Genomic DNA, 576,716 nt, shown 5'->3' with positions numbered 1-576,716 from the left:
GACTAGCATACACCAAAGTATCCTTCATTCTTGAGACATTTTCTAAATCATGTTAATTTCTGTTCTAAGAATAGCCAAAAATTGGAAACAACCTAGATGTTCACTAATGGATGGGTGGGTAAAGAAAATGTGGAACATTTGTAGAATAGAATATTGTTACTCTGTCTAAAACATTAAATTTACAGATAAATGGATGGAATTAGAAAAAGAATCATCCCGAGGATGGTAACCCAAACCCTGAAAGACAAATATCATATGTTTTTGCTTATATGTAAATATTAGCTGTTAAGTCAAAATTAAGCAAGTTACAAGAACTAGAGAGGTTAAGGGACCAGGGGATAGGGGGACAGATCTCCTTAAGAAAGAGAAATAGAATAGACAGCTATGAGTGGATTGAGAGGAGAATAGAATGGGAGTATAAAATAGGGGAGGGGGATGACTACAGGGTAAGGAAGGACAGATAAAATTAAGGGCCACTTGAGCAGTCCTATGGAAACCTAATACAGTAGAAGCTTCCTAAATTGTATACATATGTGAAGGCAATCTAAATGAAATTGCAAAATAATCAGTCGAGGAGACAGTGTCCCAATTGGACATCTTTCATCATCAAATGGAGCTTCGATATAGGGAATGAGAGACATATACTCAAGTTATTGGGCATAGCAGTCAGGTGGGAACTGCCAAGCAACCCAGGTTACTGCAAAGGTGATGGGTTGCTACCCACAAACTGATGACAAGGTCCTATCACTGAAAATAACACCTAGATAACTCATTGAGCATGGCTAAGTCAAGCTGGTGCCTACGAAGAATCTTCACCCCTACAGGCTATTGTTCTTGGTACCAGAAGATACTCTGCTCATTTTTTTGTTTGCCTTTTGCGTTTGTTTATGTTTGTTTGTTTGTTGTTTTTTATTTTACTTTCACAATAGAACTTTATAGACTGTATACTCAAAATGATAGAATTTGACTTATTCTTACAATTTTGGACATCCAAAGCTGGGGATGTCCAAGAACGTGACATTAGCATTGGATAAAGGCCCTTTTGCTCTGTCATAATCTGGCAGAAAGACAAGTGAGAAAAAAAACCAGAGAGATGAAAAGAGGGGCTAGACTTAGAACAAGCCCTGTTTCTTAGTAACTCTTACTCTGCCAGTAATATTATTTGTCCATGACTTAGCCACCATCCCAACATTGCTACTTTGATAAGTAAATGTCAGTTTTCAATATGGGTTTGGGAAGGAACATATGAGTCATCACATACATGTCGCATACAGGTTTAAAGATGGCTATTTCCCTCTTCCCAAATCATTAACACTGCACTGAAGGGTACCCAGAATGCACTGTGAAACACTGGATGGAGCCAAAGAATGGAGAGTGAGAATGAATGATAAGGACATGTGAGGAGAATCAAGCCACTATGGCAAATGTAATCAATAAAGATTCAAATATGGATAAAGAAGAGCTGAGCTGTGGAAAACAGGATCACTAATTTCCTGTGGAAAGACTGTTGAGATCAAGTTAACCAGTTTAGGTCAAGACCCCTGTAGAGATGTGAATGGAGCACAAACTCATCATACTGACCAGGCATGTAAGCATGCAGTTAAACAGTGCCTCTTCGAAATCTTCTTTCATCAGAGAAAAGCAGTTACATTAAAGTCTTCTTCAATCGTTATTGTTACACACACATACACACATACACATACACATGCATGTATGCACGCATGATATGAGTCCTTTCAGTGATGTCTGAATAGACATCTTTCTATGACTGACTACTCTGTCTCTGATAACCAATCAGGGGGCTCATCCCTGGGAAAATCTAATTCCTCCATCGGTTCTTGATTGCTTGTAACTCTTCAATTATGAATAGTGCTCCAAGAATTTCCCCCCTCTATCCTGGGATGTCAACTCTTGTTGTAATTGTATGCTTCTTGTGTAGGCAGCCTTGGTGATTAGAATTCATGCATGGGTGTACCTTCCCCATCATAGCTAGACGGCACAATATCACAGCAGAACTGATAAAGCCATCTTAATTTTTGAGACAGTCTCACTAGCCTCAAACTCATCCTACAGTAGGCAAGACTTGCTACATAGTCTTTCCAGTGCTGGAGTTAGGCCACCAGCCTTGGCTTTGACATAGAGAGGATTTCTAAGGCACCAGAAGTATTGAATATGATACTAACAGTGATGGATATATGTCATTTGCTCAAACCCACTGATGACTGCGCAATGCTAGCAATGGACCCTAAGTTAACTAAGACTCAGAGGATAAAAATGCATCAGTGGTAAGAAATGTACCTGCTGGTGAAGAATGTTAGTGCCTGAGGACTCTGTGCATATGAGCCCTTTCTGTACTTTCCACTTAATTTCCCCTTAATGACCTTAAACTAAAACTACAGGCAGCATGGAGCAGGCAGTGCTCAACTAGCCAGCATCTGTACTGCAGGACCTTTTGGAGCCCATGCAGAAAGCTAGCTTTCCTAGAGCAAAGCCCAGGACTATATTACTTTTCTCCAACATTTCAAAAGGCTGGTGCTCCCTGAAACCAATGTTCCACTTTGTGGAAATTAGCAACTTTTATAGCAGAGGTCTGAACACACCACAGCATAAAAATACAAAAACAAAACAAAACAAAACAAAATCTTTGAGAAGTGATTTCTAGTTCAGACTGAGTCAACTACAAATATGAAGAAGAAAAAGCAGAAGAAGAAGCGGAAGAGGAAGTGGAGGAGGAGGAGGAAGAGGAGGAGGAAGAAGAGGAAGAGGAAGAGGAAGAAGAAGAAGAAGAAGAAGAAGAAGAAGAAGAAGAAGAAGAAGAAGAAGAAGAAGAAGAAGAAGAAGAAGAAGGTGGTATCAAGTATAGTTGTGCACAGCTATAGTCTCAGAATTTCAAAGGCAGAGACACAAAGAGATTGAACTCAATCAAAGCTGATCTTATCTACACAGTTAGACCTTTTCTCTGAAAGGAAAGGGTGTGCTGGGTAGAAGGTTCATGGCTAAAATGCTTACTGTGTAAGCATGAAGAACTCAGTTCAGATCTCTAGTACCCACAGAAAAGCTTGTGCTGCAGTATGCATCTGCGAACCCAGAAATGGGGGACAGAGGGGACAGTTAGATCCCTGAGGATCTGCTCAGCCAACCTCACCTATTTGGTCAGTTCCCAATGAGAGACTGTATCTCTGAAAAGAAGAAAAAAAGATAAAAACAGCAGCAACAGCAACAACTACCTTTTCAGAAACAACATTCTAGGTGTTCTCTGGCCTCCAGTTAAACACAAACACACAAGCATGGGTTCATCGGTGTGCCGGTGGCGCACACACAAATCTTCTAGGTTGAATCTGAGGTGGAAATGTGTTTCTCTTTTCAGGAAACAGACATCCACACATAGATACACTGTGCATGTTTGTTAGGCATTCTTCATTTAGCAGCCCAGCTGTCCAATCTGCCCGTGTTTTCCTCCATTTCCTAGTGGGGAAGGGGTTCCACCATCTGGAATGGCTTCCCCGTCCTTCCATAGGCCTGCCTCAGATAGTCAGTACAGAAAGGACAAATTTGGGGCTTCAGGGACAGGCAGCCATCTACACGAAGCAATTCAAATCCAACTGATACGCTTTGGCCCGAGTTGGTATCAGAGATATATAGTGAAGTCTGCAGAAACTTCCAGATGGGCAGACGTCAGGCAGGGTTGGCAGGGAAGGGAAGAAAGATTGCATAAAACAAGGACGTGAAAAAGAACAGAGCAAAGCAAAAGGAGAAGAGGGAGGGACAGTGGAAGATGGGAGAGAAGAGAGAAGGAGAGGAGAGGAGAGGAAATAGGGAGAGGAGAGGAGGGAGGAGGGAGGGGAGAGGGGAGGGAGGGGAGGGAGGGGGGGGGGGGGGAGGGGAGGGGGAGGGGAGGGGGGGGAGGGGAGGGGGAGGGGAGGAGGGGGGGGGGAGGGGGAGGGGAGGAAGGGGAGAGGAGGGGAGAGGAGAGGAGAGGAGAGGAGAGGAGAGGAGAGGACAGGAGAGGACAGGAGGAGGAAGAGGGAGAGGAGAGGGGAGGAGAGGAGAGGAGAGGGAGAGGAGAGGAGAGCGGAGGAGAGCAGAGGAGAGGGGAGGAGAGGAGAGGAGAGGAGAGGAGAGGAGAGGAGAGGGACAGGAGGGAGGGAGGGAGAGGAGAGGACAGGAGAGAAGAGGACAGGAGAGGAGGAGGACAGGAGAGGAGAGAGGACAGGAGAGGAGAGGACAGGAGAGGAGGGGGAGGACAGGAGAGGAGAGAGAGAGGGGAGGACAGGAGAGGAGAGGAGAGGACAGGAGAGGAGAGGACAGGAGAGGAGAGGAGAGGAGAGGAGAGGAGAGGAGAGGAGAGGAGAGGAGAGGAGAGGAGAGGAGAGGAGAGGAGAGGAGAGGAGAGGAGAGGAGAGGAGAGGAGAGGAGAGGAGAGGAGAGGAGAAGAGAGGAGAGGAAGAGAGGAGAGGAGAGGAGAGGAGAGGAGAGGAGGAGAGGAGAGGAGAGGAGAGGAGAGGAGGAGGGGAGGGGGGGGGGGGGAGGGAGAGAAGAGAAGAGGACATAGGCAGCCACAATGCCACCTACCCCATACCAGGTGCCATTTTACCGTCATACTTTAACAGATCTAGACGACAAGGAGATCATAGTGACACAGACACGATTGATCCCTGTTCTCTGAAAGACCATGATCTATAGAATGAATGATAGTGATGGGGAGTTAGGTCACAGAAGTTAGCAAGTGACTAACAATGGGACAATAGTCACCCTGTCATTTGCGTAAACACCAAAGTCAGATCTTAACTCAGTGTATACCACAAATCCTGGTGGGATTAGGAAGCCTTCAGGGTTGGTGCCAGGGCATGTCCTGTCCTCATTAATTGGATAAATGGAAACATATCTTCTGTCCACTATTTTGTTCATGATTTAAATTAATTCCTTCCCATGGGATTAATTGCTGAGCACCTCCCATCCTGCTTCTTATTAACATTCTCCGTAATATTCCCACCTGTTATGATATCAGTCTGGGTCATCCAAAACCCCTGAAAGACTACTGTCCCACTCATTCTGCGTCATGGCCACCTCTCCACCGCAGCTGGAGTTCATGGCCGACCTCCAATGCCATCACCTCAGGTCATACTGATGCAGGGCTTTCCCCCCTTTGACTTTGCATCTAGACCCTGTTATTAGGTTTTAAAATTTCCTCACTACTTTGAGAATGTAATTCCTAACAATGAGATAGGTGCCAATTCCCCACAAGTCTTGAAAGACTGAACTATGTACTTCTGTAAGCAGCTGAGATGGAGACCTAGTGCAGAATACATTTGAGGAAGAGACAGATCTTTCTTTCCTGTATACACACACACACACACACACACACACACCTCTCAGACAAACATGTCCAAGTACCACACGTGCACATTTAATGTACATAGGCACACTCGCATGTCTTAGATACTCTTCTAAAGCTGTAGCAAAACACAATGACCAAGACAATTTATAAAAGAAAATCATTTAACTCTGGTGCCAGAAAGTTAGAGTCCTTGGCCGTCATAGTGGATGACAGCAGGCAGGCAGGCATCAAGTTGGAGCTGTATTTGAGTTGATATCTTTTTTCCACAACAACATGGCAGAAAGAGAGCTAACTGGGAATGAGATGGACTTTTGAAACTTTAAATCCCAACCCCAGTGGCACACCTCCTCCAGCAAGGCCACACCTCCTAATTCTTTCCAAGTGGTTCCTCCAACTGGTACCTTTGGAAGCCATTTTCATTGAAATCACCACAATGCACTCACACATAGGCACACATACAGGCACACTCACACAAGGGAGCACACATATACTTAGGCATTTGGGCAGTCACACACACACAGAAAGAGAGAGAGAGAGAGAGAGAGAGAGAGAGAGAGAGAGAGAGAGAGAGAGAGATTTATCTTCTAACAGTATGCTCACTAAAATTATTTATTTTCTCTGAGTTCTTAATTTGTCCTCATGGAGAGATGAGCTGCTGTCCCTATGTGGGCCAGACATGGCTGACTTGTCATTCCAATTGGACATGTGTAGGTAACAAGCAAAAATCAACTCTTGTCTTCACAAACAGAACCTGAGCCCACCCACATTCCACTCTCTACAGCACAGCAGCCATTTCTTCACCAGTGCCATCACCTGACACTTGGTCTGCCTTCCACGAGTCCACATTTTGTATGTGTGAGTCCCTCCCATGTCCTCGGACATACAACTGGTTTCGCTGGAGCCCCTCAAGGACCGGGGTTCCCCTGGGGTGGATGCTCCGGCTGCTGATGCGGCCTCTCTGCCTCCCTTGACAGCCTGTCTCAACACTGTCAGTTCCTCTTCCGTGCTGACAATGAGCAGACGTGATGGCAGGCTGCTCGCTTAATGACTTCGCTGATGACATGCAGGTGTGCACGGGTGTGGTACTCAGTCCTGAAGCTTGCGTGTTCTCCTGGGTGGTTGGAGGGCCGGCTCCATTAGTCGGTGGCCCTGGGAGAATATCTAAAACTGTTCTGGGTGTTTGCCAGGTTGAGATGAGTAATATCTGCTTGTAATGAATCCCCGAGTCATAATTTTCAAGACGATATTAAGGATATATTAGGTCACTTCATCTAACAAACTGAAATGCATGGAGGCTATGCTTTCGGGGAGAGGCATTTGGGAGTCAATCCATGTTTCATATCGTATATTACAGTATTTTTTTTTTTACCACTTTCTAACAGGGAGTGTTAGAAAGGACCAAAGCTTCCATAACAGATTTGCTTCGCTTGTTTCATGAGATTTTCCTCATCTTCCTAGCGTTAGGAAACTCAACACATAGAAACCCTGGAATGAAACACTCCTGAATAGGATCCCAGCATCCCTTAAATCAGTCTCCCAATATGTCACAGTGGAGGAATAATGGTATCTACTGTTTGAGACTATGATTAAAATTAAACCATACCTGCTGTATAATACCTTCTCAGTAGTGACAGTTACTAATGGAACCTAAAGCCAAAAGAAGAAGGGGGGATTCTCCTTAGGACTACAAAAAGTATAGGAAGAGTTCTGGAAGTCTAAGGCAAGCCTTGAGAGCACATGTCCAACAGCTACATGCAGCAGATAATATTCCCCAGATGGTCCCTTTATCTATAGTGATTGGCCCTTCACACATTTACGCCACTGCCTACCATATCAAAGGGTATCCTTCGCTCCTCTCACTCCCTCTGTACTAATTGTCATTGTGGGTGTCTAGTGGTGACAGTGCTCTGAAAGCCTGTGCAGACTCTGGTGTCTGTCAGCACATATGTGGCCTTTGCCTGTCATGCACCAATTTCCCATAGGTCCAGAGTGGAAGATGTTGAAGGCCCCTGGGTGGAGTTAGCTTTCTCAGTTTCTGTAGTAGAGGAACTGTATTCAGCAACCATGTTCACTAACATGAGTCAATAGAAAAACTGTATCCAAAGAGGACATACACTAGTGCGAGCCTAGACTTGAATTACCCAATGGGCAAGCAGTTTTTGTGTATCTCTTAGGTGAGAAGGAAAGAACAGGAAAGGGAGTGGAGTTGCCAGAGGGAAGAAGCAGACATTTATTTGGATCTTGGTGACCCTGGACACAATGACAGACATCATTCTTGCACCGTTTTTTGAGCCCCCCCCCCATTTTATACATAATGAGATGGAACATCAAGTTGTGCCTTCAGACCTAGGCTGGCCAACTCTGGAACTGATAAAGAGCAATTTTATGGATGGAAGTGATGGTTATGCAAATAAAAGAAAGGTCTATCCCAAGGTCCCTGGAAGACAAGAAGAGCCATCCTCAGCCCCTCTATCTTTGTCCTTTACACAGTGAATCCCTTCATCCCTATCCCATCTCTTCCATGATGTGAGGTCCCTCTGCTTCCCATTCCTCTTCCCATTCTACCTTAGTCCGGATGTCCTCCAGTGTCACTGGGTGTGCTGCTGACCCTCTTTATAAAATCCACTCACGTGTGACACTGAAGATAATTCAGAACCAAATGGGGGAAATCCTATCCAGAGAGACATAACGAGACAATCCCATGGTCAAGTGCACAGACCAAGGACCCAGGATCACAGCGAGCCACCTGTCTACACACTCCACTAGCTCTATGCAGCCTCCCCATCAATACTGAGAGAGAAGCAGTCGTGCACGTGACTGCATTCAGTTCTGATGTGAATGTAATGCAGAGACAGTGGCTTGAGCACAGTCCACGATGTGTTTGATCTCAGCAGCCAGTTCAACCACAGAAAGACCTTTGGATTTGTGCACCTATATCTCACGATCAGTTTCCTAATTCCTGTCCCACTGACCTAGTTTGAAAGCATACGTAAGTGCCCTGCTTAGCTCATCACCTCCACCTTCTGTTCTATTGTCATGTGACTTCCCACCATACGTACTTCTACAGTTCCAGCATCAGTAGACTCAACTCAGGATGCATCTGTTTTGATGGCCTCTGCCCTGTATAGACCATATTAATGGACTGATTGGCACAGAGGTCTACAACCTCATTCATCCCCCAAAATGAGAAACTCTGGAAGACCCTCTATTCACCAACTTTCCTCTTAACATTGGCGGGGGTATCTCTACTAAGACTGTATGATTTACCACTCCTTCCAAATTCTGTCTTCCCTTTCTTATCCAGGTCCCACAAGTTAAACTGTCACCTACTGATCTCATCTCCATGTTCTGCATTCTGTTGAGTTGGTCCAGAGGAGACTGGTGTGGGCAGTAGTGATCCTTGACTTGGGGTGCCATTACCGATGGGAGTTACTAGGACTTATTTCCCCGATTGAAGAGTTACTATGGGCTGAGAAAAAAATCTCTGTATTCTTCCAGATGATTCTTTGTAAGAGCCCAAACGTAAGTAAATTTGAACTGTTTATAGCAGACATCCTAGGATGCAGATCTCCTCTCCCTGTCAATCAGGATACTGGAAACTACTAGGTGATCTTCCCACCCCATAGATGATACGTACTGCTGGTTCCCAGCCCTTCCAGGGCTCAGAAATTATCGTCTCTACTTTTCAGACACAAGTGATCCAATGGACAACTTCCTTGGAACAGGGGAGACTGTTGTCTGGTGCTAGGGCTATAGCTGGACCTTTCTGCAGTTGGAAATTGTCTCAGACCCAGACTGGTTCAACCAATCAAGTCAGCCGATGTCTACTGCTGAAACCGGAGCAAGCAGGTTCCTAAATGGGTAACTGCCAACTGGAGGGGTAATCTTCCACTGGCTAGAATCCTGGAGAACCAGTCTGCTGCATAAGCCGGTGACATTGCTGCTTTTTGTAAAACAGAAACACCTTCAAAACATAGAGGGGCTGGAGAGATGGCTCAGCTGTTTAAGTACCCGCCATATAAGTTCAGAACCCTGGCAACCCCATAAAGAAATGACTGTATATGTTCCTTCACACACTCTAGTACAGCCAAACAGGGCCACACAAACACATACAAAGAACATACATACAAATACCCAGCAGGTATTTCTCAGTGCTCACAGCAGGGTGACTCTGGTTGGATCGTTCGCCTGTGGAAGCTTTCACATTTTGGAGTCAACACCATCCCACACTTGTTGCGCATCTGTTAGGGATTCCATTCATGAAAGAAAAAAAAAAAAACGAAGAGGGTAACATAGACGGGCCCTTCTGGAGAAGACTATACAACCATTCAGGTTCATCTGCTTCTTGAACCTTCCCAGAAAGCCCTGGAGGAAAAGACTCACAATGGGCATGAGGTCATCTGTTCATGGCATCACTCCTGCCGCTAGAGTGTATTGTCAGTTGCTACTAAGCTGTTGGCGCAACAAAAAGAAACAGCGTGTTCCCTGAGATGTTGTGTTGAGTCATCTCACTCCCACAGTCCTCTGGGAGTGGAGATAAAGTTTGTGGTTATTGGATGTACTTCTGGGGGGGGGGAGCAGCAGGCAGGAGTTCCTCTCTGCTTGGTTCTGTTTTAGTTTGGGTCTGGATGCAGAAGGCTCGTTCTGCTGCAAGTTGTATACTATCTCTCCATTTAATTTCTAAAGATTCTGTTAGCCCCCAAATAGATCTCCAGGAACTCAGAAAACTTCTAGGTCACTAAAATAGCAAGAAATAAAAGAAGATAGGCCTTTTCTCATGGCACAGACTTCTCCAAGAATGTGGGAGACTCATCTGTTTTAATCACGGCAAAGAAAATACTGGAAAGCTAGAGAGGTGAGCTGGTGATTCTCCGAAGGAAATTTTTCATGCAGAGATGCAATGGAATTGAACATCCATCCTCGGTTGGTCCAGTCGGTCCTCTGGCCACAGGTGCTAGTAGTGTCACATGTTGCACCATAAACCAGGCAAAACTACGTTGCATGTATACCTGGGCATTCAGTTGGTTTGTCACAACGGGTGCTGTGGGTCCCCAAAGACACATCTCCTCACCAATCCATGTTGTAGTTGGTGGGTAAGTGTAGCTTGACTCTCCCTGTTACTGCATAACAGCTCTCATGGTTCCAGCTTCTTCCCCTGGAAAACAACCTGGGAGGAGAAAGAAAGCCTCAAAAATATAGGGACAGTCACCTTTCTTGAAATAAAGGACCTAGCTTCCCCTTCTCCTCTCCTTCCTCCTCCTTCTCCTCTCCCTTCTCCTCCTCCTCCTCCTGCTCCTCCTCTCCTACACTTCTCTTTCTTCTTTTGTGCTAGAGACCAATGAGCCAACACTTAATATGACATTTTATTTGATTCAAAGCATACAGTTTTGAACATAAAATGTCCTATATGAGCTTACAATTATCTTATACTAGAAAAGCATCTTTAGGTACACAGTTAGCAAAATCATTTTTTTCCTCAAGAGGAAAGTTTATATGTTGACATTTTGTACCTATTTCAGTGACAGTGTTTGAAATAATACATAGTATGTTTTGCAGGGGGAAAAGACGATTCTGGAGACTTTTCGTACAAGATAAGGTCGCTGGACAAAAGTTCACTTGAGAAAATGGGCTTTTGCGTTTTAAATTAGCCAAGATGTTTAACCTGAGAAAGTACGTGCAAGAGTATTATTAGCAAAAATGTCACTTGCGAGACGTAGTGAGAGCTCAGTGGTTTAGAACACGGACCACCAGACTGGCTGGGATGGCCTTACACTTAGCTGTTCCAATCGTCTTCCTTGTCTCAAATCAGGACTAATTCTGATAATGCCTAAGGCACAGAGGACGGTTAAACACATAAATGCTAGAAAGGTCTGCCAAGCAATGCCTAACAACCAGAAGGTGTCAGACAGTGGTTTATTAAGGAAATTAATATTTTTCGAAAGTACAGTGGTTCCAGAAATGAAGGCAAAGCTATGTGTCACATCTGTGTTCCGTGTTAAGATGTGAAATAGGGATCTTCTGTTTAATATTATTAAATGACTTGATTTACCCACATACTTTATGCTTCTAAATTTTATTTATGTATTTTATACTTATGGGTTATTTTTATATTTATTTGGAAGGCTCGTGGCACACAAGTAGAGGTCAGAAAACAGCTTCCAGCAATTGGTTCTCTCCTTCTGCTAAGCAGGGCCTGAGAATCAAACTCAGATCTTTAGCCTTGGCCACAAGTAACATTTCCCACTGAGCCATCTCTCTGAACTACCTACCCATACTTGACTTTTAAGAAAAGAACAATAAACGTCTATTACAATATGTTAGATGGTAAGGACGGTCATGCTCAACGGACATAGATTTGTCTAGCATGAGAAAGGCTATGGGTCCTGTCCCCAGTATTATAAAATCTAAATAAAGAATATATGTTATAACTGTGCCATAAGGCAATTTCACCCAACCACGAGTGATCGGAAGTAATCCCTTACAAATATTTATATTAAGGGTTGTGTCATGTTTTGCTAAGATTCAGAGCACAATGGTGCTTGCTTCAATTACAATACAGGGCTGGACCTCACGTACTTGCTTGAATGCCCTACCTCTCTTTCTTCTCCTCATCAGTATCTGAAAAATAAAAGGTTGAGGGGGCAGAGGACAAAGAGAAGTGCACAGAAAGGAAAGAAATAAACCAAAGACTGTGTGCACCAAATTCTCATTCGGAAAGGATTAAACATCAGCATGTTCCAAATCATTAACACGCTATCTGTGTGTGTGAGTGTGTTTAATGATCTTAAATTTATATTGTCTGTCCTTCTAGCTCTTAAAAACTTATCTAATGGTATAAGGAGATATCAAAGAAACTGAGATTGCTAGTCTGAACTTAGGACACTGGAAAGAGGAAGACAGCCTGGGGCTTGAGGGACGCAAGGCATTTGCTTGAACTGTTGTCTTTCCTCCTTGCAAGTGTAGGTGTTTTGTTGGGATTTCTTTTCCCAGGGAAAATAGACCAAAGTGAACTTGGACCCTCACGTGTTCACTCACAGACAGGTTAAGGTGATGAGCCCAAATGTTCCAAAGGAGAGCAAGTGGGCGATGTGAGAATTGTCATGGAGAGCAAATGGGTTGTACCTGCTTGCCTACATCGAGACTGTGGAAAGGAAGATATACGAATCCCCTACCTAAACAGGCTTGCTAGCCTCGGGCAAGCAAAGGCTTCATTTGAGCCCTTGTCTAAATAATGGTTTTCATGACCAACTTCTATTTACCTTCCCGTTATTTGCTTGTCTAGTCTTTTCTCAGATGCTCAAGAGGAACGAAATTATCATTGCCACCTCTCAAGGCTGATATTTAGGTTTCTGGATGTTTGTTTGTTTGTTTTGCTCTTTTTTGTTTGTTGGCTTATTTGATGAATTTCAAGCACACACAGTGTTTGTAGCTCAGAGATGAACCAATGATTCTACACATATTAAACGATGGAGATACGGAAGATAACATAAGGTCAGCATGAAAAGGATGGGGAAGAGTAGAGGCAGTCTTAACCATACTGAGCAGTGAAGAACAGGAGAAAGAAGAAAATCTGTATGTTTAGTTGCCCTCGTTGTCATAATGAGGACTACAAACTGTCTGGCTTAAAGCATCAATTATTCCTCTTGAATTCTAGAAGCTGGAAAGTCTAGGATCAGGAGCTTAGAAGGTGTACTTCCCAAACCCCACAGAAATCTTTCTTGCCTTTCACAGGTCCTGGTCAGGAGATCCGCAGGCTTATGGCTGTATCAGTCATTTCTGTCACTGTCACAGGATCACGCTCTCACAGTGTCCTGTCTACCCATCATTTTCCTTCTTATAAGGATATACAGTTATATAGATGTGGGGTCCGCCCTGTCCCAATATGCCCTCGTCTTAACTAATTACACTTATGTGATTCTGTTTTCTAATAAGTCATTCTCTGAGGCACCGGAGGATAGTTAGTGCATTAACATCTCTGTTTTGAAAGACGTAGGTCAGTCCACCACACTGAGTAACAGTCATAACAACCAAGACTGTAAGTTCCCAAAGCACACAGTATTGCCTCCTCTCCAAAGGCTGACATATCCCTCCTTTCATAGACTGAGAAGTGAAAGCCCTTGACCTAGTTAGAGAGCTAACAAACAGAGTCAGGTTTCAAATGAAGACTCAGGAGTCCAAGGCTTCACTATAACGCTTAACAACAGGAATGAGTCGATCACCTTCAACTCCTCTGGATATGCACACGCATCACTGTATGCACGTGCCTTGTGGTGCTGTCATGCCTTTAACGTTATGAAAATAGCAAGTGAGCAAGAAGGGTACACTGTGTCGGGACACAAGAAGGATACTATCATTGAAAGTTTGCTTATACTGGACTTCAGCTCTTTCCCAAGACAGTCAACAAGTTTCTGGTAAGACTAACAAACAGGGTGAAGACCATTAGCTTATTGAATGTTGCTTAATACAGTGCTCAAATACACTGTTGACAAGTCAGAACAATATTTTTTAAACTTGCATTGATCCTTTGTGAGTTCTCCATCATACACTCCTCATATCCACTCTTCGCCCTTGCAACTACCGCCCAAAAATAACACACACACACACACACACACACACACACACACACACAGCATAGAAAACATTTCATCACAGTGCATCGCATCTACCCCACAGTATATACCTCTGTCCACATATCTTCCCTTGCAAGTGCTCATTGGAATGAGTCATTGGTCTGGTTTGAGATCATTGGCTTCTGTGACACCATTAACATTATTGGATCCTAATCAGTACTCCTGCTCTCACGCCGTCAGGTTGGCTCACCCAAACCCAGGCATGCTGAGTCAGCTCTACTGTGGGGCAGTCTCATGAACCCATGGGCAACTCTCCTGACAAGGAGGCCAGGGTACGGGTAAGCTGCTATCCCCCTCTTGCCCATGACAACTTACAGTAGGGCCAGCTCTCCCTCACTTTTGCCTTCAGGGCTGGGTCACCCTCACCCCCTCAGCCAGGGCCCAGCAGTACTATGCTGCCCAGGAAAGGTACAGGGCCAGCTCCCCGAGTGTTGCAGTTGGTGAGGGGCAGGGACAGCCCATCCACTCTCATGTGGTCAGCTCTCCCAGCTGCCTCAGATGGTGAAGGGTGAGGGAGCAGAGCTCTCTACCCCTGGGCCACCTCATGGCCAAGGAGTGATGGGGCCAGCTTTCCAGCACTCTCACGCGCAGCCTGGCTCACCTGTGCCCCATCCTCTCAGTGAGCTCCACCATGCAGGACCCGCTCTCCCAAGTGCTGCCTTTGTAAGAGATGAGGCCATCTTTCCAGAGCACTGCAACCAGTGAGGGGCAGGGCCAGTTCTCCAAAACCCATGGACATCCATGTGATCCCCAACAGCTGCCCAGACCAGGGATATCGCCATCAAAACAATATTTATGGTACAAAACATCATAATACTCCATTCTTACGTTCAATGCTATAGTATATTATGCAGTTTGGGTGTTCAATGAAATCATGTATATACCAATTTTAAATCCGTCAGTCTACCATATACTTAGAATTATTTTTTATCTGTGTATTTATTAGGTGTGTGTGTGTGTGTGTGTGTGTGTGTGTGTTCCTACATGAGTCTATGTGCACGACGTGCGCGGTAGAGCCAACAGAGCCCAGAAGAAAGTGTCAGATCCCCTGGAACTATACACACAAGCAGTGTGGGGCAGCGTGTGGATTCTGAGAACTGAACCGAAATCCTCGGTAACAGGGGGAAGTGCTCTTAACCACTGAGCCATCTCTCCAGCTCTCTCCATATCCTTTTTCTTTTGTGTTATTGAATCCTTTCCCTTTCAATGGGAATTCTTTACTCTTTTGACAGAAAAAAATCACATGCTAGAAGTAGAAATTTTCTTTTTAGATACATAGTCAACATTGACATATTTTAAATAAAAATAATTATGTAAAGATATTTAAAGCAGCCTTCATTTTTCAGAATGCATGTATAGAAGTTAAGCTTTTCCATGAAAAGAGCAGGCATGTGTCAGATTAGTCAGTGATAGAAGGAAGATGCTTTGGCTCTGTGCTAGGTGATGTCAGGCAACGCTGAATGGTTAAGGATGTGGTTCAGCTACATGTCTAGCATGGAGAAGGTCTTGGGTTTGATTCCCAGGACCACATAAACTGGATGTGATGATGCACCTCTGTAAGTTCTGCACTTGGGAGGAAGAGGCGGGAGGATGAGCAGTTCGAGGTCATTCTCAGCTGCATGAGTTCAAAGCTAGGCTGGGTTACAAGAGACCATAGCAAAAATAAAACCACTACAAATACAATCACAACGAAACAACTAACGAACACCACCAGATAAAGCTGAGGTCCAAGGCAACATGGTGGACTTGTTTTTCGTGGTGCTGATGATGGCTTGCACTAAAACTCCCAGTTCCTATGCATACATATGCACATGGAAACTCTTTTATTTTCAGTGCTAGAGATGGAGTACAGGGCTAACTACATGCTGGACAAGTGCTCTACTCCTGAGTTATTCCCCATCATTAAATAGAGAAAGGAAAGCTTGCTACGGTAGCACCACTAGTAGATGGAACATTCTATTCCTTACCAATGTTCTATTCCTTATCAAAAGTGTTCACTTGGCATGCCTACAAAATGTACTTCAAAAAATCTATTTGAGGGGCTGGAGAGATGACTCAATGATTAAGAGCACTGGCTACTTTTCCAGAGGGCCTGGGTTCAATTCCCAGCACCCACAACTGTCTCTTAACTCCAATTCCAAGGGAATCCAACATCCTCATACCAGAAAACTGACAATGCTCAGGAAATAAAAACAAATAAATTATTTTTTTTAAAGAAACTATTGAAGAGATCTCCAGAATATATTTCTTTAGTGGTATTATGAAATATATTAATGTCATCAAAGTGGTGGCAAATGGGTCCATGAAGTAGGTACCCAGGCTTACCATGCTGTTCTGGCCACAGGACCCATTCTCTCAGGGCGTGTGCTCTGAGGAAGGCAGAGCCTGAAGGGTTTAGGCCTGGGAAACCCAGAGATGCAGCTGCGTTTTCTGCTCTTTCCGGCCAGTGCTCTCTCTTCCTTTCGATGCCCGTAGGCAGGGTTCCTGAAGTTCCATTTGACCTCCCACATACCCTCTCGTCCCACTCACATGCCACCTTTGTTAGGAGTGGCAAAAAAGCTATATTGTGACACCTCCTTTTATTGGAGAAGGCCTGCTTTCAGTTGTTCCCTTTGGAAGGTTACAGTCTTCTAAGTTCCTTCATTTACCTCGGTGTTTGTCGGCACTAATTATGGCACAGGCACAGATCCAGGACCTGGGTGTATTAGACAGAATGAGACCTATATGATGCCACCCTGCCCTTTCCTCTACCTGAGCGCATAGCTGCAGAGCTGGTGTGAATGAGGAAGTAGCAGAGCTATCTATCCACAGAGCAGAAGCCTAACCTAACCCTGAGGGCGTGGAATGGGTGAGAGGAACAACCTCGGGTAACATCTGAGCAGCCGATAGAAATCTGCCTAGTCAGAGGCAAAGGAGGGCAAAAGTGACCAGGATCTCACTGAAAACCGGAATCTGGTCCTGCAAGTGACTTGACAGAGAACTCAGTGTCAGCCCTTGACCTGCATCTACTTGAGTTCTGGACCAGAGGACTGATGACCGTGAAGGAAATGTTTTCGAGGACGTGTGTATGATGTGTATGTGCACGTATGTGGGTATAAGATATGAGTGTTCATGAGAGAGAGAGAGAGAGAGAGAGAGAGAGAGAGAGAGAGAGAGAGAGAGAGAGAGAGCATGACTGTACATACATGGAGGTCAAAGGGTAACCCACCACCTTGCTTGAGACAGTATTTCTTTGCTGTTCACTGTTGCATAAGCCACACTAACTGGATCGTGTACTTCCGGAGGTCCTCCTGTCTCTACCTTCCATCTCGCCTATGAGCCCTGGGTTTATAGACACACCCGACTCTACTGGGATTTAAATGGGATCCTGAGATTTAAATTTACATCTCTCGCTTGAATAGCTTTAAGTGAAGGGAAAAACCGGTAGACGGAGGGAGTCAAGACCTAAGTATCATGTTGTACTATTTTAAATCTATGCATAAAACATCCCATTGTAATATTTTGGCCCTAGAGATTTATAACTAGCTTAAGGATAAGTACTTTATTAAAATTCTAGAAACTTCCTGCTAAGCATGGTAAGGGCTGTTAGTTTCCCAGAGAACTGCTAGACCTTAGGAGAAGAAAACTTCTGGATATCCGAGGAAGAAAGACCTTCTCCTTGTGAGTTGAAAGCACTCAGGGTCGACAGGGGAAACAGAAGGACAGGGCAATTTGTGCTTGAAATCGATCACAGCTTCTTAAGACCGCTGCAGTGGCTGCTGGAAATGCCCCTCGCTTGGTACCTCATGCTTAGCACACAGAATGTGTTACAGTCTTCAGACCCTTGACGTAACACTTGAGTCCTCCAGGGCTTGCATCAGAGCAAAGAAAGATGATAACATTAGCAATGACTCCTTAATGTCAAACAGAACTTATTTCAAAACCACTATCCTGCATCTGCCATCTCAACCGGGTCTCACAGCCTCCTGTGTCATTCACCCTCCCCTTGAAGGACAGTCTCCCAGCACTTTGGGGGGCAGTCAATGCAAAGACAGGATTGCAACTTGTTCGCGTCAGAAAGCTTTGGCTGGTTTAAGAGAGACTTGCAGTTCTCAGAGGCCTTGCCTCATAGGCCCAGTTGACCGTGTTTCTTGGCTAAACACTGCTTACATCTGGGACTCTATGAATCCTTAACTTGGTAGCCTGGCACTGAGCAGCATCTCCGACCTCCGCTCACTAGGTGTCAATAGCGACTCTCTTTGTCGCCTGCTTAGGATACCCAAAATGTCCTCAGACACTAAGAAATGTCCAAGAGGAGAATGTTGTGTCCTACTTCAGAATTATGCCATGAAATGGCTGTGTCTGTACAAAAATTTTCTAAAACTCTATCTATATTTGCACATATATTTCCATGATTTCATTCTTTGGATATGAATTTACATTTTTGCCCATTTGCCCTCTCTCTTAGTAAAATTTAACTCATTAGAAAGTTAATATGTGGGGTTGGGGATTTAGCTCAGTGGTAGAGCGCTTGCCTAGGAAGCACAAGGCCCTGGGTTCGATCTCCAGCTCCAAAAAAAAAAAAAAAGAAAAAAAAAAAAAAAAAAAAAAGAAAGTTAATACGTATTTGAAGAAATTTTGAGAAAATAAAGTCATAAACATGTATGTCTCTTAGAAGCCACCAGTTAATACCTTAAGAGGTTTCTCGGTTTTATTAGCATGTTGTCTTTTATATATTCAAATAGAAAGAGCATTGGACAAACATTCTTTAGAACATTGTCTAGACAGGAGTGACGCCCACATCTTTAATCCCAGCACAGCCTGGAGGAAGATCCAAGAGGATCTCTGTGAGTTCAAGGCCAGCCTGAATCCATAGCAAATTCCAGGATAGCCAGGGCTACATCATGACACCTGTCTCAGACAGACAGACAGACCAAAAGGAGCATATTCTATGGCATTACTTTGAAATGGTCTAGCATTCCAGCATATAAATATATGTCACATATAAATGTATCAATCCTTATTTTTTAATATTTTGCAAGTTTCATTATATATTTGTTGTTCATGTTCTATGTTGGGGGTACATGTATGTAGATGTGGATGTGCTCATGTATGTGTGTGCATCTATGTGAACAGAAATATGTTCAAGCCAGAAATCAATGTTGGTTGTCTTTCCCAATCTCTCTTAACCATTTCTGTTGATTTGTTTCTTTTTTTGTCTGAGTCCTGTATCACTGAACCCAGAACTCACAGATTCGTCTGTGAGCAAACTTCAGGGACACAGCACCTGATTCTTTATGTGGTTTCTTGGGATCTGAACTTAGGTCTCCTTAATCTCATGACAAGCACTTTACTGGTTGAGCCATCTCCCCAGCCCAGGGCCTCCATTGTAAGTGCTACATTATTGAATATTTCTGGATATCTCTGGTTATTTCCTAAGCACAAACTCCCTAAGTTGAGAGGGTGGGTGAAGTGAGCTTACTGTCACACTGTCACGCTGAGTTACATTGCTGTCAGAGAAAAATGAAAGAATTTATGTCTCCACCCCTCGCCAGTTTGAAAGTGCTTGTTCTCACCTTTACCAACTTTGATATTTAAATCGTTTTAATTACACTATCACTTAAGTGGCGATTTTCGATGGTAAGATGTTTGTTTTCTAACTTCCTTATATACATTGTTTTTTCTTAATTGAACAAAATTCCCCAAGAATATAAAATGTTTAATCAAATGCCATGTGATTTTTTTCTTCTTCCAAGTTTATCCTTTCTTTTCACTGAGGGCAATATAATTTGTCTTTCAACTCAGGATAATGTCAAAGTCCAAAAGATGATTGCACTGTGGTTTTATGTAGAATCCTGGTAACTCTAACAAGTAGATGTGGGGCACCTCACATCAGTGTTGTGATGCAGAGCTGCCTGGGCACTGAGATTAGTTCTTTCCCCATGTCTATCCGGAGGGGTCGGTTCACTAGAAGATGCCCGCCCACTTTCAAGTCAGCCCTAGGGTGCACGCTTGCTCAGGTAGGATTTATCGTTTCCACGGTGTTTCCTAACTAGGTGTTTTGTCATGCTCTCCCATGTTTAACAGTTTTTCTGTTTCTAAAATAGCATCTTGTTCCCTGGACACAGTGGGAACTTGAAAGTCATGGCAGTTGTTTTTAACTCTCTCTAGGTTTGGAAATTTTTCATTTTAGGAACAGTTAATATGTGGGCAATGTGCATGTGCGTGCGTGCATGCGTGTGTGCATGTGTGTGCATGTGTGTGCATGTGTGTGCATGTGTGTGCATGTGTGCGTGTGCGTGTGTGCGTGTGTGCATGTGTGTGCATGTGTGTGTGTGCGTGTGCGTGTGCGTGTGTGTGTGTGTGTGTGTGTGTGTGTGTGTGTGTGTGTGTGTGTGTTGGGAATTAAGGCCAGGGTTTCGTTCATCCTAGGCAAATGGTTTACCACTGAGCTATCACCATGGGAATGCTATTCAAAGATATCTACCTAAATCCTTATTCTTCATTTCTTTTTACCTCATGTTGCAGGAAACATATGTGTTTTAATACCTAGTACACAGATAAAAGCATATTTAAAGACAGAGTCTACTGATACATTATGTTCTGCCGTTTAATAAAATAAATACTAAAATAAAACTAGAAAATGGAAGTGCAGATGTATGTGCTGTTTTATAAGACTTAATGTGTTGGTTTAAACACTGATGAGTAAAACCAAAGTAACTACTTAGAAGAAGATTTAGGTTTTTAATTGTGTGAGGTTCAGAAGCTGTCAGAATAACAGTGTGTGCTGTACTGAGGGGATGGTTGATAGGTAGAAACCAGAATTCGGTCAAGAAGTCCATCTTATGAAGTTTCATTTATGTATCGTTCTGCATGGCAGAGAGTTTTTGGTGGCTATACCTGACGTTTTTTTTTAATTAGCACAGCGGTTACTTTATGTAAAAGGACTGTGACTAAAGGGATTGCAGGAACCTGAACGCAGTTTAGCCGGGGTAAGCATTCCTTCTGCAATCTTTACACTCATAAATTCCCTGGCATTTGAATCCTTTTACTCTTCATATGGAGAGCAAAGATACAGCAGTTCCAGGTCACCACCATGGTGCAGGTTTATGGTATTTACTGCCTCTCAGAGAAGGTGTTTTAAATCACCAACAACCTATGTAACCTTGAGTACGTCACTTACTCTCTCTGGATTTGTTCCTTCATTCAGGACAGGAGGTTAGAATCAATATGCAGTAACACTCCCTTTACCTCCAAAATTCTAAAACCATGCTGTTTATGCCCCTACTATGTGTCAGCCCTGTAATTCGTGCTTTGTATCTTTGAAATAGAAGAATTCATATAGAATAAAGGGACTGCTTGAATTATAGAATAAGGGGACAAAAATCTTCAAAGCTTGCACTTCCGGTTCTGATGGAGTACAGTAGATGACACCAGGCTATCTCTAAACCTCTTAAACTGGATGCAATCCAGTATGATGGTCCTTGACATCTAGATAATTCATAAGAGGGGATCCATAATCCTCTCTGTGGGAGGACAGCTTTTCACCTACCCATAGGACAAAGGATCCCCGTGGGTGACATATAATATTTAAAGCATGATCAACTCAAGGCAGAGAAAAAGAGTCAACAGAAGAACACAACGTAAAAGAGGAACTAAGAAAGTCAACAAGATGACCAGTTTAAATCCAAGTGTATTTTTCTTTACCAGTTGAATGACATTTCCTGCCCAAATGCTTATGATAGAAGTGTTAGTACTCCACAGAGGCAGGAAGAGTGGAGACAGATAGTCCTGATCTTGTTCCCAGGCTTCAGGAAAAGGCTTTCAACCTTTCCCATTGGCCATATCACTAACTGATTTCTTCATGCACAGCCTTTGAAATGTGGAGAAAGCTGCTTTCTATGTTTAGCTATTTTAGTACATATACATGTATAAAACCACATGTATGGAATCCACAAACACATCTACTTAAGGTGAAAATCAAGTTTCTCAATTTTACAAGAAGCAAAAATCAACATGAAAAAAATCAGCCATAAATTTCTACATCATCAGTAAGCAATATCAAAAAAAAAAGAAATTAAGATAATTCCACTTCAAATAGCATCAAAAAGAATGTGTATTAATACTTGCATAGAGGATTAGCCCAAGAGTTATAAGTCATATACAATGAGAATTACAAAAAAAATTTCTTGAAGAAACAAAGGAAGATGAAAATCAGTAAAAAATAGTCTATGGTGATGGATTGACACACACTATTAAGATAACAAAACTACTTAGGGTGATCTACAGTTTCAGTGTTCTACCAAAATTTTGATGGCACTTTTACATAAATAGAAAAGTCTACACTATTGCTTTCTGCTCCTCCTGGTTCCAGAAAAGCCTCATCTTCTTGTATAGTACCATCCTCATCCTCAGAGTGAATGGATTGTTATTATATTGGGCTCCTAATTATCAGGGATGCCTTCAATTATGGCAAAATATATATCGTTGCTATCAATGAATGACCCCTGCATTGACCTCAACTCCCAGTTCTACATGTTCAAGTATGACTCTACCCATGGCAAGTTCCATAGCATAGTCATGGCTGAGAACAGGAAACATCACCAATAGGAAGGCCATCTCCATCTTACAGAACAAATATCCTGCCAATGTCAAGTGGGGTGATGCTGGTGCCAAGTATGCTGTGGAGTCTACTGACGTCTTCATCTCCATGGAGAAGGAAGGGGCCAGCTTCAAAGTTGGATTAAAAAATGTCACTATTTCTGTTCTTTCTCCAGATGATGCCATGTTTGTGTTTGTTGTGAACCAAAAAAGGTATAACAATTCACACAAGACTGTCAGCAATGCTTGCTGTACTAACAACTGCTTAGCCTCCCCGTCAAGGTCATCCATGACAACTTTGGCATCGTGGAAGAGGTCATGACCACGGTCCATGCCATCCCTGCCACTTAGAAGAATGTGGATGGCTCTTCTGGGAAGATATGGCATGATGACCATGGGGCTGCCCAGAATGTCATCCCTGCATCCACTGGTGCTGCCAAGGCTGTGGGCAAGGTCATCCCAGAGCTGAATGAGAAGCTCACTGGCATGTCCTTCCATGTGTCCTTTGTGGATTGGACATGCCACCTGGAGAAAGCTGCCAAGTACAAGGACACTAAGAAGGCAGTAAATAAGGCATCCAAAGGGACTCTAAAAGGAATCCTGGGCTATACTGAGGACTGGTTTGTCTCCTGTCACTTTCATAATGAAACCTACTCTTCCTCCTTTGGTGCTGGAACTGACATTGCTTTCAACGACAACTTTGTAAGGCTCGTTTCCCTGTATGACAATGAATATGGCTACAGCAATAGGGTGGCCAACATCATGGCTTACATGGCCTTCTAGGACTAAAAAACCCTGGACCACCCACCCAAGTAAGAACATGAGAGGAAGAGAGAAGCTCTTGGCTGCTGAGGAGTCCCTGTCCCAATTCAGCCCCCAACATTGAACATCTCCCTCACAGTGTCCATTCTAGACTACCAGAGGAAGAAAAATGGCTTAGGTAGTCCTACTCTCTTGAGTACCATCAATAAAGTTCACTGCTCCAGATAAAAATTTAAAAAAAATAACAGAAAGAAAGAAGAGAAAAGAAGAAAGTTTACACTATCATTCATATAGATATTTTAAAGGACCACATATTAAAGATAGCTTTGAAAATAAATACCTGAATTACAACACTCAGACTTCTCCAATGGTAAGTTCACTAAAGCTACTATAATCAGAACAGTATGACACAACACAAAGACTAACACAGAGACTAAGGGAATGGCATGGAAAACTTAGAAATAGACCATCACAAGTAAGGTCAAAAAGTAAGGACAAGAAAGGATATTTCTTCAATAAGAGATGCTGAGGAGGCTGTGTAACTACCCGCAACTAAATAGAATTGGAACCTATGTTATATAAGTTTTAACTAAAAATGGAACAAGACCAAAACTAAACAGTAAAATTAAGTCAAATTTATTGGCATAATCCATCATATGTCCTTAATGCTCTTCTAATGTGTATAAATCTGGAGCAATATCCTTTCCCTTAATATAATCATATTGTATGTTCTGTTTCTGATTTCTTAAGTCTATTAATCTTCTAACAGTTTGTACATCTGTTTTCTTTTTCATTGATTTTGTTATTATCTTCATGATTTATTTGCTTGCATCTTTTTTTTTCTCTCAAAAGAACTGGATAATTTTTTAGAAAAATATGTTACCCAAAACCAAGTCCAGAAAAAAAATCTATTGGCATATATATCTAATAATTAGATTGGTGTCAAAATCATTGAGTGAAAAACATTCCATGTCTAACTTATTTCCCTGGTGAGCTCATCACATTTGAGGAAGGAAACATGCCAATCTTGCATATATATCACATAAGAAAGCAAAGGAAGATGATCATGCCCCACCCATTGTGTTGATCCTAGGAGCTGAGAAAAGCTGTACATCACCAAGAGCACACAAGAGCTGGACAAACCACTATTTCAAAAGATCAAAGGAGAAATACCTACATGTAATTATCTCAATATTTGAAGGAAAAGTACTTGAAAAATTCAATGTCTTCTTATAAAAACTCACAAAACAATAACTTAAGACCCATTTCATGAGAGAGAGCCAACCCCTATACTATTAAGGATCCCCTGCAGACAGGAACCTGGCATAACTCTACGCTGAGAGGTTTTATCCAGCAGCAAAAGAAAACAGATGCAGAAAGCCATAGTCAAGCATCAGGCAGAGCTTGGGGAGTCTTGTATCCTCGGGGGATAGAACTGAGGAAACTGGAGAGGTCAAGGAGACCACAAGACCTACAGAGTCAACTAACCTTGTCCCATGGGGGCTCACAAAGACTGAGCCTCCAAGGAAAGAGCATGCAGGGGCTGAATCTCCGCCCCTCATGCATTTGTAGCAGATGTGCTGCTTCGTCTTCATGTGGGTTTCCCAACCATTGAGGCTGGGGCTGTCTCTGAATCCATTGCCTGCCACTGAATACCCTTCCCATACCTGAACCACTCGGTTGGGTCTCACTGGGAGAGGAGGTGCTTAGTCCTGCTGGGACTAAATGTCCCAGGATGGGGTGGTACTCAAGGGAAGCTTCCCCTTCTCTGATCAGAAGGGGAGGGATTAATGGGGAGGGTGTTGCAAGGATGAGACTGGGAGGAGAGGTGGGAGGGGCTGCGATTGGGATGTAATGTGAATAAGAAATAAATTATAAAAAAATGGAAATGTCAAACAAAAGAAAACCAAAACAGAATAAAAGCAAATCTCTTTCACCTGTCAAGAGTATGTCTACAAAATAGTTTTGACTCTCTAACACTACACTCCTGATGCTTATTGGAGAGGGGCCGAACTTTTTCTTATCACGAAAAGTTACTTTGTTTGCAAATGCTGCCAGCATTGCCTGGGTAGCACAGGAAGAGCTCTAAGCCAAGGGAAATAAATGCACATCAGTAGAAAACAAAGAAAATTATTATTCACTGATGAGTTAGTGGCTGTGCAGAAACTTTTAAGGAATCTTTTAAAAATATTTTAAAAGACAGACCCTACAAAATTAGTAAGAAAAAAAGTAGCAATATCATAGCTATCATAAGATTTAATACAAAATTATTTAAATCATTGCAAATACATTAACATTGAAAAAATATAGAGCTGGGGCAAGAGGTCAGTGGGGAAAGTGCTGCCGTGCAGGTATGATGGCTGACTGGATTCTCAGCAACCATATTTAAAAAAACTCTAATCCCAGCACTGACACACAGAGATAGGGGGATCCCGGGAACTTACTGGTCAGGCCGTCAGTGAGAACCAGAATCAGTGAGCGATCCAATTTCAAAATGGAAGCTGCAGCTGACTAGAAAAAGACACCACATGTTTACTTCCAGCCTCTACATGTCCACTTGAACACACATGTACAGAACACACCCTCACATGTACACATACTTATAAGGTTGGGCTTTTTTTTGTTTTGTTTTTAGATGTAGGTTGATGTCATTATGCAGGTGAAGGCAGGTACAGGATAGGACGAGGCTTGTCATTGGATGAGAAGGAAGGATGGGCAGGAGAAAAAAGTTTTCGAGGAGGAGGAGCCTGGAGGAGGAGACAGCAGCCGAGAGAGACCCTGGTAGCAGATGTTAAGATTTCTCTTTGCACATCTACAGGTTGTTATGACTATTCTTAAGGGATGGGTGTGTACAGAATTTTATGTGTCTAGATGAGCAAACTATATCTTACTAGGTGGGCAATTATATCTTATTGATTAGATCAGAGATTGTTGTGTTGTGTGTTCTTTCATGTGGCAATTTAACTGAGTTGAAGAGAGTGTGTGGTAGCTGGGCACACTGGGCCTCCACGGAATTGGGATGTATATGTCTGGCATGGTGGCAACCTGTCTTGGGAACTAGATGGGTAGAGAGATTGTTGCCAGGCTCAGAGAGTAGCCATCAGCAGGTGATGGAGCAAAGCTGGTGAGACGCTTTGTTGACTGATATGAAAATACTCCACAGATGCAATATGGCTCTACGATGCTGACTCTAGTGCGGGATAAAAGAAGTCTTTTTAATTTTACCACAACATTTAGAAACCAAGGCTTATGCACTGATGAAACATACTGATGAGCTGAACTGAAGGAACCTAACCGAGGGGACAGAAATGCCTCATCTAGGATTGGAAGACATGGGGTTGAGAACTATTCTCTCCAAACTGATCTGCACAGTGAGCGTGATCCAGTGTAAATAGCACACAATAGCTGAGTGTGCTACAAAGCGAGTGTCATCTCAATTAGTTTCGGCGGTCTTGTTTCAGGAAGTGACAAGCAGGTACTCAGATTTATTCAAAAACATTGAGAATCCAAGCAATGTGTGTATGCACATTCACTGAGGAAGCAGAAGAACCAGCAAGTGACCTTTCAGCATATATGCATCTATTGAAGACCTTGGTTCTTCCTTTACTGGATATAAAGTTAGAGGTTAGTTATAGACCTAAATATAAAATACAAGAATGAGCTTCCAGGAAAAACAGCATAGGACTATTTTATGGCTTGAAATCTAGTAAAGACTTGTTATATTAAACACAAAAATTAATATACATAAGAAAAAATTTGAAAGTTAGACTCTGTTAGCAATATTTAAAATTATGATCATCAAACAATAACAAAAGAAATGTCAAGCAAGCTAAATATGAGAAGAAAATGTTTGCAAAATATGTGTGTGATTTAGGCATGACATCTAGGAATAATTCAATAATAAAAAGATAATCAAATTCATAAAAGTCAAAAGGCCTGAGAAGATGACTCATAAGGAAAAGCACAAGGAGGAGAGTTACACTTTAGTCACCGTGGAGATGAAAATAAAACCATAGCAAGGTGGGGTGCCGCCGCCACACACCCACTGAATGGTTAAAAATGGAGACTGGCAACACCAAATGTTGGCGAGGAAGGAACGCAACCTCAGATTCCTTACGCTGTTGTTGGGAATGAAGAATGTTAAAACTGCTGTGGAAAGAGGGCCTGGCTGTTTCTCAGACGGCCAGCATAGACCTGTCCCTGGAATTCCTCCCTGAGCCATTTGCTCAAAAGATATGAAAGTGTAACTCACACACATATATACACATGTACACGTACATACACACATATATACACATATATACATACATACATACACACACACATGCACACATATATACACACACACCCAGACATATACACATACACACAAACGCATACACACACATACACACACAAATACCTACACACAAATACACACATATACATACACAAACACATAACACACATACACATACACATATACACACATATATGCACACACACACATATGCACACAGACACACACACATATATACACACATACAAATATATTCCTTAAAGGAGGTAGATAGTAAAATTTATAATTTACACAACTCACCAAGAGCAAATTTTATTTTTTTTGTAAAAATGAATATGAAATGAGTTGAATTATGTTTAATGGACATATACCAAAGTGTTTGGGATAAAACATATTTATATAGAAAATTCACCTTAAATGCATCAAAAAGTAATGTAGACAATGAATGAACCTATTTGTGATACAACAAAATGTAAGTACAGCCATAAAAAATACACACGCATGTATATTACTACAGTTCTATTTCAAAATTCTTTTTTTTTAAATTTGTATATTAAAATACGAACATAGGAAAGTTGTATGATACAAAGTCCATATATCAAAATAAGTTTTACCTGGGTAAAATAAAATATGGAAACGTTTTTTCAATAGCAGCAAAAATCAGATAATACTTAGGGATAGACTGTATATACTGAGAGGAGTAAAAATGCTGAATGAGAAAAAAATCCAAGGGCTAAATAAAAGCAGAGATAGACAGAGTCCATGGATTAAAAGATAGTATTGCTAAGAAGTCAGCTCTCCCCGTATCCCCGTATTAATGGGTAGTCAATAAATTCCATTCAAAATCCCAGCATGGTTCTCTGTTTTAATTGTTGAGGTGATTCTTATGACAAATGGAGATATACTAATGGCTAAGATTTTTTTTTTTTGAAAAAAGATAACAGGGCTTCAGAAACGTTACTACCTGGCTTTAGAGTTTATTATAAACACTCTACCGAGAAGGAGTGGTGGGACTGGGAGGGTAGACTAATTGATCAATGGAGCAGATCGAGATGCCAGATGTCCATACGTACATGTAAGACTGGGATTTAATAAAGGACTCAACGTAGCTCAATGGGCAGAGGGCATACTTTTCAGTAAACAGGGATGAAGCAATTAGTCATATTTTTAAAAATAATTCACTTATTTTTATTTTGTGTACATCAGTGATTTGAGTGCATGTATATCTGTTTGAGAGTGTCAAATCCCCTGGGACAGGAGTCACAGACAGTTGTGAGCTGCCAGATGGTTGCTGGGAATTGAACTCGAGTCCTCCGGAAAAGCAGCCAGTGTTTCTAACCACTGAGCCGTCTCTCCCACCCCAAGATATTCATATTTTTAAGATGAATCCCAATCTTTGAGTGACTTAATTTGAAGTGGATAACAGAATGGAATATAAAGGTTCAATGGTAAACCTTCCCAAAGGAATATCTTTTGAAAAGTATACAATGTTAACCCCCCACACACACATATACACACAGACACACAGGCAGGCAAAACATAAAAACTAACAAATAAAATAAGAATATATAGTTTAAAAGTAGGCAGCAGGAGCACAAAACAGCCCATCCTGTTTGGTGCCATCCACAATCAGGAAGCAGAGAGTGGCGAGTACAGGTTGCTGCTCAGCTCCCTTTCTCCCCTTATACAATCCAGAACTTAACTAGGGAATGGTGCCGCCCACAGTGGGGGAATGTCTTCCCATCTCAATTTAAAAAATTCAAGGTATTCCCCTTTACACAGATTCCAGATTCTGTCAAGTTGACAGCAGCAACAATGTGGAATAGCATGAAAGACTTGGTAACTTTATGCTGAGAGAAATGATACAGATATAACACAGTATCTGTTACTGTATGTAGTTTTACAACCTGTTTAACTGGTCTGTAGTGATACATTCTACTAGCTGTTTGGAATGAGGCTGCCTACAGGGAGGGGATGGAGGGAAGAAAGTGAGCTCAAAAGGACCGAAGAGAATTTTCTGTAGCAAGCAATTTAGGTTAGTGGTTACAGGAATTCATATATTTGTCAAAATGCATCAAACTGTATACTTATCATGTATATCTTACTACATATATAATACCGCCAAGTCTATTACAATAAATATGAGACATTTAAAATAAACCTTAACAGCAATTAAGCTCAAGTTTTCCTGGTAATACTTAAGGATATTTTCATGGTTTCTGAATCCACTTTTCTAAACGTGTGTTTGGCGTTTGCTATGCAAAGCTTAGAAGTTTATTAATGCTACAGCGACATCTTAACCTCGTCTGCACATTAAAAGTGTCAATCAAACTTTACTACGTGAATGAAGTACTTTGCTTTAAATCTGTCAAGATAATTGCTGAGATTAACTTAAATGGGAAGAAAAACAAAGGGAAAATGTAGGACAGGAAGTTATTTTTAAATTTAAGGACCAGTTCTAAAAGGAACAGTAAAGCAGTCGGGTGCTGTGAAATATTGGCTTCCCTGAACTCTCTTTACCTCTCTGTAAATGTTGGGTAGGACTTGACTCTCACATGCAGTCAGGGAACCAAAGGTAAGACATTGTATGTCGGCTGCAAGGATTAAGAAACCTGACGCAATGGTCCCCATAAAGACATTTATATATCCCATCACTAGCCATCTTCCCAGGCTCCAGGGACACCTTTCCACCCGGTCTTGTCCCTTGGATGCCCCAAAGTAAGGACTATAGAGCTGTAATTGCATGCAGACCTTTCCAGACTCCTTCAAAACACTCAGGGCCCTTGTCCGTATCTCTCTGAACTTCCTAGGCAAAATCTTAGCATATGGCTACACTTATGTAACTCATGACCAAGAAAAATGAGGCCCACAGGCAGACCTGCACCAGCTCTGTGCACAGGTGGCCAAAAGGAGGAGAGAGCAGAGAACTCATTAAAAGTAAATAAATAAAAAAGGCTTAATGGGTTCTCTCTGCGAGAAGAGAGACACAAAGGGAAGAGGGTTCGGTCAAGAGTTAAGAGTAAATGCAGCCCTGACTAAGGGGAAATTCGTTTGATTCCTCAAGTTACATTAATTTTTCATTTGGCTTTCACATGAATACCTCACTCTGGGGACCTTTTCCAATCAGTCAAGGAAATTGAACGACATCAGCAGCCAATATCAGCCTCCCAAATCTTTTGCTCCTTTTAAGAGTCTCAAGAACATTTGAGGACTTTTGGGCGAGTGTAGAGGAAATTAAAGCAATTCTCAGTCTTTCTGTGCTATTTTCTGCTCTCTACATGACTAACCCGTGTTTATTTCTTGGTTCGCAGCAGTGGCTGCCGAGTAAGTACTGAGCAGCAAGCAACTTCCCCGCTGCCAAAATCGGCGACCATTTCGCTCTCAGTCAAACTTCTCACGTGACCCTCCAGGGCTGGCAAACAGCCACGGGCTTTTTCATCCGTCTTAATCGAAATTATATGTACGATGGGCGATGGGGAAATGTCTGCATCTCACAAACTTCATACTGAACTTTTACTGCTCGGCTTTCCTGAGAGCTGTCTAGACTGTGTTGGACGATGTTTCTGCTAATCTTAATCCTTAGCTCCTTAGCTCCTATGAAACAATAGCCCTTCTCCCCACTGTGGTAGCCCTTCTACAAGCACATGGATACACAGATCAAATGATTAAACACGTGGAGCATTCCCTCAGTCAACTGAGGTTGCGACACACAACATGAATAAGCATTGCAATCTGGCCGCAGTTTGGACAGACGTGGGAATCTGTCCCTTGACCTCATCCCTCATTCTTGAGAGAAACGGAGTTGACCCTCTCACATAGGATCAACATTTTAACCTACAAATCTGTTACCTGATTCCAGGATTACTCTTAGCTTCCACAAGTTTAATAACTCAAGCTTACCAGAGGGTACCTATTACAGAGATAGGAGCAGCAAGTACTTTTTGACCATTGAGTAATCTACACAGCCATGAGATAGATAGATAGATAGATAGATAGATAGATAGATAGATAGATAGATAGATAGATAGATAGATAGATAGATAGACAGACAGATAGACAGACAGATAGATTAAGGGGGAGGGAGAGAGAGAGAGAGAGAGAGAGAGAGAGAGGCAGAGAGAGAGACAGAGAGAGAGAGAGAGAGAGACAGAGAGACAGAGAGAGGTGTTACTTACAGTGTATTCTAGGCAAGCCTTGTACCAGGGATCTCCAGCCACAGCCCAAGATGAGAATCTTGAGAAGGGAGTTGGGAACCTCATTTCTCTTAAGTGGGCCACGCACATTATCCTTGAATCTCTTTTGCTGGGATCAAGTTACTACAGCTGGCACCATGAGTCACCAGCTCTGGTCTGGATTGATTCACTGTGGTGACAGGCCACTGGAAGACCTGGTCATCATCCTTGTCATCTGTCAGCCCACTCTTGGTACTCTTAGCTCTTGTTATGGGTTGAATTCTCCCCTGTCTTCCAGACTCTGTTGTCATTCCGATCCCAGTGAGCACAGGGCATACCTGCGTTCAGACAAAACCTTTAAGGAAATGAATTGGGCGAAAATGTTGATTCCTGTAGCGAGGAATCTAGGACTTCCTTGTCTCTTCACTTTCTGCTGATAAGTAATATCGATTGTTTTGTGCATCGTCATCCCCTGCCATTGATGGTACTCCTCAGACCCCCAACTTCAGTGCAGGCTGTTGTCAGAAAATAACTATGTGTCCCTTCAGGGGGGTTATTAGAGGACAAGGCAGTAAGAGCCACCATGTCCTCCTTTGCTTCCCTGGAGTCAGCATGACTTGAGCAGCCATTCATCAGAGGGTTCCAGGAAGTACACATAAACAGTAAAGGAAGCAGAGAGCCAACTCAGCCTGAGGATAGGTGGTAGTGACAGGCAGCAATAGCCAAGTGCTGATAACCTGGATTCCCCTTAGGAATGAGAGGTGAGCAGCTGTCTGTTAACAAGAACCACCTGAACTTGGAGCGTCTTTTAAAGGGAAGCAAAGGTAAGGTCCAAGAAGCCTCCTTTATCAGGCGAGTCTGATAGTTGTAAAGCTCTGTACTGTGGACCCTGTTCTTGTTATCACGCACTATAGTTTATTCATGGGCTACAGTTTATGCATGAATGGTAAGAGCTTCCTTCATTCTTCCAAGACTGGGGTGAACGTTAGGAGTCAGTTAGGTGATGGATAACCTAATTTCCAACATCCATAATTTTTTGCAGCTATGTCACACATATTCCACTGCCCTGGTCTACTTTATACAATATACCACACGTCATAAGCAAGTGTTCCAAGATGGTAAGACACATCAAAACAAGTCATCACAATATAATATTCTTGCCACACCATCAGGGCAGTCAGCGCAGGTCTTTAAGTACTCACAGCTGTGTGGAGCATGCAACTTAACCTTGACTATATTGGTTCTTAGAGTCAGACAAATCCAGACCAGAGTCTCTTTTCCCTGGTCATTTGAATCTCCATTTCCCAGACTCTTCAGGAATAGCAATGCCATTCAAACAATGTCGAAGAAGATTGGCGTGGGATTACGATTCATTAAGCACTGTGCCTGTTTCTTGATCTTACCGCATAGCAAGGGTTCAGCAAACACCAGGCATCAATACCAGTCACCGGAAGCCTGCTGGAGTAAGAGAATCTGAGTAACGAGTAAGCTTTCCTCTGTCAACAATAAGCCCACAGACTAGACTTCATGCAAAGAATGAGTTAACGCAAAGACTCATTGATAGATAATAAGAAAAACTGGAAAAAAGAGACAAAAGTGATGGCCTCAGGGATGGTAAGTAGTTACTTACTGTATTTATTATCCAGAGAGGAGTGCAGATTATATATTTCATGAGCCAGATGGGAATAGTTATTTAATCTACAGTAACGACTACTTTAAACGGTGCTATTGAATCTCTACTTGGAAGTGTACTTCAGAAGGGTTGCAGGCTATGAGGAAATAAAGCAAGAAACAAATGTAATGTTTAAAGGATATTTTTTTGCTAAAGCTTAATTAAACTTGAGATTTTTTTGTACCATTCTGCATATAATCTTCAAAAGTCTTTTTTTCCCTTAAAAAGAGACAGAGACAGAGACAGAGACAGAGAGAGACCAGAAAGGGTGCTATGAAATTAGCCTTAGAGCTGTATAGATGTTGAAGAGCCCTCGAGAAAAAAAAAATTTAAGAAAAGACAAATCTCAATTTTAAGCAAAGGATGGAAATTGCATTCTAGCATCTCGCACTCCAGCACATTGGTACCTACTTGAAATGAACAACTGCTAAAGGAAACAGCTGGTAGGAAGCTGTTATTGCAAAGCAAAGTGCAATGTGCTTGCTGTAATTAGTTTGCAATCGCTACCCAGTCCAGTGTTGAAGGAAACCCCTGATTTGATCACACCCTGAGCATTTCCTACCAATGATCGCAAATCATGACAAGTCTCACACCGAGTCTTCATAGAGCTGTCGTCTTCACTGTGGGGGAAGATGTCATTTCTAATGTGGTAAGAGTAATGGACCACAGAGAGGTGTTTAAAGTACCCCCAGAATAATGGCTGGACATAGCTGAGGATTTACTGGATTTTAGCGGTCCAAGAGAATTATAACTCAAGCCACAAAGACACAAGGTCATCTGCACAATGTCAATTGTATTAGTAGCCACAGTTAAAAGGAAGGAAGGGAAGAGAGAGAATATAATTTAATACTAAATATTTGATATCGTCAACAAAATGTTATCTTCTTGACATATAGTAAACTAACTGCTTTTAGAGCTCCATTGTTTAGAACTGTGGTGTTCTGCCTCCTACAAGACTCTGTGACGATCAATCATGCTGCTTAACGAACTAGAGAAAGTGAGGAAGACAAAGAGAGAGCACCCTGAAGAGTTATCAACAGACAACAAAAGAGCCTCCATTGCTCAGACCTTCCCACATGCACATTCCATGGGGTAAGTACTGTTGTGTGGTCTGCCTGTTACACAAATGTAGGATTTGAGGGAAAAATAAATTTATCAGTTCTTCAAGGTCACAAAGGTAACACCAGGGTCACCTGAATACCAAACTTCAGCTCTAACCACTGAGTGATTCTACTCAGCAGAGCTGACTAACAACACCGAATTCACAAGTTGAAGATCCGTAAGTTTAAGACCAGACTGGATAATTTTAGTGAGACTCCTCTCAAAAAATGAAAATGAAAATGATTTGGAGATAAAGCTCAGTGGCTGAGTGCTGGCTCACAAGCTTAAGGGCCCAAGATTCCATCTATGGTAACACAATAAATAAATAAATATATATCACAGTAAGTAGAAAGGTGGAATAGTAATTATCAAAGACCACTGAGTTCAAATAAAGAGAGTGGGCCAATTTAATGAATTCAAGAAATGAAATATGTAAGAGTTTTTATTCTTTTTGAGACGAGGTCTCACTATGGATCTCTGGCTGATCTAGAACTCACAGTGATTCGATAGCCTCTGACTACCAAGTGCTGTAACTAAGGGTATGGCACACCGCCCTTCTCTGCAAGATGTGTCTGAGCACTAACCAAATTGTGGCAAGGAAAAAAATAACGACGATTCATGTCTTATCTCTAATGGGGCAAGTGAAAGTCAATGGGCAGCCTGCCATGCCTTAGAATTTCCAGTTCTTTGTCAACTATAAGTATCCTTTGTTATTTATTCTGAAATTTCTACTATGATAATTGCTGATTAGGGTATAGGATAAGGACCAGTGTGTCAAAGCAAGCTCTTAAGCCTAATCGATAAGACACACAAAGAAAAAAAGAGACAGGCTACATTCTAGGTAGAAAATAAAAAGTTGCACAACAGTACATACGTAGGTCTTAATACGAGCTTTTAGTCACAGAATTTAATAGATTGGAAACATAAGATGAGGAGAGATAAGACAAAACGGAAACAAAATATTTAGTAATAATTTTGGCATGCTTTCTTCCTTCACTAACTATAGAGTGTGTTTCCTTGTGACATTTTCACGAATGTACGCAAGTATACTGCAGTTTTTATGAGCATATTTGTTGAAATATAAATAAAAAAGAAGCTGGAAAATGTACATATTATTAGATATGAGAGCGTACATGGAATTAAGTGGGAATATTAATCTCTATATTATATATTCCTATAAAGTATGAATTTTATAATCAGCCTAGGTTATCCTAGCAAATGAAAATTATAGATAAATGACAGAGAGGAACAGATGGACAGACATATGTATCTTCAGTGCTGCTGTTCCCTAAGAACCTTCCTCTCTAGGTGTCTCTTGTTCCCTAAGAACATATTAGGTTCTGATCTGATCAATCCCAGGGATACACATGGTTGGAAGAGAAAACCAACACATACAAGTTGTCCTCTGATCTTCACCAATGTGCTATGATGCATAGCCACTCCAACCATGGCAGACACATATAGTAGATAATTTTAAATGTATGTAATAAAAGCGTTAACACACAAACATAATGTTACCTCCAAATACGAACAAAACAGGAAGCAACAATCACTATTCCTTAATATCTCTCAACATCAATGAACTCGATTTCCCAATAAAAAGATACAGATTAACAAACTGGATACACAATGAGGACCCAGCATTTTGCTGCCTACAGGAAACACACCTCAGAGACAAAGACAGACACTACCTCAGAGTAAAAGGCTGGAAAACAACTTTCCAAGCAAATGGTCGGAAGAAGCAAGCTGGAGTAGCCATTCTAATATCGAATAAAATCAATTTTCAACCAAAAGTCATAAAAAAAGATAAAGAAGGACACTTCATATTCATCAAAGGAAAAAATCCACCAAGATGAACTCTCAATCCTAAATATCTATGCTCCAAATACAAGGGCACCTACATACATAAAAGAAACCTTACTAAAGCTCAAAGCACACATTGCACCTCACTCAATAATAGTAGGAGATTTCAACACCCCACTCTCATCAATGGACAGATCATGGAAACAGAAATTAAACAGAGACATAGACAGATGAAGAGAAGTCATGAAACAAATGGACTTAACAGATATTTATAGAACATTCTATCCTAAAACAAAAGGATATACCTTCTTCTCACCACCTCATGGTACTTTCTCCAAAATTGACCATATAATCAGTCACAAAATAGGCCTCAACAGATCCAGGAAGATAGAAATAATCCCATGCATCCTATCAGACCACCACAGACTACAGCTGGTCTTCAACCACAATTAGGAAAGAATTAACAACAATTAGGAAAGAATGTCCACATATACATGGAAGTTGAACAATGTTCTACTCAATGATAATCTGGTCAAGGAAGAAATAAAGAAAGAAATTAAAGACTTCTTAGAATTTAATGAAAATGAAGGTACAACATACCCAAACTTATGGGACACAATGAAAGCTGTGCTAAGAGGAAAACTCATAGCGCTGAGTGCCTGCAGAAAGAAACAGGAGAGAGCATATATCAGCAGCTTGACAGCACACCCAAAAAGCTCTAGAACAAAAAGAAGCAAATACACCCAGGAGGAGTAGAAGGCAGGAAATAATCAAACTCAGTGCTGAAATCAACCAAGTAGAACAAAAAGGACTATACAAAGAATCAACAGAACCAAAAGCTGGTTCTTTGAGAAAAATCAACAAGATAGATAAACCCTTAGCCAGACAAACCAGAGGACACAGAGAGTGTGTCCAAATTAACAAAATCAGAAATGAAAAGGGAGACATAACAACAGAATCAGAGGAAATTCAAAAAATCATCAGATCCTACTACAAAAGCCTATATTCAACAAAACTTGAAAATCTCAGGAAATGGACAATTTCCTAGACAGATACCATGTACCAAAGTTAAATCAGGAACAGATAAACCAGTTAAACAACCCCATAACTCCTAAAGAAATAGAAGTCATTAAAAGTCTCCCAACCAAAAAGAGCCCAGGTCCAGATGGGTTCAGTGCAGAATTCTATCAGACCTTTATAGAAGACCTCATACCAATACTATCCAAACTATTTCACGAAATTGAAACAGAAGGAGCGCTACCAAATTCCTTCTATGAAGCCACAATTACTCTTCTACCTAAACCACACAAAGACCCAAAAAAGAAAGAGAACTTCAGACCAATTTCCCTTATGAATATCAACACAAAAATACTCAATAAAATTCTTGTAAACCGAATCCAAGAACACATCAAAACAATCATCCATCATGATCAAGTAGGCTTCATCCCAGGTATGCAGAGATAGTTTAATATACAAAAAAAATCAACATAATCCAGTATATAAACAAACTGAAAGATAAAAACAATATGATCATTTCATTAGATGCTGAGTACACATTTGACAAAATTCAACACCCTTTCGTGATAAAAGTCCTGGAAAGAACAGGAATTCAAGGCCCATACCTATACATAGTAAACAGCCATATACAGAAAACCAGTAGCTAACATTAAACTAAATGGAGAGAAACTTGAAGCAATCCCACTAAAATCAGGGACTAGACAAGGCTGCCCACTCTCTCCCTACTTATTCAATATAGTTCTCGAAGTCCTAGCCAGAGCAATCAGACAACAAAAAGAGATCAAAGGGATACAGATTTGAAAGGAAGAAGTCAAAATATCACTATTTGCAGATGATATGATAGTATATTTAAGTGATCCCAAAAGTTCCAACCAGAGAACTACTAAACCTGATAAACATCTTCAGCAAAGTGGCTGGGTATAAAATGAACTCAAATAAATCAGTAGCCTTCCTCTACACAAAAGAGAAACATCTGAGAAAGAAATTAGGGAAACAACACCCTTCATAATAGTCCCAAATAATATAAAATACCTCGGTGTGACTTTAACCAAGCAAGCAAAAGATCTGTATAAGAACTTCAAGCCTCTAAAGAAAGAAATTGAAGAAGACCTCAGAAGATGGAAAGATCTCCCATGCTCATGGATTGGCAGGATTAACATAGTAAAAATGGCCATTTTACCAAAAGCAATCTACAGATTCAATGCAATCCCCATCAAAATTCCAATCCAATTCTTCAGAGAGTTAGACAGAACAATTTGCAAATTCATCTGGAGTAACAAAAAACCCAGGATAGCTAAACCTATCCTCAACAATAAAAGGACTTCAGGGGGAATCACTATCCCAGAACTCAAGCAGTATTACAGAGCAATAGTGATAAAAACTGCATGGTATTGGTACAGAGACGAGCAGAGAGACCAGTGGAATAGAATTGAAGACCGAGAAATGAACCCACACACCTATGGTCACTTGATTTTTGACAAAGAAGCCAAAACCATCCAATGGAAAAAAGATAGCATTTTCAGCAAATGGTGCTGGTTCAACTGAAGGTCAGCATGTAGAAGAATGCCGATCGATCCATTCTTATCACCCTGTGATAAGAAAAAAGCTTAAGTCCAAGTGGATCAAGGACCTCCACATCAAACCAGATACACTCAAACTAATAGAAGAAAAAGTGGGGAAAAATCTCGAACACATGGGCACTGGAGAAAATTTCCTGAACAAAACACCAATGGTTTATGCTCTAAGATCAAGAATCGACAAATGGGATCTCATAAAACTGCAAAGCTTCTCTAAGGCAAAGGACACTGATGTTAGGAATAAAACGGTAACCAACAGATTGGGAAAAGATCTTTACCAATCCTACAACTGATAGAGGGCTTCTATCCAAAATATACAAAGAACTCATGAAGTTAGACTGCAGGGAGACAATAATGGGGTTCAGAGCTAAACAAAGAATTCACAGCTGAAGAATGCCAAATGGCTGAGAAGCACCTAAAGAAATGTTCAATCAGCTGATACACATACTGTGCTCCTTGGGTATTTTCTTGCTAACTTGATACATGCTTGGGTCATGAGACAAGAGAGAACCTCAATTGAGAATGTGTCTCTATCTGATTAGCTATAGGCAAATCTGTGGAGCATCTTCTTGATTAATGTTTAACAAGGCAGCCAGCCCACTGTGGGCGGTGTCAAACCTGGCCAGGTGGCCCTGAGTGGGATAAGAAAGCAGGCTGAGCAAGCTAATAAGCAGCATTCTTCCATGGTCTCTGCTTCCAGGTTCTTGCAGATGTCTTTCAACAATGGACGGAGATGTAGAAGTCCAAGACGAAATAAACACTTCCCCCCATCAAGTTGCCTTGGGTCATAGCATTTATCATGTAGTAGAAATCCTAAGAACGACAGCGACTTGGGGAAGATAAATCCAGATTAAATGCTGAGTCAGAGAAGACAGTTCAAACTCAATACTTCACGTTCAAACTCAGGCCTCACTCTGAGAAGCTGTGCAGACAGAACGTTGTACCAGAAAACAACACCATCATGGGAGGATGCTGGTGGCTTTTCACAGGGGTGTGCCCAGAGCTGTGTAACTTGTACCTTACAAGGTGAAGGGGTGAAGACACCTGAAGACTTGTCTCAGAGGCCACGCAAGTCTTTGCTGTCTTAAGGGTCATAAAAGTTCAAGGAATCAAACAGGACATGAAGCTCTAGAAAGGAGAATATAAAACAGAAACCATGCAGAGCCCCTTTGCATGTGACTGAGGCAACCATCTCCAGTCCGGTTCATTCCAGTCTATAATATGAAGGTGCCAGGGGCCGTCCTTCCATTCCATGCACGTCGTAGAACTTATCTCTACGCCAGTACCACCCTATAGGGAAGGCCAAGAACAAGGCCGAGCTCTCGGCGATTCAACATGGAGCTATTTAAATAAAAGGAATCAGGCTCTGGTTGAGCTATTTTTAACTGACAGTCTTTTCCTGAGGCCTCTCACAGTTTGAGTTGTTAAAGGAAAAGCAGCTTGTGTCACGGATAACACCGAAGCTGTGTTTCTTTGCACATGTGTGTGTGGTGGGAACATACTGATGGCCTGTCTGCCCTTGACAAGAAGTCCAAGCAGCCCCTGCCTCGTTCCATATTCCAAGCAGAGGAAACCTCCCACCCACAGTGCAGGTTAGACCATGAACGTCTTTAATGCTTTTGCTTCTATGAAAGGTATTTGCTGGAAACATCAGAGAACAATTTTATTTTATCCAACAAAACAGATTACTGACCTGGACATATTTCCTTGTCATCCAAGATTTTCATCAAAATGAAAGCTACGGAAGATAAGAAAGTCTGAAATAAAGGACATCAAATGCAGAGATCAGTATCTAGGATAAAATATAGCAGTGCATCCCATAGAGAGAAGGAACCATCTCCCTTGCTATGCATATATACGTGTGTGTGTGTGTGTGTGTGTGTGTGTGTGTGTGTGTGTGTGCAATATGAATATATTCATTCTGTTAGGAATAAGGTAGCATTGGATAAAAAGGCTTTCATTACTTCAACTGTACTATTAATGACATGCACTGGAAAACTAAAATCCTAGTTCTAAATATTATGGCTCAGGAGTGTTGAGAGAACTAAGAGGGGATAATAAAATAATCAACCGTACATTATTTTAATTTTTAATTTTTGACAGTTTCATACACAGGACAACTGGTTTTACTCATTTCAAGTCCCATCCCAGTTTGTGTCCCCTCCTTCTGCCCCTGAACCCCCTTCTCCACAGGTCCTCTTTTTTCATCCTCTTTGTGTGTAAAGGAAGAGGACCGGTGAAGAAGGGGGTTCAGTGAGTTTCTTGTCTTTGCACTGAGCCAGTGCCTAGGAGAGAACAGTAGATATGGCGGCTACTTGGGTTCTCGGTGGAGCTCAAGGACGTCCTACAAATGATAACTCTCATCTCTGGTGTACTGATCCTTGCCCAATTAAATAACAAAATGCTATCAGCTTCCACAAAGAACCATATTCTACTAGTAATTTTATGGTTCAATTTTACTCATACAATGAGAAACCCAGCATCAACATGGAAGTTGGGAGGAAGTGGTACGATTTCTGAAGTTGGGAGGTAAGGAGGTTGAAGAAGTGGGTAAAGTTCCTTTAGACAAAAGAGCGTTCATGCAGGAACTGTGTGTCCTGTTCTTTACTGAGTTACCGTCTTCCTACTGGATACCATAGTCTGTCGAGAAGCATGAGCTGCTGTGCTGGCTGGAGGATTTTTATCTGAAACTCAAGACAATTGGTCTTACAGAAGCCTGGATACACAGGACCTAGTCCCGCTCTTAATAGTCACGTGAGCTTAGATAATCACCTCACCTCATGAAGTTGAAGTGTTTCAGTTCTTTTGGATGAAAAGTACATTCCTTTTAGGTAATTCGTAGTATATTACATATTTAGAAATAGAAACTTTTAAAATAGCAATCTTCATGCTGGGGTCAGAAAGAGTCTGTGCATATAGGTATGAAAAATTTTTCTGTGATCAATGATAAGGCAATTCTACATAGCATAACATTTGCCTTAGTAGGGAAATTGGTAGGAGTTCATTGCTATATCACACGAAATGTAGCCTATCTTGCCCAATCTCTGAAACTTAGCCTGGTCAGACCAGGCTAGTAGTTGGTTAGGAGACATTGCTAGATAGAAGCCCCTGTTGAAATGATTCAGGTGACTGTCTTGTTGTTTCCATATAGCCGATGTACCGAGGTTTGACTATGAAATGTCTTCCACAGAGCCGAGCATTTGAACACCTGCTTTCCAGGTAGGGTACCGCTTGGGAAGGTTACAGAACCTTTAGGAGGTAGAACCTCGCTGAAGAAAGTGGGTCACTTGGCATGTCTTGCGGGCCCCACTTGCTGTTCGATCTCTTCTTTCAGAGGTGGGGGTGGTGTGAATTAACACCACCGTGCTTCCTGAATGCCAGTCTAGCCTTACACTCTGGCTTCCACACCTCCCCCACCATTGTGGACTGTACCCCCTTCCAAATAATAAGCGCCCGCCAAAAATAGACTTTGTTTCTCTCTGTTGTTTTTAATCATTGCGTTTTATCAAAGCCACAGAAGGGAAGCTAACACACATGAGAACATGAGAGTTGATATGTTTTAGGCTCTGTGTACCAACACATAGTGCAAGCCGAATATGAGCACCCAGCTTTTGTTGTTGTTGTTGTTGTTGCCTAAACATACTGAGAATTCAGAATTAGAGATTCGCTGTTACACAGAAGCTTCTGCCTTCCCAATGCTTACCTAGATTAAAGAATTATATGCTATTTACGCGTAGTACGTGTCATAATTAAAGAGTTATTCTCCAAGCTTTTAAAATACAACTCCATATGACACTTATCCATTAAACTTCTAAAATCTTTCTAAAGTAACAAACAGTATTTCTTCCGTACTCCTCCCAGCTGGAATATATCATCTCATTCTTGAACACTACATGCCAGGTTACCTTGGACCACCATTGAAATCAAAGATAGAAACAGCCTATTCAATTCTCACTGCTGTATTACCATTGACGTAAGTCTAGGACTTATAAACTAATGTTTCCTTTACTAAAAATATTATTAGTGTAACTGATGTCCAAAGTCTGCTGGTTTTTGCTTGTTTGAAAGCAAACAGAAAATGGAAAGAATTTTAGCTCTCATGGAGGAAATGAAATCGTTTAATGGAGACACACAATCATATATCTAAGAGACACAGTGAAGGGCAATTTTTAAAAGTCCTGAAAAATTAAGTTCAATGAATGGACTTTCAAAAGAAAGGAACAGAAATCTGGAATCGAGGTAAAACAATCTTGTGACTTGAAAAGGCTCTTTATCCAAAGATCAATCCACTTTAGGCAACAAAATGCATGATTTTCTATACCCCTTTTGCCTCTGGGGAAATGTTATAATATCCTGGGCTTCTCTTAGAGACTCCACAGAGCCTTGGTGTTCTGCAGCACTCAGAAGAAGGCTTCCACCCCTGTCAAAGAGAAAGGCTCTTCTAAGTCTCCCACCTCCCATCCTTGGGTGAGCAGACTGATGGGTTACACAGGTGAGAGTAGGGCTACCAGGGGACTCTGCTTTTAGTTCCTTCCTTCCTGGTTGCATTGCAAACATTGCCTCCCTTCTTCGCAGCTTTAAGAAAGAAAGGAAACTGTCTCCACCCTCACATTATGAATGGGTAGCAATGGCTTCAGGCCCAGCTGAAGACTGGCACCACCAGGTTCCTCCAAGTCCTCAGGTCAGGAGCCTGTCAGTCATTTATGCAGACTGTGCTCCTGCAGACTGCTGGCGGTCAAAGGACAGATTCCCAACACTGGAAAATGTTCACCTAGACTTGAAAGGTAACACTGCTCATCAGCGCTGAGGACAACAAAACACGGCGCTCTCCTGTTAGTCGAGCAAACATTTGTAGAGGGTTCTGCGAAGGGGGACAGGGCCCCAAGTGGAAGCTGTAAGAAAGCAAAGAAGAAATTAGACATGAGCCTTCCATTCAAATCATGTCCACTCATTAGTTCATTCAACACACGGACTCTTTCCAGTTATAACAAGAGGGATACTTACCTACGGATTAGCCTGGTGAAACTTATCCTAAAATTTGGAGCGTAGAGCCTGTTGATTAGAAGTTAAGCTCAGATGATTTGGAAGTCTGAAGAAGAGTATCTTAAGTCAAATAAAACAGCCAGTAAGCCCATTCTTGCAGTAATGTATAGCATGTGGGCTAGATAGGAGAGGCTCTGACCATTGCTTTTGGTGTCCAGTCTAAGTATGCTCGCTTGGGTCTATCAAGGTTGGGGACAATGGGAACCCCCCAACGACCCCTGTCAGGAAAAAAAAGTAGACAATGGTAAACCTCTATGCTCTCATTTTCCTGTTTACCTGGTGAGATTTAACTAGAAAATATTCGGTTATCACTGTGGAATGCTCTCATGAAACAGTAGAGTAGTGAACCAAATGTTTTCTCCATTCTCTTTCACAGAGGAGGTAAGGCATCCAGTACAGCATCTGGTTTATCGCCCAAGCCTTTTAAGTCTCTTCTTGCATTATAGAAGTCCCACTGTGTGCTCCATGCCCGTTCCCATTTACTTCAAGATGGACATACATAGCAAACAACTGCAGGTCTGTTCATACATTTGGAGCAGGGGATTCCCTTGTGAAACAGTGTGACTCAAGGGTCTATTTATTATTTATTTTAGGTGAGGGTTTGTGTAATATTTTATCCACTTTTCCAGTGTGTTGTTCCCCATTTTATCTCATTCTGATCTTTACACTGTGCCTCCGAGTTCAGGAGACACATAATACTATGTCTTCTGATGACTGAAGAGCTTGAAACGTAGAACGTTCAAAGCTTCGCTGGGATTAAAACAGAAATGGAGACCCAAGCACCTTCCCTGTCCAGACATTCCCTCATGCTCCTAATGAGGCCGAGCATCTGCACAGCCTGGTGATAGATAAAATCACTGGTCTGCCCAAAAGTAGGCAAGATCTATGAAATGGGCAAGGTATCATAGACGAGTTCTGCCAAGTTCTCGGGTGCGTCAAGAACGAAAGAGTTGGGGAATCTTTGAAAGGCTTACACAGATGGAGCTGAGCCTATGCTGTGGCTACTTGTAAACCCTCTTCCTCCATGTTGATGGGAAGAAATAAAAAAAACCTACTCAAGATCCTACATGCCCAGGAACCTCTGGTTCCAGTAATTTGGCCTCATTGGGTTTGGCTATCATGAGAACCTAATTGTACGCTCCCCACTTTTGAATGGGAGTAGCTCTTGAAGAAAATGAATGTCACCCCTAAGTACTCATTTGAAGTACTCAAACTAAGGTCAGCATGAGGAAGATGAGCAGGGGAACAGAGATGGGGCCACATTACTCCTCTGTGAGATGAAGGAAAAACCGCTTGTCAGGGGACATTGTGAAGACAGCTGCATTGCTAGGGCTCCTTTGGGGAAGCTGAGCTTCTGTTCCTTGATTCTAAAGGGCATTTAAAAGGCATGGTCCTCCATGCTAAGTCAAACTAAGTATACGCATTGAACATGTGAGAATCCCACTCTAGCTGTAGAAATGACTTGCCAGTGAGAATGCTTTTTCCAAACTGCCTGAAGGCTTCCAGTGGGACAGCAGAGTCTCCATTTCCTGATCCTGTTTGCTATGTATGTCCATCTTGAAGGAAATGGGAACGGACATGGAGCACACAGTGGGACTTCTATAATGCAAGAAGAGACTCAGAAGGCTTGGGTGATAAACCAGATGCTGATGCCTTATCTCCTTTGTGAAAGAGAATGGAGAAAACATTTGGTTCACTACTCTACTGTTTCATGAGAGCGTTCCACAGTGACAACTCTGGTCCTCTTCAGCAACCAGTACCACCTCAGCCTTTGGCGGGAGCTACATCAGTTACTTTTCTCATTGCTCTGTGTACAAATCTAACAAAAACAACTTAATGAGGCGAGATAAAAAGACAGAGGCAGGGATGACAGTGTGGCGCAGAGTTTGGGGGATGCTCTATCATGGAAAGAAGGATGTAGTGTCGGGACTATGAAGTAGTGGAGCACAGTGTAGGCAAGAAGAAGGAAGAAATGATACTGATGCTAAGCTCTACCCATTCTGTAGTATCCAGGCCCGTGGATCTCAGGGCAGAGGATAATATGGATAGGGAGATAGCAATTCTGATAAAAGGCTACAGTTCATTTTCCCCAAAGAAGCACCATTTTATATTGATTGCATCGTTGTGATGAAAATTCTTTTTAGCGAAAAACTTCAGAAAGGATTTCTTTTAGTCTTTAAGAAGATGTTTAATTTCACTTGAAAAGCACCTCACTTGTTTAGTTTACTATTTCGCTGCATACGAATGCAAATTTTATCAGGGCCTCTTATCAGTGCACAGATGGCTACTTACAAGATGGCATCAAGGCAATACTTCTGTCTATCATGACAACTAAGATGTTGAGGCGGGTTGGGGGATCCAGCATTGAACACTATTAGAGCCGTAAGTCCAAGAGTCCAACAAAGACAGAAAACACATGGAACTAATTTCCTCTGGAGTACTGGAAATCAACCATGTAATAATTAGTGTGGGTGCTGAAAAACGTGTGAGAGGCAGAATAGCAGAAAGGAGATCTCTATGTAAGTCCATCAGATACATGGTCCCCACCTCCAAGGATCAACTACAGTCACATTGTCAAACTCCATAGTTGAGTCACATTCAAAACCATTAAGCCTGTGGCAGAGACAGGTCCTGGGTGATCTTAGGACAGTATGTTCTTGATACATTAATGTGTATGAATCATGCCATGCAATAGGATTAGTGACACTGTGCACTTCCAGAAAAGGGGAGAACTCAGTGATGGTTCAAGTAAGGGTTTCTTGGCTTTCTTTGTGTTGCTTGAGCAAGCCTGATCGCCTCAGGGTCTTTGCGCTGGAGCTCCTACTTCCTGGAGTAATTACATCCCACTGTTCAGGAAGTGGCTTGTTAATTGCCAAGTCTCAGCGTAAATGTCACCTCCCCAGAGAGGCCTTTTGGGACCACAGCATCTGAAGTCAGCTCCTGGGTGTTTACTCTCACCTCACTTCATTGTGTTTCTCAGCATAACACCAATCACTAATTAGGTTCTCTCTCTCTCTCTCTCTCTCTCTCTCTCTCTCTCTGTCTCGCCCCCTCCCCCTCTCCCTCTCTCTCTCCCTCTCCCTCTCGTTCTCCTTCTTCCTCTCTCTTTCCTGCTCTTTTTCTCTTTAGATATTGGTTTCTACCCAGTTCAACATAAAATCTGTGAAGGCAAGGACTTTTTAGTATGATCTCTACCCTATCAATCCCTGGACGTGTCTTTTAGTGGATGCTGGGTAAACATTTGATGAACAAACTCATCATTCTAGCTCAACAGAACTCCTCTTACAGATAAGAAAAAAAAATCATCTCAATACACAACTACTTTGGAGCAATGGGGATGGAGAGTCAGATTAATTTTTAAGACTCCCATTTATGCTGGCTACTCTTATGTCAACTTGACATGCAAACAAGAGTTATCTGAAAGAATGGAGCCTTGATTGTTAAAATGCCTCTATAAGATCCAGCTGTAAGACAGTTTCTTAATTAGTGATAGATTAGAGAAGGCTCAACCCATAGTGGATGGTGCTATCCCTGGACTGGTGATCCTGGATTCTATTAGTAAGCAAGCTGAGCAAGTGACAGATTTCGACCCTGGAAGCAGCACTCCTCCACAGTCATTACATCAGTTCCTGTCTCCAAATTCCTGCCCTGTATCTGTTTTGACTTCCTCTGGTAATGAGCAACAATGCAGAAGTGTAAGCTGAATGAAACCTTTCCTCCCCAACTTGGTTTTTGGTCATGGTGTTTCATTGCAGCAAATAGAAACCCTGATTAAGACATCATTCTTTTGTAGGCTTTGAATTACTTTTGTTCTGATATTGCTTGAATGCTCATGTCAGCAGGGGAAAAATAGAGGCATGAGAGGGTATATTTTTCTATATAATTTGACCAGGAGACTTAGTGCCCTGAGGTTATTATGCTGTTCAAGTTCTGACTCAAGTCAAAGTACAAACAGCTATTCCTCTATTATGAGCAGTAAGTCTCACCTTAGAAAGTCGCACATGGAGTCTCCAGAGTGAAAACTATTCCATTAGCAAGCTTTCCCTGGGAATGAGATATTGGCTTCTTAGCAGTTCCTTGTCAACTGCTAACTTACGAAGCCAACATCATCCCCACATCCATCTTCTCTTTCACTCTCCAAAGCTAGAAAAGCAAATATGGATGCTCCCAGCATCGTATGCAGCCAGAGGAATCATAGAATAAAGTACTAGCCAATGAAAGATGAAGAACTCCCCAGGAACACTGAGGGCATGGGTTGCTTTCCTAATCAAGGGCCAGCCACTGATACTTTCTTCCTTGTGATGCTTCCTCAATCTGCCTGAATATACATGAGCTCTGAACTGCCTATATATCTGAAATAAGTGTCCAAGTTCTCAGAGAACAATAAGACAAAGTCTATTCTGACACTGTCCACTGAAACATGGCTAGCAGCTACCCATCTCCAGGATTTCAGCCTGTGACAAACCACATTGTTTAATTGCATAAGCAATGGTGGGCTAGACTCTTTGTGGTATTTCCTGTTCAATATATAAAAAAAAATTAAATAACCGAACTTTCTCCAGGAAGAAACAAGAATAATAAGAACCCTGGCCTTACTTTTCTAAATGTCTTCCATTTCCTCCTCACACCCCTGTTTGTGATTTTTAATTAATTAATTAAAATAAAACAAGGAAGCCTACAGATAGGTGGTCAAGTCCAAGAGGTCCAGAGCAAGGGGTAGAAGGTGGGAGTGTTTGTGGGGAAGCACAGAGTAGAGCCAGGCCAAATAGAAATTTGGAGGCTTTTTGTCTACAAACCTTACATGCCACATAAGCCGAATATCCAATCTATTGAGAAAACCATAGGTCATGCTTTAAAATTTTATATGCCACTAAAATCAACATATAAAAGAATTTGGATGAATTTTTAGATGTACATGACCTACCAGAGTTAAATCGAGGAAGTAAATAATTTAAGTAGATCCATGACACCAAATGAATAGAAGCAGTAATTTCAAGTCTCCCAAATGAAACAAGCCCAAGACTAGATATATACAGCACAGAATTCAACAAGACTTTCAAGGAACTAATACAAATACTCCTGAGATTATTCCATAAAATAGAAAAAGATCTTTTCCAAATTCTTTTGATATTATCGTGACACCAAAACCAGACAAATACCCACAAAAAAAAAAAAAGGAAGGTATCTTAGATCTGTCTTCCTGGTTAACATAGACCCAGAAATTATCCATAAAATACTTGAAAAACAAATTCAAGATCACAACAAAAGTGTTACTGTTATCAAACTGGCTTCAACCCAGGGACGAAGGGATAGTTCAACAAATATAAATGAATAAATGTAATCCACCATATAATCAGACTGAAGAACACAAACTACACAATCAACTCACGAGATACAGGAAAGGCCCTTAACAAAATTCAACATCCCTTCACAATGAAGGTCCTAAGGATGCAGGGAACATAGCACAAAATAATAAAGACAATATACAGTAGATCCTCAGTCAACGCCCTGCTAAATGGAGAAAAATCGCCAACAACACAAGAATGCCCACTTTCTCCTTTCTTGTTCAAGTATGTAAAGACATTACTACAGCTTTAAGACAAAATAAGGAGGAAAGGGGATGCATATAGGAAAGGCAGAAGTTGAAATAGCCTTATTTGCAAATGGTATTATTTTATACGTAAAATACTCTAAAAACTCCAATAAAAATCTCCTAAATCCAATAAGCCAACTCAACAAAATATCAGGATACAAAATTAACACAAAAAAAACAGTAGTTTTTTATTTATAAATGACACACATACTAAGAACGATATCAGGCAATCACATTCACAAAGATTTTTAAATCTTGGAACAAGTATGACCAAGGAAATGAAAAACACAAATAAAAAACTTCCCGACACTGAAGAAACTGAAGACTGTATCAGGGGATGGAAAGATCTCCCATGCTTCTGTATTGATTGGATTAATATTGTGAAATGCCCATTCTACTAAAAGCAACCAGCAGATTCAATGCAAACCCTCATCAAAATTCCAATGCAATTACAAATTGCAAATACGATCTTAAAAATTCAGTTGGAAGCACAAAGGAACCCAGATAGCCAAAAAACGATTCTAATCAATAGAAAGTCTGCCAGAGGTATCACCATCCCAGAGTTCAAGTTACAGTGCAGAACCATAGTAGTAAAAATAAGATCAAAGGCTAAGAGGTATTTTTAGAGGTGTTCACTACCCTTGGCTAACAAGGAAATGCAGATAAAAACTACTCTGAGATCTCATTTTTACCTAAGTCAGAATAGCTAAGATTAAGAAAAAAAAAAAAGATAACAACATCTGAGGAGACCGTGGGGAGCAGGGAACACTGAGGCATCCCTGGTGGGTGAGCAACTTGATGCGACTATGGAACAAAGTATTGTGGGTGTTCCTCGGGAAACTAGAAATCAACCTACCACATGACCCAACTGTACTTCTGGGAATCTACCCAGAGAACTCTATAGTCTATTACACAGACACAGGCTTAGCCATGTTCATAGCTGATCTATTCACAACACCTAGGTCATGGAGAGAGCCTAGACATCCATCAACTGATGAAAGGGTAGTGAAAACTTGGTTAACTGTGTGAAGCAACCTGACCTTATGAAATTTTCAGGTGAATGGATGGAGCTGGGAGATACACTGAGGTAGCCCAGTCCAAGAACGACAAATGTCACATGTTCTCATTGATATGTGGGTTCTAGCATTAAATCTTTAGTCTGAAGTACCGGTAGAATCCAGAAACTACGAAGAGACCATTAGAGGCTGGGGGAGGATCTGGACGAAGGGGCATTGTAGAAGAGAGGTGACACAGAGGGAGTAAGGGGGATAATGGGAAAGGAGGTAGCGGGGAGGAGTGGGAGAGTAGAGCAGAGTTGGGGGTTATGGAGAGGATGTTTGGGAAAGCCATACACAAACATAGGGTGCCAAATAGAATGCCCAGAGGTGAGTGTTAAGGATTAGGAGGCGTGGCCTTGTTGGAGGAAGTGCTTCACTGGGGGTGGTTTTAAGTTTTCAGAAGCCTGCTTCAGGCTCAGTTTTACTTTCTCTCTGCCTGCTGCCCTTGGATCAGGATGTAAGCTCTTAATTACTGCTCCATTACAAACCTGTCTGCCTTTCACATGCTCCCCCCGCCGACCCCCGCCCGCCGTGATTGTCGCCGACTCACCCTCTGAAACTATAAGCAAGCCGCCCAGTTCAATGCTTTCTTTTAAAAGTTGCTTTAGTTCCAGTGTCTCTTGCCAGCCACAGGACGGCAACTAAGACAAGGACCAAAAGAAAAACAGTGTATAAAATTCTCGATGAACTAATAAATGTATTTTTGAAAAGCTATTTCTGTTGTATTGCTCATGAAAATATCAATGACAACCGCTTCCTTTCTGAGCCCTGTGAATGACAGGGGACTGAGAGTGGCATTGACCTGGTGGCCCTTTAACCAGCTCTCTTTGGGAATTCCTGGTTGTAGGAGGAAAAGACTCAGAGCAATTACGAAAAGCTTTATCTGAGCAGTAGTTCAGGGAGTATCCTTTGGATCCTTATTTATACAACATCTTAAGAATCACAGAAACATTATGCCCAGAGCCACATAACTGCTCTGTGCACACACACAACAGTGTCCCAGCAAGTACCTCTAAAGACACCTGACCTACCCAGACCTTCACACTGACAACTGAAGCAGAGACTGAAGTGAGCTGCTTAAAAATAGATAAATAGATAGATAGATAGATAGATAGATAGATAGATAGATAGATAGATAGATAGATAGAAAATAAATTAGGACAAGCTGTATCGCTTTATATTTATAAAGCAATGAGTAGGGGCTGGAGAGATCGCTCAGTGGTTAAGAGCACTGACTGCTCTTCCAGAGGTCCTGAGTTCAATTCCCAGCAAGCACAGGGTGGCTCACGATATCTGTAATGGGATCTCCTCTTCTTGTGTTTCTGGAAACAGCAAGAGTATACTCATATAAATAAAATAAATAAATCTTAAAAAAAAAAAAATAAAGCAATGAGTGTTACTATGTAAAGAGCCAAGCTGGAACTACTGTCGCTCTGTCATTTGCAAAACAGTACATTACCTGTGTGGGGAAGACTGAACCCACTCCTGAGCGTTGATGACTCATTGGCAAGTAGAATATTTTATGCCGTGATGGAAATGGTGGAGACGTGTGTGGGAGGTGGGAGCTCGTGGCGCCATCTCTATTTGATCTTATTTTTAGAAAGAGAGCTGAAGTTGCCCAGGAACGCAGGGAAATGTGGGGACTATCACTTTGTGCAGCTTGGTTTTTACTCTGAGCTCCATGACATTCTGACAGTGTTCGCAAGTGTTTAGAGACAATGGTCTTCCAAATAGACGGCACACGGCTGCTTCCAAAGTATTAAAAACAGGTACTCTATTTTCACGTGCGTATATAAAGTATATCACAAATAATATACATACATATCGTGTCATATCACGTAAACATTCTTGCTGTTCCTAACAGGAAGGTGCGGGGGGAGACTGTTCCACCAGCTAAACCCAGTCAGGGTTTAGTACGAGAATGATTTTCTTTCTTTTTATTTCAACGTGTTCATCTCCATTCTAAAACAGATACAGTTTAGAGAAAAGTAGCTTCCCGAGTCCCGCTGGGGGGTCTGTGTGATGAGAACTATTTTACCCAAACTTAACACAATTACCCTGCTGCTGGTCATGGAAGGCTGGAGTAAACAGAAACATTAGGGGGAGTTAAGATGTTGTTAACCAAGTGTTCTTCCCCATTTCTGGGGATGTGTTGAGGCAAGCTCTCAACCTGAAAAGGATCAGATGTGCTCAGGCGCATTTCTTAAACTGGAAGACGCCCACGTGCGATGACATAAAAGTCTTTTTCCTTGACATCGGGTTTGGATCTGCAAAACAAAGCAAAAGACGGCTTCTAATCTCACCATGCAGCGTGGAGACGAACACAGCAACATGTATCCCTCAACACACTGGACAGGCTCGAAAGATGAGATAGCCTCCTGCTTAAACAGTGCCAATCTTCATGACTTGTGTGTTATTGCCATAACAGTAACTGTATTGTCCCTTTTGTTCAAAGAATTCTTTCGATAAACACTCATGAGTGGTCTGCTAGGTAAAAGATATTGCACAAGGATCTTAGGAGTCAAGAATAAAATTTGTAATAATGTGTGTTATCTACTCATTGAAAACACGTTAATCTTCACATAGAATCATTGATTCATTCAATATTCCTGGGTAACTGTTACATATTCCTAAACCAACAGAGGAACCATAAAAACACATATGCACTAAAGCTGTGAGGCTTCCCTACTGCCCTGTGAACTAATGGGCTACTCGACACAGGTGCCCGTTCCTTCCCTGGCCATTTCAAGTTTTGAAAGCATGCTTTTCCCACTCTACCAAAATATCAATGACAGGAGCTGCGAAGATAACTCTGCCAGTAAAGTGATTCTCCTGTGAACAAGAGGGCCAGAATTCTATCCCCAGAGCCCACTTAACAAAAGCCAGGATAGTGGTCTGTGCATGCAGTCGTAGTTCTGGGGATGCGGAGGCAGGCAGATCCAGTCACTCTATCTTAATCAGCAAGGGAAGGCCACTGGAAGAACCTGTCTGGAAACAAGCAAGCGAAGAGACAAACAGATAACCGCATTCTCCCAGGACCTTAGCTATTCTCCTCTTCTTAGCTATTCACGAACTCCTCTCAATTGAGGATTGGATTGGAAGAAGTTTGTAAATTCAAATTAAGTTTCATTTAAAAGTCAAAAAATAATCTATTGCTGTAGCAATCAAATCTACTCTTGATACTTAGCATTGGGGCCAACATCTTTTGATGTAGAAAACAGCTATGTTGCTTTTGGAGAGAAGAAGAAGACAGAAGAGTGGGAGAAGAAAGAGGTCAACTGGACAGAAGCTTAGAGGAGACTTCTGGGGTGTGTGTGTGTGTGTGTGTGTGTGTGTGTGTGTGTGTGTGTGTGTGTGTGTGGTGTGGTATGTTCATTCATTGTTCTCATCTGTGTCATGAAATAGTTCTTGAATACCAACTTTAGACTTAGTGTCTCAGGACACAAATATTGATTCCATTCATTTATAAAGACATTGAGGAGATGCATTTAAAATACTGTAGTCACTTTGTGACTTGTTATTTGCCTGTATTCAATACCTAGGAGCACCTTAGAGAATGGGGCATTGTGTCTCTCCAGACTGGATGACTTCAAACTTGTCAGTGCCATTGGACCCACCTGGAGACTGGAGCTTGGGGTCATATGTACTCTCTCTCAGTCACCTCCTTACAGCTTCTCTAGTCTCAGCTTTGTTCTCAAGACTTCTGTCATCCTCTGTCATGCTTGGAGGGTTTGTTCACAGTCACACTGGTTGGGGAATTGTGGCTCTCACTCGGGTGTCTCTGCAACTCTTGTTTCTTTGCTCCAGCTACTGCAGTGCAGCAAGAAGCCCCGAGGTGTGTCTGCTCTTGGTGCAACTAGATGGCTTAGCTCTCTGCCTATGTTACATAGCTCTTCCTCTCTCTATCTGTCCTATGTAAGATGCCTACTAGAAGGAAAAGATCACTTCAGAGGAAACTTCTCTGGGCCTAGTAGAACTCCAAGTTAGGTGTGGGAAAGGAGCCTCCCAGACTAATCTAAAAATGTAGGAAAACAATATGTTTTTGTAGCCAAACAGGCAAGTAGGGCACTGGTGCTTAGCTTGTGACCACTAATATGGTCCTCTAGGAGCCAGCCACAAGTGCCCACATCATAGGTAGTTTGCTAAGCCACTGAGAAGGGCTCTTCTTTTCCCCCTGGCTAAGGATGGCTCCCTAGTGGTCAGGCTCAGTTCTATACTTCACTGGAGTTTGTCTTGTCTGGAATGGAGCCTTCTTTATTATTTTTTATTTGGATATGTTATTTATTTACATTTCAAATGTTATCCCGTTTCCCCTCTGCAAACCCCTATTCTATCCTCCCTTCCCTGCTTCTATGAGGGTGCTCCCTCACCCACCCACACCCTCCCACCTCCCTGGCCTGTCATTCCCCTACACTGGGGCATTGAGCCTTGATAGGACCAAGGACCCATCGTCCCATTGATGCCTGACAAAGCCATCCTATGCGGATGGAGCCATAGGTCTATCCCTGCTTGATGAGCCATGGGTCCTTCAACGGAGGAATGAATGCAGAAAGTGTGGTACATCTACACTGTGGAGTACTACTCAGCTATTAAAAACAATGGCTTCAGTAAATTCTTAGGCAAATGGATGGAATTAGAAAATGTCATCCTGAGTGAGGTAACTCAGTCACAAAAGAATACACATGGAATGCACTCACCAATAAGTGGATATTAGCCCCAAAGCTCGGAATACCCAAGATACAATTCACAGACTACATAAAGCTCAAGAAGAAGGAAGACCAAAGTGTGGATGCTTCAGTCCTTCTTAGAAGGGAGAACAAAAATATTCACAGGAAGAAATACAGAGACAAAGTGCGGAGCAGAAACTGAAGGAAAGGCCATCCAGAGACTGCCCCACTTGAGGATCCATCCCATATATAGCCACCAAACCCAGACACTATTGCAGATGCCAAGAAGTGCTTGCTGACAGGAGCCTGATACAGCTGTCTCTTGAGAGGCTCTGTCAGAGCATGACAAATACAGAGGCAGATGCTTACAGCCAACCATTGAACTAAGAACGGGGTCCCCATTGGAGGAGTTAGAGAAAGGACTGAAGGATCTGAAGGGGTTTGCAACCCATAGGAAGAACAACAATATCAACCAGCCAGACCCCCCCAGATCTCCCAGGGACTAAACCACCAACCAACGAGTACACATGGAACAGAGCCTTCTAATGCTGATGTGAATGTCTTGTAGCCCTTCTGATGAGAGCGAGGACTCCTGGCACAGAATTATGGGTTTTGTACTTGCAGTGGACCTTGAGGCTGGACTGGAACTTGTGTGGAATTTGAAGCACACAGTCTGCTCTGAGGGCAAGCTCCATGCTCAGAGCCACCAGGCATAAGGACAGGGACAACCTGACACCCTCCAGGATCTAACAGGCCCCTCAGACCCAACAACTTTCCCAAGTTCATTTACAATCCTTGCTTTCCATGACAACCTAGGAAACGAAACAATTTTAACAGTGTTTAAAAAATTTCCTTTTCTCTAGCCGAAGACACTTAGGGAGAAATGGGTCCTTCCAATCTGCCACACCAGAAGTGGGAGAGCGTTCCTTTTGCTGCCCAATGTCATCAGCACCTCCTGCAGTAGCATAGCGATTTTAGCCACTCTGGTTGTACAGGTCCAGGATCTAAACTCCGGTTTTAATTTGCATAATTCCTAACAGCCAAGGAAGTTGTCTCCCCGGGTGCAAAATTAAGAGTACACATATGAAATATAATCACACTTCTGGGTTATCTTTGTAAATTATCCATCCAAACCCTTTGTCAATTTTTATTAAAAGCACCAATTACCAATACCATTTGAGAATTTTTTATATAGTGGATATAGGGCCTGTACCAAACATGAAATATATATATATATATGTATATATATATGTATATATATATGTATGTATATATGTGTATATGTATATATATATATATATATATATATACACACACACACACATATGCACCAATTACCATTTCTTATTTTTGGGGGCCTGTATCAGACATGATAAATATATTCTTTCTAGGTTTGTGGTTTCTGTCATTGTCTCTGTCTCCTTTTTTAAATTTCATTTTCTTTCTTTCTTTCTTTCCTACTCTCTTTCTTTCTTTCTTTCTTTCTTTCTTTCTTTCTTTCTATGTTTCTGTATGTGCACCCATGATGTATTTGTGTGGGTAGGCATGTGAAGTTTGTGATGATATTTCTCCTTTTCTCCCTTAACATGGGTTCCTAGAACTGACCTCTCGACACCAGGCTAGGACACTTTTACCCACTGAGTATCTCAGCGGCTCTTATAATAGTTCTTAATTTTAGCTCCGTTCTCTATATTTTTTCTTGCGTTTCTATTCCTAATTTCAGATCAAAAAGATATTGCAGGAAGGCAGTACTAGCAGATGCCTTTAATCCCAGCACTCGGGAGGCAGAGGCAGGTGAATCTCTGTGAGTTCGAGGACAGACTGGTGTACAGAATGAGTTCCAGGTCCCAGGACAGCCAGGAGATATACATAGAATCCCATCTTAAAAAACAAAAAAAGTTTTTCATTCCATTCTTGCCTCCCGCAAAAGCTCTATAGATTTGGAATTGATTTTGTTTACGAGTCTATGGTGTGTTTTAAGTTCATTTTTGCTTATGCTGTAAGCATACAGATGTGTTCACTGTTTTGTCTGTGGATTTCCAATGTTCCAGTGTGACTTCTTGTAGAGCTGAGTCCTGAACCGTTCTTTGCTGTGCTGCCTTTGAAGGATAAGTAAAACTCAGTTGACCCCTCCACTCGTACCGTATTAGCTTGTCATTGAAGAACATTGGGTTTGGTTTGTTAAACTTTCCTCATAGCAATATTTTCCTCAGGCTTTAGCACTGAATTGAAATCAGCTTTACAGAATGACATCGGGGAATACTTCCTTCCATTCCGTTTTCTGGGTGAATTTGGGCCGTGATGCTACTATTACTTCTGAAAATATTTGATAATTCGACATTGAAGCTGTCTGAACAGAAATTTTAATTTCTTTGATAGATAAAGGGTTGTTCTAATTATTGGCTTCTTCGACACCAGTTCTCGTAGTTTGTAGCTTTAAAAACGATTTTGCAGAACCCATTATGATCATCTTAGCCTAACTTCCTGAGTGCTTAATTTGTTCCTCTCTGCCTAGTTTGCCGTCATCCAGGCAAAGATGATGCACTGATTCACTGCCTCTCTTTTCTTCCTCTCCTCTTTCTCTTCTGTATGAATGCTGTCTTAGTCACATTTGCCCTGTTTTCATATACAGCACTTCTGTATGACAGTTCAAAATGCTTCCTATTTCCTTTCTTTTCCCTTCTCAATCCACAGTTTATTTAGAGACATGTTATTTAGTCTCCAAGCATTTAGAAACTGTATAGCCATCTTTCTGTTGTGGCTTTTTAATTTAATGTTACTGTGGTAAAAGGGCATATTTTATATAACTTCCACTCGTTGTAGGAAGCCTTAACAACAGCTTCGTATGTGGTCTAGCTTGGTATATGGATAGAATCCAGGCGACAAAATCTGAATGTTCTGACGTTGAAGCTCACTAGAAGTTTCAGGTCAACTTGGTTCAAAACACTTCTCAAATCTGTATCCATTCTTCTTTTCTGTCCTTTCCCGTCACCAACTGCTGAAAGACAAATGCTGGGAACATGTGTTTGTGGATTGATTCTGCTTGTCCTTTCGGTTACATTGGATTTTTCTTTGTGCTCCTAATTAAGAGCGTACATGTACAGAATTTTCTGACCACTTTGTAAATCCCTCTATCTTGAAATCATTCTCTACGAAGTCTACATTAATAATCTCTGCTATGAACTATCTTTCTTTAGATCACTATTCTGAGAGTATATCTTTTTAAATCCTCTTACGTTTTTATTTGTGTCTATAAAGAGGCCTTCTCATGGGCAACGTATAATTGAGTCTTACTTTTCAAGACAATCTAAAAATATCTGCCTTTTAAGTGGGTCAAGATTGGGGTTTTTGTGTGTTGGAGCTAAACACTTTTTATTTTATTTATTTATTTATTTATTTATTTATTTATTTAATGTATGTGAGCACACTGTAGCTATCTTCAGACACACCAGAAGAGGGCATCGGATCCCATTACAGATGGTTGTGAACCACCATGCGGTTGCTGGGAATTGAACTCAGGACCTCTGGAAGAGCAGTCAGTGCTCTTAACCGCTGAGCCATCTCCCCAACCCAGAGCTAAACACTTTTATTTGGTTTTCTTCTTGCATTTCGGTTGATCTTTTGCTCCTTTTACTACCTTCTTTTGATTTAACTGAGCATTTTCATGACCTGCTTCTAGTCTCAATCTTCCTTTCCCAAACTACAACTCTTTGCTGCTCGTAGATTGCTAAAGTACATTTTGAGCCCTCACTTCTCATGACCCGGCACTTTTTCTCCATTTGTATCTCTTTCAAAATTCACAATTCACTGCTAGTATGGTTTCTCTATGTGACTCAATGGTTAATTCCCTTTTAAAGAAAACTTAACTAATTTTAAAAGCATTGTATAAGTGTAGCCACTGTTAGCAATTGAGGTAGCCATTGCTTTTCTTGGTGACCCAGATTCCCATGGGTTCCTATATGTCTAAAGGTCATACTTTAACACCCCTTACTCTGAATATCTGCTATGACAAATTATTCCCATCTCTACACAGCCAAAGGAATCTTTCTGCCTTCCTTTGGAAAAGCAATTGTGGTGAATCTGGAATTCTAGGTTGTAGAGCGATTTTTTTCTTCCTTTAGCACACCAAAGCTGTGTTTTACTGTCTTTTGCATAGTTTTGTTTATTATGAAAGTCAAGTATCGGGGTTGGGGATTTAGCTCAGTGGTAGAGCGCTTGCCTAGGAACCGAAAGGCCCTGGGTTCGGGCCCCAGCTCTGAAAAAAAAAAACCAAAAAAAAAAAAAAAGAAAGTCAAGTATCGTCTTTATTTTTCCACACAGGTATCTTTTTTGGGGTTTCAAAAATTGATTATGCTGTGTCATGTTTTTTTTAATATATATTTCTTGAACTTGGGATTGATAATGCCATGTCATGGTTTATGCATTTATTGAACTTGGGATTTGTTGAGCATTTGGGATCTAGGGGATTTATAGTTTTCATCAAATTCATTGGAATTCAGTTATTTCTTTATATAGTTTTTCTGTTCTCAGTATCTTGTACATAATAACACTTGAAATTTTCTCTGAGTATTAATGTTCTCTTTATTCTTCCATCCCAGTTTTTGCTAGATGTTACCATATGGACAGTTTCTAGTACTAAGCTTCCAAATTCACAATTATCTTCTTCTCCGGAGAGTAGGCTGCTGTTGTTCCCAGCAAGCAAAATTCCCAATCCAGACATTGCAGTTTTCACCTTTAAAACTGAGTTTCTTTTCCTATTACCAAGTCTCTAATGATATATTCAACTTTGCTATGTCTCCTTAATGTGTAAGAGAGTTACAGAACATTCTTAAAGGTCTGTCTCTCCTCCTTACATCTCCCACAACATTCCCGCATCATTTTGAAAAGATTTGTTTCTCTCATCGTAGATGGTTACCAGATCTCCTCATCTTGTAGCATGTACGTGAATAGATGTCTGTTTGACGTTCCCTTCTTCAAATGCTTGAATGTTTTGACTTTCTGCTTTTGCCCCTCGTGGGTTTTATCTTGTTGGATCCAGATATTTGAATACAAATATAAAAACTATTGAACCTTGCTTGGGGGTGTATGCTCCTTAAAAACCTTAATTACCTTATTCTGAGCATTTTAAGCTCAAACTGGAGTATTGCCGTAGTACCATGAAGTCTGACACTACCCTCTCAAGGTCGAGGGAACAGGAGCTTTATAGTCAGTGCTGTGTGGGCTTCTTTGAGCCCTTTGCTCCTTTCTAATCCAGACATCGCTTTACACACCTCAAGCAGCCTCTTTCCAGCCATGAACTGTTCAATGTTTGGCTGAATGGAGGACTCTGCACTACCTCTAAGTGTTCTTTGTACCAAACAACCGTTTCCCAAGGCTCTCTTCTAGCCCATGTTCTGTCAGCCCTGGGAGCTCTAGTGAGGTTAGCCTCCTTGGATTTCCACCTGTAGCAATCAAGTTCAAAGAGCTAGGAGACTAAGTTCTTCCTCCCTTCACTGTGATCTGGAAGTCAACTTCCTCCCCATCACCTGAACCACAGTTGTCTGATTTTCAGTGTCTACGGATGGATGTCTCATAGCTTCTTATCTTGATTTTAAGCTCTATCCAGTGAGATGATGCATTGAGCCGCCTATCACCAGTGTTATGATCTCTAGCTTCTGTCAGAAAAGCTGCCCTGCAGATGTAGACTCCAGATACACAGGCCACAGTGAGATCATTAAAGTGTGGTGAAAGTTTTCGTCTAATCTGAGATTGTACTAATATAAAGAAAATGTCCTCATCTTGGTGGTAGGAGGACTCAGGAGGGTCAGAACTTCGTGGGAAGCCTCAGTTACATAATAAGTTCTAAGGCCAGCTTAGGTGACATAATACCTTGTCTCAAAAAAAAAAATACAAAATAGTTTATGTGTACATGCGCATGTGTGCATGGATGAGAGAGGAGGATGCATGTCTGACAGACACAGGTCAGTCTTTGATGTCATTCCTCAGGTACATCAACTTTGATTTTTGACGTAGATTTTCCCGAGGGAACTTGGGCTCATCCACTTGGCTAGACTGGCTGGCTAGCAAGCTTTAGTATCCCTCCTCTCTCCACCTTCCAAGCGCTAGGACTGTAAATGCACACCACCACATCCAGCTACTCATACAGATTCTGAGAATCAGAGTCAGACTCTTAGGCTTGCAAGGTAGGTACTTTGTCAACTGAGCTATCTCTCTGGCCCTCACAAAAAGTTTGTGACACTTTTTGAAGATACGAATTTATTTTCTGAGTTGTGGACAAGATTGTTTTCACCATGATCAATTTATTACACGCAAAAAAAAATCCTATTATCTGGTTGATTTCCCCTAGTGTATACTTTGTGATATTGACTCTTTCCCCACTCACAATAACATACTTATCTTACCACTATCTTACCAAATAAAACGCAGCTGGATGCAATTCTTATCTCCTCACGAGTTGAGCAACCTCGGGTTTCTTAATCCACAGTCTACGTGATCTTGTACCAATTACTTTACTTCCTATAAAGTTAATTTCACATTCAGATAACTTAAGTTTCCGTAAGTGACAATTCATCTGCGTACACAGGAAGCGTCTTGAGAATTGGGAAGCCATGCTTTGAAGTCATACAAACGTGAAACATAAAGAAAAGGGAATATGGGTGACCGCAATGAAACATGCCTACATTTGCCCTCCATCAGGACCTCGAGGTCAGGAAGGTCAGTGAAGTCATTCTGAAAACAGAGTGGCAGGTGTATCCAGAGGTTTTAAACTACCGGTGGGAATCATTGTAGTTATTTAGTTGACCCTTTAAAAACTCTTGCTGGAGCTCTACATGGGGCTCTATGCTATGTGAAAGGAGTCTGGGCCAATGGCTGTCAGTTTATGAACACTTGTACCTATTGCTCTATCTGCCCAGAGAAGGCAAATCTGTGGACCAGCCCAAGTGCACTCTATTCAGGGTCGGGAAGCTTACCGATTAGTCATTTCTAGACTCCTAGGATGCTGCTGTGGAATAGGGTTTATAAAATTGAAGTTGAAAGCTACAATGTCTTCTAAGTTATTTGCTGCAACCTGAGAATTAATAATATTCTAGACTATACACAAGAAGAGAGAGAGAGAAGTTGGGGAATTAGGAAAACCTACAGAGGCTTAAAGCCCATACACCAAAGCTCTATGTCCTAAAAGTTCCGTAATTTCCCTGAAAACAGCATCACCAACTGGGGACCAACTGTTTAGATATGTGAGAGTATGGGGAAAGATTCTGATACAAACCCCAAAATGCATCCCGGAACCATTGTACTGTGTTAAATGAAAAATGCTGACATAGTACACACTAGCTGCTCAATTAAAGTCTGCTCTATTATGAGTCGCTAATGTAAGACCCCAACACAGCCTGTTCCAATTCTCAGTCTCAATCTCAGCAAAGACACAGAAAGTTCTCACTCTGAGGATGAACCATTGCCCCTCCACCCACAACTATATGTAGTCCCTCACTCTGATATGCAAGGCCTCTCAGGGTGTGGCCTAAACATGGGCCCACCCCCATTCCCATTTTTTCACTTATATTTATCTCACGTGTATTGATGGTTCACTTGTGTCAACATTTTCCTGATATTCCTCACCTTACTCATTCCCCTTTCCTCTCCATACCTAGCTCGCTTTTCAGACGACGCTCACACAGCTTGTGTGAGCACCCAGAGCTTTCCCCACTGCTTCTCACGCTCTTTCCTTGGGCTTGCCGAGCATCACTGGTCCTGAGTTTCTTCTTCACCCAGCACCCCTTCCAAACTCCTATCTTCCTCTTTCCCCTTGCCAACTCTTCCATCTCCACACCACTACAGGACCCTGAGCCTTCCACAGCCCCACCATCTTCCCCTCACAAAATTCTCCTCCACTCTTCAAAGCCTAGCTCAATGCCCATGGTGCACTTCTCAATCACCTGATCCGGAACTGTGCAAATCCTCCCTCACCATATTGCCTGGGCCACCTCCGAACACATCATGCCCAGGTTCTGCATGGAGTCTGGGTTTCCTAGAGAACTGTAATTGTTGCCATTCTCATTAGTCTAACAAAAACACGGTAAGCAAGGGTTTCTTTTGGGTCATAGTTTGAGTCTTCAGTGCATCCTGTCTGGAAGTCATGGCAACAAGGAGTACGAAGCAGCTGGTGACACATTGTATCCATAGTCGGGAAACCGAAGCAGATGAAGACTGATGGCCAGCTTGCTTTCTCCTTTTATTTAGCTCAGGAACCTCGCTCAAGGAATGTACCGCCTACATTTACAGTGAGTCTTCTCATTTCTACTAACTCAATCTAGAAATTCTCTCACAGAAGTGCATTAAGGTTTATATTCTCCATGATTCCAGACCCTGTCAAGCAGATAATTGATATTAAGCATCATAAGCGTTTCCCATTTTAACAATTTCTTATTAATTTATTTTACTTTTATTAAAGTGTAACTAAATCATCCTCCCTTTCCCTCAAACCCTTCCCGAGCCCCACTCCCCCCACTCCCTCTCTAATTTATGACTTTTAAAAATTATCATTGTTATTGGTTCTTAATTATTATAGCAATATTTACTGCTGAGTCTATTAAGTGTCATTTCTACATATATGTTTTTAGGGATGACTACTGGTTATTGTATAAACAGTTAAGGAGCTCATCCTAAGGACAGGCTGGTTCTCTCTCTGTCCACAGCTGGTAATTGCCTATACCTCACTAGGGATGGTGCCCCATAAGGTTTCCCCCATTCACACTGGCATGTCAACCAATATCATCATGCCTTGGGCAGTCTTTAGGCAGCCACTTCGTTCAGATTTTATGGGTGTAGCTTCCCTGTCATATTTGTAAGACATCATCCGAGAGTTCTTAGTCCTCTGGCTTTTACAATCTTTCTGCCTCCTCTTCATCCATGTTCTATGAGAGTTAGATGGAGACGTTGTGTTGTACATGGTCCAAATGAACCAACCGGTCACCCCACTTGACCTTGTGGTCTTCTGGATATGATCTCTATCTGATCCAAAACTGAAGCTTCTTTGTTGAGGAGTAAGAGCTACCCTTACCTCTAGCTATAAGGACACTATTTAGAGTGCAGTTAGAAAGTAAACCCAGGCCGGTTGGGGATTTAGCTCAGTGGTTGAGTGCTTGCCTAGCAAGCGCAAGGCCCTGGGTTCGGTCCTCAGCTCCAGGGGGAAAAAAAAGAAAGTATACCCAGTTGGGAAAATGGCAGTAGTAGGTTCTGCTCTAAGATCCATGACCTTAGCCATGGGTTCTTGGCTAGATTTACCTTACCAAGCATGATTTCCCTCCTGTTGAATGAGCTTTAGGTCTAATTAGATGGCTTTTGGCTACCCCTAGATAAAAGTGCTACTATTGTATCTCTAGGGATATTTTGCTCTGCTAGACAATGTTGTGGCTCATAGGTTATTTTCCTCCTCAGGATTCTCTAAAGGAAGAGAACCAATAGAATGAAATATATTGATACTATACATGTGTAATTCATATGTGTTCATCTAGGAATGGGATCCCTGGGAGGTTTACCCCATCTACATTAGCATGTCAATCTGTATCGTCATTCCTCAGGTTCTCTCTCTCTCTCTCTCTCTCTCTCTCTCTCTCTCTCTCTCTCTGTGTGTGTGTGTGTGTGTGTGTGTGTGTGTGTGTGTGTAAAATGTATTAGAATGGCTCACAGGTTGTGGTCCTGGTAATCCAACAATGGATATCTCTTGATGGAAAGAAAAAGAATCCAGTAGTCTTTTAGTTCACAAGACAGAATGTCTTAGTCTATGTCGGAATCCTGAAAAATTAGTTTCTAATACCAGCAAAGGAACGTCTCAAAGCAGGATAGATGAACCTTTAAGACTGAGGGCAAGCAAGAAACCAGCAAAAGCCTCCTTACTTCATACTTCATAGCCTGTTATGTGGGCCTCCACATTTAGGGTGGGTCTTTCCACCTCAAATGACCCAATCAAGAAAGTCCTTTGTTGCTATATGCAACTGCTTGACTTTTACTTGATTCCAGAAGTAGTCAAGGCAATGACCAAGATTAGCCCCTCTCCCTGCAGCTTACACAGCACCTAGGAAAGATAGTCTAGAGGAAGAGGCTTTCAGGTCAAATCCAGCTCCGGAATGCTCTGTTCTTGTGCTTATACCATTTCTCTTACTACTTACAGGATGGCACGAATCCAGGCAGATGTTTGCAAGGGACTGGTAAGTGAGGTTAAGTAAGAGTTCAGACAGAAAACCCTCCAAGTTCAATGCTACACAGAAGAAATATTCTAGATAAAATTCGAAGAATTTGGAGAGATGAGGTATTCATAAGTTATTTCCCTGCTGGTGAAATGAGTCAATTCAAGCTTTTTTGGGACTGCACTCCAGTGGGAGGCAAGGAAGTTGCAGTGGTAAGAGAGACAGAGGGGACCGGAAGAGAAAGAAAGTGCATGGGCCAGGCATGCAGAGAGCAGGAAAAAGGAGAGAAGAAGAAAGAAGGAAAGGGGCAGAGACCAAAATGTCTGGATTATATAGGGAAGAGCCTCTGGGGAAGGGGAAGCCAGTTAGTGAGTGTGGTAAGCCAAGTAGGGTCTTAGGGACAACTGGGAGAACCAGGAAGCCAGGTCTGCTTTGGTATGTAAAATACGGACCTCAGCCCCTCCTCCCGGGTCTGAAACCCAATAGGAAGTAAGGAAAGGAAGAAGGAAGAAAGGCGGTGGGCTTAGGAGAAAGGAGAAAGGTTGTGTTCCTAGGCAAGACCAGTTAAAGTGCTATTAGGGAGTCCGCAATCCCCGATAAGGAAAGTAGGTAGGGCAGCAAAAACAAACACGCATGCCAGGGCAAAAGGTGTACCTAAGGAGTAGGCAGGCCCAGGGGATGGGTACAAAGTCCATTTGGCCACCAGTGAAGTCTGGGGAGTGAGCCCATAGCCACTGGTTACTAAATCCAAGTAAGGCACATTCACCATAGTCTCAGCCCACGAGATGGTACTGCTGAGGCTCTGGACACAGGCTGACTGGGGTCGTTTACACCCTTAGATCAATTTAAAGAATGGATCAGATGAAAGACAGTACTTGCTCTTCGTAAACAGTACCATCCCATAAAGCGAAAGAAAACATGTACATGGGTAGACACATTCTGACCGTAACCTGTGTTCTGTGTTCTTACATAACCCCTGCTACAGGCGACAACGCTGTCAAGGGCTGCAAAGTTAACTTGTGATATTTAGAGGTTTCTTTGCAGCGACCTCATTCAAAGCCAAAACAAAAACAAAAGCAAAACAAACATACAAGAAAACAAACGGACAAACAGACAAAAAACCCTAACCAAACATTATTCCATATGGCTGAGCAAAGTATCATTCTTTGCATTGGACGGCCCCAAAAGTCAGAGTCAAGAATTTCTGCTATCTTTAGTAAGGGCACAGTTAAGTTTTAAGTCTGGATTCTTGTCATTGCTATGCTTAGCCCGTGTTAGAACCTTATGTTCCCTTTAAGTTGCCATCTCATAGTACGAGGTCATGTTTATGATGTACGTATATATGTAAATACATCGTGATATGTTTATGATATATTTCATTGTACAAATTATGATATATAAATATATATACTTCATGTGTGTTTTAGAAATACTTTATTACTCATGCACTGTATTTTGATTAAATTCACTACCTACCTTTTTCCCTAACTCCTTCCAGTTCCACCCTCACCCCCAGATCTCCGACATTGGTAAATAACACTTGAACTTGTATTTGTGTATTCTTAGTTGCTTTTTTTGTTTGTTTGTTTTTCTTTTGTTTTTCAATACAGGATTCCTCTATGTGGCCCGGACTGCCCTGGTACACACTATGTAGCCCAAGCTGGCCTTAAACTCACAGATCTGCCTACCTGTGCTTCCTGAGTGCTGGGATTAAAGGTGTACACTGCCAGCACCCAGGTCAATTTGTGTATCTTAAAATCTTTGGCTTCCTTAAAAATCAGCATAAACCTTAAGAACGTTAGACTTGTGTCCTCAGAATGTCATCCCCCAAGGCTAGACACCTCCATTTGCAGAGTCCTGAGGGCCTCTTTGGTCTCAGTGCTTTGCTCACATGGCTTCCACACAAGGCTGGTCGAGCATCCTTGCAACATGGCAGCTGGCTTCCTTACTGACCATCCACCTCTGTATCTGTCAGGCTCTGGCAGAGTCTCTCAGGAGACAGCTATATCAGGCCCCTGTTAGCAAGCACTTGTTGGCATTCACACTATTGTCTGGGTTTGATGACAGTAAATGAGATGGATCCCCCAAGTGGGGAAGTCTCTGGAGGGCCTTTCCTACACAGTCTCTGCTCCACACTTTGTCTCCATATTTTCTCCTGTGAGTATTTTTGTTCACCCTTTCTAAGAAGGTCTGAAGGATCCACATTTTGGTCTCCCTTTTTTTTTTTTTGAGTTTCATGTGATTTGTGAATTGTATCTTGGGTATTCCAAGCTTTTGGCTAATATCCACTAATTGGTGAGGGCATACCATATACCATGTGTATTCTTTTGTGACTGCATTACCTTACTCAGGATGATATTTTCTAGTTACATTTGCCTAAGATTGTCATGAAGTCATTGTTTTTGATAGCTGAATTGCATTCCATTGTGTAGATGTACCACATTTTTTTTTATCCATCCCTCTGTTGAAGGACATCTGGGTTCTTTCCAGTTTCAGACTATTGTAAATAAGGCTGCTATGAATATAGTGGAGCATGTGTCCTTGCTTATGTTGGAACACCTTCCAGGTATATGCCCAAGAGTGGTATATCTGGGTCTTCAAGTAGTACTATGTCCAATTTTCTGAGGAACCACCAGACTGACTTCGAGAGTGGTTGTACCAGCTTGCAATCCCACCAACAATGGAGGAGTGTTCCTTTTTCTACACATCCTTGCCAGCATCTGCTGTCACCTGAGCTTTTGATCTTAGCCATTCTGACTGGCTAGAAACTCAGAGTTGTTTTGATTTTCATTTCCCTGATGACTAAGGATATTGAACATTTTTTTAGGTGCTTCTTGACCATTCAACATTCCTCAGTTGAGAATTCTTTGTTTAGCTCTGTACCCCATTTTAATAGGGTTTTTAGGCTTTCTGGAGTCTAACTTATTGAGTTCTTTGTATATATTGGATATTAACCCTCTATCGGATTGGTAATTCTTTCCCCAATCTGTTGGTTGCCATTTTGTCCTATTGAGTGTCCTTTGCCTGAAAGAAGCTTTGCAATTTTATGAGGTCCTATTTGTCAATTCTTGATCTTAGAGCATAAGACATTGGTGTTGTGTTCAGGAAATTTTCCCCTATGCCCATGTGTTCAAGGCTCTTCCCCACTTTTTCTCCTATTAGTTTCAGTGTTTCTGGTTCTATGTGGAGGTCCTTGATCCACTTGGACTTGAGCTTTGTACAAGGCTATAAGAATGGATCAATTTGCATTCTTCTACATGCTGACCTCCAGTTGAACAAGCACCATTTGTTGAAAATGCTGTCTTTTTTCCACTGGATGGTTTTAGCTCCTTTGTTGAAGATCAAGTGACCATGTCTGTGTGGGTTCATTTCTGGGTCTTCAATTCTATTGATCTACCTGCCTGTTTCTGTACGAATTCCATACAGTTTTTAATCACTTATTGCTCTGTGATACAACTGGAGGGATGGTGATTCCCCTAGAAGTTCTTTTATAGTTAAGAATAGTTTTCACTATCCTGTGTTTTTTTTATTATTCCAAATGAATTTTCAAATTGCTCTTTCTAACTTTGCAAAGAATTGACTTGGAATTTTGATGGGAATTGCATTGAATCTGTAGTTTGCTTATGGCCATTAAAAAGATGGCCATTTTTACTATATGGTCATGGGCATGAGAAGTCTTTCCATCTTCTGAGATCTTGTTCAATTTCTTTCTTCAGAGACTTGAAGTATTTGTCATACAGATCTTTCATTTGCTTGGTCAGAGTCACACCGAGGTATTTTATATTATTTGTGACTGTTGTGAAGGGTGTTATTTCTCTAATTTCTTTCTTAGCCTGTTTATCCTTTGAGTAGAGGAAGGCTACTGATTTGTTTGAGTTAATTTTATATCCAGCCACTTTGCTGAAGTTGTTTATCAGCTATACGAGTACTCTGGTAGAATTTTGGGGGTCACTTAAGAATACTATCATATCATCTGCAAATAGTGATATTTTGACTTCTTTTCCAATTTGTATTCCATTGACCTCTTTTTATTGTCTAATTGCTCTGGCTAGGACTTCGAGTACTTATTGAATAGATATGGAGCAAGCAGGCAGCCTTGTCTAGTCCCTGATTTAATGAGATTAGTTCAAGTTTCTCTCCATTTAGCTTGATGTTGGCTACTGGTTTGCTGTATATGGCTTTTACTATGTATAGGCATGGGCCTTGAATTCCTGATCTTTCCAAGACTTTTGTCATGAAGGGGTGTTAAATTTTGTCAAATGCTTTCTCAGCATCTAATGAAATGATCATGTGGTTTTTATCTTTCAGTTTATATAGTGGATTATGTTAATGGATTTCCATATATTGAACCATCCCTGCATCCCTGGGATGAAGCCTACTTGATCATGATGGATGATCGTTTTGATGCATTCTTGGATTTGGTTTGCAAGAATCTTATTATTTTTTTTTCCTTGATATTCTTTAGGGAAATTGGTCTGAAGTTCTCTTTCTTTGTTGGGTCTTTGTGTAGTAAGAGTAATTGTGGCTTCATAGAATGAATTTCTATGAAAGAAGGTAGTGTTTCTTCTATTTCTATTTTTTGGAATAATTTGGAGAGTATTCGTATTAGATCTTGTATGAAGGTCTGAAAGAATTCAGCAATAAACCCCTCTAGTTCTGTGCTTTTTTTGGTTGGGAGACTTTTAATGACTGCTTCTATTTCGTTAGGAGTTATGGGGCTGTTTAGATGCTTTATCTGATCCTGATTTAACTTTGGTACCTGGTATCTGTCAAGGAAATTGTCCATTTTATACAAATTTTCCATTTTTGTTGAATATAGACTTTTGTAGTAGGATCTGATGACTTTTTGGACGTCCTCGGTTTCTGTTATTATGTCTCCCTTTTCATTTCTGATTTTGTTAATTTGGATACTGTCTCTGTGCCCTCTGGTTAGTCTGGCTGAAGGTTTATCTGTCTTGTTGATTTTTCCCAAAGAACCAGCTCCTGGTTTTGTTGATTCTTTGTGTAGTTCTTTTTGTTTCTATTTGGTTGATTTCAGACCAGAGTTTGATTATTTCCTGCTTCTACTCCTCTTGGATGAATTTGCTTCTTTTTGTTCTAGAGCTTTCAGGTGTGCTGTCAAGCTGCTAATGTGTGCTCTCTCCAGTTTCTTTTTGGAGGCACTCAGAGCTATGAGTTTTCCATGTTATCATTGAGTAGAGCGTTGTTCAGCGTCCATGTGTATGTGGACTTTCTCGTTTTTGTTGTTGTTGACAACCAGTCTTAGTCTATGGTGATCTGATAGGATTATTCAATCTTTTTGTATCTCTTGAAGTCTGTTTTGTGATCAATTATGTGGTCAATTTTGGAGAAGGTACCATGAGGTTCTGAGAAGAAGGTATAGTCTTTTGTTTTAGGATGAAATATTATAGATATCTGTTAAATCCATGTGGTTCATAACTTTTGTTAGTTTCATTGTGTTGCTGTTTAGTTTCTGTTTCCATGATCTGTCCATGGATGAGAGTCAGGTGTTGCAGTCTCCCACTGTTACTGTGTGAGGTGCAATGTGTACTTCGAGCTTCAGTAAAGTTTCTTTTATGAATGTGAGTGCCCTTGCATTCGGAGAATAGATATTTAGAATTGACACTTCATCTTGGTGGATTTTTCATTTGACGAGTATGAAGCATCCTGCCTTATCTTTTTGTGATAACTCTTGGTTGAAAGTCCGTTTCATTTCATATTAGAATGACTACACCAGTTTGTTTCTTGGGACCATTTGCTTGGAAAAAATTTTCCTAGCCTTGTACTCTGAGGTAGTGTCTATATTTGTCTCTGAGGTGCCTTTCCTGTATGCAGCAAAATGCTGGGTCCTGTTTACCTATCCAGTCTGTTAGTCTATGGTTTTTTAATTGGGGAATTCAGTCCATTGATGTTTAGAGATATTAAGGGCCAATGATTGTTGTTTCCTATTGTTTTTATTGTTAGAGGTGGAATTATGTTTGTGTTACTATCTTCTTTTGGGTTAGTTGAAAGATGATTGCTTTCTTGTCTTTTTAAGGGTGTAGTTTCTCTCCTTGTGTTGTAGTTTTCCATCTATTGTTGTTTGTAGGGCTGGATTTGTAGAAAGGTATTGTGTAAATTTGGTTTTGTCATGGAATATCTTGGTTTCTCTGTCTATGTTAATTGAGAGTTTTGCTGGATATAGTATCCTGGGCTGGCATTTGTGTTCTTTTGGGGTCTGTATGACATCTGTCCAGGATCTTCTAGCTTTTATAGTCTCTGTTGAGAAATCTGGTGTAATTCTGATAGGTCTGCCTTTATATGTTACTTGACTTTTTCCCTTACTGCTTTTAATATTCTTTCTTTGTTTATTGCATTGGCTGTTTTGACTATTATGTGACAGAAAGAGTTTCTTTTCTGGTCCAATCTATTTGGAGTTCTGTAGGCTTCTTGTATGTTCATAGGCACCTCTTTGTTTAGGTTAGGGAAGTTTTCTTCTATAATTTTGCTGAAGATATTTACTGGCCCTTAAAGTTGGGAGCCTTTGCTCTCTTCTATAACTATTATTCTTAGGTTTGATCTTCTCATTGTGTCCTGGATTTCCTAAATATTTTGGTTTAGGAACTTTTTGCATTTTCTTTGACTATTGACTATTGTGTCAATGTTTTCTATGGTATCTTCTGCTCCTGAGATTCTCTCTTTTATCTCTTGTATTTTGTTGGTGACGGTTTCATCTGACTCTTGATCTCTTTCCTAGGTTTTCTATCTCCAGAGTTGTCTCCCTTTTCGATTTGTTTATTGTTTCTATTTCCACTTTTAGATATTGGATGATTCTGTTCAATTCCTTCACCAGTTTGGTTGTGTTTTCTATAATTCTTCAAGGGATTTTTTTGAGTTTCCTCTTTAAGGGCTTCTACCTGTTTACCTGTGTTGTCCTGTATTTCTTTAAGGGAGTTATTTAAGTCTTCTATCATCATCATGAGACATGATTTTTAAACCAGAATCTTGTTTTTCCAGTGTGTTGGGGTATCCAGGACTTGCTGTGGTGGGAGAACTGGGCTCTGATGATGCCAAGTAGTCTTGGTTTCTGTTGCTTAGTTTTTTGCACTTGCCTCTTGTCTCTGGTGTTAGCTGGTCTTGTTGTCTCTGATAGTGGCTTGACCCTCCCATTAGTCTGTGTGCTAGCACTCCTGAGAGACCATGTCTCTCCCGGCAGGATTTGAGTTCCAAGAGCTGTGGCTTAGAGTCAGCTCTAGAAGGATTCTGTCCCAAATTGCTCCTTTGTTCCTGCATCCCAAAGGAGTGACCAATGTGTTAGTCTGTAGTCCACCTCCCCAACATTGGTCAGCAGCACCTGTGAATGGAAGTCCAAGGATCTAGCAATGGCTCCGTCCCACAAGGCAGGCAGGTGAAGAGAGTGGCATTTACTTTTACCTAATCAGCTTGTTTATAATTTAAACTTCCATCATTTAGTCAGCTGGTCCAGGGCATTATTCTCTGGAATCCTACATCCCATTGACATCCATGATCATGAGATCATGGGGTAGAATTCATCAGAAAATAAATAAATAAATAATAAATAAATAAATCTTCCTATTTGCAGAGAAAAGTCTGCATTGTAAGAAGAATCCATTTCTTTGATAATTTCTTTGAAATTCCCTGTTCAACTCTTTGTGAGCGATGACTGTAAATGCTGTTAATATTGTGCCACCTCAAGGGTCCTTCTCCAGGAAGCATCCGCCTGAAAGACAGGGTCTCTCACTTGCCGAGAACTCAAGTAGGCTAATCGAACTAGCTAGCCACAAGCCTCAGGGATCTGTCTGTCTTCAACTCCCTCTCCTCAATGCTGGGAGAAGTGCACACCATTATGTCTGGCTTTTTAACATGGCTTCTGGGGGTCAAACTCTGGTCCCCGGGCTTGTGTCATAAACACTTTAGTGGCTAAAATATCTCCCTCAGTCCATTCTTTTTTTTATTATTCATAAGTTTTTCAGAATAACACACTTCCATTTAGAACCATCCTTTAGTGATTCCGTACTTCTCAATGTATTCGCCACATTTGCCATTTACTCTGCTTCCTCTCAGATATCACAGCCTATTTTCCTCAGCACTCAGAATAGTAGAGTGTGTTGTTGGTTGCTGTTTTATGTGTTATTGTCTGCTACTGCTGTCCGTGTGCAATTCTTTAGTGACATAATACTACTGAAAAGCTGGCACTGCTACAAGTGAGCATATAAGTTGAGAAACTTCTTCGGAAAGCAACTTATTAAAATTTCTAGTATTTTTAAATTTTTATCAGAAGACACACAAGCCGTTTAATACCCAGGACAATAGCTGTGTTGTCAGAGAGAGGACCATTTCCTCAGTAACATATCCCATCTCAATTCCCGATCCAAAAGCACATAAACATGGGTAAAAACTTGGCAAGTGTCTTCCAATGGAATTGACTCCTCCCTGTTAAATTACATTCCACAAAGGAGCCGCCAATCACCAAATGCACTTGGGATTTTTATTAACACTAGAGCAATTGTCTTTACATTTAAAGAAGCTTAGAAAACAAAACCCTTTCCATATGGCAAAATCTTAAACTTAAATTCTATTTAGTTAACCTAATGCTGAAAAGCAGTGGAACTAGCACCAAAGCATCGTGAGATTTCTGAAATGTCATTAAATCACAATTAGGCTTCAGATATAGTCTTAAGTCTGTAAACCTCCCATCAAGAAAACATAGCCATGAAGCATATACTTACACAGACTTGGCAGACATTCAGACGAAGTGAGTGTGTCGAAATGGTTGATAACCAAAACACTAAATCAAGACAACTCACTTCCTTTGCTTAAGTCGAAGTCTCTGGGGACATAACTTAATATGTTACTCTCCATATAGTAGTTACTAAGATGAAAACCAAATGTCATCACTAGACTTATCGAGTTGAAATCATTGTACCCTGTGCTCGAGGACCAGCTCCATCAATGCTAGAACTGTCTCAACCAGAGAGCTGCACAGGGAACTGGTAAGATTGGCAATGACATATGTTCATGCTCACCATGTTTATCAGTATGAGTCCCACTGCATTCTGTCCCCAGATACATTGGCATTTCATGGCCAGAATACAACAAGTTCTCACGAAGTTCTCTCTCAACATGCTGATTCTTTCAACTCAGAGGCCTCGCCCCAACTTTATCTTCTGCTTTCCAGGACTCAAGGTAGCTTCGTGGATTTCTTCCCTTCCTACCCATCATGCCAGTCTCTTGGATCCTCTGGTTCCCTTCTTCTCCCTAATAGAACATTGAATTATAATATCTAGTTAGCACTCAACTCTTTCTCTTACAATAGTAGACTTTGAGGCTGGGCCTTCCTACTTTCTATAACCTCCAGTAATAAGTAAAGCTCAATATATATCTGCTAGATGGGTCTGGAAGTGTTTCAGCTTCTGATCACCCAGGGACCGATAGACTCCGATGAGCCTGGGGTTTTAAGCAATCCTTCCTCCTCTACCCATGCTATACCAATAGACATGACAAGAACAATTGGTTCTCCAGCTACTACATCAGCTCTCTTCTGTGTCTGGGGCTCCAGTTGGGTGTGGACAGCTCCTAGTTCCTATCTTGTTCCCTGTCTGATGGAGACTTCTTTCTATGCCCTGTCCTCTACTTCCTGACTCTACACAGCAAATGGAAATTCTCTCTTTGGACATCAATTCCTGCTGAAATTTCACTGGAAAAGGAGTACTGGGCTACAGTATATGTCAAGGATATGCCTACTCCTGATCTAGTTTCTCAAGTTCCCAGTTAAATGCACTAGCATTTGTTCCCCTTTTCTGAAAAAATACATACATACATACATACATACATACATACACACATGCGTATGTACATACACACATGCATATATATTAGACATATGTATACATACATATATAGTATATACATGTATGCATACAAATATAGATATGCATACACACATATTTATATTTATATTATGAGCATAATCAGCTTATGCCTTCTTTACCTTTCTGTCAGTAGCTTTCTTAGTAGACAAGAATGGGGTAACAGTGAGCTGAACTCAAGAGACTGGAAAGCCCATAGTAAAAATATGCAGAGATGGTCACTGGCTTCCTTTGAGTCAGGTTCAGCATCCAACCTATTATGTGAGACAAATTTGGTTTTCTTAAATCAACCAAGATGTAGTGTTTCTTTTCCTCAGAGACATTCATTCTAAATCTGTGTCTAAGGCAATATGTCTACTGTGTGAGGCAATACATACTGAGAAGAGGTTTTAGTCCTCCCCCACAAACTTGCTTTAAAATAACTAATGCTGACCTAGAGATGGCTCAGGGGATAAGAACATTGCTGCACATGCATGAGGATCTGAGTTCAAATCTCTCAGCACCCAGAAAGAAGGCCATGTGTATAAACAGGATTACCAAGGTTACCACTCTACCACTATGCTCAGAGAGATCCTGTCTCAAAGGAAAAAGGTAGAAAATAAAAGAGCAGGGCACCCTGTGTCCTCTTCTGACCTTCAAGCCACTACATACATTTGCATATATACTACACGTGTTCATACTTCTCCATTGCGGAAGGCAACACACATTAAATGAATATAGAGAGGTCAAGCTGGTGAGAGAACCTTTGACCCTGCATGCAAGTGTTTTGGGTATGGGAATGTACTCTGCACTCTACCAATGGAAAAACCAAACACAACAATCAAGATACAACCTCTTTGATCTACAATGCTGATATGCCTGCAAAATGTGCTAAGGTAATGGCGGCACAAAGCTTATGGGTGTAACCAATGACTATGTGATTTGGTTTAAGGCCTATTTCATTAAATGGAACCCAAACCCCAACACTGGGTGACCTAGAACCTGAGACTAGATAACCCAAGACCTAGAGGAAAACCAAATAATACTTGTCCTAAAAAAAAAAAAAGTTGTCTTAGTTAGGGTTTCTATTGCTGTTGTGAAACACTGTAACTAAAAAGCAAGTTGTTGGGGTAAGGGCTGTTTGATATACATCTCCATATTGCTGTTCATCATCAAAGGAAGTCAGGATGGGAACTCAAACAGGGCATTAACCTAGAAGCAGGAGCTGCTGCAGAGGCCATGGAGGGGTGCTGCTTATTGTCTTGCTTCCCCTAGCCCTAGCATGCTCAGCCTGCTTTCCTATAGCCCACAGTGGGCTGCCCCTCCACCACTGATCACTAATGGAGAAAATGCTCTATCTCATGGAGACACCTTCCTCAACTAAGGTTTCTTCCTTTCTGATGACTCTGGTTTGCTCAAGCTGAAACACAAAACCAGCTAGTACAACTGGCCCCTTGTCCACTTGACACACAAACACATCACTGTTAAGCCCCAACCCTTCCTTATCCATCCCTAAGATCTCACATTAAAAATATGAATAACTTTAAAGTCCCACAGACTTTAAAAATTCAAACACATTAAAATTTTAGTCTCTTTAAAACATCCAGACCCTTTTAAGATCATAAAGTCTTACAAAATTCAGTTTCTTAACCACGGGCTTCAGTAAAATGCTTTCTTCAAGAGGGAAAAAAAACAGGACATGGTCACAATCAAAGCGAAGCAAAGCAAAAGCAAGTCCCAGCCATCCACTCCAGTGATCTACTCATGATCTTCTGGACTCCTCCCACGGGTCACTTCTCCAGCTCAGCCATCTGCAGCACAAAGCTTGTCTTCTAGGCTCCAGGAGGTTCTGCACCCCGCTGCTGCTATTCTTGGTACTTCGCACTGACATCTCCAAAGCTGGGGTCTTTTACCAATGGCCTCTCATAGACTCTCCTCCTAGTGCCAAGTGTCAACTTCTTTGCATGATGCCTTCAGTCCTGGGCCTTCAACTGCCACTGAGGCTGTACCTTCATCCATGACCTCTCACGAAACCAAGGCTCAGCTGCTCTCCATGAGCCCTTCATGCCTTCAAATTGAGTACCACCTGGGTGACTCTTACACATTACCAGTACGAGTACAACCTTGGCCACATCTGGAACACGGCTTCCCTCTGCTCCTGGGAAACACTTCCCAGAAGATTTCACCTCAGTGATGCTGGTCTCTTCTTAATCACCCATCATTTCTCAGCTCCAGCTAACCAGCATCAATTGTCCCAGTCACATGAAGGATTCACTTCAGTAATTCTGGTTTCTCGTTAATCACAGCTGATTCTTCAGCACCAACTAACCAGAACCACAAAATCTTAAATCGAAAGAGCAAATGTGCCTGAGAGTCTTTAATCTTCCCTCGGAACTTTCATAAACCAAGCTACTACCTTCTGCACTGCTCTCAATATTCTTAACCTCTAAGCTTCTCCAGAACATCCCACTGAGCTGGTAACACTCACTGGCTCCAGAGTCTTTCCACAATCCTGCCAAAAATATGGCCAAGTCTTTACTAAAGACAGTAGTATTAAAATGACTGCTCATAGATTCATGTCTTATTCAACAATCATCAGAGAACCTTCCTCCTGCAGAAGACGGAAGCAGGTACAGACAACACAGCCAGACATTATGAAGAGTGAGAGAGACCTTGAAACCCACAGCTGTAAATGAAATGTCTCCATCAAATCCTTCTCCCCTCAGAGCTCAGGGAATCCTTGGAAGAAGAGATAGAAAGAGTGAAAGAGCGGGCATGGAAGGGAGTCCTTCTAAATTAACTGAACAACATTCCTGTATACTCAGAGAAACTGGAGCAGCAAACACAGACCCTGCAAAGGTCTGCAACAAGTCCTCTGTGTATTTATTATGGCCCCAAGTTTAATATGTTCGTGGGACTCCTGAGTGTATGAGCGAGAGGGTCTCTGATTCTTGTGCCTGCTCTTAGGATCCTTTTCTTCTGTTGGTTTGCCTTGTCCAACTTTGATACAATAGGTTTTTTTGTTTTATCCTATTATATTGTATTTACTTACGTTGTATTGTTGTCTCTTAGAAACTTGTTCTTTTCTAATGAGAGACAGAAAAGATCTGGAGGTGAAGGGAGGTAGGGAGAAACTGGGAGGGAAAACTATAATCAGGATATATTGTATGGCAAAAGAACCTGTTTTCAATAAAGGGGAAAAGTAAGATTAGAGCAAAGATCTGTCACCAATGGAATTTTCTAGAATGTGTATCATTTAAAGATATCTTTAGGTTACCGCCAGGGTTGACATGCTTTCACCAATCTTCCTTTTAAACCCTGAGCACCACAAGGTTCTTTCCCTTTCAAATTTGCTGAGAAAGAAAACAATCTCCTTACTATACACACCCTCCTGACGCTAAAACAAGCACTGGTATTTCTGATTATAACTCAAGTGCTCCAAGTATAAGTGAACTGTTCCTACACGGCGAGCAAGCACTGACTCAGTGCACACGAGCTTAAGTACTTCTTGTTCATCTGAAGCGTAGGGGTCTGCTTTACATGGCTCTCATTCTCAGGCCATCAGCCCAACCTCGGCAAATTCCTCTCATGGAGAAGATAGAAATGCAAGAAGTCCGGCCCTGTTCCACTACCGGACACTTTCCAGCACCTCGCTGTGTCACAGAGATCAACATCTCATTGGCCAACGCAAGCCGCGGGACTAGGGTCAAATTCAAGTAGTCAGAAATACTCTACACCATTTTCGAGAAGGATAATCAACTACATAAAAAAGTACAGAGAGAAGAATGAAGGTTAATTCATCCCTGGGGTTAATAATTCCAACATTATCAACTTGTAGATAAAGATCAAATAACTATATTGAAACTTTAAAGGCCTACATCTCAACCACTTAGTATTTAACCTGAGAGTCTGTATTCAAGGTGTCTTCCTTATTCAGCGAAAAAGCAATGGAAGGGGCTACATGTGTTTCCACGTGTCTGAGTGTCAGTGTGTTCATCCGTGTAAGTCAGAAACAGTCTACTGGAATGAGAAGGGATTAGTGTGTCTTTGTCTGTATGCCTGTGTGTGTGTGTCTATGTCCTGGGCGGGAGGCCGCATGTGTGTGGAGGCCAGAGGTCAATGTCAGGTGTCTGCTTGGATCACACTGTCTCATTTTTTGAGGCAATGTCACTCCTTCTCTGGGTGTGCAAGGCCACTGACGGGGAAGAGGCATCCTGCTACCGGGCTTCCTTGTTACTGGTTTGACCTGAGAAGTTGTAGGTCACCTGAGGGATGAGCTCTTGTTTCCTCAGAGTCTTGGCTAAATAGAAGGTAAAATATCAATCAAGTCATTGTCTTCTCTGATTTCTTTTATGTTACTTAGATCCCCGGGGGAATAGAAAGACTGCTCCTGTTGATGGGACACTGAGACTCTTGCCTGGCTCAGGATGACTTCCAAACTCCATGAGTACCCTCAGGAAGTCATACCGTGGCTGCGGCAGAGAGCAGCTATGGGACCTGTGAAACTCACTCTTGCTAGGTCAGTTGCAGTAAGGTGGAGTCAAAATGTGGGATGATGCCATTGAGAATAAGGTTCCTCCTCTCTAGGTGGACTCTGTGTAGTTACTAGAGAGAAGATCCAAACTTACACAAGTACTCAGCATGGAGAGATAGAGGCAGGAAGCCAGGATTTGACAAATGTAGGCAGAATGACCTATGTGTTAGTCAACTATTCAATACAGTGACAATGCCTGACATAATTAACTTAAAGGAGGACAGGTTTATTTTGGCCCATAGTTGAGGCCACAGTTTTTGGAACCATTGCTTTTGATCACTCTGTGTGGCAACACATCCATGTGTGAATTTTTACTGGAGGAAGTTCCCCAACTCTCAAGAATTGGGAAGTAAAGAGGAAAAATGGAGAGGAGGCTGGGGTCCTGGAATGGATTCCATGGAAAATACCACTACTGGAGATCCTACTACCTTCTAGTAGTCCCATAGGCTTCAGAGCTAATCTTTAACATAATGGCCCTTTGGGGGATGTTCAATAATCATACTAGAGTAACCTGCTCAGAGGGGAACAAAGTAAAAATGGATGAGTAAATCCATAGATTACATGATGGATGGTATAAAAGATAGATCATAGATGATAGATTTTAGGGAATAACAACATAGGATTGATAGATGGGTAAAGATATAATAGATGGTATAATAGATGATATAGATAGATGACAGACAATAGGTATAAGATAGATCAATGATATACATACATATACTAGAATGATGGCTTAATAGATGATAGATAGGTGATATGAAATATGATAGATAAATATGCAGATGACAGAATATAAACAGTTGACATAATTGATGATTGATAGATGAAAGAGAAAAATTAGATAGATAGATAGATAGATAGATAGATAGATAGACGATAGACAGATAGACACATAGACAGACAGATAGACAGATAGACAGATAGAAAAGAAACAATTTTATCCCCATTGTATCCTCTCATGTGAAGTGGCAGATAAGCAAGGGACAGGGTCAAGTTGCTCAGTGTAACTGTTACACTGTATATAATGGTATCATTACAGATCTGTTTGTTTCTCACTTCAACTCAAACTAGAGGTTCAATTTTATTTCTCTGATCTTTTATGGTCCTTGGCCTGTTCATCTTCTTTCTTGAGCTTACCATGGTTCTTTAAGCTTTCTAAATGGCAGAATTCAATGACGGCTAACTTTTTGTTGCTAAAGATGAGCTTAGCTTAACTGTCTTAATTCTTTCTCCTAGCGTGTGTGTGTGTGTGTGTGTGTGTGTGTGTGTGTGTGTGTGTGTGTGTGCATGTATTGGTATACTAAGTGTGTAAAATTAAACACATAGACATATACTCACACACAGATATGAGAAAGAGGGAGACTCCAAACACTATGCTGAACTGAACCCATTCTTGTGCATCAATATTATTAAATTATGTCTATTGTTATTTCTCCTTCATCTGGTCATTAGGGAGAATGTGAAATATGACTGCATTCACCAACAGTAGGTTGAAGGTAAAATATTGTTTTTGAACGAATCACTATGCACATAGTAATGACTGGACTTGTGTGTTTTGTAGGGGGAGGGCTCAGGGGGGATGTGTGGCCACATGCATACGATGGCACACACGTACTTCAGGCTAGCTTCCGGGCAATGTTATCTCTGCCTCCCATCTCACTGTAGGAGTGTTGGGATAAGAGATGTGAGGTACTGGATCAGGTATCCTATGTGGGTGGACTGAGGTAGTCAGACTTGTACAGCAAGCACTTTTACCCACTGACCCATTTTCACCACCCTAATAATAACCCTTTAAAGACAATATCTACTACCTTGGTCTTTCGTGAGAATTTATGATATGCTCCATCCTCTGGACCAGTGGTTCTCGACCTTCCTAATGCTGTGACCCTAATGTGTGCTGCCTTTAGTACAATTCCACATGTGTGGTGATTTCAACCACACAGTTACTTTGCTTGCCACTTCATGACTGTGACTTTGCTACTGATATGAACTGTAGTGTAAATATCGGACATGCAGGCCGAGAAGTGACCCTGTAAAGTGTTTTCTGACCCCCAAAGAGGTCGCCACCCACGGGTTGAGACCTGTTGCTGTATAGGACTAAATACCCACAGGGAGAGCAATGCTGGAATTCTTTTTTATTCTTTTTTTTGCTGGGAAACAATTAAAATTTGGGTATCCAGATGCATTAGTGTAGAAAACCCGTCCTCCTCTCCCTGTGAACGGGAGTCTCTATAGCCCCCAGCATTCCAATTGTCAGCTTTCTGACGGGTGCTTCGCTTGACACGAATCTGCTTAAAGGGTATTTGCCTTGATCCTCTTCTGATTCTTATTGCATCCTTCAGCTTAACTGCAAAATCTTCTGGTTCTGCCATTTTTATCCCACCGGACAGGACTCCTTCTCTTTAATCTTTTGTATTCTTCTGAACTGGCTTTCCACTGCGCGGAGATTTCCCATTTGGATATAAGCTACTTACAGAATTCTTATTTTGCCTAATTAGTTTTAATTCTGAAAGCCGAGGAAAGGACTACATACATAACTTCTTTGTCAGCTTGCTCTAGAATATTCCGTTCTAGAGACAGGCATATGGAGCTCAGACCGGGTGTGCATCCAGGCATCTCCATCGCGATGCGTGTGACACCATCTTGGACACAGTAGGAGCTCCCTGGGCCTTAACCGCTCTTCCTCCCAGATGTCCTCCGCCTGCTACTTGCAACGCTTGACCCGAGGGGTACGCTTTCCGATTCGGAAAGACGACAATTTTAAAATGCACAGACTCAGGAGGGAGGAAAGGGATTTAAGCTTTTAAACTTAAATTTTCTTACAGTTAGGAGATTGTTTTTTTCCTTTTTCTCAGTTTTAATGAAGCAAATTTTAATAAAGCCGGCGGGGCAAAACCTTTGGGATGAAATCTTGCTTCTGCGCAGTTCATACACGCGCACTTTCCTCAGCAACACCGGGGCAGGGAGTGGCTTGTCTAAGGAATGGCACAGTGTGCTTCAGGGACAGTGAATTCACCCACGGCGCCTTCAATCCTTCAATGTGTTCCATATTTTTTGAACAGCAACTAGAGAGCAATTAAAGGTTGTACATCGATGTTTAAAGTGACACTGAACAGAACCGCAGATCACTTTCTTTCTCATGTGACCAAAGTTCTTGCCTTTAGTCTTTGATTCCTTTATTATTGCCACGAAGCAACATGCGACACAGAGCAGTGAGCTGGCTCTATCTATGTGTCCCACGCCAGGCCCAGTTTTTTAATAATTTTGGTAAAGTTCTAGTTACGGAGAAAAAGAAAAACATAGCCAGAAATGATAAGATAATAACAAGTTAAAAGAAAACAAAATTACCATCCTTCTGTAGATAATTAGAGAATAATCTGTAACAAAGCCAGAAGAAAATTTAATATGAAAAGTTTAGCCATGTAAAAATTCCTAATTTTAATTTTGATTTTTTTTCTCTTATTTCAAATAGATTGTTTGCACCCAATATATGTTGGTTATGTCTCTTTTCCCTGTGCCAACTCCTCTTGTTAGCCACCCCACCTCCTTACTCAACGTTATGCCCTTTCTGAGAAAAAAGAGCAAGAAAACAAACAAAAACCACATCAAAAAGTGAAAATAACAAGCAAAAGTCAAGAAGACCAAAACAAAATGCTAAAAAACAAAAAAAAACAAAAAAAACAAAAAGCCCTTGAAAGAGTAATGGAACTCACTGAGGTCCTTTGGTGCTGGCCATGTCTGCTGCTCCTGGGGCCTACCCTGAAGTGCTGTTAATATACCGGTGGCATTCCACTGGAGAAAATCAATTTTCCCTTTTAAAAAGGTATCAATTGTAGATAACTTCTGGTTTAGGGGTGGGACCCCATATCCAAGTCTGCCTCTCAGGGCAAGGACCCTTCTGGCTTCAGCTTGTGAAGGTCTCACATAGGCTGTCACAGTCACGGTGTGTCTGCTCCATGCTGTTGTGTCTAGAAGACACTGTCCTCCTGGAGCCACCCAGCACTTCTGGGTCTTAGAGTCCTTCCTCCCCTTCTGCACAGATCTCCAAGCCTGGAGCAGAGGACTCAGAAGGAACTCTTGCGTTTGACTTTTGTGCTTTTTACCCTTATTTAAAATCCGTAGTGTTTTCTTCCCTGTGTGTCTTTTCTCTTTTACTGGGCCGCAATTAAATTAATTTTGCCATTCTAGCTAATCTTGTGGTAAAAGTATAAAGTCAGGGGCTTTTGACACTATCTTGCTCTTCCTAAGACTTGCTCTATTACCCTCCGAAAGCATTAAGCAGTGCTCCTGGGAATGGACTTGAGGCAACATCTGCATGATTAGAGCAGGCTCCGAGACCAAGGCAACAAGTCTTGGTGTGGAGGGCTCTCTGCGAGCAACACCAGAAGCCAGAGCTAGTCATCTTTTGCTTCACAACACAGCTCTGGTCGGAGTTTTATTCAAAAGGTGTTCAACCTTCACATCTGGGGATTCGAAGGACAATGAAAAGGGACAGACAGATGACCAGAGATTCACTGAGTTCGCATGTGTTTAGCGGTGGTGGTTTGTTTGTTTGTTTGTTTGTTTGTTTGTTTGTTCTCGGCCCTCATGTGTGAGGGCTGCTGCACTGCTCTCCTTTCCATTGTGAAGATATCTGGACCAGGGCTCCATGTCAGTGCGGAAGCAGCTAGGACATTATTCATCTTGGGGCAATGGGTATTGGAGTAGGAGTCAAAGCCCAAAGTTCCATTCCTGTTTTATCCTTCCACCAAAAAGCAAGGATGTCTCTCTTGCCTTTTCCCAAGTCCACCCATGCACTCTTCCCCGCCCCCACACCATACCTACACACATCCAAAACACCTAGTATTCTTGCAAGGTCCCCTATTTCCTAGTACTTTCCCTTGGTGGCAGCAATTCTGTCTTGGCTGCGTGTTAACATCATTTGGGAAGATTTAAAAAAAAGAAAATTCTCAGGCCACGCTCCAAATCAATTGATTTCTAAGTTCTGAGGGTGAGACCAGATGATCCTGTATTATCTTGAGGCTTCACCAACTGTGCCTCAGATTCAGAGAACAGACCCCAGCAGCTCAGCCTCCTTTCCATTGGCTCAGGGCCCCTCTGGAGAAGGCTGGGCTTTCAGGGAAACTGAGGCACCTTTCTCTTCTCCTCCTGTCATGTTCTGATTTTCATCACAGGCTTCGGGGTGTGACTTTTGGCTCTTGGGGCATTTGTTGTGCTCATTACCCACACTAAGTCTTTTGCTACCAATCTGTTCCCAAACCTGACTTTATAACAAGCTACCAAAATGCTAGCCTGTATCGTAGACTCTTTGAACTTCACAACGGTTATAGACGCAAAGCGTTCCTATTTGAAAACTGCCCACTTCTTTGCTGGCCATAGGACTGCTTTTGTTGGAGAGCTGTATACATAGAGCTAATGGAATGAGCCTGTGTTGTTTGATAGGCCAACATTATTGGTACCTTACCTCTTTCCCTTTTCTCCCATCATTCAGAGAAGTGGTTCTCAAACCATGGGTCATGACTGCTTTGGGAGGAAGGGGATTGGATGAGTCTTCCACAGGGGTGGCATATCAGATATTTACATCCCAACTTGTAACAGTAGTAAAGTTACAGATATGAAGTAGCAACAAGTAATATTATAGCTGGGAGTCACCGCGGCATGAAGCTATATTAAAGGGCTGCAGCATTTGGAAGGTTAAGGACTGCAGGTTAAGAGGAGCTAAGAAGGTGGCGGGTGCAGATGAAAATAAAGTATCCTTTTCAAAAACCTCTCAGGATATTTTAATGTCAAGCCAGAAGACAGAACTATCAGGCTAGCTCTTATGAGCCAGTAATTATGTTAGTTCAACAGAAACTAAGCCCATGTAAATGGTTTCTCCACAGCCCCACCTCGCTAGTCCCTTCCCTAGCTCTTCAAAATTCCTGGCGTCTCCCTTGTATCTGAACTACCCTCTTGAAATTCTATGCTGGATGACCCCACCCTCTGCCTTGGCTCTTGTCTAACCTTCGGTACTGCCTCTCTTACCGTCTCCCTTCCCATCACATGTGTGGAGTTGGTTAATTAATTCTTAGTGTTCGTAGTTCATGGTCATCTTTCTCTCCATGAAATCTGCCACCAAGTACACTTATACAATATATGTGTGAGTCCTTGGGCTGTTGATGGTAACTGAAGGCTTTCTCATAATGTAGATATCTATCATGCAAAATACCATCAGAGCAACCCCGAATCTTTCTGTGGGTTTTTTTTTTTCTAATGCCCTTCCACTGAGAAGTCATGCTGGCATCCCCAATTCAGCGTATCTAAAATAAGGCTCTTAATTCCTGCAAAGAACATCTCTGTTATGGCTTCATTATATGAATTCAATTCAGCTTCAGGGTTCATCCTTGCTTCTTTCTGTGGTCTATTTCTAAAGTCCAGCTGGACTCTTCTACAGAGTATTATTTATAAATTCTTATTTCCATCTTTCAAGTTCTAACCATTTCCTGTCTAGACTATGGCATCATCCTCTTGTCCTGTCTCCTACCGCAGAGCAATCAAGGTACCACAGTCAGATGTTTAATATAAGGTACAACTCCGGGCAGTTAACTCTCAGCACATTCTCAACACAAACCCATGATCAAAGCCCAACGTCTTTGACATCTCTGCCTTGGTGGTTCAAACTCTCTGTCTGACCATCTTTAGCTGTTTCTTCACACTAGATGGAACACGTGTTCGTTGTTCACCGGAAAGGATACAAGCTTTTATCAGACAGATTTGGTTTCAACTTCCTAATTCACTACTAGTAATTCTGTTAAGTTCCAAAGCCAATCTGTGCTTTGGTTTTCGCAGATAATCAAAACCCAATCCACAGGCAATATTTCTTATCAAGGTTGTTTTTATAGGTTACACTAGTTTATGGCTTGTTATTGTTGTTAGATCCCAAAGTGTTCGTTCCAGGTTAATGAGTTGGGTGATGGGAAGGATTCTGTTGTTGTTCCTGGTGCCCTAGGGCTTTATTGTTCTCCCGCCATTTCATGTTATGTTCCATGCTACGCGTTGACCCAAGCCCAGGAACCAGCCTTGGTTCAAACCAAGTCATACCTAGACACTGTCTCTGACTATTTCCATGCCACAGCAGTTGTGTTGGAGAGAATATGGTCTGAAAAGTCTGACATTTTAAGTTACCTGATCTCTTCCCGAAAGCTTGCTAGAACTTGTTGTAGGCTTTCTTCTCTCATCCACTCCATATCCCCTATCCCAGGTGCGGGGTTGTAACATATGTCCACAAATTCTTCAATAAAACTGACTGCAAAAGGTGGACCATCATGTCTCTAATGGTTAATATTGTCAATTTGGCAGCATCGGGAATATCTGAAGTATTAGAGAGCCACCAGTTACTGTCAGCAGCCCAAAGACTCGCACAATCTGGATCTGCCCTCTTGAAAACAAACCGCGGAGTACACCTGGGAAGGATTATCTGCCTTAGATTCACTGATGTAGGAAGACACACCTTGATTGCCTCGATTGTAGATAACACCATTCCTTGAGCTGTCCTATACAAAGGACAAAGCCAGCTGAGAACAGGCATTCAGCGCTCTCTTTCCTGGTGGTGAGCACAGCATTGTAACTGACCTATGAGCCACCTGAGAACTGGTCTTTCATAGGAACCCCCTGACCATAGCTCCAGACAGGACCCAAAACCAGAATCACCTGTCAAAACCATCCCAGAATGCTGGGGATTGAACACTGATATTACTTAGTCACTAAGGCTTGAGATAATATTCCATATAATAAATATCTGAAGTATCAGAGAGCCACCAGTTACTGTCAGCAGCCCAGAGACTCACACAATCTGGATCTGCCCTCTGATCTCAAAACATTACATGTAATGTCCGACTTTATGTCTCTTCAGTATCTCAAAACCATACAAGGCAAGCTTGTGTAAGCTCTTCTCTTCTCACTTCCATAGACTTCTCCTATAAGTCTTATCTCAGTGACTGACACAAACAACCTAATTGATAAGTTATAGTTCCAGTTGTCTTTGATCATTCTTTCTCTTTCCATCTGATATCCAGCCAAACGTGCTGTATATGTTGAAACCAGGATGTTGCTAGGGAGAATCACTTTGAGGAAACTAATTAATTTTTCTATTCCCTGTAAGTCTGTTCTAAGAAAATTACTATTTGGAGGCACTCTCTGCTCCCTCTGATAGTTTCTGACATAGTCTATATTCATATTCTACATTGAGTGTAGACGTGAGTGTTTTTGTTTATCTTAAGACATCATGTAAAGTTTAGCGAGTGAAAATACATATAACACTTCTAATCTCAAAGCATCTCACCATTTCCCCTGATTCTTCTCTCTAGCTGAAGGGATATTAATGATTCTTCTCTCTAGCCGTCAGAAGACAGAAGTGGTATCAATGATTCTCACTGACAAGTAAATCATGGATTGTTAACATGGCAAAAGACAACATGAGGCCGTGAGCTACACAAGAAGAGATCTCAGGAGGGAACAAAACAGTGAAAGGGAAAGCCATGAAGGAGTGTTCTTGAAGAACTGAAACACCTTGGATTGAGGTGTGCTGGCCACTGGGTACCAGTGACTAATGGGGTATGAGGGAACTCACTCCACAGCCTCTGGGGAAAATACAGAATGAGGTCACTTCACCACAAGAAGGAGCTCCACTCAGAGACCAGGCATTAAACACCACTCTGTAACAGATTCATCTCTTCTCGAATCTGAGTGGTCTGTCTTCGTCTTTCAATGACTTGTAGGGTTTTGGATGTGAGTCCATTTCCTTTATGCCTCCCAGCTGTATACGTTAAGCACGTCTGTGCATTAAGACCACACAGGAATGACTCTCTCAACTGCTTAGTCATGTGCCAAAGTCTTAGACCGTTTTTCATCTCCACTATTTATGCTCTAATTCGAAGCTACCGTCTCTTCCTCAAACTGCTAGCACCACCTTTACCTTGTCTCGCCACAGCCATGTTAGCATGTCTGTCAACTTTCCTCCACCCTGAAGCTAATGTTTTCTAAATGTCTAAGAATCCCTCATTTACAACTCTCGCTCCCGGTACAGTTGTAGATCTGTGAAAACAATGTTTAGCCTGCTTGTGTTACCATCCGTCCCTGTGAAGTCATTGAGTCTCACCTATTTCGAAAGGCTTAGCCCAGGTTCCGTCCACTCTACATCAACTTTGTCAACATCCAGAACCAGTGCGGCTTCCACTTGTGAGACCGAAATGCATATTTACCACTGCCCACCGTCCAGTAGGTTTTTCAATCATACAGAAATAAACGTTCATTTGTGGAATCTGATGTAAAGACTTTACAGCTCTATTGCAATCCAGATAAGCACTTTTGAGATTGCCTTAAGGGATAGTCAGAAATCAATCCTCAAAAATGTATGTTTCCAGTGAGCCTCAATACTTCCTATTGGGCTCATGGATGTCACTAAAGGATAGTTAACGTTTCTAGAATTTAATTAATGAGGAATCCAATCAGATACATTTAAAAATAAGTCAACTACCTTACTGGAACATTTTTTTTTGTTAAAAAATATGTGCTGTAGAAAATATTTAATCTAAATTGGGACTTCTACCCCACCTTTGATCATTCAGTTCTCGATAAGAGACATATAAATTTATTATTTAGAATAAGCCTTAATCAGCACTGGAGCTGAGCAGATATCTCCATGCTATTAGAATCTTCTTTCCTATCAATAACCCCGAGTAATTACCTATTATGTTTCATATGAGCTGTCCTTAATTCCAGTCGATCAGCTTTCACAACAGCTTTCTTGATAACCCATGGTGCCTTTCTCCTCTTTCCACCTTTTTTCTCTTCCCAAGGCCAGGAATGCCAAGCCCCACCTATCTCAATTCTGCCTAGCTATAAGTTATAGGCATCTCTATTCACCAATCAGAAATAACTTGGAGGCAATGTCACATGGTGTTTACCTGCAGACTCTCTCATCTCTGGGGCAACCAGATCTTAGCACTATAATACATAGCAACAGACCAAACCTCAACAAGTGTGTTTTCAAGGGATTTTTTTAGAAAACAATTAAATTCAAATCAAACTCACCCTGAGATGTGAGTACTGAAATGTAGAAAGAAAGATTTTCAAAGGGAAGTGCCCTTTTGTGAAGATAATGACAGAAACAGGCACCAAGCAGTGAGGTCATCTGGAGCTCTCTTCCCACTTGTGTGAGATATTAGTCTCCTGATTTGCTGGCTGCTGCTGTGGTAAACACCATGACCAAAAGAAACTTGATGGTGCCAAGGGTTAGCTGGCTTACAGGCTACCGTTCATCATTGATGGAACCCAAGGCAGAAACCCAAGGCAGGAACCCAAGGTAGGAACCCAAGGCAGGAACCCAAGGCAGGAACCCAAGGCAGGAACCCAAGGCAGGAACCCAAGGCAGGAACTAGAGCAAAGGACACGGAGGAACACTTCTTACTGGTTGGGTCTCCGTGGTTTGCTCAGTTTACTTTCTTATACAACCCAGGGCATCCTGCCCAGGGGTGGCACTGTCTATTGGGCCCTCCCACAGGAATCATTGATCAGGTAAAATGGCCTCTACAGGCCAATTTTATGAAAGAATGTCTCCATTGAGGTTCCATCTTTCAAGATGAGCTGACAAAATAAGCAAATCAAAACCCCTTCCCGTTATCTAGCTCGTAACAAAGTATGGCCAGTGCCCTTTCTGAATCCATGAGTCATGGGGGGCTCGGAGCCAGGATCTCCATATTAGCTAGGTTTCTGCTATTGCAATAAACACTGACCAAAGCAACTTGTAGAGGAAAGGTTTTATTTGGCTTACATACTCTGGGTCACAGTCCACCTAGCATCAAGGGAAGCTAAGGCAGGAACTCAGAAGCAGCAAATTGGAGGCAGGAACTGAAGCAGAAGCCATGGAGAAATGCAGCTGACGGCCTTATTTCTCCTGACTTGCTCAGGCTGCCTTCTTATACAGCCCATGACCACCAACCCACAAGTGGCATTTCCCACAGTGGGCTGTTGTCTGCCACAGCAATTATAAATCCAGAAAACTGCCCCCCACACAATGGCCCATAGATAAACCAGATAGGACATATTCTCCGCTGGGGTCTCCTCTTCTCAAATGATCCTAGCTTGTATGAAGTTGACAAAAAACAAATCACACCATCCCTTATGTAACTCAGGACTGGGCCTGATGCCATGACATGATACTCCTAAAAACCCAATGGGTTGATTGGTCTCTCTGAAGCCTGGCCTGGCTCTCTTGAATGAATTTGGGCACTGCCTTTGGCTCTACTCCATGAAACTGGAGTAACCTGTGCTTCATGTAGATATTTTTTAGCTGTTATTTTCACTGTTATATAAAACCCATGATCCCAGCACTTGGGGGATTTTCTCTCTAACATACTCTATTTAATATATTTGTTCATTCAGTGCTTCTGGACCTGCTTATTGGCTAGCCATTGGAACTTAGTAACCAGCCAGTCAAGTCAATCACTAAGCCCCAAGTTCAGTGAGAGAGCCTATCTCATGACAATAAAGTTGAAAATGGCACCCAAGGGACTAACAAGAGTTTGATTCCAGCACCCACATTAGGTAAATAGTAACTCTATCTCAGAGGAATCGATGTCATCATCTGGCATCTATGGGTCCCCACACACATAGTGTACACACACACACACACACACACACACACACACACACACACACACACATACCCAGCGTAGCATTGGAAAAAAAAATCTAAGCATTAAAGTTTCCCATTGGAAAACCACTAAACTCACACAAGATAGCAGTTTTAAGGAAAATAACTTCTGGTGGTGGTGGTAGGAATTAAATCCAGGGTCTCATGCATGCTAAGCACATATTCAACCATGGAGCGACACCCCCCTTAATCATACTTAATCAACATTTTAACAACTGTGTTCTGCCCACTATTACATTCTTTTTCAAAAACACTTCATAGCCAGGTGTACTAGCACACACCTTCAATCCCAACACTCAGGAAGCAGAGGCAGGTGGATCTCTGTGAATTCCAGGCCAGCTTGATCTACAGAGTGAGTTCTAGGACAGCCAGGGCTACACTGAGAAACCCTGTCTCAGTTTTCATTTATGGATGGTTTCTACTAGAATCCATTAGGGGAACAAGGGAGAAAGGATTAGAGGATGTCTCTAGGTACACTGAAGACAGGCTGATTGCAGAATTGTGGAGACCTGTTGCTGGGGATTGTTCCGTTAGGTAGAGTCCTTGATGGAGCACACACTGATTAGATAGTTCTAAAGAAAACATGGAACATAAACTACTTTCCCATCTCCTCAGGACCTGCTCCAAACAGCCTGCCCTGTCCCTGTTGAGCCAGGACAGTATGTGCCATACAACTGCATGACAAATTGGAAGTGGTGACACTTTCTTTTTAATTGAAATCAAGACAAAAGCATTCCTCTGGGGAAACCAGAAAGTAAGGTTAGCGTTTGACATAAATGAAAAGGAGAGAGGGACAAGAAAACTCTTGTCTGTCTGAAAGCCGTCCACTGTGGAGGTGGGCAGTCCTCTTGTCGGAATGTCAGATTATCTTCAGGATTTTTGTTAGATGGGAAGAGTGCATCTGATGGGGGCGGCATGTTGATGTGAGTATCGAGTGACACAAAAGGAAAATCACTTCCTTTTCCTTTGTACAAATTATACAAGCGTAGTGCTAGAGGGAACTCTGACGTCATTTACAATGGCAAAGAATTCACATTGTTAACAACATACTTGTAAAAATAAGGAAGAAAACACTTAAGAAGATAAGATAAACTTACTAGGGACAAGTTCTCATGTTAGGACCAAATTTTTGTTACTGCATGTTTGTCTACTTCCTATTGTAACAGTAGAGAGGTAAAGAGTACTTTTAGGAGTTGCAATTTGAGTAAAAGTAACATAAAAAAAATCAACCTTTGAATATCTGTCTATGAATTATAGAATGTTTATAAGAATTTTAGTATTTAAGACTAAGAGCTGCATTCTAAAAATAATGCCATCCTTCAGGAAACAAGATTTTCCTCCTCATGAAAGACTTAAGAATCCATATTTTTAATTAAAACATTATCTTTATGCCAAAACTTTTTAATTTGTAGTATTTTGCACACACACACACAAAAAGAAACCAACAAACAAAAAACCACTGGCTTTCCTCTTGAGTCATCTCAAGACTTTGTTCCTGGAAGACCGTCATGAGGAACAGCAAAGGCAGGATGTTTGATGCTGAGGAGGTCCCAGACTAGTACAGAGAGGCACTTCAGATAAATAAGAGTATGATATGGTGCTGGCTCTAATCAACAGAGGGACAAGCAAGGGCTTGAGTGATTAGTGAGACAAGGGTCATGAGAGAATAGCTACAGGGTTGGTCAGGCCTGATTTTACAATGTGGAAACTCAGACAGGTTTCTGAGCTCCTTACCACACACCATTTTGATCAATTTGTTTTAAATATACCTTTTGCAAACCTGAGTAAAAGGGAGGAAAGTTGGAACTCTCAGTAAGAGGGAGGGGTATGGGATAAAGATCGTCCTTCTTTTTCTTTTTTTTAATTGGAGTCTCTCCAAAATCTCTTTCCTGGTGGCCTTGATTGCTATCTTGGGTTAGCTTAGACATTTCTGCTCATGACAACTGAACAGGAATGGGACTATAATTCAGTCGGTGGAGTGTTTAATCTAGCATGTACCAGACCCTGGGCTAGAGCCACAGCACCACATCATCTAAGTATAATCCCCACATTTGTAAAGTATAGGCAGAAAGATCAGGAGTTCAAGATCATCCCCAACTATGCAAAGAGTTCAAAGCCAGCTTGGCTAAATATGACCCATCTAAAATAAACAAAAAAAAAATAAACAAAGAGAAATAATTGATCAGAAGAATGCGTGGAATGTCTAAAGGACCAAAACTACTACGTCCCAGAGCATTTCAATTAATCTGGACCTCTAGAAGGACAGAACAGATGGAAGACGGCAGCCCCAGGGCCAGACGCTAAGACTCTTTCTTGGGTCAAGTTGCTAATCCACCCTATGGCAGAGACCATTGATCTCTGCAAATTACTGTGTCTGCCACAACTGTTGCAGATACAGTCTAAAGAGTTCTAAGGAAACCCACAGTGAAAATTAACTCCATATTTATAAAATTTATGACCAAAATAATGGGTACCCAGGAGTAAAAGGCAAAATCTCCTTCACTTCCGGTTCCACCTGGTACTACATTAGAACAGGGTAAAATTGATATCGAAGTTACCTGATGGAAGCTCAAATTAAAGAAAAATGGTTATATGCACCTCAAATTTAGCACAGTGAAAGGGAAATTCTCTTCTGAACTGGGCTGTCTCTCCTCGAGTCTCTTCAGGTTAGTCTTTCGTTTTGTTTTGTTTTAAACCTGCTCTGAATGGATGCTCCAAGTCCCCTAAATCTTGAAAGTCTTTCATGCTGAAGCAGACCCAGCTTGGCAGCTCTGTAATAACCATCAAATATTAAAATACCATTAAAGAGCAACTGCTCAACTCAGAGATTTAGCTGCGAAACTCCGATTTGCACAAATGGGCCTCTCCCAGCTAAATCCCCACGCAGTGTACTGAAAATTTAGCCCCAAGGATCCAGACACAGTCAAGATATGATGAATTCACAAATAATCACTCTCCAAAAAATTATTCATGTAATTTCAATCATAAAATCATTGTAAAAAATCAGATTTCCTAAAATTTAACAGCATCTGATTTTGCATTTGCATATTTGTGATATAATAAAACTCATAGTTCCTTTGCAAGATAATTTGCATGCCATCAAAATGTATATAAAGTTATCTTTTTTAATGTGTCTCATTTATGAAGATAGCCTACTGGTTAATTCTAAGTACTTTTATGTATACTACTTTTGATGCTGCTGATATACATCTAAAGTAAAAACTGAGTGTGGGGGTGCCCACCCTTTTAAAGTCAGCACTCCACCAAAGGCAGAGGTGGAGGCAGAGGCAGGCAGATCTCTGTGTTCAAGGCCAGCCTGGTCAACATACCAAATTCCAGGCCAAACATGGCTAGAGAAAGAGACTCTGCTTGAAAAACCAACCAACCAACCAACCAACCAACCAATCAACTAACCAACCAATCAACCAATCAACCAACCAACCAACTAACCAACCAACCAACTAACCAACCAACTAATCAATCAATCAATCAATCAATCAATCAATCAATCAGGCAAAGGTAAAACACAGTAACTGTTAACGCAGATAGCATGCTCATAAGGCTATCTTAGCTTTGCAAAAGAATTTTTCTGGAGAAATTTCATATATGATGTGCTGTCCTCACATCATGATAGATATTTACTCATATTAACCATTGGAGAAGCAGTTTAAGACTTTGAAGATGTTTTGATCTGTTTTTAAGTGACTGATAAGACTGTGGCTATTTATTACATAAGGAAAGCATTGTGATGTAAAATTTACCTTGCCCAACTGGTACTTTAGGAGCTATAAAGTGAAGACAGTGGACCTGAGAATCTCTCCTCTCTCTTCTCCCTGCCTTCCTACCTCGGTGCACACGTGCATGTGCATATGTGGGAGGGTGTGGTTTGGAGGGCGGTGTCAAACGTCTTCTATGACCTTAATCTTTAAAGACAATGTCTGATGTCTCTGAGTGAACGTGGAGCTTGCTTGCCAATGTGACAAGGCTAGCTAGCTCCAGGGACCTTTCTCCTGCCTCTGCCTCTGCAGGACTAGTGATTCAGACACATGTTAGAACACACTCAGCTTCCCACCCGCGTGATGAGCACCGGAACTCTGGTTCACAGGCTTGGCTGGCAAGCACTCTACTGACTGAGCCATGGTCCCACCTCTGGAGAATCTGTTATATCTGCCACCCCACGATTTTCTTTTACGAGAGCTAATTTGGATGGCAATGTACCAGATCCGATTTTCCCATGTCCCCTCACTATGGCTTCACCTCCCATGCACACATAATCCAAAGGAAGGAAAGTGTAAATCTTACCTAAAGCTCTAGTACAAATGAGCTTACAGAATTCTGTGAGATTTCAACCAGTCGATGTCAATACACGGTGGAATTAAAGGTAGCCTAGAGAGAAATAACTGTCTGGTGGATAAAATACTGGATTGACAATCTTAGAATATACTTGGTGGGGCATGCTGACTGCAATACGCCAAGTGCCTTGGACAAAGATTCCATGACTCTACTTACAGGACAGCTCTAAAATGTCGAACTTATGGGAGCAGAGAGCCGAATGGAGTTCTATGGCCTGGAAAGAGAAGGGACTGAGAAATTGGTGTGTAATGATGATAACACTGCAGTCACGTAAGCAAGTTCTGGAAATTTGCCATGTAGCATCACGCCTTTGGTTAACGACTGAGCAGTTGATGCTAACATTTTTTTTTTTTTGATGAGAGGGTAGATAATACAATAAACAGTAGCAGGGGGAAAATAATCCCAAAGATTCATGAACACAGTTGTAAAAATTCTAGGCAAAATTTAGCTGAATATCGAATCCAACAACAGATAAAATGCATAATATATAACAAACACCCAAGGATTACTAGAGGAAGGATGTCTTAATGTCAACATAATTCTTCACATTTATGACAGTTACTCACGATTGTCAAGCTGACAAGATCTAGAGTCACCATGGAAACAAGCCCCTGGGCCTGTCGGAGGTGGATTATCTAGATTAGGTCAATTGTGGTGAGAAGAACCATCATAAACACCGGCAGTATTGACCCATGGTCTAGGGTTCCAAATTGCACACATGATGAGGGTTAACTGACGAAGGGCCTTTGTCTGCAGCTGTTCCCTGACTCCACAAGAGACGTGACTAGCCACCTCAGGCTCCTGCCTCAGTGACTTCCCCACCATAGCAGGGTGTACCCTGGAACTCAGCCAAACCAACCTTCTTCTCTTAAGTCGCTGCGTCAAGTGTTTTGTCACGGCAGCAGGACACGTTACTGGTAGAAATGAAAGGATTAAAACCATGTTCATGAGCATCTCAGTCATCAAGAACTACAAACATCAGAAACAAAAGCTTGCGTGGTGAGATAAAGGGTCTTTGTGATGCGAACAATCAAACAACACTACAATTAGCTTCATGCTAAGAAATAAGAGCTGGAGTGCCCCTCCCACTACGGGGCTAAAATCAGGAGCAAGGTGAAAAGAAATTGCTTACCTCAAGTTCCTGTTTAATTTTGCAATTAGCAAAGTTATGAGTAGAATAAAAAGTTTGGAAACGAAGGAGTGGGGATCTTCGGGAGGGTATGTAGCTGATCTGGTCTATCCCCTCACTCTCCCATGAGATGTAGGTTACAGAATACAATATAATTTAAACAAAAATCAGTTATATTTCCACATACTAAGATCAAAGAAAAATTAAACTTAACTGATATATATATGTGTGTGTGTGTGTGTGTGTGTAGAAATGTGTAATATCTATACATGGAATTTTTTTTAAAAATGTAAAAGCACAAAAATCTGAAATACAGCCTATATATGGGCCAAAGATCCACCCTCTTGAGGTGTCACCTCAACCCACAGAGCCCTGTAGGAGCAACAGTATGCCAAGAAACCTTAGAAGGCTGTTTCTGTAGAAGCTATGTTCCAGTACATAGTTCTTGAGATATTAACTATAAGACAGACAAAGTTATCACAAGACAGCCCATACATACCCATATGAATTTCCATAACCAGAAGGAAACTCACTTTCCACAAAGGTGAAGGGTCATTCCATGGAGAAATGGTCAGTAGGCTTTGCTGTAACAACGTGGACACAACTGGATTTCCACATGAGAAAATATCTCGGTGGTATACCTGGTTAAAAGAAAGGGAGAGAGAGAATTCAAAGTGGGTCTGAAATGAAAACCTAGCTGGGATTAAATGAACATTCTAAATTTATAGACTTCTAGGAGGCAAAAAAGTGGGTTGTAAAAAAGATATTTTAGCTATTATACCAAACGCGTGATCTAAAAATGAAGAAATTTATATAGCCTACTTCTTCAACATTACAGGCTTCTTCTACATGAAGGACATAGAGACTAAAATAACCAGCCATAGACTGAGAGAAAAATGTGTCCAGATCTTAATCATGATAAATTAATCGTATCCAGAATATATGCTATGCTCCTAAACTCAAATATTAAAAACCTCACACATTTTAAAACTAATTAGATTTGATCAAACACCTCCCCAAAGAAAATATGTTGATGCCAAAGAATCATATAAAATAAGAATCAAAAATATTGCTCAGTAACGAAACGCGGTTGACACTACAATGGGAAGTTACCATCCACGCATTAGCGGTGAGTAAAATGAAAATACCGTATTTCGTACTGTTGAGAGACATGAAGGGGTTGGGATGCTTAAGGATGCCAAACATGCTGCTGGCGACCCGGGTGCAAGCATGAAATGGAGCAGCCATCTTGGAAAGCAGTGGGACATTTGTTAAAATGTAGTTTCATTTCCTGTTGTGATAAAAAAAAAATACTCTTGAGGAAAGCAACTGAAGGAGAAAGGGTCTGTTCTGACTCTCTTTCCAAGAGTATGATCCATCACAGCAGGGAGTCAAGAAAACAGCAAGTTGATAAATGTAGCGGGTCCCATAGCATCTATCTGCAATCAGGAAGCAGGGAGAAAAGAAAGTAGCCAATGCTTGGTCCCCTCCCCCCACCCCCACCCCGCCCCGTCCGTCCGTCCGTCCGTGTCCCCCCCTCCCCCCTTACACAGCCCAGGATCCATGTCTCCACCTCCTGAGGTGTTTTCATTTCAATTAATGAAAGCAAGACAACTCCCCAGAGATATGCCCAGAGGTCTGTCTCCCTGGTAACCCTAGACTCTTGCAAGTTAACAATAGGAACAACAGGCCTTGTTTGGCACCAAAGGGAGGAGAAGCCTTGATCCTGCCAAGGCTGGACCCCGCTGTGTAGGGAATGTGAGGGCAGGAAGGCTGGGAAGGTGGATGGTTGGGTCGGGGAAGGGACAACATTTGAAATGTAAATTAAAAAAATCCAATTAAAAAAAAAAGTTTAAAAAGTTAAAAAAAAAAAAAGCACAAAAACTAAAAAAAAACAAAACAAAACAAACAAAAACAAACAAACAAAAACGCCGGACTGGTAAACTTCTTTATAGCAACCAGGCATTTTTCTCAAAAACAATAAAAGTATGTTTCTTTTTAAAAAATTTGTTGTGTGTGTGTATATGTGTATGTGTGTGTTTATGAGTCAGTGCAGGTACCCTTGGAGGTCCTTGGGTGTTGTGATCTAAGCAACAGACACCATAAAGTCACACAATGACTCAGATCTCAAGTGGGGGGTTCACTGGGGAGAGGGGTATATAGAGGCTGCCTCTGTGTGGGGGTGAAGGGAAAAGGAGAGCGGGGAGAGGAAATGGCCTTTTATAAGGGAACATGGCACCTGCACGTGCACAGCAGGAGGATGCGTGGCTTGTGGTACTCCTAGCAACAGTGGGAATGGGTCTCATCTTGGCAGCTAGAGATGACATATCCTGTTGTAGCTGGGTCCCTGGGGCAGGCCATGGAGATGCCTGATTGCTAACACCGGGCCCTCCTGGAGCTGGAGTTAAAAGTGGTTATGAGCCTCCCAGCATGTGTTCTGGGAATGGAACTCAGGTCCCCTGTAAGAGGAGCACTCCCTCCTGATCGCTGAGTCATCTCTCTAGCCCTTTGCCTCGAAAAGACTTGTCGCGAATGTTTATAGCAATTTTATTCCTAATGGTCCCAAACTGGAAACTCAGATGACCATTCAAAGGAAAATAGAAAAAAAATTATTGGTATACATACGTATTTTTTTCAGCAATGAAATGGACAGACAGATTGTTAAAACATGAAATGACATAGATGAATCATGACGTAACTATGCTGAGTCAAAGAATCTAGATCAAAACTAAAGACTGCAGAGTGTTGTGACCGTTGTATGCAATTCCAGGTCACACGAACGATAGGGACAGAAAGTGGACTTCTGGTTGCCTGGGGATGAAGGTGGGAGATGGGGCAGTGGGAGGGAGGAATAGCACGGGGGTGGGGGTGGGGCATGATAAGTGGTACATGTTTGCTAGAGAGAGTATATCCTCAGAGTGAACAGCCAGGCCTACTTGGAGTTGACTCTCTCTGCTTCATACTTGCATTTGAAGATGAGCCCTCGGCTTCCTGCTCTTGTTGCCACATCTCCCGTTTGCTGCTTAGTTTTCCAACATGGTGGACTCTTCTCTCTCTGGACCTCTAAGCCTGAACAAACTCTTTCTTCAACAAGTTGCCTTGGTCATTGTATTTTATAACAGCATAAAAGTAACTAATACGGGGTCCAGGCATAGCACTTCCTTTAATGGTTGTTATAGCTGTCCATGGTAGTCCAGTATGAGAACGCTAAGGTTAGATGGGAGACAATAGCCACCGTTCTCAACCCTGGGTTAAGATCTCAGACCCCACCCCGAAGGCTATGCCCATAGGTAGAGCACAGCATAGCTTGGGCTCAGTAATATTTGAAATTGACTCGAGTGTTGGGGAATCTTGGAAGATTTTTCCCAGGGTGACCATGCCAAGGTCATCATGGTAGACCGTGCTCAGTCCTCATCGTTTATAATTCCAGCACAGATGAAACATTTCTGAAACTACAGTGCATGAAACATGTAAAAAACGAGAAACAAAAACAAAATGTAATCTAAACAGAGCTGGGTCTTGAAAAAACACCCTGTTCTCCAAGAATCTTCCCTCTTTGATATCTAAGGTTACCCCACTAGCCTCTTTTCCTTGCATAATCCTTTCCACCTTGATGGCTATTGCTCTTTGAGTCAAGTTAATATACGGTATCTCTCCTATTACCTTCTGAATTTGGAAGCAATGAAGAAACACACGAGAATTAAACAGATGGTGAGAGAATATGGCTTTAGATTAGATGCCCAGAGAGCTCCCTAATACTTCACCCATGAATGAGAAGAGACACCAGCCCCATCACAGATGGGGGTGGACAGTGAAGGTCTGCTCCAAGCTGAGCTTATGAATGAACAGAGCAGATTGTTGACATCCTGTGGCATCTACCAAAGAAAAGATTATCTAGGGAGCCATTGAGCATGCTCAGTGATGGCATCCAAACTCACCAGATGAGTCAACCTACAAGAAAAAGACATGGCAAGAAAGACCTGTCCCTAGCAGAAAACCCTCTTCATGGCCAGGGCCAGGGAAACTGATCTTCCATAGCCAGGATCTGCTCTTACATAAGTGCATTAATCTATATGTTATCAAGAGGCCAAAGGTCTTTATAAATATCATCATATAGACCTATAGAAAATACCTTTCCTGGTATGTTTTATTCATTCATTCCAGTGCCTACTATAGACTAGATTTTCCTCTAGATTCTACTAAACAAAGAAAGAGGTGCTGTGCCTTCAGAGACACTTTTAAAATGAACAAAAGTAAGGCAGGATGGTGGCATACATCCTTAATCTCAGCACTCAGGAGACAGAGGCAGGCTGATTTCTGTGAGTTCAAGATCAGCCTGGTGCGTGTGTGTGTGTGTGTGTGTGTGTGTGTGTGTGTGTGTGTGTGTGTGTGTGTGTGTGTGTGTGTATGTGAGAGAGAGAGAGAGACAGAGAGAGAGAGACAGAGAGAGACAGAGAGAGAGACAGAGAGAGAGACAGAGATAGGGACTGTGGAGATTAATAGGCAGTTATAAGCAGGGAAGTTGCAGTATCATGCTTAGGAAAGCCTACCTAGGAAGGGGCCATTAAAAGAAATTTCCTGATGAAGAAGTGGGGAGAACCCTGCAGATAACTAGGACAAGAAAGGTCTCCAAGTCCAGTGAAGAACAAGCGCGTAGGCTCTGGGACAGATCCCTGGCCCTCAGGAGGGCAGCAGACTGGCCAGTGGGGCCTGAGCAGAACGAGTAAGGGCAGTTTACACAACACCTCTGTCTGCAGGGTGTTATGAGTTCACTGTATATCACTCCAACCTCTTTCTGCTTGTGTTTTAAAGTTCATATCCTATTACCCATTTCACTATAGTAACCCTTAGAGCACACACTGACAGAAACAAGCACATGTGCACCTGTCTCGGCCCTGTGAGCTGGCCCAGCCTTCAGTCAGCCAGAAATGTCCTTCCTTACACCTGCCTGAATTAATTTGCTGCACAGCAAAAGTGATTCAGAAAGCAAGTTCTATCTATCTATCTATCTATCTATCTATCTATCTATCTATCTATCTATCATCTATCTATCTATCTATCTATCTATCTATCTCTATCCCTCTGTATCTCTCTTTTTTTTTCTTTTTTCTTTTTTTTTGGAGCTGGGGACCGAACCCAGGGCCTTGCCCTTGCTAGGCAAGCGCCCTCTGTCTCTCTCTTATTGTGACTGGGTTTGAGTGTGTACATGAGTGTGTGTCTGTATATGTGAGTGTGTTTGTCTCTCTCTCTCTCTCTCTCTCTCTCTGTGTGTGTGTGTGTGTGTGTGTGTGTGTGTGTGAAGGACATACTGAGACTATTGCCTCTAGAAATTTTCATGAAAACCTGCCTATTTGGACCTTTTCATAACTACTCTGGGCTTTCCTAGTGCAACCACTCTCAGACTCCGAGGCTAACCCTGGGTGTATCCACCTGTGCATAGCACAGCATCCGGCTACTCTCTTAGTCCAGGCTGCTGTAACAAACTACTACAGACTGTGTGGGTTAAACAACGAGCATTTATGCCTTACTGTTCTAGCAACTTGAAGACCAATATGAAGGGGCTGGTTGATCCGGTGCCTGACTTAGAGATGGTAGCCTCCTTACTGGGAGTCTCCTTTGGTAGATAGAGAGTTCTTTGTGGTGCTTTTGACACAGGCACTAAATCAATTCACCAGAGCTCCAGCCTTATGACCTTGCTCCCACTTCCACGTCACAAGGCATCTTACTGGGCATTGGGCCTCAACAGACACATTTAGAAAGGGTATGTTTCGGGGTTGGGGATTTAGCTCAGTGGTAGAGCGCTCGCCTAGCAAGCGCAAGGCCCTGAGTTCGATCCCCAGCTCCGAAAAAAAGAACCAAAAAAAAAAAAAAAAAAGGGTATGTTTCATCTACAGCACTCACTGTTAACCCTCACACATGCACACCCGCGGTTCTACACACCACTTTATTTCTTACAGAACTGCAGATACTGACTAAAAGCTTATATGGGTTCCCAATGAATCAGACGCCCCTGCCCTACTTTGAAAAATAACAATTTTTGGGAAGGCCAGACAGGCTTGGTTGTCATTGTGTCTACAGCCCATAGCACAGTGGTTTCATTGGGTAACATATCCTACAAAAATACGCAAGACAAGATAAATTACAAAGCAGAATTTTGTGAAACTGAAAATATATATATATACTCATCTCCTTTAATCTTAAAATGTCTTAAACAAATGACTTCTTCGACCGGAGAATTTCCAACTCATTGACTTCCTTTAAGACAGAACTCAAGATTTACTTATCTCCAAGATGGCATGTTGACCTGTGGTAGCTGAAACCTTATACTGTGAAAACATCTTGACACAATGCTTGATGGGTTGTATTTTCTGCTAGCGTTGGGAACCTTTAAAACTACTGCAGCTGAAAGCCTAAGATGGCTGACGCTCTTACGTGACTATTTAACGACGGCCAAAGCCAAAGCCTCGGAATATCAGTATGTCCAAATTTTCTATAAGATTAGCAAAGAGAAGAACACGGATTTTGAGAATTTTCCTGAAGAACTGAAACTAATATCATCTGTTTGTGGTCTACGAGTTTGCTAGCAACCCTGCTGATTTTCCATTGACAGAACAGAGAGAAAATGTGGTGGGCCACTTCCCTTGGTAGGTTAGTAGTGAAGGAGACAGATTTGTAGTTTTGACCAGTGATCGTGGGCTACGGCTGTTTGTTCATGGGTGTTGGGAAGCATCCCTTGAAGAAAAAGGTAGGTTTGGAAGCAGGATCAGTACACTGGAGAGGTAACTGAGTCATAGACAGTCTATAGCTCCCAGGATAATTACACATGTGCATAGCGGTTAATCCACATCCAAAAATAGTTGGCTTTTTTTTTCTCTCTTTGAGTTAATTTCTTAGGAATTAGTCAATTTTGGATTGTGGCGATTATCGTTACCGATAGGATGACAGTGTTTTGTGTCATCGACAACTTTTTCTTGGTTAGCCAGATGCTTCCATCGTGAGAGGACAGAGTTAGTGCAGCCAGGAGATAAAACTCATGGTACTGGATGCTGCACAGAGTTATTGACCAGCCTGGGATCAAGGCTCAAAGCAGTGATTTCACAGTCTTTACTTGGCCTCGGGGAACAGAATTTTCTGAGTTTTCGGTTGATCTCTAAGCAGTCCCTCCAGGATTCCTCCTGAAGAAAATATTTTGACTAAGGAAAGCATTTGTTATCATTGTCAGCATATAGGCATGCTATGCCAAGGGGACAGGCAAGTCAGAAGACAACTTGGGTGGATCAGATGCAGGTTGTCAAGCGTACATGGGACATGTTCTTGCTGAGCCATCTCATAGACTTTTTAATCTGCTGGACCGTGTGGCAGAAATGATCACTCACCCTCATACATATAACACTTCTCTTAAAACGTGTTGGGGGCTGGGGATTTAGCTCAGTGGTAGAGCGCTTACCTAGGGAAGCGCAAAAGGCCCCTGGGTTGATTCGGTCCCCAGCTCGAAAAAAAGAACCAAAAAAAAAAAAAAAAAAAAAAAAAAACGTGTTGGGAATTTTCTCTTAAACTTCTGTATTAATTTCAATTGATCGTCTGTCCTATTGATCATCGTGAACATTTATCAGATGTTTTGTCCAGACACGAGGAGACAATAAATTAAAAAAAAAAAAAAAGCCTTCATTAGTATCCTTGAAAGAGAAGGGTAAATTCTTGTGCACCTGCAGAGTCGACAAGCAGTTATACGCTTGTTTTTAGAGAAGCTAAGGACAAAATATGAGTCTTGGAAGAGGTGAATGAACATCGACTTAAATTGTACCGTAATCCCCTACCAATGAAGTACGGCGCAGGAATGCTCACGTCTGCCCATTGTGACTGTAAGCCTTGGGTGCTGCTGAACATGTGGTAAACAATGCTGCCCACTGCTCGCCTCTCCTCTCCCTCTGAGGCATGCAGAGGGGACTCCATCAGCATTTCTAGGGAGTGTAACATAATTACATAAATGTGCCGAATTTTCCTGTGAGGGGATGAGTTAGATGGCTCTTCTCTAGCAATAGGAGTATATGGAAACAGTGCTATTCGGTGCGTCTTATGAATTAATGTAGCATAATTGTTAGAGGAGATACATTTTCTCTAGCATTCAATTGTCATCCATCCATGAAAGGGGTAAAGGTGATCGGAATGAATCAAATTCTGATCAATATTGAGTCTGTTTATTGGTTTAGATCTAGCCTGCGCTCCCCCCGCCCCAGGAAAAATATTTACCCCGATTATGCTGTGGATATTGCATGTTATTTGGAGTATAAATTTTACCTTTATTCCTCAAGCTTCAAATTATTCAGGCAATATTTATACACAGGATCTTTCTATCCTGTGTCCTTTAGAACCTTTTCCCCCCATGAAAGAGCAGAACGATTATCTAGTAGTTAAAAAAAATTATATCGAGTGCCTATTTTGTGGAAAGGTTTCCTTACGGAATGGGAATGGCTACAGGGAGAAGCACTGGAGGATTCTGCCTTCAGGGAGCACTTGGTCAAGAAGGATGCATCGGGAGCATCAGTCAGGAGAAGCAGTTATGAGTAACATCAAGGGGCCATACGCTTTTCCAACCCCTGTCTGGGAACTGCTTTCACCTCGGAGTACTTGCTTCCTGCAGTGTGCTTTACAGCTAGAGATGGCCTCCTGCGTTAGGATGGTAAGACATGTTTTTCCGTAGGCACAGGATGCCAAATATGTGTGCACCTGATTCCCCTTGAGACTGACATCAGCCCTTTCCTAAACGGATTAGCCAGGGGCAGGGAGGCAGCCTATGGTTATGAAACGCAGCAGTGTTAACTATTGGTTTATAGACAGTGCCGAGCGGTGAGTGGCTGTCCACTCCATCTCTTATAAATATTTTATGTTCTCCTTTGGAAATATATTTAGGAATGTATTACAGGTTTGATAAATCCCATCTTTCAGATTTATACAGAACTCTCAAAAGACAGCATAGGCTAAATAAAATAACAACACTTCACTGCTGCATTAATTATAAACTCGTAATTTACAAAGTTAGTGTGCATACGTTAGACTTTGTTACAACTCTCCACAGCGAGCGCTCTTTATCCTTCAGGGAGGACGCTTGTGAGTGAGTCAGAGCGTTTGTTCACAGCAAGGGTCCCCAGCCAGGGTGGTTTGGCCATCGCCAATTACATAGAGGCAGTTTTAGATGTCATGACTTGTGAGGTTGGGGGATACGACTAGCATTTGTTGGCTAAGGGTTGGGGGTATAACTAAACACCTACACTGCACAGACTAGCCTCTGCCATCTCAGATCGCCTATCTCTAAAACAGTGGTGGTTCCAAGGCTTCACGCAGGTGTCCGTGACCACAGTGTTGGCACGATTTCAATCTGGCATTTCTGCTCTCAATCCGGTAATTTTTTCTATGCCCCCAAAGGGACAGCTTTCGACATCAATTGGACGTGGAAGTACAGCCCGTTTCATTTTATGTTGTGTTCATTTTATTTCTTGTTTTCCTGAGCTACAGGGAAAAGGTAGAAATGATACCTTTAGTAGACAATGAAATGTTGCTATAGTATAAAACAGTTGCCAGTGGCTTGGGGAAGAATTTCAGCGCAGCCCTCCTTCCTCTCAACTCCTGCCAAGTCTGTTATATCTGCAGTTATACTTTAGGATAATAAAGGGTGATAAAATCGGGCTGTGCTCCCCAATCTTCAGGCTGAGTCAGACAACATCTAGAACCATTCCGGAGAGAGAGGGAGAGCAGGGATAAATGATTGATTAGCATGTGTATGCGTTCTCAATTATCGGTGGTAATGGCCCATGCACGGAATGTGGATTTGCCAAGGCTGCTGATAATCTGAAGCCCATTCGTTATTGAGATTTGGAATACAGAACATTATTTTAAAGGGAGAGCCATTGATCTAATAATTACCTTCATTTTGAGGTAAGCTCTTGTAGTGCTTACTTTTAATTCCCTACATACACAGCACTCTGAGGCAGGAGCAGCGTCCAAGACTCTCCTAGTCAGGGGGAATGCCAGTAAAAATGAAACGTTGGAGCAGGAGGAGGAAAAAGGTGGATGGGAAGGATATGGCCCAGACATAGGAGAGCCAAGGGGCCAACTGAGTCAAGAACATGTTTGAGAGTCCTGGTCAGAGCTTTCATTCTAGACACCAGCTCACTTCATGATTGTGTGCAAGACACTTTAAGTGTACCTCTGTTTCCTCAAATATAAACAGAGAATTTTTGAGAATTTGAGAACTAAATGCATTTAAAAATATTCCCAGATTTTTGAATGATCGTGTTTTTCGGTTGTTAACACAATTCCAGAAAGTGCGTGTGTAGTGATGTCATCTCATAAGGAAAAAAAGAAAAGGAAAAACAATCACAGACCAGCAATGATCACACTGGTCAATTTGTATTTTAAAAGTGTTAATACATAGATATATTAGTGTTCTGTCTATAGATAGCGGGGAAAAAAATCTGAACTTTTTCTCACTGAGGAAAATGTAGTTACTTCTCAGTTGAGGAGCACACTGATACAGAAGATCACTTCTAAACAGAATATAAAAAGGAGAAAAGTAGTTTGCCTCTAGGAAAAGAGTATTAGGAAGCTAGATAGGAAAATGATTTTATATTAGAGGAAACTGAGGTACACAGAAATGGGGTGTCAAAAAGCCCCAGGTGTGACAAGCAGGTCTGTGAGGTAGCAAGAAGGATGGGGTCTCCCTGGTGGTCTCTGCTCTTCTTAGAGAATCACAATTAGATTGTTCTAGTGGCATAGTTGCGTGATGTGGTGTTTTCAAGATGTTTGGCCCGTGGGAAGTGGCACTATTAGGAGGTAGCATTATTGGAGGAGGTGTGACCTTGTTAGAGGAAATGTGTCTCTGTGAGGGTGGACTTTAAGGTCTCTATGCTCAAGCTCTGCTCAGAGTGGAGAGAGATCCTCCTCCTGGCTGCCTTCAAATCAACATGTAGAACTCTCAGCTTCTTCTCTAGTACCACACATCCAACTATGATGATAGTGGACTGTAAGCCAGTCCCAATTCAATGTTTGCTGTGTAAGAGTTGCCTTGTTCACAGCAATAAAACCCTACCTAACACAGAAATGTGTCTCTTCACAGCAATAAAACCCTAACTAAGACAGTACCTTCCACTGGGCCCATAGAGGAAGGTTCCTAGAGGTTTAAAAGTATAAAAAGCTGCCCGGATGGCAAAGACTGGGCTCACTGTCCTGTTAGGACGGAAGGGGGCAGTGGGCTGACCTTGTGCGGTCCAAGGACCAAGGTTTACAAGCTAGCAAGTCCTATGGAACAAGTTTGCTCAACCCAGAGGTCAAAGATGTCAAATGGATAACACTGGAGTCCATGCTTGGGCAGATCTATGCCCTCTGTGGAGATCCTACTAGCAAAAACATCACTGTAGTTGTGGATAACATCACCAATCTAGGTAAGGTCATCTGACCATCATGACACTAGGACAATCACAGAACTTCTGGTGGGCATCAGTTGGGCTTATGCACCCTCTCTTGTGAATAACTATTACCATGAAAAGATTTGAGCAGAGATATACAAACGGAAGCCATATGACTTCAGGAAATGATGAAGTCCATCTATCTTTTAAAACTCTAGAAATTGATGATGTAACAATATTGTTTTGAAATTGTGTGTGTGTGTGTGTGTGTGTGTGTGTGTGTGTGTGTATTTGATGCTCAGGTCACCCTAAGAATGCCCCCAGAATTAACATCAGCATCACCCAGGATGCTTTCCAACGCTTGGAGTCAAGCATCCAATGGTACTCCAGCAAACAATGAGCTTCCAGCTGTCTGATGAAAACATTTGAGTTTCAATGCTTGTTGATTTCAGTGGTATATATGTCCCCTGGCCATATCTATTAAATATTACTGAACAAAATGTTTGGTGGGGTGGGGCTGCACAATTGGTTCTCATGAGTTAGCGCAAGCTGACTCTAACACACCCTGGTGTACATGGGTCTCCCTCTCTCTCCATGTTCATGATTGAGGCACAGCAGTGTGATTTTTTAACAAGCTCAGACATTCCTGTGACACCAACCAAAGTTTGTGACCCACTAAGTTGCTGTGGGAGACTCTAGCCTTTCAGACTCATCGCTAATAAGGCAAGAAAGCTCCAGACTGGAGTCCTAAGCGGCTATGTCCATTGGTTTTATTAACCTGAAAATACCCGTGGCAACCCTCTCTCTTGCACACATCTGCCGTAAGCAGTATCACTTCTTGTGACTTAGCCACTCAGTCAGGACTGCCCTTGACATTTCTATCATCCTGTTTTCTTTGCCAACACTCTTGCCTCAGGTCCTGGGAGAATAGTCTCTGACACAAAGTAGATGCTCTGAAACTATTTGCTGACTTTTCCTCATCTGGTAATTTTATCAGAGCATCCGAGAGCTGGTTCCCTCTTGTTTGTTTGTATTTGCTTTTGTTTGCTCGCTTCAACATAGGCAGGGCTAAGAAAATGGGGTAGAATCTGAGGGAGACTTCTATGATATTCTGGCTTGGCATTCAATTACTGAGAGCTCCTTTTACCTCAGCCGCTCAATTAGAGAGATGACCTTGGACAAGCTATAGCATTTGATTCTTGACAACCACAACTACAAATGGAGGTTTGGGTCCAAGTGCCCTTCAGGGTCTGATCTTTTTGTGAACCCAGGGAGGTCTCAATATTACCTTTCTTTTCAGATTCATGAAGTCTGCTCTTCAGGCATTCCACACTGAAATGATGTTCTACATTTCGTGGTAGCCAGACTTTGATGGCTGTAGCAAAATGCTTGATGCAAACAATTTTTTTTTTTTTACTTTTCTATTTTTCGGAGCTGGGGACCGAACCCAGGGCCTTGCGCTTGCTAGGCAAGCGCTCTACCACTGAGCTAAATCCCCAACCTCTGATGCAAACAATTTAAAGGGAGGGTAACTTATTTTGGCTCTAGCCTTCAGAGGTGTGTTTGCAGTGCTTAGTTCTGCTGATGCTGGGTCCTTGGGGAACTAAAGCATCATGGCGTAGGGGCATGTGATAGACGGCCACTTTCCTCATGGTAGATGAGGGGCAGAGAGAAAGGAATATAAGAAGGGCCAGATATAGCTGATTAACCCCAAAAGGCATGTCCCTAGTGACTCATCTCCTACTTTTCCCTAACTCCTCAAAATGCCAACACATTGTGCTCTATTATGGGATTAATACATTAATAAAAATGTTTCCCTCAAGAGCTAAACATTTTCCCAAAAGCCATCATCTGAGTCCATAGGGGGCATTCTCTACTCAAACCCAAGCACGTTAAATAGGACTCTGTCATTTTCAAAACACATCTCACCTGATTAAAAACAGGCATGTAAGGTGTCGGGACATGAGTAACTCAAAGGCTGAGCAGCTGTAGAACTTGCCTAACGTCACCAAATGGAGGAACAGGAAGTGATGTGTGTGGACCATCTTTGACTATAGGACTGGCACTGTGCATTAGGAAGTCTTGAGTCTGGGAGTAAAGTTAACCTGTTTGCCTCTGAGAAAAGTACTCTCTGCTTAAAAGAAAATACTATACAAGCTGCCAAGGGGAGGAAACAATTCCACAGTCCTATCCAGCTGCAACACCTATGAACTGTGGCAAGAATCAGCCTCACAAGATACACAAAATGGCTCAATAAGCTGCACTCCTACCAACATCTGTCTCATTGGATTCAAGGCCCATTCTAAGTGTGGGAAATCATGCCCAGTTCTGGAACCTAGACAGCTTCCCAGTGTTCGAGATCATAGGCGTTAGAAAAGAATCTACTACTGCCACTTCGCCAGCGTAGCACATATAATTCCTTACGGCATTCGAAACCCTAACCTTGCAGTGACAGACAATTGCAGCTACCGCTCCTCATCAAAGAAGTCTCTATAGTGAATGGAGACCATCACGGGAAGCCACAGAGTCCCAACACGGAGATCAACAGGTTGTAGAGAGCACAGCCCCAACAGATTACGTCTGCATCACAACTCCTGCACCTATGATCGGGGAACATTTTGGAAAGGGAAGATTGTGTCACGATACCAAGAAATCTTCTGTGAAACAGTCTCATTTAGAAATGGCCGCAGAAACAAGAATGCAATGGGGGCGATATCCATGAACATGTTAACGTGGAAGGGGGAACCTTAGGCATCTCACCCCTAGACAAAGAACTACAAGTAACTAGTGACTGCTGGAAAAAGGATAATTAGCCTCAGACAAGAGATAGACCTTCTTGTGCTGGAGGAATGGCTCAGTGGTTAAGAGAACTGACTGCTCTTCCAGAGGTCCTGAGTTCAAATCCCAGCAGCCACATGATGGCTTACAACCATCTGTAATGAGATCTGATGCCCTCTTCTGGTGTGTCTGAAGATAGCTACAGTATACTTACATATACTAAATAAATAAATCTTTTTTTAAAAAAAAAGAGATAGACCTTCTTATTGGTTTTCCAATACACGGTGATTAGCCTTGCAACCAAGAATGGACTCAGCAACACACACACACACACACACACACACACACACACACACACACACACACACACACATATATATATATATATATATATATATATATATATATATATATATATATATATGACCAAAAAGACTATCAACTTGAGAGGCAGGCATTCCAGGAAGAGTATCTGTGAGGGTTGAAAGGAGGAAACAATCAAGAAGGAAAAGTGATATAATTCTATTTCAACTAAAAACATATTTTAACATGCTAATGATAATATTGACAGCCCTGGAATTTAAGGTATGCTCCATGTCCAGTTATATCAGGAAAGTTCTCAGGTTAGCCCAGCTGAGGAAGGGGAAGATTGCAGAGTGACCTGCTGTCCTGGAGGCAATGAGCCCTCTAGCTGATTGGCAAAATGTATACAGACAACTCTACTCGGGATTCCATTGTCTACAATGAATTCCCAAGACCTTTCTCTCTATCTAAAGAGCAGTTTTATCCACTTACTCTTGATTTCTGTTTTCCAGAACTACAGTACTCATATGATCTGACTTCCTGGTATGGGCCTGGCCAGCAGATCAGAACATACATCTAATTTACCACTCTGCCTTAGACGACAGTTGATTTCTTCCTCTCTGTTCTAGTGCTCTGGTGTTTTGGGACTGCTGGGCTGGGTTTGGAAGGGATCATGTGGCATCCACGTAAGTTTCCACTCTTTTAGAAAAGAGTGTGTCCACACCCCCCCATACACACACTTGTGCTGAAGTCACAATTTACGAGGAAGTAGACTTTTGGGAAGAAACCCAGCTTACATAAGGTCATAGGCTACCCTCCATGATTGGATTAGTAGGTTTGTGAGAAAAAGAGAGTTCTCTTTCTGTCAAACCATAGGAAAGTATAGGAAGGTGCCAGGCAGTGGTGTACACTTTTAATCCTAGCACTCAGGAGGCAGAGGCAGGTGAATTTCTATGTGTTCAAGGCCAGCCAGGACTACGGAGCAAGTTCCGGGACAGCTGGGCCTAAACAGAAAATCCTGTCTCTTGAACTGCCCCCAGCCACCAAGTAGATGTAGAAAGCGACCATCTGCAAGCCACCAAGAGGAAGAGCCCTAGCGGAACCTGACTGTGCTTTCTCAGACTTTAGACTCTGGAACTGTGAAAGGTGAATGCCTTTTGTGCACATCTCCTGGTCTTTCTCGCTGTGTTATAGCAGCCAGTGTTGAGTAAGACACACATCTGTATCAAGATAACACAGGCAGGTTCTGGGGAGATCTGTAGACCAAGGAAATACCAAAAACTGACCCAGTACACCAACTCTTTTATCTGTAAGCTTTACAGTGCCCTCTCAAATACCCTTTTCTAAGGTGCTTCCAAGTTCCATAAGTATAATTAGAAAGTACTTACCATCTGACAGTTCAGGAAAAAACAAAGACTAACACACCCACATTTGTCTCTTAATTTAAAACAGGAAGGGGACTTGCATGTTTCCTTTTCTTTTTGATCAAAAGGGGTCAGGAAGAAAAAAAAAAAAAAAACTGGAACATACTAGACTAGCAGGGTGCTTTTAGATCCCAAACTTGATCTTATCTGCGATTTCTGGACAGACCATTTGCTGCCCTTGAATGCAGGAGGGTGAATCTTACAAACCTAAAAGCTAAAAGGGATTTTTGTGGGATTATCTAATCTAGCCTCTGTGTTTTACAGCAAAGGTCATTGGCATGGAGTCTGAGGTCACAGCGCTGATTGGAGGTAGAGCCGATGGAATATTTTTTCCCAAGCCAATGTTTTTGATCTTTTCATTACATGATTTTTTTTTTTTTCCCAGAGCATGTCGAGGGCTTACTCTGAGAACCAGAGATAATGTCTGTGGTAATGCAGCATAAAGAGGTGGCTAAATGTAAAATATTTTTTTAGCATGCAAATGTGGAATGGGGGATAAAACACCGGAGTCTTCGTGATGTGTGAAATAGCCCATAAATGTCCCAATTCTTGTCCTGTAAAAGACTCTCAAGTAAAACATCTCAATTCTGTCACTGCAATGAATTAAAATCAGAAAATAGAGATGAGTAAGTTCTCACTGCCAGATGGCTTGGGGACACGGGTGACTGTGGACTCTGGTCACAGATTGTCTTTTAAGGTGGGCTCTATCACTCAATATAGGGAATAGTTTCACTTAGGCAAATTTATGCCGTTTAATAAACTTGGGATGTGGGTCAGGCTCTGTGCTACTTCACTTGGTTTTGTCGCTGTGAGGTAAAGTAAGGAGGTGGTCAATACTCTAGCTTCATCGTGAGCATCAATATGGCCTATATTTGTGAACTTGTTGGAATACTATCTGGATCAGAATAAGCTTTCTGTTGGGAGAGGTGGACACTATTCTTTGGAGACTTGGGAATCTACAAGTACAAATGTCTAGGTTACAAATATCAGTGAGTCAGTAAGAAATTAGGGATGGAAGCGGTATATTTCTATAGTAGTAGCCTCGCTTTTATCCGTATCATATAGATATCTCAAAGTCTCATCGCTATTTGCTGACTAGAAAACAGGTTTGAGAGAAAGTAATTGGCCAAAATTAGAAGTTGATGCCTTCATGGTTTTTGGTACAAGAGCCATGTGAGTCTTATATCAATAAAGGAAGACTTTTGCACTAACCAAGTCTTCACACTCTGGGAGCTTGTAAAAGGAGTGTGAGAGGGAGAGGACCTTCCCACTCTTCCAGCTCAGGATCACACTTGGCTTGGTGGCCTTTCCCCAAACCGCCCAAGCCAGCCTGAAAACTCTGCACCTATACTGACAGGGACCCAGCTGCTAGAGGCCCGCACGGCGTCTTCCCGGCCTCCCGGCGAGTTCTTTCACACAGCGGGAACAACACTTTTGAGTCGGAGATCAAGGCCAGACAGGGCACAGGGCGCCTGGCGCGCTCTGGGAGAAACGACCTGAGACCCACCCGCCTGCGGGACCGCCCGGGTTCCCGGAGGAGGCGTGGCTTAGCGCGCCGCCATCTTGGCGGCCTCTCTAGGCGCCGTGTTTACCACTCTATGGTCGCGCGCTCCCGCCCCGCCCCTCCCCAGTCATTGTCTGGTGGAGCAGCCGCGGCCGCAGCGCCTTCTCTTTATAAGCCGCAGTGCCCGGATGTGAATGGATTACAATGTATCTTTCAGGGAAACCTATTATTATCAATGTGACTCCTCGGGGGAGTCAATGATGGTGTTGAGGATGATGATGATGATGAGACGCCTCTAAACTTGGAACAAGTTTAGGACTTTGAAAGAGAAGAAAAAAAAATACAACCAACAAGACCGAAGAACAATTATAACTATCCTGTGTTGATTATTTTTTATAAACAATAAGAAAAAGTTGTCGGATTTTTTTTATGATTACTTTTTTGGGGGAGGGGATTTTGTTTCAGTTTTATGATGGAAAATGCAAAAACCAGAGCCAAGTGCATAATCTTGTAATCTGTGGCTAACCCTGGAACAGGACTGACTACTATTTAAAATACTCTTTTGGGGGAATACACATGTGAGATACTAAGTACTTGCAGAAGATTTTTGTCTCTCTTTTTAAAGTCTCTTTCCTTGGAATATTGTGAGCATATTTGTGGCCATTGAAGGTAACGTTACAATTTGCTGTCAGAGTAAACTGTTTGTAATTGAACTGAATTTTTAGAATGTTGATTCCCAATGTTTTATTCAAACAAAAGGAACAACCTATTAAATAATTGCCAGTTGGGCAAACGTGTGTGCATGCATTTCGGTGCGTACTCGCACATTTAGCAATACCAGGGTTGGGCAAATGTGTTCTTTAACATTAAAATAATGAATGCTGCGTCTACTGGGTAAAGCACGCATGTTATTACGAAAAGATAAATTTAAAGTTTAATTTTTATCCTGAAAGGTGATGTAGAAAAAGTGTGTTTAATGAGCATGAGGGCCTATAGTGGCAAATGTTGAGTTGAAAGTTGAAGTGCTTCGGAGCGCGGACTTGGAGTTAGGAACTCAAGTGTAAAAGCAAAACCATATTCATTCCCTAAAATTACCTTGGTTTTTTTTAAATTTTATTTATTTATTTAATTTTTAAAACAAAGTTTGCAGCTATACGGCTCTGTGAGTTAAAGGGGCGAAAAGAAGAAAGTCTGATTCAGATTTCGGCCCCAAACGCAAAACTATCCAAACAAAATATCCCCCCTAGTAAAAAAATGTGGATGGCTTTCTGTATGGAAAAGAAAAATATTATTCGTCTTGGCAAAGTCTTTATGCATCACGTGTATTTGCAGCAAAGCAAAACTTGCTTTGCAGTGTGTGTGTGTGTGTGTGTGTGTGTGTGTGTGAGAGAGAGAGAGAGAGAGAGAGAGAGAGAGAGAGAGAGAGAGAGAGAGAGAGAGAGAGTTACAGAGACAGACAGAGAGACAGACAGAAGTGAGAGGGGATGTAAACTCGAATCAATTTCAAAGTGCCTCCGGTGGATGAACCCGGCAAATCCTCAACTGTTCAGGCTTCAGATTGTAACTGGCGATCTGAGGGGAAAAATGAGGTGCTGGGTGAATTTTCCTTGGTGGGTTTTTTTTTTTTCTTCCTCGAGACGGGGGAGGTGTTGGGATTTTTTTTTTTTTTCTGGGGTGGGGGTGTTTCCTAGGCAGCCCGGCCCGGAGCGCCGCGTCTCCCCGCCGGAGCCCCCCCACCCATTTCTTTGCTGAACTTGCAATTCCGTGCGCCTCGCCGTGTTCCCCCTCCCCCCTTCCCTCGTCCCCTCCCCTCCCGGGAGAAGAGAGTTGGTGTTAAGAGTCAGGGATCTTGGCTGTGTGTCTGCGGATCGGCGGCGGCGGCGGCGGCGGCGGCGGGGAAGCCGGAGCGGGCGCGGGCGCCGGCCGTTGGAGGAGGTGGTGGTGGCGGAGGCAGGGGGATGAACATGACCGCCGCCTGGGCGCCGGCGCTGCACCGGGAGCCCCTCGTCGCGCGCGGGCGGTAGGTAGCGCGCGGCAGGGGCCAGCTGGGCGGATGCGCGGCAGGGGCCAGGCCGGGCCGGGCTGGGCGGCCGCGCACGGCTCAGGGGCCCCGTGGTCCCCGCTGTCCCCGCCGGGGTTCAGGGAGCTGGGGAGCGACGGCGTCCCCTCCCCCGGCCTCCGCCCCCTCCGGGCCCGGCGGGCTCCCGGGCACAGCGCACTTTGCCAATGGGCCTGACTTCAATTTTTTTTTTACAACCCTTTCTTTCACAAATTAGGGGTGCAGGACAATTGGAGGACCCTGAGGCTCTTCTGGGCTCTCCCTCCCCGGCAACCCCACCCCCCTGTGGACCGGTTTGCACTCCAGAGACGCTGGTCTTTAATTTCTTTCGATCTACTTTGCAGGGCGAGGGGGGGGGGGTGGGGGGTGGGGGAGGGAGTGCTGTGAGTGTGTGCAGTGTGTGTGCGTGAGTGTGTGCGTGTGAGGGGGTGGGGTGGAGGGTGGGGGAAAGTTGAGACCAGTTCGTGCAGTAGTTTCTCTTTTCTCTGTGATCCATTCATTTCTCGCTCTACCTCCTGTTGCATAAATGGATGCGCTGTAGAGCGGCTACCCCCCTTCTCTCCTGGATTTGGTTTTATAGTGGATTTTACTAGTTTGATCGTCTCTTTGGAAATACAATATTTCTATTTTTTTCCTTTTTTTTTTTTTTTTTTTTGCTATTGCTTTATTCCATTAAAAAAAATCAAAACAAAACCCAACAACTCTCCCATTCCTTCCTCCTTTTCTACCTTAATCCCATCCGCCCCTATATCCCCCCACCCCACCAAACCCCCAGTCTCCAAAAAATCCGATTGTGTTTTCTCCAAGGATTGGGACTGGATTTTCTGATTGCAGTTATTTCCATGTTTCTAGGTTTGTGTGATTTTGCTAAAATGCATCACCAACAGCGAATGGCTGCCTTAGGGACGGACAAAGAGCTGAGTGATTTACTGGATTTCAGTGCGGTAAGAAAGAACGGTGGAAACTAACAACAGCTGTGGAAAAAAAAAAAAAACAACCCTCCCCAACACTCCAGCTAGGAACCCATAGACATGGGAAAGACTGGGATAATTTTTAATTGGCTGAATCCTTGGAAAATGTGAGGGTCTTTTTGACAAGTTTTTTTTTTTTTTAACAACTAATTTTGGGATGTGGAAGACTCAAGCTTTTTTATTTTTTTTTAAGAGTCTAATTACTTGCCTTGATTTCTTTACCTACCAATTTCTCTATAAATAATGGAATCTCACTCCAGCAGAAAGGAAAACCAGATAACCCCCTTAAAACTCTAAAGTCCACCAAAAACTTGGCCACGTCTGCACACAGAGTGCGCTGCTAACTTTGTGTCAGGCTCCGCATCTGATTTACATAATATTTATTTACTTTAAAAATGGAAAATAGGCAGTAGAGGAGCTAGGTGCCCTGAACTTGAGGCGGATGGTTCTGTGTGGGTCCTCTTGACTTCCGCCTGGTTGCCTCGTCTGGGATTCTGGGAACTCCTATGCATAAATTGAGCATACATTCTTCAGTGTGCCTTGGACTATTTTAGTAAATTACAGTCTTGAAATCAGCACAAAGAGGAACTTACACACTTGTGGAGTTTTTACTACTGTACTCTCTTGGTTCTTCTTCCCTCTCCTCTGCTTCCAGACAAGTCAGGAGCCTGGATGCAGTTTTAATGCCAGATGAGTTTGCTGTAACATGCATTTTGTAAAGCAAAAGGGAAAAAAAAAGAATCCCCCAAACACACAAATAAAATCCACACCACCTTCTAAGTGGGGCTCCCCAACTCTGCTCCCGCTCCTGCTGCCTGCCGAAGCTGGCTGCCACCTCTGCTGCTCCTCCCGCAGACCCCGTGGAGAAGTGGTTCTCCGAAAGTTTTGGCAGGAAGCAGTGGCCCATAGGCGGCTTTGCAGCCCCCTTTCTGCTTGATGCACTTTCTCCATTCGCTCCTTTGCTTTTTTTGCAGGCTCTGACTCGGGGAAGGTGTGCGAAACGCATTAGACTGGAGGAGAAGAGGGAAACCAGTTAGGGCGGAAATAGATGCTGGAGAGAGAGAGAGAGGGAGTGAAAGATTGAGAGAGAGTGAGAGACAGGAGAGAGAGAGAGAGAGAGAGAGAGAGAGAGAGAGAGAGAGAGAGAGAGAGAGACTTGCTTGCCTACGTTGCTCTCATGTTTGAGCTGAAGTGAGAAATTACTGCAGGTGGCATTTTGATTTTGATTTGGGTTCATGCGTGGCAGACAAGTCCTGTAACGGATGGGAAGGGACATTGCCACATTTATGTTATGCCCAAGGTTTTCAATATAAAACAAACAACTTTTTCTTCTCCTTTGTCAACGTGGTGTTTTCTAGAAAGGCTGCTGTCCCCCTCCCCCCCCCAATCTATGTCTTGATAATACCTTGGGGACTGTGTTCAGAATGTAGTAGGACTGTCTAGCCATCTAAGTCACCCGAGGAGGAGACAGCTACAGTGGTAAAGGAGGGAGGAGGAGGTTGGAACCCCGGTGCCTGGTCTAGTTTTAAGTTGGTTGGTGACGGCTCTATGTTTTCCTAAATAAAGCCTTAGCATTAACTCCAAGTTATTTATCAAGAGTGTGAGAGATCTTTGGTGAACTCTGAAGCCACGAATGTCTTCCTTTCAACCATGCCATTTCTTTGTTTTCCTTTAGATGTTTTCGCCTCCTGTAAGCAGTGGGAAAAATGGACCAACTTCTTTGGCGAGTGGACATTTTACGGGCTCAAGTACGTGAATTCTTTTCTTGGTGTGAAGTTCAGTGTTCTTGGTTGTTTATTTGCTCTTTGTGTATTTTTGGCTCTGTTGGAGTGTTCTGAAAGAAGTCATTGAGTTTTAACCTATGATGATGTGGTTATTTCATTACCCACCAGCAGCAGACTCACCCCGAATGCTGCCTTTCGCAATTCAAGTGAGACCTATTTCTAAATCAGGGGAACGGTGTCAGGATCCCACCACGATTTAAACGTGATTATTTATTTATTTTTTTAATATGGTTGTCATTAAACATGCGAGGGTAAGACTGATGTTGATAACATGTGGACAAATCCATGTTCCCTATTTTAAATAGAGTTGGGAAATAATCTAAATTTCATAAAAGGGGAAACAATGCCAGTTATTAGGTTCTGTGTACAATTAACCGTTTTAAAGAAAGTGGTACTTAATTTTTCAGACGAGTCTGTAAATAGCCTCATGCTAGTCTGAGAGGCCAAGTAGGAATTCATTTATCTTTAAACTATCTGGTGGATGCCTGAGCTGTTTGTTTTCTCTCCCTTATCGTTGACTTATGCAGTGAATTTAATGTTGCAGATTTGAAGAGACTTAGCATTTTATACGTGAGACTTCTTTGGGCGATGCTTCTACAAAAAAAAAAAAAAAGAAAGGCAGCGGTACTCACAAAGGAATCTGTGTGCACAGTGATTATCTGGCATCTGAGGAGGAATTTTAGTATAAGGCTCTTTGAGTGTCTCCCATTAAAAGTGGGAACTGAAAATGTGACATTTCTGTCAGATGTGTTTGTCTTTTTTTTTTTTTTTTTTAAAAAAAAGAAAAACCAGTCAGTTTTAAATAAGGAGTCAATACATGGTTGCCTGCTGTCCTTTAGGTCCAGGGTTTAAATCCATTGATGTGTCTTAAACAGCTGCAAGGTTTTAGAGTTTCTGACCATGGTGTGTAACAGTCCACGAGGTAACATTACTCTTAAGCCAGGCTGGTAAAGGTTGACGTCTTAGAGCTGTAAGAGGCTAGTGTGTTTGTCTGTCAGCTGTGGATATAATTTTTATGTATTTTTTTTTCATCTGGTGCAACAGCAACCAAAGAAGTCTGTTTGGCTAGGTGGCTTGTGTACTTTTGCGTATTTTTTTTTTTACAAATAATGTCTTTTAAAACTTGGTGGTTTCCAAGTGAGTTACTTCAACTGGCTCCCATAAGTTTAGGGGATTTTTCTCTCTTCACAAGAGAGATTTTTCTGATTCACAAAATACATGGTGCCTCCTTTAATTTTTTACCTTAGCGTTTTTAAGGTCTTCTTTGATTAAAACTACCAATGAATGACAGGATGTTTGCTTTTCTGTTACTGGTTCCTTTTTTTTTTCTTTACTTTGGTATTAGTGTTCCATATTACAAATTTCTGTACAGTATTCTTTATATAGTTTTCAGGACAGAAACTATTAATATGAATGCTTGAAGTAAAGATGAGGACAATGTGTTCTGTAGTCAAGTTAGTGCTTCCTGTAGACACCATCAAAATACTAACCTTATGTCTGGCAGTAATTTCCTTCATGTTTTACTTAAGAAATGTGTGTATGGTTGAAATCTGACTAAAGTGGATGTCAGGCAGGCCCAGAGTTCCACATCTTTCAAGCTTAGCATATAATGCTGTTTGCACTTGTTGTAGTGCTGGACACATTTGGAATAACTTCATTTATTGCTTTAGCAGTCACTTAGCTTATTAGGATGAATTGTGAGTATGCAATGGGTTAAATTTAAAAAGACAGTTGTTTTAGTCAACTCACGTTCTGTGTTCATTCTCCGTTAGAGTCCTTGTTGAAACGTTGAAGTGTGGGTAGTCAGTATAGGATGGATAATCTGAGTGTGTACTAGTTCGGGTGGTAAATAGTCCCACGCATCAGAACGTATAGCTGTTCAGACAATGACGCGTGTCTGTGTGTGCCTGTATGTGTGCTGTGTGTGCCTGTATGTGTGCAATGTTGGTGTGTCTGTGTGTGTGCAATGTTGGTGTGTCTGTGTGTGTGCTATGTTGGTGTGTCTGTGTGTGTGCTATGTTGGTGTGTCTGTGTGTTTGGGTGGGGGTTGTATTTATGTGTCCATCATCTCAGAAAAAGGCTTCCTCCATGTTGACCTGTTAGGCTATTTCCAATGAGTAGGCAGGGGTCAAGGCGTGAGACTTTAAAGCTACCTGGTACCAGTGGTGTGGTTTTTCTGGACCAGATGTTTACCCTGTAAGGTTAGGAAAGGCAGGGCTCCTTTTTCCTGCCTGTCTGATGGAAACGCATTTGTATGGTGCAGGAGGATGGTGGCCGGAGTCCAGGGGCTGCACACTGTTGGTTTCCGTAGCACTTAGGGCTTATACTTCTACACAATAAGAGGCATATCTCTTTTAAAGCATAACTTAAAAAAAAATTATGAAAACCGCACTTTGCCCTTTAACTGGAAGCGTGAATGAGGAAACTTGGGACAGAGGAATTATTTCTAAAGTTACTTCAAGTTTTATGTTCACCTTCCAGAATGGACTCAGAGAGGACTTTGAAACTTAGATTCAGGAAAGAGGGATCTAGACTCTTAAGTAAATGACTCTACTTTGGAAGGGGAAAAAAAAATTAGTGCTTGCTTCCCCCCCCCCCTCTTCTTCTAAGTAAGGTCTGGTCATATTTCATGCTGCAAGTTCCCAATAGCTGTTGATCCCATTAATACGTGATATTCGGTTCGGGAACGGGAGAGAGCATGGGCCAGATTCTCTTTAATCTTTCATTCCACAAACATAGCTTTTCCTACCCTCCGAAGAAACGGTAAGACTGCTAGGGTGAATGGAATGTAACCTGAGCTGCAGGCTGACATTCCCAGCGAGTACTTCTCACTTGAAAGGCTTTTGTCAACCCAGGAAAGGACCCGCAGTTTTTGTTTGATGTTTGCAGGTGTTCCACAGACTGCAGTAAAACTGTTCAGCCAGGGTGGACCAGAGCTACTAGGGCCTTAACTGGTGGCTCTGGGATTATTATTATTATTTCTTTTCTTTTCTTTTCTTTTTTTCGGAGCTGGGTACCGAACCCAGAGTCTTGGGCTTGCTAGGCAAGCGCTCTACCACTGAGCTAAATCCCCAACCCCTCTGGGATTATTTTTAAGGGGAAGCTCTATCCTGTATGGTAAGGTGTATGCAGCAATCTGATATCTGTTATATCATTGATCTTAATGTGAACTTGCCTGCCTGCTTGGAAAATCATTCTTGTTTTTGTTAAAAAAAAAAAAAAATGGTTGAGTTACCAAAAGAAAGGATCAGTGTGTCAGGATGGGTAGAGGTTTTATTTTCTGACATAACAGATGTGTAGTTCATTTGACTATGTTTGAGGCTTTGGGGGAACAAAAGAGAGAAATACACTAGGGTTTGGCATCAAAAAAAAAAAAAGTCATTTTAAAGTTGACCTACTAAACTGGTAATACCCTGAACGTCTTGTTAGGTTAGCTCTTGTGTCATCTGGGAGCCCACGTGCACAGCGAGCCTGCGAAGAATGCTGTAGCTTGCTTTGCTCCTTTAGTTCAAAAGTGGAGGGCTCTCCCCCTGTAGTTTTTACTTCTTAGTTTTTACTTCTTGGTAGATGCTGCCAAATGTCGCCGTGTTTAAACAATTAAGAGTAGTGTCAGAGCTTATCACATCTCTCTGCCGAGCCAGTTTTGGAAAAGGGGAGACCGTTTTTGGCTTTCCTGTAGGCTAGCTTACCTGTGTCCCCCCATGACGTCAGAATGGTATGTCAATTGAGTAAAACTCATGGAGGGGGTAAAAAAACCAACCTCAATGGGCGATCTTATAGGACGGAAGGGGGGAAACTGAAGTGGTTCACACCCTGCATTCATTTCTACCTGTGTCAGTTGTGAGTTCTTTTGATGGTGTGGGGAGGAAATTGGTTTTTCTTGAAGGTGTTGTAGAGGAAGGAGATGCTTCCTACTTTCCTTCCTTCCTTCCTTCCTTCTTTCCTTCCTTCCTTCCTTCTTTTCTTCCTTCCTCTGTGTGTGTGTGTGTGTGTGTGTGTGTGTGTGTGTGTGTGTGTGTGCATGCATTGTATACATTCCAGTCATGGTGGTTATGAAAGTTTTCTTTTTACACTAACAGAGCTGCTTCATAGATTTTGAAAAGTACAGTAGCATCAGGCAGGTTATATTAGACTCTGTATTTTGGGGCGAGCTCCAGAGAAACACCTAGAACCTCCAGCATAGCTGAGGAAGTCTAGATCACAGGGGAAGAACTTCCGCCCCCTGGCAGTACTGAAAAATCAGCGTTGACCTTGCTGTCTGTGGCCCGGCTGACCCTTTATTAGAAATAACATTGGACTTCCCACTGTTTCATTGTCAGTCAGAATGGGGTTTAAGGATGGCTGTGCTGTGTGTCCCGGAAGTAAGTGCTGTCCTGCGCTGAGCGCCCTCTGAGCCCTTTGCTTAGGTTTGGGACTCTGTTTTAGCCTATCGCTTGTTCTCTCTTGCCTGGTGTCCCCTGTGCTCCTTTTGGAGAGCTGGGCAGAATGCAGGTGAGCTGGAATCAGAGCGTGGCTTGGTGCGTCCTGTGCTGTGTGTTTATTCTGACACAGGTGAATGCACACGTCACCATGCCCAGTTCACAGAAGAGGAGACTGAGGCACAGCCATGGTGAGCCACATGCTCACAAGGCAAGAAGTAACGAAATTAGGTTTAAATTCAGGCCGGCCTAGACACAAATCTTTATAGCCCTTCATACACATATATGCACACATTCACATAGGCACACACACAGGCCCACACAAAGGCATCAAGAGCCAGGCAGCTCATATTTTTTCAAGATTATATAGCTATGAAATATAATACTGAGGCCTGCTATGAGATGCTATTTATGATCTCTAGAGGAGAAAGCATTTAAAAAAAAAAAACATATTTAAGGTACTGTTACAAATCATACCCACTATTTCTCCCACCTCAGTATCCAGATTAAGTTACCCTTTTAAATTATGATGGATTTCCATGTGAGCTAGTATGTCGTTCCCATATTATCACATTACTTTTACAGAAAAAAAATAGAGTGGGCATTTTAAAAGTTGTGCTTTTTTTTTTTCCTCTCTCTCCCATGGGAAATCTGTGTACAGCTATTTGGGTCCCCATGAAGACATTTCCAATTATATTTGTGTCAATAATCAGATCCGAAATTGCAGTAACCCAGTGTGACCTATTCATTTCTGAACAAATAAAGCTCTCTTATATTTAAATATAGGAGAAGCCCGAAGTTCATTGTTAGGCCTTTGAATGGAAGTCAAGCTCTGTAATCCTAACTTCAGCCTGCAATCCCTAAAACGAACAGTTTGGTGGTTTGGATGTGTCTGTCACCAAACGAGTGCTTACAGTGTCACTCTTCTAAATTCAGAAGGGAAAGTGGGTACTCTGTTTGACACCAACTTAAGTAAATGAACGGAGATCCAAGAACTATTGAGACTGAAACGTTTGCCATATTTGATGCGTCAGCAAATTATCCTTCCCCTACTATTGTAATGAGGAAATCACTTAAATAACAGATGAACAGGCGAAGTCACATAAACGTATATAATAGAACCATGTAATGAAAGTTTATGCTGTTAATTGCTCGAATCTGTCTTAAACGGTTAGAATCATGGAGCTGTAAAGACTTGTCCTATAAGCACTTTGGTTTTTGTTTCGAGCTTAGAATTATTCCTTTTCCATCTCCCTCCTCCGTATGATAAACGAAGTAATCCTGTAAGCTTTGCAGATCAAACGTTTACTTCCAGTGGGAAACTCCACTTCCTATGGGGGAGTTTGCAACTTTGTTCAGGGCATGGAGTTGGGTACTGGTGGCCTCAGGTCTGTGATCGCTAAGCTTGAGTGTTAGAATGCCGTCGAGGTCTGTTCCTTAATCCAAGATAACGGATCTCAAGTTGCCTCGTGAGGAGCGGAGTGTGTTTTGAAATGTTCTTCGGTTTACAGGTCTTAAACCAGAATGTTCTTGGCCAAGCCTTCGTATCATCCATACCTGTGATGTTTAAATCTGACCCTTAGAGAGACGTAACGTCTGAACGAGGACCAGGTAGCAGAAGAAGCATCCCCTTCTGTTTACTTTTGTACTTTATGAGCAATTTTTTATGACCAGGTGTTCTTCAAAGTTAATTAGATCATGCTAAGTATTAGAGAAGGGAAAGCACGTTATCGGCTTTTCTTTTTTTTTGAAAGGTTATTTTTGTTACAGGTTTCTTAATTATACTGATTAAAAATTTCAAAATTGGCCACCAAGTTTCTCAGCTTACATGGGAGTTACCCTCTTGCCAATTCGTGACCCATTTAGAGGTGGCGGAAGCTAGGTGTCTGGGTGGATGCTTTTGGTCATAACTCTATGCTTAAGAGAGACATAAGACCAGTGACCCTAGTCTTTCAGGAACATGGGCTAGCGCTTTGCTGCAAGCCATGTATGTTAAGTGTACAGATGCATGCATTCCTTTATATCAGACCACCTGACGAGGCAAAACGACTGAAGAGGTTGTCATATTTACTTTCATTTCAAAAACAAATACAGGCCCAGTTAATCAGCCTATCAAATACCCAGCTGTGTTTAAAACCAGTTCCTGTGGATAGATTTTTAGGCCCCTAAGAACGCATTGTATTTAAAGGTACAGCCACTCAGTTGTTCCGATGGTTGCTTTTGTACTTCCGTGTGTGACAATTAACATGTAATGAATGACTTTCTAGACTGCCATTGGTAGTAATTACTATATGTAGTTTATTAGCTGCGGTCCATTGTTGGATGTGCCTGTATTGATTTGTTTTGCAAACAACCGTTCACACGTGTGGCAGTATTTGCGCATTACTGGCTAAAGAACCTGTTTCATTGGCTGATGCTGCCGTTGCCTCTGGAAGCTTTGGCTCCTACATTCTTCTGGGGTGGGAAACGCCTTTGATCAGTTCTCCTAGGTGAGTTGTTATACGGAAGCCTTTTTTTCCACTCTGAAAGTTTCATACTCTGACCCTTAGGAAATCCTCAAAAACAAAAACCAACCAAACAAACAAGCCACACTCTATCTTTTTTTGCAAATAGATAATTTATGGAAAATTAGACTTGCAGCAGTATTTAGAGATGCTCTCTCTTTTATGATAAAGTCTCGAGATCTTGGGAGAGGGTTAAAGATCTCTCCCCTAAGTCATGCAGTAGGTTATAACTAACACAGGGCACAAATCCATATGCCCTAAACGTTCTAGACACTGGGGCTGATCTACTATTAGTTAAGGTCTGACCTTCGAAGTACTATCAACTCTATATTTGCAATGGGGGAAAAAAACATATAGTCTACCATTTCTGAAAAACGTAATAAAACCGAGATGGTGCTGGATGGATACTATAATCGGGCTCGCATGTCATCGCGAGGTCTAATTTGGCTGAGGCAGTTGACGAATAACTGTTAAAGTGTATTGTGTTATTAAAAATAACATAGTACGGCCCATGATTAAATATCAGGGCTGTAATTTAATCTCGGGGGTTCTGGTGCTGTTCATAAACCATTTGGCTTTTTTTCTGTAACAGATGACGTCAGAGCCCAGCTTGATTGAATTATGACCCTGGTGGCCGGGCACCTGCCTGTGCTTACTGCATAGCCTGTCAGCATTTCCATTGCGAGCTTTGTTTCCCCTGACGTTTTTTAACTTTGAATAGTTAAACTAGTCCGGTGGTTGGAATATAAACTTACAGCCCCTTGGGAACAGACGATTTTCTCAATAAAATAGAGAAGGTGGTGACAAAGCCCCATTATGGAATACCTTCTAGAATGTTCTTCCTTGCTTTAATCTTCCATTAATTTAAACATTCCCTTTTTGGGTACTTAGCTGAATTGCAAGACCTTCAAATGGAAGGTTTTTAATCTCAAATTTCCCAAACCGGGGCTTAACTACAAAGTCTTTAAATTAGGAAAGGATGGAGCTCTCTGGAGAATGTTGAAGTGATAGTTCTGGACAGTCTAGTGTTCATATTCCATAAGATGCTGAAGAGCAAGACACGAAAAACATGCAAATTGGCAACCTTGTAACTGCTTCTATCGTCCTGAAGTTGAGTAAAATTTGATAAAGGTCGGGTAGGTAAAGGGTAAAAAGGTGTATATATTTTCATCCCATCCGGAGATCTCGGCATGGCTTCTCAGCTATGCCCCTTGGGTTTTAATACGTTGGCAATGGAGATAAGATGCTTCCATTTACCTGACTCACTCTTGAGCCATCTACGCCGACCGATGGCTTATCTGATAGATTTATAATGCACATTAAGTCTACAACCCTCCTAGGCAATTGTAAGGATATGAAAGGATCAGTAGGATCAAGATGTGCCCAAATAAATCATGTAGCCCACCAAGAAGACATAGAACAAGCATACAAAGTCAACATAGATCTTACAGAAGACGTGATCACATATAAGTTAAAAAATCCTGTTTATTTGATTTTTTTTTTTCAATCAACAAGATCTTGACCGGTAGCCCAGGCTGTCATTGAATTTATCATCCTCCTTCCTGGCCTTCCTCAATATTGACGTTAATGCCTGCTGCTGCTACACCTTGCCATGGAAATGCATTTTTTTTTAATCTTAGGTTTTGAAAGCTTGTTTCTTACCAGTGGACCCTACTGAGAAAGTTTCATGAACACATAGCTTTTGATCCTCAAAGAGGGGGCAGCATGCTGTGCACTTAGGGGTTAAATTCGTATCAAGGTGACTGTGAGTCAGGTTCAGAGAACAGAAAGTAGACATAGAAAGGAAAGTGTACACGGGCCTCCCAGAGCCCATTCCAGGGGACTGTCCCCTCCTTGCTCTGCTATGGAGTCACTGTCCTCTAGTCACACAAGACGATGTGCTTTGAATGCCAATTGTTTTATTGTGGCTTTTCCCCCCCTAAATTTGAATTTCCTAAGGGGTTGTAACCGATTACAACCCAGCACCTTCCAAACTCACAAGTTCTTAATGATAACATTGAGTGTGGAAGTTGGAAGATTTTGTTTTCCCAAAAAAAAAAAAAAAAAAATTAATGCAAATTAGTTTCCTATTCTTCCTATGATATTCAGACAGGAATTTTTTTTTCTTCATCCCAAATGATAGGTCCTCTGGAGAAAATTATTCATCAAACTAAATTCTGGAAATCTGTCTCTCTTTTTTTTTTTTTCAATGTTTGTTGCTAAGAAGCCAATTCATATTTCTAACATGATAGAGCTTTAAAGCCCATCTCTTAAATTACAAAACGCAACATGAGCCCCCACCAACATAATTCAGGAGCTGTCACACCTGCTCAGAAAGGAAGAAAACTACGCATTTAAAAGGTTTTAAGATTGCTAAGGTTCTTCATCGTCTTTATTGCCAGTGCCATCCTCATCTCCAGGGTCGGAGGTAGCAGGAAAATGTGCCAGTCATGGTTGACGTGTGGTGATTCACGAGTACATTTCAAATGCTGTCCCAATGATAGTATCACTTCAGCCCATGCTTACATGGTGGTTTGTGAACAAGACAGTGAGGTAGCTGCATTCTTTTTTGAAAGAACCCATTGCAGTTGTATTTCAAGCAGGAAAAGCAATGCGCGCGCGCGCGCGCGCGCGTGTGTGTGTGTGTGTGTGTGTGTGTGTATCCACCCACCCTCTCCCCAAGTGTCAGAGATGAAAGTATCCCTCTGTGACCGCACTCCAATGTAGCAGGCACATCCAGTTAGAGTGGCTGCAGACTCAAGTGTTGGTTGAGGTCAGTTAAGGGAAACTTGTTGATGAACAACTGCGTAAGCCACAGAATGAAAAACAAGAACAAAACCCAACATCTTCCAAAGACTAGTTTAGATACACCAAGAAGTTCTCTTGCCATCTTAATGCATTCTCTTGATCTTTTCTTCCCTTTTTAAAACAGTAAGGGGTCTACAATGAAATGCTTAACATCCCATAATGTTACTCTCATAGGAAAACCTTTTCTTTTGCAATTTATTTATTTATTTATTTCTGTGTGCACTAGTGTAGTGTTCGTGGGTGTGTGAGTGGAAGTCAGAGGACAACTTTGGAGACTTGGTTCTTTCTAGTTTCGTGAGGACCCTGGGGATCAAATCCAGCTCACTCAGGACAAACCTTTGCTTACTGTGCTGATTAAGCTCTGGTCAGTTGTAAACAAGTAAAGGTCTTCTGGGAAGAGAGAAACTCAATTGAAAAAAGGGTTTCCATAAGATGGTCTTGTAGTCAAGCCTGGGGTACGTTTTCTTGAGGAGGGCCCAGCTCACTGGAGTAGTGCCCTGCTTGGGCCTGTGGTCCTGAGTTGTATAGAAAAGCAAGTGTTAACTGATGGTTCATGCCTTGAATACCAGCACTTCAGGCAGGGGTAGGTGGATCTCTGAGTTCCAGGCCAGCCTGGTCAACATAGTGAGCTCCAGGACAGCCAGGGATACACAGAGTTGTCATGAAACCACCGTTTTAAAACCCCCAAACCCACAAAAAATACTCCAAAAACACAAGTTGAGCAAGCAATTGAGAACAAGCCACGGCAGAATCATTCATTCACGGCCTTTGCTTCATTGCTGCCTTGGGTTCCTGCCTTGGGTTCCTGCCCTGCCTTTCCTTCATGATGGATTATGACTGTAAGCCATAAGACAGAAATGAACCCTTTCCTCCCCACATTCGCTTTCAGTTATGTTGCTTCTAACCATCAAAAGCAAACCAGGACGCCTGTCGATTTGGGCCATCAGGCACTAATAATTTTTAAAATCAAATAAACATTTTTCAGGCATGATCTGTTCTTCTAATTGTGAAAAGACCAGAGATGATTGTCCTGTGTGTGTGTGTGTGTGTGTGTGTGTGTGTGTGTGTGTGTGTGCGTGAGAGAGAGAGAGAGAGAGAGAGAGAGAGAGAGAGATGGAGATGTGTGTGTAGTCTGTGGAGGTCAGAATAAGGAACTACTCTCTGCCTTATTTTCTTGAGCCAGTGGGATTTACTTTGCTGGGGATTTGAACCGAAGTCCTCGTGTATACTCACTGAGTGGGATAACCAGCCTAACACTGTTAGTTTTAGGTTTTTGTTCCTGCTTGAGTGACTGCCCTCTTGAGTATCTTCATCCACCAACTGGTGCATCAACCACTGAAAGCCTTTCTCATCTCTGACCTGCAACTCTTCTTGTACTTTAAATTATTATTAATTAACCTACACATTGTGTTAGGTGTGTGTGTGTACAAGCACCACATCCCACGTGTGGGAGACCAGAGGACAACCTGAGGGAAACAGTTCTCTCCTTGAATCATGTGTGTCCCAAGGAACAACTTCAACTCTGGACTCCGGTTCAGCCGTAAGCACCTTTACCCAGCAAGCCATCTCACCTACCGCCATCTAGTTACTTTTAGCTACTAGATTAATTTACCTTTTTATCTATTCTTTATCTTTTTTGCCCGATGGAGAACAATTTTTCTTCTAGACAATATGCACTCTTGTAGTGTTAAGAGAATTCTGTTTTTTAACCTTTAAGATTCTGGTAGAATTGGGTCAAGTCTTGGTTGTCGAGAAGCTTGGGATAACACGATGGCATAATTTCTTTTTAATTTGGGAATGTGAATATGTTGATGGAACATTGATGGAATTATTAAGTATGATAAGTTTGCGTGTACTCCTGAGAGTGCCGTGTTACTATGGGAATTGCATGGTGCTGTGAGATGTGCTGAGTTTCACCGTCTACGTTTAAGTGGGGTCTGCTACTGTTGGTGCTACATACAAATTCCACCATGATTCATCTGGAAAGTGCTTTTAAATGAGGTGATGCAGGCTTCTGCAAAGGATGGGTTTCAAATATAGTTCAGTTTCCAATTGAAATATCAATGTTAGAGAGAGAGAAAGAGAGAGAGAGAGAGAGTCTGTGTGTGTGTGTGTGTGTGTGTGTGTGTGCGCGTGTCAAGGAAGGAAGTTTTAGAATGAGTGTGGAAGTTGGACCTTCAGGTGGGTTGTTATGAATGTACCCTCAAATTTAGTACCAGAGTCTCTATGGGAAGTGATTATAATCATGTCCCATTTGTCATTTTTGAGCAGAAATTTAAAAATTGCAAGTGTGAGGCTGAGTTGCTTGAAAGACACTAAAGATGTCTTTTTTTTAAATCTTCATATTTGAAATTCTGTAATATTTATTTTAAATTCATACATGGTAACAGTTTTTATTTTCTTTTAATTTTATTTAATCTGTGGGTGCATGCCAGAGAGACAGAGAAAGGAAGAGACATAGACAGACAGACAGAGAGAGAAAGAGAGAGAGAGAGAGAGAGAGAGAGAGAGAGAGAGAGAGAGAGAGAGAGAGAGAGAGAACAGTTTTACTATGTAGTCCAGGCTGACTTAGAACTCAGGACTCTTCTGTCTCAGCCTCCTGAGTGCTCGGGTTTAAAATGATTCCTTAAGTTTGAAATGTGATTGCTGACTGAGTGTCCAGCATGTGGTGGGGCATATGCTGGGCTCTGGAAATGAATCGGTGAGATGACAGGTACACTCCTGATTTGCCTAAAAATGGCAGTTGACCCTAAGGGATGTATTAAACTAAGGCACTACATTAAGGGTTCACTCACATTAAGGGAAATAAATGACCTACAGGAGAGCACGTTCTACCTGAGAGAGGTGAGGCAGTTGAAGCAATTGCAGTTGGGTTAGCTGACCCAGCTGAATAGCTGGGAAAGGCGACTTGAAGGGAGCACGGCTAGGCTGAAGTCTGGTGGATGAAGTGGGTTAGGGCTGTGCTTCCTTGCAGACTGAGGTGTGGTGACTGGGTAGGAGAGCATGATTGGAACAGATGCTGGAGGTGGGCAGGGCCCAGATCCTGCAAGACTGAGGATAAGTAATAGTTTGTACCTGCAAACCTTCAATTGCAGCCTAGAACTGGAATCTATGAGGTACTCAGTGTAGCTAGCCCACACTAGTTGTGATGGTCTTGAAGGTGGTAGATATTCAGTTTAAGAGGTAGCTCGCTGTGTTCAGACTGTCATTGGTGAATACAGTTCAGGAATTGGCTGGAGTCCTTATTTGAAATCCATGCCTTCAGCTCACAGGAGAACATTCCTATCGAGTCTTGCTTGTGCGTGCATCTGTGCGTGTGTGCACAGGCACACATGCGTACATAACTTCCTCCAACATTTTACTAACTCCAAGGTATACAAGTCAGCTTCCCAGTGCCATTCTGTCCCTGCCCCTATGGCCACAAAGCATCATAGAAGTGCTTGTATTGTCCGAGAAAAAGGTTGGATTGATTTTGCAATTCTGTTCTTCTAGGGTACAGAAGTAAGGGTCTTCTTTAATGGCCTTTGGTAATTATGGGCCATTTAGGCTTGTTATCGCTAATGTTACAACTGTCGAATTGATTCCATTCTTCCCACTGTCTGGTGTCAGAGCACGGCCACAAGATGTTACTGACTGTGTTGGTTGGTGAACGTGAGGGTGATATGATTTATATGGCGTCTGCCTGGGTCCGTAGCATCATTATTCGGTTGTATTCATTCCTTGAGGTAGACCAAGGTGGAAACTAATCTCTTAGCTCTTGACTAGGAGTGAAATGAAGTTTCTCTACTTTTTTCCAAATCCCACCCTCATCCCATCTTGCTCTCTTCTAATGACTACCGGCTTCCGTGGCCATGATCTCCCCTCTGTCTGTCCCCGCTCCCTTCTCTCGTGTATCTTAGTTTGGTCTTAGGTGTCATCTCTCAATCTGGCTTTTTTACAAGGCAGAATCTAGCAATGCTCTCTGCGTTTACTGTGCACGTTAGAGAATAGACACACCCAGGGTTCTCTTTTCTGTCTCCGCCTGGACCAGGCAGTTAGCGCTACTTAGACCTATGTCAGTTGGTGATGCTTGGCTCCTGGTCCCAAGACCTTTTGGATTCACCATCATGTGGGTTCAGAAAGGCGGGAAGTGCAGAACTCATCAACTTGAAGAACAAAATTCCTTAAAGCCCCTGTCCACCGCTGGTGTTCCAAGAGCTGTGTCTGCCTCCCTGGGAGTTCTACCAGCCTCTGGGAATTGACCTGAGGCTACAAGTGGAAAACCCCACAACCAAGCTCATGTCACTTGATTGTTAACACTGAGACGCTGAAAACACTGCAGAAGGGCTCTACCCGTGAGGCACCTATGAAACGTAAATGTTCGCGTCCAGACTTGGGCTCCATCCCCAAGTCGTCCCATTTTTGCGTATTCAAATATCCAGACGTTCAAAAGTATATGAAATTCAAAACACATATCTGTTCTCAAGCCTTTCAGATAAGGGACCCTCAGCCTGTATCGAAGGACATATTTTATCACGTAATATTTGACAGCTGCAGATGCGTGTGTGACATGTTGTAAGTCCTGAAGCTTAGTCACGGAGGAATGCTTCCGAACCCACCCACCACCCATCCACCCGTCCTACCAGGGAGAGCAGTTTCTGCGCTAGCTGCTGGCTCTCTTTCTATACTTTGTTTCTCGGTTGGCTTTCCCTTTTGTTTTTTTCTGCCTGGGGTAAGCATTCTAACATGCTCCCTCCCCTTCAAATCTTCTCTTCTCTTCTCCTCCCTCCCTCCCCCCTCCCTCCTCCTCCTCCTCCCCCCCTCCCCTCCCCCTCCCCTCCCCTCCTCCTCCTCTCCCCTCCCCTCCCCTCTCCCTCCCCTCCCCTCTCCCTCCCTCCCTCCCTCCCTCCCCTCCTTCCTTCCTTCCTTCCTTCCTTCCTTCCTTCCTTCCTTCCTTCCTTCCTTTCCAGTAGTTTTATGGCACGAAGGTTGTTTTGGCTTACCTGCGAGGGCACTGGACATGGCATCGTACAGACTTCCGTCACTTGCCTTTTCTCTCTGTGCATTTTAAAGACCGGTCCGTGTTGATGCTGGTAGTACTCCGTCTCTTCCCGCACAGGTGAACACACGCAGTTAATTTCCTTTGAACTTCCGGCTTGGTACCCCGTTTCGTGGAAGCCAAGCTTGGTTTTATTTCTCGGCTGGTGCCCACACAGATGCTCAGTACGTTAGATACTTGTAAGCAGAAGGGGTAGGCTATAGTTATATACAAACTCAACACGACAAGCTTTTTTTTTTCTCCAGAGTTTCTGTTGTTGTTGTTTTTTTTCCCCTGTAATCTACATTCTCACCTGCAGCATAAAAGATTATTGTGGGTGCGTGTCGGTGCCTACTTTAGGTGTTAATCAAGCTCCTTAATTTGTATCTTTCTAGTAGGTATAAAACATAAAGTGTATCTCATTGTGGTTTCAATTAGCAGTGATGAGGCTTTGCATATATTTATCAACCACCATGTGGTTTCTTTCCCCTCATTGTCCCCTGGAATCTCTCCGTTCTGCATTTTCTGCTATTTATGCCCCCCATCCCCCGCCACCCATATCGATTTGTAGATGTTGTTAGAGTTTTAAGTAACTTGTCAGAGTTTCGAATAACTTGTTCCCAGTCACTTATTTTATGATCCATCTCCTCCTCCTCCTTTGCACTTCCTTTTGATAAACAGAGCCATGTAGCATATTATTATTTATTTACCTAAATGGCGTGGGTGCCCATGTGCGGGTATGTGCACGGGGGTGCAGGTGCACATGGAGGCCAGAAGGGGGTGTCGGGTTCTCCGGAACTGGAATTACAGGCAGTTGCGAGCCGCCTGTCTTGTGTGCTGGGAATCACACTTAGGACCTTTGGAAGAGCAGGCTTTGCTCTTAACTGCTCAGCCACCTCTCCAACGCTAGCAAGGGCTTTAGGATCCTCTACTCCAAGGTCAGGATTTCATGATTCTGCCTTCCCATGTAGGTTTCCAACACTGCATTTTGTGTGGAATGTGAAGAGGGCTGGGCATACAGGATACCCATTCACTCTCCGTCCTCTGCCTAGGCCTCCCCAATGGCCTTCCTGTAGTACTTTCCATGTGTGAATTGCTTTCATTCTGGGCTCTTTACCCCATAGAGCATTGTTTGCATCACCTCCACGCTGGAAGCTTGACGTCCTGTTTTCATGCCTGCTAGGTAGTGTCCTTCCTCCCCCTTCTCCTGTCTCATTTGTAAACTTTTGTATATTTTACTTCGGGTTATTTTTTATTTTTATTTTTGGCTTGTGTTCTTCACTGTTATTTTAAAAATTGGCAGGGCAAGGTGTTCAACAAGTCTGTTAGGTGTTTTTAATGAGGATGCAGACACTTGAGATAACTGTTTTGAATATCGTATTTTTAATAATTATTACCTTTCCTCGCGTACCCTCTCATTTTGGCCTTTGATATCAATTTTTTTAATTATACTTTTAGAATGATAGCTTTTTAAAAAATCATTTTATGGAGTTGGATATTTTTCTTGATAGTGTTTCCTTTCTGTTATGAACGGAATTCCTTTCTATGAAATATTCAAATTGTTGCTGGTATACAGAAATTTGGTTAATTTTTGTATATTGGTTTTCATGTTTATCCATGTTGCTACGTTCTCTTTATTAGAAAATGACGTGAATGATGTTTTTAGAGATTTCCTATACATTGTGATAATGTATTGAAGACAATTATAGTATTTCTCCTTTTAAACCCCTTCACATGGCTTTCTCCCCTTGTCTAACTTCACTGTCTAGGATCACAAGCTGAGTGGAGTTGGCAGTGACTGACATTATTATCTTAGCCTTGGCTTTTGTTGTCAATAATGCTGTCGGTAGATGCTTGACAAAAGAAGTCTCTTCTCTTCTACATGCATTCTACTAAGAGTTTTTATAATAAATTCTGTATATATGTGTATATACTTTTAGAATGATAGCTTTTTTAAATTGAATATTTTTCTAGATAGTTTAGTTTTTTTTCCTTTCTGTTATGAATGGAATTCTTTTTTTTTTTTTTTTTTTTTTTTTTTTTTTTCGGAGCTGGGGATCGAACCCAGGGCCTTGCGCTTGCTAGGCAAGTGCTCTACCACTGAGCCAAATCCCCAACCCCTTGGAATTCTTTTCTATGAAATATTCAAATTGTTGCTGGTATATAGAAATTCGGTTGATTTGTATATATTGGAGTTCATATAAATTCAAGCTTATTAGTTTCTGTTTAAGTCGTCTTCACGAATTTTTCAAAATGTGCCCGACACTTTCGTGTCATTGAGAAACTTGGTAAATACCCTGTGGTGGTGGATTTGTGTTTTTTACGCCTCAGGTTTCTATTTTGACTTTATATATGTAAAAGTTACATTGTCAGATACATTCATGCTTAGAATTACTTTTACCTTCCTGAATAATCCACTCGATTCAGTTTGTCGTGCTCACCTTCTTTCTGCTTTTTTGCCTTAACGTTTATTCTGTCTTATATTGGTCAAGTTTTCCCACTTTTCTTCTTACGTCTTATTTGTCTTTTTTTAATTTTATTTTTTAACCCTTTTTTATTATGCTTTCTACACATCCGTTACGCAGAATCTCTATTTTTTATTGGTAATGAGAATGTCCTATCTTTTCTCTTTATATGTCGGCTTGGTCCACTTAGCTAGACCAGTGTAGGTGCCTTGTGGGTGTGGCTCTGGTCACTGCTGTCCATCCTTTGTGGGTGTGGCTCTGGTCACTGCCGTCCATCCTTTGTGGGTGTGGCTCTGGTCACTGCCGTCCATCCTTCGTCCACTGCTGTCCATCCTTTGTGGGTGTGGCTCTGGTCACTGCCGTCCATCCTTTGTGGGTGTGGCTCTGGTCACTGCCGTCCATCCTTTGTGGGTGTGGCTCTGGTCACTGCCGTCCATCCTTTGTGGGTGTGGCTCTGGTCACTGCCGTCCATCCTTTGTGGGTGTGGCTCTGGTCACTGCTGTCCATCCTTCAGTTGTCTATGTGTGTTCCGTCTTTGCTACTTTTCATTGTCTTTTCTTCAAGTAACATTTGTTAAGTTTTGTTGCTTTTTATGCCTTGCCTCCTTATTGTTTATAATTATTCTTATGTTTCTCGGGATTGTCTTTGGGCTTTCGCTCTGCAGTTATTTGAAAAATTGTTACTTTCCAATCTTAGTTTTTCTTGAAACCATTTTGAGATTAACAAATACTTCGCCTATTACTCTCTCTCTGATACTTGTGCTCTTGTTTTGATCCTTAAAATTGTTTCTGAAACTTGGGTGGTGGAATCATATAGACAAGGTCAGACTTCTCCTTTGTACGTCCTTTGCTTTTTCCTGCATCTCCGACTTTTTTCCTGGAGTCATTTTCCAGTGTGTGCGGAAGTGTGTCCTTTGGTTCTGCTTGTTTGGGAAAGTTGGAGGCCAATTCTATGTTCTAGGCTTGTCCTTTAGTGATGAGTCTTCAGGGCACAGAATTCTATGTTAACGTTTGTTTTCTCTCATCATTCCGATGATTTCATTCTACTGGCTACTTAATTCCATATTGGCTTGTGAGAAGTTTGGTGTTTACCTACATAATGGCTTTCTTTTCTTGGAAATCTGCTTGTTGTTCCTATTGGTGATTTTCCTAATGTTTACTTAACTTAATTTTTGCTTGTCGTGTGTGTGTGTGTGTGTGTGTGTGTGTGTGTGTGTGTAATTTTATGTCTTCCTACAATCAAGGAACATTATCATTTTTGTTATCAGTGAGGACTGATTAAATGGGTTAAGCTAGCTCTTCTCTGCCTCCATTTCTCTTCTTTCATATTTTCCTTTTCATTGTATCTACTGCTTTCTGGTGATTTCTGTAGATTTATCTTCTACTTCTCTAATTCTCTCTTCAGCTTTGTCAGATGCCATTAGAAACATCTCCTACTGTTTATATTTTTTCTCATTTGGACAAGTTACATTAATTTATACATTTCTCGTTCTTAATTTTATGGTTATGTTTTTCCTTTTAAAATATAGTATACGATATTATAGGTGTTCCCTAGTAATGGTTTCAATATAATTAAAGTAAATGAGGAAAGGACCAATGAGATAAAGCTGAGGCTGACAAGTAGTTCTATCCCAGGTCCAAGTAGAGAACTCACTTCTTACGGTTGCCCTTTGATTCCCCACCCCCACTGGAAGTGGCCCTCTCCAGTATATACTGTAATAATTTAAAATATATATTAAAAAACCTAAAAGGTTGAAAGTTGAATTTCCAGTGGGTGCAGATACAGTGCTGGCAAATGTCAGTATCAGCACCAGGAAAGGATGCAGACATCGAGCAGGTCTGAGGAGACTCCCGAATTGTTTTATTTGTAAGCGGATCGACTCAGAACATTTAATAACAATGCGGTCAACAGCAGCCACACTGCTCCTGTCTTATACACTGGCAGCCCAGTCAGAGAGATTGCAGTTCCCCCTCAGACCCAGTGGCATAACTAGCTTGGTGGTATCCATCCTGTTTAGTTCCTCCCATCCATTCTAACAAATTCATCATTCAAGAACCAACGCAGAGACTCTAGACATTTTTAAAGTAAACGCTTTTTGGTAGTATGAGAGGCTTCCGTTAAAGTAGAATTCTGATTTACTCTTTCGTCTGATTCCCACGTCCCACCAAACCTCCATTAATCCATGCTATTTCCACTTCAGCTACCTGTAACTGCACCCTCTTAGCTACAGTTTATAAAATACACACTCCTGCCTTCTAACCGTAGCTCCAAGGTGGTTCTCACATATATGTTGCTCTAGGACTCTCCACGTCACTCCCAGACAGTTTGTCAAGCCAGCTTCCTATTACAATTGACCCCCTTCTGTGGGTGCTTCCAGTAGAGTCTCTACCTATGAGGAAATGGTGCTACCATATGCGGCGTGGACTGAACCAGGGTCTGGACACCTCCGCCTTCTTTTTGTTAATGCTTCCAGTTGCTTTTCCCAGCTGAGATAGTGCACCATCATATCTAGCCTGATTGCCTCTGGTTACTTTCAGACTTCTCTTTCTGCTTTCCCTGCCTGTGTTAGGGTTTTACTGCTGGGAGCAGACACCATGACCAAGGCAACTCTTAGGAGGACAGCATTTCACTGGGGCTGGCTTACAGGTTCAGAGACTCAGTCCATTAACATCAAGGCAGGAGGAACATGGCACCATCCAGGCAGGCATGGTGCAGGAGGAGCCGAGAGTTCTACACCTTCATCTGAAGGCTGCTAACAGAATGGTGACTTCCAGACAGCTAGGATGAGGGTCTTAAAGGCCACGACCGCAATGACACACCTACTCCAACAGGGCCACAACTACTCCAACATGGCCCTACCCCCTAATAATGCCACTACCTGGGCCAAGCTTGTACAAACCGTCACACTGCTAAAGCCATGTTGTAAGTAACTTCAGTCTGTCATCTCACGACTTGGTGTTTTTCTTAGTGTGGAGCAGATGAGTTTTAGAATAGCGGGACTTAGAAGGACTTCCAGATTTGTATCTGTCTCTCTTCTTCAGTCACTGTCTACTGTTGATCTATTGACTCTTAGATCTCAGACTTTTTCCTAACTTTTCTTAGATCCAGAACCTTTGCAAGTGCCGTGGAATAGCCCTTCTTCTGGTCTTTGCCTTCCTGAAAATTCAACTCCAATGACATTTTTCTTAAAACAAAAAAAAATACATATTGTTTAATTGGATCTAAATGTCAACTTCTTTGGATCTGATGAATGCTCAATTTATTTAAAAAGAGATTCAACAAACATATTAATAGACATATGTTCAAAACTGAATCATTAAATTAATAGGAGTTCGACTACTTTATGTTTTCCTGTGACTATGCTCACTTGAAGTTCAGGATAATAACATCGCCACCAGAAACCAAGAGACTTTGTTCCTTTCCTGCGCATTTAGGGGATTTTCAAAATTAGCATCTTTCAATCTTGTGTTTGCCAACTACATTTTCTGTATCATCAGATAAGCTATGAAACCAAACCAGGGCTTGGAGAACAGGCACGCAGCAAGCGTCAGGCCAGGCCTCCTCACCTTATTTTCATGCATTGTGTCCCCAAATCTGGCCATGTCCAGTTTGCTGAAGAGGAACCAAGTTTCAGAGTCCCTGGCCTTGTCTAAAGTCATATTGCCTTTGTGAGGCAGAGTTTAATTGTGATCTCTAAAAGTTATCTTTCTGCATATTCCAGGCAGCCTGGGGCAATCACAGTAGTGACTCTTTTGTGTGTATCACCTCACAGAATAGCCCTCTCCCTCTCCCCGGCCCAGTTCTGGAAGTCAGGGCATTCCTGACAGTTGGTTGCAGACCTGGCTTTTCATCCAGTAAGTCTTCCTGGTGTAGAGTACCCCGTTGAGGCCTCTTTGTTTTCAGAGATGAGCGCCAAGTAAACAGCCAGCAACTCTACCGGTTCTCCAGGAGACTCACCTGAGCTGTTGGGTAATTGGCATTAACAAGAGGCCCAAGAAGACGGGACTTGTAAAATCTTAGCATTTGTGCTTTGTCCTTTAACTATTGGTCAATATGTCTGTGATTAATTATGGTTTAGGAGAATAATGAGGCAAGACAAGTGGGCCTGGAATTTATAGATATTAATCTTAGGAGAACACAGAGATTCTGATTTTAGATATAATTCTCTATGAAGGAGAGAGCTGGCCGTGCCTCCTTAGTGTGTAGCTGTAAGAAGCCAGGAAGTGAAGCACGTATCGTGTATGTGGTTGGGTGGGCTGGCTGCTGTATGCCAGCCTTGGGATTCCTCCTATGCCAGACTGAAGAAGACATGCTGAAAAGAGGTCAGGAAGCTCACTGCCAGGACCGACAGGAGGGGTGGATGGACACTGCTGGGTGCTAGCCTCTCTAGCCACAGCTTCCCTAGGGGCTACCCAATGCTCCTGCTCCTATTATGCAAGGCTCATTTTAATGTTTTGATTTCTAAGGCTAGTTTCTGAAAACTATATTAATGCCCAATCCCTTATGCTATGGGTTGACCATTTTAGCACATTCCTTACCTATATAGACATCTGTGATAGAAGACTCCATTCAAAGAAAATTATTCTAACTCACTGAAGACCGAGAGAACGAATACATTTTTCAAACTAGAATGGTCTAGCCTGTAGCAGAGGGCAGCACACTTTCTCTGAAAAGCGCTACATAATGTTTTTGGCTTTGAGGGTGTATATTCTCTGCTGTTTTCACTAGCATCTGCTTTCGTAGCATCAAAACAGCCATCGACAGTAATTGAGCCAATGAACATTATTGTGTGCTAATAAAACTTTATTTACAGTAACAGGTAGCAGCTGGGCTTCACCCAGGGGACTGTTAGCTTGTGCCTCAGACTGATGTATGTAGGTAGAAATAGCATTAAGATGACTTGGGCCTCTTCTCCCAGTTTTCTCTGTTATTATCCATGCCATGGAGGGAAATTAGTTTAAATCTCAGAGTGAAAGTATATATTTGAAGAGAGGACTTTCTCTCCTATGGGTAATTCCTATATTTTTTTTGTGTCCTTAAAAATGTTTCTGTACATGTTACTTTTGTAAGCAGAACAAACTATTTGAATAATAAAGGCAGCCAAGTGTAAAAGAAAAATAGGGAAAATGTCACATAAGAATGGGTTAGGTTTTTTTTTTTATTATTATTTTCGGAAATAGACTGGATAATGAATGAAGGAATCCACAAATGCATTAATATTAGGAATGAAGATCATAAAGATCGTCTCCTAGGAGTTTTCTGTTGAATACATAGCATCTTACTAGGATGCTGCTAAGTGACCTATAGCATTTGTTTGCATATTCACTTTCAGAATTAAGTTAGCAAGTGTACTGAGCCTTCAGGAGAGCTGATAGAGTTTGTCGAGTTCTTGAGATGTGAAATGAGAGTTGTTGGTCTCAAGGGTCTCACGTTAAAGGACACCATTGCCTACCAAATCTTACCTATTGCCTTGAGTGAGAAGCCTGGGCATTCGGGGCATCTCTAGGGATCAAGGTAAGAGGGAAGATCTGTCACAGCGATCTGGCTGCTGGGCCTGGGAGGATGAGTCTGAGGATCTTCAGATAGAGGAAGATGGAGAACAGTTGGATGTAAGGGAGAAATTACATGAAAGTGCGAGCATTGGAAATGGCAGGTCTATCTCCAAGACTAGAACTGGAGTACTGGGGGCAAGCGGAGAATGTAATGCTCAAGTTTGATTAGGGTGTGTGAGTGTGTGTGCTTGTGTATGTGAGTGTGTGAGTGTTTGTGGGTGAGTGTGTGTATGGGTGAGTGTGTGTGTGTGCTTGTATATGCTTGTGTATGTGAGTGTGTGAATGTTTGGGTGAGTGTGTGTATGGGTGAGTGTGTGTGTGTGTGTGCTTGTATGTGTGAGTGTGTGTGTTTGTGAGTGTGTGTATGTGGTGTGAGTGTGTGTGTTGTGTGTGTTGTGTATATGAGTGTGTGGTGTGTGTGTGTGTGTGTGTGTGTGAGTGTGTGTGTATGTGAGTGTGTGAATGTTCATGGGTGAGTGTGTGTATGGGTGAGTGTGTGTGTGTGCTTGTGTGTGTGAGTGTGTGTGTTTGTGAGAGTGTGTGTGTGTGTGTGTGTGTGTGTGTGTGTGTGTAGTGTATGTACACAGACATCTCCACTTTATTGCTTTCATTGGCTGAGCTGGCCAATGAGCTTTCTGGTAATCTGTGAGTCTTTGTCCCCCATGCCTGACTTTCTATACAGCTTCTGGGCATTTGAACTCAAATCCTCTTGCTTTCACAGCAAGCCTCTCTACCTACTGAGCCAACTCTGCAGCCCCCTATGTGTTTCTCTTGTAGGGAAAAAGGAGTTTGCAGATACATGTGTGGGCACATGCCTCATTGCCCTTCTTAATGATGGCAGCACATTTCCGATGAGCTTAAATAAAGTTCACTGTTTCGTTTACTGAAGGGGCTGAGAGTACGCGGAAGTGTGTGCTCATGGTAGGTTTATTATTTTCTCAGTGAGAGGATTAGAGAACCCTTCTCCCTTGGTCCATGTCTGCAGAGTTACCCAGTGATAGAGAGATGCTTTATATTAGTGAAATAATAGATCTAAGTCCTAGGGGCATAAAAATTAAATTCTCACAGATGGATTCGGTGGCTCAGTGTGTAAGAGAGCTTGATGTACAAACAGCAGAACTGATCTTGGCTTCCCAGAACCCATCCAGAAGCTGAGTATGGCGACCCCTATTTGAAACCTTAGTGCTTGGTTGGTGGTGGGCAGTCGGGCCAGGAGGATCAGTTAGTTGAAAACTGGGGAACTCCGTGTTTAGCAAAAGGATTTGCCTCAGGAGAATAAGACAGAGAATAGCGAAGCAGGGCATATGGTACTCTTTTCTGGCCCCCCAGACACACGCATGGTGTACATGGTACATGCGTGGTGTACATGTAAGTTTACTCAACACACCAGAGACTCATCCCATACCTTTGCCCTGGACCGTAGCATTGAACTCTGGGTCTAGCACTCATTGAGAGTTCAGTAATTGTCAAAAATTCACTTCTTTACGTTTTCTGTGACAGACTTGTGAATACTTAGATTTTGCTCTTAGCTACATGGATATCTTGCAGCTTTTGATGCCTGAATCTTGTGGTTCAATCGTTCTGAATCAATCTTCAACTATGGTGCCCACCCTGGGATGGGATGAGCTCTTCTCTTTACATTTTTTTTTTTTTGTTCATACAAAACAGCAGTGATGTGGATAAGTTAACTAATGAATATTATTATGTGCTTTTTTCTTTTTTAACAGCTTCTAATATTCAGTAGGGAAATTTTCCTTGTTAAGAGACAGTGACAAGGCCAGTTGGCCTAAAATTAGATCCAGCAGCTGTGTTTTGAATTGAGGCCCCACATGTGCACTTCACACTCTTTCCCCTGCGGTGCCTGTCTGCTGTTTTAGCTTGCTCCAGGGAGTAGCATTTTTGGGTGACTGTCAATGCCCGTGATTTTTCCTGGTACATCCAGAAAGGTGCTTTTGTGTGGCCGAATGTTTGTTTACATATACGGAATGCTGAAACTAAAAAATTTAAAAAAGTATTCATTTTCATTTCTTTCTTTTTTTCTTTCATTCTTCCTTTTTTAAAAAAAAACCCCTTTAGTGTGATTTTAATTTATGATGTGTCTGGAGAATTTAGTCTTTATCTCTCTGCCTCGCAAGCATAAATCATTCAATTATAAACAGAACAGTAACATATATCAAAGAGAAAACTTTGGAGACCAGAGGAAGGTTCTAAGTCATTATTATAGTTAATTCCTGAATAGTCTCTTATAAAAACATCTATGACCATTTTTGATGTGTTTAACAATGAGAAATAGATCCGTTGTGTTTTATCTGCCTATGTTCATTAGTCAATGCTAGCCACTGTGAATTTGTAGGGCTTCTTTTCTGTTCCTTCTCTAAGGTTTGGTTAATAAACGCTTTTGAAAAGGATATATTCTCGCACGCAATACTATCATGATTCGGTGGAAGCGTCTGTGTTTCTAAGTGCTCTTTATTTCCCATAATTAAGTTATTTAAGTCATTTACACATTAGTAACGTACTACATACCTCGCTTTTGCAGGAACTTATTTTAATGATACCCATAGTTCTGATCTGCCCCATTATATCCCTAGATCAGCCTGAATAATGCCGGTTTGAGACCCATATACTAAAAGTGATTATAGGTCATTAAGGCCAAATTAAGGTAACATTTCTGATGGCCACAGGCGGAAGTCTAACTAACAATTACTCTTTTTCTTCTGCTTTGGAGAACACATTCAGTTTTGCTTTGATGTTGACAGTCTTGTGTCGAATGCCCGGTGTTTGGCATGTGGTAATGTTCGCTTTGAGCATGCTCATTTTTTAAAGGGAAGAAATAGATACGATCTACACATGTCTCATTCATAGAGCTTTCTCCAATGATTTTGCCACACCACCTTTCTTTTAACCATTATACTTCTTTGTGTTTCCTTTCCTACCCATTTGATCCCCAGAATAGATTCAAGACAGTTTTCTTGGCTGAGAGGAAAGCTTTGTCATACCACTTACTTGTGACCTGAATAAGTAGATCATGTCCTTTCAAATGCCCCGTGGAAACTCTAGGCAGACACAGGCAATAATGGGCAGGATGTGGCCTTTAGTGAGTTGTTTTTATTTTAATTGACTTAAATAATTTATTGGGAAAAAAAGGAGACCCTTCAAGCTGGAACATGTGGTTTTTGAACCTGGGGATATATGACTGTTGAATTGTTTTCTCTTTGAGAGGGAAGACAAATCAGTTACTGTGAGACCAAGTATTTCTGGATGAATTCGTTGATTATTGTGCACACTATTAGGGAGTTCTCCTTTGGATTACCATGAAGGGTCTTTCAGTTTCACAGCCACACGTAAAATTAGTAAATGGGATAGAACTAGACTTTAGTTTTCACCGGATTCAGGTTTCCTATGTATTTATATTGGGGAAGATAGGCAGTGATTTCAAAGCATTGCCCATAGAGAACTTCTGCCCTCGTTGGAAGTACAAGCTTCTACCAGCTCATACAGATTTTTACACCCACATTTATATTTAATCATCATACTTCAAGTAATGATTCAGGCCGGGTGTATTGGACCGAACAATTACTCTTTTATATCAAAGGAGAGAGATGTAAACACAATTTATTTTCATTGTATCTGCAATTTGCAAAGGATAAGAAACAAGAGTAATTACGTCAGGGAAGGGCGTGGAAGGTACAAAGAATAGTGTGGTGGGAGGAGGCCTGACTGGACACATTGTCATAGTGTTCTAGTTCTTGAACCATGTAGATATAGTCTCTCTCTCTCTCTCTCTCTCTCTCTCTCTCTCTCTCTCTCTCTCTCTCAGTGAAACAAAAAATAAGGTGGCAGTTACAAAATGTATTTTAGATTAATAGCTTCCGAATTTTAAGCATGAAAGATAAGACATTGGTGTAATTACATTGGTGTAAGCACAGATAGAATCCTGATTGACTTTCTCTTAGGAACATTGATTCTGGGGCAAGGAAAACACACATTTTAAACTTAAATTTGGATGCAGGTGGGATATTAAAAATCGGACAGATGATAAACTTAGGGGGAAGAAAATTATTGGCCAGGAGGTCTCCATAGCTACTGCGACTCAGTTGCTCTGTCTTTCTCTTGGACAGAGGGAATGTGTTGGATAGGGCAAAGGTAGAGACACTTGTGGGTGGTCAATAAGACGTTCCTGACGTCTGCCTGGGACCTAGAGAGTCTTGCAGAGCCTGACATGGCAAAGTCAGAAGCAGGGACACAGTAAGTTTTAGCTCACCCTGGAATTCTGTTAGTCTGTTGATGTTACCTGAGATACCAACAGAGTTCTCTGGTTTTCCCACCTTGAACTTGCTGATTCATTCTGACTGTTCTGACCAAGTTGACAGGAAAGAAATGGGATGGTTGAGTCCCCCTGAGAAAAGCAGTAGACATGCCTGTCTCATATTCATCATACTGCAAGCAGAGGCTCCCTTCGAGAGTCTTAGTTCGTTGAGCCTGGAGTCATGATCTGTTCAGTTGGGGACTGTGTGTGTGCGTATTGGTCTGGCTGTTCATTGATATTTTGCTTGTTTATGTTTATTCCTATAATGGTACAGTCTTTCTGTCCGGTAGGTTAGTTTCACATATTGATCTGGTCTTTTCAATATTGCTGTGTTGTTAAAGTCATTGTGAGATCTCTTAAAGGTCACTAAACATCCCTTAAACAGAAGATGAAAACAAACAAGTAAACGAACAAACAAACAGGGCATTGGGGCTGCTGTTCTGTCAAAACCACTTAATCCTTTTTAAGTCGAAGAGATTACACAGTTTTGAACTTGAAAAAAATATCACTTTGAAAGATAAAGGTATATAAACTCGTTTAACTATTAATGACGGAGATTAGTCGGCGAAGAATTAAGAGCAGCTTTGTTAATGGCAAGAGACACTCGCAGTTAATAAGGACATTACTTCTCATTTGGGGTTAGGCTGGCCTCTCATTTATTAATGTCTATTTAAACTACAAACAGAAAGAACTCCATTTTTACCAGACTTCTTGTCACAAGACCCAGTCTCTAAAGAGAAATATCAGTGACGGAAAACCAGAAAGACTAAATAGATGTATTTGGTCTCACAGGCAGTCCATTAATTTGCTCAAATTAAATATTATCTTTAAATATTGAAAGGTTAAATGTACACTGATAATGGATTCAGACAGCTATTAAGCTGTAATTGCTTTCTGATGCAGTTACTAAAAGACATTTGATATAACATATTGAGAATGGAGGATTAGGGACTTCCCTCTACCTCAGCTCTAACTGAGTTTTATAGCTTTAATTCTGGCAGTTGTAGGTATTGGATAACCTTCCTTTTTTCATGAGAAAATATACACTATATAAGCTTTTCAGCAGTCAGATTGTTGAGTGTATTATAAAGAATGATTTTTTTTCTGGCTGTAGAGTTTACAAATTGGTAATACTGGAATTAATTTAAGTCAACTCTCCACCCTGAATATTTTTCTACTAGATAAAAGTCAAATGTCAGAAAATGTTATCAGCTGATGATATGTATGCTGGATTAGTATCTCTCTCTCTCTCTCTCTCTCTCTCTCTCTCTCTCTCTCTCTCTCTCTCGTGTGTGTGTGTGTGTGTGTGTGTGTGTGTGTGTGTGTGTGTGACCCGCACCACACTGGTGACAGAATTAATTCCAGAACTTCTCAGTCTACTGTAGTCTTATCTAGCTCAGGCAAAGGGCTGGATTTCAGCATCTTGCAAGGCAGATTTCTCTTCTGTAGTCGTCTTGTTCGAGTTTATAGAGGAGATGTTCATGTTTTTACAGGTTGGATTGTTAAAGTGGAGTTTTCTAGGTTTCACGACTTAACTGTTCACTTAAGCATTTGAGTTGATCAATTCTGTCAATCATCGACCTCTACAAGTTCAGCAAAGGGGCAACGAATGATGTGAAAGGGAAATATAAAGGAAGAGTTCAGCTCTTGAGAACCTATCTTCCTTGTGAAATATTTAAACGTGTGAATTATGAGTGTGCGTTGGAGAAGAAATACACCTGCAAGAACCGAGGCAAAGCATTTCGGAGCTGAATGAAGAAAGGGAAGGAAACATCCCGCTGTTGATCCCAGCCATTTATCGTGTGTTTGTATTAATTAATAGGCAGCCTTTGCTCTTTGTTGGATAAATTGTTTTGTTTTAACCCTTTGGGTTAGTGTCTTTCATTTTAAATTTTACTGTGGAAGTATAGGACTCACTTTGGTTTCTCAGACCTTGATGGATGGGCGTATGTCTTCTTAATTAATTAATTAATGAATTTTAAAAAGAGTTTTGTTTTTGTATCTAAAAGCCATTGAGATTGTAGGTAATGCCTTGTCAGCCACCCTGGGTTGTGTGTGCCCACTGGACAGGGGTGTCTTGTACACTTCATCTTTTAGAGGGATCTGATAATATCCATGTTTCTTTTGAACTTCAGGCTTTCACAAGTTTAAATTATAATCCTTTCAAGCCCTTAAAAGTACCTGTGTGTTTGATTTTTACATGTGCGGAGGCCTTCTCACTGCCTTGCCAAATTAAAGGACTGTATGTACACACAGACACATGTGGCATGATCATGGCAGATCGTCTTAGAATTTCTGTACTATAGCATTACAAAGGAATAAGCTGCTGCTCCCATGGACTCTGGCTGGAGGCGTTTTATAGGAAGTTGGAATTCTGTGGGCTCTTCACTAATGAACCCATCGCTAGGCTCCTGTAAGTCATCTTGCTTCCCGGAATGGAGGCTTTGCTTCCTAATCTACACGTTCATCTCCCTTTCTCTTAAGGTACATGGAGAATAAAATGATTTGCTCTAAGGTAATATCACTACAGGACTCTATAAAGTCCACTTGCAAACTTACATACTCCAGAATGCTAATTCTTGTTAGCCTAAATACCCTCAGAGCGTTCACTGGATTTACTACACCTTGACGACTAGGATACCATCCCTGATATTTACTGATCCAAAATGCGCACAGTGGAGGACAGAGGTACCTAAGCTTTTCCATCCAGACTACGGTCAATGGACATAAACATGGTGGCTAGAAGGCTGAGCCCTGGCACAGGATGCTTAAAATATAATTTACATGCTGCCGCAGAGAAGGCCTATGAGGTTGAAGCTCAGGATAACATGTTTTCTCCCATGTCGCTGTGCGTTACAGGCCTTTCCCGTGTATTCCGAGGGCTAGCAGGGTACCACAGGTCCGTCTGCAGAAGGCACAACCATCATTCACTCCATGGTGCCTCGCATTGCTTCTAAGCGCCCCAAGAGTCTTGACCTTAAGGGCTTATTAAGAGCAAACGCTTGTCACCAGAGTGAAGCAAAGCTGGAGGACATTAGGTGACAGTCACACGCGATATTTTCTTCTCAGTTATCTAAACACCGTGGTGCATGCGGGGAGCAGCATTTGGCTGTTATCCGTGAGTCACTATTAGGAAAACGAACCGTGCCTTTTCTCTCCACAAGCCTCCTTTGAGCCACTAAATGGAGCAAAGGCACCGGAAGCAAGATCTGACACCTGTGATTTGTTGCTGTTGTTGTTGTTGTTGTTGTTGTTGCTGTTGTTGTTGTTCCCGCCGTGATTTTGTTAATAGAGACGCGGAAGCACAAATCCAGCCACCGGGGCACAGAGGTGGACACCGCCCTGAAAGTTCTGTGCTCTGCTCTAGGTGCTCAGCGATTGCTTCCCTTGCTACACAACTCATTTCTGATTTAAATATCTAATGATTCTCATCAAACAACATTTCAACTTCCTACGAGATCCTGTAAATGATCCCTTAGATCCCATTATGAGAAACAATGGGAGAAACGAGCTTTAATGGGGAGGCTGCGGCTCAGTCTCCCGGTTCCGCAGCTGTTGGTAGCCGCAGTAGAACGCGCCAGTTGAACGGCAGCCGTCCACCCGGTGCCATTGGCCGTTACGTGATGTATAAAACCATCGCTGCCACAGATTTTGTTTCCGCAAGGTGTTCGGCTTTTCCACGAGCTCTGGCACCATTTTGTGGCCCGGCCTTTTCTCCGAGATTGGACGATCAACAAACAAATATCCTCTTCTCCCCACCCCTCCAGGGAGACATTGCAGTGAAGGAAAATACCTCTGATACGAGGCTTTTCCTGTTTGTGCATTTGTCTGTGTTTACATGTGTGTGTGTGTGTGTGTGTGTGACTTGTGTGGGTGGGCGCATGTGCACCTATGTGCTTCTGTGTGGTGGGCAGAAGACAAGTATCCTGCCTCAGGTGCTGTCCACCTTGGTTTCTGAGACGTAAAGGACATTCAATGACTGTCGGGATACAAATCTTTATCTGTGACTTCCTAAGAGCCGACTGAGAATTGTGACCGTTGCTTCATGCCCATCATTGGCTGAGAGCCTCAGGATCTGCCTGCTTTCTTCTTCCCCAGCTCTAGGACTCCATTCTCTCCCCTACCAAAGCAAATCTGGGGTTTGTTTTCCACTGTTTTTCTTTTTTTTTAATCTGATTAGATAGTTTCTGTCATGTTTTTCTTTAGTTTTTTTTTCCCCCCAGGATGATGTCATTCAAGCGCAGTTTATTCTTTTAGGTAGAAGATATGGTTATTGAATATACTGCCAGAGGAGGTTCGCCAAGCAGTCCTAAGAATGTCACCTGTAGCCCAGAAATATATTGTAAATAAATTGTGGAAATTAAGTGGACAGGTGTGAGGTGCAGGGTTAATCCACGTCCCGGAGTGTCAGTGAGAGACGTCTTAAATGTATAGCTCAGCTAGAGTAAGGAGAGTCAGTCAGAAGGGACAATGGATGTTTCTCAGAGGAAACTGAGCTGAGGTAGTTGATGGAGACTTGGCTGTTGGGAGCTTGGGAGGAGTTCACGGAGACTTGGCTGGTGGAGGTTGGGTAAGAGGGATTGGACAGAGACACAGCTGGAAACTGACAGGTCTCCAAACAGTGTGAAGGCAGGTACGTGACCCAGGAAAGTCCTGCTGTCTTTTTGAGTCTGTTTATTGGTTTGCAAAGTGGAAACCACTTACTTATGGAATTGACAAGGAGTAAACAAGCTACCCCCTATAAAGAAGACATTACTATCATAATAGCTCCATTCGAGTTGGGCACAGCACTGGGTGGGGGATGATTTACAAGATAGTTGCAGGATCTAACCCTTAGTTAAGGCATCCTTGGCGTTGGTACTTGGTCACGTTGAAGACAATGGATACCACATGGAGAGCCAACAGCATGAACCATTCCACAGGTTCTGCGGGGGCTATGCGTAATGTCTGCGAAGTGGATATTTTAGTGGTCCAGCATAATGGATACCCGACACTATTTACTTTTATCTGAATCAATGAAAAGAGAAACATAAAGATTTAAGAGGAGGGGGACATTCTTCACTCCACAGCTGGTCATGCGCCCAGCGTTGTTGGCAGTAGAACGGATTGTTTGGAATGTGTCCCTAAAATCCTGTAATTTAATTTTCATTATTTATGTAACACAGTCAGTGGATGCAGTGCTTTACCACACACACACACACACACACACACACACACACACACACACACACACACACACACACACACACACGACCAAATTTCTGGCCTGGGTTGTTTTACCAAAGGGGAGGCTGTTGCGGAAACACTCAGGCCCCCTAAGCCGATGGGGGCTTGGTGAAACTCTCCTTTAAGCCAAAGGAACCTAAGCAGCAAGGATCAAACGGGGGGGGGGGGTAACATTGCTGGGTGTGAACTAAGGGGTCAAGAACTGGGAAATAGGGCTGTGGTGGCAAAGCCCCCGTCTCCCGAGGGTCCAGAAGAACGTGTAAATATTTACTTTAGATACGGAACAGCCAGTTTGGTTTGTAGAAGGAAGGTCCTTGAATGGGGGCGGGTTGAAGCCCTGTTTCTCTTAGGATCGTTTTTTTGGTGGTCTTCGTTTTGTCTGATCTTAGAAATGGGATTCAGGTTAGAAAAGAGTGATTCTCCTAATGCCAGTCTGTAAGAAGCTGGGGTGTGGTTTCTGGAAACTTCCTTATAGGAACTACAAGTTGAAAGTGCTGAGACGAGGGGCTCCTCAGTAGAACCTGGGAGGACGTACCCGTGGTTCTTTCATTCGTCGCTTTAGAAAAACGCACGTTTGCATGGACTTTATTGTTTAATCACAGTTCCTGGTTTCTGAAAGGCTGGTGTGCATGGGGACTAGGCTAAGGATCGCTGGGAGGGTCCAGATTCACAACTGGCTTACCAGTTTTGGGGCGAGTCAATACAGCCTTGAGCTAAAGTACAAGGAATGGCAGTCAGAACACACAAGAATCATCGGGGGTCACAGCATATGGTCGTATGCCACCAGGAACCATAAAGGATAAATTATTCTGACTCCATCCTTGGCAAGCTCTGTGTGGCTACGGAATCTAATTATTTTGCAAATCATTCCAGTTACTGACCACAGCCAGGAGATTACCCCCTAAATGAAGATTACCACAGAGATGGAGTGGGAGTCCTCCCTGGGATTCCCTTTCAGAACTGTAGGAAAACAAAGCCATCTAAGTCCACATGTTAATCATTAGGGCGAGCTAACTGACCAGCGCAATCTGGCCAGTCAGTCACATCGCACATGTTCTAGCTCAAGAAGTTACGATTCAGATCCTAACTAAATTTTAGGCACCCACGTCTTCCAGCGTCACTTGTTCCTCTTGCACTACCGAGAGGAGTAGGGTGTCCCCAGAGCACACAGTGGCTTGCTGAATCAGGGAGTCGGGCGGTGAGGTCACAAAACCTCTTTCAGCTCCCTGGGTGCATGGCAAAGAATGTGAGTGTTGTGACATTTGATGGGGGTGTAAATTCTGCTCCACACTGATAGAGCGGACTTGGTATTTACGTCCCCACCTTTGTTTTTATGGAGCATGGAGTCAGCACACAAACGGCCATTTGTTTCCTAAAGCAGTCCGTCTAGGACCCGAGTGGCAGGTCACGGAGCTAAGGATTTTTATGGCATTGTTTGTCAGTCTCTTTAGGCTTTGTTGTATTCTCCTGAGCCCAAGTTTTCTTACCACACCTTCAAAATAGCATCAAAAAAAAAAAAAAAAAACAAAAAACAACAAAAAACAAAAAACAAAAACCAAAAACAAAAAAACAACCCAAAAAACACATGACCTGGGAAACAAGAAATGCCTTAGGAACTCTCAGGTGTAGGCAGGGCCATGTTTGGGAGCCTGACATCTGTTTGGTCTCCCAATTCCTGGCCACATGGGTAAGCAGGTAGCCATGTTCGCTGTAGATGGCTAGCCATTAGATAGGAGATGGCTAGATCCACGGGATGTTGGTTATACTGAGTTTTCTCAAGCACATGGCCGGCTCAGGCTAACCCGCCAGGATGCTGTATTGCCGGTGCAATCGAGGGTGTGTTTGATAGACTCCATTCACATCCCCGGGATGATTTAAACAGGGATGCGAGCACGTTCCGGAACCCGTCACAGGACATTGTTTTATGCCATCGTATCTGAAAGCCACACCGTGGTAACACTGAATAAATAGGGTTCGTTCAGGGAAGCCGAAGTGCGGTTTTAGAGGAAGGGAGGCATATCCAGATTCTTTCAACAAATCTGGTGTTCGAAATTTCAAGACCGCACGAGTGGGATCCCAGCAAAGCCTTGCCCGTGCTAGCCTCACGTGACTCAGCAGCTGTCAGAATCTGTCTGGAACCAGCGGGGCGCATTGGGTACCGATTGCTCCTCAGGAGCTGGGCCTCCACCCCTCCCGACACCCACCTCAGTGCTGGATCTGAGATCTCGTTTCTTTTCTCTCTTTCCCCTCCCTTCACTTGCTCTGATTGATGGAAACACGTGCCCGGGGAGCTTTCTCTGACAATCTTCCCAAACGCAGAAAGAAGGAGATGCTATGGTGGTGGTGGTGGTGCTGGGTCTATTTTTGAAAAGAAGGCTGTTAATGTAAAGCCGGTGTTGATATATTCGGTGAATTATAATGGGGTTATTATTACAGCCTTTCAAGCTGAAAATGTATTATTTTTCTCACCTACTTTGGTTGCTGATACTTGATCATAGGAACATACTGTGCATCTGGTTAATTTTGGGAGACTTATTTGTAGAGTCTCAAAAGTCAAACTTTATACTTCTGGATGTGTTCTCCAGTCCCCACCCCCACCCCCCTCAATGGGGAGGGGTAGAAACGCCGTCCCCCTGTGGAAACTCAGCCACAACCTTTCAGACCTTTACAGCTTACTATTAGAGGTGCTTGTAATGTAGATGTTGCGGGGGGGGGGGGATACTGAATTATCAATAATTTTATCAATAAAGGCAATATTGCCTGTTGCCACTGCTGATCACAATTTCTACAAATTTTCATAGTAGGTCTTATTTCTCCACTTGTATTTCGTTCACCATCTTTATGTGGAAAAGATTACTTGGATCCTGCAGAACAACGCTCCCCCCCAACCCTATATTGAACAGGTGTATCCTCTATGGAACTATTTAGGTCATACACAAAACAGAATATCCAGTGGTAAAATCGTAAACTAGTTTATAACATTTATAATCTAAAGTACTTTATTTCAAAGCTAATCTGCGTCGCTGTGGCACAGGTCCTGGAAGGATGGAGATGCCCTGTCTCCTTTAGTCTTCCCTGTACCCTTTTCCCTGACATGGGAGGTTATTTTATTATTGTAGGTTTGGGTCACTGGATAAAATAGTGAGCAGGGAACTCTGCTGAACCTCAGAGCAAAGGTTCCTTTCCTTGCTATTCGCTCTTTAGTATGTGAAGCTGTTTTGATATAAAAATGTGAATATTATCAAAGAGGGAGAGTTTTTACACACACACACACACACACACACACGCACGCACGCACGCACGCACGCACACACACACACTCTTAGGAATAGTTCGTACCAGGTGGCACCTGCATGCCAGGTTCAGTTCCTAGTACTTCCCACATAGTAAGCCCTAATCTTCATGGCTGTTTCTGGAGGAAGCAGATGGTTGCTTTATAGATGGGGAAACTGAGGCACCCATTAGGTCAGGTCAGCTTTCTGGCGCCTTGGGTCTTCTGTTTCACTGAATTAGGATCTGAACACATGAGTACAGTTTTCCCCACCCCTAGAATCACCACTTACAGTTACAACTCTTAGCTCCATAAACACCCCTGTGTCGTCCCTGACTATGCCTGAGGTGCGGGTACAGGTTGGTCTTTTACTTTACATGCTGGGAAATTCCCTAGAGATGCTCCTACATTCAGATCTTCTCCAGGACCCTGTATCGGCTTTCTGAGTACAGACTTGGGGAGTTTTCCCTGGCTTTTGCCATTTTCCCTGCTGACTGGCAGGTGTGTATACTGGTTTCTCCAGAGGATTACAATCGGGCTCCAGAGCAAGAGGTGCTTAGCTTTGGTCTCCTGAGGACTCACCTAACTGACTTAAGGAGTTTGCTTACAATGTATCCAGTTGGCTTGTTTTGTTCTTGCAGGGTTATGTCCTTGTTTGAAGTAGGCACACATGAAAACAGACACTAGGAAATGTAGTTTGGCCAAGGAGATGATCAGATGAATTTTTTTTGAAAGATCAAGAAAAAGTCCTCAAAAGAAAGGATGGAACCATGGCATTTTGCTACACTGAGGAAAATGGGAAACGTTCTGATTTAAGATTCAAAACGGGGGCTGGAGGCGGGCGTCCTCAGAATTGGGGAGTCCAGATCTGGTATGGGTTATTTCACCTCTCCGTGGCCTTTTTGGCTTTCCTCAAGAATGGTGGGATGGTCGCAATCCTCAGTTCCCTAGCACATCCCAAGGGAGGAAGCATTGATTGTGAACTTCAAAGGATTCTCACACGCAGAAAGTGTGGAACAAATATTCTCATGGAAGTTGTCATTTCACCATTGAGGAAATCGAATCTGAGAAGGTAAATTACTTACCCAAGGTGGGAGTCTTGACACACGTGTAGACAGCTCTCTTAGCCTATGAAGAATTGGTACAGAGCAGGTCTCTGCTTGACGGGTACGTGCCTGTGCACTTCCTCAGATCTCAAATCCGCTCTGAACTTTTTGCCTCTTTCATTCATCGACCCCCCTCCCCCTCCAGCCCAGGGCAATGACTGTGTTCTGGGTGATTTTGAAGAGAGTGGTTGTAAGCCAGCCTAACGGAAAGGGAAAACAACTTACCAGACACTTCTCCCATATATAATCCAAATTTCAAATGTATTAATTATGCCGAATGCCATGGCAACATACATATCTGCTTTTCAGTTCCTGAAAGGTATTTTGGGAATTATTGGCTCATGCTTGCTTGAGCGTTTTTTTTCCCTCTTTCAGCTATAGAAATGCACCGTGTATCGTCTTCCTTCTGTGTTTGTGCTTCTATTCAAGAGGAGAATAAAGCAGTCCGTTTCTGGGTTGTAATATCTTCTCCGAGCGGTGGCTTTCTAAAACAGTCACACCTTGACTGAAATGAAAACTCCGCCGTATCATAAAAGATATTCTAATTACTGCATCTAGTTAAAAGGAGAATAAATCACTAAGAGATTATTTTAAGTGCCTTAAATATAATAAAAAAAGAATAATGGACGCTGAACAGCTTGACAAGTTTGATGAATGCAGACGGAGGCTGCTTTCTGTGGCTTTTTGATGGAGAAGTGCGTCTTACTTTCCTGGTAGATTGTCAAAGGGAATTTTTATTTTTTATTTTTTTTATTTTTTTTGCTGGAAGATAAGGAGAATCCTTATCTTTGTTGAACATTTGCCAGATCCCAGTTTTAGCCTAGGCACTCTGTTTATCGCTCTCATTTAAGCCTTCTAGATAACATTATCCCCATTTCACATCTAAGACAAACGAGGCTTGGAGAATTTAAATCGCTTGCTTCAAGGAGAGTAACCTGGGAGCCTGAGTCACGGTGCCTCTCCCTCCTCTTTTATTGCTGTACAATAGCCATTGTCGCCCTGGCACCAGACACCGGTTGCATCACCTAATTGAGAATGGGTGTGTCAAACGAGTTAAGCCTCTGTAAAATGGGAAGAGTCGGTCTCCCATTTCAGAGGACACAAAAAGGTTCTCCTTTCATGTTGCCTTAGAAGAGAGCAGTCTTCACCCCCCTTTGCCCAATGCCTGGCCCATAGCAGGGGAGTGGCTGGGATAGTTTTACTTAAGTACTCCATGATATTCTTCCCCCGTCCACGGTAACTTAAGAGTCTTTACATCAGGTTTAATTACATGGATGTGGTGCAGAACCAACTCCTCGGGTCTGTGCCCAAGCACACACAGACCCACTCACCCAAATAAAGACTAAATATATTGTAAAAGAAATGGTGCTTACAGCTACTGAAACTGTTGCAACTTCCATGAACAGTGGACCGAGTTTCCGAAACATTTGATGAGTTTCCTTTTGGTGCTACTTTGCCTTAGTGTCTGAGAAGTTCCTGATGGTTTTGCCATTGTGTGTGCGTGGGTATGTTCCTACACAGCTGTGGGCTTGTATTGTTGTATCTGAGGGGATGGTGGGGAAATGAAGTCAGAGGCAAATCTGGCTTCCGGTTTTGTTGGCCCTGCTGATCAGTATTCTTACTGGCCAATGTGGTGCTGTGTGTGTGTGTGTGTGTGTGTACACACACGTCCGGGTGTGTTCACATGGGTGAGTACACTTGCCTGTGTGCAGGCCAGACATTAACTTGAGTGTCTTTTTATTGTTCTCCACCTTTTGGGGTCTGTGTTGTTTTTTTATTTGTGTGTGTTTGAGGTACTTGTGTGATACCTGCTCCCCTCAATCTGTGTGCACAGAGGACAAAGGAGGGTGGGCCTCCCCATCTCTCACTCTCTCCCCACCCACTTGGGACAGGGTCTCTTTCTGAACTAGACCAGTGGCCAAAAAGTCTCCACGCTCCTTCTGTCTATCTCCCATCCCTCTCCTTGGGATTACAAGAGCATATGAATCATGCCTGGCTTTTTATGTGGGTGCTGAGATTTGAACTGGGGTCCTTAACACTTAAATAGCAAGCATTCTTATTCTCTGAGCCACCCCCCCCACCCCCCAGCCTTGTATTTTGAGACTGTTCACTAATCCTGAAGATCACCATTTTGGCTAGACTGGCTGGTCTCTGGCTGCTGGGATCTCCTGTGGAGACCCCACCCTCCCACAGTGCTACAGTTACACACAGGCATCACCACGGTCAGCTTTCTATGAGTGCTGGGGTCTCCAGCTCACGTAAGAAGCACTTTGCTCACTGAGCGTCTCCCCAGCACTATTCTGTAGAATTTTTCAGTGTGTGTGTGTGTGTGTGTGTGTGTGTGTGTGTGTGTGTTTTACTGGTGATGGAACATGTTTTTAATAAGAGTTAAATAAGTTAACTTTTAAGATTCTTTGGATCAGGACTGTACTTGTGTATATTATTCCGTTGAGGTGTTTATAGGAATGCTACTCATGTAAACTTAATGAAACTATGAAGAATCTCATTTCTATTTTAATAATTTTCCCAACACCTTTAAAATAAGGAATACTATAAAATCACATAATCCTTGTTAAACCTAATTTTCACACACCCACATCTAAAAAGGTACAGAATTACAGGACTAACAACTCTCTCCTCACATTCAAATATAAAGTCTTAGAGAACTGCATGTGAACTGCCAACAGGTTCATTAAATTATGTTTCAGAGTTTTGTTTTGTTTTTTTTTTTTTTTTTAAAGATACTGTTATCCCAATAAATGAAAGCCCAGATTAACTGGTATCTCAGTTTGTGTGTCAGTATATATAGTTATGTGTGTGTACGTATGTGTGTGAGCATGGTTATGTGTGTGTGTGGGTACATGTGCATGTGTGTGGGGGTCAGAGGTCAACATCAGTGTCATTCTTCAGGAATGTGCCCCATATTCTCTGAGACAAGGTCTCTCATTGGCTTAGAGTTCACCAAGTCCTAGAGGCTGGCAGGCCCTAGAGCCCCCAGATTCCTCCTGACTTCCCTCTGCAGCACGAGGTGACAGGTACATACTACTCGTGTCTTCTGGTTTTGGAGGTTTGGAGGTTGAATTCAGGCCCTCTTGCTTGTGATACAAACACTTTAATGGTGAGCTATTTCCCAGCTCCTGCTCTCAAATTTTCTTTAGCTCATGTGGATCCTTAATATTTATTGAACTATGACAAATGATGTCATGGTGTCCCTTTCTTTTTTGTATGGAATCTTCTGAAATCCAGGGGGCTTGGATATAGTTCCCTAATCAGGAATGGACCAAGCCATGATCTCTCTTGACCCAATCAGCAGATAGATCTTATGACTGTATTAGTGTACAAGAGAGAATATAGTTTCTGGTAAAGGTGCTAACTGTCTTTTATAATCTTTACAACTACATTTTTAGTCCAGATCATATGACTTTCTACTCTGGAAAAAAATTAGTCTGGAACTGGCTTGTGTTTGAGAAATGTGCTTAGAATTTGTGTGATCAACAGTTTAGGGGATAGATTAAATAATGGGTTTGAATCTAATGTGGACTCATTAAAATTATTTTTATTAGAAGATTTACATTATTATCCATTTTCAGGTTAGCTACACGGTAAGCTATTCCTGTTGTCATTAGCCTTCTTCGTAAGTTTCTGTGTTGTTAAATATTTTGTGGCTGCCCCATGAAATTATCATGGTTCCAAATTTATAATGACTTTGATCAAATTAATGAAACTAGGGTAATGTGAGTTGCGTTAAAAAAAAAAGAATCCTTTCAAAGTTGTGATTACTATGTTAAAAATGCAATTTACAGTGTGAAATGCCACACAAAGGTTAAATGGAATTAAAGATAATAATGTGTATAACGAAATTGAGAAAAGAGTGTTTAACAAGGTTTTTTTTTTTTTTCTTTTATGGTGATGGAAAGGAAAGAAGAATTTTTACACTATTAGTAATGCTTTGGTGTTTTCACGTTCAGAAGCCTTCAAATAGTGTCTTGTGATTGGCTCGCTGTGTGAAAGAATACTTCCGTTTCCTTTTAATTCAATTTACTTTTCCGTGCACGGGTGTTGTTGCCGGCATCCATATCTGCACCTTTCGTGGAGGTCAGGGGAGAGCACTGAGTCCCTGGGAACTGGAGTTAGGAATGGCTGGGGGCCACCAACTGGGCACTGGGAACAGAACCTGTGTCCTCTGAAAGGGCGGTCAGTCCTCCTGACCGTTGAGCCCTCTTTTAGAATAATTAGTTAATTAGGTTAATTTTTCCATTTGAAATAGGGTTTCTCCATCCGGTCTGGACTGTGTTGGGACTTTCTGTACCTCGGGCAGCCCTTGTACCTTTATCCTTCCAAGTGCTGAGATTAGAAGCAGGCGCCACCACACCCAGATGAAGAGGCACATTAGAGCCCTGTGCACAGACACTAAACGCTCGGTTCCGCCAGCGGTAGTGGTCCTCGCTGGCCTTCTCTGTTTTGCTATATTTCTGAATAATTCCTTGGCGTTTATTTCTCACTGTTCTTCATTGTGTTGAACTTTTTTTTTTTTTTTTTTTTTTTGATTTTCAGCTCTCTTTGATTTCAATGGTAGTGTTCCCTAGCGATGTTCTCTCTCCATCTATTTCAAGTTGATCTGCTCTTATGATTTCTGGCCTTTTGTGTCTGTCCAAAATGCAGTCTCTCTCAGAGTCTTCCATCTTGTCTGTGTGTCAGGATCTTGGGCGCTAGAACCCCTCTGTGTTTCTGCTCATTACTCCACACTTGGTCTGTTCGCCATGTGCTTCTAATTTTTGATGTCTGAGACCCTTTTTTTTTCTTTTTGAAAAATTACATTTTAAAAATATTTTTTTTTGTTTTTGAAGTTTGAGCTCATCTTCAACCGGGGCATTTGTCTCCTGTGTGGTGCCAAGGGCTGTGGTCTGTGGGGTAGTTCTTAAAAACTGGTTCTATGTTAACTTCTTCCAGTTTCCTGGGGATTTTTGTTGGCCCGGCGTTGGTTTTTACATAAATTTTATGGTGCGGGGTTCCCAAACTATGTAAATAGTACAGAGTTCACTTTTGTCAGTGCAGATGGAAAGGCTTCGGAGACTTGGTTACCAGCAATGCCCCGGCCTCCCCCTCCCCCAGCCTCCATTATGGTGTGGGGTTGTCTATTTTTGACTACTTCACTGAATTGTTGACAGTCAGTAGTCTTTACCCATCTCTGGCTTTGCGTAGAAGTCTTAGGACCTTTCCCCGCTTGGGCACTGAAGCTCTAGTCCCCATCCCTAAGACTAGAATGTTCTGGAACTCAAGTCTGTAGTTCTCCTAGTGATTCTGTCTTATGTCTTCCACTCAGAACCTGAAGGGTTTCTGTCAGAAAAAAACGCAATCGCCATTCTTCCCTTTCAATCTTAGAAGTCCAACTCCGTCCTCTTCGAGATACCACCGTGTAGAGAAGTAGAAAGGACTGGGGTCCACCTTGGTAGCTGCTTTTGCTGGAAGATCACTCGTAGGCCCGTCTGTAGGGCGTGTCTAGACCAGCCTGCTCTCCCATTCTGTTTCTTTCCCTTGGGTTTGGTATCTGGGGCCAGGCATTGGCAAATCAGAAGGTTTGCCAGCACCAAACATCCTCCATTCTTTGGACACTCTCAGCCCTGTGTAGACCTGGACAATTTTCTCTCCTGGTCTTTGTTTCCCTTCTAGAGCCTGAGAAAGTCTTCCAAAGCTTCCCCGTGTGGTAGCCTGCTGACTCGAGCTCCAGCTATACTGTTACATTCAGATTTCTTTGTTAGAATATGGTTTTAATACACGCAAATACTGAATATTAGTCTGTTTGAGAGAAGGCTTTGCATAGCTAGTGGTCGGAAGGTTCCCCCCTCCTGAGAAAGCCCAGGAACCATCATCAATCTAATCTTTCTGGCCAGGGGAGCTGGCGGATTACACTTTGGAGAATTGTCCCCTGTGGTCCCCGTTGGTAGGGCTGAGAAACCCTCAGGTATGCCATTCACATCAGTTTTATTGTAGACATCTGTGAGGCAAAGAAGAGGCAAATGATAGCTGACTCATTTACCAGTGATGCAAATCCAACGCGCTCCTGGCAACAAAACCACTGCTCACACCTTTGCCCTTTTCTCCACCGATTTGAACGGAAGGTACAGGTTTGCCCTCCATTCCAGACTTGCAAATGGCGCCAGCTACCTGGACCACCTGACTGGAGTAGATCGTCGTGTACTGTCGGTTCTTGTGCGTTAAGAATTCATTGCTTACTTACTGCTTAAGACTTACTAACTCGGGACCAGAGAGGTCACTCCTGTAGGAAGGGCCTAGATCTCAGTCACCTGTCCTGTTTCTGACAAAATCATCACTAGCCATTCCCCCAGCTCCGGAATTATGATTTTTACAGAATCCTTTAGGAGAACTAAACAAGCATAAACCCCTCAACACACGTATGACCCCACACCGTTCATATGGGAGTAAGAATCTCCCCTGGAAGGTGTAAATTCAAAAGGCTAAGCAAAGAGGGAGAGGAAATGCTGAGGAAGGAAAGTATCCGGGTCAGAATGCCCAAATGCATGAACACTGTCTTTGCAGATATTGGTACATTTTCTTTAAGCCTTCCAGTTGGAAATAGGAAGTCCTTTTAAGGTGCAGTGGGAGACACAAAATCTGTGGGAGGGTTTTTGCTACAAATTTATTCTGTACCAGCAACAAAATTCATAGTGCAGAATTTCCAGAAGCATTAACAAGCTTGTTTGATTACTTTATTGCCCAGATCTTCGGTCCTGGGAAATCTGTCTCATGTTGGTTCTGATAACGGGACAATATTGTCATAATGCCTTATTGCTTGACAAAGCATTCCAGTGACTGTAAAAATGATACTTTCTTATACTTATTTCCGAATAATTGTTTGCGTTGATCGCAATTATGTTTTTACAGAGCCACTGGCTTTTGAAAGCCTAATGTGTTTAGGGAGACACTAGGTTGTGTAATTATATTAACTGTAATTCTGGCCTTTTGTTTATTTGTTCCTATGGAGTTGTGGTTTAACAGCCCCAGGCTGAAAGTTTATCAGCTCATGGTCCTGCCCCTGCACTGCTGTTAAACATGAACACATCCGAAAATGTCAGAGAAGAGCTTCCTGGTCTTTAAGAGTAAAATTATCTTTTCTGTACTTCACAGAAACATAGCGATTAGCATAGTTTAGATACTGTCCGAGGCCCTGGGAGATCAGGAAAGGAAACAAAAACTCACAAAATTTTACTGTGGATATTATTTCTATTTGCTCTCAAGTCTAGGGGTTGCTTGAGAGTGGAATGGTGAGGAAGGATGCAACTTTAATTTCACATTGTGTCCAGACTAATCTGCTCAAAGTATGGGGCAGTTTTATGTAAATTATATATTTTAGATTGGAGAGAGTGGAAACACGTTTTATTTGTTTTAAATAAGAGCTTTACTGAGACCCTTCTATGGATTTACTGGTTTGTTCTCATTTGTCACTGGACTGCTTCCAGATGTAAAATATTAGTTTCTTGCAATTGCAAGGAGTCCGCCATCAAGGCAAAGTGCGCGTAGCTGTACAGCGCATTTCACTTCTAAGTCTTAATGTTGGCGCCCCAAGAACGCCTGCAACCGGACAACTGATTTCTCTACTTCCTAGTCAGAGCACTGCAAAACTGTGCTTTTTCTTTTTCTATTCTGCATTTTGTTTCTGCCTCAATTTCTGTGTGCCTTCGGCGAAAAGGAGCTGATATTTCTGTTTTAAGATTTGCCTCTGAGAGGGAAAATATTTTTTATTACCTATTTTCTCATGTAATCTGGTATGGTTCACAGACAATGGAGAGAGTAAGAGACTCCTCTTTAAGATTTGGTAATGCTATCTTTGTGTGTGTGTGTGTGTGTGTGTGTGTGTGTGTGTGTGTGTGTGTGCGCGCGCGCGCGCATGTATGTATGCGTGTGTGTGTGTGTATGTGTTTGTGTATGTATGTGTGTATGTTTGTGTGTGTGTATGTGTGTGTGTGTGTGCGTATGTGTGTGTGTGTGTATGTGTGTATGTCTGTGTGTGTATGTATGTGTGTGCATGTGTGTGTATGTATGTGTGTGTGTGTGTGTATATGTGTATGTGTGTATATGTATGTGTGTGTTTTTGTGTGTGTATGTGTGTGTTTGCATGTGAGGGTGTGTACCTGTGAGTGTTGCACTTGTGCCCTTGAAGGCCAGAGTTCAACAGCGGTCAGCGTTCTTTAGGAGCTGTTCACAGGTATTCATTAATTTTTGAATGTAGACCAGGCTGGTCTGGAATTTATAGAGATCCACCTGCGTCTGCCTCCCAAGTGGCGGAATTTAAAGTGTGGGCCATCACATGGGCCCACATTGTGTTTTGAGGTAGGGTCTCTCTGCACCCATCACACTGGGCGACAGTCTTTCACAGACCAAAAGCTTACCAGGATAGCTGGGCTGGCTCGCCATCCATCGGTCTCCACCTCTCCAGCCATGGGATCACCAACTCAGCTACCATACTTGCCTGGCTTTCCATGTGTGTTCCAGGGCTCAAATTCAGCTCATGTAGCCAGTGCTTAACTGGCGGAGTAAGCTCCATAGCTCCTGAAATATTTATTGCTTTGTTGAAAATAATAAACAAAAATAATGTACTTTGTTGATTTCTAATACGCCAGTTCTGAAAAATCTGTGTTTACTTATGTGTCTATATGTTTTTATCCTTCCCTTTCCTTTCTGGCTGAGTTTACCTAAGGTCAGAACGGTGTCAATAATTCTCATGGCGGCGTGGAGTTTGAATTCGTCCCAGGCTGCTGTGATTTTTCCCACTTCGAGCATTTAAGGAGGAACCTTGTATCTTTAGGTGCTGAGGTCCCTCAGGGGTTTACTAAGTCATAACCTCTGCGATGGCCGTAGTGTGCAGACTATTCTTAGAGGATCCGTGACGGCCCCTCATGGCGTACAGCCTCCGTGAGAGTTCTCACCAAAGGCTGGAGAATGAAACTCGGTTTTCTCACCTGGGTTGTGATGATAAGGTTCTCCATGCTTGGTGACCAGGCACACAGTAGGGGCTTTACTCTTTCGTTTACTGGACTATCATTTTGTTTGCACGCTTACATCTAAGTGGAGTGCAAATAACATGGTGATGTTTTGTTTTGTTTTCTAAAGGCACACTGGTTAGATTTCGCAGTCTTGAAAAGGGAGTTTATGTGTAAACGGGAACTTGAATTTCGTTTGACAACACGTCCAGGATGTGTGAGCAAAGAGCACAGGAACTCTTAGTGTCTGGCCTTTGCTCTTCTGGGTCCTTGTTCTGTCAGTCTGGATGTCTAGCGGACACTGTAGTCAGAAACCTACACCCTTTCCTTAGAGTGGAAAGGTGTAGTGGGGGTGGCTGGACAGAGAGTGAGGGGGGACATAGAGCAACTTTGCCAGATCCGCCAGCTCTCCCAGAGACACAGCGCCTCCTGCTGTTTACTCTCTCGCCCTACAGCTCCAGCACAACTCCCAGGACGCCTTGGCTTGCTATATTTTCCTTAGGACACACGAGGTCTACTTGACCTCATTTTGTGCCCGTTTAATGTGAGTCTGGACCGCCTTCTCTTGCGCTTAGCGTGTAAGTTCCAGAAAAGCCCAGTCGTAAGCATCCTGCCACGGAGAAAGTGCACCACACATATTTTATTAAAGGGAGAACAAAGGGAAGAAAAATGAAAGGAGACGTGGGGAAGTGGAGGGACCTGGAAGGAGAACACAGAAAGCTGAGGATGAAAAGAGATGTCTTCTCCCTCACTGGGCTTATCAGAGAGGCACTACTCTTTATTAATGAGAATTAAATAAAAGAAAAGCCCGCTGGACTCTCTGGAAGGAGCCTAGACTTGGTTATGTGGAAATTTGTAGCAACATGTTTGCCAAATGTTTCTTTGTGAACAATGGGAGTGGGAGAAGATCTGGAAACTTGGGAGGCACTTGCAAATTGTCCTGAATTTGCCGCCTAGGCCTGTGACTCTTAGGTGTTGAAGCTGCTGGGCCATCCTGTGAGCAACGGGGAAAGCCCTAATGGGGTCCAGCTGTCTGCCCAGGGACTGCCCCCTCTCAGATTCACATTAACCAGGTAGAGGCCCTTCCCTGCCTGCCTCCCGGTGGACTTTATGGGTCCCTGTAGACTGTTGCATTGATCTTTCAGTTTCGGGTTTTATAGCAATTCTAAGCACGTGAGCGTACATATTCACTCTTTGATGTGCCCTTTGATAGAAGCCAGAGCGCTTTACCTGTGCCTGTGTTTAATAATGGTGGGGGGTCGCATGCCCCGCAGCACAACGCTCCCTGGGAGGCTGGTTTTGCGCCACTTCTGTTAGGGGCTGCTGATTGGTGCGGCTTTAATCAGTGGCGTTTGAACATGGAATATATTAAAAGTAGTTAGATACGTAGCTTTGTTTGAAACCACATTTTGGGGGGGGGTGTTCACTGTGTCTTTTCCTAGAAAGGAGGGCAGGCGGGGACACACAGAAGACCCAAATGAGAAAATCCATATAATCACAGAGCATCTGTGATTTCTCGTATTTTTTTTTCCCCTTACTTTATTTTTTCCCGACATCCTTTTAAGAGGACAAGTATTGTATCGGAATTTCGGCTAGGTAAGTGAAATATTTCGGAACTCTGCCTTCACTGCCTCAGAATGTTGAGCTCTCTCGACAGGCTAAAAACTCCAACACGGCCATGACACAGAAGGATGTTTTCAAGGCTTATGGGGTACTGGCTGCTGCCTATTTTGACCGGCACTCACCGCATACAGACAGCACCATATGTTTTCGAGTTGGAAGAGCCTTCTGCGAGACCATCCCCTATATGGGAATTCCTCTCTTACAAGGCAGCAGAGGCATGGTCTGACGAGGCTTGCATACTTCCAGCTTCAAACTGCCAATATATCAAAGGGTTGCGAGAGTTGAATAAATCTTCACATGCTTATGCCCAACAGTATTTAGCAGAAGTGATCATATTATAGTTTTAAGTCTCCCTATGGCATTTTTTCCCACAATCCTATTTTCCTTTTCCTTTTTTTTTTTTCCTTTTTTACAAAATCAGCTTCCTATGTCCTTCAATTGGCAAGTGCTTGGTTTGAGGGGCCCGGAGGTCCCCAGATGCTGACGTAGCTTTCAGGTGACAGGGTTGCCTTAGGATTAGAGATTGAGCCATGCTATGCTGTGGCTGCTGACTGCAATGACGCTGGGGATGTGGGACCAGTTAACTACTTAGTCCACCGTTAATCACGTCCCCAGAAGTGATCAAACGGTCAAGTCACGAGGTTCCATTTCAAAAAGACTGAGTGGACCGGAAGTGCTCACACCTTACGTGGCCTCCATGACCTGTTTCCCTGGGCTCATAACAAATTACTCTGTTATTTGTTGGAGTTCACTATTGAGAGGAAATCCAATTTTTTGAAGTCATATACTGGGGCAAGTCCAAGTATTTGATGGCATACATTTTTACGACATTCATCCCTATGTTTCATGATTAGTGAGTTTAGGAATATTATAGAAGAATAGGAGTGCCGTATATAAGCGAACTGGCGACATTAGTAGAATAATTATTCTAATGTATTTGCATATGATTTAGATGTATGCATGTATAGTTCCATTTTTGTCTTTATGTCAAAACTGTGCTTTCGAAAGCTTTATTTCACATTGAGTTTTTTTTTTTTTTCTTTTTTTTTTGAGCTGGGGACCGAACCCAGGGACTTGCGCTTGCTAGGCAAACGCTCTACCACTGAGCTAAATCCCCAACCCCTCACATTGAGATCTTTGTTGGAACTCATGAAGTTACTTTAAATTACTTTTCTACCTCCATTCTCTGGTTCTGGTGGGACTTCTTTGTCTATGCCAAACCTAGTGTTAAATACCAGGGCTATAGAGATTAACAAGACCCAGGCTTTGCACCCAGGGCTGGATGCAAATAACTTACTCTCTGGTGGGAGTTAGACTAAAGAAGAAGCCCTCGTACTGAGAGTGTGCCCATTCAGGCTCGCAAAAAGCTCGCCAGGGACCACCACTTACAGTCTAGTCAAAAATCCCACACAATGTCTCTTTCTAGAAGACGCTTTTCAACAGCCTTAGTTTTTATTAGTTATAATTTCCTAACATTCCAGTTTTTTTTTTAAAAAAAAAAAGCCTTGCTGATAATTTGAAACAATGTTTTCCATGTGAGTAACTTTTTTAAAGTATCCTTTTTTTAAAAAAAATTTTTACTTCGTTTTTCCTACTGGCTTTTAAATATACTTAAAAATATTTTTAACCGTATCTAATTTTTGCAACTTCTAAACAACTTTCTAAGCAGTCACCTCCTGACCCCCTTTTTCCCCCCTCCTCTACTCCCCCCTCCTGGGGCCACCTCCCTTTCTTTAGACCCCCGCATAATGTTATTCCTTTACAGTCCAGCCATCTGCCTGGTTTAGCCTCTTCTTCACTCTCCCTGTTTCTTCTATATAGATTTCCCCATATGTCTGCTTCCTCCTTTATCCACAAGTCCAGACACTCCTCCATAGCTTTCTTACCACCCCATCCTGGTGTCCCGTCTGTTCATAAATAACTCTTTCATCGCTTTGGGTTCCCAGCCCCCACTCGTTCTAAAAAGAGTGCAGAGAAACCTTAAGTGTGCAGAGCCAAGATACCCAGCGCAGTTTTCGTTCGGTACAGCCTCCCTCCTTCCCACCGACCCGTTTCCTTTCCCAGTTTTTTTCTCACTTACCTCCTTTGTACAGGTCTCCACAGTTTCCCCTCGGTATTGGTACTGACCTGGCTGCAGAAAGATTTGATATCTGCAGGACCGAGGTTGCGTCTTGTTAATAGACCCATTTCGCCCTGACTGGTTGCTATTCCTGGAGCTGCCAAACTCGAAGCTTTGTTCTCTAGAAATCCGTGGGGTATCTGGGAAACTGTTCTCCTCACCTGGGAGCATGGCAGCCAGACGGTGCTCTGAACGGGTTCTTTTGTAAGCCCGAGTTCTAGCATGCGTGCCACAAAGAGACTGTTACAGACTAACCCAGCACTGTTGAGGCCTCTGGAATGTTCTAGGTAGTTGAAACGTTGTGTGCCCTGCTAGTGTTTGGTGCTGGTGACAGTCTGGCCCGCGGAAGCATTGGCCCTTTACTTCCCTTTCTTGACCGCAGCCCTCACTAGACTGCTCTTGGTTTGCCTTCCTAATGTTAGTGATCATTTTCCTCTGAGTCCCTGTGGAGATTTTACTCAGCAGGAAACATCTAGGTAAGACTGCCTTGAAAGTCGATCAAAACCTACAAGGACTAGAATACTGTCCCAATATTTTAAAGATGACATCTGAGAGGGGATTAGATTGTGTGCTGTGTCTGATGGGGACTTAAGGGCAAGGAGACTTTGCCTCTGCCTGTCTGTTCTACTCCTCTAACTAAAAAAGAAAGAAAAGAAACTGTGGATTCAATGATCTCCATTCTCTCGTGGGTGAGCATCACGGGGGAAGAGTGAAAGATAGAGCTGTGTGTTCCTGAGATTCTGTGAGAATCGAAACTCTAAAAGGTTATCGATATCATGAAAATGAAAACTATCTAAAAATAAAGTATTTCGTTTTAAAGGCCACGTGCTTCCAAAAGGAGATTTGTGTGTGTGTGTGTGTGTGTGTGTGTTTATTTTTAATGTATTTATATATTTATTTATTGTATTAAAGAGTGAGGTTTCATTGCTCTAGGGACAAGAGAATCAGAAAAGGGAAACATAAAGGAGTCAAAAGATGCTGAGGTAGCAGGAGACCACATGCCAGTGACTCAGAGTCTTTCGGGAATTCAAAGTTGGTCACTAATTAGATACAAATTTCCTGGAGAAACTTAGAGAGGAAGGCATTTTACCTCAGTCATTACTGATGCCAAAGCAAGGTCCACGGGACATTTTTACTGTTGTGGACTTTGGACTCTGAGCAACAGACAGGCGAAGATCCAAAGTGGGGGTTCCAACACGTTGTCAAGGTTTCATCCTGTTAGACAGTTTCCCTGTGAGCATCTCAGGGAGGCTGTAAAAACCACCGAAGGTTATGATAGTGGTTGGTTAAGGATACGGTTCCACCGGCCGAGTCTTTGTCCATATTACTGACACCACAAGTATACAACTTGCTACAAGTTGCCTCTGGGGTCTGTGTGCCGAATCAGAGTGTGTTGGATTGTGGTGATGGTTCTACAAGGGGCGCAATTCTAAACTCCATTTTTATTAAACCAAATTGATTTTCCGTACCCATACCAAACCATACACCCAAGATTAGATACTTAATATCTCAGTAGCCATAGATTTCCTTGAATATGTACGGATGTCAGGCAGCTTCAGAAGAGAACGGTCTGCTTTGGAGCTTGTAGACCCAGGAGAGAGGACAGTAGATCCCCCCACCCATCCCCCTTTACCCTTTTGCTTTCTGCCAGCTACAGTCCGTCAGTCATAGAGCCATTTACTTTTGCTTGGTTTGTAAACTACTATCCTAAAGGTTCAGCAAAAGAGTTTGAAGATTACCTGCCAGCAAGTCCTTCAGTCTTTTTTTTTCTGCCTTGGGTCTCCTCCCACGTCGGTTGCGGTCTGTGGTGCTGAATTAGCTCAGGTTCACGGCAGTGGGTTTTTTTCTTACTGAGGGTGTGTCTATACTTAACTTTTTTTTTTTTTTAAGCAGTAGTAGGTACAAATTTTGCCTGCTTTTCATAGCCCTCGCTTTCTGGTTACCCGTTTTAATTTTATCTAGGCACTTGGAAATCTTGGGAGAGGCCAATCTAAAAATGAAAATCCTTAGATTTTTTGAAGTTCAATACACATCTGTCTCCTAAAAGGAGCTCCCTCAATGCCTTCCATGCCTTATTCATGCTGCCTGCATTTATTGCGCACTTACCGCGTACACAGCGATCTGCCTTTTAATTGCTGGCACCCAGGATATTTAAAGAGCAAACCATCTCATTAGCTCACTAGTTGAAGGACCACCTGTTTGTGTCTGTGGGGAGCTCCCTGGAGTGATGGGTCCACATGACTACCTGGGGTCTTGAGGCTTGCGAGGAGGCAGAGAGGTGAACGCACTGTCGGTTCCTCCCGTGGTTCCCACTTTGTGCAGGGTCACAATTCTATTCGCTTAAACAGTCTCTCAGTGTTGCTCTCCGTGGAGAGAAGACAGTGGTGTGTTGATTTCCCTGGGGGACAAGGACCTCCCAGGTCTCTTCCCCGTCACAAGTTTCTGTCTTAGGCGAGTGTACCTTTGACACCTCAGAAGGTAGCAGATCCGCCATTGCTGTTTGCTGGAGGAGACATGCGAATCTAGTAGTCCTGCATTCTGCGCTTACCGTTGTAGAACCCCTCTGAGAGAGTTGCAGCCTTTGCTTCTCTTAGACTGAAGTATAATTGTTAAGGCTCCCTGGAGTAACGCGGTTCTCCGTCCTGGTATAAGGGACTTGATTAGGGCCCACGGAGGGAAGATTTTTTCAGTGTATACTTATGGACACCCATCTTTGGGAGACCATGTCTAGTAAGGTTATCAGGGCCTCAGGGTTCTGTGAGGAGCAAAGCTCTATAGGAGAGTTTTTCGGGTTTACTGCTAGATCCCATTTCAGATCCAGTTCCAGGCCTGGCCCAGGACTCACTGTGTGTCTCCAGCTCTCAGAGAGATTCTGATCAGCAGCCAGAGCCACACCAAGCACATCACCTTGACTGCTTCAAGGATGGAAAAATCCTAAGCCCTCTGTGGACCAGGACATTTCCTGAGACGAGTCCACGGGCTGTCAGAGACAATGAATTAACTGAGACCAGTCCTTCCAAAAATAGGGCAAGGGCCCGAAAGACGCTTCCAGTGTGAGAAGGCAAAGTGACTTTCAGCTGTTCAGCCAGATTCCTGGAGTGGGGAACTCGAGAAAGTGATTTTTCTGTGCGTCCTCAGGTGGGGCTCACTTGTCTCCTCGCTGAGTCTTTAGATGCCTTGCTGATTTCACTGGAACTCCAAAGAAGAAAGCTGAAACCGTGTAACTTGAGGAAGATGGCAGTGATGATATTTCCTGTCAGGGTAAAAGTCTGTTGGAGTTTTACAGATGTGAAAGAACAGAGGCGTCTAAGGCATCCACTGTAGCCTTGACTGTACACTCCAGGACATAGGTTTTCAGATACTTGTTGTGAATGCCAATGTCTGCCCACTCATTCTCTTTTTCCTCATTTCTTTGTCTCTTGATGTCCTTGGAGTAAGCTTTCATGTAGAGAGAAGCACCAGTTTAGGGCAAAGGGGGAAATCAGAGGAGTCACTCAAGCCCTGGCATTTACTACGGGGGTAAACTCTTTGCCAGTGTTGTGGAACTGAGGGTGGGTCCTTGTTAATGGATCTTGTTTCAGTCGTTCAAATCATGCATTTAACAGGGCCTATATCGGCTTCTGGCACCAAAGACAACTGGGTTTGAAGCAAAGTTTTCCATGACTTATTTGCCTTCACTATGCCTTGGTTTTAGATCTGTGGAATAGGGTTAATTATGGGTTTCGGGTTCATGTAGAGATGAAAAGAACAGACCTCAGACTTCTACCACGAACAGGGCCTTCACATTCATTTTTGTCTTCTAGTAAATAAAGAACTTGAGTCGAGGATCAGCGACTCTTTTTTTTGTTTTTTGTTTTGTTTTGTTTTGGCCTTTGTCTTTAGTGTGGTATTTCTGCAATCTGCTAGAGTGGGGTTTCTCATGGAAGTTCAATAGCATTAAGAAATGACCAAAAGTGACCTAGAAGTAGAAAGCCGTTGTCCCCCGAACGGGTCTTAAAAAACTGGGATTTAACCTGCAAGCTCACTTCACTTACATTGGTCAGAGCATAGAGAGATCAGGAACCAAGAGAGACGTGTAAACGGCGCCTCTAAATTATGTGAAGCACAGGATATAGGAAAGTGGGGTAGAGGGAAGGCCCTGGCTGCTGAGAAGCGACATAAATGTGCTTCCAAGAGGAAGGGAAGGATGGTAGGAGACCTAGACACAGGACAAGAAGGAAGTGAGGGGGCAAAGGGAGGTGGGCTGAAAAGTCCCGAAGCTTAATTAACTGATCTTGTCACACACAGCTGTTCATTTGAGTTGCGGGGCCTCCGAGTATTACTCCTTTTATCACCGTCTTTTGAAATGCTAATTAGATAATTGACCATTGTTCAGTTCGTTGGCTACTTTTTATTCTTAAACTTTTGGAGAGGAGTCCTTGAATGGGATCCTCAGAGCAGCACAGCAGATGGGAAATTACTCTCTGGCCTGGGGTTGCCAAACGACCACCTCAGCCCGGGCTGGTCTGTGAAATCCCTAGCTGGAGTTAGCCTAGAGGGTGGTGAGCACGCCTCCTGCCATCATCCCGCAGCCATTGATTTTGACTTTGTCATGGTGGAGGGCGCAGCCTTTGTGTTTGAATGCGGATTTATTAGCTGTTCCCTAATCAATAAGAAGTCTTCATCATGAGCATCATCTGGGGAAATGGTCCTTTGAAGGATGCTTACCACTGACAAGTAAAGAAAAGCATTGCAAACAAAATGCTTGTCCCCCACCCCCACCCCCACTCTACATAGTTTAACGTTTAAAACAGGTTATGTGTGTAACCATTCTGGACAAAGCCCAATAAGACATAACAGTAGCATATAGTAGTCATCTATGTGGGGATCTTGTGGGAGAGTACACTTGACTAAGAGGCCATGACCCAGTAGGAAAGATCTCTGTTCTGTTTTACAAAACCCAAAGCCAAACCAAACCAAACCAAATCAAAACACAGTGTGGTATGGAGCCTCACTTTAGTTGGCAGGGGGAAGAAGCAGCGAAGTAACCTGCTTGGTCCTTCCTATGTAAACATCAAAGATGACCAAATGTGAAAGTTAAAACGCAGGTTTTAGTGGGTTGTTCTAGTGCTGATGTGTACATAGGCTAATGAAGGCAGCTGATCCTTATTTACTTCTGTACTGTGTCACTGATGGGACTGGCCATTTTAAACGCCTGCGATTTAAAGTCTGAGTATTGGGCCTGCGTGACCATCCTAGAAGAATGTTTGCCTTTTAGGCTTCACGCTGTTATTTCAAAGTAAGATCCATCCCCCCCAGCCCCCGAAGGAGACGTGCGTGTGTGTTGTTAACATTTCACAAACACGAAAAAATAAAATTATGAAACCAAACAAAACTCCTCAGTCAAGAGTCTCTGGCTGCGTAAACTCATTATACTGCCTGGTAGTCTTTATGCATACGCGAACACATGAACATGCATAAAACTTAAAATAAGTATGCAAATGTAGGCAACTCCAGGGAAATGTATTTCATGTCATATAATATTCACTCTTCACGTTTTCATTAAAATTTAAGGTCTATCAATGTGCACACGTTAAAGGTGCTCTCATTTAGCTATTATACTTTTCTTGTTGACTATTAATTTTTCAAAAACAATTTTTGTGTCTGTTTTATACGAGTCACTCTCCCCAAATTGAGTTAAAATATTTTATTCTGCATCTCCCAGATTATGAATCTATTTTAGCCTGTCCATTTAGCTGCTTGCCCTACATCTTGTTGATACATAGTGCCCCTTTGGATGGTCACTTTCAGTGGCTCTTTTTAAAAGCAACCAAACAGCTAATTTCAACTCACTTAGATTTCCAGTTTTGCCTTTAAAATTTTTTTGCGGCATCACTTTTCTTGCGATGTGGGGAGTAAAGGCAGTCTCCATGTCTTACAGCCTCTTACACCGTGTCTATGCTAATAAACGATATTTTAAGACATTGGCAGAGATACTTAAAATAAGATTTATTTTCATATTTTCAGTAGACATAGCGTACATTTAAATTCATTCAAAGAAATCTTAAATTTTCACTTAACTATAATGTCAGAGGTATCATCTCTCAGTTTTTATTTGTAAATGGCCTGCGATGACTGTGTCCATGTTGGATTATAGTTTTGGATTCGCTCCCTCTTATCTGCCTGACGTTTCCCCTGGTATTGGAAGAAGAGGACGTTTCTGCAATGTAATAAAGATTTAAATTTGGCTAATAAAAGTTTTAGTTTTGTGTATTTTATTTTCTCTCAGATCCATCTACTTTTTCATGTTTCCCTAAAGCTTTTTTCTTGGCACCTGTTTGGTAGAGATATTTTCCTTGTCTATCTGTCAGATATACTATTTCCCAGAATCTACTTTTACTTTTTTTTTCTTGGATGGAAATGGCTTTCTGAATCTCTAGTTTCCCTCTGAATCATGAGCATGTGTAGGTCGTTCTCCACCTATAACAATTTTAGCAAACTCCAAACCTGGCCTTTGTGTTTTCTGTGTTGTGAGGAGTATGTGAGTATTTGGGGGAGGGGGAGGAAAGGAGTGGGGAGGGGGGGAGAGGGGAGATTTATTCTTGTGTTCTTGTCCAGTTAGCATTGGTGTGAGTCTTTGTCAGTAGGCGGTGCTGGAGAAAGTTTGGACAAGAGGGAGAAGCAGGGACTGGCCAGGGCTGTTGTTCTCAGCAGCTGGGCAGTCGAGTTTTCTGTTTTTTCCACAGCCACTCAGAATCACCCCAGCCTCCCCTCCTCTGTTCCCTCCTCTGTCTAGGCTGTAAAACCCTAGCTAACTGCTTGTCTCCTCAGCCCTGGGAACTGTTCCTATCTTCCTTTCTTTGCCCAGGGATACTGTGAAGTCCACGAAACTGCAGATAAATGTTATATGTTCAACCGTTCTGGTTCAGGAAGGCAGAGGCCTTCCCAGAGCTACTTTCTAGAAAATTCTCTTAAGAACAATACTTCAAAAGGAAGACAGGGATGCCCCAATGCTCCAAGTTGTAAGACAAATCTCTGTATAGATGTTTATTATTATAAACTCAGTTATAGGCAATAAGAGCTGCCTCTGACACTGTATCGAGGGTAAAAGTGTGGTTCAAATAGCCCGCATCTCTTACAGCAGGGGAGGCTGGCCTAGCGAAAGGTTCCTGAACTTCATCTGCTTCCTTGTAGCCTGGAAGCTGGTGGAGGAGAAGTGAGAGAGCAAGCGGTAGCTGAGTAGGACTTTTGTTAGGATGACAAGGTATTGGGAAAGACACAGGGGCAGAAGGAGAGTCTCCAAGGTGAAATTTGACTTCATGTTCCCAGTGTGTTTTTGATGTTACACGGTTGTGAAGAGTGGTATCTATATTTAAGGTCCTTACAGAGCACAGAGTGCAAATCAAAGTGTTGCTTTCTACTAGGAACTAGAAGATAACATCTAGATAACATGCTTTCAGTGTAATGAGTTAAGTTCATTACCTTCTTATTGCTGTAACTGCTTTAAGAAGGTTATTTCCATTCTAAAAATACCCCCCTCTCTTCCTTGATTCTTACTTGTCATAATTCTTGCATGACGCTGTGATCTATTGTTAGGAAATGAGAATGCTATTTATTTTTGTTTCATGGGGAAAAAGGGTGAAACCAGCTGTTTGAATCTTTCCAGATAAAGTGGCTTCCAGAAGTCCTAGTAAGGAGCAATGTTGACTGACTGGCCTGCCACAAGTTTCTGCCTTGTGGAGAAGCCAGAGAAATTTGAGAAAGGGAAAAGATACCAAACTCCAGTGTTTCTTAAACTGGATAATTAGACCCTGAATTAGGAAGAACACGATGAGAGTAGACATGTTCTGTCGAGGCTGAGGGAGCACGGAGGGCGCAGTCAAATTGCTCCACGGAAATGTATCATTAGCCAGTAACAGGAGTATCAGAAAAATATGCTCTGATTGGCGCCCTGTGCGTGCCTCTCTGTCCCACGTCCCTACCCCCTGCTTTCTACATGGTGATCACCTTCTTTGTCCATTGCTCGGAACCAAAGCCACACGTTCTGATTCAAAAGCCATATCTTCATTTATAAAAATGCACAGAAAATGTCTTCTGCAGGGAAAGAAACTTAGCTCGATCAGTTCTGTGTGGTTTACATAATGTGATAGTCTCATATTTACTATGTAGTTAACAAGAAATAACTGTTAGCAACAAAAATCAGAGGATTTAAAAACAAGGAACATTTTGCTTGGGAGCCTATGTATATCTCTATATAAATACATATAGATATCTATAAACATCATCGATCCTCCCATGTGCACATGCCATATATATGTGGATGTAGGACGATGCTTGTTTTTATATATACATATCTCTATTTATATAGCTGCAGAAGGGAAACATATTGCTTTTTTATTTAAGTGAGTCAGTGTGTTCCTGGGGAAGGCTTATTTTGCTCTGCCTCATCGCTGCGGGGCTGAGGAGAGGGCTGTTAACGGCGTGGCCTTCCGAAGGTCAGAGTTGGACAGGATCAATGGATCCCCGGAGACACGCCTAGGATGTGCCTCCTCTTCCCTTTACGTTGGATGGAGAATCTGGGAAAATGACTATTCTTCGATGGAAATAAAAACTCACTTTAGGCAGCTTTGATAGGCTTGCATTATTGATTTATAACATGGTTCTCAGATCGGCGTTTTGAGTGCACCGTGTGTGTGTGTGTGTGTGTGTGTGTGTGTGTGTGTGTGTATCTCTATGCATAAAAGGTGGACAGATAAACAAAATTCTGTAACACTAATCTCAACTTTTAATTCTCTGATAGAGTGTAGAGGAAATAGTAGATTATTTCTTTGATTGTGGAAGCATTCTTCCCCTGCAATTAGTACCTTATTTTGCTATGGAATATTTTGGAGAGCTCGCCTTTGTAATTAAGCAAGAACACTTTTCTGAGTTCTTATAGCATCAGTAGAGACTGCTGCTAATTAATTGTAGAGGAGACTAAGAAGGCATAGATACATTTAGTAAGAAAATTCGGTAACGATATAAGGTCCCGGTGTATCCCAATTCAGCACACAAATGAAGCCTACATAACAGAGAACATATTATAATTATATAGTGGCCTGTCCGTGCTCCATGTTGGAAATTTGCAAGGGCAATTTTCAAAAGCCATGGATCAATATTTGTTTTTATTGTGGTTCTCAAACTTGCCCAAGTATCTCCGGGTGGGTTTCACATCCTTTTGTTTGAGAGCTGAGGTGATGTGAGGGGGGAATCACCCGAGACTCTGCATGGGTCGAACACCCATTCTCCTGCAGGGAGATTCAGGCATTTGTTGTGTCCTCTTTCCTTCTACTCTCATGGCTCCTGTGTTGTCCTACCACCTCATTGCCCACTGGGTTCTGAAAATGACTAAAGAACTCCAAGAGGCACCATGGCATGGTGAGGTGGAATCTGACATTTACTTGTGTGTGGCTTGCTGGAGTAGGTGTCAGTGTGCAATGAGTACGGAAAAGGACCTGGTTGCTTCAGAATGCAACTGCGAGGCCACACAAAACGAATGTCCAGGTCACAGGGCCCCTGCCTCACTGCCTTCTTCTTGTTCAGATTTTATATCTGCAGATTTACAGCAAAAAGGCCAAAAGTTGTGAGGCACTCTTTTACGTTACTTCCGTCTATTATTCATGCCTCGATTCACTGAATGAACAATCAGAAAGAATTCTGCCAAATTGTGGAAAGGAATTAGACATCATTTTCCTCGTTGCTTCTATACCTTGTGCTTTTGCCTTCTTGCCCTCTGCAAACACAAACTTTCTCCACCGTTCAGATTCTGGAAAATGCCAGCGATGACTGGTGTTGCTCTGCCTCTCTTCATTTATTTTCATTCTTCCTGTGTTTTTGATAATTCAGCTCCTTTCTGTGACTTTCTCATTTATACTCTACAATATGGACTTTTTAGGAGCTTTTGATAGAGTTTGACAACTGCTCGCAGCAGGCTTTGAAATGCTTGCCTCTGAAACCGTTAGGAAGCAAAGTTTTACAGAGCGAAGTTTGTGGTGTTTGGCGCTGCCTAGTGAGCTGACCAGCGTTTTTGTGTAACGGGGCAGATCGTGTTTTCGAGTGAATGTGGGAAAGATCAACTCCATACACTTTGAGATCATTTGAGCTTTTGCATCCTGGGCTTGGTGTCTCTGAAGACCTCAGTCTTCGAGCAAGCCAAACCGTTTCAGTCAGTCCTTAACGGTGACTCATTGGTTCGAGTAACCACCTAGTGTTAAAGAGTTACCATGTGGCAAACACTGTGCAGAGAATAATGGGCGTCTGAAAAATCTATATAATGATTATTTTGTTTCAGTCCTTGTTATTTTCCAGTTCTTGGTCATGGCAAACTAAATCCAGAGACAAACAAGAAAGGTTAGGAAAGCTCTTCCCAGGAGGGGCAGTTCCTGGTTGTTTTCCTGATTGGAATCTGATGTGTTTGTCTGATTTGCCCCATGTGTCCTTAGGGCACATAAATAGTCAAAAGTGGGCGTGTCCTGTGCTGGGGCTGGGGGTGAAGAGCGGGATGCCTTAGTAGGTAAAGCGGCTGCGGAGGATCTGAACTCAATTTTCAGAACCCACGTGAAGCTTTGGCACGTGGTGGCATGCATGCATTTGTAGCCTCAGCACGAATGGGGAGCTGGAGGAGGCCTGGAGTTTGCTGACCAGCCAGTCTAGATCATTGCTAAACTCCAGGCCCAGCAAGGGACCCAGTCTCAAGAAAACAAGGCAAGGAGATAGATGAGCAGATCAAAGTGCCCGTTGCACTAGTGATGACTTTAGATCAGTCCCTGCCACCCAGTGAACAGGGGTAGGATGCCATGCACCCCTCAGAGGTCTTTAGACCTCCACACCATCCAAACACCGTCCAAACAGTGGGGAAACATTGTGGAAGATGCCTGACATTGACCTCAGTTCTCCAAAAGCGTGCACACACACACACACACACACACACACACACACACACACACACACACACATGCATTTGGACATGCACACACACAGCATACACACGTGCAAAGCATAATCTTATGTGCATTCAAGATGTTGCTAGTCCTCTGACTTTAATCCCAATGTGCTGTTCACCCTCAGATCTCTCCCGTCAGTTACCGGCGTTTTCTCTTTCTCCAGCTAAAACCCTTAGGATTGTTTGCCTGGACTTCAGTTGTCCTCTTTCTGTTGTGCATCTGAAATCCTCACAAATTTTGTGAGGCTCTACGAGTCACCTGCCGTACCACAGGGAGCCCTTTTAAAACTTAGCACCTTACTCACAATGGTAGCTACTTCATTTATTCACAGGTCAAGTTGTACCTCAACCGCTTGGGCTGAACCATAACTGGATGGCCCCTTCCCCGGCAGCCGTTCATACACGTGCAATCAGGGTCTTATGCCGTGGTCTGGAGGGGCCGGCTGGTATAGTGCCCGCTGGTTTGCCATGTTTTTTGTTTCACCTTCAGAAGCAAACTTGGGATTCACTACCTCACCGATACAGGACCCAGCTATACCAAGATCAAACCAGCAAGTGCCTTTTAAATTACGGGCTCTGTAGTGGATGTTTTTCCTGTTGGTGTGATTAAAATACCCCGATAAGAACAACTCACTGGAGGAAAGGCTTCTTCTGGGTCAGCGTTTGAAGTTAGTCCCCTATGTCAGTAGAAGGCCTGGCATCAGGAGTATAAGGTATCTGCTCACATCGCAACTGCAGTCAAGAGGCAGAGGGAGATGAAGGCCCAATACTCAGCTTCCTGTCTCCCTTCTATCCAATAGTCCAGGGTCCCCAGTCCATATCATGGTGCCTGCCACTCATAGGTAAGGGGTGTCTTTCCATCTCAGTTAGCCTAATCAATAGGAATGCCTAGCATGTATGCCCAGGGGCTCGACTTTTGTGTGATTCTGTGTCCGGTCAAGTTGCTATTCAATATTAACTATCACATGTCGTTTTCGATGATGTTCTGTTGGCTGGAGTCACTCTAATCCGGTGTCATGATGGCTTACTACTTCACTGAAGCACGGGTAGAGAAGTTCGTGATCAATAATGAGACCTTCCAGCAGTCTACTACAAGGGTCACCATTACTACCACCATGATTACCACCACCACCATGTGTGCCGCTCTGTGGAAACATCTTTTAACACTAACGTGCCTGATTGGCCAGACTGTTTTGTCCTCATCTTTTTACCTCTGAAGGTTTATTTGCCTTCAGGTCCTTCCCTCTGTCCCACCCACCCCTTTTCTTCTGCCTCTTCTGTATTTCATATGTTCACATATTTCCTATCCCATAAATTGAGTATGGAGTTTTACAGATTGACATTCTCTCCTCACTTTTCTCCCTATTTTGAGGCAAGCGTTCCTACAAGCCCAGCGGAGACTGCTCATGACTCCATCCTCTATCTAATGCGCTAGATGCTGGCTGGTCTCGGTAGCCTCTTCCCCAAACTCTGTGCTAAAGCAGCCAGTGAGAAGGCGAGCCAACTCGAGCCTCTCCACCGCTTGACCCTGAGGACTCTTACCGTTCTTCTGACCTGCTCACAGGCTTTCCAAACTCAGTCAAGGTCTTGCTCTCCTGGGCTGCCGTGTAAGCTGTGTCTTAGCTTAACTGCCTCTCTGGTTTACCCTCACTCTCTGCTGAGGTGCTCAGACTTCTCGATCGAACTTTAGGGTCTGTCTTTAGAGCTGCTGTCCCAGGCGAGTTGCTGCCCTTAGCCCAGTGCCTACAGCATAGTAAATGCTTAGGGCCTGCCTCCTGACTGACTCTTACGCACTCATTTTGGTGAGTCCATTTTTTTTTATGACTTTTACCTTGTAGGCTTCTCATTCGCCACTCTAGACTCTTTATCCCTTCTATTTACTGATTCCTTTTCCTAAAACTCTTTAGGTCTTGTATTATTTGTTTTTGCCATTCTTTTGAAAATAATTTGTTATTACCGTGGGAGAGGCACATGCTGTCCTGTTTATGTGGAGTTCAGGGGACAACCATGAGGAACTGGTTCTCTCTCTCCATCCCTAAGTTGGTTCTGAGGATTGAACTCAGGTCACTGTGCTTACCTGGGCAGTTTCTTGGTCTGAGGAACCATCCCATAGAGCCTTTTTGCCCCTTTTAAGTGTTGGTGACACAGGATCCAACAAGAAATCACTCTTCTCATTATCAAAAACTTGTTGCTTCTGAATTTTCTTGGTTTCCTTAATCTTCCTGAAGTTATTTTCATTCTTAAACAAAGTATAATCTCTTATTGAGTGGGGCAGAATCAAACGGCCCCACTTGTGAATTGATAACATTGTCCGTAACCTTAATCGACAGTCAGTTACTATATATGGAAATATAATGAGTCTCATACTGTATATTACATTGTACATTATCATACATTACTATAAGGACTATATAAAATTAGGCCAATCAATAGATATTAGATCTAAAAGCCAGTGGGGCAAATAAATGGCTTTGTGCACTAGTATACCATACGTATTTTATTAAATCATGCTTTTATTTCTCTTTCCGTTTTCTTTAACTTGCTAAAAAGAACTCCTAATGCTCCCTGGGGAGAATTTACCTGAATTGCAGTGGACTTGTAAGAGACAGTTCTGAGTTAGAACGTAAAGCCTTAGGCCGAAGAAGTTATTTGGATTAGTGGTCCCCATGTTCTCCTATGACTTGTTTAACTGTCATGTCTCTCCTGTGACTGTGGTTACCATTCAGCAGGGCCCCCAATGTGGTCATCTTGCGGTATGGATGGGGAGTATACACATGTGTTTTTTTTTTCATCCACGCATGATATTTTCAAACCCATGCTTGGTCACTGAGTCTTTCAGGAAGCAGATATGTAGACTATGATGCTTGGTGCTCTAATGCTCCTGGTAGAGCCCCTATCACCCTAGGACGCCATCAAGACAGCTTGGAGGACTGTCAGCATGTTTGGCACCATTCGAAGAACACTAACAACAGAGTAAAGATACTGGAGACATCTGAGAAGATACGGAAGATAGGAGAGAAACCTGGTATTTGAAGAGTGATCTTTGATCTTCTGGAAGAGGAATACACATCAAGAGCTTATCTCTGTAAAAGAATTCACTCGCAAAACAAATAAGAAAACATAGATTTGACTTATCTTTGTAGATTCTGGTTTGGTTTTGGATAAGGAGGGAAGGCCAGGAGTGGGACTTATATGTTTACACTAACTCAGTTAGCATTCACGGGGGCTACCAGAATCACTGGCTGTCAAGCATCAAACTTCCACGCATGTGCACTTTCAAACAGAACCAAACTTTCAGGATTTATTACGTAGAGGCAGAAGAGTTTTGTGAACCTGGTTTGAAATTCCAAGACATTGTTATTTGTGTTCTGAAATGCTACTCCATGGGAGTAACTTACTTATTTAATGTTTTAGCAGGAGAAGGTAAAATCGTATCTTGTAGCCATTAAAAGTAATTGCATTTTCCTAACGTAATAGTTGGAAGTCATGGAAATTTTGGTTAGTGAACTGAGGATACACTTATAGACTAAATGGTACCTTTGAGAGTATTTAGATATTTATGGAAAAATTAAGAGGAGCAGTGTGCTCTTTAAAAACTCTTTCAAAAATAGATATTAGAAAAAAGCTATCCTCTGACTCATTCACACAGACATCGGCATTGCAAGACGAGATATTTATATGGTGGTGGGTCGAGAAGGTTCAGGAACGAGCTCATTATTTTAAAGATGAGATCTTTGTCTTCTAGTCTTTATCAGGCCTTGGTCACGTAGGGATTTGGTTCTAGGAGACAATGGACCCAGGCAATGTGCAGTAGTGGGAGCGGAATTTCAGTGAGGAAGGGTGCAGGACAAATCTATAATAGTCAGCAATGATGTGCAACTCTCCTCATACTAGGTGAAGGCTGGCCTGGGCTGGCATCAGGGGAAGTGTGCTACCTAAGGGGAACCTGGAAGGGGCACCCTTTTATCTCTCTCAGGAGGCTTCCTATAGAAGCAGAAGCTGCAGTTAGCTTCCAAAGTCTTTTGAGGTTTGTTGATTGACCTGATGTTCAAGACCTGGTGGCTTTCCTCTGTGTCACCGGTTGGCACACTCACCGACTCTCTCTAGGGCTGAGCTGGTGAGCTGATGTCTTACCAGCCTACCATAGTCTCTTCTGCCGTTCTCATCTTTGCACTTAACAGGGTAAACCTTGGTCTGACTTTCTACACTGTCTTTCTCCTTGGCCTTTACTCCCTTTTTTGCTATTGCTCCATTAAAAAAAAAATAACTCAGAGCTCTACAAGGTAACAAGTATCATAGAATCAGCTCTTGTATCGTTGAAGCTATACACAAGCTACATGAAAACCGATTCTATGTCTGAATATCCTTCCAAAACCTTTCAATGGTTTGTAGATCCCGGTCCTGGTAAAAGTTGTCTATTAAATATGCACATTGTTCTTAACAGTTGACATGAGCAGTGCGTCATGACTGTCTCAGCTCCTCAAAGGTGGCCTAATAGTCTCTCAGATGGTCTTCTGTCGTGTTCTCAGTTTCCGAGAACTACTGACTTTAACATCCCTCTACACAGTAGCTCCCTAGCACCCGGGAGAATGCCGATGGTTACCTCAGTGGGAACTCACTAGGTTCAATGGTCTTGCCAGATTTCTATCCAGAGAATTGGTGTCCATTTTGTATTACTGTTAATCTTAGTAAATATTAAAAATAGCACGTGTTTTGTGTTTGTTTTTTTTTTAATCCGAGTTCTTGCTGACATGGAACATTTTTCATGCTAAAGATTCTAAGCCACTTGCTGCCATGGTCAGGTATTTAGTATCCTGCAAAACATCCAGTGTTGTCTCCGGGATACGGATGTTTGCTAGAATTCGAGGCGCAGTTGATGATGGTTTTAACTTTCCCATTGTGTTCCTGAGTATCTCTTTGTACAGGTTTCTCTCTCTCTATCCCCCAATTTTATTGAGAAATTTGACTCTTTTGGGAGTTACTTCAATTTCTTTCAATCTAAGAAGTACACTTTTGTGCCTGGACATTTTCTTAAACTTTGGAGAAAACAGTGCCATTGTTTAGACATAAGTCAATGGTTTAATATATTTGACTGAATTGGTGATGTATGGAACTATTTATGGTGCTCTTTGTAAATCCAGTGAAATCAGTTTCATAAGTCAGTGTTTGGATGGTAAGAAGTTCCTTTTGGTGCATGGACTTTCCAAACTTCAACATTAAGGATTGAAGGAATATATTTACTTTATTAACATAGCATAGGTAAATATTTCCAGCCCTTGGAAAAAAGCAGAGAATGCTTATTTCTTTCCTATTAGAGTTGCTTTATTACCAAAATCTGGGTTGTAAATCCAAAGGCAAACCCAACATTTTATTGATCCTCCCTACCCTTCCTTGCTTCCAGTCCTACATTACTGACCTGTGCTCAAACGTGTCGAAAAATACTTGACTACAGCGAAGTAAAAAAGTAATATTAGAAGTATACGTGTTCTGGGCAACGAACAGTCAAAGCAGACCAACCCAGACATCAACAGGATATTATTACCCCAAAGAAATGACGACAGTTTGCCAGCCTGATGTGAGGAGGAAGGAAATTTACAAACATCTCCACGAGAGGCTGGGGAGCGGCAGAAGGAAATGAAGCATGTCCTGCTTTTATTCTGGTTACTGATGTGGGATTCCCAGAAGGCTGAGCAACAGCCGTCCTGAGGCCCGTTTGCCAGAGACCTTGTTGACTCATATTTTATTTTTGTTTCGGTAAAGGTCTGCTATTGTTCAGATTTCTAACGCGGCTCATAAACACACAGCCAATATCCTCTCCCCTTCTCGTGACTGATGTATACCAACAAATGAAAATCTCCCACCGCCGCCGTCATCATCTTTAGTCAGAGTTCGGTGTCTAGGGAGGGTAGGAAAACAACAAGGGAGAGTCCTCAGAAGAAAGTCCCTCTGAGAGCAGTGATTCTCAACCTGTGGGTCGTGACCCCTCCGGTGGCTGCGTGTCAGATAGCCGACTTATCAGAAATTAGTGTGCCATACAGCGGTAGCAAGGTTACAGTTATGAAGCAGCAGCAAAAATAATTTTATGGTGGGGGGGGTCACCACAACGAAGGGAACTGTTTTAAAGGGTCAGAGCATTTGGAAGGTTGAGAGCCACTGCCATAGAGGGAGATTCTAATCCACTAACTCCGAGTTCTTAAATATGTCTTTTAACAGTGTCATCGCCCCGTATAACGAGGGAATTCGTCCCTTCCCGTCCCTCTGGAAGGGGAGATTGGAGGCAAATATTTAGGGAACCTGTATCTTTGAAAGCCTCGTCTATACGACGTTTGATCTGTCAGCTTCTGAGTCCTCAGAAGGTAGATCAGTAGCTGTCTGGGTGGAGGCTTCTGGGTTGAAGTGTATGGTTGGGAGTTTGGGTGCATGGGATACTTTGATACGTTTAGTTAGTTTTCTGGAAAAGGTACTGTAAGTCATACCTAGGAAGTATGCCGAGATTACATGAAGTCCTGGGTTTGATCCTTAAAACTTTGGAATGCTACGTATTCGACACTCTACACTGGAACCTCCCTTACTGGGACTCAGTCTATGGGGTAGGCCAAGGCTTCTCTATCTGAAGTCGTAGGTGACAAATGTGTACCCTTGACCTTGAGTCAGACATTACTGTCAGTGTTATTCATCGGACGCTGCTTCATCCAACAGCAGGGGAGACTCGGCTGTGGTTAGACTAAATCTGAAGGAGACACAGATGAAAAGAGGAAAATCGGGTGGGGGCGGGAGGCTGGTGCTTCTGGAAAGCTCCTTGGGGTGGCTTTCGTTCCTCAGGGCCATTTCTTCGGAGTACTACATCAGATAATCTTTACCAGCCATTTTCACGTGTGACGATTTCCGAAGAAAGTTATAATTTCAACCCTTCACATGCTTGCTTCAGGACTGACTACCAAAGGAATTTCCCTGGCTGGAGTCCTGAAGGGTGAAGTTCTTCTGATTTCCCCCTCCCCTTCCTTTCCTTTTATTTTTGGCTCAGACACCCCCCCCCAACCCCGCCCAATAGTGTCTGGATTAATGGAATTCCTCAGGGAGACAGTTTTTAAGACTATTTAAATGTCTTCTGATTCAAGATTTTGAGGAATGCTTTTGACTTCGAGGTAACCCATTTGATCCCCCTGTAGATAGGCTGTGATTTTGGGAACGTGTTCAGGTAACCATTTACCAGTAGAAAGTTCACCTTTCATGGTCTTAGATGCCTTTAAATAATATGTTAAGATAGGATCACGGTGCTAGAGGAATGGCTCAGCACTTAGAGCACTAGTGGCCTTTCCACAAGACGCAACGTCAGTTCCACATGGGGTTTTACAACCATCTGTAACTCCAATTCCAGAGGATTTGACACCCTCTTCTGGCTTACCGTGGGCACCAGGCATGTATGTAGTTCGCAGACATACTTGCAGGCAAAACCACCCCTACACATAAAATAAAAATAAATATATTTTCAAAGGGGGATCCGATCCCTTGCCATTCAACTTTCACAAGGAACTCACTTTGGTTTCAAGTTCCAAGAGCTTTTTCTGCATGCTACTCTTCAGGGAGGACATCACATATTTCAAGTGTGGATCTCTACATGTAGTGTATTAAGGTGGAAAACTCCCCGGGTGTGCCCTTCATTACGGTAGGGGTGGTGTCTTTGTGTGTGTCTGGTTTTCTTGCTTGTATGTAACTGTATGTATATACACGAATATGGCTTTACCAGGAAAGAAAAAACGCAGATAATGGTACAGGCTTTTGTGTCCTAGTCTTACAGGAGTATCGATCAGAAACTTGTCATGTGCCTACCTTTGTGTCAGGAAATCCTCATTACTTGCATACAGTAAGTTGACAGTAGTGTTTCTTGAGCATTTATGAAAATTTGGCACACAGATATTTTTATTTCTAATGAATCCGATTTTGGATTTGGACTACTCAAAGGGCAACCATTCACTGAGCTCAAGAGCAATGGAAGCATCTCGCCAGGGAGTTTGGATCACAGTCCAGAGTCACCCTGTGACTTGTGAGAGATTTGCTCCCATGCCTACTGCACATAATCTGTTTAACAGTTCATCCAAATACAATTTCGGTTTTGTTTGGATTGCTAACAGTCAGCACATGATTTCGGAAAGTAAGCATGTTTCTAAGAGGGATTGTGAAACGGAGGCGCATAGCAGGCAGCGCGTCGCATGTCCTGTGGTTTTGATATTTGCAGTTTGTTAGGGAGAGATCCCAGGAAAGGAAGGGTAAATAGAGGGACAGTGTTTACAGTACAGATTTCTAGAATCTTCTAATCAGAGAGCAAGTCTGAACTCAGAAGGGCAGACTTTCCACTGCGGACTCCTCTGACTTTATATCTGAGTTCTATACCTCGGTATACAGCCTGGAATAACACAGTTACTTGATTCCTCTACAAAATGATTTAATACAAGTGGCTACTTCATGTGGCCCTGGGAATTCAACGTGTCAATACATTGACAGTCTTAAGAATAGTATTCAACCCATAGTAACCGCTCAGCATGTCCTTTTGGTATAATCAAAGGCAGAGAGACCTTTAGGACCTCTCTTAAGTTTTTGAGATTTTATTTATTATCTATTTACTTTTTGAGACAATGTCTCATGTAGCTCAGGGTAGCTCTGACCTTGTTATGTAGCTGAGGATGTCCTTTTCTGGTCCCGTCTTTACCTTCTGCCAGCTGGGCTATACCCCCAGCCCCCATTCTTGGTTTTCTTTAGAAATACTTGCATATTGGCATTCACTAAAAATGCTGACCTTCAAATGCCTTTCTCAGAAGGGGAGCTGAAGCATTGTCATGGTAGGAAGCTTTCCAGTGGCAGTCCCATTAGACACAAGCTAGTGTGGCTCTCAACACACGTGTTGCAGATCTTTGGAGAGCAATTACATTCTCTAAAGGGCTTCCAGCTCCATTTTGATAGCCACGGACGTATAGTTGCTTAGAGCCAGTAACAAGAGGGTTCTGTAGGTATTTATGTAGATGGGTGGGAAGAGGTTGGGGTGTATTGTGTCTGTTGGAGGCACCATCTCCATGTCAGTTTTTCTCACTTCCGCTGTCATCGTCCATCAGCAGGCTGGGCATTGCTTTTATAGTTTGCTCCAGTAATTATGAACTGGGAGAGGAGGCTTACAGGGAACACACAAGCCCAGGCGTTTCCTCCCAGGGTAACTGCATTCATGCCCCATCTTGGCTTCACTGGAGGTCACTGTTACCATTTTTAGGCTAATAGAGAATCTGAAAGAAAAAACTTGAGCTCAGCAATTATATGATAGGCGTCTCCTACAGTTTGATAGATACAACCCAGGTGTTTCTGTTCATGTAGCATTTCCGTCTAGGTTAGAGGGTGGTCAACTCCTTGGCTCTCTCTGTGGCGGCTGCTATACATGTGTGAAGATGTTTTCCCCCTTTCTTACATGTATGCCATTGGCTATTAACAGCCCCACAGCTAAACAGCATAGAAGACATATGTTGCTGCTTGGTAAGGAAATTGAAGACCACAATACTTTTGTGAAAATGGGTGCGCGCATGCTTTCTGGTGGGAGTGGTTTTGGGGCGGGCACCTATGTGGGCCATATGAAAGCTCATGTTTTTCCATTGGACATTTGACTTCACCTTGCACCAAGAAAACATAATTTTAGACTTAAAAGACTCCTGCATGTTTTATTTGTTTGTTTGTCTGTTTATTTACTTACTTACTTACTTATTTCCAAGCATGATCTTACCTGAGAACGGTAAGCAACCCTATCAGGTCTCTGAGTTTGTCACAGTTGTATTACTAGAATGTCATCTCATTGTCCCTGTAGAGAGAGGAAGTGTAGATTTAGAATCCCATGGACGGAGGATCATGGAGATAGTGAGAAATGGCTGCCGCTTGATTCTTCCTGCAAAGGCTTAGTATTCATAGACACCAGTGCTGTGGCCATCAAGTGGGATCGAGATTTGAATGTTTACCTTTAGAATCTGAAGTAGCACAGCCTCTCCAGCGTCCATCACACCCTGTCAGCCACACAGGAGGTTATCACCTCTTGGATACAGGGAACAGGGAGGAAAGGGCTTGGAACTGCAGGCTCGATGATCTTGGCCTTGAGATTTTCTCAAGTAAATGAATTCTATTTTTAAAACAAAATTTTTGCTATCAGCAGTCAATTAAATCTACTCACACACAATTGCAGAATCTAGAAACTGCTCTAGATTTCCTTTCTAGATTCATCTTCTAGGTCACTATCTTTTTAGCCTTTCTTTCTTTCTTTCTTTCTCTCTCTCTCTCTCTCTCTCTCTTTCTTTCTTTCTTTCTTTCTTTCTTTCTTTCTTTCTTTCTTTCTTTCTTTCTAGTTCCCAGATTTCCAATTATGCCGCAGTATAAGAGGTTCCTAGAATTATAATAAGGGATAAATAAATCATCTACTATAAATTACAAACTAGAGTGCCTGGCACACGTTTTGCTATAATAATACCGATTATGTTATTAATAAGTACCCAGTAATAATTTTATTGTTAACAGTCATAAAATAATATTTTGTTTTGACACACTTTAGCTACCCAGCATCTGACAATAAAAAGGTGACTCTGTGGAAGGGTCTGATTCTTTAATTATCTAGTGAAATCGAGGCCATAAATCATTGAACATCTTGCCTCGTTTTTATGAGAATTATTTGGATTGACTAAGTGCTCTTGGTAGCGGGCTGGGCCACCATCTGCTGTGTTTTCCCTCCATAGGTCAGGCTTGTTCTCCTAGGGAATGGAGAGGTGGGGGAAAAATGCCAATAACCTCACTCCAAAATGTATCCTAACTGTCTTGTTCACATTTATAGGACAGTTTTATTGCTGTAGGTAAGACAGAGAACTGGGCATTAGTCCAGCATCTTGGCAGTTTTCCTTTTCCAAGGTACTAATATTAGGATTAGCGTGTTGTTTTAAAGCCATTGCCTTTGTGCACCTTATAATTGCTTGTTCTTGAGGGACGGTTGGAACATTTGGGTTTGGTTTTCCTTGCCAAATATGGGAGATGATGTCTCGCTTACTTTAATACTTTGATTGGTTTTTTTAGTCCGTAGTACTGCAGCCCATTTTGCAGTAGACTAGAAAATCAGACAGAGACTAGGCCCAGTATGTACAGAATAGAGGTAGAGGGGGCAGTGAGCCTGCAGGTGGGTCACCAGGGAAGGTCTGCTGGTGGCCTTTTTGTGTCTTCCACTGACTTCGGTATTGGTACCCTGGTTTGTTTTTAAATCCAGTCCTTGATGGATCAAAAGCACATGAAAAGATTACATTACTTAGTCATAGATCCATATTCTCTCTATAACACTGAAGAGACATGGTGTTTGTGTTCTCAGCCTATTATAACATTGATATCAAACATGCTTCCAGCTCTGCCTGAATATCAATAAGGTTTCTAAAGAAAAACTGGTACAGCAAAAAAATGTAGTATTTCTGTATCTCCACATAGGGTAATAGCCATTCTTAATTACACATTACTTCTCTAAAACTCTCTCAAAGAAATAAAACATCCCCTCCCCCCCAAACAACAACCACCTTACTTTGCATTGTTGTCTTTTAGGGACATCAAGGTGATGAGGTCTTGGTTCTTGGGGACACTTTGGTAGAACTCACAGGTTCCTCCCAAGGCTCATTTTTGCATCTTTCCACAATTGTGAAGCTTCAGAAGATAAACCAGGAAATGTTCATATCACATGGACGCTCAACAGATGAGACGTCTCTGTCCTCTCCTAAGCCCGTTGGCCTTTTTGTAGAGCTTGGTGACGATGAATTCAAACTTGTCTTCTTGACCGTGGCCTAGCTGTAATAAGTGGGTGATCAATAAGCCTTATTGATCACAGAAGAGAAAAGGGCCAAGAGTGCACGTGGGCAATTAGAATACCTTTCAAAGCAAAGGTAACTGGTTTGTGCGAATCCTTGCTTCTTACTCTATGACAAGGCCAATTACTGTCATTGTGTAATGAAACTGTATTCCCCAGGCATACACTAGAATAAGAATAATTCTTCAATTTGACCTGAAAATTGTAATACCTGGCGTAATTATTTTCTAAGCATTAATAGAAGTTATGAGAAATGGTTATGTTCTCATGCATGGAGGAATCATGGGCTCTTACAGGTCTGGGCACTGCAGCTAGTAACTGTGGCCTTGTTAAAGATAGTCAAGCCTATTGTATTCAGCTTAGGCTAGAGAAAAAAACAGTTCCTATTTTGCCTGTTTCCCGGGCTGTTTTAAGGGTGATGTTTTGAGAATGAAAGTATACAAAAGTTCTGTTCGTAATGAACTTGATGCTCCAAATAAGGGAAAGCCAGATTCAATACGTGACTTTTTAAAATTAATGTGCTTGTTCCATGTGTGTATAGGCCAGAGGTAGACTTTAGGTGCCTTCTGCAGTCACTGTCTACCTTAGGTTTTAGGCAGGGTTTCTCACTGAACCTGCAACTTGTCGGCCACTTCACAGCCAGCCTGAAAGATTCTCCTGTTTCCCCTGCAGGACTGGGATTGTATCTACTCGGTTCTGCACAGACATAGGACTTTCTCTTTTTAAGTTGAATTTCCAGGACTATCCATCGTATCGTACTGGACCGAGGAGATGGATGATCCCAGGATGACACAGATGATTACCTTCCCTTATTTGGTTGGCAAGGACCACTCTTATTTTAAGGTCAGATGCTGTTAAAATCATAGGACGTGGGGATAATCAAAGCTTCTGTAGTAACTTAGTTCAAGTAAAAGATATTCAGGATGAAGAAAGAATACATTGAAGGTAGTTAGTACCATTGGTTCGAATTATGTGCTAACAGTTGACATCTTTGAGAGATTAAACTGTTACCATGGCATCAGGGTATTCCACCGTAGGGTTGAATATTTGAAGATACCTACTCTCAAGCTGTTTGGATGGAGTTAATACTCATTTTACATATCCTGCTCAAAGCCTCTTATGCTGAGAAATTTTCCTGTCTATTGAGAATATCTTTAGAAGAAAGGAGTTATTAACTTCTCCACTTACATGTAATGTGCATGTGAATTCACTTAGCTTCTGTGCCAATCACCACCTTGAGACTAAAAAACGTTCTATGCGTAGCATTGGTGACGTCACAGGTTAGGGTGTTCAATGTTAAAGAGTTTTGCGTTTATTTCCCCCTATGTTGTCCAGCTGTGTATTCACGGTTGAAAAGAGGTCCCTGAATAGCAAGAATGACTTGAGACTTGGGCATGCTGGGTGGGCACAATCTGTTTGCTGAGCTTACCCCTTTCCTGTCTGGTTCCCAACCATCTTCCACACTTCTAACCCAAATTTCCTTCTCGTCAGCTACGTCGCCCTTTAAATATCAGGATAAACTTTATATACATGTTTTTTTTTCAGGTAGCTGTGGGAGGAAAACCTGTGAGATGATCAGATCAGTTTAAAACTTTAAATGTCTAAGTATAGTAGAAACTAGGATTCAGTGAACTCGGATTCAGTGTCATAAGGGACTGCACCCTTTCTCCATAAGAAAGGAAAATGACAAAGGGAGTAGAAACTCCATCACAACTAACATAACCTTGTTGCTTTATTTTCCGACGGGGAGCTGGGGACTTGCTGAGGGAGGCCAGGTATGCCCGCTGTCCCCCTGTGAAATGCAGACCTGTCAAGGGCTGCTTTTGACCTGTTACTCTTTTGCGCCTTTGACCCTTGTTTGTGTGACTGTGGTGGGGCCCGAGTCTTCAGGTTGAGTTAGCTTGGATTGGCACTGGCCCCTCCCCCTCTCGCGGCCCCTCCCCCTCTGGCGGGCCCCTCCCCCTCGTGCTGAAAAGAGGCTGAGCCGAAATCAGCCTTGGCTTTTCATGATGTGGGACGTGGCGGAATGAAAGCAGGAGGGAGCAGACAGCTTCCTGCTTCCAGCTGTTTTTCTCTGCAAAGATGTGGGTTTTTCCCCCCCTCCTTCTGAAGAGGATGCTTCCTTTCAAGGGGTTTTTAATCTGCAAACTGTTTCCTCAGTTTTTTCCTCTGCTGTAGAATTTGTTCCCTTTAGGTCAGGTCTGTTTCTTTTAAAATCCAGCCCGTCCTTTTTAATGTGGCTAGCCGCCACTCAAAAGAATGAATGTGTTTTATAAAAGTCCCTTTAACAGGTACAAAGACCAACAAACTTTTGCCACCGAGTTTCATCTTTTTGCCGCGCTGCTTTGATTTAGAAAAGACGTTAGATGCCAAAATCCCATTGAGAACTCCGTTACCTTGACCATTTAACTTTTGTAAAGCAGTTAAAAGTAAACTATGGCCTTAAGGTTTGTATTGGTATTTTTTCTTCCCAGAGCAGGGTAATGCAATATAATATGCTTAATGCAAATGCTTACAATTAAGGTGAAGGCCTTGGAAACTGCATAAATGCAAAAAACAATTAATAGAAGAGTTTTCACTTATTAGGTATGTAGACTGTGGCTTTTCACTGTGGGTTACTACCTCGCTATTAGCATTGATGCCTCTTCTGGTTTTACATCTATAAATTCTGCCTCCCTCAGGGATATATGAAATATAAAAATGATCTATCCTAACCACTCTTTAAACAGAACCTGAAAATGCCAACGAGATACTTCACCTGTTTCCTGGGTCACCTGGGCGTCTGGGTTGATTGACAGCTACCAGTACACGCTGACTGGTCCCTGAAGGAGTTGCACGTGAAAGAAAGCCAGGGTGACTGAAAGGAACCCCACCCCTCTTTCTTTGTGGCTTACCTTTCCCCATATCTCCCTACTGACCGGAAAGGGGAGAACTTGCCAGCAAGAGGCTTCACATTGCTGCCCTGTTACTGGAGCTAATTCTTCGGGATATAATGAAGCCAGTGGCATATGGGAGAGAGAGCGCTCATTCCGTTTTCCCTTTAATGCTAACGTTAGCATATGCTTGTGAATTGAAGTGGGGTCCCAAATGCCAATACCCGGTGAAAGAATTAAATGCTTAAAAAATAAGTCCCCCCCACATCTTCCCTCGTGTTGCCGACCCCCTTGAGGGTGAGGGGCTCCTAGCACCGAGAAACACCGGCATTGCCTATTTATCTGTACTGTTTAATAGAGAGCTATGAAAAAAAAATGGCAATTAACATATTCAGACAGAAAATCATCCTGGCTGAATGACTCATTAAATAGTCGTATAAACAGGATGTGCTGAAATGAACTGGTACAAAATTTAGTTTCATGGGTCTTTGCTACATCCACTGTTCATTACCAGCCCTTTTAGAAGCAGACGCATAAGTGTTTAGAGGACACTTAGGTTTCTTTTCTCTTTATTTTTTTCTTAAATACTTTCCCCTTCCTCCTCTCATCCCCCGCTGTTCTGATTTCTCCGGCAGGCACACTCTCTTGAGCCCATCTAAACCCTCAGCGTTGTGTTGGAAACCAACCAAGTTAGGGGGCGCAGAGAGCTCCTGAGTTGTGTCTAGGCCAGAGGTTTGCCACCCCAGTTGACAGTCTTAATGTACTCGGAGATTTTAAAACATATGTAGAACATTCTGGAGCACCGGTTCTAGGGGCTCCAATTTGGTAGGTCTAGGAATGTCTGTGTTAATGAGAGATTCATGTAGGAGGTGGCCTGCTAGGCAGGCTATCACTACGACCTGGTTCCTGTCCTCCTCCTGGTAAAGCAGTGTCTTTGGCTTCAAGATGGATGATGGCTTATCTGGCTTCTGTCTCAGCGGCTTGGGCTCCTGGCTGCAGGTTTCTGTCACCTGGGAACATGGGGAAAGGGATGGGTGCTTGACCTCCCCATCCCCAACTCAACTGGATTGTTCTCAAGGCCCACTAGGTGGTTCTAATGTTTAGTCCCCTTCACGAACAGGTGCAGCCCAGCTAGTCTGGGCTGGACGAGTCTTCTCTTGTTTTTATTAACAAGGTACTTCACCTTATCTGAAACCCTTCCCTTTGTCACAAATGCCTATTCCTTCTACCAGGACTCCCAGCATTCCTTGGTACCTGGTTCTCAGGTAGGACTTTGAGACTGTCTGCTCCCGTGTATGGCAGATTCCTTTCTTCATACCCAAGTACCACATCTGTGACGTGCAGATAGAGTGTTAGCTCCCACGAAGGCTGAATAATAGGGATTGGGAGTGGATTAGCACAGGGAAGAATGCCTACTGTTCAGTCCTACTGAACACCGAGGCAGATTTTGAATAAATACCTTTTTTGACTTTACGAGGGAGCCTTTCATGACCCGCATTTGTTATTCCTTGGGTCAGGACTGTGAATCTCCACGCAGCCCTTCTCTGAGGACCCATGAAGCAAACAAACATACATTTCCTCTTTCAGGAGAAGGAGGAAAATATCTCTGTGAGAAATAACAATGCAAGTGACTGAGGACTAAACTTCCAGCTGTCCACAGGTCTTTAAGTGTTCCCTAGCTGGAAGGAGCACTTGCTAAGAGGGCAGGGCTGCCTTTCCCGGTGTTGCCCCTTTTCAAGGAGAAAGGCATCTTGGGTTAAGGTGATGCTGTCGGAAGTGAGAATGGAGGCCCCTGGGCTGTAGGTACGAGGTTTGTACACCTGATAGGGTGGGAAAAGGAAAGCAGGCAGCCATCTTTCTTCTAGAGGAGAGTATGAACTCATTTACTGTCCTCGTGGTAGAGCGCAGACGCTCAGGGTCGATCTAGTGCCCGTGGGTAAGGATTTCGAAGGTCATTGGTGTCTATCTAGAAAGGGTCTCTTAGGGAGAAGACCAGCAGGGCTTGACCATCACACTAGCCGCCTGTCAGGGCTGTAGAGTTTATACTTGTCTGGCAGAAGACCAAGTTCCTCTTAAGGAAGGTGGTCATTCTCTGGAGTCCAGACTTTCAGCCTGAGGAGTGCTCTCTCCAAACCACGCGAGGCTGGAGTCCACTTCTGGAGGACCCAAGGTGTGAACACATCATTCAGTATTGTGCCCTTACAGATACTCCCTCTGCCGTCTCTGGACCAGCCCCCAGCAGGCAGTGTACAGAGCCAGGAGAACTCCTGGGGACAGGCATCCTCCTCGCCTCTCAGGTTTGGCTTAACTTGCTGGGTAAAGAGCTTTCTTGCAAACATGTCTTCACAGAGACTCACAGGGAAGGAAATACTTGTGTGACTGACAAGCCAGTAGTGCCCATGGCCATGCGTGTCACCTGGCGGAGGATAATCGTCCTATTGTTTTCTGTCAGTCCGTGTAACAAGTGGGTAGTGCCTTCCACTGTGATGAATTAATTTGTGTTCATTGTAGTAGCACCGATCATAATGAATTAATTTCATATTCATGTGCATGTCAGAGGTCCCCCCCCCTCTACTTTCATGTAGCTTTACTTAATGGATACTTTAGACATTTACCACATCTGATCCCATTCTAACAAAAACTTCCCGTGGATGTCATCTTCAAAGCATTTAACCCGATGTTAAAATAATTAGTGTCTTAATAGCTTTGAAGGGACTTGAATATTAGGCCTTCGCTTTTATAAAACAAGAGAAAGAACGTGACTAGTGATGTCATAGAATCGCTAGGGCACACAATACGTTTAATATATGACTTACAGAGTTGAGCTTGATTTTAAAAAGCTTCAACTAAATGTTTACAGTTTGTGGCTTTGTTGAAGACAAATATTACTCCCCATGTACAATTAGGAAACAATGAAGGCTGCACACTGCGTTCAGTAGCTTGGGTTTTCATTGACTTTCCTTCTGTTTCCCTCACAGACAAGATTGATAAATGTATGTGCATATTTTATTTATCTGCTCATGTAAGGACATGTAATTGGCTATTAGATATGGTAATTACATAAGTATATCTTATTCAAACTCATTTCCTTTTCTGTTTATAAAAATAAATGTTTTCGTTAAATTGAAACAGATATGAAAATAAAAGTACATGAATTGGGGCTGAGGAACCAGGTACCCAAACAGAAAATCAGACGATGCCGGGGAATGCTCCCAAACTTGGGCCTTAACTTATCCCCGTAGTTTCCCTTAATTTGTTCATTCTGTTCGCTAACCACTGGAGAAATGTCATTAGCTCAGGGATTCCCTTCACCACTCTCCCACCTGCTCGACTGATTGTGTCCTCCAGGGAATGTGGCTGAAGCTTTTGAAAAGAGATCCCTCCCCCTTTGGAATATCAAGAAGTCATTTGGGGTCTTTTTTGAAGTTTAAGCTTGAAAATGGTAACATTCCTCCCGGTTCTGCCCGCGGCTGGAAACGTTGGAGTTCTGTAATTTCACAGCTTCTGCTGTGCTTGATTCTAAACGGCAGCTGTAATCCATCCCAGACTGCCTTGTCTCTGTGGTGGGTGCATCTTTTACTATGGAGAGTGTAAAAAGAGGAGACCCCAGTTGCAAATGGCAAGGCCCTGGGACCCAGTGACTACTGTCCTCATTATTTGCGCTATTATTATAACAAATTGTATAATTTATGCTAACCAAGATTTAGGGTTTCATGAATTCTGGAGGAAACGTGGGGATGGAAGACAGAACTTGTGCTAAAACAAATGCTGGTAATAATGGTAGGAAAACAAAATGACAGAAAGCTCTACCAGAATTGTCCCTAGCATAAATATTTTCATTAACATTTGCTGTGGTTTGCAGATCTTGAAAGCCATTGTGTATGCCTCTCTGGAGTCTAGGTGTGTCCTACTGTTATATAGGCATGGTTGTTCTTGGAGCCAAACCATCCCGCCCCTTTATTTCTCTTTTTTTCTTTTTCCTTTCCTTGTTGTTTTCGTTTAACTGGAACACAGAGCTATTGAATATGCAATGAACAGAAAATTTATGGAGGGCAGAATTATGAGTATCTGAGGAAAGTTTAATTACTTTTATAATTTAGATAAGCTTCGTAATTTATTGCTACACAGTGTACTTTGGCACAATTTGTAACAATTATAAAGCACTTGAATTTAGGTCCTCCACTTGGCAGCTCTAAGCAGAGTAGATGTGTGAAAACTTTGACGCTCACTTCTCGCCTCCACGTAGCATTAGAAGCCCGCGCGGCAGCGCTTGCTCGTTCCATTCTTGCTCGCCACATCTGTGGGTGATTTCTCTGGAAAGTCATGGAGTCGGTGTGTGCTTGTAAACTCAGAGGCAGGCAGAAACAGGGCAGGAAGATGGTCCTGAATGTCTGAACCAAGGAGCGAATAAACAGAGGACAGCAGAAGACCCTCTCACCATTCCTCTTCCCAGGAAAGACAGGGTAGAGAGACGCACGCTCTCTAGCCAGCCAGCAGCCCTTCCCTTAGTCAGTCGCTTGCAAAGTATAAACTGAGCCTCCTTTAAAAATCCGCATGCATAGCAACATAAAAATATACACACCGATAGACTACCATGCGATGCTCCAGTGGGGTTTTCCATAAATTGAATATCTATCTCCTTTTAAATAAGATTTATAATAGGAACAACACGAAGTACCAACCTCTAGGTTGGCATGTGTGGTGTTCTTTTAGAAATTGCTGCCTGCTATGGAATTCAATATAAATTAATCTTGTGTGGTTTGGGCATGCCACTTAACTATTTTTTTTAACATATTAATTGATACTGAAAGTATTTACCGAACTTAAGGAATTCTGAGCGACTGACTTTGGTTGCTCTTCAAAAACCTTTTTTATTTAAAAGTATATTTGTGTGCACCGGGGGATTCTTTTACATTCGCATTTTCTTTTTAATTAAGAAGCTGCAGAACAGGCTGGCTCTCATAAAATGCACTTGCTCAACATCTCTGGTAATTAAATGATGATAATAGTTTTGTGTAATACTTTGAACTTTCCAAAGCATTTTCTCATCTACGTATGCTTAGGACAAGATTAAAAACAATTAAGTCATTTTCCCATTGGAAGTAGAAGCGAGCAGGCAGTGGTGTACTGAGTTAGGAAACTGTGGAGATCTTCAACTCCCTTCTCAAATTTTTCGCCCTTATGTCAGGTTAGGGCAGGGTGATCTAGGCTGGGACTGAGTTCTGCTTTTAAAGTCTCAGGAAATGGACGAGCAACGCATGCCTTGGTTCTTGTGAGTCAACAGCTTTGAGCTGGTCACAGCCAGTAGCCCTGTGGTCGAGCTATTGATGGTTTAAGAACTAGATCTGAGAATGCTTTTCTTCTCTTTAAAAAGTTGGGTTGCTTTGTGTCGATTTCTTTCTTTCTCTAAAGAAAGGCTTCATTATCTGTTTCCGACCTTTGTACATGTTGCAACAAAGTATCTTTTCTCTTAGGGTAGTAGTGGCAGGATCAAGTTAGTAACTGTAGCTGAGCCCCTTGTCTTTTCCTTTGTCACGATTTTTGTTCTTACAAGGGTGCACAGTGTTCTCAACTGAGTGCGAGCCCCTTGGCCAGGACCATGTGTGATCTAATTCCCTTGGCTAGCCAGAGCCAACTCTTTCATGTCTCAGGTGACTGTCCTACCATGCCAATACATGCAGGGCCCTCATTCATGTTCCTTAAACCCTTTAGTTCAAAGTATTATTATCCTTTATCCTAAAGAATTGTCTGTGATCGGAGTGCCCTAATACTGCGAGTCAGTGGGGACTGAAGAATTCAGCTCTAGCTTAGTAGCAGGAAGCAAATGCTTTAAATGCAAATGTACCAAGGCTTGTTTTAATGTAATCTTAATAAGGCCGAAACTGGTCTGAAGTCGACTTAAATAAACCATAATACTGATTTGAAAAGACTCTCTATTTTTTTTAGAATGTCCCCTTTATTCTCACTGGTAACTTTTTCCTCCGTGCAACCAATGCACCCTCCATCCACTCCTGTGGTTCTCCTGCGAGCCCTCTGCCCCCCAACATATGTATGTGGTCTGTGGTCACTTTGTTTGGTAGGGAAGGACTTGAACCAGCTCAAAGAGCTGCATACTCTTTTCTTCTTGCTTGGTGTCCCTGACCTGTCTTGATGAGCCTGTCCACATGGAGGTTCCTATAAATCTTTCAAATAAATTGCTGTGTTTTGGCCAGAGAACTAAAATCCAAGGTATTCATTGTTATAGACTGTGATATTTCGAGTCGGGGGTCTAGTTCAGAGGTAGAACACTTGACTGGCATGAGTGAGAGGCTCAGTGTTTGATCCTCAGCACCACTGAGATTAATAATAACAATAAATATATTACTAATAATCCTGATAGCGAAAGTATAGATAAGGCAGTGATTCCAAACATACAAAGATGACGACGATAACATGTTCAAAATAAAACCTGACTTCAAGTCCAATATACCACAATGTTCTAAGTAGCTTTGTTTTGTCAATTTGCAGTATTTTAGTGTAAATGAAATGTATTTTTTTTCCTGTTTATGTTTGTAACACGAACCTGGAGAATTGGTTAAGAAGTAGTTTTAAAAGGCACTGGCACCTGAAGACAAGAGTTCATTGTCATATTCTTGCAGAGACAGTGTCTTAGGTAGGGTTTCCATTGCTGTGGAGAGACACCTTGACCAAGGCAACTCTTATTAAGGAAAACATTCAATTGAGGCTGGCTTACAGGTTCAGAGGTTTAGTCCATTATCAAGGCTGGAGAATGGCAGTGTCCAGACAGACATGATGCTGGAGTTGCTGAGAGTTCTATATCTTGTTCCAAAGGCAAACAGAGAAGACTGTCTTCCAGGCAGCTAGTAGAAAAGTCTCTGAAAGCCCACCCCCACAGTGACACGCTGCCTCCAACAAGGCCTCACCTCCTAATAGTGCCACTCCCTAGGCCAAGCGTATTCAAACCACCACAGTCAGAGAGTTATGGTCTATGAGTTAACTTGAGAAGTGCATGTCTGAAGAAAATCGGTTAAAGAGCATATATGATTTACAAATGAATTTTAGAAATATTTTTCTGCATCTAAGTGTTATCAGGGAAGTGGTACGTAAGCACTGATACCTGTAACTTCATTTTTACAGCTGTCTCGTAATTCTCAAGACAGTAATTTGTAGTTTTATTTATTCTGTATTTTCTGCAGAACTTTCTGTAAGTGTAGCATAGAGGTTATAGAAGTCTTGTGTCCAAGATGTGTTCACAGAGATCTCATCTAGAGCTTAGAATATATTTAATATTGTGAAAACACCCCAAGACATAGTTTGTAATGACTCCCAATGGCTGTGACAAAAGAACCCTCCCTTGTTTGCCACTGGAACATTGTGCTCAAAACATTGGGATTTGCCAACTTGCCTGCATAGTGTTTTTTTTTTCCCTTTGTTTCTTTTGAGTCAGGGTCTCTTTACAGAGCCCTAGCTGTCCTGGAACTCCCCAGATAGACAGACTGGCCTCAAACTCACTGAGATCCACCTGTCTCTGCCTCTGGGATTAAAGGCATTCACCACCATACCTGGCCTGCTCCGAAATGTTTTTAAAAATCTTTTAGATTGGTGGTGTTTTTCTTGTCCTTGTTTTTCAAATACCGTTTGCTGATACCTTCAACATCACAGCATTCATGCCAACAAACTTTTCCTTCCTAAAATACTGTTTGTGATAGGTGGATGGGTAATGAGGTCAACTCCCCAAATATTTTAAGCGAACAGTAGCTGAATCATGGCCGATGATGGCAGTTCTATCAGGAGAGACGTGGTTTGGTCAGTACCCAAGGCTTTTGTCCGTCTCCCAAGAGATGACATATACATTTAAAAACTTCATGTCTTTTTCTCCTTTCAACGCTCATTCAGTAGTCTTGACAGTGCCCTTGACTCTGGGCTCTGGGCAAGGCCTTGAATGAATGAAGTGGGTGAGAGAGAGTTGAGTTTCGGGCAGCTGAGCTGTGTAAGCATCAACTGCCGAGACTCCCATGCTGAGTACACAGACTGTATTTGGGGACCAGAAGTGTCTCCTCCTTGGTACAAAGGTAAACCAAAAGCCTTGACTTAGGACTGACTATCTCGCCACCATGGATCTGGCGTGTTTGATTAATGCCTGGCTAGTAACAAGGAATCCGGATCTTCTACAGGTCTCAAGGTTGCATATGAGATTTGTTTAAAAGTAATTTTAAAAGAAGAGTTTAGAAGTCTCTTTCCTTGAGGAACAAAGAAATTAACTCCAATTTCTTTATTCCTCAACTGTTCCCTTACCTGGCCCTTTATTGTTTGTACGTCAATGGAAGTCCCAAAACTTAAGAGAGGTCTGCACGGAAAGGAGAACGTGAGTATTGATTTAAGGTGATGTGGAACTGAGCAAGATGTAAGTTCTAGAACGAGCCTTTGAGGTACAGTCTGAGACATCGGACACCTCTGCCATTACACATACCTTTTCCTTTCTTTGGGTCATTACTAGATCTGATGGCAATTTGATGTGTTGGTCAGCCCTCAATTCTGTATGGCTTGATCTGAGGTGAATTTAGCTCTGAGATTGACCATTTGGTCCCTAGATGTCCTCAGGACCGAGATGTTATTGATTTCTCGAGTTCGATACTGTAGCACACGCTGTAATTTGTGGCGATCTGAACAGGTGTTTGTTTAACCAACTCCACAGATAGGCAACCATTGGACATTGTGAATTCCTGTGACTCTAAATTTCCGGAAAGCTGCCTTTTGATTAAGCACACGGCCCACCACCACACCTCCTCAGGGTGCTGCTCGTCTGACTTATTTAGCTTAGTGTCCCAGAGTAGTAATCCTGAGACCTTAAGGCCTATGGGCAAAACTGAAACATGTCAGGAGCCTAGGGAGAGAGTCATCCAAGAGTTGTGAGGGACATCACACGTTCTTTAGCTCCAAGGTGTTAGCAGAGCCCATTCAGCCATCAGAGAAGTGGCAATATGGAGCAGAAGCCTGATTTGATTACAGAATCTTCTGTATGTGAATGTGATCTGTGAAAACATAGCACTTGATCTTCACCACGGTACCACAAAGTCTCAATTAGAGGACTGGTATGCGCCCAGATTTCAGGACATAAAGGGCAACTGGATTTTGAAGGAAAGATGGTCGGGAAACACCTGCAAAAATCTGCTTTTCTGTGCAACAGACTGGGTAATTGCATATGCAGATGGATAGTTAGGGATATAATTACTTGATTTGTGAACACAAATGCCCTTTCGATTGTGAGTGTTGAATTTCTCAGTGACAGGTGCGTGCGGAGTGCTACGTGTGTATCCTTTGCACCCCTGTTTAAATGTTTGGCCTGCAGTCTATCTTCCATTCATTCCGAACGGAGCTGCTCTCTCCCACTGATGGTCTGGGCAAATTGTGATAGCTCTTAATGTCTCTCCAACTTTCTCTCATAAATAACAACCTTAATTTCAAACCTTAACTAAGAGAGGGACTGCACAGAGGCATGTGGTGGAAGGAGTTGTGAATTGAGCGTAGCAATTCATGTCTTGGAGCTGTTGGATGGAACTCATTAGCTTTCATTGTTCTCTGCAAATAAGGGAAACTATTAACCAACACTACAGACTAATGGCCTGGGATCCCCCCACCACACACACACAATCAACTGAAGTTTTAATGGAAATCATCTTTTGAAAGACGACTTTCCCCCCTCCTCTCTCTGCCATATCTTAACCTTTCCATTAAATAGCTTACAACTAAATGACCTTCTCGGTCATCCTCTCTCTGTGCGAACATTTCTGTACCACACAGAAGACAGCCAGAGAAATACTGCTGTGGTCCAAATATGTTCTTCACTGGAGAATCTGTGGAGTACCCACTGTTGGGACGTGCCCTGTCCCCTGTGTACCTTCTCTGGAATTAAAGAGGACATGGGTAGAAACCTTGTCTGCCTTTAATGAGATGGCCCACGTTCCAGAATTGCTCAGCCAGTGTAGCCATCATTTATTATTATAATTCTTAAATTTATAATTTTTAAAATTCTAGTTTGAGACAGATTATATTAATTGTTTTCCCAGAGGTTCATTTGGAGTTAATGATGGTAACTTATACAAACTTGTACGTACTGTTCACTTCTGTGTGTATGGCGTTCCCTTAAGTACATTGACTCTTCAGTATACATTATCACCCCCTTTTACAGATATATGCCATGTAGTTAAGGGGTGCGAAGGGCCTAGAGGTCCACAATTATACATCTGACTGATGCTCATTGCTTTAGTGGAGTCATATTTGCTAACAAACAAGTACTCAAAGAAATGAAACAAACCTACCTTATTGCTCTTTAGAGGTCCACAGAAAAGGTAAAATGACTGAAAAAATACCGCTGTGATTAGAGTTGGTGAGCAGACAACACTCAAAGTTGTCAATGCCGACATTTACATTTCCTGATGTGTCTTTGTGCATGTTGTTCTTTAAGACTCATTTTCTAGTGTTATTTATTCTTCCAGACTATATATATATGTATATATATATATATATATATATATATATATATATATATATATATATATATATGGATTAAATTTCACCCGCCAGAAGGTTTGAGACCACTGTCTGGTTCGTGCATCATTAAGAAATGTACACAGCACTTCCGGTGGGAGTGAAGGCGCCTGGTTACTTGCTCAAATACAGTTTGGAACTCCCCGTCTTGAATGCGGTCTGATTGAATCAGGCGACAGCTTTTCATCCTGTTGTTGGGGGAGACAGGGAATGTAGGGGAGTGCCTTTGTTCTGATATCTCCCTGTACTAGAGGGTCTGTGTTTTTAGGAGGTAGAATGGTCTGACTGTTGCTGAATTCTGTGTATTTTATGGGGGCATATGGGTATTGGAAAACAATTCCAGGTATTCCTTGTTTTGTTTATGTCCTCTGTTACGGTCTGTTCATTGGTATTCAGATCCAGACCACCATATACAAATGACAGATCACTGTCCCTAGTAGAGGTTCGTCTGGTTTTGGTCTTTGAACACATGCTGTTTTGTGGGGGGGACACCCTTCGTCCCATTTCTGCTCACAGTGGGAGGTCCATGATGAACTCTATTCTCTGGAGGGCTGTGTGCTCCTGGGTTCAGTTTTCCTTCTTGGGCTGATGGTTGAGATCAGCTGTGGAAACCACTTCTCATTGGTGGTTCAGAATCCTTTCCTTTCTTCTGTGATCTCAGTTCTTAAGACACTTGTGGACAAAGTGTTTCCAAAGATCAAGGAGAGAGGTTATGACTCACTTCCTGCCTCTAGACAAGGTGTCTGAAGCATTGAAAGGGTGACTCTGGAAGAGGCTTGGTGAAAATTCAGAATCTGTGTCCCCATCTAAAAGCATCTGATTTCCCAAACCTTTGGAAGTTTGAGAGATATCTAGGATCTCTCCTTCCCTTCCCCCCTTCCAGACTCCCTCTCTATCCCTCCTCCCTCTCTATCCCTCTTCCCTCACTTTCCCTCTATAGCGCTCCTTCACCCTCCCCGTCTCCCCTCTTTCTTACTCAGTAAGCACTCCAGATCAGCTATTCACCAGACAGAAAGTTGGAATTTGGTGAACTTTCTAGTGTCTCTCAAAGCAGGTGCCCTATCATAACCTGCTGACTGTTCTCCTATCTGGAGATATCTGACCTGCACTGGGAATACCTCAGACCAGTATCTGTGTCCCCCTGGCGTTCTTCTGTTTCTAGAGAAGTTTTAAAAGTAGTGCCATAGACATGCTACATGATAGGAAACTGGGGATCCAATTGGGGGGATTTAGGAATCATGCGTCCCATGCCTGTACAGAATCATGTGTCTATAGGCTTCTAATGTCTATAGGGAACCTTGCTTCTGTCTATATGGATAAGAAATAATGGTTCTACTGCCTGCCCAGACCCAGAGAAAGCGCCACGCTGGACAGGTGTGTTTAGGAAACTTGTTTTGCCAGGAAAGCATTTGCTTCCTTCCACTTTACTATGTGCTCATTTCTGAATTAAAAAGAACAAACAAACAAACAAAAAATAAGTAAATTAAAAAGAGAACAACAACAATGGATCCCTGTCCAAACCAAAGCGGTGAAGAGCCAAGGGGGTTGCCGTGTTTTATTAGTGGCTCCTTGCTTTGTACATCCAGTTCTGCATCCAGAGAATGTGCAGGCTTGCAGACCCCAAGGTCAGCAGGGTCACGCTCCCTGTCCCAGGCAGGGGAGCCTGCTGACTACAGAGCTGCTGTTTAAGCTGAGGAGAACATGATTTTGTCCGGCCAAGTCCTCTTCAATTCTTTCCCCATCCGAGTTTGCCCTGTTAGGCATTTTTCTCCTTTCTGTCCCCAGTCCATAATCTATTTGAATTCTAAATAATTTTAAGAAGGACTTGTGAAAACTTGTTTCACTCACGTTAGCTTAAACATCCCAGATCACAAAGGGCCGTGGTACATTTTAAAATATCTACACACATTTCTTTGCTGGTGTACTCGGTGAATTTTCGAAAACGTGCTTAGTATGGACAGGAAGAAAGAGGCTATGCGTGTGTTGCATTTGAACGGAAAACCCAGTTTGTTTTGTATATTAGATTTTAACCAATGAAATTCCAGGATGCGAGGGTTTTGGAAACCACAACTAAATGCAGAAGTTAATCTGCCGTCTCTCTGCCTCCTCCCGCCCTCTTGTTTTGATTATAAGTATTGAGAGCACCTTTGTTTGTTTATGCCAGTACAGTTTTACATCAAATCTTCTGAAATGGGGTGCAAAGCCAGGCATGGATGTTTGTAAAGGCTTTGCAAAATCACACGTAAAACAAACTGTCCATTTGATTTGAACACATTTTACAATTATGTGTGGCTTTAACCAGGGCTTTTGAAGGGCACTGTATATATCTTCTGGCTGGTTCTGCTTGTTCTCTCTCTCTCTCTCTCTCTCTCTCTCTCTCTCTCTCTCTCTCTCTCTTTTTCTCAGGGAGCGAGAGCTTTGTATAAAACCCCTTTGGAAAAAGAGTAGTAAACTGTGTATCAGGTATCTGGGTTATGGTCTTTGAAATCTGGTTTTTATTTTAAAAGGGTCATAAGTTGGAAAATTTCATCTCATGGATATTTTTATGTAACAGACTTAAGTTTTTATCTCATTCTGCCTCTTGTTTTTATAGATGCTCCTGATTCGATATTTTAGTGAAATAAAACATATAATGACCTCATTAAAAATATATGAAGCCTTTACTGAAAAAATGTTTTCTTCTTTATTATATCATATGTTGCCATAATATATTTTCATCAGCATAAAAATTCCGTTAATGATAATTATTTTGTTAGATTCCGTTGTTTGGCTCTGTAGTATACGATATGTGTGTGTGTGTGTGTGTGTGTGTGTGTGTGTGTGTGTACATATGCATATATATTATCTTAATGATAAATTCTTAGGCTTTTTTAACAGAATAAAGTTTATTATTCACACAGCCAATATTCATTAAGTTTCAAGGCCCCTAGGAGCCCAGTCTCAGTCCCTATTCTTTTATTGAATTTTTCTCCTAGCTGAGAGTCAGCAAAGTCCCTCTCTCTCCTTCTCTCTACTCTCTCTCTGTCTCTCATTCACACACACATGTGTGCATGCACACACATGCATACACACGCACACACACTCTCACACACAGACACTAGCGTGCACACACACACTCATGCCTATACACATTTACATATTTATAACTTCCAATAGCCATGAATAAGAGTAAACAGATCAGCACAAGGGGCTACGGAGCACAGTCTTAGGGTGCATAGGGACTTAAGTACCCCCTGACTTATGGGAAGGGAGGTCCGGATGTGGAGGTAATAAGGAAGAGGGCACCTTGCAGGATGGTAAAGATTCGGTTTGTGGAGAGAGTTAATACTACATTTGCAAGATGTTTGAGGATAGAGTGGGAGTCCTCATGATCCTCGTATGTAAATACCCTTCGACCTTAACCGGTATAGGCTACAATTAGAAATGATCTCTTAAATGAATTGACCTCCGTGCACGTTAGAAACTGGAGATTCTGGAGCTCCAGCCGTAACCACATGGGTTCTAATTTCCCATCAGTGGAGATACAGCATGAGTATGCAGTATCATAAATCACAGACCCTGGAAGCGTCAAAGTCAAGTTAGTATTGCCGTGACGTGACCGTTCATCACTTCCTATTAATATACAGCTTGGACATGTCCTATAAACCACCCACCTGATTAAACCTTAATGGCTGGCTCTTGGAAGAATAAAATCTACGTAAGTACCTCGTGACTCTGTGGAGAGTTGATGGCTTACCCCTTTGCCCTCTTTTTTTTTTTTTTTTTTGTTCTTTTTTTTTTTTTTCGGAGCTGGGGACCGAACCCAGGGCCTTGCGCTTCCTAGGTAAGCGCCTACTGCTGAGCTAAATCCCCAGCCCCCTTTGCCCTCTTTATTTGGAGTTTCCAGATGATAGGGAAAAAAAAGGAGGAGGGGCAGCCACTGTGCTGCAAGAGGGGGGGGTGGGCTGGAGCACAGAGGGGAGTGGCTAAGGCAGAGAGGCCATGGCTATTGGTTCTCTCCCTGCCCCGCCCTCAAGCAGCAGAGGGCCCCTGAAGCCCTTTGCAAGAGGTGACTCTTGGTGCCTTCTCAGGGGTCACAAGGTGGGCAGTCCTTTCCTCAGGGGGAAACGGGGAAGGCAAAGAGAAGTCCGCAATGGTAGTGGCCATAGTGAATTAAGACCAAGTGAAATGCTTTTCAACTTGGGTAGTAGAGAAGACCCGTATGTCTGTATCCTTTCTTGGTCTTAGAGACTCCTTCATGGAGCTAGCACTCAAGTGACCAGAAGGTCTCAAGTGACCTGAAGGTCTAGCCCGCTCTTTCCCCGCAGGCTTTACCTGTTGAACACATTTTCTTATCCTGGCCCATAATTCTGTTTTTGAGTTTCCTCAACTTTGAAATCCTTTATACCTCTCTTGAACTTCTGCTCCGAGGTAATCCTCATCTCCCAGAAACAGCTTTTGGGAGCTTCCTTTCCGTCTTTTCTGTCACAACTTAACTCTTTCACCAGTATCGTTGTTATTTCTCTTACACTAAAATTGGAGCTCAGGATTCACAACTTATTTCGGGGAGAGCACAACTAGAAAAATCGACCCAGTTTCACATCATAAGGGATGGAACTCTTGCTTTCCTTTATATTGAAGCGGGGATATGGGCCTTGGGAAAAGTTCATAACATTTATGATGTTCAAAATATTGAGAAACTTTAGGATTATTTTCCTTAAAGATGGTGTTTGATTCAAGCAAGAACTTGGACAGACTGGTCAACATGTCCTGTGTTCTTACTCTGCTACAGAGAGAGAAAATATATGTGACTCAGGCAGACACAGTGGCTGGCTAAGCACCAGCTTGCTTAAATGGCAGAGACTCAAGAGCCTACACTCTGAAAAGCCAAGGAAAGCTAGAGATGCTCTTGCCAGAAAAATGCCTATCGCTAGATGTCTGAGTAAACTTTGGACCTTGGGTAGCCCGTACGCAGAGCTAATAATGGTAACTCAAAGAGATGGTGCTTTCTAGGTACACTTTGCAGCCATCAGCTGTCAGTTGAGCTAAGTGTGGCCTGGTGGCTATTTGAGGGATGACAGTGGTGAACAAGAGAAGTGAAAGCAGTGTTCCATTGTGAAGCAGAGACTTCGTGCCAAAATGACTTCAACTTGATACAAGTCAGTGGCCTCAAGACGCTGGCCCGTCTGCCAGAGTCTAGATTCATCCAGGCAGTTATTGTTAAAGAACATTTGTGAGCATTAAGTTGACAAGTCTGGTGGTAGACGGCAGAAAAGGAGACCCCCTTTCTGCTTTTGAAGATGTTTTCAGCCGAAAAGCAAAGAAAATCCGGACCCAGCTTGGCCTCTGTGTACGAAATGCATAGGCGCCCCGTCCCAAATCTCTGGACTCCTCCTCTGCGTGGTATCATTTCAAAAAGGAGATGGGTTTCTTAGCTTTGTGCCTCATATCTAAACAGGAAGATATTTGGATAGGATCCCTTGGAGTAAGGTGCCTCTCTTAGGGTCCTAGTGCAGCCAGGTATGTGTGACTAAGAAACTACTTTGGACTCGGTCCTTGGCAGGGGGAGAGCAATGGTGGAAGCGAGTTGGCTTATGGCATTGAGGATGAGATTTCCCCATTGCTGACCCACCAAGAGCTGTAGGATGCTACATGAAAACAAGCAACAGACCAATCACTACAAGTCAAAACGACGATGGATAGGTCTGACAAGAAGAAAGTGATGGTATCAGTTGGACGGATGTTACAGCGGAATGCAAGTTCAGTGAACGGTGTTCTTACTTAAAATAAAGGGATCGTGTCTTTACTGTCATAATCTACGTCTGATATTTTCTCTGCTACAGTGCCCAGGGATCGCTGATGAGTTAATTCTGAGAAAGAAACATTATAAGAGGTACTCTGACTGCATGGATACGTGGGTCCCACTGGTGAGCGTGAAGAATTAAGAGAAAGCTGAGGGCTTTAAAACTCGGGCGGATCAATAGAGTTTGTGTGCCTTGACCCTTACTGACAAAACCACGCTCTCCCCCGCGGCTGGGCTGGTTTTTAATATGTTTGGTTATATATATATTTTTCTTTGAGGGATTTTTAGGTCTAGCTTGGGCACTGGCACATGCCATAGTCTCTCATGAGACCTGATCACTTTAAAAGTATTTTCAGGTTCTGTGTGGAAGAAAATACACATACACATGAGTGAATTAAAAAATGCTTTTCAGAGCTAGTGTTAACTGGGGGGGAGGGGGGAATCCAATGTTTTCTTGTGGTGGCATATTTAACCCAAAGGAAAAATCCTGATAATTAGGAAATTTGGATTCTCAATTACTAGATTGCTAAAAGTGAAACAACACTTGCTTTAGAGAGCATCCTTCATCCGAATTTGGGATGCCAACATCTGTATACGTCCTTTTCTCTCCCCGGCTTCAGAAGATGGGGGGACAAGTCAGTTTGGAAAGAAGTTGAAAGAAGAAATGATGGATTCCCTTCCCAGATTTCCCCGTACCTTGCCTTGAGGGTCTAGATCAAGCCCCAAATCTCTAGGATGCATAAAATTTCTAAAGAGAGATGAAAAAAAAAAAACAAAAAACCCCCAAAAACCAAAAAAACCCCAAAACCCAAAAAACAAAAAAACCCTGTGCCCCAAAGTGCTTTGAAAAAAACCCAAAGCAGTCCGCTGCTGTAGGGCACTTCCTGCCTTTGCAGTTCTAATGATTATAATTGAAGCAGAACTTTAAATGTGAATTGGTGGCGTTGCCAATCAATGGGATAAGTTACTGTGGAAAGGATTTAAAAAACCATGTTATAGCTGCTACTCAAGAAACTGATACAGAACACCATCCTCACAACTGATACACAACTGCCTCTCTGTCCACCAATGATAGATGGTTCTAACAGTGAGGGGAGACAGTTGTTTTTTATCCCCTGTCCCAAGTCCAGTGATTCTATAATACATCTATGTCAAACCACTAGTGCTCATGGAAGGGAGCATAAAGAGGAACATGCCTCCCTCTCCAACCAAGAGTTTAAAAGATAAGACATACAATGTCCTATGACTGCCACTGAGCTTGGGATTGTAGGGACGTGGGGTGGTGTGCACGTGTGGGAAGGTGTTACATCTAAGGAAACACACACCGAAGTTCAAACAAGAGCTACTTGAGCCTTGCCCAGGGCAATCTAAGTGACCTGTGTGGATTGTGAGATGTTCGTGATGGTCCACAGCTAAGAATAGTGTTCTTATCCTGACACACTTGGAAAGACCTTGCACACTGATGAAGCGGTAAACAGGCAGGGTTTCTGTGTCCAAGCACAAAGACCTTGTTGGTGATACACGGTGATCTCTGAATTGGCATGCCAGGATGTAGCAGTAAATCTTTTAAAAAGTCAGCTCTGTGCTCCCGGTGGGGTGTGCTCACGGCTGTGCACCTGCCCACGAGCTCTGGATGCATGGATAAAAGACACGCGCTCACAACCTTTATATTTAATAAGCCTTAACTTGCTCAATGGCTGGGCATGTCCAAACCTCCCTTCGACTATCACATACTCCCCTCCAGTATTGCTGAGTTAACATTTTCTAAATCTCTATTTTATCTTTGCTGCCCTGTTCCCTTCTGGGCAGCCCTCCCATAGGATCGCTGTCCCTTCACACCAACGTTTCAGCCATCTCACCTTCCTGCTCCTTCACAGCTCATGGCCCTGTTCTAAGCCCCTCTCATGGTGGACTCCCTTCTTTCCTTCCCCTGGGTTTCATCCTAAAAGTTCTCCCTCTTTGACCCTGCCCAGCTATTGGCTGCTGGCTTTTGATTGACACATCAAAAAACCAATTGTTGACAAAGACCTGCAATGGATGTGCAAATTCCCATATACTCACAAATCAAGCCACCAACACCAGGGTCCATCTTTAGTCGTGATGCGTACTGGCATGCAGTCTTCTCTTTCTCCAGTGCGTGCCCTCTGTGTAGCTCGTGTGCATTACTGCCTCCCAAAGGACCAGTGTGATTGCACTAAACCTACCCGGTCAATCTCATCTGCCTCACTCCCTTGGCTACTTCCAGTTGTACAAGGCTAAAATAATCCCTCGCCTTAGAGATTCGTTTTTACGATAATGGCAAATCAGAAGACGAGAACCTTTTTAGCGACTATATTTTGTCACTAGATGTGATCAGAGGAGAAGATCCAGAAGTTCTAGGATTCTGAAAGGAGAAGGCTCCAAGTCAATGACAGGGAGTAGGCTGAAGAGATAGAGGATCTTTTACCCCTGTAGAAATGGTAGCTCCAGCGAGGCCAGCTGCCAGACCTAGAAGCCGGCTGGCCTCTGCCATTTTGCCTGTAGAGGCGAGTCCTTTCCCTGTGTTGATGAACGTTCATCTTCTTGTAGGTCCGTTTGTTTTATGTAAATAAGTGTTTTGCCTACATGTATGTGCCTACATGCATGCCGGGTGCCCACAGAGCCGGGAAGAGGGCATTGAATCCCCTGGAATTGGAGTTTCAGATGCTTGTGAGACACCGTTTTGGTGCTGGGAACTAAACCCTGGCTGTCTGCAAGAATAGCAACAACTCCCGAGCCATCTCTCTAGCCCCATCCATCCTTAAATTAGACTTCGAAATAACCCATGTCCCTATTCTCAGGACCAGCCCCACTTATTTAATTTCCTTTGCTGAATTTTATATTTTAATGGACACTTGGAACACGAATGTCTAAATGTGCTTTTCCTAGGTGGTTTTTTTTTTTTTTTTCCAGATCTTTACTAATGCTGTCAGATGAAAACTTGGGAACAAACCATAATTACACTTGCTTTTGTTAGGGTTTTATTCCTCTGAACTATACCATGACCAAGGCAACTCTTATAAGGACTAGGTTCACAGGTTCAGAGGTTCAGTCCATTATTATCAAGGTGGGAGTATGACAGCGTCCAGGCAGGCATGGTGCAGGAGGAGCTGAGAGTTCTACATCTTCTTCTGAAGGCTGCTAGGAGAATACTGAATTCCAGACAGCTAGGATGAGGGTCTTAAAGCCCACACCCACAGTGACACACCTACTCCAACAGGGCCACACAGCTTATCATGTCACTCCCTGGGCCAAGCATATACAAACCATTACAACCCTTTCCTCCTTAGTTGTCTCATTAAATTAACTGTTAATCTGTTTTTCTCTATAATCCTAGTATAACCCGCCATTGTTTAGGACCAGTTATAGCAGTGGCTTCTTGTTTCTTTTCTTTTCTTTCTTTTTTTTTTTCTTTTTAAGATCTCACCCAAATAACCCACCCCTTCTCACAGAAACCATTTCCAGAATGCATACATGCATCTCCTGTGTTTACACTCTGCTGTCTGTCCAGAGTCTCCAGAACATGTGGTAAATATTTTAGTAGTACATAGCACTACAGACACAAGGCTGTATCTTCCTTGGTCCCTCCTTGCCCTGATGTCTAACAGTGTGACCAAGTTACACCCTACACTCCGTAGGTACTCACTGTGCTTCTTCTCAGTGCCTTTGGGCAAAATGATCACTTTGGTGCATTTTGCATATTGGTTTTTCTGGCTTTGCAAGGTTCTGGGTCTGATGAGATAGCCCAGCTTTGATCACATAGCAAAGGAGTCATGCCCTACTCCCAGCATGAGGAGAATTCACTGCTTGCTAGAGACAGCTTAGTGCTGTCCTCTGGAAGCTCGGGCTGCACCTGAAGGCTATTGTGGTGTCCTGGCTTCCCCCAGCACATAGGCAAGCCTCATATGAGCTGTTCCCAGCTGTCCTAGTTGAACTGATATCAGAACCAACTCTGAATGCAGTGTTTGTCCCTGCATCTCCCAGTACCAACTCATCAGGTGCGAGTTTGCAGTCAGACCTGGATGGACTGGGCCATTGTGGAGAGATCAGATACTTGAGAAGCCATTGACTTCAAGGTGCGGGGAGTACACAAGTCTATTTCTTGAAGTAGTAGAGACAGGTAATTCTCGAAGGAGATATGTCCAAAGTGTTGACTTGGATGACTAGAAGTAGGGGAGGAATGACATGTAAAGAAAAGACAGATAAAAAAGGATAAAACAGTGAGAAAAAATAAAAGGAGACTATTTGAATTTAGACATTTAAGTGACAGCCTTCCGTGACCATAGTGATTTCTATTTTGCGTTGGGAGGAAAATAGAAAGCAAATGCAAGCGATCCAGTTCTCCCTGTAGACAGCATAAGCAACTTGCCTCTTGCCTATCGTGTAATGCCTACACTTTAATCCCTAGGGAGGAATCAATCTAAGAGGACGACCTTGCAGAAGGCTTGTTGGTAAAAGTTTCCGTTGAGATGGTGGCCAACTTTGAATGGCCTCCCCTTCAAGGGAAAAAAAACAAAAGGATGAGCCATATTTGCCAAAGTCCGTGTGTAAGTTTGCTGCCTTGGTTGGTTTTGAATAGCGAATGTGTTGGGCAGTGGACAAGTCGTGGAGAGTGGGGATAGTGAACCAAGTGCGGTGTGGCTTTCTCCCTTAGTATACTGTCCCGCTCGCTCCCTTCACAGCACACCGATCCTGGAGATGTTTAAGAATCTATGTCTCTTTATTGTGTTTTTCAAATGCTTTTATTTTTGAGCAAAAGCAAAACTTTTTACTGATACACTGCCATCGTTAGGGCTTCTTTGAATGTAGTGATGTTTCATGCTTGCCACAGAATCTCCGGCTGTGTCAGCTGAGGGATGGGGAATGTGTTCTCCCGTATCGGTGTTTCTGAGAGACACTGAGGCAGTTCTGTTCATTCCCCTCAGTGCCAACCTTCCTATCAGACCCTCGACGGTGACCATCATTGCATCCACTGATGATTAAAGACTCATTCAATATTAATCACTCATTAATCTTTTGTTTCCTTTGGGTCGAAGAAGTAAAGACAACAATTATAATAAAATTGGGAGTTATACCTATAGATTTTTAGCTCCTGCTATGTTCAAGGTTTCATGGTAACACTTTCCCTATACTTTTCATGACGGTCCAGAGAGGACAAGCAGACCTTCCCATTTTGTTGGATGAGACGCCATACAGTACAGAGAGATCAAAAAGTCCCCCAATTGTCCACAAAGCAGGCAGCTGAGTACACTCTCGTGGGTGGTGTTCGAAAGGTAATGGTGGAACGACGATAGAGCCTAAATGCATTCTGTTTATTTTCTTGAGACAGACTGAGCAGCCTGAGAACATTTGGTGCTCAGAGGGAGGAAGTGCTGAGAGGAGAAAACAAGTCTGAATGGGAAGGAGGAGAGTTCAAAGACCAGTTTCCCCTGCGTCGCCGTGCCAGCTCTAACTGCGCGTGTTTGCTCTGCTTATGCGATAGAATCCTCAAGCCAGAATTCAGGGAAGTCTGTTTGGGGGACGCATTAGTCGGGGCAGCATATGAATGGCTGGAACGACCAACCCCCAACTTCAGCAGCTCAACCCTACACAGGGCTGTTTCCCTCTGCTGTCTGAGAACAGCTGAAATCTGTTTATTGCCTGGCACTCTGGAGGGCTGGCCTCATCCCCGCTTTTGCCCTGTGTCCTTCCGATCAGGGTCTGGGGGATTCAGTAGATATTAGTATTAGGCTGATCAAAGAGGGGAAAGTTCATAGGAGGTGGCAGGGGAGGGCTAGGGGGCAAGCCAGGAAAAGACAAATATTACTTATTCTCTTATTCTGTTGGCCAAGCCTTAGTCAGATGATCCCACCCGACTGGGATATGGCCTTCCTAATAGCTAAGTGACTAAAGCCTAGTCTTTACACTCAAGGCTGCACCAAAGGCTTGAGAGGTTGGAGAGCCCTTGGTTCTCAGAGGCGTTTTAATCTTGAGAAGATAGCATGCAGCGTGTGGCTGTATGGTCATGAGGTTGGCAGTCTGGCTGGGAAGGTTGGTTCTCAATTCTCTGAGGAGGTGATAGTAAGGTGACTATAGCAGGACACCCTGAAGGTGAAAAGCATTTGAAAGGGAGAGTCTAGCAGTCACTGGTGGACGTAGGGTTACAGGGAAGCAATGGTATTTCCGAGGAAGAATGGAAAAAGGCTAACGGGCCTTTCATACATAGCAGAAACATGTAGGAGCAGGAAGTGGGAGACCGGAGGCCTCCGTTCATGCCGTAGGACTTGACTACTTTTAAAGATGCAGTTCTTATGAATAATACAGAGCATTTTCTGCTTGTGGAGCACTGAGTGTTTGCAATTTTCTCTTGAAGTGTCATAACATTTTTCATTCGTGAAACTGATTGTCGAAGTCTACACCCACGTCACATGCTGGTGGGCTTCCTTTTATTTGAGAGTAGGTCCTTTGCAGAGCCTAGGGCAGGGTCTCAGACTGAGCAGGGCTCACAATGGAAGGACATTTGATCCAGTGCAGAGAATCCATTTTCTCTTGTTATGCATTGGCTGTGTATTGTTTTGACGATTCCCCCTCCACCCGGTATTTATGAAGCTCGTGGGGTGCTTCTTGTCTGTCCTCCCTTCTCTTATTTGTAGCTGCGGATTTCGCAGTTGCTTTTGTGTACCACTTGCCTCCCAAAATTTGGCCCAACAGTTTCGAGGAGCTGAAGGATTTATCGAGGACAGATCAGACGAAATGAGGCTGCTGTTGCGTTCATCAGGCAGAAGGAGCGGCAGAAGGTTAGGTGGCTGATGTGTGAGTTTCTGAATTTGATTTGGTTTTACATGGAAAGGTTGAAGCAATGATCCATGTATTCTAATAAAAACCATCAGTACAAATCAAATAAAATCTGGCTTAGTGGCTATTTTCCCACTGTATCACTCACAGCTAGCCTACGTTACGGGAGCGACTTTGGCAGGCACTGGCTCTCCGAGTTGCCTTGCCGTCTACAGTGTGGCGGGCAGGCTTCTCTTCTGATCAACCTTCCGCTAATCTCATCAGATAAATCATTGTTTTCCACCAACAGCTCCGGCTTCTCTGGCCACTTCAGTGCTCCTTGTTCTCTCTCAAGACGCCTGGTTAGCGTCATTCCTCGGGCCCCTGCGTCTTATCCATCTCCTTTCAAACCGGTGACATTTCTACCATTCCTGAGAAGAGTTCTGACTTTTCACCCCTCGGCAGGCTGGCTCTGTGACACAGACAGGGGTGGGGCGGGGGAGCTAACCTCGCTTCACCAGTGCACTGCTGGTGACCAAATGGGCTAAGACAGGATGCTGCCTCACTGCAGACTTAACTGAATGAAATATTGATCCCCCATTCTTGTGAGAGTAAGAGGACTGAGCCTAAGAGCCCCAGTGGGTGCTCCTGGTTTGTTATAGTTTTAACTGTAGAACCCCAAGAGCTGAGATAGGGTGGGTGTGTGTTCATGCATTTTTTTTAAGGCCCTGCAAGTGCAAGCGTGGGGAACAGTGACCATTTGAGGGACGCCATGGGTCATTTCTGTATCACAGTCCCGGGCAGCCTGCAAATTGATGTCACCCCCATCCCGTGGCTCACAGATGATGCCGTGTGCTACACAGGGCAGGACAGAGGTGATGAGCGCTCACTGTCAACATGATTTGGGGGCCGCCCTGGCAGTGTGAAAATGATTGTAGTCTGTTCTTATCTGGGTCTGGGGTTGCTCTTGATCCCAATTTCATGCCTTAAATGATTCCAGATGCATCACCTTAATTGAAATGAATATACAAATTGTCTTAGACGTAACTAAAGCACGAGGCGAATGTGTGATGATGTCATTGAGGTCCAGTGTGAAGCACCTGCATCGGATTTCTCTGACCAAGCCGATGAAAAATGAGAACATGGATTTGTCTTAGACATGGTCATTTATATCAAGAGTATTTGAGTGTGTTTGTCCTGCACACATTAACCTTATTTGTGTGCATTCACATACAAACACCCACGCACGCATGCACGCACGCACACACACACACACACATGCCACGCACACATGCGGGAGACTTCTGTCAATGTCTGTCTACCTGACCTGTGGATGACAGGGAATTCTGAGGAACCTGCTCTCAGTTTTGTGTACCTCGGGCTGGACTCCATCAGCACTCTTTGAATTATGGGATGACAAGGGTGTTATCCAAAGGTTAAAGCAGTTTTTCCTACCTTGTATCGTCTATGAAAAGTCAACTTGCCCTGTCCCAGAAAGTAAGTGACGGCGACGGTCTACCAAGTGGCCAATTTCCTGTCACTTTTCTCAGTGGCCAAACTGTGCTGCTCCTCATATTCAGTGTCTAATTCATTTGTACACCACTCTTTGAATTCAGGGAAATACTTCCCTTTTTAAAAAAATAGAAAGAGTTGTATAACGTTTCCCCTCCCTTTTCTCCTCCCAGACCTTCTTTACCTCCCACCAACAAATGGGCAGATAAGAAAACCAAACAGGAATAAAACAAACCAAAACCAATTAATCAATCAACCAACCAACCAACCAACCAAAAGCAACAGTAAAAGCAGAAGAAACAAATACATAGACACAAACAGACAGACAGATAGTCAGACACCACACACACACACACACACATATACCCCATAAAAAATCAGAAACCATAATACATAAAAGAAAGACCAGTAAAGTAAAAAAAAGAAATTCAAATAAAGCATTATTAGACAAAACAAATCTACAGCTGGGGCTGCCTTTAAGTGTAGTTTGTATGACCAGTGAGACTCCACGGGATAAAGCTGAATTTTCTCTGTGAGTGGTTGTGAGCTGGCGGTAGCTTCTGAGTTAGGGGTGAGGGCTTGTGTCCACTTCCTCTCTCAGTCCCGAGACCCCGTCTGGCTTGAGCCTGTGCAGGCCCCGTGCATGCAACCTCAGTTCCCAAGTTCATGTGCCCATCAGTGCTGCCGTGTCTGGAAGGCCTTGGCGTCTTCCATTTCCCCACCAGCTCCTATCATTCTTCTACTTCCTCTTTCTCCTTCTCTGCAGAGTTTTTCAAGGGGAGGAATTCCATGAAGACATCTCCTGTAGTGGTCCATGGTCTCCTAGTCCCTGCACATTGTCCAGCATGGGTCTCTGCGTTAGTCCCTATCTATTTATTGTAGGATGAAGCTTCTCTGATGATGGTCGAACAGGGCACTAATTTACGGGTATAGCAGGATGTTAATAGAAGTCATTTTATTGCCCTAACAGAATAATAGTGTTTGGCTTTGCCCTAGACCCATGGCCTACCTACTCTCAGCTTCTTGGCTACCCAAGCAGTGTCAGGTCTAGGATTCATTTTGTGGAGTGGACCTTAAATCCTATCAGATAATGGTGTAGCGCTCTTCCCGCTTTTGCACCACTGTTACACCAGAATGTCATGTAGGCAGTCCACCACCACAGATCACAGGGTTGTTGGCTCAGCCATTGAAGGCTGGGCTCCCAAATAAAAATATAAGACAAATATTCCTTTAAAGTGTCAGTTTAACCATCCACCACTAAAACTTTAGATACCTCTGTCTGATTTTTGCCAGCCTGTGACAGCTCTGCTAGAGATCTTCTTCTGTGTCAGACCTGATTGTGCTTGTCTATCCAGTGGAATGTGTTGCCTTTGTGGCAGGTCTAGAAAGGGTGTTGCCTTTGGAGGAAAGGCCCAGAGGGTGATCTGGCCTCGGTGTGGAGGCTTGAGCATACCCTTATCTATTGGATTGGTCCCCAAGTGCTTTGCTCAATATTTTCTCCTTGTTAGCAGAATTCGTTCCCAGTTCGTAGAACAGGTATGTTTACCGTATGCGTCTCCTTCTATTCCTCTCCCTGACCTAGGCCACAGGAATGGCTATCACCGACTGGCATCGATCACCCATATAAGTAAAGTACTAAAGAAACCTAATTAAATCACATAGAGTTGAGACTTCTTTGAAGGTTTCTATTGGACCTCAGATCAGAGATCTGTTGGGCCGCCCTGGGAAGCCATTTTAGAATAAGATAGGGATAGAATAGAATTTAGGATAGGGACTGGGGGTATTTTCGGGTTTTATCTACTGTATCTTCACTTTTCATGTTTCTAATGAGTGTGTAAACTAAGAATTGGTTATAATGTCCTTAAAGGATTTCTTCATAAATTGCTAGTGAATGCAATTACGGGAAAACTAATTACAACGTAGAGTCTCCAAGGTGCCTTGGCCAGGTGACAGGCATTATTAGCTTAACACCTGAGAAGCCGGTCTCTGGTCACTGTTCCTTCCTGGGACTCTTAGTCTGAAGGCCTTGGAAACACACAGTGTTTCTTTTTTAGTGCCGTCTCCACCTGCATATAATCGTGAGGACACAGCATCTGAAACTGATTGATTCTGAAGTTCCATATCATTTAGAGAAGCACCAAGGAACGACTTCTGATCAAAATAGATGAGAGAGACACAGCGTTCAAATGCATCCCATGGTCTTTTAATGTATTCTTCCCCATAGGGATGGGTGGTACTAATTTCGGATGTGAATCATGAGTTGGATAAAAGTATCAATATTAAATTTCCTAATTTTGATAACTGTACTGATCTGTCCTTAGGATATGCACATAGAGGTATTGAAGAAGTAAATAATATCACTACATTCCTACCAGCAAAATTTTCACAAGCAACATGACATATAACTTAGATTGTATTGCAGTTAAAACCCTTTAAAATTAGGAACTTTAGAGAACATTGGGAGGATTTTCAAAGATATTTTCTCTCAGTCTTCAACCTTTGAACTTTTCTGGATCAATACTAGTTGATTCCAGGGTACCTGTAATTTTGAATGACAACCATAGGGTATTTTGATGGCCAACCAATAGTGTAGAAACCACCGAATGGTGTTTATATAGCAGGTTACTTTGCTAAAGCCATCTTGCGATTGATCCGTGGCTAATAGACAAACAACGGGATCTTCAAAATTCAAATAAATGTCTGAAAATTGTGTAATTTGGGAATTTGAGCAAGATACCACAGTGTTAAACTCTTTCTGGATTTTGGCCTAGTCAGGGCAAGCATACATTTGACCAGGTATCTGAGTCAACCACAGATACTGCATGTATTCATTTTCTACGATTTCCTAATTCTGATTAATAAAGTTACGTATGGATAAGAATCAGATTGCGTTTAGGCCACACAGACCGCTGAGCCCATGCAGTCAGGCAGAGAGAGGCCTGGCCTGCACCTCTGCACTCTAGTCTATCCCTTACCCAAGTGTTTCAGATTTGTTTTTGAGAGGTAGATTTCTAAAAGTGTCAGCACATGGGGTTGAGGCTGCTTTACCCCGTTTTACTTGTAACAGCCGTAACGAGTAGCTGCAAACAGTAGGAACTGTGTGTTCCGTCTTGATCAAGGAGTTAGATAAGCGGCCTTGTTTGCTGAAGGGTTCTGCGCCTTGAGACTTTTATAGGGCAGTATTAAAGCTCCGAGCCTTCTTACTTTGCCGATACCCAGAAGATTGCTTTAACGAGGAGTAAAGGGCCTTTTTCCAATTACAAGGGAATAACTGTATTAAGTTCCTGCGTTATGTCAACCTGCTTTGATTTGATTACTCTGCAAGAAATGGATTTATCTGTCAGTGTTACTTAATTAAGCTTCCTCATTGATGTTTTGCAGAGTAATATAGTGTGGTTTGCACATTTGAGCCTCAATACAGAGAAAACCAGCCTAAAACTGGAGACATGAGCCCTGTAAACATGCAGGATTGGTCACCTGCCTTTGGCAGGCACAGACTCTGTGTGTGTGTGTGTGTGTGTGTGTGTGTGAGTGAGTGTGTGTGTGTGTGTGTGTGTGTGTGTGGGGCATAGGTGGAAGGACAGATGTGTGAGAGGATGTGGGAGAGATGCGGGTGTGTGTGTGTGTGTGTGTGTGTGTGTGTGTGGTGATTATTTGATACATAAGTAACGGTTAGAAAGCTGGATTTTTGAATGCTGAAAAGGATTAGCTTTACCAATAACAGAGAAGTATCTAGAATAGGGAATGAGAAGAAATGAGAATACAAGAAATGGGAGACCACCTCCTCTTCCTCCTCCTCCCCCCCTCCTCCTCCATCACCACCACCACCACCACCACCACCACCACCACCATCATCATCAACATCACCATCATCATCACCATCACCACTGTCTTGCCAAAAGGGAAATAGAAGGGAAAAAAAAAAACAGAATAAAAATATCTTTGGGGAGAAGTCAATGACCACTGTGGTTATACAGAGCAATTACAGCCCTACTAACATTTCAATTAAAGGAGCCTCTCTTCTCAGACACTCACTAAAGGCACCCCAGGGAGCTTAGGTAAATGGGGAAAACAATGAAAAGACAGAACTGTCTTGGCCTTCAACCTTGTTTTCCTCCCTCTCCTCCTGGAACACAAAGCATCAATCTTTGAACAAGGAGACATCTTCCACATCTACGTGTATTTGTTGGTTTTGTAACCATAAGTATTGCATGTATGGCTTTAAAAGCACACACATAAGGTTATCTGTTCAAGGCCATGGGATTCCAATGTGCCCTGTTAAGGAATGAAGCGCATTTGTGAACGTGTTCCTCTGTTTAAGATTTTATTTTCTGAAGCGTCCACCTTGTGCTTCTCGCTGTGTTCCAGGAAGTTGCCCACAAGAGCTTCATCTTTAGTTTGGGTCCTTTGAGGCTTCCTTGTGTGATAAGATAGCTGGATAGCCTCAGTCCTCACGCTTCATGTATCTCAGGCTGTCACTGTCACCTGGTTTGATGCTTTTAGCCTACTGTGGTGTTTGGAGAGACTTGGTTTCTTAGGCCTACGTTTTATGACTTTATATGACTTCAGTCATGGCCTCTGTGGTCTCTGACCTCTTGCCCAGGGGAGCAAGACTTTGGGGAGGGGCGGGGATCCCCGAAGGGACTCCCTGTCATCTCAGGCATTTCCTGACCCATCCTGCCTGGGCCCATCCTGGCAACTTACTCTAATACATCTCCAACAGGTTAGGAGAAGTAGAGTATTCTCCAAGTCATCGTATCAGGGACAACTCCAAATTACAGGGATTACTACCCCGTAGAACTTGATGGTGACTTTTGTCATGATTTCGCAGTTCAACTGTCTGCCTTGCATTTTAAGCAGGATTGAGAAGTTTAGACCCTCACACCATATTTTCACCATGATAGTTTTGTGCTTCTTTTGTTATTTTATTGTCACCCGAATTTGTGAAAATTCTTTCCCTAATTCATATGTATATAGTATGTATGTATGTATACACACATATATGTATATTTATGTGCATGTATATATGTAGTGAAACTTACTCCGTTCCATATGCCTGAGAAGGTTCAATACTAACTTTGGTAAAGGAGTTCATTAAAATCTCAGGGAAAATAACATTGCCATTTATTTATTTATTTATTCATTTATATAATTATAGAATAATTTTTATTGTTGTTTTCTAACAGTAGTTGGAAGACATACTAACTAAAATTAATGACGGCTAGAAGCATTGCATTGATTCTAGTCCAAGACAAGTTATTTTCTATTCTGTGTTTTCACTATTATCTGCAATTTACTTTCACACCCACACCACACACACACACACACACATCACACACACATCACACACACATATCACACACACACATCACACACACACATCACACACACACATCACACACACACACATCACACACACATCACACACACATATCACACACACACACACATCACACACACACACACACACCACACACACACACACATCACACACACACCATCCTCTTCCCTTTCAGTTTCACAGTTTCAGATCTGATATGGAAAGCCCTGAGGAAACCAGAGCTGATAGTGGTGATCTGAACAGGGAAGCCCAGGTCCCCTTTCTCTGTACTGATCTCCTCTTAGAGGGAGCATAGCAAGTGCCACCGTCTTGTCCTTTCCTCCTCAGCGCTCGTCTTTGCCCAGATTCCGGCATCACAGCTCACTCCTAACAGAACAGCAAGCAGCCGTGGTTATGCTGACATGGTCTATCAGTATTAGGAGCTCCTCAACTCTTCCCACGTCGGCACTAGTCATCAAATGTGACTTCAAATCGCTCCTCCTAGAGCTCTTATTGTGCTGGGTGCTAATGACAATGTGCATGTCCTTAACATGCTCTTTGCTGATGAAATATTTTGAACTCTGAATTCATCTGGCACTGACGGAGAGCATATGCCATCTCAGTTTGTGTGGAGGGCTCAGCCAAGGGTTCTTCCTGGACTAGGGAATTAGTTAGGAGCCACAGATGCCCTGTGGAGGGCGTTTAAACAGTGCCTGTTGTGGCAGAGAGGCCTCAGGACAGTATAGATGCTTAACCTATCCCAGAAAGATTATCTCTCTCAGGGGAATTTACCATGCTTAGCCTCTGCGTGCTTTGTGAATATGTGGAACTTCAGTGGGGGATCAGTACACCTCCCTAAGAGCAGGCACTTGAGTGAGGCCAAGCATCGTTTTTTCTGTGATTTCAGGCTACTCTGGGCTCTTGGGCGTTGAGTGCATTCTAGGCTCAAAGTACGGAAAGAACTAATTTGCAGCTCTACAGATAATCAACGCTTCCAGTTAGCTCTCATCCTTGTGAAGAAAAGACTGTGTCCTTTACATGGGTGTCCGGTCATCTAGCACAACTTTTGACACCACTTCATTTAAGCATCACTTGCAGAAAGATGCCTTAATGAATACTTTAAAGCCAGCTGGGGCCACAGAGCAAACCTAATGCTGTTTGAATTCCTGCTTATGATAATGCCTTAGAGCTTTAAGGAGAAAGTGGCATTTGTGTGGCCCCCTTATCTCCTGTTTCCCCACTCTCCTGGTGATACTGCAGGAGTCTCCGGTCTGCTTAGCAAAAAACCAGGGATCCTTACAGAGTGAGACTCCCGATATCCGGAAGTCACAGTTTTCTAGTGGTTGCTTCCGCCGGCTGTGAGCAGAGAGAGGAGGCATTCTCCTCAGGGATTTGGTGCTAAGAATTTGTTCAGCAGGTAGCACTTCCCTTAAAGTTTAACACGTGTAAATTAACCATTTACCATAAAGGTCTCCCCTTAAGCTTGCAAATACTACCTTCCCCCCTCTCTCCATGTTGGGAGATCTTTTCTGATCTCTGTGTCAAGAGGCCATTAAATTTTCTAAAGTGGCCTGGCCTAGTAGAGCATGCCTTTATTCACTCAGGAGGCAGAGGCGAGCCCATCTGTGAGTTCAAGGTCAGCATGGTCTACAGGACGAGTTCCAGGACAGCCAGGACTACACAGAGAAACCCTTTTCAACGAAACAAAACAACACGAAACTTTCTATATTGCCCCACGTTCTCAGGGCAGAAATGGCTTCCTGTGCCCTGGATTCCAGCTTTCCTTTGATTTTGGAAAGCTGATGGAGGCTTCATATCTTGTCAGCTCATTAGTGTTTTAAAGAAGATGTAACAGAAAGAAAACCCATGATCCATCATTTTTAGTCTTCTGTGGGTGAGTTATCCAAATATACTAGCCTGCCCTATTTCCAAGAATGGAAATCGAACTCGCTTATTTTATGGTTCACAAAAACAAGTTCAAAGTGGCCAGTGACTTATTTGGACTATGCCGATGGGCACAGTAGAGCCCCTGTTCAAATCCCAGGCCGCTCCCCAACTCCCATCATGGTGCGTCAAGCTGTGTGCAGATTCCTTGATGGTGTCAGTCTAGTTGCCCACAAAGCTGAGATCTGCATAATCACATGTTGAAAACAGTGAACGGATGGACTACCATAGCAGGTAAGAATTCTGTCAGGGACTCCTACCCTCTCAGTGGCAGCTGGTGGCCAAGTCCTGCCCAGGTTAACTTTTGGAACTTGCTAGGGAAGGGTCAGACACCCTAGAGTAAGTCCACAGAACCAACCAAGTTGAGTTGAGAGTTCCTCAATGTCTGGCTGATTTTCAGAGCAACCTGCACATCCGTGAAAGTCGCCAAGCTGTCCTACTTCGGATTAATATTAATATCAACTCGGGCAATCGAGCTCATTTTAATCTTTGAAAATGTGATTTCTTCCATCTCCTGGTGCTTTTGATAATTCCTTCTGCCCATGGCATTATGGTCCCTTCATCCCCACAGTGACGCCACGGCTGGTCATTTGTACCACAAGGATGTGGCAGGACCTGACTCTTCAGGCATCCCCATCCCCATCCCAGGGGGTTGTCTTTTGTTAGTTTGCCTTAGTTCTTCCTTGTGTGTTGTTTGGTCTCCTCATCAAGATGTAAACACTTCCTATACAAAAAAATGACTGTCTCTGTCATCACTTCCTGCTTGTCTGATTTAGTAAGGGTCTAATGAGCCCACCCTCTGTTCTGCGCCACACGAGGAACCTATGTTGGGAGGACTTGAATTTTCCATCAAATTAAAACTGTTAATTTTGTTTCTCCCGAACAATTTTTATCTAGCATTTCTGATAATTACCTTAAAATATCTTTTTTTTTTATCTTTGCCAGTATAATGGCTTCTAAAATTTTCATGTACCTCAAGCAGGTGTCTGGCCTCCCATAGAATCACTACCCATTGGTTTTACTCATCCAAATGTTTGTTTAATTTATTTAATATCGAATATCAGTCTCTAATGTTCTGTGAATACAGCAGTGGGTAGAAAACGTGCGTTAAGTACATTGACTTCGCCTGAGGGACTTGTGGGACCATTCTAAGTGGTGTCAAATTGGGAAATTCCTACCCGTGGGGTGTTTGCTGTGTGTTCTCTCTGAATCTTTATCTGGCCTATTTGTCTTACGGCTTCTGTTTCCTAACACTTCCGTACCTTGCTAGCCTAAGCTTCACTTTTCTCAGAGGTAAGCTGACATGCTACTGGGGCATGGAAAGGCCCAACACAAGGCTGTTCATACCTTACTTTCTGAGAGGGAAGGAACGGTTAAGCATTTCCACCTCATGGTCTTCAGGGCACACATGGCCAGAGATTATCTATCTTAAAACATTGAGGGTTTAGCAGGCTCATGGCTTTAATCCCAGCACTTGGGAGGCAGAAACAGGTAGTTCTCTGTGATCTGACGCCAACCTGGTCTACAAAGTGAATTCTAGAACGGCTAGGGCTGTATAGTGAGACTCTTTTGTTTTGTTTTGTAAATCTTAAGCATAGACTTTATACGTATCAGTAACTGTGCTATGATGCAGTCAAAAATTTGGGCCCCCCCGTTCTATGCACAGGGAGTAATAGGAACAAAGTCATGGAGATAACAGACATCAGAGGCTCTGCAGTATCTGGCAGGGGATGAGCGATGACAAGTATAGTTCCTGTACAGGGTTGACACAAAGTGATTCTAGCAAGTACCAGTGGGATGCAGTTGAGACAGGAGCAGGGACTGAATGTGGACTGTGGACTCTTGGAGCTTTTTTTTTTCTTTTAACTAGTGGACTATTCATTTGTACTTTTAAAAAGTGTGTATGTGTGTGAGTGTGTGTGTGTGTGTGTGATGTGTGGTTGTGTGCACATGCATTTAAGTGCATGAGGAGGCCAGAGGGCTGTCAGATACTCTGGAATTGGAGTAATGACAGGCAGCTGTGAGCTTTCTGATGTGGGTTCTGGGAGCCCTCTGCAAGAACAGCATGTGCTCTTAACCGAGGAACTCACTACCGTCATCCGGAGAACCCTAAAATGCTTAGGTTACCCCCACAAAGCAGGCTGTGCCCAGTGGCATGAGCAGAATTTGTCTTCTGTTTCTGGTAGCCTAGTCTTGTGGCTGTCACAGGGTGCGGTGTGCATGGACGTTACCTGGGGACCTTGTGATAAGCAGGGTTGCCTTTGCCTCACTGGTGAGCTCCAGGCTCAGTGGTGTTTGTGACGCAGCCTAGGTGGCTGGCTCAGAAGTTAGCATGGCAAATGGTTCAGAAGGAGGCAGGTGGGCCTGGGGATGAGATGCCCTGGACTAGTTATTGTGGAGATGTTCTGGTAACTAGCAGGTCGGATGAAGCTCTTAGGGCAGAGAAGAGGTAAGCAGATGGCTAGAAGTCGAACGTTTGCCTGAACCGTGAATGGCTGCATCCAGCTTTCTCCTCGCGCATATACCTGTTTATGTAGATCCCTTGTTTTTCTGACGATAAAGTAGAATTAGGACTCATTGGGTGGTCCCGTTTATTGAGTTTGGTAAAGCCGGTGATTTGTCCGCATCCTCTAGGTCTGGTCAGCAAAGGGAGGGAAGATCCTGTTCAAGAGAGAGCAGTGAAAGAGCGGAAACTGAACGGAAGGCGGACAGCATGAGGTCCGGAAATGAGCCGGACAGACGGAAGTGCGGAGGGAAGGGAAAAGAGCAGTCTGAGCTGGTTGGGTGGGCATCTCTCTGTGGAGGAACCCAGACAGTATTTAACCTGTTTTGAAAAAGCTTGACTTCCAAGCATTTTTTAATTAGTGGCTTGCTCTCTTTTGAAATTGCCCAGTTGGGAATACTCAAGTTTTGATGTGTTTTATCTGCCTGCTAATTAGCAGTCTGCCGGGTTGACCATCATACCCCCCCCCTTTAGTTGGTGGACAGAAGATGCACGTAAAGGTCTGCTGAAACAGGTTCAAACCCACAGAAATGCTGTCTCAGGGAAAGAATTCTTAGTTATAAGTCAAGTTCTACCACAGTTTTTCCTCAAAGTTCTTTTCTCTCTTCCCTAGCCTGGGGAGACCGTACCTCAGTTCAGTCCATGCATGGGATGTGGCAGCAAGAACATTCATTTGTGACTGGAGGGGGCTGCTCTGTTCTCTTGTAGGAAGCTTAGAAATGGTCCTGACCTCTAGACAAACCTGTGATAACCAAAAATGCCTGTGGAACTTGCCAATGTCCTTTGGTGGCAAAATTGCCCTCAATGGAGATTCTCTGGCAGAGTTTTATGGTCCACTTGGCCCTTGGCCATCTTATATGCCCCAAATTCTCCCCTGCCCCGTAATTGAAAGATAGATGATTCCAAATAATAGGATGTCTATGGCAGACAGAGAGCCAGATCTACTCCTTTCTTGTCTTTGGGGTAAATTTAAGGACAGGGTCTCCCATTGATCCAAGTTGGCTGTTAAAGTTGTTTGTTTTTTTGTTTTTGTTTTTTTAAAGTCAGGTTGTGCTAACTGTGTGTTCGAAAATGTGCAGTAAGTGAGGAGATGTCCTTTTGTATTTTCCTCCTAAAATATTTGTGTTTTATTTAAGAATTAAGAGAGTCACGCAGGATGGCAAGCTCACTCACGTGAAAATCCCTGAGGTTGTAAGCGGCTTCTTGGTGTACTACAGCTCATTGTATGCAGAACAGGGCAGCGTGCTGGCTTGTTAAACAGCAGGTTTTGGGAACATTTTATACCTTGTCTTCAGGCTTGATGTAGTCTCCTGAGCTTTTTTTCTGTGCCTTCAGCTTGCTGTGCACTGAGTCTGACTGTCCACTGGGGACATCTACCTGCAGTTTCTTGTTTCCTGGAGTACCAACCAAGAGGAATTGAGGAATTATGGTTAAGAGAGAGAAGGAGGGGTGGTGGTGGTGGTGAGAGGCAGACAGCAAAAGGAAAGAGTAGGGCCAGGATGCTAGGGACACGGAGAAAGAGGGAGGTTGAAGACTCGAGTTTATTAGCAGTAAGTTAGTGCTATTGCTTTTTCCAGCTCTTAAGATATCCTATAACACCATGTACTCCTCAGTACCCAAAAATAAGCCAATTAATTATACCGCGATCGTTTCTGCTGATAATAAACTAGCAGTGATAAAAGGAATGGCAGTAGACCATTATGAGAATAAACAGTATCAGGGAGATGTGAGGAGAGTCCATACATGGGATTATGTCTCCTGAATCAGAGCTTCACACCCTCCTCCGCTTCTGTCTGTGGGTGCGCCTGATGGCTCTCTGTCATCAACCAGAACACACACACACACACACACACACACACACACACACACACACACACACACACACACACACACACACACAAAAAAAACGGGGGAGAGTTTTCATGCTCATAATGAGCCTTTCATCAAAAAGCTCAAGGCCATCTCCAAATATAGCACGATCCTTGGAACACCATGATGCTTTAAGCGGTAACTTCCCGCCTGGCTCTCCTCAGGAGTGTGGCCCGCAATACCCCTGATGGATCACTCCTAGCTGGCATTAGGACTTTGCAGAAAGAGAGTTTTGTGAGTCCCACCTTCCTTCCTAGTCACCGACTGGCATCTCTTTAGGTATCATTTATAAAAATAAAATCTTGCCTTATAATCCAATAGCAATTTTAATTTCCACATAGCAGATGCCAGGATGATAATTTACCCTGTAGTAGAAGGCCATACATCAAAGAATATTTGGGCAGCCAAAATTAATCTTGAAGGATTAACAAGGAAATAGGGCACAAAGTTGGGCTGGTAGAGGGGAGGGGGTGGATCTGTAATCAGTCGGGCAAAGCGTGAATATGATCAAATGCATTCTATCAAATTCTAAGTGATGGTGACAATGATGGTGATGTGGTGGTGGTGGTGGTGGCGGTGGTCTAGTCTATATGGAACATCCTGGGATTTTTGTTTTGCTTGGTTTGGTTTTTTGGTTTCGTTAGAAACAGAAGGTGTTTCCACAACCTCTACAAAAGCCTAAATATCTCCACACTGTGCTGGTGGGAGCAGTCTACTGAGTTCCCTCATTTTGTTGTCTGCTGTAATAAACTTGGCTAGAGAACAAACAGTATCCAGTCGTGTTCTGGCAGCGATGCTGAAAGTGTCAGTGTGGGTTTTTACTTCGGCTTAACTCTCCTCTTGGATTAAAATTGTGTCCATGTACTTTTAAGTTTGTTTGGTCCAAAAGATTTTAATAAAACTTTAAGCACCATTTCCTGCCTCTCACAAAGGAGGCTCTCAAATGCCGTGGAGGAGAGAAGCAATTTTTAATGTGCATACCTCTGGTTCCTGAGGGTCCAGTTCACTTCTGCTGTGAATTTAAATTAGTTAATTTAAGTCGATGGGTCAGGAGCCACTGTCATCATGGTAGCCCTGTGCCTGGTTCTTAATTAAAGGCAACAGGAGATTAATTTGAAACATTAATTTAAAACTGCATATACAAAAAGAAAGAATTATTGCAAGAAAGCCTAAAGAACTTCTCTCTTGTCCCTAGATGTAGAAGACAGAAGTAGCTCAGGGTCCTGGGGGAATGGAGGTCATCCAAGCCCGTCCAGGGTAAGTATATCTAATCTTTTCCCCTGTAAGCAGACATGGCGTGTAAATTGACTAAGTATCTCACCTGCACACACACACACACACACACACACACACACACACACACACACACACACACACACACCCCTGCACAAATCTATATGTGTCATCAGTTTAATGACAGCTTTCTGGGATTTGTCACTTTTATTGGTTACCACGCCCGAGTTTATACCTGTTGCTCTGGTGTTAACCTGAAGAGAAACTTTTTCTCAAACATACGCCATTACCTTGGCCAGCCAGGGGTCAAGTGTCACAGAAAGTCGATTGTCGCCTTCAGACCAAGTTTATTTAGGTAAATTCTATTCGTCCATCACATGTTGGTATGGCTAGCCTCCTGAGTAACACTCTGAGGCCTAGCTATCAGTAGGATTGGCTCAGTGAGTGTGCACTGTTTTTACTTTATGGCCATGTTACTGTTCCACCAATCAGGCAACTGCATAGGATGCCTTTAATGCATTTCTTCTAAGGTTCTCAATGCCCATTGTGCACACACACACACACACACACACACACACACACACACACACACAGCATCCCTCCTCATGCTCCTCTAGCAGGCACAGTCAGCTGGGAGGGGACATCTTACTGTAAGTGTTCCCATCCCTTTGCACTGGGGGAAGTCTCTATTTTGTCACTAGAGGCAGAGGTGATCCACCGAGCTGTCCAAAAGGCCATGTTAGCCAGTCATACTTAATAGTTTGCACCTGTCCTTGGCACTGGGAGCCTCACGCTGGTCATCAGGGTGTAGCAGGATCTCTAAGCCGACTAGGAACTCTTTTGAGCCTTGGAGCAGCTGTCGAGCTTGACATTCTAATGCATTCTATGGACGGGTTGAGGAGATCTTTCCTGCTCCTCAAGTTACAGCCCGCACTTGCACAAATAAATCCAGTCCCTTGACAGCAAGTGGGGATGGCATAACGGCCCTCCATTGTTCTACGTCCGTGGGCTACCTTAGTCTCTTACTCTTACGAACAGTCGTATGTGCTTTGGACATCCCCGTAAATTCTGAGCTAAAGTCTCATAGTAACTTCTCACTGTTGATTTCCTGTCATTAACTTACGTTGAAAATTTAAAATGTCTTACCATGGGTATCTAGTCTAATATATAACGTCCTTTCAGTTGAATTTTGGCAAACAAAGCCCATTGAGAATCTTGCCAACTTACTTTTAAGCTTACTTTCCAGAAACTGATTTTTTTTTTTTAATTGAGATAAAAAGCCTGTGGGATGGCTCAATGGGTAAAGGCACTTAACCGCCATGTTTGACAACTTGATCCCTGGGACCTCCAGGGTAGAGAGAGAGCTGATGCCAGATCTTCCTTTGATTTGCATAGGCTGTGGCACACATATGTGACGTGGCCACCCACAACACACATAAAGAAATAAGTATGATTAAGAAAGAAGAAAGAAATACATTGTTAGGACCTGGAAAATAGGTCAGGCAGCAAAGAACTGACGTACAACCATAAGGCCTAAGGTTTTGGGTTGTTTTTGTGTTTTATCCACGTAGTGTGTTGTCAAGAAAAAAATAACCCAGGGATTGTATTGTGGACTTAAAATCCCAGCACTAGAGGATCATTGGCCAGTTAACTACCCTAACCTGTAACTTCCGGCCACCACATACATATCTCACCCAGGCAAGCAAATACATTCACTCCCCAACATGAGTGCACACACACACACACAAACACACACAACACACAGGAATATATAAGTACATATAAAACTTAATTTTGTGGATGATTTGAATGACTATATTATAATTCACATCTCCCCAATCCAGGGTGTGTCACAGGACTGATGTTGGTGGCCCCGTATAAGGGGACCTTGCCGTGTCTCTTCTCATCATCAGTGGTGGTACCCTCTTCTCCACTGTGTCAACAACTAAGTCGGGTGATCCTTTTTAAGTCTGTAGTCCACTGTCTCAGCTGGGGACATTTCATAAACGAGCAGTATACAATGCCCGGGTGGGTCTGTAACATATGACAGCTAGTTACAAATGAACATCCCAGCAGGGTTAATTTTTTACAAATTGAGCAAGAAGAGTGGCTTGTCCTGAAGGTCGCGGTCCTTCCATTGTGAGGTGATCTGACTTCGTGTTCTTCTCGAAGCATCCATCTTTCATGTGCAGGCAGCCTCTGCCCTTTGGCTAACATACCAACCTGATGCCCCTGGTGACCCCCTGGTCCATTTGGCTTAGACCTTATGGACAGTTCAACCAGCTGAGCTGATATTCTGCCCACCCCTGCATCCCAAACCCCTTTTCCTGAACACTTAATGTTCTCTAATAGGCTGATAGTTGAATCAAGTAACACATTAGTTTTTAACTCTTTCTTACATGCTATTGAATGTCTCCATCGGAATTAAATGATTGGAAAACTTACAAACAATATGTTAATTTTAAGTTCTGGAGGTGGGGAGAACAATATTTTAGCGAAGCATTTCTTCAAAAAAAAAAAAAAACCATCCCCCTTAAAATTGCTTTTGTGCGACATATTGTGTTTGCCCGCACAGATACTGATTTATGCTAAAGCTTTAAACTTTAGACATCGTTTTTTGTGTGTGAGTGAGGCTATGCAATTGGGCAAGGACAGTCACACGTCACTCATTGCCTACATGGAGAAGTCAGAGAACAGCACCGTAGGCTTATTTCTTTGTCCCACTTTTGCGTGTTTCCCTGAGGTTGAAGTAGGGTCTTCCGGTGAGTACAGCGAGCCCCTTTCCCCTCTGTGCCACCTCACAGGCCCTGCACTGCAGCTCTGATGTGCGTTCCTAGTTCAAGCACGATGCTTTTCACATTTGTATGTGTTAATTACTAATATAATGAGCCGTTCATTTTGCAGCTGCAACAGTCGCTAAAATAAAACATTGAAACTGTAATATTGTAAGCTAAATGTTCCCTAAGCAGCCCTACCTACCTTGCTTTTATAAGAGGCCAATCACTGTAGGCTATGAATCAGTTCTGCCTGCTCTGACGTAGGTTTTGATGTGCAGTTTACTTCATAGGTGATGTTTTCGAAGTCGTATTTCATTTAATCACATCAAAACTTTCACCCAATGTCTTTATATCGTTCTCCAGCTATCATTTTGGGAAATGTTTGAATTCTGTGGATTGAGGAGTTCTCTCGAACTTAACTATCCTTATGAAGGGTCAAAGTCTTATAGTGAGATTTCATGGGGTAAATGATAGCCGACCCCAGGTTCTTTTGGTAGGAGAGGTTTCAGTATTGAGGTGTGTGTTTGTATGTATTTTAAAATGTGTCTTACTCTGTTGTTTTATTTACAGAACTATGGAGATGGGACTCCCTATGACCACATGACTAGCAGGGATCTTGGGTCACATGACAATCTCTCTCCACCTTTTGTCAATTCCAGAATACAAAGTAAGAAAAGTTTTATTTTACCCTATACTTTTGGAAAGCTTATGTCTCGCCCTGGAAGGTAAATGTGCCTCAGAGAAGCATTCAGCTTCTAAGAGTAGGGATAGCCAATCCGTTTAGTGCACTGCTCCTAAAGTATAGAAATGCCATCCATAAATAAATCATAATAAAACGGCTGGGAATGTTGGTTAACAGAACAGAAAGTATTAAGTTTTACAAACATGGAATTAAAGACTTTCCGTGTTACAGTATCCATGGACGCTTTTGTCTTTCTCGGGCCATGCAGTGTCATTTGACCGTAGGCAGGGTCCTCGGGGCACAGGGAAAGATATTTGTGATAAAATCTTTGGCTCTGTGTGGTTGTAAAAGACAAGCAGTCAGAGTAACCCCTGCAAGGTGGATGGTACAATCGGTTGTGTTTTTGCCAGGGGATGGACTTTATGCCGTCCGTCTAGCTAGACCTAGTTCTAGTCACCTTACAAAAGCTGGACAGCTGCTTGCAGTTCGGGTGTGTCTGTTGCTGTGCATACTCCTCTGCCTTTGACTACTCAATCGGGATGTTTGTTTAGCAGTAGTAACCGAAGCAACGAAAGGATTCCCCATAATGGTTTAAAAGGTCCCAGTGGCCCGCTACTTCCTTTTGATTGGAGACAATGATCTTGGTTCTAATAAATGTGACAGTTCCTCACAATATTGGGAGGTCTTTCAGACCGGCCAAATTCTATTGCAAATCCATCAATACATGAAGTTCAATTTCATGGACACAAAGCTGTTGGACCATTCTCTAAGGAGAATACTGAGCCATAATTATATTATCCTTCTGAGACTGTAATTGCTAATGCTTTTCAAGAGTGTCCTGATTTTAAGCCTTGGAAGCCATGCCAGTTATTTAAGGTGTTGATGGTCCTTTAATCTCAGTTTTTTTTTAATTGCCATCCAATCAGGCATTTGACACAGAGTTGTTTTTAATGGATAAGATGTAGCTTATGCCTTCTCTGAGTACCACAGAATGGTATTTGATCTGGGTGCCTGTTACTGGTAACTTCTTTCTGACTTCAAAAGTGGTAGAGTTGATGCTGTGGTCTGAATTTTCAAAAAGCAGGAGTCCCCAGCTCTTTTTAATTACTGCTGGAAAATAAATCAAGCCTCGGCTAATTTAAGTTGTGTGGAAACTGGTGACAGGGGATTTGATAACTTGGACTTTATAGGACGAGGTTTGAGTCTGTGATGTCAAGAGCCGTGATGCTAAGATTTCCGTTTTTTGCTTCTCTGTTTATTTTTTACCTAATTGCATAAGACAAAGTTAAGAAGGGGTCTTGGTCCTACTGTGAAAAGAATATACAAACTTCATTTAGAAGGGTCTAAAATTATTCTCCGATGAGCTAAAATGCTACCTAGAGTACGTAAGCTACTCCTGTTTAGAAGTTTGATGTGCACATGGACAGGTTAAAGAGCAGTCTGATGGGTTAATGTTTTAGAACACAGCAAGGCGTACAAATGGCCGTTCTCCACACTTCTTCATGGACAGCTACTTCCCAGAGCAGTGTCTTTATCCAAACTCTTTAAATATAAGTGGTCTGACACCGTAGACATGGTTCTTTTTGCTTGGTTGTTGTTTAAGTTGAAAACCCATGTCAGCGTCTCTTTCATCTGTCTGCCTTCCTTCCCATTCGAGTCTTAGTCATGGAGGCCAGTACAGAGTCCTGCATTGTGCCGGAACCGCTGCTCTGTGGGCGAGGCCCCTGCCCACTGCTCCCAGTGCAAAGGCCCCTCTGTTAGATAAGCTGTCTGGCCTGAAACACGGCTCTTTATTGTTTACAAACTGCGACATTTTCCACCTCAAGCAGATTTTTGCACAGAAAGGAATTGTGCTTGGGCTAAATGGTTTATCTGACATTAACGGGGCAGTGTCAGACTGGGGTCAAGAAAGTCACCCTAAGAGCGAGAGGTCACCGTGCAGTGTGCAAAAGGACACAAAGAGAGGGAAAGGCATTAAAACATGTATGGGATGCCTTACATTTTTCGTTTAGAGAAGAATTGGAAGGTATTTTTAAAGAACTGAGGATGCTGGTGCCTTTAACACTCTTCCCTCCCTCTAATTTCTCACATCCCAGATGCTCGCCTGATCGGCTGGGGCATCTCAGGGCCCGACTCTCTGAACAAAGATCTTCTTTGAGTTTGCCCAGGGTGCTAAAAGTACTGTTTACGACCAGCCCTTTGGGTGTTATGCTTTTTGTTTTTGCTTTAAATCAAAACAGAACATGATTTCCAAAAGATTAAGGACAAGCGATCTGCAAACAGAGATAAAGTAAGATCCCTCGCTGTCCAGCAGGTTGAACTCTTAGAAGACAGTCAAGTCCCATCCTGAACGTTCCTTGCGTTTAACCTGTATTCTAACGTGTCACTATTTAACCTATATTCTAACGTGTCACCCTTGTGACTTTCTGCTCACGTAAAAGAAGCCCTCAGACTCTACTGAAAGCTCTGGGCAGTAGTCTACTCCCGAGTCGTTAACTGGTTTCCATTAAAACTACAAAAGATATCTTTCTATTTCAAAGACTTTCTTCTGCCTTGTCACATTAGGGTAAAAGCTATAGCATTGGAAATAAATCAGCCACTTTATTGAAACAGATTCTCTACTGTCAAATCAATCAAGTCTGTGACTGAATTGGGCGTTTGCTACAGAAATAAGCCACACTAATTTTACAGGAAAGAGTTATTAACTGCAGATGACCTGATTCTTTAAAAAAAAAAAACAAAAACAAACAAAAAGCTCTGTTTACTTATGAAGTTTGATTTTATTTCAAACAAAGGAAAAAGTACTACGTTCACGCTCCTTTTTTTTTCTTTTTTTTTTTAGTACATTGTTTTGATCTATTTTCTTTCTTTTGGCAATATACTACTTTAGTGACAGGCTACAAATACTCGTTAAGATGTTTGCCCATAAACTTCTTTATAACAGAGTCTTCCCTTTTTTGGACAAGCTTCGATGTCTAGAATTCATCTGAATGATCTTTCACAATCGCTATCATTTTTTTTTTAGAAAACGAAATTCCTTCGTGGTTCCAGATAACACAACTCACTCTATTTTGTGTCTTCATCTTAAAATTCCGGCCAAATGAGATATAACTGATAGGAATTAGGATGACCTTATCAATCTTTTCCTTTAGAAAGCAATGTGTTAATCTCAAACTAATGCCCTTCTCTCATGCGTGTGACATCCCCAGTGTAAATATAGGTGAGCACAGGTTTGCATATCCGTGAGTGCACACCTCCACCCCGTGTACCTGTTACGTTGGGGGAACTAATGGTCCTCCTTGGCTACAGGTTGCCTTTAGGAGAGACCTTGTTGTCTAGCTGTGGTTGTTGTCCAGACAGTTTCATGAGACGATGCTATACAAACCCTTCAAAGGGCATATAACCAGCCGAAAAGCAAACTTCTGATACAAAGTAGCCCTTCATTTTGGTTTTGCTATGGGATAGGCTCTAAGTGATCCAGAGACTCTAGTCCAAGGACCAGTTAACAACTTCTCTCCCTTGATGTTTTGCTGCGGACCGACTTATCGCCTTCCTTGAGAAAACAATAGCCTAGGTTCCTTATATGTGATCCAGTGTATACCGATTTGTATGTAAAGGAGACACACCTTGTTAATGCCATTTTCTTCTCTTGGACACTTATTCACTTGTTTATGAAACAGCTTACCAAAGCCTTCACAGGCGATCCGTTGGGTAACTTTTGGAACATGCTAACAGGACAGAGGGGTATGAGTTTTAGTCTGGAGTTTTTAAGATTATTTACATGGTCTAGAACTATATGAAAATCCTGGTAAGGAGCATACACAAAGAATATGGATTTTTTTCAGAAGTAACCTGTTTTATAATGTTGTTTAAGCCCATATTAATATAATAAATTTGGTGTTGCCAGGCATCAACCTTTTTGCAAGTTATGGTCCGAGTAGTTTTTAGTGGTAGCCAGTTATATTCTCAGCTGAAATTCTTTGATCTAAGGACGGATGGGAGCACGCATTTTCCTTCTATTGTTCCAGAGTCTCAGTTAGAAACCACATTGTTGGAGGATGAGCGAGCCTGTTGCCCAGTGAGGTTAGGCTCATGAATTGGGGGTGGGCGCGGGTGGACGAAAAGTGATACATTGTAACAGTTGCCTGGAGCGTCCCTGTCAGCTGCTGCAGTGTTCGTATGCTCCAGCCTGAGTGGTGGGGTTTCCTAGCTGTGGGATTTGTGTCTAGTCCTTAGTCAGACTGCACCAGGCCAGCGAATAATTCACCACCAAAGTCACTGTTTTTAACCTAGCTCAGCGGAACATTTTACTGTGGGATTAGATGGAGGATTCTGGGAAGAACTGAAGAAAGCTGCTGGCTTATAGGATGACCTTTGAGTCTCATCTGGGTTAGCCGTTGGTATTTTGATTTGGTTACTGTGGTCATATTGTGACAGCTGCTGGCTCATTATAATTCGGTTCCACTGCTCTGTTTGCCTAGCAGGAATATTTAGGTTTGTATAACTTCAGAGTGTTTATGGCTACCGTGAGCATACACTAACATTGCAAGCTTTCCCACCCCAGTGGCAGAGTCAGGCGGTGCAGACTTCTTGTAAAAAAAAAAAGATACATTCTAGAAGATGCTAATGTGGTGTTTCTTTTCCGTGAAAGACGGAAAATACCCAGTGAATTGGCTTTTATGAGGAAAACTGTTTTTGGAAATCTTTATGTGCACAGGGAAGCATGACCTCAAAGAAACATCATCGTTTCAAAGCCCGGGTAGTTTTACTAGCCCGCTCGGGCAGATGGGTTTTTACTAGCCCACTAGGTCAGATGCTGAAAGGTAAATATTAATCAACAGCAAAAGCCAACTCTGGAAAGTTCTGTTCACTTTTAAAGTATTCTGAAGCAATTAGACGAGCCGGCAGCTTGTAACTCCGTTAATGTTCAGTATTCCTCCTTGAACTTCTGCTTATATCTCTGTAATTATTAGCATCGTTATTGTGCTTCTTCTGGCCTTGAACTCAGTACATTTGGCCTTACATAGTCTAGCAAGCGCTCTGTCGTGGGACCGAACTCCCAGTCTTGGTAGCCAGGTTTGTGCATGAGTGAATGAACACACAAGTGTGTCTGTGGTGTGTGTGTGTGTGTGTGTGTGTGTGTGTGTGTGTGTGTGTGTGTGTGTGTGTGTGATGGCATTTCTCACTTTGTTTTTCTGTTGTCTGGTTGTCATCTTGTACATGTTCCCTGATAATATGGAGCCTGCAATTATGGGTATGAGGAATCTCTAATGGTGTCCTGATTTGAATTTACTTGTGCTGCTTGAGAATTTTGATCCTTTTATAATTGTTTTGGTTTTGGTTTCTTTTTCTTTTCTTTTCTTTTCTTTTTTTTTTTTTTGAGGTGTGTTCTGATTCTTTTAATATTAAGCCATCTCCAAGAAATTCTGAGAAATGTCACGATGTAAGTGGCAGCATTAGTGATGTTAGCAGCCCTGGCTGCTGTGGTAGGATTTGAGCTCGGAGAGTTTGAGTCTTCTCCTGTTTCCTATACTGCTTAGTGCTTCCTGTTTTTCACTACTTTTTAGCTGAGGGAAGAAGAGTTCCTCGGAAGGTCTCTGTGGTGATTTTGTAATCTCATGGTCTTTCCTTGTCGTAATGTGTCATTTTGACTCTAGCCTGCATTTTGATCTTTAGAGGTGTTTGTTTCCTTGTTTTAATCCTTTTATCCCTATGTTAGGAGGCTTTGTATTTTCCACATGTGAGCACGTTTGTGCGCGCGCGTGTATAATTTCAAGTAAATCTGCCTGGTGATAGTGGCGGCACACACCTTTGATCCCAGCACTCTGGAGGCAGAAGCAGAACTGTGTCTGAGTTTCAGGCCAGCCTGGTCTACGAAGTGAGTTCCAGGACAGCCAGAGCTGTGGCACAGAGAAACCCTGTGTGGAAAAACTACCCCCCAGCCCCTCAAAACAAAAAAGAAAAGATAAAGAAATTTAAATTTGTTTGGTGTGTGTGCCCGTGTAGGGGCATGTGTGGGTATCTATGCACCACAGTGTATATGTGGAGGACAGGGGACATCCAGTAGGAGTTGCTTCTTCTCTCCTTCCACTGAGTGCCTTTCATTCCAGCAGTTGAACTTGCTCAGTGGGCTTGGCCGCAAGTGTCCTTACCCTCTGAGCCATTTTCCTGGGTGGACGCTTTCTTTAAAGCACTGTCTCAGTTAAACGGTTCTTTTATATCTCCACATATTCTAGATCTGTAACTAAGGGATGGCTTCAGCATGAAGTTGCAACTCCATCAGCCAAGCACCGGAGAGTGTGCTGTAGCAGGCCAGTATTTAGGGTAGCAATACAGGACCTCAACAAATGGCCTTGAATGGTCCAAGATAAAAAAGAAGATGTCTAAGGGTCAAACTCTGAATGAAATGCCCACATTAGAGTATGCTCTAGATGCTACTAAACTAGAAGGAAATCCTGTACCAGAATCTGGCCGTTTGAAATTCAATGTTCATTTTCTTTCTTTCTTTTTTTTTAAGATTTATTTAATTTTTTTATGTATGTGAATACATGTCGCTGTCTTCAGATGCACCAGAAACGGGCATCAGATCCCATTACAGACGGTTGTGAGCCACCATGTGGTTGCTGGGAATTGAACTCAGGACCTGGAGGAGCAGTCAGTGCTCTTAACCACTGAGCCGTCTCTCCAGCCCCAATGTTCATCTTCCTGTTGTGTTTCCTCACCTGTACAGAATATGCTCCTATGTCACACTATGGTTTGGTAGGTTTCCGTTTTCAATATCCACACCACCGATTGTTTGATGCGTAAGAAGAAGTCAGTGAAATGGAGAATATCTGGAAAGCCACTGAGGAAGTTGATGCCGCCAGTGTAGATAACTCACTTCCTGCTGTCCGGTCACCAGTCACCTCTGCCGCTCTTTTCCGCTGCCCCGCATCCTCCTTGTTCTGGCACCTCCTCTGTACCGTACCGAGACTCATACTGTGCCCGTGAAAGACTTTCACAGGTAGAACACGTTCGCAGAAACTGCCTCTCAGGAAGTTAGAAGGACTGATAACCAGGAAAATGTGCCTTGAGAACTGTGGGCATCAGAGCTATGCAGTTCCCCCATGGACCGGGGTCACTTCTATGCAAGGGTGGCTCTCTAGCTGACTGTGCTAACCCCAGCTCTGTGAAGCTTCATCATCTGAAGCCCAAGTGTGAGATAGTCTGTACCACAGGAGGATACTATTGAAGAAAGAGAAAGTTACTGATTCTGAAAGAAACAGATATAATTTAAGATCTACATGCAAATGGTGTGATAGGAATATCTGATAGGAATATTTGTGCTCTAGGTACTGGAAACTTTGACTAATGGTAGGTTCATTTGGTTTTTTTTCTCTCTCCTTCCTAAGTTTGGTGCTAGCTACTGCTAGAATGTATTTGCAAGTCTGTGGTTTCATGGCTGGTGGCTCTGTGACTCTTCGGTCCTTATCATTGTCTCAGAATGACTCACAGCTTCTGTCAAGATCGGGAAAGATGGATTTAGCAATGTCTGTCCATTACCTCTCTGGTTCCCGGATTCTCTGCCTGTCTCTGGATTTGGGGACTGGGGTGGACGATGGCTGTGTATGTGATAGCTCACAGCCTTCCTCTTCAGTGCAAAAGACAAGAGAAGAATTGTCTGTGTATGAAAGTTTGGCATGCATGTGTGTATATGAACAATATATGGGCCTAGCACTTGTTGAAGACAGAAGAGGGCATTGGGTCCCCCGAACCTTGAGTTAGGATAACTGTGAGGCACCATGTGGATGCTGGGAACCCCTCTGCCAGAGCTATAAGTACTCTGGAGCGCCGAGCCGGCTCTCTTGTCCCCAGAGTATACATTTAAAAGTGGAAAGTGAGGGTTTCTTCACTCAGCGACTTTGAAACCCAAGAGCAAAACTTCACACAATAAAGTAGAAAGGTGCGTCTCACTTTTGGTCAGAAAATGAGAAGAAAAGATAGATGCAGAGTAGATCAAGAGGTACCGCGATGAGCTTGGTGCTGGATTTGGGCCAGGGTGTTCACGTCTACCCTGTTACAAGCCTGAGCCTCCACTGTGCCGGTTCCGGAGCCAGCCAGTGGGTACCTATTTACCCCCTCTGTGCACCTGCACTGACCAAACCTTCTTCTTTATGGCTCCGGATTTTCTATTCTCTCAAAGTATTTCATCAAGTAGCCAGCCTATAGTTTCAGTCACCGGTCTTTTTGGTGCTCTCCTGGGTAAAGCCAGAGGTCAATCTTAATGCCAACAACATCCTATTCTACCCATGCCACAGAGGCTCGGCACCCTGGACGCGATAGTACAAATGACAGGCAGAGAACCTCTCTCCCAGATCAGCCACACCCAACCCGTCAACTGCAACCCCTTTGGGGCTCCAACAGCCCTTTCACGGGGTCAGATGTCTTAGGCTATCAGATGTTTACATTACAATTCACAACAGTAGCCATGTTACAGTTGTGAAGTAGCAGTGAAAATGATCTTATGTCGTGGGTTGGTCCCCACAACACGGGGTGCATCTGGAAGGTTGAGAATCACTGGAGTAGACTCAGTCTCGAGGGCATTCACCTCCATCGATCTGCCCCTCCACACTGAAGCAGGCAACCCCGTGTGGCTGGGTGGGAGTGGGGTCTCTCTCTTTATTTCTTATGTATATAATTTTACTTTCCAAAGTAATGTGAAGGATTAGGTGCGCCAAAAGACATTTAATTCTGGACAACATGCCAAGACTGGATAAAACCGTGAGGCCAGGCTCCAACATTTTGGCCCCAAAGTTTTCCAATCCTGCTGAGGAGTACCGTGGCATGAATCAGGCCAGGGAAGAGAACACAGGCAAGGGGGAGAGATTTTTTTTTTTGCCTATGAAGATAAACAGGGCGGGAACTGACCGGTGCTTTTATTTAGTAGGGAAGTTTCTTTACCGTCTTCGTTGGGAAGGTGGCCTCTAAGAATTTCACATATTGCCAAGCTCACAGAGGTAACTAGTACACTCTTGACAGACCCTGGGGTGGTGGGAATTAAATACCGAATTTCTTTACAAACACCATGGGGGAGGGGGGAGGGGTGCCACTGTGTATCCCTCCGGAGGTGAGAAAACAGTTCTCTCCTCTCCCCCTGTGTGTTCTAGGAATGAAATCCACGAGTCAGACTTGCACACACATGTTCCTGCTAAGCCGTCTCGTTGGCCTCCCACACGCTGAATTTCTTCAAGCTTTCCCATTGTCCCTCACACCCAGGGCAGTTATTAGCGCATCATCTACTAAAGGCTGTGCGTTTCTCTCAGCTGCTCTGCTGCTGCTCCACGAAAATGTGACTGTTGTCAGGGCTCTGCATGGCACCGCCTGAAGACCCAGGAACCTACCTACCGTTTTAAGCACGGAATGCCTCAAGAGATACCAGTGGCATCTGCCCTGCTGTGGGACTGTTACAGCAACACAGAGATACATACGAGTCGCCTTTTTTGGTCCTGGTTATGAATTGAAAACACAGAGCCTTTGAGCCATGGATAATAATAATTTAAAAACACCTCTGTTTTCTAATGCGAATGGAGTAGAAGTCAGGAGCAGGTGGGCACAGGATAGCATGTGGATTCCGAGACATCCGTACCAAAGTGGGAGGGTTTCTTTCTTCCCTGCTCACAAAAGCCTTTATCCTAGGCCGGAAGTCCCTCATTGTGACAGCTTTGCTAAACTCAGGCATGTTGCTTTGTGAGATGGTGGCCTCCAGATGTTTTCCTGTCCATAAAGGTTTCTCAGTTTCATCTTCGCACATGACTGAGAGGCCCTCAAGTTGAGTCGAAGAAAATGGCCAAAAACATAGGTTTATTTGGCTACAACTGAACAGTGAACAAGGCTTTTCTTCAGTGGTACTCTGACAGACACCTTCCACGTGCTTGAGGACACCCCTGAGGTGTCCTTGCTGACTTTTTCCTCTAGAGAAGCCTGGCAGAGAACATCGGCCCTGTGTGGGGTTAAGCTACCTTTTTCTTCACTGAGGCTAACGGAACATGTATGTTTGAGTGGAACTAAGTCATTTCCTTCTCGCTTGCAGAACATCAGACCCAGCAAACAACTAGTACGTGGTGTGTATGTTGAGCCAACCAGGGCAATGTATATGGGACATATATTGAGGCAAAAGCTCTTTATAGACAAAGTCACGCGTTTTTCATCTTCTGAAATGTCGGCTCCTTAATCGCTTCTGGATTCCTTGACACACATGTTTACTAATAGGAGACTATCGAGGAGGCATCATTTGCGACTGGTATAACACAGGTTCCAATCGTTGATGTCAAAGAACAGCCCCTCAGGCTTTTTGTGTAGCTTGAACGTAGCACAAAATAGCCAGTCTGTGGGAAGTGGTGGGAATGGGTCCAGCAAGGGCTCCGGTTTGAACACATCCTTTGGCGCTTTGGCTGCCTTACTCAGATCAAGTCTCCTTAGTGCTTGTGATGGGATTTGTCCTGTGAGTAGACGGTCTGTGTCCGAGTGAAACGAGACGAAAAATCACCTGGTGCTCGCACTCAGATCATGCAAATCATTATTATGCGTGATGTCATTTTACTCGAGGTGTTTTTCACTTCCCGGGGCTGGCCACGTGCAACCTCGAGTATCACTTAGTAAAGTTTGGAGGACTGTGGATGTGATGAATGATGCACCACTCCTTGTGGGCCACATTAAAGCTGGATACAATAGAGAGGCCATGATACCTGATGATATTTGGTAGAGGAAAGGAAGGCAAAAGAAGTGGAGGAGGAGAGAAAGAGACACATGCAAAGCCATTTGTTTTACTGCTCTCGTCCTCGAAAATGCTCGTCCAGGCGTGAGCAGTGGCTGAGGCCTCTGAAGCTCTTCTGGGTGCTAATTTTGTGCCTTTTACTTACCTTGGGCTACTCGGACCAACCGTATTCTTGACAGTCCAACCAGCGAATCTAAGCATTTAGGACGCAAGTGTGAACACTTGATGTGTAACACATCCCATTTAATTGGGCAGTACCCATCAAAGAGGGAGCTCATCAAGAGGAGGCCCGGTCTCCTTCAGATCTTCCGGAATGTGCGGAAATGAACCTAATATCCAGTTTTAGAAGCTCTAAAGACTAGTGTCTTGTGAGAATTAAATTCACATTTTCTTTAGTTGTCGGTGTTTATCTCATCGGAGTGAGTTTTCCTATTCTTTCCGCATGATGGCCTCACAAATGTGACTTGAAAATTAACATGCAGAGATCCCAATATTTCCACTGTCCCTGGCAGACTACATCAGTGGAGTGGGTAATGACTCTGAGGTAGTTGTTGGAACAAACTAACCTGGGGGACAGTTAGAGCATAAGACCATGAAGACCTACTAGGGATGGGGAGAACCCTCAGGTTGAAGACCTACTAGGGATGGGGAGAATCCTCAGGTTGAAGACCTACTAGGGATGGGGAGAATCCTCAGGTTGAAGACCTACTAGGGATGGGGAGAATCCTCAGGTTGAAGACCTACTAGGAATGGAGAGAATCCTCAGGTTGAAGACCTACTAGGGATAGAGAGCATCTTAAGGATGAAGACCTACTAAAAACTGGGAACATCCTCAGGATGAAGACCTACTAGGAATGGGGAGCATCCTCAGGGACAAACTGGCTCTACGTCTTCCTGCCTTTTTATGCAGAGTCCTCAGTCACTTGAAAGTCAGTTGATAATCAAACCAAAGAAAGTGGCCTCCCTCACGGCTCGCCGTCTTCCTAAGGTATCCAAATGGTTAATGAGATTTTTGCCCCTGAATTTTCACGAGTTTCATTTGCTTCTGAAGTAAAAATTTACGGCTTTTCTCTCAGCTGAGCTGATGGTAGTTTTACCGGTGGAATCGAGTTCACACCTGCTCTAGTATAAAAAGAAGCCTCTTTGTGACTCTACACATCCTCCGAGCCAACCAGAGGATGCTGGTCTCCACCGTCTTTACTCCACACGGTGGTCCCCTGTACACGCTTTAGGGAAGCTGCATGTATAGACTGGCCTTCCTCTGCTGACCGCCCACAGCTCAGTGCAACCGTGGAGCTCCCTACCCTCCTCCAGGTATGTGACTGTGGAAAGGCATTTGCACTGCAGTTGGCAACGGGTGTACATTAGCACCGTAAAGTATGCATATGGGGGAGTCTTTGCATTCGCTAAGCCATTTAGCTGTTGCAGACATGGTCCATTAGTCAGGCAACTTCCAATAGCTTCTCCAAGAGCTCTAGTTAAGGGGCAGGAAGTGTAAGTTGGCGTACCCTTAGGTGGATAATTAATAATTAGCATGGGGATCTAAGGTTGTGACAGAAAATATAAAGGTCAGGTGCTGCTGAAAGTCGTAGCAGCACAAACCACCTTTCTTTGTCCTGAGTGTTCCTCCCACCAAAACAACAAACTGCTTCCTGTCTGGGTGAAACATCTTCCCTGTTGAAGGAGGATTAATTTTCCTGTCATTTAGTATTTCCCGTGGTCATTATGATGAGGTAACAAATCTCGGTGGTCGAATTTCGAGACCTCTACTATTGAGAGCATTTTGTGTGGTTTGACCACAGATGGCAAATATCTTCTCAGAAAAACAAAAAAGACTGTTGGTATATCTTATATTTGGAGACTACTTGTTTATTCAAAAAACTAGCTTCACCCTCTCATTCATATACCCCCCGGCCCCCATCAACAATGGCGGCTGTGAATTTGGTAACTTCAGCAGCACAAGCAGTTATTTAGAGACGGAGGCAGGGAGCTTTTTCTAGTGGCTAAGTTGGAAGGAGAGAGATGATGAAATGGATCGCAAGTTCAGTTTTGGGCTTGGCTGTGTCATGAGCGGATTTTGCACCTCATGGCTTAGCTGTCTTGATTTTTCAGGCACAGAGGAAATGTTCCCCGACAGCGGCAAAGGGAAGGGCAAACTCCAAATCCGTGAAAGCACAGGGCACTATCTCACTGCCTGAAAAATTGCACCAACTGCTGGAAAAGTAAGATTGATGCCATCAAGGTAACCGCAGTGGCCAGGTGTGGTAGCCCACGCCTTTCGTCCCAGCCTTCAGAAAGCAGAAGCCTGTGAGTTCGAGGCCAGCCTGGTCTACATAAGACCCTGGCTGATTACACAGTGAGACCCTGTCTCAAAACAAAGCAAGACAGAACAGAACAACACACCTAAGAGACAATCTCTACAGTGACATCATCCTCAGTATTTATAGTTTTGGACACCATCTGTATAAACTCCCATTATAGTAGTGGACTAAAGCGATAAATGCTAGCCTTCAGTTAGAAGTTGCTTCATTCCTTCATTTAACAAATACTCTAAAGGCTTCTGATAAAATTCTCATGCCTTAGTCATTCTACACTTGTATGTCCCTTTCTCGCCTTCAGATGGACACACCATCTAAGGGAGGCTAGGTAATAGCAGTCTGTACCATTGGTATAACAGTCAACATTTATCCCAAATGCTAGTGGGATGCCCAGCCTAGCCACCAGTCTCTTAACACAACTACAATATTTTAAAAAATACTTGCTTTTTTTTTTTTTTTTTTTTACAAGGCCTCACAGAATTCTCTACATGTGATAAGCTTCTTGTGTGGCCATTGCCTTTGCCGTTTTCTGTAGACTGTAGGTGAGGATGTGTGGGAACAGAGGACCTGCTCAGTGCTGTGAGGACACAGAGTGATGGATCCCAGAATGTAAGCTGTATCTGACGAACTCCAAAGTCCTTGTCTTTACCTCCCCAGGATCCCTCAATCAAAGATGATACGGAACAAATTCCCAGAAGTCAAGTGCAGCTAATCCTATTCCCGAAAATAATACGTCAGTCAAATAAAGGCTTCTCTCTCTCTCTCTCTCTCTCTCTCTCTCTCTCTCTCTCTCTCTCTCTCTCTCAGGAAGATGAGCACATAGTTTTAACTGTTTCCCTTTCTGCCACCTTGACACAAAGCTCTTTCCCATCCTTCTTCTCTCCTCCTAACACTGCCATCCTCCTTCTTACGTTTCTTGCAAGGTGACTGCTGAACCCCAGACAGCTCACGAATTCATGGCAGGAAGCAGATGACCCAGAGGCACCACCTTGTCCCTCCCTAGATCCCATCCCGTCAAGGAAAAGCAAAAGTCTCATGAGAAATGCAGTCTGTCCGATCACAGATGAACAGAGAGCGGGTGGTTAATTCTTGTGTAATTTCTAACAATTGTCTAGCAAACACCCACCTGAAACTCAGAGAGAGAATCAGCACACAGTTTGAGACGGACACAAGGTTGCACTTGGGCCATTATCTTAAAGGCTGGTTGAGTACTGTCCAGGTACAAGGAGAGTTACCAGAGTGTACGAATGCCGTTGAAAAGAGTAGCACTAGAGGCTACATCAGCAGGCCCAGGCCTAGTTCCCCAGAGGAAGGGCTGACAGGCTAAGCTGCGATAGAATTTTGGCTCTAGGAAAAGGAAAGGCATCTCATACGGACAGTGGAAGAAGTGGGCTTTTCCTTGGAACATGGAAACTTGTGGTGAGCTGTCTAAGGATTGGTTTTAAACGGTGGGATAATGTGAGCCAATAAGGTCTGTGGTATAGTATAGGACAGTCACTCCTGCAGATGTGAGGACTATGAGATTAGCTGGGTGGTGACTGAAGCAGTTTTCAGAGGAGATGGTGGAAGACTGACCTAAAGTCAGGAACAATGACAGTAGGGATCTGAACACTACTGACCTGCTGCTGGAAGTCGTGGGAATCCGGAACTGATGGATAAGGGAGAGGTCATCCTTGGCTTCTTGGTGGTCTGTCTGGTTAGGTTTCCCATTGGCTAATAGCGTTATCATTAAGATGTACAAGTTACAGATTCATTATGGGGGGGCTAATGTTGGTAGGTCCAGTTTTAGATATAATGGTCTTTTTTTTAGAAGTTTGTGGGAAGACAGATTTGTGGTTCTGGGTCAGGACTGCAGATTTGGCTGGTATCTCTACTTAGCCATGAAATCACAGGAATAGATAGCTTACCAGGCCAGAGAAGACTGAGGATATTTTCTGATAAGTCATTCTACAGATTTTAAAATGAAAAAAGTAATCCTCTCTCTTATAAACCTTTATTCCCCCTGCAAACATGGTGTCTTTAAGTAAACTAGTTAATTCTTGTTTAATCAGTAATCACTTCCAGTCTGTTTAATCTCTCATCGTTAGCATAATGTTTTCACTACTTCCCCCTCCCCTCCCTTACCCCCTTGCCTTCCCATACCTCCGCCTTACCCTCCTCTACCTCTCCTCTACCTCTCCTCTACCTTCCCCTTATCCTTCCCCACTGTTCCTTGTCTTGGTCTCTTCTCCTTACCTCACCCTCCCCACCCTGACAGATCTGAGTGACACCAAGACTGCTGATCATTCTGGAAAGTCATGATAAACTCTCAAAGAAAGAAAGGAGTTGAAGCCCCTGTCTGTGTCTGTGATCCTCTGAAATGTCTCTGAAATAACCCTGCACATGGGTTATTCTTACATGAAGCTGTGACACGGATGTACGAGATGCGCTGTGACACATGTGGCTATGAGCGAATGAATGAATGAATGAATGAATGAATGAATGAACGGTTCTCAGAAGGCACTGACCCCTCTGCCTGGGTGCTCCCCACATAGGGAAAACACTATGGTAATGGTGACTCATCCCATCCAAATATCTCTGCTTATACAAAGTTCTTAATTCCATAGCTTCTGGCCACTCTTTTTATATGTTTTTGAGGATGGAAATCCCAATTTCCTTCAACACTCTAAGGAGAATACATTTACCACATTTCAGAGCATGGTTCTACCACACCTTGTACTTTTCCTGGTGTGCTAGCTGGTTTTTATATCAACGTGATACAATCTAGACTCATTTGGGAAGAGGGAACCTCGAGAAAATTCTCCCTCGAGATTGGCCTATAGGTGATACATACCGTAGGCCTGTGATGTATGTATGTATGTATGTATGTATGTATGTATGTATGTATGTATATATGTATGTGTGTATGTATGTATCTATCTACTACCTTATATTATCATATCTTATAAATTGATATGAGAGGGCCCAGTTCACTGTGGGCTGTACTTCCCCCGGGCAGATGGTCCTGGATGTTGTAAGGAAGCTGACTAAGGCACGGGGAACAAGCTAGTAGGCAGGCAGCACCCCTTCATACCCTCTTCTCCAATTCCTGCCTCCCACTTTTTGCCCTGAGCCATGCCCCAGCTTCACTCCGAAGTGAACGCTAAGCTACAAGTAAAATAACCTTTCTTCCCTCCCAGAGTTGTGTTTGGTCATGATGTTTATCACAGCAGTCGAAATGCTAACTAGGACATCCAGTCACCATCCTCTGCGTGTGTTCTAGTTTCCCGCTTTCTCTGCAAACAGTCTATATAAATCTAGTCTACTATTTCTGATTAAAGATTCACCTACAGTCTATTGAAAGGATTTAGGGTTTTCCCCCATTCGTTACATCCAGGGCTCCCGTGTCTCTGTGTGGGATGGGACTTAGTATTTATCCTTATCTGACTTCTTACTCTTGGTTTTGGTCCACAAATACGGCACATTTCCATCCTCTCACTCTGTTGCCCCAGGAAGCAGACGGCGTGATGCCTAGCGGTGGGTGTTGTTTGGTTTTATTCCATTTACTGGATGTTTAACCTCATTGGTAATCCTTACTGGTTAGCTTAGCTGACCGTCGAGCCGGTTAAACTAGTTGCTTTGTGTGATCATGTTTTCCTCATGTATACATTGGAAATCATGACGAAAGCTACTGTATTGGATAGAATAAGTGAAGGAGTGCACACACGATGCAGAAGTCATGGGGCGTAGGGAATCTACAGCATTCGTTCAACATTACTGTTGCAGGAGATGTGTGGCATTATGGGAGCTATTTCTACGATTAGAGAGAACTTATCTACCTAAGGCAAGTAAGCCCTTCAAGTGAAAGGAAGAGACGCATGTAGTTCTATAACTCAATGCATTTATCAGGCAGTCAAAAACATGAGTCAAATTTTCAGTGATGCCCCCTAATGATTAACTCGCTACCTTGTCATGTTTTATTGAAAAAGAAAAAAACCAAAAAACAAACTGTAAACTACACTAAACACAAAACCTTAAAACCATGTGGACAAGTTCTAGGTGTCCCTTCACCTATATCTGGATTCAGGACAGAAACGTACAAAGCAAACGCAGTACGAAATGGCGGTTTATATTAAAATTGGGCTCATGCTTACAATAGATGGTTTCCTTACTAGGGGGATATTGTTATGTACTAAGGCTTTGAAAACCAGGATCACAAAGGTTTGGCAACAGGGTTCTGTAGCAGACACAGTCCTGGGAGAGGGATGTGTGAATTTCCAGGGGAGCCTTGAGAAAGTCCCGTTGCAGGGCACTGCCCTTCTTCTAAGCAGACCCAGAGGGAGGAAATGCATTAGTACCTAACAACTTGGCTTGCAACTTAGCATGGAACCCAGTATAGGGCTTAGGCATATCTCAGCTCAGGTTAAGTCAACAGCAATTACTTCCCTAATAAGCATCACAGTGGTGAAAATTACTGGGAAGGGCGGCAATCCTTTGCATGATTAGATGCCACACTGGATGAGGTTCTTACTGACTGGTCTAGAAGCATGGTTAGAACATGAAAATCCCATCTTCCTGATTCCTAGCATTGAGTGGGACTCGGCCCTGGCTCCAACCTATATCTCTAAGGCAGTACACCCAGACCTTCCTGCGTTCATTTGTATTTGCATAATCTTCTTGGCACATTTAAGAACACAAAAGTCCTTCAATGTACCTGGCTGCCGCCTCTGCCGCCGCTGCTGTCGTTTCCTCCTCCTCCTCCTCCTCCTCCTCCTCTTCCTCCTCCTCCTCCTCCTCCTCCTCCTCTTCCTCCTCCTCCTCCTCTTCCTCCTCCTCCTCTTCCTTCTCTTCCTCCTCCTCCTCCTCCTCTTCCTCCTCCTCTTCCTCCTCCTCCTCCTCCTCTCCTTCCTCCTCCTCCCCCCCTCCTCCTCCTCCTCCTCCTCCTCCTCCTCCTCCTCCTCCTCCTCTTCCTCCTCCTCCTCTTCCTCCTCCTCTTCCTCCTCCTCCTCCTCCTCCCCCTCCTCCTCCTCCTCCTCCTCCTCTTCTTCTTCTTCTTCTTCTCATTATTATTATTACTATAAAATGGGTCATTTTATTGTGTGAGGTTTTGATCTACCGCCATCAAAGCCGGCAACTGTGAGAGTTCAGGTCTCACGTTCTCCAACTGTTTGTAAGACATGAGAGATGCTTTATTAGTCAGGAAGCTTTTCTCCTCTTCTGTGTAGCTTTTGAAAAAAAAAATCCTACTGGCTCGCATGCTATTTTTTGCCTTGGCACCCATTGCTGGTGCTGTGTCTCAGAAGAACTGAGACATGTGGCCAATAATCCCCAGAGACTGACAGGCTGTAGGATTTATTCCACCAGTACCTTTTTCCAGACCAAAGTAAAGGTTTTGGTCTTTTTTTTTTTTTTTTCATTTATGTGTGAATAAGAATTTTATAAAAATAAAGCCCGCTTACCCTTTCTTTTTCTAATAATTTATAGAAAATAAAACTTACTGGTTTATAGAAAATAAAACTTACTGGTTTTCTATAGAACTGCCTCGTTTCAAAACTCAGTCTGAAGACGAAGTCGATCCTGTCTAGAGACCAACAGTCTCTGGCTTTTTGGGAATCTGGATGGTTAAATCAGAAGCACATTCTGCACATAGTTTAGCAGTTAGTAGCCTGGAAAATGACCCAATAGCCAAGATAGGTTTTCCCCCCTCAACATCTTCATTGTAAGTGCTTGTTTAAAGTTTAAGCCTGTAATTGACTATTTTGCACATTGTTCATTGTTAATTCCTTTCAGCCTGTTATAGTTTTGTAAATGCATTGCCTGCTAAGTTGTGTTGGTGGAGGAACATTAGTGCTGTAAGAAAATCTAGTTAAATGTGGTACTTGAGAGCGTTTACCAATTAGTGCCTGAGAGGAGATCACTGTGATTTCACCAGCGCGAAGGACGGCCTGCCGAAGAGGCTCTCCTGTCCCCATCCCTTTCTGTTCCCATCTGACTCCTTTAGTCCATTCCCCAGTACAGCAAGCAACATCCTTTCTTCATGGTTTCATGTGTTGCTCTCTATCAGCTTCCATGAGCCAGTCTATTATATGATGTTGGGAGTTAAAGAAATTTCATTTTTGATCTACGTACCACTGCCAGTTCCAAGAGCACTGGTCTTAACGTAGAGGTGTCTCCCGCCTTCAGAATGTAGCTGCTCAATTTTTGTTCCCTCGTTTCTGAGTGCATGTGAGGAGGAGAGCACTGCACATCGTATGTCTAAGCTCTTGCCGGCTGGCGAGGAGATGTTACAAAATGCGCGGTCGGAAAGGAGTTAAATTCTGCCCACCAGGTAGAAAAGACCATGGGAATATGGACATAGCCTCGGGAAATAATGGCGTAGATAACATGTGATTTATCTGTATATGGCGAAGAAAGAAAACTAATGATTGTGAATGGGCTGAACGTAGCTGAAGCTATTTATCATCATGTGCAAGTGGAAACTTGCACAAAACCCCTCTTGATTAAGTTCTCTCTGAAACAAAAGATGTGATTGGAAGTGTGGAATGCGAGAATATTTTAAGAGCATAATGGAAATCCAACTAGGGGCTTTAGCGAGTGAGTGGTCAAGCTCAGCAACGGAAAGAAGGAGCAGGCAGCTTGATTGGGTTATGCAAATTTAATGCCTCCAAGAATTCAGACCTATGGGATGTTGCACCGGATTTCACCATCAAATTATGCTATTTTAAACAAATAATATATGAACCATTGATTGAAACATTTAAAAATGGAAGCTATGTTGGGCCGAACTCCAGTCTTTTTATGCCTTCAAACAAATTATAACAATTAATCCTGATTAATTAGGGGCTACCATGCAGAATGGTGGGGGATGGGGGGAGAAGCGAGGTGGGTACGGGAAGTATACAGGGCAGGGGTGAATGGATATTTCTGAGTAGGATTCCACAAGCAGATATTTGGAAATTGTTCTGTGTAAGAATCAATTCACCGTGAGAAAAATCCAGCTGGCCATTGGATTAAAATTTCTCCATATTAAAAATGTGGAAGAAAGAACCCCAAAAGTACAAGAGTAAGTAAAGAATAGCCACTCAAAGGTCACAGTCAAGAGTGAGGAGCTGTCTCCTCAAGAATCTAGACAACAGGATGTCCAATCTAAGAGACACAAAATGGACCATTGACAGGCAATGGAAACACTGCTCAAACACGAGTAAAATTTTCACCTTTGTGTCCACAAAGGACGATAGAGAACAGATATGCACATGACTTTCCCAAGGGAGAAGGAAGATGTACAAAAGATGTCAGAATTAGGCTGAAACAGGAAACAGGGAGAGAGAAAGAGAAAATGCACAAACCCCTAAGGTTGGCAGTAGACACCTGCAAACCTTCAAGGTGTGGGTTTGAACAAGGGACTGTGTAAACGAATACATGCTATTTGCTCTCATGCTGTTCTCCTTAGTCTTTGTGTCTTTCGCATTTGTCTGTAAAGAAGTTAGCTAGGCATATTTTAAAAGACTTACCATGTGTTTTCTTTGAATCACCAAGACATCTTACCCCTACCCCCCAAGTTCAGAGTTGTCAGTTTCTCTGTTGTGTGCAGTCTGTTAAGTCTTACTGTTTCTGAGGCCTCCACGGACTCACGGGTGTGTCGATGTTTAATGGAGGACACCTGTTATGGACGGACTATGTGCTGGCTGCCGGGACAGTAGGCTGTAAAGACATACCTTAAGGGCAGTTGATGTTAAGCCCCCTGCAAGTGTGTTGCTTTGTAGATAGTGTAAAATGGAGCCAGCGTCGATCAGAGAACACGAGAAGGGCGCATGGATGGATTGGGACGTCTGTTTACTGTTATCTCACCATTTCCTAATATCATACACATAACTGGACCTGACAAATGGCTCTCCATTTGTCAGCCCGTGACCTCCAAATTCCCTAAGGAAATAGGACCACATCCTTCCGTTGTTCACGTACGTTGTATATCTGACTTTACTCTAGGTCAGTCATGTGATGCAGATGCCTGGGCTCCACCTTCGTAGTATGAGTTCAGGGGTCATAATTTCAGTATGGATCTCTGACCTGCATAATCCTTCAAAGGGTCTTTCTGTTACTCTCCAAACTGCTCGTGTGAGGATTTATTTTTAACTCCTCCTATTTCTTTCTCAGTAGAAGTGAGTCACCACCTACTTAGCACCTAATTATTTACCATCGAGATATTTTTACCCCATAAATTAATAACTTTTTGGTAAATTGCATGATATTTAATATGCTAAAATTATGTATAATCCCACTGGGGGAAAATGGAAGGGTGAATTGGTCTATATTTTTCTATTAATGCATCTTCAAATGAATAATACATTTAACCTGTTGTTCTTCCAGGTTTGCTTCTGTGCTTTGGCAGACTTTAATCATATATCCATTCACAATTTAACACTGTATGTCTCTCCTAAGCAGGAGCGATTTTTTTTTCCTAACTTGAAGGAAAGAAAAGTGGATAGACTTTTCTAATTGAATGAGGAGGAAAGCCAAATTAGAGGAAAAATAGCCCAATACATATATCCAAATGAAATCCATTACCATTTTCTATAGCAGACAGCCAAGCCTGAATGATCTTGAGGGAAAGGGATTTGCTTCTGCAAACTGTTAGAGAAATAGCCAGCTAAGGATTCTATGTAGGGTGAGATGTATATTTGGGTTTTCTTTTCCTCTATTCTCGGCGGCATTGAAACTAAGACTTTCAAACACCCCGAACACTTGCTTCATCACTGAACCTCACATACAGCCCGAGATTCTGTTACCCGTTCTAAGTATTATTTCTGCTGCGCTGTGTGATGGATTTTGTCTGCTGTGAGGGTGGAAAGGGGGTGCATGTCTGTGTATGTGAGCCAGAGGTCAAGTGCGAGTGCATAGATCTTGTCCATCATAGGTTTTGAATCAGATCTACCGCTGGCCTGGAGATCACCTAGCAGGATAATCTGGTTTGTCACCAAGCTCTAGGGATCTACCTACTGTCCCTTGTCAGCACTGAACTCACAAGTGTGCACTGCTTTTCTTAGCTTTTAAAAAAAAAAAATCACTGTTTCTCTCTCTCTCTCTCTCTCTCTCTGTATCTATGTATCTATCTATGTATCTATCTATGTATCTATCTATCTATCTATCTATCTATCTATCTATCTGTAGTATGTGTCTGTCCATCTCTTTTGCACACACACACACACACGCACACACACACACACACGCACACACACACACACTCATACACACCATAACTGGGTCATCGGGCTGGCACCGAGAACCTTCACGGCTTGCCACCTTGCTGGCCCCAGTCTGGCTTATTTCACATAGGTCCTGGGATTGAATCCAAGTCTCTATCTGATGGAGCCATTTTCTGAGTCCATAATAACAAAGGTCTAGAAAGGAACGGAGAGCTCAGGTTCCGATTTCATTCTCCAGAGAATTTTGTGGTTGCTATTCAGGGTGTAAGAGGGTGGGCAAAAAGGACATGTGCTACTTCCCTGCACCTTTAGGGTATCAAGAAACTGGAGCTGGGGAAGTGGCCCAGCAGTTAGGAGCGCGCACTGATTTTGTTAAGGACCCAGGTTCAGTTCCTAGGACATCCGTGTTAGGTGGAGGATGATGACCGTTAACTCTGGCTCTGGATCCTTCTGACAAACCTGGCCTGCATGAGCATTTGCACATGTGTACTTACACATACACGTGCTTAAAAGTAATCCTAAAAGGTTTGCAAAATTTTGTGTTTTACTTCCTTTGCACTTCGGCTAAATTTTATGTATTTAATAAAATTAAAATACATAAAAGTCATAGAAAACCAGGAAGAAATATCTGTATTCCTTTTTAACGTGTGGCTCCAAGAAAAGAAAATGTGCAATATTTGTGTAGAAATATTCTACACACATAGAATAGTATGTGTAAGCACATTTCTCACATGGATGTCCCCCTCCCCCATTGAAATTATTTTTGCATGCTTTTATTCAGAATTTTTACAAAGTTGAAAACGCAACCTTTAGAGAGAACCAAAGCCCTTTATTTTAATGACTAAAGTAGTCAGAGCAGCAATCATGGTAAAATTATTTCTCAGGATATTAATAATCATTTATTTAACCATTTGGCTTCTTTTCTAATCACAGAATCTTGATTGGTAAAGTGTTATTTGGAAGCATATCCCACTGTTAATGGCCCATGAATGCCAGTAACTTAAGGAAAGGTTCAAGGCTGTATTGCTTGATTGGTTTTTAAATCATTGTTTGTAAGCTTACTTGACTTGTATCACACACTGATTAGTATCTCTCCTCCGGATGGAGGTAAATACTGCCTCAGTTAGCATTCAGTCTTTAAGTCACTCATTAATCCTGGCCCTCAATGTTTACCATACAAGTGCTGTGCGTCAAGTTCACACCTTCCTGCCACGGACTTGAGGTTCCTCTGCCTCAGCACAGAAGGATGTAGCACAGAGAAAATCCAGGCAGTTGATGTTGAAATTCAGACTTGAAAGACCACGGGCAGATGGATTGAGGAGTGGAACCACATCTGCAGGGTTAGAAATAAGAGGGAAATGTGGCCATCCCTCCGAGAGCACCGGGAGATGCAGCTTATTAGGAGGGGTCCTAGGTAGACAGGAGAATCAGCTCATGAGTAACCACTCACGCCATCTGGGTTCAGTTTTGTCATTCATTCCTCAAGGGTATGCCCTGACAGGACACCAGTACACCTGAAGACAAGGCCCGCCCTTTTCCTGGGCAGCTCGTTCTCAGCTACTCGACATTGAATAATGGACATGTTGCTAGTGGCTTTAAAATAGGCCAGAGTTATGTGTATCCGGGATGGGTACAGCCACAGTTTTTGCCATGATCTTGAGCAAATCAGGGGCTGATAAAAATAGTGTGATCATTTTTAGTCTTGTCCAGTTAATTCAGTTTAGTCTTGATTAGTATGTTCAACTGGTAAGTAACAGATTTATTGATGACTCATATCTATTAGGACCCTTTCCGTTTACCCATCTATAGTTTTAAGTCATTCATTGTTGTCTTGCGTATTTTGGGGGTAGGTAGCAAGGACCACATTTGATGGGAAGCGCTAGGGTTTGCTTTTAAGTTCATGGGATAAGTGTCAGGCTTATTTGTAATTTTAGATGAGGATATTGGAAAAGCGATCAGTTTGGAGAGGTTGGCTTGTGTTCGTGGTTTTTCAACGAACTGCCATAAGAGAATTCTTCTTTGGAACACATGACCAATATCATTCCACGGAAAGAGCCATTTCGTTTATCGCCATGTAAACAGTAAACATTCTGCATAGTAATTAAAAGTAGACATCCCCATGCCACCTAACACTAGCTATCAAAAATAAGCAAATTAATGAATATTTGGACGAAATTCATAGAGCCAAGAAGACCTAAGACATCACTGTGTAGAAGTAAGAGAAAATGAAGTTGAGAGACGTGTGCAGATTCCCTCTGAAACTAATCTATGTCGGTAAAAACTATGAAAGAAGAACAAAGTGATTATGTATGCTCTAGCAATCTTGGCTTGCCCAGATTTGTTTGGTTTAGTTTTGTTTCTGTTAGAAGAGCAGTTGCAAGTGGATGGGTGTCATGCTTTTACGTGCTCAACAGGGAAAGACTTCGGGTATCAGCTGAGGAAGTGACCTTGTCAGAGAAGTTCACTTGGGTGATGGGGTTGCTTGATGGACCCTGGCGGAGAAAGGTGTAGTCGGAAGAGGTTAAAAATCTAAGGATATCTTCTTGGAACAAAGATTTAATAATGAAAGCAGAGATCCTTTGGCACTGTAAAGCCCATGTTGTTTTTATTTTAACATTATAGAGCAGTGTTTTTCCACCTGTGGGTCACAACCCCCTTGTGGGTCCAATAACCCTTTCACAGGGGTCATATATCAGATCTATCCTGCCTGTCAGATATTTACCCTTCATAACAGTAGCAAAATTACAGTTATAAAGTAGCCACACAGTTCTAAGGTTGGAGGTCAACACAACAGGAGGAGCTGTGTTCAAGGGTCACAGCGTTAAGAAGGATGAGAACCACTGTCACAGAGGCTCCTGGAGTTGCACATCCTCAGGGGTTTGGTGCTCAGATATTACTGTTGCCAGTAGCAACCCCCATTGGACATTTTACCTCCTGACTCTCCAGTCTCTACCACCAAGGCATTTGCTTGGTGAAGACCTGATCTTTCTATCTAGTACAATACATAGAGGCCAATAGGTCTGTGCTCTGTCAATGCTAAAACCCAACAGTGTGGGTCACCTTTATGCACACAATGCTTGCCATAGTTTCCTGACCCCTAACAGTTGCCACCGTTTTCTAGATTTTAGCATATAACAAACACCGGGCTGATGATTGCCTATTTCATAGTTACCCTTGGCTCCGAACACTTCTTACCCACAGTTTGTCTCTAGGGAAAGGGAGGAGTAACAAGGTTAGAATCAACCTTGATTAGTGGTAGGCCTGGCATTTGTGCTTAATTCTTTGAGATCCAAGGCAGATCCCATTTCCCTGGACAGCACAAGTGGATGTGATCAGAGAAAAGATTAGTGGTAAATGAAAATGTATGGAATAATATGCAGCAGAAATCAAGGTTTCATAACACCTCTACTAGCTATATACTTTTTTCGCATGCTCTCTCTTCCCCATTCCTCCCCTCCCCTCCTCTCCCTCCCTCCCTCCCCCTCCTCTCCTCTCCTTTTCCTTTCCCTTCCCCCCTACTTTTTATGTATTTCAGCACATAATCACACCCCAGGAATAACACTTTAAAATAAAACACTTCCCCAGAGGAATGGTTAAAGGTCTCCCAATTCTAAGGAAAACATCATCTTCACTAGCCTTTAATGGAAGCAGGTGACACAGAGAGGGAAGAGGTGCTGGCACTTTGATAGAAAGAAAAGCATGATACATCTAGTAAGGACTTGGGTTTGTGGACTGCACCACTGGCTGGATATACGGTCCTCCGTGGACTCCGCTGGATTTTATTCTGAAGCAGTTCACAACCTGACCAATCGAAGCTAAACACTTGGAAACAATTAGAGCACCAGAATCGGGCAGTGTGTATTCACAGTGACAAGGACCAGTGACCTGGAGGGTTCCTCATTGACTGTTCATCTGTCTCCACCCTCAGATTGTAACACTGATCCAACCGCTTAAAATCTGTGGCCTGCCTCTGTGAGGGGTGCGGTATCAAGGAGACAATACTCACAGGCCGTTGTGTAGGGCGTAGAACCCAGCCCCAAGTTGGACAGTTCATGGGACCAGAGTCGTCTTCGTTGCCTCTATGATACATCTGGCTGGTGAAGGGGCTGAGTAAATAAATGCCAGTCTGTTCATTATTTCAGCGGAAGTCCGACACCTGCAAAGGGAAGGTCCAGCTTTTCATTCGGGTTTTTCTGTTGGCTTTTCTCAGTGTCGACTTTCAGCGACTCTGTGATTCCTCACTGTCTACTGCTGCTCCAGTTGCTGCCTCTCTGGACTCACTCTCCCCACACCCTTCCCAACTTCTGTGGTCCTCCCACCTATGAGTATTTTTTAAATTCCTGTCTGTGACACAGCAAAATTGATTGAAACCAAGGGAATATTAGACCCGGAACGACTAAACTTTAACGTCTTCAGGCCACCTTTGGAGGGGCCTGGATCCAGCTCTTCTTTCTCTTACTAGGGCTTCCCAGTGTCCTTTGCGGCTTCCCAGTGTCCTTTGCGGCTTCCCAGAGTCCTTTGCATTTGGTCTTTCTTTGCTCATCTGCCGGACTGAAACACCCTGAATGAATCAAGCAATCCTCATGAAGAGGAAAGAAAGTGTCAACAAACTGAGGCAGAGCTTCTCGAATTTGAGAGAGACGTGTGTTGTGATTTGAGGCACTTGACCTTACAAAAAGCACAATGAAACACAAGTGCACTCCTTCAGGCTTTGGACTTTGCTCTCCTATTTATATCTTCTGGCTTGGTTTGAACTTGCCTGTCATGAAGTCATTTCCTGTGGCTCCTGCTGTCTTTCGCCACCTCCTTTTCTGTTCTATCCTCTTTCCTTTGCTTCCAAAGAGGTACAGGAGGCCACAGAGGTAGATGGCTCAGCGAGCACGATCAGATCACTCGCAAACATGAGAACCTGACGTGAGGGACCCGAACTAACATAAGATGTTGGCCGTGGCCGCACCTGCCTTGCCCAGTTCGCTAGGAAATCACAGTCTTTACTAGTGGCTAACATCTGGGTGAGAGCCAAAAAGGCAAACTGCTTCTCTTCTCATCCTACCTCTCACTACACTCAAACTCCTCCTCTACCAAATTAGGGTGATTTTGGCATGGCCAATACTACAAGATTGCCCTGTACGGAGCCAGGGCACACAGTTGGAACTGTCTATAAATAACAGTGATAGGGTCCTCTCATGTCCTAGTCTCCATGCCAGAAAAATGATTTCACTTTGACCTCTAGAGGCATCAAATATCTAAAATTGTGAATATAGGTAGATTACTGTTCTATCTAATATTATTACTATGTGAGAAATACACCACTTAGTATTCCCATTCAACATGCCCAGCTCTCTGTGCCTGGGTCAGCCGACCATGGACAGAGAGAGAAATCCCAGCTTAGGCCTTTACTCTAAGGAGTCAAGCAGACATTGCCTTCCCATAAACAGTTGAGCAAGCCAAGCTTCAGCAGACTGTAGTAGATCATATCAGGATCCAAACAGCGGGACCCTCAGTTTTGGAGGTAGGAGGAAGGTCGTCTGGATTGGGCAGGACATACTGATGGAGCCTGCCACATAACTGGAGTTGTCTAGAGCGATCATTGAAAAGGTGGAACACTCTGTCAGAGTGAGGGTAACCCAGGAATTCTGTGTGTCACCTCTCACAAAGGATGCTTTGCTGATAGCCAATTATAAAGTTTAGCCTTCAGGTTGTGCCAAAATGTGATTGGATTTCTGGTTTCTACAGGGGACCTACTTCCCCAAAGGGAAACTGGAAAGACCCTGATAGTCATGATGCTGGTGTTGTAAATGGACTGTGGGGGAGAAGGCTCCTACCAGAAGGATGGAGTTGATGTGTGAAGTGGATATTTGACCTTGACCACACACACTGATACATAGAACACTTCTACGTGCCTTGGTGGGTCTTGTCAGGTTCTTGGCTTCTACTGTAAAAATGAAAACTCATTACAAAAGTTTGCAACGTTACATCTTTGCATTGGTATCAACTGTCTTGGCTTTGCCATTTTTGTTTAGATTTAATCTCTTTCCATTTACGTTGATTTTTCTGTAATGTTTCCCCTTTGATCCCATTTGCTAAAGTATTGCTATATTTCTCCCGGTAAGTAGACATGTCACTCACTCATGAGGTGTCTTGCCATTATGGAACAAAGGCATGGCATTTCTTCTAGGTTACAAGGCTCAAAGTAAGGGAATAAAATGCCTTTCTTGACACCAAGCACAACACATCCTCTTAATTTAAGCCTTGTAGTTGGAAATTATGGTAGGCAGTAGATGGAGGCCATTTTTATATGAGCTTCTTTTTCTATGCTTATAATTAAAGAAGAGGCCTGGGGTTGGAGCTCAGTGGAACAGTTCTTGCCTAGCATGGACAGTGTCCCGAGTCCAGTTCTCAGGGCTGCAAAAACTTCAATAAAATATGTAAAACATTTCCCAATGCTATGCACCTTAGTGTTGTCCTGGAATTTGAAGGAAATCTTCATGTCTAGTGTCAGAAGAAAATAGAAGAGTCTCGGGGCTTGTTTATGTGTAACTTCTAAGAAACTGTATAGAACATAAGCCAATGTCCAGCCATAAAGGAGATAGCTGTGAATTCGCTGACAAGTTTGAGAGACTTTTGCCATTCAGGCAAAGCTCTAAAATAGGCAATTGGATTTGGGATATGAAATTCTGAGCTAAGCGGAAGGTTTACATTGAAAGTCTGAGGTGGACTCTGAGCTCATAAGCAGCAGGTGGATTCTCGATGTCCTAAAATTATCAGCCATTAAAAGCGCATAGCTGAGAGCAGAAAACAATGTTTATATGAAGAGAGACATAGGGGCACCTTTTTTTGATCGTAATGAAACAAGAATTTAACATTTCTTATTGGCTTTAATTGCTTAAATTACTGGTTCATAATTTTCCTCATGCTGTGACCCTTTGGTACAGTTCCTCGTGTTGCGGTGACCCCCGTGGTAAAATTATTTTCATTGCTACTTCATAACTGTAATTTTGCTACTGTTATGAATTGTAATGTAAATATGTGTATTTTTCAATGGTTCTAGATGATCTCTGTGATTGGGTCATTTGATTCCCGAAGGAGTTGCAATCAACAGGTTGAGAACCACTGACTTAAAATAGCCCCTGTTCAGAGGAAGTCGATGGTAGAGTCATAAAGTAGGGAGACTGCCCTTCTCATCCCTGGAACTGAGTTTACCTATTCTCTGACCTGGCAGAACTCCATTTTCTATGCGACTTGTCTACATGGTTTCTAACTGTAGTGACTTGCCTTTCCCCGTAATAAACGATCAGTTTCTTGAAGACAGATGTAATACAAAATACCGTAGACATTATTATGCCTATCAACCATTTAATAGCTCATTAGAAGCATTCTTTTCTCCTAAGTCTTTTGTGCGCCCATTCCTTTGTTCATTGATTCCTGAAGAGTCCTGCATTTGTCGGCTCTGTCCCATGGCCAGGTAGCACGTCAGTCTCTGTGACCATGGCAGTAGACAGGAGAGAACGTCGACATACAGTGGCCACAGGTGATAGAGAAGGAATAAAAACTTCACTGCCTTCACTTGACATAACAACTGCACAACCTAGGGATTGTCAGCCATTTTGTTTTATCAATGAAATCGTTGCAGTACCAATACAGTGACATGCCCAGGCCATCCCTTCGGTAGGAGTGGGTCTCTAGCTTAGGTCTAGACAGTTTGGTTTTGAAATTCGTTCTGACAATCACTCCACTCCACTATGAAGTATTTGGCATAAGTAAATCCTCGTTATCACTACTGATATTAATAGTGACTGTTCCTCTCGCTCAGATGAGCAGACATGCAACACCTAGTTATGGGTCAAGCAAATATTAGAAATCGAGGACTCCTCGTATTTACTCCCAGCCTGTGTTTCAGTGCACAACACCATGTCTGCATAAGGGAAGAGCTACATGGTGCAAAGGGGGAAGGGGAAGAAGAATGAAGAGACGGGATGATGTGTGGCAGAGATGTAGGGAGAGAAGGTTTAAGCTTGTTTGTTTCAGAATTTCGATGTCGCCATCTGATTTTCCCAGTACTTCTCCATTCCTGTATTCAAGGGAGCCCATTCCTAGAGGCATATTTCCTTGTCAAATAATAACATCCCATTTCATTGATTAAAAAAAAAAGATATCTCAGGAACTAGAAAGACACTAACTAAAAGGCTTGATTTTGAACACATTTGAGGTGATGGTAGGACCCATGCTTAATTTGGTTAAGGGCATTATGATTGATATTTATATTATTATTATATTTATATTGATTAGATCACACTGATCAAAACTCTCATTTACAAATAGTTAGGCTTGGAAGAATATAAATATGTGTGTATCAAAGAGGGATAGAATGTAAGTAAAAGCACATATTTATTTCAATTAATACCTGTAAAGTGGGATTTGTTTCGTATATACTTTCTGGGCAGGTGGGATATTGAAAGATTTTTTTTTCCTGGGAAGGGAACGATTTGGTGCTCGCATGTGAGGCTGTTCTAAGACCAAGCACCCTATTTAAGTATCCCAAATATACACTAGGCAAGGGCCAGATGCACAAGGAATTTAAGCAGAGTTTTTCTAAATGGCAAATAATTAGAGGGGAACAGATGCCTATGGGCAGCAAAGGATGAAATGAGGTACCAGGAATTTTAAAAGGGAGATGGAAATGCATACATAGAATGTAGTTGGCTTCAAGGGTGTTTAAGCCTAGCGGGCGTTCTCCACCGAGTTTTCTGTTGTTGTGGGCTTGACTTAAATTCTCCTCTCTCTTTACCTCTATTCCCCAAAGAAATAGATCATGCTAATCATGCCAAGTGGAGCAGATTTTCTTCCGAACCTCAGTTTTGGATGAGTGTGTGATTGGAGCCCTTTCTTCTCTCTCCCCAGGGTCTTGTCCTTTTGCAGAACTGCCAGGATATGACATTTCATAACAGTGTCACTCCCCCTTTATTCATAATTTATACCCATCTACCTCCAGAAGAGGTGTTTGGGTAGCCTTACCCGTCAAGGCTGTGTACCAATGCTATCTTTTCTCTTGGTGTGTGTTTTAGGGCAGTCGAGTCCCTCCTGTGGCACAACCGTGCTGCAAAGGGACTCGCGTCCATCTCAAAAACCGTCCTGCGTAGTCTTGATGTTACGAAGGACACAAACCAAGAAGAAGTAAAGAGGAGATGAGCAGGGAGATATTTCCCAGCCTCCTGTAGGGTGGCAGTTTAAGCAGCAGGGGCCCTGTGCACAGCTCTGTAGCTACCCAGCAAAGCTAAGCTGCAACACCTTCTCATTATCCCTCAGGTTCAAGACTTACCTGTTGTGCTCATTGCCACAGAAGAAATGAACTCTCTGTAATTATTCGGGAAGGGGGAGGAGACCGTGTTTTAGTCCCTTTGATCTTCAGCTACAATAGGCTCTGCTTTTGGAAATTCAATTCGAAAGAACCCAATGTACACATCTGCCTTTGTACCGCAATTTCTGTTGAGCTTGACAATAGAAATTTATTAATGCAAATGTGTAGGGTCTGTTCCTTGAGGTGGGGGGGAAACACATTCAAAAACATGAGGTAAACCTTTCTGCATGGTTATGGAAGCTTTTGATATATTTGTTTTCTGTTTTCTCTGGGTGGGTTGGGGAGAAGGGCTTTCCTTGTTAACAAGGACTAAACATAAAAATTCTAAGATACATTGGGGAGCAGACAAATTCATGATTAGTTCAGTATTTTGAAGTTTCCCAAGACAGATTCGCTGATACAGAAACGGAAACAAATAAAACCAGAAAACTGAAAATATATCGACTCTTCAGAATAAATAAACAAACATGCAAATCCAAAAACCACAACAACAAAAGCCAAACTCCAAACAAGTGTGTCACCAAGCAATTTTGAGGATACGTTTGATTTGATGGTAGGGCCCATGCTAAGAGACAAAGCTTCCATTTAGATGAATCTAACCTGCCTAGCGTTCTGTAAAATTGTCTCTGCCTGTAAGTGAAAAGGCATGGAGATTTGAGGTAGGGTGCTGTCTTCCTAACTCAGCCTGTACATTTTCTCCACCCACCACCCCCAACCATCTCACAAAACTGTCAAGAAATGATTCTTAATCTTAGAGTGCCTGGATCACACAGTAATGGTTCTGTTAACTTTTACTCATTTTCGGTGTAAATTCTCTAGTAAAATCTAAAATGTCACGGGCGTTCGGGGACCTGAACTTGTCAAGCTATTTGGTAGTTAAGTCATTGCCGTTGTTTGGTATGATTTGTTTGTTGTACATCTGTTTTTATCTCTTTTCAATAAGTAGCAGGAATACATGAATTGTTCGTCCATTAGAAGCACATTCATCCCTAAAGTAGGGAAGGATGTCCGGTTTCTATATTTGAACAAATGAACATGATTGCATGTAATATCCGCATTGTGTCAAAGATCTCACCAGGTTCATTTTCAGTTATGTAGACTAAGGAAGACCTGAGAATTACAGGATTCTTCGGGTCCATGAAGCCAATGTTTGTTTTAGGGGTATAATATGATGTATGGTTGGTATTGTTCCTGGGCACTAGCTGGGCTTTGGGGACTTTTTTTTTTCTATCTTGCTTGCCTTCTTTGAGCTTTCATTTATCTCATTACCTGTTTTAAAGAGAGAGAACAGAGATCTATTAGAAGGGCAGGACATTCAGCCCTGCGTCGGGAGCTCGGAGTTTAGAGCAGGGACTTGTCCCTCCCTTGAGTGTGTATTGAACTCTTCCAAATTAGGTCGCCATCCTGAGCTTACGATGATGCTTGCAGATGTACAACTTCATCTGGGTTCAAGGATTCCTGCACGAATTTGTGCCAGGGGCCATGATGATTATTTAAGACACGGGACCCTTAGACAGTTTCGGTTCCTAGAAGCTTTTGGGTCACTGGGGTTTCATTTAACGCATTTAGGGGGCCACCGGAACTCTCCCTGAGCACCTTGATTCCTCTATGACATTTAGTTGAAGCAGCGACTTTGTGAAGCTACATTCGTCTCCCTTCCTCATAAGCGAGCAACTCACGGAGAGAATGTCCATCTCCAATAGCAGGCACTTGGGGTGCCACAAATAAGCAGTCACCCTTTAAAATTAATGAGTTTAAATGGTGGTCAGAGAGGCTGTTCTGGAGATTTGAGAGGGAGGGGCCATGGCCATGGCAGAAGGAAGAAGGCCGGGCTCCTCCTAAGTGACAATGATGTGTGCCCCTGTCCTAGCTAGCTTGCCCATCCTCCCCACCCCCAGCCACCACCCCTTCCATCCTGTCTCTTCCCTGAGCCACCACAGATAGAAAGACAGGGTGATTATGAAGACGTCAGTTGGAGCGTAGGCAGGCGAGAGGGGCACAGCGCCCCAGATGAGGTCCGGGGGGAGCTGAGGAGGGTCACTCATGGACGACCGTGTGTGTGTGTCTGACAGACTGTGAAATGGTGCGTTGTTGCACGGCTGCGCTGCACCTGGGCCCTTCATCTGTGATTGATTGGTTTGGTCATGTGTAATGGTCCCATCTGCTCTGTGTTGTTTTTCTTTTTTTACTCATAAACACCGTTCCCAGCGGCTGAGAGAGGATGAGCTGCGTTTTGTCATCTTCACTTACACTTTAGCTCAAAAAAAAAAAAAAAAAGTGGTCAAGTAGGTAAGCCTTAAAGTCCGCCCCAGGAACTCGGGAGGAGAGTATGGCTTCCCCTTAGCCTGATTTGTGCCTGCGTGAGTGTATGCGAGAGTGGTGGTGCGTGCGCGCATGTGTGCGTGCGTGCGTGCACCCTCTCGCGCACGCATGTGTGCATGGAGTTTCAATGCTGCCTGTTAAAAATCTGAATAGCTCATGAACCACTGAAGACCAAAATATATCACATAAATTCTCAAATCTGTGTATTTGCGACTCTCTACTAGAGTGAGGAGTAGGTCTTTCTGTCTTTCTTTCCTTTTTTTTTTTTTTTTTTTTTTTGTAACGGAGCCAATACTTAATTAAAACCGCTGACATCATGGTGTTATAATTAAGCATGGCATTAATTAAGCTGGAATAACGACTTTTTTTTTTTAAGAACTGCTTCTATTGTATAAGACCGTTATCAGCTAAAACCAAATAGTTTTAGAGCAAAAATTAGCTCCCTTTAAGCTATCCTTTTCCAACTTCCCCAAAGTCCAGCCTCAGGACTGTTGTCAGCAAGCCTGCCTCTCTCTCTCTCTCTCTCTCTCTCTCTCTCTCTCTCTCTCTCTCTCTCTCTCTCTCTCTCTCCCTCTCTCTCTCTCTCCCCACTCCTCTGAGTGTGTGTGTGTGTGTGTGTGTGTGTGTGTGTGTGTGTGTGTGTGTGTGTTTGGTGATGTTTGGGATGGGGAGAGTGGAAGTGAAATTTGTTTTTTTTTCACCCAAAAATGCTGATCGGCTCCTGGCATTCTGATGGCTAATTATGCATCGGAGAGCTTCGACAGCTGCATTCATCATCATAAAATGTAATAATTAATGACATTCCAACAAAGAAAAATATGCAAATGAGGACTCATTAGCATTTTCATATTCAGCTTTGATAATGCTTTTGCTGACAAGGTTGTAATTAATGAAAATTCATGTCGCAGTCAGGAGATTGGATCGGTTTCATTCCGCTCACAATTCCCAAATGCTTGCATTATGGAAAATCGGCGGCTCTGCCAACTTTTCAGGGAAGAAAAAAACACACACACACACTAAAAGCACCAGATGCAAATTAATGGTAGGGAGTCTTTTTAACTCTTTAAACAACCCCCCTAAATTTCCATCGGAGGAAACACGTCGGTCGGAGTGTTAGCCTAAGAGATAATTTTTTATAATTACTATTTTTTTTTAATGACAGCAATGAAAGTGCTTTTATTTGTGGCCCAAGTAGGAGAAATTCTAACAAACTTTTTTAATATTAAAAAAAAAAAAGCCCCATGTGACCCCTCCACCTTTTTGTTTCTTTCCTTTTCCCTTTCAAGACTATTTAAATTTACATAGTAAAACCTGTCAGGACAGCCAAGCCCGCGTGTTCTGTTCTGTCCTCGACCTGGCTCACCGACACCACAACACTTTATTCCTCCGCATGATTTTGGCGACTCTGCCTCACGTATTAGAGCTGGTGCCTCCCTCTGCCTGCCGCCCAGAAGCCCGGAAGAAAAGCAAGTACCCCCGTTGCTCCTCAGGGCGGGCTTTGTTCAGTTTTGCTGTGCGTTTAGATATCTGCTTTTCCCCGAATGCTTCTTACTTTCTAACCTGCTCCCTTTGCGGTTTGGCCGCCAGGTTTTGGAGACCCTGCCCTGCGTTCTCTCTCCGTCAAGGCTTCTGGTTACGTTGTTGTGCTTCGAGTGTTAGTATGGACACCGTGCATCAAAACGGATTCCCCGAGTCCTCCACACAGAGATAATGCCACACTATACAGTGTCCCGACCGTACAACCTTCCAAATGTGAAATCTTCTATTGGCAATTAGCCATTTGGTGTCAGCTTGGTGTCAGCCTGCCACGGAGCCTAGACTGAAACAGAAAGTCCTCTGTGGCCCTCAAGGTTGGAGAGTAATACTTAGGCGCTCTGGCATTATTTCATATTTTCTCGTTAGGCTGACAAACTAATTATTAGCAAAGCAGATCTTTTGGCTCCCCCAGAGTTTGTTTGCTTTTTTTGTTTTTGTTTTTGTTTTTTTGTTTGTTTGTTTTTGTTTAAAGATTTGGATGAGGACTTAGAAGAAGGGATGAAAATATATTTTTATAAATTGTAAAATTTATGAGCATTTTCGATTTGAGATGAAAGACCTCCCAGGAGTTTGCTAAAACACAGCTTCCTGTTTACTTAAAGCTAAATTGTGATTCCTAGAGTCTCTAACCCAGCGAGGATAAATAAGAGAAGAGGCTCTTACGAGAGGTCGATAGGAACTTTGATACGCTGGCTGTCTCTTTCCTTTCTTTCTTTCTTTTCTTTTCTCAGTAAAATAGAGCGTCTCCTCGGTTCCTTAATAAGGACTCTATACAGTCCTTCCTTTGCCCCAGCTCCGCAAGGGCAAGAGTGAGTCCGGTCTATTCCTCCTTAATCTCACGGTGGGAAGGATCATAATTTCACTCCATTCTGCTTTGTTCGGGCCCTGGGTTTGTCACACTTTATACATGAATGCGTGTGCGCACATGAGCATATCTGCCTATGTTTGGCAATTTTCATGGCTCTGCCCCCTTTTCCTTTAAAATCTGTCGTGTTAAAATGGGAGGCCCAGCAAGGCTCTCTCCCATCCCCCTCAGCTTCCCTCTCTCTCTCTGCAGGCAAACTGCCCATCCAGATGGCAAAATTTCACCTGTAAGCAATCTGAGACGAGAGGTTAATTCTGATACTTTATGGAGCTTTTGAATTTTCTCCTCACACAGTACACCTAAGTGCAGAGCAACTGCCTAAGACAGCACCCCCCCTTCCCCGCCCCCCGTTAAAACACCGTGCTGTGATTGGCTCTTCCTCCCCTACCCCAAACCTGTATTTGGGGCACAATGGAGACCTGTGGCCTCAGACACTTTGCTGTTAATGTCCAGAGCACGTCCGATGCGATCTTTGACCACTTCTGAGATGTGTAAACAGGGAAGTTGACGGCAGAGCGAGTGTGGACCAGCAGGTTCCTAGCTGAGAAACACATCTTTCTCCCTTCACAAGAGGATCCTTCTGCTGACTTGATAGCATCACTGTTGGTTCTCTCCGCCCACCGAGTTCACGTGTGTCCCAACTCCGACCTTCCTAAAGTCCCAATGGGGCAGCCTGGGTCTCCCAACCAGAACACTGGATTTGCCTTTGTCCTCAGTGTAGTTACTGAGGGAGCTAGAGAGAGGCCATGTCTGGGTCTTTTCACCTGTTAGCAAGGACATTTCCCCTGGTTTCCAAACAAGATCTAAGGACATTTCTTTTTTTTTTCCTCTCTCTTTCTTTCTTTCTTTCTTTCTTTCTTTCTTTCTTTCTTTCTTTCTTTCTTTCTTTCTTTCTTTCTTTCTTTCTTTCCTTCTTTTTTCCCTGTAGTGGAGAATGGATGGCAGGGGAATAGTACTTCCTCGAGACCGTTTTCCTCCTGTAATAATTGTAAATCATAACTGCTGAGACTACCACGTTCTTCTCAGTGCGGTTTTGTTTCGTTTTGTTCTGTTTTTACCTTGAAAACTTTGTTTTAAGAACGATCACTTGTGGTGCGAAGGGGCGGCCCAAGAGTCTGCTGTGTGATGCTCCCCTGGGAGAGCACTGTCCCGAAGGCTCCTTGAGTCTGTAGGGATGGCCACTTTTCCTCCCACCCCCTTTGCTCAGGTTAATGTCTGTGGGTGTTTTCTTCTGCACGTGATTGGATTTCCGCTGTCCAGAAGCAGGCCACATTTACTGGAGTTACTGAACTCTGAAATAGGAAGCCTGTGGGTGGGTGATCAGAGTTGCCTCGCTGGGAAGCCAAGGCCTCAGTCAGAGAACATTAGAGCCCAGAAGAGAGGACGTTAAAGCAATTGTTCACCCAGACACTGGAAGATTTTGTTTCAGGTATTGCCTCAACAGCGACATTTGTCTGTGGGTGGAGACACCCAGGGTGGCTGCCAGTACCCTCATCCAGCTGCCTCCTCTGTTTCCCGTTGCTTGTGGTCTGTGTAGTGATTTCAGGGAGGTGGAAATCGAGAGAACTTTTGTGTATCAAAGCAGCCTAAATATTTGCAAAAAAAAAAAAAAATTGCTTGAGGAAAAAAAAACGAATCCACTTAGGATCATTGCTTAAACACCTCTAAACCATTTGTGATTTCTTGAAGTCTGTTATTCATGGGCACTTTATAACCCGCATTTAGGGGTTCAGATGGGAAACCAAAGTTGTACACATCTTCTATGATAGTAAATGTTTTGCTTTGTGATATAGTCCAGGCCCACATATAAAAGAAGGCAGAGATATATTTAAAACACAATTGGTTATGAACAAATGCATCAAAGAAAAACAAGGCCACCTGAGATGGTATGACGTTGGCCCGTTCCTTCCTTTTCTTCCCCTCCATTTTCGCTCTCCTCCGGATGAATTCCAGCCATATTGCCCTGCTACGGTGCTCTTCCTATGGGCTGTCATGAGCCTTTTTTTTTTTTTTTTTTTTTTTTTTTTATGGTGGTGGTTTGAATGTTAGATTTTTCCCCCTCAGTAAAGATTTGAATTGAATGTGGGCATTTTAATGAGCAATGTCTTAGCTGCTTCTCCCCTATGGTTTGGGAACTGTAGGAAGCTGCTTGGTTGAGGGCAGTTTCCTGAGTCTGTAAACAGTGGAGTGGCTGAACGCTGACAGTCAGTGTACCGAGAAGCCCCTTGGATCAGGTGTTGTTTTACCATCTGGACATTTTAATTAGTAATAAAAACGTAGGTCTAGATGCACGGAAAAAAGGGTCTGCAGTACACAACGGCCCAGTGCCCTGCACTAACGCTGAGTCGCGCATGGCGACGTCTTACAAGTTTGAGGCAGTGACGCTATACGCAATTGCATTCATTCCTCCTATGTGAGGATTCATTTTCCCACTGGACCGTAATGTGCCAAATGACAAACAATAGTATATAACATAAGTAAGCTTTCATTCTTAAGTAATGTGTATGCTTCGTTAATGACCAAACTTTCCCTAGTAATATATGGTATGGCTGGCAAAATACAATGTAGGCATGAGAAGTGTGTGTGTGTGTGTGTGTTGGTTTTTCTACTTCATTGCTGTGCATAGTGATGCAAACCAGTTAACCACCTAAATTTTTCTTCATGCTGCACACATAGAATGAAAATACTTGCTATAATAGTTCTGATACATGTCGATTAATATGATAATGAAGGTCATAGGGCACATTCCTGAAGGTGATCAATATTATATAGAGTTGTAACATTGATGATTGTTATAAAATACAGATTACCAACTCATTACCCACTTACTCGCCTCCATTATTCAATAAATTGTCTTTGTGTTAATAAGAAAAGTGCAGATAACCCGATTTCATCAAGTTACTATCAGACCACCAAAAAAAACCTGACCGCATTTTTCAACAGAAAGCATGGATCTATTTTTCTAAAGTATATATGCTCTTAGAAGCAATGTGATTCTTAATTAAGGCAGAAGCGGGTACATTTGGGGAAATAGTGACCCTCTGGAGAGATGGAGAGTGAACATAGCTTAGGGAAATGAGTCTTTATATCTTCCCCCAGAAACGTGTGAATTTCATGTTTGCAAACCACTCAGAATACCTTTTGAACAGTATCATTATTGTTGAGAACCAACCCTTGTCTCTCTCTCTCTCTCTCTCTCTCTCTCTCTCACACACACACACACACACACACACACACACACACACACACACACACACACACACACACATGCACACACACACACACACACAGGTGTGTATGCACACATTCACATACATCATATATTTTGCTTATGGATGTATTACTTCCAGAAAGTGAGGGTGCAGATAAAATTACCACGGGGTCGCCTGAGTCCATGTACTTTCCCCAGAAGCTTCCCCAGCTTTTGTTACGGAACCATTTCTTCCTTGAGACTTCCTTGGGAAGAAGCTAAGACTGCTTGCTTTATATGGTAGAGTGGGGAGGCAGCATGCCACGGGACAGTAGCTGTTTAATCCATTTTATTACATCGTCCTCAGCTGCAAGTTAGTGCCACCCTCCATGACAGCATTGACACACTTTAGATGACTTCGTCCCTAACAACAAGCACGCTTTTCTTGGAGGCCGCCTGGCTTTTGTGGTGAGTGGCTTAGATGGCTTTCAGACCTGACCATGGGACCTAGCATGTGTGGTTATGCAGAGGCCATCTTCATTCAATTCATTGGTGAGTGTTAAAGGAAGCCCCAGAAGACATGGGAACACGCCCATTCTCACCGTGGAGCTTGTAAGATTATTTTCTATCTAGAGGGAGACTTAAACATGGGACTTGGTTCCATTTTGTGCTGTCCCAGGCTCATTTACATGTTCCAACCTACTTGTTATTTGTCTTGAAACTGAAATGGCGAGGCTAAAGGTCTGTAAGGTTTTCTGAAACCCACCTGCCCTAACCTTTTTTTCATTCTGATCCCCAGACTACAGGTTGCCTTTTCAAAAGAAACTCCTTTTCAAAGGTACTCCAATGAAAAATTTGGGGGCAACATTTACAATTTGGGAGGGGAAAAAAAAAGTAATTCAGACTAAAGTGTGTAGCCAAACTCCTTAATCGTGATGCATTTGCCCAGTTCTTCCCTTCCATCGCCGGGCCTGCTCTCGTGCCATATGGCCTACCATGGAACATTTAACTTGTCAGATATAATGGATTGTCCTGGAAGCAGATTTTTGCTTTGAGCACTCGGCTCCTTTCTTGCATCCCACTCTCAGCTCCAGGCTGCAGGATGAACGATGGCGGTGGAGAAGCAAAGAGGAGACACACAGTTGATCCCCCCGAAGAGGGTGACCTGTGTGGCACAGAATTTTACCCATGTAAAGAGGCATTATCCCCGTCACTGGCCTTGGCGGGCTGCATGTCAGAATCATTTAAATCTGCCTGGACTTAACAGATTGTGCAAACAGTTCGGAATTGAGTGCTTAGGAATAACAAAACCTCGTCATTTTAACTTATGCAGAAATGGGGGAGCCGCATCAGCTAAAGGGCGCATATCATTTGCCACGACCTATGTGTCACCAAAGCCACCTGGTTTGTAGACAACGTGGACCCAGTTCATCTCTCAAGTCTGAGAGATTTGATTTTTAAAAAAAGGAATCACTTGATGGCTATGCCCCAGAGCTCCACGGCTTTTGTTTGAGTGGTAGGGCTTAGGTTGAAATGGCCATGGGGGGGGGGTAGACAAACAAAGTGAAATTATCCAGCCTTGCTTCCAGTTTGAGAGTTATTTGACAAACGTCCCTTTATTGTAACCTATTTGAAAGGAGAAGCTACTCTTGTGCGGGTTATTTAATCTTTTTTATCCGCAAAGAAAAACGGTGTAGGATTCGACATTTCTCTTTATTTGCTACTTCTCCCCCCTCCATTTTAAAATTGTTCTGCTGTTTCAAAAAGTGTTGGGAGAGATGGGTGGGCGGTCTTTACATTTTGGGGGGAAGACTCTCTTAAATAAACAACGCCTGTCGACTGATCCATACATACGTATAACTGGGAGCACCTTTTCTGGAATAACTTTTTGTAACCCCAAAGCAAGAAAAATACAGAAGCTTCAAACAGACAGTTTGGCACTAACCAATGGAACACCAAACACGGAAAAACAATAAGGGGTGTGCGCATGTGGATTTAGACATGAAACGCCGTGTACTGGGTGGCTGGTAAGCCACGAAGATGAATGGATTTGTGTGGAACATATGGCTAGATGCACACTAAGAGAGATGCTATTTCAAAGAGTAACTTAATATAAATCTCACACACACACACACACACACACACACACACACACACACACACACACGCTGCACGCTGCACGCTAGAAATTTAGCATTTACTTTACTTCTAAAAATACACGTATTGTAGAGAGTTCCTAATATAGGCCGCACAGGCCTATTAAAACCACAGTAGCCTTGGGAAGAAACATAAGCTCGCTTGTACGCAAAGAAATTTACCTCTTTTTACAGAACAGCTCTCCTACAGCAGCCAAGAAGCCCTTGTTAAAGTCGCTGTTAAATAATAATGTACTTGTGTTTCTTAGTAATCATAAATTGAGATTACTTTTGCGACTAGCTCTCTAGCCCCTCTTTTAAATTCGGTCAGGTTTTTAAGGCTTTAAATAGGTTTGGGGAGTGCCTGCCTAGCCTGAGGCTGCTGTGTTGGGACATGTGCGCCCTCTGCTGGCCACTCTTGTTGGGACCGACTCGGAACGGATGATTCTTAATGTCTTTTACTCTCAAGGTATTGAGGGGTGCCATGGGCGGGGGGTTGTTGGGTTTCTTTGGATTTCATCTTTAGACATCAATCAAATATTTTCTGAAACTATGAAGTCACTTAAGATTGAGTCCGGTCACTGATTTGTTCATCGGCCTGGGAACGTGAGTTCCAGCGTGGGTGTAGTCTTGCCATCTTGAAAGGACTTACTGACAGCTCAAAGGGCACATAAGGTGTGCAGCGCTCTTAGCCATACAGTCTTTGCCATTCAAGGCCTGCTTCTGTCTGCGACGAAGCCTAGTTTGTCTGAGTTGGGAATAGAATTTCACGGGGTGAACCCTGGGAGTCAGACTGTGGGGTAACCCTAGAAGAGGGCTCCCTGCTGGGGTGTGTAGCCACCCCACCTGATGAGCCACCGTCACCTGCAGCCAGTGAGAAAGGTTTGAATGGAGCCACTCTTTCTTCGCCTGGCTTTTCCTACTGTCTTAAGGCCTGTGGGATGGTGATAGAACAGACCGTTCTTGACCCCAGGCCATGGTATGAAACAGTTCAAGGGCAGCTAAGAAGATGCTACCTCTCTGTACTGCATGGTGGACAGCGCCCTCAGGAGAGAGTATCCTTCCCAGCAGTGGGAGAGAGAGGACTCTGTCTAAAGAACGGGCTCTTCTTCGAAAAGCAGTGATACCCGTTGGGTCACTCCATTACATATCCTATAATAATTATATTTGTGTAAGTAATTACTATATATCTCTGAGATTATGGGATTGAGTCAGCCCCTTAATGTGGTAGATGAAACTTCAGGGAATTGAATGGGGGGGGGTTGCATTGCAAATTTCTCTTTATTTGTAAGCAAATCCTAACCCCAGTTCCCAGGCCAGCCCCTCCATACATGGAACCATCGAAGGGCTTAGACCACGAAGGGACAACATAACCTGTAAAGGCTTTTTTGGTGGCCTGTCACCCCAGGTTTGCGTTCCAGTGACTTTAACATTAGTTCTCCATACATCATATAAGCGTCACTCTTAAAATGTTATTTTGATGCATTTGACATCGCCAAATAACCGTATCCTAACGTGTAGTCCTCATCACAACCTAACACCTCTCATGGAGGGGCAAGTGGCTGTCTCTTGTCACCATGGTCTTCAATGAGGTTTTGCTAGGTTTTCTTGCTAGTTACCCCCTTGAGAGTGACGGAGCCTCCAGCTTCTGGCACGCGGCGTACACAAGTACTCTAAAAAATATCTTTCTTTACATGGTTCAGATTCACTCCAAAAACATTCAGATGATAAATTTTGCAGATTCTAGCCCTGGAGACTGCTGTCCGTAAACACTGACACATTTCGTTTCCGGAGTGCTTTGGATAAGATGAGGTCATGTTTCTGGTTCCTCCCCTACTCTGCATCCTTCCCCTGATCGCCCCTCCCTCTCCTCCTTTCTCTGCCATCCTGTGCTCCTGACGTCCTCCCTTGGCCAAATCCTTCTGCAAACAGGACATTTCCCTTAAATATCACATTGTCAGAATAGATGCTTCATGTTGTCAGATCTTACGCCTCAAGTTCACTCAACTGTCGCTAGTGTCACGTGGTAGCTGGCCCTGTCTACCCAAGAGTGTGGCTATTTTCTCCATTTTCTTCGTCTTGAAAAGGTAACAGGGTGTCACTCTTCTTTCACTCTAACGGTTGGCTATCTTCCTCCTCTTTGTCCGCTCTATAGATAATCTGGAATACATCTTGAATTCAGATTATTTTTCTCAATTCCTCAACAAAATCCAGATTGATTGTGTTCCCAGACTAAAACAAGGGAGAAGATCATTTCAGACATTACAGATAAACAGACGACTGGAGCTAAAAATGTTCGTATGTAGGTATGCCCGCATATGTATGTACAGTAGCTATGTGTATTGAATACACTCTCACTATCTAAGTTGGGAGTAGAACGTTAAAGGAGATAAAGGATAGATATATGTAAAGTGTAAAACGTAGAGCTGTGGGCACATGTGTGTCAAACATATAGTATGTGTGCACTCTTCGGATTCTGTTCACATATAAATATTTACTATGCTTTAAAATCCCCCAATATCTATTAATCGTGCCTTGAGTAACATATTAAATATGATATTTATTTAGGAGACCATAATCCCCTCTCTCTTTTGAGAAACATTATCATAGTCTGGGCTATGCTTGGTCAAACTTTCTGTCCTTCTGCCTCAGTCTCCTAAGTGCTAGACCGACCGGCATGTGCTGCCATGCTGGCAATCGCATATCACTCTTAGTTATAAACCTGACTTGAAGTTGAGGCTAGCATGATTTAAGAAGTACTCATACGTAGATTTTTCTGCGTAGACAACTAAGCCCGTGTGTAGGTATATACTTTAGAGTTCGCTTAATACTAAAGTTTCTTTAATCTGTCTTACTTCAGTGCATTCAGAGTTTTAGCATTGTTTACTGAACACAACGTAACTTACCAGGTGGCATGACTCATATGCTGAGTATCTTAAACTTTGCTGATAAATCATTCTAAATAAGTGAATAAATAAATTCAAGGCAACACAGTCCAACTTACGGGTTTTTTTTAGCATCTCAGCAGAAACGTGACACATCTTCCCTAAGGAGAGACAAAGGAGTGTGGGTAGAGGAGAAGTCCTCCTGAGTGTGTGGGGTCTTTGAAGTCACACAGGCCTTGGTCAGTTTCTGGAGTTCCATCTGTGTCTAAGCATGACACTACTCTAGGGTCAAAAGGGAGAAGGGGTGCTCTGGGGGCATTGGGCCAGGGTCAGATAGAGAGTAACAACCTCCTCAAACGTCCAGGGCTCCTGTGGCTGTGGACGCTACTCCTTATTGGGTGAGCCAACTTGATCGAGTAAACTAATTTCTTCACAGCCGATGTCTTGGGAAGGAGTTGAGTGAACTTAACGTTCCCGCTTGCTGTCAGAATTAGCTTGAGATGCAGTTGTCTGAAGGGCATGGCTACCAGCTCGCCTGCCCTGTGAAATGTGGTTCAAGAAACGGTGGATATGCAGTCTCCATTTCCTTATCTAGCAGGCTGCTAGGTTTGTTGGTGCCCATTCACTATAACCTGCGGAGCTCTGGGTACTGTTAAATTGGTGGCCATCACTAATGAGATTTTATTAAAGTCAAAACAAAATGCAAAAGCTCGGGAGGTGGTCCACTGAGTCAACGGCCACAGTAGCGTGAGTACGTGAGTTCAGAGCCTCCGCACCCGGGTAGCCTGGCATGCCAGGACTCACACAGTAACCTCAGCACTGGGGCAGAGGCTCAAAGTTCCTGCAGCTTCCTGTGTGGCCAGCCTAGCTGAGACTGCAGAAGCCATCATAATGGTGGCCTGGGGCCTCTACTCAAGGCCACACAGAAAGTGCACCTGAATATACAAGTGTACCAGGACTGGGTACATGTGCGTGCATGTAAGAGTGTGTGAACGCACACGCACACGCACCTGCACCTGCACACGCACGTGGGGTGGGGTGGGGCATCCTGAGCCATAGTCCACCTGCCGCAGGAATTTGTTTTTAAGAAGAGTCTTTCTCTTGATTGGTAAGAGTTCTTAGTCATAGATAAAATATTTGAGGAAACATTGCTTTTCCTCACACACATCCCCAGTCTTTTCTTCTACACAAGAATGTAACAATTTAAAAAAAAAACCATATTTTTATATTTTTTGCTTGCTTTTGATATATGTACCACAAGATGATGCTTTCCCCGTTAAAACTTTTTAAAAATTCACTTTATGTGTATAGGAGTTTTGCCCCCATGTATGCCTGTACCACATGTGTGCCTGGTACCCACAGAGGCCATTTGGATCCAATGGCACATGGAGGCTGCCGTGCGGGTTCTGGGAATTGAACCCAGGTCCTCTGGAAAAGCAGCAAGGGCTGTTAACTGCTGAGCCCTCTCTCTAGCTCTCAACTTTTCTCCATTTTTACTTTTAGTTTTGCTTTCTAAATTTAATTTATTTTATATGTATGACTGTTGTAGGCACATGTCTGTCTGTGCACCCCTTATATGCTGGTTCCCTCAGCGGCCAAAAGAGAGTGTGAGATCCCCTGAAACAATAATAACAGATGGCTATGGGCCAATGTGTGGGTGCTAGGAGTTGAACTCAGATCCTCTACAGGATCATCCAAAAGTTTTAACCATTAGGCCATCTTTCTAGCACTTTCTCCCATTGCTATACAGAAATGATTTCCTTAAAAAAAAAAAAATTCAAACACACAGCCATTTTTTTTTTTTTTTACAAGAACCTACAAATCCCAAATTGCTTTACTTTATCCACTCCTTGGAGACTCCAACTGTGGTAAAAATATAAACTAGGGCAGGAGCGACATGGAGATGCTGTGCACGGAAAGCCAGTGGTAAGTTACTCATTAGAAGTAACTTAAAGGCTTCTGGGTTTGCCCTTCATCCTCGGGGTCTCTAGGGGACCCTTGTACAAATTGCTGATTCAGAAAATCATTACTTGGTGGTTCAAGTGGTACTTTAGTGGCCTTAAGGAGTTATTTGACACACCTCCCCAAACAGCTAAGTTATCCCGGTGATTATGCTGATTAATTGCACACTCTGTGGAATTAGCGTTGTTCTCAATGAAAGATTTTCCTGCATTTGGAAAAATAACACATAGAAGTTACAGCTTTCCCTTGCCTAAGCCCCCGATGCAAGGCATTGGATGGGGGCGGGGCGCGGGGGGTGGGGGACATCGGCTTGCCTGTTACTGTCTGCGGCCATGACATAACCCAAGGCCCCATTTCACCTCTGCAGTGAGACAATGCTTTTCGATGTATCCCACGATGCTCACGTGAAATGTGTTTCCATGGGCACCTGAGAACTCTTAGATTTTCCAAACGGAGTGAAATGATTTAGGGACGCGGCTGTGGCAGTGTGGAGACAATGTCGTGTAGAACAGTCTGAAGAGAGGTGGCACGCCATACACAAAGCTTCAGTGCAGGGCCTGGAGGCTTCTGCTTCTGACCTCACCTCTCACACCCGCATAGCCTCAGTGGTACCCTTCCTTCATTGCCTGACTGCGTCTATATAAAAACGAGGGCTGGGCATCTCCAGTGAACCCCGGAGTGCGTTCTGTTACACGAGATAGGTTGAGCCAGTTTCCATACTGTTAAGCACAGCTCTCTGCAACTACGTGTTCTTCAAGGAGGGATGGGCTGTGGTTCTTGAACCAGAGGCTGTTCCCAGAGTAAGTGGTAGAGCGTCGGACATTTTGAATTTGATGGGTTTTATTGCACATGGCTCTGAAGACCGTACTTTGCTTGGAACAGGAGAGTCGATGAGAGGTTGTCCAGACTTACTCTTTCTGAAAGGATCAGACAGGCCATTGCTGAGTACCTTGGCGCCTTAAGGAACATCCGTTCCGGGGGAAGGCTTGCTGAGAGATGGAAGGATTTCCTTTGTGCTCAGTGACTGGTCTATACTCTGGAAGTGGGTCACGATTCTTTCAGTGTGGAATTTTAAATGCCCGTGAGAGACGATCGTGCTGTCCTGATATACGGACACCTATATTCCCCTATATCCTGCAGGAGAAATCAGAGCCTTCTCTGAGATTTTAGACATCCGATTGACGTTGTCACCTTCCGTTTTTATAAAACTCATGCTCTCACCTGGGCATGGGGTCAGGGATGATTAGGGTTGACCAGCCAGTTAAAACAGTGGAGGGCTAATGATTTCCATGATGCCTACTGAGACATCACCAAACGAACGGTGTAGGTAGATAACCTCACACTGATTTCAGCAAGATTAAAACATTTTAAAACTATGCCTCTATAACATGATAGAAAGCCACAGATGTGTATTAACTGGATGTCGTCCTAGTCTATTTTTCACCCACTGTAATTCTTAAAATTTATCGGGACTCAATATTCACACAGAAAACAAAGATGGATGCAGGAATGTATGTTCCGGTCAGTTCACTAAACACCATATAAATCACCGGGAGACTTCTAAGAGCCTTTAAGATATAAGTTGAATTTGGGAGGGATCGTAGATCGCCGGAGACATTTTCTGTATACTTTCAGTGAGTTTCCCATTTGATTTCTGGGGCCCACTGTGGGGTTGCTTTCCCACGAAAGACTCTTGAGTGTTGCTGAGAGACCCCATGTTATAATCATGTCTTTCTCTCATTCTTCTCTGTGTATTTAATATACAGTTATACTCTCCACATAGAGAATGCGGCTAAATGCTGTTTTCTGCCATGTTTTTGTTAATTACCTGCTTCGAGTTAACATGGAGACGGTGGCAGTTAATTGTGAGACGTCACAGGTTCTGTGTATGTCATTTGTACAGCCCTAAAGTATCTAGAGACCTTTTAGGAATAAAACACCATGTAAATGTAAATTATCACCGCCTATAAGACACTTTCATTAATTTCATATCAAATTCATGAGTGTTTTGAGCTCTGGGGTTTCAGAGACTTCCGTATTGGCCTCTGGTTTATTTGCACTTCCTTGTCCTAGACTTTAAATGTCATCAGCAGAGCAGGGGCAGATATCAGGATTTGACACGTATGGCCTTGGTCACTTTTCTGTGCCTCAGTTTCCTTTTCTGTTAAATGCTGTTCATGCTGTCTGCCTCAACAGCTGCCGTAAAGTTTAGTCAGGTAGAGTACACAGTTCATAGAGCATTCTGGGTAGTGGCTTCTGTAGGGTGAGCCCTGAGCTCTTCTGACTTAGGTAGGGCATGAAGAGAGAATTCTACATGATCACCAGTGTGTATTTTCATTAACCCGAAACGTCTAGCTACCCTTTAATGGAGTAGCCCTTCCACTGTAATAGAAAAGAAGAAGCAGAAATTAATAGGTTAAGCACGGATAGGTTGGAGTTGGGACAGGGACAGAAATTGATTCTGAGTCAAGCATGTTTACTATGAGTTCCCTAACCCGATGCTTGAGAACAAAAGGCCCATTCTTCAGTTCCCAGATGAGGATTAGCAGGGAAGTATCTGGCTGGTGTCATCCTATGGAATCAGATAATTTTTTATCAAGGCTTTGAGCAGGAGGTGGTGTTCCACTATACAGGTGCTCCCTTTTCAATGGTGGGTTTTGTTTTTAAAAATCTTCCACCTGGGTATAAGTGTTAAAGGAGCCCTTTACAATCCAGGGGCCACAGACCCCGGTACGATACAGTTATCGTGCTGACGAACCACCAAAGGATGTGCTATGCCCTAGCTTGCCTTTAGAAACCATAGAGAGAAGTGGCTCATATCTGACTGTGAAGCTTTCCCCGTGCCTCTAAACTCTCTTTTGAGCCCAGGATCCAGCACAGGTGACTCCCCTTGTGAGTGGAATTGGTTTCTGAGTCCGTTTCCATTGTCATCCATTCTTCCTGTGACAGGCTGCTATGACATGTTGGAAGGAAACTCAGACACGCCAAATGACAAATCATAGATTACCTGAAGATCGAATCTGGGTTCTTCAGATAGTTACAAACTGCACTGCCTCCAAGTAGCAGCAACAATAATAACAACATTTCCTACTGCTCTTGGGGATATTATGTTAAGAGATTACCCTCAGGGTCAGCAAAAATGCTGGCCCTAAAAATTGCAAATGGCTGATATTTTCTGCTGAGATCGTTTTTTCGGGGCAACAGAAAGAAGGAAGTGAATCCTTCATTGATTGCCATGTGGTGCCATTTTTTAGCAATCAGATTTAAATATTGATTTTAACCACAGTCTAGGCTTCCTCCGGACAATGCCCACGTTGACTTCCTGGATCACTTGCTCTCTGTGGATACCGACCTGTCTTAGACAAGAGCCTGCACGTTGATCTCCTTTGTCTCCAGGATTGATTGACGGGTGCTGTGTCTGCTCATTTACAGCATTCTTCGTATTTAATTGGGGAGAAAACATTGTGACACAGCATTACATGTCACTTATATACATAGAGCACGACTGCCGGAGAAGAGGAGTAGTTTAGCATGTGGACTTAGCTCTCAGTCATTCAGCCATCTCCACATCCCTCCTCGGGTCAGACCATTTGTCTCCTGCACGGAAATTGTTACCAGCAGCAAAATCTAACATTTGGTCTTCTTAGATTTAAAAAAACGACTCGAATGCCTGATAAGATTTGTTCCTCATATCTGTTTCCACAAGCGTCTCCCCTCCCCCCCCACCCCAATTTATAGGCACATAACAAATGTTACTAACGGGTTCTTTTAGTTTTTAAAATATGGACGACAACGGTACTCCGTGCACTAAAAGACTTGAGCGATTAATGCTACCCTTTTGCCTCTTTTGAGTAGTTTTAGCCATGGGGCTTGGCACTGGCACCGCTGTCTTCGTGCCAAAAAAATATCCACAGGGGCTGTCACATTCTAGTACTGGACGGTTGTCTTGAGAACTCTTCGGTGAGCGTGGCGGGGTCCGCTCATCGCCACCATCTCCCTTCTGATATTGGAGAAATGGAGTCCCGAGCTCCTTCAAAGCACTCGCCGTGGTCCCGGGGCTGAGGGTGGCTGGTGAATAATGGAGAGAGAAGGGAACAGGCTCTCCTCCGTGCCAGCCAGTTGATGTAAGTGACAAGATCCCAGGCGGCATAGAGGAGACACAGATATTGGCCCTTTGTATTCCTGAGCATACACAGTTACCTAAGGGCCCCACTCATACCTTTTCAGTGAGCTTCAAAGTTTCATTATCTTGAAACGAACATTCCATTGAATTCGAGACAGAAAATCCGTATCAAGTCCATGCCCAATTTTCAATGGACAACCGACGCAGAATACATACATGGCTCTTTCTTCCCCCACTGCAAACTGAGGTGACATTTTAAAAATGGCTGCTTTTTTTTATCATTTGAAATATGATAGAACTAAAAAGATCTGATGTTTCTGAGGTCCTGGGGCTTTGTCCACAATCCCTGGTTATTTTGCTCCCAAACCAGGGTTTTGGGCTTTGAGGGCAGATTTATAGTTGAATTTGGGAACAAAAAAAAAAAAAAAAGCTGCAATAAAGTTAAAGGCTTACACTATTAGAATGAAATGTGTTCGCTCATGATCTCTGCAGTGATCTATTTGATGGTAAAAGGGGATGCTACGGATGAAACCTTCACAAGGAACATAATCCTTGGAGAAAAAAATTAGTCCACCTCCCAGCCTCCCGCTGGCTGTGCTGCCTCTTTGGTACCTCACAGACTTCGACAGAGTCCTGGACGGGTGCCCATTGATGTCATGGAAACACTCAAATTACGGGAGAGTGATTCATGTCTGTGCTGGTCTCTTATCCTCCCCCTCACAAACAGGAGTAGATTTTTAACCCTGACAACTTGTAATTTGCAGTGGGTTTATTTTTGTATCTGGATAAATATTTTTTAACAAGCAAAATTAAGATTAAGCAGTCTGTATCTGATATGATAGAAAGGAATGCTGGGCCGGTGCAGCCAAGAGCACTTCGGGGACTCTGCCTCGCAAATTCATATTTTCCTCCGCCCGTCTCTGGCCTCTTTCCCTCCCTTCTGAGCCCATTGCTCTCTCTCTTTTTTTATTCCTCCTGTCTTTCTTCTCCGTACCCTATTTCTCTTTCACTCTCTGGTTCTTGTGTTTCCCCCTTTGATTTGCATTATCCTAAGAGAAGGAGTGGCCCTGGCTTGTGTAGATGTAGCGAGACAAACGCTGGTAGAAAAATGGTTCTCTCCAGTTCTCTGTGTTAGAGAGATGAGTGCTGGAAATGATACCAGGTGTTGTAATTCTTTTGGGGGGAAAAATGGAACAAGAAGGGGGCATTTTTCTCTTACAGCCACATTTTATATCATCGTTCAATATTTGGAAATTACCAAATCTGGACTTTAGATTTTCCTATTCCTCCAGGATCAAAGCACTTTTTCCCCCTTTAACTCTTCTAGCTGCCTACCTGTGTGTCTGCCTAAATATGTCACGGTATACGTGAAGATTTCTTGGTCCTAAGAACTTAAGGGAGGGCATGTGATGTTGCCTATAAAGATCACGCCTTTCCTGGTAGTGACAGTTACAGTGAGCAGTTAAAGGGGTAAGGGTTGGGTTACATAGCACAGATGGTTAGGGATGTCCGTGTGAGCACATGTATGGCGGTACAGTTACGCACAATGGAGTTCCTCCCATCCATCTCCCAGGACTGATGCTCTGTGAGACCGTGTCTCCCTTCTGGATGTTGAGGCCAATATGGGCATGGAGTTTGTACTTTGCACTGAACAACACTGTGGCTGAAGTACCGTTTTCCTGCGTTTGAGTTTTGTTAAAAATCAGGAGAAAAGCTAATGTGGGGGTGGGGCGGGGTCCTAAGGCTCGGAACTTGTTCTCTTTGAAAATCGTCCTCTATCCAAAGTGTTAGGATAGTGACATAGACACAGGGCTTACCTTACACCAGAGACAACATTTCTGAAAGACAAAATCTGTGTGTGTTGTCAAGAACATTTACTCCGATAACCTCGGCATTGACCCCAAAGAGAACATGATTACTGTTCCTTTTAGCGCTTGTGTTGAGTAAAGAAGGGAAAATTTGGGGGGTCGTAAACATTAACAGGAAGTTGCTTCAGCTCCTCCAGAAAGCTTTCAATTTTCCCTTTGGGGTAAGAGAAGAGTGTTCCACCGTATATTCCTCAAAGTTGGAGTCCTGACAAGAGATTGTCCTTCAGTCTGAGGCAGAGTGAGGTTATGAGCAGTGGCCTGACCCACTAGCCTCTTGTCATTTGGTATGATCAGTTTCCTAGGGCAACCTTTTGAACATCATAACGGGACCGCATTACCCCTCTTGTAACGTGGTTTTGATTAAAATATAACCAAAGTGGAAAATACAGCCTTGGGTTCATCCACACACATGGCTCAGTGGCAGCGGAGACTCTCTCTCTACCTGTCCTGACCAGTGTAGAGAAACGTGGAGTTAGAAATAATGGACAAGACATTCAAAAGCATGGTCCTAGGGCCATGCCCAGTCTCCTGGATCTGAACCTGGATCCCGAAGACTAGGTGACTTCCCCAAACCCCCTTTCCCAAGTGTGCCCTGGATCAGTCCTGGGGAAAGGGAGTTTTTAAAAGGGAGGAGAGAGAGGTGGGGGGAAGGGGGCTTAGAATTTTGAACAGTTTCTTTGCTAAATTCACCATCTGGAGAGCCCATGATTGATTAGCCTTGGCCTCCCTGTTAAGTGTCAATATAATCAATGGGAAGTACCAGGCTAGGGTCATTACATAGATCATTTGCCTGCTGTGTAAATAAAAGTGAAATGGTTCAAATTTGGTGAGAGAGGAAGAACGTGAAAAATAAGGAATGACAATTTGTTTGTTAGAGAAAGTGGAGGCCACTGGAATGACAGTTTTTGGAAGTGTGGAGCAGTTTGGCTAAGAATAGGAATGAAAGATATTTTTTTCCAGTTCCTTGTCGCCAGAGTGAGGAAGCGCCATTCCCTGTCTTGCTTGCATACATTGCCAGTTGTGTCTCCTCTACGTACGTAAACATCCGAGATGGGGAGTGGATCTCAGTTACCTGCAGGGGAGGTTTGCTTTAAAGGAAAAGCACGATTTATCCTGTTTTATTGTTTCTCTCGGCAGGTAAAACAGAAAGGGGTTCATACTCATCTTATGGGAGAGAAAACGTACAGGGTTGCCACCAGGTAAGTGCCACTCTCGGTCTGGGGAAGAGGTGACAGAACTAAGGAGGGAAATGGTGCCTGTCTTGCTCTCAGTTGTGATACTAAAGGACAGGGAGGGCTGAGAGCCTCTGACGGCTGTCTTTAAGGAACGAAGCAAATCAGAGCTGGAAACTAATAAACATCTTAATTTTAGGGCTCGGCGGGATCAAAGCTACAACCATTTGGCTCGTTTTTATTCCTTTAACCGTTCCCCCGGTATGCCCGGGTACTGTTTGCAAACTGGCCAGGTCGGTGAACGAGGGTCTATCGAAAGAGTTTATCTGCAGTTAAGAACTTAACAATCTCTCACCAAAGAAATGCAAAAGTGCAGCCGAATGTCAGATGCTGGGGTTGGGTGGCATTGCTCTAAATTATAGTCTTCCTCGGGGTTATATGGTGTTGTTGTGAAAAGAGGGTGGGTCCGAGGGATAAAATTGCCTGTGAAAATATGATTTGTTGTCCCTTTTTGTTTCTGGATTGTTTTTGGCTGGAAGTCAAGGCCAGCAGGCTAACAGCAAAGCCGTCGTCACAAGGGAAGCTTGCATGAGTTAGGAAAAGAGGAGCACTTTAATTAAATAATAAAATGCCAGTGTAACACAAAGGGATAGCGTGTGTGTGTGTGTGTGTGTGTGTGTGTGTGTGTGTACACGCGCACGAGTGTACATGCGTACATGCGTGTGTCTGTGCCCTCTGCACTTGTGTCCTTTTAACTCTAGAGGAACCAGTTTTGGAAAATGCTCTCTATAGGGTAACGTGGAAGCTTTACATTTTATAAATATTTTTCTTTGAATTTTAGCCTCATTACCAGTCATAATTAAAATACATATTTTAATGTGTACTTTAAAAGGTCAGGGCCAGTTTATTAATTTCCAAAGCCCTCTCTGAGATTTACTAATGCTCTTCAATGCTCAAAGTCTTGTACGGTTTTTTCCTCACCCAGGCAAGGCAGACATTCAGGGTTTTTTGTTTTTGTTTTTTGTTTTTTGTTTTTTGTTTTTGTTTTTTGTTGTTGTTGTTTTGTGCAGAAAAGGGATGCCCCATCTTCTGAGCCTTCTTGATTTCCTGCTTTTTTTTTTTTTAAATGATGTGGGGAAAAAAATCCACTTGGGATTTAAAAAAAAAAAAAAAAGCAACCCGTTTATTATATCCCTAAAAACATGTAAGCCCACATGTGCCTCAGTAATGTAGCTGAGCACTGAAGGAAGGTTTCCTTCCAGGGGCACCCGTTGATCATGAAGGTAGAATTCTGGAGGATTGGTTCTGGAAGGGTTTTCTTTCCCCTCCCCGCCGTATATATTTGCATTTTAAAAGTTGACTCCTCTGGTCCAGTTGCCAATTCAGTCATCCCCCAGCATCTAAAAGATTCGTAGCGATGAGCTGCACAGCTCTTGGTTGAGACGTCTTCCAGGAGGGCAGCCCATGGCAGTTTGTGTGGAAAGAATTCTGCAGGGAAGAAATTTACAGCCATTCCAGTGCAACGGGAACATCTTTGGAATGTGAGTGCACGTGTTTGGGGCAGATAGCCTGGGCAACCAGCCCTTACAGAGCTGGGTCTCTGGTGTATAGCTCTCAGTTCCTGCAGAAAAGCCGGTTCCTGTGGGTCTGGTTTCTGAGGGTCAAGGCAGAGGTCGCCAGAGTTTTGGGGAGAAGAAAGTTAACAACATCCTTCCTCTTTGCAGATGGTCATGGCACAGGTCTCTATTTTTCGCTGGGCCCCTTTTGCTGGTCATCGAGAGAGTAGGCTTCCTAGACCCTGCATCCTTTCTTGCTAACAGAAATTGGCATAATTCCTCACAGACACAGAGATTTCCTCTGCTGAGTAAGCCTGAGGCCCCTGAACTTGGGAAAGCATCATCCAGACCGTGGGAGTCAGTGTGTGTACAGAGCGCAGTCCCTTCTCCCTCCGTGTTTTTGTTTTTGTTTTTTTGGTTTTTTTTTTTTGTTTTTTTTTTTGGTTTTTTGTTTGTTTGTTTGTTTGGGGTTTTCTTTCAGGGAATACTTCCTTCGGTGAAACTGAACTTTTTTTTTTTCAAGCACAAGGTGAGAAGTGGAGTCGGACATGGGGGGAATTGAGGTGGTCGTTTGGAGTGTGTGAGGGCTGAAATTTCGGGGGCCTTCACTAGTTGCTCTTCAGGAAAATGCTTTTCTATCCCAGGGCCGTTGCTTTTCTTGAGAGATCTTGAGAATCTTGCTGCAGCGCTGACTCCTTCTTAGTTCTGCCTCACGCTTGCGAGCCTTGCGAGAAATGGCTATCTGTGCCTGCGCGCTCAGCTAGGTCTTAGCTGTGTCCACCCATACACAGCGCGGTGCTCAAGGGTGTCCCCAGGGGAATGTTGAGAATTCCCTGCGTGGGGAAATAGGGCTTGAAGATAAGAGTGTGTACGTAGTCTGGATTTCAGCTTTCTGTGGAATTCGAGCAAAGAGCAGGGCGAAGTTTGTTCTCTCAGGGAGTCGGTTCCTCTGGCGCTGCATTGTTCTTTGAACCCTTGTCTACCACTTGTGCTAAACAAACCCCCAAGAAAGCCAGAATCCCGGTGTCGGTGTCTTGGGCTTGGAGTCTTAGTAGCGGATCACAGCTGAAATGATTCCCCGCTGTGTAACAAGGTGAGTCTCAGTCTCTCTCTCTCTCTCTCTCTCTCTCTCTCTCTCTCTCTCTCTCTCCCAGGAAGGGGAGCTTTTGTTTCCTTCATTCGCCAGCTAGTGAGTCCCTGGACAGAAAACCTTTACGTGGGGTAGCCCCAGGAGCTGCAAAGCTGTCTTTTCATATGATAACAATGTAAGCCTGTGAACCCAAAGGGATGGGCAGTTTTCTAGGACCTTCTAGTCTGAACGGCTTTTTGCTCTTCCTACATAAGCAACAGGTAGTGAGGGAAGGGCTGCCTGGCAATTTATCATCCTGAGATATACAGGGTTACAAAAATACATCACTTGAATACATAAGCAGTGTGTGTGTGTGTGTGTGTGTGTGTGTGTGTGTGTGTGTGTGTGTCCTTAAGCAGTTGGTGTGTTTCTCTTATAGATTCAGTGTTAATAGTGATAGATATGGTTTTCTAAAAATTGATATTTTAGCAGGAAAATAAAAAGCCATCATGTTCTTTATTGCCAATTTCTTTGGATTCATTAAAAAATGAGAAATAACATAAATAAACGCCCTAATATGCTTCCATACGAAGTTTTCAGAAATACATATATTGACCTTTTTTGTGACTTTGGAAATTTGTGTAGACAAAGGTGGCTTTTCTAAGCTCTCTCACGAAATAGAGAGAAAATGATTTACATTAAATTGAGATACAGAAGTCACACCCGGGCTTTAAACTACCCTGCCAAATCACAACTCATATTACTTTTACTGGCAGAGCAAATAAAATTTATAATGGAAAGTTTGACAGAAACACACATGAGCGAAAACAAACTTTTCACCACTTAGCCCAACCCCAGTCCTGGAAGAGTCAGCTCCTGACTCCTAACCGATAATATCTCGACCAACAGAAGGAGGGTAAAAAAAAGGTCACTCGCTCTCGGCGTCTCTCTGTTTTTCCTGTGTTGAATAAGATGCTTAACGATTTGCAGACTTTAAAATTTTGTCAAATTCTACCAGTTTTGTATGCAAGGTGAGGTCACCAGAATTGGTAAGCTTGAGTGTAGGAGGGGTGTGTGCATTCGTGTGTGTGTGTGTGTGTGTGTGTGTAGGTAGCGGGGAGCGAGCTGGGAAGCCGAGTGCTAAGTCCAGTCAAATTAGTATTTTAGGAGTTGGCTAAAGCTGCTCCAGGGATTCCCCAGTGACTCACTGTGCAGCCAAGTTTGACCCTGTCAGAGAATGTTCTGTAGAAAACTGATACGTTTTCAAAACGTGGCATTCCTCCTGACCTTGATGAAGCTTTTAGACTTCTTGCCTTAATTAGAGTGTTCAAGGCATGGAGGATCTATATTACATCTGACCTCCATTCCAAAAGCAGCGAAAATTAGTGATAATGTTGAAATCTGTTGGCATCCCTGCATTGACCGGCCAAACGCCTGGCTCCTTCCCTCTGGTGAAGTACTCGAGGTCCACAATGTACTCAGCTACCCGTACTTCATTTGAGCAGCTCCTGACCTAGGACTGCCCTGATAGTTTTTGGATGTGTCCATATCAAAACTGACGGAATGGACTTAAAATTATATTTAGTTAACCTGAGAGTCTCGTTAAATTTCAGAAGCTTGAAAACTGTGGAGGAAAGCAGTCCTGTCTTTGTGTGACTTAGTTTGTAATTCATTAAAACTGAACATGACTCTGAAGCAAATTGTAGATTTAAGAATGGAGGGTTTTTCCAATTATTCGATGGGGGGGGTGTATACAAACATTACAGCTGATGTGATTGTAAAACTTAGATTTTTTTTTTTAAAGGGGTTTTGGTTTTTCCCTCTCCCTAAAGTGAAAATAGGAAAAAGAAAAGAAAATAGATGTAAGTTAAAAAGATACAGAACTCCTTTAGTGTGTGGTGGAAATGGCCACTCAGACCCTGTGGAGCAGAAACCCATATTGCTTTTTAATGGCGGACTGTGTTTGAATGCGTGTTCTTGGTTCAGCCTGAATCATCTGTGTTATTCCTAAGAGTGACTCCTAAGCAGGCTGCTGTCCTACGCAGCCCTCTGCTTTCTCCTTGTGACTTTTCTGCTAATTTGCCGTTATTTACATTCAATGAATAGTGGCTACCACATGGGGTCTGGAAACCCCTGGAGAGCAAAGGCCCTGTCTGCTTTATCTTGCCTTGTGTATCATGAGCCTGGCAGGTTAGAACCAGAAGACCTCACGTTTGTTTTCTCAGCATCACTGTTGGCAAACACTGGGGTGGGGAATGACGTTTGAACAGCACTGCCTGACCTGTGTAGCGGGCACCTTTTTCTGTACCTATAATAGTTAGGAAATGGCATACAGCCTTTTCTTCTAAGCCAAAATGCTAACACGAATCCTGTCATTTTTCTGGAGAGGCACTGCAAGGTTCTTTGGGTAACCTGTGCTTCATTGACTTACTGATGGTTTATTATTATTTTTTAATTTCCGCCATTTCTCCTACATGTATTCCTGACGTTCCTCTGTCAGGAAGGTGATTGGAAAGGCTTTTGTTTCCAGTGGGAATGTTAGTGGAATCGAAGATCGAAATCCTGATGCGATCATTTGGCTCCGCCGGAGTGAATAGCGGGCCAGGATGTTTGTAACCCGGATGGCTCCGGACATTTCGGGGTCTGAGTTTGATGTCATGACTGTCAGTGATTGCCCGTTCATCCGGGGAGTTCTAATAGGTGTGATCGCTCTCAGAAGCAAAGTCAGAGAACCAATCTTTCCTTTTTTTCATTGTGCTAATCAGAATCTATTGCTGACCGTCTAGGGATGTGTTGGGTACTGAGGAGAAATAGAAAAAGAATCCCTTTCTCCCCACTGACTTCTTCCTGTTGGGTGTTAAGGAGGGATCAAGGATTCCTGCTCGCTTCCATATTCTTCCACGTGTATAGGCATGCATGCATGATGCACGTTCATGCATGTATAACGATCTACCATCCACCTGTCTGCCATTTCTCCCTGTCTGTTGTTTGTCTGTCTGTCCACCATCTATGGATGCTTGCCTAGAATTGTGTCAAACTCCCAGGCTCGCCAGCCTCCCCTCGTCAACCTGAGCAGCTAGGAGTACAGATGTGGAGTGCCGACACCCCTTTTGTCTTTATTTTGTATCTTACATAGCGAACGTTTTTAAGAACCCAGGAAATGTGAAACTAATCAAACGGAATGCCATCCAGCCACAACAGAAATAGACGTTATTATTTATTATTTTTTGTGAACATCATACCTGTAACATATATTTTCAGAAAACCCTTTTGAAGTGCCAGATCTAAGATTTCTACTCTAGCTCTTTCGAGATACATCTCTTCGAATTAGAGCAAATGTCTGTCTTAAATTAAAATATTGTTACAGCTCCTAAAGATATTATTGATTGTTTCCTCCTCCTGAATTCATATTCAAATCGTTTTGGCCATCTCCATGAAAATGCGCCCATTGGCTTTGTAAAAAATGTCGCATTGATGCGTGGTGTTGGTTTTGTACCTCTTTATCATCTCTTACATATTAGAGCAATCCCTCTTTTTATTGTGTGTTTGGTTGGTTGGTTGACTGGCTGATGGCTGCCTCAGGGAGACCAGTGTTCTTGCCTTATAGACTATCCCCTTTTCTAGAGGTATGGGTTTGTTTCCATGTGATGATGACCAAGTTCCTTCCTCCCTTGTTTGTCTGTACACTGAAAATCACATCCTAAACCTTTACTGAGATTCAGGCTGGGTGTTTCTGCCTGAAGATTTTGGGATGACGAGGAGTACTTTACCGTCATCCCACCAGGACCCTGGACTCATGGCAGTGCTCACTGGATCATCTAGTTACCTGACACTTCCTAGACCAGCTTGTTATAGAGAAAGCTTTCCTGCCTTGCAAACAGACCCCCTCTGGTAGTAGCTAATTATGCTTTTCCCCCACATGCTATCCACTGGGCGGCTTTAGCACGTGTGGATGGAACCAGTCCTAATCAGTGGGTTTCAAGTGGCATTTAGTTTAGTGAATCAGTTCGCTTTTGTGTGTGTGGCGAATACACCTGATCACTCTCTTATAGGTAGGTGCCTGTGTGGAGGCCAGAGGTCAACTTCTGGTAAGTTCCTCTCTCTCCCTCTTTGTCTTGGAGCTAGGGTCTCTTGCTATCCCTGGAGCCCACTGTTTCTGTTATGCTAGCTGGCCGGTGAGCTCCCAAGATCAGCCTGTCTACACATTTGCCTATGACTAGAGTTACCAGTGTGCTCTGCCATACCCCGGTGTGTGTGTGTGTGTGTGTGTGTGTGTGTGTGTGTGTGTGTGTGTGTGTGTGTGCGTGTCTGTAGTATGTATAGTGTGTAGTGTGTGTGGTGTATAGTGGGTAGTGTGTGTATAGTATGTGTAGTGTGTGTGAAGTGTGTATCGTGTGTAGTGTGTGTGTAGTGTTTGTGTGTCTATAGTGTGTATAGTGTGTAGTATGTAGTAGAGTATGTATAATTTGTAGTATGTAGTGTATGTGTGTTTTATAGTATGCATATTATGCACTGTGTGTAAAGTATGTATAGTGTGTAGTGTGTGTGTATAGTATGAATAGTATGTAGCGTGTGTGTGTGTGTGTGTGTATGTGTGTGTGTGTATAGTGTGAGGTATCCAAACTCAAGTTCTTGTGCTTGTGTAGCCAGTCCTTTACCTATAGAGCCACCATTCTACATTCTACATGTCTAACTGACAACCCTCCCTATGGAAGAGCTTTCTTTCATTTATCTTTGTTTTTTTCACGTCACCACTTTTAATGTTCCCTGCTGATAATCGTGTGAGGTCAAAGGTCCTTAGTTTAGATATGCTCTTTAGCGTTGGGCTATTGGCTGGAGCAAAGCATCTTTCCAGTCTCCTTTAGTCTATTGAAAAGAGAGACAGTTATGGCCCACGAGCTGATCAGAAAAGCTCTACCCGCAGGAAGCAGGAGTAACCAGAAGTATACATCTTTTCAAGAGGAACAACAGTATTTAGTCTCTAGCTGAAATCTGGGGCTTTAAAAACACATGTTTGTTTCCATAACTATAAGATCGCCCTTGCTGTAAGCCCTCCTTCCTCTGAAGTCTTGTTTTGCTCTTCCGTTAATGAGTCATTGCTACCAGATGCCCCAAAGTTGACCCCCAGTGACTGACCCACTCACTCTTGTAGGTTGCTGCCATATTCTAGGCTCTGTTCTGGAGACTCGGCAAGATACTGAGAGGAACCCCACCCTGATCAATCCAGATGTGGTTGAAGAATTAAGTCAAACTGTGTACATTAATGTAAGACTGTTTAGGTCTAGACTGAATGTTGGGAACTAACATAACGTGCCAATATAAACCTCTGGGGTGACTATTAATCACCCCCATTCAATGGCCTAAGAAATAGGACCCAAGGAAATGAAACGGGTACATTCTGAGTCACTCTGAGTTAACTGTCAGAGACAGGTTTCTCACTCTAACGTGTCTGGCTTCAAAAACAGAAGCCTTGTTCCCTGCTAACCCAGGCTATGACTGGGGCTCTAAGTTCCCTGGTCTGCATTAGCTCTTATCTAGGAAAAATGCCCCTCAATGGGCTTCATGTCCCTACAAAGTCTCGATTAGCACACTGCTTATAAAAACACTTTTTCATGCAGATCTGTTCAGATTGGCTGCGTAGACTAGGGTATATCCTGCCGTTCCCAACCGCCCTGTAGTGAAAAAAGTATATTGTATGAATAATCTATTTAGTAACATCCTCAGTCTTAGCATGTGCAATTTCCTCGCAGTCAACAAGGATTTCCTGTGAAAAGGCTGGGGGTAGGATATGCCAGTTCGCATGTTAGCAACAGCACGGGCACTTCCTGTAAAATGTACAGATTCTACGTTGGCCTTGGTTCTCAGAACGAGGGTCTGGCAGAATGAGCTTTGCCATGGCAAATTTGGATTCACAGAAAATCACATGATTGTTCCCAAAACACTAGAACAGTGTAAGGTAAAATCCCTAAACAATAGCGTTAGTGAATAGGACCCAGGAGTTTTAAGACAAGGACATTTAGCCTACTTGCATAATATTTTCAATAACAAGATACAAGTTAAGGATATAGGGCAGTTCAGGGTGAGCACATACACAAAGCCATCAAATGTGTTTTGAGATGATATATGACTACTATATATATATATATATATATATGTATATATATATGTATCTGGAGCTCACTGTTTCTGTTATGAATAGTGTATAGTGTGTGGTGTATAGTAGGTAGTGTGTGAATAGTATGTAAGTATGTATAGTGTATAGTGTGTGTTGTGTGAAGTATGTTTGTGTATGTCGTGGGTAGTGTGTGTTTATATATATTGTATCCGGGTTGTAAATTCATGAAGATTTTGGATAACTTCTTTTTTTCTTATGTAAAGCATTGGATGTTTTTGAAAATTATTAGACAGTAGGACTCTAATTGTTCATTGTATTATATCGTGAACAGAGAAAGAAACCCTTTAGAAAGATACTAAATTTGCTGTGGGCCCTTCCTTATCTCAGTAATGTGTCTAGAATTGACATGCTCCCTCCTTGGACATTTTTTCCTTCATTTCTTACTTGTAGGTCTGGTTCTGTGGGCTCATCAGTACCCTAAAGGGAGACTCTGAAATGCAGCCTTCTGGTCACAGGGGGCTGTGGGCAATGTATTGCACGTAGATCATGGCGACACAGGACCCCAGCAGAAAGATCTGTTCTGTATTTTCTTCCGTATTGCAGTTACGCAAACACTGCGATTTTTTTTTTTTTCAGAGCGTGGCACTGATTTGTGTCAGACTGTCCTTGTATTTAATAAAGGGAGAAGTCACATTTTGGTGGGACTGAGACTTTAGCCTGGCACCCCACCAGATCTCCTTGAATGGGATCTGTTCTCAGTCATGGTATCCAGTGAAACTCCCCTGTAGGCAGGATTTCTGCTGCCCTCTCTACTCAAAAGACTCCTTTTAGTAAAAGGATTCTTGTGACTTGAATAAAATATACCCTCTTATTTTTCAGCCCACCACAGAGTCATGCTTCTGTGCATTTGGGACAACAGAGAGTCAATGTTTACAGTATAACTAAGGAGTAACGGCAGCGATGTTTTCCACCAGTGACCATCCCCAGAGTGCGATAGGCACGGGGGTCTTTGTATGGTGGGGTTTGACTGTGCATGCATGCAAAATAACCCAAGCTTATTTGCACCAATGTAATGAACAGCAGGCCACTGAATCCTTTCAGTTTTATTGGTATTGTATACAGTAAGTTATTAAATTTCATCTTTGTAATACACCTGCAGGAAAAGAACCAAACATTGCTGTACTTGAAGAACACGGGGTGCGTGGTATGAGGCCCATCCCTACCTCATAGCCCTCACAGCTGCTTTCAGATTGCGGGATCCATTGTCTATATTCCCTCGAGTCCACCTCTAATAATCGAGACACATCTGCCATAGCCGCATTATAGGCATATGTAGTTTTATTGAAAACTATACCTGTAAAAAATTAAATAACTCCTACCTCAATTAAATTGGCAAGCTACCTTTTGTAAAGATCATATTGCAGGGCCCCAGAGACCCGGGGAGCTCATTCTATACTTCTATTACAAATCACTGTGTATGTTATTTCTACTTAGCCGAGTAGCTGATATTTCTCAGGCTTTGATGATAAGGTACTTTGATCACCTCTTGTTTTTCTGTTTAACTTTCCTTCCCATTGCAACATACAAAACGACAATCAAAAGCTTGGAGCATGGAAAAACATAGTGGGGATTTTCCTGCTATGAGTACAGGCTGAACAAAGGCACAAGAGAAGGCTACCATGTCCCTTTTTAAGTGACCTTTTGAGATCCCGCTTGTCACTCACCTTTGGGAATGGCTGAGACTATCTATAGCAGTGCCCTTTAACCTTCCTAATGATGCCACCTTCAATGGGGTTCCTCGTATTATGGTGACCCCCAACCATAAAATGAGCTTCTGTGCTACTTTATTGCTATAATTTTGTTTTTGTTTTTACTTGTTTGTTGTTTGTTTTTGTTTTGTGTGAGGCTTTGTCGCCTTGGCTATCTCGGACTCACTTTGTAGGCCAGGCTGGCCTTGAACTCACAGAGATCTGCCTGCCTCTGCCTGGCTTGTTAGCAATCTTAATGTAAATTTCTTTGTTTTTCTATGGTGACCTGTGTAAAAAGGTCTTTGACACCCACAGGGCTAGATACCCACAGATTGAGAATCACTGGTGTACATGCTTTCCTGAGATCTGTGAGGTCTTCATCACATAACAAGGTGCTCAGTGGGTTAGTGATCTAATCAAGCACGAGTAGATGGCTTTGGTCTCTCTCCTTAACACTTTCACTTTGTAGAGTTTAGTGGACTAATAACAAATGTCTTCAATTTGATTTCTATACAAAAGAGGAACATTTAGTGACGTTTTCCTTTGGCAGTGTGGCTGCTGGTAGGCTCTTCATGTCTTAAGTGAATGACCACCATCCCAATATCCATAGGGGCAGGACTGATTAGGGTAAAGTAAAAATAAGAAAGGACAGTGTGTTTTGAGGGAAATCTGATTCAAGACTTAGGGAAGTGGGAAAGGAGTGGCCGAGGTCTACATATGATAAAGATGTGTAGCATGTGGGTGTCATGTTTTCAAAGAATAATAAAAAAAACAACCAAACCATATTCAGTGTGTGACCAGTAATCGGTACTCTTGTCATCAGAGGGTACAGTCTGTGCCTTGCTTCCTTTGGTATCTAGTTCCATAACATTTTTCTAACTGTCTCAGAGAAGTGCAGAATATTTGAGAGTAAACTTTATTCAGTTATTGTGATATATTGCATAAGAATAGTGATTTATAAACCACATATCCTACTTTTGCCTACCGATCACTTAATGTATGTGGGCTGCCTCTCTAGGTCTTTGTGTAGGGGATCTTGCCAATATTATGGTGAGTTAATCAAAAAGAAAGTTTAATCAAGAAGAAAGTTCGTAACTTGTCTCAAATTATCACAGAAAACAGAATGCAGTAGCAATATATAAATAATGCAGAAGGAATGTCAAGATGGGTAAGCATGTTCAGTCTTACGGTTTTGTAACAAAAACTTTGTGTTCCTTCAAAGGATTGTAAGGGAGCAGACTGTGACTGTTCAAACCTGAGCATAAGCTTAGGTAATAGATTCTTGTGTCCAGTTGGAGAGTGGATGGTTCTCAAGAGCCATATGACAGAGGACAGAAAATCAAATATTGATAACCAGCCCCGGCTAAGGACAGTTGAGCGTTTAAATAATTTCCCCCCGTGGTAAGATTGCTTTAAAACAGCCTTCATTTGGTTCCACTTGGGAATACCCGAAACTATGCGATTTTTGTGCAATCTTCATTTTCTTAGTATATTTTTTGCCCTGTCCATGGTTCCCAGGAACACAAAATTTTATGGAATAAAAAGGGGCCACTGCTTGCACTTGGCACCTAAAGCGTCCTAGTATAAGAATCCAAGGTCAAGATGTAAATACCATTAAGAAGTCTTTTACCCCCAGTGAAAATGCATTACAAATTCTAAGCAAGCTTTTCAGACACAGTTGATAAGCTCTGTGGGCAGTGTGATTAAGTCAGGTCACAGCACTCTTCGAAGCACTAAGCACTGAGTATTGTACCCAGGACTGAGATGTCCTCCTATAAAAATGTCGATTATCAGTTCTTTTGAGCTGTGAAGTCTGCCCTGCTAAGCACTGTAGCTCAGACCTGTCATGTGGAGGCAGAGTGTGTGGTGCGACATCACTGGTGTTAGGGATTTGCTACGGACAGTGACATGTGGCAAAGTGGAATGTCAGCAGCTGCCACCCCTTATGAGATTGTCCCTCAAGGAGTTTTGGCATCAGTGCCATTTAACTGTCTTGGCCAAGAACTAACTGATGTAGACCTGTTCTTTCATGGGTCTCTACCAGATATCACGTAAATATTGTCTGAATTTGTTTTCAGGGCCGAGACTTAGATCTCTTTTGACAATGGAATCAATACAGCCGTTGGGAAGAAGTTCTGTATCTTGAGCAAAAATTATTTTATTATTTATTTTTGGAAAACTTGTGTTATACTTTAGCAGGTAGCATACACATATTCTAGTTCTTTTTTTAGTATTTTATTTAATGTATATGAGTACATTGTAGCTGTCTTGAGATACAACAGAATCTGTTACAGGTGGTTGTGAGACACCATGTGGTTGCTGGGATTTGAACTCAGAACCTCTGGACGAGCAGTCAGTGCTCTTAACCGCTGAGCCATCTCTCCAGCCCCATGTTCTAGTTCTTAAACTCTAGACTCCACCTTCATGACAAAAGCCGACTCTCATCTCACCGTGTCCTAGCTACTCTCGGAAAACTCATAGCTTGTTTCTCAGAAGTTAATGGATGTCAAGGCTGGAGGCTCCTGGAGTTCCATTCAGATATTTTTGCTTTGTCACATGATGCAGATACTTTTATTTTTGCTATAGATGGTCACAGGTACACTGTGATAATAAAAACCCCATAAAGAATCTCAGCTATCAATCAAAACTTGCTGAGCCACTGAGTAATTAGATGCTCCAGTAAACTTCCACGTTTGGAAACTCCGTTCTGAATATTTAGGATGTTGTGTTTGTGTGTACAGTCTAGTCACTCACTGTGGTGCTCTAGCACGAAGAGCTTCTCAAATTAATGTTTGGTACCTTGATTTGGATCTCTTTTGATAAAGTGAAGGCGTAATTTGGCACCTTCAGACATAGTAGCATAAAAGTAGCTAATTCACTGAGGTATTAAATTTGAATACCATTGGTACCTTTTGCCTTAGAATTAAGCCATTTGTGTCCATTGGCATAGTCACTGACAACCTCCAGCCCCACTATCCCCTGTGACCTCTTGATCTCCTTCACCCACAAAAGCTCCTAGTCTCCAGATCAAGCCATTTTTACTCCCAAGTTAACAGAGGCTCTTCTGCTTCTCTGCATCGGGAGTCGCCACTGCTGTTTCCTTTGTGGCTAACCTTCCTTCCCCTCCCTTCCCTTCCTCTCCCCTCTCCTCCCCTCTGCTCAGCATGCCTTAGCAGGAGCTTTCCCTTTACCACTGGAACTAATGGCTTTGCTCAGCTTTCTGCTTTGGCCTTAGAGTCCCACCTCTAGTGGATGGGACAGGCTTTTGGTCACCTAGATCCTTTCTCACCTCCCAGCCTCGTTCATACGCCCTGCTCCCTGTCAAGTTCTACTGCACCAACCTGCTTCATGCTCTGACTGGCGCTCTCTCTCTCTCTCTCTCTCTCTCTCTCTCTCTCTCTCTCTCTCTCTCTCTCCTCTCCAGGTCCTTTGTTTACCTGGATAATTTTTTATCTCCCCTCTTTTTGTTCTTGCCTCACATCTCTTTCATCAGATAATTCAAATCCTCTCTTCAGATTTCTACTCGGCCATTGTTTTCTCAGAACGATTGATGTTAGAGCCATACTAGACTAAGGTACCATGCTTCTGTGCTTCCTTTCCTGAAAGCTCTTCCACTGTCCGGCCAGAAGCCAGCAAGGCCAACTCTTACCATCTCTACTTCAGCACATAAAATAGAGAGGCTGCATGAGCAAACAAATGCTGAACCAACGGCAGTACTAACTGCACACGAGTACATGCGCCATATTGAAACACTTTTATTAAGTATATCACTAGCCCTTTAAGGTAAGAACTGTCCTTTATCGCATTTTTATTCCAAGAACCAAGATTTAGAGAGCCTCTCACCATCAGTAATATTCAGAGGTGGAACTAGTCAGTCAGTGTTCTTGATTAGCTGTCTCCTCTACCACCCACTCCTTTAGCCATGGATAAAGTTGGGAGGGTTTTCAAAGATGTCATCTCATAGACATCCCAGCTCTCGTTTTACTGACCACTTTGCAGCGTCCTTGGGCACTCGCATCATCCTGCCATTCTGGGACCTAAGGCGGTTCCAAAGCTCAGTCCAGATAGCCATAGCCCGTCTCTAGAACAAAAACAGTTAACAGCTTTTACATGCTTCTCATAGGCCCAAATCGCATTAACACATTGCACATTGCCCATCCTGCACTCCCCCTACCCCCCATTGGTACTCCCTGCGAGGAGGACCACAGCCCTCTGATAGGCCTTGAGGCAGAAGGGGTAAGTCCAGTACTGTCTGGAAGTTCTCTCCCATGCTTTGTGCTCTGTGGTTTTCTTCATTTGCTCTTGCTTGATAAAAGAAGGAAAAGAACCAGGACGAAATGGGTGAGTTGAATAGATCGTGATTTGCCTCTTTGTGTTTCTTCTGTATGGTTCTGATCTCAAAGTAGGGCATGAAGAAACCGATGGTAGCAAATTTAGCCTTTTTTTTTTAATTTTTATTTTGAAGTTCTCGAAGATAGAATGTTAGTCAGAAAAGACCTAAATAGCTTAGTGCCCAAACCCACTTTGGATCGAGATAGGAAGCTCGGAAATGTTAGATTTACTTAGCAACGGACAAGAGATCCCGCCCGTATTGACCACAGAAGACAAAATTCTAATAGCATCACACGTAAGCTTTTCTTAAATGGGTGGGCTCTCTTTCTTCTAAGAGTCAAGGGCCACCTCGGCTAAGAAGTCAGAGCCACTGTGAGCTGCAAATGCAGGCTGAAGACATTTCTAGACGAGGGTCCCTTTGTTCAGCCACCACTGAATTGCTCTGTCACAGAGCCAGAGGGTGTCGTTTGCTTGTAAATACTGAGTTTTTGAAATGTCACTGTAACACTGGAAAAATGTTGTCTCAGAAGGTTGCCGAAGTGACAGAATCCCGACATTGTAAATACCAGCCAACACAAGTGCTCACAAATGACAGGAATAAAATATACTTGACTGAATCCATAAGAATCACTGATAACCCTGTTTACCCCCAGTGACCGGGAGCTGTGAACTTGGATAAAAAGCACATGCGTGCAGCTATCACTAATGTGTCTGAGCCTCAAGCCATTCCAGGAAAGGCTCCCTAAATATGCAAAAGCTTTATAATAACCAAGAAGCAAAGTGTGAGATAGGAGTCAGCAAGCCCTCAGAGAAGCTGGCTGGAGCCCTGGCTGTCTTCAGCACCCCAGGGGGCTGATAAGGCCTCCATTGTTCAGCTCAGAACCAAAATGTAAGCCAGGCCAGGCAGGCTTAGTGAACTGTTTTCAGTCCATGTAATTCATCCACTATCCCTTACAAGCCAGCACTTTCCCGTGCTGTACACAGTGAGGGAGGAGATAAAGGCAGCAGGATTCAGGGAAACCCCAAACTTAGACTCGTTAGGGCGGGGCACAGAGCCAGACCTTCCCAAGGTCTAGACACACAGCTAGACCGTCCTATAACCCTGTGACCTCTGACCCGGGCCTTTTCCTGACCCTAAATGCCTCCCGTCTAGAAGTGATTGCCTCCTCTCCCTTTCTGCTCCAGTGTTAAAAGTGGCGTCTGGACATCAAGCCGGTACCTCCTTAGCCTCTGAGATGCGCCCACTCTTAATGCTCAGATGGATCTGTCTGAAGCAAGCCCTTCAACTTTTCTCTAGGCACAGAATCCTCGTTCCTCAAAGTTTCCTTGTATTGTTTGGGCTTTTCTATTAGGTGTGGCCTTCATAACTAAAATTAAGCAGCACTCAGTATTAGAAATAACCCTGGTGTGTGTGTGTGTATGAGTACTTACTAATACCTTCTAATCAGCCTCAATATGTAGTCCAGGGTAGCCTGAACGCATGACCTTCGGCCCTCACCTCCTGAGTTCTGGGATCACATGTCTATATGACCAGATCAAACTCAAATAACCTTTGAGCAAAACGTTGTACAGTGGTGGTATTTCTTGGCTGTTTATGGCTTAGGGAGGCATCTACAGGACGCAGTTATGTTTTGACCCAACATTAGCTGGATTGGTAGCATGGATTTTAAGACTGTGTGGTGTCTCTTCAGTGTTCACCATGGGACTGAGGAGATGGGCAGGGCTCAGGAGAAAACAGTATCTTGGCAGTTGGGCCTGTATCTTGGTAACAGGGTCATTCAGCCTTACAGCAGCACCATGGGAATCTCGTGGGTAGGGACCCAGTGTGCCTTTCCCAGTAGCTGGTGGGAGGCAGAAGTGGTGCTGGACTGGCTAATGGTTGTAGGTGTTGGTGTGGGGGACGATGACCAATCCTAGGCTCTCTCCTGCCACTGTACTCGTCAGACTGAATCGCTTCTCTGATTCTGCTCAGAGAAAGACAGGCTTGGTCTTCCAGGGCTATGCTGCCTGGCAATCTCCACGTGTACTTTCTGAAGTCTGGGCAGCAAGGAGCGATGGTCGGACTCCCCTTGCGCTCCATGGCCTTGGTCCTGTAGAAATTCTTTTATTTAGACTCCCAAACTGTAAGCAGACATCTGTATATTTAGCTGCGTCTTCGTTTCTCCTTCCTTTGGTTTTTCTCCTTGATTCCTCTCTTCTGCTTATTTAGAACCCAAAGGGGAGGGCACAGGATATTTTGTTGCCTTAGTAAAAACATGGCGGCTGGCCTTGCGCTGGCTGCTTAGCCGAGGATGATGACCTTGAACTCACCATCCTACTGCCTCCGTCCCACAGTGCTGGAATTGCAGGCATGTACCCTCATATCGAGTGGAATGTAGGGTGTTCCTGGAGTGTTAAAGATCACACACCGCTAAAGAAAGCAAGTATAAAATTTCGAGATTTCACTTTTCTTCTCTGCTGTAGCTCCCTAGGCTTCTTCCGTCAGCTCTGTTTCTGCTTCACTCCATCCCAAACCAGAAGTGTTTTAAACTTCTGAAACCTCAAAGCTTCTGCCTGCTCAACCAGGAAGTATCCCCAAAGTGCCCCCTAGTGGCAAGAATAGGAAAAAGCAAGATGGAGGGGGGGAGTGAGGCAGCATGTGACTTTGGATCTGATTTTCCGGTAACATCTCTAGCTGTCTCTAGCTCATGAATCATTCTTCAGCGTCAACATGAAGTGGCTTTGAATGGATGAGTGTGTCACTGATGGTCCCCATTTGCAGCTTATTTTGCTATTGAAGATTCTCCCTACTGTTCTCCTTCTTTTGGTCTGAGATTTGTTTCTAGAATATTCCATTGGCCTTGGCCTTTCTAACAATACTAATGCACTGCTGAGAGAGGAGAGACCAGGAGAGAGGGCAGGGAGCCTGCGTAGGAGCACAGGGGTAGTGGAAACCCATGCCTACTGTCACCTCATGTGTTGGCATGAGTACGGGGAAAGGCTGTGATTTCATGACATGCTCACTAGCCAAACACTCGTCACCCCTGTCACTGCTCACTGGGCCACCAAGTGTGAGCGCACCATCTGATTGACAGCTGTCCTTTGTCAGAGGACCATCTTTTTTCCTTTTCAGTTTGACTCAATCCAGCTGACATCCTGCAGTGCTCTCAGCTCTGATAGGAGGGCCCTGCCTGCCAGCCCACCAGCTCAAAGGCAGAGTCACGGAGAACCTCCGAAAGGAATATTAACTCACTGACCCTTTTCAGGGGGAGATATACTGGCAAAGAGAAAAGGTCCAAGATCAGGCACCTCTTCTGAAGGTAACTAGAGGTCTATTTTTGATAAAGGAAAACACATATGGCTGGAAGCACAGAGAGGCCTTCTATGGGAGGTTAGACAGCAGCTCTGTAGGCGAAGGCCTTCTCTGTGGCTCCCAATGAAAAGGAGCAATTCATGGTTTTAAGACATTTATTGTCATGACAGAAAGTGGATGAGGAAAACCGTACCCCACTTCTCAGGGTGGGTCTGGGATTAAATTCCTTTCACAAGGGGGAGTATCTGGGAAGAAAAGTTCATTGGCTAAGCTTCCAGGCCTTTAGGTACCTCATTATAATGGAGCTCTGTCTTGAGCTTACGTGATTTGTGGTCACGTCCTCTACCTGTGGAGGGGCTTGTGAGTCAGTGAAATGCCAATGGTCCCTTAGGTTCACTGGGGTTTCTAGTCTTAGCTCAACTGGGAACCAGGCTGCCTTTCACAGTCCCACAGCTAGAGGTCTCTTGGTAGAGGAAGACAGATATCTGGGATCAGGATGAATCATGGTCATGGACAGTAGTTTCCTCAGAAGTCATCAGTCAGAAGTATTTCTGTTGATCTGGATCAACCAAGTACTGGGGATGGGTTGAGGAGCTCAGGGTGAAGCCGGTGTGGTATGGGGGCATTGCACAGGTGCTGGACAGGATCCTGTCAGCAGCAGTATGTTTGCAAGTGCAACTGATCCAACTCGGATAGTAAGAATGATGTACATCACGTGTGTGATGTGGAAGAGTCTGGTGTTGTTGTTGTTACCAACCAAACCCATCACTATCCTTAAGGGAGAAGATCCCATGCCTCCCTGAGTCTGCAGACTTGGATTCAGAGGTTGCCTTACAAACTTGGAGAAACATAAATTTCCTCCTTAGGACACTGCCCTATGAGACATCAGTCTGGATTTTGTGATAGGGGAGTAATTGAAAGTATTGTGCAAATCTCGGCCCTCTAATTTGAATATTGAAATTTCTGCTTGGTTACAGCAGTTTTGAACGAATTCAGCACCCAGTTTTGTTCAGTATAGAGGAGCTGGCTGGGTCTGGGTTGAGTCGCACATGCCTATAGGTTGCAGATACGTCCTCCATTGGAAAATGATTCAGTATAACAGGAGGGAAATATCTTATTGTATTCAATACCAGGTACATTAAATTTTGTTTTGTTTTTGCTTCACAGAGTTCTGATTGCCTATTCACAATTTAACAAGATTTTTGTCTTCGAACTTGAGCAAACACAGAAAGACTGAGAAATTCTGAGTGATTTGTTCGAATTTTGTAATTCAAATGCTACGTAGACATGCTCTTTGGGGCTAGTCATAGAGCAAGACAAACTTTAAACTACATGAGACAGGAAAGGTTGTGGGTTTTAGGCTTCAGAGTACTACCTGAGGGCAGTGCTTAGAATCAGCTCCTAGAATGGGTTCAGCTAAAATTCTCAAGTGGCCTGATTTAAAATGCACCTTTTAAAGGTTCCATTTCTGTGTCTTTAAAAAGAAGGTTTAGCTGGGTCACTCTTATAGGTTGCTTTCTATTGCCATGATAGACACTGTGACCAAAAACAGGGAGGGAAGGGTTTGTCTGGCCGACACTTCCTGATCACGGTCCATCAGTGTGGGGGATCAGGACAAGAACTCCAAGGGAAACAGAGCTGGAAACAATGGAGGATTGTTGATCACAGGCTTGCTTTCCAAACCTTGCACAGACCATTTCCTCATACAATCCAGGATGACCGGTCCAAAGAGTGGCACCACCCACATTGGGCGGGGCCTCTTCTCCCACCAATCATTAACTAAGGCAAGGCACCATAGACATGCTCACAGGCCAGTTTGAGAGAGGTGATTTCTCAGTTGAAGTTCACTGTTCCCTAGTGACTCTATTTTGTGTTAACTGAACAAAACCTAACTAGGACAATGACTTATGGGATCCCGTTAGCTCCAAGTATTGTGAGCATCTGTATGATCGACCCTGAGGACCAAGGGTAGCTTTTAGCCATACACATGATACACTCCCAAAATACCACCCACGAGACGGAAGTTCTGCCCTTTAAAGGAATCATAAATACAGGAAAATTTGAGACCTATACATTTAATCTGTGATATTTTTCCGAGCTTCTTGTTATTTTTATACTTCTTGTAGTATAAATAATAAATTTCGTCCTTTTCCTCAGTGTTTAATGGCTGTGGTCAGAGTGGAGAGAGATGATTGGACTAAGCAGGATATGGTATTCAGTGGTTAGCATTGCTCTTGGCAGATAGCTTTGTCTTGGGTTTTGGGAAAGCCAGGTGCCAAAGCTGGTATGTGGCCACGTTCAGTTGATTCTGAAGGGTGGCTTTTGCCTTTCAGCACCTCAGAAATTTATAATGTGCCAACTTAACTGGCAGCTTTTGCTGTCTTGGTGAAAAGCAGTTAAGGATGATACACTTTACATTTGGTGCTCCCTCGCATTTGACAAAGTGCAATTTTGACATTAGAAAATAATATGCTCTATTGTGTCTCCGGGCATATACTGTACTGAGAAAAGGCCAGTGAACCCCTTCCCCGGGGGGGCTCACTCACTCAGCTGTGAGTGACTGTTTCAGTCAGGTAGACAATGCTCATACAGCCATACGGCTTGCCTTCCCAGAATGCTCTTGGGAGGAAAGAGGCATGCTGATATGGTGTGAGAGGAATGTTCTAGAACTGAGGCTGTGAGTTTCACTGCCGGGCTTGTATCATCTGCCCTAGGAGAATTAACTGTGACTCACCCAGTCCGAAATGCTAGATATCTTTTTCCAAAGACGATCAAGGCCTCTGCTGCTTTTCGAATTGGAACTATCCTCACTGATCCACTATTGACATTATCAGGGAGCCGCTCGGAGCTGACGGGTTCTTTCCCTGTTTGCAGAGTTTGCTGACGATTGGAGGTCATCTCGGCCGTCTTTTCATCTCACACACGAACAGGCAGAGGTGGGCTAGCTAGCTCATGGCTGCCAGGTTTACTCTGGGTCCAGTTCAAAGCCGGGCAGCTGATGGCCATTTTTAGCATCCTTACCTTTGAACTCCATGTGTCACGAAGGAGCAGTTCAAAATAACGAAAACAGGGTTACGTATAAAGCGCCTTCTCCTTACCCCCTTTCAGTCTCTGAGCTGCACACTTGTGCATTCCATAGTCACGGGGCTGGCTACCTTTGCACAGTGCTCCTCAGGGTTCTCTGTGCTTTCCTCACACCTCACTGTTCAGTTTCTCAGGAGCTAGACTTGTCCTTTCTGGTTTATAGTAGACCACACTTTATGGTACAGCGATAACATTAGATACGTTCTTTTTTAGGGTTAAGTCTGTGAAGACCACTAGGCAATAAGCTCACAGGTTGCAGCTCCCACCAATACCAGGCTGACCATAAACACTGTCCGTCTGCCCAGGGACTGGTGCACATGCTAAAATGATGTCTGAGCCCTCTCCCCAGACCCGCCTCATCACTTTTACAAAGAGAATTTTGATTTTACTGTTTTCTTTAAAACAAGAATTTAGAGTCTTTCATGTAGACAGATTACAACTATGAAACATGGTTTCTGTCATAAAAAAAAATCATTCGTTATTAAATATCAATGAAATGTTTTTAAATTTAAGTACCGATTTGTCAGCGTACTTTCCTTTGTTTAGAAGGATAAGGTGACAAGACGATTGGCCTGTGAGAAACGATGCTCTGCTTCAGGCCGTTGAATGCTGTAGTTAGAAATGTGAGTCACAGGGCTGGAGAGGTGGCTTAGCGGTTGGGAGCGCTGGCTGCTCTTTCAGAGGATCTGGGTTCAATTTCTAGCACCCGTACGGCAGTTCATAACTGCCTGTGACTCCAGTCCTGGGGGATCTGATACCCTCACACCAATGCACAAAAATAATGTTAAATTATTTTTTAAAAAGGCAAAAAAAAAGTGTGTCACTATACCCAGTTGCAAAGTTTCGTTTTTAAACTCTCATTTTGGTGCTGAGAACTGTATCTAGAATGTCCCACGTGCTAAGTACTCAATCAGGCCTCCTCTGAGGTAAAAACACTTTCCCAAGGCAGACAAACAGTGGTAGCAATTTCGGGGTACTGTGCGTGGAGACACAGGTTTGCATATCCTAGTTAAGCCACAATTCTCTCTATCTACCCCATATCTGTATAAAAATCAGGCAGAGATATGTATGGCCTTTTAGGGCATCCTCTGCATCACCAAGTCAGACTCACGGCCAGGAAAAAATGACACACAGCTTCTGGGCCCCGGTCTCACTGATATTAGTGGCTCCCCTCTATGTCTAAGATTATGCAAAGATTAAATTATTTAACCACAGGACACTTACCAAAGTGCCCTAAATAGTTCTGCCAACAAGCAGGATGCGTTGGCTCAGGTCTTTAATCCCAGCACTCGGGAGGCAGAGGCAGACAGGTCTCTGTGAGTTCAAAGTCAGCCTACTTTACAAAGTGAGTCCAAGACAGCCAGTGTTATTACATAGAGAAACCCTGTCTCAAAAAGAAAAAAAAGAAAGAAAGAAAAGAAAAGAAACAAACAACAAATGAAACCAAAATAATACTGCTAACATCTTCATGTAATAATCTATCTTTCTTTTGGGGAAGTTTTGTGCAAATATTAAAGATATCATGTCTGAAAGACAGGAGTACGTTAGGTAGTGGAGTATGTCCAATAAGCTTTGGTTACTGTAGGACCTGCGGCTGGAGAACGGGATGGAACATACCTTTGCTTTGGGTGGACAGCAGTGGGGCCTAACTGAATAGCTCACCTTTGGAACCTGTAGTGATCAAGTGCTCTTAGTGAAACTTTTCATCCTGGTTCAGCTCATAACTCTTTGCAACATTAATTTGCTTCTGAACAGTCGCGCTGAGAAAGTGGGCTTCCTTGGTTTTTTAGAAGTTTTCAAGGCTGTATTCATAATAAAAGAAAATACGCAAAAGAATATAGCATATTAAAAGAAAACATATTAAAAGTACAGCACATTTCTTTTAATACACCAAATGAGGGCAAACACAGTCACACTAATATACATTAATAAAAAGTTAGTTGGTCTTCTTTTTTTATAAGGTAGAATAAAAGGAAGAAACAAAAAAGCTTTCGTGGAACTCCTAAGTGGCTAATGGTGGCCAGGGTTGGGCACCCTGTGGCATAGTCCTGGTGAAAGAGTCATAAAATAATACTCAATACAGTACAGGCTTGCCCTTGGCTAAATTGCCAGGAGCACTAACTGACGTGCTTTTCATGGCTATCCAGTATCACATGGAAAATGAAGTTTCTCCTTAAAAGGACATCATTGGGTCCTACCCTCTGGATAGTTTTAACAGGTGGGGCTTAAAGACTTTTCCCGGGGAGCTTTCTTGGCAAGAACAGAGCTTTGGGGGTCTCTCTGGCCTCTATGAAAACTTTACAGAGCATGCTTGAGTAGCTATCTGAATCAGGTAAATGGAAACATAACTCTTTAACAGATTTATACCTACCCCTGACTTAATGTTTTTCTAATAATAACAGAATAAAGTGAGTGATTATATCACATGTCATGAAGAAGTACGTCCATCACCTTGATGGGGCCTCCTCAAATGGCTTGTTTTTATAGCTGTCACATTGTAAGGAAGAGAGGGACTTGGTGGTGTGCGTGCGTGTGTGTGTGTGTGTGTGTGTGTGTGTGTGTGTGTGTGTGTGTGTGTGTTTGTGTGTGTGTGTGTGTGTGTGTGTGTGTTGAAACTGTTCTTATCAGAGTGGGAGTTGACATTCAAGCCCTGCCCCCTCACTACCTTTGTTTCATCTAAACTCAAACAGAATAGGGACTTAACTTCTCACCAGCACCTCCTTCTATACTGCCATGTTGCCAATCTTACCAAATGACTGGGAACCTTTGGGTCAATCAGACAACTGTGGGAAGTCAATCCATTAGGAAGGATGGGTGAGAAGGTGGGTGAGATCTTTTAATACCGGTGTGTGGCCAACTCTCTGAAAACGTGTGACTTTCTATTTCGTAGGTTCCTAATGCCTAGTTTGGTGCCAGCCCTTCACTACTAAGCTCGCTCTAGACATCTTCCCCACCACTCTAGTATAAGGCTAGAACAAATAAATCCTTGCTAAAGTCCTCAAAGAAGTACTGACCATGGGATGGACATTTGAACGTCTCATTTCTCTAGCATCTATAATAAAGTTAGGTTAAGGCTTTCAATGGGGAAACCTACAGGCTGTGTTTTTAGGTTAAAAGGCACCGTGAGGTCCGGGAAGGTGTGTGGTCCACCGCTATCCAGGAGTGTACTCAGGAGGGTTAGTTAGAACACTTGTGCCAGGAGAGAGGGACAAGCTAGGGTAAAGGCTGTGGTGAGGGATGAGATGCCAACAAGACAGAAGGAAGCTGGAACGGAAGAGCCTTCTGAAAAGCTATAGTTGTGCCATGATACCTTAGCCACAGAACTGTAGATGGGTAAAGGAGAGGAGGAAAAGCAGTTGACTTTACATGGCGCAAAGAGGCTGAATTGGAAGTGAGTCTGCGGATTCTAGTTCACTGATGTAGCGTCAGCCATAACAGCAGCATGGCCAGGCCTTCTCCCAAGGTCTCCAACGAACCACAGCAACACTCAATACTATTTCCTCCTCAGTTTAGTTTCTCTACACAGTTTATAGAGAGTATGATATGGAGCTAAAGAGATGTTTCAGTTGCTAAATACATGTCATACAAGAATAAGGACCTGAGTTCTATGCATGGAAAAATTTCACGCATGGTAAAAGAGCCAGGCATGGCCGTGTAGACTTCAGTCTCAGGTCTGGGGAGGTGGACGCAGAAGGATTTCTAGGGCCTGCTGAGAAGCCAGCTTAGCCAACTGAGTGAGTTCCAGGTTCGGCAACAGAGCCTATCTCAAAAAACAAGGTGTGGAATGGTCCAGGAAGTCCTCCACGTTGACCTCTGACGCACATGCATGCACACACAAATTCACAGACACACACACACGCACACACACACATTCATGTACACATATTAAAATACTTTCTGGGTAACTCATAAACTTACAGATATTGAATAGATAAGATAAATGCTTTATGGACTAATTTTTTAAAAAAATAATTCATTGTGGAGCATTTCTGTTGAGAAAAAGGACTTCCTAGATTGTGAAAACTGCCTCTATAAAGTGTTTCATTTTTGGCCTCAGTAAAGATTCATTTTTATGCTCCTGTGAATTTTAGTCTTAGGTGCTTTATGCTGTTTCCTTAACATAATTGTTTTCCATTTCTGTTTTTAATTAGTAAGCTGATGTAGAAATCTCTCCCCCCCCCCCTCTCTCTCTCTCTCTCTCTCTCTCTCTCTCTCTCTCTTCCTGTGTGCTAGTCTTGTAGATATCACCACAGAGGACTTTCTAGCTTCTGGGGCTTGCTTATTTGTTTGTTTGAGATTGTCTAAGGGCAATCACTGGCAGATATTGGTGTTATAGCCACATGCAGTGTATTTCCATGCTATTTTGATACTACAGTTTTGAAGTACGGCAGTACATAATGAGAACCCTGGAATGGACGTCATGTTTTCCTTTTGCTGGCTGGAGAACTTCCGTCCAATGATTCATCATTAACTTGTTTCCTGTTTGCTTCTAGTAGGTTAGGACCACTTCCCCTACAGTCACCTCCTCTTAGGATGAATTGGTGTGTTCGAACTGAACCTGTATCTCTCTACAAAATGTCCATTCTGCAGCCTTATAGTCATCTACACAAAATTCTGCATATTACCCACTTATATTACTGACTCCTAGTTCTATGACTAGGATTTTTATATAGATATGTTTTATATACTGTTGATGTATTTCAACTCTTTCTAACTCTTCCTTTCTCTTACAATTGTATGTATTTTGTTTGGGCTCTTAAAAGAAACTCTGATATTATTGATAATCTACATGTCCTATCGGATATCCTTTTAATTTGTTATATTTATCCTTACTACTTTGTCCCTTTCTTTAGCTTTTCATATTGCATTCTAGTTCTTTGAATTTTATTTTTACATATATTAACATATGTAACACAAATATGTGTGTGTATATATGTATTTGGCTATGTACATATGTAAGTTAGGGGGAAGCCCGCAAGTGGGAGCTTCCTTTCCTTTCACTGGATGGGTTATCAATCCTTGTAACAAGAGTCTTCTATATACTTCTAAATATTATTTTCAAATGTCCTTTTAGCCCAAGAGTTATTAAAAGTCTTTAATATTTTCAGTTGTAATAAAACGTTTGTCAAAGTAGTAGTACAGCTATATTTTTGCTTTTCATATTTTATCACATTTCAGGTAGGGAAATGACACACACTTTTCCTTCCTGGGGAGATTTAGTTAGATTTCCCTTACGGTTTCATGTATTCATGATCTTAGAAAACCTGCTCCAAGTGCAGCTAGAAAGAGTGCAGAGTCTATTTACCATGTCTGAAACAATGTCTTACCTTTGGCCTGTCAGCTGGGCTTGACCTTCTGAGAGAAATTACTATGGATCTATTAGTCCGTCCCATACCTGCATCTGCTTGATTGTACTCTATAGCCTTGGCTGACCTGGAACACACTGTATATAGACCAGGCTGGCCTCTGCTTCTCAGGTACCTGTTTATTAAATATATCTCAAGATATGCCATAAACTGTTAAAAATTTGTGAAAGCCAAGATAAATTGTGGCTGGGCAGTGATGGTACAGGTCTTTAGTCCCAACACTTAGAGGTAGAGGCAGGTGGATCCCTATGAATTCAAGGTCAGCCTGGTCTGCAAAGTGAGTTCCAGGGCAGCCAGGGCTGTTAAACCCTGTGTCAGATAGATAGATAGATAGATAGATAGATAGATAGATAGATAGATAGATAGATAGATAGATAGATAGATAGATAGATACAGAGACACACAGAGAAAGACAGAAGAAAAACAAAATAAAAACTGTGAGGACTTACATTTTATCATCAATGTATGATGCTTTATTCTTTCATTTCTTTTGCCTTGAACTGGCTTTCAACTTAAATGTTTCTGAGAGCTTTTATTTCTTTTGTAGACTTTATGTTTCTTACCATTCGTTTTCCATGCTTTATGTCTGTTGTTCTTGGTGGTCTGTCCTATTGAGCGCTCAGTTTTCCATTTTCATGACCTGGCTCGCTGTGAGCGCTGCCATAACTAGAGGAAAATAAACAAAGTGGGCACATGCTACAGAGAGCCGTTAAAATCTAGTGGGTTTTTACCGCATTAGAGTTCACACTTCCCACGTTCGGCCCGACTTCCTTCTTTTCCTTGGCTTGATTACATTTCCTTTGTTTCATATTTTGCTGACTTAAATTCTTTCCTTTGTTTCATGGACATGGCAATGACATATTTTGTTCTTTGTGAAGATTTTTTTTATGGTTAACTGATGTAATGCAAGTTATCCATTTCTACTAAGTATAGAATAGAGTCATTTTCATGTCATTCCTGAGCAAGATAACAAAATCTTAGCACAGTTCTGAAGTTTATTTAAACATCTATTTACCTACCTATCATCTATCTATCTATCTATCTATCTATCTATCTATCTATCTATCTATCTATCTATCTATCTATCTATCATCTATCTATCTATCTATCTATCTATCTATCATCTATCTATCTATCATCTACCTATCTATCATCTATCTATCTATCATCTATCTATCTATCATCTATCTATCTATGTATCTATCATCTATCATCTATCTATCTATCTATCATCTATCTATCATCTATCTATCTATCTATCTATCTATCTATCTATCTATCTATCTATCTATCTATCTATCTATCTATCTATCTAGCGTGTGTGTGTGTATGTATGTGTGTCTGCCTGCCTGCCTGCCTGCCTGCCTGCCTGTATTGAAGCATGGTCTGTTATACTGTAGCTAAGAGAGGACAGCGCGGGGTTGACCGTTCTCTTAGTGGGTTCCGGATAACAGACTCGGGTGAGCAGGGTCAAGGCAAGCATCTTTAGTGCTGAGCCATCTTTGCGTGCTCCTTAGCACATTTGGTGATACCCAGTTCCCCTGCATCCCTTTTGCTCTGGTGCCCATATCAGTGTTTCACCCTCGATATTTAAAATGCATGAATAATCCACCTAGGTCCTGGATTCCAGTTTCCTCGTTCTGCTCTGTTAAGCTTTGTGTATGATGCCCTTTTTTGTGGGGAGATAGGGGTGGCATAACATTCATTTCTGAGTTTGTTTTTAACTCAGAAGTGTGAGTGTATACGTTTTTAAAATTCTCTTTCCCCTCCCTCTAAATTGCTTTTGTTTCGGCTACATGTGAAATCTGAGTGTAAAGCCTTCCCTCTGCCTTCTCCTTTCCACATGGTTCCTGACCTGGCTTACCCATGGGTTCCTCTGTACACTGCATGGGCTCTCCTTGATGATGGACTCTCCTGCTTTAGCTCCATGAATCTTTTCAGCCAGGAATGGTGGCGTGGCTGAACTCAGCCCTTTCTTTCCCTTGCGATCTTTTAACATCACTCATGAGTCATGTTTTAAGTCTGGTACCGTCACATCTCTGATACCTCTTAGAAACTTTCTCGTGTGCCGAAGGCTGTATAGATGCCGTCTTCTATACTCTCACCCTGTTTACATAACAGCACTTGTGATGTGTGGCATTCTGGGAAGTGTAGAACAGTGTGTTTCAGCTTCAGCCAAGAGCAAGCATTCTAAATGCATTTACCTACAGTACCTTGGAGGAAGGGATATTGACCCTATTCTTGATGTACGACTAAGAAATTTAAGAGAGGCATTTAATCAAGTTATTCTTAATTCATTTATCTCCTGCTTCAACTTGTATTAATTATCTGTTGCACATAAGCAGCTCTCTGTGCCGGTGGACATAAAAACCCTGCTCTCTAGACCCTTGGGGGTAAGGGTAGCATTTTAGGTCACAGTGGAGATCACATAATGACTTAACTCTTTCAGCACCATGCGTGTGTTCAATATGAACGAGGGGAGGGGAACAGGAGGAGGCATCTCTGTGTTGGGTCATGGTGGAGTCTTGCCATTTGTCATCAACCCGTGTTACTCTGGGTATGGGGTGACATTCATGTTCACAGCTTCTACTGCCTGGCTACTAGTCAGTTCTGCCTTTCCCATCCCCTCCACACGCTCCTTTTGCTGTAGTATACTAGCCTCCATGCAACCTTGGATGGGTGCCCACAGGCGAGGTTCCTGTGTTCCTTCCAGTGCCTGTCTGAGCATGTGCAGGTTTTGCTGGTCTACACATGAAGATGCCAAGGCTAAGAGGAGTTAATTTGTTCAAGAACACATGGGTCCCTAGTTTCCTATTTCTACCAGGAGGCAAACCTCTGTTTTAATGACTTTTTTAGATGCCTCATTGTAAATATTTTAATCTGTCGTTTCAAAATCTGTCTGGCTTTCAGAATTTCCTTTCCCTACAGAGTCCTCACATCAAAACTAAAGAAGGTGTGACTGATACAGCACCTTCTAGAGAAGGGTTTCAGGAAGGGCATCATCTATCCTTGTAGATGGGTTACTACATGAAGTGGCCACAGTAGAACTGAAATAAAATTCTCTCAAAACACCACCACCACCAGAAGAGCTGGGCTTCCACAGAGGAAGAATCCAATGCTCTCTTCTTTGCGTGGTTTTTAGATTTGGAATCAATATAATTTGAACCAGGGCAGGAAATATCCCAGTGTTCAATTTGATGCAAAGGTCATAAGAAAACAAACCCCTCTGTACATGTTTATCACATTACAAAGCATTTCAAATTATTTGTAAACACTGTTGGTCTCGCCATAAATTTTTGCGCTCTTCCTTCTGTGTTCTATGCCCTTACTTTGCAACTGGCCTTTCATGAACAGTCTGTCTTGACTCCCACAACTTTGATCTGGTTCTTCTGAGAACTGCACGACTTTTTTAATCTGTGGATGCTTGTTTCCTGTGTATGTGTGTACACACATGTGCATTCACATATGTGTGCATGCCTATGAAGGTCAGAGGTCAATTTCAGATGTCATTTCTCAGGAACCTTCTATCTTATTTTGTTAAGACAAAGCCTTCCAGGGGCTTGCTGACCAGAAACGCCACAGATCTATCAGTTTCTACCCCCTCAGAGCTGGGTTCTGCAAGGACACAACAGCACTCCTGGATTTGTGCCTGGGGACAGAGTGCAAGTTCTCATGCTACCCATCCCCCTGTCTTCTCCCATCAGTACTCTGAATTCTAAATATTTCTTTCAGGGAAAATTCTTCAGTTCGAATGGCTGGTTTTGCATCGGATACTTGTTAAGCAAGCCCATGAAACCCAGTATTAGTCCCGTGGCTTGATTGCTTGTCCTAACCTAGTTCTGGGGTTAGGGATCTGAAGGTCAGCATGTGCTTGCCTGGATGAGTATCTTCTTGAGTCATGGGGCACCCTGTTTTGCAAGCCCTTTCTCCTCTGTGAAGGGTAGTTAGAGGGAGACATGAGCTCAGGGGAGGAGGCAGCCGCTTTGCTTTGATCCATTGCAGGATGCATGCTAGACCTTTGATGTTCACTTTTTAATTGCCAGCTAAAAGCACACAGCTCTTTTCTGCAGATTGACAAGCTGATGTTTGAGCAGTAGCCAAATAACCCAGTTTAGTGAGCGGCTGGATTTTGACTTTCATAAACATTTAATGAATACATTTTTATTTATGTCAGTTTTTTAAAAAAACAAAAATCCAGCTGCTGTTTGTATATCCGACCTCCCCCCCACCCCCAAATTTTTTACGCTAATGCCAAAATTAGAGTATTTCAGTATTTCTGGATTTCCTGGGGAGCACCTGCACAGGTGTGAAATCGGTATAAACTAAAAGGAGTGCTCCCTGTTTCCCTGTGTGCCCGGGAGGAACCCACCATGTCACCTACCCTTGAGCCTCAGCCATCTCTGCCTTTGGATTGCAGAGGAAGGGAGCATTGTGGAACAGGAGCAAAGGGTCTTTTGTAATGGAGCCCTAGATCAGCAGAAGCTTCTAGTTCCTTCCCTGACCATCTGTTTGACCTTTAGTCTAAAGTGTCTGGAGACTTTGTCTTCCTGCCAACTTGTAAAATTCCGTTCTATAGGGAATGGAACGGAACATAAATCTTGGGGGGATTCTGAAGATTTGAACTTCACAGCCAGGATTGAACATGGGCTCTGAGCTCTAATACCCTTCTTCTGTCCGAAAATGAGCAGAACTTGCTTTATAGATATGTTTGTTTCTGAATATTTTCGTTGTGGAAAGTTTCAAATACAAAAAAAAAAAAATTCAGAGTGCTGTAATGTGTAAAGCCATGCCTTTATCCTTGACTCTCAACAGATGACAACATTCGCTCCTTACCCACTTACCCACTGAGTTTTTTCAAGTGGTTCAAAGCAGATTGTAGGCAGCCTACCATCTTATGTATAAACACATAGTGTCTCTGACCACAGATGCTCTAAATAAATAGCATCTCTAACAAATAACTTACCCCCTCGCTTGACACATCCATAGTGTCACAGCCAAAGCTGACAAGACTCTCAGTGATTCTTCCTGAGTGACCCAGAACTTTCACCAGTTCCCTAACAAAGGCCTTTTGTCTCTGTGGCATAGTGGCTTTCACCTCTTAGCTTACCTTATGAGTGGCAGAGGTAAGAGGATTATGAGGTAATGCTTGGTCTGAGCTATACAGTCAAACCTTGTCACAGAGAAAACAAAACAAATATCCCAAAGTAAAACAAAACAGCAACAGGAAACGAATGACATTTGTCCCCTGGAGCACTTGGACTGTCGCTCTCCGGCTTTATCTGCCTTTGATCTTTTGAAAATCCACAACCTACCCCCTTTAATTTTAAGGCCAGGATAATTTCCTTGTGTCTTGTCCGACTTTGTGGGTTTGCCTGATTGATTTCTTCTGGCTTTATTTCTTCTGTTCCATTTGCTTTTCTGTTACTGTGATAAATACTAACGAACACCAACTTGGGGAGGAATGGGTTTATTTTCATCTTACAGGTTCATTCCATCATTGAGGGAAACCCAGGCAGACTTTCCAGACGGTGGAGGAATGCTGCTTACTCGATTGCTGTCCCCCGTTTGCCCAGCTTTCTTTCTTGTACCACCCAGGATTACCTGCCCAGGGGTGGCTCCCACATGAGCCGGGCTCTCCCTTATTATTCTTTAATCAAAAAAAAAAAAAAAAAAAAAAAAAAAAAAAAAAAAAAAAAAAAAAAAAAAAGACCCACATATATACCCAAAGGCCAATCTGATGGAGGCAATTTCTTCAACAGAGACTCCCTCTTCCTAGGTAATTTTGAATCAAGAACGAAAGAAAAGAAAGAAAACCTAATTAGCACATTCTCCTCTTTCATTTCCTCCTTTATTTAGTTTTAAATGAGTGTAGCTGGCTTTTGCTACTTTGTGGGTTCTTTTTCCCCCCCATTTCACCCCTCTCAGTAGATAGGACAGGAAGGATCGAGGGAAAAGAGAGATCTATGCATCTGATTTCTTTCACCTTGTTTCTTCTTTGAGCATGAGTACTTACAAACCTCAGCCAATCCCTGTGAATGACCACCGACCCTGCCTTTCAGGACCCTAGCCTTTATCTACCTTCTGAAACCTTCCCAGGATTCCAAACCTCACACAATCACAGAAACTGTCTGCAGCTGGCAAAACCACGCCTGTGCTGAGCACGAGGCAAATCACAGTCAACTGCTTCAAAGCAGCCCCGTATCTCAGACACCTGGGGGTTAAAATGAAGACATAGTCTTACAATGTGTTTTAAAGAAAGCCAAAATTCCAGACCTGCGTTACAAATGACTTCCCACTCTCTGCACTCGTGTGGCGTTAGCTGCCTGTGGACTTTTGATTTTTCAGCCCTTATGCTCCTGAGTACTGAGAGTAGAGTCCTGGCCATGCTCCCTACCCTGTTGTTGTAAAAATATAATAAATAAATAAAAAAAGTATTGGTTGCTTTTTTTTTTTTTTTTTTTACCCTGCTTGGTCTAGCATCTCGATGTCCCAAGATATGGGGAAACACATCCCAACTCCTCGGCAGCCCAGTGTCTCCTGCCACCGCACACTTTCCTACACTCAAACCATCACATAAAAGAACACACAACACAGTAATCTTAGATCCAATTGATAAGATATAATTGCCCACTTAAACATACAAAGCCCAGTACCATCCATCCCTTAAGAACATTGATAACAACCTGTAAATACACAGAGCGAGATCTTTACGTCAGCCTCCATTGTCCTGCCCTGGCTTCTCCGCCTCTCCTCCTCTCTTCCTCTCTCTCTGTTCTAGTCTCCTCTTCCTTCAAACTTTTCTCCCGCCCATCCTTCCTTCTCATCCAATGACAGGCCTCCTTCTATCTTGTACCTGCCTCACCTGTGACATCATCCCACACTACCCCCTGTCCCCCCCTTCCACTCTGCTGTGTCTTTTGCTTTGCTTCTACCTGAGTTTTAATTTTCAAGGTGCCCGGATTGTTCTGTGAGTTTCTGTGCTGTCCAGCCCTCCATCGTAGACACTTCAGTCATCTCTCACTTAGAGTGTTGCACTGGGGGTTGTAAGAGTCACAGTGCTATATGATAATGTCCTGTCCTATACATAAGTATGGACGGCTCCTGCCTCTTACAGGTGCTCATAGTTTGCCTTTGTATTTTACATCTAGTCTTCTTGAACATGTAAGGTACCTTTCAGACCTTCCCTGTCTTCCCAGAAGAGGTGAGTGATTAAATCACGCTATCATATTTATTTGTACCTTTTTTTGTCCTTGCATATCAATAAATGAATCCGGACAGTGACCTAGGCTTGATCCTTGGTGCCTAGAACGGAATCCTGAGCCTACTAGAGAAATGACTGCTACCTAAAGACAGGAAGAAAGTAGTGTTTGCAGGGACCATAGTGACGGTTCCACCAAGCAATAGGAGCCTGGATCTTAATTGCACTGTGCGAGGCTTCTTGGGGGCACCATCACTTCCTCAAATTCTTCACCTCCTATCGGCTATTCAGGTGAAGGAGTAGCTGCAAGTTGTATGTGAGTTAGCAAAACAGGGGAAGGGCAGCAAGGTTCGTGCGAGCTCGGTTAGAACAAACCTACGCACGCACGCTGTGTGTGCAAGTTGGTTTGCCCCTGGTTGCTTTAGACAGCTTTAGAGCGGCGGACCGGAAATTCATAGAGAACCCTGGCTTCAAATGGGGAGTGAACTGAACCGCACAGCACTCAATGGATTCTGATGGAGGTGGGCCTCTGCCTCATGTCACCTGAGCGAAACGCAGATGGTTGACCCGTTTGACTTTGAGTATATAGATCTTCCTTCAAAAAGAAGGAAACATTATCTGTTTAGGTAGCTCCAAAATCAAAACGTCTAATTCTCTGGCAAACGAACAAGGCAAACACGAAGGCCAGCTCTGTGTGTGTAGGAGACCTAGTCTTAGACAAACACATAAGTTCAAATCTGTGCAGTCATCTTGAGTAAGTCACGAGGCGCGTGCTAACGAAACTTCCGCTATATCTAGGTGTTTGCAGTATTTTCACAATAATTAGAGACCGATTGTTGTGATGTCCCTTTTCATCCCCACAATGCCGGGTCTCCTCTGATGTCAGAAGCGGAGCAGCCCTGGGCCTGCTTAGCATTTGGGAGGGAAAAGGAATTTTCATAAATCACACTGCCTTTTTTAGAACTATTGGGCCATAGTTATTCAGGGCAGCACATGCATACAGTATGTACTGGGCACTTGACCCCAGTAGAGTTTTAGGCAGTTTCTAAGAACTAAGTAGATGTTATTTCCACAACTAACCTTGTGAATTATCACACGTGGAAGATTAAAGGCAAACAGGAATGTTTTCCCGTTGGGTCCTGTTTAATCACAAAACTACAAGTTCTAAGAATATCAGAAGTAGGGAAACGAGACTGTGGATCTTCTGCTTAATGAATGAACATAAAGTCAACTTAAAAAATAATAAATAACCAAATATCACATAAATTCTGTTTATTCTTTATTTCACTAAAGAAAATGAGGAAATACAGAGTCCTGACCTTCAGCCTGTTGTCTATCGGCCCAGTTAAGTTAAAAGATGGACAGTTCTCTAAGAGGCTCATTATTACCCAGGGAGGAATATTCCAGAGCCCTCTTGCCTCTGTGTTCTGCCACTGTGCTCCCAAATCACCCTCATCCCACAGCAATGAGGATACTTACCTAGTGCATTTATGGACAGTGTCCAAATACGGTAGGTGCATCCACAGAAAGGGGACCTGGACATGGATTAGCACGCATATCTGTCAGTTCTTGCCCTTAATGTGCCCCATCTATTGTGAATGAGTTCAGAAGCCACATCCGGAAAACAAATGTAAACATTTTGCTTTTATGTTTTAAAACGATTCTAGTAAGTAGGACCCAGGAGCACAGACTTGTAATCTTATCTACTTGGGAGTCAAAGGCAGGAGGATTGGAGATTTAATGGCTGCTTGGGATTACAGAGCTCAGGGCTGGCCTGGGCAAATGACATTCTGTCTTAAAATGCAAAGTAAAGAAGCCTGAAGTGTGTCATTAGAATAGAGTGCTTGCCTTGCATGCCCAAGCCCTGGTGTCAGTCTCCAGTACTGCAAAGGAAATAGAGTCAAGCAGTGAGTCCTGATGTGTGTATGTATGTGTGCCTTTGCGTGTGCACGTCTATCTAGCTAAGCATTAATATTTCTGATGCATGTCCTGAGACTTTTACAGTCTACATCCTTCAGCTGTCCCCTCTGCTGGGTTTTAAGTTCGCCTGGCTTCGCTTTCAGTCTGAACTGAGCTCCGAGGCAGCAGATTAGTTCCATGCAAGTCCTTTTCTTGGGGGAGGTTTTTGTGTGAAAAGATGAAGTGTGTCTGTTTCTTTTAAAAATCGGAACAGGGAATTATTTCTGCCCTTTGCAAGTGTGTGTTCCACAGGAGCCTTTCATGGATTTTGTTCAACTGGCGTGTGAACTAGTTCATCAAGTCACTGCCACATGCTCAATATCTAAATATATTTATAATGAGGTATTATGTGAACAGGCAATAAAAATATACCTGTCCTACATCCTCGAGGAGAGAAAGAGAATATTTATACGTGCAGATGCGCCACAGTTCCTCTAAGAGCCCTTAAAGCTCACCGTCGTCTTCTAACTTGGTGAAGTTTTCCAGTTGTTGGTTGTTTTTGTATCATTTTCCTCAAAGCTCTAAGGGCTGCTTAGGTTGTGCACAGCACTGCTGGGTCAACAACAAGACTGGTTGCAGCTACTTTACTAAACAAATCTGTCATGGAGCCAGTGAGTTCTCTGTGGAGTTTCCATAGGGAGGTCACTGGGACTCAAAGCCTGAGAGTTAAATGCATGGCGGTAAATTGTTCCTCAGCACTGAAGCTTGCTGGTGGTAGAGAGCAGAGGAAGGAGAAGGTCAGGCTTCCGAGCATATGATTTAAAGACGAGCGTGAGGTAATTGTTGAAAATTTCAGATGTGATATTACCAGGAGCCGCGCGAATCCAAGAGACGTAATTACCGTCAGTGAAATGACACAATTTGGTTGTCCCTTGGTTTTCAAGTAATCTTGGGTGGGTAGTGAACTTAGTTCTACCTCAGGCCACCTCATCTGTAAAGTGGGATTAATAAGATTCTCCCTCAAGGGGCTGCGAAAATTAAATGGCTTCCCTGGCCAACAGAGCTTAAGCTCCAGAGAGTTCTGTGTGGATATTTTCTGCTCACCACACGACTGGCATCGTTTACAGAGTGACACGTCCGTTATTGAGAAGTCTCCCCTCTCTCTGTCTGAAATCCGAAGGCACTGCGATAAGGGAATGGACTAGGGCCCAGGGTAGGGCAAGTGACTTCTTTAAGGGTCCTGAGAAAAGAAGCCCTGAGGGGATGATGTTTGATTCTCACCTCCAGAGGTGTTTTGGAGTGGTTTATCTAATACAGAGCGGAAGACCTGTCCTTGGAGGAGAGGAGTCATCTCTTGTAAAGCTTAAAGCTGCAGGAGTGGGGTTTAAGGCGGGCGGTTGGGAAAATATAGACACCTTGCGCTCAGACCATCTTTAGGAGAGGCCATCACCTGAGCGTTCTGTTTACTCCTGGCCCGCCACAGCTGCCGGCACATAGCAAAGGCTGAGAGGCATCCTCTCAGTTGGCTGACTGTAAAGGGAATCCAGGACAATGCATTAGGAGAAAATCTGCCTTGGGAGAATAGAGAGGTTGAAAGTTCGTGAGCTCAGAAGGGTTTTGTACTTGAGGAAATGGACTCAGCTCTGAGTTTCAGAGGCCTTTTCCGTGAGGTGTCTAAGTATCCTAGGAAGTGCGACGTGGTCTGGAGAGAACAGAATGACTACCTCACGTGAAGAAATGCTTCAGAACTTTGTTGTCAAGTTCCGCCGATGACCCCATTTGTTTCTGAAGTCTGCTCTCGTCATTTCTCTGGCTTCCCTTCTGTCTCAGCCAAGGGGATTTTAGTAGTCAAGAAAGTAGAATCTGAAGGCTAGGTCTCTAAGATATTTAGAGGAACCCCAGGGAGAACAATTTCTTTGCGAGCCAGTTCAAATTCTCCCAGACTGTCTCCTATGCTGTGTTCCTCAGAGTAACCATCCTCTTTAAAAGACTCCGCAAGCTAGGTGTGCTGGCTGATGCCTTTAATCCCAGTACTTAGGAGGCAGAGGCTGGATGATTTCTATGAGTTCAAGGCCAGCCAGGGCTGTGTAAAGACATTCTGTCTCAGAATATGACAGAAGTCTTCACAAGCCCTGCCTCTCTCTCTCTCCTTGCTGTCTGTATTCCTGTCTCCTGTGGTCTGTTCTGCTATAGGTGTTCAGCTAGTCAATGCCTGCATTTCTCCTGTTGCCCTACTCAAGAACCTGGCCCTTCTGTAAACAGTGGACTCTCCAACAACCATACCTGTTTAGGGAAATTTATCCATTTCCCTTATATAAACCATGCATGAAAATGAAGGTCAGCAGCTGTACGAGGGACTTTGTAGAGCACACCACTAATTTCTTCACACACATTACCAACTCTTCTTAGTTCTTGGTTCCTGGTTCTTACCTCTTCTTCGTTGGACTGGAGTGATAACCAGGGAACTGGGGAAGATTTTGTAGAAAATATTTGTTGAGACATTTGTACATCAGGAACCATACTTAGCTTTTGAGTGCTCATCTGATGTGGCAGGAGAAAAATCTTAGGATGATACTGCAAGCAGAAGTTTAGGAACTGTGTTTCCGCTGACATGGGATCCAGAATATGTTCATAACAGTAATGGTTGAAATCCCGTAAGCGCATTCCCCTGCTAATTAGTTAACTTAATCAGTTGACATTTACTTTTGGCACGAGCTGTATCGGGACCCACTGTGCCAGATGCCAAGGTCACAGAGACAAGGGAGCTCACTTTCTGCCTTGAAGGGACCACAGTCTGGAGTGAGAAAACTCGGACGTCAAGTTTCTAAATATTTCTTATCATCCCAGTCATTCTCACGGCGGATGCAATCATGCTATCATGTCCCAGACAAGTAACAACCACTAAGATTTCATATCCAGGTTACCTGGGGCTTGGTGGCATTCACATGTAGCCCTGCTGGATTCTACTGTGTTAGATGATTCTTCTGCAGGAAGAAGAGAGGTACTCCGTAAGTTACCATTCCCTAACTAGCTCATAGCTCCAACTATCGATGAGGGACTTGGGGCAGAGAGAACACAAAGCTCAAGCTTATGTGTCAAGTCAAACAGGCCTCCACTGCTTGCTAGCCATGTGGAATAGCACTGTAAATGTCCATGTGTATGTCAGAAACTACAGTACATGTTAACGTCCGCCATGTTAATGTCCGAAGGATCTGTACTTGTCTCCGGCTGTACTTAGTATTATTGGCAGCAACAACAGTAGGAACAAGGTTTGCACACTCTCTTTGCTCCAGTCGACCAATTTAAACAGTTACTCACTTGCTTTAGTGTTTATTTGCCCTGCCTCTCCTTGCTGTCTGTGTTCCTCTCTCCTGTGGTCTGTTCTGCTATGGGTCTCCATGTTAGGCACTATAGGGAGTCAAAAATTGAATCACCTAAATCATTTCCTATTCTGAGATGCATATCAATGAGCTTGGCCTCCATGCACCACCACCACCCAGTTCCTGATCGCCCACACATTCAGGAAGGAGCGGGTGTTTGGAAGCCAAGTGTTAATGCACATTTTGCTTAGAGATAGCTTGCAGAGTTGGCCATTAGGCTCTAATGGAGTGCCCTGTCAAGGTTCATGAAGGAGACCCCGTCCCCTCTTCCCCATTCCTGTTCCCTGAGAGACCAGTACCATAAGAATGGATCTTCCATATCTTTGCCCCGAGAGTCAAACATTTTTACAATAATAACCTTCTATTTGAATTCTCCCCATCCAGCATGATAAAGACTGACATGAGACCAGACTGGCAATCTTTTACTTAATAGCACCATGGTCAAGTGATGCTTTCAGCCCTCGAGCCCCATCTTTACAGGACTGGTGCTAATTCCTTTGCATGTTTGCGTTGTTCACAGTTTTCTTGGTTTACTTTGGTTTACTATTTCTAATGAAGAACGTTTCAAGGCAGATACTGTTTATATGCTATTTGTGGTTTTCTATCAAATTATAAAGTAAACGAACTTCCTGGCCCAACCTGAGAGTTTTAATTGACAAGAATGTACTTTTGTTAAATTCTGCATACTTTACATAAGAATTTTTTTGATTCATATTTTTATTCTAAATTTCTGGTTGTTTGGTGCTTTTTTTTTCCCCTCCCAAACTCACACCTCCCAGCAACCAAATTAATCCTCTTTCTAATATGTAATAGTTGACCTGGGCTTCCAGAATGCATTTCTATGAACCACAGAGAAACCTTCTCAGCTTAATGTATACAATAAACAATGGGTTGTTGTTGTTTAGTTTGAGAAGTAATCAAATGGGTGGATGTATAAATCTCGTCAATCCTTGGACAGTCGTAATTTCCGCTACAAAAAAAGCCCAAAAAAACAAAAAACGCATGCATCTTTACTTCATTATTACCACATTATACATTAAGTTACAGTTACCATAGCAACTTTTATACTGCATTATAACATTTAAATATAAGGTGTTTTGTTTCTTTACAAGGAAAGACAATGTATTTGAATTTTGAAATGTTTGGTGAAATCCAATCTGTTACAATAAGTAATTTTGTTCAAGGTCACTTGAATTCTTTGGGAATTATGCACATGTCCAACCAAAAACTGTAAAGTTTGTTCATTTGTTTATTTATATCATGGTAGAAGAAAATTATTTTAAAAAGTATCAAATGCATAGTCAGTAAATGCTCATGATTGGCTTTGAAAAGGGAAAGTATAAAATAGGGCCCAGGGAGGTCAGTGAAGTATGTGCTGGGCACCGGTTCTGCCGGACATTTTCCATATGTTGTTCCTTCTAGTCCCAACAGCTCCAATAAGCCATTTATCAGTCCCTCTGACAGACAAGGTAAGGGTAGTCATAGTCAGTCCCTATGCCTCTGAGCTCCAGGTCTGTGCAGAACTCTCTGGGTCTCTTTTCTTACTGTGCTTGAATCAATCATCCTCCCTCCCTCCCTCCCTCCCTCCCTCCCTCCCACCCTCCCTTCCTTCTTTCCTTCCTCTTCCCTTCCTTCATTTATTGCAGTAAGGGTTGAGCCTATTGCCTTGCATATTCTAAGGAACTGCTCTACCACTAAGTTATATCACCAGCTCTCTTTTACTTTTTTTATTTTGAGACAAGATCTTGCTACCCCTGCTGGCCTTGTAGCCCCTGCAGGCTCTGCCTTTCACAATCCTTTAACCTCCGCCTCCCAAATACCTGGGATGACCTCATCAGGCCTAGCTCGGATTTATTTCTGATTTCCTATGGAAGACAACGTGGACCATAGGTTTAATATAGTTTATTTCTTGAGATGTCTAGAATCTCTTAAAAGAAACTACTTGCTGAGGGATAACCTCCATAATTTGTATTTTTTTCTGCCACACGGCAGCCATCTCAGCCCGTGATTATCTCTGCCATCCCACCTTTCCAATTTTTTTTTACAAGTTCTCCTTTGCTGAAACCAAGCCCAGGACAGAAATGAAAGCAAGCCGCTTCAACAGTGCCTTTTTTTCTGTACCTTCAGAGATCAGGGACAAAGGCTGCCCAAGGTCTGACCTTCAGTTGTGAGCTTTGAAGTTCAAAAGTGGACAGGTGGAATTACTGTGCTCTTCATTGCCCTTCGGTGCAGGATATATTCTAGGTTGCCGAGTAAGTGCGAACAGCAGCAAAATTACGGCCCCCTCCTGCTACCGAGTAAGTCAGCAATGGCCCTTCTGTGGTCAAAATGGCAAAATCAGCAGCAGCTATTCGATGGGGATTTGCAAAAACTTCCCCATGGCTGTTAGGAATCTTGTTCAGCAGTGTCTTTGAAAACCTAATTCTGTGCAGAATTAGCCGGGTAGATAAGACCTCAGCGGCGATCAGTGTTTTAAGACATAGCTACTTTGTAGTTCCTCTCCACGTCTATTTTGTACCCACTGCTGCAAACGTCTATTAGGCACCTATCCGGATATCCAACAATTCGTAAGTTTGATAGCCATGCTGGATTCGATTTCCATATGAAGATAACAAACCCTTGCCTGTACGGAGCCCGCTCGCCATACAAAGCCACTGTACATCACTTGGGTCTGGGATGAAAGAGCGAGCTTGCAGCTGTGTGAGCGCTAGAAGACCCAAACACGAATTAGGCTCGCGTGCATTTGGCAAAAGTTCAGAAAAGGAGCTTAATCTGGTTTCATCTGAGACTGCTTCTCTTGTGTTCTGCCGTAGCCTCCCCCAAGATGTTGTGTCTGATATCAGATCAGAACGTAACGGTAATGACGCAAAAGCAGAGAAAGCCTCAAAAGCGAGGGGCACATTTTCCCCCTCGGAGATTTCCTAAACCCGCCCTCCCAGCTCCCCCGTTGGCTTTCCTAGGTCCCACCTCTGAAATTTCAAGGCCATTCGCCTATTAGATAAATTAATCGTATTCCCCGAACCAGTGTGCATAGCTCTGATCTCACTCATATCTACAATTAAGGGTAAATAAATCTTCCTTTTTAGAAATGAGTCACCCACCCATTACACTTAAAGCGCTGACTGAAATGGAATAATAGTTCAGAGCAAGATGATTTTAGTTTAACAAGGGGGGGGGGAAAGGAGTTGATAATTTAAGCTTTGAGCAGTTACTTCTATTTTTGATTACCATTCAGTTATAAATCTAATTTGAGGTATAAGCCGCTTCGCTGTTTCCCAAGTTTCATTTGTGGTTTACATCCTTCCTTTCACTTGCACTGCTCGGTAGTTGATCAAGGAATGAAGGCAGTCAGCTCCCAAGTGGACTAAGGGCTGATGCTAGGGTAGTCTGCAAGTTCACACGGGCTACGAAACAAACTACAGTTCGATTGACCAGACTCTCCCAGAACCTTGACTTCAGTGTAGGAATAGCTATGCCAGACTCGGCTTGTTGCTGGTGCATGGGGGTACCTCTCCAAACATTTACGATTACTGAACAAAGTGAGTAGGTCTTATTCTTTGGTATGTATTTTAATAAGGCTTGAAACAGTTTCTCTTTGGACCAGAAGAAAATGGCTTTTCTCCTCACATGTGAGCAGTTAAGAAGGTTTACAAAGTCTGGCTCTAAGATGTATAGGTTTGCTGTGTGAAGCAAGCACCTTATCTTGCTTCCAGTGTATCCTGGCTGACAGGAGGGGCTAAGTGCTGTGGACCCAGAATAACCACAGAACAAAAGCCCAAATCAGACAAACCAAAACAATCAAACAGACCCCAAACAGGACCCTAAAACTTTTCTAATCCTATTTAAGGCAAGCATGCATTTGCTCATTTTGAGAGTAGACAGCTCTTAAACTTAACTTCCGTGAAGCATAAGTTTGTTTTCCAAAGCTATACATACTTGGAGGCAATTTTACAGACAGATGAATGCCTTATCTTTTATGTGTACTTTTTATATAATTTGCCTTAATCAAATGTCATTGACTTCTAAACAAGTGTTTCGGGAGTGGAAATTATTTTTGATCTCTCTCATCGCCACAGAGGGTTAGGCGTGTGACATAAAGACCAAACAATAGTAAATAGTTATTGTTCATTTTACAAGTAGACTCTATAATAAGAACACATATATTTTTATCTTCATTTTCCCTGTGGGGGCGATTAAGGCCCCTTTAAGTTTGAGGAAATGTTTGTTTTTGTTTCTTTAGAAGAATGCCCCATTGTCTGAGTGGAAAAGAAAAGGGAACAAACAGATCTAAAAGAAAGAAGCAGGAATGTGCTTTTGGGGGGCTGGGTGGGCAGGGGGAGATTGCCAGGAGTCGCTAGTTGGAAGTGTTCTGTGGCTTTTGGTCCTGGGACCCGCGTAGCTCCCGTGGCTGCATAGACAAATTGGATGCTGATCTGCTTGTGACTGGCATACAGGAAGACTTTCTTTGAAATCAACAACAAGGAGGTCAGCCACAGCCAGTAGCTAGGCAATCATTATCTTTCCTCCACAGCTCTATTGTGAATGCCACTAAAACCCAGGTCAGCTTGCTTGTTTGTTTTTATGACTGCCTACTACATAAATGTCCTTTTCTGGGACTGGAACCTACGCTTACCAGGGCCAGTCGGAATCAACCAATGGTTAGACCCAGGGAAAAGAAAAGTGAAGATTTCGGAATATTTATTCAGGCCTTTCCTGGGGGTTTTATATATTTGGGGTGGGGTGGGGGTGGGGGATGAGAGTGATGGTTGCCAATACAGTGTTGGCCGGGTTGGCACATGCCAAGCTCGTCTTAGTTCATGAGCCATGAATGAGGTAACAACAGTAGACCATGTGCCTAGAATTCAGGAGGTTCAGCGTCCTGTGAAAGAGACAATAACAACAATGTCTGGTTGTTTTCAAACTCCTTTCCTAATAAAATGAAGACTCAGTCGTAGATTTACCAATTTATGGACTTCATATCTTTCCCACCTCACCAGTGGAGATTTCAAAAGAAAATATCTCGGATTGGTATTCATACAGATGTAGATTTTGGTCACTAAGAATTTCTCAAGAGTGAAATTTCAGGTTGAGATTCGCCCTCTTTGAATACCTAAAAATGATTTTTAAAGCGTTTGGTGTCGTACCTCTAAACCCCCAATTCCTGGAAAAGTTGGCCGTGACGGGGTATGGTGCTTTAGTTTGCCACCATTAATGCTTCTGCGTCTTCCGGAAGTTCTAGAAGGCCAAGAGCTGGGCGTGTGGATCTTAGGTTTATGTCTGGCTAATGACCCAGTTTTCATCCTTCGTGGCTGAAACTCAGATGCTAGCAGTAAACTGCTAACTGGTTGCTCGGGAATATGTCTCCACTCCTAGAATTTCTTCTTCAGGGGTTTCTTTTTTTCTGAAGTGATGTTTACCGTGTATCCCTGAACACGTCGTAAGCTTGACGCGGTGAAGACAGGAATGCCAATGGCTGATTATCCTGTTACAGAGTGTTCACCATTAGTCACAGAAATCCCCTGCCTTGGTCAGCTCTCTCTATGATATTTAGCTATATGGTGGTGGCTAGGAGAGCTTTGAACTTTTATTTCCCCGCTTATGGGTCATATTTGACCAACTGCTTTCACTGGAAGACATACCACTTTGTTGAGCTATTTAGGACTCAAAAAGACTGTCTTAATTTAAAACAAGGACCCTTTGTTTTAGGTGGTGACTGCCTTGTGAAATTTTTCAGTTCTCAGCGGGTTAACCAGGGAACAGGGGCAGAGTCATAATTGGGCTATTTAGAGTATTTTGCATGTGAATAGTGTGTTAGTGAAGCATCCCTAAGTCTGTTGTGAGTGACACGGTGATTAGAATTTAGATTAGGGAAAACACATTCTGTACTTTATCAAGGACAGTAATTAGTTCAGTCAGTAAAAGTTGATTACAAGTAACGATAAAGTTAGATTTTTTAGTACTTAATTTTAAAATTTCTTTATTAAATAGCAAATTTGTTCTTAATATAAACGGTGCTCTCTACACTCGTTTTATTGCCTATCAGAATAATTTAAAGGACAATGTGTCCAAAGCACAGCGTAACCAGGCGGTTTATGTATTGTGGGTAAGTTCCTAGGTAGCTTTTAGGAAACATAATATTATGTAATCCGTCTTATGTCATCATTTTTTCGAAAGTTTAGCAATTTGTCACACCGTCGTGACAACTCGATGATGTTGTGGGAACGTTCTAGTGTTCAGGTAAATGTTGACTCCAGGGGGATTTGTTTCAGTTTCCGGTAGTCTTCAGGAGAGCTCCTCGGATTTAGAGGACCGTTTTTAGAGGACGCCTACTTTTGCTATGAGATTGAAAGTTTGCCCTGGGATTTGAATTTCTTCTCCACTCATCTGGCATTCTGTGCTCCATGAGAGCCTCGTAAAGTCCCCAGTGATCAGGATGTGTCCCATAGAAAGTGGACTGTCCACGCTCACTCCCAGTGCGTGCAGCTGGGAAAACCGTGTGCGTTCAAAAAATGACATTCGGGTTGGTCCTTTCGAAACATGGGTCTGCATGGTTCCCAGGTCGGAGCCTAAGTATGGGGAAAGAAAACGTCTATCTTAAAGAAATGATATTTTCTTATGAAATTAAAGTTCTCATCATCTAAAATGATTTTTAAAAATATTATTTGGTTTAAGGGGGCACCATTTTGCCTTCTTCAAAGTAAAGGGTTGAAAATGCCCAAATTGATGATAGCCTCCTCCGTGGCGTTTGCTTTTGGATAACTGGGAATTGTCTTAGCTCAGCAAATGCTGGTTTCTGTATTGCTCTGTTTACCATCAGGTGCGAGGAGGTAAATGTGAAAAATTAAACATCTATTTTTTTTTCTCCTTTTCTAGCAGAGTCTCCTCGGAGGGGACATGGATATGGGCAACCCAGGAACCCTTTCGCCCACCAAACCTGGCTCCCAGTACTACCCATATTCCAGCAATAACGCCCGGCGGAGGCCTCTCCACAGTAGTACCATGGGTAAGGCCCTCTTCTGTTTGAATGCTTGGAATCTTTATTAATATATATAAAAAAAATTGCTACACTACTCCTACTTTGCCCCCAAAAGACCCCCACCCCCACCCATCCCAAAAGATTCGAGCCAATCCTCAGCTTGGCGCTTCTCCTACTCCCCCAGGGGATATGGTAACCATTTGCGCGACGCCATAACTTTTTAAAATGTTTGATTATTTTGGCGTGTCACCTGACCGCACCCACAAGAAACCTGTGTTTTAAAAGCACAAAGTAGTCGCAAGGTAGACCCCCGTCTCTTCGTTTTTCACCAGCAAAGTGGCATTTCATCTGTGGTAGACTGAAAGCAAGTTGGGGTGTCTATTAAAGAAAGTCCGCTCTAAGCTCAGTAACGCCCTGGTTTGATATCTTTTCGTTTGGAGACTTGGGCATGTGGGAACTCATGGCATCTTCGCTTTTCTTTCAGAGGTGCAGACAAAGAAAGTCAGAAAAGTTCCCCCGGGCTTGCCATCTTCAGTAAGTACTGCCTGTTTTTTTTTTTAGCTCTGTACTTTGTCCATTGTGTATGTGTTTGGTGTCAGTAGAAGGCTAACGGAGGCGATGAGGTTCCACGTGCCCAGAGCTGCTGTGCGCACATCTAGAATGTGGAGAGAGGGGAATGGCCAGCTGTACCTGACCCTCACTGTGGTGATTAATAGCCCCTGCTGGAAGGCTACAGGCCTCTGTTGGCATTCAGCAAGTTAAGCTCTGAAGAGAGCCTTGAAAAGGTGCCTCAAGTTGTAGAGCTTTACCTGTACAGGGCTTTGGAGAGCCTCAGTATTAGTTTCATGTGTCGGTTAAACTCTTTGTCAGTATTATGATGATTTATGGATTTGCATGTGAAAGGAGATTTGTGGAGCGGATTTAGGGAAAAATTACATGGGTTTCAGCCCAGGGTGCAGGGAGAATGTCTCTATTTTCTGAAGAGGTGGATGAATAGAAGCTGCAAAGGTGGTCACCGTCTGCAAAAGTGAGACTAGGAGAATTCAGCCGGCACCAAAGCATTCTGGGCATTTGTGATACCTGGGGCTGTGGAGGGGGGGGTGCTGCCGTGATGCCCCAAGCCCCAACCTCCAACCTAGGAAAAGTTGGTTATAATCACAGGAAATGTATGACACACTGATTTGAGTTCATGTATTTGCAAATTTTAGGTCCTCCGAGTATTTAACTTGTGTATAACTGATCCATTGCTAGTAATTTTCTCCTCCTGTAAAGTAAAAATATGATTTCCTCTCTCTCTTACCTGTGTTTTTTTCGTTCCTTCCAGTGTTGTACATGTAAAGACAGTTTAATGTAATCTTCTAGTATCTTTAAAAAAAAAAAAGGCTAATGGGCCTTATAAGTCCTTATACTTTAAGACAAAATTATATTTAGATTTCCAGAAATGTATTACCAATCAGTGCACTCGTTGGTTTTATTTCATTTTTAGTAAATTAGGAGAATAATGGCTTTCGCAAATGTGCTAGATTAACCCACACACCTGTGTATCTGACTTGATTTCAGTTCAGCTCATCCAAAAAAAAAAATTATTAGATGAATATATCAGAATAAGTCGTATCAAAAGAGAAACCTCACAAATTTTGTATGCTGATTATCAGACTTGATAATGTTGAAGAAGCACCACAAAATTAGCCATAAATATGGAAAAATATTGTGTAAATAAAACTGCCAATGGCATATAAAATAGTCATTTTGGAATATCAATACGTCACTTAAAACCGTGCCGTGTTGTTATTTCTTGCGTTCCTATATTTTATTCAGGTTGGCTGCTTTTTGTCGGCTGATTTCCAGCTCGGAGTTCGTGGTAGAGTTCCTGTAGAGGGAACTCTAGATGAATAGTTTTAAGGGCAGCTTCAAGCGATAAAGCCCTTGACGTTGTTTCTGTTTTGAACGTAGCATAACCCTGGTAGTAGTAGAAACATGAGAAGGGTGGAAGGTCAATGATGACAGCGTGACTGTGCACGGAAGCACTGAAAACTCATTTTATCTCATTTTATCTACGTCTTAGATGAAAATAAACTTCGGGCTCTTAGTCGAAATTCGTGTTTTACTTTACTACAAAAATAAAAAAATTGCAGAAATAGTCACAGTTTCATAGGAGCTATTTAAAGTGGCTACGATATTATTGATTATCAGTAACTTCTCTTAATTCATTTAAATATTTAAGTATAAACGTAAATATTTCTGTGTAGTTCACTGGTCTCTTCAGCCTGGTCAAGAGGTTTTTATTGCTGGTGGTGGCAGATCATACTGTGCCCTGCCTAGAAAATCTTTTTTTTTTCTTTTAACACATGAATATCAGAAATTAGAAACTTGTTTATATTATTCAAGTTTTGGCTTCGGATGGACAGTCGGTTTACGATTAAACCTTCTGAGAGGACTTTTTTGTGGCTAAAGGTGTTAGCCGTCCTAAAGGATACTTTGATGTATACAGCCCTTCTTTCAAAGATGAGGAACAAGATCAAGGTTGAAACAGAAAGAATAAGATAAATTTGAGCAATTTCGGACTCCTAACACTGCTGTACTGGTAATTCTAGAACATCCCAGTCCTCTTGTGGTTGGGATTTACTTCGTGTTCATTGGCTTTGTTGTATTCTGTTACTGATAAGGAGATCCCATGCCTTGCCACCATCAAGTGTGTATTTTTACTTGATTTCAGGAAACAGTCTGTGCTAGACACAGTAACACTTTAGCTCTAGTCGATCTAGATTTCTGTATTTTTAGATCTCCGTCTCTCTTATTTTTTTTTAAGTTCAAATAGAATTATGCGATGTGTCTGAAACTTCTAAACCTAGTTCCAACATATTCTCGAATACCTGTGTAACAGAGAGTGAGTGAAAGGTTGGGTCAGCCTTCTCTGGCAGTGAATTGATTAAAGAAATTGATGTTCTCTTAAATACACATTTACCACGAAAACTAGTAATAAATCTATTACAATCTGTCATGCCTGTCCATCCCCTATCCCCAGTGAAATAGCCCCTTTCTCTTTCATAGACCAACAGAGGAGCATTTACAGTGTAGTATCCCATAGTCACACATGGTAATACAACGGCGAGAGAGAGAAATGGACTTCAATAGCTCTTGGGGGCTCTTTCAGACTATCTGGGTCAAGGAGGTTGGGAGGACTGCCTAGCTTTGTTTTAAAGCTCTGTTTTGCCTACAGAGAGAGGGAAGGGGAGGGAGAGGCAGAGATGGGAGGGAAGGGAGTTTGGGGGGAGACAGAGACAGAGATAGAGACAGAGACAGAGAACTTAACCCAAAACCATGTCATAGTTTTGGTACAAGGCATGACCATGCATTTGTACTGTATGCCACATCTGGAGACCTTGAGCCACTGTGAAAGCTTGACATAGGACCATCATCCACAAATACCTTTAGAACCATAGAAGAAGAGAAGACAGGCTCTCTGGGGTGATGTCTATGATACTTTGGTTAAGGAAAAACTGTGGGGAATGATACTTGTTCAGGGAACTCCATCTTCTGCTGTGGAAGGTTGTCCCGATTTCTTCCCACACCCTAACTCGTTACCCTTTCAGCCGCGTGCCACTGTCTGAGAGCCTTTCTTGTCTGAAGGGACTTAGATAATAAAGCTATGCTAGTCCTTGAAGCCCCTGACCACTTAGCATTTCCAGCCTTTTGAACCTACATGTGAACTTCTCGTCTGGTTAGATCTCTGAACCTTGGTTGTCTCTTTAAAACCACATTTCCTTGTGATCTTATCCCTTGGAAGTTTTACTACCCTTCCCAGCAAGTTGCTTGTTTGTGAATATCCTAACAATCTTACCAATCCAGTCGTGTATTTATGCGGAGGAAAAAAACGCACCATATCAAATTACAGCTTAGGAGAAATGATCCACGCTTTTTTTTTTTTTTAGCTAGAAATTAACATGATAGAATTAAAATCTAGAAAGGAACAATTTCCAAGTGTACTGTTTAAAAATATTCTTATCAAATGCACAGAAAAGGGAGCAGATGTCGTTTGGAAATTTTATTGTGCTCACTCACATGTAAACATAGGAAGCCTCCATCCTCGTATTGAAATTATCTACGTTTTATCAGAATGTATGAAGAGTTATGACTTTGTAATTCAGACATTTGTGGAGTCGGTCTCCACTTCAATCTCGGACCTCCCCCTAGGCTCCCTCAGGCTTTCTGGAACATTGTGAGATTCTGGAAACATAAAGGTTTACCCCGAGAGCTATTTTATGGTCTCTGTCATCAACAGTGAGATTTTTCACAAAACTGAATTTTTCAGTAAAATCTAATTTCCATGCTAAATTGTAGTTTTGGTTTATTTATTTATGTTTAATTCAGGAGGAACTGGCAAGCATTATGTGGTCCGAGATCATTTTGGATGCGTAGATCCTGAGGAAATGATTCTAAAATAAGATTGAAGCATCTCCAAGAAAATTTGAGGCATGAGTGGGTCCTTAGGTGGATTTGAGAAAACAAAACCCTAGCACGTATTTGATAACATATGATCCCCAAGGAACATGAATCCTTAGGTAAAATTGAATCTTTCAGTCTGGACTTAGCTATCTTTCTATATAGAAATTATCAGATACATCAGTGAACGCAAATAACACTAACAGTATTTATTTTCTTCAATTTTTATGACATTAAAAAATGAAGGTTTTAAATATGCTAGTGAATCCATACTTTCAAGCGTTTTGTCTTTTTTCTCCTCCTCAGATGCTTGAAGAAATCTCAAATGATTTCTCAAGAGAAATTGCTAACTTGTTTATTTCTTAGTAGAAGCCCAGAAGTTATAAGGTTTGAAAACACTATTTAAAAACATGTCGGCCATCATGCCCTTGAGAGTTGTCCTACAGACACCTCGTTCTGTACCTCGTGGCGCATTTTAACCCAAGCAGAAACACATCCCTTTTTAGTATGATTGGGGCAGTACTAATGTGCCATGAGTAAACTGACTACCAGCTACCTGAACTAAGACTTGCATTGGGGACTTGTAGAAGCAGCCGGTCTTGTAAGATAGACTAGAAGGTGTCTTCGAGGTTCTTTTCCTGGAGGGATGCATACGCACAACCGTAGTGATGTTGCACACAATTATAATGGTTTGCAGTTATAATAATTATAACCCATCAGGTCAGCTCCGTGGGCATCAACTTTGAACTCAGTGTACTAAGATCCTTGCTAAAGATACTCAAATAGGAGATTTGATTACCTAAATGAAGTCAATAAATTATGAAAATACATAGGGAGGAAGGAGATTAGGGTGATGTAATTAAGCCATGCAAATAGGACACGAAGTAGCCACCCAGTTTATACGGCATATAGAACACAGCACTGGGGACACCGTCAGAACCGAGAAAATTGTTGTCACTAGATATTTATTTTTTTTCATGCAGGAAATGCAGAATTCATTAATCCAGTCTCTTAAGCTTTAAGTTCAGTAATGTTTTCTGGAAACCAATCTCATCCTCTCCATTGCTCTTAGAGGCGAAGTAAAACGTTAAGTTCTGTATGAGATTCTGGGGTATGAAACAAATACAGGAGGAGGATCTTTGCCTTGGAGTCTTTGCCTTGGAGACCCAGTTTTTCAGAAAGCACAGACAGGAAATGTGCACCATTTGGCATTTGGCATTCCGGGCTTCCAGAAGTTCCCTCAAAGATTTCAGTATTGTTGGGAATTTCAGAATACTCTTTCCTGCAACTTTGGAACACACTCTCTCCCGTTCTCTGCTGTGCATATTTTAAGTTTGAAGAGAGAAAAGAAAGGTAAAAGTCAGTGGGACCAAAAAAAAAAAAAAGTTATAGACCTCAGAGCCTCCAAGGAAGCCAAACCATTTCGTTCCTCCTGCCAGAGGTGTGTGTGAGTGTGTGTGTGTGTGTGTGTGTGTGAGAGAGAGAGAGTGTGTGTGTAAGTGTGTATGTTGTGTGTGTGTGTCTGTGTGTGTATGTATGTGTGTGAGTGCGTGTAAGTGTGTGTGTGTGTGTGTGTGTGAGTGTATGTGTGTGTAAGTGTGTGTGTATGTTGTGTGTGTGAGTGTGTGTATGTATGTGAATGTGTGTGAATGTGTGTGTGTGTGTGTGAATGTGTGTGTTTGAGTGTATGTGTGTGTAAGTGTGTGTGTATATGTTGTGTGTGTCTGTGTGTGTGAGTGTGTGTGTGAGTGTGTGTTTGAGTGTGTGTGAGTGTGTGTGTGTGTGTTTGTGTGTGTGTGTGATGTGTGTGTGTGAGTGTGTGTGTGTATTTGAGTGTATGTGTGTGTGTGTGTGTGAATGTTGTGTGTGTATGTATGTGTGTGTGAATGTGTGTGTGAGTGTGTGTGTGAATGTGTGTGTTTGAGTGTATGTATGTGTAAGTGTGTGTGTATATGTTGTGTGTGTCTGTGTGTGTGAGTGTGTGTGTAAGTGTGTGTGAGAGTGTATGTGAGTGTGTGTGTATATGTGTGTGAGTGTGTGTGTGTATGTTGTGTGTGTGTCTGTGTGAGAGAGTGTGTGTGTGTGTTTGATTGGGTTTGAGGGGTGGCTGCTCTTTCTTCTCACTTGCCTCTCATAAGGTAGGCCTTCACCATTCCGCCCTGACCCTTCCCCAGTGCACGTGACTATTTGTGGTTAAGTTTTCACACTCAGCGTTACCTATTGAGATTTACCAGGACCCTCCTGGAGGAGCTCAGAAGCTAGAACAATACATCTGTGCTCAGGGGTTAAGAAAGAGGAAACACAGCTTAGGGAACTGTCATCTTGCACTTTCTTTCCTCGCTTCCACTGACGAGCATAATTTGGTGTGAAAATTCGAACTCTTAGCAGTTTAGTTACAGAAACCTAGGGACTGGCTGCGAGGCTCCTCCCTTACCTTAGAGAGAGAATGGTCCTGGGACTTCCATGTCCTTTGCAATTTTAAAGCTTCTTGGGGAGTCTAGGGCTTCTCTGTGGATTCCCTGTTTATGGACAAACAGAGATGGGGACAGGATATTTGGTTAGAAGCCATTTCTTTTTAGCTATTGAAAGTTCACAGAGTGACCAGCCCTCCTTATATTTTAACAGAGAAAAAAAATTCCCCCCTTTCCAGTTAGTAACAATCTCTGCATATCCAAGATGTATTTCCTTCCTTTCACAGAATTTGAAAGTTTTTTTTATTTGAAGAAATAAATAAGAGATAGACCTGGGGGTGGGGAGCTAAATACGATGTCATCAAAAAGAGCAAAGCTGTGTTTTCCTAAGGCAGAGTAACCATAGGCTGCCTGTCGGCAGGCCGTGCTTTGTTTCACTTTAAAAGTAAATTACATTGAATTTCTAAGTCTGTATTTCAAAGGAATAGCCTAGGCCTGTCCTGTCCAGGGCCTGTTTGTGTAGCCACCGTGTTCCCTTTCAAAGAGCGGGAACTTTCATAAGATGCGAGCAAATTCTGTAGTTTAAAGTACCGGACTGTTTGATCTCAGAGCAGCAACATGGGAATGATTGTGTTTTCCTCTTTCAAAGCTGCTGGCTGGGCCTAGCAAGCCCCACCGGCTTTCACTTGAGCACACACGCCCCCTTCATGGAAGTTAAGGTATTGCAGATGCTTCCCTGCATCCCACCTCAGAGCTGAAAGCCGGGCCGAGCTAAATTCTGCGCAGGTGTCTAGATTTCAGGTCAAATCAAAAGTGAAAGCCTTATTTTTGCAAATCATATATATATTTTTTTTTTAAAAAAGGTAGATCTCAGCATCGTAGCAAGCATTCACTTCCAGGGCACTCAGAAGACATCCTGGGTGTGCGAAGCTTCAGTAAATGTGTTTTGATTATTTGGTAGGAGAGAAAAATAGGGGTGTGCCCCAGCTTTGTGGACCTGTCTTCAAAGCCAACTGTGGGACAATGTCTTGGTGTATTGCTACGTTGGTGCTGAGGGGTTCCTCATGAAGCAGGTATTCATAGGAGAAAGGTATATTTTCTCAGGAAAAAAATGACTCTCATAATACAGTCAGTCATGATAATTGTTACCATTCACACACACACACACACAATATACACATACACACCACACACATACACACACATCATATAAGCACACAAGCACACACACACCACACACATAATACACACACCACACACAAACACCATACACACACACACCATGCACACACACACCACACACACACACCATACACACACATCACACACACACCACACAAGCACACACACACCATGCACACACACACACCATACACACACAAACACACACTACACACACATACAGTAAAGCTATTTTCATCACTCCTTGCTGTTACCATTTGGAGATTTTCAGAAAATGCTGTTTTGAAACAATTATTTTGATATCATCTGTGAAAGAGTATCTTCCTGCCTGAAGCATCCTCCTCCCTCCCAGCCCATATCATTTCAAATATGCCTCCCGGATTACACTTATAATAATATTGTAATGGCTTTCATTCTCCTGATCGGCACAGTATATCATTATATCATTAGCTGCTATGAGAAAGCGGTTTCAAGTAGGTGGCTGATTCTTCGCGGTAATGTTTTCAAGTAACCCTGTTTGGGGAATTGGGCCATCGCACAGGTGCCCAGGTGTGCTAACACGAGGCTCAATAATATTTTCTGGTTTGCTCATTATGAGACGAACTTGGCGGCACAAAATAATTCAATAACAAGTAGTGTCTAAAACCCAGGCTGCTGCTTCAACGAACTTTAGCGACTTGGGATGTAAAGAGCAAGGGATCAAAGCATAACTGAGGTGACACATGGCACTCAGCTCATTTCTCAATACACAGAAGCAAAGAGCCGCCGCATGTTTGTGGCTTGAAAGTCACCGTCATCGCTGGAATAGAAAATAAACCAATTGCAGCCCTTGTTGTACTGGTTGAAAGTAAGAGACGAAATGGCCTTGAGTTCTGCCACTTAATACTCAGGCATATACTTTATGGGTAACATTTTGTCGTCAGAAGCCTAGGGGTCCCTCACACAGTACCTCGACATGAAGTTTATTTGTATTTGCACCCAATAGCAATCCACGTTATCTGTGGTTCCACTGATACCTGGGCGGAATGAAATGAAGGTCAAGGTGTTTAGTGTAGGTTGGAAGTGTTAGGGTTTGTAAAATTCAGACCACAATAGGCGAGTGCTCTGTGAACAAACCCCATTTTGTTTTGCCCTTAGTGAACCACATTGGCATGTTTGCTCAAGGACACCCCGGAACTCCAGGCGTCTCAGTGGGAGGGAAAGTGTGTGTTCTCACACACCCCTGTTCTCAGGCATTCCTATTGCACTATTCGTTCCCTTCATTATATCTTAAAGTTGTGTTTATTTTATGTATATGAGTTCACTGTGGCTGTCTTCAGACACACCGGAAGAGGGCATCAGATCCCATGACAGATGGTTGTGAACCACAGTGTGGTTGCTGGGAATTGAACTCAGGACCTCTCAGTGCTCTTAACCGCCAAGCTATCTCTCCAGCCCTTCCCTTATATTTTGTCAGATTTGCTTTTCCACCAAACTAAAGGCTAGAGGATCCATGCCCCGTTACACATGACTGTGCCCAGTGTCATCTTATTGGTCCTTCATTCTTTATGAAATTCAGTGTGCTGTCACTGGCATTTAAGCATGGGTGGCCTTTTAAGGAAGCCTTGCCTTAAGAAAACTAAAAAGCCCATATGACATCACAAGTAGACCCCTGTCCCTTTAAACCTCTCACCGTCCCATCAGTCATTTGTTCCCACCTTGAGTAAGGTAAAGCACAGAGCATGTGGTGCTTTTGGTCTGTCCCTTACTCAGCACCTCTGAGGGTGACTTGCAAGCCCATCTCCGTGAATGAGCCCTGGGATAACCGGTAGAGTCCGATGGGAACACTGGCCCTTCCTAACTTGATGCTGGATTTTCTGTCCTTGGCACCCGTTTTAGTTCCCAAACCTGGGAACGTCCATAGTGCCTGTGAGAAAAGACGGCAGTGTCCTCATAGCAACCCCTCCGCACAGGCGTACATACTGTACTACAGTACGTAACACCACAGAACCCATAGGCAGCTGCAGCTTTACATCCAGGGAAAGAAGCTGAGGCCTGCAGAGGAGGAGCGCCACACTGCCATGCGGCGTGTATGTAGCAGAGCTGTGCTGAGGTCTGCACAGTCACTAAGTTCCTGTTACCTTAACCAAGATGCTGTCTCTGCCGCCTACAGCTATTCACCACCCTCTGTAGTGCAAGGACACCCTGCACCAAGGATACCGTTAAGGTAGCATTTGGCAGTGGCTAGGGACGGACCTCAGTAGTAAGGTCCAAGGCCCCCCGAGTTTGATTCCCCAGCCAGCCATCTCTGCCGTAAAAGCATTCTTAAGGCTTTTGCCTCCCCGGAGACTGACCGCCATGTCTCTACGTGGTCCTGCACACAACCCCTGTGGAGTAGCTCCAAGGGGAATCCCAAGTAGCCAGGAGAGCATTTTTTTCCCCTGAAATATAGAGACAAGGTGACAGAACAGTTGAGGCACGGAGACTGAACAGCCTACCTGGAGTTCACTGTCCCTACTTACTACCTACACATGGCGTGTGTGTGTAATAGCGTGGTTGTGGTATCAGTATTCCACATTGAACTGGAAATTTCGGCAACAAGGCAGCTACCCTTCTTCTTACCGTTTGAGGGAAAATAATCTGACAGGATAGCTGAGGTCAGAGCAGGTCACGACAGAACAGAGACTCAGCTGCACACCGGATGTTGCTCAGCACTGGTCACGTGCTTCTGCTTTAGGTACGGCCTCGGACGCTCTTTGCATCCCTTCATCTTGGCCTGGGTTAGCCTTCTTTAAGCACGAGTCATACAGCTCTGAGTAGGACAGAAGGCCACACAACACCTCTCCTGAAAACTCGCTTTTAGCCGACATTAGTTTGTGTCTAAGTCAGCCCTCCCTCCAGTTAATTGAGAGGCCCATGCTCTTTCTTTCATAGTAAGTGTTGTTCTCGAACCGATCAGAAACCTGTTTCCTCCTCAACGCCGCACACGCAGGCTACCTTTGTAGGTGTGGCTCCCAGTCCCAGCCCAAGGGCAGACCATGGCCTGTCCTTTCACTTGCCTCTGGCAGGATAGAGATGTGTGGATCCGCTGGGTCGTGGTGGACTCCCCGGCTTGTGTTTATCATAGAAAGAAGAGCTGAGTGTGTTTAGGGCGACTCAGGTACATTTCTGACATCAAATATGACGATGTGTTTATGCGGGTGCTTTAAAGGGGAGTTGAATAATCGCTGTGAGGCTAGCCTTCTCTATCTCCGTACTGTGTGTTCTCTGTGCCACCGGGGAATTCTTACAAAGAAAAGTGATTTTGCTCCTCACCTATGGGAAACGAAAAACAGTTAAAAATAAAACAAGAGCTGGTCGGTGAACTCTCCTTGCTTTTAAAGAATAAAGGGAATCTCGTTCGTGCAGGTGCTGGGATTGGGAGGAGCCTGCGCTCAGCTGAATGCTTTTCCCAGGCCATTTTAATTTTGTGAGAAACCAGGCAGCAGGTTCAGTTCCTCAGGAAATGGCCATGGCTGGTGACCCCCCGCTTTCCCCCTCCCCCGCCCCGCTCTCCAGCCAATTGAGTGTTTGCTCCTGGGGTAGCTCCCCCCTCTCTTGGAGTCATTGCCACCTTGTGGATTACAGAGGATATTGGTTTTCTCCAAACTTCACCGCAGTTTGGCTTTCCATGGAGCTTCCTTCCTCCATGGCAGTGGGGGGGGGGGGCTTGCATTGCTCCCCCAAATGATCCCCGTTTGTTCAGCAACACCAAACTTCTCCACCACTCGCAGTTCATTTATGACTCTGACAAGAGAGTGGGTTTTTTTGTTGTTGTTGTTTTTTTTTTTTTTTTTTCAGGAAACACACATTTCCTTTCTGACCCAGGAGCATCTGCTAGGATTTTTTTTTTTTTTAATACTACTTTGGCATTCCGAAAGTGTTAATGTCTTTCATATCTGTTTAATGCTATTTAGAGATATTTATGATCACCTCTTGGTTACTCGGGGTAAAGTATGTCGCAATTTAAAAAAAAAAAAACAGACAGGAAAGCATTCACATGAGGAAACAGATTGCTTTAAACATGTGCTTCCTGTGACAGTAAAAAGAACAAATTAGATTTAACACTGTGTAATGAATGCAGAAATGTGTACATTTAAGCTTTTAAAAGCTTTATGTTCAGTTTTGGTCACAACAGAAAGTGAGTCACCTGAACAATCAAAGACACACACACACACACACACACACACACACACACACACACACACACACACACACACACACACACACACACACACCCGTGTCACCTTAGGCTCCTGTACTCCCAAAAGAGAGCCTTAGTGCTGCAAAGGGCTCAAGAGAAGAACTGAGGCACTGCTGTTTTATGAGGCTGCACATTTAGCGCAGAGAAACCCGTATGCACTGGGAAGGGAAGAATCTGCTACTGTCTTGCTCCCACTCCCTTCACAAGGGAGCGAAGAAACAAACAAACAAAAAAACAAAGAAACAAACAAAAAGCCCTTTCCTCTCTGAACCCAAATATCCCCACCCCACCCCACCCTGCTTGCTTTTCCCGGAAGAAAAAGAAAGCCTGATGTTCACTTGCTAGCCTTTACTGCAGTTAAATTATGGAAGAAAAAGGTTCCTTATATAACTCACTTTCACCGTGCACGCTAGCCCTGCAGGGACGGACTAGAATCTGAATTCCTATTTCTACCTGGCCGCGCATGTTGAGCAGAGGGCACGAATCCTGTCCCCAGCAAAAGAGAGACTCGTGGCCCTTTCTGCCCGTGCACCGCAAATGGTGCCTCTCTGTTCCCTGTGTTTTCACAGCTAAGGGTCTGTGGCAAGCACTGCATCTCTCTGGCCAAGGAGGGCTAGGACAGAGTCCCTCCGGGGAGGGCATGTAGTTTGGGGACATCTGACTCCCTTACAGTACATACTGAGGTACTAATATCAAAACAGACGGCTTGTCGTCGCGCGGCGGGGCGGTGCTTTTTTTGGCTGCGGTGGTCGAAATGAAATGGGCAGGCTGCAGTCCGCTTGGCATCCGCATGGGCTAAGGGAAGCTGGGAAATGGGAGTCAGACTGTGAATGCAAGTAACAGCCAATGGTTAACTTCCTTTTTGTGTGTCACTTGGCAGAGATGAGACCGATGGCGATTTTCTTTCTTTTTTTTTTTTTTTTTTAAGCGTGGGTGAGAGTTCAGTGCCCTGGGAAGAGCCGTAGAAGCTGTTATTGTGTTTTCCCCGTACTGTTGACTTGTGTTGATTTCTTGAGGCCAGTACAGATGTTTGAGCGGCCAGCTTCAGGAGGCGAGCCCATGGCTGTCAGAGGCACTCTTTAGAGGCAGAGGTGATCAGAGGAGAGTTGGTCCACATAAAGTCCGTCTTACTGCTCATCGGTAGACAGTCCCGGGGAAGTCCAATCCTCCAGAAGGGAGACGCGTGCCAAAACAGAATACCGTGCACTTCAGTGGACGCACCCAAGTACACAGACACCCAAAGAGGTTTTTAAATTATCACCAGTCCACATCCCTCATTTCACATAAAAGATTCAAATCCAGGGAATGCAGAGTTAAAAGTGTCAGATTAGATTCAGCTAAAATGACCTCCTGCCTTATCGAGAGGCCATTGCTCTTCCGTTAGCCACACCATGACTTGGACGATTCTGGGGGACAGTGTCGTAGAGAATCCCTAACCTTTTCAAATCTTTCCTGGTATATCTCTGTTTGCAGAGAGCTGCTCCCCAAAGACTAAAGGAGCGAGTTGCCACCTTGAGGAGGGGATTGCATGTTTAGTGAACACCAAATGTTACTCAGTGTTACTCTGGAATTCTCAACATAGATGGTTGCTTTCAAATGCTGTTTATTCCTCTCAAAACTTCCAAACATTTACACACGATATCAGGAAAGATGACCAACTCCTACAACCCCAGGAGCAGGGAAGGAGGCTTAGAGATAGAATACCATTTGTCTGATAATTAGAGAGCATCTCTTAAGAGTTCGAGAGAATTCTGATTAACCTTTCTGTTCCCACATTCTCACATGAAATTAGCACACCTTTTAAATTATTATCTAGTATTTAAACACTATTTTTTTTTTTTTTTTAGCGTTCTTAATGCAACAGGTTCTAGAGACACCAAAAGTGTGGTGTAGGCTTCAAAAAAACCTCCATTTTTCTTACATTTTAAATGTTCTGTTTGTGCAAAATTTCGAGAATCACCATAAGGGCTTCTTTGCATTTTTAATTTAGTAACTAACATATGAATAAATTTGCATATTAATTAGTTGCAGATTAAATCATGCATACATAATTGCCTCCTTACTGTGTTTAATGTTTGTCAAAATCTCCAGCCTGGTTTGATGGATGTCGTATGAAAGATTACAATTTGATGTACCCTTGGAAGTATTTACACCAATAATGCAAGATTCTTAATAGCAGAATTCTCTAGTTATATACAGTTACTAATAAACATGTAAGATAGGTACATGTCCCTTTGACTAAATTTTTTTCTTTGCACCAAATCATTTACTATTCATAATCATTAATGCATCTCCTAATTATACAGCATATGTCTGTTAACCCTTTAGTTGCCGACATATTCCAGTAGTACCTTCTTTCTTTTTCTTGTCCTCTGCAGAAAACCAAGTATTTGATAAAATCCAGAGGACACAATTAACCATTTGCTAATTTCTATATTTTCATGCTGCTATGTAGGCACAGCTCCCAGGCCATTTATTTCAGCACCGGACTAAGAATCCCGTGAACATTTATATTTTTCTAGCTGAAGATCAACAAATGACCTGTGCATACAAACCTCACAGTTAAGGGATTTTCCTCTTTTATTAATTGTAAGACTAATCTGTGAATTCCAGATACTTTATATTAAATAGTTAGAACAAAGACATAATGCTAGCACATATCTTTTTTATTTAGGACTATAAGGGAAACAAATAAAATCTGTGATATTTTATTCTGCCCTAAATATTATAATAAATTTAATGTCCGATCAAAAGGTGGCTGTGATAGTTCTGAGACCTTTACATTTGAAAGTGCCCGTAAATGGATGCTCCTCATTTGACAAAGTACGAAACCATCCTTCAATATTTTTTAAAGATCAGTTTTTCAGTTATTTAATTTTATAAGTTTTATTTCATTCCTATAAAAAAAGAAGAGCATCTAGGCTTTCCCTGCTTCTTTAATGTCTAAGCTGCCTATCACACTGTCCGCCTACATTAATGAATATTCCTACTGTGTAAAATATTATCCAAAATGAAGGTGCTGATGTCATTTTAATGTGGAATTTACAGTTGAATTCATAACACATAATGAGGAATACGTACACAATTCTGCTCCAATCTTGTTCAAGACTACTGAGCTATTCTGGTTAAAATCAGCTTTAAATTTAGTTTGAGAATCCGGAAAATGTTAATTCGTTTGGACACTACCATTAGAGGCCAAGGGAAACTAAGGCCTGGGCCAACGACATTGCCACAGTTGTGTAAGGGATGGCCGCAGCAGGGGCATAAGATGTATTTCGGGAAGTCTCTTTTAAATATAAGGACTTGTTGACCCACTCTGTATTCCATTAAGGTCACAACATGCGACTTGTACCTATTTTACCGTTGGGTGTGTCACATTTACATGCCTCATAAAGACTCCAGAGATTAAACCGAGGCAAACCTAAATGGCCGGTTTCCTCTGTTCGAGTCTGACATAGGATAAATAATATCCCTTGGTCGCTTACCTCGGGAGCGTTTGCTTTCTCGTTTCGAGGCAACAACAACAACAACAAAAAATAGTTATTGATTTAGCAAAGCATCGTTTTGCAGCATGAAATAGCACATTAAATTATTTAGCAACGCGAAAACGAAGCGAAAGCTGCAGAACTCATAAAAAGAAGCAAACAGTCAGACCCGAAACATATTTATCCACAGCCATTGTGCCTAGGTAATTCAGGGCATATGGTATGTAAATGATGTTTGGAGATCCTTGCCAAATCTGCACACAACGGGATAAATTAAGGACAGGTTTCCCTGGGTGTCAGTCCCGTGACTGTGGCCCGAACGCTCTGTGCTCCGATGTGTGCGCCTTACCCTTGCCTTTTAGCAAGGACCGCACTCGTCTTCAGTGACGAAAGCTGGTCCTTAGCCGGCTTCTCAGGCACTATTCGTAATTCCCCCAAAACTGATTTATGATTAAATTTAAAATACAGCGCCAGTTTGCCAAACTTTCCTCTTGTTCCCACATTTCAAAAGTAAGATCTGAATAATTCATCAGTATATGTTTGGATACGAAGCCATATTTAAATGGGTCTTCTCGACAATGGAAATTGAGCACTTCTTGGCCACTGAACTGAGAAAGGCGGTCCTAAGTTTGACTTTCTCCTCAAGGTCGGGATAAAAGTGTTTTCTAGAACAGGGAGTGAATTATTTCGAACCCTTAACAGATTATAGTTCCATGTGAACCTAGTCACAATTTATGAATTCAACTTGATAATTCAAGCAATTGTTAGCACCTCTTTTATTTTTGAATTACACTTGGAAATGGATCCTCTCAATTCCAGAACAGGGAAGGCACCAAACCCTTCTCCCTTTGCAGTTCGTTTTCAGGAACCAAAAGGTTGTGCTGTTTCCTTCTCACGGGATGGGTTTTCCTTTCTAAGCTGGGGGTCTCGGTGTGTGAATTTTAATGCTTCATTTATCCTTTTTGACTAATCTTGGAACAATGTGATTGGAGATTCCACCTAAGTCCCATGTCTCATCCATTACAGAACTTGATTATTTATTGGAATAAATGTAGAACCTATAAATAAAAAGTATTCCAGGATACTGTCTTTATAAGATATTGCTTTACAGAGTAATTTTTAAGATAGTGTCCTTAGTCATGTTTTTATTTGAATTAGCAATTTGGGCTCTGTCCCTACTATTACCATTTCATTTGTGGAAAAATAGCATATTGATAACTATGTAGAAAAAGGAAATAGGCTTAGTCCTTATATACTGGTCTGCAAAATGGGTAAAACTAGAGAAAAAAAAATACCCTTGAGATCGACCTCAATCTATACTATCCGATATCAATTCTAAGTTTAAATTAATGCTAATGGTTGGGAATCTAAGGAGCGTACCTAATTCCACAGAGACTCTAGTTGGTAAACTCAAGGCAGAGCTATTCTGTGGCCGTCCCTCACTTCATGGAAGCTACTCTACGCACAGCTGTGCTTGCAGCTCAGCCACAGAGAGCAAGGCAATATTCATCGGAAAATAAAGCTCATCTTCCTTTCAACTTTATGGAGAACTTGCAGCCTCCAAAGAACAACAATAGGGTAATCACAAGTTGAGATTACAGAACCCAGATAAAATGAATCACACAGGAGGGTGCTGTGGCGTGAGTTTACTTCCACAGTAGAAGCATTGTGAATGCCAATGTGCTAAGCAGTGCAGGCTTAAGTGACAGCCTTTGGACTGGATAGGAAACGGAACACCTGTGCTTCATTCAGAGCCGCGAAGGTGTGTCTGGAGATGCGGAAGAGAATTGAGATTTTCATCTTCTGCGAGGCTTTTATTATTGTTGCTGTTGCAACATCATAAATAATAAAGATAAAGTATCCAATTGTGGAAAGTTATTTTACGAGTTGTTTGATTCAAAATGATTAGCAGTTTTAATTTTTTTTTTTTGGAAACAAATAAGAATGTAAAGGGAGAGTTAAATGGAATTTGCATCTTTCCAGACAGCTTGGTATAAAATTCTGGCAATTTCCTTCCAGACATCTGATAATTTGGGCTTAGGGGGGCAACCTGTATAGTTCTGATGGGTTGCGCTGCTCCTGGGTGTTTTCAGCTGTGAGGTCAATGAGTTAAAAGATGAAGCCACAGAACAATAGCTTGGTGTAGCATCAGCTTTCCGACACGATATTCTTAGTAAAGTATAATGCTGTATGAATACACTTCCTGTGTGTCAGGTAGAGTTAACCCAGTAAGCCTTTGATAAGAATTATGAGTTGTGTATATCCAGATGTAAAGAGCATTTTACGTTTGCCTTTATGGAATGTTAGTACTGCTTTTATATAACTCTAATAGCCAATTCTACCTATAATTCTAGTAGAAAGTGCCTCCTAATATCATATTTTATCATATTGTCAAAAGATGCTTAAACTCCCCAAAAGCTCAGAGACTGCCCTCTACTAGTAGATATGGACGTCATGTTCTGACATCATCATAGACCCACTTAGAATGGAATCCTCCTAAAAATCAAGTATTGCATAAAAAAAATCAATGCATATTCGTTATACACCTACTAAGTGCTAGACCTTGTTGGTGGGCAGCCATCACAAAGACTTACGCCAAGATGGCCTTAGTTATTTTCACATGCAAGCATGCCCTTTGTGATGCTTCAAAGAGGCCCAGTACCAGTCATGTTCACTGTAGACTAATAAACGCAGAGATTATATGACTCTTAAAAATCCAGAGATGGCAGTTACATCATAAATAATATAATCACATCTCCCATGGTAGCATACCATGCAACATAGAGGCAAAGCCAGCCATATGTCACTGTAATTATTGTTGAGTTTCTTTGTTAACACCATGTCTAACAATGAGACAAATAACACGAATTGTTTTTTTTTCTTCTTTCTGTAGTGCCTAGAATCTAGTTAAATAGAATGTTTTGGCAAAGAAAACAGGCCAAAGTTAAATATATGAGAACGGTATGTTAGGGATGTTTATTCGTTGTTTCCCGCCACAGCAAGGGGCACTAATGTCCATGCGTGTGAGACTGGGGTGTCTCACTCAGGGAAGATCTGCGAGCTGGAATGTTTAAGGTAGAATATAGCTTAAAGAAGGACAGATGACCCACCAAAGAAAACTAAAGACTCTGAGAAGGGAACAGGGGTGTACGTCACACATGCCAAGTGACTGAACAGTGTCGCCTTTCAGAGTGACAATGCCTGTATCCATTGTATGTCTGTGGCATTTTGTTGGCACCATTCACTACTCCACAGAAATGAAGGTAGGTGAGGTCCTCTGCACAGCGCCCTTCGGCGAGGCGTACGTGTGAGTGAGTGTGCTCTCTGCCAGTGCATGGAATACAACTTGTTCCACCTCTGTATTTCAGTAGCTCGTTAATAAAAGCATGAGAAAGACCTGACTATGAAGTCAATAATAGTGAGAACATTTGAAAGCTAGTGGGATAGTTACCATAATAGTGTGTTATCAGTAAAAGTAGATGTGGTGCTGTTAATCTTTTTAGCTTAATAATATGCATTTTTTTAAAGAAGACATTCTCAAGTAGAAGTTATAGCTAGTTAAGCTGTGTTTATCTGGCAGACCTTCTCTCTGAACTTGAATTCTTTATTTCTCTTTCCTTTGGGTCTTTGGTTTGTGTGTTTTCCTCTTTCCTCTTGACAGAGTATGTAGCCTTGGCTGGCTGGCATTCACTATGTAGACCAGGTTTTCCTCAAATCACAGAGATCTGCTAGCTTCTGCCTCCCATGTGCTGAGATTAGAGACGTGTGCAACCGCACCTGGCAATTTCTTTCTTAAAAAAAAAAACAAAAAAAACAAAAAAAAAAAAAAAAAAAAAAAAAAAAAAAAAAAAAAAAAACAAAAAAAAAAAAAAAAAAAAAAAAAAAAAAAAAAAAAAACAACAACAACAACAAAAACCCTTAAATTACGTCTTACTCATTTATTTCATGTGTGTGGCTTGCTATGCCTGCAGAAGTCAGCAGACACCTTTCACGAGTTGGTCTTCCCTTGCCACATGGGTTCTGGCTATCCACCTGACAGCAGGTGCCTTCACCTGTGTCTCTCCAGCCCTCTCAACTTGATTCCTGTCACTGTGGAAAGAAGGGAAATGAATCTGCGATTAGTTTCTTCCTTTCTCCCCTCCCCACCCCCCCCACCCCCCGTGAGCAAATGTGTTGGAGCTCTGGTTATGTGTCTGTGACCTCTGCAACGTTGTCGTGCTGGGGCAATGGGCTAGAGACATGATTTGTTTAATAGCAGTCCTCGTTATTCTATATTTGTGGAATAACAGACGTATCCTAGAATGATCCTCATCTGGAAATGTCTGCCCATCATGGTTCTGGATTGTAGAGCCTTCCAGATCCAGCATCCATTGTGGCCACAGTCTGTCTGTTGCCCGAAAGTCACAGGGATCCTCAGAGAGGCTCTGGTTGGTAAGAGATCGAAATAAGTGTCAATTTCTCTTACACATTTTGAGTTGATCCTCCTGAGATTCTTTATTACAAAGCAATGGTATGGTTTGGGGGATGACAGAGATTTCAGCTCTATGACTAATTCGGGATAAAGAAGAAAAGATTTAGATGAACCCAGAACTTGTTTAGATTTCAAAAGGAAGGGAGAAGTTAGGCTAGCGTCGACAGTTGTGTTTTGTAGATGCTGCGGCTTGCCCAGTGATTTACACATGGGAAAGGATGGTCCGGCTCACATTCTCTCTTTAGTTGTTGTTGCTGTTGTTTCTTTGTTTGTCGTTTTGTTTTAGAACGGGGTTTCTCTACGTACCCCTGTCTGTCCTAGAACTAGATCTGTTGACCAGGCTTGCCTCAGACTCACAGAGACCTGGCTGCCTCCTGAGTGCTGGGATTAAAGACCTGCGCCACCACTGCGTGGCCTTAAAGCCCTAAAGTAACACAAATACAATCAACTTATTCTTTTCCTCTTTCATATCTGATCACTTTCACTACAGACTATGTATATGTTTAATAATTGTACTACTGTTTCTATGCAAGGAATGCGTAATTCTTAGGAGTCTATATCTTGTGAAGTAAATATATGCATGTTTTCGTGTTAAAGATGGAGCACTGACTATATGCAGCTTAGCGTTGCTAATAACTGACGGGCGCACGGTGTCTGCGCTAAGCAGGTAAAGCTGACAGTTTCCTGGGTGCTGTCCCTTCTGATCCCTCCCTTTGCCCGATACACACTTACCTCACAGCATTAATACAAAGATAACCAAACCCGATTTGCAAGGCCTCAACACATGTCAAAGCGTGTGCCATATCCCGTCATAAAGAACCAAGGGTGAAGTGACTGACCAGTTACTTTAAGTCGTTTCTCAACCTAAGTATTTTATAGTCACGTTTGGAGAGAAGCAAATGCTGGCATTTTGGGACATGACTATCTTGTCAAGCAAAATAGAGGAAACTTTCATGTTACTGCCTGGGTCATTTGTTTGCATTTTGGTACCAATAGCAAAAATACTGAGCTTGGAGGATGGCTCAGTGGGTAAAGCCTGTTGACCTGAGTTTGATCCCTAGAACTTACATAGTGGTAGGAGAGAGTAGTCTTCTCTACGTTGTCTGCTACATACATGCACATGTGTACACACACACACACACACACACACACACACACACACACACACACTAGAAAACAAATTTAAAAATTTTAAAACGTTCTACTACCCTCTTTTGAATGAGTTATTTTTCTCAGCTATAAATGAAGAGCAGTAAGACCCTCACTACATATATTCCTTCCAGGCAGTCACCACGCATCATAATTAAATTGGTCTAGTGTTCAGAGTCAGCGTAGGTCAACATCAAACTTTGACCGAGCAATTCTTACCTTAATGTTGTTTGCCCACTCGTTTGTTTCAGTTTACCTAGCAGAGGTCCAGAATTTTCCTTAACTGTGCCTTAGCTCTTACCAGGGCCTTTCCTCTGAGAGCCTCTTGAGATTTTCCTGGCGTGTTGATGAAGATGCTACAAGACTTGTCTCACCCGTGCCACTGTGGTCGTTCGTACCTGTGTTCATGAGTAGAGGGAGAACCTAAGATGGGCGGGACCAAAGGTCACCCCGGGTCATTTGGAATTGAGGAACACAGCGTTTAAAGCAGGGATGAATCACTGACCAGTAGGCCCATTCCCTTGCCCTCAGGGAGGCTAACAGTTATCTGTACCTGCTTCCTCCTGAAGATGCGCTCAATTCTAGAGCAAAGTGATTGACTTCCAGTTACACAACAGAGCGTTTTAGGCAGAGTCTTTATGAAATAGGACCCTGAGCTGGACACTTGATGGTCAGCCTGCTGCTGTCTTTGAACCCTCTTCCTTTTGGAGCTCCCTCACTCTTATTACCTGTACTTTCTATAGTAGGTGCTGTCAGAGATCCTCTCTACAGTATTTGAGAGTTGTTTGTTCTCTGTCCAGCAATTTGCCGTTCTACTCACTCAATGATGTCAAACTATTAAATGTAATCAACAGAAACCTCAGGAAATTGCTAGGATTCCACTCCAGAGGGGGTTCACAAGCCCTAGACAATTAGTCTATTTTGAATGAAAATTACTTGCATTGTGATACTACCCCCACCCTGATTATTGAGCAATGGACTGGAAAGCCAAATATCTATTCATACGTTTATAAAAAAATAAAAGAAAGAGAGAAAGAAGGAAGGAAGGAAAGAAAGAAAGAAAGAAAGAAAGAAAGAAAGAAAGAAAGAAAGAAAGAAAGGAAAGGAAGGAAGGAAGGAAGGAAGGAAGGAAGGAAGGAAGGAAGGAAGAGTGTTGTTCTGTTGTTCCTCCTGTGTACAAATTCCAATGAGCTTCATCTATCCATTTTGAGTGCGAAAAAGTTCTCAAAAGTAGCCTAACAAATTTCTCCCTTTCATTTTGGGGTAATTTTTTAAGCCTGTGCATCAATATGAAGGGACATAATCAATAAAAGGGACAGACAGGCGTTCTCACAGTTCCTCAGTTCAGGTCTGCGGTCTGCCCTGGAGCTTGCAATCTAGGAAGTGCAGCAATCTGAGTCAACTTCCTCAGCCCCTGTTTTCACATCGCCCAGTGTGGAGCTTCCTCCTTTGTCCTAAAACAGAAGTGGTTTGTTTGTAGATGATGCTTAGAGACACGCTATAGGTCACACTGCATTAGGATAAATGATTTAGAAATCATCTTTTTTCAATACTGCCAGAGGAGAGAGACTGACAGCACAGGGAAAACTAAAAAGCAGACTGAGTTTCCTCTTCCTAAATAAAATGGCCCCTCCCTCTATTCGAAAGTGTTGCGTCATCTCTCTTAAGTCCACTTAGTGTTTGAGAGACTCAATGGCGTGTCTGAGTTTTGAAGTTACTCACACTTGTATGAACCTGAGGAGAGGGGGTATAAACGTCCATGGGAGACCAGCCTACAGTTTCCACCAGGATCAAACAGGCCTGTCCATGTCTTCTGCTCCTTCAAGCTAATGTCCAACTTTATCTCATGCTGTAGTAAGTTAGTTAGTCAATCTGTATGAGGAATGGTGTCTTGGACCTCTGGCTTAGCGAATTGCAGAGCCACTGAGATCAGTTGTGTTACTAGTACGCCCACGGGATGCTTCATCACAGCACAGTGAAGGTGGGGGGAGGGGGGATGGAGAGTCCAGCCAGAGGAAGTACACACAGGATTCAGGAACCTGGTTTTCACACCGATTCTGCATGCCGCTGAACGTCCCCCAGATAACGTATCTGTGCACTTGCTACATAATGGAACACGGGGAACTCTTTTTCCTGAGGAGGAAGAATAGGGCCCGATGGTCAAAGTCAAATATTTATGGAACAAATCTGGTTCAAAACAAATATTTTTTTCACTGCTTACCTTAGCAATCAGCGTGGAGTATTTACAATCGATACGACTACAAGCTATCTGTCCAGCCACGGAGAAAATAAATATTTGGTTATGTCATAAGCTATTTGAAAGTCTACACATGAACCCCAGCCATAAAAAAAAATCAAGTTAAAGATTACATAGGAACTTATGTCTAAGAAGTCATGGTAGAAATTCAATTCCATAGTCTTTGCTGATATTGCTAATAGTTGATATACTTGTGTAGGATAAGTTACTTCCACATAAATCCACATATCTGGTAACCTATATTAACTTAAAATCATTATTCCATGAGAACATTTTTCATGCCACTGAAATGATTGGCACGACTCTTAATTTATCTGAGATTTTTTTTATATTTTATTTTTTACATCCGTTTATCTATTGTGTCATATTATATATGTCTATGTGCCTGCCACAGTGTGGACGTGCGGAAATCCATTTTCTCCAACATGTGGATAACCAAGGATCAAACTCAGGAAATCAGGTTTGGTGGCAAGACCCCTTATGTGCTGACATCTTATCAGCCTTTATCCAAGAGATATTAATAATGTATTTATTTTAAATAGATTTATCTTTTAAGAATATTTATTATATTATTTATATTATATTTACATTATATTAACTAAAGTTAGAATCTTAAAGAGAGAAAACTTTAAATTTTTTTTCTTTTTGTAATAGTCTTGTGTTTAAGTATTTGTGGGGGAGGGAGGTTGCCCATGAGTTCTAATCCCTGTGGAACCGTAGTTACAGACAGTGGTGGGCCACCTGACGTAGGTGCTAGGAATCGAATTCAGGTACTCAGGAAAGCAGTATATGCTTTTAGAACAATCTCTCTAACCCTGAGAAAATATTTTTAGAATAGACTTCTTCATTGCTGTTGTTGTTGTTGTTGTTAATTATTGTAATTATTTTATCATTATTATCCTTATTATCAAGACACAGTTTCTCTGTGTAGCCCTGGCTTTCCTGGACCTCTGCCTCCCAAGTGCTGGGATAAAGGCGTGCACCACCAGACCCAGTTCTCCATTGCTTTTTTAAGAGCACATAAAATACTTTACATCCCAAATACCTCAGTATCAAGGCAGAAATAGATGTAGACAGAAGTTTATCAGAGTTCGCTATTCGATTGCAAAACTGTCTTAGCCTGCCAGTCGTCACAGCAAATGAGAAAGGACAGAAAGAGGGAGAGAGGTAAGGGGTGGGGGGGATAAAGACAGAGGAAGAGAGAGAGAGAAAGACTGACTGTTCGTCAGTGTGCCTGGGAGTCTCCCTACCTAAGTCATTATTTTGGTAATTAGATCTTTAATAAAATTGTATGTCATCACACCCAATAGGATTTTTTTTTGCCACTGCACCTTAATTTGGATATTAAACATTAACCCCTAATTACAAACCATCGGAGCTTATTCAATTTTTTCATAATACAGCAGTCCGCATGTAAGCATTCCTACTTAAAGGCCCACGTCCGTCGACTTAGCACAGGAGTTAAATCTCTCAGTAACAGTGAGTCCTTCTGGAGGGCAAGTGCTAGAACTGCACCTCATTCCCTAACAAATCATCTTCTCAGTGGTTCAGAGTCTCTCAGACAACCTCCTCCTGCCACTGCAAGATCTGCTGTTCTAATTTTACACACAGAAACATACTTTGGAATCCCAGAAATCAATGTTAAAACTCTCATAGTACAGATAAACTTCTCAGACTAATGGTCCACAATTCCTAGACGAATTGTGAGTAGGTACCTGATTGGCTCTGTGATTTTTATGTTTTTTGTTTTCATGTTAGTAAACTTCCAGGACCTAAATCCTGTCAGGATGGTGATTATTTCCTGGCACAGAGGAAGCAGGGATAGGAGAAAACGTTCTCTCCTTGATAACACCCAGCTGATCTGCTGAGGGAGCTGTCTTCTCTCCTTTATGTCCTAGAAGGAGCCAATGTTTGACCTACAGCATGCAGCTAGCACTCACACCTGTGCTCTCTGGCTTGGCCAAGCTCCCTCTGCTGTAGGGTAGCAACGGCATCATTCCTATAGCCATAGTCCCACCCACCGGAGGCCTTCAGGGTGTCGTAAGTTTGCTCATTTTCTGGTTCTGTTGCTTCAGACTCTTTTTGGTCTATGAAATGCCACGTAAGACTTTTCAACTGCCATTCCCTGTCCTGGAGGTGAGATGGAAATACTTCTCACAAGGTTCCCGTTGTGAGAATTAAACGAGCAAAGGTCTCTGCTCTTTAAGTTGCTTATCCTTGTAGATGTATTGACTACCATCTTCCCACCAAGAAAATTAGTGGGATAGGTATTTGCCAGATGTGGGGGTTTTATACACCTGTCTCGTTTATTTTATTCGTTTTGCTATCAATCTCTTAATTCATAACTAATTCAACTGTGCTACACCAAAGGGACCAGCATTGAAGAAGTAAACAATACATAAACTTTTATGTGACTTAAACAGGAACAGGGAGTTTGTCAAGTTCTACCAAGTTATATGGTAGATAGGGGTATAGTATCCCTTCCATGAGACCATCACGCACCCATCTATCTACCCATCCGTCCGTCCATCCATCCATCCATCCATCTGTCCATTTGTCGTTTAGCTCATAATCAACCCCACTTTATTTGGGTAGACATGTATTTGTGTACTAGGTTTATTTGGATTCTGGTGTTATATAAGTTTGCAGTTATTTTTCTGGGGGGAAAGGGTAGAATCTATTCTATTATGCTTTGTGGTTGTGTATGGTTTTCTTTCTTTTCTTTCTTCCTTTCTTTCTTTCTTTCTTTCTTTCTTTCTTTCTTTCTTTCCACCTGTAATAATTTGTTGTCTAAGTCTTTAAAATATATACAGTTGCTCCTACTTGAATTAAAGCAATAATCGTTAGTCATAATTTTCATTATGTTCAGGAGTCTGCTTGCACCTCTTGGCTACATGGTCATGTATCCGTTAGGTAGAAGGTTGACCTATCTGTGAGGGCTCATCATTTCTAGGACGGAGCTTATCTGGAAGTAGAGAATCATGTATAAGGTTTGTGGAGTGGTTGGATGGATATATTAAACAAAGGTCTGCTTTCAAGAACTGTAGGATTTGAGTAGCTACTCATTCAGTGATGTAATCCATTCACCCCACAAGGTCTTAGTGAATATCTCTCTACCTTTCTGCGACTGTTACACCATTGCTTTGAGAGTGCCTGTTCAAAGTACCCCGATTTCCTGTGACAAATAGGTTGCAAGCTCCAAATGTGCTTCCCCTCAAATATATGTCATCAAGAAACTCTTGGAAAAAAAATAAGAAATTGTTAACTAGATTCTAGAAGAAATAAACAGTATTGACATCTTTTAGCCATCAGTTTTATTATTTAATAAATATTGATGGCTAGTTTCACCATCTACTGCATCCCCAATGATGCTTGCTAGTTAAGCACCAGAGAGAGAGCTGGCCCACTGTTGAGCCTGGCTGTCACTTCAGTGACGAAAGCCTCCTCATTGCTAAGGTCCTGTTCGTTAAGTAGACACCAATGCTAACCACTAGAAGGCCTCACAAACGGGCTGCTGAAGACCCAGAGTTCTTTTTAAATGATTACAAAACACATGGGTTCTCGCATACAGCTCCAGTCGCTCCCCACGCATCACACTCAAGATTTATCACGAATGATATTTCTGTCACGAAGACAACTTCGGAGTCTCAGTTTGAAGAACTGTCTCAGCTGACAAGGCACTGACTCGAGCTCTGTGAGTGACATGTACTTCAAGGGCAGCAAACCAAAACCCACACACCGCTAGACGACAGTGCATCCCGCCTCCCTGGGCGTCCTTCACAAATAACCCTTCAAAGTCGTACGTCTTTATTAACCAACGCAAACGCGCACTTTTGAAATGTTAGGCTCTTCTTTCTTTTTTGCCTCAGCTAATGAACCCTAAAACCTTAACGTTCTAGTCCCATTTCAACTATCTTTCTTCCACATGCCAAACCAAAAGACGTTAAAGGCCTATTTCACCTTATCGAATTATTTAGTTCTTAAAGAAGTAAGATCTTTACCTTTAAAACTCTGAATTAGAGTCCACCAAAGTAGGAGTTTGTATATAAGCGATGGAGAGGCATTTGCATCTCTGCAAAATGCGCAAGAAAATAGATTTAATGTAGATGAAAAGAGATAATTGTTTGTGGAAATAGTCCAGGGCTCCTAGCAGTCACATCCAGAACATTAGGTAAGAGCTAGGGGCAGTCCACTAAGGAGTTTCTGTGAGGACAACACAGGGACAATAATGACAATCCCACCCCAACTACTGTCTCCAAATCCCAGCCTCTGAGTTCTGGTTTTCACACTCTGTCCTGTGGCAGCGGGCACCCTGGCTTTGGGTGTTCACACTGAGGGTGGTTTAAAGGGTACAAATGGGATCCTGTCAGATTGACAACTAACTGTTCTAATGAGGAAAAAATCCTCAAAGCATGAAATTTGAATGAAATGTGTGATTATAATTCAAGTACTGTTTACACAAACCTCTGGGGACCTTCCGAATAAATGCAGCGCAAGTGAGTTAGACAAACCTCTGGGCCGCGTGTGCGTGCGTGTGTGTGTGTGTGTGTGTGTGTGTGTGTGTGTGTGTGTGTGTGTGTGTGTGTGTGTGTGTCGCGCGCGTGTGGGGGAAACTTGCCACCCTTAGCTAAGCCTCTGCTCTTTAGTCCACTCCGGCCCTCCGTCGTCTATTAATACTGTATGTGTTTTGTTACGGCGTTGAGTTGTAAGGAAATAGGTGCTTTGCATTATTAAAGTTGACTCCGAAGAGTAGATGTGTGCTCGGTGGCATTTGCCTCGGCATATGCAAATGATTTAGTTTCATTTGGGATCAATTCCCAGAGGCCCTCCTTTCCTGTGATGCTCTGAATTTGGCAAGCTCATGTCAGCCCATCTCCCCTCCCCGCCCCCCCTTTCCTTTCCTTTTTTTTTTTTAAACTCCCCTTTTGTTAGTTGATATATTTTTCAAAAGACAACAAAAATATCCCCCTGCTTGGTAGAAACCTCGCAGTTCCATTGTTCAGTGGTGATCAATAAAGGTGAAGGGAGATTTTCGTTTCCCTAAAGTTTAGTAAAATTTAAGTTTACCAAAAAACAAAAAAAAAGAAGTGCGTGGAAGGCTTGTTAAAATATTTATGCAGAAATCAGGCTCCCGGGGCGAGTCGGAAACTCTGAAAAAACGTGGTCTCTAAGGTACCTTTTTAGGAATTGACAGCTGTGAGCTATTGGTAGATTCGGACTTAACCAATAAACTTGCCTTAGAACCCAGCAAACAAACAGGCTTAAGTTGCAGCTGGGGTTCTACATTGCCATGGCACTCCAGACTGCAGAGCGTGTGTGGGTTTGGGGTGCCCAGCCCTAAGGAGGGGGAAGCCTGGCTTCACGGCATTTAGCTAAGCTCGCTTTTGTCCACGCCGTCGGCTGCAGCGTGGCGAGGTGAAGTTCACCGGCCGCCAGCCACCCCTCTGCCCGGGGTCTGCGAGCCTGGGGTTTGCAGAGCCCTGGGCCCGCCGCTCTGTTACTCTTGTTTCATTCCGCAACCCGGTTTTGTAGGTTGTTGACCAAGCAGGCAGAAAACACTGCCCCCTCTCTCTGTTTGAGCGAGGTCAGAGACGTGGTGGGGTTTTTTTTTTTTTTTCCCTCCCTTCCTCCACTACGCCCCCCCCAGCCCCCCCTTTCTCCGAATCGAGTTCTCAGGCAGCTGCGTACAATGCTGGGAGCTAGCCAGCAGCAGAGACAGATGGCAGAGTTATTAGATGTGCATCGTACGATTCCCTTCCTGCCACTCGCTTTTTAATCAAATTAAAACAAAAAAGAAAGAGAGGGAGAGAGAGAGAGGGGGAGTCAATTAACCGCATTTGTATTCTGCTCAATAATGGACCCTGTTCCACTTTTACCCTAAGGCAGTTGAGTGGAAATTTTAGAAAAGAAAAGGGGTGCCTAAAACAAAACAAAACAGGAAAAAAGAGAGAGAGGGAGAGGGAGAGAAAGAGAGAGACAAACACACTGAGGGACAGAGAGAGAGAGAGAGAGAGAGAGAGAGAGAGAGAGAGAGAGAGAGAGGCGCAGAAGTGAAGCCTGCAGGAATTTGTAAGAATCGGCATTATTCGAGGAACTGATAAAAACCCCTCGGAAAAGTTGCAGCGATCTCGAGTGCTCGGCTGCGGCGCTGCACAGGCCGGGCCGCCATCCAGCCTGCGCGAACTTGAGCGTCTGACAGCAGCGCCGCGGCCTCCCCCCGCCCGCCAGGAATGGTCTCTTCCTGCTTTGCATATTCACCACGCTTGGCCCGGCCATATGGGAAAATGCAACTGAAGGAATTGTTGTGAAAAAAGGGACAGCGAGTTTGAAATAAAAGTTGTTAGAGTGGTACTGAGGAGAAAAAAGAATCCGAGGCCATGTACTGCGCATACACCATCCCGGGCATGGGCGGCAACTCTTTGATGTACTACTATAATGGGAAAGCGGTAAGCGAACTCGGGCTGCGAGGGGCATTGGGGACAAGTTTTATGGTCACAGGGATGAGCCTTCTAGGCGGGGAGCATTGTTTGCGAAGTTGTGCAGGACTGCCGCACCTTTCTCGGTGCCATGAAATATTTATCATCTGCGAGTCCTAGGATGTTTCCGTTGCCTTCTTCTTGCTTTTTGCCTTCCCCCCAGTAGGGAACCATCAAAGCTTTACAAAGCTCCTGAAAAGTAGATCCCAGAGAGAAAAGTTTGCAGTCAGGTGAACTTAGGAGGTTGTACGATTTAAAATAATACTAATTTTAAAAGGACTTTTTGGCAAAAATCCTTTTTGCTTTTCAAATGATTGGAAGGAGGAGCAGATTATGAAGAGAACCAAGAAAGCCCAAGTTAGCCTGAGAGAAAATTGGGGGTAAGTTTCTCTCCGGATTGAGGGTCTGTACTATCTAAAGTCTTACTAAGTTGGAAACCATGGGGAGTGGACAAGAGATAAGAGGTTAAAATAGACCAAAAAGTTAAAAACGGACATATCTGATGGAGTAGATTATATAAGCTTGTTTTTTAAACCAAAAAAGGAAGGGGTGGGGGGGTGAGAATCTATTCGTGCATGTAACAATATTGCAAGTTATTTGTGTTGTGTGGCGTTTTCCTCAATTTCCCCCCTTCTAACAGAAAGGCTTTATTTAAGTGGGGGGAAAGTGTCTGGTATCTTGTGTATAACCCCAGCAGAAGGTTTATACTGGCCATCTGGAGGTTTATTTTATTTTTATTTTATTTTTCCTTCGCCTGGGCCCTCTGAATTTCAATATTTTGTAAATCGGTGTGTGGTGCTCTCAGGAAGCATTGGGCAATGGAGGAGTAAAATTTCATCTTAAAATAGCAAATAACGGATATGGCGAGGGGGGAAAGACAGCCCTTTATGAACTGTTCCCATGTCGTACTTTGAACTTAGATTTGAGTTGATGTTAATCAGAGTGTGATACTTGGGCCAAACGACACTGATCAGAGCTTCCATGAAGGCCCAGTTGAGAAGCACTGATTGGTGCAAGCGAAGTAAATGTGTGTGTGTGTGCTGGTATATGCGTGTAAGCCTATATATACATGCATACACACATATATACATAAATATGCGCAGATGTATGCATATTGCTTATTTCTACTGGGCTACCCTAGTATGTATACATATACATGAGCTTTTGGGGAGTGCAGCTTAAGGAGTTTAACAGTCATCCACGTCTGAATTATTCCTTTTATTTTGAAGTATCAGTAAATCACCACAAGTTTATAAATACTTACCCCTTTTTAAATTCCCCCCTTAAAGAATATTGAATGTAATTAGAACGATAGCTAAATGTGGTAAATAAAGTTAGGGTTGATGTAAAAGGCTCGTGCTCTAAATTGGTCAGTGTTTGAATCTGTGACCTTAAAGACTGGGCTTAAAGAATTCAGTTTTAAAAAGGATTGTTATCTGAATTGTTAGGTCTTCCTACCCTGTTAAGACTTTGGCCTGTGGTCTCTTAGACATTCCCATACACACCATAATATTTCCGTTGATTTTTTTTTTTCTTTAAAACCCCTTTCAGGTAAACTTCACAAAAGCTGCTAATGTGGTCAGCAAACATGTCTGTGAAGTAGTAAGACACAGCCCAGCAGTCTGTTGCCCTGTGCACTAAAGAATTACATAGTATACATTATATGTTATATGCATTATGCATGAAAAGATTATACGTTGCATTATGTATCACAACGAATATAAGTTGTGGTTTTTAACTTTTAAGATTACCAAGGATGTGGATTTTATATGTTAATTATTAGTTTTACATCTTAAAGAACCAAACTGTCAAATTTTTAGTTAAGGCTCGGACATTTTAATTTCCTTATGGCCCAAAGGAATTTTTAAAAATATGTATTCCATTCCTCCAGCTTGTCAGTTGCCTGTACCATAAGAAAATGCTGACTATGACATCATATCACTAATATGCCCTCGCAGTTGCCAAATATTTTGGTTGTTAGATTTTTTTTTTTTTGAAAGGATGGTACTCATAAAATCAAGATCACTCTGTCACAGGAAATGTATTTATAGGAACTGTTTTAAGACGTTTATTAAAAACAAATCTGGTGATGTGTATCTCTATTGATTCAAACACTAGAAAGAGGCAAATTGTACATACATTATATTTAGGAAAAAAAAAATAGCCACGTGGAGCCTCAGCAGAAAACCTTGGAAACCATGGATGGTCACCAGCGCTTAGATTTAACTTGGTGACATAGCCAGCAAGGTCCACTTGTGTGTGGTCCACAGAAGGCCCAGTCCTAGACCGTTTTCCCCGACACCCTCGTGCATACCCTGGGGAAACGGAGTTCTGTTTATTCTACAGTGTGCATTGTACTGGCTCCATTTCTACCCTCAGCTGCCTTTGGTCTGATGCCAGACATCTTGTGGAGATCGTATATGCTATGCACTAATTGTTCAACATGTCTGTGAAAGCGACTTTACCTTTCTTAAATTTTGTTTGTCTGGGGTCAGACTATTTGTATCTCGTGTGTGTGTGTGTGTGTGTGTGTGTGTGTGTGTGAGAGAGAGAGAGAGAGAGAGAGAGAGAGAGAGAGAGAGAGAGAGAGAGAGAGAGAGAGAACCGTGCTTTCCAATCTGAGCTGCTAAGCTTGGCTCTTTATGGCACAGGTTTTTCTCTGAAGACAGCCCAGCACCGAATTCCTCCTTTTTTTTTCCCCCCAGTGACAAGTCAATTACTTGTTTAAATTCAGTTTGAACTCTCTGAACTGAGAGAGGCTAGAGGAAGCAGGTTTTTCCCTGTGAATAAACAAAAGAAGAGAAATGGAAAATCCTTCCCAAACACTGCGATTTTTTAGGTTGCAGTGAGAAAGGCCTAAGAAGATGATGATTACCTTTCTGAACCGGCAAACACAGGGTTCGTGAAATCTGTTCTTCCCCCACTTCCTAGCAAGAGAAACACACTTGAATCAAATGATATTTTGGGACAAAGGAAAACGTAGATGGGCTCTGTCACCTTAGGACAGAAAGTGCCCCTGCTACAAGGGCCGAATTGCTGCCATGCTTGTAGGGAGGACAGTGATCTGCCCTTAAGTGGGGACTTCTTGAGTTAAGACCTTAAATAACCTTAACCCAAGAGCTCCCAAAGACTAAACCTTGAGTGGAAATGAGAGAGCATTCTTCAGACTCAGCCCTGTCTCGGGGGAGAGGTCAGTGAACTTGGCCAGTAATTTTTGGTGTAATTTTTTTCCCCTATGCATTATTGCCTTGCGAATAAGTGAATTGCAGTCCCAGCCAAAGGAAAATTTGAAGGAATTATTCTGCGGCTATCAAACGTTTCTAGGAGAGAGATGTTTCTTTTGAATGTTGAGAACTCTGGCTTATGTCAAATTGTGCCACTCTCTGTCTTCATTCTGGACATAAGAGGTGTGGGGGCATTACGTAGTGTATAACCTGGTCTACCAAAAAAAAAAAAAAAAGGAAAAGGAAAAAACCAGCAATAGTTCTAGTCCTAAATTTTGTTTTTTCCAAGGTTTACATGTTCACCAAATTTGAATTTCAAGGAGTAATTATTTGGTCAAATTCCATATAGCTAAAAAATATGGCAATCCCATGTAGATGAAATTCTGGCAAATAAAATTGAAAACAAAAGTGGTGAAATTTCTTCCTAATGGTAATTTCAGATCACACCATAGGCTCTCCCGGCAGAGTGTGCATGTGCTAAGCCGTATAGAGAAACCTGTGATTATTCTAATTGCTCTTTTTGCTTCATCCTCACAAGCTTCAAACCGTGTTTCAAACTAGTTGTTTTGAAATAGTTATTTGTCAAGGCATCAGATCGCAGAAGGCGGATGAGAGCCAGCGCCCGTGTTTATAGTCCAACGGTTTGGTCATATTATGCAGGCTTTTCATCTTCAAAAAGTTCAAAGGCAAAAACGGAGCGAAACTCTTTTCTGATATTAAGGCCGCCCAAACCCAGAAACATCGGAATAACAGGACCTCTCAGCTCACAGCCGTTCCCAGAACAAAGCTCACCTATGCACAAGTAAAAATCACAGTCAGCCTTTTCCAGGCTCGAGTGTGAAGGCTTTAGTTCTTATGAATTTGACATGGAAAGGGGCAACATAAAAAGATTAGTATCTTAACAGCACCAGAAATAACATTGCTAAGTACATTTTTTAATATGACCCTTTTAAAGAAAAAATAATAAAAATCCTGATCAGGGCAGTCCCAAATAAGTAAGTAGCAGGTTTTAAAGTTTCCCATAATGTATTCACTCTGTAAATTGAAGTTGACATTTTAGAAGTTATTTTAGAAAACTATTATTTCCGAACCTTGGCTATAAACAAAAGGAACCAGTGTAAATTTATTTCAATCAAAAATATCTCAGTCACTAATACAAAGCAAAAAATGATTAGATCACAAATCTGAGCTTTTAGCTGCCTACTAATGTTAAAAAAAATCAAAGAAAAAGCATGTAGGAAAAGGAACATACACACACACACACACACACACACACACACACACAGGAGCTTACTAGTTGCTACTATTGACATACAGAACATTTTAATATAGTGATTTTAAGATAATAATAGAATTGTTTTCCTGTCTATATTTAATTTCTGAAAACTGTAGATTTTTTGTCCCATAGGTTTAGGCTGGTAAATATTCACCAGACACTCAGTATTGATACTGAAGCTACCTCTCGCTCAGCTGCCTTTGATTACATCCCCAAAACTCCGTGCTCGAGATTCCGGGACTCCAGTTTGAACATTTTCTGCCGGGAGGCTAATTTCTCAGGAAGAAGATATGTATGTGGTTCCCTTTATTTAACCCCTGATTTCTGGTAGGCTGGAGTGCTCTGACTCTTGGGAAGCCTCGGGCTCCCAGGGATAGGTGGTGGCATTGTTTAAGGAGTCCGGAGGAAGGACTCTGGTGCAGGGAAAGGGGGGGGTAGGGTGTTAGGCAAACGAATGGTCAGGGAAAAACAGGAGGAGCTGGGTGGTGTTAACTGCCTTCCCCACGGATAGACAGGAAATTGTGCTGCATGCTTCCTGCCCCTTCGTGTACTTGATTCACAGGAAAATCTTCCCTGTCTGTTTTGTCACTGCTCCTCCATTTTTTTTTTTAAATTCGTTTTTATTTATTTAGTTTTTTTTTTTCAGTAAAATTGTGAAAACAGAGGCTTGAGGATAATTAATATTTTTCTCTATGCCTTACTGGTCAACCAGCTTTACCTTCTTTTAATTAAAGACATCATCAGATTTCGTAATCGCTAATGCACTGTGTGTGTGTGTGTGTGTGTGTGTGTGTGTGTGTGTGTGTGTGTGTGTGTGTGTGTGTGTTTCCTTTCCCAAACCAGCTTGAAACTTCTGTCACTTTTCTGTCACTTCTCTGTCACCGCGAGAGATGTTGCTATGTCCTCTCTTTATGTTGAGCCACATCCATGGTTAGCAGTCTGCCGTCAGGAGCGTCATCCTGAACAGAACCAAAGCCCCTTAGCCCCCTTAACCCCTGACCCTGTGAGAAGATATTAATTCTCAAATAACAGCTGGGATAAATTTAAAAGTTGTTCAAATTGGGGCTTACTTTTACCCTGAGAAGAGAATTCAGTGGGAGCATAGGTTCGCTCCCCACAGCAAGCCTAGATGTTTGCCTCATAGCACACACAGCAAGTGATGCGATGCTGGTTTTTTTTTTTTTTTAATCCCCTCCAATATTGTTGGACTTACACAAAGGCACATGTGCTCATCGTTGTTATAGAAGGAAGATGGTGGAGGATCAAGTGTTTTCAAATTTATAAGTGTCTGATTTGATTTTTATTTAGTCGTTGGCCCTTAATACTTTCAAACCTAATTCTACGATGACACAGGACAAAATTAGATACGGTAAAAATGATGGGTGACAATGAAATCCTGCCTATTCCTCAACCATTTACAGACAGAGTCCTGTCACAACGGTCTGTGGACCCCAGGAATCAAATGAATAGTGTTAAAAGCGATGGGAGACAAGTTAGTAGAAGAATTGTGTCTTGAAGACAGAGGTGACACCGGAAGTTGCCACTGGAGCTTGTAGAGCATTGAGATCACTGCAGGCTTTTAGTTTTTAAACGCATAATAACTCTTGCGGTGCACTATGTCATGTAAGATGAACAGTAGATAATCCTTACATTTGGTTGAGCAAAGTGACATCTTTTTTCTTCTGAAGAACAGTTCTTAGGCTCGATCTCCCTCCCTTTGAGAATGTTTTGAGAGGTGACACTAGGCTTTCTTCTTCGAAGTGCTGGCGATCTCCAACTCCCAAACTGTGACTCTGCCTTCACAGGTGTGCCTGTGTTACAGAGCCATAACCTACTTAGAATATTTAACTTCCATTTTCTGATAGTGTTGCCTTTACATTCCAGGCCGCATTGGTGACCTTTGCAGCTCTCCCCAAACCCTTCCTCATTGCTTAAGGAGGCCTGGCATCTTCTTATTCCAAATAACTAGGAAGGAAGCAGTGCAGCTGTAATGTTTCGTTATGGTGGGAACACCGCCTTAAGCTCAGTTCCTTCTCCCCAAGTTGGGTTAGAGATTGAGCTAAAACACCTGAGCGACCCGAAGTGTCAGCTCCCAGACATGATGGTCAGATGACCGCTCCACTGAAAACATGCTGGATTTGGAGGGCATCCTTCAGGGACCTAGAGCTCTGCCTTCTTCCAGGCCAGAGGCACTCATTTTGAGAGGGGGCGCACTGAGGTAATTGGTGGGCCCAAGCCGGGAAGAGTTGAATTCCAGCTGCTTCCATTGTAACCGACCTGAAAACGAACAGAGATGCCAAGGGCGGGGGCTCACTTCCAACTTGCCCTTTTCACCTCCACAAACCTAAGGGTGAGATTTATAAAGTACTGAGTGACTGCACCAATAATGATCCGACTCCAAGGGGAATTGCCATGTTGGGGAAAGCTCACACGCCATTTTAAATAGAGTTGATGCACTTACCAACCGCAGCCCTTTTGCTGGAGCCCAATAAAGTTTACCCCAGTGTGGAAACAACCCCTGATTTTATTGTCAGCTCTCCAGTGCGCATGCCATGGACTCTCACTTCCTCTTGGATCCTCACCCCTTTGGTGATATTTTACCATCTTAAAATATTCATAATGCAACACATTTGAAAGACACTAGATTCCCACCTCCAAGAAAGGGATATATATATATATATATATATATATATGTGTGTGTGTGTGTGTGTGTGTGTGTGTGTGTGTGTGTGTTCCAGACTTTCTTTCTCTCTGAATCATGCCCTCTTTTTTTTTTCTTTAGTAAGGAGACTTAACATTGCATTCCTCAGTAGTTTTTCTAGCAAATAAAGCAAATTAAATTGATGTTACATGCATATTTAAACTCCATCCAGTTAAGTACCGACGTGATTAAAATAATCAAATGTATTACTTAAAAAATTAAAAAGGATAAATTCCATACCCCATTATTTTATTGACTTTTAAATATAAATTGCAGAAATGTTTACATTCCTAATGGCATTATTAAGATAAACTGACAAATCAGAGGGGGGAAAAAGTTGATTGGCCAGCACGTTATTATTTCTGCACCTGCTATTACAATTCAGAAGAGCCTAGCAGGTCTGAGCAGGGTGGATGTGGGGGGGGGTCCCCTTAGGCTTCCTTTGTGTGATTGTGGGGGCTGGGATAAATGTTTAACAAGTGTGGTTTCACTTTGTCGTGCCTTTGTGTGTGTTGTTGTGATTAAACGACTATAGATAGTAAGATAGTATTTCCCACAGCTTTGGAATTAGGATGCAAGTAACAGAGGACAGGAAGGTTTCCCTGTACCTGATGCCTTGGACCTCCTCAGGGGAAAATGGAAGGTCACACTTTTAGTGGGAGTTGTCCAGTGTCAGACATGGCCAGCTCTTCAGTTTCATCCTGGACATCGCTAAGGTCTGAAAGGAATGCTTGCGACTTTTATTTTCTGATTGCATATCTGCCCGGAGGTTATCTATAAAACTTGAGCAGTGTAACACTGCCAATGCTCACTTGAAGCACTCCTGCTCCCTCCTGCTCCTAATCCGGAGTATCATTCTCCCCACATCTGACTTCGTTTCTCTGTAGCAGAGATGGCAGTCATCGTTAATAGAATTGGAGATTCTGACAGTCCTGATTACAGTACAGTTCTCACTGACCAACCTTCACTTTGTGCTCATGGCCGGATAATTGATGTTCAATCCTTGTCTTTTAGTATACTCGACTCTATTTTAAACATTCTTTAAGAATGCCATTCCATTCTGAGAGGCAATGGCATCCTATTTGGACTAAGGGAGAAGTAGACTGTCTCATGCCGTGGCGAGTTAGAGCTTATAAAGATCTGGCTAAAACCCCATTACTTCCTGAAAAGACAGTGGTTACCACCAATTCACAGGAGTTTAGACTTCCGTCCTATAGTAATTGGAACGCCCAGACTTTAATAACACTTAATGTGGAGCATGGATCCCACTTAATCTCCTGTCTTCACAGCAAAATGTTTACATAAATGAACTCTCAATTCGATATCAACTAATCAGCCTAGTCCCTTCCAAAGTTAACACTATTTCCTTAATTAAACATGTTCGGCAGTCGCTATAGGGCTACTTCTTAAGACCCATGCTCATTCCTCTTTTAAGCCATCTGCCGGTTAGGTCAGCAGTGAAACAGGAGCCTGATTTTATAAATTAAAGCACGTGAGTTCTTTGCCATTGTATCAGACAGTCTGCTTCAGAGGGAGCAGAAGACAGAGTTCCATGATATTTTCATTGTGTTGTATTTGCAACAGAAATGTATGTGCTCAAATTGGTTATTTTCAGCCCATGACAGCTGTGATATTTAAAATGATCACAGCTGTTGTGACTTAGAACTGATTTTTCTATTAACACCTGAAAAAAAAATGCCCTGTGCTGTATTAAAAACTTAAATGACATGAGTGTAAAATTAGGTATGTTGATGGGAGTCCGGTGACCTCACTTCCCAGAGCTCCCAGCATGCAGCATGCTGGGATGCAGGCAGCGAATGGGCAAGCACCCGCAAAGAGGTGCTGGGTGGTTTCCACGCGGTTCACTTTGAGAGGGTTCATGTCACGGCAGATGCTCCTGGCGCCACTTTACGGTGTCAGCTCTGCTAATAAAAACCTTTTAGGATTCAGTTTACTTAATTAACCCCTAGAAAGATGACTTACAGGAGTCATTATGAGAACCCGACCTCTGCGCCTGCAGAAGCTGTGTTATCCTTTCAGAGACAACGCCAAGAAATGCAAAACCACACTCATTTGTCCCTTGCGGAGGATGGTTTGATTTTATGGCCTTTTCCTCCCCCACAGACAAAAGGAAAAAACAGTAGCAAAGACGAACCAAGTTGTACCTGTGCACTTGTAGGCAAGCCCTTATTTTTAGAGATCTTGACTACATTTTGGACCCCAGCTTTGACAATCCACTAAACAAGCACGTTTCAGAGTTGCGAGTCCTAGGTTCCATTGGTCTCTTCAGAGGTTTCTAGACCAAAGTCGGTTGGTTTTTGGAGCGTTGATGTAGCAGGGGATTGACTACCTAACAATGCGAGCATTCTAGGCCTTTTGGTGTAGTATGTAAACCTTACAGCCACCCGGATGTGGGATTACTTACAAATAATAGTGCCTTCAGATATATTGCCAATGGGGAGCACTGTAGATTAAACCCTCTGGCTGGCCCTCTGCTTTTCACCTTCATAACTCAATCAGAATTGAAAGCGGGGGAGGTTTGACTGTGATAAATGTGTACCTGGATGAGGGAAAGAAGGGTGGATGGTGGGTAGATGGATAGATTATATAATTAGACAGTCACAGACAATGCCAACTATTTATGCTCAACCTTGTTTACCCGTCAGAAAGTTAGATACAATGTATTGGTTTGGGTTTTCTGTAAGGGTGAGAGCGAGTCAGTTGGAAGTAAGAAACATTTCTGTTACATCATCAAAGTCACTACAGAGCTCATCTGAAAGATTCTACAACCAACCCAGATTGCTGACTTCAGCGCCACAGGTCGCAATGCCCCGTTCATAATGATCACGGGTGTAAATGGTTTTATCCCTGGTTCAGAGGGTAGAAGAAGATACTTTCTAGCGGTGTTTACAGAAACTCTCAGAGAATCCAAATGGGTATTTGTTGCTGACAGACTCTGATGACAAACATGTATCCCCAGAGCAGTGGTGCCTCCCGGGGGACAGATGGAAGCAGTATTGCTTGTCGCAGTTATGGGGAGAGGTAGGGGGACGCCACCAGCATATGGTCCTAGAGGCTAAACCTAGCACAGCACACAGAGCTGCCCCTCGGCAGAGCAGAGGCAGACAAGCCCTTCTTCGGGCATGTTGGATCTGCACATTTGTAGCGAATTCTTGCCACCTGCGCCACATGTAGAGTTGCCTTCCTCCCTCCCTCCCTCTGTCCCTCCCTTCCTCCCTCCTTCCCTTCCTAGCATCTCACCCTGCTCTTCCCTAGCCCTTTCCCGCCCTCCCCCTTCATTTCCTACCTTTCCACTTCTCCTTTCCCCCTTTCCTGCCCCCTCCTCTACACTTGATCTTAGCCAAAAGGCCGAGAAGCAATCCACCTTACCCTCTCTGACCCTCCAACCAATTTCCTTCTACTTTATTCTTCTTGATGGATCATTCTATATGATACTGATCAAGTATTTTCATGATTTACCAAGAAAATGTACTATTTCATTTGCAATATTAGATAGTAAATTATTTGTGAACTAACTGGAATGATTTCACAGCAGCTGTTAGACCGTGTTGAGTCAATAAGGAATACATTCTCCATAACATATATAAGATGTATATATGTGTATATATATTTATATCATTGCTTTTAAAATATTGGGAACTCCACTCGTGTTTCTTGTTTTTATCTTTTATCCTAAAAGAAGTGTATTTCTTTTTTCCCTGGAGGACATAAAAGGAAAAATGGTTAGCCTAAAGAATAACTGATAATTACATAGACATATTTGAGGGTAGTATTAAGGATATTGTTTGAATTCTTCTTACATATATATACATTGTCTACATCAAAAAAGAATTATAAAGATTAAAGTAAACCTAAGGAACTCTTCAGCTCTCCCAATAATGCAGGGTTTTTTTTTCCCTACTGACACTTCCTGGCCCTGCCCAATGTCCATCCTTGCTGTAGCTTTCTGGCTGTGATTTACAAAGGGATACCGAGACCTTGGTTGGCTTCCCTAGCACTCTGTGCTGGAGGGTGAAGGATCTGATGACAGAGGCTTAATACCTGCCAACTCTTAGAACCCAGAACACCTCACTTCTTAGAAGCCAAGTTTTAGAGTTGCCAAGTCTGACAGTAGCTTGTGGCACACTTCAGTTTCTGCCTCCGGCTATACAAAGTTCTCCAAGGTTTGATCAGAGTAGACGTGACATGGTAGCCAGGCAGTTTCAGATTCATGGTGGAACTTTGTGCGAATAAGTTCTTCTTATTGTTTAGTGCATTGGTTTGTGGGATTGCGTCTCTGTCCCAAAAGCACCTACATGGTGTGCTGTTTGCTTCCTGGAGCCCTGACCACCTCACCCCTGTGCAGCTCCTAGTGAAGTCCCACCCACCCACCACCAACTAGAGAATTAACTTTGGCTCTGCCTCTTTCTGAGGTACCTGTGAGTTTGCCCTCCATTGGCTTCTTTAGGGGTCATGTTGTCATATTGGGAGGACAGAATTGCCTGGACACAGTGAGCGGCTTGAGAGATACCATTTGACCGTTACCATGCCCCCCCAAAAAAAAAAAAAAAAATACAGATCACCATTTTGATAATTTCATTTATTTGAGCATTTCCATTTCTGAGAGATGGTGACTGTCTTACATTATCAACTGATTTTTAAAGACATGGTCTGGGTGGGAGTGGGAGCATCTTCATAGAAGCAGGGGGAGGGGAGGAGAGGGGGATGGGGGAAGGGGATAACATTTGGAATGTAAAATACATAAAATATTCAATAAAAAGATTTTTGGACAATAAACCAGCATGAAAAAACAAAAAGAAAAAAGGAAGGAAGGAAGGAAGAAAGGAAGGAAATAGTCTTTTTTGGATCCTTGTCCTTGTTTTCAATTTTGATTAAACACTGATTATCTATGTTAGGTCCTCAGTGTTTCTCTGATATTCTGTAAACCCCAATATAATCCTTTGAATAAATTTATGCTTATTATTGACTTCAGGATGTGTTTTGTAAAAAGGCGGGTTATGTGGTATTTGTGTAGGTTATAAATATCTGTAGAGTGCCTTTCATGCTTAGGCAGCAAGTACTTTAAAGCTGTGATAAACCCCAGACTAACTCTTTCATTATAGCATTCACATTTGATAAAATACACTTGTAAAACTCCATTCCTTCAGAACATGCTGTCAAATTCTTCCCAAAGTCCTGCAATCCTACTGCATCCAGGAAGCCAGGCACTCCAAAGGCTGTTATCCCATTCCAAAGGCTAATGCTACCCCAGTAAAGGGGTAGCTGCTAGCCAGTCGTGGCCAGTGCCATTAAATTCAACGATGAAAACTAGAAACGATTTTCCAAATTTTTCTCAGTTACACCAACTACATTTGAAGTTCCCAGTCTCGTGTCCTTGGTGTCTCCTTAGAAATTTCTGTCCAAGAAATGGAATTATTTACAAATCACTTAAACTGCTCAAGGTCACATGGGTCATGAAGAGGGGAGAACCTTCCACCATGTATTTCAGTCTGCTTTTTCCCCTTTCTCCTAACCTTAGATAAGATAACGTCAGTGCCCCTTCTATTTTATTAGATGCCCAGCCAATTGTATTAGTTGCTCTTTAATTTAAAGTTAGTCATTGACTAGTCCCTTAGTCTGTTGGCATTGAGCAGGAACTTTGAATCTCCTTCCTCCACATCAACCAATGGGATTCGGAAGGACAGGGTCCACCATGTCTTAAGGCATCTCAAGCTTACTAGCTTATCAAAGGCAACCAATCCATGTTGGCATGAAGATAACCCAATATGTGATGTGCATACGCATGTCTGTACAGGAAGGCAGAACCTCGACTGGAAGGTTCTCCTGACGTCCACAGAAAGCAGACCACTCTTGTGTCGTTGTTCTGTCAAAAAGCTACAGTTTTCTGGAAATAGGTAACGCGTCCGCTGAGGTGTTTATGAGCCCAGGGAACACATTCATTAGTTCCTTCATACCTTGTACCTACCGTTCTTGACTAGACAGTGAGGAATGACGATGTCTCCCCATATCGCGCGACTGAGCAGACTAGGTGCTTGGCACATGCCCCAGTGCTTTCTTCTTGGGCTTATTAATGGTACCACAAGCCATGGCTTCTCTTAGTAAGCATCATGGTGTCGAGAGGCATTCGCGCTCTGAGCGCTCTTTCAGTTTGGACCGTGTTTCGCTCCTGTAATGCAAATACCGCTTTAAACTTAGCAATGCCAATTTGCATTAATATTTTGGTTTCATATAGCTAGCTATTGCATGCTCAGAAACAAGTGCATTTTAATGAGCACTGGCAGAACGGTAGAAAGGTTATTCATTAAATACTATTGTAGAAAATACAGCAGTTGGTTGCCAGAAATCATTAGAGCCAAGTACAGCGTGCATGGAGGCTTCGAAGATGCCCCTCTTTAGGAGTATGTGACCCTGTGGTATTCAGTGCAGTAAGAATCAATGCTATTCACGAAGGCATGAAGGGCGGGGTTAATTAATAGAGAATACAAGCCAGTACACCACTGACACCAGTGTTGATTTTTAAGTTTTAAACATATTTTACATTCTCGATATCTGTCACGAGATCACAGGGCATCACCTCAGAATTAACGCGAAGGACTTTTACCAGTCAGGAAGACTGAGCTGTAAAGTAATGTGTTCTTACCGTTTTGGTCTTAAATCCCAAGTCCCTGCCTCCCATTTTATGATTTCTTTTTTCCTCCCCTTTCTGGGAATGCTTTATGAGAAGAGTGAGCAATATTTTTTTCCTTTTTTTTTTTCTTTCTTTTGCAGGGTAACGTAGGGAAAAATTACAAATTTGCAACTGGCTCTTTAGAAACACGCTACTTTAACACATGCGCTCTCTCGCTGCTGCCGTGGCTGTCATAGCTTGTGGTTCCTAATTATAATGAGCTTTTTTGGTGATATTGCAGTTGTTACCCCCCAGCCCCCTCAACTCACTTTTCCCAGAAGAGAGTTCCAAGCCTTTGAAAATTCTCATGATTTTGCAAATCCACTCTATTTTTGTCGAGAATACAGGAAAGTTAAAATTGGCTGGTCTGCTGCCATGTTTTGAATCCAATTTTAAAGCAACCCTTTGCAACCGGGGGAGTGAAGCTGACATCTTTGTATCTGTAATGAAGATAATTACACCTGCAAGGTGACATCACCAGCAAAGTGACAAACGCACTTGAGAACCGAATCCCCTGTCTCCCCCGAATCCTGTGGACCAATCTTGGCATTCAGCTCTAGACACCTCTTTCATGCCTGTCGTTTGAGAAGTTGCTTTCAGATGAATTTACTAAAGCTGACTGACACGGGGTTAAATTAATTCTTTTCTTTATTAGTCGAAGTGATACAGACTGTTCTTGGACTAATGTAGCTTAATTAGTGGTCAATTAAAACTGAACATTGCTGAATTGAAGTTCTTTGATCAAACTCCCTGGCATGGGCCCTCTTTCTTTAACTAGCCACCATCTTGAATTCATTTGGAATCAGTAGTATAAACAAGTTTAAAACTGGTCCTTTTATAAGAAAGTCAGCAGGCTTGTATAGCTGTGGTTTCCTTTTTTTACTTCTGTAGGCGGCAATTCAAAGGCTAAATGAAAACAGCTCTACACCCTGGAAAAAAATACATTTTTAAAAGTAACAGTAAGTAGTCAGTAAGCAGTCAATGCCCCAACCTGTTTATCTGTAAATAATTAATACACGCTCTCCCAATATAAAGCGCCCCCCCCACTCTCCCACAAGAGGGCCACTGCAATAATAAAAGTGAAGGGGACATACAAAGGTAGCTGAGTGTCCTCTGCAGTAGGAAGGGTGACAGCTACAGAGATGGGCCCAGTTGCTCCTAAATTCCTTCTTCATTGCTCATGGGATAATATTTCATCTCTGTACCTTTGAGATTGGGTCTAAGATACTATGTAAATCTGGTTGTAGATTTCATCATTTCTTTTAGAAGGCATTGCTGAATTTATATGACGGCCGAAGTGGTCTAATTCCACACTGCCAGTTGGTTAAAGTATATAGCGCTTTTGGTAGAGTTTCCGTGCCGTTATCCCCCCGCCCTTCCCCAAAAAAGGAGGTGGGAACGAGAGAAGTTACTGAGTAGCTAACGCAGCCTCAACCATTACCCCGTGCCCTGTCTTAATATTTAAAGTACATGCACTGTTCTTGTCTAAACATGAACTGATACCATTCAGAAATCCCAGGTTTTGAAAGCTTATCAACCTGAAACTACCATGGAAGATGCCATCCACTTAATGCCGCGTACTTTAAGGTATTAATTAAAACCAGGCGTTTTTTGTACTAGGAATCAAAGTGATAAATTACAATGAAAGACTAAATTTGCTGTCCATAAATGGCTTCTGGATTGTTCGCAGGGAGAAAGGGGGAGTTTGGAAGTGACCATGTACTTTCTCCCCTCCGCAACAAATGATAAGATTTTGGAGTTTTTGTTCCATATATCCAAAAATTATAGTTATAAACTGTAATTAAAATTAAAAACTTCATCCCTTGACAGAAAGAGAAATTGTTTATAGTCAACGCGCCTTTCAGCGCGCTCTCTCGCCTTCTCCCTAAAGGGCTGATTAGGGAGAATAATTGAGGATGATAGCAGGAGGAAGACGACAATTCCATTTAATTAAAGATAATTTATTTTACTTTAAATTGGTGATGTCCCACATGAATAAGAGTAGATTTAGCAGATAGATTTATTAATGGGTACTGACATCTCGTTGACAGAAAAAGCAAACATTTTCTTTCTTCATTGTTTTTATTACGTCCCAGCACCTGAAATTGCTGTCAGCCAGCTTCCTCCATCGCTTGTCAGAGCTGCAGGCTTTCCCACCAAATATGCAATTACTGGTTTATCACTAAAACCAACTTGATCCTCTCCCGAGTGTTTTTTTAAAAAAGCCGCTCAGAACCCCAGGACTGACATGAGAGAGTCTTGCTTCTTAAAGGGTGTTTCCATTTAATACACTGATGTTCACCAGCGTTAGTGCTCTGAGTGTGGCATGGTCCTGGCATTGCAACAAGTCCCCTAACGTCGCCACTGGTTGGGGACAGCAGTACACTTGCTTGAAGAGTCCTTCGAGGACGTTGTCCCTCTAGTGTTCTGGGTAACGAGGAGCAGCACCACCGGGGAGTACCGGCTGCAGAACACCCAGGTTCATTCCTGATGAAGACATTGTAACAATTAAGGCCCTTGGTGTGATTGTGTTGTGGTCGTTTGCTGTTGCCCCCGGACCCTAACCCCCAGCAGTTATAAACAAGTCCTAGAAGTTAGGGGGGAAATTTTACAGTTCCAAAGAGACTTGGAAGAAGTACACAGCTAGTTCCTTTATATTCTTCCCAGTCCGTAATGACTTCTATACAACATATGGTTAGCAACGTTTGTCAGTCGCCTTGAGCTTCTGACAAACTCGTTGCCCCCTCCCCCCCCCAGCTCTGTTTGCTCTCTGCTCCCTTGTATTCAGACCACCTCTTGACACCGCATCCCTGTATTCCGGTTCCTGTTTTCTGTCATCCCGTCCTTCCTCTCCATTCACCTAGTATATTTCTTTCATACTGGATTTTTCTTCGTATAAAATGCAGGTCCTGACCACTTATTCCTCTGTGGGCTCCTCTGTTTCGACTTTTGGCTGTGTTTCTGTCCTCTGCTTTGACCTACTGCTGTCATTCTGTCCTCTGTCGCTGTCCTGTTCCCATATGTCTCTAAGCCACAGCCTTCCCTCGCTCTCCTGGTTCATTGACGTGCCTTTCCAGCTTAATGTTTAGAAATGAGTCCATAATAACCAGTGTTTGCCCAGTAAAGGGGAGGTAGGAGATTGTTTTCCTTCTCCCTTTGAGGACTAGGAATCATAGTTTTTATTTTTATTTTAACCAGGTGCTTACATTTGCCCTCTTCTACAAGCTCCCTTTTCAGAATTGATGTCAGAGCAATGGTGGTGCTTTCGAAGGATTAGTCTTTATTAACTAGTGCTTCCCATGTTGTATTCAACTCGCCCTCAGCCAAAGCGTCCTCCCCGTTCACCCATCCGCTGAGCCTGTTGGTCTCTCAGGCCTGTGCTTGGCCCACAGCTTCCTCCACTTCCCTCCATCTCTTCTGCAGCTCTTGCCCTTGACTCATCTTGTGTCTTTTCGTCTTCTGTGATTACTGAGTGTGTGATACCCTCCCTCCCCAAATTCTCCAGAGAGAGAGAGAGAGAGAGAGACAGACAGAGACAGAGAGAGAGAGCGAGAGCGAGAGCGCAGCATCCTAGGTGGACAGTGGGATGTCTGTGTTAGATTCTAAGTTCTCTTCAGAACCGTGCAGCCATGAATCTAGGTAGTAGGAAGGTGAAATCAGGAAGTCAGCTACACTAAAACTAGGCTGAAAATCCTAGGAGGGAAAAGAATCATGTTGATAGCAGATAGGTTCTGTTGTAGTGTTGGATAGTGGGGTTAAAGTGTGTGTGTGTGTGTGTGAGTGTGTGTGAGAGAGAGAGAGAGAGAGAGAGAGAGAGAGAGAGAGAGAGAGAGAGCGACCATGGCAGCCACTGGCACTTTCAGCGAGTTACAGTTGACTCCTACTGGCCTAGAAAGAAATAGGTAGCTTGGGTCAAAACTACCAGGCATATCTTGTAACTCAGTGATCCTGGTTTGTCTATCCCGGCTTGCTTTCACGCTCTTTCATTTCTTCTCTGCTTGTTCGACTATCCCTACAGCAATTTCACTGCCCATCTTCAAGCACCATCAACCCACTTCTCTCTTCCCCTGCTTGCTTTACTGCCAACAGTCAAAAGACGTGAGAACCCCCCCCCCCGAGTTACCTGGATGGGGTGCTCTTGTGAAGTGGGGTCTCTGTATCCCAGGGGAAATATGAAAGATTTTTGAAAAATAAATACCTGAGAAGAAAGCCAGGTGTTGTGACAAATGCCTGTTATCCTAGCACATGGTTGGGGGGGGCATGAGGAGGTACAGGGGCGGGGGGGCGGGGTTAAAGGTCAGCCTTCCTTACATGGTGGGTGGGAAACCAGCCTGAGCTACATGAGACCCAGGTTCAATAAAAACAAATAAATGAACCTGCAAGGTTAACTATAGAAACCCCAGATTGGAAGCACCAACCAGCTTGACTCTGTAAAGACAAGTTCAGGGACGGAGGCCTTTGATTCTGAGGTACCAGGAGCAGGGAGCGACAAGGAAAAAAACTCACTAGCCATGTTCTAGAAGGGGCTCACACCAGGATGATGCCCAGAGCCTGGTCATTTGGGTGGCTGGGCCTGTCCCACCTCCCCTCCCCATGTACTCCTCCCAGCCTTCTCCTAGGCCCTCCCACCCCCAAGTCAGTCCCAGGCCTTCCTGCGGACATCTGCAGGTCTGAGGCACATATACCCAGCCCGAGGTCGTCTCTCTGCCTCCCACTATGAATTCTGGGCTGTGGTCCTGCTCTCGTCCTTGTCCGTCAGATTGCAATTCTGATGCTGTCAGCCACGCCTGACCAATCAGAGAGCGCCGCCGCGGGATGAAACTTAAACAATGCAGATGCTCCAATGCAGGGTTATGTTTCGTGGACCACGAAGGAAGAGCAGAGGTAAGGTCTCAGTTTCCCCAAAGTGGCCTGTCCCCAGCCTGCTTGGCCTGACACTTCCTAAGCCACACTGCTGCCCTGCTCTGCCTTGTCGTCACCTGCTTTCCCTACCTTTCTTCCCTGCCACTCACCAGAACTTTTGTTCGCATCCCCTGCCCATGCAACTCCACTCTCTTCAGCCTGTTTACTCATCCCCCTCCCGCCCCCCTCTTGGCTTAGTGCTGTCCTGGACCTGCCCGCATTGCCTGTAGGCTGCAGGACCTTGCTGAGGTCCAGCCACACTTAAAGGGAGAAAGGGCTGCTGGGATCAGGACAGTTGATGTATGGAATGAACAGGCCTTAGTTTTTCCCCACTGCAGAACAGTGGAATTTATCTCCAGGTTATAAACATACTTGGCTTCCTTACCACTGAGATGTATTGAATTTTAAATTGAGTTTAAATCTTCTTTTTTTGGAGCCGGTTTACATAGAAGGGATATAAATAGATCCGATCTAAATGAGGAGGAATCAGTCCATCTTGAGACTTGGGGGCTGGGGATCGCTCTCTGTCCCCCTTCCTACGGTTGCCAGTGTTAACTCACCCGTGTCCCGCTGGCAGAGGGAACCATGTGGCTGTCATCTTCTTCTGTTTTAAGTATTTAGTTGGTCCTTTTTATAACTTAGAGTGTTTACAGGGTTCTGTACTCCTCGTCCCATCTGGAAAATATTTAAACTTCATACGATCTATAAGATGAAAATACCACATATAAGGGGCTACGCAGAAGGAAGCGAGCGGAGAGCCATCGCCTGTGTTTAGATTCAGTCATTCGCTCAGAAGCGGCTGCTGGACGAATTGGAACAAATACCTCATGTGGGGTGGGGGTGGGGGGGACGGTTTGGTCCAGGGCTGAACATTCCACCACCACAGAATGAGCCTTGGTTTGTAAAACTGACGTTCTGTTGTGACTTCCAGATCCAAACAAAATCTCTGTAAATTTCTGCCCGATCGAGTTAATAAGAAAATATATACATGCAGAGGCGAGAGCCGCGTGCTACTTGGCGGTTCTGTCAGAGCCGGTGGAAACAAGAGACGATTTTTTACCTACTGCATTAACAGCCAGCCAGCAACCCAAGACCTCTAGCTCACTCCTCTGCTTCATTTTCTTGTCTTTTTCTCTCTCCTGTGGAGAACAATGGGATGCAGGGGGAGAAAAGCCCTTGACTAGGAGAGTAGCAGATACAGGATCGGGGGTCACTTTGCTTCCAATTACCTTGTAATTGGGGAGTGGTTTCCACTTTCCTAATCTCTCACTGGCTGGAGGAAAGGAAGACAGATGTGGCTGTAGCAGGAACAGGCTTGTCCTAGCCGGATGTACAGAGGGACCAGAGGGTCATTTCCTGCTCTCGGCCTGTGATCGGCTTCACACCTGTGCCCATTTTCCCTCATGATCGATGACCTTGCGTTAACCCAGGGTGACCCTTAGCCTCTGCCTGTTCTCAGGCCGCCTTCTTGGTTAGTTGGACCCCCGCCTCCCTCTCTCATTTACAGGTGGTTCCCGAGGCCTCATACACTTGTTTTTCGTTGTGCGAGGTGCACTTAGCAGCCCGGCAAGACCTGCAATTTCATCCCTCTCAGGGGGCCGAGAAAGGGCTGTGGGGGGCGGGAGGGGGGAGGGGTTGCACAGAGAAAGAGAGGTTGCTGTTTGCATGTGCTTTTCCATTTTGTGGCTCATATGGTATCAATTACCATTTGATGGCAACGCCAGGCCCGAGGCCCTTTGCATGTTTGTCCTGTGAGAAAGATCTGGAAGAACCGACATATGGTTTTGATTGCTGCAATTGCAGGTTGATAGAATGAGCGCAGGGGTGAGGTGGGTGGGTTTTCCTTCCGGCCCTTTCCACTCTGGGTTGCTAATGTGCTCTGCTTGTGGAACCAGTCTTTTCATCATCCACCGCTCCCCACCTTCTCCTCTTCCCCACCATCCCCCACCTCTCCACCCCTGTGCTCCCCGTGCCCTGCCTCCCCCTCAGTATGTCCCAAATCACCAAGGGAAACATGTGGCCCGCATTAAGGACCTTCAATTAAAACAAACAAAAAGAATTGTCCACTAGTCTGTTAAAACCGTAGAAACAGGTCATTCCATCAAGATGGTCAGAAGCAGGCCGGAGTTACAAACAAGTGAGGGTGGGAATCAGGTCCCTCCCCCAGAAGTGAAGGACATGATTTTTAATGTCTGTTAGACCAGGTTGTTAAACATTGAAATGACACTGAAAAATTAGTAGCAGTAGACGTGTGTGTGTGTGTGTGTGTGTGTGTGTGTGTGTGTGTGTGTGTGTGTGTGTGTGTGTGTGTGTAAGCCCTAAGATGGGGAAAATAATTTCTACAAGTGTCTCTCCTGCGGAAAAGAGATGCTTGGAGACCTCGCTGGATTGGTGACAGCAGGGACGCTCAGGAAGAGACTCCTCATGACTCTTGCCCAGCAGGGACTGCATCTCTGATAGGCCAAGGGAGGCTCTAGTGGGAGCTGTGGGGAAAGAGGGTTGCAGACGAGTTTCCTGCTGCCCATAACATTTTCCACAATGTTTTCGGATTCACATATTACTCTGCTCCCCATATTACTCTGGTAGCCCATCAAGGAGACATTCCCTATTTATTCCAACTATTACATTCGAAAACAAAACACACAGTGAGTCGTTTACATAGTCTGAAAGGCAACATGATATCTTTTCTGTGCTTCTATTAACAGGAACACCCCCTAATCACAAGAACCAAAACAGTGTCCCCCTAATAAAGTTTTTTTTTTCTTAATGTAAGATTGGAGAGTGGTGGTGACTAGGGCTATTGATCCTGTGAGGGAAGCAGAAGCAGGCAGATCTCTGAGTTCGAAGCCAACTGGTCTACACATTGAGTTCAGGGCTGTACAGTGTAACCCTGTCTCGGAGTGGGTGGCAGGGCGGGGGCATCAAATTGTTAGTTCTGTAGACCAGCTTTGCATGACAGGGCTTAACTATGTCATTCAAAGAGCTGTGAGCCTGACTGGTGCGGACATGTTGGATTCTGTAGAGAAGCAAGTGTATCTTTCTGTTGGGTATGATGTTTCGAGGTATTTCTTTGAAGCAGGTTTCTTTCCTGTGTGGAAGCTTTCTCCTCGCTTTGTTAGTTGAGTCTTTGGGTGTTTGATAATGGCGCTGATTTCGCCATCTTGTCATCTTATGTTGGAATGCATGCTGGGAAATCTTTGCATTCAAAGCAACCAGTGCTTAGCTGGTTTACTCCAGTCGCATAACTTTGAAAGCTGCTCTTTGGATATTTGAGTGACTTAATGTATACATATATGAAGATTAATTGTTGCTACATGTCGTTTGTATACTGATGCTAGCTGCTTTGTGTCTAACAGTCTCATGTGGTTACCTAACAACAGCAATGTGTGTAAACATATATACATGTATGTATGTATGTATGTATGTATGTATGTGTGTTTATACATATGTGTGTATTGCTTTCCTTACTTAACAACCACAAAATATATACGTGTGTGTGTGTGTGTGTGTGTGTGTGTGTGTGTGTGTGTGTGTGTTGCTTTCCTGAAGTACACAGCAGCAGTGGCTCATTGCTGCAAACAGATCTGTGCATGGGTGGCTGGCTTGTCTTGGAACATGCCAGGTCACTTAACAACAGCTATGCTGGAGAGATATTTGATTTGAGAAGACATTTGAGTCTTCTTAATCCTAACACCAGATGGAAAATGGAAAAGAACTTTCTGGAAGAAAGCTATCTCCACCTTAAAAAAAAAAATCTCTCAAGGCCACCTCAGATTACCCAGCATTTGTAATCTAGCTACCCACCCTGAGGATAGAGTTGCATGGGAAGTGTGGCCCTTTGTGTAAGAACACCCCAGATGTGGAAGGTGCCGTCCCACACTGCCTCTCTGCTTCTTGTCCAATATTAATCTAGTATCTGGTCTGAAATCCTGAAATGTAGGTAAACTTAACCAAGGACACAGTCCTGTTTTATATATAATTCACTTAAAAGTGAACAACAACAAAGCCATCCACCGCTCTTACTATCTGATTTGAATCTATACCATCAAACCCCAGCATAGTTGTTGAAATGGTCAACTGTATGGGAACACAAATGATGTCAAGGGACGAAAAGTCTCCCTATGTGTTTCCAATGCACAGTGCCTTCATCCTCATTAAAGAAGGAGAAAAGCCATATGGCTTGTGGATGTCTGTATGTGCATCTCTACAAATTCTGTACATCCTTGGGAATTCTAAAGAAAAAAGGTCATTTGGCTGAGTGCTTACTTTATCCATTCATTTATTTATATTCTAGTTACTAACAAACGGGGAAATATTTATAGAGGTATAAATGTTTTTAAATATATGTAAACAGCCGCCAAGCCATAAGTGAGTGAGTCGGTGTTCGTTTTATAAGTTGGAATAAAGAGTGAAGGTTTCCTATGTGGGAAGCCCTGTGCTTGTTTCCCCAGAAAAGGAGCCGCTTCTTAGCTTTCTATCTGGAGGCTGAGGGCTTTCCACAGATAACCAGGTTACGCTCTGAATCAGCTCATCCCCAACTGCTTGCCGGCTCTCCTCAAGATCTGTCTGTGGTATTCATCCAGGGCAAGTATGCACTTCCATGTACACAAGGAGGAGACCGGTAACTTCAAGGACAGTGTCCATTAGGAATACCAAAATACAGCCTGCCAAGTCAGAGTTAGACTCGGACTTAATACAATCTGGGTTTTGAACAGGATTTGAACCTTTGAGGAGAAACGTTGAAGATTCTGATGAGCATCTTTTTTTCTCCAGCCCTCTCACTATTTGTAAATCATTGCTTCCTGATCCTGGGGGTGGGGGGAGAAAAAACCTCAAAGGAAAGGCTCAACAGGCTTCCCGGACATCAAATAGCAAGTACAAAACAGCATTCTGATGACTCGCATGTAAATAAATCAGAAACATATGAATTAAACTTCTCTTAAAATACACATGGGTTGAAAAAGGGAGAAGTGCTGAGAAAATGTGTTTTGGGTTTTGCTGAGCCCATGACATTTGAAAAACTAGTATGAGACACTGAACAAACACAGACCATAGCTTGGCTCACCGGTTATTAGCCTCCTGGTTCAATGGCAAATCAATTTACCAGATGCCCAGATTGGAGCCACCTTTGGTGTGCTCCTCCACACTTAATTGCTTGCAGTTTAATTTTTTTTTTTTTTTTTTTTTTTTTTGCCAATTAGAAGCTCAAAAATAGCACCCCATTTCAAGGAAAATGCAAATCTTAGCATTTTCATACCCAGAAGGCTGACATCAGACCATTTTTGAAAACGCCAGAGATGCTCACCTTGAGGACAGTCATATTGAGATGGTCTTCTTTGATGTAACTGGTACATCACACAAGAAAAGCGTTATCATGGGGAAGCCACCACCAGCATCAATTCGCTGGTTAAACAGAAGCCAAAAACCTAGGAACCGTCAAAATGGATGAACGTGAACCTTATCCTGATTCACCTGTGCAATTGTGGGAGTTGTGTCAGATCCCAGCTGAGATTCTTTGCCTGAACTCTGAAGAGATTTGGGAGGTAGAAGCTTTCGTTCTCTCTCACGTACTGCACTTAGCAGAGCGTACGTCAGGGGTTCTGAATCCTGGGACAGTTGCAGAATCCTCAGAGCCCCGGTATCCTCTCCCCTTGACATTGTGTGCTTCAGCATCTGGCTTTAAGTGCAGGAACAGAACACAGGGAATTCAGGGAACAAAAATAGCCAGAGCTTCAGGCTTCTTCCACCAACTGTAAATCTTTGACATGCACTTGGCTGTAATCCTGTATCTGCTCTTTGGACTAGCTTTCTCACTTAAGATTATCAGTTTGAAGTTAGGAGGCAGTAGATTTCATCTTTCCTATTTAGGGAGGACTTATTTTGGATGCTTTAAAAAAAAAAACACTTGAATGTATTTCTCCTAAGTTCTTTATTCCGAGGGTGGCTAGAAACTTTACAGGACCGCTAAAATTCCATTGAAAATTCAGTTCAGGTCTAGTATGAACAAGGGCTAGATTATAACCGAGCAGGACACATAGAAGAAAGTCAGTAGGCATCTCTAGTGTTCTCTGGTAATAGCGATCATTGGGAAACTGGGGTCTCAGAAGGGGGATACACAGGAGCGGCTTTCTCATACTTGCAGGAATAGAAGGCAAATGGGAATCTAGGTAGCAAAATCCAGGAGTACTAATTGGAAGAACCTGACCTCTTGTTTACTAGGGAAAATGAGGGGAGGATGATAGAAAGAAGAATTACTTAACTATATTGGGGTAAAACAAGCTACCCGTGAGCTGGAGCATGGATAATGTCAGAACAGGTGGTCTGGACATCAGATGAAGGGGTGTGGGATGGGGCATCCCTGGGAACATAGAGGGGAAAGGGTGCGCTCTTAGAGGGTGCTATCTTCTAACCAGTGAACCCTGGTTCTGAGTTCTCATCATATAGAAGACACCCCCAAAATGTCCCAGAACTCCATAGTTTGTGGACCCATTTACTTTCAGACTGGAGCGGGGCAAGAGGATTAAAATGATGGATCAGGTTGTAATTGGTTTTAGCTTCATGAGATCTTGTTTTGAGAATACGGGTCAGAAAAAGTGAGTTCCACAAACACAGCAAGACAGATTCACAGACCCTGTGCTGGTGAACGCCTACAGAATTTTGCACACCGGTTTGGGGCAGCTGTGCTAGGGCCACCTAATTTCTTTAGCAGCTGTTCTACCTCTATCTGACATCTTCTCCCTCACAGAAGGACAGACGTTATCTATGGTCCCCTAAAAACTCCATTCATCCAAACATTCTGAAGAAAGTTTTTCTGAATGAGGCACCTGAAAGATTCCGGGGAGGCCCTTCAAAGCTGCTAACCTGATGTATGAATCTTGCAAGTGGAGAGGGATTGTTTTCCTGTACTTTTTCTTATTTATTTGATATCCTTTATTGGCTCTCTAATAGAGCCGTCGCTTTGGTCATGCTTTAAAACGCAGCCTCTAAAACGACCCTGAAGGGCCATTGTATTCTGTGGGAGATAAGAACCATATAATTCACAAAAGACACGAATTTCTAAAAGTGAAGCGCTAAGGAAGCTTAAGGCGCTAAACCCTTCCCTTAACATTTATTGAAATAGCCTTTGTCAGAAGGTCATTTGGTCCATATCTCTCGTGACACCACACACAAATACCACTCCTCCTCCGTGGGCTTGTCTGAGAAAAGAGAGGAATAAATTGCCTACATAGCAAGAAGTTTTCAATTAAAGAAAACTGCCAAAAGTGTTTTCAGGCTATGCAAACAAGATACCCTGAGATCTGACCTTCTAGTATAATCTCATTCCCCAGTGAACGTCACATGGCAGAGAGAGTAGGTGACCTGCCCGTGGTCAAGTCCTTAGTGATAAAGCCAAACTCAGAAAGGCGCTCTCCTGCTTCCAGTGGCCAATCCTTATAGCCAATGCTTTAAGCCCAAGAGCAAAAACAAATATATGCTCGTTTCCTTAGATGGGAAGACTATCGATCCTGCTGACAGAAATTGTGAGTAACTTTAGCAGGAAGACAGTGTGAGTTCCAGTGGAAAGGCAGCTTCTGCCCCTAACAATAGCTACATTATTTCCTTAAATTGTCTGTCTGGAAAGTGACAGCGAATCTGAGTATTTAGAACTATGGCCCACAATCTGTCTTCCTACACATGGGACGGTCTGTGAGTTACAGACCTGGTATGTATCATTTTAGGGGTGATGGTTGGTTGGTTGGTTGATTGGTTGGTTGGTTGGTTGGTTTTAGTTAAGGTAAGATATATAGCCTAAAATTAACCAGTTTGAGGCAACCCATTCAGGTATATTTGGTGCATTCAGGGTTCTGAACCATCATGGTAAACTCCAGATAAACCTCCCACCCATTCACCAGCCCACGTTTAATAAGCTCTCATCCTTGACATCATCTTATACACAGACACATATCATATTCTATATGTAACACATGCACATCAGTTTCCTTTTTTATCTATCCGCCTGTTGATTAGGAAGTTCCAGACAGAAGACCCAGTCTTTGCTAATTATATGAAGTTTTTGAACCATCCCCCTTCTTCTCCAAATTATGAAATCGCCTTGATTTTACATTTCTATTTTGAAAATTCAAGATTATTAGGCAAAATAAGATGCCTATTAAAAATGTGCGTTTCTTAGACCTCAAAGGAGCATACCTACCGTGACTGTGTTGTTAAGGAACTTATTATTGTTTACATTTATTTATATTGACCTTATTAATATTCCAGAATATTATTAAGATTGCTAATCTTTAAACCACTTATCTCCCAAATTAAGAAGAATTTTATCATATGAAAAAAATAACCTAAAGAAAACCAACTTAATTATGTTTTGAAGGTGCCTGAAGACAGAAACGGATCATTGTTGACTACTCATTTTTCTATTGAATGGTCTCGTGTCAGAAATATTAGGCTCTTTTTTTAAAGACCCCTGCCCATTAGGCTCTTTTTAATCCCTCACTTCCTTTAAGAATTTTTTAAATAACTTGGTCTTTACTGAATAGTTTCCTCCCATTTCTTCTGTGCTTTCATCCTTGTGCTAGCTGGTAGTTCTGCTCTGCCTTAAGCTTGGAAACTATGGCTGGTTGATTTTACCTAAACTCTTTCCCTGAGCATGGGGAAACATGAGGGAGAGGTGGGCACTGAAATAAGTAACAGAGAGGAAGCCGATTGGTTATATATGTTGACAATTTGCATACCACTTTTTTTTTTCATTTCAATCTGTGCCACAGAGCGTCCTACATTTGGTAATTATTTCATGCCTTTGTTTTCCATTGAAAGTAGTCAGAGCCATATGTTTTAACAGAAAAAAAAAAAGATAATTCCTACTTTTTTTTTTTCAGCTCAGTGAAAGGGGAGATGGGGTAATAGCTTTTCAGTGTACCACGGCAGTTCGGAACTCTAGCAGATTGGAGACTCAGTGTTCGTAACAATTCTCTTGGTATGTAGGAGACAAGGCATCTGTTTGAAACATCAGTCAGTGTCAAATGTGGTGCTTCAAAGCATAGCCTAGAGTTTGGTGGTAATTCTACTCCCCATCAGGAAATATCACTTACTGATATGAAAGTTATCCTTCAGGATAACCTAGACCATTGGTAATTTGTGGGGCTATTTGGATTAAGGGCTGTCACATCTCACCTGTAGTTTTGGACTGAAAAGATACAGGACATAGCCCAAATCCTATCCTCATTCAGTTGTCTGACAACAGGGATGATTAGACACGTATCCCTTCTCTTGCCTGATATTTTGTAATGATATACCATGAGAAGGGTGTGCACCCCTTCGATAGATAATTGTTCAAGGTTAAAGCTATAAAGACTTATTGTTTTTCAGTCATTCTGAGACCAATGGATGAACCATAGAATTTTACCCAATTTCCTTTTGTGCAGTTAGTTGAATCTGCAAGCACACACCAGGTGGTCGCCAATGCCTCGAATGCTTGAATCCTCTCAGTTTCCCTGGGAGTGCAAACCTCACGGCCATCTTTCTTTCTTGGGTCTCTAACTTCTGAAACCGGGGCCCTCTATTTATGTTTGAAAGAACTTCATTCCTCCTCTCACTTCCTGACAGAAATCGGCTACTCTGGAATGGCGGCTGTCTGTTTTTACTCTATGCAGGCACAGTAACCGAAGACATTTGGGATGAGAGAAATAGAGATTGCTCATTTAGGGTTTCACAAGGTCAAAGTATGAAACCGTTAGCGTTTTCTGGTCCACTACCCCCTTCTCTCTCCACTGTTTGTCCCTCATTCCTTTGCATTTTCCTCCCATCCTTTCTAAGGAAATATAGCATTGCTTCCAAAAGATGGGTAGTGATAGAAGATGTAAATAATGGTCTTTTGACCATCGAAATATTTCTGGGGCTTCCGTTCTTATTCTTCATAGTCATATGCCATGACCTAAGGCTCTGGTGGTAGAATGCATTTGTTCACCTAATGGTACCCACACTTGAGCTATTCCCTCTTCTAAGTTGCACCACAGCAGTAAATATCTATACTAGTGGCATTAACCCAGGTACTAGGGTTCAAAAGGAAGAAGACGAGAATAGCATTCCTAGAATTTCTTCTCTAAAGAAAGTCCAATAATAAAAGCAAGGGGAACTTAAGATCTATTCTGGTGGAGCCAAGGAATACCCATCTTTTCCTTGGTTGTTATAATATTATTCCTACTCTGATATAGATTTTGTATTTAATGTTTTATTCATGCTTCCATGAGTGCTTTTGGTAAGATTTGACCCTCTGTGGAAGGCACTATCCATTCACACATACACCCAAACCTATTTGCCTTTTAAAAAAAGAATACTGCTTTTAACCTTATTACTTCTGGGACCAGGCACACCAATGATAGCCTTAGAGGATTTTCTTGAACACCACTGCAGAATAGGATAAAAAACAATGATCGACACTGGTGTAAGAGTTCGTTTCTGTCATTATTGTAGAGTCATAGAAATTGCTCTCCTGGGGAAGATTTGCAGCCCTTACGTTACTGAGAAAACAGTATCTTTAGAGGTCACAGATTTATTTACTGGCAAATGCAGCACACACGATTTTGATGTTTCGACACCTCCTAATGAAACAGTACTTGCCATCAGAAAAATACCATTTGGCGGCTGGAGGTGAAGAAAGCGTGGAGATAGGAGAAGATGTGTTATACACACCTGGAGATCAAGAGTTTGTTGTCATTAATATAAATAATGATATAACCTATGATGGTTATAGCCATCGAAGATATGACGCAACTGGAGTGATGACACATAGTTTGATCATTCATCAGGATCTCCTTCCCATTACCTTTAATTTTCTGATGAGCGTGCAGTAAATAGAAGTTGGGTAACAACTTAGTTAGGTGTTGAGAACATATTAAAGAGCTGTGATGTGCTTAGCATCCACAGTGGTTTCTCCGTGCCAATCCTGAGCCTGTGAGGAAGCCAACTCCCGTGGGAATGAGTGATGTAAGGAACAGAACCAGGAAGAAGTCTGATTTCAACTGGACCCGGTTTGGTGCATGTCAGTGTTTTCAAGAGGCCGTTGGCAAGGAGTAACTAGATCCGTCTAAGACACTCGCAGTTCAAGCTTAGGTGCTCATGGTGTTGGCAGTGGACATTTTTGTGATATACCAAGTTGAAAGCAATAGAAAATATGGCGTCTGCTCGGTGAATGCCAAGTGCAGGAGAACTGCAGTTGTAAAAATAAAAGGAAGTGTTAGAGCTAGAGGCTAGCATGGCAAGCTAGCAACTGGCAAGGCTGTGTCCATGCTGTCTCTTTGTACATAGGTGACAATGTTCTGCCTTCTTATTGTCCTTGTATTTAGTCCTGGGTTATTTCCATCACTGTGTCCCATGGAACTCTTAGCAGATGACTTTGCCTCTCTGTCTATCTGTCTATCTGTCTGTCTGTTGAGTCAATGAACAACTCTGTATGTACACTTGCTGCTTTTGTTTGTTTGTTTGTTTGTTTTGTTTTGTTTTCTGCAACCTTGTTCTGGAAATCATGTTTCTTGTAGCAGCTCCCAAGAGCTCCACTGTCTAGGAACCTCCCTCCTGTGTCCTTTTCGGACAAAAAGGGCTGCCAGACTCAGCAAAGCTTTTGGTGGGAGTGACATCATCAGTCACTTTAGAGAGTGCATGGCCATAAAAACTTACCTTTGCACTGCTTAAAGGGTCAAGGCTAAAACAGGACTACATGATTCTGAATCTCAAAGATGCCACTTAATCGTCCGGGTTATAATTATGTCGTAACTATGACACTGAGCACTTCAGTTACTTAAACTCTCTATGCCTCACGGTCTTTATCTGTGAAACTGGAATGGGAATAAAGCAATAGGCTAAGAGAGTGACACAGAATTACATGCACAATTTGACTGGAGCCATGCCTGGCCTATCAAAAGTAACATGTCAACAGTGTGTATCATCATCAGTTGGCCCTGTCAGCTGTGACAAGAACTTGGATCCTCGAAGGCCTTGGAAATGGATCTCTTTGCAGTTGTGGAAAATTGTGTCAAGATGAGACACCAGTATTAATTGCTTTCCTTTATTCCCCTCTGATAACCCAGGCCTGTCTTATGGCTGGAGCGACTGTGAGATTTCAATAGCACGATATGTGCAGAGAGACTCTCACATGTGTACATGACATCATAGAGAAAACCTATTCAGTCTCTGCCGTCCATTTTACTGCCTCAGGGCTTCAGTAGCACCAAGTGGAAAATGCTCTGTGAAAGCTACGGACATTGTAAACATCTAAGGTGCAATGTGACTACTCCATTAGCAGTAGCAATTCTGTCTAAAGTGTGCCTCTTTATTGAGGAAAACGGGTTTTGTTGCTGTTCGAGTGCCCACACCTAGCTCCCAGCTCTAGTGCATCTCTACACATGTGGAAGGCTACCTCCAACTCATTTTAAATTAGAGTTTGGAAAGCGATTCAGAGATTTGGGGAAACACTCAAACGTCATCCATGGGAGAAAATGTGAGAGCGATAGCCTTAGTTCTTTATTTGGAGAGAGAAGAACAAATATGACCGAGATACCTGGCCATAATGAACGCCAGCTTTGCTGCAGCTCCTGCTGGGCTTTGTGAGTGGAAGGACACACTTCAGCATCGATGTGGCTGTCATCTGTGTGGGCACAGAGCTCTGAGCAGGCTGGGCGCACTGGCTTGGAGAGCAGCACTACTTGGGTTCCTCCCTCTCTCTGTTTGCCTTCTGCATCCTCTTGATCTCTCCTACTTGCCCTTTGATTGGCAAAGACACAGCAAGGAAGGGATAGAAATGCCCCTCCATCTCTTACTCTTTAACCCCAAAGTGAAAGTTTGCTTGGTGAGGGAAGAAAACTCAACTGGTTGGAATTAGCTTAAAGGATTTACTTTCAAGTTCCAATCGTCGTGAATGGATAATCAAGACTCAGCTGCTACTTGGAAGGGGGACATTGATATGTGACGTTTATGACAGGGTGTGTGTGTGGATGTGTGCTTGTGGGAATTCACTTTAAAAATATTACCATGTTCAAAGAACTCCTTTGCAAAAATACATATGATTCTCTTTCTCCTACCTTTTGTGGTACAATCTGATAGAATGGAAAGGGAATATTGTTCTGTTGGTAGCAATAAAATAATAGAGTTATCACATACATTTGGTGAATTTTATATATGTTTGAATAGTCATGGAATAGTCTCTCATGGCCTACCCACTCCCTCTTGAGACCCAGAATGGCAATAAAAATAGTTTGGGAAATAAAGAAAAATCTTCATTGTGAATCAGTTAAGAATACTGAGAACTATTTGATTAGTCCCTTTGAAAATGTCGAGGTCTTAAGTTAGAAATAGAATGGTTGCATCATCATCATCATCATCATACCTGTGGGTGTTTCTCCTTGTGTAAGAAGTGTGTGTCCACAGAGACTTGTAACATTGGCGTTTGCATCTCCAAACGTAACTACTTCTGTGGTCACACTGCAGTGTGGTCCCTTAAAGCATCACTTGGATGTGGAGGAAGAGCCTCTTGTCTTCATCACTCGGGATTCCTTGCATTCACAGCGCAGACTGAAAATGTATCCGTTGGAGGGGTACGCATCCTGGAGTTTGCTCTTGTCTCAGAGGATTTGAGCTCTTGTATGATTCCGTTTTAGGGAATGTGGCTGAGCTGTCACTCGAGTGTGTTAACTCTCACTACTATCCTACTGGCCGTTTGCTAGCATCAGGTCTGGATGCTCGAGTAGCCTGTAGAAGAGGCTGCTTCCTACGGGAAGAGTTGCCTTACTGTGAGCACACCTGGAGAAATCGCCCAACTGCTGCCCATTTTGCAAAATGAGGTTGAACTCCTTAGAGCTTTGAAAGCACGAAGCCAGGAAAGGTGACAGAGGACAGCAGGTATAGAGGTGACATGACAAGAGGACAGCAGGTATAGAGGTGACATGACAAGAGGCAGTGTGCGATCTGTAAAGAACTGATATGAAAGATTGGCCTAAGGGAACTATGTTCATTCCCAACATAGGCAGAGATCTAGGCTCACAGCTACTCTTCCTTGTTGCACATTACATGGCCTAGTTTGCTGTATTTTAGCAGATGGCTATGAAAGAGAAGAGAAAGACTTCAGTGTGTTTTCTTTTAAAAATAAAAAGGCACTGTTTGCAGCGCCCTGGTAGCTCATCAGATGGACATTGAATGTGTACCAGTTGCACACTAGGATACCTAATGTTTGCTCTCCTACCAACTCACCAAAACAGCTCCCGCTTTCTGGGGGAACTGCGTCATAACTAAGCTGTTGTTGCTGAGGTAGCTCTCCTTAGAGTGGGAGGCAGTGCGCCCAGACACTCCTTATGGCTGTCTTGCCTCTACCTAACACTGTTTGGCATGATGGTAACCAGTGGCTGCCTACTGCTGTTGTGTATCTGAAACACGGCCAGTGTGACTGACAACTGCAAATCGTTTCGTTTTCATTACGTTTAGTCAAAATAACCTTAGGTTCCTAGGGACAAACATATTGGCCAACACTTCTCGAGACACATTGTTGGAAGGCAACGAGGAAGCTTCTGACAAAGTGTAAATTCCGTGCATTTATGGAGTGCCTGTGATTTATTAGGAATTAGGATTGTTGGGACAGCACCCCCTCCACCGCCGCCCCCCCCCACACACACACACAGTGAGAATTGCCCCATTTGACTAACTAGGAAACCAAGGCCACAAGAGACAAATCACTTTGTCATATTTTCTCAATGAATTGTAAGAGTGGAAATTTGAGCCCTTTGTGAGTCCAGTTCATAGCTGAGTAATTCCAGGACCTGCCAAGCCTGAACACATCTAGTGTCGAGGCTGGCCCCTCAAGTGTATCTTCCTCTTGTTTCTCTGTGCGTCAGCTAACGATTTCACTTTAACTTGGCCACATAGAACCTAGCATTGCCCACCTCATTCCTGTGAACATTGCCCACAGTCTTGCCCTTCAGGTGTTCTTTCTTCTGTCTGAAAGCTGTCTCCTTGAAAGAAGTATGGAAGGATTGAGGTTCTGCCTTCTTGCTGGGTGATGATCAGCTGGGAGGCTTCAAAGGCCATGCCAAGGCCAACAGACCCCACAGCACATGCTAAACACTTCCTTGTGTGAGTGTCGGGTTGTCACCGTTGAAGAGGACTGGGAGGTCTCCTGAGGTCTGAGCTCAGAGGAAGTGGAGTCGAGATGCCAAGCCAGCACTTGGGCATCTGTGTCACCGTTTCAATGTGGTAATTTCTGTTCATCATGGATCGCACAGTAACTCTCACTAAGGATCTGAAATCATCATGCTGTTTCAGTTCCTGCCTCATGCAGTTTCGTCTATCACAATCCTCGTTGGAAATTACATAGTCCCGTTGTACTTGCAGAATCACAGATGGGTTGTTCAGGGACAGCACGGACCTTTTGTACAATATAGTGGCTACCATCCATTGCACACGGTGACCACTAACCATCGTGTTACATGGTCTGCAGCCGTTTTCTCTGGTCTTCTGAGTTATGCTCTCCCTTTCAGGAAGCAATTACTTATTATATGCATGGTTTCACAATAAGCGTGCTTTACAATATGCAAATAAAACTGTTATAGAAAAAAAAAAAGATTAATGAGATCCCACAAGACTCTCTGTAAACTGTCTCCAAAGTGGAGCTCATGTTGATAGTTAAGAATGTCTTGTCCTACACGAGGACAACAAAAACAGGTTCAGCAGGTCGTTTACATATTCATGTATACATATAGATATGTATGTGACAATAATTATCAAAGAAAGAGTCTATGAGTTTAGAGGAGGGGCTAGAGGGAGGGAAGGGAAAGAGGAAAATGATGGCATTCTATTATACTATAAAATATATGAAAATAAATGAAATTTAAAACTAGAGAATACCTCATCTTTAAGAAGGAAGTTTTAATAGACTCTGGTGAACAGTTCTGCTCTCTTTGTCTTATCATACAGCACATTTTCAATGGGCGAGCTCAAACCTTTCTAACTTACATCTGTACACTTAAGAAAACTGGTACCAACACGACCTGAACACAAGTGCTTGATTATCTTTTTGCCTTCTCACTGTGTGTCAGGGTCCATTCTAGTTACTTTACACACATGGTCCCATTCACTTCTCACTAATGTGCCCAGTAGGTCTCCTTGCTCCCATTTCACAGAGAGGAATCGGGAAACAAGAGGTTAAAAGTCAAATGATAGAACCCACAATCAGACCAGGCTCACATGGGCCAGTCCATTTCCCTCTCCACCTCCAGCTTTATTAAAGAAGGGCATGGTTGACAGTACCGCCCTGCCTCACCATTATGAAAGGTAGAACTATATTGTGAAGCACTACCACCAAAACCGTTCTACGAGGGGTCGTGGACAAACTATAAGCCCTGTGCTGTTTAAATCTCCCAAAATGAAGCCCATAGGCCAAGAAGGGAAAGGCTGACGGCCCGCACTCTCTCCACTTGGTTTGTGGGTGGGCACTCCTGTCTGATCTTTCTTTCTAATGGGCAGAAGAACTTAGACTATCATTTTCTTGATGGCTATGGAAAAGGTCATGGGGTGTCAGCTAATGCACCTTGTGGTCATTCTAAAACTACACTAGAAATTCCATCTGTAAAATGAAATTATGTGTAGACTCCCATCAATCTCTGATTCAATGTTATCGTTAAACTTCCGGTTCTATGATTTTACTTTAAATCCGGGATTGTGAGGCAGGATGGCGGTGTGGACCTTTTGTGTGAATATGTTATACTATAGTTTCCATGAGGTCTCCACTCATCAAATGGCCTTTTAGCCACAGCCAACATTCCCCAATTCCAACTTGGCAATGCTTCACAGTTCCTTCCTTCCTCTTGAAGGGACAATGAGAGTCCAGTATCCATTTTGATTTGAGTCACCTTCCAGGGGGAGTAGGAGCTTTTGTTTCTCATGACATATTTTCCTTTGCTTCATTATTGAGGTCGCTTAAATAGATTACACTGATTTGGGAATTTTCCTTTCAAATTGGGCTGATTATTTTTAGGCTTACCCCCCCCCCCATCTTGGTATTTGATATTTAAACAATTCTAGTTAGATAAGTGATCTTTCTATAAACCTAAAAAAAATAATCTAATACAATAAAAACAAATACATGAGTTCTTATTAAAATTAATATTATTTAAAAAAATCTATGGAAACTGCCCCATGGACTACTCGAGGCTGGAAAACTGACAGAAGTGAACTAGGATCAGAGCGGCTGCCCACTGGCTGTCATTGTCATTAAACTCTGAAACACTGAAGGTAGTGTGGACGCTGTCACTGCTGTCGCTGCAAACATCACACAGCTCCACTGCCACTTTAAATGATTATGTATCAAAGGGTGTAAAACACAGACTAATAAGTAATTGTGTGGCTCGAACAGGTTCTGCGTATTACGACGGTCACTTGAGCTTCCATTTTTGAATTTAATGAATGTTCAGACTGATGTCTTCCTAGTGCACTAGGGCTAACAAATGACCAAATGGTAGAATGTGTCCCTGAGTTGTACCACGCCTCAGATTTCACCCCCAGGGCCACCATCAGTCAGCTATAAGCAAATAAACAGAATGTGGGAAGTCGAAGCAAAGAGAACCTCTTCAACTTTTCAAAAACGGATCTGTGCAATATTAATTTATATAAACAAAACTATAGATCATTTGCCTTACAAGGACATGAGGCGGGAAAATGCCATCTCTGAGGGAAAGCGAGTGATTCATACCTTTGCTGTAAGTTGTTGTATAAACACCATTGTATTTTAGAAGATACAGAGAAATTATCTTCAAAGAAATCATCAACATGTGCTCTGTCTCTGGTTACAGAAATTTGCATCATATATAAAGAATCTCCTCCTGGTGTGGGGGTCACACCTCTAATCTTAGTACCTGGGAGGCAGATCTCTTTGCATCCAGCCTGATCTGTATAAGTCTCAGGACAGCGAGGGCTGCAAAGCAGAGAGACACTGCCTCAGAAATCCAAAGCAAAATGAGTCTCCAATTGGCTACAGAATATCAGGATATCAGAAATTACACCTTGTAACGTGTGCTACAATCTTTACATCTTGTAAATATTCTGTCACAAGCAGGCAGTATTCATGAATTTTCCAAAACAATGTTACCCTTAGCTACTTTAAGTTATTCATAATTTAGAGTCAAAGTACATACCTAAATTTCTTACATACCTAAATTTGATTACATTTTTTCTTGTCTTTTCCCAAAGATGTGAAACAGTTTCACCAAAATTTAAAGATAGAGAGAAAGAGAGATAGAGGGAGGGATGGAACAGAGAGAGAGAGAGAGAGAGAGAGAGAGAGAGCGCATATTAATATGATCAAAAGGTATTGATATATAACTGTGCAACTGTGCATGTTTAAGTGTAATAGTGTTAGAGTAATTACTAGTATTAAGCTATAAATTGTCTTCAAAGAGTTGATTTTAGTTTTTAACACAGAGGTAGTTAAATAGCACGAAAATGCCTTTTTTTTCCCCAGTAAACATGCATTGATTTCTAAAAAAAATGTGGAAGACATAACTATGTGCAGTCAGCCTACATTAAGATCAGTGGGCCAGCTGAGGCATGTCCACTCTGTCACTCGAAGGCGGTGACTCAATGACCACTTTGTACTTTTGGTGGGAGGAACCTTTTTATCACCCATTTAGTCCCCCCTTTGGGCTCTTTCCGAATCGTAGCGCACCACCTGCTTGTTGTGCAGTTCACAGGAAAGACCCAGGCTGGATCCCACCCTGCCTTTCACTTTTTGCTTCTTCAAGGTAGTTCAGTAATGATGTGGCCCCTCCCCCGTCCCTAATTACAAACCCTCTAGAAATAGAAATAAATTACCAGGCATCCATGTAAGTAATAGCGAAAATTACAAAATGGAGAGCCATGAAAAAACGATACTTCAGTCCCTCCATGGCTTAGGGGAGAGCATCCTTGCTGTCCACAGCACGAATGGCTCTTTTTAGCTTGGCTTGTTTGGTTTCATGCCCAGGACCTCCAGACTTCGAAGGGCATGTGGAGCGTTTATTTGATGTATGGATGCAGAGGCACACATCCCACATCTGTCTCCGTGGACCGACCCTTTGTGAAATCCTAACCCTGGCATTAACGCTTACAACGTTATGAGTCACGGTTCTCCTGAGAGAATTATATAATTTTCAGGGTGTTTGTTTGGTATACGTGGCAAAAAGTGAAGCTTTCTTTTTCTCTCTTTCTTTTCTCTCTCTCTCTCATTTTTTTTTTAATCCCGCCGCTGCCTTTTTGTTAGTGAATTTCTTCTCCTCTCTCCGTGACCTGTGAATATCAGTGTAGGCTCACTGCCAAGTTTGTGAACCGCTGCCTGCCTCAAAATGGAGGCAAGAAGGTATCCATTTTCATCAAGAGGATGAGCCATTCAGTCTCTCCGACCATCTGGAGAGAGGAACTTTTAGAGCAAAAGAAAATGGGAATTAAAAAAGGAAAGGAAAAAAAAAAGATTATATTTAGCAGAAAAGGCGAGGGAGAGAACCAATTAAAGTGAAGCCATACCTGATGAATTTATGCTTCTCTGCAATGCTGTCCTGCTTCAGGGAAACACAAACAAGCAAACACAGCGGCTATTTTTAAAAAGGGAACCGCTTCTCCAGGCCCCGTGAGGATCAGCAAACGAATGTTAAGTAAATTAGGGGTTTGGCACACTTTAAAGTTTATTGTACACAGAAATATAATAAGCACTTTGAGAGAGACAAGCCCCTCTTCCTGCGTACACACTGACTGTTGGTGGTCTTGTGCTGATCTGGGCACTTAATGGCCTTCTTCCTGTATCTCTGCTGACACTGTATGGATTAATAGTCCAAGGTATATGTGTACTTATCACTCATTCCTGATTCATGCTCTCTCTCTCTCTCTCTCTCTCTCTCGCCCCTCCTTCTGCCTCCCTTCTCCCTACCTCCTACATCACAAGTGAAATTTTTAATTGAAAGGTAGAGGTTTGGTCTGTCTTTAGTGAGAGACTGCTTACATAGCTCTGTTCTACCCCTAACATGCTCACAGGCCATCTGTGTTTAAAAAAGAAAGGAATCTGTCCATGGCGGCCACTCCGTGGCCTGCAGAGTGTATTTACCACTAAGACGTGGTTTGCAGAGTTCTCGCCCGGACTGGAAAATCTCATTCCTGATTATTTTATGTTGATACAAATACACAGCCCTTTTTTTCCCCCCTGCTGTATTCAAAGGGGGCAGTGTTTCTAGGGTTGGATCAGGTTTAGACTCTCACGGCATCCAAATTTAGCATTTTGTGCCAGCTTCTGACCAAATCATGGATGTAGAGATTCTTTGATCAATGCTGAAAGCAGATTTCATGTGGTTCTCCTTCCCCAGGTCTACGCTCCTTCAGCCAGCACTGCCGACTACAACAGGGACTCACCAGGCTATTCTTCCTCCAAGCCAACAGCCAGCACTTTCCCTAGCTCCTTCTTCATGCAAGGTAAGGCGCTTCATTGCCTGCCGGGAAGTCCACAGGCCGTTTAGTGTTATATACAGGGCAAAGAAATGGGGTCATAGGCAAGAGTAGAGGGGAGTAGAAGTGTTTCCCTTAGGAATTGAGTTTCTTACGGAATTAGGTAAAACTTAACCCAAGGCCTTATTTTTTCCTCTTCCGTTAAAGCCCTTTGACATGTGATGGGTTAAGATTAAATTGCTTCACATAAAAGGAAAGTCTTGTTATTCTTCCAAAATTGTTGGTCTTCCATCTCTCTGCCATCTCCCAAGCATGTGCATGCTCAGACACATTTCATCCAGCTCACGGTGTGTTTTGAAGATCTTGTACTTTGTCAAGAGGAAAGAGTTGCCCCTTGGGTCTTGCCATCTATACAGTTTTGACCCACTTAGTAATGGATAAGTGAGAACAAGGGTTGCATCTCAGACCGAGTGACCCACTGAACCATGGGAAAATAGCACAGTGAAAGTTGTGCCGGGACTTACAAATTGACTTAAGGTAAAAGAAAACTTTGAAGGGAGTAAGTACAAGGACTACATGGTGGGGATGTTAGCTTTGTGGTAGACAGTGACTGTGTGTTCTCTTTATTTATCCATTGTTCTTAGTCAAAAACAGATGGTTCTCTGTCCCTAGAGCTTGTGCTGTTGCCACTGGTCATTTAGCCCCTTTCTACTGATTGGAAAAGGCCAGGATCATAAAAATAACGCCAGCTACTTCACTAATGGCCCTTTCTGAAGAAGGAGCTGTGTATTCCACCCATGCCATGCCTAGGATACTTACTTCCGGCTGGAATGGTCTTAGTCCCAAGATACCTTGAGCTTAGAGGTAGGATGTCCCAAGAACTCCTGTACATACACCACTCTTAAACTGCCTAGATGCACATACCCTTGCATACTTGGGTATGCAAAGGAACACTATTGTAAGGGTGGTCACTAGGAACGAGGACACAGTTGGGGCAGCAATGTCAAGGGAGCTGCCTGGCGTCTCACTGAGATCGCAGAGGCTATACTCAAGACCACTGCAGAGAGAGGAGAATCGCCTTTCCCTCCTGCCTCAGCTCATTTAAAGGGCTGGTTCACATGTGAAGTTCCACCGAAAGTCTATTAAAACTGAACTGAATGGGTCCCTCGGGATTGGGGAGAATTTGTTCCACACATCACTGAGCTCATGGTCACGGGCCTCCTCTGTCTTTGTGACCTGACCTAGGTGTCAGTCTCAAAGGGGCACAGTGGCTAGTCACTTGGGTACATTCTGTGCCATGACATTGGACTCATTGCCTTTGGCCATAAACAGTGGGAGAAGCTGCCCTCCAGAGGCTTACTGATGCTGCCAACTCAAGGATTCATTATGTCAAAATTCAGGTTTTCGTTAAAAAGATGGACAGAAGAATAAAATCCCTCTGCGTGTCTGAGAAACTTGTTGTCTTGAACTGTGTGCATAGCAAAAAGGCCAGGTAAATTAAAACAGTAGGTGCTTTTCCATAGCTCACCCCTTAAACTATGGGGACCAGATTTGTTTTTTCTGCATATGAATACTCAAAAAAAAAAACCCTTCAGTTGACATTTATGATGAGCACAATTAATTTACGCACATCTAATTCTATTCTTTCAAAACAACATTATGCCAAGATCATGGGATGTGATAAATATTAATTTACTCTGAAAAGCATAATTTATGTAAAACACATATTTTTATAAGTCTGCGAGGAGTAGAATATGCTGTGTTAACAATCCAAAGTCTACTGCCACCCCATGCTTGGAGTTGTCAGAATATTTCAGGAAAACACTTACTCAGTGATCAACTTTCTCGATTTATTTGTCAAATACATACTCTATTCAAAGTGTGAGTGGGTCTCAAACTAAATATTTAAATTTAAGGTGACATTTAAACTTCTGTATCCCCTAGTAAATCTAAACCTAAAATATATGGTATGTTAACTTTGGGTTGGGAGCAATGGCTGGTGGTGGTGGTGATGGTGGCTATGATGGTGATTGTGGTGATGGTGGTGATGGTGATGGTGGTAGTGATGATGGTGGTGGTGGTGGTGAGGTGCTAACTATAGTAAGATGGAGATCCTTAATGTGCATGCAGATTCCAGGTGTCTCCTGCCTAGGAAGGTAGGGACAGGTAGATCCCTACAGCTTCCTGGCCCTCAGCCTACCCAGACCACAAAGTGCTAGGGGCCATGAGAGATGTTGTCTCAGAAGAATGATTTCTGGCCTCAAGTGCATGAACACTGAACACACACACACACACACACACACACACACACACACACACACACACACACACACACACACACACACACACACACACACACACACACAAGACCAATGCAATGCACTTTTTAAAAACACTAAGTTCCCACGTGGTGAGAGCAGGTCGAAGCAGTGACCTGATGATTCTCTCTCATGCACATCAGTTCCTCCTGTGCAATGCAAGGCAGTCATGGTAGGGCTTAGAAGAACATGTATTAGTACAGAGGGGTAGCAGGATTACCAGCAAGCATAGTCTAATGGTCTTTTACATTGTATCTGTTCATCCTTCGGTTATAAGTCTTCAGTTGTCAACATTACAGACATGACCATACGTACGTGGTTCTTAACGTTGGAAATTCACCACTTCTTCCTTTGTTTCTTCTCTTTCGGGCTGGTTCTGAATTTGTAACTTCAGAATTTAAAAATTCAGTGTGGGATTTGGGGCAGGGGTCGAGGGGGTATTGGGGAGAAAACAGCTTCGTGAAATAAAATATCAGATAAAATTTGTCTGATTTACATACTTGTTACTGTGAAAATAAGCTTGTTTTCCATGATGAATGCCTGAATACTTTCAACATCAAACTCTAATACTCAATTTTGTTCAATAACTAAGAGAGGGGAAAGTCAGTGAATTAATCAGTAGTGGTTCAGACTGTCTCTAGCCCTTAGGTATCTTTGAGAAATCAAAATTAAACAATCACAAACTATAACTTCAGCACCAGGGAGTGAAAGAAATCTTTCTGCTGTTAATATGAGAGGTTACTTCCACATTAAAAGAGACTTTAAAACAATGTATCTCTAAGGCTTATTTTCAAACTCTTGACCTCATATATTTATGAAATCCAGAGGCTGTTACCCTATATTATGATATCTCTCTTAGGACATGCATGTGTATCTCACATTGTTCAAGAGCGTTTAAGAGTTGTATGTCACATATACTACATTAAAAAATGACCTGGGATAGAAATATTGAAAATTGTCTTCCCCATTTACCATAAGATAATCCCAGCATTAATTCTCTGTATTGTCCGTGGCACAGAAATGAAGTCCAACCGTCTGAATGTGGGCTGTTCTTTTTCAGTAGTCATTAGAGCGTAGGCTCCTAAAACTTGCACCCATACCAGCTCTGTGAGGTCCAAACCGTTTTATTTTCACCCCAAAGTTTAAAACAGGCTTTAACTTTTCAGGTTACTTTCATAAAAGTAGGGGTTGGATAGAAAGAACTGTTTCTTTCAGCGAGAACTACTTCGCTCACTTGACACAGTTCTGCAGAGAAGCATGTTCTGTTCTTCTCCAGTCGATTTTTTTAAAAAAATATTTTATCTTCTTTCTTTTTACAAAGAACACAAACGTAAACGTTTCTATTTGTTTGACAATATGAAAAGCCACTTGGGAAGAAGTAGTGATGACTGTCGTGTGATGTAATCAGCTAAGCAACACAAAGTTGAATACACAACGGGAGGTCATTTTCAAGTGTATGAAGAAACCCTATTCTAAAAGGCAAGGCTGACTGCCTCAGAGAAGTCACGGTTTTCTTTGTCCTTTACAGATGGCCATCACAGCAGTGACCCTTGGAGCTCCTCCAGTGGAATGAATCAGCCCGGCTATGGAGGGATGCTAGGCAACTCTCATATCCCACAGTCTAGCAGCTACTGTAGCCTGCATCCGCATGAACGTCTGGTAAGGAAGGCTCACGGGCATGGGGAGAGCACCGCCAGCTAGTTTATGAGTTTCATCTCCGTGTGTACCGTGGGCTCTGCAAAAGAAGGCAAAAATAGCTCTCGCCTATTATTCTTCGGGTTTTATTGTTCTTGTGATCAAAGGCTCGACAGAAGCGGATCACCTCTGTAAACCTTCCAGAGCTTCTCTGCCATTGTCCCTTTGTTTATTGTGTTTTGTTCTGTTTTCTTTATGGTGATGTCAGCTTCCTTCGGTTCATAAACACAGAGGATTCGAGTTGCAGGGCCTTAGCAATGGCCGTGCCTTGTCCTTTTTTACTGACTGTAATTCAGGAGAACGGATGCTACGCTGAGGGAAGAATGAGGAGGATTTGACACGACAGGGATTTCCATGCCAGTTCTGACCTATTGTGACCTATAGGAAAAGTTTATGTTTTCTCTCTAGCCTTGGGAATAGCAAACGGTGGGATGTCACATCCCTTGGACTTTATTATTTTAATTCCATACACATGCCACTTGGGCTCTGCTTTGCTCGACGCCCCAGTGAAAGCTGCTGCGTTGTGTAATATTAAGTCTTTTCTTAGTAAGGCTTTTCCACTCTGCCCATGGCTTCTACAACTGACCTTCATTTGTTTCCTTGTCCTAGAGGAATCAGCCATCTGACTCTCTCTAGGCTTAAGAACTACCACAACCAAGAAACAACTTATTTAGTTAAATCTATCATTGAGTAAATAAAATAGTAAATAAAATCATGAGTTGGGTATGGGATGCAGGTCACATGAGACTTGAATTCATTATTCAATAACATGTAATTAAAATGGTATGGCCCTTAGGCTGGGAAGATGACTCCATAGGCAAGAGTTCTTGTAAACATGTGGACCTAAGTTCAAATCCCCAGTACCGATGTAAATAGTTGGGCATGACTGGGTATGTCTATAAACCCAGTATTGGAGAAGAAGATGGGGAAGGGGGACAGAAAGATCCCAACTGCTTGCTGGCCAGCCACTCAGGTCAAAAGCAAAGCCTGTGGTCAGTGAGAAATCCTGTCTAAGGCACTGAGGCAGAGAACAATGAAGACATCCATCCAAAATCCTGCTCTGGCCTCTTCATGCACACACACAGTTGCATGTATCTACATGCCCACATGCACGTGCTACACACACACACACACACACACACACACACACACACACACTCAAACCCCACAAATGTGAAGGAAAATCTATGGTCTTCATCTCTTCTTGAAGTTTTTTTTTTCCCTTGTTTTCACGTCTATTACTTTTTCTCTGTCCTGATCAGGGAAAACATTTCTGGATTCCTCTAGTCTCCCCTCTCACTGGATATATAGAAGAAGAGAAAGCTTCATATTCTTCCCGATGGCCAAAAGTTTCCAGACGTAGGAATTCTGGTACATGGAAAATGCATGCTTAGTTGGTCCTAGATCACAAGACACAACGTGGTCATCACTCCGCCTTTGTTTTCCCGGGGAGCAGGTGGTAGTAATGGGAGTGACCGGTTTCTTATCTCTCCTGTGTTCAGATGTATAAATCACAAACATCTCAAATGTTAGCACATTTTCACTACACAGCAAATAGCGGAGCTTCAGATCGCCTCTTCTCCCACCCCCCACGGAGGCATTCAAGGTAGAGTGTAGGGAGAGACCAACTGTAATTAGAATATCACTCAGTAACATGTTTGCTTATCCATCATCATCCTGACTTTGCTAGGACTCATAATCAAAACTGGGGAAGTTGTGGATGCAAATTAAAGTTTGGAGTGACAGATCAAATGTTACAATTTCGGTCCGTTGAAGATTTGTCTACGTGCTATTTTCCTTTCCCCCTACATCACTTCACTTTTAATCATATTTTATAATTTTGCATTATGATATAATTTGATCCCATTAGAGTTCACTGCGTGTGGAGGGAGCCCTTGCATGACGCTTAGATGCACAAAAGGCATGATTTCAAGTCAGAAACGAGGCACATTTTAGAAAAAGTTCTAATGAATCAACACAGCGTCGTTGTTGAAACAGAAAGGTCACTTTAAAGCAGTGCCTCCATAGATCACATGAGAAGACGCAGTGGTAAAGCCATGTGTTCATCACAGAGCTCAAGTTCCCGTTCTTAATTTGACCAGTTAGCAAATTTCAGAGAGTAAGATTCTTACTCTAAAGGGTAAATGAATAAGGTCTCTGGTAATGTATCCTAATGAGTTTTCCCACTGAGAGTGAAACTATTGAATTATTACATCTAGTTATCATTGTAATTTCAGTATTTAGCCATATGACAATCTCTCACTGAAGTGACTTTGAAGACTCTGACACTGATTGGGAATAATTTGAATATCCAACAGCAGTCAGCATCTTTTATCTTGAAAATAGTGATGTTTCCCCTCAGCCCCATTCTGTAGCATTTGGCTAACCACATGCTAACAGGGGCTAGCTTAGAAGGACGAGAGACTTCCCTCACTGTCTTGGATATAATTTGACTACCACTACTCTTATCTCTGAAGGTGAAGCATTTTGGAAACATGGTGAATGTCATTGTTTTCCACCATGTTTTAGTAGACTGTGTAATGAGGAAGTTTCAGTTCCACACATCTCACCCCCAACTGTTGTTACCAGGTTTAAGTTTTAAAACACCTTTACAGTTTTGGCTTTTACAACTGAATTCCATAGGTCATCACTGCTTGTTGAACACACACACACACACACACACACACACACACACACACACACACACACGGGCAGGGGTTACCTATTCCCAATGAATGGACTTTGTGGTTAAGCCAAGCAATGGGTCTTTGTAGAAAGTTTAAATTTGGAGAGACTTGGCCAAGATGTTTGACAAAGAAGGTTAGAGGCCTCACTGCCTGACAGGACTGCTTCAGTGCCGCATGGTGTAGCGTTCTGAGGCATCTGAATTCTTAGCATAATGGAAGTTACTTTGCCTTCTATTTCTATACATCAGTACTTTACAAACTGGGCTTAAGGCTGCCCTCAGGAACCACTGGACAATGTTTAGAGACATATTTGTGGTCCCAGATGGGATACAGATGCTACTGGTGTCCAGTGAGTAGAGGCAAGAGATGCTAATAACCATCTACACGGGAAAGCTCTACGGCAATGAAATATCTGTCACAAAGGCCACGAGTGCCAAGACCATGAAACACTACCTTGGCCTATAGCGCCATTTCCTTCTTAGTATATACTTACAATTCTTAGGTTTGCGAATCTTCAAATCACCAACCAATAACAAACATCACCCATGTGAATGTTTGTAATGCCTGCATGGCCCTCAGTTGGGTAAAAGCAAACTTGAAGAGCATGGACATGGAAGGTCATGGCACTTGAATGGATCACATCCCCCTTCACACCTTTAGAGCAAGCAGGATGGACAGTGTGGTAGCTGGAGAACCATGGAGATGTTGATTCTTAAACCTTCCCAGGGACACTGTTTGCCATTACTGATGTTCTCCATGCTGTGTTTATGACCTTTCCAATAGCATTAGTGTTCAAGGTAGTCCTCATTGAAAAGTAGTCCAGCCGTAAATCCGATTCATTTGTTTCGGCCTCTAATTTTCAGCGTGTCTCTGAGAATAACTAATTTAGTATGGATTGCATCGCTTTCCCCGTTAAACTCTGGGGATTGCTTTTCTTACTTCATATTCTCTAAAGTTAGTGTCTCTAAAGTTAAAGTAAGTGTCTCTAAAGTTAGATGAGTCCAAAGAGTCTCTGTGATGGTTTTCCTTTTTCCGTTTTGCATCTTCTAATTACTATAATTAATCAAATATTTCTCGTTAGTGTATTTCTCTCTGATTCTTTTTTTTTTCCCACATGGTTCTTTTTTCCTCTATATTCCTATCATAACCTTTTATCTCAGAAGCAGAACTAGCTATGCCCCAACTCTTCTAAGTATGGTTTTCCAAGTCTTGTATCTTCTCTTGTGTGTGTGTGTGTGTGTGTGTGTGTGTGTGTGTGTGTGTGTGTGTGTGTGTGTGTGTATAGAAAAGCCCCTCTCTTGTTATTCCTTTAGAGAACATTGTATGGGTGACTTGGGAGACTCAAGTCCCCAGTTTAAATGGATTTTCACCAGTGGCCCAAGGGAAAGTTACCTCTGTCTTTACATTGGCATATTCTAAGCTTAACTATCTTATGGTACATGGGGAAGATGTTTTGAAGACATTCATGTGTTAGATGCTCCTCTTTATAAAATCTAGATGCATGACCTAGACTGTTTGGTAGTCCCTCAGCTAAGTCATACTTCGGTCCATGAGTATGGGCTGACATGGTATGTTTACTGCTTAGCCCGGGGAGGTATGAACACCATTCCCTCCCCTTCAGGGAGTTCACAGTGTTATGGGAATGGACTTGGACAACAGGCAGTGACTGACCCCGAAATGAGTGGGAGGTGGGAGGGTAGAGAACAAATACAATTGGGTTGAACCCATCACAGAAGAATGGCAAGCAAAGAGGGGATCGTCCAGGAAGAGGCAGAACTAAGCAGCTCGGTCGGCTAGCACTGAGACGCCACGTTCCTTCCTTGTTAACAAACACCACGGTGTTAGTGCTTCCCAGTGTCTGCAGTATCTGACGGCTCCTCTTTAAAACACATTAAAAAGCATCTCTAGGCATGAGGTAACAATGATCCATCACCCAGTCTCTGTTTTTAAATTAAGTAATTAAATGCATCTCCAATAATGATAGAATAAAAAATTGTAACTATTAATTTGTCACCTGCCACAAAAACCTTATCTTTACCTATTTTCTTTAACATTGACGGCGCATCCAAATGCTTCTGAAAACAAAACCGAGAGCAAGTTTCAACAACTGGCTTTTCTACTTGGTCGCTTGGTTTGGGTTTTTCGAAAGAAATAGTTTGAGGTGTCCTTTTAAATCCATTTGTCCCTTTAGTCATCCTCTCCCCCATGAGATGGGTACAGGACAACTAATGTGCCACCTTCAGTCATTTGAACAACTGGTGTAGGATTGAATTTGAAGCTAAGCCTTAAGACCAGCAACCATTTAACAATGTTTTCCTTCCCAGTCAGCTTAAATGATATGTGCAGTATGCAAAGGAGGGACTCATAGCGAAGCAAAGCATGATCAAGTCTTTGGATCCCCAGTCAATTCAGTGAGGCCACTAATGTAAGCTTTCTCACACTCAGGCTTTAGAGAGATTTAGCTTTTAACTTTTTTTAAAAAGTTTTCTGTTTCTCATCTGGTTCTTGATGCTGAGATTCGTTGAGCAAGGTGATCCAACTGGGGAGGAAGAAGGTCCCTGTCACTTTGCCCTGTAGTGACTGGTGGCCCGGGTCCAGTGTAACACAAGCCCCAGAGATCTGCATGTTATGTTCATTATAATGTGCAATCTTTTTCAGGTGTTTAATAGGCCACAGGGGAAAAAAAATAATACAAGTAGCTCAGTCTGTTTCTGAAGTCTGTGAGATGATTCTGTTTTTTCAGCCCGTGATTTGTAGACTTGGGGATTTTGATCTTTCCTTGGTGTCCTGGGTTGCGATGATATCCCTTGACATTTGATACAACCACAGATCAACTCCGGGTCTATGTGTATTTGGTCCTTTAGAAAATGAAAGCTATCAGATAAAACAGGATGTTTGCTTGACCATTTTGAAGTTCTGAAAGCACCTCCCTTGCGATATTGTGAGTCTAACATGACTGAATGCGGCCTCCTTTCTTCCCCGGCCGCAGAGCTACCCATCGCACTCCTCGGCAGACATCAACTCCAGTCTTCCTCCGATGTCCACGTTCCATCGAAGTGGCACAAACCATTACAGCACCTCTTCCTGCACACCTCCTGCCAACGGAACAGACAGTATAATGGGTGAGTAGTGCACATGCCAACCCAGAACCCAGTGTTCCGTGGCGCAGTTTAATAATGAAGGCCCTGTCTCTTCTCATAATGGAATTATAGGCAGGCAATAAATTTTTGCCACATCACTGAGTGAACAGATGAACGTATTGAATAGGAAGACTCAGTGGCTTGCCACTTTTTTTAGTGACAAGAAACCGAAATTTGACTTGGTTGTCTGCTATGAGTCACTAAATGAGAGTTTAAGTAGACCCAGACTCTCTTGTATCTCGCATTCTGAAACATCAGGCAAGCAAAGTTTTCTTAAAACTATTCATAGAAGACCAATGAGATATGGGTTCTGTTTCTCCTTAATACCAGTATTTGTCCATCACGTTCCAGAGATTGACCATCATGCTAGGTTTCTAACCATGCAGTCACTCTAATAGCTAGAAGAATTGAACTTTCAGAGATTGTAGAATTATGGAATCCTCGAAGAGAAACAGCCCTCGTTCACGTAGGAAAGATGTCTGGCTAACAGTGAGCCCAAAATTACTTCCTGTGGGCTTTGTAATAAGTTTAGGCTCAGGAAGATTGTTGCTGCCAAGTGTATCATCCGCTCACGTCCTCTGATGTCTGTGGTGATCTGTTAGTACAGCTGGATCTCTGCCAGTACTGTTATCCTGAGGGAAGAGCTAGTCAGGGCGTTTAGCTATCCCTAAAGGGAAGATACTGGTTGGTTGGGAGGTGGCTCAGCCTTGACAAGCTTTTCATTCTGTTGTACAGCACACCTAGATGCTCCAGGGTCGTCACAGAACCCAAGACTTTGCTGGTCACAGCCTACTCTACTTTAAGGCTCACTCGTCAGGTGCTTTGGATAGTTTTCTTGCGGCTGTGACAAAATACCTGGGAGAAGCCACTTGTAGAGAGGAGAGTTTTGTTTGAGCTCGTGGTTTAAAGAGACACAGTCTGGCATGGCCTGGGGCCTTTTCCTTGGAGGGTTGCCCTGTAAATTATTACATCTTAGTGGATCAGACAGCAGCATAAATGGGGCTAGGCTGTCCCCAATTGCAGTGTGCCTACAGTGGTCTGTGTCTACCGCCCAGGCCCTGTTTCTCACAGTTTCTAGAATCTTCCAAAACAGCACCACCAGCTAGGAACAAAGTGTTCAGATACGTGTTCACATTCAGACCGTAACAGCTTGGCCTTTGAGATCATTCACAGAGGGTCACTGATGAGAAACTCAGGGTTTGTTCTAGAGAGAACATCATGCTGCTGTTTATTGCATGAGCTTTTTGTAACTTTTTTTTCTCTTTTTCCTTTGAACTTTGGGAATTGCGTGAATCACTTACGTGGGAGAGTTTTTGGTGGAAGAGATGGTATTAAACTGTTAAAATATACTCTCTAGCCAACCAACACTGTGCTTCTTTATTCGTTAATTTATTTCACACTTGAGATGAGCCACCTAGCAGCCCTGTCCTATCACATCTCACAGAGAAGCAAATTTAGGAATGAGTTTCCATTTCTGGAACTTTCCATAAGAGAACCTTCACAAGTTAATGTTGCACCCCGCCTGACCTTGGAGAGCTACGGCCAGAGGTCACATGGGAGAAGTTTTATTAGCAACCAGTGAAGTTCGGGCAGATTTGAAAAACAAGAAGAAAGAAAGAAAAGTGCAGAACTGAAAGACTGAAAGAGGCACATTTCACTTCAGTGTGGTTTGACAATGGAAAGCCCCTTCTGCAGTCATGAGGTCGGTTATACAGAATGGCCAGTCATTCATCCTTGTCCATGACAGGCTTCCTGTCTACTTGCGGTTTGAGTCATTTTCTTTTTAAGGAAGATATGGAGGTGGAACAGACCTCCGAGTTCAGGAAAACACATTTGGGCACTCTTTCAGAAAGGATCGTGCAGACCTGATCTGCAGTCTCTCTGTGAGTGATGCGTATATCACTGGGTAAGAGAGGGATTGTGCTCTGTGAGTCCTGAGCATCTTAGCTGCCCAATACAGTCAGAGTGAGGATTGCTTGTGTTAGATGGCCCTATCGCCATCGGATAATGGACAAATAGCAGTAGTCTGAGGACAGTAGAAGGATGGGTGAGCCCTACCCATGAAGAGCCTAGCTGCGTGCTAAAGACGAATTTGGCTTTAGGTATAAGCCTCAAGGCCCTGTTAAGTGTCCAGTCAGTAGTAAAGACCTCCAGTTTAAAAAGAAAGATAAGAAGCTCTTAGAACCCAGACAAAGGACTTTTAAGAAATCATTATATAATAATTAGTATTCCTTTCAAAAAAAATCTTATTAGCCAAAAAATATGTTAAGAAGCATCATAATCCCTTAGGAAATAAGTCCATCTAGCAATTCAGCCTGACAATGAAAAAATGCTGTAATTCAGTTTGCATAAATACAAAAGTGACTTTAAAGCTACTTTAAGGGAGAAAGTTCTTGAATGCTCCAGTATGCTCTGTCTTAAAATACCATACTCTCCAATTCCTTGCGTACAAATGCAGAGGGGGATTGAAGACCAGTTGTAAGCCTCACTCTCCTGGCGCTCTGGCACTCATATGTCTTCCTCCGTGCAAGTCTCCTCGGCTTTGGTTTGGCACGTGGAAGGAGGCAGTGATGGCAGCATGGCCGCAGAACACGAAGAGAAGCATTCTCTTCTGAAGTCAGTGCGTTTCTCTAACAAACAGTGCTGGCTAATAGGATACATCTGTAGGCTTTGAAAATATTTGGCCTATACTCCTCATTCTGAAATGCAGAAATAAAAAGAAATACTACATTGCCTGTATCTCAAAGAACAAACAGGGCTAATTAAATAATTGGTAAATAAGGAACACATAGCCCAACACATGTTTGAGATTACACACATGATCCTGGAGGGGAAAAAAAAAAAAAACCATCAGAGCACTAATGCCACAAGAATGGGTCCAAGCACTAACTCAAGGACAGCCCCAGTCTTCAAGTTTCCTTGGCACAAAGTTGCAAGGCACTGCAGCTCTCTGAAACATAGCACCGATATCTGCAGGACTCTCTGGGCTCAGAAAGGCTGTCCCCGTGTCTCAGTTTCACGTGATAATATTCCACCATGGTTGTCAGCCATTGTCCTAAACCTCATAGAACCTCACAGTGTCTAGGCGTGAGGTACAAGCTCTAGAACTTCACAAGGCCTGCATTTCATTTCGTGTCCATTCGCTGCGTCCCGAATATGGACAGCGCTCACTTTGGTTGGGGATGGTTCATCCCTTGTCCTGCTGACACAACTGGCCACGCCCTCCTTTGGTTTGCTCCTTTGTTTCCTTTTGCTCTTCAGTGTCCAACTCTAGTTCTTCTGAGAAGCGTTTATGAAACTTTTAGTGACATAGCCATTCATGGTAAAATATTTCTCTGTGGCTCATGGCCCGCGCCCGCTCCTGTTCTGTCTAGCAAACAGTAGCACATTCCGGAGTCAGACCAGCCACTTCTGGATAGGAAGGGTCTCAGAAGCACCCTGGAATAAACGAGGTCAAGGGGGTACAGCATAGGTCAGTGAGGCCAATAGGACACATCACAGACCTCAGCTGGCTTGGCACCTGGGCAAGGTGGGAACTGACCAGGGACCTTTAGAAAGTTACATCTGAGTTTTATTGTTTCGTCCCTAAATACCCTTTCAATGCCAGGCAGCTGGCTTGTGTCAGAAGTGGTCCAGCCCAGACCACCTTGATCCAAGGAGGCACTCAGAGGAAGTTCCTAGACGCCAGCTGCAGAATAGAGTTGTCTACAGAGTAGTACGCCTTGCTGTCCTCCTACTTCCTTCCTTCCCGAATAATCAGCTCTTGCTGATCAGGAGGGAGAGAACCTTCTGCTGTAGGATAGGTCGGTGAGGTTCCCCAAGCCTGACCACCATTCTGCAATCTGCAGATTCCACTCAGAGTCTCCGTCTGAATCCATCAGCCACACGCTCTTTGAGATTTGGGACCACAAACCTTCCCCATCCCTCGCAGGGAATTGGGCCTATAACAACATAATGTTTTACAATACCCACTATTGTTTTATTAGTCTTTAAGTGCAGAAAAAAGATGCTATTTCCCATGTTTTTAAACCTCAAACCAAGTAGTGTTGAAGGAACAGGGCAGTCAGTGTGATTTAATGCCCCATATGTTAAAGATTACTCTGAAATATCTATCTGGTTCATGAATTAATCTGGCTTACAACTTTCACTCCCCCTGACGTGTTCGTGTGACATGAAGCATGTTGGGATGTGGCTTTCTAGTAGAAACATTGTCCTTTTTCCCTAGAGAGCTCGGTTTCATAGTAATTCTTTCTTCTTATTATTAAGCTAATCACACATTATCCAGCCTGTGTTTTATTAGGATCGCGAGCCTTCAGATGAACTTGGGTGATGACCAGGCATGGAGTGAAGAGTAAAGATTCACTTTATCCAGCTTCCGGTCTGTAAAGACCACCAATGGAGAGCAATAAATGGGTTTGATTCAAGCCTCTCCCCCATTTCCTGTCAGGAGGTCCACCTTCCCCCATGTATGCCTGGAGCCCTTCCCACACGGAGTTAGTACATCACGCCCCATGTCGGGGAGTCTTCTGAAAGTCTTGGAGGAGCATTGGCAACGTTCCATTTAAAGTCATCTTTGTGGACAAACTCAGGACGTTGCCATGCCTCTCAGGGTCACTGAACACACATCAGAAGAGCCTCGTCTTAAGGCAGTGTTTGTCTGGAGAACACACCGACTTGTACTTCCCCTGTCCTTTGATGTCCCCTCTTCCCTGCCGCAGGTTACGGGTGTGCAGTAAAGGGGAAACATATTTTCCAGATTCTGGTTTTCAGAGCTGATCCCCAGACACCACTTGTCCTGGTATTCTGTTTGGGGTGTGTTGCGATGGGAATCACCGTTTTCCCCAAAGCGGACACTCGTGGAGGGTGGTCCAACACTGAGCACAGGATATGAAACCTTCGTGTGTGTTTCATCTCGCCAACAACAGCACCTGTGTTTGAGTCCTCCCAACAATACTTGCGTGGCTAGCAGTTATCAAACGCTCCTCCAAAATTACAGAGCTTTTCATAATTGCTCATCTCCCATTCATATTTATGTTGTGCCTCTACTTACAGCCTATTTTGTGTGTGTGTGTTTTCCTCTGTTTTGATTTTGGACTTTTTTGTTGTTGTTGTTGGTTTGTTTTTTGTGTGTTTTGGTGGGGTTGTTTTTTGGCTTTTGGTTTTTTGTTTTGTTTTGTTTTTTCTGTTGAGCAAAAGAAATCGATTAGAACCCAAGTAAAATAAACTAGCACACATAAAGACAACAGGTTTCAAGTTTGTTTCTGTGACGTGAACATCAATGATTCCTAATAATATACACGGACAAAACCCAGGTACTAAAATAGTAATGAAGTCCTAATATACTGGAGCCTGAAAGGTGGATTTGATATGTGTTTTGCTAAGCGTGACCCACTTTCCAGTACCAAAACCAAATATTAAACCATTTGAGAATTAAAAACATATCTCCTTCCTAAGGCCGTGCGTCCGTTTGTATATTGGTCACACAAACAGAGAGAGACATCTTTAAGAGATGACCAATCTTGTGTTGAAAATGTGTCCCCTCCGTGTTTCCTGGAACAGAACAAAAGATATGCCCAAGTAAACGAGTAGACTGGCCCCAGCAAACTGCTTTGAAATGTAAGCCTTTGGGTTGGGCTGTTCAGCTCTTGCAAGGTAAAATGGCTTTGAATTAAAAAAAAAAAAAAAAAAGTCTGTTCTTATCAGTGGCTTACATGAATAGCCTTTGTAGTTTTCTGAAACATTTTTATGACCAGATGAGGTAAGGACTTGATTCTGTTTTTGATTCAGCTTCCTGGGTCTTAATATCTCTTTGTATAAAGAAGACACTAATAGCTTAGTTTAAAAGGCTCAGTGCTTTAAAACAAAACAAAAAAACAATCGCACTGGGGCTGGAGAGTTGGCTCAGCATTGAGCCCTTCTTGTTCTTGTGAAGACCCAGATTCAGTTCTCAGACCCTATAGGGTGGCTCACAGCCGTTTGCAGCTCCAGTCCCAGGAGACCCAGAGCCTCCTTCTGACCTTCCTGGGTACCAGGCACACATGTGGTACACACGCACACCATAGAGGCAAAAGACTCAGACACGTCAAATAGTAAAATAAACAGGTCTAAAAACTTTGTTAAATCACCCTAAAATATCCTTTCTTTAAAAAGTATGATTTTTTACGCGATGCATAATTTACTTTGTGGATATTCTTAAAACGAGTTCGGTGGTTTTGTGGGTCTTCCTGATTTGTATCTTGAAATTGGATGGTTGCAGTGATCGATTTTAATTTACAATTTCCATTTTCAAATTGTTCAAAAGAAGAGTCAGTCTCCTGAAAGCTACTGCTATGGGCGATCTCTTTTAATTGATAAGCTTTTGTTCTTTTTTGTTTGGGTCCTTGGTCAGTAACTGTGGGTTTGTTTTCTTTTTAACCAATGTTTCTCTGAACATTCACTTGGTGAAGATCTGTGTAAGAGTCAGGCACACAGCATGGGTTCTTTCAACTGCAGTCGCCACTTAAGCATAAAGTAATGAACAAATGATATTGCTTGATAGGAAAACAAGAGTCGCTCCCACAGAGAGGGGGAAACACATTGATAGGACGCTCTGTATCCTCTGGAAATCATCACAGTCCTTTTAAAACCATCTTCAGTTGTTTCTAAAACCCTTTAATACAGAAATTCCCATTTTCATACTAGAAAGAATTTCAGGGTTTTTTTTTTGTCTTAAATATTTAATGCACTTGATACCTTTCTAAGGTGCTCTCTCTTTTGTATCTAAGTCTATGATGCCAGATACACGTTCTGAGAATTTGTCCATACCTGTAATCTAGTGTGTTCAGATAACTTGCGTACGCCATTCATTAGTAACAGGGGAAAGAAGAGGTTTGTTTCTCTGAAGGTAATTGTGTCTGCTTTGGGACACAGGTGGCCCTCTTCAGTGTTCCAGGAATGAGCAAATGAGTTGGAGGGGGTAGGCTCGGTTGTCAAGAAAAGCCTATAGAAGAGCTTATTGAACCGATACACCCAGCATGCAAATCTATGACAGTAACAATCATACCTAAGCTACAGTAAGCAGAGACCCAGAGAATGAAGGCAGGGCCCAGAGAAACTGTGGATCTGACATCTGGAGCTGTGGTCATGCCCCACCGCATCCTTGGGTGTGAAAGGAGATGATACAGGTCACTTAGCTAAAAGGGTCCCCTGTTCAAGATACAGACTGAGGGATTTCACTGTCTTTATAGCATACGGTGAAACTTGGCTTGAATTCATGGATTGACTTCATGTGTCCTTTTCCATTCCAGTCAACAGTGAAAAGCAACTCCCATAGCTCATTAATAGACTACCCTTAAGTCTATATGTTAGTGTCAAGGTGATTAGTAAGGGCAAAACTCCCCAAGTCCAGCCAATGTCTCAATGAACAGCTCTCAACACCACCCGGCCCATTTTCACTAAATAGTCGAATGGCTCCTTATCCTCAGCAAAGGAGTTGGCTGTGTTATACGCTGGGACATATGCGTTATTATTAATGACACCTTTCATTCATATATGGAAAGGGGATACATAGAATAATAAAAACATTTTTTTTCTTCATTAGCAAGACCACTCTGTGGCACTGAGATACAAGCCCCCGTTTCCTGTCTATCAACTTTTTCTTTCTTTGACACTAGGTATAAGATATTCGTGAAGATAATTCAATTATATATAAAGATACATTGATCTTTGAAGACTTTTAAGGTCCTGTGAGTGTCACACCTCTCTTAATGATGATGACCACCAGGGCTGGCTTGGTTCCTGTCACCAGTAACTTCTCGTCAGCAACATGGGGTTGGGGGAGTAATGGCAGAGGAAACACTTTGTCTTCAAACCAAGGTGTCAGGTTTATATTTTATCTGAAAAAAAAAAAAAAAAAAAAAAAAGTAACATGAATATATTTGACATCTACCTCAGCAAACAAATTAATGCTAATTAAAGATTAATGTGTTGTAATTAGCATTAAAAATGCAATTAAATTGTGAGTAAATGGACCAAGAATAGAAAACTGTTAGACGTCTCCCTGCCTGGTTTTCATATTCTGTCTTTTGTTTTTGCAGCTAACAGAGGGACTGGTGCAGCAGGCAGCTCCCAGACTGGAGACGCTCTGGGGAAAGCCCTGGCTTCGGTGAGGAAATATTGACTTTGGACTTCCGTGGGCACGGCTCCTAGCACGGTGAACTTTAATCAGAAGTGGACATATGGAATTTTAGAAAATAAATGCAAATAGCTTTGATTGGGGGGAGGGGTGGGAGGTAAGAGTCGCTGAGACTTTTCGAGGGAAAGCCATTTTACCTCCTTCGGCTAGCCTTTTTCATCTTCCTGTCTCCCTGGTGCTTAGCCACCTTCAGTGAGGGCCTGGGGATACCCTCTGGGCCTCTGGGCTCATAGAGTTTTCGGCATGAGTTTCTATTTTTTTCATCTCTAAAGTGTGATAGATGCCCGTTGGCTAGCTAAGACCGACTCTTCAAGAGTCCGTTACAAGACGTTTTGGAAAAGCTACTTGGAGAAAGAAATGACAACCACCGAGGTTCACGAGGGACTTGTCACTTCATTGGCACCTGAGGGACTTAAATTCTTCTCTCTGTCCACCCACTGCCTGCAAGCTGGGGTTGAATCATCCCCGAGTGCTCCCCAGGGACAAGCCAGTCCCTTGCAACGCCGTCCATCATTTATACTTTTAAGAGGAAATTTGTTCTCCTCAGATTCGTGTCTTTGGTTGCCTTTACCCTCCCATGGTGGACATAAAATAAGGCCAACTAATACCAGCCTTGAATTCTAAGGGAAAGTACTTATTTAGCCTGGGCTTGCCTGTGTCCTGCTCTCCAGTGCCCTAATTAGAGTAGACACAATGCTGCCCAGCCCCTTGTTTTTGTGGAGGAAGAAAGGAAAATTAGAAAGCGGTACGTCTGGTTCGCCCAGAGCCACCCAGCCAGTTAGGGTGGGAAAGGGATTGGACTTGAAGCTGGCTGAGCCCGGTTCTTTCTCCCACTGTCCCGCACCACCAGAGTGATTCTTTTGAAACTCTTGAAGTGACTGTCGCATTCTCCCTTTTGGAACGTTGGCAGGACAGTTGGACGTTGCATGCATTTTGTGGCTCGCGGGTTTTTAAGGATGAACTGCATGGATGCTTTTTGTTGTTTAAAAACTGTTTATTCAAAAATCAATGCGAGTCTCTTTCCCTCTCCACTGTTTCAAGATCTATTCTCCTGATCACACGAACAACAGCTTCTCCTCCAACCCTTCAACTCCTGTTGGCTCTCCTCCTTCACTCTCAGGTACTGTGTTCTGAACTCTTATTTCACAGTCATAACAGGTGACAGAAAACACCTTCTGGACACCCAGAGCCTATAGAGATCTCGAAACATAGCCTGCTCACAGGGAAGCAGAGTGGGTGGATAACAGATTATAATCTGAGGGCGCATTTGTACCCAGTTTTTTAAAAAGTGGATGAAAAGCCATTCCTTGAACTCTTTTTAGTTGTACAGATGTTCAACAGCCAGATTCTATATTCCAATAAGATCTCTCCAAAAACAGTAGATGTAGCCATGAATATCTAATACTAAGTTACTAAATATAGGCTATGTAAATGAATCCCTTCCCTCAAGACATTTGAGCCTTCTTCCCTACATTGAAATATTTAGAGGAAAGCACAGTTTTGTATATGAATTGTTCTGTAATTGTGTGAAGTAAGAGGGATGTTTGTCTTTAAAATGTAATAAATTACTATGATGTATGGCTTCTAATCACATGACTATAAGCGGTACAGTTATAGAGCAAATCATTTTACTTTTCCAAGGTACACTTGAGTGACCTACTTTCACTCTTTGGTCACATGACCTTGTTCCGTGCATCAGTTCCTCGGAAAGAAGGGAAAGTGGCTCCCATACGAAACTGTCACATGTACCTAACCTCACTGGGATTTAGAACAGATTTGCCCTGCCTAAGCGTTGTCTCCCTGAGTCCTGCTCTGTTCGTCCCCTGTGTGCAGCCCTCACACGCCTCCCTGTAAGCCGATGAGTTCCCTCGTAGAAAGCAAGGGGTTTCAAAGTGCGAGGCTCAGAAACCATGGCGGCAGCCCAGATGGGATTACAGCCTCTCTGGTGTAGGAAGCTCAGAGAGCAGGCCAGTGAGAGGATCACCCGGGTCCTGAAGTCGGTCTGTTCTGGGTGACCATACTGAATCCGGGAAGAAGCAGGGGGTTTAAGACCGTAACAGAATACCCCACCACCCACCACCCGCCCTCCGCCCCCTCAGCCATCGCGCAAATGGAAAAGAAAGCTCAGGATTGTGCTCTTCTGTCTTGGCGCCAGAGTCTTAGGCTCAGAAAAGAAAAAAAAAAGTCATCTCAAATATCAGTCTCCCAATCCAGGGGAGGATTGAGCACAAAGGACCCGAGACAATAACGGGAGGGGAGGATGGAAGGAGGTAGAACACCACGTTCACCACTTCAAACAAAGCAGCTACTTCCGTGCTCTGCAAGTGTGGGAACAACCACTGTCCGATGTCCTGGTTTTGTGCACAAGTGTACCGAAGTGAGGGAGGGCTGGGTGATTTGCCAAGGCCGTGCCAGTTACAACGAGAGACGTGAGTGCTCGGGAACCTGGTGCGCATGCTCCTGCTGCTGCGCTGTACGTGAGGTTAGGGAGGTACATTCAGAAACCCACCACAGGGCCTCAGGCTCTGCAACCTGCTGTAGGTAGAAGGCGCCCAAAGCAAGCACAGGGGAGCCACTTTTTTGGGTTCTCGTGGTGCATTTTGAAAGACCACATGTTAGAAAGAAAGAACTTTTATGAAGATATAAACAAGGGGACAGATTGCTATTTTCACACCAGCGGCTCTGTCCAAATTCTGTCAAGAAAAGTAATTGAACAAAATATCCTATTTTTGTTTAGCATAAAAATACACAGGCATACCCAGAAAAGACAAGAAGAATGGATTTGAAACGTGCCAACAGCACCAGGGCAGAGGATCTTGAGAGAGCACAGTTATTTGTTTTTATTGAATTAGAGACTTTATTCGTTTTCTATAGTGGGTATTAATGCTACAATTGGTTCCAATTTAAAAGTGATTTTTATTTTATAGGTTGGATATAGGGAGTATGTTCTGAAAGGATCTTTGGAGCAAACTCTGTAGCTCTTACTGTTAGGGAGTTTTGTATCTTTTGCTTTAGTGAAGTGCTGTGAACTAACCTTATTTGCTCCAAAAGTTTCTGAGGGGATCCATGTAAGAGTGTGAACAGAGCATGTGCTTAGCACGGAACCTGATCCCCAATCTCTAAGATAAATAATAAATAAATACATGTTTAAAGGTTTATCTCATCCCACAGACATTTCTAAAACAAGAGTAAAGTTCTCCAGTATCAACATGGGAGTTTTGGTTGAACACGTGTAAAGACCTGGCCCTCCCCCACCTCCTTCAGACTCTTGAAAGCACCACAACTTTCCAATCTCCAGTGACAGATATCTCCCAAAGGAGTCCTGCTAGCTGAAACTTAGATCCAATAAAATATTCCTTTTTATAGAGCAGCCCCAAGACACTGAGAGCCAGCCTATGAAAAGACTACATGTTTTACCTTTAAAAGATGTCCCTGGGCCTCCATTTTTTCATCTGGGAAGGCTAAGTGTATTTATCATGTTGACTGACAGAAATCAACATGGCTTCTCTTTCGGTATGGGCGGGTTTAAGTGCGCTCAGCCCTAATTGTATTTCTTCTTTCATCAGCAGGCACAGCTGTTTGGTCTCGAAACGGAGGACAGGCCTCGTCATCTCCCAATTACGAAGGACCCTTGCACTCCTTGGTATGTCGCCTCTCCAATCTGACACTTTCTGACCAGGCTTTCCTTTCTCCTGTCGCCCTGTGGTGTTTATTTTCAAGGAGCGCTACTCGAAGTCATCACTAGGACCACCAGCTTGTCGGAGCCAGTGCCTTTAGGCTGCTCGTCTCTGTTTGGAGATGGTGACCTAAATGTACCTGGAATGGAGGGCCAGGGCTCCAGATACCTGATAAGAGATAAAGAATCATCCTGGGCGCTTAGCATAGCTCTCTCCTCTCTACTTCTTTGGGAAACACTCCAGAGCATTGGGTACGCAAGTGTGATTGGGACACTCAAAGATGCTGTCCTCCTCCTCCCTGCCTACCAGGCAGGTAACAGTAGGCCATCTCCTCCTCACCTTAAGCAAGAGGCTTACCGTCTATGTCCCCGTCTGCCGTGGCTCCTGTAGGAAGGAATCCAGCCATTTGACTTGTAAGGAAGTGACTACTCTTCCACGGGAAATAGCTGAACAGTTCCATGGGCCTAATTCACATTATAAATGCTCACAGGATGATTCAAAGTCTGGCACTTTTATCATCCTCAGCTTAGGGTGGGTGGAGCAAGAATTATGCAAGAAACAGACAGCCCTGCACAGCGCAGGCTCTGTGTGTGCACCCATGAGCCTTCTGCTCTTCTTACACACGCTGAGAAGAAACACTGAAGAACACAAGCGTTTCCCTATCTCCACCCACGCGAGCCTGTCTGTGACTTAGGGGCTACAGCCTTCCTTCTCGACTTACCCAATAAATAAAGGGAAATCTGCAGATGGAAGTGGAGAGACGAGTGCCTTCCTTCCTCGTGCTCTTCCGTCACGAGCTGGACCGTCTAGACGTGCATTTTAGCCAAGAAAGTCAACAGCCCAGAGAACAAACCTGCCTACCGCCCAGCTCTTTTCACCTACAGGCTCCATCCAGATAGCTCAGTCGTTCTAAGCATTTTACCCCTGCAGGCTGCTCTCCATACCCTAGCCATCAAAACCAGGCTGTAGAACTGGAGAGGTCGGTACACAGCTATGGACCACAGCTTAGATCCCTCACACTCTCTGAACACTCACAGGGATTCCTAAATAGAGATCTCTCCCTCCACCAGGGAACTGTTAACCTGGAAGTACACCAGACCCCTAGATGCTTTTTTTTTTTCATGCTTACATTGACCCAACTATCTGCCATCATCCTGTCTTGTATACCTTAAAAATTGCAGACTCAGAGAAAGTCAGGTTCCCTCAGTCAAGTAAGTAGCAGAGCTAGGAGGCTGGGGGATGTCATACAACTTCCAAGCCCACCAAAAGTCAGAATGTTCTGTACCATAGACTAACTCCATTAGACACACATTCTTCCAGTCAGTGTAGAATAATTAGAAATTGCTTCTCTCATGCAGTAGAACTGGTACATATGTTTATATGGTGCATTGGAAACCAAAGAAGAACAGAGTGAGCTCTAGTAACAGCACTAGAGTGAAAATGAGAGAGAGAGAGAGAGAGAGAGAGAGAGAGAGAGAGAGAAGGGAGGAGGAGGAGGGGAGGAGGAGAGGAGGAGGGAGGGGAGGAGGGAGGGAGGAGGGGGGAGGAGGAGGAAGGAAACAGAAAAAGAAGATAGGTTCCAACCCTGACTACTACCTTTTGGCAATAAGACACAGAGTAATTAATTAATTCACTTAATTTTTGAGCTTCATTTTTCATGCCTATATGGAAGGAGCACTCCTGTCCTGTCTATGAATACATGTTTAATGCGCATTGATGAGGTCGTGTATTTTAATGTGTGCACTGGCAAGCAATAATTGATGTATATTAATCACCGTAAAAAATGAAGACAAAACTGTGTGTTCTTCCTTCACTGTTACCTATCGCATAGGCCTTATATAGTTGATGAAAACTAGGAGCCTCATGTCTAAAATTGGGGTGGGGGGGATGACTGGCTTTTAATTGCATGAGGAAATGATTTCCCTGCTGTTGTATGGCCTTTGAAATCAACTCTGGGTCCTGGGTAGATGCTGATGTTAAATCTTTATATATTTTTTTAGCCTTGTGCTTTCATAGCATGTTGAGTGACAGAATTTTTAAGATATTTTTGCTGTAACAATTTCTGAGCCCCTTCCCTACTTGTATACACGCAGGTTGATATTGCTAATGGATAAAAAGTAGGGAGGGACAAGGGGGTTTAAAGTCCCTTAAACCTTTACCTTTCTCTGACTTGAAGAAAATTTAATTCAGAAACCAAAAATAGATTGTCTTTCCACTACTAATATTTCAGACCTTCAGTCAGTGCTTGCCAAAATGTTCCTCAAATTCAATGCATGTTTTCCTCTGTTAACATAAATCTCAGTTCTCTTTCAATCTAATGGAGTCCAGTATAGCATATGAACATAATAATGCCCTCAAAGAATTATTGAATTTACTTTGTTCATAAAAAAAAAAATCACACTGTAACTTTAACATTAACATTTTCCACCAGCTTTTTTAGGAAGAACATTATTTATTTTTATTAATGTTCTAAAGAAACAGACTTTATTGGAAGCATATATCCCGAAACCCAAGCTGGTCTGTAGCAGCTCAGGATTCTGCTTGTGTAACCTGTGCGTGCATTTCAGACTAAATCAGATCTCACTTCACTTGCCAACCAACAGCAGAGCCGAATTGAAGACCGTTTAGAAAGACTGGACGACGCAATTCATGTTCTCCGGAACCACGCGGTGGGCCCATCCACAGCTGTGCCCGGTGGCCATGGGGACATGCATGGGATCATCGGACCCTCTCACAATGGAGCAATGGGCAGTCTAGGCTCAGGATATGGAACTGGCCTTCTCTCAGCCAACAGACATTCACTCATGGTAAGTGACTCTATTTTTGTAGAGTTAGAATGTAAATACCGGTTTTTTAAGAATCCCTTTATTAGAGCAATCATTCACTATATGGATACTTTCTTATTGATAGTGTACAATGCAGTGTGTTTTAGGATGTGCACAGGATCATGTGACCACCACGACGTCTCATTCTAGAATAGTTTTGCCTCTTGTACAAAGAAAGAGAACACCACACAACCATCAGTTATTTGCCCACCCTCCTCGTACCCACCCCACACCCGTCACCAAGTTACTTCCTGTCCCTGTAGATTCTGGACATTTCGTTGAAATGGAATTAAACTATCCCTTGGCCTTTTTTGATTATCTTCTTTTACTTTATCTTTTTTAAGGTTTATCCGTTTTACCATATAACATGGTTTCGTTTGTTTTTTTTGCCATTCCATAAAGCACGATACATTTCCCACTTACCAGCTGACAGATCCTATGGCTACCTTCCCTCTTTGACACGTGCAAACAAGCAAACACTCCTGTGAGTGTCCATGCACAAGATTCCATGTGGGCATGTGTTCTCATCCCACACAGGGATTAGTAAGTTGCTAGGTCGATACTCATAATCTCAGTTATCCATCTTGACAACTTCGATCAAAACCCACAACTCCAGCTCATGCTCCATCAGAGACATTCCAAATATGGCGGTGGTCTGGTTTGTCTTTAAGAAGCTAAAATAATGCCTTTCGGTCTCGGGGTTGGAGGCTAGAAATCAGTTGTGTTATTTGCCTTTCGTGGGAGTCAGAGACCGTTTATTAGAAAAATATGAAGAGATAACCATTAGCTGACAATGATGTAAGTTTCACTTTATGGCTGCCTTCTGAGCATCCTATTGCCCTGCTTGTCCCATGTCCGGCTTCCAGACTGCTTGGGTATAAATCCACTCTCCATTCTCAGTGCAGCTTCTCTCACTTGGGGATGTTTCCGAAAGGAAGTGCAAAGTAACTGTGAAGTCTTGTGCAGCTTTTCAAGCTCTTGCTCAACGGTCTTTTTTTGGGGGGTTGGGGTGGGGGGTGTCCTTCTTCAATTTCTCTTAATTAAAAGACTAAGATGCAGAGTGCCACCATGCACAGTGTAACACTGAAACCTGCAACCGATTAGAAACCAAAAAAAAAAAAAAAAAAAAATTCGCGTTTATAAATAGAAGCGATGAACTCACTTCTAAAACGTGGAAAGATATTTTTGAATGCCAATGCTAAATCTTTTTTTTTCTCCTTACTTTTCTTTATCTTGACCTCTACCCTAAAAATCCATCACTGAGTAAAAATTGTTTGCATGTTCATTGGCAGTCGCTAAAGAGCTTACATAGGGAAAGTCTAGATTTTAATTTAGCCTGGCCTCAGGTAATGTGTTAAACACTAGGGATGCATTTAATATGAGGTTTTCGTTTGTACAGCTTTCTTCTTTTTTTTCCCCTCCCCTGACTGCAGTGTTTAAACAACACTGCTTTTAATTAAGAAATCTGGCTTTATTAAAACCCAGATCTGCGCCCTATAACCAGTTATGGATATCTGCTCTCAATCAAGAGAAAAATAGACTAATTTCTGAAGCCGCGTTTCACTTTGCATATGTTAAGCCGGATGCGGCACGCACCCAAGACATTGATGTAAAAACTGTCTTTCCCATAAATATGTAGTTTGTTCTTAAATACCAGATGGAGGCTACGCATGTCTCTAACATAGTAAACTGCACATCGATGCTCTTCGGAATTATTTGACCTTTGGTTTGCCTCTCTGAGTCTGATTCTGAGATGGGACGAGGGGAAAGGGAAAAGAAAAAGAGAGAAAAACCCACTAGAATTACTTTTAGACAGGGGAAGGTGAACTGACCCCAATGGGAAGTAAAGGGAGATTAGAACTGAACAATTTTAAAAAAGGCAAACGATTGGCCAATATTACAGACACCTCTTGGATATAGTTGCTAGGGTTCTGTATAGAAGACAGGAAGTTGCCAGCTCTCCTGACTTAACAAAAGTTCCCTCTCACTCCAAGGAGGGACTGTGGAACCAGCTAGATCCTGGCCTAGCTCCAGAGATGTGGGTGTCCACAGCCTAGGCCCTTTGACTCCAATAGAAGACTTGTCACCTTCTTCGCTTTCTAGAAACCATGCAGCATGTCCCTAAAAATCCAAGCTCATCACGAGCATAAGAGACTGGATTGGCAAATCTTTTCTCAATGCAAACCAAAACCTAAGAACAAAGGAAATATTTTATTTTTAAATTTAGTCAGTGTGAAGTTAGCCTCTGACCATTTGACACATTCCACAATTGAAAAAAAAAAAAAAAAAGTTTTGAGAGGAAGCAAAAAAAAAGAAAAGAAAAATCCCCTCGACCCCTAACAACAACAACAAAAGTTCAAGGAGGATGCTGGTAATGTTTTCCACATTTGAATGTTAATACATGAAACAGGCTTTCAAACCTTAGCCAGCTGCAGGAAATAAAGTAGCGGTGGGAGGTATGTACAGGAAGCAGGGCAGGAAGGGCTGGAGAGAGACTGGCTCTCAGCTCCACACCTTTCTCTGTTGTTCTGGAGTGGAACTGAGGTGCAGAAACTTGAGACTCATCCCAAGGCTGGTTTTGTCTTGAGCAAATCTCCTAATTCTGCCTCATGATTCCTCCTGATTAAAGAACAGACAGCTCCAGCTGGTCTTGACTTCCTCGGTCCTCTTTCTTCCTTCCCCCCCCCTTCTGAATATCAAAACAAAATGGCCTGAGGCATTGGGAGATCATGGAAGCTTTCCTTTCCCCAGCAGCCTGACTGGTGGGGAGCACTGCGGTCTTGCCCCAGCCAGTGTGTTATCTCCTGCACTTGCCCACATACTGCCCTTAGCTTTGAGTCACAAAATATCTCTCTTGGTCTTTGGTAATTTACTAATTATTAATAATATGAAAGGGATTCCCCCCCTACACACGCTTAAACATGGCTTATACCACTGGAGCAAGCAGCAGATACGCGGGGCTTTCTAGATAGCATGTCTAGATATTTGACTGCTTTTCCTTTCTCAGAAACTTTGAAGGAATTTCCATTGTCTGTAAGAATAGCTTCTTCATCAGTCAAGACCCTTGGTTCTTTACTAATAATAGCCTTGCATCTTGCCATTCCACTATGCAAAGGTTTTCCAGCCAGGCCAGTGTATGCGCATTACCAGAACCAACCGGCCCCCACTAAGTACTTCATTTGCATATGTCCTAAGTTCATCCTCCCTGTCCACTTCTCTCTTCTCACCCATTGTCAAAGTTCTGACAAACCCTTCCTCTTCCAGGAAGCCATCCGTTGCTGCTTCTGTTTGTAACAGTCATTTTCTGCACCCCAGCACCTCCATCACATAGCGCAGTGAGTCATAACACTTCCAGGTAGTTATCTTACCCGGCTTCACATAGCTGTGCATCTTTTATAGGTGCCCCTTCACTGTGCCTGGCTGCTGTGTATGGTGCTTGAGTGCCACCTTTTATATGTGCTCTCCCTCCCAGGGAGTAGACTAGCTTGGCCCCTCTGGTCTAGGCTCTGGTCACAGCATCTCAGGTGGCCTTCCTAAAAGTTCAGTGAGGGGCAGGCACCATGTTGGCTGTCGGGGTTGTTGATTCGAGCCTCACGAATCCAAACAAAATGAGTCCTGTGGCTACATTTAAGCCTGGAGACCTTACTCCAAGCTCCCTGTTCTGTTTTACTGCCACACCCCCTTCCTGTAAGGTGTAAACACACATTTTCAGAACCCAGTTTTGGCGCAAAGAAGGAGTTTGTGATTCTTGTATCTTGATAAATGTTGCTTGGTAGAAGAAGGTTGTGTGTATTTTATGGTCTGGTTGACCAGAGCAACTTTCTTCTCTCCAGAGTGGGGAGGAGGATGCAGGTTTAGCATGCTCAGGGTAAAACATCCTTGTCAAAGTGCCTTCCTAAGTCACCATATACATGCCGAGTGGCCAAGAGTCGGAAGCCCCTTGAATCCCTAAGGATATAGTTTTAAGTTACCAAGTAATGTTTCATACCATAAGAGCCTCCTTCCCTGGCAAAGTCAAAACTCCGTGGATAGGAGAAAGAAACAGTTGGGTTTGTCTCTGACCTAGTTAGGAAATCTTAACTATGTCCACACACATCTCACGGTTAATGCTGGCATTTAAATCTTCTGCTCTCCTGCAAACTGCTTTAGAAACAGCCTTCCAAAGCCAGTTCTCTTCCCTACTCATTGGCTATTCATACTCACAGATGAGGCCTGAAAGAACCCTTTCAAATGACCTCACATTGTCTCTTAATGGAACAAAAACAGACATCAAACATGTCTTCATGTGGCCCCGTGTGCACCCCTGTAGGTTACCTGTAGACAAACTCAGCGATGCTGTATTTATTGTCCATGTGATTCTCAGTTCCCTTTTTAGTAAATTCTGCTTGTTCATCTCAAGAACACTTAGCCGTGGTAACTGGTGTCGGGTACTGTACTCGGTTATGGTCGCTGGTCTCAGGGGGGCTGACAAACTAGTTAGAAAGAACCGCTATCTTTAAACCAACTGCTGTGTGCTCGCCCACTAGACCCTATAAGAAAACAGGGACTCTCTTATCTAGAAGGGGCAGTGTCATGATTAGCTGATTTAGGAGAAGTGCCGTGTGTGTGTGTGTGTGTGTGTGTGTGTGTGTGTGTGTGTGTGTGTGTGTGTACACCTTTAAAACCCACGGCTTTGTCCAGGTGTACTACCACTGAGTTATGACCCTGCCCCTCATCCCATTTTTTCTTTTTTTTAAATTTGAAGCCGAATTCCTCTATTATACTCAGGTTTGCCTTGAACTTACTCTCTAGCTCAGGGTGGTTTTGAACTCTCAATCTTCCATTCTCAACCCCTCCCCCCCATTCACTAGGCTTACAAGCCTATACCACAGGACCTAACAGTAGTGATCTCTTAAGAACTGCGGCTGATTAAGAGCTAGAGGAACCCTGTGAAACTTCTCTCCCCTACTTGCCCTCCACTGTACCTCTCAGAGAAGGTGGGATTGTGGAACACACTTTAGAACCCACAGATGCATATAAATCTTAGCTCCACTTTCTTCTTTCCAGTGAGTTTTATTTTTGGTTTAAAAATGTATTCAATGAACTTGTATCAAGGGAGCAATAATCTTTCTTTAGCATGGAGCATGAAGGAACTTAGGGGATGTAAGACTTCATGGACAAACAATTTACTTCTTGCACGGTTGCGTTTGGATCATTGAATTTAGATTCTGAATGCGGCTCAAAAGCCAGCCTGCTGCCATTGTTTTGCCACTGAAGACTGAGACCCAGAAAGGGGAAGTGATTCGACCATGATTGCTTGACTAGTTAATCGTTGAGCTAGGCTTAAAAACAGCAGACAGGCCAGCAACTCTACCAGCCGGAGATTGGACTCAGGGCCTTATACATGCTTAGCAAGTAGTTCTACTACTGACCTGTAGCCCTGGTCCTAATACCCTTCCCCCATGTCCTATGCAGTCCATGTCCCCTCTTATCCAGTACCCCAACAGTTTCAAATCAATGAGTGGTTTTATGACCATTCTATTCCTTATGCTTAGGTAATGAATTCAAGCACATCTTCAGTTGTCCCTGGACTCTCATTAGTGAGCAGTAATTTAGCTCTGTCATTCATACTGGACTGTATAACAGAGAGGACCCAGTGAGCGCTATCACTTTGCTGCCAAGATAGCACTGACTGACAGGTCATCATGGCGGACACAGGAAGTAGGAACTTTACCTGACCAGTGGTGAGCAGAGGCATCAGCCCCTTCAGTCTTCGCAGACCTTAAGTCCATAAAGTCCTACATGTGCTTGGCACATGCTTCATGTGTGTAGTCTTTACTATGGAACCACAGGGACCTTAAAGGTCATCTCAACTCTAATCTCCTTATAAATCATCTGCCAAAATGTTGGTCATCATTTCCCTCCTTCATGAAGCCTGTTTCTCTCAAGAGGTTGCAAATTTCACCTCTGCCCGCTTCTGCCTCTCTTTTCTGCCCACAGAATTGCTCCCAAGTCCATCCGATAGACACACACGGGCTTGTGTTTGTAGGGAGACGATTCAGTGTTTTCTGTTCTTAAACTCAGCATCTATATCTTTGAATATTAGCCTGCAGCTGAAACTCCTGGGTGCCCCCTCAAAAGCCCCATTAGTTTATACTGCACGCCCTCTAGCTTGATCAAAAGATTCCCACTTTCCCACTGTAAGGAACTTTTGGCGAATGGAATCTCAAAACGCACATGATACCCAAGGGATTTTTAGCATGGACTTGTTAATTCACCTTGCATCCTGCTCAGTTTGCCTAGCAAATCTTCCTTGCTAATACTGATACCTTCCCCGTCTTGTTGACACATAGTGAACCTGTAATCTATAAACCATGACTAAGCATGGGTGCTGACCCCCGCCCCTGATGTGCTTAGTGCTTTACATGTCCAGAACCCTTCGAATCTCACACTCCGCCTTCCCTCTGCCTCCAGGCTACAGGGCTACTTCACGCCCTCATTCAGTTCTATCTTTTGCCAGCTGTATCACTGGCAGATGTGATGTGTGCCTTTAAAGTCCACATCAAAGCCGCCAATAAAAATGCTGGCCAGGGGTTGGGGATTTGGCTCAGTGGCAGAGCGCTTGCCTAGCAAGCGCAAGGCCCTGGTTCGATCCCCAGCTCCGAAAAAAAAAAAAAAAAAAAAAAAAAAACTAGAAAAAAAAAAAATGCTGGCCAGGAAAGAACACGGACCAAAACGCCCTAAGGCTCGAGACAACACTCTCCACACTGGTAGGCTCGAGACAACACTCTCCACACTGGTCCCTGCTCTTGGAGTTTTCAGTCACAGACAGTTCTATCCCCTGATTCTGTTCATGGCACTTCTGTTATAAGATGTCCGCCCTGTTGTAGTAAGAGTCCAGGCATGCAAACACCCACTGGGAGTGAGGAAATGTGGTTCGCCCAGAGGATCTTGGTTTTGTTTCAACCAGATTGAGTTCATGTGGCCATTGCTCTCTTACATGTCCCGTAGACACTGACTTAAACAGCCTGCCTTAGACTCTCACCAAGGATCGTGACCTTCAACATTACACTTCAGCCATTACTGAAGAGTCATTACTGGGAGTTTTATTTTTAAAAGCAGGATAGCTCCTTGCCTCTAGAACTCCCCTGTCTAGGATAATCTCCTCAATTATCAAATATTCCTGAGAGTAGAACAGCAGCCTCGATTAAAGGATGTTTCTTCAACATCCCTGTCATACTTAAAAAGAATAAAGCGACAAAAAGAGAAGAAGAGCTTTACAAAGTTCTCCCAACTAGGAATTCTTTGTTCAACCCTTCAGCTCCTGCCACAGTTGGGTTCTGCCCTAACTCAACCACAGTCGAGACTGCTGCACCGTGAACCCATTCCACCTGGAGAGCAGTAACTAGTACTTCACCCCATAGACACCTCTGTGGGTTCCCCTAGGTACATTCTCTTTGATCTCCCTTAGCGTTTTCTATTCAAATTCAGGCCTCGTGACATGGAAACTGTTAGTCTGTCTGCTTAGAGGTGTAACCCCAACCCTCTGCTTCCCGTGCTCCTGGAGCAAACAGATCCAATGCCCCTATTGAGCACCCTGAAGCCATGCGCTGTGAGCAAATGGGATTTTAAAACCTTGCCCTCTTCCCCATTTCCATGTGTGAAAAAGAGACACATACTTCAAAGGAACCCTCTAGCTTCGTCCTACTTTGAAAGTTGGCTCTTTTCTTCTTAAGTGACGAGGAAAAGGCAAGGAAATGCTTCCGTACCTCAGCCATCCTTCTTGTTATCAAACTGTTTATTAAATATGAGAGCAACGCTAACCTGCCCATAATTTGATATATGAACAATCCTCCAGTCATAAAATAATAAAAAAAAAATCAGTATTGCCTCTACTTTCTCACAGCAGATGCTTCTGAAGGAAGAAACATACATTGGTGGACATCTGAAAACCCACACCTTCGTTCCTCCCTTGTGTCTCAGCTGGCTTTGGACATAGTGGGGTTCCTTAGAGGTGTTAGAGTCTAGGATCTCAGGGCAACCTGTCCTGGCCAACCTGTAGTACAAGTGCACGCCTCAGTTTAGGACGAGGTGGAATTACAGACTCAGGAAATAATCAGACTAGGAAAAGACTAAACGTAGGCAAGAGTCCACGCAGGATTCTAACAGTTACAGAGAGGCATGATGGAGAAGCCAGAGCATAAACATGCTTTCAAAAGAATTCAAAAGAAAGGTGCTTATATGCTCAGAGCAGCAAGGAAATCCCCTGAGGGTCTGGCCTTGCAGCTGGTAGCCCAGGCCGCTCCCAAGCCGCTCCCCCACAGGGCAGCAATGTTAGCAATCGGTTCGAGCATCGCATATGAGAGTCCACAGGAAGAGTGAGTTTTCGTGTGTGTGTATATATTTTTTTACATCCAGATTAAATTAACTCATGGAATTTTCCACCCTTGGGAATTAAAGTAGCAGTTCATGAAGTAATATGGTTATGTCATTCATACCAAAACAGAAAATACTGGTATAGCTTGGCACCGTTTAAAAGCCAAACTGAGGCCTTGGCCATTTTATATTTCTTCAAATTCCCTGGCTGTTGTGTTAGTTTAACTTTTATTGTGGCCGTAAATTTTTCAAATCAAGTATTTTAGCCGATTAAAAAACATGTGTTTCAAACAAACGAAACAAAACCAAAAAAAAAAAAAAAAAGACAAAACCCGGGTTCACAGCAAGAAGAGGGTTTAGGAAAACTTCAGCTTTGGGGCTAAAAACTGAAAGACGGGAAGCTACATTTTCTGTCAGATCTAATTGGTTGACATTCACAGTTGTGCTTAATTATGGCTTCCACTCCGTCCATAAATCATCTGAGAGCAGTAAAGCTGAGTGCAGCCAAAAGATCTGTCCGATATTAGTAAGGGGAAGCGCTGTCCTACCATAGCCATATGCCCTTGAAAGCGGCTAATTGGACGTATTGTGAAAAGCCACAGAACTGAGTTTGCACATTTTCATTTCACATACGCCTCCTCCCCAGCTTCTGCACACGCGCCCCTCTGCAGTAGAGCTGCGTGTGTGTGTGTGTGTGTGTGTGTGTGTGTGTGTGTGTGTGTGTGTGTGTGTGTGTGTGTGTGTGTGAAAGTTATTGGAGAGTGGTAGTCTCTGGGTAACGTTTCTGTAAGCTGCCCAATTTTCCCCCTGTAGACTGGATGGGAAACAGCTGTTTTTTGTTTTAAAAGCTGTTTTGAGAACTGTCTGAATCTTGAGATGTAGAACTGAGGTCACTGCGAAAGCAGGTGCTCATGGACAAGTAAGAAAGCTGCCAGGGGCTGGCTGGCTCAGGAATCGGCTGCAGGGGACTTCCTCTTAGAGGAAAAAGTGGCGAAGTTTGCTCCCGTGTTTAGGACACCAGCGGGTTGGAGTAAGTAATCGCATTAGCAATACCGTTAGAAACAGAGTGTCCTTGAACACAGCTAGCCCTTAAGAGAGTAGTTAGCTCAGTGTGAAAGAATCCAAAATGGTCATTTCCTCTCCAGGGCTACAGATCCAAGGGTCTGAGGTTCTACAGCTCCTCCGAGGTTTTCAGTGCTTGAGTTTCCTCTTTAAACATAGCAGTCGTGAAATAACCATTTTACATAAGTCACAGCCCAACTGCCTGGGTCTGGGGCAGGTTTTTTGTTTGTTTGTTTTTTGTTTCGGGGGTTTTTTTGGTTTTGTTTTTCTCTTTTCTTTTCTTTAAGGCTATCAAAGGAGAAAGGGAGGAATGAAGCCTGCTTGGCAAAATCCTCATTGAAGCAGTTTTGACAAAAAAGCAAAAGAGAAACATGAGGAAGCACTAGAGATCAGAGCAGGGCAGGGCAGGTACCCCTTCTGAGGACGAAGGGGAATAAGCCTCCTCTTCCTCTGGGAGCAGGCAGTTATTAACAGCTGTTTATCCAGTCGGGAATTGAGATTAACATTGTAAACTCCTTTAAAAAAAAAATGGAAGAAAATCTGTTTGGGAAGTTGGCTCCATGTAACAGTTCTGCCTTGCCAAAAAAAACTTCCTTTCTCAGAACACATGTACTCGAGTTGAGCAATGTTGTGATTCTCTGAGATTACCAAAAAGTTTGTCCCCATTAACTAGGGCAGAAAGGGGCAGAGAGAAGCAAAGGCCTTTGCTGGATACGGTCCACCATAGATTTCACAGCATCCAACTAGCTATTGCGTCCGTCCCTGCTTCTCCATAGCCAATCTAAATGGCCCCTGCCCTTCACTTTCTCCATCACCATCCTCCACTAAACCTTTGCCATGGTCAGACGTGCACAGATAGACCTTCCACACACCTGCTCTTTGCAGCGACGCTCCGTGAAATATTGAACAAGGCACTTAGTGCATTGTGAGTCTTTTCGCCCCACCCCACCCCCCAAGAAAGAATAAAAAAAAAATGGATATTGGCATTTTTCCTTGATTTAATGCTACTCCTAATGTCATTTTCTTTTATTAAATCCTTTCTTTGGCTTTTGATCTTATTTATAGCAGCCACTGGTCATATGGAAGCCATTACTGTATGGCGGGAGATGAAAGCCTCCGTTGCAGTTAAATAAGAGGGAATCATTTGAGCCAATAATGCTCGCGTACAGCGAGGTGCCATGTGTGTCCGCAGTGCCCTGCGTATGTGCTTTGTAGCAGAGTTGTTGAGCTTTTAGAATGGTCTGCTCGAAAAATCTGCTTTCTGTCAGAGGTATGTAGTCTGACAATATGAAAACACATGTTAACACAGAGCCTTGAGCTGTTTGCTTCATGTACAGAGAGGCAGAAAGACACAGAATTACAGAGAGAGAGAGAGAGAGAGAGAGAGAGAGAGAGAGAGAGAGAGAGAGGGAGGAAGAAGAAGAAGAGGAGGAGAGGAGGGGAGGTGGGGGGGGGTGGGCTAGATAGACAGAGGCATAGAGAATGGGGCAGAGAGACTGTCTAATGCTATTTATTGATATAAAAATATAAATTTTCCATTACAGTGGGAGATTATGCAATTAGTGTCAAATATCAGACTGTTCCAGCGAGGTTTAGAGAATGCCATCAAAATCCTTCTTGTCCTTCAAAACTTATCTCACTTGCCCTGTTTTTTTTTTTCCCAAATAGATATGACTTCATCATCCTTTAAACCCTCTGTGACCTTGTTCTCTTTTAAGAAATCCACTTTATTTTGTCTCATATCATAATGATATTATGCCACCATTACAATGCGACTGTTAAGTAATAGATATGTCTGTCTTCGGTTATTTTTTTTTTTTCCCCTGTGAGGGCCTAAAGAGTGCCTGGCATACGGACGTCTGAAAGGCATTTGCTAAGTTAAATGGAACGTCTGTCGTTGGTCAGAGATATGCAAAAATGGATATTAGGCATTATCGAAGGTTCTAAAGGTCAGACCTCTTCCCCTGGATGCGCACCACTGGTGTTTAGGGTACAGTCACCTGTGCACTGCAATGACGGTGATGTCCTGCACGCTGGAGCCAGGCCTTGTGGCATTCATAACCCAGGCAAGCATTGGCTTTATGCATAGCAAAATTTGTGCCCGATGTCAGCGGCCGGTGCCTTGGCTGTGTTTTTATGTGCTGTGCTTTAATGACTTAGCCAGAATAGGATCCTCCCCAGACCCAGCCAGGCAGTGGCAAAATGCAGAATTATGTCAATCTCCGCAATCTCGATGGGTTTAGAGACCGGCCTGAGTCTACAGAGGATATAATGAATAAGCTTTCAGGTCAGGAGAAGAGACCCGTGCAGCAGCCTTTACTTGGCCCACAGTAATGTTGGAGGGAGCCCAGTCGTGGAGATAGCGAAAGATCCAGACTGATCAATTTAAACATAAGAGACAACTGAGATAGTCCCCTGTATCCAGGAGAAGGACCAGCAGCAGAAGGTGGGACTCGTAGACTTGGCCCATAGAACACTGACTATGCCGAACCCTGACTGAGGGGCCGAATCCTGGGGAAAGAATCTATGAGTCCAAAGATGAAGAGCATTTGTTAGGGGCTGTGTCCTGCACAGCTTGGTGCTGGGAGGGGCTGGGGAGGAAAGTGAATGAAGAAAGAATGAGCACAAAGGGAAGAGAAGCATTGAAGCTGGGATCGGTTGGTTATGTCTGCCCTGATGGAGATGCACCAACTATGCTAGCAACCTGAGACTCTGCGTGTTTCTTGTTTATAACACAGAGGGTTATAAATATTATATATTAGCTAGTCTCAGTAGGTGATCAGCATCAGGATAGAAACATCTGTGGTTGCTACTTGCACATGGTGCCAACATTCACACTCAGGCCCGAGTAAGGCTCGGCCATCACTCCTAGCTTCACCTTGAGTGGAAGGCTTTGGCAATCCCCATGGGTCTGAGGTACAGTTCTTTGGCATAGCTCTGCCTGTGTCAACAATCTACACTCCCTCAGCACTTCATCCACCCTGTACATGCACTGAGCTCTTCCTCAGCTCCCCACAGATAGGGAAACTACAAGGAGATGCTAAACGTCACAGTATGGCTCGAGCAGTGGGCAGTCTGTGTGGCCCCGGAACGGTTTGCAGTGAAATCAGCCGCGTGACCAATGCACACACAGGTAGGTGTGCTTCAGGGATCCACAGTTACCAGTGGCATCAAGTGTCCAACTGGCTCTAAACAAAGGAAGCAGGAAATTGCAGCTCCTCAGCTCCTCGCCATAATCCCCGTGCTAGATGGGCGTGACTCACCACAGCTGGATCAACGTTACTTCAGTACAACAGATTTAGTGGCCTGCTACCTGGAGCTGAGGGGACTGGGCTCCCCCAATCAGAGCCCTGCCAGTCCCTACTTGGCCCCCTGCATCCTGATATCACCCCCACTGTAGGAAAATGAGGTAAAGAGCTGGAATCACTTAATGGTAGAAATACAGAAAGGAGAAACAAAACAGTCCCTTCACATGAGACATAGAAAAAGAAAAACGAACTGAATTCGGCATTTACCAGTTTGCATCTTTAGAACCACATCACAGAGCTATAACCATTTCGGTGGATGGTCCAGGGGAGTGGTCCAGTTGGTCACATGACAGATAAATGCAACTAAAGCCACCATTGCTTAGATTCTATGTAAATCATTTAAAGGGGCCAGAGAGATGGCTCAGTGGTTAAAACACTGCCTGCTCTTACATTTGGTTCCCAGCACCTGAATGGTGGTTCAGCCATGTGAAACTCCAATTCTAGGAGACCTGAACCCTCTTTTGACCTCTGCAGGCACTGAATGCAGATGGTGCACGTACCGCAGGTGCATGCTGGGAAAACTCTCACGTACATAAAATAAATCGATCTTGAAAATGTGAAATCATCTTAAAAATTATTTCACCTCAGAATAAGCATTAACTAAATGTCCAAGGATTACAGAAAAAGAAATCACAGTAAATTTCAGATAAAGTGTGGTTTCTAGGGGGTTGGGGGGTATGAGGTATTCTCACAGCATTCATGAAATCATCTCCCAGTCATGCTTAAAGAGTCAAGCAAATAGAAACCCAGGAACTGGACCCAGCGCTGCTTTCAGTGAGGGTCCTTGAAATGCTCAATTGTGATGATTGCAAAAAGTGGTAAGTCCAGAAGCTGGGCCATTAGGGAATTGTACTCATGGCTCAAGGATATCCTGGACGATAGAAATTTCTCCTACAGTGGTTGGCCTTTAGAATTCTGTTTTGTGTCCTACAAGTCCCTGGGCCTTTGGTACATCCTTTGCAGTATTGATCCACTGCTAGCTTGGCATGAGCTCTGAGTTCCAACTAGGAACCACTGAGAATCTTCCTTCTGAATTCTGTCTGGTTAAAGGATCCACCCTTTGCCTAAATGGGATGTTGCTCATAGGTGAAATCCAGTTTGCTTTCCTCTAACATGACCGAGATCTAGGAAGGTGACAGGAGCGGAAATTGAGTCTCTTTAACTGTCATCTATAAACGGTATTTTATAGGCAGATTTCCTTGAAACGCCAAAAATGTTTGCTGTCTTAGTGCATCAGAATGACAGAGGCCACCCCCAGTTCGTGTATGTGTGTGTGACTTTCTGAAAACCGGAAGCGATCAATAACGAACATCAGTTTTCAATAAGCCAAAAGTTCAATAACATGCCTGGTTTCACCACTGTCACATGGGTCTCGACAGGGACAGATGACATTTGCCAAAAGTCCCCATCCTGCTCTTTCAGAAGGATTATGGTAGGGTAGGCGGGGCCAGGGTCTGAAAGCCTGTTTGGAAGCAGTTATCTCTGGCGATAACATTAACTAGAATTGAATAACTGCCAAATGAAATTTAATACATTTTCCCATCCATGAAATAGGCCTCTTAAATACAACAGAATAATTACTTTCACAATACTCCCTGGAAACAAAGAGAGCAAAAGCACTGAATATCTTTTTTGTTTGTGGTGTTTGTTGTTAGCTCGAGGGTAGGGACAAGGGTATTTACAGAGATGCTCTTCAGCGTCCCTGAGTAAAATCAGCCTGGCCAACGGCCACCTAATTTGAGACTGCTTGTCTTTCAAATCTGTTTATGTTGGAAGAGTCGTGGCAAATATTAAATTCTGTAATTTAGTTAGACAGCTTGGCCTTTGCCTGAGTTGGTCAACTCTGATTTTTTTTTCCTGTAATAAAAATAAAATGATCTTTGGATGTAATATATGCATGCATGTAATATTCATATACACACATACATATATACATATATATGTTTTATGCATGCACACACACACACACACACACACACACACACACACACACACACACACACACAGCTTTCTAACAAAAGCCCCAGAAGGCAAGCCCCTGTGCCTCTTAACCCATTTCCCTCTTCTAGGTGTATATTTCTATGCCCCGTAAAACTGATTTATATCATAAGCTTTCTGAGTTAGTTTAGATCTTTTCTAGTTCTAAACTAGTTGTTAGGTAAGTCACTCAGCCATTCCTACTCCTAGATTTCTTCTCTGAAATGAAGCTTAGATTTCTGTGTTCCTCTAACCCAGTGGGACATTTTAATGCAGTTCTAATGCTGTGACCTTTTAATATAGTTCCTCATGTTGTGGCGACCCCAATCATAAAATTATTTCTGTTGCCACTTCATAACTGGATTTCTGCTATGTTTGTAATGTAAACATCTGATATGCAGACTGTCTGATAGGCAACCCCGTAAAAAGGTCTCAAAAGGATGGCGACCCACAGGTTGAGAACAACTGCGCCAATCCCTTAAACTCTATGCTCTATGAATTTTATGTGCCTCGTTTTCTTCAGAATCTGGGGTTATTTAAATTATATGGTACGTGTACGATTCAAAAAGTTAATATATGCCTAAATGAATTTGATTATTCCTAAGGATAAACTGAGGCAGGCAAATTTCAATTCCGGCTGTGCCAGAATTAGTGCCCTGACCTAGAGGGCCAGAGCCAGGGGACAGCGAAGGTTCTCCAGAGACACAAGTGGGACCAGGCGCTCCGTAAGAGGAAAGAAAGGGTCTTAGGTTTCCAGCGCTCTCTGGACCCCAAGCCCAATTTATAGCTTTTTTTTATGATGAATTTTGTTTTTATTTTAGTCTAAATCAGTCTCTGTCCCATCTTGTCAGAACTCTACATGAGTTGGTCAGTACATAGTTTGACAAGGGTTGTTGTAAGCCCTTGAGGGCGGGCCTCATCTCTCTGTTTATCACACTTGTACAGTCACAGCGTGAACTAAGTAAACAATATCTGATAGGTCAATAGCAATTAAATTAACTCATTTTAAATTTCACCTTTGGTGGGTAAGTACCTCCAACCGTATCACAGTGACTACAGGGAAAAGAGTCTCTTTGGTAGTAGGAAAACTTAACCATTCTTGCTAATTACTTTTAGTTCTATTCGATCTAGATGAAGTTCATCAAAACAGAGCTTTAGCAAATGAGGAATTTTTAAAATATACAGGCTATATCATATTAATAATCAATCCATGGGTTTAAAGGAATTTGTTTGGTTACGTACACTTAGCCTGTGGTAGGTGACTAAATTCCTGAGATGGGGGCGGGGAGGCCCTCTGTCTGTCTGGATAGCTGTAATTAATGGGTTTGCACTAGCCTGTGCCACCGACCTGCCTTGTTTTGGTGCCACTAGAGACGATATTTCTAAGAGATAAGCAAATAAGGTTGAGGCATACTGTCTGTGGCCAAAAAGACAAGCTATCAAGGGTAACTCCTCAGACTGGAGTGTTTGTTACCCCACAGCTATAGGTCACAGCTCATTACCACCTGGAGCTGGACCCATCCGAGGTTATCACGTAACTCAAAACACATAGAACACTGACACGTGGAAGGCACTCGGGACCCCAACTTTCCACACGAGAAATGATGGCTGTTTGAAAGTACACCTATAAAAGACAAAAGTAAAGTAACAAACCTCCCTAAATCCAAAAGAGAAAGGGACATGAGGTAACAAGTATCAGCTCCCATATGTCCCCTCATTGTACCCTGAAAGGACTTAACGTCAGACAGATCTGAACGAAACACAGATTGTGAACAAAAGTAAGGCCAGTAAGGTTAGCCCGAGTCTCCAGGGTCCTTGAGCTTCATCAGAAGTCAGTTTTATATAATATGCGAGCATTTTTGGTTAACGTGCTCAGTCCTGTGTACAGCTATTCTGTTATGCACTACTATTTCTGTATAATATTAGAATTTTTGTGTTAATCCTGGGCTTATTCTCTGCTACCTCTAGTGTTGTTTCTTAACCTTTTGCACTATAGCGACTTAAGGTAGCTACGCCCGTCTCACAGAGCGAGCAGAGAAGCTGGGGCTCTACCTTCCTTCTTTCGCTCTGTAACTTTCACAGTCAGCCAAGATGTAGAATATAGCAAGACCGTAAGTTCTTTTTCCCTATTGTGGGAACCAGGAGGGAAAAGATTCAATTAGCATCTGTTTTAAATGAAAACCACAAGAAGAAGCAGCACCTTAAATCCTCCCACAGCTGCCTACAGAGAAGGCCCGTGAATGTTTTTTAAAATGGCTGAAGGAGAAGGGCTGTCATGTACACTAAGGTCAAATCTGCATCACTTTCTGGCATGCCAACCTGGAGGCACCCCTCTGGAGACACAAGATATTGAATGCGTTGGGGTTTCCAGAGGAAAAATAACAAACTTAAACCTGCTTGGGAAGTGACTGCCATCCTTGTTCCTGAGGAAAATCAAAAATGCATGAAGTGAGGCATGCGTGAAGGAATAGGTGCATGGCCTCCCTGCAGGAAAAGACCCGAGTTCAGAGAGAACCTGCCTGCTTATAGAGAGAGGATTTGTAGTCTGTGGCACTCTAGTTCTGACCCTGGGGCTTGTGAATGTGATCTTCTGCCCTGCCGATCTGTGGTCAAATCAGAATGGGCTGCTTCGGAAGGTGAGCGGGTTCCGGGTACATCTGAAGAACCTTCCTCGTGGAGACTCAGTGCGCACCACTCAGGAAGTCCATGCTGAACACAGGCAACAAGTTCCCAGACCTGGGCTGTCCCTGGGCCTCAGCAGAAACGTTCACTACCTACTATTCAGGGCTGTTGGGCTCTGTCGCTGGGCTTTGAATCTATAAGCAATTACAGGAGTGCAGGCTGCCTCCGTCACTGACCTGGATTATTATTTTCTTCTCTATTGCTTGTGTGTGTGTGTGTGTGTGTGTGTGTGTCTGTGTCTGTGTGTCTGTGTGCGTGTGTGTCTGTGTGTGTGTCTGTCTGTCTGTGTGTGTCTGTCTGTCTCTCTGTGTGTCTCTGTGTGTGTGTGCGTCTGTGGGGGGGGTGTCTGTGTCTGTGTGTCTCTGTCTGTCTGTCTGTGTGTCTGTCTGTTTGTGTGTCTGTGTGTGTGTCTGTGTGTGTGTGTGTGTGTGTCTGTGTCTGTGTGTCTGTGTCTGTGTGTCTGTGTGTGTGTGTGTGTGTGTGTCTGTGTGTGTGTGTGTCTGTGTCTGTGTCTGTGTGTCTGCATCTGTGTGTGTGTATCTGTCTGTTTGTGTGTCTGTGTGTGTCTGTGTGTATCTGTGTGTGTGTTGTGTCTCTGTGTGTGTGTGTCTGTGTGTGTGTGTGTCTGTGTCCTGTGTCCGTGTGTGTCTGTGTGTGTGTCTGTCTGTCTGTGTGTCTGTCTGTCTGTTTGTGTGTCTGTGTGTGTGTCTGTGTGTGTGTCTGTGTCTGTGTGTCTGCATCTGTGTGTGTGCATCTGTCTGTTTGTGTGTCTGTGTGTGTGTCTGTGTGTATCTGTGTGTGTGTGTTGTGTCTCTGTGTGTGTGTGTGTGTGTGTGTGTGTGTGTGCGCGCGCGCGCACATGAGCGTGTGCAGTTTAGGGCTGGGTCTGATACAAAACCCTTGAGAGAGAGATGGGAGTTTTGTTTCACATCTTCAGAAATACTTATTTAAAACATTTTGGTGGCCAAAAAAAATTGAAGAGTTTTTGCTTTGTGCGTTTCTAGTTTTCACTAGTGAAGTAAATGTTGATTCTCCACAGTAGACACTCATGGACACATGTATTTCTGGTATAGTCACTGGGTAGTGGGCTCTCTAAAGCGACACCTGGAAACACAGAGGCAAATGTAAGGACTTCCTGTGCCTCGGGCTCCACATGCTTAGTGGTTCTACCCCAAGGCGTGTGCTACAGAGTCAGCAACCACACCCCCAGTGCCACGGCCTCACCAACACTGAACCCCAGCACAGGTAGCCCCAGGTCACAAAACGCCATGGTAATCTTTTCAAGTCAAGTAACCGCGCTGAGCTCTGGAAGTTCATTCTCGGAAGCGTGAGGAGTATTTGCACTACAGCGTCTTTCTTCAGATCCAAGTAGTGGGGATGGGAGGAAGCTGGAAAAACGTCCAAACATCCTCACACGGCAATGATGGCATTACTGGTGTGTTTAATAAAACCTTTATTGGTACATTTTCCGGTGTGGTGGCCTTGGCAGAAGTGGTTCCCCTTTGGGTTTGGAGCTCAGCAGCTGATGAAACACAGTGAACATTAATTTGGAAAGGGCCGCCAGTTTTCGGAGAGCCAGGTGACATTTTATTATAGCCGTACCGAGCAGGGGGCTGTGTCCCATGCTGCACAGCTTCCGCTGTCAGAGACTTAGCCGGCATTCTGGAAAATGAGAGGCAGAGAGGAAAAGGGAAGAAAGAAAAGGAAAAAAAAAAAAGAGAGAGAGAAAAGAATGGCAGGACTGGGAATCTTATCCCCTGAAATGAAAGCCGAATGCCAAATTGAAATTCCTGTAGGATTTCCGATAGCAATGGGGGAATTGGGAAGCCCACAATTAAGCATATGGGCATTAAGATAATTGTCGGATCTGTTGGCGGACATGATAGAAGACAGATGGGTAAGAATCAGTGCGCTCCGCTGCAGCACCCTGGGAGACAATTTGACGTTTTACCTGCCTGAGCTGCTCTGCTGTGTTTGTCACTGGTTGTAAGGCATGGCATCTGACTGAGAGTTAAGTGTTGGGTTTTGGGTTTTGGGGTTTTTTTTGGTTTTTTTTTTTTTTTTCTTTTCTTTTCTTTTTCTCTTTCTGTACAGACCTGTAGGTGTATGTGCAGTCCTTCAGCGCCCTCTAGTGAAATGCACTGGGCTGCTCTTCCCCCAAACTCCCACAGGCTACTGGTATCGCATCAAATCCTAGCTACCCCTGGGGAATAGCCGTTGTCCCTCCTAGTCCACACTCAGCGCCCTGATTCCTTTTGTCGTTTCAGGTCGGGGCCCACCGTGAAGATGGCGTGGCACTGAGAGGCAGCCATTCTCTCCTGCCAAACCAGGTTCCGGTTCCACAGCTTCCGGTCCAGTCTGCAACTTCCCCTGACTTGAACCCACCCCAAGACCCTTACAGAGGTAAGTCAGGTCAGGAGGCGTGCTGACCTTTGGGGAACAGCCGACTTCATATAGATTTCAAGCGTCTTTGGCAGCATGTTGCAGTCCCTGGCAGAAAACCAAGAGCCAAATTTTGTACCAAAGTGGTAAATAATGGGAAAGGAGCTAGAATTTGGCCGGCTAATTTGTGTTCCTTCGGTAACTGTTACCCTCCGACACCCTCTGACATCCCAGCCCCATCTGAGTAGGGAATGAGACAACAGACTGCCGAGAGGAAATGTTATTTTAGCTATTTCCACATTTCACTCATTCAGATCCCCTAATACGGTTAGCTGTGGCCTGAAAATGAGCTTTCCAAATGGGTAGGAAGGAAATTGTTTCTGTTGTTCAAGATGGAAGGAAATGTGGGTACATTAAAAAGGAACTGGGTTGGTTGTTGTTTGCTCCTGAGTGATCAAGCCCGGTAGCCATGTGTCATGTCCATGTTGGCACCCCCACCCTGCCCCAGATACAGGATCTGCCATGTCCCCAGGAAGTTGTGCTACAAAGACTCAACCTGGGTCCAGCTTCCCGAGCTACTCATGGGCCAGACGAACAATGGCCCCGCATCTCCTCATTCCTTCCACGTTTAAAATAAACAGGAAAATGCTACCTTGGGGATTCCTATAACTAGCCTTTCAGCCGTTAACCAGTGTGAACATTGTATACTTTTTATAGATACAAATGAGTTGTTCACTCTTTACCCAAGCAAGAGTGAGCTCTTGGCTTTTCTTTTTCTCTCTGTTATGCGGTTCTCAAACTGTAGCTGAAGAGTAGCAGATTCTGATAGCATGGCAGTAGACTGTGCCTTGCTCAGGGCTCCCAGTGGTACAAATGCTCCTGGCCCCTGAAACAAATTCTCAGTCACAAGTTTTCAGAATACGGAGAGTATAGGTAGAAGATCTCCATGAGAGACATGCATCAACCCGAGAAATAGATGACATTAAGGTCACGTTTTAAATGTAATGTGGAAGCCAGAGAGACATTCAGAGCACTTGATAAGCAACCATGAGACCTAGAGATTAGATGTGGCACCTACAAAACTAACTGAGCGCCCTATGCACGTGCAGCCCTAACTCCCACGAGAGAGGGTACAGGAGAGCCACTGGAGCCTGCTGGCTTCTAGATGCCCAGGAAGACACGAGTTCTGGGTTTTAGGGAGAGATCCCGCCTCAAAGGGTAGGCAGAGAATGAATGATAAGAGAAGGAAGGACACCAGATGCTCTCCCCTCGCCTCCTCTGGAGAACACGTATGCTCATAGGCACATACACGTGAGCATACACTCAGAGACACATACACACAAACAACTAACCTGCCAAACGTTGCATGAGCATGAACAGTGGAGCAAGGCTAAAACTCCGGGTTCCTCCTGTGAGCAGCGCAGCCCCATCCATAGGTCCCCGTTTTAAACGCTGATTACTCCTCAAACATAAGAGAAGCTTAATTTCAGACTATCATTAGGGTATCTATTGAAGCCTTGACTGCACGTATTTAGCGTACTCCCTGGGAATTATATTTTAAGGACATTTTTCTATTAAATCATTGCATATGGAAGAAACTCAATATAATAGCTGATATTTACTCCGGTTCTTAATCAGAACATTGAGGTGTATGATTTTCATGATTATGATTTTCATCGCAATTAAGTTGATGTTTTGTAGACAGTGAAATTACCATCTACTCCAAAAGATTGCAAAATAGAATTTAACCTCAGAGCCGATGCGAGGGAAACTTGTTTCCCACAGGTGCATTTCTGAAACTTCAGCAGACAGCAGGAGAAGTGACGAGGGATCCCAGTTCCCCGGGACAGGCGGGTCCTCTGGCCGGAAGGTTTTCACTTCTGTGAAGGCGTGTGCTTAAACGCACGGCGCTCTGGACATCACCTGATCTCTCTGTTTCTTTTCCGATTTCTCTGTTCTATAGGGATGCCACCGGGCCTCCAGGGCCAGAGTGTGTCTTCCGGCAGCTCTGAGATCAAATCCGACGACGAGGGCGATGAGAACCTACAGGACACAAAATCTTCCGAGGACAAGAAACTAGACGACGACAAGAAGGATATCAAATCAATTACTAGGTCAAGATCTAGGTAACAGTATATAATACTGTCGCTTCATTTAATTCCTTTACTGGACTTTGATGAAGTGAACAGAACAGGAAGAAACTGGTTAGTTTTTTCCTGTCAGGTAAAGCCTCCGATGAGAGGAAAACGCAAGGCCTATCCTAGAAGCATTTCAGGTATCCTTTAAGATACCTGCATTCTAATGGAGTCTAAAGGCCTGTGAAGTTACAAATCTGGACCCAATGCTAATTGCGCACCACAAAATTATCTGTACCCGATTGGAGTGTACCTGATTGGTACCTGATTCAAGAAAACAGTTTCTCGTTAAAACTGTATTCTTCAAATTTGCTCAGAAGTGGTTTTCTCCCTAAAATCTTTCCAAAAGGGCGGATTTTAGCCACACCAAAGAGTCAATTGCTTGTATATACAACTGTAAGTTTTCTTTTTCTTTATCTCTAAAGCAAGAAGGTTCTGATTTCCCAGTTTTATCCTAAACAGGTTGGCTGCGTGTAAAATAAATTCTAATATTCTTACACACACACACACACACACACACACACACACACACACACACACACACACACACACACACACACACACACAGACACAGAGGATGATTTGAAATTCCATGGCACCCATACACATCCCTCACTCCTGGGTTAATTTTCTTTGCAGATTCCCCACTGGTGCCAAGATTACAGCTTCTTTCAAAGGTTGTGGTGGGGAGGAGGCGGAAGGGCTATAGCTGGCATCTTTCATGAATCAAATCCACACTGTCTTTTTAAGTCTTTATAGCTACCATGAAAAATTACATTCTGCGTCCTGCTACTCCTTGTTTGTGCTTCTCTCACCCTCTCCCCATCCTTGGCGTTTCCTGATTTGTGGCCACAGTGGCGAGAAATCCTTGGGTGGGGATTTCACATCCTGAACAGCTTCTCTGTTAGCCAAGTCGGTTCTTGGTAATTCAGTGGCCGTCACAGAGACATGTTAGCGGGTTCTTGGAAGTTTCAGAACACCATTTCACTTGCCACTGAGTGTCTTCTCGTTAACAGTCACCCCCCATGCCAGTCACAGTACATGCTTCTCGGAGTCTGCAGAGAAGCGGCTCTCTTCAAACCTAGGGTAGGCCCATGAGCAATTCACTTATGTGAGTAACTGATTTCTAATTAGCCATTAGCCTGAAAACTTTTAGAGGACAGATTCCCGTTTTCTGGCACCACACGTGGTCAGTATCTAAAAATGTTGCCGATCTTTTGCTCTGGGACAGCCCTAACAGAGACCCAACTAGACCTTTTTGCTTAATGGTATGCAGGAGCAATTTAATTGCAGCCCGCATTCCCTTGCCACCAGCAAACATTCTGGGAGAGGGACAAGGGGGAGCAGTAATGGAGGGCCCTTGTCATGGGGTGTGCTGTCTCCCACTGCTGGCTAGGAGGTCATTACTCCAGCCTTGGAGCATTCCATACCCCCGCCCCCAGCACGCCTCTTCTGTCCCAGCATCCACACATCCCTCAGGTGCTTCACAGAGTCCAAGAAGACCACTGTCGTTTCCTCCTGGTTGGTTCTTCTCCAGGGCAGGTGTCCCTGCTTACAATTGGGATGCCACCTGAGAACTTGCTTTTCTTCTCTTTCTTATTACCGTTCGCTCACTGTGCTTAGTGGCAGCTTTTAATGACGTCTTCCTTCAAGCCCACCCTAGACTTTGAACATTTGCATACTCTCCTCTCCCTTCTTTCTGGTATCCGGCGATGTGCCTGTTTCTTTTTCCCTGTGTTGGGAAAACTGGAAAACCATATACAGAAGGGTGAACCCAGGTCCTTGACTCTCTCGGTGTACCAACAACCAAAAACAAACAACAAACTGTTCTAAATGAGTGGACAACCCTGTTGTAAAAACCCAAGAGTAGAAAGAAACAGAGAAAGCATTTCATAACACAGGCATGGACATTGCATAGGGCTTCGTGGGTTCAGGGCAGATGGCACAGGAAGGCTGTACCCATACCTTTGAAGTCAGCATTCATTACATGCACAGTGAAAACGAGTCTTCCACATCCTCAGTTCTAAGTAGGACGATTCATCATCTTGACTCTGAACAATTAGGGCCTAGGGGATTTTCAGCCTCTTTTCATATCCTGTACCCAGTGGCTTGGCCTCAAAGTAGTCACCTCCCTTCTCTCTGTCTTTCTCTCTCTCTCTCTCTCTCTCTCTCTCTCTCTCTCTCTCTCTCTCTCTCTCTGTGTGTGTGTGTGTGTGTGTGTGTGTGTGTGTGTGTGTGTGCATGTGTATGCATGCACGTGTGATATTTCCTTTTTATTTCCCTAACGTTTCTCAAGTTCAGAATCCAGAAAAGATTTTCCCTCATGGTATCTCGTCTGGAGTTTTTTATTTACATGTTGTCTTTCGTAAGATTTTATTTTTTTAAATCTCCTCTAAACTTTCTTTTCCTTATAATAGCCCTCTAAATGTTTGAACCCCTGGCCCCATGAATCCATCCGTGAATGATCTGTTCTCCAGATGGCTCACCCGCCCCTCTGTTCACCTTCCACTGCAGAGCGTCTCAGAGGGTCACCATGACCATCGGAGACGGTCAGACCTTATGCACACCGAGCCCGTGCTTTTGCGATGAATCACAGAATATTTTAGTGCTAACAGCGAATCCTGCTCTGCTTCCTCTGTGACTCACAGAGATCACGGTCAGCTCTAAGAGGGGGTATCTGGGCCTGTATCATGTTACATAGCTGCTGCCAATCAGGTTTCCTCGGCTTCTTTTGGAGATTTCAAGCCATAATATGAAAGACCACAGAAATCATGTCTGTTTGTTTCCTAACTCTTTATTCAATGTGTACGGGAAATCTTCTCAAGACTCATGACAAGGTTGGTGGACTGGACAGTCTGCTCTCTGATATTTCTATTTCATATTCCTGTTAACCTAGCTTGTATTGACTGTGATCTACCAAAATCTGATTGTCAACCACTTGTTTTTCATAGGTTGCAAATGTCACAGCATGAAAAACATTTAAAGACAGTTTAAGCAATCTGTCAGTGTTTGTATAAGTATAAGCTAAGCCTGGGTCACTGTCTGCATTAAGACTGAGCTTGAGGTCTTCATTCTCCCTCTATGTCCCCTGCAACAGGATGGACACACCCTGGCCTGCCGGGCCCGGTTCATCCTCTCCTGTTTGATTCTGGTAAAATTCTGGGGAGCAACCAAAAGTTTTGTGTGAGCTCTTTTCTAAACCAACTCCTGGGTCAGACGAAAGTCAAAGGATGAATATGACAAGTGTCAAAGGAAATGTAATACAGATACCGTCACATCATCTCCCAACACCGTGAGTAAAGGTCTCATCCGTCTTGTGTTACAGCAATAACGATGATGAGGACCTGACCCCGGAGCAGAAGGCCGAGCGTGAGAAGGAGCGGAGGATGGCCAATAACGCCCGTGAGCGCCTGAGGGTCCGTGATATCAACGAGGCTTTCAAGGAGCTGGGCCGCATGGTACAGCTCCACCTGAAGAGTGACAAGCCCCAGACCAAGCTCCTGATTCTCCACCAGGCAGTGGCTGTCATCCTCAGCCTGGAGCAGCAAGTGCGAGGTCAGCGCGTAGATGCTCAGGCACCGTCCAAAGAATTGCCTGGGTGTGGGACTGTATCAAAATCCGTCTCCTGTAATTAAGTTGTAGAATGTCCTTCTAACTGGTGCTGTACTACAGCTTTTCCGTCTGTGTTCTCAGTCATGAGACGGGATTTACCAACCTATTTCCATCCCTTTCTTGTGCGTGCGTGCGTGTGTGTGTGTGTGTGTGTGTGTGTGTGTGTGTGTGTGTGTGTGTGTGTGTGTAGACCAAAGGGGTTAATTAGCCTGGGACATCATTCCTTTAGAGTTATCCATCTCCTTTCTTGAGACATGGCCTCTCACTGGAACTTGAGGCTTTCCCTTTAGACTAGAGCTGGCTAGTCAGTGAGTACCAAGGATCTGCCTATCTCTCTTGCCAGCTCGCCACCACACCTGACTTTTTACTGTGGGTGTTTGGTAACTGAACTCAGGTTCTCAGTACGTGCACAGTAATCACTCGTGATGAGCCATCTATCTTCCTGGCCCATTATTTAAAATGGCCGTTCTTGTCTCATTGAAAGACTCTTGTTCTGCGACTCAGTCTAGCCTAGAACTCTATAGCACAGGCTAATCTTACATCTACATTTGTCCTGGCTCTGCCTCTCTAGTGCAGGGACGTCAGGCCTAGGCCATTATGCCTGCCTTTATACAGTAGAGTGGTGGTAAGGATTCTGCGTGCAGTTAATGGCCATTGAGATGGGCCACCTCGTAGCACACCTTCCCTAACTGCTCCCCTCATCTGGTCACGTGAAATGGAGTCTGAATGCCTGGCATGAGCAGAGGAGCGCCTCTGTGGAAGAGCCCTGCGCTGACTGGATGCCTTGTGCTTTCACATCCCACAGAAAGGAACCTGAACCCAAAAGCTGCCTGTCTGAAAAGAAGGGAGGAAGAGAAGGTGTCCTCAGAGCCTCCTCCGCTCTCCTTGGCTGGCCCACACCCTGGGATGGGAGACGCAGCGAATCACATGGGACAGATGTGAAAGGGTATGCTGAGTGAGGTTTCCCACCATTGCTGCTGGCTTTCCACCATGGCTGTCTCACAGTTCTCAGTGGCACATGAGCTTCAAACAACAGCTTTTCCCTATATTAGCCAATGGTTTTTTCTCTCTTGAAAAAAAAAAGAGGGCTTTAAAAATAATAAAACATTATTTTCTGTCACTATATTAATTATTCCTTCTCTCCTTTTCCTTCCTCAGGTCCAAGTTGCCACCTTGCTTCATTAAAACAAGAGACCACTTCCTTAACAGCTGTATTATCCTAAACCCACATAAACACTGCTCCTTAACCCCGTTTTTTTTGTAATATAAGACAAGTCTGAGTAGTTATGAATCGCAGACGCAAGAGGTTTCAGCATTCCCAATTATCAAAAAACAGAAAAACAAACACAAAAAAAAATGAATGAAAGAAAGAAAGAAAGAGAAAATGCAACTCGAGGGACGACTTCTTTAACATATCACTCTGAATGTGCGAAGCGGTATGTACAGGCTGAGACGCAGCCCAGAGACTGAATGGCAATCCTTCCACACTGTGGAGCAATGCATTTGTGCCTAAACTTCTTTTGGAAAAAAAAAATATAATTAATTTGTAAGTCTGAAAAAAAAATATTTAATTTAAAAAAAAAATTGTAAACTTGCAATAATGAAAAAGTGTACTTCTGAAGAAAAACGACATGAACGTTTTTGTTGGTATTCAAGTCAGCTAGTGTTTCTAATTACCGGATATTGAATAGAGGAAGCCCGGCTACCCTCATAACAAAACCAGCAACCATCCTGATGGCAACCGAAATGATGACATTAGCCATTCCTTAGGGTAGGAGGGACAGATGGATGTTATAGACCTATGACAAATATATATATAAATATATATATAAATATATATTAAAAATTTAGTGACTATGGTAAGCTTTTGTTCATTTGTTTCAGACTTTTTTCTCCTGTAAAAAAATAGTACTGATTAACTTTTTTAAAAGAAAGATTTTACTGTAAATATGGATTTTTTTTTTTTGTCTGATTTTTGTCCCTTCCCCCAGTTTGTTATCGTGAACTGTAGTGCCAACTCTGCTTCCGGAGGGGCAGTGCAGGACGAAATGCTGACCCTGATGTTGCTTCTCATTCATAAATAGTAGAAAGTTGTTTCTCCAGTCTTTTGGGAACACAGGACTTAAAAGTCACATCATGTGTAGAAATTACATGCAGCATTGCCCGGGCAAGGCAAAAAGAGTTTGTCTGGCTTGTGGCGCTGCGCTTGTTACCCTCTCCTGGGATTTTCAGAGGTACACGGTTAGAATGCTACAATGTTACCACTGTGCCTTCCAATGTTTATATCATCGGAAACATGACATAATCAAAGTGGCTGTGATTTAACAAAAAAAAAAAAAGATTCAAGTGTTACCTACCTATGTAGCGGAAGTAGTGTGCAGTGAGACGTTTCTGAATACATGGTCAGATTTTTTTTTTGGAAAAAATACAAAAACAAAAAAAAAAAACAAAAAAAAATTTAAAAAAAAAGTCAAGTTCAAAAACCGTCAAATGAGAAAATCGCAAGGAGTGTGACAGAGCTGATCGATTTTGTTGCTTTTCTCGATTTTTTTTTTGTTTGTTTCCAAATGGGTTTACTAAAAAGTACATGACTTACCTGCCTCCTCCTTCGTCTGAAAACAAAAAACAAAAAAACAATGCCAACCAATCCCACAGCATTATAGCAAGCCTTATAAGCCCTAAAGCATTAAGTTGCACTTTGGTGAGGAGGGGTAGCGCAGTATTCTCTCTGGCCAGTATGAGTGAAGTTTATACTTAACATTTGATAGAAACATAGATCAAACTGTGGCACAGTAACTCATCAGATAGCTAGCGTTGACTCTGGGCACAATTGAACCAATTCCCATCCTAAATCTTTCCAACAATTGACTTTGGTGTACAGTGCAGTGAACACATAGAACTCCTACTTAAGTATTCGTCAGCATCCTTTTGTCTCTAACTCGGTTCTGTTTTGACAGCCACACAATCTTGGCATGTATTAAGTAAAAAAAAAAAATCCCTGTTGAAGTAGTTTTCCCACCTATCAGCACTGAGTAATTGCCGTAACTCAATGGAAATGGTCTAAACGCCCCCCATCTCTTGTCCTGTACCACCAGTTACACAGTGACAAAACACATCTGTAAATTTTATGCAACCAATGGCAAACCTATCATTATTTTGAAACTGTGTATGTAAAAGTTATATTTTTACATGTAGACTCTTGTTATTATGTGTTTTAATACATTGTATCAGTTTTTTTGTTTCCTTTTTTTTTTAACTGTGTGGTTTTAAAAAGTCATTTAAATGAAATAGCGAGCTACAAGAATCTGAAATTTATGTTCATTTCTGAAAATGTAAGAACAAATAAGATAGTTACCACGTGGTCACCTTTTACAAACCCATCGATGTTTTGACTAGCTGTGTGTATGTGTGTGTGTGCGCGTGCGTGTGTGCGTGTGTGTGTATGTGTGTTGAAAACTGTAAATATGTTCAGTATCGATAAAACTACAATGCTTTGATTTGTTGAGAAGTTCCTAAAATGTGGAGGTGGATTGAAAATGTAGGGGAATAGCAGAAATCGGATTTCATGAAGAGCTCTTCTCTTTGGGGGCTTTCCTGTGGAATGGTCAAACAGAGGTGCTCCAAGAAGGGCAAGGAAGACAGTAACTTCCCCTCCTCCCTGAACGACGGAAACCATGTGTACGTGGTCTCTCACCATGTTAAAGATTTTCTTTCCGTGATACATTCTGCACTCTTTTTGTATAGTCTACCAAGGCGGGTATCCCTAGGAACAATATTATGATATAGGAAGCAGTATACTCTGATCACATTCAGGAGAAGTGTATAGAAGAGAATATGGTGTTTACTCTTTAGGGAACTGGAAATTCTCCCTGCATTGATGTACATCTTCAGAGCGGCCCTTTTGATACACGTTATCATAAAGGTGCTGACTAAAGCAGAATTAAAGTTTTTCAAATCTGTAAACAAAGCAAAAAATTAAATTACAGTCATTCGATTGTTTTTTTTTTTTTTCCAATCGGTGCTTTTATATTTTGTTCTCACTCAGACAGAAAAGGCTGCAATTTCTTGTTCACCAGCTTTGATGTATTCATTACTCAGTAATGTAATACGGCTATTGTCAAATTCCTTTTGGAAATAAGCAAAAGGCTTCCCCAAGGCCAGCAGCAGCTGCTGGCTGCTTTCTGCTTGGCGCAGAAACATGATCTGACCCTCTCTGTAGTAATCGAGTTGTATCTCCAGTTTTAAAAAGAAGGAAAAAGGGAACGTGGCCATTTTAATGTGGTGTTTTTTTTTTTTCTTTTCTTGTTGTTATTTTGTAATTCTCAAACCCAGGTAAGATATTGGTATTCCTGCACTGGATTTTTGAAAGAAACTTAGCAGAAGACAGGATCGAGATACTATAGAAGCATTTCCCAAGTGTTCATACTATACTAGACATAAATGATAACGGCGATGTATAGATTCAGGATCGGTTTAAGAGACTCAGACTTTGAAAGCAACTTGGAACGGTTGATCCACCTCCACATTCGAGTAATTAATAATTCTGCAGAATTAGGGATCTGTCCATCTAGGAGTTGTTACCCATTTGTCTTCTGTGTGGCTGCGAGGAACACTAACGCTTTTACAACTGTCAGTTCACCCAGTGGTACAACTGATTCTGACTCAGTCTTCCGATTCCTGGTTTTTATTTTGTTTTTCCACTTTTTTCCTATCTCTTGATTTTATTGTTGTTGTTGTTATTGTTATTATTATTATTCGTGATCTTTATTTCGATGAGGGGTTGGGAAGTGGGAGGGAGTCGAACTGAGACTAGGGGTTGAGAGGATTATTTTGGTTTGGTTTTCTTTTTTTTTTTTTTTTGTTTCATCTTTGCGTCCGACAGGCAGAATATGGTCTGTGTCCAAAACGGAACGTAAGTCAGGAAGGAAACCATTCAGCGTAAACAAGCACAACATGTAGTCTGCCGGCTGACTGGAAGCAAAAATAAATTAATAAATAAATAAATAATAAATAAGTAAAAGACACACACGGAGGTGAAGATGAAATGTGATGGATTCCGAGACAATGGGGCACCAAGGCCTGTAGGCCTCCTCTTGATTTTGCTTTGGTTATGTTTGTTTTCCTTAGAGATGTTTTTTTCCTCACGGGACTTGAAGTGACTCATCTCTGTGCAGTAATGGTTTCGCCATATGCTCATTTCAAGTATTATAGACATATGTAATGGTGAAATATATGAACTGTGGCCTTTTTCATTCTTGTTACTTGTGATGCAATTAAGTGAAGATAAGAAAAAAAAAGCAGAGATTTACCATGTATCAGTGCCTGGCTTTTTGTTATAAAGCTTCGTCTGTCTAGTGCTCTTTTTGCTATAAAAATAGACTGTAGTACACCCTAGTAGGAAAAAAAAACCCCTAAATTTAAAAATAAAAAAATATATTTGGCTTATTTTTCGCAGGAGCAATCCTTTTATACCATGGATATTACAAAAAAAAAAAATTGTCAGATTCTGAATATTTCTTCTTTGTAGATTTTTGGAATCATTATAAGTAAAAGTTTGTTACTTTATTTTACTATTTAAAAGATGTTATTTTGCCATGTGTTACTGAGATGAAACTGTATGGTATAGCTTCTTCTGTTCGTTTTTGTTTCCGGTTTTTTGTTCGGGTTTTTTTTGTTTTTTTGTTTTTTTGTTTTTTTTTTTTCTTTTTAGTTGTAGGTCGCAGTACGGACTTTTCCTTTTGTTTTTGTTTTTTCGTTATGTTTTGTTTTGTTTTTGCGACTGTACACATAGCTGCAGCATTAAAAACTTTAAAAAAAACTGTTAAAAAAAAGAAAAAAAAGGGAAAACGTTTAAAAAAAAAAAAGATAAACAGTTACACCTTGTTTTCAACGTGTGGCTGAGTGCCTCGATTTTTTCATGTTTTTGGTGTATTTCTGATTTGTAGAAGTGTCCAAACAGGTTGTGTCCTGGACTTCCTTCAAGAGGCGAACAACCCAGCTTGGTCTAGGCCATGACCTGTTCCCATCTGTAGTTACTCGATGAAGTCATGTACATGACCGTTCTGTAGCAATAAATGTGCCATTTTTATAAACCGTCTCTGACACTCTTGTCTTCACTTCTCGTGCACACAGCCCTCTTCTGTAAGACGACAGCCACTCTTCGTGCGTCCTGAGTGTTGGAGGTACTGACAGTTGGGAAAAAAAAAAAACATTTAAAAGAAAAAAATAAATAAATAAATCGCAGAAACAGATTTTAAGGCAAAGCCCATGGTTCCTCAAGAAGAGATGCCCCCTTACTGAAAACGGAACAGGATGCATGCAAAACACTAAGAAAGCGGTCTAGAGAATTAAGTAATTGAAGGATTGGGATTGATGCGCGCATGCGCGCGTGTGAACACTGAAGCTATGCGCTGGGAGAGCCCCGAACTGCACCAGTGTTTGGGATTGTGCGGCCAGTTGCCGAGTCAGCGGCCCAAACCTCCTGGATCAGTTGGTCGGCTACTTAGCAGAATATTCTCAGCTAGACCGTTTCGATCAAAATAAATATGAATGAAACTCCAGGAAAATCTCATTGCGTATCACTCGTGGAAAGCCGCCTGTTGTTATCTGCAGTTCTGTGCTATTCTGTTGTACCCATGCCGTGGTAGACTCATCCCACCGTGGCTCCGGATTCTGGTTGACCCTCTTGACCATTTCCCAGATGTAAACAACCGGAGGAAGTATTATTATTATTATTATTATTATTATTATTATTATTATTATTTCCTAGCTTGTAAAAACTGATGTGTGTCACCTGTGGGAGGGGAAACCTGTGCAGATCAAAATGATGCCGTGTTATGTACTGTAAGTTAATCTTTCTGTAGAACGGACACCAGCCTACTTTACAGAACCCGAGGGCTGTTTGGCATTGTGCTGTAGAGATGTAACATGGCGGTGAAAGACAGAAGGGCTTAAGGGAATGCTCTAACTGGCTACATGGGATTGGGAGATGTCTCCAAGTTTGCTCTTGTATTCTTTCTCACGGGGCGTAGAGACTAGTTATTTGGAAGAAGATGTGATACCATTTGGTTAACATGTAAAGTGTCCTCCGTAGCCAAATGTTGGGAGTTTGTTTCTCCCCCCACCCACCCCCATTTCCTTTTGATCGGATTGTTTGCAGATACTTAAATTTTATGAAATTTCCAAATATTTTGGTTGATAAGCCCTTGAACCTTTTAAATGATTTGAGATGTTCTTATGTTCTTACTGTGTGTTTTAAATATATATATATCTGAAAGAGCCACAAACATTTAGTTTTTCAGTTTTATATTTGATCATATAATCTCTCTGACACTATGGAGGGGGAGATGAACTGTCCGGTGTCTCATATCATCCATTAACACTAGGTTCGACTTCAGAGGATGCAAGATAGGATACATGAATTTAGACTCCGAAGAGAATTTAGATTGCCCAGGAAGATATAAATGTTAACAAGATCCCCCATAAAGGCACGATAGAAGATAAAATCGGGCACCATTTTTAGCCTTATAATTTGATTCATTCTTATAATCAATTTGCAGGCCACCTTTCTTTTGCCTAAGAGCCTAAGAGACATCACACACGGCCTTCAAGGAGGAGCTTGAAAAGAGCAGCTACCACACTACTTGATGGTCATCCCAGGAACCCCACACTTACCCTGCATGTGGACCCCCTTCTCTGCCAGCTAGCTCTCATACCCACAAGCGTGCTCCTGCCTCAGACTAGTCACGGGTCCATGTTTTCACCAGCCAGGCCTGACAGATGTTAAGAAACATGGCCTAGGATGAAAGGGTTAAGTGGGCAAGCCAATCCCGAATCACCTGGGTATTTGTTTGGCTGAACAAACACGCATCAAGTAAAATCCACAAGTCTTGAGAACAGGAATGTGCGATGCCTCTGGCTACCAGCCTGTGGGGAGAATGGTAGGTGCTATGAACTACACCAGTTAAACCAGCCAGACATAATCCACTTGTGAACTATCTACCAATTAAGATGGTGCCATTTACCCCCAAGTACAGCATGTGCCCCACGGCTTAGCCCACCTTCAAGCACGGGACATGCCGATGCCTTAGCGCTCCCCCACCCCCAACTCTACCGTGGAACAGTGTGTCCCTTCAGTTGTTCTTTCATACTGTGACCGACTTGTGAATATTTTGATAGCAAGAGAAAACCACTGAGCAAGAGAAGCACAAGAACGAACACGTTGCAGGGACACAGGTTCACAGAGTGCAGGTTTAAAAAAAAACTGGTGTAAAATAACCAAAACTTTAAAAAGTCAGGACACCAACCCCAGGGCCCTTGGCTGAGCCTAACCAGAACTGGACTGCTGTCTGACTTCTCTAAGTGTTTTTTTTTTTTTAAAGACCTTTTGTGTAGTGCAGGAAATAATATGGTCCTCATCCACATCTGTTATGCTATATTTAGAAGTCAAATAGCTTTGGCACTGGCAGGAGCCCACATGCTTCTGGCAGGAAACAGATACTAGCCAAGGGCAAAGTGCAAATGCCCGTGCAGAGGCAGACCTGCAGACTTGAGATTTCCCACAAACACCATCCATCCCCTGATGAGAAACCTTTATTCTTTGTACACACAGATAGACACAGGCGCAGACACACAAGACCGTGTAGTGAAGAATATGGGAACTTGAGTTTCAGAAGCAATTATATTACTTTGCTTAGCTGTTTTCGTCTAACTCACAGGAGCATTTTCTAGGCTTTAGTGCTTAAACAAGGAGCCAGTGTCCTGGCTTTGGGCCTAGTCATCTCTGCACAGGGCCATCTACTGAAGGGCTAGTCCAGTCCCATGAGCTTCACAAAGATTCAACTTTTCTCCTTTCCATTATCTTCCCATGGTTTTTCTCAGCAGAGTCCCTAAACTCCTGAACGTCTCCTCTTCTACCCTAGTCTACACATTGGTGACATATTACCATACAGGAAAGTATTTCTGTTACCAGAGGTCCATCAAAGTCAAGTTTCTTTATCCGGCCTACTTTTAGAGAGGGGAATAATCAAGCAAAACAGCTTTGATAATGAATTTTAAAAGCAGACTAGTCCCCAGAGTAACATGTAACACCCCATGGTATGTTCACCCATCTTCCTCTAAGGGTAAAGTCTTAAATGACCATTGTGGCTTTGCCCTAACCAAGGCACCAGTAAATACCAGTGCCTCATTTGAACTTCACTAGTGCTCCTGTTCTCTTTCAATCAGAGGGCCCTGCCCTTTTAGATTTGGGATGATGGTGCTGGTGGTTTAGGTAGAGCCTGTCGGCCTTGACCCTGAGGTCTTATCAAATTGCATCGGCCCACTGCCTAACCAAATTCTAGCAGAAAATAAATTTCCTCTTATCATCACCTTTCTTTTCCTCTTTAATGAAAGGCATTGGGGCAATAAAAGCTAGGGAAACAGAGGATAGAAGTGTAGTTACCGTGACTTGAATAGGGAGTGACACTTGGCCTCCAACAGTGCACCCATTCTGGATGCTGATTGGGTCCAGGCTCTGGGAGGGTTAAGAGGTAACAGCCCTTATCTTTAGGAAGGTGGTAGAGAGACCGCAGGCACATCTCGGGACTGGTGGAAATGTTGAAAGGCCATCAAGGCACACTAGGGTGCACTGACAAGAGGTACTGGGGTCAGTTCCTAAGGAGACAGGACCATTGTAAAGTGACCAAGTATGGGACACCTTTGGATGGAAGGGGGCAGTATTCTGAATCTAAAACACTGTGGTTTCATCTGTGTCATCTAGAGCAAAGCTTGTAGGAAGATGACAGTAGTTCAAACCAAGACATCAGTGTAGAGACCTTGACATGGGTCTCACCTCTCCATCACCAAAGATACTTTAAACCCTTGTACTGCCTCTGTGGTAAATAGATTATCTGCCTAGGGCTCTCAGTGCAGGGCTTTGTGGGTGAAGGGAACTAAACCTGTGAGGTCTTTCACTGATCTGAAGCAGAAGCTAAGGCAGCAGGACCACTATCCACAGAAGACCATTGGATCCAGAACTCAAGACCATGGCCAACCTCTGAAAGGGACTCTAGATACCTGACCCTGCCATAGTTCCCCAGGCAGCACACTGTAGGGTTATTTTTACCTTCTAGAAACTCACACCAAGAGCATGCAAGCAACTTAAAACTAGAAAATACAATCAACGAGACTGTGTAGACCAAACCCAAGGAAGCTGGCAGGGAACTGGTGGATGAAGAATGCTGTGGGAGTTAACATGAGGGTAGAGCCATCCAATATGGCAGCCGATCATGGAAGAAACAGTAGTAAATTAGGTGTGGAGAACATTCTAGATGGCAGGAGAAATAGGGCCCTGGGTGAGGCAGGTATCTGGAGAGAATACACAAAGCAAAGATGTCTGAATAAAGAGATCATGTGGGGTCAGGCAAAAAAAAAAAAAAAAAAAAAGTATTTTAATTTTTTTTGTCAAGTTTTGTTCTAAAAGCCATTTAAGTCTACAGTGACAACAGAGCCATAATGGAGTAACACTATCTTCTCCGTGTCACAAACCCGCTTTCACTGACCCTCCACATAGCTCTAAGGGTTGATCTCATGACGTATGCCTTCAAAAGAGAGAGGAGTGGAGGCCCTGGGGCTGCAGTTAACTGGGGCACCAGAGGCAAAGGTCGTCACAGGCAGACTGGCCAGTACTGGTGGAGTTCTTCACTGTTCAGGGGAAGAAATCCCTGGCTTGAATTGAAACATGTCTTCTGACCTTCCTAATCCAGAATATGGTACCGCTTGTGAGGCTGCAGGCCACAGCCGCCTCCCTGATGATATCCCCCCTTTTCAAAACCAGCCTCTGCAGGCTTCCTTCCAACCAGACGGCTCAGCACCCCAAAGCCTGCCAGTCCCCAAGCCTTTGTTCAGGCCCCAGTTTTTTTCTTTTTTTCCTTTCCCTCTCCACACACATCTTTTCCATTGTCTGGTGTCTGCCTATGATCATCTGGTCCAATTAAAAGAAAAACAAAAACAGGAGAATACCATCTGGGGTTCATAGTTAGAACCCATATCAAAACCACTCACCGGTACCACAACAACAGTGAGTTTGTTACCAAAAGTAGCGGAGATGCAAAGGAAACAAAGCACAAGCAAGCGTACATGAGAGATAACATCTACATCGTGTTGAAGTATGCCGCAGAACACGACTTCCTAACTAACTCATTTCAAGTTCTTCTGCTATCCAATCCACGTGACTCTGGGCATGGGGACCACTCCCAGATCACAGATGAAGTCATAAAAGCAGAGGGAAGTCGTTAGGCAAACCCCAGTCAAGGGTAAGATCAGGATCCAAGCCTTCTTCTGGCTCTTAGAAGTAAGGCTTACATTTTCTGGGTGGCAAAAATGATAGTAGTATGAATAACTAACATATTCTCACAGCCGTGAGATGAGGTTTACAGAGAGAATCACTGCCATGTTTACAGAGAGAGGCCCACTGGCTAGAGAGACAAAATACTGAGCTTCCCAGAGGACCCCTGCAGTAAACGTCCAGGAGGAGACTTGAATGCCATTATCTTCCCACATTGCCTTCCACTGGGAAAAATGAAGGAAAAATAAATGTGAACACAGGTGTCACAGGCTCCAGTCCAAGAGCAATGTCGCCTTCAAACAAACACATAAGGAGTCAAGTCTTTGACCCAGTCAACACTTGGAAACCAGGCAATGAGGAGAAGTTCCTGTGTCCGTTCTGCCAGCTCGGAGAGCAGTTTGGAAGCTTCGTGTTTGCGAATCGCCTGAGGTCACCCAGCTGATGGTCTCCCCTGGAGGAACAGCAGGCTTCTTTCAACTTGTGCGAGGAACTTTCCGGAGAGCCTTTGATTTGGTGGTCCATTATCACCCTACAACACAAGACCACCGCGGCCTGTCTCAGATCAAATGTTTAGCCTCTCCTGGAAGTGTGCTGCACACATGTTGATCAGGGCTACCCAACAGGGATGATTAAGAAAGAGATACACTGGGGTGGTGGGGTGAGAGGAACCCTTCTCAGCAGAAGTAGGAGAAACAGACACAAGCCCAGGCAGATTTAGGATGGAATAGGAGGCGCTCAGTCCTGAAAGAACAAAATGGAGGAAGAGAAGTAAAGTAGGCTCTACCTGTGGTGTAGGTAAGTGTAGACATCGGAGACCCCAAGCACCTCACCTTGGAAAAATACCTCTGCCTTTTCCTGTTAGGAAAACACCAATCCCCACCTTTTCTGGGGCCCATTTGGAGTCAGCCACTTCATGAAAGAAGGGAAGATAAAGCTGGCTTAAAGCAGTATTAGGGCAAGCTCAGTGAAGTGAAATCATCCTGAAAGGTGACTAGTCCCATGTGTTTTCAGAACACGCATACATATTCATCATATGCTGGAATGTTCAGCTCAGGCATACGGAGAGCATCCAAAGTTACATAAGGGTCCATGTGCCCATCAGGGTAAGGATCTGTTCCACCCCCACCCACGGCAATGACTCTACCTAAACCCCTAAAAAGAACCTGAGAGAGAACGCTGGGCTCTTGGGCCGCACACTGGCTTGGCCACTTCCACTCTGTAGAGGGTACTGTAGGGGTTCCCTTTCACTTTTAAGGAATTTATTCTTTGGTGCCATTAGCCTGGGTCCAAGTCATTGTTTGAGACACAAACCAGATCAGCCCCTGGTGTCGCATGCAGAACAGAGACATCAGTGGGTGGATGGGCACAAGCCAAACAGCAGAGAAGAAAAGAATCCATAATTAAAACAGCAACTGACCTTGCAGTTCCTTAATGAAATTCCCCAGAGGTACAATAAGGACAGTAGAATGTACTCTGGGACCCTGAGGCCCCTGTTCTGGAAACATTGGCTCCACAGTTGAGATCACTGAGTAAATGAGACAAGTACTGTGCAAAGAACAGATCTGGATGCCAGTGAATCTGGGCTGTCCTGTGGACGACAGAGAACCTTCCAGAACACTGGCAGAGAAGGCATTTGGCAGATCTACAAGTATCATTCATGAGTGGGGAGGGGGCACATGTGAGTGTGTGTGTGTGTGTGTGTGTGTGTGTGTGTGTGTGTGTGTGTGTGTGTTGCTTTCTAAGGGTACATGAACTGTCAAGATTCAGTCTGTCCTGTCATGAATGCGGCTCCCAGGTGTTCTTGTGCTAACTTGTGACCCAGAACCTGTGTTTAAGAACGATAGCCCTGACAGAGAGTAATCTACCAGCTGCTCTAAGAGTGTTGCTCCAGAGACCGAATGTTAAAGAGGAGTTCTCAGAATTCATCCAGGGTTTTCTGGGATGGATTCCGTACTCTGATCGGATGTAAATCATTAATAACTTGTTTCCAGAGGACAGAGCCATGTCTGCTTAGCAAAATGGCTGCTAAAGTTATCCCTTGTAGATTTTTTTAGCAGTGTGTTCATAGAAAGTTCCAGGTGACCAACCTGTTACTGATATTTTAACCAAAATAAGAAGGATAATGGGGTGTGTTGGTTATTTCTAGCTGTGCTGAAGAATTTGGCAATAACAAAAATGATGAATTTTAGAAGCATGAGATTTCCAGCTCATTGTCTCCATAAAAGAGCTGTAAAGTGCTTCCCCGTCAAGAATTCTCCTGGGATAGTCAGATTTTTTTATTCTGTAAAGAAAAAGAAATCCTTAATCTACAGGTAATGGTACTACATAGGTAATTGGGCCTCCAGCCCCTAGGCAGGTGTCTCCTTTGTTAAACTTAGAGCAGAGCTGGGAAGTAATAGGACCCTAAAGATTGGATTTGGGCTACATGAGGGTTCACTGAAGTCCTGCGAAGCCTCCCATGGCACCACAAGTAACCCTTCTATCTCTACTTGAAGACCTTCAGGCCTACTTGAGAAAAGCTGCCTTCACGGTACTGCTGGGCCCCCAAACCCTTCCCTGTAGCCCGTTTTCCAATCCCAGACACACAACCAGAATCACGGTCCAGCAGATGCTAGAGGGCTGAGGTACAAAAGACAACTCATGAACGGGAATAATATACACCAAAACAACTGGGTGATTCTGCCAAGCTCTAATGATGGAAGTCTGGGGAACATGTGTGGGAGTGGATCTTAGGGGTGTAGGATCAAGGAAGAAGAAATGCGTAATTGGATCCAGCCAAACTAATTGATATGGACTTACTCACCAAGCAGAGACTCCAAATTGAATGTTTTTAGCCTGGGGGGTTCAAATGGTTCTAATAATTTGCTCTGTTTGGTGAAAAATATGGACCCAAAGTAGCTGAACTCTAAGTGAAGTTGAAATGCTAGGACTTTCTGATGTCCCACAAAGCAAAGACCATGTGCCAAGGGAAATAAGAGTGCTAGAGTGGATTGATCATGTGACGTCATTCATCCACTGAGAGGAGTTCGGGAGAGAATGACCTTCACAATAGTGTTGAAAAGGGAACCCCTAGGAGTCCAGGTATCCTGAGGTGGGATGACAGGATCAGGGGTGGCAGAGAAAACATGCTTGGGGAGACAAAGCATTGCTACCTATAACTTGACTCAGGGAAGGATAGCATTGGATAATTGATCACCATGTCCCGGCATGGAACGTAAAAGGACCACTTTCTAGAGTCTTACTTGGCCTGTGTAAAGGATTGAAGTCCTAGGCCAGGCATGGTGGCATACTCCTTTAATCCCCAGCACTAGGGAGGCAGAGGCTGGTGGATCTCTATGAGTTCAAGGCCAGCCTCTACCCTAATGAGTTCCAGGACAGCCAGAGTTGTGTCCCACACAAACAGAATCAAATTCAGAGTGGAAGATAGGAACCATCCTATCATCCTAGCCAGTTTCAGATCTCAACAGTTCAGATGACCATAGCCTCTTCAATGACAGAAGGACCCACTGCCAAAACTAGTAGTCAAACTTCCGCAAAAGATGTGTGGCCATGTACCAAGAGTGATCAGGCACTGGAAGGAATAGTCCCATGTCCCCAAATCTATTTGACACTGGCTCTGACCTAATTCCTTGAGACCCAAATAACACTGTGAATGACGAACATTTTGGATAACTTGCATTTGTACTGCCGTGATGGCTTCTAAATTCTTGACGGATTTTCTAATGAATTCCAGGATGATCGTCATACATATACCTATTAATAAAATATGTTATTAAGTCAATATTTGGAAGATAAATGTAACTCATCCAGAGGCCAGTGCATATAACCACGCATCCATGCACGAAGAGGTCTATTTAGAGTGTGTGATGTATTGATACATTTTCATGACACAACGCAAAACTTGTTGACCTGGTCTCAGAAATGAGAGATGGCCGCCTGCTAAGCTTTGGTCTGGATTATAGAAGAGTGTAGAAATACAATGATCTGAAAAGGCCAACATTTGCTACTCCCATCTAAGTGACATGTCTGCATGTGGCTTCTCATGTTCCTTCATGGGATGTCTGGCAACAGGTTGAGCTCAGAGGTACGTCCAGCATCCATCGGTCTCCATCTATCGTACATTAGTATCTAGCAGGGATTATAAAATAAAAAATGATACCACTCTCCCTTCTAGTGCTTACGTGTGTATGCAGAAGCCTGAGAAAGAGGTTGGATGTCATTCCTCAGGTGATACCTCCTTTGTTTTTATGACAAGGTCACTCACTTGTCTAGAATACCATATGTGGGCTAGACTGCTTTGCCAGAGAGCTCTAGTTATCATCATGTCTCTGCCTCTCCAAGGCTGGAAGTGCGTGCCATCAACCTGGCTCTTTGAAATGTAGACTCGGGGTTGAGCTCAATTCTTCCTTCTTGAGAAGGAGGGAGTCCACCAGCTAAACACTCCAGGCTAGACCACACTGTTTTTATTAAAGCTGCCTGGAATATGGTGTGTTTGTTTGTTTAAAAAATTGTCTCATTTTTAAAGATTTGATGTGTTTGTTTATTTTTTAAATAAGTAAGCAATTTTTTCCTTACTTTTAATCTCTAATGTGGTAATAACGAAAGGTTAGAACTCATGTAAATAAAACTTCTTTGGGGCCCTCGGTACATTTTAAGACCATAAGCGAGTTCTACCAGAACCGTAAGTCTGTTGCCAATGGTCCTGTCAGCTGTACTTTGTGAGTATAATATCATCAAAGATGGCCAAGAGCAGACTGGCCACACTGAAGGGAAAGGGTCCTGAATCTTCATGATCCCTTGTATGCTATTACATGTGTCTGCCTGGGCTGTTTTCATGGAATACCATGAGTTTCTAACAGAAATTTTGATTTCACAGTCCAGTGAGCAGCATGGAGCATGAAAGCTCTCTCCCTGACATGGTGTTGGTCATCTTCTAGCTGTGTCAGGAAAACTCTTCCTGACACACTTTTGGTCATCTGGCTGTGTACTCACATGAGCTTTCTCTTGTGCGAGAGAGAGAGAGAGAGAGAGAGAGAGAGAGAGAGAGAGAGAGAGAGAGAGAGAGATCCTCTAGTGTGTCTTCTAATCTTCTAAGGACATCGGTGTGAGTCTCTGAACTGTTCAGATCTGGGATTGATGCAGTCGAGATGGTTCTATTGATTTCACACTCTGACTCTACACAGATCAAATCAGGATCTTGAAAGCTTTTCATTTACTTTCCTTGCAGGGACACCATGATCAATTAACCAGATCTATACCTCTCAGACTCCTGTCATTATGCTATCATTGAAAGGCAAAGGCTCATCTTTGTGACTCGTGCTGTGGTTTGGATGTTGAATACCACACAAAGGCCCATAGTTGGAAAGGTGTGCTTCCTAAGCTGTTGGTATTGGAGAAAATCTATGGACTGGGTAGACAGGGAGAGGTGGAACTTAGTGGGTCATTCTTAGGTCATGGCCTTGAAGACTCTTGTGGAATACTAGTCTTTTCATGGCTCAAGATAGAATGCTTTGCCCTTTCCCACACTGCTGCCATGATATGTCACCTTTAGCAGAGCCCCGTGAGCCACCTGATTTTAAACTTGAAGCTCAAGTGCTATAACTAATGTTAACCTCTTTTTATTTGGTAAGTGCATGTGTCAGGTATTTCATTATAGAGCAGAAAGCAAATACAACTGCACAACTGGTATTACCTTTGTTTTTTAGATTTTTTTTTTTTTTTTTTGGTGTAGGGGGACTGATGCTTTCCAGACAGGGTTTCTCTGTGTAGCCCTTGCTGTCCTGGAACTCACCTCCCAAATGCTGGTATAAAAGGCATGCTCTGCCATTGCCCGACTTAGATTTAATTTTAAAAACATAAGTTTTTAAGTTTATAATATTAATTATATTTCTCCCTTCTCTTTTCTCCCTCTAAACCCTCTCCCACACCCCTCTCAACTCTCCTTCAAATTCATGGCCTCTTCTCTTTTCAAATTGTTATCGCATGCGTATATGTATGTGTATATACATATACATCCCTAAACATAAACTGTTAAGCTAATATAGTGTCACTTGTATGTATATTTTCAGGGCAGAATATTTGGCACTGGATAGCCTTTCTCCACATATTGGGGGTTTGGTCTTCAGTTCATGAATCAAAGAAAGGGAGAATTTGTCAGTCTCCCAGTCTCCCATGTTGCTCCGGCACAGGTCTCTCAGTCTCCTCTGCAGGGAAGCAGCATCTCCTCATTCGTTCAGTTCAGCTTGGAGCCCCATCCTCTCTTCAGGCAAGTGCAGCTGCCCATCTGAGCTGTGTCCTCATTTTGCTGGCAACCTCCTACTGTCCTGTGAGAATTACTGTTCCACTGTGATTTGTAAGCTTATCCATTTAAAATTAATGCTACCAAATCAGGCTGCTGCTGACTCCAAGAGGAACTTCCCCTCATTAACAGGCTCAGTTCAGGGCCTAACAGCTTCATCCCTAAGTGCTCAAAGGCTTGACCTCTTTCAGAAGCATTGGGTATCACTTGTAGAATAAAAAGGTAGATGTCAACGTTAAATGCAAAGTAGCTGGCCAATGACCGCATGGCGCATATGAGAGATTTAAATTCTTTGGTGTCTGTTTACAGTCTGTCTATGATCTATCTCTAACATCCATCCATCCATCCATCCATCCATCCATCCATCCATCCATCCATCCACCTCCATCCATCCATCCATCCATCCATCCATCCATCCATCCATCCATCCACCTATCCATCCATCCATCCATCCATCCATCCATCCATCCATCCATCCACCTATCCATCCAGCACCCATCCGAATCTATCTATCTATCTATCTATCTATCTATCTATCTATCTATCTATCTATCATCTATCTGTCTATCATCTATCTATCCATATCAATCTATTTATCATCTATCCATTATCTATCTGTATTTATGTATGTATTATCTATCTCCTTATCTATCTCTAACATTACCTTCAACTCTACCTATCTCTACACACCATATCTTCATATCCATCTGTCTGTTATCTATGTGTATATATGTGTATATATATATATATATCATCCTTACTCAAAAATCCTCTAGTAGCATCCTCTGAGGCCATCCGGGTTCTCAAGTAGATATGAGCTCCCTGTACCAGAGTTTTATTCCGATTTTCAGTTGGATGCCCACTGTTCGTCTCCTTCCCAGAGATAATAAAACAGGGTGCCCTAAAATCAGACATTTCTAGACCAACATTAACACTTGGCCTCCTGTTTCCTACTAAGAGAGATCACTCTTGTCTTTCAGACTCTGTATCACAGCCATCTTCAGGCATGTTAAGGTTGCTCTTGGAAGAACGATTGTATGTGGGAGATTTGGAATGGCAAAACAAGAGGAAAAATTAAATTTAACGAAAAATGTAAAAGGGTTTGGGTGCACTCAGTGGGTGCTGTAAGATGTAGCTCACTCCGGATCTCAAAACTTTGAAGCACAAGGCCATTGCTGATGTAACTGAAAGTCTCTAAATGAGACCATTCCAGATTATCCGGGTTGCAGTAAATCCAATACTAACCGCTCAAAGTACATTTAGAGGAGATCAGAGAGGAGACCGAGAAGAAGTCTGAGTGGACGTAAAGGCAGGGGCTGCAGTGAGGCATCCGTCAGCACTGAACACCAGGAAAACTCTATCAGTCAAGATTTTCCAGAGAAACAACCAATGGTGTAAGAGAGAGGAGAGGAGGGAGAGGGAGAAGGTGGAGGGAGGGAGAGGGAGAAGAGGGGAGGGAAAGGAGAGAAGGAGGAGGGGAGGGGAAGGAGGAGAGGAGGAGGGGGGGAAAGGGAGAGGAGGAAAGAGAGAGGAGGGAAGAGAGAAGATGGAAGGGAGAGGAGCAGAGAGAGAAGAGGGGAGGGAGAGGAGGGGAGGGGAAGGAGGGGAGGGGAGAGAGATGGGAAGGAGACTCTCATGACTGAGGAACTGTCTAGTCCAGGAGTACAGAGCCAGTCGGATGCTAGAAACTTGGGCAGGAATTTAGGCTGCAGTGTTCATGTGTCTAAGTGTTTGGTTCTTATTAGCCGGCCATCTGCCCGAACACCACCCTCACCGCGGAGAACACTCTTCAGTTCGTCACCCAGAGAAAGCTGTCAGCTCAGCTACAAAATACAGTCAGAGCTTAGGCGAGCGTTCTCAGCACAGCAAACCAAGTAGACAGCGGCATCTAACCTTAGCAAGGCCAATCTCCCACAGGACATCTGCCCTGCTCCTGAACAGACCACTGAACCACCCACTCACCCAGCCTGCATGGCTCATTTCCCATCTACCCTTTACAGACCTAAGGCCCCCATAGCTGCCTCCTCCATGCTCTGCATAGGTATCACTGACCAGGGCCAGATCACAAGGCTGTGCTTCAAAAGATGCTGGAAATCTTGGCCTTCGTTTCAGAAGTCATGTGTATCCCCAAAGCCTGAGGATTCAACAGGGGCGAGATTCATTAAGGGACAGATACTGTGCTCTGCTTGAGGGACACTGCAAGCCATGCATGTGCCTCTAGGACCAACCTGAAGCCACCTCTTTGGAAGAAACAAAGGTTTTCCTTCTTTCCCAACCTCAAATTTTCCTCTTTCTGTCTAATGCACTTCTGGTCCTGACAGTGTTTGTTTGAAGCAGGTGGTCAAAGAGAATAGAAATTCCTAGTCTAGAGTTTCATTCTCTTTAGGGACATTCAAAGAGTAAAAAACCAGAGACTGATAAGATCTTGTTGAATCTCAGGGTTTTCTTGCAAAGGGATCACACAATGTAAGCTGTGGCCGAGGATGCTTCCCATGTGTACTTCTAGGTGTAACTGGGGCTCACACAGACTCAACCTGTTTTGCCTTGTCTGGTTGCTGCTTTCAGGATAGAGGAGTGAAGACTGCACACTCCCCACTCCCTTTCCTCTTCCGCGGGCTGGAATAGCAGAGCCACAAATAGAAAGGACCACAGGTTTCCGATCATCATGTAGAAAAAAGCTATATTTGCAGTCCAGGACTAAGTGTTGGATTACTGTTGTTAAAAAAATGTCTGTCTCCTAACCACACCAAAATCCACAGATGTAGAGAGGCTAAGTAACAAGGAGGGCTCAAGTGGGGACAGATGAATTTCCCTGGGAAGGGGACATAGATTAGATCTCAGGTAGACTGGTGGCAGGTTCAGATGGGAACAGGTGAGATCAGATGGAGCTTGATGAATCCTGTAGAGGGAAGAAGGATTGTAGGAGCCAGAGAGGACAAGTGCACCACAAGGAAACACCCAGGCCCATAGGGGCTCACAGAGACGGAGCCAACAACCAGAAAGCCTGTATGGGTATGACCTAGGCTTTCCGCGTACATATCATCGCCAAGCTGCCTTGGGGTTTTGTGGCCTCCTAAACAGTGGGAGCAGGGGCTATCTCTGACTCTTGCCTGCTTCTGGGATCCTTTTCCTCCCATTGGGCAACCCTGCCCAGCCTTAATATGAAGGGTGGTGCCCAATCTTATTGGAGCTTGATGTGCTCTGTTAGGTTGGCTTGCAGGCCCTTTTCCGAAGTATGGAGGCACAGGAGGTGAGGAGAAGGGACAGGGAGGAGAGGAAGGATAGGAAACTGTGATTGGGATGTAATATATGAGACAGGAAAATTTTTCATCTTTTATCTTGGATATATATATATATATATATATATATATATATATGTACATATATATATCAGATGTTCATGAACAGATTTGTTTATTTTGTATGTGTTTTGTCTGCATGTATGTCATTGTGCCACATGCATGCATGTCCTGGTGCCCACAGAGGCAAGAAAAGGGTGTCGGATTCCTGGGACCTAAGTCACAGATGGCTGTGAGCTGCCATGTGTCACCGGGAACAGAACCCAGGTCCTCTGCAGGAGTAACAAGTGCTCTCAGCCCTTGATCCATCTCTCCACCTTTCTGACTTTATCAGGACAGAAGTTAAAAGAGAATCACAAGGAAGGTATTTGTTCACCGGTGTGACGGTTGTCTTCACTGTCAGCTTCATTAGATTTACAGTCTCGTATGAGATTCAGGAGACCCGACTCTGATCTATCACTGACAGCATTCCAGGGGAAATTGCCCGAAGGGGTCAGACCTATGCTCAATCAGTGGCACCTCCATGGGCTGGGAACCTGGGTGAAATAAAGAGAGAAAGCAACTCCCTACTCACACAATGGTATTCTCTCTCTGTCTCTGTCTCTGTCTCTGTCTCTGTCTCTGTCTCTCTCTCTGTCTCTGTCTCTCTCTCTCTCTCTGTCTCTGTCTCTGTCTCTCTCTCTGTCTCTGTCTCTGTCTCTCTCTCTGTCTCTGTCTCTCTCTGTCTGTCTCTCTCTCTCTCTGCCTCACGTGCACACACATGGTCACACACACACACAGGGGAGAGGGGGAGGGGAGGGAGGGAGGGAGGGAGGGAGGAAGGGAAAGAGAGAGAGAGAAGAGATCCCTAACTTTTAAAGGGAGGGATTTGGTGAGGACGCTGCATCAGGACTGCGTGTCCCCAAGTCTCTCATTTTCTACACATTGTGGTAGTTTCCTTTATCAGGATAATTATTAGGTTTTCCCATAGGCCCATGACCTAGTCTCAGGTTCTCAGACACTTTCACAGTGTCAGCAGTGGGTTCCATTCTACGGAGTGGGTCTTAAATATAATCAGAACGTTGTTGGTTGGTTACTCCTATAACACTGGATCCACCATTGCTTTATTATATTTTGCAGACAGCTCACTGTTGTAGGTCGAGGGTTTTGTAACCAGGTGATTCCGATGACCAGCTTTGGTCCTCTGGTAGTATGCAGACTACCATGAAACAGTCAATAGGGGTGAAGCTTCTAGGTGGGCACCGGATCAACTTTCCGTGTTCAGTGGCATATGTGAGGGCTGCTTTCAGCAATCGGACCTCACCACAAGGTGTGGAGAATGATAAATCGCCTTGGCAATTAGTCACTAGTGTGTGAGGGGTTCCAGGAGGCCCCTTTGGCCAATAACTTTAACAAGGTAAAACTCGTATGGCACTGAAGGTTGGACTTGGTGACACGTCTACTTAGTGCACTGTCTGCTCTATCATATTGTGACTCCATTTAAATTCTTTTTATATGTGTATATAGTGTACACACAGTACACACATATAGGTTATTTTCATATGTGTTTATAGCACACACATACAGTAGTACTAGGCTTCCATATGGTTTTCCCAGTGGCCTTCAGCCTTAGTTTTCCTCCCCGTTTCCCCCTTTCTCATTCCCTTCTGTATTTAGCCCTATTCTAGTTTCTCCATTATCTCTCCATAAAAATAGATCCCACCTCCCCTTCTCTGGGTGATCCTCTCCCTCCTGGTCCCTTACTAGGTATTTAACCTCTGTGGTTATTTGGATTATAGCACACATTTTGAAAAGTTAAGTGCTAACCTGCATATATAAGAAAATACATGCAATATTTGTCTTTCGGGGTCTGGGTTACCTCACTTGGTCTGATGTCTTCTACATTTATCCACTGCAGCTTTCAAATTTTCACTTTTCCTAGCAAACAGAGTATTCCTTTGTGCAAAAAAACCACATTTTTATTATCCACATGTAGAGTTCTTTGGTTATATGCTCAAAGGCGTTCTATCTAGTCCTAGCTTCCTGTGGAACAACTACACTGATTCCCACAACAGCTGTTTGGATCACCAATAGCAATGAGTAGGTGTTCCTCTTACCCCAAACCCTCACAAACAGGAGTCATCATTTGTTTTATTAATCTTGGCCACTCTGGCTTTGGCCATTTTAATATGCATTTTTCCCCCTGAGAACTAAGGCTGTTGAACATTTCTTTCTGTGTTTCTCAGCCATTTGTATTCCGTCCTTTGAGAACTCTCTGCTTTCCTCTGTACCCCAGTTGTACTTCGAGCTGCTTTCTTGGTGTTCAGTTTTATGTTTTCTCTGTTTCGGTGCTTTATATATTCTAGATATCAACTCTCTATCAGATGTGTAATGGGTAAAGCTCTTTTCCCATTCTGTAGGTTTCATCTCAACCTCAATTATGGAGTCCTTTGGAGTATAGAAGTCTCCTTCCCTCCTTCCTTCCTTCCCTCCTTCCCTATTTCTCTTCTTCCCTCCCTCCCTCTTCCCCCTCCCTCTTCTTTCTTTCTTTCTTTCTTTCTTTCTTTCTTTCTTTCTTTCTTTCTTTCTTCTTTCTTTCTTTCTTTCTTTCTTTCTTTCTTTCTTTCTTTCTTGTCTTGTTTCTATTTGTTTGTTTGTTTGTTTTCTAAAACAGGGTTTCCCTATAGCCCTGTCTGTCCTGGAATTCAACTGGATACCAGGTAGGCTGGCCTTGAACCCAAAGATCTACCTACCTAAAACCAAGTGGTTAAAGGGGATAAAGGCATGTACCACCATGCCTGATTCATCCTCTCATTTTAAAGGTGATTTTTAAGTAGCTCAGGAGGAAAAAATAAAAGTCTGGTGTATTGGAAACCCAGGCATTTTGAAGTATCTCTTAATTCTCATACTTTAAGAAAAATTAAATGTAGTAATAATATCCACCACCCTCCCTTTAAATTACATACAACCAGCTGTTAATGAACTCAAAGCCATTCCTTCAGACTTTTTAATCTCTAGATTCTTATTTCTGTTGAGCTTTTATTGTACCACTTTTTCCTAGTGTGACATATTTTTATATACAACGCCTTTCCCACACCGTTAAACACACATGCATCAATGTGCACGAAATCCAAGTTTATTTTTATTTCATGTCACCAGAGTGCTCTAATATTTTAATAAAATTATTCCAGACTGAGTTGTTACTATTAGTCCTAGTGCCTAAAACACAGTGTAAATATTGATAATTAATTAAAAGATATGAAACGTAAAACCCAACATTCCCAGGAAGAGTCTCCTTAACGATGCGAAGGAGTTTCTTTTGTGTCCCGAGTTTTTCCTGCCTGTGGATGAACTCTGCTTGGATAGCTCACAAGTATCAGTGCATTGGCTATTTCCGGTTTAAGTTGGAGGCACTGAGAGAGCTTGTTGACATAAACACGTGGGTGGAGCAGAAAGAGTTGTTACAGTCATATCCCTCTATTCTGTAACTTCCCTTTCAAGTTGTGTGGGCGCTAGGCTGACAATTCGATTAGGTTCCCTTCAGCACGGATGAAAGCAGAGAACTGGAAACCACTGGACTTGTAAAAAGGCTTCCAACCCAGTCACTAGAGTGATCCCCACCCCACTAGTTACAGGGAAATATACCAAAAAGGCTATACCGAGTCTGAGGGTTGAACTCTCTTTAATTACATTTGTTACTCTACCATTTATGTACCTTCCTTATCCTCAGAACAAGTTGTAAAAGTGAAGATCTGATCCATTTCAGCACATCTAGCTTAACCAACTCAATTTGTTCCTTAACGACATATTCATATTTGAGGGCTGGGGGCAAAGGCACTGGCTCAGCAAACTGGAGGACCTGAGTTTGGATAACCACCACTTTACATAAGAAGTTAGGCTTGGCCATGGGCACACCTAACCCCAGTGATGGGTGGGAGAAACAGTGTCAGGAGAATTACAGGCGTTTACTGCCCACCAGTCTAGCCAAGAAGGGGCAAGTTCCAGGTACAATAAGAAAAGTTCTCTCAAGAGGATAAAACAAGAGATCATGTAAGAAGCCATCACACTTCTCTGATCTCTGCTGGCTCATCACCTACACGCACTTATACACATATGCATGTAATGCACACGTGTGCGCGCGTGCGCACGCACACACACACACACACACACACACACACACACACACACCACTCTTATTTTAAGTGTTTTAATTGTTCATTTTCACTAAGGCATAGAAAGTTTGTACCACACATGCTACTGAGGCTTACCCTTCTTTTAAAAAAAAAAAAAATCTGTCATCCAAATTAACCTACTTTCTAGGAAAGAAAATCCTTTTGATCATATTTTGCAATTCAAGTACGTTTTTCGGAAACAACCCTCTCTTTTTTGAGAAATCACAGTCCTCTGATAAGCGTTCAATGTGTCTTTCCTGTATTCTTTCTCAGGAGTCTGTCTCCTTCATCTGACCCTGGCTGGTTTCCTCTTCTCCAGGTCCCATCCCATGGGTGCTGGGCACCCACGTGAAGTTTGTGGTTCATCTTCTGCTTGTGAACAAGAAGCAATGCACAAGAGCTGGCCTAGGTAGAATGGCGCTCAGAACAACGGAGGCTTTGAAAATTACCCAATTCCGACAAGTCTTGGGATGAACGACCCCTCAGAAATGATACTCTAGAGCGGCGCTTCTCAAACTACGGAACCCCTCCAGGAGTCACATATCACATATTTACAACTCGTAACAGTAGCAAAATTACAGTTAGGAAATAGCAATGAAATAATTTTAAGGTTGGGGCTCACCACAACACGAGAAACCGTTGCAGCATTAGGAAGACTGAGAACCACGGCTCTAGAGGAAAATGGCGGAAGACAGAAAGGGCTTCTTGCCTTTTGGTTGTCAGGATTCAGTAGAAGCAAGGAGGGTGGTGGACCTTAAGAAACCAAAGAAGTTGGATTGGAAGAGCCAAGTGTAGGAGTCTGTGTTTTGCTAGCTCATGGGTGATTTTCATGGCGAAGTTGGAGAACGCTGTGTCTGAGGAAGCAACACTGTTATACCTGGTCCTGAACTTGCGAACCTACAAGTGATTTGGGGGATGGCCCCGAGGTAGATGTTCATCCAAACTTAATTTTGATATTTCTTTCCGTCTGGTTTAAGCTCAGGGGGAAGCCAGTCTTGTTGGGCTTCCATCACGGTACAGTCCATCCGTGTTATGACTGAACTTTTTATTTATAGTCCCTGCACCTGGCCCCCTGCTACTTATAGCGTGAGTAGGCTGATCACCTGCGAGCCTCCTCTCTCCTCCTGAATGTGTTCCAGAAACCTGGGATCTCTGAGAATGGAAAGCCAAGTTCCAGCTTCCACAGTGGCTTAGGAACGTGTCAAACTACGTATTTACCACCCCTACCCGCTGCTACCCTTCTCCTCACCCGCCCAGTTGACATTTTAATTTATTCTAACGAGAAGACTTGGAAATGGAGCCTCGGTTTCTCCTGGAAGAAAGTTTCAAAGCCCCCCCCTCCTCGCTATCATGTGCTTACCCAATTAAAAGTTGTCCCCAGGAGCGCCTCGGCAGAGCCCCCTGAGATAACGAGCCCCCGTCTTATTACAGCTCACACCCTCTCCTACACATGAGACAGGGAGATGTGTTGCTTCAGCCATATTTTTGGAAATTGCTAGTTAGTTGTAAAATGTTTCCTGAGGTAGTGGGGGAAGGGGAAGCACGGAGGACTGTAATTATTGAATTGTTTCACGTCTGAGGCCAAGAAGCAGATGCTCCACTTGCAAGGCTTGGGCAAGTCTCCTTGCGAGTTATCTCCTCTGCCTGCTACCCTGGCATCCCGGCTCCGAGCTCCGCTGGGGTGGCCCACTTCGAAGATCAGTTGAACCACTGCCTAGGTTTTGGCTTGCAAGACTTGAAAAAAACACAGAGCCATAATATAATACGGTGTTAATCAGATTCTAGTGTGATGATGCCAAGAAAAGTGTGTGTGTGTGTGTGTGTGTGTGTGTGAGAGAGAGAGAGAGAGAGAGAGAGAGAGAGAAGAGGAGAGAAGAGAGAGAGAAGAGAGAGAGGAGAGGAGGAGAGGGAGGAGAGGAGAGAGGAGAGGAGAGAGGAGAGGAGAGGGAGAAGGGGATTAGAACCAAACCCTAAAGGCAAAAAGCCATTTTCAAATTATGTGTCCTAAGAAAATCAGAAACTATCGAAACCTTAGCTTAGGCTGCAGTGACGGTGCAGTGGATGACGTACTTGCCATCACAGCAGCAGGACCTGAGTTAGACTCTCCAGAATCCTTGTGGTGCTTGCTGTCATACTGTGCATCTCTAAGGAGAGTTTCTGGAAACTTACGGAGTAGCTGACATACACAGTAGAGAACAGCAAAGAGACCTTGTTTCAAACAAGGTAGGAAGTGAGGCCTGACATCTGAGCTACCTGAAGATGTCCTCTGATGTCTACACATGTGCCATGGCGTGTATGTTCCCACGTCCACACACTGCTACACACACACACACACACACACACACACACACACACGCACACACACACGCACACACACACACAGAGAGAGAGAGAGAGAGAGAGAGAAAGAGAGAGAGAGAAAGAGAGAGAAAGAGAGGGAGAGAGAGAAGCAGAGAGAGACAGAGAAACAGAAGCAGAGAAAGACAGAGACAGAGAGACAGAGACAGAGACACAGAGACACAGAGATACAGAGACACAGAGATAGAGATACTAAATGAGGATTAAACAGAGGAACCATTCCATTATTTCTGCTCTCGATCCTTGCACTTTTCTAAGACCTCACAGTACATTTTCCAAACGCATATGGGACAGCACAGAGAATGTGGGGATTCCACAAAACATCCATGGAACTTAGGATTCATCCTTCCATTACACTTTAGCCCTGTGCTCCACAGTGGCATTTAGGTCACCAACACAGTGGTACCTGAGGTTACCCTGTCTACTGTGGTTGTGGTTTCCTTATCTTGGGAAAGGACACTCTGGGTATTTTACGGCAAGGACATTACATAGCAGCATGTTTTGCAGACTACATTTCTACTGCCATACAAGGTATTACTATGTTTGGGTTAGCATGTCAGTATGGGGCTAGGCTCTGGGAACACAAGTTTTGAAGCCTCTGGTTAGTGGCTGTCTTATTGGAGCTGAGCCTTTCCTGGAGGCTATCAAATAGCAAGCATTGATAAAATATACTATAGGCTGGCAGGGGTACACTGAGGGTGAAGGTGACCACAGCATCTCCTCTCTCAGTCTGAGTGTGGCTGCTCTGGTAGCTCTTAGGACAGGCTTCTAGCAATTATGCTTGATTTGGAAACTGTCATCTCATTGGCTGGATGAGCGGTCATTTGGATGCAAGACAAAAGGATAAGTGCTTGATGCTGGTTTAAAGGTTACAGAAGGGATGAGTGGCTGCCTGCCTGAAATAAAAGTGACAACAATATTTATTTAAATGTATCTTTGGTTATAGATTATTGTACACCAGGCCTGGTCTTAAGCCAAGGGATACAGCTATGAACAAGATAATGCAGTTCCAAGTACTATTAATGACCAATTACCCCCACAACCACTTGGCATGTCCCACGCAGTCCGTGCACCTCACCAGTGTCATTCCCTTTTATCCCCCTTGCCACAACAAGAAGTGAGAATTGTCCTCTGCATCACCTTCACAGATAAGGAACTCGGTTTGAGTGGGGGAGGACCAGTATGTTCAGGGACAATGAGGTTGTCAGATCTAGAACTCCCTCTTGGTCCATAACCACGGGTGGATTGTGTGCAAGGAGACTCACTGTGAGCAAGTGCAATTGACTGACTACCTGGAGTTGCTGGAACGGAGGGACTTCCTGGAACGTGGGACGTCAACCGTCGATAGCAAGGATAGCTCTGCCAGGAGTTGAGAAAGGAACAGGGCCGTGTCTTGGGTGACCTACTCAGGAATGGTTAACGTCCACAGCAGTCTTATCAGCCTACGTCACGGCTCCTCAGCGCTGCTGAAGAGAACAAAAGCAGCTGCAGACAATATGTGCGCGAGTGGGCACGAGTGCGTTTCCAATAAAACTTTATTTACAAAATAAACTGCCTTGGTCATCGTGTCTTATCAGGACAATAAAAGCATAGCTAAGACAGGGTTATTTTTCCCAAATGACTCTGGTTTGCGTCAAGTTAACAGAACAATCACTGAAACATAAGCCAGTTTCTACCTCCAACCTAGAGTCGTTATTTTCTTAGAATTATTACACATACTTATATCCCTCTGTCCATTGCGTTTCAATGCATTTCCAATTAAGCATCATACACTTGCGTACTTCTCCCTTAAATATTTCATGTCCAAATTTTTGTAGTCCACAGCTGTAATTTTTGTTCCCTTCAAAACACCCTAATTTCTTTAGGGCAAAAGGCTAAACAGGATTCTCTCAAAGCTGAACACTCTCTGAAGTCTTTGTTTCGGCAGTTAGGGGTAATTACTTCTTCACTCGGTCACTGATTAATTCAATAAACATGTGTTACTTTTCCAAGCGTAACTCTAGCCACATCTAACATCACACGAAATGCAATGTATTCGCAGAGTTATTAAGAGAAGCATGGTTCAGGGCAGTAAGTAAGATCAATTACATGACCACAGTCTGAGTCATAAAAGCGGGATATGCTTATGGGTTAGGACAGAGTGACTTCATGCTGGCTGGAATGTACCTGGTTTATTTTAAGATAATATCAAGGAGTCAGGCACATTCCCGGCCCTGGGGTTTAATGGTATTGCCTATTTTAGTTTGCTGGGAAGCTATGCAGGAGAAACTTATTGGAGTTAACTCTGGGACAGTCATAGTGGTGACCATTCAAGGTGGCTTCTGCCTTGGTACACTGAGCCTATATTGTTTATACAACTTTTCTACTTTACAAACTTTTAAATTCTTTAAACTTTTGGACTGGGTCTAAAACATTGTATAACCACACACAAATATTGTCTGTTGTTCTAAAAATATAGAAATAAAAAGGTATCGGTGTCTTTTACCCCCGCTAGGTCCAAACCGAACTGCCCCAAGATATCTGCTAGATATCTTGGTGGAAGCACATTGTAACTCTGCAGCGGCCCAGACCAGTCACCCCACACTCCATTACATTACTTAAATCTACATATTAAAGAACACACAACACAATAATCTTAGACCCAATTGATAAGATACAATTGCCCACTTAAACATACAAAGCCCGGTATCATCCATCCCTTAGGAACATTGATAACAACCTGTAAATACACAGAGCAGAATCTTAACATCACCTGCCATGGCTTCTCACCTCTCCTCTCATCTCCTCCTTTCTGTTCCTGTCTCCTCCTCTTCCTTCAAACTTCTCTCCCGCCCATCCTTCCTGCTCCTCCAATTACAGGCCTCCTTCTATCCTGTACCTGCCCCTCACCTGTACTTTACAAATTCAATGGGGAGAAGGTTGTGGTGAAGTCACCGGAGTTCTGAGTCCTTGACCAGGCAGCTGTCCTTGGGGCAGTGGAATTAGCATCAAAATACAGATAACTCCAGGGCAAACCACAACAATTGTCTGCCTTTATATCTTCTTACTCAAATAGCATTTAAAATTTATTTATTTATTTTTTTCTTTGTAAACCTGTGCATGAAAAAAATCAGACCTAACGCACAGGTTAGGTAAGGCCTACTCATGTTCGAGATGACCCATGCCGTTTTCTACCTCCGTATCTTTCTCACTTGAACAGTGGCTTCCTAATGCCTTCCTAACACTGCAGCCCTGCAAAACAGTTTCTCATGTGGTGGTAACCCCCAACAATCAAATTATTCCCATTGCTACCTCATAACTGTAACTTTGCTACTATTGTGAATTGTAATGGAAGTATCTTTGCTTTCCCATGGTCTTAGGGGACCCCTGTGAAAAGGCCATTCAACCCAAAAGGAATCGCAACCCACAGGTTGAGAACCACTGCTCTAGACGGTAGTCAAACATGTCTTCTACGGCACTAGATTTGCTGGGAAGAGCCTGCAGGAAGCCACTTTATAGTTAAAAGGGCTTTTAAAAGGGGGAGGGTATACTCTAAATAACCATGAGAGTATAGCAAGTCAATAACATCTTTGCTATTATTATTATTATTATTATTATTATTATTATTAAGCCTCATGTAGTCTACTTGTCTGACTGAACGCTATTCTTTCACATTGTAATAATGGAGTGAGTGTGTTGTTTCCATTAGCCTGACTACATTGTGGGTCATGGGACCTCTGTGTCACCGGAAGTGAGGACATTTTCTCTGACCTTCACACGCACCATTAGAGAGCACATGGCTTGTCTTTTAAGTCAGAAGGTCTGAGCTGGGGATAAGCCTTCCTTCTCCCCAGTTTGAGGCTGGTGTCTAAGTTTTAAGAAGGCCCTCCGTTAAAGGACAGTCTACTTCTGAACGGCAGCTTTGCCCTTAGCTGGCACAGTTGACCATGGCAGGGGAAGACCCTGCTCTGTCAGTTTACTTTCTTGGAAGTCTGAAGCAGTCTCCATCCCCATGATAAGCATGCCCTTGACAAAAGTAACACCGTCATTGAATATTACGACAAATGCTTTCTTCTCTTGGAAATTTCCGAGATAATGCTTAGGTGTTTTTCATGGGTCACACTTTACTTTAAATTACATGTGAAAGTAAAGACGTTTAAAATGTCGGTAGGCCATTCGACTGCAACTTTCATTTTCTGAATTACATCTTCATAAATTTATTTTGAATGTTGGTACAATGTTCACAGAGCCCATATTTTGGCTCTCTCTCTCTCTCTCTTTCTCTCTCTCTCCCTCTCTCCCTCTGTGTGTGTGTGTGTGTGTGTGTTGTGAGTGTGTGTGTGTGTATATGTGTGCGCACCCACGCACACGTGTGCATGTGCGTGTTTGTGTTTTCAACTAGACACATGGATCATTCGTGCAACCATGACAGATTCCATAGGCAGAGCCACATTTCTGAGATGTGCATGTTAAAGTTTTCTGCTTGGTTTATAAGAGCATTTTTCACACTGAGGAATCCGGTGACGTTTTCTGCAAGCATTGTTATTTTCTTGTGGATTATGTATCCAATTTCTTTTATCGAATACTCTGACTAATTTTGTTGTTTAAATCAAGGTGTCTCTATCCCAGTTTATCTAGAACTCACTATGTAGCCAGCTGACCTCTAACTTGCAGTGATCCTCCAGCCTCAGCCTCCTAAATTCTGAGATTACAGGCTAAACCCCTAAACCAAGATAACTTTTATGTTTTAGCCTGAAGACTTAATGAAAATTAATTTCATCAATCAAAAAACAAAATTTATATACAAACAGAACCTCTATTGGGTCTCCCTTCAGTTGTACCATCTTGAACACGTCTCGTTCAATATCCAGATCAAGAGCCTGATATTGATAGAAAATTCACAAAGTGGATTTCGCCAGATTTACGTGCATACGCATGTGCATTTTCAACCAGACTACATGGATAGGTTCACATACCCTTGACAAATTCCACATGCTGAGCTGTCTTGTCACAAGGGTTTCTCTTCCTGTGCCAGTGCATTCCAACTACTATTTTTATTGCTATCTATAATATTTTCTTTTATAGTTATATAATCATACTATAATGAAATCATAAAAGCTTTGGAAGTTGAGTCATCCTTTCCCATGGTTCTTCTCTCTGAGAACCATCCAAGTCTCTGCGGATGTCAGTAGTCCTAGCTTGTATCCTCTGGTCAGTCTGTACTGTGGTTGTTCAATCACTCATTGGCTGATGGACATAAAAGTCATCTCCAAGTTTGGACTATTTTAAATAAAGTCGACATGAGTGTTCATGAACAGTTTTAATGGAAATTTAATTCAGTGTTTACCCTTTTTTTTTTTTTTTCTGTTTGTTTGCCTTTGACGGGATTCTCATCTGTCAGGCTGGTCTGGAATTTCATATGTAGCCCAAGGTGGCCTTGAACTCCTAACCCTGCCTCACCGCCTCAATCCTCAAGTGCTAGAGTTACTAGGTGATCTACCTCACCTAGCTTTAAACAAACATTTTCATTTCATGATCCTAGCTCTTCAAATTGATACGGGGTGACTTTTACGGCTGTGCAACCCTTGACCTGCTTTCTCTGTGGGTTTCAGACTCATAAACTGGTAAGAAAACAGCACATTTTAGTTAACCTTAAAACATTTACAGCTATGAATACACGATTGCTTAAAATATCCTGACTTGTCATTATAAATTCAGATTTGTGCTAGTTTCCAAAAAGGATAAAGACTTTTTAAAACCCGCATTTTAGAGGCTGTATCTCCCAAATGGGGTTATGCTGACCCCTGGGTGGGGAGACTCCATTGCCTTCCACGCAAACTGCCTCCTTTTAAGTTCTCACTAAAGCCAATGTCAGACAATGACGTGAAGAGTGGGTTTGGAGTACTAGGATTCAGCTATGCCGGTGGACGGCACACGGCACATCACCATGTCATCTTGCCAAAAATCTCGCTTACCCATTCTACCTCCTTCATACTTTAGGTAGCACAGTGTTCCCGGGTGTCACTGCTGACAGGCTGCATTTGACAAAGTTTGTGTTCAGCCTCCCTAGAGGCTGATAGTCTCCAATGGCTGGGAAATATTTCACTATTAAATTCTGCCTGTTTCAGGGTCATGCTGCTTTTTGGACCTTTCCCCATAACCAGCCTTTCTCCTATCATTGCTTCAAACTCCTGACGGTCAAGGTGAGCCCCATTAACACTACTGGAAATGTGCTTGCCAGAAAGGTCTAATCTCAGCACCAGCTCAAACTTTTTGGATCATAACCTGCACTTCGACAGTGCTCTGAGGTGATTCCTCTGCACGCTGAAGCCGGAGATGCTCTCCGAAGCTTCTGACATGATAAAGTCTCTACTGTCTTAGTATATATACCTCCGTGTATACTAAAGTATGTATACTAGAGTGTACATACTCCCCTGACTCTCGGATTCAGGGCTGTCTGAATCTCCCTTCCTCTTGGAGCAGCTGTTGATCTGCACTCTGAGTGAGACAAGTAGCTATGAGTGAACATGGTCATCTCAACGCGTATGTCACACAATAAAGCCGGACACAATCTAACATGTAAGGTGAGAACAATCTACAGAATAGAGATCCCACGCAGCAGAAAGAAAAGAAACATCAATTGTGAACAGGGCTGCAGCCAAATGTTCTTTCTGCCCTGGGTTGTACAACAGAGCAATAGCAAAGAGTGTGACCACTCCAGGCTACTGAGGAGTGGAAGGGATTCACGTGAGACAGGCACTAAGTCATGTTATTTGGAGCAAATCCAGAGCAAATTCTCTAAATCCATTAGAATGTGTAGGTCTGACTAAGTGTGAGTTCTGAGTGGTAGCAAGACTCCTCCGTAGGAGACGTGCGAGCTTACCTCTCGCACCAAAATTATAAAAATCAATTTGATTCACAGTTCATGCCAGATTAAAGTAAAAATACATACATTTCTCATACATAAGAGTCATTAAATTAGGAAAAATTATGGGATGAAATGATGAAACAAGTACAGATGAGACAAGAAAAAAGGATAGAAACAGATAAAAGCAGACATGTAAATGATAGAAATGGGCATGTAGAGGATAGAAACAGGCATGTAAAGGATAGAAACCAACATGTAATGGATAGAAACAGACATGTAAAGGATAGAAACAGGCATGTAAAGGATAGAAACAGGCATGTAAAGGATAGAAACCAACATGTAATGGATAGAAACAGACATGTAAAGGATAGAAACTGACATGTAATGGATAGAAACAGACATGTAAAGGATAGAAACAGACATGTAAATGATACAAACAGGCATGTAAAGGATACAAACAGGCATGTAAAGGATACAAACAGACATGTAAAGGATAGAAACAGACATGTAAATGATACAAACAGGCATGTAAAGGATAGAAACAGACATGTAAAGGTTAGAAACTGGCATGTAATGGACATAAACAGACATGTAAAGGATAGAAACAGACATGTAAAGGATACAACAGGCATGTAAAGGATACAAACAGGCATGTAAAGGATACAAACAGGCATGTAAAGGATACAAACAGGCATGTAAAGGATACAAACAGGCATGTAAAGGATACATATGGGCCTAGAAATGAAAAATAGATAAAATGATGTGAAGAAAACTTCAACAAGAGAAGTTAGAGTTGTACATGATTCAAGAGGCAATCCGGCAACTGAACAAGGGGAGGGGAAAGAAAGCCAATTCTTTTTATGAGGCCAGTGAAGGTTCTGCTGAAATGGGAATGAGCACTGTAGGAAATCACAATTAAAAAGTTAGGAGAGTCTGTTGAGTAGAATGGCACAAAGTTGTTTCAGGTGTTTGAAAAAAAATACATCACAACCTGATTGAGAATCACAAAGACACTTGACTATTTAAAAAAAAAAAAAAGAACAACTTTTTATAATTTGGAGCTTGAAAGGAAAATTAGAGTAGATGTATACAAAAGAAATTTACTTGTGACAGCTAGTTTTACTTGTTACCCCCATGCAATGTAGCATCATCTGGGAAGAGAGACTCAGTGAGGAATTATCTAATTAGGTTGGGCTGTGGGCACGGCTGTGGAAGATCATCTTGATTACATTAATGGAGGCAAGAAGACCTGCACACCGTGGGTGGCACCATTCCCTAGGCAGAGAATCCCAAACTGCGTTAGGGTGGAGAATGAGAGCTCACCATGAGAATGCGTGCATTAATTTAGTGTTCTCTGCTTCTTGACTAGGGATGCAATGTGACCAGATGTTTTAAACTCTCAGTGCTGTGACTTCCCCGCCATGATGGACCGTAACGTGAAAATGCACATGAAAAGCAACTTTTCCCTTCTAAGTTAATTTTGTCAGGATAGTTTATCACAGCAGCAGAAATGTAACGGATGCAGTTACCAGCATATACTATTTGACTTAAATGCATTCTGCATGTCGAGAAGAGATTGTATCTGTCGAAGCAATAGGTCAGTAAGGTGTGTATCTCTCTTTGACTGTTAATGATAGAACCCCAGGGGCAAATACATTAGGCAAACTCTCCATGACTAAACCCCATCCTAGGCACTAGTAAGCTATTCTTAGTCAGTTATGTCAGACATATAACTTTGCATTTAATAATGCAATGGAAATCCAATACAATAAAATAATTTTTCTAATCAAGCAAACAAAGATAAGTAAGAACAGCCTTTACCAGCAAATATTTGAGAAGAATAAGACTTTGTCTTGTTTATTTGCTTGCTTTCAAATGATAGTTTTCAAACAGAAAACCCTAGAGATTTTTTTTTATTGCATTAAAATTATTACGGGCTTTATAAGGCTATGCCTTATAAGATCAAATTACAGAAGTCACTCAGATAATAATAAAAAGTATACAGGAAAATATATTTGACAAAAACCCCGTGCCAGTTGTTTCAGTCTTATGGCAAATACTTGTCAGCTGTGTGGCCGATAAAGGGCAGGAAGTTACTCTCAGTACTTCACGTTTTTATTTCCCTCCCATCCTCTGCCTGAAGCTATCCCAAGGCGTCATGGTGAGAGTCCTTCCTCTGTTCTTTCAGTCCTATTCTGAACCTGTGCCTCCCATTCCATTTTAACTTCTCATCCTTAACGCAGTTCGAGATTAAGAAAAGCCCGAAGAGGATTCAATCACATGAATAGATCAAAATGGTGTGGCTTTTCTGGTTCACGTTCACCCAGACACCCAACCGTTTACAGTAAGCCGATTTGACCTTTGAAAATGGTCCACTGGGGTGGGCACATTTCAACCTACCTCCCTGACTGGTTCCCTTCCCAAGATCCTAAGGCAGTGGTTCTCAGCCTGTGAGTTTGACCCCCTTTGGAGGTCACATATCAGATAACCTGCATATCATATTTACATTACAATTCCTAACACTAGCAAAATTACAGGTGTGGATTTAACGTTTAGGGGGTCACCACAACATAAGGAACTGTATTAAAGGGTCATAGCATTAGGAAGGTTGAAAACCATTGTTCTAAGCTGGCCCATGGGTTTGCCAGTGGGTAGGACTCAGTATTTTTGAAATCTAGGGTAGGATAAACAGAAGGTAAGGGAAACAAAGGAGTTAATGCATAGACTTTGGGACAAATAGCTTTTTTTTTTTTTTCCTGGAATTTCTTCCCCAGCAATCTGCAAACTGTTGATCCTGTGTAACATGGTCAACTCTTCTATGTTAGTTACCAAATTAAAATGTACATGGATTGCTTAGCAAAGTTTTATGATATTGAGTTAATTAGATTAAGCTTTGCCAAAAAAAATGTTCAGCCAATAGCCTTTCTGTTATTATTTATCGACCGTGTATAACACAGGTTTCCATTCAGCCTTGTAAGTCTGTGGAGAGAAGGAACACTCTAAGGCCATTTGATTTGGACGTGCAGACCCTCGGGTCATTCCAACCATGCTCACAACGGTCCTACAATAATAAAGCAGTGAGTTATTTAAGGGAGGAAAACACACTGCAATGTAGAATAGTTTCCATTGTAAGCTGCCAATTGGAAATGGCCTTTTTTTTCTGACATGGCTAAATTTGAAAACCGTTGAGGTAATTTCCTCTTAGCCCAGTTCTGTGCAAGCAAAACAACATCCACTAGTTAATTCAATTAAACAAGCTGTAGACTTGATTTTTTTTTAAATAACTGAGTCGTTCATTTTAATAACTGGTCTGCTTTCGTAAATGTGATATGGGCCACTGTGCGGAGGTGCAGACAGAACAAACAAGGTCGCTCTAGGACAGTTTTGGAATTATTAATTGCTGTTCAAGTTTGGACGGAGATAGACAGACATCCCGTAGGAGATTAGAGAACACAGTCAGCCTCTGGGAGGACATGGGAAGGTTGATGGCTGAAAGACAGTGTGGTTGGGTAGAGGAAGCTAAGGAGAGAGATTAAGGGAGAGATTAAGCATGAGTCCTGGTGGGCATGACTTGTACTAACCAGAGAGTAGAGACAAGGGGCGAATCAAATAAAAGTAAAATTTGAAGGGTCTAGATGAACAAAGGAAGCTTTAATGCAGATGAATCTTATAAATGTTCTTAGAAAGCCTGTGGTGAAAGTCAGTGTGTCATAACTACGGAAGAGGCAGGTTTACTATGCAACCAGCCGTGGTGTCTGGATGGATCTCCAGTGCTGGCCTACAATCCGAACCTTCAGATACCCCTGTCCCAGCCACATTTTTTTTTCCTGTAATCACTTCTGCTCAGGCACACAATTCAGAGGAACTAACAATCCTGTCTTATTCGTTGCTTGTCTCTGGGGCAATTCCCTTTTTCACACTGCCAAGGCTGAAGTTAACTACAAGGAAGCCTCCGACATACTTTGGCCTATAGAGTACACTGTTTCGTTTGTACTTTTGGCAATACTTCCTGGATTGGGGGAGGGGGTAAGGATTAAGGGATAGCATTTGCTAAAATGAAAGTAAAGTTCCGCATATTTACCAGGTCTCCGTGGGGTATCAGCTGTCCTTCGTTAATCAGCAAGTCCGTGGAAAGTTTGGGCTGGGCGTCAGGCTTAGTAAGACATCAGCTTCTTCCTTTAATAGGAACATTTAACACTCTCTCTCTCTCTCTCTCTCTCTCTCTCTCTCTCTCTCTCTCTCTCTCTCAGGATCAGGTCATCCACTTGCTATGTAGCCCAAGCTGGCCTTGAACTCATGGTCCTCCTGCCCCATCTCTTTAATGCTGGGGTTGTAAGTACTTAGCACCACACACAGCTCTTCAAATATCTTCTTTTGTAAGTTGCCCATACCCCACTTCCCCATACAGTGATAGCTCTAAAATCGAGTGCATGACTTAGGTCAAACAGAATAGGAATTCCTCCTAAACGTGGTGGGTAAGTCAAGGTTAGATGTGATCCAAGCCAACTAAAAATGTCTAACCCCAAATGTAAATTGACATCCTTGGGTCAAAGAATCTCCTTTTTCCCTCTAACAACACAATTCTAACTGTAAGAATAAAAGAAATTAGGTCTTCTATGGATCCCAACAGATTTTTACCAAGATAGTATATGTTAGAGAAAGACAGAGACCTTGTGATGGTTTTCAGTGATTCCTGAAATTTACATGAATCATTAAATTTTCTTTTTGCCTCAACTAGTTAAACATAGTTTCCTCCCTTAAATTAAAAAAAATAAAAACAACAAAAAACCCAAAACTTGTCCTTGGAATATACATTATAACTCTCTTTCATTAAGGGAGATTCTGGAGTCTTGATGGCTCAAAAGATTTATTTAATCCAGATGGAAGGCTAGTTTGGGGATAGTTCAGGGATCTCCACATATGCCTCATAGACCCCTGAGCCTGCTCATTCCCCTTAGCGGTGTTCTAGCTCTCTCCACACTTGAATCTCGGCGTGTCTGCCATCGTGCCTCCTCTAGCAGCCAATGCCTAGGTGTTCTTGATCTTCGCTTCCTCATCCTGTCAGCTTTAAGCTCTCCAACAGCTCATCTCTACGCACATCATTTTCAGTCAAGTTCAGCGGCCAAGGCTTCCTGTACTTCACAGTAGCACAGAAGAGTGTCTAACTGTAGTATATGGCGTCTGACTCCTGCACGGAGGAGTTTCTGACTTTCATATATTTTATAATCCTGCAAATCTGATTACCATGTCCCTCTACAGTTACCCCAGAGTCCAAGATCCTGTAATATGAAGCTCATCAAGTCCGCCCCCTCTCTCTTCCTCTCTCTCTCTCTCTCTCTCTCTCTCTCTCTCTCTCTCTCTCTCTCTCTCATACACACACACACACACACACACACACACACACACACACACCACATCGGCATCGGCTTACCTACATTCATTGTAAGAAAATTTACCTTTGGGCTACATTCTTTTTTACCCCCCACTTCTGCTATCACATCGATATCTTTAGAATCCATGAAGGATTAGAGGCAATTCTTCAAGAATATCTCATGCAAATATTTCCACAAACTACTTGGTCTTGTTCCTCGGATGAAGCTTTGGAGGTTAATATGTTGTGGTTTCCCTGAAGTTACTGTATTTTGATGCTAATTCCACTGCGCCCAAGGACAGCTGCCTAGTCACATACTCAGGAATCAGGTGACTTCACCAGAACCTTGTCCCCATTGAATTTGTAAAGTACAGGTGAGGGGCAGGTACAGGATAGAAGGAGGCCTGTCATTGGAGGAGAAGGAAGAATGGGCGGGAGAGAAGTTTGAAGGAAGAGGAGGAGACTAGGAGAGAGAGGAGGAGACAGGACAGAGGAGAGAGAGAGGGGAGAAGCCATGGCAGGTGATGTAAAGATTCTTCTCTGTGTATTTACAGGTTGTTATCAATGTTCTAAGGGATGGATGGTACCGGGCTTTGTATGTTTAAGTGGGCAATTATATCTTATCAATTGGGTCAAAGATTATTGTGTTGTGTGTTCTTTTATGTGAGGGTTTGAGTGTAGGAAAGTGTGTGGCGGCAAGAGACACTGGGTCGCCGAGGAGTGGGTACGTGTTTCTACCAAGATGTCTAGCAGATAACTTGGGGCACTGAGGTGCCAGAGCTAGCAGGGTAAACGACCACTATACTTTTTTTATTTTTTATATTTTTACAACAACAGTAATATGTGTTTATAATAAGAAATTATAGGAGATTAGTGTTCAGAGGCACTACCTTCTGTGAGACGTTCTGAGGTAAGAAATACAAAGATGCCATCTTGTCCGTGGGTAAGATTTACCTCCATTCCCGTTCACAGAAATGATTGTCTACGGAAGCCGGGATGGGTAGAACTACAGCCAGATGTCTGATCAGACGTGTCTAATAGGGGGAGGTTTCTATTCTGCAGGCCATCCAAATAGTAGGTTGGTAACATCAGTTCCTCGCTAAGACGCCCATGGAGCCTGGGGTTTGGAGGAACCATTACCATCACTGCTCCATCATATGTGAGTCAATTGGTCATTTTGTTTGATGCAGGAATCTACATTTTGTGTCACTGAGGTTGTGTCTCATTTATGACCAGTCTAAAATGAGCCCTCAGTAACACACGGTAACCATGTTTACCTAGTAGTACGTTCATTCCTTGTACTGGGGAGCTGGTCCCGTGGATGAAGGCTCTTGCCACCAAGCCTAGGGCCCCAAGTTCAATCCATGTGGTGGAAAAAGACCACAGATTTCAGAAAGTTGTCATCTGACCTCCAAATGCGTGCTGTGGTACCTATGGCACCTATATGCCAGTACGCACAAATAAATGAATAAGAAAATGTAAATTCATTCTTCAGACTCCTTACTTAGCTTCAGATTTTACTTTTAAGAACACATTTCTTGCCATTTTTTTCATTTCTTTGCTGGATCACTTTTTTCTTGATAGATCTCACTAGGTATTCGTCGATAATATCTATTTTTGTATAAATTCCTCTGTGCATCTTTCTTTCCCCTTATTTCCTTAGTCACCTAATTTACTTCACTGCACCTTTGTCTCTGCCAGTGCCCAGGCCTTGGCCTCTTGAAGCCAAGTTGTCAACTCCATCTTCACATTAGAGTTCCCAAAGACATGTGACTTACAAGTCACCACTTCCTTCTTAGGTGCACTGAGCCCCAGCCCCAGTGACATGATCACTTTCTGGCTTTCTTAATCCGTTGCCTCTCTTTCCTGCTCATACACTTTGATACCTGCTCTTGTCCCCTATTCTCCAATAGGGACTGGAGCACCCTGGGGCTTTGCCTTTGGAATGGTTGCTTCACTGTTAGGGGTCATCTAGCTCTCTGTTGGGGCAATTTCTTTCCATCACACCACTTGTAAGTCATCTGATTTCCATGTGGCATACCTCGCTGCCACTTGGCCGAATAGTGCCACTTCTCAGTTTGATTAATTTCTGCTATCATTTCTCTAGCCACTCCTTCCCCTTCCTATAATTACTTACCTGGTTGGTAATTACAACCTGTTCTGTGACTCCAAATTTGTATGTCTACCCTGACTCTCATTCCTGCTATTCCACTGCCTTTCTGTTTGAAGTTTAATTCCTTCAAGTAGATACATGGTTACCGTCTTCCAGTCAGTTAAATTTCAAAAGCAATGCCATTTCCCTGTTGCTTTCCAGGACCATGCTAACCAAATATCTTCCCATCCAATTTTCAGAGGGCTTAACCCATCTCATTGGGATGTTGTAGGCAATTGAGTGCCTTGTAACAGAGCAATAGCTGACAGGAGGGATAAACACAATATAGAGTCTGTTAGATCCGTTGTGGCTTAAGGTTTCTGTATCATCTGCCTGTGCTGCCTTGAGTGTCCCAGGTCTCTAGAAGACTAGGGTGATCACTGACTAATTAGTACACATCTCTTCCTTGTTCCTAAGTCTATGGTTACTTTATGTGTAAGTCTAATTAGGCTGGACTCAGTGATCTACCGGCTTCCTTGCCTGGAATCAAATCATCTCTTTCTACTCAATGTTGATGAGTCACACACATACATAGAACATACTTTGTGCTGGGCTGGCAAGATGGCTCAGTGGGTAAAGGTGCTTGACATATGGGTCAGACGATTTGAAGCTGATCGCTTGTGATAGAACTTCTGGCAGAAGGATAGAACTGATTCCCAAGGGTTGTCCTCTGCTTTTTTCACATGTGCCATGGCCACACATACATAAAACATATATCCATCATACGCACACACACAGTAATATTAATTAATTATAAATAAAAAGGATTTGTGTCCCATATTCACTTATAGAAAATGTGGTTAAAGTGTCACCATTGATTATACTTTTTGAACAAGTCTAGCTTAGTCTTTTGGAGGATTGGAAGGATTTCCTGGTGATTCCACTGTCTCTTTAAGTAATTATTTGGTCACAATCTAATAGCCAAAACATATCACCAGGCAAAACCCATATGTTGTGCTTCTTCCATACAGACCTTCCTTTTCCTAAAATCTGTTACTGGTGAAGAAGCAGATAAAAGAGGAGTTTTGGAGAGTGAAAGATAGACGCATTTCAGGAGCATGGGGACCATCTCATAGTTAGGAGGCCAGCTCGGAAAGACAGGGACAGTGTCTTCACAATTCATTACTGTGCCTGTGGCCACACTCAGTGCTGCACACATTAGGTGGCAGGAAACTGACCTTGAATCACTGAGTCAATTAGTGTCAAGAGATTTTATTTTTTTAAGAAATCAAGGTAAGCTATGGGTTGCTAACTCTGGAGGACTGGCTGCAAGAAGAAAGATAAACAGGAACCCAGGAATTCTGAATTCAGAGGCAGTGTATGGAATAGGAAATAGACTTCCCCCAAGATATCTTGGAGGGGAAAAGAGAATTTCAGAAGCGTGGCAAATTAGACCAAAGGGGATGGAGACATTTGAGCTTAGGATAAGATTTGGCAGATAGAATGGGGCAGGGAATTGTTAAAGAGGAGAGGATGGTTGTGCCTGGGTCCCAGGTGACTAAGGGAAGCCTGAGTGAGTGAGGCTTTATTCAGATAAATGTCATCTCACCAGGAGTCACAGCAATGTAAGTTTCTGGTCTTCTCCTGAAACCCTTCCAAATGTCTTTTTTGTCCTCCTGCAGCCCGAAACACTGTGAAATGATTCTGACGTACTCTAATTTAGGATCTCTGCATGCAAGTGTTAGTTCCAGGCCCAGTTTGGCATTCGAGGCCACCCAAAGTTTGGGGTGGGTCCAGGGATATTTTGAACATCTTCACCCTTCACGTTTACCACATGTATTTAATCAGGTTGGTCCTGTGGTCTCAGTGCCAACCCCCACATGCCCCAAATGGAGCTGAAGCTCCGAGCTGTACTTTCAAGCCCTGAGAGGCCTGTGGGTAGCATCATGCTGGGGCCCATGAAGGTAAAACCAAGCTGACTTTGGAATTGAGCGTTATTGTTCCCAGCTCCTGCGTCTTCCATATTAAGCAATTAATGTCTGTGCCATCTTGGAAGGACACAGTGAAGCACGCACATCCCACACATGGGTGCCAGATGCCTTGGACCCAGGGCTCTCTAGCTAACTTTAACTCCCCATTAAAACTCCAGTGAAAGCAAGCATATAATATGTTCAGGACTTTTGCCATGTTCTATATGTGTTTTATAGGGGAGGCCCTCACTTTTCCTTACCACAGCACTGGACTTCCTAAGGATAGACTCAAAGATGGGGAAGCAATGACGCAACTAAGTTCTGAACCCCCTAACATCCATGTCTACTGTTAGAATAGAATATTTGATACATTCAGCAAGGTACATTGTTTGAGAACGAGACTAACAGTGATTCCTAGTCACACAGTTGACCTCGAACAGTGGATACTGTTTAATACTCTTGCTACCACCACCATCATCACAGCCATTTATGTAGAGAACGTTTGACACGGAGAATCTGGATGACTCCTTGTGTGCAGTGAAGCTATAGAAGCTGACTAGAAATAGAATAGTCATGCAGAGTACTTCTCCATGCAGAAGCCTGCTGATGCCTGCCCTCTGTAGTAGTCAGACCCCATTGCAGATTCCTGGGCAGTTCCGTTCCTCTGTAATGAATGGGTCAAAATGGTTAGTGCCATGTTAATCCCTGAGTCCCTGTGACTGAAATGAACAAGTTGATCTGTCATTCGGGCCACATTATCTTTATATTTTGGCAGCTGCCACTCATCCCCGATTCACTCAGTAGTTCAGAATGGCACCAGGAGGACGCCGGCCATTGGTTGCTGTAGCAGGGAGCAAGAGAGATTTGGAAGGTCTAGAACTTTCTAGTAAACACATTCATTCAGGAGAGGCACATATCAGTTCTGCACCCAGTGCATTGGTTATAAAGAACCACAGGACCCAACTCAGTCACAAAGGGGCAGGGGGTACGATGTCTTCATGCACACAGAAGTGGAAGGGCTAGAGGTGACAGGAAGAACATTGGTGACGGTTATATTGTGCTATGATGATCGCTCTTTGAGGCAAGCAGGACCAGCTCTGTCATTTTTTTTATCTCTTATAAAAGAAAATTTAGACACAAAGAGGGATGCCAGTTTCATGGATTGAAGGGAATCTTCCCAAAGGTTTCATATCCTTAAAAAGTGATGTAAGAATATTAATTGCTGACGTCCCTTCATTCCGTGCAGACACTGACCATTCCTCCTTCTACCACGGAGCACCCATGTAAATCAGCTGAACACATGTAACTTGCTTAGTCCTCAAACCAAAGATCTGCAGCATTTTTTTTTTTTCCTTGCAAGATTTTATAAAGACAAAACATATAGAGAAAGAGTGTAAGGAACACCAGCAATTAGTTTTTTTTCTTTTTTAAATTATTGTTTCACAGCAAATTACTTCAAAGCTTAACAGCTTAAAACAAACACTTTACTTGCCCAGCGTTCTATCAGGAACTCGGAATGGGCTTGGATTAGTGCCACATTTCTGGTCCACGAGGATGAGCGTTTCAGGAACCCGTCTCGATATGTCTCCCAATGCCGTTCCCACTGCATGCAATTTATCCAGGATGTTACCAGGAAGCCTAAAGTCAAAGACCAGTGTTATACACCTCATCCCAGCGAATAGCACATTTGCCACTGACTAAAGACTTAGACACGCTGGTCGGTATGCTCAAATCAGACCTGTCTCTCACCCTGTCTAGCTCCCCACATTGGCCAAATCCTCCTAGTCTCTCATGAGGTATAGCCTTCACCTGAACCTGGTTGTGTCTACTTCTAAAAAACATGGGATTGGGGAAATGATGACCTCCGAGATCCTTTCCCATCAAACTTGTATGTAGTGATTCCCGTCATTCCAATCTTCCCTTCAAAATTTGCTCAAACTTCTCTTCCTATGAAAGCCCCTCTAGTTAATAAAATCTGGTTTTGATCACAAAGGGTGAGTCAGTGGATTTCCTCTGCACACATGTGGGCAGTCCCTTGTTCTAAGATCCAGTTCTGTAGTTGTAGTATGTCACCAGCCCCAAGTTCAGCCGCATCATCTGACATTGATCTCTCGCTCTCAAGAATTCCTATTACATTTTTAGTTGAAACCACAGGATTTGGCATTTGGGAACATGGTGTCTTGAATTGCTCTTAAATTGTTTCACATGTACAAGTTATGTCTTGCTAATCGAACCTTCGACTTCTAGCAGGCACCATCCGTGATTTGTATGTTTTTGTTTGTTTGTTTTTCCAGACAGGGTTAGTCCGTGTAACCCTGACAGTCCTGGAATTAGCTCTGTAGACCAGGCTGGCCTCAAGCTCACAGAGCTATGCTGCCTCTGCATCCCATGTTCTGAGATTAAATCTATGTGCCACCACCACCTGGTCATGATTGGTTCTTTTAAGAGCATAATGCAATAACAAGAAATGTGTAGAAAAATGCCCATCCAAGATACCTAGAACTCATCTTCTGTTCTCATAGGTAGAGCTTGTCATCTGGCTATTTGAGCCTTCTTTATTTCACTGGTATCTTGATAAAGAGTTAGACACCGTGAGAAGCAGTGGTGGTAGATTTTACCTTCTTCCATCAGATTAACTCATCCAAGTGTTCCATCTATACCATGGAATTTCCCAAAATCTTAAACTTACATCTGTGAGTATCTTGGTGTTTTTTTTGTTTTTTTTTTTTTTTTTTTTTTTTTAGAAAACAGTAATATCATTGACAAAGTAAGATTTTGAACACTGAGGTTATTTCCCAATATTCACTTTCCCAACTGTTTTAAGAAGGCATTGGTTTTTATATCTATTTTGAATCATACCCTGTGTTTAATTGAGATATCATCTCCCCTAATGGACGGGAGATCCAGGGCATGAATACATGTACTTCATGTGCACAGCCTTGGGTTATAAGGCCTCTTCCCCAAAGGACTAGGTAAGATGTATTGCTAAAAAGTTATAGTTAATTTGTTTTATAAAATATACATCACGAAGCAAAATAGGGGTTTTTCTTGAGCTCTACTTAAAACAATTTAAAATGTTCGTGCAAGGGTGAACTCATGGTACCTCCGACATTGCTAAAATGCATCATATTGCCATCAACACAAAACATTTCAAGTGCTCTGTGTAGTTAACGGCACATGGCTCAGGTGTCCAATGTCTGTCACCACGTAGACTATCTCTGTCAGCTTAGGATCTGTATCGGTGGAAAGATACGATGTGTACTTTTGATCTGGCATCGTTCGTGCATTATAATTTTATTCTTGAATTGGTTCCCATTGTATAGATGCATCTTAACGTTTTTAACCTACCCACCTTCCCCGGGTTTTTTTTAACTGTTTTGTAGGTTATGTTTCCTGAAATTATGAATAAAACGGTTAAAATATACTCGAACAATTCTTGGTGTAATGTATGTTTTCATTTCTCATGAGTGAATACCTGGGTGTGAATGGATGATTTCTAAAATAAGCATGTGTTTAACTTTGGAAGAAACTGCCAAACTCTTTTACATTTCCACCAGAAACGCACGAGCGGGCCCAGCAATTCGCATCCCTGCCAAAATGGAGTATTGTCTGTCTTTTTAAGGTTGGCCTCCTTAGCAGGGATGTTGTGGTAACTCATCATGGTTTTGATCTGTGCAGGCTAATGAAGTTCAACATCTGTTCTAGTCTTATTGGCAATTACACATATTCCTTTGGAAGTGACTGCTGAGGTATTTAATCAGTTTTAGAGAAAAATGTTATTTCATCTTATGGGAGTGGTACAAACCACTTCTCTCATTCTGTACATTTTGAGTCCAGAAGTCTCCTGTAGATATAGGTGTGACAACTATTTTCAATCTACGCAGCTTTGGTTTGTCTCTTAAAATTTTAAATGTTAACTTTTGACCAATCGTTCTTATTTTAAAAATATTTTTAACATTAAAAGTAATATGTGCGGGTGGGGGAGAACAAAATATAAAAAATAATAATTATGTATATGTGTGGGTATCTGTGTGGCTATGTGTATTCAAGTGCAGGTGCCCGAGGAAGCAAGAGGAATTAGACGATCTTGGGCCTGGAGTTATAGGTGGTTGTGAAGTGGATTTGGATCTTCTGCAAGAGCAGTACCTGTTCTTAACCTCTGAGCCATCGCTCCATGGCCCAGAAAGTTTCCCATTTCATAGAGTCTAATTTGTGATTCGTTATTTGTACATGTGTGAGTGTTCATGCCTGCATGTGTGTAAATGTGCTCTTCTTGCTGTTTCCCACATACATTTAGAAAGATTTTCTTTTCTCTTGTTTGTTTATCTACAGGTTTTGTGGTTGTAGATTCACACTAAGGCTTTCCCATTTTGAGTTAAATTTTACGCGTGGTGTCTTCACCTTGCATACAAGGTTTGAGGAAACAGGGAAATCCAACTTTCCCAGATGTCACAATAGGCACGTCACCAGAAATAAGCAATTCTCACATCATGGACTCCTGATACAATCTACCAAAAATGGCACGTCAGCACGATATTCTTCTTTTCTCAAAATTTTTAACAAAGTCCAGCAAAAACAAAACAAAGCAGAAGTCATGACTCCCAGCAACCCAAGTTGAGACATTCTGCAAAACACTTTGACTGTATTCTTAGAAATGTCGTGCAAAATGAAACAACATAGAAATATTTTAAAAGGACACATGACCTTGAGTGTTATACGGTGCCCTTGATGGTATTCTTAAGGAAAAAGCAGATGAGGTCCAAATAGTGTCTTATGCAATCTAGCTAACACTTTTGTATAACAATAATTTGGTTTCGATCAATAGACCACGATTATGTAAAATATTAACAGTAGGGAAAGCCAGGTGGAGCTTGTGTGGGAATTATTTGTATAACTGAAATTATTGCAAAATAAAAATGTGTTTGAAAATGGAATCTTTTGATCCATGAACTTGGTATATCTCTTTATTTTTCTAGATTTCTAAAAATCTTTTTTTCTGTTATATTGTAGAGTTTCACATACTTGGTATATAAAACATTAAATATTTTGTGAGTTTCTGCATGTATTACAATAGTAATTTTTTTTGTTTCATTTTCTAACTATTTGTTTTTAGCTGTGATATGTGTGTGTGTGTGTGTGTGTGTGTTGAAGGTGGCTACTAAGATTTGTTTCTCAACCTTAACTAATACACAATTGGGGACTATGGAGTGAGGTTGACATTGGGAGCTGACCCTTCTTCATTTCTACTCCCAATCCTATTGTTTCCTTCTTAGGGTAGCAGTGTCAGACTTTTTGAAGGTTTTAATGCCATTCTCTGAGGTTGGATCTCCAGCTATGGGGAAAGCAGTTTAGAATTAAGCTGCTGGCTCTCCCCATTTGCATACTGATAAGTCCTTCACATTTAATGCTGATGCAATGACTACAGGGCACTTGTGTAAGGAGTTCCAGGCAACCCGATATTCAAAAAACATATTCTACTGCTTCTTAGAAGCATGGCAGTAAGACAGCACTGTCCTCCTTAGTTTCCAGAAAATATTTCTTTCCTCAAAGATGTGGCAGAAAAGTGAGTAGGATCTGACGGCAGACCTAGAGGTGATAGAGGTATGTGGATGAAGGGCCAGCAGCTAGGTTTGGTAGATGTGGTAACATGAAGACTAGTAAACCAGTACTTTTAGTTTTCCCCTGCCTTCATGAGCTTACAAACTCAGGCACAGGCTGTGACAAAGGTTCCCCAAACAAACACCCCAGAGGACATATAGTGCCGGGCAGAGAGGTATGATGATGAGGGCCGAGACTTGTAGCTTCAGGAGAATTATGGTCTGAGCAAGGCAAGGGCTGAGTGAGGTTGGCATTTCTCTTCATCTCTGTGCTTCTGCTTCTTGATTTCTAATTGGTGCCTGAACTCTGTCAGCATCTCTCAGTGTTCCATAGCCGTCTGACCTCTGAGACTTTTTAAGTTCTGGTGTAGGCTGTTGTTCCTCTCACTGCGTCACATCTTTTCTTGATGTCCTTTAACATGGATTGAAATATTAGCGCGTGGTTTTTCTCTGTTTCAAGGCCAGGCTCGATAGACACTCCTCCATTTTCCACACATTTAAAAAAAATCCCAAGCTACTCTCTTTCCTTCCTGGCGAGTATAAAGAAGAATTCCTAAAGATGCCCGTCCACTAGTCACCACTGCCTGTGGCTATATCATTTCATGGGAAAGAGCAATCACATCTGCAAATAGAATCGGGTTTGCTCCTCAGGTGATGTTAGTGCAGCAAGGATCACCTGTAACATGGGAGCTAATGTCACCAAGGGCCCTTCAAGGAAAACCCAATCCCAAAAGGAAATAGGGCAAGATTCAAAGATGCCGATTGTTTTACAGATGAGGTAGTCACGACACAACCTACTCAGGTGCCTTCCAGACGCTGGAAAATGCAGGGAACCAATCTTCCCTCAGAGCCTCCAGGGCAATGAAGCCCGCTGGGCTCTCCGTTTGAATCCAGTGAGCCTCACTCTGGCCTTCTGACTTTTATCATGGAAGCAATCAGCGTGTGTTGTTTTAAGCTCCGTGGTTAATATCTTTCTTAAAGCGGTAATGGGGAACTAATGCAGGTTTTGTAATATGTTTTTAAATGTGGTTTCAGTAGAGTTTCCCCCCTGTCACATGTCTGAAGCACAATGCTCTTTCCAGGTCTCCTGAGGCAATGTCAAGGCCTGGTCCGTCATTCCGGCAGACCCTGTCCTGAAGGACAGAGCCTGGCATTCTGAGCCCCCCTTCCCACATGCACAGGGTTACCACAGGGTCTTGAGACGGAGCAGAGAGCACAGAGCCCCCGTCAGTCTTATTCTGACAAAATATTTTTTACATTGTTTACTCATTGAGCAAGCGGGAAAGTAGAAGCTGGACATTTTTTTTTTCCTTCTAGGTCAAGCAAGAGACCAGCAAGAAAGAAAAAGAAAGAAAAAGGCAAGATAAAGACACAATTCTGCAAAACGGGGTCTGCTGCCCTTGTATGCAGCACGCCCAGATCAAGCCGGCTGTAGCTCTGAGGGGAGATTTGCTACTCTCTCTTGACGCTGCTCACCCAGCTCCTTAATCTGTGTGTGGACACCGAGTGCTGCAGATCATCCAGACCCTGAAAGTTTGACTAAAGTTCTTACCAGTACCACCTCGGTTTTGACCTCTGTTGGGCATGCGCGCGTACACACACACACACACACACACACACACACACACCCCAATGAGTTACTTAGACTAGTGGAAGCCAAAATTCCTGTCATAGACTGATGGACCTGGTGGAATTATAAAGGCTTCGTTGTGACATCGTATGCTGAAGGAATGCAAATGAACTGAAGCTCTTGCTGGCCAAGGAGCCTCATGGAAGGCTTCGGCTGCTGCCTGCTTATTCGTTCCGATGCTGTTCTCGCTCCTTTGCGGATTCGCACCTGCAATTACCTCGGCCCACCTGGGAAAGCGCAGGTTTTGTTGATTCCGTTTCAGGAATGCTCAGCCTACGTGTTTCCCAGAATAAAGAGCCTTCCAGATCTCTGAATTCAGATACCACAGTGACACTTGCGCGCCTGATTGTTTAAAATTGATACTGGCGGGGGGTGGGGGTGGCGGGGGGGGCGGGGGCGGCTGTGATACTGGGGGAGGCGAGGTCAGAGAGAAGCAAAGAAACAGAAGACAAAGGTGGGTGGGGAGGCGTGGGGAAGATCTTTCCTAAGTTCAAAGGAACTGAATTAGTGAATCCCAGAACTCAGGCTCTGCCACTTTGGTGTAGCAATGAAACTCAAACCCTATTAAGAAGCTCCAGCAAGCCTCTGAACAGTTGTCGGGACAGGCTGTCACTTTCCTCAGAGGCAGCTGGAAAACGTTTACACTGTAAGATTATCTGTGGCGATAACAAGGTGTTCAAAACGAGAGCGGAGTTGGAACTGATTCTTCAAAAGGTTCCCAGCTGAACTCTGACACCCTCCCTACCTTTTCCAGAGACCTCTGGAAGAAAGCAGAGCCAGACACAACAGGTGAGGCCGATCAGCTTGATATGATTTTCCACACCTGTGCTCTGAGCTGCCCGCCCTTGTCGGGATGAGGGAAATTACGTGACATGAGGCTGACACTTGGCAGATGTCATGGGTCAATAGTCCTGTCGCTTGCTGGCCACGTGTGGCTCTACCCCCACCTCTGACTACGTCAGGGAGTATTTCGCTCATCTGCGTTTCCTTACACACCGTGGGATGCAGACCGGAGAGGCCTAGCAGTAGCTCCCAAATGTGAAGAGAAAAGAGAAGCCGCCTAGAAAGGTGTTTCTTATGGTCTTGCAGTGTGTGTCGTATCTAAAACTCCATATCGCAAGACACTTAGCTAATCTTTTGTGAATCTCTGTTACAAAATAGAATCATATAAAGAATTTTAAGATTCTTTGTCCTGTCAATAAGAACAATGGTTTCAAGGTACATATGAACCACCCTGAACACGGGTTCAAAAATCTGCTACGTCCTCACCAGCAATCTCTGGGTCCAATGTTCTCAAAATGTCCACCAGACAAGTGCTTTATTAACGGTTCATAGATTGGGACACTGGACCTTGAAGAAATTAAGTACCTTTGATAAGAATTGACTAGTGATAATTTGTTGCAAAATAATTTAAGTTTCGTGGCTTTGGCTCCAGAGAACAAGAGAATTAATAAGAATATATCTGTGGCTTAGAAGTATAGCCTCGGTAGTTTTCCTCTGAGGGCTAACATGTGATACAGACCTAATACCAACTTGAAGACATCAGGACACTGTAGTTGGGGAAAGCTGAGAGATATTCATTTTGACGAGACAGAATTGTTTTTAAAATGTACTTTCTGAGCACTTTATGTGTATATTCTGCAAGCAATCTGCAGGTGAGCCACCGATAATGAGATAAACGTGTGAACCGGAAACTTAGCCGCTTCTTCACGGACTCTCAGAATGAACAGCTCAGACTTGGGCTAAATTTCCTCAGGTCTCTCAGCAGGAAGATGAAGGGTTCAGGGATGATGCCAGGAAACCAGAGGTCAGGGAGAATGCTCCCCTTTTTTCCCTGTGGATTTTATCCAGGGGAAAGACACGAGGGCAAAACACCACGTACCCAGAGCTGTTCCACTTCAGACCGGGCACATCAATAAAAGCTATTTCTTCAGAGCACGCTGGTGCTGGGTCAAGTCTTCAGTTGGAGAAATCCTATTCCCGCTCTCCCTATTGACTCCCCCTATTTGCTGGAAGAGGTTTTAAACTCACAGGAGCAGATGGCACCTTTTCAGAAAAACAGCTCTACAGATCCAGAGAGCACAGAACAGCTTTCAGCAGGCAAGGCGACTCAGAGCTAAACACTGTTAAAGGAGCAGTGCGAGCAGTGAGCCTTGTTCCGTTCTTCAAGTCGATAGCCGTGTCTTGCTAGGGATCCAGAGAAGGAATTAGGCCACAATTTGATGCTGGGAGAAAGGGAGAATTAAAATGTATGAAAACCTATCATTCCCCCCTTCCCATAAGGAACTTTTATTTTCATATGTAGAATGTATCTCTGACCTACTAACAATTGCATGAACCAAATTGCTAAATGCAGGCACAGCTAATTGGCTGCGTAAGAGATGTTGGTGCATGATCATGGGTACCCGTTGGTGCTAGCGGTGGCCCTTGCTGGTAACCCATGATGCTACAGAGGACTTTTGCTGACCCACGTGCAGTCTTCCCGCCTATTGTCTGTTGATGATCATTCGGTGGGAAGTGGAAAAACTTGAGAGCCGCATGTTGCTAGCACACAAGGTAGGAAGGGTCTAGAAGACTTATTTTAGACTCAACTTACTGGTCCAATGTTGACTGCTCAGCTAGGACAATGTTGGACATATAGTCAGAATGTCCTCACTCCCCAATTTTCTATGGACCACTACAGAGCGAGCAAAGGACTCCATTGAAGGCTTCTCGGCATAGTGATATGGTTCTGCACATTTCGTTTTCTGTGTCCTCATTCTTGGGGCAGACCTAATCTTCTTGCTTAATATTCAGAAGCACTACTTGCTAATTGTCTAGTTGCAAATGTAGGCCTTATTTATTTATTCATTTATTTATTGGCCTATTTTCCCTCCAAGCACTTAAGGTTCAAATGTTTCGAACTTCCCAAGCATGCTATCCATGACACATGCGTTAAGCTTTTCTCACCTCCAAAAGCAGCTGGTTGGTTTTTAGTCTGATCAGTGAAGCAAACAAACCTACTTTAAAATACAGCCTTTAGGGCCCAGAGAGATAGCTCAGCGCGGCCTCTCTTCCACAGGATCCGAGTTCTATCCCAAACACCCACACACCGTGGTTTACCATGATCTGTAACTCCAGACCCAGGGTGTCTGATTCGCTTCTCTGGCCTCCACGGGCACCAGGCATGCAAGTGGTGCAGAGACACACATCCACGCAAAACACCCATGTCTGCAAAATTAAAATCACATCTTTAGAGAGAAATGCTATAATGAAAGCCATAACTTTTAATACGAAGTTAAAAAAGAATTTCAACGGCAACTTGACTCGTACAAACGAGACCATGGACAAGCGAGAACACATCAAGACAGCACAATGCAAGGCAGCCTAGTGAGGATTTTGTTACCGTATCCTGGGGGCATTCTCTCCGAGCAGAACTCTCCCACCCTCTGGATCATCCTAACAGCTCTGCCTTCTGTGTGGTGTGGATTACTTCGTTCCCAGTCCTCACTTCCCGCGTTTCCGTTCTCAGTAACAGTATGTGAACAGTGTGTCTAACTGCACGTTGCACAAGGGCCCTGAAACCGACTACAGTCTTCACTTGTACCTGATCAAAGTGAACTTGTATCTCCCCAAAGGAGAGTAACAGTCCCTCATCCTCAGCTCTCCGGCGCAGGGAGAACCAATGGAATGTCTCGGGAAGGCCAACTTTGGCAGCCTCCCTGCCTGCTGACAGCAAAGGCATTTATGGCACAACATCTTAGAAAGTTGGAACCTTGTGAAAAATGACTTCAGGAAGTCATTGGGAGGAAATAGAAAGTCTTCACTGACTCGAGTTAGCGAATCCCAGATGTAGCACGTCTCTTAAACAGAGCCATCAGGGATGTTTTAGCCTCTAGTTCGAGCCAATTCCTTTATCTCTAATGCTATGAAGCAGGATAATGTCTCTCTCCGTGCCGGTTTTGAAGTGTCTTCTTTGGTCAACAACGTAATCAGTGCATATCCCTGACATGGCTCTGAGCTGTAGAACAGGGGGAAGTTGGGCTTCTAGAATATGGAGGAGGGGCAAGGGACTTGACGTTATATAGTCTAAATTCTACAGGGGATAGAGGGGGAAAGACGACCAGATACATAACTTTCAAAAAAGTGTGGTTTTGGGGGGCATGAAATCCATAACTCCTGCAGCTAACTTACAAAAAAACTTAACCTGAGAAGAAAAAAGTAATGACAACCTGATAAGACGTAAGATGATGGGCATGAAAGACTGTCATGGCCAGTGTCAGCAAGTGCTTGTTTGCAGCCCGCCAGCATTCCACACAGTAGGAGGATAGAGAATTCTCCCCGAGCCAGAGTGTGGTTCCACCTAGAAAGTAATTCATAGAAAAAGTGGAATACCCTCCCACTATAGAAAAAGTTGCAAACCTGATGCACTTCATAACAAGTTCAGTCTACAGTTTCTTGCACAGGGCTTCCAAGGACAAATATATTGGTCACTACATATAGAGTCGTAAACAAAAAAAGGTGTGTGTGTGTGTGTGTGTGTGTGTGTGTGTGTGTGTGTGTGTGTGTATTTGTATATGTACAGAGGCCAGAGGAAGGCATCATATGCCCTGGACCTGGGTTTATAGGCAGCAGTGAGCTTCCAGCTTCCATAAGTAGGTGCTGGGGATCAATCTAGGGTCCTCTACAAGAACAAGTCCTCTTCACTATTAAGCCATCTCTCTAGCTCCTAATTGTGAAATGTTTAATTCACTACAGTTTTGAAACACAAAAAGAGATAAATGAGAGTAAGTTCATTTAAATTATGTCTAGAATATTGTGATTCATTAGTTAAAATAGTCATAATTAATAAAAATAAATTCATCGAGACAACTAAGGATGAGCTACGGCATGGTTGGTGCTAGGTTGGAAATCCAATTATTCCCACACACGCCTGTGGCTAGCGGGTGACATCTTGAACAGCACCACTCAGCAGGCTACCCAGTCCTCTGCCTGTTCCTTGTGTTCGTCACTGAGGTACATTTTAGGGAAACTTTGAACGGTTTAACCTCCGGAGAGGATATTTCACAGCCAGAGCTGAGAACTTCAAGTGTTCCTTCCCAGAATGAACACACTGGAAGACAGAAATGAACACATTCACATTTTAACGACTTAGGAGAGTAAGCAGATAGCATATTGAAGTATGTGCTTGAACCATACAAAGCAAATGCAACCTGTGTATAAGTCCCCCTCTGCCTTTTCTAATTGGTTTGGAACAAGCTGTCCTACGGGTTCTCGGACTGGTGGCAGATGGGGCTTTCCTCTTATTGAACTCTTCTGCTTTTGATCATTTAGAGAATGATTTTTGCCCACAACACTGCTATGACACCCTTAGGAGCCTGGTGGCTAATGTTCAATTTTTTTTTAAAAATGATGATATTACTCTTGGTTCTTTTTGCTTTTTAGTTTGTAGGTAGAGTAATGGGTTTATTTTAGGTATTTTCATACATATTTTGCTTTTGTCATTTCCTCCCAAAACTCTCATCCTGGTTCCCCTAATTCTCTAGTAGTTCCCGTTTGCTCATGTTTAAGGGATATTTTTCTCACATAGTTGATCTGTTACTTTACTATGTAACTCATTAATTTGTAAGTAGACATGTCCAAAGCAGAACAACTTTAGGAAGACTTCCAGTCCTATGCAATCCATAAAGGTAGCGCCTAAGAATGTTCGCAGCTGGTAGAAGGGCACAGTTTGCTATGGAAGGGCAGCTTCCTGGGCATATAAATAGCCTTGACGAACCAGAGTGGTCAGGGCCCCATCTAAGTTCTCAGTGAGAAGACAGACAGGCATTCACATCTGATACACTAACAGGTCACTTGGTGGCTTCCTAAGAGATGGTTAGGTAGAGGAATAGAAGACCAAAGAAACCAGGTGTCACATCTTTCTCTTGTTGTTTTCTCCTGATCCTACAGGGGTCCAGTAGCCCTGAAAAATGTAATGTCTATTCTGGTACTTCATAGGATGGGAAGAAAGGCCTTTCTTTTTTTTTTTTTTTTTTTTTTTTTCAGAGCTGGGGACCAACCCAGGGCCTTGCGCTTGCTAGGCAAGCTCTCTACCACTGAGCTAAATCCCCAACTCAGAAAGGCCTTTCTTATTGCTACTGCAGAGGTGAAGGAGAATACGCTGCAACCTTTGGATTTATGCCTGCTCCTCTCTTGGGACTTTAACCTCAGCTTCCTCTCTTAGCTCTGAAAACTGAAAGGTTAGAAACTGGGCTAATGAAGAAGGGAAAGGCTATTGATGCCGTTGACTACCCCGACTATGTATGCACAGACACTAACAGGGAGCTCCAGGCACGCAGAAACAAGGGCGTGTTTTCTCTAAAGACAATAACGTAGTCTTCTCCTTCCTAAACCTTACTCATACTCTGGGTTGCATGCTATCCATTTTACTAGCTGTTAGCTAATGTTCATCTTTTAGAAAGGATGGACTCTTTGCAAGAATTTACAAGCCTTTCCCACCCTAGGAAGCCCAGTGCAAACTTTCTATCTGCATCTTGCACTTGGGCCTCCTCATCTGGGTTTGGGACACACAGCTGGCTCGAGGGCAGCCTGCTTGTCAGTAGTGCTTGCTGTGAGAAAGAACTCTAGTGCAAACATAGAGGCTACTGAAGACAGATGTACTGGTGACATGGTGTATGGTCTCACTGATTGATGCTGGGACTGTCCACCTGGATCTATGTCCTTATTTTAAGCGTCATCCAGAGCCTGGGTCGGGAAACGCCAATGCTAGAAGACATTGCAGGTGGTTCCTTACCTCTCGAGTAGACAAAAGCTAGTTCGTACCCTGCTTATGTCGTCTCTGCCTCCGAGTGCCACACCTGTGCCCTCTGCCAATTATCCAGTTATTGCTGTGTCTCTTTTCGTCATCAGCTTTGATCATTTGTGTAGGCATCAAGTTGGCCCAAGCAGACATTGAACCACAGGGTCCCAAGAAGCAAGACCATGACATTTTTCTTAAGAGCCCTAACGAGAAGTGACTGACTGTGGTCCTGTTCTTCCAACCTTGCTCGGAAGACCATTGATCCATTTGTCTACGGGTTGACACGCCGTGCAGTCTGGTCCTTAGTTTTCCCACCAGAGATGTCAGAGTGCCTTCAACGGTGCAAACCTGAGGTGCTTGCTACTAGAAACAAAGAGCAAGGTCAGACGTCTGAGGTGAGACCTCCAACGCCTGTGATTTTGCTTGAATGGATGAATCAAGACAGCCGAACATCTGTAGGCTTGGAAAACACAGCTGTCACATGACGACGTGGGCAAAAGGTGTTCAAAGTATCTAGAGAAGGGTAGAGTTCAGAAGCAGCATCTGTCTGGATCCTCAGGCCAGCTTGAGTGTTCATTACCTACTCCATAGACGACCTGAAAGACTAAGACCACTGGAGTCCTGGGAAAGAGGCTGAGATGATACTTACTGGAAGGGGGATGAGCAACTGAATGTAGTCTTTGCTAACTGGGTATCCTTTTATTAAGTTATATATTTTGATTTTTATAGTTATAGAGTTTATTCAGAGCATGGGGAGGGAGTTGAGAGGGTAGTAGAGAGAAAAGGCAGAGAGAGAGAGAGAGAGAGAGAGAGAGAGAGAGAGAGAGAGAGAGAGAGAGAGAGAGAGGAGAGGAGTAGAGGCCAACCGTGAGCACATGGAGATGGGGGTGGGAGTGGGGAGTGGGGGAGCGTAACAAGAGGACAGAGAGAACAAGAAGGCCAGAGCACATTTTGATTTTTTTTAAAAAAGTAACATATAATAAAAAGGTAAATGGTGACCGGGAGACTTAAGGAAAGGGTTTTAATTTAGGAGTAAAGTCTTTCTTTTTTTAAAGATTTAATTATTTATTATGTATAAGTACACTGTTGCTGTCCTCAGACACACCAGAAGAGGGCATCAGATCCCATTACAGATGGTTGTGACCCACCATGTGGTTGCTGAGAATTGAACTCAGGACCTCTGGAAGAGCAGTCAGGGCTCTTAACCACTGAGCCATCTCTCCAGCCCCGTTTTTATCTTAAGATTTGTTTAAACATTCCCCTTTAGAAGATCCTTGGGGAGAGAGAAGCATTCATTAGAACATGTTTGAAGCCACCTCCAGCCTGTATGTTAGACTCAAAGTACAGATGTTCGGCACAGTTTTTCTCTTTCTACCAGAAATTCCACTTCTTAGGACAAAAAGTAGACATGGCTTAGTCACTGCAGTAAATGTAAAATGAACTGGAAGCCATCAGTCAGCACAAACTTGCCTCTCACAAAATAGTCAGGGGTCATCAGAGCACGATGGAACTCATGTCCAGGGTGATTATCAAAGAGTTCTAACCAATCCCAAGTGACAGTCTAACTTCTGCCTAGGGCCAGTCACAACCGCCTTCTTCCATAGCCCCACCCCATACCCTTGCCTTCCTTTTAAGTCCCCAATTCAACTATCTGGGGGTTGAGAAGCAAACGTATTTCCCACCTATATCTAAACGCTCCATAGACTGTGTTTCAAGCACAGCATGATCTTCCCACTGTGAAGAAGGCCTTGTCTTTTCCTAGAAAATAGCTGGGAGTTATGCTTATTCCTAAGTTTCCAGGGATCTCATTCAAAATTTTTATTAGCAGTGTTTGCCAAGAAAATATCGCATCATGTATTTTATGTGATTTTTTTTTCAAGTGTTCGTGTTTGACGTTGCCAGGCAGGAAACAGTTTTCTTGTGCCAATGCTGTGTCAAGATCTGGGAGATGACAGCAACAGGAACGTAACTCAAAAGCTGTGAACTGGTGTCTCTGTGCTTTCGCTCCAGGTGGAGTTAGAGTGTGAAAAATCTTATTTGCTACACAGGCTCTGACCATTCCAGAGCCATCAAAGCCGAAGCACTCGGTGGCAAATCTGTCTTTTGAGGAATGGCTGCATTTCTCGAGGATTTGCAAGTTAGAGATGTGATTCCTTTTTTTAGGCTTCTAGATAACCGGCTGTAAAGAAATAAAACAAATCCATTCTAGACACACTGGGCACATTAACCGAATACATTAAGGGAGATGTGTGCCTACAGTAACCAAATACATTAATGAAGATATCTGTCTGTATGTGTGTTTACGTGTGTGCCTCTGTGAATGCGTGTGTGTGTGTGTGTGTGTGTGTGTGTGTGTGTGTGTGTGTGTGTGGTCTTCTCAGTCATTCTCCATTTTAGATTTTGGGGATTGAACCTAGGGTCACACATATGAGGTAAGTATACCGCTGAACTCCAAACTCAGTACTTTCTGCCTTATTTCTTGGCACTCTGAGCCTAGAGTGGGGCCATTGCCTTGGTTAGACTGGATGGCCAAAGGGCCCCAGAAATTTGTTGTTGTTATTCGTGTTAGATTTTTGTTTTTTTAAATCTTTCTCTTGTGTTTTGGACCACAGAATGTGCATTTTATTAGATTGCAAAGGCGGTGTGTGTTTTATAAAGTCTTGACAATTTGCAGTAGTCTACTTTAACCCCAGCCTTAACGTCTTTAAAAGGACCCACGCAGTCTGCGACTTCGGCGAGTTTGCTGGCCCGCTTAAAACAAACAAGAATGGCTCGTCCAATCCCCACCCACCTCAAAAGCGAACGTAAGTCTCTTTCTCCTAGGCTTCTCGCTCCAAATACGAATGACTCTCTACAATTACAGCCCGGAGGTGAGAAACCTGAGATTGCCTTAACAACAGATCCCCAGCATCAGAGAAACTTTCTTGGGGGGGGGGAGTCAGAGAGGGAGATAACCCAACCTGTTCCCCCGCCCTCCCCGATTTAATAAAGCCTTTCGGCCTCTGGAGCCCAGTGTGGTTTTCTTGACTTGCACAGCTGTTTTGCAGCTGGCAGCCACCTAGATCAACGCTGATCTTTGGCCAAAATGAAACAAAGGACTCAGGAGGATGAAAAGTTAGTGCCTTGCCTCTGGTGGACTGTCTCTGGTGGATTCCTCCCCATGGAAAGGGAGAAACCCAAAGGAGATGTACTGGGCCTTAAAAGAGGGGGGGGGGAATCTTCAAACAATTGGCTTGAGAACAGACGCCGCCGAGGAAAATCCACCCAGAAAGCTACTGTGTTTCTCATCTTTCACCCATCAGTGTGGAATCAGAGTCCATTTGGAGGATTTGGGGCTAGAAGCACATGCTGGATCCTACAGGGAAAAAGAGGGTCTGTGTTATGTCGATAGATCCTGCGTTACCCCACCCACACCAATGCTGGCAGCTGGAAAGGAGGGGAGAGAGTCCTGGTCATTCCCGCGGAGTTTTCGTCTTCCCCAGACCTCTGAGCTCTCAGTTGTCTTAATCTTTTCTTTTCCTACTACAGGGCCAAGAAGGGTCACGGGAGTTGATAGGAAGTAAATACACATTGAACTGATTTCAGTGACACTAGCTGATAAAATGAGCATTACTCTGGATCTGAGTGTCTCTAGCCTTTGTAATTTTTTTTTCTCCAGAATAACTCAGAGCTGAACAAAGGAAACACTGGCAAAAAATAAATCACTGTGTTAAATGTTTCAGTTCCATCCCAGTGTGATGCATACTTGGGGTGACAGCAGTGGGGAGCTGAGGCAGGAGAATAACCATGGGTTCAGAGTATCCCTGAACTGCGCAGAGAATATGAAGCTATCCACGGTTACATAGCAAGATCATGTCTTAAAAAACAAAACAAAATTAAAATGTATGTATACAACACTTTTACATTGTATACAATACAATACAAGTGTTGTATATAATATGTATGCAACAATTATTTATTAAATAATTGTTATTCACTCAGTTTATATTCTGTATTTCAAAATATATTTTATGAGGATGGGGCATTTTGCCTGCATGTATGGCCCCATATCCTGCTCTTGCAGTACCCAGGAAGGCCAGAAGGGGGCATGGACCCTCCTGGAACTGGAGTTAGAGATGTTTGCTAGCCACCAGGTGGACGTTGGGAATTGAATCCAGGTCCTTTGGAAGAGTGTTAGTCCACGCTCAACTGCTCGCTCAATCACCTCTTCAGCCCCCTATGTTGTATAGTTTTCAAGAGCACTGAACTCGCCCGTTTAGACCAAGTGAAGTCAGTGTATCTGGGGAAAGGGAAATTGGCCCAACAGCCAGCTCAGCCTGTGTATCCAGCAGCTTAATGACTTGGTCTTTGGGTTTCTCAGTTGGAGAGAAAAGAGAGGCCTGCTTCGCCTTCTGCATGCCTCTTAGCAGGCTGGATTGCACCACCGATGGATTGCACCATGTTCTTTCCCCAATATGCGCACCCTACTACTTCCGCTATTAGAAAGTACCCATCCTCTCCTCTCTGCCTCTGAGGTTGAGCTCTGGTTACCCAGCCTTCAGTTCTAGGAATAGTTCCAGATTGGCTCAAACCAATTAAACTGGTGGGCGGGTCCATCCTTGAGCAGAGCGTTTAGTGCAAGAACAGAGCTAGAGACAAGGGGAAGTGTGGGACAAAAGGAGCATGTGTCTGCATGTGACAGGGAAGGAAGTACTACCGAGTTAACGGGCTGGCAGCCATCTTGTCGCTATAAAGGAAATCTTGTCAAAAGGGAATCCCCACACTGAAAAAGCAGGACCGGGAGGGACAGGGAAAATGGATCCATCTTTCATTCTCAGGGCTATTGGTTAAGATAGAATTGTTCAAACTCGGAGGAAGCTCTAAGACAAGAAGTAGCAGAGAGGAGGAAGTGATAGCTACATTGGGAGTGTCACCAGGATAGGGTGGGAGATCTTGTTCTCAGGGAAAAACTTGACAGGATAAAAATAACTAGGTCCTGGAGCATTGAGGGGAGAATGAGTGTCACTTGAGCAAGGTATCCCCTTCCTCCAAATAAGTCAGGAAAGGACCTGAAAATGAGCTTGCAGGTAATGTGGGAGGTGATATGATGGTGATTAGCTTCAAGGCTATGTCGCTCCTGAGATCGTAACTCTGTCACTACATTTTGCCAATCTTCACCTGCAATTCAACGTAGCCTCTTCATAAGTAAATCTCCCATAGTGATGTCAACCAAGCTGGGGTTTCTGCACAGCTTTAGAACCTGTCAGAATATCTACTCAAACATTACCCCAAATGGACATCAGCCCTAAATGAAATACACTAAAATTTCCTTTTTCCACACAGGCACATTGAAATTCCTTCAAAGCCTTAGAGACACCGTAAAACCAATGCCTTAAGTATCGACTTCGGAGCACGACTCTTCGCTCACTTTTTCTAACATAAAATCAAAGGAGGCCAGGATCTTAGCAAAGTGGCTGCTGAGTTTTTGTTGTTGTTGTTGTTGTTGTTTTTGTTTGTTTGTTTTTGTTTCTCTCCTGAGAGAAAGAAGCAAATACACAAGTACTCTGATTCTGTGCTAGACGTCCTCAGCAGAATTCATGGGGAATCAGATTAGCCAGTCGTTCTGGAAATCGCATTGTTTTTAGATGCTGTTGAGTCCTGATGGGTGGACAAGGAAGGATGCTTTTAGTGGTCTCATTTGCAAGTCTTTGATCTTTTTTTTTTATTCTAAATCATATTGTGTCAGTGGAAATATTGGTCCGAGCAGAGTCTGGCAATTCTTTCAAAATGAACAAATGTGTGTGCGTGCGTTTTTCGTTTTTTTTGATGGCTTCAAGCAATTAAAATAATTTAAAAGTAATTAGAAGTAGCAGCTCATTAAGCCAAAGAGGCTGAAGGTCTGGGAGGCCACGGGGCTTGTGGCTGTGCCTGGGCCAGTGTTGTGAAAGGGATGCTTACTTAGGTCAGTGGAGGTTCCTGTGGAGAATACTCGGGCATAATGGAAGTCAGCTGCTACCTCTGTGGAGCATATGCCCTCAAAAGAATGGTCATTAGAAATTAGCGAGGGAGAAATGTCATCCTTGAAGAGAATAGCAATTAAATATGAATGCAAGTAAGAGCACGTTAGACATTAAAATAAGACACATCCCCACAACCAGAACCCGTGTTAGCCGCTGAGGAAGCTGGACATTAAACAACAAAATGTTGGACCCAGATTGTCAATACGAAAACCAAACTCTCACCTCCAAGTCGGTGATACCATAAGTTATTCTGGAGGCAGTGTGAGTGGCCATGGCCTGCTAATACACCCTGAGAAGATCCCACATTCCACATTTCAACCCAGTAGCAAGTTTCTGGAAGCTACTGTAGGAACAGAACTAATAAAATTTTAAGTTAAGACACTATTCAAGGTCGTTGGTGCAAACAGTTGGTAGGCAATGGTCGGGAGAGCAGAAGACACTGTGCTCTAGGCCTCCAAAACTACCTGAGAGTAGTTTGTTTGGTTCTAGAAGCTACTGGCCTGTTCATACATTCCAAAAGGTTTACCTGTGTTAGGTCAGACACAAAGATGCAAAGAAGTGGTTAGGATAACCACTGTGTGATAAAGATAACTAAAGGTAAATTATAATTAGAGTCTGGACCTGTGACACCTAGGCCTCCCCATAACCATTGTCTTCATAAGCATTTATTGAACCTTGCAGAAGATTCAATGCAAAGAACAGATTTTTTCATTTTATGGGTTTTATGTTTATTTGTTTTAAATTAAATTCCTGGGAACTTTGGTTCCAGAGGCTTTTCTCTCATAGGTATATTGAGAGGACAGTAAGCAAGCCAGGAGAAAGGGACAGACAGGGGGTTGTCAATGATAGAGATGGGCAGATTAGAGACGTCCTAAACACATTAAGATGATAAATTTTAGCATCAGAAAGAGAAAAACAGTTGAAAGATTGTTAATGTGGGTCTGGGATTTAATCATCCTAAGATTTAAGAAGGCTGAGCCCGTTGATCTGCTCGTCACCAAAACTGTTTTAGCAGGGCCTCTCGGGGGATTTATCGCGAGATAATGTGGATAAAGAGTTGCTCCTAATTCTTTAAAGGGATAGAACCAGATGAAGCGCCCTGGAAGACAACTTGCGTGCTCTAAGAGAAAAATGGAAAAATAACACGTGTATGGTCCATCACCTAGATTTTATACATGCATGCCCATAGGACAGGGTACCTTTTATAAGTAAATATGCAAAGGACCCCTTTCTGTGTGTCTTCTCTTTCTTTTTCTAATTCAGGATAAGAAGAAAAGAAATAAGCAAGCTACCTTTCTCCCTCGGAGCAAACCAAATCTGAATCCGAGCAAACATTTCTTGCCAAATGAACTCACTCTTTCAATTATGCTAGAAGTTCTAGAAAGACACATGGAGGTAAGAGTACGTGTTTTCAGATACCTTCTCTCCCTGCTCCAGGCAGTTTAGAGCCTTCCAAGTTTAAGATAAAACCGGGGAGCATCTAGAAGTTCATCTTCCTCCGATGGGTGTGTCCTGAGTTCATAAGCCATCCCGGGCATCTCTCTCTCTTCAAAGAGAACATGGAGTGACTACTTTTTATTTTAAGAAATTATTTCTTCTTTATAGAATTAATTATCCTTTGCTTTGTACTCATTTCTGATTCTTTCTTCATAAGGCATTAAACTTTGATTCTAATTTGGTCTACTTGTGTCTCAGTGGGAAAAACTTGGGCTATTACGTTGACAGTTTTTGACAATCGTCACCATTATTATTTATTGTTGTTACTTCTATTATTAAATTTCAGTCATATTTGTGTCAATTTTTGCCTTAAATATTTCACAAGAACGGACTCCAAGTGCCCCTGTGCTTTGGGGTAATGGTTATATTTGTGGTCCCCAAGGCCCTTTCTCAGCTCTTAGAGGCACCAACAGAAACTGACATATGGTTGAGACATTCAAAGACACCACAGTTGAGTTTGTATCCTTCACTGACTGCACAGAAGCCAAGTCAGAGAGAACTAGATGTTATTTAAATCAGAACCATTGACCAAGCAGGACTGGGTAGGACAACAGGTCTTCAGGAACCTCGACCAAACACCAGAGAAGTGGCTCTGGCCATACCTTGCCTGCTTCCTACCTGCCCCTAACTGGCTCTGGAGCCTAATGAATTGAATCCCAGCTGTCTGTGCTCTTAAGAACTTAGGAGCACTGAGTGTGGTGCTTGGGTACATGGGCAGTTGTAATCCAGCAGGACTCAGAATAAGTCCTTCCAAAAATATACCTGAGAGACAGTAATATACCTGAGGAGAGACATTAACTTTAAGGCCAGCAATTCTTAACCTGTGGGTTTTGATCCCTTTGACAATCCTCTATCTCCAAAAACATTGACATTACAGAGGTCAAATTACAGTTAAGAAGTAGCAACAAAAATAATATTATTGTTGGGGGTGGGTCCCCACAACACGAGGAACTGAATTAAAGAGCACAATATTAGGAAGGTTGAGAACCATGGTTTAAGGGTTAAAGCTTCTCATATCTGAGAGCTGAGTTCTTTGGAAAGGAAAGCCACCCAACGGTGTATAGGCTTCCTATTTATGATCTAAAGACAGATTGATGCACAGTATTTAGAATTGTGATTAAGCTTATTGTGTCTAATAATTTATTATCACTATTATTTGAATGTTTTTCTTAGATGAATATGCTGAAGTATTTTTAGGGTAAGTATTAAAGTATTTTCTTTAAAATTATTCAAAAAAAAAAGAGGACTTGGGGGAGGGGAAGGGGCTGGAGTCAAGTGGAGGCTGAAGTGGCAGATGAGACAGACTTGACACAATGCTAATAGTTGAAGTGGGGTTGCGAGTGAATGACATCACTACACTATTGTGCCTCAACATGTGTGAAACTGTGCAAAGTGGAGCTTTAAAATCTAACCCTAGCTACCAAAATATAAGAGGAAAACTTAATGAAAGAAAAATCAGAGAAGCAAAACATTCAACTTGTGGACCACTCAATCAGTGAAGCCCAAGGACCTTAACTTAGAACCCCACATCTATATCGAAAGGCATGGTGGTGTGCACCTCTGATCCAAACACTAGAGAAACAGAAGCACTAGGATCTCCCGAGCTCATTAGTTAATGTTGTCCCCTTGGTGAGCTTCAGGGTCAATGGCCGGACCTGTCTCAAAAAACAAGGAGAGAAATTGACACAGATACTCAAAGTCAACTTCTGCCCTCCACATGTACATGTACACGTAAACATACTCACACCTACAAACACACATGCATACACACACACACACACACACACACACACACATCTTGTCTTCATATGTTGTTCAAACATTGTCAGAAGTGGTAGAAACCAACTATGGAGAGAGAATCCTACGTGTGACCTTTCCCCCAGAAAGGATACATTTCCTTGCCTACTGTACCACAGTAGAAGTGAGCTAAAGGCACAGGGAAGCCGAAGTGAGTAGACAGGGACTTGTGGCCTAAATATTTGAAAGGGTCCTGGCACCTGGCATCTCCCAAGGCCACTGGCTGAGTGGAGCTGATTGTGACTGATTCTCAGCAGGAGAGGAGAGGAGCGTGACAGGCCAGACCGATGATATATGTCTTATTCAGAACCACAGAGCAGCAGAGATGTCTGTGATTGCATGCAGTTCGTACAGTTCCCACTCATACATGTACCTCATTACTAGGAATCCTGTCCAAGCTGGAAGGTTTTAAGAATCAACTTGAAGAAACTGACTTCACATCAGAAAGGGCTGATGATGCAGGACTCAAGTGCCAGAATTTTACCTGGAGATAACTTAATTTAGTATGTCACCAGTTGACTAAAGGTAGGCTTAAAATATTTGTTCATTTATAGAAAAAAAAATCATTGAACATAGCTTTTATGTTCTCGTATGTAAAATCTTGCACATTTCGTACAGGTCAAGTGCTAAGTCGAGTGAATCTTTTAGAATGGACAGACCTTTGAAAACCCTTGATGATCAGAACTTGGTACCCAGCTGCTACTGATATTTTGGCAACAGGAAGCATTAATTAGGAGGTGGGCCTACCAGGAGGAAGTAGTTATGGAGTGTGTTCTTAAAGATAGAGCCAGCCTTGGCCTCTTTTTAGCCATAAGGGAGTGAATAGTTTCCTTCGTGCCATGAGTTCTGCTTCGTCCCGGGCTCAGAATCAATGGCGCCAAGGCTTGTGGACTGAAATCAATAGGACAACGAGACAAGATAAATCTCTTTTCCTTGTTCTCCCAGTTGTTCTGGTCACAGTTATATGAAAGTGACTAATGAAATGTGCTCTAAGGCGTTGCTCAAATGGTTTAGGTAGATGAAGGAATACTGAAAAGAGTCATAGAAAGTCAAAGACATCACACGAAGAAAGCAGTACCATTTCATAGATGCCAAAAAAAAAAAAAAAAAAAAAAAAAGTAGGTTGGGAAGATAGCTTAGGAGGAAAAGGGCTGGCCATGCAACCTGAGGGATAAGAGTTTGAGCCCACAGAACCTATATAAAAATGCGGGAACACTGTGGTTCACTTGTAATTTTTGCACATGGCAAGTAGATATAGGATTCCAAGAGTGAGCTGGCTAGCTAAATTGTTGAGCTCTTGTAACAAGAGAGGGACAGAGGAGGAATGGGGAGGTAGGGGGAGGAGAGAGAGAGAGAAAGAGAGAGAGAGAGAGAGAGAGAGAGAGAGAGAGAGAGAGAGATATGCAGTCTCGATATATAAGATAATAAAAGATGAGGAAGGTCAGTATGACCTTTGGTCTCTACAAACACACATTTGCATATTCACATGACCACACACGTGCAAACGTGTATAAACACATACACCACACAGTTCAATGTAAACTTTTGCATAGATTCCTATAGAAATATAATGCACAATGACCCCAAGGCAAAACAAAAAATTCTGTTTATCAAGTGGTGGAGATAGCTAAGCAAATTGTGAAAATACAGCATAACCACACGAAGGGAACTGTCATTAAAAAGAACAACGCAGTATCAAGATATAACAAAATACATCTTAATAGTCTTATGCCAAGAGAAAGAAGGTAGGCATAAAAACACCACATGGTACATGAGTTCATTAGACAAAATATTCAGAATAGAGAAATCTATAGAGACATAAAGTGGATTAGTGATTTGGGGGGGTCAGCGCATATGTGCTTGGTGTGCATATGTCACGGTGCAGAAATGTTTGAAATAAGATTGTCTTGGAGCAAGACAGAATGCCCAATGGGGAAAAGTGCTGACCACACAGGCCTGATGACATTTTTTTCTTTTATTGGATATTTTTATTTACATTTCAAATATTGTCCCTTTCCTGGTTTCCCCTCCAGAAACCCACTATCTCATTCTTTATCCCCCTGCTTCTATGAGGCTGCTCCCCAACCCACCCACTGCCTTCCACCTCCCCACCCTGACATTCCCCTACACTGGGGCATCCAGCATTGACAGGACCAAGGACCTCTTCTCCCATTGATGCCCGACAAGGCCCCGATGGAATATTCTTGATTGTTGAAACCCGTGGTAAAAGGAAAGTTTGTTCCTTGACCTCCATACATGGGACACAGCATGTCCCCCTCCTCCAAAATAACAATTCAAGGAAAAACACACTGGAGGGATAGTTTTATAATCCTGCTAAGTATACTTACAGCACTGAATTTGTACTTGAATGAATGAACCATGCGGTAGATGACTTCTGTCACTTGCCTTTTTTAAAAAATACGATGCAAGAGAGTTTATGCAATTTGTCCAAGTGGATAATAGCTGCAAGGCCTCAGAGTTTAGTCCTGTATCCATCTGAGCACACAGCGACGCATAAATAACTTGGCTCTGTCACAAATTACATAATTTTCGAAGCAGCATTGGAAGGCTTTCCTTTGACGCTCCTTTAACGCATACTTAGCTGAGGTCAGTCTCTGTGGAGACAAACAGGTCCAAAGGTGATGCTTTAATAAAACGGGCAGAGTGATCAGATTTTTAGTTCTTGAGATAAAGTTTTAGTGCTTCATAAACTAATATTTCTGAAATATTAGTTGCCTTGCACACACAAAAAAGTGTAGTGAGTAGAGTGTCGATAGTGTGGTGGGTGGCATGGACAGAGTCCACCATTTCTCTTGTTCTGGATAATCAGTCAGAGGAAGAGTATGCCCTGGTGATTGGCCCAAAGCAAACCGGGGCCAAAGAGTTGACAGGAGAATCAGAGTCTACATTTCCTTTTCACACGTCGTGTTTCTGGATTGTTGAGCAGACAATTTATAATCTTAATTTATAATCAGAAAAAAAAATTCTGATTCCCAGTCTGAAGCAGAATCTTGTCGAACCGGTTGTGTAATTTGAGGGCTAGAGATGTCGCTCAGCCAGCAGTGCTCGCCCTACCACACACAAAGCCCTGGCTTTGATGACAAGTGCTGCGTGCATTAGGTATGGTGGCCCACAACTCCAGCACTTGGGATGTGAACGTAAGAAGATCAAAAGATCAAGGTCACCCCTCTGCTCAATACAGAGTATGGGGCAAGCCTGGGATTTATGAAGTCCTGCCTTTTAAATAAAAATGGATTCTTTAAACAGGCATAGGAAATTCCAACCTTCTAATTCTAAACATCAATAGACTCTCTATGTCCTGTAGTTGTATTTATTTCCCCATACGGCAAATCCATCTTGAAGCAATAAACTCTAAACATAGCACATACATGACACCAAAGAAACTTTTAGGAAAAGAATAAATTGCTTGAATGCAAGTGTGGGCTGTAATTTCTCGACACGGAATGGAAGCAGGCGCACTCAGCTTAACACGCCATTATTAAATTCACTTCCAATGGATATCTTCTTCTTTGGTGGGAGGAGGGATTGGGCAGAAAGTCCCCATTTCTGTTCATCACATAGTGCTGTTTTGTATGTTAATCTTGGGTCATTCGTTAATTAAGAAGAAAGCAGTCAACATGGTTGTGAATATTGTCCATTCTATACCTGGCTTCAAGGTGAGGTCGTTATGCTCTTGTCCGAGGGGAGGGGAGGGGAGTGGTGAATCCTGGGAAAGGGGGAAGGAGCAGAAACTGCAGTCAGGATGTAATATATGAGAGAAGAATAAAACATGAGGCTCTTAACTAAGCTGAACCATTCTTTTAATATCAGTAGGGGCCTATTATATCCAACATGTGGCACATGGTTTAGTAAAGTACAGCTTTAACTTGCAGAAGGCCAGATCTATTTGTCTGTCTGTCTGTCTATCTATCTATCTATCTATCTATCTATCTATCTATCTATCTATCTATCTATCTTCTATCTATCTATCATCTATCTATCTATCTATCTATCATCTACATATCTATATATCTATCCCCTTACCTACCTATATTTAGATAGATAACTACCTCTCTACTTACATATCTATTTATCATCTACATTTCTATCCTCTATCTATCTACTTTATCATCTCCCTACCTACTTCCCATGCCCTAGGCACCTTGGCACATCATAACAGATGTTAGAATAATATAAATCAGTCAGTCATATTCCCCTTGATAACGGCACTGAGTATGTATAGCTTTGAGAGCTTGAGTGGCTACAGTTTGGAAATGGCTGGGCTGACTTGAAAAAGCTTGGACTACAGAGCTAGAGTACTCTGCCCTGTGCACGGATTCATTAAAAGTATGTCATGTATGTACCCCCTCAGTCTGGGAGAACTGTAGTGAAGGAAGTTGGGGAACAACCCTCCGTCACACTACCTGACTAGAACAGGAAGTAGGTTTGTCTCAGGTAGGAGTGTAGGCTAATGGCAGGTAGGCAAAAATAACAATGCCTGAGAAATACAACCAGCCAAACCAAGATGATAGAAGTCTGTGACTGTGGCTATGTCTTGAGACTTGTCCCCAGGACAGTGGAAGGGACTCCTAAGATTCTCCACAGAGCATCAAGAGGCCCCTATCAAAGCATTTAAGGACCAGGGTAGCAATCACGGAAAGCTCTAAGTGTCCTTTCTTACTTGCCCAGGAAGTTTACTTAGCTACACATGGTTCTTATCTGCCTACCCGGAGGTGTCAGCATCCTCAGAATATCTCACTTGCAGAACGCTAGTGACTATCATAGAGCTAGGCCCCCACATCTGACATCTATGGGTCCATTATCTGTGGATTCAACCAGCTGCAGTTCAAAAATGTTCCGAGTTTGAACCAAAGGCATACAGATTATGGTCCTTGTCATTGTTCCATGACAACACAGCACTAGGTCACATTTGTAATTTTCAAATGGACCCAGGAACACGGAAGGGTGCTATGTACTTACGCCATTTCAGGAAAGGGATCACGGCTCCCGAGATGCGGACAATCCAGGGGACAGGTGTTGACAACTTCCCCATAAAGCGCCCAGAGATGACTTGCTCTCTCCGTGGCTTATGTAATGGAGCCTCACTTTTCTGCATCTCATGTTCCTCATCTGCAGGAGTATTTTCTCACCCATGCCTCTTGTCTGGCTCCAGCTCATGCTTTTGGCATAGAGACAGCTTTGAACTCTTGTATCCTGGGTCCCTCACTCGAGTGCACTACCCCATATGCTGCTGTAGGTAGGAGAGGGGAGATGATAAACTCTGAGGATACCTACAGCCAAACGGCTTAGGACAAAGCAGTTACCAGCACATTAGGTCTGTTCTTACATTGTAAATATTCTGAGCTGCACACGAAATGCAGGCCGCCAGAGCCTGGGCCCCAAACAGTGATATATGGACACTTAAAAAAATCCACAATTCACTAAAAGGAGTGGTTCAGATGGCTAATGAATTTGGAATGAATACAAAGAAATACTTTCCCATGCAGAGTGTGGTAGACCTGTGGAATTTGCAGCTGCGGGAGGCAATTGAGTCGAATGCTGTGGGTGGATTTCATAAAGAGCTGGTGTGGCAGACAGCTGCTTGGGCAATGCAAATTGTGCTGTGGAAATTACGGACCGGTTAGGCATTCACTGTGGTGGTAAGGAAGAGAGTCTCTGGGACAGCAGGCACAACGGGGGCAGCAGCTATTTTTACTAAAGAGCCCTTGTTTCTCTGAAGTTCTTGTGCACAGCGCTTCTTTGAAGCTTTGTTTTGAAAGAAAGAAAGAAAGAAGGAAAGAGAGAAAGGAAGAAAGAAAGAAAGAAAGAAAGAGGAAGAGAGAGAGAGAGAGAAAGGAAAGTGCTGTCATTTGTGGTGGTTAATGTTAAGTTCTCGATTTAAATGTATAGATAGAGAAGTACTGGTTATAGGTGTACGGCAAGGTTTTTCTGTTTTTCTCCCCCTGCCTTGGGTAGGTTAGCCTCTCACATTGTTTCCTATGTCACTTCTCAAACAAGAGACTTTTCAATGTAACTCCACTACTGTTTCCCAACTGTGCGTATGAGTGTGGGCGCACAGATATCTCTTCACCTTGAACTATTTCTGCAGGCTCATTGGTGCCACGAAGTGGATAGCTGCAGACTCTTTATGGCATCCCATCCCCCCCCATCCCCACCCCTAGTCTACTTCCCACCTTCTGGGTTCTTCCTGCAGGAGTTCTCCAGGATTCCTTCAACTCTTGGACATGAATTTGCCAACAAAGGAAATAGCACAGAGCTTGGGTTTTAAAGCTTTTCCTTTAGAACTGGGAAGCCGTGGGTAAATCCACTTCGTAGCTAAGGTATCGGGGTTACCAAGGATGTATACACTCTTCGTTCTGCCTGCTTAGTCTTGGGGCATGCACCCTTATTCTGGAATGCTGACGTCAGCCAGCCTTTAGGAGCAGTGGCATGAATTCCTGGCATGAGATCTGTGGGGGTTGGAAGAGAAAGGAAGTATCATGCTGACAACAGGGTTCCCTGGAGGTTGTGGAGAACAGGATAAAGGCTAGGGAACAAGGGCATTGAGGTTGGGGTGTGTAGTACACAGACCCATGTTGAGTCCAGGTTGCATAGTGAAGAATAAACATGTTATCCAACCTGAACAGGGGCCATGCTACTAGAGCCCTCGTAGGGCTTTCTCGAGGGGAAGATGGAATATCTGGTGTTGCGTGCCTTCTCTGTGAGGTTACACAGACATAAATGGCCACTATCTAACTCAGAGAACGATGACAGAGCTTCACACACACACACACACACACACACACACACACTATACACACGCACACACGCACGCATGCACGCACAAGGGACAAACCTGCCGTCCTCATAGGTCTGTCAAAAGCTTCGACTCATTCATATGTTTCTGAGTCAATAAAACCAAAAACATATTTTTCCAAACCCATTTCCACCCTCCCATCATTTTTAAAATCCTGTGTAATTTAAGGGAAATTCAATCCATATGCTTTTGATTTGTTTACACTTATATCATCAAAATATGTTTTTAAAGAGCTTGCAGAGTTCCCGAAAGGATCCTCAGCCTTTTAAATGAGCCTTTTAAAGCAGCCCCCATCCCCAGTAACGGGAGGTAGCATGCTGCCAAGGGTAAATGAACTTGAAAATGAAGAGGTTTGTGCTGGGCTCAGAATTTTAAATCCTCCGCTTCTGCGTGGGGTTTAAATTGTAAAATCAGCCCCCAATGACTTCTTTCCCCGCCACCCCCGCATTGTTACCCTTCAGGAGGCTCACAAGGCACTTGGAGGATGATGACAGTAATCTCCAGAACCAGAGGCCAGAAAACAACCATAGAGGAGAGACTAGCTGCCTTGCCGCCTCCTGCTCCCTTTCAAGAGGGAAAAGAGGACTAAAAATGCAGGCACAGAGATGGACAGAAAGGAAGCAGGGAAGGAGGAAGGGGGAGAAAGATGGAGGGAAGGAAGGAAAGAAGAGAGAAGAAAATGAGGTAAGAGGAAGAAAGTGGGGAGGAAGGGAATGGAAGGAAATGGTAAGAAGAAATAAAAGAAAGAATGAAGGGAAAACAGGGACAAGGAGGAGAAGGGTGCCCGCCCACATCTTTGACCTTTAGATCTGATTCTTTCTCAATAAAATGATAATCTATACTTCTGAGAAAGCTGTTGATACTAACTAATCCCATTCTGTATCTCCATTTATCTTTTCTCTGTTGCATGTGGAATGATTTACTCCTTATGTCATAAAAGAGATCAAAACTGACAGAAAGCATCGGGGGAGAGCAGTTGGCCCCTTATAGGCAGACTAAGGACTTAGCTACTTTCTGATTTCTGACAGATCGATAGGCCTTATCTGCAGACCCATTTCCACACAATGAAAGGGAAGGGATGAACAGCATCACTCTCTGTGACCAGGGACACTTTAGTGCCCTATCTTCTTGGAGTCCCCACATTGTCCTCCCACACTGTGTTTACCAAAAGTGAAGAGGCTGGAAATTATTTTGCTGGAAAAACAAGGAGGTAGGTCCCTGGAAACCAAATGGAAAAATGCACACACGTGAAATTAGTTTTTTTCTTGAATTACTTCCCCCTTTTGTTTGTGATTTTTGTGTTGCCCATCACTGGTTTCATGAGATATTTGAAGTCAGGGCAGCTCCAGAATGTAGTCAACTCTTTCAAATCATTGTTTTAAATTCTATAGTTCAAATAAATAAAAGAGAAGGCAAAACAAAGGCATTTGATCTACTTACCAGCTGTGCCACCATGACTATCAAACACCACACGCCTGTGTATGTCTGTGTCTCTAACCTTGCCACAGATGAGTGACACCGAGAAACACAACCAAATCCCCCACCTACGATTTCTACGTGGAAGAAATTTGAACCAGTCAGTTAGTGAAAAGAATGTGTCAGGCCTGTGCCTGTGCTGACATTTCTGATTTTAGTACTGTGGGATGACTAATTGAAGGCTTCTATTCATTTCTGTTATAATCATTGGCCTATCAGAAGAGTGAATGGGCTTGGGAAGATGGCTCAGTGCTAAGAGTGCTTGCTGGTCAAGAAGGAGAAGCTAAGCCAACATCTCCAGCATCCTCACAAAAAGCTGGGCAAGACCTACTTGGCACTGTAATCCAATCACTGTGGGCAGAGATAAGCAGATCCTCACAGGTCATTGGGCAGCCAGCTTCCTGGAAATGGTGAGGTCGTGGTTCAGTCAGAGATCGTGTATCAAGGTAGCAAACAGAAGTATGGTAGCTGCTCTACCTGTGGCCTTCCTTCGGCTTCCACACTCAAGCACACTGGTGAGGCCGTCTACACACTCACATGTATGCACTATGTGGATGGATACCGCACACCCTTCGCATATCCTACAAAATGATAAAGGATCAAATATGAACACAATTTCTGCCTTTCTCGGCTCAACAATAATGACAGCACATCACAACAAATCTATTGAGTATGTCAAGTAAAATTCTGAAATCTTGGTGGTTACCTTGGTTACTCCCCACCGTCTGTGTGTGTGTGTGTGTGTGTGTGTGTGTGTGTGTGAGAGAGAGAGAGAGAGAGAGAGAGAGAGAGAGAGAAAGAGAGAGAGAGAGAGAGTCTGGTATCCTTTATGGAGATTTTGAAATTTTTGCATATACAGGAAGTGGAAACTTAAGGTTCTTTGGGAAGTCAGTTGTATAAGATGGTGTTTTGCTGGGGCAAAGATCTGAAGGAACGTCTTGCTGAAGCAGACACAGGTGAAAGGACGAGGGATGAAGGATTCTTAGCTAACAACACAGATGTATTGGTTCGCCTTACATGGTTTGTTGAGCTCCATTTGTCAGGACTCCATCGAGAGAAACACCAAAAAAAACGTCTGCAGTGTGCGGTGGTTTCTTACCACTTCCTTGGACTCGGACAGAGTGATGTCAGCTGATAAAGTCTCATGTGGCGTTTTGCTAAGTCATACTCACATGTCGAGGCAAGACACGTGCTGAGGCATGACCCATGGAGGGCAAGTGATGTTTGGAGGGAGTCTAAGTAGGACTCAACAGGCTGTGAGAGGGGCGTGGTTTGCTTGTCGAGCTAGCTCTGCAATGCTTCTTGGTCTCTCGTCTTCGCTGATCTTTGCATCGGTGAGAGGGGCACAGCTGAGAACGTCTCCTGGCATCCTCGGTAATCCAAATTCCTCCTGCTGATTCCTGCTGACTCAGCTGAGGCCTAGCTGTTCCTGCTAGGTCATGCCACCACTGCTGCTGTCTGGACACTACTGAACTGGACTGCTGGTATAGCCATGAGGTGTTTCCGAGTGGATCAAGCTATCGCTCTTGACCTGTGAACTGAACTGCTGATTTCCTGACAATGCAGATTTCTAAACAGTTCCACTTCCCCCATATCATGATAACCCTTTTTTTTCTACCACCTCTTGTGGGTGGAGGACAGCAGGGTGGTTTAAGCATTTCAGAACCATCATTTAAAAGTAGGTTTTGAAAAAAATTGAGGATATGTGTATATATATATATATGTATGTATGTATATATATATATATATATATATATATATATATATATTCCAGAGATGGGATTCAAATCTAAGGAAAGTTATTTATGCACCCTATATCAATTCCGCATGGACCCTGGAGGTGACATGGTACACACCCCTGACTTTTGTCCGTGACATACCTCATGAAGTCAGTTGTGGGACTTTTCACAGGTACCATCGAAGATGCCCAGAGGACTTCTGATTTCTGAGTACTTAGACTTGGCACTGGGCATCTTTAACCTGCAACTTTAAGCGAGTTCTTTCCATATGCTCATCTACATACCTCTGATTTCAGTGTGGTAAAATTATTTTAATAGGCCGTGGCCTCAAGGCAGCTGGAAGTTCTCATGTCCTTTAGAAATCCTGCACACACGTAAATGGGGAAGGAATGGTTTTACTCAGCACACCACAGGGGGCTGGCGGTTCAGCGGGGAAAGAATGTCCAGCACGGACACAGAGCCCGGCAAGGTCTTTCAACTTCAGAGGCCAAGGCCTCGGAATTCACAGAGGATCATCTTCTTTTCCTCTTCTCTCCCCCCCTTAACTTATTTACCTCCTGAAGCAGCCCCCTCCTTCTAGCCCTCTCCTCAGCCCCTCCTCTCTATTCCTATCTCCCCTTCTCCTCTGAGAATGGAGAACCTCCCCCACCCCTGTTACCAACCCACCCTGCTACATCAAGTTGCTGCCAGCAGGGGCTCCTCCTCTCCGCTCTGGGCCAGACAGGGCAGCCCAGTTAGGGGAACAGGATAAAGGGGCAGGCAACAGAGTCAGGGACAGCTTCAGCTCCAGTTGTTGGGGGCTCCATACCCCCACTGCTAGGAGTATCCGCTAGAGTCACTCTTATAGACCCCCTGGAGCCTCCCCCATCCCAGGTCTCTGGTAAGTCCTGGGGATGCCCCCTCCTCTGATTTTCATTCATTCTCTGGACCGTCTCTCCCTGGCTGTCCCTATACCTGTTCCTCCCCTTCCCCTCCCCATTCTAAGTTCCTTACTTTCATCTGGCTATTTTCTTTCTTTTTCTGAGTGAGATTCAAGCATCCTCCTTTGGGCCTCCTTGTTATTTAGCTTCTTTGGGTCTATGGATTGTAGCCTGGACATCCTATTCTTTATGACTAATATCTACTCATCAGTGAGTAGTACTTACCATGCAATGTGCTTTGGGGGCTGGGTTACCTCAGTCATGATGGTATTTTCTAGTTTCATCCATTGGCCTACAAATTTAAAGATGTCCTTGTTTTTAACAGCTGAGAGGCCTTCCATTGTGTGCATGAACCACATCTTCTGTGTCCACTCTTCGGCTATAGATGAGCATGTTGGCCCATCTTTGATTTGCTTTATTTTTAAATAGTCTTGCAGTTAATAGCTTAGAACTCATCCGTTCCAAAATGTCTGCAAGTTCCCTAAGGATAAGAATCGTGGCCTCTGTGTGGACCTACCAGGTCAGAAGTTTGGGAGGGAAACCCTGACTGAGGTAGAACCTGTGCATGTTCACAGACAGCAGTCGCAGAGCAGCTGGGCACACTCTAGCCTGTGCTCTCCTCTTCGTCCATCTGCATTGGTGTCAATGGATGCTTTCTTCTAAGCTGCGACGGATAATCTCAATGGTCGACTTGATGAGGGCTAGAACAACATCTTTGAATTCCCAGAACCCAGTTCATGGAGTAATATATATATACATATATATGTATATATATATGTATGTATGTGTGTCTATGTATATACAATTATACATTAACATTATATAAATGTACTATGTATGGTATATATACATAATATATATAACATAGATACATGTTATGTATTATATATAAGATGTATAATGTTATATTACAGCATATATATTATGTGATTATATATATACATATATATATATATATATATGACTCTTCTTAATGTAAACCTCTTTTTTTTTAAATTTTTTTCACAAAAAAACACAGGGTTAATAACAACAGCTACTACTTAATCACACTTTTTCTGTAAAATTTTATGGTAGCTAAAGAAAGCAGAAATTATGCCCATTGTTCAGAAGGGAAAAACTGAAGTTCATACAATTCAGCCTAGCAATAGACTACTGGAACTAGGGTTTCAACCCCAGATTCCAAATCATATGCTATGACTACATTATACATTTCTGAATTTCCAATTTCATAAATATAAAGTCTAATGGTCACATAGTCATAGATAAAGGCCTGCTACTTACCTAATTCAAGTATGTCCATTTTACTTTTTTTTTTGTCTGAAGGGGACTGGCAGAATTACTATATGCAGCTACTCTGCTAATTAACCTTCAACTATTTGTATAGCACATAAGAAATAACACTGCTCACATATTCAAAAGAAAGCAGGTCAATGAAATGTGCAGATGTAAACCTCTTTGTACTGGACACAGGGTGAGTTTGATAACATTAGGAAGTGAAATATCGAAAGATGTCAGGCCCCAGCCTGAAACATGACTTCCTAGCTTGTTGGATAGCTATAGCAGGGCCAACCAAAGGGATGTCATGAATGTGATTCCTTAGGTCGTTAGCAGGTGGGTAAGTATTCTTGTCTCCAGGTGGTCCACATCCACATAAGGTGAGATGATAGAGACTGAGAGGTGGAGAGAGATGAAGAGGCAGAGAGCTGTTAGGGGCAGAGAGCCTGAATGTGAGGTCTGAACCCAAACCATCCACTGCATTAGTGTGGGCTCCCTTATTTTATGTCCATGAGTGCTCTATGTGCATGTATACCTGCAGGCCAGAAGAGGGTATAGGATCACATTGCAAATGGTTTTGAGCCACCATGTGGTTGCTGGGATTTGAACTCAGGACCTCTGGAAGAGCAGCTGGTGCTCCAACCCATGTGGGTTACCTTAAACATGTGGGAAAGGACTCTTGCTCTGTCAGGAGCAGGAGTCATATCTTGAGAGAGAAAGGTGGAATGCACAGTCCCAGGGTGAAGTACCCTTTACTGAGATGCTGTTAAGTGCTGTGACCATTTGGTCTTAATTCAGGATTTTAAGAAACCACTGGGAATGAAACTATTAACACCAGGGTTTGTCAAAAAGCCAGAACTTATTATGTGTATCTGAGCTTTTTGTGTGACCCATGGAGATGTTTGTGACTTGACACTGTCAAGAACCCTTCAGGAGAGATATGCAGAGACCATAGTGTATTTTGGACCTGATCTCACATGGGCAGAATTTCAGAATGCTACAGCTACATCAGTCACTACCACTCCTGAAGGTTCCCAGCTGGACTGCTCAGAAGAACTCTATGCAGCACAGTGGCATAAAAATCAAGTCCCCTGATCCTCATTCCCAAACTCTAATGTTCCTTACAGAACATTGACCCCTCTCCAGTTTGTTTTCCTAGTCCAGCCTCTCAGTGAGCGCAATCTATTGATAACCCTGCGTTCCCAGTCAGAACGCAAGGTGCTAAAGGGAAAGGTTTCTTCCTATTCTTCCTATTTTTAAAGAATCTGGAACATGACATAAGCCCCACAGTTACCAACTTCACTGATGGGAGAGCTCCTAGTGTGACCAGAGAAGAGACTGACTGACAATGATTCATCATTCAGTTTATCCCAGGCTGCACTTGAGACACAGCTCTGCATGGGTTGGGTTGCAGAAGGTTATCAAGAAAAATATAGGGCTGGAGAGATGGCTCAGCGGTTAAGAGCACCCGACTGCTCTTCCAGAGGTCCTGAGTTCAATTCCCAGCAACCACATGGTGGCTCACAACCATCTGTAAAGAGATCTGATGCCCCCTTCTGGTGTATCTGAAGACAGCTACAGTGTACTTAAATATAATAAATGAATAAATCTTAAAAAAATAAGAGAAAATATTACAGTAGGGGTTAGATCGATGACATTTCTTTACAGAGGAGTTATTTTAGTTAACCAGACTCTGGGAAGCTCATGGAGAGCTGTGTCAACAGGAAGCTGAGTTAAATAACCCCCCTAGACCACAAGAAATGCAAGACAAGAGAACACATAACCAAGGTTATTGACCACTCAAGCTCTTCGGTTATATCAGAGCAATAGTTGTTTTAAAAGCAGTTATAACAAATATATATATATATATATATATATATATTCCTTCTAAGCAGGAAAATGGGTTTTGGAAAATGTTAAAAGCTGCCATGTTTGTTGGCTAGATTACTAGCACCCAGAGATGAACAGGGATGCCAGGCTCTCATTATTAAATGATACATCAATTTGGGGTGGGAAGAGAGATAGAAAAGGTGACTCACTCTTTGTACACCTGACAAGGCCATATACCTGTTCTGTTTTCTGAGTCCAGAAATTCTCTTCTTTGGGGGGTGTGTGATCAATCTTGATTATCACCGTGACGAGATTTAGAATCAGCTAGGAGAAAGGCATGGTTATGAAAGTGCTTCCAGATAGGACTGAGTTTGGAAGACCCACTCTGATTGGAGATGGCACCATTTCATAGGCTTGGAGTCCCAGGTTGATTAAAGAAGGGGAACCAGGTAGGGCAGAAGCTTTTGACTCTCTTCTGCATCTTGGTTATAGACACCAGCCCCCTCAGGCTCTTGCTTCCATGACTTCTTCACCATGATGGGCTAGGCACTCCAACCACAAGTAAACTGGTCCTTCGTTAAGGAAATTTCATCACAGCAATGAGAACAGTGAGTTAAAGAGACACATGGCTTAGTTACAAGGCTGCGAGGCCATAGGGAAGTGTCCACCAGTGCAGCTATTCACAGGACCCAACAGATGACGTATATATGGTACCAGGACACTTCCATGACTGCCACAGAACAGCCTCCCCTGCCTGTGGATGGGTGCAATAGCCCTGACAGCTATCCCTACTCCTTTCCTGGATCTGCCCTTCTGTAGTAGTAAGAGCAGCTAAGGTGAGCTTTTATTCCAATAGGGCTGGGAGGGAGTCCAGCTGCTTCCATGAGAGTGGCATCAGGGAGCACAGGGGATACCTAGCTGAATTGAAATCTCAAATAATCCACCCATTTTAGCATAAGTAAACTTTCAATGTTTGCATCAGAAAAAAAAATCGCTGTTTTTATTGCTTAATTTTGCTCCTGTGGGAGAATCCTGAAAATTTAGTGTCAATAATTAACACAGGGGCTGGGGAGCTATCTTGGTGGACAAGCATTGGCTGCCCAAGCATGAAGGCCAGAGCTGTGGCTTCCCAACACTGCCTGTGAATGAGGAGTGGGCATTGAGTTTCCACTGTAACCACAGTGCTCAGAAGGCGGAGACAAGGATCTCTTGTGCCAATTGGCTAGCTAGACTTGCCAGATTGGCAAGTGTTCTGAGGTCAAGTGTGACCCCCCTGCCTCAGTGGATAAAGTAGAGAATGACCAACTGAAAAGCAGGCATCAATCTCTCACTAGGCTGCTTGTGATTCTGTACACACACGTGTACCTCTCTACATGAGAATAGGCATAAACACACATGCATGCATGCTACACACAACACACACACATAGATCACACATACACACAACATATATCTTACATTTCTGAAATTCAGAAATTCCATATGGATCTTAAAGGGTTAAAAATCAAAAGAATGGCAAAACTGAATTTCGTCTAGAAGCTCTTGAAGGGGATGTGATACAACTTTCCGGCTTCTAGGTCATCTTGAACTTCTTGGCTTATGACAGTCTCTTCTGTTTTCAAGGGCTGTGACTAAGTTATGCTGACCTCTGCTTGGGCCAACGTGTTTCCTTCTCCAACTCTTCTGCCTCTCTTCCCTCTTTTCAGGATGCCTGTCACGACACTGAGTGTGGATGGAAGGTCGAGGATAGTAGCATCCAGATATATCCAACCTTTGAGGGGTGTGTCACAACCTTGTCATCTATAAAGTTCATGCCTACAACTGCAGTTGAGTTTATGGTATTGTGTTGGAGTGCATATGTGGCTATCCTTGGCTACACACATCCCAAGGGGTTGAAAGTTGGCTATGCTTTGGTCCTCAGATAAGACCTACGGGTCCTCAGGTCACTACACCCAAAAGGTTTGTTTTGTCATATGAGGTATTTTATAGATTGGCAGGGTTAAGATATCTTTGGGGGCCATTATTCTATTTACTACTAGTTATCTGCAATTCTGATATTGATGGCCTATGGTTTCAATTGCCTTCCACTGCTCATGGACCTAGACCATCCCACCATATGACTTCTTCCCTCTATTCTAGCCACAGTCCCCTTTCTGCCCTTGAACCAAGCATGCTCCCCCCAATGCCACTGGATACTAGAATAAGCATATTTCCCATAAAGGCATCCAAGAATTCCATATCTCCATCAACCCTGGAAACCACTGTTTTAATTATATTTCTTTTTTGCTGTCGTAAATCACCATGACGGAGGAAACGCATAAAAGAAAGCATTTAATTGGGCTTTACTGTCTCCGAAGGTTTAGAATCCATGATGTCAGAACAAAGGCAGGGCAGCAGGAATAGCTGAAAAGTCACCTCTCCATTCATAAGAGGCTGAGAGAGCACAGTGGCTATGGTTGGAGGCTCTTTAAACCTTAAGCCTACCCCCAGGGATACATCTCTTCCAACAAGACCCTGCCTCCTAATTCTTCCTAAACAACAACCAACTGGGGACCAAATTCTTAAATGCCTGAGACGAATGGGAGACATTTCATTCAAACCACTATCCCCACTAACTCTCCTTCACTCCCTCATTCCCTTCTTCCTTTCATGCCCCCTTCCCTCCATCTCTCCTCTGAGATCTCCTCTTCTTCTCTGTGGTACTAACACTGTCTTCAGGGTCATGTGCATTGTATATCTTGTGGGCTTTGCCTCTTTGTGGCCATCCTTTGGCCATTGGTAGACTTTACGTTTCACGAGCGCCTACCTACCCCCACCCCCATTCCAGTCATGTGCACAGAGTCCCTACTATATCTGGAGGGCTCATGAAAACATTGTTGAGAAAATAAATGAAATTACAGATAATATCTTTCTAGGATGGATGAGCTCATAGCAGACCCTTGTCTTGCCAGATCTAAGAAGTGTGTGGTTGCCTTCATTTCGGTATTGAAAGGAAGATTAAGCAAGCATTACTTTAATAAGCTCTTCTAAAAATAGCAGCAGTTCCTGCCTTGTGCAGTATAGGAGTCTATGGATGATTATGTAAGATTGGGGGATGGGCAGAGTCCTGTGTGCAGCAGCTGCCCCTCCTGTCTTCAGTCCCAGTACTCTTCAGTGCTCTATCTGTCACACAGCACTCAGCTGCTAGACCCAACTGTGGAGAACTGACAATTTCCTGCAGTCTTTGTGATTAAACCAACAATAAATAAGATATTATAATTCCTTTCTAAAGTGTAGAAAACTGCTTTATTAACTTGACCAACTAGGGAGTTTTTATGACTGGAATGACATTGTTCTAGGGAATGTGTTTGTTTATTTGTTTGTGTTTATTGGTGTGTTTGCATGTGTGTGTGTATTCCTTGCACTTGAATGTACAGGTATGTGCATGCAGAAGTCAGAGCAGAATGTCTTATGCATTTTTCTGTCATTCTTTCCTTTATTGCCTTGAAACAGGGTCTCTCACGAACTGGAAATCTGCCATTTTGGTTAGGTTGGCCTGGCCGGACCATGAGCGGTGGACCTCTATCTGTCTTAGTTCCACAATGGAACTAAGCCATGCTTGGGTTTTTATATGAATCCTAGGGATTCAAACTCAGGTCCTCGTGCTTGCAGAGGAAGGGTTGTTACGGAGTCATCTCCACAGCCCCGACTAGGACATTTAAATGAATTTTAAGGAGAATCGATCAGAATAAGAGAGGAAACTTAGTCTTCCTCTAAAATTATTCTTTTCAAGGAGTTACCTTTGTGAGCCTGGTCCCACCCCCAGCCCCCTTTTGACAGATCAGAGATCTGTTGAGGATCATGGAAACATATGTCGATGAACATGATAACAGGGCTGTGAAGAAAACAGATTTTGAGGCAGTCCTAAAGAGGTAATGGCAAACAATTACATTAGAAATATCTAAAATATTTAAGCCAACAGCATTTGACTGGTTGAAGGAATGAATGATTAAGTAAATGCTTTCATGAATAAAATACCTCAGCACATCACATGTCACTCCCTGCATACATTATGTCTGGCCTTTGTCCTAACTTCTGACATGGGTATTGTCTTTTATAGAAAGTCTTTGAGGTACACTCTTTTGGATAAGACAGTACCCATGTATGGAGACAAAGATGCTGTCACATAGACACCCCTTTGAATCATTCCATGATTAATTTTTAAGATCTCAGATACTTCAAAGGAATGCTTCAGTTTTCTTCCTGCTGCTGACGTGGAAGACAGTTGACAGATCAGCTGCCTTCTTCTTCCCCCAAACCCGGTCCGTTCTCTTCTTTCAAATGCATCTTGACATTTGAGTCTTGGTTTATATGCTCTCTTAAAAACAGCACTGGTTGCCGAGCAGGCTAAGCATTTCTGGAAGATCAAGGGTTTTCAAGCTTGAAGATTAAGAAATGGAGCCCGAGTCTGCCAGCCAGTGTATCTCAGACTGTGTTGTGGTTTGTCCATGCTCGACTGCTGGGGTGGTGCTATTGGGAAATGCTGGAAGCTTCAGGAGATGGAGCCTAGTAGACAGCTCATAGGTCATCAGCAGTGTGTCTTTGAAGGGGAATATAGAGTCCCAATCTCTTGGTATCTCTTTCCATTTCCTGGCTAGTAAGGAGGTGACTGGGATTGCTTTCTTGATACTCCTGTTTGCACTCACACCTGCTATGGCAAGTAGTAAATATTAATTGAGGGTTTCTACCCTACCTTGGATCAGTTAGTTCCCAGATAAAAGACCCAAAACCCTTATACTTATGCCTTATTTCTCTTCTCTCATGGTCTCTGCCTCAGACCCCAAGCCTGGGAACCAAAGCCCACCTACCTTTCTTCTGTCCAGCCATAGGTTATAGGCATCTTGATTCAACCAATAGTTTTAAATTAAGGGGCAAAGTTACACAGCATCACCTGATATACACAAGGATTTCCACATCCCTAGGGGCCACCAGATCTTGAAGGTGAATATTTAACATCACAATATATAACAACAGACCAAACTAACCTGATCATACACCAGATGCCTGAAGCAGGGAAGGTATGGTCCACCCAATCTTGGACAGAAGGATCTATAACTATGAGATGAGAAATGTTTTCTCTTATGAGTTAATTATGTCACATAACTTATTATATAATGTAAGGATGGCTTATTCAAGTTGATGACTTTTCCTGCATGGTATTATTATTTTTTTTTATATTTTAATGGAGAAAGTGGGCATAACAATACTTCATGACATTTTGAGAGAATTACACAAGATGCTATATGTGGAAAGGTTTATCACAATGATAAAACAAACATAAAGGCTTATGAGTAATATAATCTACTAATTATGTCCAGACATAGAATAAATACTCAATAAATAGGGAGTGATTGTTTGCTCATAATTTTTTGTTGAGTTTGAAAGCTCTTAAACTTTCTAATTTGTCATCCTTAGTCAAAGTCCATTGGAGTACATCTAAAGCCTTGTGACTACTAAAAGTCTACTGTAGTCCAGTGTATTGGTGTAGGCTTAGAATACTGATGTTCAAGACAGAAGGATTGACAGCCACAGATCAGTCTGGGCTATTTGGAGAGACCTGAGCACGCGCGCACGCGCGCGCGTGCGCGCGCGCGCACGCACGCACACACACACACACACACACACACACACACACACACAGTGGGAATGGAGATGAGCTTAACGGTTACTGTTTACAATATTACAAAGAAGTATATAGATAAATATTGTAGAGGGCCATTATTAGCATTTGACCTTGTATTGAATGCCAGCCGTGAACTCTGAATGGGACGACACTATGCTTCAGCCTGTGACCCTCTCCCACTAAAAGGAGGCCAGTTTCAGACAGATAGCTGTTTAGCTGGTTAGCCACTCTCCCTGATGCACAACCCTGAAAAGACATATTTCTTACCACATTCCAGTACTGGTTTGATCGTTTTGTGTTGTTGTTAAACTCTTTCCTTTTTTGCAAGGCATCCATACAAACTCAGCCACGAATATAAATATAGCTAGGATTTTCATTTATTGACGAGATTGGGAAAGAACTTGGCAGATTTAAAAGCAATGTTTTGTTTTTGACTTTTTATTAATTATTCCATTCGTTTAAATCTCAAATGATATCCCACTTCCTGGTTACCCCTCTACCAAACTCCCATCCCGTAGTATCTGCTCTCCTCCCTACGCTTTGCTTATATGAGAGTGCTCCCCCCACCACCCCAGCATCCCCTTACACTGGGGTATCAAGCCTCCCTGGGACCAAGGGGCTCCCCTCCTGTTGCTGTCAGACGAGGCCATCCTCTGCTACATATGTATCTGGAGCCACGGGTCCCTCCAGGTCCAGTCCTTGGTTGGTGGTCTAGACTCTGGGAGAACTGGTCAGGTCAGCCTATGTTGTTCTTCCAATGGAGTTGCAATCGCCCTTCACTCCTCCAGTCCTCGTCCAGCTCCCTCAGTGACCAGACTTCCTCAGACCCTGCCACACTAGGTTCCTGTCAGCAAGCACCCTCTTGACCACAGCAACAATGTTGGGTTTATTGTCTGCAGACTTGATGGATCCCCGGGTGGGGCAGTCCCTGATTGGCCCTTCCCTCAGTGTCTGTTCCATTTTTTTTTTCTTCTGTCCCTGTTCTGAGAAGGGGGAAATAGATCCTGTAGAGGCCTCCTCCAGCAGATAGGCACAGCCCCCATAGGGACATCCACCCATCTCAAAGTTTTTAAATCCACAAAAGCAATGTTCTAAATGCCCACGAAAGGTACAATAATGCTTACAGGACACTATTTCTGGTTCTTGCTGACACCCATATCCAAACCTGCTGGGCATGTGCATTTCACAAGTATGCCGGGGACAGAGGCTGCACAGGGCGAGCGGCATCTGTGTGGGATGAATGCGAGAAACAAAAGCATCCCCTCCACTCAGTTTCTGTGCTCCGTAAGTGCCAATCAGAAGGATGCAGGCTTGGCCTTCTATGGATCGAGGAGTGGTCACATGTGGGTCATCACTATAGGAACGCACTTCCCTGGCATACCTGCCTCTTCTGAAATCATAAGTTTGAGTGTAGAGCATTAAGATCTATTTTTATTGTCACCTTGAGCTTTTTAAAAAACCTTCACCCTTGTATACCCCATTATGACTATTGTAAATCGGACCCTGTTTTTGTTTTAAAACAATAAGCACCAGATTCTGTTGCCTTCTTGGCTAAAAAAGTAAAGATTTATCATTACTACTTCTTTAATTGTTTGTTTTATAGTGATGGTGCTTTAATTAGTTCTTTGGGAACTTCGTATTTTGACCCTATTGACCTCCCACTCATCCCTCCCATCCCCTCCCAGGTCTATCCCTTCTCAACTTTGGATCTTTTTTCTGTTTCTCCCCCCTCCCCCAATAATCCACTGAATTCGATTTGTACTGAAATTTGATTAACATACCTAGCACCAAACCCAACAAACAAACAAAACACCACCAAGGAAACCCCCTAACTATTCTCTCTTCCAGTTCCGTCATCCGGCAGTACCTCCTAGTTAGGAACGGGAGCTTGTGAGTCTTTTGAAAGGATGTGTTATTCACGGGGTGGTTACCACCGCCATCTTGGCAAACACCTACATAAGCCGTTACAGTTGTAAATAAGTGAATGCAACATCTAATTTCCATGATAACCCTCTAAGGTAGAATCTATCATTATTTCCTTCTTACCAGTGGAACTGTCGAGTCCCAGAGGATTAGGATTCACCTGTCTATTAGCTGGTAAATAAAAAAGAAAGTATGATAAATTCTGAGTCCTGACATAATGGAGTAACCAAAAACTGGGAGGCTGAAAAATGACCAGGCTTTGCTTGGCACTTCTGGAGGCTTGGGAGTCTGAGGCCAAGGTGGTTTCAGTCTTTGCAGGGCTGCCCTTCTGAACTTGTTAGGAAACGAGCCTTAGCTGACTCCCCTTAGCTTCTCTCAGAACCGCTCACCTTTACCTGTGCCTTCCCCTACACCTACATCCTCCCGTTCCTGTAGCTTCCCCTTCACGACTGCGTGCCTTCACCTGGCATTTCTCCGTGTGTCTGTGTCCAGGAAAGATTTGACTTTTTAAAATGCCTGTAAAACTAGAAGGACCAGTTTGTGCTACGGAGACAAAAAAAAAAGTCTGTTGCTGTCCTAACAAGAAACACCTACCTACGACATGAGCCGAATTAATTGAGATACAGAAAGGTCTTAAAAGAAAATACATTTATTCCAAAGTCTTCTTTGAGATTCCTTTCCTTCTAAAATGGTCAGCAAAGCTGCTTTGCCCCCAGTGGAGCTGAAACAAGAGAAAACAGGGATTTTCCCAGGCTCTTGTCCCACGCAGACCCCAGGGAGCTGGGCAGTTGTTAAGCAAGAGCATTGTTGATCTTTCTCAGGCAGGGGGTGCAGAGTTTGCTGAATCTTCAACATCTGAGCTGGCAGCCCTGGACATCTTCACCTGGCTCTGCTCCTCTGGGTACAGATCCCTGCAACCAGACTGCTGGGGTAGCCAGACTGGGATCTTTTTAAAGGTTAGCACGTTTGTTGCCATCTGTCTTTCTCGTGTGTGTGTGTGTGTGTGTGTGTGTGTGTGTGTGTGTGTGTGTGTGTGTGTTCCTAATTTAGAACTTCCTGGAACAGTGCTGAGGGATCAAACCTGAGCTGGGGCTCTCAATCACTCGGGAGTCCAGGAGCACAGGAGTCTAATGGCTGCATGCATCTTGGAAAGCAGAGGAGTGTCGGGGAATGGCATGAGGAACTGAGCCAAAATCCTATGGTCTTTTGGGACAAATTGGTTCAAATTCGTAAGTCTGCTCCGTATGAAATCTGAGGGCTGTGAAATATAAGTGCATGCCCCAGGGTCATGCATCTAAGAGAAGGTGAAGCAGATACAAGCATTTAGGTCTCCTGACCCCCCAGTACAGGGCTGTCCTCAATAACCTATGAATTGGTACGTTTTGTAGAGCTTTTCCAAAGTGCTTTCAAATATGTTCTCTTTCCCTTCCAACAACATAGTAATAAGGGAATTGATTTGACTCCATCAAGAGTCACCCAGGCTGCAACATATGTCCTTCTTCCAAACCTACCTGGATTTAATTCTGCAAACATTCTCTCTCCATTCTTACACACTTGTGTTTGTTCCCTGTACCTTTGTATTCTGTGCAGGGGGCAGGGCGAGAGGAAGCAAAGTTCAGAATTCATTTTTCATTAAATGGTTTCTGATAAGAGCTCCATATTCTTTCTGAATGGTCTTTCCAGGTCTGTAAAGAAGTATATTCCACGGACAGCTTCCCTCGTGCTTATAATAGGTGGCACCTGCTTGGATTACTTTAGGACCTTTGCTCTCGGGGTTGTTCCTATGCTCGCCTATTTATCTCTGGTGGATAACACTTGTGCCGCTGCCATCACAACATATATGAGAAGAAAACAGGCTCTAGGTCATACATAAGTTGATTTTAACTTAGCTCTGTCATGATCCACGAGACCACTAGACTCTCCTAGCACAAACTGAAAACACAGGTGTTTGACATTTTGTAAAACAAGGTGTTGCCATGACAAGGATTTATCACCCGGGACTTGGATCATCAATAAATACTTGCTCCTTTATAGAAAAATGTAGATAAAGTTTCTGTCAGGAGGCAATGCTCCCTGAACTTACAAATGTTGGAGGTTACTCACGTAGAAGAGAGGAAAAGGATGTTGGCTCAGCATTGGGGCTAAAAGCTTCTACGGTCCTGTATGAGGGGCTTGGATGGAAGCGAGCATGTGGACCAGAGAAGCCGTAGCGTGGTGTTGAGCGACCTTACATCTCCATGCCATCTGACCACAGGAGGACCCGAGATTGCGAACATTTCTCAGCAGCGCCAGGAAGGAATGTAAAGGAGAAAGGACCTTTCCCCAGTTCTTCATTCTTTCGCACCAGTCACGTGCCAGCCACTTCCTGCCCTTTTCACGATCGTTATCCCTTCAGTCTCCAGCCCTATCAGGCAGAAGTTAACCCTTTTTTTTTTTCCAAACGGCTTAGGCAGAACATAGAGCTCATTTCTGCCTCAGATCAATGAAGCGTCACTGTCGCTGAGTCTCTGTAGGCAAAGCTGAGCCTAGGGTAAATCGGCCACGTAAAATGGAGGTGCAGCTCCTGCAAAAGGCTTCAATAAGGTTATTGAGGGGAAGACTCTCGATCATTACTTCCTTCCGGAGAGCTCCTTGGCTGATGGTTTTCCTGATGTGGGTGTGGTTTGAGTGTCCCTCTAGGCTTCGTTGTGATCGAAAGCTTGGTCCACAGGGAGGCAGTTTGGAGAGGTAGTGTAATCTTTACGAGGTAGTGTGCTGTACACAGTTCTTGGGTTCATTGAGGACTGACCTAAAGGACTATGGCACCAACCATTAGCTTGCTCTCTTCCCTGGCTGAAAATATAATCTTGCTTGCTTGATTGAACCCTATCATACTTTGTGTGTCTGTCTGCTTCACGAATGACTAATAAAATGTATTTATGTTGCTGGTTTTTTTTTTTTTTTAAGAGAAATAGCATCTCAGATATCTGCTGGCAGTTTGATTAGTGAAGGTCATAGTCTAACACAGTATTTTCATTCCTCAATTGACCTATTCAAATAGTTTTCAGATATCTGAACTAGGAAAATTTATAACTTAGTTATCTTGGAGTCTATACAGGGAGTCTTTAGATAAATTGAATAGTCACTGTAGAATTTTTCCTTTGAATTTGACAGTCAGGGTGGGACATTTACTGAGATAAGTCAAATTATGTCTAAACCGATCACCTAAAACCATTGTTGATTTCCATGTAGAATAACTTACATTCCAGATAAAGAACTCTTTGTCTTTACTTTGCATAGCTTAACTGAGGACAGAGTGGCCTGAACCTGTGACTCCAAAGGGCGTCTTTCAAAACGAAGCACATTTCTCGAAGTTTCTTTACCAAAGGAAAAGCTATTTCGACAACGAAAGTAGCAAAGCATCCATTTTTCTTTCTTATGTCTTTCTTCTGTTTCCATTTTATCAAATGCCATCTGGAAAACATGGAGAAATGTACTGTATGTGATATATGAACTTGTTTTGTAGCATCATTGGGAAGAAGAGGACGCTTAAAGCACAGGAAAGGGGAAATTACGGGATGAGCTGGCAGCTTTCAATGAGCTAATGCTAGGACCATCAGCAAGTTCAGGGTATTCCCCCACATCACATGTGCCTTCAGCTGTTTTTGTTTTATAATTTGTTGGGTTTTTAGGATTTATGCATGCATGTTTTTGAGAGCACAGATAGATACCATAGTAATTAGAGTCAGTCTGGATTTATCATTGCTATAGAATGTGTACAGAGTGAATATATTATAGGAAAGTGGGCTTAGAGCGTAATTTATGCTCACTCCACAATTTACACATGAGTTTTTTTTCCCAAACACATTTTATTTTAACCCAAGTCTTTCCTGGGAATTGGAAGAATTCCGATACCACCAGGCTATACCCATGAGTCTTTTCTCCTTCGTAAGGGCTCCGCTTTTCCAAGTGTGTCTCTAATAGGTTTCATAGTAAGAGCCAAGTGATGTGTGAGAAACTACGTCTCACAATGGTGACAATGTGGGGGTGATAGGACAACAGTACTTGACTGTCCTTGTGCCGTGGACTGCTGTCTTCTGAGTCACTCTTTAAGAGTTGACGTGCTTCTTGGATATTTATTGTTTGTGTTCTGGACTGCTTTGGGCATGGGTAGCAGCAGAGTGCCTGCCCCTCAGTTCCCGGAGGTCCTGGGAGGTGCTTGAATCAGCCAGTGCCATTGCTGACAGAGCTGAGGAGGTCAGCATCGCATGGGCATAGCTTCACGGTGGGTTTGCACCAAGGCCTTGGTGATATTTGCCACCGAAGTCAGCGTTCTCGAATCAAGTGTTGGCCAAGTGTCTGCTTGTTACCCTCTTTCTAGATCCCAGCTTCCTTCACAACTCCATATTTAAGGTGTCACCAAGGAAATCTTTGGACTACGTGCTGTTGGTATTTTACCTTCCATAGTTTAGAAAGTTTTTTTAAGATTTTCTTTCAGCTCTCACTTCTCTCTTGCTTTCTCTTTGTTCTCTTCTCTTCCCCGCTCTTCCATTCTTCTCTGTCCCTTCTCTCTACTCCCCTCCAGCACCCCGAGCTTCCCTCCACATGCTCATGGCATCCTCTCCTCTCCATGCCCTCCCTCCCCTCCCCTCCCTCCTTCCTCTCCCTCTCCTCTCCTCCCTCTCCTCTCCTCTCCTCTCCTCCCCTCTCCTCCCCTCTCCTCTTCTTCTTCTCCTATTAAACCTTTCCACGTGGGAAAAAAAAGGGATTTTTCTTTCACGTGTGTATGTGTTCTTGTAGGGGTCAGAGGAAGTCATGGGGTTTCCTACAGCTGGAGTTACAGATGGTTGTGGGTGCCGAGAACCAAACGTGGGTTCTGTATAAGGGCAGAATGTGATGGTAACCATTGAACATCTCTCTAGGTCAATAGTTCTCAACCTGTGGGCCACAACCCCTTTGGCAAACCTCTACCTCCAAAAAATACTTACATTACAATTCATAGCACTAAAATTACAGTTATAAAGTATCCACAGAAATAATTTTATGGTTGGAGGTCACCACAACGTGTAGAACTGTGTAAAAGGGTCACAGCATGAGGAAAGTTGAGAGACACTGAACTAGCCCAAACCGAATTGTACTTGAAGATGTTTACTTTCACTAAACTAATGATGGTAACAAAATGGTTCTTGCACATAGAGTTCTGAGGTACCCTTTACTGGGATAATGCCATCTGTTGGGTTGGTAATTAATTTTTCACTAATCTAGGGAGACATTGGATTTAAGCAGATTTCTCTATATTATTTTAGGGGATTTATTCTTATTTTATGTGCATGTGAGGTTTGCCTACATGGATGTATGTGTACCACATGTGTACAATGGCTGTGGAAGCCCGAAGAATACATCAAACCCCCTGGAACTGGAATTCTGGACAGTTGTTAGCCACTATTTAGGTGCTGGGAATCCAACCTGGGTACTCTTCAAGAGCAGCAAGTGCTCTAAGGCTCTGAACGTCTCTCTGGCTCTCTGTCTATATTATTTAATAAGAGTACTGTGGGCCCTTCATCTCTGTGGACTTTCCAGGGTTCCCTTACCCAGGATCCAAATTTATTACACAACACTGTTATAAATATTCTATTTTAGTACTAGTTATTATTATGACTCTAACTTAGTTTAAAAAGTAAACATTGTTTAGTATATACATACATACATACATATATATACAGATATGTACATACATACAGATATATACACAATATATATATAACAGATATATGTATATATAAATGAGAGAATGTATGTTTAAAGAAAATACCATATATACATATTTCATGCTATCATTGGTTTGGGGTGCTCACAGAGAGAAGATTTTATCATTTCCCAGTGTAGACTGAGTGTCTACTACAATGCCATTTCCCTTACTTACATTTAAAGAAGAGTTGTCTGATTAAAACTGTTCCCAAACATGGCCACAGGTTGGCTCAGTAGCAGAGGTGTGGAGATCAATAGAGTCCATACAAGTGTTTTGCCTTCAACCCTGTTTTCCTGAGGACAGATCTTGTTTGGAGTGGGACCCACCAGAGAGTATCCTACTGCTAGCACGTCCTGTGCCACTTCCGAAAGAGTTACTAGATTGCTCTAGCCTTTGGCTCCTTTGTACAAAGTCAGTTCCTTTCTCTATTGCATTAGGTTGATGTGACAACGCAGAAAACCAACTGTGGCTCAGTAGGTGGCCTTCAATCAGTCTGGAGTCCTCCCTCCTCTAAGAACATCCTCAGGACTGGGGAGGAAATGGAAGGCAGTTTCCCCATGAGGCATTTCTAGGGTGTACTCAACTTTCTCTCTCCTTCTCCCCACACTCTTCTCTCCTCTCTCCCTCTCTCTCTCTCTCTCTCTCTCTCTCTCTCTCTCTCTCTCTCTCTCTCTCTCTCTCTCTCTCTCACACACACACACACACACACACACACACACACACACACACCCCACATTTCTCTTTATCCATCAAGGATATGTAGTCCAAAATTCCGTGTTCATGGTCTGGCTTCTAGATGTTTCCTGCTCAGGAAATGCTTCCACAGAGGTCACACTAAGCATCCCACAGCATCCATCCAGATTATTGGAAGAGGCCTCTCAGTGTCACATTTGATGTCTGACAAGGATGAACAAGTAGTTTGCTGAAGCATATGAAACTCAGGCATGAAAATAGGAAGAGTATGGCGGGGAGGGGATGTTTCCTCTCATGCATGGACCACGCCCTACAACAAGTAGAAATCCCCAAAGGTAGAACACATCAGAAACTGTGTTGTTATGAAGCCCAGGAAGGCAAGGTCGTGGGTCTTAAGACCCATATGTAAACAGGTTGGGTCCACATTCCAGAAAATGCCTTGGAGGTTTCTCTCCCAGTTCAGCAAGGGAAGCAATCGCAGAATCTGTGACGACATTTAGAAGGCCGTCATGACCACTGCCAGCCTAGAGGTTTTGTCATTTGCGGTTTGGGTACCAAAGAGACAAGGTCACCCAAGTTTTCAGAGTCATTAAGAGTTAGACAGAAACAGGACATGAGCTGCCTAGTAAAACTCATAGAATGATGTCAAAATAATTTAAAAATCACAATGCTGATCCTGAGTCTTGCAAGACACAGGTAGTGTGCAGTGATGTAACACAACATCACTGTCTCTTTGGAAACCAGGGAAATATGTGCACATGAGAGGCCGCCAGGAAATATCATGTTTTATGCAGACAGCAGCAGCAGCAGCAAACCAAGTTGTTTCTGGTAGAAATTAATTCTTGCCATTGGTGGAAGACAGTGCTGCATCTTCTTGAGTGACTTCTATTCTGTGTCACCTTTGAATCCCTTGAGGTTATGGCGTTGATTGTGTACATTGGACTTCCGTGTAAAGAAAAAGGAGACCTCTGTTTGGATAACATATGTATCAGTTCACCCTGGAAGGCAAGCCAAGCTTTCATAGGAGAGTCACCCTCTGTCCCTTACAGAAGGAGATTGCCTAAGTGGCCCGTTGTTACTTTGTGTGATAACCCATTGTGTCAATAATCAGCCACGGATGGGACATTCTTTAAGATCGCATGTCTTATGGATGAAGGGAGAGCCCTTGGACAGAAAGAGGAGGCAAAGCCAGCTAACGAGTATAGAGCTTAAACAAAAACATCTCCCAGGCCTTGGGGGCCTTTCCAGAGAGTTAACCCTCTGCTCCTCTAGGTGCAACAGTGAGTTTTACAAAGTTCCATGGTTTAATTAAGAAAAACCAACCAACCAAACAAACAAACAAAAAAGCCTTAAAACCAAAATCAGTTCTCTGGGCTCTTAGTGTGAATAACACTCCCCAAGGATACACTAAAAACTTTGTGGCCATAAGTATTTCTATGTTCAGGGCTACCTCCTTCATCAAAAGATATTTAAGTGGTCTTTTATAATTATTGGTATAATAAACAAATACACTAGCGGATTTATTATAGACTCATTGTTATATTGAAGTCTTTCTTCTGATTTTAAAATGAACGTCATGTGGGTCTTTGGAACCTGAACATTGTGCCTACTAAGTCTGCTAACACTGCCTGCTCCCCCATGCCTGAAAAATTAAAAAGGAGGAGGAGGAGGAAGCAGAGAAAGCCTCAGGCTGGCTTGTCAGAGCCTGGTTTGCCCACAAGACACCAAGATACGTGAAACGGAGCCTAAAGGCATGCATTTGTCCAGCCACACCTGTCCAGTATGAACAGAAAACCATGGCCATGGGAGAAATGGCTGACTAGAGTTTTGTGCTACTGAGTTGTAGGGCAGTTTGTTAAACTGGAGGAGCTAGTTAGCATATAAAGTGTTCGTATTAGAGAGCTAGGATGGTTTTTTTCAGAGTGCAATGTAGAATCGCTGGAACGCAGGCCGATTTTCATTTAACAAAGATCGTTCTGCCATGGAGCACGGAACGGAAGAACGTGGAGTGGAGGAAACCAGTTGTGAAGGATTACAACAGTCAAAGGGAAGGTAGCATGGCGGTCTGAAGGTCAAAGAGATAGAGAAGGAAGGGGAGGGACCGGGATCAGGGTATCTTTCAACTCTCACTTGGGTCCTCTGAACAATGTGGGATTCGACAATCTATAATCCTGCGTCACCGTCCTTTGCAAAGAAGCGGAAGGCAGATAGCTTCTGGTGCCAGAACGAGGGGTTGGGTTAATCGGCAAACTTTCTGATCGCACCTAGAAGATCTTGCTTGTTCTTCAGCCCACTGAGGGCCAGATTCGATTCTGAAATCTGTTTGTGAGCATCAAGAGCAACGGCAGAGCAGATGGCTGGGAAGATGATCATGTGGCCACATTTAGTGGGTTACATTTTAACAGGACAATGGCTGGGCTTTGGGAGCACATCTGGCTTGCGTTCCCCTGAAAATTCCCCACCCGCCTCTCTACTTTCTTTCCATTTTGGTGATTCTCGACACTTTTCTTTTCTACCCAAGAGAATCTGCTTCTTGAAAGCAACAGATCTTAAAGGAGGGGGATGTCTTGTGCCCTTTAGTTTAAACCAAAGAACTGCTCCTACACAACCACACCCTGAGCTCATCTGCCACAACACGCAATTAGAACATCTCCTTTCCGTACAGGACTCAAAGGAACGCTTCACAAATGGATTTTAATTCATTTCCTACATGCTGCCGGGCTGGCTGTGGTTAGTGGCTTTCTTGTTCTCAGGGGCCAATGAAGGTTCGGTGGGCAGAAACATCCCCCCTACACACATCTGAGGCAGGACGGAGAAGAAAGTTCAGGCTCGAACCTGCTTCTTCTTGGTTGGCAGGTGTCTGTGCAAGGCAAGCCAGCCTGGCGGAAATATGTTATCAACACGTTAAACGCACACTTTTCCCAGTCGATTGGAAACAGATTCATTTCCCCCAACTGATGGTTTCCATTTTCTTTCTACAAAAAGCATTTCTACAAACTACTATGCAGTCAAAAGAGAATGCATTTCATTTATAGCAGTGTAACTCTTGGACTGCCTTTTACATTTTTACCCGAAAAAGTCTACTTCATTAAACATGATTAGACTATTGATAAGAGGAAGGTGAAGCTTTGTTCAGACCAGTAAACAAATCTAAGTGTGCTGGAGGCAGAGAAATACAGGTTTCCCGGGGAGTCGTCGCTCACAGAGAGTGCAGTGTAATGGGATTTGATTTCTACTTTTGCTCCCTTCGTCTCTCGGCACACGTCTTGGTCTTTATATTCAAAATTATTTATATTTCACTTTCCTGTTAATCTTAGATTGACATTGTTTGGATGGTATTTACATTTGTCTGTTGATACATATGGGAATAGATATGTTTATTTGGGGGGGGGTAGGATTTGAAAAATCGGCCAAGTCATTTATTCCATTTTCCTCCGCTCCGCAAACTGTTTTGGTCTCTGAAACTTTCCTGAGTATTGGCATCCTTCAACCCTCTGTCCTGCTTTGTTCCTTATTGGGAAACTCAGGCCCTAATTAGCTCGCTGTCCCTTCGTCGGATAGCGCAGTTGCTTCTGGAGCGGTTGGCACAGGCTTGTGTGGGCTTCCATAACACAAAAGCCAGATGGATTTTTTTTAAAACAGATAAATTTAGGCTTGAGTAGTGAACTGTGGGGGGAAGAATCAAGTAAAAAAGAAAAGAATCATTAAAAAAAAAAAACCTACAAAACAACAACAAAAGTCTTCATATTGATGATAAAACTAGTGAGAAATCAGGTTCTCAAATTTAGAGGAAAACACCAAAGTTTTCTCTTTTCCTTCCCTGCCTCCTCCTCTTCCTCCTCCTCCTACTTAAATTAAAAAGTTTCAGGCTCGAGGATTGAAAAGTTCTGTTCCCAATTAAAAAGAGATCACATGTGGGTCTGAGGGGGAGTGTGATGCCTTGTGATGTAAACAGGAGACAGAAGGCTACAGTAGCAGGCTAGCCCCTTGATAACCAGCACCCCGCTCCCTCCCTATGTGTTCCTTTACAGAATGGAGAAAAACAACGTTTGTGCATCGGCTTTGGATCCCTTGGAACGAAGACCTCAGAAATGCAAACCCTATGGTTCTGTTCAAAGTGCTTACCTTATTAGGGACTCTCTCTAAAAAAAAATTATGCTATTTTTAAAACATATCCAATAGTAGCCTCTTCTCTCCGACTACTATGGACTTGGTTTCCTGACGAGATATTGCACCTTCAATAGCAACTTGGCCAGCTCCTCTGCCTTTCTTGTCACCTTCAGTGGTTAAAACAGTTCATTTTGTCACTTGAAACTCATTTCTGCAGCTAGAGGGATGGCTTAGTAGTTAAGGAACCACACGTACTGCTCTTGCAGAGAACCCAGGTTTGGTTCCCAGCACCTACATGGTGCCTCACAACCATCTATATTTCCAGTTCCAGGAGACTTGACACCCTTTTCCGGTCTCTGCAGAGTCCTGCATTTACATATTGCCCATAAACCCTCACAGGCATCCACGTATGCACAAAAAAAACCCCATGAATTTGAAAGCAAAACTCTTGTTCTCTTTCTCTTGATGATTTGGTTTCTAATCCTATGCAGATGATACCCCATCTCCTCCTCTGGAGCTGGCACCTCCACGCTCTGGCTGTGGTAACTTGAACGTTGACAACCTATTTTTTGTCTACCTTGCTCTGTGAACTCCTTTCTCTAACTTCCTAAGTTCCCTGGTCCCGGCTTCAGCCCTATTATCTTGGGCAGCAGAGGAGCAGGACTAGAATGTTGGGTATTGTCTTGGTTGAAATTTCCTTCGGCCTGGCCTCTCCTGATAGGAGTGTTCTCATGTCATGTGTCAGCCACGATATACATGGTGTGTGTGTGTGTGTGTGTGTGTGTGTGTGTGTGTGTGCAGGCATGCACACACATGTTTATGAGCATGCGCGAGTGTGCATGTGCGTGTTGTAAAAGAACCTTCAGCTTCATCCTGACACCTTTTTCATTAGACTCTCCCACCTTTGCCCAGAGATCAAATGCACCTTGAGCCTTGAGCAAGAAAAATATCATTAGCTTCTCTGTGTTTGTTTTTCCCTGCTTGGCCCAGTGGAAATCCTGAATGGTTTCATATGGAACAGTGAAAAGCACCCTGGTTCCTGGTTGAGCTAAGGCTAGAAACTTCGGTGACACTGAAGGGACAGTAAGCAATTGGCTTGACTCCCGGGGAACCAGGCCCCGTCACTAGCCACAGTCCTCCATAGATATGTGGCCATCAGTTACATAAGGGCAACACCCTAAGCCCCCTCCACAGGTAGAGGACATGACCACAAGTCACGTAGACTCAAGACAGAGCTCCATTATAGTAAGGTACCTAAAGGCCTTGAGTCTTAGCCAATGACCTTTCCTTCCTAGACACTCCTCCCTGCAAAAGGTATTTAATCTCAGGCCCACCCTGAGAAGTGGGGTACAGTTTTATTCATCCACTTTCCACCATGACAGTAAACGTCTTTAAACCATTGACTGTCTCTTTTCATCAGGATTCACTGTGGGTAGCCTACCCTACAGAGACGTCTTCTAATCTCCTGTAGATGGCCTCCCTGAGCTCCCAGACTCGACGCTACAGCCACCAAGCCAAGCCTACTACTGCTGTCAAGCCAAAGACTCCCAGGAAACCAGCCGGAGCCCCCCTCCTTTCCTCCTCAGCCCTACTCTAGATCCAGCCCTATGGGCCCCCACTCTGTTCTCAGCTCTTCTGCGGCTCCCAGTGGTGCCTGGATGCCAAAGTCTGAGAACCAGCTAGCCCTGGCCTCCTTGCAGGCCACGGGACACCCGAGCCAGACCATGCTTCCCCCACCCCAAGAGTGGCCCAACACCTGCCTGGTGACAGCATGGGGCAAGTGCGGTCAGCTTCCTGCATCTTGCCTCCCTGAGCAGCTGAAGCCCTGTGGAGAAGTGGACACGGGACCACACCATTAACCCTATAACTGGCATCTATTGTCTAAGCCTACAGGCCTTCAGGTAGGTACCTCATTAAAATGGAGATATGTTGTAGTGGCTATTCCTGGTTGTCAACTTGACTATATCTGGAATGAACTACAATCCAGAATTGGAAGGCTCACCTTTGATCCTGATCTTGAGACTGGGAGATACAACTTTCTGACCTGGATATTGGTATGGAGATCTTGGGGCAAAGTGGCTATGGATGCCAGGAGCTTAAGGCAAAGAGATCTCTGAGTTCAAGGTCACCTGGGACAAAGCAAGCCCCAAGCCCAAGCAGGGTGGTACACACCTTTAACTGGGGCACACCTTCTGCTGGAGATTTACGTAAGGACATTGGAAGAAGGAAGATTCTCTTTTCTTCCTGCCTGCCTGCCTGCCTCGTGGGACTGAGCCACTGCTAGATCCTTGGACTTCCATTCACAGCTGCTGCTGATCATTGTTGGGAGTTGGACTACAGTCTGTAAGTCATCAACCGATTCTCATACTATATAGAGATTACCCATAAGTTCTGTGACTCTAGAGAACCCTGACTAAGACATATGTCTTAAGCCTACATGACCTGTGGTCACGTCCTCAATCTGTGGAGGGACTTGAAGTGTTACTCTTACGTGACTGATGGACTGATGGCCTCCTTAGGGAGGGCTGTGGCCTTGAAAGGGGCCTGGTTCTCTGGGAGTCAGACCAAATGCCTACCATCCCTGGTTTAGCTCAACCAGGAACCAGACTGCCTTTCATGGTCCCACAGTTCCATCATCCCTGTCTTTCCACCAACTTCCACACTGCATCACACTAAGCTGTAGAGACTACTGGAGGTTTTATGTATTTTCCAGAGCCACTGAGTCCTGAGATGGGCTGCTCATATCCACTTTGTAGGTATACTGAATGACGTGGCCGGATGACAAGTTAACGCCTGATTAGTTCCTAAGTAGAACAAATGTCTTCACTGCCTCTTGACTCTAGAGGAACATTATTTTTTAAACCCAAATACGCACCTCCCAAGAGATTTCTGGTAACACATACTCAAGGTATTCCTTATCTCTTCTCACCTTTGCAGGTACCAGGAAATCAAAGGGACACAAGCCAAATGACTTATTTTGTGCTGTGGTGTCTGAATCCCAACTCCCAAGACTGGGTCAGCCATGACCTTGAAGTGCATAGTTGAACTAGTTTCCAGAATCCATTTTTCTTAGAGTCCCTTTCAGAGTTTGTTTGGAGACCATCTTTGCTGGGTTTAGGGAGAAGACCATCCACAGAATGGAGGAAAGACTGTTCTCATGAACAGGGACTCCAACCACTGCTAGTTACCATTAGCACAACCCCAGCAACTCTCCATATACGTTAATGGTGTCTGTTGAGAGAAGCCATGGGCAAGCACTGTGAGATCACCGGTGAACTTTAGTTCTGGGACAATGGGTCTCACCTTACCATATATCCTATTATTGGTGTCATCTTTGAAATTTACTCTTCATTTCAACCCCTCCGATTTGTATCAGTGTTCTTTTCCCAGCTTTATGATGAGTCAGACTGAAAGTTTGTGTGCCCAGCCTTTAGACTCAGTTCCTAACCCTGGACAGTCACCCAGAAAATGTGTCATTCAGGCAGCAAGCAGGATAGTATGGTGTGATTGGAGAGACAGCTGTAATGTAGTTCTAAGCCATGAGCCCGTGACTGGCTTCCTGCAGCAAGTTATATACTATTCTAGAGAGTTACCTCTTCATTTTAGAATAAAGGTTTATAGACTAGATTCAAGATCAATATGGCCACCCAAATAAGACTTACATGTGACAGCTCAGGTGACATCCCAATGTGAGTGGGAGGAATCTCATGAAGTCATCCTCCAAGATAAAATGCTGTGGGTAATTAGTTTTTAAAAGAAAGAAAATTAGTTTTTTCTAGGCATAAGCCCCCTGATAGGCTGTCTAGTCCCAAGTAGTCAGCCCTAAACACATGTACATGTGAGTAATACTGTACTGGCTGGTTTTGTGTGTCAACTTAACACACGCTGGAGTTATCACAGAAAAGGAGCCTCAGTTGTGGGAATGCCTCCATGAGACCCAGCTGTAAGGCATTTTCTCAATTAGTGATCAAGAGGGAGGATTCAGCCCATTGTGGGTGGTGCTGTCCCTGGGCTGGTGGTCTTGGGTTCTATAAGAAAGTAAGCTGAGCAAGCCAGGGGAAGCAAGCCAGTAAGTAACATCCCTCCATGGCCTCTGCATCAGCTCCTGTGACCTCTGTATCAGCTCCTGCTTCCTGACCTGCTTGAGCTCCAGTCCTGACTTCCTTTGGTGATGAAACAGCAACACGGAAGTGTAAGCTGAATAAACCCTTTCCTCCCCTACTTCCTTCTTGGTCATGATGTTTGTGCAGGAATAAAAACCCTGACTAAGACACATACTAAGTGGACTTAGTGGGCTACATTTACACACACATATATGTAATAATAATAAAAGAAGTCATAGATTTGATAGACATGGGTGATGCGCCACACTAGAAGAGTTGGGATATAAAGAGGGCAATATAAAAATGATGTATTTACTCATGTATGAAATTCTCAAACAATATCTTTAATATTAGAAAAATTACATAGTGTTTAAAAAGTAAATAAATTCTTCATAATGATTTACCACGTTTGTGCTACATTTTTATTAAGCCACTGTTGCAATGAAAAAAAAATAACCATTTTATGATATACAGAATGCCCTAATTTAGACTATTTTAAGAAGTAGCCTCCTAACTTGGTAAGTTTCACATGCCACTTTAGAAATGGAAGAACATTTCTATCTGGGGTTCACTTTTATATTTATATAAAATCTGCTCACTGTGTTATTTCTCTTTTTCTGTGTGTGTGTGTGTGTGTGTGTGTGTGTGTGTGTGTTTTGTATCAGAATCTGTTTTTTATTTTCCTTTTCAAATTGATTATTTAGATCTTTGTTCATTCCCTGCTGTGGCCCTTGGGGTATCTCATCTCCCAGCAAAATATGGAGTTCAATGCTCTGAAACTTAAGTCTGAATCCCAATTTGTTGTTTTTCCACCTTACGGTTTTGGATTGTTTTCACTTGGTCACTTCCGCAGAAACCGAGTCTCTACCTAGCAAGTATGCTTATGTTCATTTATATCTATTTCTCCAAGTGCCAACTTTTTATTTGACTCTTGATCAAGTGGGTGTAGCCATCTCTTTGTGCGTTTAAAATTTGTTAGGGATCCTTTGAAAGTTCAAAAAAAAAATGGCGATGCTTGTGTTTATTCATTGTTTTGTAAAGTCAACACTTGAAAATTAATGTTTTCATAGCTCCATTGTCTCTCTTGTCAACCTGGATACTGGCCCCTTGAGATCACCTATGCCCAAAAGAGCTTCAAGGTCACCACTCTAAAATTCACCCTGGAGATTCATGAACTAGTTTAACGCCACTGAGTTCAGTTTTTCTTCAAGAGTTGACATCAGAATCAACCGTTTCTCCATGTACCGCTAACACCCTAGAGAAATAACCTCTCTTCAAACACAGTTTGGTAATCGTTGCCTTGAAGTAACATTGGCATCCTGTTTTTGTAGAGAATCAGATGGAGAAATTTAGGATTTGTGGATTTCACCAACTCTCTCTTAACCATTCAACTGTTCTTCAGGGCAAAAGCAGCTCTGGTCTTATCTCAGCAAACATCAGGGGCCATGGTCAGGTAAGTCGGGGTAGAAACGGGCCGTGGTGTAGACTTGGCCTATGGCCTGTGGTTGGTTGGCCCTTGGTCCTCCATTAAGCCAATGAGATTTGTTCTGAGAAGGAAAGGTATAATCTCACACAGTGAAATAGTGGCTCGGCAGCTTCCTGAGTGATTACTGGAATTGGCTGGAGTTTGGAGATGAAGCCACTGCTGCAAACAGCCATTCCGTAATCTTCTCAAGAAGTAGGGCAAGCTAAGTGACCCACTCCACCATTTTTTTTTTTTTACCAGATATTTATCTAGCTGTACAATCTGCCTATCTCATGGTCTGTTGGTAACTATCAGCCAGTTTCTCTGTGATAAAAAAACAAAACATGGACAACAAAGAAAGGAGCAGGGCAGCCATTTTGTGCCAGCTCAACTCTTTTATCTGAAATGAACGATCAAGTTTTCAAGCTCCCAGAAGGAAAGTGTTATCAACATAATCAGAAGCACTCAGACGTTCCCCCCATTTTCCAAATGGCTTACCATAATTAAATATTGTATTAGCTACCTATTGCTGCATAACAAATGGATCTGCAAACCTTGTAGCTTAAAGCAGTCCATGTTTAATGTGGTTAGAAGTTGTAAGGGTCCATGATTCACTGAGGGATGATACCCCGGACTCAAAGAGTATGTGAACGCAATGAGTGTTTTATTCTTCGGAAGTCCAGCATGCTGGGGGTGGTGTGGGGGTCTTCCATTATTAAGATATACCCCAAAGTGAGCTGGCAGGCCCAATTTAAAGCATATTACGTGAGTTCTGGGGTAGGTGGGCTTTGTCAAGTGCAGTAATGAGAAGGGGGGTGTATAGGACAGGACTTCAATCTGTAACTGACTGAACAAACAATTGAGATAACTCGCTACCTTTGGACCAGCCTCTTACCCTTCTCATAATCTGGGTGGCTAAGCTTGCTCTCTGGCTCAGAATTAGCCACGGCAATGTCATTGGGCTATAAGTCTCACTTGGGAGGACCCTGCTTCAAGGTCACTAATAGGTTAAGCCCCTCGGAGTCTTTTTTGTTGTTGTTGTTGTTGTTGTTGTTGTTATGAGAGACACTCTGAAGGACTGCTCAAAACTGAGTAGTCAGCTCCCTGTGAAAGTCTAAAGACTTGTCAAGAAGGTGGTGTACAAGACAGAAGTAGTTTTTGTATAATCACTTTGTGTGTGACATAGCAATCGATTTTGATATACTCTTATCTGCTAAAAACTTGTCACCTGCTCCAGTCCACACTCAAGACAGGGGACTCAATGTAAGCATCAGGTCATCCTAGCGGGCCATCTCTTCTGTTTGTCTTGACATCTCTTTGTGTAATGAGATTCATAGTGCTTACTTTAAGTTGCAAAAGTGGCCACACCCAGAGTGAAAGCTTTAGTCAAGTCTTGTGAGAGCTCTCCAAAAGAGCCAAAATCAGCCTGTGTGCTGTACCACGGTGAAGTGGGTTATGGTGGCAACAAAGCGCTTTGGGGTATCTGTGATGTTATATACCTTTCATTTGGGAGGAGGGGAGCAGGGTGGGGCTTCTTTGTACAGAAAGGATCCTTAGATTCTCTATAGAAACTCTGACCTTTGCAGAACCGTATTTGTGGCCTCCCTTTCTTTCTTTCAATTCTCTGGGTTAAAAGTCTCAATCCCCGACATGTGCTTTTCACTCAATATTCAGTAGATATGATATTTTATTATCAAAGTAATTGGATGAAGTTTCACAGGAGAGAGGGGGGAGAGAGAGAGAGAAACAAATGAGTACATACTAGTTACAATTATAAAATATATCTCTTGCCCTTGAAGATCTTACATTCCAATTAAGGAAAGAAGAACAACACAGGGAAACAGTCGCATTAAAATTCAAGATCTAAATAACAGTCGAAGGTAACAACGAAGAAATATCATAAGGCAGCCCATGATTAATGATTGACTGAGGGCGGTGGTATCCACCAGCCTTACCACTGTTGGGATTCAGGAGAGAGACTGATCCTCTAGGAGGATTTGGAGAGGAAGGTAAAGGCCTTCCAAGTGGATAGGAAGGGATGAGTCAAAATAAGAAGGTAGGACAGGTGTTTGGGGGAACAATGAGTTAACGGGCATAGAGAGTGGGGGTTTTTGGAGGCGAGGAGTCTGAGACAAGGTAAATGGTAAGTCAGACAGCCATGCAAGAACAGGTTGAGTTTAATTATCTAACCCATGCTCGGTCCCTTAGGCAGATGGCTTGCCAACAAGCTTGCATGAATTACCCTCTATTAGAATTTTTAAAAAGGGGTAAGTTCCAGGTTGCTTTGCTGAACATCTTGGGCTCACATTTCGTGCCTGGCTTTTAATAGTAAGTGTGGCAAATGGAAACACTACCTGTGCTTTGTCTCCATAGCAGCAGCGACTCGGGAAGGCACTGCTGCCATCCAGCTGAAAGAGATAGAACCCTACCCCCACTGGATAAGGATGCAGTCAGTGCAGGAAGCCTGGTGGTAATTTCAGGAGCCAGCAGGGGTGGGAGAGACCAGTATCCCGGCACCTGGGGCTGAGGAGGAGGGCACCCAGGTAGACCAGCCAGGAGGATTAACATATCAAAGCATCAAGGGCAACGAGGAGACACGGTGTAAAACAACTCTTCCGGTCTTTTACAGGCTCAGAGCCGGAGAGGAACTAGAAGCTGAGAGATTCCCTTTAGAGACTCTAAGAAAGCAATCCCATAATGCTCTAACCTCTCTAAGTTTTATTTGTTCATCAGTGACGTAGGGAGCACACTATTAAGTGGCTCCTGAGAGCCAGGGAGTCCGCCATTGTGGATGCACCATCAAATGCTCCCAGTATCTGTCAGTGCTGCTGTCGTACTTCGCTATGGCTCGATTCATCCCAGCCTTTCTCCATCTTTGATTGCCACACAACAAAATGGTGGAGGGTCTCTTACATTTAGGGCCACTTGGAAAGCCTGGAAGGACCAGAGCACTCTCCTAGCCTTAGAATGATCTACCCCTTCCCTTCCCTTCCTTCTCCTTCTCTCCTGCTAAGGCTTGGATTTATCTGTGTCCCCCACCCCCATCCCCAAATGTTCATTTGAAGGAGGGTTGGAGAGAAGGTCAAACAATTGTGATGCAGGGCCTGATGGGAGAGATTGATGCTGATATTCTAGAGTAGACCAGCTCTCCTGAAAGAGCTCTTTATAAAGCGAGACTAATTAATTTGGTCTCCTCTGAATTCTGCCGCTTCCCCTTTGCCTTCTCTGTCATATTGTGACCCAGACTGGGAGGTATCCCACAGAGGCAAAACAGATGGGGTCCCCAAATCTTTGATTTTCACCTCCCCAAACTGTGAGCTAAGTAGACCTTTTTTTTTTTTTTTTTTTAAATCTTCATAAAGGAATCAGACTTGGATGTTTTGTTACGGCAACATAAAATAGATCAATACCTCCCATCGATGAAGCACATTTTCCGTGACTTCTCTGTGCAGTCTCTCGGCTATACTTTTCCGGAATTTTAAAGGTTTGGATATGTGACCTTGAACAAAGTCAAGAGTAAATTCCTGATATCTGAGAGGTAAAATAATGGTGTACAGGTGCGTATTCTCTGAGAGGGAAAGAGAGAAAGACGTAGAGATAGGAAGAAGATGAAACTATGTGCCCAACGGGCACAGTTGAAAAGCAAATTTCAGTTGCACAACTGGAGCAGTATGGAGCAGCTGTGGGTGTCCATAAGCAGCTATTCAGAGCACTGACTGATGCAGAGGGGACATTCAGCAGTAAGTGACACCTTGATGCCCTTGCCCAGTCTCTACTTGGCCTGCCCTCTTCCAACCTTCCACGATGCCTAGCTGAGGGGAAGAGTACCAGGAAGGCAACAGAGCCATCTCCTTCTAATTATTTGTCTGTGGGAGTGTGACCACAATTCGTATTTACTACATTGTGACCAGCACCAAGGTGCTGGCTGTTGTGCTGACTAGAGTGAAGGATGGCTATGGGTTTCCTTGCTGTGGTATCAAGACCCAAAAGCAAGTTGGGGAGAAAAGCATTTCTATGGCTTACACTTGTCCATGTCAGAGTTCATCAACGGAAGTCAAGACAGGAACTCAAATGGGGCAGGAACTAGGAGCAGGAGCTGAGGCAGAGGCCATGGAGGGATGCTGCTTACTGGTTTGCTCAAACTGATTTGCTCAGCCTTTTATTTTTCTTTTAAATAGAACTCAGGACCTTTAGCCCAAGGATGGCCTCACCCGCAATGGGATGGGCCCTCCCCTATCAATCAATAATCAACATCCTGATCTTGTGAAGGTCTTTTCTCTTGAAGTTCCTTCCCCTCAGCTGACTTCATCTTTGTCAAGTTGACATAAAACTAGTCAGCACAATGGGTGTTAAACAAGGGACTCGAATCTTAGTTCTAGGCATGGATCCCCAAAGGATCAAAGAGAAGGCTCAGGATAAACAGTGAAAAACAAGAGAGCTTCTGTCCCTGGTTTGTTATCCTTGACCTCAGGTTCCATGCAGAGGACCTGCCACACGGTTGCCCCAGTGATCCCAGGCACCAGAACTAAACATTTTAAAATGAATGGACTTTGGAAAAGTGTCTGAAGGAGTTTAAGGAGTTAATTTGTCCCAGACAATCAGCACAAAGAGGAAGGGGCCCCACCAGCAATAGGGGAGAATTAGCATTTCCCACCTTGCAAAAAGCCAATTGAGTGGGTGGCTAGTGGGAGACATGAGCACAGCATGGTCCTCGGCCAGCAATCCTGGACTCCCAAATTAGCAATAAGAAGCATCATCAAGTATACGCTCTGGGAGGAATTCCACAGGAACACAATCATTGCTCTCCAAATAGATGAGAGAGGATGTAGCAAGGGGTCAGGAGCGAAGAGGCACAGGAAACCTTTGTGGTGTCATTTCTGTCCCAGAACAGGATGCCGGAAGGAGAGGGTCAAAGCAACAGGAAGTCTAGGACCACAGGACACAGCGTTACTGGGTGATGGATTTTCATTGTTCCGCTCTCTGTGGCAAGCGCTGTGATCACTTAGTGTCTGAATGTCTATTGTGCTACTTCCCCCCTCCCCCGAGTTTATTTTTAATTTCAAATAATAGATGAAGGGTTTGAACAAACAAAGACGGGGTAGTAGTGAAGCTGACGAAGTGATTGCTGAAAACGGGATCCAAAAGGCTACACAAGCATTGGGGGATTTTGTGTAGGTTTATCTTAAATTCCTGGGCACCTGTGTTATAAATCAGAGCACCAGACTTTTGGCTTTAGGTCCCATTCTGATCCTCTGGTTCTCCAGTCTTACTGAGTCATCTGCCCCAGGGGAGCATACGTGATGAACTTGTCCTCCTCCCCTGGTGGTATCCACACAAGGAAAACTCTTCAGTCTGTCAAAGGGAGTTGAAACCCCTAACATCCTGAGGCTGCCTGAAGCTTCCTTCCTAATTCATCCTGAGATGTTTTTGCTGCTCATGGGAATCCAAAAGGAAGCCCTGATTTTATTGTCTTTTAGAATCCAACGGACCATTGATAGCATCACATGGGCAGATCTAAAATAGAAAGTTGACATATCCCTTTAAAAATGGGTGACATACAGAAAAATCTTGGCCTTTATCCACTGGGGCAAAGGAGCTTATATTCCTAAGGGTCATATGTCCCTAAACATAGGGAATAGTTCGCAAACATTCCTTCAGAATAAGGAAAAGTGCCTACCATCTCAAAGTGTTCCTTCAGGGCAGCATAGGAATGTAGATCGAATTCTTTGGATCAGCTCACACATTCTGAGGCTTCAAACAACCTATGGAAGGTTCAGGTCTTACTCACCTCCCTTTGACCTCACTGCTTGGATTTATAATGATGCCTAATTTTACCATCACTTTAGAACTGCGGTAAGACAGGGATGAGAGGCTGCCGATGCTGTCATGCCATCCTAAGATGTACACACAGGTAAGCAAGGTCCAGGGGATGGCAGTGGTGGCTAATCTTCACTGCTAACTTGATGGTGGCACGGGCGATCTTCACTATCAGCCTGATGACTATAATCACCATTGAAAAATACCCACCCAGAGGGGGACAGCACCGTTCCATGGGTTTGGGGATTCTGGAATGAATTTAAAAAAAAACGTGAACAGAGCACCACCACTGGTCACCATCCTCTTGAGTGTAGATAGAAGATAAAGAGTCAGCCTTACACTCTATTGCCCTACGGTGTCCCTTAGCCAAAAGAAGTTTTCCTTGCTGAAGTTGTTTTTCTGTGAGCATTTATTCCCAACTATAGGAAAGGTAGCTGATACAGGTGGTCTCTCACGCATTCCCTTAGGCAAACAGGTTTTGTTAAACAACTGCAGAAGTATGGCTTGGCTGTTTCCTAGAGTGTAAGAAACTTAAGAATTCACAGGTTATCTTTAGAAAATGTAGTCATTATATATTTATCTCTCAGGTTAAGTTGATGGCAGAGATTTGAGGTGGGAAAATATCACTTGTTTATTACGTATTATTTCACTGCATGATTGCGGATTAGGGATGCTGCTAAGAGGTAGGGAGGCGAAAGTCAATAAGTTGGCTGTTTGTCAGCCCTCGTGGACATGGACAACAAGCTAATAGAACAATTTCTAATGGTGATGCATGCTGTGAAGGTAACAAATCGAGGGAAAGAATTCCTTAGTTGACTGGATAAGGTCTGTGTAAAGAAGTGAGATTTAGTGGGAAAAGGATGAAAATTGTATAAGAAAAGAATTTAAGGTAAGGGAGGGAGGTAATGTTGTATGGAAAACAAAACACGCGTGCATGTCATCAAAGAAATGGTGTGTTTCACGGATCAAAGAGGAGCAGCTCAGAGGGTCTGGAGGGGTATGGCCTGGGTGTGAGGGGAAGAAGACAGTCAGATACGGCCCTAGAAATCAGAATGCAAAGTTTCAGTTTTATTCTTAATATGACATATAAAGAAAAAGACTAAAGGATTGTGATTAGGACTGATGAAATGGATGAAGGGAGGAATGTGATACAAATGGTATCTCTTAATGCTTCTTTGATGAACTCGGACCGGAGCCCAGCTGGGAGCTGTCCATTGATACAGGTAAAGGACATGGCACTTGGACTAGAGCTTGGCAAAGATGTGCTAAGAAATTATATCGCTGATTAAAGGCTGTCAGGTGTTGATGCAAGCAGCACTAAAGTGGTTTTATTGTCATCTCCTCAAGTTTGGCATTGAGAGCATCTCTCTATAGCACCACATGGAGAAATTGTAGGGCAAAGCCATTAAGGGATACGATGTTAGAACAATGTAACTCTTCACCACTTATAGGAAAGTTTTCTTCTCCAGTCTATTAAGATTTATTTCGGTAGGCATACATTTTTTGGACAAGAACAACTAAATTTGAGGGAGGTGCTTCTTTAAGCCAAAATGGTCAACAGACCATGCAAAAACATCGAGGTCCAAGTCGTTCCAATGTGGAGACAATCTGGAATCTTGGGATGGACAACTTTCCATGTGCTTCTAGTTTTAATTACAAATTGATTTACAAATGGCCTTGCTTGGCATGGTAGTTTAAGAAGAATCATGATTTTTAAAACATCTGCCAAATTGTGAACGGTATTCTCCATCCACTTACGAAGGAAACTTGAGCTTCCATCATGAACATTTCCAACTCGCATATCCCAGTGAAGACCAAGGTTTTCTGTGTTCAGCTGTTGACCCACAGCTGACCTTGGATCCTGAGCTGTTTTGCCATTTTTTAACCGTGTGATCTATGGAATTTAGCTTCCCCGAGTCTCATAAATAAGCTATCCAGAGCACTATGGTAAAATATTGTCACAGGTCCCCTAATTACTCTGACAATGTCACTGTACATACTGAAGACTTTTGGAGGTAATTCTGATGCGGTCTTCTTCTCCTGGAAAGATACACAGGTACCCGTGAAAGATAGAAGAGAGCATCCAGCTCCCTGGAGATGGAGATGAAGTTGCAGGCAGTTAGGGGCCATACAACACAGGTGCTGGGAACTGAATTCAGGTTCTCTGGAAGAGCAGCGCAAGTGCTCTTAACCTCTGGGCTACCCTCCAGCTCCAGGAAAGGTATCTTTGATGAAAGTCATGACATGGAACACCACACAAATAACACTTGTAAAATAGAAATTTGAAGATTAAAGAGTATCTTCTGGGCCACAATTTCATTAAATTTTTTTAAATCACATTTCATTTAGTGTGCATGTGTGTGTGTGGAAGAGATCAATTGTAGGCCGCCCATGTGGGCTCTAGGAATCAAATTCAGGCTTGAAAATCAGGTCATCAGACTTGATGGCTGATGCCTTTACCCACTAAGCTATTTTGAAGGCCCCTGGTTCATACAGTTCATATTTTCAAATACTTCGGATGCTGTGCTCTTTGTTGAGCTATGTAAGTCAAAAGCTAAAGGCAGTACATTGCAAAGTCAAGGCTTCCTGTTCTGTGACTACTTGTGTCAGCATTATCAAACATAGTTACTTCATGACTTTGTTCTTTTCTCTTTCACTGAAGAATCATCTTGGAATTAGGACAAACTTGAAGTTACCTAAACCCAAGTATAAGGTGCATGCTAATAGCCAATAGTGACTAGTCTATTCCTCTGCACCCATACATCTAATGGCCTCTGTGAGCCACCATGAGGTTATGGGGAATTGAACTTGGAACCTCTGGAAGAGCAATCAGTGCTCTTAACCACTGAGTCATCTCTCCATCCCTCTAATAGCTTTTGTAATTGTCATCCCTATTGGGAAGTTTTGACTTCAGAATTCCTCATGAGATCCTTATTTGTGTTTGACTTTTGTGAAGCACCCCATCGCTGGTCCAGTCAGCTGAAGCAAGGAAGTACAAGAGGACTATTCCACATGGGAGGCATATATAAGGGACTCCCCCAAGGTGCCATTCTTTACCTGTGCTATCTATGCCCAGAAGTACTTGTAAGGGTGGATGACCCATGCTGTATATTCTAAAACAATGTGTTAGCAAGCAGCAAAGACATCTATTATTAATGACCTATGACAAGTATCATTGGCATATACCCTAAAAATAGTACAGTGAGACCCTGGTAATGTCAAGGATACTTTGTTGGTAATAACAAATAAAATATTGATGGGCTGGGAACCTAATTTTCTTGGTAGAACACTTGCTTAGTATACATGAGTGCTAGGGTCAATCGCCGGAATGGATCAGTCAGTGAATCAGTCACACACACACAAAAATGAAATATTTACATAACTGTCTAACCCATAGACTTAAAAATAATCCAGATCAAAGGGATTTCTAATTATTGAACGTTGGTTAATGGTCAAGGAATCAGTCCATGTGTGTGATTCTGAGATCCATGGAGAAACCATTTTTATGTGTTGCTGCCAGTGTCTGTTTGGCTTTTAAAGTCAGTTTGCAATGGACTGCCTTCCACTTTTTTTTTCTTAATCCAAAACTTCAGAAATAGAATGGAGAATCAAAATGGTGCGGACGCTCCAGGGGTGAGTTGGGAGACAAGGAAAGAACGTTGGAGGGAAATAGATGGTTCTCGGTTTGTGGCTACAATACTCCATAGAAGCACCCTTCTTTATGTCTCACAAAGCTACACCCAGGTTATCTCCAGTCAATAGCAAAAGGCACCCTGTGCCCAGCCGTACAAACTATAAATAGTAGGAACGCTTCAAATTTAGCATTTCAAAAGTGTGCTTCCTGTCCATCCTTCCGTAAGTGCAGAAACAAATGAATAAATACTTGAAGAAAGGCAGATTTTTTTATTTTTATTTTTTTTTTACCTAGTAAGAACACTTGGTTCACAGAGAAATAGTATTTTCACCACTGTGCAGGTTTGAGATGCCGAAGTGTGACTCAGAACTTGAACCTTTTGCATGGCTTGTTTTCCCTTGGATTTCTATGAAAGCTGGAGGTGTTCGAGTTAACGATGAATGCTTCAGCACTTCTCTGCCCATGCATAAACATCTCCATGTAAAATAGAAAGGGGTGCTCTGTTTATCACAGCTGTAGTCAAGCCAAGGAAACTGTTTCTACCACCGAGGATGGAATTTGTAACATTCTCCCTCTCCAAACCCAAACAAAACAACTTCCTGTTTGATCGTTTCTTCGCTTAGCTTACCTGCCCAGAGAGTGCATTTCTAATGGGTTTCTTCTGAAGTCTCGGGAAAGACTGGCACACTGGAGGAGAGGATCAGGTTCCAAAGTTTAAATGTAGATGTTCCTTTAAGCCACCACTAACCTGCACAGCCAAACAAATGAAAATCCCAGAATTAAGGCAACATCTTTACCTACTGTTTATGGACTCTGCCTTTGTTAGAACAGGCACATATGAAAGTAAAATGGGGAACAAGAAAAGAAATTAAGATCATATATATATATATGTATATGTATGTATATGTATGTATATGTATATATGTATGTATATGTATATATGTGTATATATACATGTGTTGGAATATATATACATATACATACACATATATACATTTATATGTGCCAATGTGTAAACTTTAAGAACCCTGAGCTTTTTGGGAAAAATCTAACTATTTCATTTTTCACATATTTCAGCTTCTACAGGGTAAGGGTGGCTGCCAGGAGAGAGTCAACACTGGAAGGTGTGACGAACATTTCCAAATAAAAATGTACCTTCAATCCTTTTTTTCCCCAACTGCCCCTAAATTTGTATATGTTCCTTCCAGGAGAGGTTGCTCCTCCACATTGATAATCGCTGGCGGCGAAATTGTTCTTTAGCCCTGTTGGAGAGTCTGAGAGTCTCTCCCCAGCCCTGGGATGTTGGGAAGCCCAGCAGAGGCTGGTAAATGCATTTGATCACAAAGAAAACTGAAGTTCATCGAGAGTGGCTCCCCAGCCCCCGGCACTTGTGGGGCAGGAAGTCAGCAGTGAAACTAGGATTCTTAGCAGTCTGAGTTCTAGTCTGACCATGGTAGAATACTGCACAGGAGTGCAAGGGGAGCTGGTGTTTGAGGAATGAGAACAGAAGGCGACTGCTAACTCAGATAGCACGGTGCATTCTTCAAAAGCTAGTAAGGTGGGTCCTTTTGTAGAGCAAAACAATCTTGCCTGTTTCCTCTCACACTAAGAAAGTGTAACAGTTGTCCCAGGAAGATAACTATATACCTCCATAGTGTGCTTCTGGGAGAGCCCATCCAGAGCATGGGTTCTCAGCCCTTTGTGGGGTCACCAATCAGATCTCTTGCATATGGGATATTTACATCGTGATTCACAACAGTAGCAAAATCACAGTTACAAAGTAGCAAAGACACAATTTTGTGGTTGGGGGGTCACTGCAACATGAGGCACTGTATTAGGTTTGCAGCGTTAGGAAGGTTGAGACCCGCTGAGTCATCTATGCAAATTAAGTAGGTAAATGATTCACTCATTGATTTAGTGTGCTATTACAGCCAAGCTCGCCCTCAGTTAGCATCAGAGTACAGCTGGTAAGGTGCACGATGTCAATGTTCCAGTGGATTTTTCTCAGTCTTTCAAACACAAGCCGAAAGAGGCACCCACCATCTGAGATGGCTTCTTAGGTTCTAGGATTCATCACCTGAGTTCCACACAGCTGTGCATACAAATGCCACCTCCATCTGGCCTGGGTCTTAACCAAAGAAAAGTTAACATGCAGTTTGAGCTCCTCTGCTGGGCAGGTTCATAATGAGGAACTGACCCTAACAAGCACATATGATTTCCAGTGGCCGGAGCCTCCTGGTTGCCTTCGACGTAAACAAACAAACATAAAACAAAACCAAAAAAGAACTATGAAGTTCTGCTAGGTATTGTCCAGTGTTAGGACCGCTTTGTCACTCTGGTAGGACACCCTGTCTAATCTTCCCTTCTAGGACTGACATCTTTCCTTGAACCCTTGCCTACATACCTGAGGCCAAGACACCTTTCCCTTGTCTCCCCTGGCTCCTCTTTCCTGAGTTGCTAGAATATTTTACATGTCATTGTCTCAGAGCCAACCAACTCCTAGGTGTCTGTCTCTTGCTCTCTATAGATTTTTGGTCTCCCAAGCTCTCCACTGCCATTGAGCTGCATTAATGAGCCACCATGGACCTTGGATACCATTGCATGCACTTCCCAGTTACAACCACCAGGGGAGCCTCTGAATCCATGCTGGTGCAGAGTCCCCGTCCCCATCCCCATCCCATCCCACCAAGAACTAATAAACGATCTTCTCCCTATAACTCTTTATTGAGAAGATCCAGTCTGTCTTAATGTACACAACCACCAGACTCCTATATTTATCACCCCAAATCCCACCCACTTTCGCCCATAAGTTTTACACTCATGGTTTTTGACCTTCAATGAAGAGATCTCAAACTGCCAGGAGCTGCCCTACAGAAGAGTTTCCTTTGGACCTCACAGGGTATCATACTTACCTTTAAAACTTGCTTCCAGCATTTACTAGGCAATGCTAGATTTCTTGATTTTCTTGGGGATAAAAAAAAAAATTCTGGCTCTGCTAAATCAGATTGGCTAGATTGGCTAAATCTATAACTGACTAGAACAGAGAAAAGCAGCGGGCAGTGATTGGCTTGTGAGATCCCCAAATCCCACACGTCTCTGTCATTTGCCCTTCTCATTGGTCTTCTCATTGGATTTGCTGTCATTTATGTTCTGGCTACCTTTGAGACAGTATGACTGTCTTCTTATTCTTCCTTTGGTCTACCCAAATAGACGGATGCCACCAAGGTTAGTTAGTACCTTGCTGTGAATATGATTTCATGGTGTTCTAGATCCACATCGATGGACAGTGAAAGAACCGAGGAAGGACTGGAACAGGAAAAGGGCAGAATCTGAATGGGCAGGTGGTGAGATCTTACCTCTCTTGTAAAGGTAGAGACACCATTTGGGGGAACTCTTCTTACGGCCTATTTCACAGGCTAAATTCTGTGGCTCATTGTAGAAGTCATTCGTCACGATGAGAATAAATCAGACACGCACAGACCGCAGAGTCTTGAACAAATAAAGAAAAAAACTTCATACTGCAGCCAGAATGCCTTTCGACTTAAGGGACTGCTTTCCTAAGGCATGGTTTTGTTGACTTCCTATCAACAGAATTATCAAGACTGAGACTTCACACAAAGGTAGAATATAAAATTCACCTGGACCAGTGGTTCTCAACATGACTGGCAAGCATGACTCTGAGAAACATTAAAAATATTTGTTTATCTGAACTGAAAAAATTAAAGCCAGGATTTCTGGGTGATGCTAAGTGCCCATGTTCAAAGATATTCCAAGTCCCATTCAAGGATAAGACTCACTGGTTCAAGTGTTGAACTAAAGCACTCGAGTTTTACAGAAAATGATTAATGTTTTGTGATTTACGAAAGACCTCGGAACCCATGAATACTAGAATTGAAATATGATGCCCTGTCCAGGGTTTCCTACTTCACTAAGTTGTCCTCTGAGATGCAAAGTACTCTTTAGTACCTTGCCCCACAAATGTTATAAGATAGTGTCTTAGTCAGGGCTTCTATTCCTGCACAAACATCATGACCAAGAAGCAAGTTGGGGAGGAAAGGGTTTATTCAGCCTACACTTCCACATTGCTGTTCATCACCAAAGGAAGTCAGGACTGCAACGCAAGTAGGTCAGGAAGCAGGAGCTGATGCAGAGGCCATGGAGGGATGTTTCTTACTGGCTTGCTTCCCCTGGCTTGCTCAGCTTGCTTTCTTATAGAACCCAAGACCACAATGGGCTGGGCCCTCCCACTTTGACCACTAGTTGAGAAAATGCCTTACAGCTGGGTCTCACGAAGGCATTCCCACAACTGAGGCTCCTTTTCTGTGATAAGCCCAGCTTGTGTCAAGTTGACACACAAAACCAGCTAGTCCAGATAGCAAAAGTCGTATTCTGACTTTCAAGTGAGAGTGGTCCAGAGCAGACACTGAACACAGGAGCTTCTACCAAGTGCTGTCAGCACCAGCGATGAGAGCGGACTCTACATGAATAGGTGATTAGGAGGTACGAGCCTATTTTATTTACATGGTGACTATTAATACTCCAAGACATGGAACAATCTAAAAGCTCCTTGGCAATCATCATGAGCTATTAGTAGGCAAATTAACAAGACAACAAAGAAACATTTATTAATATTTACTTTCCAGACTTGGATCATATATCAGGATTGTTCTAATACAGAATTTAACTTTTTACACAAAATATATAGTAGAGTTCTCATATATATCTCCCATGACTCCCATGGCGTTAACATCTTTTATAACTATTAAAGCCAAGACAACACAGGTAAAACACTCGTAACTGAGTTATAGACTTGATTTGTATTCTGCTACTTTTCACAATAACATTACCTTCTCCCCCATCCCCCGCCCCCCCTTTTTTTTGGTCCTGAGTCAGTATAGGATCCCACATTGAATTTATCACTTCTTTTCCACCTCCCCCAATTAATGACATTCCAGAGTTCTTTGAGACCTTTATACTTTCCAGGGCTTTTGGTTTATTTCCAGTCAGTTCCTCAGTTTGGGTATCTATAGCATGTTCTTGGAACTCGGTAACATACATATTATTTGAAGACTATCACAGGAAGGATGTCATACTCTAGGTGTATCACCTAGGAGATCTTGCTACAGGGTGTTTTCTATTGGCCATTGGACGTATTCGTCTTGACCACTCATTTCAAGTAAAATCTCTTTCTGTCACCAATAGTGAAAAGCTACTTGGAAAATTTGCTGTACAAGAGCAAAAACGGAGAGACTGAGAACTAGAATGTCCTGCTCTGGTGGGGAAAATGACACTGTGGTAGGATACGATTTGGATGTGAAATGCCCCACTAGATCTGGGGTGTTAAGGGTTTGGTCCCTGCACTCGGACTCTCTCGGGATTGGGAAGTGGCACAGAGATCCCAGGATGCTCCGCTGGGCAGTGACAAAGTTATCTCCTGGATGTATGAGTCTGGCCTTAGAATTTTCCCTTGAATTCCATCCTAAGTTTTCTTCTACCCCATCTACTGCCAGTACCCCACCCTGTGGTACATGGTGCTTTCAGTTCTCCAATTTTGACACATGCTCTCCCCTTCTTTAAGACCTTCTTTTCTAGTCCTCTATGAGATTGATTTTTGCCAAGCTAATAAGTCTTAGCTCAGATGTCATTTGCTGCTAAAGCTTCACATGCACTCTCAGACGGTTACACTGTCCTTCCCCGACCTTGTACACTCTTCAACATCTTTCTTCCTTTGCTAGTTTGAACTTCAGCCTACCTCCCTAGACAGAGGACTAGCAAGGACTAGTCCAAGGTCCAAATTTGTCTTACTTCCTTTGTTTTAAAAAGTAAAGTTTCACTGAATCACGACTAGGCTTAATTTTTCATATATGTATTTTTTATGACTGTCTCATGTTATAGAGACAGGGTTAGGGTTAGGGAATCATGAGAAAGACTGTGTGACCCACAGTGCCTAGACTGTTCACTGTGGAGCTGCCATTGGAGCAATAATTAATCAAACATTTTCCCCTGAATTCACAACTGTCATAGCTGCAAGAGTTAGCCCAGAATAGATCTTTGTGCATATTTGTTAAGTAAAGGGGAAGGTTACATTTTTTTCCACTTTAGTCTTCCCTGTGAATTATACCCAGTAAGAGTGGCTATTATAAAAAAAAAAAAATTACAGAAAAAAAGTTGTCAATAGTTTGTAATTGAGGAAGACTTTCCTAGTGGAAGGATGCCTGTGTTTATTCGTGGCCTTTATTCAATATTTCTCACTAGGGATACAAAAGAATAATTCGGCATCCAGTTAGGCACACAAGCCCATTTAGAAGATGCCCCCGTGTCTGCAGATTAGATTAACTTTGGTCAGTGTTGGTGAAATGATTTGGATTCTCACAGACAGACTCTCTAAGTATATTTTGGCTCAGGCCAAATGAAACAAATAATTTAGGGTTCCCCGTGTTCCCTAGTGAAATACTGCCAAACCGAACCAGAAGAAGTGCCTTTCAATAAGGTCACAGCAGAGTTCAGGTTGCCGGTGGAAATGAGTCCCTAAAATTAAATTACCAAAAGGTAGAGGTGGAGAGCACACGGAGGTGTTCACAGGTCTTGTCCCATATGCTCGGAAATGGGCTGGGTGTTCGCTGGAACGGGCCCTGCTTACACCTGCCTCTCCAAGGGACTCGTGGATTTCATTACCTCTGTAAATATGAAAAAGTACAGACGGACTTTTCAGACTGTCGACTTCCTCTGGGGGAGGGCTCAACATCAAAGCAACTATTTCTACAAACATTTAAAACATCTCCCTCCTTCCTGCCTGCCTCCCCCCCCCCCCACCCTCCTTCACAAACACTAAACACACCCAGTTTTCCAGGCATCTATGGCTCAACGGCACTCCTTTCCCTAGCAAGGCCCACATTACTGCCATGATTTATGGCTCGTGAATAATTAGGAGCCTGTGTGATGGTCTGGGGTTGAGATCAAAAGAACCATGTGTCAGAGGAAGGGAGGGGCTGCTGGAGCAGGAGGAAGACTGGGGTGTTTGTAATCCTAACCAGAGAGAAGCGCTCCGTGGCTTAATTGGGAAAAGGCTCAGGGTCTGAAGAAACAGTGAAAGCTGTGCTGGTCTAGGGGAAGAATCTGTGTAGTTTGCAAATCAACAATATGGAGCGATAGGTGAACCCGAGGGGAGGGGGCTGGCGGGTTGGTGGCTTTGAACTAGATCTCAAAGGTCTGAGGGGAAAAAAAGTGGACCATGTTTTTGAGAAACGAGGAAAACAAAACAAAACAAAACAAAACAAAAGGCTCTAATGGGTTCACTTTGGAGAGTTCTGGAATGTTTCTTTTTCCCCTCTAATTCAGAGAAAATGTCTAGGGAAGGGATGCAGTGTTTCAATCTGTCTCCTTGGTCCCAGTTATTTCCTGTCCCTCCTGGTAGCTACTCACAGAGAAGAAGGACTTCTCGGTTTCTCGGTGGAGATACACAGTCAAGTCACAGTGGTCCGGCCTGGACTGGTCTGTGGCTCTGCACAGGGCAGGGGTCGGGAGACCCGGTGGGGGTGGGGGTGGGGGTGGGGGTGGGGGATCCAGCTCAGTCCCAGACCTCAGAGGGTTTTTGTGCTGTGGATTTACGACTTTCTATAAATCACACACGGAGCAATGGAAACCGGCCTCATAGGGCAACCCCTGTCTCAATTTTGGCGTGTTTTTAAAACAAGCTGTGTGGCCTTAGGGTAGATGCCTGGGTCTCAGTTTCCTTATCTGCCAAAGGACATTGACTGATTTGGGTGAACTCTGAGCTACCGTTCAGACCTAAAATGCTACAGATTTCCCTTGCTGGGCCCTTGAACTTGTCTGCTTCCTCTCTGGGTGCAAGTGCTACTCAATTTGCTTTCCTTTGGGGAGGGGGAATGTGGAACCAGGATACCGCTGGGAGGCATTTTTATACGAACTATTCAGTTCTACAAGAAGAGCAACTGGCATCCGAGGACACAGTGGGCAGATTGTGCGAACCCAGCTAAAAGGACATTCCCCCTCCCCCGTTCTCATAGAGTAAACACACAGCTCTCACCTTGCAAAACCAGAGGATGAGTGGGCCGGAGGAGCACAAAGGAAACCCCTTTTTGTGTGTGGGGGAAAAGACAACCCCCTCCCCAAACAAACAAAAAACAAAAGCAAAAAGACCAGCAAGC

The 576,716-nt window shown here is 43.0% G+C and overlaps 1 protein-coding gene and 1 non-coding gene across 2 annotated transcripts; one reads left to right on the top strand and one right to left on the bottom strand.

The window, feature by feature from the left end:
* Positions 1–114,582: 114,582 nt before the first annotated feature.
* Positions 114,583–460,440, top strand: Tcf4 (transcription factor 4). Its single transcript, XM_032885763.1, has 20 exons — positions 114,583–115,115; positions 117,358–117,449; positions 119,152–119,224; positions 231,809–231,870; positions 235,194–235,290; positions 288,940–289,001; positions 334,887–335,016; positions 335,474–335,523; positions 404,237–404,342; positions 408,162–408,292; positions 414,005–414,137; positions 422,231–422,298; positions 423,370–423,448; positions 425,898–425,971; positions 428,609–428,812; positions 448,482–448,617; positions 450,560–450,722; positions 454,057–454,286; positions 455,149–455,289; positions 455,502–460,440. The coding sequence occupies exons 2-19, from the start codon at positions 117,378–117,380 to the stop codon at positions 455,283–455,285; spliced, it is 2,007 nt and encodes a 668-aa protein (XP_032741654.1). The 5' UTR covers positions 114,583–115,115; positions 117,358–117,377; the 3' UTR covers positions 455,286–455,289; positions 455,502–460,440.
* A 73,179-nt stretch (positions 460,441–533,619) lies between these two features.
* Positions 533,620–533,751, bottom strand: LOC116885025. Its single transcript, XR_004385914.1, has one exon. It is a non-coding gene; the product is annotated as a small nucleolar RNA SNORA19 (small nucleolar RNA).
* Between the last annotated feature and the right edge of the window lie 42,965 nt (positions 533,752–576,716).

The sequence above is a fragment of the Rattus rattus genome, chromosome 15 (genome assembly GCF_011064425.1).
Source record: "Rattus rattus isolate New Zealand chromosome 15, Rrattus_CSIRO_v1, whole genome shotgun sequence".
NCBI lineage: Eukaryota > Metazoa > Chordata > Mammalia > Rodentia > Muridae > Rattus > Rattus rattus.
The sequence above is the reverse complement of the archived record's forward strand: the minus strand, read 5'-3'. Positions and strand labels throughout refer to the sequence as shown.

Coding starts and splice junctions, on each gene's coding strand:
- Tcf4 (XM_032885763.1), top strand. CDS start 117,378: ATGCATCACCAACAGCGAATGGCTGCCTTAGGGACGGACAAAGAGCTG. Junction 289,002..334,886: donor ACGTACAGGGTTGCCACCAG/GTAAGTGCCACT, acceptor CTCCTTTTCTAG/CAGAGTCTCCTCGGAGGGGA. Junction 335,017..335,473: donor TCTCCACAGTAGTACCATGG/GTAAGGCCCTCT, acceptor CTTTTCTTTCAG/AGGTGCAGACAAAGAAAGTC.